The sequence below is a fragment of the Lepidochelys kempii genome, chromosome 9 (assembly GCF_965140265.1).
Source record: "Lepidochelys kempii isolate rLepKem1 chromosome 9, rLepKem1.hap2, whole genome shotgun sequence".
Taxonomy (NCBI): Eukaryota; Metazoa; Chordata; order Testudines; family Cheloniidae; genus Lepidochelys; species Lepidochelys kempii.
This window is the reverse complement of record NC_133264.1, coordinates 44,161,295-44,567,062: the sequence shown is the minus strand read 5'-3', so window position 1 is coordinate 44,567,062 and position 405,768 is coordinate 44,161,295. Positions and strand designations below refer to the sequence as shown.

At 42.9% G+C, this 405,768-nt stretch overlaps 2 protein-coding genes across 6 annotated transcripts; one reads left to right on the top strand and one right to left on the bottom strand.

Annotated features, from left to right (window-relative positions):
* Positions 1-6,846: 6,846 nt before the first annotated feature.
* On the top strand, positions 6,847-65,102 carry ANKMY1 (ankyrin repeat and MYND domain containing 1). 5 transcript variants are annotated; one of them, XM_073360050.1, is made up of 18 exons: positions 6,847-6,940; positions 8,371-8,653; positions 21,340-21,486; positions 24,123-24,589; positions 25,612-25,828; positions 27,715-27,879; positions 28,875-29,251; positions 30,783-30,954; positions 32,932-33,072; positions 39,250-39,402; positions 42,963-43,070; positions 45,845-45,976; positions 48,706-48,819; positions 52,014-52,179; positions 53,150-53,234; positions 56,043-56,197; positions 60,949-61,002; positions 63,315-65,102. In XM_073360050.1, exons 1-18 carry the CDS (start codon positions 6,918-6,920, stop codon positions 63,509-63,511), a joined length of 3,156 nt encoding a protein of 1,051 aa, XP_073216151.1. In that variant the 5' UTR covers positions 6,847-6,917; the 3' UTR covers positions 63,512-65,102. The 5 variants fall into 5 exon arrangements, with proteins under 5 accessions (XP_073216151.1, XP_073216152.1, XP_073216153.1 ...); XM_073360051.1 differs by lacking the exon at positions 60,949-61,002; XM_073360052.1 differs by lacking the exons at positions 60,949-61,002; positions 63,315-65,102 and adding an exon at positions 57,120-59,739.
* Positions 65,103-65,413: 311 nt separating this feature from the next.
* GPC1 (glypican 1) lies at positions 65,414-389,577 on the bottom strand. The gene is made up of 9 exons (XM_073360055.1): positions 388,649-389,577; positions 227,281-227,439; positions 131,547-131,938; positions 100,147-100,312; positions 85,844-85,974; positions 76,581-76,700; positions 74,440-74,573; positions 71,657-71,832; positions 65,414-68,974 (listed from the first exon to the last, which is right to left on the bottom strand). The coding sequence occupies exons 1-9, from the start codon at positions 388,803-388,805 to the stop codon at positions 68,757-68,759; spliced, it is 1,653 nt and encodes a 550-aa protein (XP_073216156.1). The 5' UTR covers positions 388,806-389,577; the 3' UTR covers positions 65,414-68,756.
* Positions 389,578-405,768: the final 16,191 nt, after the last annotated feature.

Genomic DNA, 405,768 nt, shown 5'->3' with positions numbered 1-405,768 from the left:
TTTTTCCATTGAACTGAGATAGGTGATTATGTGGATTGTGCTAGAGAATAATCTGAGTGGAGGAAGGATTGGCTGGATATCCAGATGCCATGGGAAAGGCATGTCTATTGGATATTTTTTGGAACTGTAACCTCGTTGAGTCCTGGGAATGGGTGGAGCTGAAGCAGTGTGCTCCTGGAGTGTTGGTGGCATAACAGCAATGGAAATAACAGTAGTGACAATAATAATAGATAGGATTGAGGCCAGTAGAAGGAGAATGTGTGAATGGCATCATAAGAATGACCATATTGGGTCAGACCAGTGGTCCTTCTAGCCCAGTATCCTGTCTTCTAACAGTGGCCAGTGCCAGGTGCTTCAGACGGAATGAACAGAATGGGGCAATTATTGAGTGATCCATCTCCTGTCGTCAAGTCCCAGCTTCTAGCAATCAGAGTTTTAGGTCCACCCAGAAGATGGGGTTGCATCCCTGACCATCTTGGCTAGTAGCCATTGATGGACCTATCCTCCATGAACTTATCTAATTCTTTTTAGAACTCAGTTATACTTTTGGACTTTACAACATCCCCTGGCAATGAGTTCCACAAATTGACTGTGCATTCAGTAAAGTAGTACTTCCTTATATTTGTTTTAAACCTGCTACATATTAGTTTCATTGGTGAGCCCTAGTTCTTGTGTTATGTGAAGGGGTAAATTATATTTCCCTGTTCACTTTTTCCACACCAGTAGTTATTTTATAGCCCTCTAACGCATCCCCCCTTAATCATCTCTTTTCTAAGATGAACAGTCCCAGTTATTTTAATGGTTCCTCATATGGAAGCTGTTCCATACCGCTAATTATTTTTGTTGCCCTTCTCTGTACCTCTTCCAATTCTAATACATCTTTTTTGAGATGGAGCAACCAGAACTGTATTCAGTATTCAAGGTGTGGGCTAAATGAATCAACATTTACACTAAATGAATCAACATAGTGTGTATTGTTAATAAACTGCTTTGGGAGGAGTGAAAGGTGCAATATATTGTGGAATCCGATAGGCAGAGATATTGGTTAAAAATAAAAGAAGCAAGAATTAATATATTACAGGATAGAAGCACCAAAAAGAGTTTCTATATATTTAAATGTATGAGTTGACAAACAGAAGCCTTTAGCCGAATGAAATAAATGATTGTTTACAGAGGCAATATGTGGAATCCGTTAATCTCTTCGAACATAAGCACTTTCCTACATGACATCTGTCTAAAGCTCCAAAAACAGGAACAAGACTAAAATGATTATCTCTTTCATATATATTCAGATATTCCCTTCATTCTTGAGTGACAGCCCCTCCCCTTCACAGTCACTTATGCAACATTGACAGGGTCATTTTGAGGGAGATGGAAATGAGATTTTAAAAAAATTGTGGGTGCTTTTTTGTGTCATAGTTTTTGAACAATTAGGGTACACTTTGGTAATATTTTCAAGCTTTTCTCAACAACCATGAAGGATAGAAACTTACTTTTCTATTTACACATATGCTGAAATTCTCACCTAATCACATGCCTCCAGGAACTGGGGCGTTAGGAAAAACGCCAAATATCATGAGAGTTGGCCAAACTGTCAAAAATTAACATGAGTCTGTTGTTAGAGCCTGCTTATTCTGGCTCTCTGGGCTCAGTCGTTTCTGATCTTTGTATTAGTTATTAGGCCCGGGGTACTAGGATGAGGCATGGTCTCTTATTTTGTAAAAATATTTTAAAAACAACAAATAGATGGTTCCTGTATGAACACTGGTTTGAATTCACTCTTGAAGCTCTGCTGCTATTCAAACACAGCTCTCACTCCACTCTTTTTTAAGTAAACAGAGCCACCTTGAGTAAATTTTAATCTTTTTGGAACATGGAGATTGTTGGATTGAGGTTCATTTACTCAGCTGATGGGTCTAATAAATATTTATTAAGACAAAACTCATTTTACTCAGATCAGTTACTCAGAAGTGGGAAGCTCATCAGGACGATCTCATCACAGTTACTGCCAGCACCAGACAATACAGATTCAGCTTCCTTTTGTTACACAAAACTTATAAATATATTTTTGTTATCTTTTCTTATACATATGTATTCGTCTCTGATTTCCATGTTAACTCTTCTACCCCATCAATACCAGTTTAGTGTTAGTTCAAACTGGTCTGTTCTAGCTTTTTAGTTACTTTATCATTTTTTTGTTCTCACAAACATGATTACTCTGCAGTTTCTGACACATGCAGAACACTAAACATGATTATTCTTCAATTGCTTACACATACACAGTTCTGCATATGCTTATGCTGTTAAATGTTATCAGAACAGACTCTTAAAATCTGCAGCATGCTTCTGTCAGGTCTAAGTTTGCCTTCGCTCCCAACACTCCCCACCTTGAAGAAGCTGTGGAATCCTTTCTAGGTTGTCATCAAAGTCTGTATTTCAGATACATCTCTTCTTTCCCAACTGCCTGACAAACCTTCTAACCTTCCAAATAAATACACTTAACACCACTACTAGTATGGCTTGGACAATAACAAAGTCCATTGATACCATGAATGGTCCCCAATGTTGTACACTAACTTCCACCATGTGGCATTTCCCAGTGTATCTTTATCACTTTGAATACTTCGACTCCCCTGTCTCAAGGTCAAGAAATGTTCTGGACATCTGCTCATTAAGGCCTGCACATTTAAACGTAATGGTGGTATGACTTGGTAGCACAGAATCTAGGGCAGCGCCAATCAGAGGGGCATCAGCTGGTACATTGTGGACCTCATGCTGGGGAACTGGAAAAATTACCTTTTCCTTTAGTCAAGTAACCTTTCTTGGAATTAAGCAGAACACTGGCCAGTCATAATAATATGTTTGTGTTCCATACTGGAAGTGTCCAATCCAAGAGATTACACAATATTTGCCTTATCCAGCCCTTGAAACCTTGGCTTGACCTTATTCCTATTGCCTCAGCTGTACCGTGCTATTTCAGGTCTCTTCGTCTTAGGGGAACACACATGCTGGCAATGCACTTTGGAGTACATTACAATGACATAACGAGGCAGTATGCCTCTTGGAACAACATGAGGTATCTGGAGCTTTCCAGACTTCCCTTCTTTACCAGAATCTGAGGATGAGTGGCATATACCTTTAAGATGTAACCTGCCATGATAGGTTCCTGTGTACTATGGACTGAGGCCTGTGGGCATTGGTACTGCTAGTACCATAGGAAGGATCCATGTTTCATCAAGCTTCCCCTTTTCTCAGCATAATACATCCTTTAGTAGTGCCTACCAACCCAACATCGATCTACTTCTTTTATTTTTTCCCATTGTTCTAGCATCTTATTTGTTATGAACCTAGGCACTTTCCCACCTGAATTTCCTTTAGTCCTGCCTGTAGGTCCTGTATTAGGAAGTTGCTAATTGATACATTAGGATGGTTGATGATTTTTCCCATTTCATTGATTGCTGCTTCCATTTCCCTAAACCTGTTATCCTAGCATCCTGAACATCCTTTAAATCCTCCCCTACCTGCTCATTCTGTTGTTTGTTTTACTTTGTTACCAGATTTTGTAATTGAGTTCTCATTTTGTGATTTTTCTTCCCACAATACTGTGATATCCATATGATTCCATGCTGAAGTTCTCGATGCCCCAACTCCTAATACTGTTCTTATACCTTTATCTCTCTTCCCTGACTCTTTCCCTTCTCAGGCAACCAGATTTCCCACAATTCCATCCCATCTATTGACTGTCTGAAATTTTGCACCCCTTTTGCTATCAATTGCATTTAGAAGTGCATAACATTTTGCATGACAGAGCTGCTGTGGTAATATAAAATTGGTTAAATTCAATGCTACAGGTATCATTTGGTACTGTACATTGTTATACATAATCTCATGTTCACGATTTATCACTAGTCCATTGCCAGGTCCTGCTTCTGTTTCTGGACATGGTTTACCATCTTGCTTCAATTCCAGAGTAGGAAGCATTGTTACTCTAGTGTGTTCAGGAGTGGTAGTGGTACTCTGCCAGTCCTTAATCACATTCAGAGAGAAGGTCAAAGTCTCAATCATTTTCCTGGCATGGTAGGTGGATTCATGGGCAATAGTTCGATGATCTGCTAAAGTGACTGTAATATTTCCAGTATGTGTTAGCTGCATGCTATAAATGGTTAGGTTAGCCACTACCATCCCATTTAAACACACAGCCTCTTTTAGGTCTCTCAGTCCAAGTGCCTGCTCCTGCGAGTTGCTCGTGTTTGTGCAGGATCCTCCACCTTGGCTGCAGTCCAGTCAGTGCCAGAACACTGTAGGCTTTCCTGCATGATTACCTAGGAATCATAAGGCTAGAGTGGCAGTTTCCCCTCATGTACTATCACTGTCTTGTTCCTCTGCTGTATCCCGAATCCCATGGACCCCAACACGGTGTATATTATGCCTCTCATGGTGATCAACACCTGAAACAAAACAAATAGTCTCCTTTCCTCTTTTTACATCAGTAGATTCACTTCTGTTCTTTGCTCCACATGGTTTCAGCTGCATAGCATGCAACCATTGATTCACCGCCCCTTTTTCATCCTATACCCAAAACAGGTATACTGATGGACTAGTCTTGTCCGTTGTATATTAGGGATCCTCTCAACTGGCTTTTGGAAAGAGCTGGTTAACTGAGACATACGACACAAGTTCCTGATTTCCCACTTCATACTCCTTTATCAGAAGCTTGGCCATCAAAATATCTTTTAATTTTTCATTGGACTTCCTCTGTATTAAACAGCTTATATTTCTAAACTGAAATTTAATTTTTATATTTCAGCTTTGAATAAATTTTTCGTGAGAACTTTTTTTTGGCTTAGGCTCTATTAGCTGTTGTATTTTAGCAAGGTTCTGTTTTACTGCTGATTTGATTTCTTTATTCTTTTCTGAGTCTCAGCCAACTTAGATATCGGTACCCCTACTTTAAATGAAACTTCTGATGGCCGTGAATGTTTGACAGATGATTCACTACTTTTCTTTGCAGACCTCCCTGGAGCTGGAGAAAGATGCTTTTATTGTTATGATTTGTTCTTCCAAACCTTGAGTAGTTTTGTTTCTATCCCCATCTTAAATTCCAAAGTTTTGGACAAAAGGATGTGTTTCACTACTCATAGTAGTAATATAGTATATATATATATATATATATATATATATATATATATATATATATATATATATATATATATATATATATATATATAGTAGTAACTTTTTAGTGGAAATTTTTCCCTTTCTTCTAATAGCAAATGAAGTAATATGATTTTGACTTATACTTAATGCTCTGCTCAGTAATAAAAACAATTTGATTTCTGAATGAAGTAATTGCTAATTGTACATTGAAACTGCATCTTATATAGTAAGTCTATCTCAGATATTTACAGGGTGCCTCTCACCTTGATATTTAATGCAGATCTAATGGTTTTAGATTATTACTGGTTTGCTGGTCTCTCCTCCTGATAGACTCACTCTTATGGATTTCCATCATGAACTTTGGCTCTGGAGATTATAGCCTTTACAAAGTAATTCCAAGTGGAATGTCAGAGATTCATTTTGGGATTGTAAACTTTTATAGAGAATAAAAAAGGGATTATTAATGTACAATGTTATAAACTCAAGTACTCTTTCAAAAAGGAGTTCACCAACCTGGAACTGTTCTTACATTTGAATTGGCTCCCCACCCCACACCCTGCATTTAAAAAAAATATCTTTTCCCCCCACAAGCTCTTGTCCACAATTAAGACTGAAGGACCAATTTTACTGGCCTTACTCTTGTGAGCAATCTCCCCACCTTCAGTAGCAGTACTCTTGTAACTTAAACAGGATTTAACCTAAATTAATTAGTAGGATTGTTTATTACTAGTTGAAAATCTAATGCTGTGAGTTTTCTTTAAAAAATGGCCCGTGTTAACCTAATAATGACATCACACTAAGGACAGACCACATGCATGCTGAGTAACTATGACCTCTCCTTGCCCTACTAAGGAATCATGTATGGTTTCCTAGCAACCTAAGAATTTGAGGCTTTACTTTCTAGTCTGCAGTTGCAAGAGAATCTGGGAGGCGGCACTGTTACCTATAGACTCAACAGAGAGAGCAAAAGCAGCAGCAGATAGAGGTTTTCTCTCTCCACCTGCCCTTTGTTACCTGAAGGAGAAGGTGTTACACTTTTCATTTTTTGTCATGCCCTCTGCTCCCAAATCTTGGCCTGGAGAACCAACGGCTATGTCTGGAATGCCCCTTAATGCCCTCCCAGAAGGTAGAGCATGGGGTGCGTGGTTTCCCGGTTTCTGAGAACTCAGGAAGTTGAATGGGGCAGCAGGGGTTAAAAAGAGGGCTCCAGTTTTCTACAGAGGGCACGGATAAGCCAGAGCGAGAGGCATTTGGGAATAAGCAGAGGAATAGAAAACTTTTGAATGTGGGCGTGAAGTTAAAAATAATAAAATAACGGCTGCTGAATATTCCTTCAGTGCCTAGTTTTGTGCCATCATTGAATCTGTCCGTCCCCCTAGTAGTGTAATAAATGAACGTCTGTTCAGAAATTCCCCGCACCCCTCGCAGCACGGGCCAGCACTGGGTGGGGGCGGGGCTTGCTGGGCCGGGGGGGCCAATGGCAAGCAAGGGAGAGGCCAGTTTCACAAACACACACCTGGGTCTCCATGGAAACCCGGACTCTGGCACAGTCCATGTGGGCTCGGGGGACGGGGGGAGGGGTTGGAGCGCCCTGTGCTGGAGCCGGCGGGAGGCGGGTTACGTAGCTCGGTGGTCCCCCTCCGCGCTGGGGCTAATGCTGGACTCGCCGCTCCTCCCCGCGGGACCGCTGCTCCCTCGCGCCCCCGCCCCAGCAGTGGTCGGGCCCGCGGCGCTGGCCGGGGCTGCGCTGGGACGGGCTGATGGAGCCGCCTGCCGCTGCTGGGTGGGTGTCGGGGGGAGCTCGGGGTTTCCTGTGCCGAGGCCGGGGTCATGGCCCGCCTGCAGCTTGGGCGAAGGGCAGAGAGCGCAGTGTGTGTGTGTGTGTGTGTGTGTGTGTGTGTGTGTGCGCGTGCCGGGGCTTGGAGTGTGTGTCTGTGTGCACAAGCGTGTGGGAATGGGCATGTGAAGTACTTGTGTGCGCGCAGGGACTGGGAGTTTTCGTGTGCCCACGCGTGGGAGCGTGCATGTGTGTCCAGGAGCGCGGAGTCCGTGCATACACATGAATGCACGTGAAGTACGTGTGTATGGCAGGGTTGGGGTGTTTGTGTGTGTGTGCACGTATGTGGTGTGCAGGAGCTTGGAATGTGTGCATGCATACACGTGTGGGAGCACACATTTGTGCATGGGCTTGGAGGGCATATACATGGGGAAGTGCAGTTGTATACAGGGATTCCAAGTGTGTGTGTACATATGTGGGATGTGTGTATGCAGGGATTGGGGTGCTTGTGTGTTCACATGCGTGTGTCAGAGGGTGCAGGAGCTTTGAGTCTGTGTACATGCATGTGCCATGCTCCATGCATAGGTAGGGTTACCAACTTTGGTTGGATGAATTCCTGGAGGTTTCATCACCTGACATTATCTTTAATTAAAGATTAATTTTAATTCCTGGAGACTCCAGGAGAATCCTGGAGGGTTTGCAACCCTATGCATGGGATGTGTGAAGTGCATGTGTTCAGGGGTGTGTATGTCTGCCAGTAGGACGGTACCTTGGGGCGTGATGTGAAAGTGGGATTGTACATGTGAGGGTGTTGGGTATGTCATTATGTACGTGAGAGTTTGTATATGTATGTGTTGGGGGGAGAGAATATACACATAGTATTTCGGTTTGTCGGTGGCAGGTGTTAATGATGAATGTGTTCTAAAAGTGCATTGTCAAAGGAATCTGCATTTCTTATATTCTTAGAAGCTTGTTTGACTGTATGTGTTTGGGATGGGAGCCATGCTTCACCAGTTGCAATGGGGTTTGTGAGAAGTGTATACCTTCAGCTCTGTGTTGCTTTTACTTTGGTACTAAATTGGAATGGTTATCCAAAGTACTTACTCGTTTGTCATCATTTTCATACATATCTCCTATGTTTGATTAACTCATTTATATTAACAAGAAGACCTATTCTTCTCGTTCTATAAAATGGCCCATTATAGAGGTGCAGCCTGTTTAGTCTGGACTTCTGGAATAATATTTTTCCTCTGCCTTCAGTGTGTTCCTTGATTTTGTATACCATCAGTATTAGGTATTGTGCAGTAAACAGTGTGTGTTTGAAATGGTTATATTGGAGTTAGATTTTTTTATTCTGTGTGAAGCAAAATAGTTGCAGCTTCATATGGTGTTAGTTTGGGACTCTGATTTGAATTTTGTGTCTCTTCTGAGTGTAGTTTCAGGCTGATCAAAGAAGATACAGAAGATGATTATGAACAAGGTTCTAGTCTGATCAGAGAAGAAGAAACAGAAGACTATGTTGAACAAGGTTCCAGTCTCTTGGATGAAGAGGAAGAAGATGGTGAACAGTTAGTGAAATTGACTGAAGATGACATTAGCAGTAATAGGATCATACTTACAAGTGGCATTCAGGAATGGCCAGATGGTTCCAGTTACAAAGGGGAATTTGGGTTTGATCTAAAGCTTGGTTATGGAGAATTCTCATGGGTCAATGGTGAGGTAAACTGGTTTATTCTATTTAAAATTTACATTAAGTGCATGTCTATCTGATGGCAGGTTTGATTTGTACATAATGATGTTAAGGAACACACATTGGTAAGTTTATCACTCTTCAAATCAATATACAAGGAGTAGTAAATAAATAAGTCTCTGCCTGTCAAATAGGATGTATATTTTTGCCTTTTACAAATGCTGCATTTATGGTGCACAACACAGTATGCTGAAAGTTCAGCAAGCACTGCTCCTCATGCTAAAACTGGGAATTCTGTTAAAGTTATTAACATAAAATAGGTTTCAGAATAGCAGCCGTGTTAGTCTGTATCCACAAAAAGAAAAGGAGTACTTGTGGCACCTCAGAGACTAACAAATTTATTTGAGCATAAGATGAAGTGAGCTGTAGCTCACGAAAGCATATGCTCAAATAAATTTGTTAGTCTCTGGGGTGCCACAAGTACTCCTTTTCTTTTAACATAAAATAGGTATGTCAGTATGTCCTATTGGCAGCCACTGTGTTGCCAAATAGTTACAGAACGAAACATTAACTGCATGGGATCCAAATATCAGAAATTGTAAACTAGTTTGCATTTGCTTTGGTGCTTGTAGTTTTAATATTGGAAGAAGAACTTTTAAGGTTTAAACATTAATTCAGTTTTAAGGCAGGATGGAAATTAGTTTACAATCTGATATTCAGCCATCATTTTGTTAATGCCAATATAAGTTTGGCTAATAGTCCTTTTATGTACCTGACATTACTTGTAGGCTACCATCAATGACATTTATCAAATATTATCTTATTTCTGTGCAGTATCAGCCATTTTAGTAAGAAATCAAGATTTCACTATGGTATTTCCTCCTTTGAGTGCTAGCAGTTTGATCATGCCACTGTTTCATCTTTTAGGCCTTGACTTTCATACTGTCCTTTTGCACTTTGGACTTGAACATTCAGTCCTCTAGTTGCCCTACTGTATTCTCCTTTCATAGTCCATTCTAAAAATCCAACATCTACTTCTTTGTCTTGAATTTAATATAGGAAGTTGTGTTGTCGAGCAGTGCCTTTTTGATATACCAGTCTGATTACTCTAAATGGGATTGAGGTCATCCCATATGTTACTTTTCGCTGGAGAACTATGCTCTAAAAGTTAATACTTCTAGTCCTTTGGGAAGTTTGCTCAAATTCGTGTCTGCTGTGGAGAAATATTACATTGAATAAATCCTTCTCTCACTGATACTGGCATTTTATACTTGGTCTGACTTTGTGTGACTAGACTTTCAAAACGTTTATTGTGCAGTGGATTAGTCAAACATAATCACAAATTTACCCCTGTTATACAGTTGTAATATACTAGACAGTCTACTTTTGCAAACCCATTTAGTGAAGAAGTATAAGGGAACATGCTACAAATACAAATGTTTACATACATTTGCATCTTTCTGATACTCTTACTTACACCAAACTAGATAGATAGATAGATCCAGCTTTTTTTTTTTTAAATAAGCAAGAAGAGGTGAAACAGGTGCTTTATATTTTCATATTTATATTTTTATTGGTGGGACATTATAACAGTCGAGAACTCTCAATGTCACACTGTTACTTCTTAGAATGGTTCTGTCTCTCCACCTGCTGGTTAGTAATATAATAACAGTAAAAATGAAACAGGATTCAAAGTTGCAGGTAAATCAATTTGTTCTGTTACTTCTAAGATTTAGCATGGCCTCAGTCTGAGTATCTATAGATTTATCATATTAGAAGATGATTGCATTGTGGTGGGAAGATGCCAGGTTCACTTAGTGGTACCTGCTGAATTTGTGAAACTTATTAAAATGCCCTCAGATATTTACATTAGAAATTGCGATGGAGAAACAAGAACCATTTTTTGTTGTTGTGTGCCTAGCAAAATGGGGCCCTGATCTAGAACCTGGGGCATAGTCAGTACTGCTCTAATAAAGCAGTATTTTCTAGTTGGCTGAGATTGGGAACTAGGAACTCTGTGTCCTAATCATAGTTCTGTCATTGGCTTGCTGCACGGCTCTGAGTACATCAGTTAGGTCCCTATCCTATGCTCCCGGCACACCCAGATATCCCAACAGCTTTGCTGGTAGTTTTGGGTATGCACGGGCACAGGATCAGGCTGTTTGTCTCTGTGTTGGTTTCACTGTCTGTAAATAGGTATAGTAGTATTCTTGTTATGCAAACAAGTATTATGAGAATGAATCATAAGATGTCTATTTATGCTTTAAAAATGACTGTAACACTCGCTTACCTCATGCGGATGCTGTGACAAATGATTAGCATTTGTCCATGTGTTCAAACTGTAAAGTGCTATAAATAACAATGAGAATATTTACTAAGCGCCTAATGTTACTAAAGAGTGATACATGGGAGAAGTCCCTGCAGCTGGTAGCAGAGTGGAAGGCCCAGTGAGTTGGGGGAGGGAAAGGAGGGGCTGCTGTCCATGGAGATGGCTCCTGGGTCTGTAGATCTAGGGAGTCCTTTCTCCATGTGTCTCTACAGCCTGCATGGCTGAGAGGCTTTGCCCCTGTAACTCTGTAGGCCCACTAGTCATTTCCCTGTAAGGGGAAGCCTCATAGAAAACCCTGCAAGAGCAAACATACATTTTTCTAACCACCTGCAGGGCTAGTCTGTCCCATAAATCAAGTAATATGTGCAAGCATGTAGGTCTTGCTGTGAACTAGAGAACGGCCTGAACACTGTAACCCGTATTTTCTTTATTTTTTTCTTGCAATTTTCAATATATTTTTCCTGATAATAATACGTAAAATTTCCATGACTGCCGGCTACTGTGTAGCTTATTGGCTCTTTCAAAGCTAGTGACTTCAAATCTAGTTAAGAGTGTATTCTGTTTATATCTCTTCCCTTTGTCCAGTAGATCACTACATTTTTGATGTGTAATTACATTTAATCATTTAGCAAAAAAATTAATTTTAGTTCCAATTCAGAGATATGCTGAGCACCTTGCAGAACCACTACTTTTGATTGAAGTAAAAACTAATATACAGTAATAAGTCTAATTTTAATGAAATTTTTGCAAGCAGATAGATCCTGGATTGGAGTGGGGAACTCACCTTGTTTGAACGTTATCTCTTGTGCTCCATTTTTATTAATGTTAGTAATTCTCAATATGTTTCTATTGCACTCATTGATCAGGTGAGCTGTTCTCTTGCTAATTTAATCACTGTAATTTCCCATGGATGTAGCCTAGTGGAGAATGTGTCTATCTGCCTTATATTATAAAGGTGGTGTGTTCATACCTTGTGAAAACATAAAAATTAACATTTCTCTTTCCTTTTTTCTGTGAATATACTGAACATTATCATGGAGCTGTTGGAGTTTCTATGCAGTTAGTCATAACTTGCTATTTCTTATAAGATGGACTTTGACCCTGTTAAATTAGATGTGAAAAAGATTTCTTGAGAAATTTCTCATATATGTAGAGTTGCCAATTTTCTAATTGCACAAAACCGAACACCCTTGCCCCAACCTCTACCCCGCCCTTCCCTGAGGCCCCACCCCTTCTCCGAGGTTCCCCTTCCTCTGCCGCTTGCTCTTCCCCACCTTCGCTCACTTTTACTGGGCTGGGGCAGGGGGTTGGGATGTGGGAGGGGGTGAGGGCTCCTGCTGGGGGTGCGGGCTCTGGAGTGGGGCCGGGGATGAGGGGTTTGGGGTGTAGGAGGGGGCTCTGGGCTGGGGCTGAGGGGTTTTGAGTGTGGGAGGGGAGAGGGCTGTGGGCTCCAGGCAGCGCTTACCTCAGGTGGCTCCCGGAAGCAGCCAGCAAGTCCAGCTCCAAGGTGGATGGGCCAGGGGGCTCTGTGCGCTGCCTGCACCCACAGGCGCCTCCCCTGCAGCTCCCAGTGGCAGCTCCTGCATCTAGGAGCTGGATATGCTGGCCACTTCTTGGAGCTATGTGGAGCCAGGGCAGGTAGGGAGCCTGCCTTAGCCCTGCTGCGCTGCCGACCAGACTTTGTGGCCTGGTCACCAGTGCTGACTGGAGCCACCAAGGTCCCTTTTCGACTGGGTATTCCAGTGGAAAAATAGATGCCTGGCAAACCTACATAAATGGCTGCCTGCCTGAGGAAAACTAACTTAGAAATTATTAGAAATCCCCATACCTGAAGAAGAGCTCTGTGTAAAACTCGAAAACTTGTCTCTCTCACCAACAGAATTTGGTCCAATAAAAGATATTACCTCACTCACCTCGGTGTCATCTGTCTAAGAATCTGTGAGATTTGTTGCACTAGTTGTCTTGGAGATCAGAATATTTGATAAATCAGTGTTTTCAGGTTTTGCTGTATATGAATTAAATTAAATCTGTTAGGTTGATGACACTTCACTCCTGGGCTGTGGCCAGTGTCGAGTGACTAGAAGGCTTTGGTACCTTTCTGTACCATATCTGTGCGATCTTTTGAAGCACCAACAGGAAGGTAAATTTCTTTTCCTTTGAGACATTGGGCTATAAAAACTGCAGTGGCAATATGTTCCCTTAAGGAAAGAAATGTAATATTAGTAAGAACAGTTCAATACCATCTTTCCTCCAAGCACATAGCAAAGGTGTTGTTTAATATGAGACCCCCCCATCCAAGTCTTGGTTGCTGCCATCCTTTTTTCTTTCCGCTGGCTGCCATCCTTTTTTCTTTTCACTGGCCCTAAATGTACAAAGTGAAGCCTTCTCAAAGGGCTTGGGGCCCTTTTTAGAGGAATGAATTTGGGAACATTGACCTACCTATTAACCCTTTCTCTGGATCAAGGAGAGTAAAGAATGAAATCAGAGTTACAATTGTTTTCTCTTATGTTCTCTTTAGGTCCCCTCCTTGAGATCAGCCTGCAGATGCTCCGTTCCCTCTGGCCATTCAGTGCTCTTTTCCCTCTCTGCTCTTGGCAGACTCCCTGTGCTGCTCCTTCCCTGGTTGCTCTTGGACACTTCTTGTGCTTCACTGGGTCACTCCATTTTGTCAGTCTTAAGTGCTCATTTTCCTTTGGGCTGTTCTCTTGCTGTCTCCTGGGGTATTTCACTCGTAGCTTTGCATGGACAATTCTGTACGCTGCTCTTTTTTGGGGTCCTTGGGCTGGGTCTCACCTCTTGATTTTCACTGAATTTCACCTTTGTTTCTCTGTTGTTCCTTAGGGTGTGTTTCAGGCGCATCCCTAGCTCTTAGTCTTTTTCTCAACTCTCTTCTTTTCACTGTTCCTTTCTCTGTACAGTTGAATGCCTTCTGTAGGATTAACCACCGCAGCATAACAGAATCACTTTCACTATCTCCAGCAGAGGTAACGCAAGCCCTCTGCCCCCAAATCTGCTTCTCATTTCTCCTTTTCCTGCAGAAATGTCAAAGGCAGTTTTGTACTTGGACCCTATTGCTCTGTACATAGTTCAATTGGTTCTGCAGGCCTGAAAGGTTTAGTACTTGAATATTGGGCTTTATCTCATAGACTCATAGATATTAAGGTCAGAAGGTACCATTATGATCATCTAGTCTGACCTCCTGCACAATGCAGGCCACAGAATCTCACCCACCCACTCCTGCAATAAAGCTCTCACCTGTGTCTGAGCTATTGAAGTCCTCAAATCATGGTTTAAAGACTTCAAGGTGCAGAGAATCCTCCAGCAAGTGACCCGTGGCCCATGCTGCAGAAGAAGGCGAAAAACCCCCGCTTCCTATCAGCTCCCCTTGGACATAGTTTCATCTGTGGCAATCATGAGTGTTGCCCTGTAGTTTGTTCAGCAGGGGATTCCGTCAGAACAATGTAATCAGAATTGGGGACTCATTACCTGGGGAGAGGGGGCATCTGAGGTGCACCCCTGAGTTCCTGCAACACCCAAATGGGAATATATTTAACTCGTTCCGTCTGCATTTCTTTAGAAGTTCATTTAACTGGCTTTATGTCACCAGCCGTAGAAAATGGACCTCATTCTAGTAAACAGATGCAGCTCAGACTTTGGCACTGTAAGCTTTTTCACATCATTCACCAATGTTCCTCACCCTTGACCTGCAAGGACCTTCTCAAAGAGCCCATTTGGTCCTTTGTCTTTCTCCTGAGAGTGCCAACAAATGTCAGTTAATGCCTGTAGTGGTGGCTCAGTGTCTTTGGTGATGCATACCTCTGTTCAGCTCCTACTGGACAGGCATCAATGATTTGTTTCATGGAGGGTAATGATTTTTAGTCTCTGTCAATTAAGGTAGGACTCAAATTGGTGACCTAGAAGTGAAAGGATCCATGTCAGATTCTATTACTAATCCCCAAATTATCCAGTCATTTTGTCTGGACTATAATAATTTTACTGAGGATAGTCACAACATAGTCCACATATCAGTGGGACATTAGCAAGCCATCTGGTGCTTTGATGCACCGGAAATTGTAGAAACATCATATAGGGGAGAATGGGTATGTTTTAAGGTGTTGAGCATCAGGTAATTTTATCCCCAAATTACTCAGAAAAGAGAAACAAGATATGGTAAGCCATATCTTAATGACTATCTCTCTTAATTGTCCCTTAATGATTGTCTTTGTACTACGCCTTAAGGGATGCTATGATTAAAGGTGAGCTAAATCCTCAGTTATAACATTAGATAATTGGATTTAAATAGAAAACATTTGCAGATTACACCAAAGAAACTAATACCATTTAAAGAAAAGGAGTACTTGTGGCACCTTAGAGACTAACCAGTTTATTTGAGCATAAGCTTTCGTGAGCTACAGCTCACTTCATCGGATGCATACTGTGGAAAATACAGAAGATGTTTTTATACACACAGACCATGTAATGTATTTAAAGACTGAACAAAGGTTTTACGTTTCATTGTGTTGAGTAACCAAGAACTTCTTAAAACAATTCCCAACTATATATGTTTTCCTTATCATTAAAAGAATTAAGACTTTTAGAATGTTTATCAAAGGAATTGGGTTCAATAAGAATATTCTAGAGTTCTTTCAATAGGGGTGTGTTTTTGAAATACTAGGTTTTCCTCTTTGAAATGAGGAGGGTGAGACAAAGGGTGATAAAGAGGCTTTTGACATAGTTTTGTAGCCTTGATATACTACATGCTATGTGTCACTTTTTTCTGTTAGGTCCTAGGAAAAGACATTCTTTAAGAATGGGGAGGTGCCTGGTCTTTGAGAAGACATTCCTGGTGGTTTTTAACTTTAAACCATATGTCTCTCAAGATTACAATCTGCAGTATCTTCACCCACTGTTTGCAACCGAAAACTCCTACCGAACAGCCAGCATGGATTCACCAAGGGAAGGTCATGCCTGACTAATCTAATCGCCTTTTATGATGAGATTACTGGTTCTGTGGATGAAGGGAAAGCAGTGGATGTATTGTTTCTTGACTTTAGCAAAGCTTTTGACACGGTCTCCCACAGTATTCTTGTCAGCAAGTTAAGGAAGTATGGGCTGGATGAATGCACTATAAGGTGGGTAGAAAGCTGGCTAGATTGTCGGGCTCAACGGGTATTGATCAATGGCTCCATGTCTAGTTGGCAGCCGGTATCAAGTGGAGTGCCCCAAGGGTCGATCCTGGGGCCGGTTTTGTTCAATATCTTCATAAATGATCTGGAGGATGGTGTGGATTGCACTCTCAGCAAATTTGCGGATGATACTAAACTGGGAGGAGTGGTAGATACGCTGGAGGGGAGGGATAGGATACAGAAGGACCTAGACAAATTGGAGGATTGGGCCAAAAGAAATCTGATGAGGTTCAATAAGGATAAGTGCAGGGTCCTGCACTTAGGATGGAAAAATCCAATACACCGCTACAGACTAGGGACCGAATGGCTAGGCAGCAGTTCTGCGGAAAAGGACCTAGGGGTGACAGTGGACAAGAAGCTGGATATGCGTCCGCAGTGTGCCCTTGTTGCCAAGAAGGCCAATGGCATTTTGGGATGTATAAGTAGGGGCATAGCGAGCAGATCGAGGGACGTGATCGTTCCCCTCTATTCGACATTGGTGAGGCCTCATCTGGAGTACTGTGTCCAGTTTTGGGCCCCACACTACAAGAAGGATGTGGATAAATTGGAGAGAGTCCAGCGAAGGGCAAGAAAAATGATTAGGGGTCTGGAACACATGACTTATGAGGAGAGGCTGAGGGAGCTGGGATTGTTTAGCCTGCAGAAGAGAAGAATGAGGGGGGATTTGATAGCTGCTTTGAACTACCTGAAAGGGGGTTCCAAAGAGGATGGCTCTAGACTGTTCTCAATGGTAGCAGATGACAGAACGAGGAGTAATGGTCTCAAGTTGCAGTGGGGGAGGTTTAGATTGGATATTAGGAAAAACTTTTTCACTAAGAGGATGGTGAAACACTGGAATGCATTACCTAGGGAGGTGGTAGAATCTCCTTCCTTAGAGGTTTTTAAGGTCAGGCTTGACAAAGCCCTGGCTGGGATGATTTAACTGGGAATTGGTCCTGCTTTGAGCAGGGGGTTGGACTAGATGACCTTCTGGGGTCCCTTCCAACCCTGATATTCTATGATTCTATGAACACTGTATTCATGGCAAAAAATCACAATAGCCAACATTTTTATAGTCCTTCAGACAGAATATACAATATTAAAGCAAAACAGAAATGCTAAAGCTGCATTTAAGAGTCTGGTGAAATATGCTTTCACAGCCCAGGAGATCTCATTCTCCTTGACACCTTTTGTGCCTGTAGAGGTTTCCTAGTTTTGTTAGTTAGCTTGAACATACTTTAATAAACACTCCTTTAATAAAATAAACACCCCAAAACATAAGAATGTGATCTATCCTATTGTCCAAGAACATGTAGGTATCTTCTAAAATTCAGTCAAGGTGAGCTTGTAATAAACTAAAACTGTCATAGGGCTTCTGTTTTTTGAGTTTATTAATTTCATTTTTCAGGAGTTATTTTTCACAATTTTTGAATTCTACATAATGTCCAAAAACTGGGTGTTTTCAGGGCTTTCTCTTTGTATATACATGTAGTACTGTTTCAAAGAGCACTACATTAAAATGCACTGGGGAATCTTTAGTTTTCACCAGCAGGGTCTACCTGGACCAATTAATGCGCAACACATTAGTGTGCTTTCGCAGTCACACGCCTGTAGTCTGTATTACTGCTCCATGTATACAGGTCCTTGGATGGTAGCCAGGGAGCCTGGACTTCACCTGTATAAACAAGCTGCACTTGGGCAAAAGGTGAAGTCAACATGAATTGGATGGGGCGGAATAAGTAGGTGTGATATATCTCCAACTTTAAAAGGCTTTTTGATACTGTCTCACATGACCTTCCCATAAGCACACTAGGGAAATATAGACTAGACAAACCTACTTACTATAAGATGGGTGCACAACTGACAGGAAAACTGTACTCAGAGTAGATATCACAGTTAAACTGGAAGATTATATTGAGTGGGATCCCACAGGGATCTGTTCTGGGTCCAGTTCTATTCAATAACTTCATCTATTGTTTGGATAATTGCATAGAGAGTACATTTACAAAGTTTGTGGATGATACTAAGCTGGGAGGGTTGCAAGCACTTTGGATGACAAGATTAGAATTCAAAATTATCTTGACAAACTGGAGAAATGGTCTGAAATAAATAGAATTAAATTCAATAAGTACAAATGCAAAGTACTACACTTAGGAAGGAATACTCAATTGCACAAATACAAGATGGGAAGTGAATGCCTAGGAAGGAGTATTGCTGAAAAGTATCTGAGGGTTATAGTGGATCACAAGCTAAATATGACTCAACAGTGTAATACTGTCGCAAAAAGGCGAACATTCTTCTGGGATGTATTAGCAGGAGTATTGTAAGCAAGACATGAGAAGTAATTCTTCTGCTCTACTCAGCATTGATAGGGCCTCAGCTGGAGTATTGTGTCTAGTTCTGGGCACCACGCTTCAGCAAAGAGTTGATAAACTGGAGAAAGTCCAGAGGAGAGCAACAAAAATGATGAAAAGTCTAGAAAACATGCCCCATGAGGGAAGATTGAAAACATTGGGTTTGTTTCGCCTGGAGAAGAGAAGACTGGCGGTAGGGGACACAGTCTTCAGGTATATAAAAGGTTGTTATTAAGAGGAGGGTGATAAATTGTTCTTCTTATCTACTGAGGACAGGACAGGAAGTAATCAGCTTAAGTTGCAGCAAGGAAGATTTAGGTTAGACATGAGAAAAAACTTGCTAATTGTAAGGATAGTTAAGCATTGGAATAGATTACCTAGGAAGGTAGTGGAATCTTCATCACTGGAGGTTTTTAAGAAACAGGTTAGATATACACCTGCTAGGGATGTGGAAGCTCTATATATTAGAGTTTCATTAATCATTTTTCATCAATATTGAGGTTTATCCCCCTACAAAAACGAGAAGGCTCAATTAGGGGTTGTTTGTTTTTTGTTTTTTTTTTAATATGGTAGTTATATTAGAAGAATAGGTAGGTTCAATGTTAAAGTTGTAACCGGATTTTCATAGAATCATAGAATATCAGGGTTGGAAGGGACCCCAGAAGGTCATCTAGTCCAACCCCCTGCTCAAAGCAGGACCAATTCCCAGTTAAATCATCCCAGCCAGGGCTTTATCAAGCCTGACCTTAAAAACCTCTAAGGAAGGAGATTCTACCACCTCCCTAGGTAACGCATTCCAGTGTTTCACCACCCTCTTAGTGAAAAAGTTTTTCCTAATATCCAATCTAAACCTCCCCCACTGCAACTTGAGACCATTACTCCTCGTTCTGTCATCTGCTACCATTGAGAACAGTCTAGAGCCATCCTCTTTGGAACCCCCTTTCAGGTAGTTCAAAGCAGCTATCAAATCCCCCCTCATTCTTCTCTTCTGCAGGCTAAACAATCCCAGTTCCCTCAGCCTCTCCTCATAACTCATGTGTTCCAGTCCCCTAATCATTTATGTTGCCCTTCGCTGGACTCTCTCCAATTTATCCACATCCTTCTTGTAGTGTGGGGCCCAAAACTGGACACAGTACTCCAGATGAGGCCTCACCAATGTCGAATAGAGGGGAACGATCACGTCCCTCGATCTGCTCGCTATGCCCCTACTTATACATCCCAAAATGCCATTGGCCTTCTTGGCAACAAGGGCACACTGCTGACTCATATCCAGCTTCTCGTCCACTGTCACCCCTAGGTCCTTTTCCGCAGAACTGCTGCCTAGCCATTCGGTCCCTAGTCTGTAGCTGTGCATTGGGTTCTTCCGTCCTAAGTGCAGGACCCTGCACTTATCCTTATTGAACCTCATCAGATTTCTTTTGGCCCAATCCTCCAATTTGTCTAGGTCCTTCTGTATCCTATCCCTCCCCTCCAGCGTATCTACCACTCCTCCCAGTTTAGTATCATCCGCAAATTTGCTGAGAGTGCAATCCAGACCATCCTCCAGATCATTTATGAAGATATTGAACAAAACTGGCCCCAGGACCAACCCTTGGGGTACTCCACTTGATACCGGCTGCCAACTAGATATGGAGCCATTGATCACTACCCGTTGAGCCCGACAATCTAGCCAGCTTTCTACCCACCTTGTAGTGCATTCATCCAGCCCATACTTCCTTAACTTGCTGACAAGAATACTGTGGGAGACCGTGTCAAAAGCTTTGCTGAAGTCAAGAAACAATACATCCACTGCTTTCCCTTCATCCACAGAACCAGTAATCTCATCATAAAAGGCGATTAGATTAGTCAGGCATGACCTTCCCTTGGTGAATTCATGCTGGCTGGATTTTTACCTCCCCTTCTCATGTATCCGTGTATAAAAATGTATTACCTTGACTAACAGCTGTTATGGTGAAAGTCCTACCCACCAATTCACACTTCATTTGTTAGACTGGACTCTCTGGAGGTACAGGGACTGTTTTCTCAGGATTGCACACTAGAGGGAGCCAGCAGGTCCCTCTGGCTTAGTCTAGCTCCAGTGGGAACGAACTGTTGGACTTTATTATAGGATTCAGGGTCAACTGTGTACCTGGGGCCTTCTAAGAATAGCTGTGGGGGAGCAGAGGCTCCTTCTTCCAGGGGTTAGTGGCCTGGGAATCTGATAGGAGAGAACAGGGTGATGGATGGATGACTGACCTGCCAGGGAGAGATCAGTGAAGGATGAAGGGCCTGGGGTGATGTCTCTTTCAACACAGGGCTTCTCCAGGTTAGAGTAAGTAAGTTGGAGACAGCTGCTCCAGACAGACCCATCTCTGGTCTGCAACTGGGCATACATTTATAGCATGGGCACCTGATTTTGAGCCAAATATATGTTTCTGTGGATACTCTGGATTTCCCTGGTACTGCAACTTCAATACCTCCCTATTTCATATGTACACACAAAAGAGCTGGGTCAGCTGCCGAGCGTTTAAATATCTACTGGCTTACTCTGTGTCCCATTGTGACTTGGGGCACTTGAATGTGTGAACATTTGGACTTATCTCCTTCTAAAGTGTTGGGAGTTACAGGCCCTACCATATGTCACTGGAAAAATAGTAGGTGAAATCCTGGCCTAGTTGAACTTGAGGGGAGTTTTTTCATTGGCTTCAATGGGGTCACGATTTTGGCTAGTTTTCCAAAGATGCACAATGGCTTGACACTCTGTATATACCAAGATCTTGTGTGGGCGTCTTCTCTAGTATTGCTCCATTGTAGTGAGGAACAATTACAAGCCACTTATTTCTCTTCCCTCAGCTGTATCATTTTCCTCTTTTTCTGGTGCTTTACAGAGGTATGTGGGGCAGTTTTACAAGGACCATCGCCATGGCAAAGGGACGTACTTTTGGCCCGAGAGTTCCAAATTTACCGGATCATTTTATCTTAGCCATAAAGAAGGATATGGGACCATGGAATTCAAGGATGGCAGAAACTATCAGGTAACAGGATGAAATTGAATGTATTCTAATGACTGATAGCACTAACAGAATATGAGTTTGTGCTGCCATCATGGTCTCTATGGCTCTCTCACGAAGCATGGGTGTGAAGGCTGGAATGTGTTTCTGAAGTATATGTAGATCATTAATGGCTAAAATTTGCACTCTGGTAATAAAATACCAATAAGAAAAAAAAAAAAAAGAAGCTTTAAGCTTCTAAAGTAGTTGCTCTAATTCATGCCTTTTACAGAAATGACCAAAAATAGGAGCCTCAATTGAGCCAGAGCTTTAAAAACCATGTGCCCGAAGCAGATATCACTTTGGAGTGTGTCTGTTGATGGGCAGGGAACAGGACAGCTGGAGCTGCAGGTTCTTGTCTCTGAAGGTAGCGATAAACTTGGGAGCAGAGTGGCCCTGGTGTTATGTTCCTTTAAGAAGGAAGTGACCAGGCAGCAGAGGCCTGAGGGGAGAGAGGGAGGGAGGTGTCTGTATTGTTTTTATGTTGAGGGAGCAGGAGAGCAGAGTAGGTGTTACTGTTTTCTTTTTCAGGCCATGTGGGTGAGCTGGGGAGCAGAGGGCCAGGCTGCCACTGTTGTCTGCATGGGTGGGAGTGGGAGGCCAGGAGCTGGTGGAGAGGTAAGGGGCGGGGGCAAGATGGGCAAATGAGTGATTGAGAGGATGCGTTTAAAGAGCAGAGAAATATTTGAGGGAGGATTGGGGAAGATGACGCACAACAGACATAAAGGGGCAGAGGACTGAACCCAGTGTAGGGAAGGAAAGGGGAAAGGACGTAAGGAGGTGGAGTGGGAAGGAAGAAAGGAAGAGAGGAAACAGTGTGCACACAAAACCGTGCAGCAAGAGGCACAGAAGGAACAAAAGAGGAGTTGAAGCCAAGCAGGGACAGAAGGTGTCCCAAAAACACAAGAGGCAGGTGAAGTTTATTAAATAGAAAATTGACTGGCAGTCTTACACAGTGGGTGATCCTTGTGTGTGTGTGTGAGCTAGTATTTTTCATCTTCACTACTAGGCATAACAAATGTCTGGTCATCTTAGTTGGGATTGGGGCTCCTGTTGTGCTGGGCACTATACAGACCTAGAAGAGTGACAAAACCTGCCATGAAGGTGGAAAGATATCAAAGGGTAGCGGGGGGGATACAACATACCAGCAATTGAATCCAGTAAAGAATTGGCCCAGCTTGCTTAGCTACATGGATTGTAGTTTTCTTTTAAGTTGGGGATAGAGATGGGGAAGAAGGGCATAAAGGAATGAAAGAAGGGAAGGAGGGATAGTCACAGCTTGTCAGCTGTCTAGCCATGATCAGCAATCTGGGTTTCGAGGCATCGCAGCGGAGGGGAGTCACAAGGAGGATGAGGTAGTGTCCCCGCAGATTTATTCATGGAGTTTTCCCCCAGGCATAAGGGGCAGTGGGAGAGAAAGCAAACATGGAGTTTTAAAGCAGATGCTGACTCGTGAATAGTAAAAGCTGGAAATGCTGGTGGAGGGAAGGCTAGGATCAGTGGCATGATAGGTTAGTAAATAAGCTAGCAAGTGTAGGGCTATGTTGTGAAGGACCGTACAGTTAAAGACAAGGGGCCAGGTCCCAAACTGTTTTAAATCCGTGTAGCTCCACTGAAGTCAATGAAGCTATGCTCATTTAACATCAGCTGCGGATCTGACTTAAGAAGCGAGAGTTTGATGTGAAGGTGAAGGGGGAGCTGGTGGAGGGACTCGGAGGGAGTTGATCAGGTCCAGGTGATGAGCCAGGAAGATGACTTTAGCAACAATAAGAACAGGAGTACTTGTGGCACCTTAGAGACTAACAAATTTATTAGAGCATAAGCTTTCATGGGCTAGAGCCCACTTCATCAGATGCATAGAATGGAACATTGAGCAACAATGTTCTTGAGTAGAATGTTCAAGCCTGGTTGACTCTATTAGAGGTGGTTGAATTTCTTATTGCAAACCGTATAGTCAGAGAACTGATCCCTTCTGTTCAAGTTGTCCACAAACTGATCATAATATGGACAAATTTGTTTCATTCAAAAGTGAATAGTTTTTTATGAGTGTATTTGAGCTAACAACTGCTTGTGGGAAGTAGTGTGTAGAGAGGGATTGATACCTGGGCTCTGTGACAGGTCAGACAGTATTTCTGAATGACCTAACCTTTGTAAACTGTTTCCTTTGCAAACTAATTTCACTTACTCATGAAACAAACTTGGTTTCTTGATTAAACAAAGCTACAAAAGGCTGAAATTAACTTTCTGCGAACGCTTGTAAGAACAAAGCTTGAGCTGTATGAATATTCTTCAACAGTGAATAAAAGCATCTCAATGGTCCTAATTAAAACCTGTAGCTTCATTGCCTTCATTGAAGCCACTCCTCCTACCTTACTTCAGCCAATGGGTTTCATGCATTACCATTATTAGTGCAGTTCCAGTGCGACCAATCACAGTGAATACAACAGTTGAGCAGCTTGTCAGGTTCTTAGATTGCTCTAAATGTCGCTAGGCAATTGACACTGGAACAGTAAGGTCAGACCAAGGAAATTTGGTTTTACACTTTTTAAATGGAAGCTAGGCTGTAAGTTGTGTAGTATGTCTGACATATATGTCTTCTCTAATACTATTGCTCTCCTAAGGGACTATACAAGGCCGATGAGCGGTTTGGACCAGGAGTTCAAAGCTATCCAGATGGCTGTCAAGATGTTGGCTTGTGGCTCAGGAATCACATAATTAAACTGTGTACTGAAATACCTGGACATTTTTGTCTCTCGAATTACCCAGAACACTGCAGCTATTTGGATGCTGATTCCCAGAGAGAGTGTCTTTCTGATAAGGAGATTCCATTTTGGGATCTGAATGAGGAACAGGACCCATTTTTCTACAACTACAAACTTCTCCTTTTAGATGACAGTTACACATTGCCTGAAAAAATGTACATCTACTCAACTGATACAGATCACCTTCCCCTGACTCGCACCTTCTGTAAAGAGTTTGATTCCCAATATTTTCAGAACAACAAAAAGTTGTATGATGAAGAACCATGGCCTGTTAAAAACACAAGCCCTTTAATGGTTAGAATGCAGAAGCACATCTATAAATACAGGTAGCTACTGATTTTTTGTGTGTGATTTGTGTCTGTTGGGATATATATGGGATTTTCTTTGTAGACAATTGCAAAGATCATCTTTAGCACAAGTTGTGGTACAGAAGTCATGCTTCACAGAAAAATTTCTATTGTCCATGGCTAAGTTTAGAATTTCATTTGACAAACTGCAAATGAGGTTTTGTGAAACAAACAGTATGTTCCTCTCTCACTTCTTGAACTGAAAGGAAATTTCTTTCATTGAAATATATCATCAACTTGGGTCCTAGTATGTGCCTACAAAAACATCATTATTATTCTTAATTTGCATTATAGAATGCCTAGAAGTCCCAACCTAGATCGGGCACTCCATTATGCTACAGGGTTGTACAGCAAAATAACAGAGCCCTATCCGCTAGATTATGCAAAAACATGCTCCAAAGTGTCTTCAGCTGTTGGTGCACAAACAGCTGGCATTCGCTATATATGTGGACAGGTACTTGTACATGCAAATACTCTCTTACACAAGAAAATACTCTGTCTGCATGCACAGGTATGTTTGCGGGAGCAGTGCCAGCATGTGCACATTTTGCAGCCTCAGCTGAGGCAGCCCTGTTTGGAAATGTGGTCCATAATGCAGATGAGTGCCTTGTATGCTTTCTTTAATCTTCTAAGCACACTATGTGGCCTTTTTCAACCTTGGAGAGCTTGGTATTTAATTTTTACTTGCAAACATCCAGATTCTTGGGGCTGGATGTTTTTAACCCCTTCCCTGAATGTGATTAATGTCCCCCATACCACAGCTCTTGGACCATTTTAACACCCTTATGCTCTGTCCATGGTGGGAGCAAAATTGAACTGTCTGAAATAGTTTTAAAAAATGGTTGCCATCCCTCTTCTCCCATGTTACCTAGCAATGATCTTTATTATCAGTGGCTTTTTTAAAAAAAGCTCTGTGATATAACAGGTGTCTGCTGCATCGCTGTTTAAGTTAAATGTGGACTCTCCAGCTGTTTAATGTTTTTCTCTTTCCTCTGCTTGAGGCATTGTCAAACAGAGATCAGTTGGGATATCAACATCATTTTGAATGGAAGCCGAGACACCTTTGGACCCAAGGGCCCCAAAGAGCTTGCTTCAGAGCAGCTGATTCAAAAGGCAGCAGCAGGAGACTTCAATAGAATTTATGAGATTCTGAGGGACAGCTTAGCTCATCCAGATGTAGCTGACACACATGGATACACTGCACTTGCTGCTGCTGCTGTAAGACCCCAAATGTGACTCTTCCCTCTGTGACTGACCATTTTTTTTGTTGCTACTGCATCTGTCTCTCTCTCTCTGTTATACAGTAAATGTGTGAGACTCAATAAAAAACATCTTTAAGGAAAGACAGCTTGCTGAGCAATATGCTAAAAAAATTCTGTAAAATGTATCCCTCTGTAATATTAAAGATTATTCCAAGCCTAAAATTCCAAATCCTTCCACTTTGGGTGTTGCACTGGGCTGGATTTAAATCCCTGGATCTGAAACTGCTCCTGCCTTTCTCTCCCCCTCTTCCCCCCGCTTTCTTGTTCCAGGCTGTATTCAAACCCAGAAGGGATCTGGTTTTTTTGGGCGGGGGAGGAGTTATGATGTATGCATGACTTCAGTTTATCTATGGGAAGAATTTGGCTCCTTATTTAAACATCTATCAGTGCCCAGCCTAGCCTTCTGGGCACCTTACATCTATTTAAAAAACAATCACTAGCAAAAATCAAATTAATTGTTTAAGTCTCCAGAACAAGAAAATTAATTTCATATTAATTTAGAACATTATAGTTTTTTCTCTTTTTGTATAGGCCTCTCATTGCATGAGCTTTAGTTATTTTGTAGACATTAGTCCTCTTCCCCCAGCAGTTCTGTGACCATACAGTAGATTTTGGGGGGAGAGTACTGAAGGCACAGGGGTTAAGTGACTTGTCCACCATAACACAAAGTCAAAATTGAGCATACATCTGAGGACAAAATGTAACCTAATGTACATAGACTGTTGCCCTTTACAGTGTGTGCAATGTGGCAGTTACAGTTGCTTTGGCAACAATCACTTTGAATTTCCTGACAGTTTTGATTTTGAAATCCTCACTGCCAAAATGTGGTATTAATACAGTGTATTGTATTTGATTCCTGAGTTCCATTGTAGTGTGCTTTACAACAGTTATGTCTTCTCTGAAACCATTAGGCCTTTTAAAAGTCATCATGAAAAAATATTTTATTTAAATGAAGTGCGTTTCTCAGGTAGCTCACTAATGTAAGAAAAGTTGAAATGCCTACTGGTACTATCTATTCCAGTTTAAGAGGTCAGATTTAGTAGTTGTTGTAAGTGGGTGAAACTCCATTGACTTCAGTGTAATTACAGACCGTCCATCAGCCACAAAGTTTCTAAGGACCAGCAGCAACAGGCAGTGCAGGACTATATTTTGGATCAGTGGTGCATTTCTTGGCAGGTAGTTTCTCTGAATCAGCTCTGGAATGCCCCTCAGAACAACCATATGAACTGAAAGATCCTTCTTTGTTACAACAGAATACATTGTGATCAGGGGTGGTTTCACTTATATCTTTACTGTTGGGGCTTCTTTAGCTCCCTTGTGTACCTCAACATGCCATCTAGTCATGGATTGCCCTCTTTATCATCTTAATGGTAAATGGATGCACTTGACATTTCTGGATGCTGCTGCTGTGATAGTGGTTACATCACTTACCCAACATCTAATTCTTGGTTTGTGCCATTAAAAGCCATACACCGGAAGAAATGCAATTATACACCTGCCTTACATTGGGCGTACCTAAAATAGTTTTACCTTTTTTGAAAGGTTTTTTATTGGTTCTGCCAGCCTTCCCCATTAACTTTAAGACATACTTGAAGCAGTAGAAACATTTTGAGATCACTGTTAATTTATGGGCCAAATTCAGCACTGGAATAAAAAGAAGAGAGAGTGAAATCGCAAAGCTACTGAAACCAATAATAGTGTTTTGAGTCTGTCTTTAGTGAGTGTCTTTTTGTTTTAACTTTAAACCCAATTGTGATTTCAGGTAATCTCACATGGAAGACTGAAATTGTATTATATACACATGTACTTGTAAAACAATCATCCAAATGTTTTACTCCACAGCTGAATTACCATGAGGACATCATTAATCTTCTTCTTGATAATGGAGCTGATGTGAATAAATGCAGCGATGAAGGATTATCAGTGCTATCCATGTGCATTATTCTTTATTACCCAATAGAATCATTTAAGGCTAATGTTGCTGAGAGGAACTTTAAAAAAGACGAGGTCAGTATATTATTAATCTATAACTGTGAAATCAGAATTCACCGTGTCCTCAAATGAGCCACAGGTCTGCTTTTTAAAATTACTTTGCTGGGAGTGTTCCAGCAGTTGGAAAAAGTCAAACAGCTTACCTCTCTTGACCCTGCAAATTGCTGAGTGCCCTTGACTTCCATTGGTAGCTCGCACTGCACAGCATCAGGCTCCAGAATAGTAGCAGGGCTACTCTGCAGTCAATGTGTCACATTAGTACCAGAGACTTTGGGCCAAATTTTCCAAGGTATTTAAGTGCCTTAAGATACAGATAGATAGGTGCGTAGTGGGACTTAGATTTGTAAGCTCAGTGGGGCAGGGACAGTCTTTTATTCTGTGTTTTGTACAACACCTACTACAAGGGTTGTGGCCCATAAGTGGGAGTCCTAGACAGTATGGTAATACAAATAATAATAATTACAAAAGTGTCTAGACAGATTAAGCACCCGATTTCCCATTAACTTCAAAATTCTCTCGGCTGCTGCAAGAAAGGGAGACAGAAAAAAATGTACACTACTCTATCCCTCCCTCAGAGCTCAGCACAAACCTAGAAAACTTCAAGGTAACTCTTTCAGATTCTAGCTTTAGGATCAGGTCTTTATTAGTTTGTGTGCTGATGTGCAAATTGAAAATCAAGAAATGTCCCTGTCTGTTTTGGAGCGTTTATAAAGTGAGGGAGTACCAGTTGAGATTTGAAGGCTCCTAAGAGGGTTTTATTGACAATGGAGGTTAAAAAACCAAACACACACACTATTCAAAATGTTTCCTGTGAATGGTGGATTAAGACTGAGTAAAATGATGTTCTACCTTAACTCAGCTGTAATATACCAAATTCCAGTACTATTGTATACATGCATATTGATGATGTCCAGAACTGATGTTAATATGATGATTCTCATTGTTGAAGAAAGGATTTTCCATATTTTCTTCATTTTTGTCATTTTAATTTTTAAAAATCTTTAAATAAGGATGAGCAGTTGGAAGATGGATCTGCACCACTTCCATTGGCACCTGCAAAACAGAAATGCTTAACTGGCCCTGTTCGTCAGTCAGCTGTGGTACCTCCTATGCCTGGGGAAAAGGCAGAGTCTGTTTCTGATGATAGAAACACACTGGATGAAACGGACCTTGCAAGTTTAGAAAAGAGGACTGGCTCCAGCACTGAATCCAATTTTGAGTCGAACTGTACTGTTTTCAACTACGGAATCAAGGTTTCTCTAAAAGCTTTGCAGCAGAGTGCAGATGCCTTCAGCCAGAGTTTGCTGAGAGTACCCTCCTATGCCTATGTCAATGGACATGTTGGGGCTGACGGCACCATGAGAAAAATGGCGTTATCAATATCTGAGTAAGTGCTACTAAGAAAAACTACTGGCTCTGTGTTCTGGAAAGGGTTAGACAAGCTCCACTGAACCCTATTGCACAGAGAAAGTAACAAGAGTAGTTTTACATGTTTGTGGGGAAGAACGACCCTGCATTTGCTTGGGATAGATCAACCAGGCATGCCTGATCAAGGGGCATTCCATGGGTCCTTACCTGACAGGGAGAAGGCCTGAATTTCACTCCTTAAAACCATTTTAATAACATGACCCACCGTTTTGTCTTTTTTTTTATGACTCAGCATTATATAGTGTGTGTGTGTGTGTGTGTGTGTGTGTGTAAAAAGAAACTATTTTAAAAATCCTGTACTGTGCAATAGTAATAGTAATTCTATATTATCTTCATAAAAACATTTCTGTATTATGCAAAACTAGTCTGTGCTCTACTGAGTATTGCTGTTACAGCCTGGCATCTCTTTAAAAAAAAAAAAAACCTGGATATGCTGCCAGGGCCAGATGAACACACAGACAAACTGCATACGTGCGTAGGGCCCAGATTAATGTGGAGGGGCAACAGCCCCCCAAATCACAGGCCATCATCCTTCTCCTGCACTACCTCCTCTCTTTGCCCTGCAAGGTGGCATTGACCACCTCCAGGAGCACCCTTCATCCTGACGCTGCAGTTCTCTTCCTGGCCCCATGCAAACAGGAGGCCCTGGAAGGCACTTGGTTGGAGAACAAGAAGTTGGGGTTGCAGCACAACTCAAGTTTGGCCCAGCTGCCTCTCTGTCATGATGGGCTGAGGGGTGGCTGGACCAAATTTGAGTGAGTGGCTCTGTGACCCTGGATGCCAGGTCACAACACCCAGAGTGAGGCGCTGCGCCGAGCCCTGATGGAAAGGAGCTGCTTCTGCGGGGTGAGTGTGGGCCGGGCTTGGTCTTCAGACCCTCCCCACTCACCCATCCCAGGGCCTCCCCTCTGTACCAGGCCTGCAACCCATCTAGACCCTTCTTGCAACCCACTGGTGGGTTGAGATCTGCTGTTTGGGAAACATTAGTCCTGCAGTTTTTTAGGACAAACACTTATAGGCCAGATTATGGCTCACATGTGCAAGGTGTGGAAGATGCAAGTAACCTTCCCTTACCTCACTTGCCCATTCCCATGCCGGGATCTTCTACATTTGTAATCTCTGGGGTTTCCTGAGTATGGGGTCTGCTCTTGCTAGTGTCCCTTGGGATTCAAAGTGCTGAGAGGGGCTGGTATAAGATAGGCCATGTTACCACCACACCCTCTGCATGGCATAGCATTGCTGTGTGATGCACATTACAGTCTCACAAGGGGTGGTACAGCAGACATTCTCTCCCTGGGCCCAAGTACCAGTTTGCAAACCTGCCTCACAGCATCCTAGAACCCAGGCACCAGCCCAAGCCCGAACGCCTACACTGCAATTAAACAGACCCTGAGCCTGGGTCAGCTTAAGATCCAGCATTTAAAAATATTTTAGTGTTTTTTTTATGAGTTATTGACAGCTTATTCTGTTATTTGCCATGTTGACTTTAGACACCGAAAGAGATGGACCATGGTCAAACTACTTCTACGCAGAGGTGCAGACCCCAATGTTTGCAGGATCCCTCTGCATGTCCTATTCTTTGCTGTTAAAGCTGCAGATGTAGGAGCAGTGAAACTACTATTAGCAGCAGGAGCAAAGACTGACATACAACTTCCATCCAGGGTAATGGATAATAATTACTAATAACAACCAAATGTAATATTTTAGAGTGATCAGCGATACAACTTTAATGCCCACTTGTAAAGTGTCATAATTCTAATGACAGTTCGACTGCCTGATTTCAGCTTTGCAATTCCAAAGGAGTAATTCAAAGCAACTATCCTATTAAAATCATTTCACTTTTAAAAAAAAATGTCCTTACTCTAGTGAAGGTCTAGTTCTATGTGTGTGTTTCCCTGCTGACATAATGCTTACCCATTGTAAATGGGCAGCAGATTTAACACAAATAAAAGGAAGTTCTTCTTCACTCGACACACAGTCAACCTGTGGAACTCCTTGCCTGAGGAGGTTGTGAAGGCTAGGACTTAACAGGGTTTAAAAGAGAACTGGATAAATTCAAGGAGGCTAAGTCCATTAATGGCTATTAGCCAGGATGGGTAAGGAATGGTGTCCCTAGCCTCTGTTTGTCAGAGGGTGGAGATGGATGGCAGGAGAGAGATCACTTGATCATTACCTGTTAGGTGCCCCAGAGGGAGTGAACCTGGGATTGGCCACTGTCATTAGACAGGATGCTGGGCTGGATGGATCTTTGGTCTGACCCAGTATAGCCATTCTTATGTTCTTAGGTTCTTGTGGTACTAAAGCTGAGAGTATTTCAAAAGTCAATTTTATTTCCCAATATTTATTCTGCTTTTAGTGTTAGCATTTCTCTTTACTTGGGAAATGACTCTCGAATGGTCAGCATGCTGTGCATTCATAGTCTGTTCTCTAAAAATACAGTTTGTGCTAGATCTCTGCACTTGGTGAGTGTGCCTGCATATGGCCCAGGTGGGAACTCCCCAGGCTCAAAGTTACATACCAACTGTTTCAGCAGAAGGCATCTTACACTAGCTCCTGCACTGAAATGTGGCTGCCCCCTTTATATTCCATCTTCCTATTGCTTTCTGACTAGTCAGTGAAGAAGTTCCCCTGGCTTTTTAGCTTGACAGGCTCTACCTGGACATCATCATCTCATCTCACCTCAAATATATACTTCACTACAGAGTCTCCTGTTTTGCGTCCGAGTGCATTAGCTGTCAGTACTTCAGTTTTAAAGCTCCATCTTATTTTGTTTGGAGTCTGTGGCTAATAGTGTAATAATAGCTAACTCTTTTATGTAGTGCTTTTCTTCAGTAGGTTTCAAAGCCCTTTACATAGGAGGTCAGTATCATTATTTCCACTTTGAAGCCTGCCCTGTAGCTCCTGCTGGGGCCTTTGGGTACCTCTCTGCCCTGGTACCAGTGAAAGCTGTCCTTTCTCTATCCCTTTTGTACCCTGAGGGTCTGGAGAAGCAGAAGCCCAGCAGACTGTCTCAGGATTCAGCAGCTGTGCCTGTCTTGTCTGGTTGTGCTGTGAGATTTACTCACAGGTGTCAGACAGAAGGCTCTCCTGGCTTTCTCCATTGCTTTCTGGAAGTCCAATGTAGACTCTCAGTCCAAGAGAACGTAAATGAATCAGAGTAGAGCTCCAATGGGAGTAGCACCAGCAGGTGTTGACATTCCTGTGTTTATGGAACCTGACACCACGCTGGGATTGCTCAGCAGACTTCCAAACAGTGTTTCACAAGATAATGTATGTGACCCATCAGTGTGTACTGGCTTATGAGTCAGGGGCCAGAAATAGGCTCTCTTCCTTTTTGTATCTTATATGGGTGCAAACTGGTGATGTAAGAGTGGTTTTAATGCTTTATCATATTCTGTTTTGGCTGGGCAGTGCCTGCGGGAATATTCATGATCGCAGTGGGTTAGGGGTGAAATGGACGTTGGGGAGTAGTAAGCCAAACATAATTTAAAGTAACCATAAACACAATTCTTTGACTCTACTTCTAGGCTAACGTAGATGGGGCCTGAGGATTGATTATTGGAAAAATATCCAGTACCTTAGTTTTTAGAAGTTATTTGTGATAGACAAAAGAGTCTTAATGCCACATTTATTTTTCAGCTGGGAGGTTTAATGCCTCTTCATATTGCTGTGGCCATTCCTGGTGAAGAAGGGGTCAAGATAACGGAATTAATCCTTCATTCAGCTACAGATCCCGATGCAAGGGCAGGAGACGAAGATGATGTATATGCACCAGACTGGGTATGCTGCATCATTACTCCATCCTCTTCCAACTGTTTAGGTGTGGCCTGTGGGACACCCAAGCAGGGAATTGGTTGCCTGCCCATTGAATTAAAACCTCTGCGCACTGTTGGAATAATTGCACTTCCTCTGAAAAAACCTGGCATATCACTGACATACATAGAGGGTTACAATAACACTTATTTATGATTTGGGGTACCAGGCACTTTTGTGGAATCCTGATGCAATGTTAGGCACAGGCTAAAAGTCTGCTACATACAACTGAATAGATGTAGGTGACGGATAACTGTAGTATTGAGCCTAAATCACTCTTCCTCAGAAAGAAACATTTTTGTGGGCTGAATCTGCTTGTTCCAGCACTATGGAGGCTGCTTAATTGTTTCTTCCTTCCTCTTGAATCCAGACTCCTCCTGCTGGAACCCTGCAGCACTGCGCTCTGAATCCAGAGTAGCATTAGGCCAGATCTACACTAGAAGCTTTTGCCAGTATATCAGTGCTTAGGGGTGTGATTTTGTTTTTGAACAAAATTTTTATACAGGTGGAAGCCCTAGTGTGGATTTGTTAATATCGGCAAAAAAGTGCTTTTGATGGCTCAGCTTATTTCATTCAGGGAAACGTTATGCTCTAGGCTAGCAGAAGCACTCTTTTGCTGGTATGAGCACTAGGAAGGTTTACTGGCAAAACTTTTCTAGTGCAAACAAAGCCTCAGATGTACAGCTGTCTGCAGCAGAGTGCTTAGTGTATGTGGGGGGTTTCTTTCTCAAATTGTTGACAATTTAAAATAAATTTAAGTTCCAGTAATTGGGAATCCATTGACCTTCCTGTTAGGTCATCCTGAGCTCCCTATGCGCTGAATATCCATTCCCTTTGACTCCTTCCCAATTTGTGTCCCAGTGGCCTAGCCCAGACCATTATTTCAGCACATCTTCTACTGGCTTCTCTCAGCAATGCAGAAGAGTGGCCCATCCCAGTGGCTCTTAACCTTTCCAAACTACTGTACCCCTTTCAGGAGTCTGATTTTTCTTGCACACCTCCAAGTTTCACCTCACTTAAAAACTACTTGCTTACAAAATTGGACATAAAAATACAAAGTGTCTCAGCCACAGTATTATTGAAAAATTGCTGACTTTCCCATTTTTACCATATAATTATAAATCAATTAGAATATAAACATTGTACTTACATTTCAGTATATAGAGCAGTATAAACAAGTCATTGTTTGCATGAAATTTTAGTTTGTACTGACTTTACCTGTGCTTTTTATGTAGCCTGTTGTAAAAGTAGGCAAATGTCTAGATGATGTAATGTAGCCCCTGGAAGACCTCTGCATACCCGCAGGGGTGTATGTACCCCAGCTGAGAACCACTGGCCTTTCACCTACTGCCATCCTTTGTGTGCCAAGAAACCAGCCAATAGCTGGGAGCTGCAGGCAAAGCAAGCCTGAATTCTCCCCTCTCTGGTTCCTCTTTGTGTGCTTTGCAGTGACCATATTTCCCCTGGTACCTTAATGGACCTACCTGTAGCTCTCCACAGAGCAATACAGCAGATACTTGCCTGTGAGTTCATACCACCAGCTTGCCAGGGCTGTTAGTCAATCTGGCCATTTTGTTCTTTTGGAGTTGGGAAGTATTTTTTTAACTCTGCAGGACAGAGCTCAACACAGTGTATTTTTGTTGGTTTAGAAATCCGTAAGCACAAAGAGAAACCTAAACATTTCCCCTTCTCCTCTGGAAAATCCATCTAGACAGGAGCATTCTAACTATAGGACAAAAAGGAGCACCTTAGAGAATTTGCTTCTTTTCCTTCTAGCCTCTTGGCTACTGAAGTTATTTATAAAAACAAAGAAATAAATTTCTTGAATCACAGGAGCCATAATCCCGGTGTCATCTCTGGAACCTGATCCATGTGTCATCTTGGGTTGCTTGCAGTCCGTAGAATACGGGCAGATTTTATCCTTGTTCAGTCTATATCTGTAACGGAATGGAGATTTGAAAGAGAAAATATTGCACATTGTTCTTAGTAGATCTCAGGAATCTTATCCTTCCCCATGAGATGTGGTTGCCACCATTTTCCTGTCCAGTTAAGAGGAAACATAGAATATCAGGGTTGGAAGGGACCTCAGGAGGTCATCTAGTCCAACCCCCTGCTCAAAGCAGGACCAATCCCCAATTAAATCATCCCAGCCAGGGCTTTGTCAAGCCTGACCTTAAAAACTTCTAAGGAAGGAGATTCTACCACCTCCCTAGGTAACGCATTCCAGTGTTTCACCACCCTCCTAGTGAAAAAGTTTTTCCTAATATCCAACCTAAACCTCCCCCACTGCAACTTGAGACCATTACTCCTTGTCCTGTTCTCTTCTACCACTGAGAATAGTCTAGAACCATCCTCTCTGGAACCACCTCTCAGGTAGTTGAAAGCAGCTATCAAATCCCCCCTCATTCTCCTCTTCTGCAGACTAAACAATCCCAGTTCCCTCAGCCTCTCCTCATAACTTATGTGTTCCAGACCCCTAATCATTTTTGTTCCCTTCGCTGGACGCTCTCCAATTTATCCACATCCTTCTTGTAGTGTGGGGCCCAAAACTGGACACAGTACTCCAGATGAGGCCTCACCAATGTTGAATAGAGGGGGACGATCACATCCCTCGATCTGCTCGCTATGCCCCTACTTATACATCCCAAAATGCCATTGGCCTTCTTGGCAACAAGGGCACACTGCTGACTCATATCTAGCTTCTCGTCCACTGTCACCCCTAGGTCCTTTTCCGCAGAACTGCTGCCTAGCCATTTGGTCCCTAGTCTGTAGCGGTGCATTGGGTTCTTCCGTCCTAAGTGCAGGACCCTGCACTTATCCTTATTGAACCTCATCAAATTTCTTTTGGCCCAATCCTCCAATTTGTGTAGGTCCCTCTGTATCCTATCCCTGCCTTCCAGCGTATCTACCACTCCTCCTAGTTTAGTATCATCTGCAAATTTGCTGAGAGTGCAATCCAGACCATCCTCCAGATCATTTATGAAGATATTGAACAAAACCGGCCCCAGGACCGACCCCTGGGGCACTCCACTTGACACCGGCTGCCAACTAGACATGGAGCCATTGATCACTACCCGTTGAGCCCAACAATCTAGCCAACTTTCAATCCACCTTATAGTGCATTCATCCAGCCCATACTTCTTTAACTTGCTGACAAGAATACTGTGGGAGACCATGTCAAAAGCTTTGCTGAAGTCAAGAAACAATACATCCACTGCTTTCCCTTCATCCACAGAACCAGTAATCTCATCATAGAAGGCGATTAGATTAGTCAGGCATGACCTTCCCTTGGTGAATCCATGCTGACTGTTCCTGTTCACTTTCCTCTCATGTAAGTGCTTCAGGATTGATTCCTTGAGGACCTGCTCCATGATTTTTCTGGGGACTGAGGTGAGGCTGACTGGCCTGTAGTTCCCAGGATCATCCTCCTTCCCTTTTTTAAAGATTGTCACTACATTAGACTTTTTCCAGTCATCTGGGACTTCCCCCGTTCGCCACAAGTTTTCAAAGATAATGGCCAATGGCTCTGCAATCACAGCCGCCAATTCCTTTAGCACTCTCGGATGCAACGCGTCTGGCCCCATGGACTTGTGCACGTCCAGCTTTTCTAAATAGTCCCTAACCACCTCTTTCTCCACAGAGGGCTGTTGTCCTTTCATGTCTATGTGATTTGGAATATCATCCTATAATGTTCTCCAAGCTGATATGATCTTGATAGGCCAGATGAAGAAAGAGTACATTCATACCAGTGTTACCTGGATGACTTGCTGCTGAAAACTTACTTAAAGGAAACTCCTTTCTACATAGTCCAGTGCTAACCTGTGCTAACCTGATTCCTAATTAACCAAAAATACAAAAAACGCCGTGTATCATCTCTGCATTTATTCATCTCTGAGCTGATTTTTTAAGATACCTCAACTGGTAACACTCCTATTATTCTCACTTCTAAAATTACAGATTTAATCCTTCTGCTCAGTTGCTTGCCTTCAAGCGTCTGCAGTATTTACTCATAGCAGCATTGAGCACATACAAACCCAGTGCAATGCAGCACCCCTAAATCCATCCATTCTTCTTCCTGACTAGAGGACAAAAACTGAAGACTGACAGTGCCTCCAAAACTGATGGCTTTGTCACTGAAGTCCTTCTTCAAACATTTCCCAGCAGCATCTTCATATCCCACTTGGAGAGGTCAAATGGGCAGTGGTGATATATGCACACCGGCAAGTAGGAGCATAGGGCATAGGTCTAAACCATAAGGCCACAAAAATCTCTTCACTCCTGTGGAAGCGGGGCCTGTCTACTAGAGCAACGTATGCCTAGGGCACGGTTGTGTGGCTTGGTTGACACATATCTAGATTTTTTTTTTTGTGATTTGAAAGCAGGAAGGTACCATTTATTTTATTCTTGTCAATGGAATCCATAAGCACAGAAAATACCTCTATCTGTGGGCAGATGTACTCATATAAAGCTTCCCCATCTTCTCTAATGGTCAAAATGGTTGGAGGGAAATAGGACTAGACGGAGCATTTGTAATTCTAACCAGACTGCAGTTCCCTTGGCTCAAAGTGATGATAGTCTACAAACCTTGGAAGCATCTAGTTTTTCCAACACTCTGCTGCAGCTGGACCCCTTCAGTCATCCTGAACTTCACACACTAGTTTTATAGCCTCCAGCAACATGGATACTGTCAGGAGCCAGTTAACCTTCTATTAAAATCTTAAGCTTCCATAAGCAGTGTTTACAAAAGCACTGGGAGAATTTATTCACTTCAGACGTAGATCTCAGTTTAGCTGTGCTCCAAATGTCTGACAGAGACCACTGATTTCTCATAGTTGGCCTTCATAAAGGATTAAGCCTGAGTTTTATCTAAAGTTTCAATTCTCTACTTTCAGGGTTAGTAGTATGAGATTTCTTGTGTCAGTTTTCTCCTCACATCTTCTGTTTCTTCAGAGCTGTTGCACTACAGAGACTTGCAGGGGAACTGGGGCACTTGAACCTTGGCACTGCAGGCTCTGAGAGTCTACTTTTTGATCCTCTAGAGAAGGCCTTGCCATATTTGTTTGTCTTCTTCTGTTATAGCAATTGCATTAGTTCAGGGAGTGAACTGGGAGCTGTATCAGTTTAAAGAATCCTATCTTTAATTCTTCCTTTAAAAAGATAGTTCTTAAGATCGGTCTTGACTTTGTACAAAGCCACGAAAACAAAACTAAAACTAAACAAAAGCAAAACAAATCACCGAGCTCCACCTAAACCAAACAATTTATCTCCCTTTATTTTCCCCCTAAACTCAAATATTAAAAAAACAGCCTCGTAATCTGGATGTGAAATGGACCAAAGTGTGGAGAAGAACCTAATTCACTGGAATCTTAAAAATGTCTGAAGGCCTGCAGTACTACTCTGCCTCTTAATGGGTCTAATCAAACACTTAGCAAGCATGGAAAGCATCCAAATAAGACCCCTCCTGGAGGTGTCAAAGTACATTCTTCAAGGGCCTGTGGGTGAAAATCACAGAGCTTTTCAATGAAGTCACTTGAGAAGCAATTCTATGAAGCACTCATAAGACTCGTTTTCTCTTCTCAACTGCTGCAGCATTTGGTCCTTTCAGCTCCCTTTGATTTAAATTATGTAATAAAATAAAATAAAAAATAAATCAATAAGATAAACTTTAATTTCTCCTAGAGAGCTTTATGTGGCTCTTGTATTTGATTCCTTTGTTACTTATTTGCTAGTAACACGCAGACCAATGCATGCCCCATGTTTTACGAGAAAGAAAATTCATCTCCTGTCATAACTTTTATTTCTCAAAATGGAATACATTCATTGGGGTAGGAAGCCCCTCTGTGTGTATCAATGTTTGTAGATGTTAGAATGAAAGGTATCTTAATGCCACTGGCCTACAGTGGGTTTTATGTTTTTCGGGATGCAATGCTGCAGCAGTCCAGCAAATGGAGCCTGAATCTAAAGAAGGAAATGGGAAGGGTGGAGGTTGCTTATGCTGTGTCTACTGTGTTGTAATGAGCAAATCTATAATAGTGGTTTATGTACAGACCAGTGGATTCCTGGACCAATGTATTTTCTATTAGCTTATCTCTAAGCAATACTGAAAGTGTGCGTATCTGTTTCTTCTGACTTCTTTACATTCAGAATGAGCCTGCCGAATCACCAGTTATTATTGCCATGAAACTTAATAATGAAACTGGACCTCCTAGTGAATACTACTCATCTTCTAGTCTTGTTCCAGAGGAAGGTGGGAGGACTCCTTTGCATATTGCCTGTGAGAGAGAGGATAACCCGAAGGTAGGAGCACAATGGAACTGTAGAAATGTCCCTCCTTTAGGCTGTGGTTTTGCTCCTGTAGAATACACGCAATTCCCAATCTTCAAATGACATATCTTACCCTACTGGGGAATCCTCCATAGGATCTGATTTCATGTGGCTTCTGTGGAAGAAATAAAACTCTCATCTCTTTTATGGGAAGGGTCTGATCCTTTAGTATGTGTGATCTTGGCTGCTCTGGGGATTTTAGCTATGGGTGGCCAGCCACTAGTGTAGATGGTCTGGTGGCCCAACAAGAAATGAACTGAACGAATACGTCAAAAACCCTCTATTATGATGCGTGCATGCTCTAATTGAACAACTGTACCATGTGATTTATAGAACTGCCCTTCCTGACCCAGCCCCTTTTTGTTTGTTCTTTTCCTTCTGTCCTGGCCAAATTCCACATTGTGAACACTTTGAGGCAGGGATGTTATTTTAATACTTGTTTTGCATGAGGTGCTTGTAGGCATGACCAGAATCAATGGCAGTGTTTAGCCTGGTAAATTGACTGAGGGTTTTTTGAACTCTTCTTGGTTTATTTTTTTGGTCTGTCTAGCACAAAAATTTATCAGCACCCAGTACAGTAAACAAATTTTTAATCAGAAGCCCCCTTCAACCCTGCCTTCCCCAAAAGTCAAGCCATAACTAATTGATTTCCATTACACGTTGTCACTTACTATATCCCGTTTTCTTCCTCTGATAGTCTATACTGCCGCTTTGATCTTGCGGTTCTACATATTAGGATTCTTTCACGTAACTTCATTCTTTGACTTTCGACCTCTTTTTAATGCCTTGCCTTAAAGCAGATTCTAAATAGAAACAGTGTAAAGGTTTCTATTATCTTCTTCTTAATTACATTTGATGACTGGCCCTATGAAATTTAGCAAATGTGAAAAAGTCCCATTTACTATGCCAGGATGTGTTGCGTTCAATACATTGTGTCCTTTCAGGAGTTGATTGCTTTGCTGACATGCATTTCTTACCAGGCAGGTTTTTTATGGTTGCTTTTACATACAAATAAAAAGTCAATAAGCTAACCTTACCTCTCGATCCTCTCTCAAAATCATACATAATTAAGAATTTTAATTACTGTAGATCTTAGTTTCCAGGAATTCCAATCTGTTTTTATCCTAAAGTTGTTTTGAAGCTATTGAGTATTTAAAGGTTACCATTCTTGTATAACTAACCTCTATTGTAGAGCTCCCTTTTGCATTTACGCTGTCAGCTCCTGCATTCAAGGATTTATATTGTAGTGTATGATTTCTTGGTATATGTTATAAATTCTTTGCTTCATGGGGAACTATTCTGGAAAATGTGATTGAAATTGGGGGCTGTTAGGTTTTTTCATGCATATGTGTGTGCTTATGTGTGTATATATTTTGCAGGTGGGACTGGTAGCACTGCCTTTTACGAAGGCTGCCGAACAATTCCCATCATAAGACCGTCTTAAGATGCTCATAACTTTGCCATGCTTTCACTATTTATGCTGAAATTTTCCATGCCAAGTGTCTGCCTTTTTTGTGGACTATTTCAGCCAAAATGATTCATGTTTTTCTGAGAATGAGGCTAGGGAAAAATAAGTGGGTTTTGCCCATGTTAAAAAATTCTGGTGGTTTGTCTTTGAAAAGCTCTAGCAATCCTATGCTTAGAAATTTGACTGGGAGTGCCTAGAGACAAGGGGAGTGGGGAGAGACAGGTGAAAATGAGGCCCCTGGGGATTGAGGAGAGAACTGGGAATGCTGTGCAAGGCATGAAGGGAACACTGGGTCAGGGAGATCAGAATGGTGAGACTAAGACTTGCTGGGGAAGGAGTCTGGGGCTGGAATGAGAATACTGGGGCAAAGAGATGGGGCAGAAAGAGTCATGCTTGGTGGGAATGGGCAGAAGGGCCTATGCCCACTAGAGAGCACACTCCCCTCTGGAGCCTGGGATGGAACCAAGATCTCTGAACCTCACCAAATATTTAGGAAACCCACTTCAAAGTGTCCCATACTCGTGTAGTGCTGGTCCACATAGAGGATTAGAATCTTCTGCTGCTATCAGTTGTTATTCCATTAGCTCAAGTGGCAGTGGTCTGTGCGGTGGATCGATCGGTCCCAACTCTGCTGATGATGCATGTCGGGGTCCCTGTACAGCCACAGGACGAATTTCTGTTTTCACTGTGCTTTATTAAAAAGCTAGGGAATTATACACACAGAAGATCATTAAAAGGCCATTATTAATGTTGCATTCTGAAGCACTCAAAAATTAGGAAATGCCAATCTTTAATTACATGATCACATTCTATTTTTTTCACAGGACCCCTGCTTCATTAAGTATACAGAATGGACAATATTTACTTAGCGAGTTGCTATTCAGTACTTTTTCTCCTAATTCGGTCTATGGCCCCAGGCCTTACTTAGTGCACAGTTTTCAAATCCTGCTGTGATGGCTGAAGTATTAATTTCCTCATGAGATTTTCTGTGGCGCTTATCACTATAATATTTGAGTGCTTCACAAACATTAATGAAGTTAGTTTCACAACACCACTGTGAAATGAGGTATATTATCTCCATTATAGAGATGGGGAACTGAGGCACAGAGAGATTAAAGTCAAAAGTAGCCATTAATTTTGGGTGCCCAATTTGAGATGATTAGGACCTGATTTCTCAGAGCACTTAAGTTTATAGAGCATTCCACATATGGAAAGCGCAACTCCTGTTGACTTCAGTTGCAGCTTTGAGTGCTCAGCACTTCTGCAAATAGACTCCACGTTCTCAAGTCAGGCACATGGAAAATGAAGAATACTCACTTAGTGACCACCTCTGAAAAGTTTGTCTTATGTCACTTGCCCAGCATCACATAGGAACCTTGTGCAGAGACAGGGGTAGAATCCAGTTCTCCAGGACAGCATTCAGCTGCCTTAATCTTGAGACCCTCCTCTCTCTTCTTGCAATCTGTCTCCTTCACTACACACCTTCCAATTTCTGCAACAAAAAAGGCAGGGGTCTTCCAGACAACAGTCTTCTTCACTACATAACCCTAGTTCATCTCTACCATGTGTCCATCATGTGCACTGAATGAGGGTGGGGTCCTATGATAAAAATAGGAGTACTTGTGGCACCTTATAGACTAACAAATTTATTTGAGCATAAGCTTTCGTGGGCTAAAACCCACTTCATCGGATGCATGCAGTGGAAAATACAGTGTGCCACAAGTACTCCTGTTCTTTTTGCGGATACAGACTAACACCGGCTGCTACTCTGAAACCTGTCATTATGCAATGATAACAATAGTATGTGATCTTGTAAATAAAGACTGAATTTTAATGTGTATGCACAGGGGGCCCAGTTAAGGTTGCACACACAACCTTAATTTTGGCAATTGCCAACTTTTGAGGGTTAAAGAAGCAGCCTTAATAATGTTCTTTTTTAAATGTTTTTTTCTATGTAATAGGTGTATGTGTTTATAGCAAGTGTTTAATGCTGTTGTTTTTCATAAGCTTAATGTCTTGTTTTTCTTTTTTATGATCTAATTCTACCTTTTCCCCCCCTACCCAGCATGTCAGAGATGTTGTCCACCTCCTCTTAACTCATAAGGCAAATCCTAACACCTTGTGGAGTGGCCATTCACCACTTTCCCTGGCAATTGCCAGTGGGAATGACTTGGTGAGCATCATCTAATTCCTTCTTTCTTTATTTACTTGGTTAATTTTTGCTTTGGTTCCTTCCCGGATAGGAGCCAAGATGGCTTGTGTGTTGGAGTGACCCATGTTTATTTCCAATGAAAGTATCTAAATTTACTTTTCTTTCAAAGCTATGGACATAACCTGAGTTTTCCACTGTATTAAATGGGGATTTCTCTTTATGGATTGGTGGCTAAGAGCTTAGCAGGATTCAGAAAGGAATATCTATCTATATGGATCATGAGAACATCCACTTACACTGTAGGATACCCTGAAAATATTACAAAGAACATAAACCGTCATACTTTTGCGTTTAAGTCAAGCACTAACTGATGGGATTAGGAAGAATCTTCCTCTACAGACATTCTGTAATTGTCCACCAAGTTACTACTTGTACCTTCTGATGCATCTAATGCTGGCTATTATCAGAGACTTGACATTGGAATAGATGGCTCGCTGGTCTGATTCAGTAATGTAGTTCCTATATAAAACAGTTTGGTTTGAAATGATCAAAACTACTAACATCTGAAAATGCTGTATTGAGCATGCCCTTTATAAAATTTCCATATAGATGCACTATCCAGGCATTAATTGCTTTGGAAATAAGCACTTTTTAAGAACTGCTTAAGAGAGAACATTTCAGCCACTGTATAGATGATTCCTCTTGACCTGGATCCTCCTCATCTGCTCCTGTTAGTGTGTGTTTGAACCTGGGATCATTAGAATACACATTCAATTTTAATTGCCCATGCTGCGGGACTTTTGTGCCTCCAGAATCTAGTCTAGCTGATTCACTGGAGGTCTGAATGTGATTTTTTGTAAGTTTCGCACTAGTACTACTAAAATCTGCTCTCTTTAAAATGTGCATGTATTATTATTTTGCATTTAATAAAGACAATAGGGCAATACTTAAAAAATCCCACAGTTGCTCCAGGAGGTGTACATTGTTGGGGTAATTTCTCCTTATTTTCTCTCTCAATAAAAGAAACTGTTGGTTGCAATAAAATGAAAAGGAAAGGTTTTTAGATTTTAATATAAAGTTTTGAATAACTTCACAAAAGGGTTGGGTTTTACTGTATTATAGAGATCTCTTGATTTTCTTAATATAAAAAAGGGCTAAAGTTAGTTCTGAAGCACAGTGTAGGAAATTCTCATCTGAAGAAGATTGCTTCGCCTGACTTGAATTTTTTTTTTAAATTAAATGCACAAAGAAATGGAAAGGAAACTACTGAAAAGTATTTGACTTTGTTAGCATCCTTTAGCTATTTCCAGGTAGAATGGCCACATATTGATTCTCTATATAGCACTTGTTTATTCTTTAATTAAAGTCTCAGCTAATATTGTACTGAGTCCACTTGGTGCTAGCTTGTTAGCTGTGATGCTAAGGATCATGTAATGACCTAAGTAGCTCTTGGATCTGGACTCCAGTTCTTTGGCACATCCGGCACAGTGCTTTACAACTGGTTAATCTACAGTGCTAAATACATTAATAATAGCAGTATTAACTCACCCATGTTGCATGTGGGCAGTATTCTTCATTACTTGTTAGCCCAGTAAATGTAAATCCAAATGCAGTACTGCTCTGTACAATGTAGTTGAGTTCTCAGGGAGGGAAAGTCGTATTGGAGACACTGGGTTTTGAGGGAGCTGTATGCTTGTTTGAGAATCCAAGGAGAACAGCTGAAATCCCAGAAGATAAGAAAAGAACTAACCTAAGCCTCAGTCCTGCAGTTGGCTTTGGGTGAACAGATTCCAGTGCTCGCACGGAGCCCCATTGACATTGGTGAAGCTCCTTGTGGACACAAGGGACCATTTATTTTATTTTATTTTATTATCTATCATAATTCCCCTCTTTAAATAAAAGGAAATTAGGTGAATTATGGAGCAGGGAATTATGGAGCAACAAGTTTAATTACAATACACTGCTAGGCCAATTGATAAAGCAGTATTTATAACCACTTAGAAGACAGAGAGGGAAGTGCTAAGCAATAGATAATATGAATTCATCAAAAATCATGTCTGATTAACTGGCCTCATTTAGCTCAAGGTATAGTATCCCTGGTCTCCCAGTCCATGCACTGTACCAAAGCCCATGGATAGAGAGTCTGACCCAGGCTTTTCTCAAGACACCTTTGATTGTCAGAGAATGGGTTTGTGGGAGTCTTGCACTGCTCACTAAAGAGAAAATAGTTGAATAGAAGGGGCTTCTTAGACTCCTTTGGCTTAGAAAGAGCTTCTATTCTGGGCTAATAATGGCTGCTGTTTGGGTTAAAATAACAGAATTCAGTCTCATGTTTGAAACATCTGAAATCTAAGTCGTGGAGTTTATGAACCTGTCTGATGCAGTAATGGCCCAGTTGGCCACAAATGTACAGCCTGTGCCATTCTGTTTTTCTGGTAGTGCACAGGCTTTGTAGTTTAGAAAAGCATAAAAGAAGATGACTTTTTTAACACTACACTATGAAGCAGTTGACACATGGCTGTTCAGTATGGATCTATGATTTTTATTGTGCTAAAAATGCAATACAAAGCAAGTGCAAAAATTATTCTCCTAGACCAATATTTAGATGTTATTACTTTATGCCTTTTAAGTTACTGAAAAATACTAGTATGCATTCCTGGTATATTATTGTAAACACTGTAAAGTATCGACACAGATATCATTGTACATTTTGGATCTCACAATCCTGCTGTAAAACTATCTAAGACGACGTCATCATTCATTGATTTCTCATATTTAACTATGCCTGTTTGCAGGCGGTGAGGGAACTCCTAGCGTATGGAGCTGACCCCAATCTTCCATTAAGCAATGGTGTAGGTAGTGCCCTTTGTGCTGCAGTCAACACTACATATGAACAGAAGAGGACCATAGCAAACAGGATTTTATTGGTAAGAAAACCATATGTTGTTTTTGACTTCAGTTTTCCAATTAACTTTTTGAGCAGGTGTTTTGAATGCTGGTTCTTCTTTGTGATTCAGTTGTCTTCTTTCCTAGTAACCTTCAGTGATGCAGGTTTTTTTCTGAAAAAGAAAAGGAGTACTTGTGGCACCTTAGAGACTAACCAATTTATTTGAGCATAAGCTTACATTGTAAGGAGAGTGGTCACTTTGGATAAGCTATTACCAGCAGGAGAGTGAGTTTGTGTGTGTGGTTTTTGGAAAAAAGGGTGAGAAAACCTGGATTTGTGCTGGAAATGACCCACCTTGATTATTATACACATTGTAAAGAGAGTGGTCACTTTGGATGGGCTATTACCAGCAGGAGAGTGAGTTTGTGTGGGAGGGGGGCGGAGGGTGAGAAAACCTGGATTTGTGCTGGAAATGGCCCAACTTGATTATCATACACATTGTAAGGAGAGGTTTCAGAGTAACAGCCGTGTTAGTCTGTATTCGCAAAAAGAAAAGGAGGACTTGTGGCACCTTAGAGACTAACCAATTTATTAGAGCATAAGCTTTCGTGAGCTACAGCTCACTTCTTCAGATGCATATCGTGGAAACTGCAGCAGGCTTTATATATACACAGAGAATATGAAACAATACCTATTCCCACCCCACTGTCCTGCTGGTAATAGCTTATCTAAAGTGATTTCCAGCACAAATCCAGGTTTTCTCACCCTCCACCCCCCCACACAAATTCACTCTCCTGCTGGTGATAGCCCATCCAAAGTGATAACTCTTTACACAATGTGCATGACAATTAAGCTGGGCTATTTCCTGCATAAATCCAGGTTCTCACATCCCCCCCACCCCCATACACACACAAACTCACTCTCCTGCTGGTAATAGCTCATCCAAACTGACCACTCTTCAAGTTAAAATCCAAGTTAAACCAGAACATCTGGGGGGGGGGGGTAGGAAAAAACAAGAGGAAACAGGCTACCTTGCATAATGACTTAGCCACTCCAAGTCTCTATTTAAGCCTAAATTAATAGTATCCAATTTGCAAATGAATTCCAATTCAGCAGTTTCTCGCTGGAGTCTGGATTTGAAGTTTTTTTGTTTTAAGATAGCGATCACTTTAGATAAGCTATTACCAGCAGGAGAGTGGGATGGGAGGAGGTATTGTTTCATGGTCTCTGTGTGTATAATGTCTTCTGCAGTTTCCACAGTATGCATCCAATGAAGTGAGCTGTAGCTCACGAAAGCTTATGCTCAAATAAATTGGTTAGCCTCTAAGGTGCCACAAGTACTCCTTTTCTTTTTGCGAATACAGACTAATACGGCTGTTACTCTGAAACCCGTTTTTTTCTTAGTAACTCAGTGATTCAACTGCCAATTCCTTTTGTTTCTGTATCTGAGTCTGTGCTGGGAAGATGAACTGTGTTGTGAAACATGTTAACATGTTTTAACTAGCATGGAGTTACTTGCCTTCTGCACAGAGGGGCAAGTCATGTTTGAATTATGGTAGGTGATTGTGGTTAACTTTGGGTCCCCTGCAACATCCAGGGTTCACTGCAAGTAACTATCATATTTTTAAATGCAGCTATCCTTGTCACTTTAAGGTGAAAATTGTGTTGAACGCTCACTAAAATCACATTAGTTGACTGGATGCATTTTCCCAGTGTGGACAAGACCCAGGAGAGTGTTTAAGCCTTATCTACCTCAGGGATTTCCCCCAGTTCTAGCCCAACAGCATAGCCAGTGCAAACTCAGTTAGGGGAAGGCAGCCACAATCTGCATCAGTTGAGTTTACACCAATTTCAAGCAGAGGTAAAATCAAGTGGTGCAAATCGCTGCTTGGAGCAAATTCCCAATGTAGACAAAGCCTTAGGGAAGGAGGTTAGTTTTGTCCTTTGATGATTGCTTTTTGTGCTTCCTAAGGTTGAGGGGGAAAACAAGGGGAAGCCAACCAAATAAAACAAGAATTTGGGAAGTGACTCATCCTCGCTGACACTTCTGAAACTCAACACTAATCTGCAACTACATAAGTAGAATTCTGTGTGCCATTCACTGTATTTCTTATCCCTTGTTCTCTAGCAGGAATTCCACCTTTCTGATGTCTGCTCTCTTGCAATCATAATTGTTTGACACCATAATCATTTTTACAGCACCCAGTTGTCATATCACAAGCAGGATATGGTGGGCAATAAAAATGCAGGAACAGATGAATTGTGGGCTCCTCTGAATCCCTTGCATTTCATACGAGACTAATGCAAACCATATTCTTGGTATAGCCCTGATCAGCATGTCTGGAAATGTATATATTTTACTGTGGGTTCTGCCTGATATAATATATTCTAACTTTTAGGATTACAGATAAACAATGAGAATGAAAATGTGTTTCCATAGATGCCTGAACAGAAGTGGGGATTGGGATATCCCTGAAAATCAGGGCCATGATTGCCTACATGAGTGTTGGAACTTTCACGTGCAAAACCCTTCTGGACATACGAATGCTCATCATTAGAATCTAGTCACACCCAGGGGTTTATGTGAATAAAGCATGCACTCAGTTGTGTTCTTACAGAGTTGCATTTGCACAAGTAGAGACCAGGGTCTGGTGATCAGTCCTTTCAGTTTAATTATAACAAGTTTAATTATAACAGTTTGGTTGAACGTCCTGCCTTTTCTAATGTTTTTCAATTTTGTTGTTTTGCATTTTGTTTTTCTTTCTCCAGATTGATAAACTAATTGAGGCTGGTGCAGATATGTTGATGCCAATTACTCTTAACCAAGGGAGGAGAACTGCAGTAGGAACTGTAGTAGACTACGCATATTATAAATACTTTCAGGTATCTCTTTGACCACTAGAATTTAAAATTAATGTTAATATTAATCATGTTCTTCAGATCCATAAATAGAGACAACCAGATTTTCTAGTTCTGCACCTGTCACTTTGTCAGGGGTAGATGCTAAAAGCACCAGCAGACTCTCTTTTGTCCAGTTGTCTTGAGACTCATTCCATTCACCACCAAACTTTTAGCCCTATAAGGGTGACAGAGGTCTAAAAAGCCCTGGTAGTTCTGCCGTGGGAGAGAGATGATTTGGTCCAACTTTATATTAAGATTCCATTTATAGGTGGTTTATAAAGAGTTAATGAATGATTTATAGACGTTATAAGCATTTTACAGACATGATTAGTATATATTATTGAGAGAAGCACATCAGTAAAAGGTGTTATAGATGGTTATAAATTATTACTGGAGGCAACTTATTGAGTGGTTGAACTTTAGAAGAATCTAGCACAGGGCTGGGCAAACTTTTTGGCCCGAGAGCCACATCAGGGTTGCGAAACTGTATGGAGGGCCGGGTAGGGAAGGCGGTGCCTCCTGAAACAGCCTGGCCCCCTCCCACTAGCCACCCTCTCCCCTTCCCGCCCCCTGACTGCCCCCCTCAGAACCCCCAACCCATCCAACCCGCCCTGGTCCTTTGTCCCCTGACAGGCCCCCCGGGACTCCCAAGCCTATCCAACCCCCCCTCCAACCCCCCCCCGTCCCTGACCACTCTCCTCCCCATCCAAACGCCCCCTGTGCCCTGACTGCCCCCTGGAATCCCTGCCCCTTATCCAACCCCTCCCTGCCCCCTTACCATGCCGGTCAGAGCGGCAAGACTAGCAGCCATGCTGCCCAGCAGGAGACAGCCACGCTACCAGAGCGCTGGTGGCGCGGCAAGCTGAGGCTGGGGGGGGAGCAGCGGGGGGAGGGGCTGGGAGCTCAAGACCTGGGCAGGACAGTCCCACAGGCTTCAGTTTGCCCATCTCTGACCTAGCACAATGGATTAACTGTTAAAATATATTAAAATTTATTAACCCTTTGTGAAAGGAACCTTAACATAAAGTGTAATTAATTCTGCTTTCTCTGGACTTATTCGCTTTAAAGAGCTGCTAATGCTTCCTGGAAATCTTTGAGATAATTTCTGTTTAGAAACATTGCTGGCTTGGGTCATCATAGTTTCATAGTGCTTAAGACCAGAAGGGACTATTAGATCATCTAGCCTGACCTCCTGTATATCACAGGGCATTAAATTTTACCTATGTTGAGCCTGATGACTTTAGTTAAACTAAACCTTTTTAGTCATCAGGACAGATTAAGGTGCCACCAAAGGGCCCCTGCAGTGGCAGGGAATTGTTGTGGTGAAACATTTCCACAGGATCCTAGTACTCAATCCATACCCCATGCTGCAGAGGAAGGCAAAAAACCCAAAAACAGAAATACCCAGGAGAAAATTGCTTCCTGACCCCAAATCTGGTGAGCAAGATACAGCAGTCAGGCGCCTAAGAGGGAGGAGTCTCTGTACCACCTCCGGTTTCAGAGTAGCAGCCGTGTTAGTCTGTATTCGCAAAAAGAAAAGGAGTACTTGTGGCACCTTACAGAGACTAACCAATTTATTTGAGCATAAGCTTTCGTGAGCTACAGCTCACTTCATCAGATACATTCAGTGGAAAATACAGTGGGGAGATTTATATACACAGAGAACATGAAACAATGGGTGTTATCATACACACTGTAAGGAGAGTGATCACTTAAGATGAGCTAATACCAGCAGGAGAGCGGGGGGAGAGTGGGAGAAAACCTTTTGTAGTGATAATCAAGGTGGTCCATTTCCAGCAGTTGACAAGAACGTCTGAGGAACGGGGGGGGGGAGGAATAAACATGGGGAAATAGTTTTACTTTGTGTAATGACCCATCCACTCCCAATCTCTATTCAATCCAATGTATCATCAAGGATCTACAACCTATCCTGAAGGACGACCCATCACTCTCACAGATCTTGGGAGACAGGCCAGTCCTTGCTTACAGACAGACCCCAAACCTGAAGCAAATACTCACCAGCAACCACATACCACACAACAAAACCACTAACCCAGGAACCTATCCTTGCAACAAAGCCCGTTGCCAACTGTGTCCACATATCTATTCAGGGGACACCATCATAGGGCCTAATCACATCAGCCACACTATCAGAGGCTCATTCACCTACCTGCACATCTACCAATGTGATATATGCCATCATGTGCCAGCAATGCCCCTCTGCCATGTACATTGGTCAAACTGGACAGTCTCTACGTAAAAGAATAAATGGACACAAATCAGATGTCAAGAATTATAACATTCATAAACTAGTCGGAGAACACTTCAATCTCTCTGGTCACTCAATTACAGACCTAAAAGTCGCAATATTACAACAAAAAGACTTCAAAAACAGACTCCAACGAGAGACTGCTGAATTGGAATTAATTTGCAAACTGGATACAATTAACTTAGGCTTGAATAGAGACTGGGAGTGGATGGGTCATTACACAAAGTGTAACTATTTCCCCATGTTTATTCCCACCCCCACTGTTCCTCAGACGTTCTTGTCAACTGCTGGAAATGGACCACCTTGATTATCATTACAAAAGGTTTTCTCCCGCCCTCCCCCCACTCTCCTGCTAGTATTAGCTCATCGTAAGTGATCACTCTCCTTACAGTGTGTATGATAACACCCATTGTTTCATGTTCTCTGTGTATATAAATCTCCCCACTGTATTTTCCACTGAATGTATCTGATGAAGTGAGCTGTAGCTCACGAAAGCTTATGCTCAAATAAATGTTAGTCTCTAAGGTGCCACAAGTATGCCTTTTCTTTGTACCACCTCAGAGCACTGTTCGCTTCTTCTCCTCTGAGGGAGTCCTGCCCAATCAAAAGAGTAGCAGCTAATAAAATTGGTCAAAATATTAAATGTGATTATGTTCCAGCTTGCTCCACTGTGTTGTGTAAAAATGGCAGGTGTTTGGAGAGGAGAGGGGATCCTGTCCCTTGGCATAGGTTGAAACTGCTAGTTAGTATTTAGCAGGGCTGATACGGTACCATACATGATTACGTCTGTGTTGGGCATCCTTTCATCTAGTCAAGTTTACTTCCTGCTAAGAATAATATGGAAGCACATTTGCCATGTTAGATGTCTATTCCCTATGTCTTCCTGTGTGTGAATTGTGTGTTGCAGGATAAGAAGATAGCACATACTCCATACCACGCATTATTGCCGCCGGAACGGGAGATTTTCAATGCGCGCAGGGAGCTGCTACAGTACATTAGTGACCGGCTTCGCGAGCGTGTTGTCTTGAAAGAGAGAGAATGGGATAGAGAAGAACTTCGGAAATCCAGGAAATGTGAGTTCAAGCTAAGCCTGCAGTCCATGTAAATATTGTATATATCGCTGTATGGGGATTTACACTTGTAAATTCCTATGCTGTGGGATTAAATTATAGCCCCTAATGATGAATTTGTTCCTCTATAACGCTTTTCATTCCGGGATCCTTGTGCTTTACAGAATCCCATTGCCCTTCTAGAGTAAGTGGGTGCCATTCTCCTTTTATAGCTAGGGACATACCTAAGTACACTGCGGTTAAGTGATTTGCTCAAGGTGTTGCTCAAATCTGTGGCACTGCCAAGCATAGAACCTGCATCTCTCCCTGATACGTGTGTTTCAAGCACAAGATAATACTGCCTCTAGAGATTACCTAAAATGTGATAAGTGAAATGTGGGATTGTTACCTTCTGCAATTCACATAACCTGAAATTCTATGGCTTGTGTTATGCAGGAGGTCATAATAATCAAAATGGTCCTTTCTGGCCTTAAAAATCTGTTAACCTCTGTGTACCTCAGTTTCCCCATATATAGACTGGGGATATATTGCCAACCTTTGAAGTTCTTATCTTAAAACATTTTAATTTAAAAATCTGAGACAAGCCCCGCTCTTGTTCTTAGGGAGCAGTGAAAATCCATGATATATTTGTCTGTGGGTGTCACATAGTTCTCATTCCACTGAGTCCCAACAGGTGACCCTCGTCTTTAAGATATTTTATGGACTCCCAATGAGGGATATCCAAAATATGGAGTAGGATGCTGAACATTACTTGTATGATACAGTGTTTTCTGTAACTTCCATTTCAAGAAGAAACTGTTCTTGCCTCTATAACATGGGCCAGAGAGTCAGATGTTGACCAGTGAGTACATTTGTGGCATAACCACACCACAGGGCTGAATGCAGTTTTAATGGAAGTGGCCCTGGTGACCAGCGTGCTTATTCACAGACTCTAACTGTGAGGTCTAATTTTCTCATTTACATGTTGGTACAGTAGAGGCAAGTCCTCGTGCTCCCTCAGCTAGAAGAAAACATGTGGACAAGCGTGCTGCAATAATGCTATCACGGGAGGAAGTGAGGTATGCTAAAGATGCTGAACAGAAACACTTATAATTTTTTAGCCAAATATATCACTTCATGGCTCTGCCTCACCTGGACCACTGTCACCAGCACCCCTTCTTTGGCCTCTCTGACTTTCCCCTCACTTCTTCAATCTATCTGCTTTTCAGCAGCTAAAATTATCTTCCCCTCCTGCTCTGAAGTTAGCCAAAGTGGCTGCTATGAATGGACAAAGATGTTACAATTTTCTGGTTGTTGACAGATTGGTCATTTGTATTCAGAGCTAATAATTCAAAAGAAGCCAGTCTAACCTCAAGCTTCCCAGACAAATTCTCCTGTGGCCCAGCATATGATGCAGCCATCTGCAGAGATCTTTTTACAAAGTCTAGAGTTGAGTCAAAACTCTTACGAACGTAGTCCCCCTGCCCAGCCTTGCAATCTGATCCTCGTGCCCCCTCAGAGCCTCATTGAGGACTTCATGTGTACAGGGGTTTCCCCCTAAGTTTCACATTGCAGGATCAGGGCCTTAGTGAGGAAGTCACTACTTCAGTTCCATAATACGTGTGCAACATTATGTACAGTGGTTAAAATTAAAAAAAAGCCAGTGCCATCAGTTACCATACACTGGTATTGGGGAAAATATTGTACTGTTCCGGATAGCACTGTCTTTTATCTCTTTATAATAGATTACTCTTTGATGGTGGCCATTGTGTTTGTGTGTTAGTATAGGTTATTTACTTGGCTGTGCATGTTCTTACCCAGCATGTTGGTAAAGCGAAATATAGAAAATTCTGAAGTCCTAACCCTAATCTCCGATGCCCTGCCCCAATATTTCTTCCAAACTGAACTGAAGATACAGGGCTAGATTTTCAAACCAGATAGGTACATAATTTATGTGGCTAATATGGACACATAATTATTGGACCCATACTTATTTAGGAATTGTAGTCCTTAATGTGAGACGAGAAGGAAATGGAAGTAGTTTAGGAATTTACAAATGTAAATCTACCGGCATTTACAATTTTTAATGCTTTTATTTTAGAGTCCATTAAACGCATTAATAGATATAATCCAGGCCCGTGATCAATAAAGGATTCAACATTTCCCTTACCTGACAGTTCTGACTTTGGGTGTACTGTTGCAGAAAAGCTCTAGGTCCAGTGGTGTAATGTAACAAGGACACAACCTGGTCGTCAGCGGGCGGGATTGAACCTGGGACCTCTGGAGTTTATTGCATGAGCCTCTACCACTTGAGCTAAAAGCCATATGGCTATTAGCTAAGGCTATAGAGCGGACACTCACTCTTGGGCTCTCTCGGGTCTCAGTGCCACTAGATGGGATGGGACAGAACACCACACCCAGGAGGTGTGTGGGTTACAGTAACAATGGAGATAAACTTGCACACTTCCCAGAAAATGAGAAATGGAACTATGTTTGTTAGAAAAGAATGGGAAGAATTAGTTGGAGCCCAGGTGGGATGGAAAATGGAAGCCAAAATTATTCTTTGCTTTTCCAGAATGTATTACTTTATTATGTTTCCAAGTTTCCCTTGATCCCCAAGATTACAGAATGGATGCTGGCTGGGACTATTCATATTAATACTTCAAGGGCTTGCTTAGATCTTTTTTTTTTCTCCTGCTGTGCCATTTTGTTAACAGTATTGATTGTATTAATGATGCTGACACTGAAGAGACTGAAGCAAGACACTAATAGAGTCCATGATACACTGCCAGAAATGCTATAAAAATCAAAGCCCTCAATGCCAAAGGTGTTGGATGATCCCATTGCATCCAGTATTGCCTTTAGAAACAGTTAATGAAAAGCTGAGGCATTGAAATACTTAAAAATTATATTAATCCTTGTGGTGCTTTACCATGTACAATGAATACCTACACTAGCTAGCCTGTAAGCCATATCTTGAGCTGTTATCTTGTCAAATCTCACAAGCTAATCAGGTGAGACATTTGAATACCGTCAAGGAAATCACTGCTGTAAAGAGTTAGTGGTGGAGAGTCAGTAGGCAGTGCTTTTTTGTCTGAGTCCATACTGAACCAATAATCCAGCATGGTGATCGGCCATCTATACTGGGGTGAGGTTAGGTGATGAGTGTGGAGTGGGAGGGTATCTTTGGGATGAGATGAACAGAGGTTCTGACCACTTGTGGTTCTTAAAGATCCCAAGATGCTTTTAAAAGTTACAGGGGTATTTATTTCTAGTGCCTAGGCCACATTGCAACCAAGGTAAGTACGTTCTGCCTATCTAAATACCTCCTGCAGCATCAGTGGGATAGAGCATTCTTCACTTCTCGTCCTAAACTGATGGAGAGTTGCTCTGACGCAAGCAGTGTGCTCCAGCAGCGGCTGTGTTGTGTTCCTCAGTAGTAACGAGGTTTTTACAAACCTTCTCCAAATCTGAATACTTGTGTTTGTGACCTGCTGTCAGATTTAATCTTGCATAGACACTCACTCCTACATTTAGTACTGGAGAGCGAGCCAACGCAAGGAGCTGGCTGGTGCACAGTGAATTGGCAAATGAGGGGGCTTCAGTGTGGGGCAGGCTTTGGGCCTGTTGCCTTTTGGGACACTTCACTTTGCACTGCTGCTTGTGTTCATTCGTTCCCCAGATAGCAACATAAGCACTGTGATCCACCACAGTGCCTCGCTCCTCTTGGTTACCCTGGTGGATGAGGGTAGATTTTTACCCCTGGATTGTGAGACATTTTGATTTCCTTTGCTATGTAAAGTGTAAATATGTTGGCAAAGCCATGAAAAACAAAATAATAAACATGAACTCTCCTGATGGCCCTTCTCATGCTATTTCTGTTCCAGACAGCCCTTCTTTAAATACTGCTACCAGTGTGGGCGGGCTATAGGGATTCGACTCACTCTTTGCATACGCTGTTATGAGATCTTCACTTGCAGCAAGGCTTGTAAAGTCAAGGCCTGGAATGAGCGTCACAGGCGCGAGTGCTTTGGAGCTACAGGTAGGCTTGACTAATGATACCCCATAGAGTGCAGGGAAAGCAAGGCATGTGGGACATGTACGTTGAAATATGTTGCTTAATTGTATGGCCTGTTTTTAATGGTATGTATGTTAGTTAAACACTAAGGTAAGATCAAATTCATAGGTTTCAGTTAATATATCAATTGACCTTGAGTGGGCTCATACTTATTAAAATGGTAGATGTAAGAAGCTTGGTATAAGTAGCATTATCATTGATTTCAGCCTAGGAGACTTTTTAAAGGTGAACGGCAAAGCAGAAATAAAAGTTAAGTTACAGTGAGCACAGATTTCTGTGCCTCAGACACCCAATAAACCAGGTTATATGGGCCTTTCAGCACAGAAATAACCTTTTGCTGACCTTTATGCAATTAAAAATGAAAAGATTGTGAAATCCTTTTCTTGGTCCACTGAATCACAAATACCATGCCTCTCACTTCAGCCCTTATAATCTGCAGTATTTGTATAATAAGTATAAAAAATATACACGCTGATACAAGAAAAATGTTCTACACATCTGTAGAAGACTCGTGTAATGAAGCGATACCAAAAAGCAGACTTGCTGTCACCAGGCCAGATGCTCATATATTTGAGTGAATGAGAAATCTCTCGAATGTGAAGGCACATATACATAATGGTGCTGCCATTCTATGACTGAACTACATTTGAGTGGCAACTCAGTACATGACTCTTCCCTCTGGATCTATATTAAACTGTGGCTTGGGAAAATGCAAAGTCTGTGCTGTCAGAGACCAACGAAATGGAAAGAGTGCACACTCTCACTTGTAGCCTCTAAAGATCTCTTGGATTTCTCACAAGCGAGGTTTCACCTTGTTGTCCAGCCAAATTACAATATAGATTAAGTTTTGCTTACTTGTAGTAAATCCCTTCTTCTTTTTTAACAGGTGCTCTTCGTATCCGATCTTTAAGCTGTCGTTACATTGCTGTGTGCTGTTTCTGTATTTCATTCTACAGATGGCAGCTACATTTCTTTTGGCGTATACACTTGATTGTATATGCCTGTGCCATATATAAAATGTGCATGTGTTTGTCGATGCTTTAGAAACCCTGGGGATAAAGGAAATATGGAAGCGTATAAAATGCTATATCATTACTGCTAGTGCTTCAGTGCGTATGATGGAAGAAGGAAATGCAGGAAAGAACACCAGTTGCAGTGCACATCCCAAACCACCAGATGGCAATGAAAACTATCCAATAATATGGTAGACGCTAGTTGAAAAATCAATACAACACAGTAAACAAAAAGATATTAAAGTTTCCGAATAAGAGCTTGACTACAAGAAAAATAAGTTCTTGACCAAGGTGATGCTGACCTTGCTAGAATATGGTCATTTTTTTTGCTCCTTCATCACTTTGACCAGCCTGCTGTTGCATATTGACCACAGCAAACAAGTCAGGACAGTGGGAGGGACCTCTTCTGAGATGGTACCACCTCTCCTGTGACCGTACTAGTGACTACTAAATGCAAATGAACTTTTTCCTTCCCGTGTGAATTAACAATAAAGACGAAAAAGCAACAACAAAAAAGCCATATTCAACCTCATGGAACTTGTTTACGTCTTAAGAAATATGACTGCAGCATGATCAGAAAAATGAAGGGTTAAGCATACAGCTGAGAGATGATTAAATAATATCCGGGCAGTCAACTGCGGAGAAGTTACTGTTGTGTTGGCTTCGGTACATGTAGTTGTGCTGGAGGATTCTGTTGGGAAAAACATAGACCTGCTGCTTTAGAAGTGCCAAACATCTGAGATTTCCGCTAAAACTTTCAGGAGGATAAGCCTTCAGTCCAAGCTGTTCCTTGAGTCAAGAAACTATATGTGAGCGCTACATTATAACTGGAATGTCAGTGATGGAAAAATTCTTCTAAATCCTGTTCGTTCAAAAACTAAGAAATTCTGGCGTTGGCCATCCGAAACTGTTTCTACAAATCCCAGAATGTCCTTTTAATAATGGCTGCTTATCATTTTGAAAACAAAACTCGTAGCTTGGGTTAGGAGCAATCAAGACTGACCTCAGCAGAATTACTTTGATATTAGTACTCTGCACATATTCACTTGCTGAGCTGTTGCAAAGGAAAAGCTCCAGATTGGCCGAGAGAGGTCGCGTGACTGCCTTGGTGAGCTGTGATAGCTCTATTGTAAAATGCTGCCATTCATCTCATCTTCTCAGAACAGCAAGACCCATCTAGAGACCTGCCACTTGACCTTTTATTTATGTAACCAAAATGTTGAAACACAAATGGGAAGTTGAAGAAAAATGTCTAATTAAAAGTGACGGAAAATGTTGTGCTTAGCAAAAGAAAGTTAAGGGCCTGGCGTCAAAGGCCAATGTTATTAGTCAGCTTCCAATGGGAATCACTATTGATAAATAATGGTATCTGCTATAAGAGTTAGACATGCCGGGAGTAGCCATCAGACTCTGAAGACAAAATGGTGGACTGGCACCACAACAGCCTTCAAAAGCAGAATAAGAGTAATACAGGCTCTGTGGAAAAGAGCAGAAGACTAAGAAAACACTTGCTCCCAAGACAATCTACTGTATGTATTTTATGCATACCTAAGGACTTTGACAAATTCTAGTATTTCCAAACCTTTGAAATGGCATGTGTGTGTTGCATGTTGCAAAGCTGGCCTTTGGCAAATGCTTTTTTAATGTATTTGCTATGCCTAGTCAGTGCGTAGTGCTGGTTATTGTAGATGTTTCTTTTTAAATGTTTTATTCTGCCATGAAAAATGCTAAAGGTAGTGTCCTGGAGATTACGTTCAGCTTGTCTGCAAGAGTGGTACTGTATGGATAGTCACTGTGAAAGCGAGTTAATCTCTGAGCCCAGTCAGTGTTTAATCGCTACTGAAAGACTGTCATTAAAGGGTTCCAATTTGTGCAAGGTGCGGCCATGGTTTGTGGAGAGCTGACTTGTTCCATATGGCCTGGACTGAGACTACAAACTCATTTCACACAGGCCAACAACCCTCTCTTGATAGGAGCGATTTTTCAGTCATGCCTAACTTGGCGAGATTTCATATGGTGACTTGTAGATGAAAGGCTCCATATGTCATAACCAGATCTATGAGCAGAGCCAAACTGGAGGATCATTTTAATTGTTTTTGAAGGAGCTGTATAGAACCTGTCATGAAGTTCTGATACCTGAACATGTTGTGATACGGATTAATGGTACGTACCCATGATGACGTTCCTTTAGATCAGAGGTGGGCAAACTACAGGCCGTGGGCCGCCCGTTCTGCACGGCCCTTGAGCTCCTGGCCCGGGAGGCTCGCCCCGGCCCCTCCCCTGTTGTCCCCCACCCCCGCAACCTCAGCTCACTGCTCCGCCGGTGCAATGGTCTGGGCAGCGGGGCTGTGAGCTCCTGGGGCAGCGCTCTGCAGAGCCCAGCCTGACCCGCTGCTCTGTGCTGAACAGTGCGTGGATGGCTCCAGCCGGGCAGCATGGCTGTCTGTCCTGGTGCAGCTGCGCCGCCAGCCACCGGTGCTCCAGACAGCGCAGTAAGGGGGCAGGGAGTGGGGGAAGAGGGTTGGATATAGGGTGACCAGACAGCAAGTGTGAAAAATCGGGATGGGGGTGGGGGGTAATAGGAGCCTATATGAGAAAAAGACCCAAAAATTGGGACTGTCCCTATAAAATCGGGACATCTGGTCACCCTAGTTGGATAGAGGCCAGGGGTGTTTGGGGGCGGTGGTCAGGGGGCAGGGGTGTGAATAGAGGTCAGGGTGGTCAGAGGGCGGGGAACAGGGGATTGAAGGGGGGCAGAGGTTCTGGGGGCGGTCTGGGAGAAGGGGTGGTTGGATGAGGCGGTGGGGGGGTCCAGGGGTGGTAAGGGGACAGACAGCGGGGGTGTGTGGATGAGGCAGGGGTTCTGGGGGTGGGAATGTCAGGCTATGGGGGGGTTGGATGGGGCAGGAGTCCCGGGGGGGGGCTGTCAGGGGGTGAGAAGCAGGGGGAGCCGGGCCACGCCTGGCTGTTTGGGGAGGCACAGCCTCCCCTAACCGGCCCTCCATACAATTTCTGAAACCCAATGAGGCCCTCAGGCCAAAAGGTTTGCCCACCCCTGCTTTAGATGGAGGAAGTGTTCACTAGTCTGGAGTGTAGAAATCATACAGTTAGTTGATTATGAACCAGTACTGCATGCTGTAGATCACTCTAGACAATGGAGACTGCAAGGACTCTTAAAGATCTCCTTAGCTCTGATTTTCCCACAAAGTAATGAGTAAAAACTGGAAGTGCCATCAGACATAATCCTTACCCCACCCCCAAGAATTCCTGTGTGATTGCTGTTTTTTCCTGCAGTGAAGAAGAGTAGGAATCTGGTGAAGACACGACAATGCCACCCACTGCTCAGTGGTAGATCACTGAGAAGTTGGCATGCTCTCTTTTTATCTTTATCCAGAGATTTCTTTTTAAAGACCTGTTCCTTGTGTCGTGTTTACAACTTATTCTGTATTTGAACATCTGTACATATTCTTTATGTTGAAGTTATTGTACAACTGCAAATGTATATGCATACTGGGAAATGTAATGACTTCTTTGTGAGCAAGCGTTCATAAAATAAATTTTATTGGTATTTATGGCTGGTAGCAACTTTTAAAAACTGCTTAGAGTGCAGTAGAAGTGGTTGGTCCCTCTAAGTAGTCACAATATAATCTCACAAGCGACTATTCTGAAATGTCTTTGCACCTTGTTTTATTGCGGCTGAAGGTGATTCACCATTAATGGACTCTGATCAAGACAACCTACAGTCTGAGGTTGATGGTAAGTCGGTTTTGACTATTAACATCTTTTTCATCACTAAAAAACTGTTGCATACACTTGTTGGCCCTTTTCATCTCAATCCAGCTACTAGCTCAGTGGTACCAGGTCTCACACATTGGCATTTAGTCCCCGAATAATTCAGAAGTTTAAATTAGTGGCATTTGCAGGCATTTGTTTCTTATAGAAGCAATAAGTAAGACACTTGCTAGTGCAGACTATGTACTTGCTAAAGAGAGAGCTCCTAAAATAGCCATTGTCGCAGAACTGTAACTGCTTGTAGCTCATGGAGCATTATGAGAGAGAAATTGCTGTAGCTGCTTTTAACGAAAAGACAGTATTAAAGATATTTAATTCCAAGGCATATGGGACAGCAAGTCCATCTCAACACTGCCCCACCAGTGTTTCTCTGCAGTACTGAATAATAAACTACTCATGTCCCTGATGCCCCTCATGTATGTGAAAGGTACTGGATCAAACTGCTTCCATGGCAGACCAATAAGCCAGACTGAAAATTCCAAAGACTCTCAGTCATAATTTCCATAGAAAGTGTAGCGCAGCTCGGCCATTTCTTCATCACTTGTAATAAATTTGTAACAAAGACTGGTCTAATAGGATATTTGTAGCTAGCTACACTGATTGCTTAAAAGGGACCCCATCAGAAGTATCACAGTACCACCCTTCTCTAAATAGTAATATGACTGATCAGTAGACTACAATCTCTGGGAACTTCTTGGGGTAGGGGAATGAGTCTGACAAAAGAGGATCCCAGTTGAGTAGCCTATCATGTAAGTATATACACCCCTAGGGGCAGAAATCTTTATAAACTCGAGGAAGAGCTAGTGGTCATGTTTCCCATTCAGCCCCTTTTTAAAGTGCTAGCAAGTCTGTGTTGTTTGACTTTCCCTTTTGCACATGGCCTGTCCTTCTGAGCTATTAAGACAGAAAGAAGTGGCTTTTGGTCCCCCTCTGTGATGTACACAGACTTACTTAGCCAATAACTTAAGCAAGTGCAACAACATGATTTGACAGGTTTCAGAGTAGCAGCCGTGTTCCTTTCCTTTTAACATGATTTGAGTTATAGGTCTGACTCAAGTCACAGATTTTTTTGACAGCATTATCTATTGAAGCCAGGACAGGTGCTTGGATACTGTCTTTGTACCTGCTTCAGTTGTCACAGAGAGAAAACTGAATGCCTTGCTTTAGCTAACTGGGCCAACTAAGAGAGTTGGAAGCTTTTGGGGGTAAAGCTCCCACTACTCAAGCTTCTTGCTGCTTATCGGTTGTCTTTAGTATCTCATTTCTGCCACTTCTGGACTGATGCCCTCTCAGACATAGTGGGCTCACACTATTTCAACTGAGATAATAGCATATTTTATTGGAGGGGAGGGTAGCGCTCTGTCTGTATGCTTTGCCATCTTTTTATCTTTACCATTGTATTTTGTTGCATTTACTTAAAGACTGGACTAAAGGGGCAAAGTAGCATTATTATTGTATGCCAGGACTCAACTACCAGTGCAAAGTTTTGCTTTTTTAAAGTAGCATGATTATGACACACTCACACACACAAAGTGACCACCAGAGCAAGGCAATATATGTTTTTGCCATCATTGATGATTATGTGAGATAATTTTCTCTTTTAACCAGAATCCTCATTCCTGATTCATTGTCAAGTGGTCAAACCTGTTGTTCTTGATTTGCCTTGCTAATGTAGCTTCTACATTCTAAAGAAGAATGGTAGCCTAAACTGAAGAATCTCGTGGGTGATGTGCTGTCATTTATGGTTTAGCTTTTTCCACACCTAGTGGACTTAGACACTTCTTCTATTTAAAATGAGCCGATGTCTAAATAAATTCCTTGGACTACTTTGAAAATCTCAACCTGTACATCTTGCAAGCTGGTTTTCGGGTGCTCTGTGGTAACCTAAACTGTGTTTAGGAGAATTTCATGGTTATTTTGTGCTTTACTTTGCATTTTAAACACAGTGATGTTTTTGATGTGGTGGTGATGGCAGTTGAATTTTGAGCTAACTACCTAGCAATTACAGGCAAGCTCAAGTTAATGCTGACCATTTGCAATTCACTTTTACATTAAGAGACTCTCAGAAGTAATAATGGAGGGGAAAAAATACAAACATCAATGCCCTACACTATCCCTTTAAAGGCCAGCAGGTATGTAGTTTCTGTCATGCTTCCATGTTGCTTGTTAAACTGATTCAGGACTCAGTAATTTTGAAGGCTTGCAGTTGTGTCCAGTTTACTGTTCCAAGAAAACCAGTGTTCCTTCAGAGGCCAATCTATTATTTATTTTTACAGAAAAGCATCAACTTAAGACTAAGTCGGGCATTTCAAGAGAGAGGCAGAGTCCTGCTGGCAGAAAGGGAAGCGAGGGAAGAGGCAGAAGAGAGGTCTTCAGGAAAGACGACAAGAAGCCAAGGCCAGGAAGACTATGTGCAGTGGCCGATGACATGCGTCCAAATCTTCCTTACACTGGGAATTACAGTTACAATTAATCCCACTGTAGAAAAGTTGACCTGGCATCACTTGCCTTTATCTAATAAGTACTATATCAAATAGGAAGCGATAGGATACTAATGATATGTGTGTAATGACAACTTAGCCAGCCAGAGTAATTTTCCAGTGGCCTTCTCTATTTTTATTTGAAAATACTGATTAGCACGGATGCCTCTAACAGTTAGACATGTAAGGAGAGAGCTGGATGATAAAAATGACTACTGTATGGGGTAAAACTGTGTAACAGCTCTTCATGCCACTGAAATAGCATCTGCAATGTGACTTTATTGCATTGCTCATCAACTCCACGCAAATGTCACTCTCCTCTAGCGTGAATTGCCACATAATTATACTATGATTGGTGGGGGGCAACGTGGCTGTTACACTGATTTAGTTAGCTATTCAACTGACCAAACCTTCTGAAAAACAGATTATGCTCCAAAGCATGAAAAATGTCACACAACCTCAAAGCTCACCGTGTTCAGCAAGGAGAACTTTCTGTCTGATCGGGCATGCTCTCGCCTCCCACCCCTCCCTCAGCTTCATTTATTGGCGGATGAGGATGGTGAAAACTTTAGCGCTTACACCTGTTCAAGTCGAAGGGCATTTTGCTGTTGACATGAATGGAAGCAAGATTAGGGGATATTTGCTCATATGGCAGACAGAGGTCACCATGTGGAAAAGGAGGCAATTTTCTGGTTAGGTGTCTCATTTTTAGCGATGCTGAGCACCTACAATTCCTATTGGATCCAGTTGGGGAGGTAGCTACAGGTACTCAGCACCTCCAAAAAGTAGGCCCTGTTTATGTGCCTGTCTGTAGTGTCATGTTTGAAAATTTTGGCCAGAGTACATAAGGACCAGAATAATGTTCCTCACACTCATGTGACTTACATCGGGATGCATGGATGTAACTGAAAACAGAAGCTGACCCTTGGATTGTATATAGTTTGAGCATGTTTGGCCTACCAATAGCTCATTTGCAAATGTGGGGTGTGTTCATAAAGCTACAAAATTGGATACAATTTTTTTTTCCGTTTTCCTATTTCTTTGCTAGTGGCAGTTATTTTAAATAATACAGAGAGGATTTACAGGAGATGAGTGAATTGTAGTTTGTATAAATACTGTTCCTTGTACAGTACCCATGGATAAATTTAGTTCTATAGAATATAGAGATCAGCTGTTTAGCGCTGTGTATATAAAATAGAATCTAAACTCCTGTAACAGAAAGATTTTAATAAATACCAAGTAAACTGGTAAGCTTTACAGAAACAAGAAGTTGATTAATTTCTTTGTTTGGGGGGATGGAAGGAACCTGGAATTCTTTAGGTGCTGTTTACCTCCAGTCACGTGCACTCCTTCTGTCAATATCTGATTACCAGAAGTCTGGGGCTCACCCCCTTGGTATCGTTACCAAGTTCACCAACCTCTGGAAATGGAATTGTATATATAGAAAAACAAAACCTATTTCATTCAAAGGGAGCAGGGTGGTGGATTATTTAATTCAGAAAGGCTCTCTACTAGGACCAGAATGCTTTCTTCTTTTAGTTAACTTTTCAAGAAGCAGTATCTTGAGTGCAATAGTAAATAACACTGTGCTTTACATTTACAAATATTTAGTTGTAAATCTAATCTTTTAATTTCTCTCCTTCATTACATCCTCCCCAGTCTCTCTCTCAACAAACTTTACTATGGTAACTTTTTAAAATGTCATCAAATAAATTTCATCTTGTTTTTAAGCATTTCCTATACCTAGAGGTGACTGCTCTCCGCCACACATTTTTGAGCAGGTGAGAAGCTCACAATGGCCATATGATACTGTTGTTAGTGGGTAAACCAAGGACTGAGTGTGGGGCTACTCACAGTTAGAAATAAAATAGTGATTTGTAACAGTGGGACAAATATAGATTTAAGTCTCCAGCCTTTTTATTTATACAAGGATTCAAAGAACATATTTCAACTTTAGATAAACAGTGCAAGATAGTTACAAGTACCTTGGTAACAGAAAGAAATATATAACTGGCCAGCTATGCCAATAAGTGAAATAAATCTTAATCCTCCAGCTAGAAATGCATTTTTTAAAGCAAAGGTGTACTTCAGATATTTGTTATACCTTATCCCCTACCAAGCCCACCAGAAAACAATAGGTTGTTTGTCATTTGTAAAACGATAAATATCTGTGCTCTCAAAGCCGCTAATGATCCCACCCGTAGTTAAAACATACAAATTATGGCACAAAAGAGCAAGTTTAAAGACAGAGATGCTTGTAAATCCACTAGTCCATTTTTCAGGGATGTGGGTGTTTAATAATTCAGATAAGAACAAACCCCAAAGTATTTTTTCCTTATCAAAACACTGAGCATTCACCATCTTGCTAACAGAGAAGCGAATGGTCCTTTTTCCTCTTCCCCGTCCAAAGCAGCAAATCTAAAGTGAGTCATACTCCCTTGATATGGGCTATACCAGTGGCTCCCAGCCAGAGGTCCAGGGCCCCCTGGGGGGCGGTGAGCAGGTTTCAGGGGGATCCACCAAGCAGGGCCAGCGTTGTACTTGCTGGGGCCCAGAGAAGAAAGCCACAGCCCCACCTGTAGGGCCCTGAGCCCGGGCAACTTGCGGGGGCAGGCCTGTGGTGTGGGGCCCCCAGACAGTTGCCCTGTTTGCTATCCCCTAATGCTGGCCCTGCCTTTTATATGCAGAGAACCAGTTGTGGCAGAAGTGGGCTGTGGAGGTTTTATAGCAGGGGGATGGACGGGGGGCTCAAAGAGAGAGGTTGAGAATCCCTGGGATATAGCACTTAACGAGACAGTCCCCCAAGGCCATGAACTGTGTGTGAGTGCTCCAACAGGCTGCAAATACATGATAATGAGATTATTTTTTTCTCTTCCATTGTGTCGAGCCACAGGTGACTAAATATTTATAAAACTATTGACTGTGGTGCTCAAATTTCTTTCATTTAAAAAAAAATCTACTCCAATGCCCTTTTGACGTGTAACATTTTCCATGCTCCCTCAGAAACTGGGTTAGGAGTTACATAATAGAAGGCTCATTTATACATGTAATGGCAACATGGGCTAAAAATCACTGCACTAGACCAATAAAAGCAAACCTGCCTGAAACTACACCGCAGATTATGATAGGCCCAGTAATTTCTTCAATTCAGAGCCAGATAATTTAAATCGAATGGCAAGGTAAGCCTCTGGCTCAAGTTTAGCTTTAAGAATTAGTGGCAGCTTGGGAATACAACACCAAAATGATCTAAAATTGACTGTGCAGAAGCAAGGTGTAATGAGGGACAATAACTCTCCCATAACTGGCCTAAACACAGTCCACGTTTTGTACAGAAGTATAAGTGTCAGCCCCCATTACGTGGCTGGGTTAGGAAACAGTGGTAGTTGTCCAACAAACTAGGAATTTTAACTCAACCAGGGGCATAAGGACTTCACTATACTTGCTTTCTTGCAACATCTCTCAACATTCCTAGCGCTCTGATCCTACAGTCTTACCTTAAATTGCACATTCCATAAACAGTGACAGCACAAATCAAATTCTGCTTTTCCCAAATCTTTTGTTATGAACCAAAACACATTTTCGCACGTAACGAAAGACACAGCAGTGTTTAAAAGTTTGATAAGCCTATAAACGTCTTAAACATAAGATATGCTTTCTCCCCAAAAATAAAAATCACAATATTAATAACAGCAGAGCCTAAACTCATGGTTCCCCATTGCTAAAAACAGTCAACCGGACTGTATTGTTACTCCAGATAAATTTCCTAGAGATACTTTTCCAAACGATGTTTACTGTATCTGCGAATGAGCTAAGCCAGCTAGGGAACCAAAGTGCACAGCTCTGTAAACACAGACACCCCGAACAGATAGATATGTATGTGTGTATATTTATATATATCGTTTGTTGACAAAAACAAAACCTTTAGTTGAATCCACTCCTGGTACTCATGTAATAAACTACAAAAAATTACTGGCTAACATTAGGAGGCTGTGCATCCATTGCTTAGAGCAGAGGACGGGAAGGTCTAGAAGCATCCTGATGATCCACTGACGCAATGTGTGGCTGCAGCTCAGATACTGGACAGTTTTCATCTTCAGTCACTGCAGTGGTGAAGTTGGACAGGGGAGGGAGGGAAGCAGGCATTCACTTACAAAGAACTCTCAAAGCCCAGATTATACATCTGAGCCATTTTCCTAGGCAAACAAACTACCAAGTGAAGTAAGTAATAACCCACTGACTCCCAATACTGTAACTTATTGCTTTAGGCCTCATAACTCTATGTGTATTAATATGCAATTAGTATGCAAGACTTCACAAAATAGCAATTTGCAACGACCCCTTTGGTAGAAGGTTACTGTTGTCTCTGTCATTAACAAAGAGCTTCAGTCTCCTGTTGGAAACAAACCCCTCAAATGACAAATCTCAGCCTGCATATCGTGATACTGGACGGCAGGTCTAGATTAGATCATTAATAGCTAACTTCAAAGATTTCCAAATATCACGCAAAATCTAAATCTCACTCCCATTCACTTTAAAGTAGGAGCATTATTAATTGCCACTGATGGCTAATTTTAGTAAACAAAACTACTTCTGTACTTGTAAGTGAGAGGACTCTTGCATTTTAGTTGCAAACGCTTGGATAAGGAATCCCATTGCTAATCGAGTTTGTATTAGCATAAGGAATTATTTGAAACACCTACATCCAAGAAAATGAGTGAAGGATCATCTCTCTGCCTGCTTAAGAAATACAACAGAAAATTATGAATGAGCTCCTGAACATAACAGAGTGCTTGCTGCTGTTGTCAGTCCTAATTTTAAAAGTTGCACTGTTCTAAACCTGTCGGGCTTTAGATGTTAATGGGTAAGTGGCATTCTTGGCTACGGTTGTATAACAATATTAGGTTAACTGCATATTCCACTGCAGTCAGTCAAATGGTGACTCTCTGGAGATCATTTTTTCTTTTCCCCCTATCTGCAGAGGCTTGTTTGAGGCCCCAAAGAGCCTCTTTGTGGCAAAACAATGAAATAAAAAATGAGGTACGGAAAGAGGGCCCAGCATTCAAAAAAGAGCAAACAAGGATGGAACAGCTCTAGCACTGCCAGATATCACAAACAATTGAGACCTTTTTTTTCTCCCTCTTTCTTGCCAAGATGAATTAAATATTGTCCCTTTTTTTTTTTTTTTTTTGGCAAAGTTAAGACCTCAGCCACAGTCTCTTTCATGGCTGTGCAAGTAAGTTACCGCCGCAAGTACTGCGTTGCAATAACAGCCACAGAAAGGAAGATTAGGAAGGAGGAAGGCAAAAATTTGTTGCTGGCCCCCTTTACGCCACGTCCGGACTGGTTAGGAATAGCATGTACTTCTGGCTGCCTGGTGCTGGGGTTCTTGGAAAGTCTTTTGCCACAGACTTCATCAGGGCAGCCATCACCACTCCCAGAGCCACTGATGTCATCACCTGTACACAGAGAGAAACTCAGGGTGAGACTGACAAATCAAACTTTGTGCTCAGCACAGCACAGGACAGCCACTGCCTCTAGAGGCTTACAAATTCAACCAGACCAGGAGTTTGGAGACGGAATGGCGGGAGAATCCCAGGGGAATGAATACTACGACTGACTCACTGTGTTTCCTTTCATATATATGGTCTGGAATATATGTATTGTATTCCTTCACTAGGTGTACTTGAATGAACCTGGGATGGCGTGGAGTGTTCACAAGCCCTTGCAGTCAGGTGGTTAGCTGGCTCTGTTAGCTGTGGCCAAGGCTTGAGTCAGTCAGTCAGGTCCCTGCCAAACAAGGTAAAGGCTGTAGAGCACACTAGCCCTTCTGTACTTGGTCTCACATTGATGTTGAAATGGCCTATTGCTGTAGCAACTAGATACTGATTGGAAAATTTTAAAACGTGACAAGACCACCCACTGTAGGCTGCTGCTTGTGCTTTGGAGAGAGAGAGTTCAGCTTTAAACCAAAAGCTCAGGTATTAAGTAAGAACATCTTACATCACAGTGTGCGGCTCATGAGACTTAATCTCTGAGGCATTGTCAAGGGCGGTCAACTCCAGACATACACAGGGCTCTTAAGGATCAGATTCAAAGCCCCTGGAAGGCAACTAAGACTCCCCTTGACTTCACAAATCTTTGACTCAGGCCCAGAGTGAACCCAGTCCTAGACTGTTTGACCCCCAGAACTATCATGGATCTCTTCAGCTGAACATAACTGCTGCATCTGGGTACAGGATGAGTTGTGGACGCTCAAATAATCTTTAGAGATTAATTCAATGTGCTGTGGATAATGAAGATCGGTTTAAAGTGAAAAGAGGCTTGAGCACAGGGGTTGTGCTCACGGCAGTCCGCACCTCTCAGGGGGTGGCCTTAAAGTGTAACTCGAAGTAGAGCACATTGCAATATTCTACACTGTCGGTGACAAAGATGGGTAACCGTTGCAAGACTAGTTTTCTATCGAATATGTTTGCCCTCAGCAGGGTTGCACGGGGTGTCTGCCAGGGGAGCATTTGACCCTGTGGAAACACTGTACAGAGCTGTGCAGTATAAAATCAACTTGCTTAAGGTTTTGACATGTCGGCCCTAGTTCATGATGGTTTTTCTGATCACATAATTGTTCTAAATGGGCTACTGTAATTGAATATAGTTATTTAGAACAATGAAAGGAAAGCAAAGCCCAGGTCAACATGAATGTTCACCTGAAACACAAAATGTATGCCAGACATCTTGTCTTTGTTTCTACTTTACTTAAAAGCCTGGCTCTACATTAATTATTTATTTATTTAGTGAGAGATATTCATAAAAAAAGGTTAAAAAGGCAGATTTTCTCTTGAGAGTTCTGTACTTTATGTAGAATTATTTTGATGGCAAATCTAAAATGAACCACAGACTTTAGTGAGACACACTTCTGCTCTGTGTCTTTCTCTAAAGCTTTATCACACCTTCCTCTATGTAAATTAAACACTGAAGGGTTTTCTACAATGAAGCTGAAAAAGACAGACTGCAAAACACTGTTTCTCTCAGGTGGATTTTTTATCTTGCCCAGATGAAGAGCATGGACAATATGGGTTAGATTGTAATGATGGTGTATGGGGTTTTCATCCACAATTACAGCGAATTTCATGGTGGCTGCAGTGTCCTATGATTTATTTAAAAACTATCCAGAAAGATTGTGATTCCATTGCAATCTGGGGGGCTGGGGAGTTCTAAATTCCAAGCTGCTGAATAACACTCTATGGGAAGAATTTCTCACAGGTGAGTTAATGGTTACACAAACATGGAAATCAAATATGGCCATGGGAGATAGAAAATATTTCATCCCTAGCCACCAGGAGGTTGTGCTTTAGCATAGCAATAGCTCCATTTTGTTTGGCCACCCCAGCAGTAAATGGAAGCACACACAATGCTTGCTGCGTAGCCTGTGATCTTACATTGACTTACACATCTCTGGTGCGCACACTAGCAGAACGGGTGCAGGTTCTACAGTCTTGAAGGGAATGCTGTGCCTAGCTCTGACCACACATGATTGTAGAGCTCGGGAGATGATGCTCATTAGTCGAGATGTGAAATGGAAAGCTTTTCCCATTCCCTACGAGCTGTTCAAGGGACAGCTGAACATCACATGGTCTTTCTTGGGGAGGGGGAGGTTAAACATCCTGGGTTGTGGCCAACATCCTTTCCAATACAGAACAGGCTCTTAGGTGGCATGTGGGGTGCTGCAGGACACAAATGGTGACTGTTACCCTGAGTCAGTACAGTACTGTCAGCAGTGCACCTCATTCTGTTATTCTAATGCCCTTTCGGATGCGGGAGTATCACAGGCTGGATGCAAACCAGCACTCCATTCTGTTCCATAACAAGGGCCAGCAGTTGTTATGAATCAGGCCCTGTACTCACTGTAGGGCAGAGACTGTATCCTCATCAGTGTTTGGAAAACATTAACCCATTTTTTGTGCAATCTAAATAAAAATACCACCACAGGACGCATGTGGGCATTTAGTCTTCTCTCTCGTTTTATCATGCACTGCCAGGAATTGGGATTAATGGATTTTTTCCAGCTGTCATTCAGAAATCACTTGGTATTCACGGTCTGTCCTCATCCCTTTCCCATTACTTGGGATTTTTGGTGTACTCACTAGCATCCTGGAAGTCCACATCATTGCCATTGTAAGCATTGCGCAGTCGGTTTGTCATGATCTTCAGCTGCATGATTTGCTGACGAATGGTCATATCTGGCTTGGTGATGTCCACCTCTACCTCTGGATTATTAATCTGATTGGCCAGACCATCTCCCATCACCTCTGGCAAATACCTACACAGGAAATCAATTCATTCACATTGCTTTTCCCAAACAGTAAATTCTCCTTTTGGTATTACAGGTGCCATTACAACTGATAATCTACCATCTACGAGAGGGAGAGCTTTGCAGCTTGGTAGTATCACAATTGTATTTACTCGTGTTCCAATCGCAGCGTCGTGTTTCTGGTTCGTTCGTCTTTCTGCTCATACTCCTGCACTAGCGTAAGGTGCAATCTGAGCTCCCAACTCTTTGACTATAGAGATCTCCCTGGCAGTGGACAGAAGAGGACAGATTCAGGCAGCCCACACAAGGCACTGAGCTGTGCTGGGAGGTCCATGGTTGGCAGGGCAAAGGGAGGAGGCCAGTGGATTTGCCACTGTATGTGCAACCCAGAATTTACAGCAGGGGTGGGCAAACTTTTTGGCCCGAGGGCCACATCAGGGTGTGAAACTGTATGGAGGACCAGGTAGGGAAGGCTGTGCCCCCCAAACAGCCTGGCTCCCGTGCCCTATCCACCCCCACCCACTGACTGCCCCCCCGGGTCCCCACTCCCATCCAACCCCCCCCATTCCCGGGCTACTTGTCCTCTGACCGTCCCCGTCCCCCCCCCCCCGGGACCCCACTGCCATCCAACCCCCTCTGCTCCCTGTCCCCTGACTGCCCCACTACCTATCCACACTCCCGTCCCCTGACAGGCCCCCAGGGATTCCCACGCCTTATCCAACCCCCACTGTTCCCCGACCCCTGACCGCCCAATCCCCGGAACCTCTACCTTATCCAACCGCCCCCTGCTCCCTGTCCTCTGACTGCCGCCCCCTTACCATGCCGCTCAGAGCGGCAGGAGCTTGCAGGCCCACTGCCTGGACTGAGCCAGCTGTGCTACCCGCACGGTGGCATAACTCCGGGGGAGGGGTTGGGGTCTAGCCTCCCCAGCCAGGAGCTCAAGGGCTGGGCAGGATGGTCCCATGGGCCGGATGTGGCCTGCGGGCCATAGTTTGTCCACCTCTGGCTTACAGTGTGCCTGTCTCCCTCTAGTGGTTGGACCGCCTATTGCTACCAACCATGCACTAACAGACTTGGGTATTTCAGCTGAGGCAGTATAGCCTCACGTTTTTAGAGCCAGAGGTCTCAGACTCTGTCCCACACTGCTGACAATGACCTCAGGGGCAACACACAATAGAATGACCCCCGGGGGTCTCTATTTAAGGCTACTTCAGCCCTAGGATAGCTGCTGTGGAGTGTCAACTTCTGAAGGGTAGGATGTCCCACCGCCCAAGTGCCCAGGTCAGCTCTGTGCAAGGCTGAGGATCTGGTCCCATGCTGGCACCAGTGGCATAGCCCGCGTGACATCCAGCCCATTACACAAGAAAGGGGCTCATCACCACATGGAAGATTAGGAAACTGACACATTATGACCTAGTCCATGACTGCACTGGAACTACTGGATTTACCTCCTGATATGATTAACAAGGCGGCTGGCAAACCCTTATACCCAATCAACTGGGAGCTGGCTAGCTAGTCATTAAAGCTGCATTTCTCCCTGCTCAGTGTCACTGTCAATCAAGCACTTAAAAAAAACCTTTGGCATTTCAGGCAATGCCTGAAAACATTTTAAAAACTAAGGCCCAGATTCCCAGCTGTCACAGATCAGGCTACCCGGGGATGGTAACAGAGTTATGATGTTTACAACAGCTGAGGATCTGGCCCCAAAACAATGTTTTAAGTGAAAACCATGGGCATAATGTATTTCTATGGTGGCAGAATTTGCAAGGGGTGAAGTCTGAGAGGGAACAGTGCGTGAATGGGTAACTAGATAAATGTTTGCAATTCCCAGCAGTGCCTCTGGGTTTCTTCCAAAGCGAATCTGTCCATTCTACTAACGGCATTTAATGCCTAAGCGTGTGAAGATTCTGTGCGTAATTTTTTAGCAAACGTGCTTCAATGTCTAAAAGTCTAAAATGTGGGAAGAGAGCAACACATTTTAAATTCAAGGCATCCACTTCTCAAAATCTGCCTCTGGAAAAGGGTTAAGCTTTGCACTTGTTCCTGAGAGGCTGGGGCTGAGCCCTTTAAACTGATGGGAACTTACAGCAGGGCCAGTTCTATGGCTGAGATTGAGAGGACCACAGGGGTGTGGTAACCACAGCCAGACTCCTAAACAAGCTGTGCATTGGGCTGACTAGCCCTGGTGGTGCTCAGACCTGGGCAGAAGGAAGGGGGAGGGGATCCGCCCGTAACTGTGGTGTGCAGCTGCTCAGGGGTGCAGAGGAACTCACGCAAAGGAGTTCCTGACTGCCCTGATCAGCCATCAATGGATCCTGATCCCCACACTGCCCCCTGCTGGGGCCGGGGAAGTTACTGTGGCCTTACCAATTCCTAGTGAGTAGAGGACACAGGATTAGGGTTGAAGCAACTGAGGGAGAGGCCCTTGAGGGCAACCATATTTTCGTGAAATGTCCTCTATAATGGAGTTTATGTCACAGGCTGTAAAGCGTCATGGGGCAGGGATGTGGGAAGAACTAGCTTCTCTCTGCACCTACCTTTATCTTCTCTTTCTGGTAGCAGCTTTAAGTTTAGTATGGAGAGTTTTTGCTTTGCTTCTCTACACCCCATCCTTACCTCCCCTTGGCCATTCCGTTCCAGCACTTGTCCTCGTTCACCGAGCCGGATGTTATTTTCTCATTGCAAAGTGTGCTTGGCAAGGCAACCCAGTAATCCTTGATATCTCTCAGCTTCCCTTTGGCATCAGAAACCTGTAAGATGGAGGGAGAATCTTGGCCCAAGGAAACATCTATTAAACCCCAGAGGCTGGGTCGTCCAGCTAGATGGTTCTAGCTCAAGGGTGGCCAAACCTTTTGGCCTGAGGGCCACATCAGGGTGTGAAACTGTATGGAGGACTGGGTAGGGAGGGCTGTGCCCCCCAAACAGCCTGGCCCTTACGCCCTATCCAAACCCACCCACTTCCCGCCCACTGACTGCCCCCCTCAGAACCTCTGACCCATCCAACTCACCCCCTGCCAGGCTCCTTGTCCCCTGACCGCCCCCCCGGGACACCACCCCCATCCAACCCCCTCTGCTCCCTGTCCCCTGACTGCCCCGAACCCTATCCACACCCCTGCCCCCTGCCAGGCCCTCCGGGACTCCCATGTCCTATCCAAACCCCCCTGTTCTCCGCCCCCTGACCGCCCCACCTCCAGAACCTCTGCCCCATCCAAACGCTCCCTGCTCTCTGTCCTCTGACTGCCCCCCGGAACCCCCTACCCAATCTCCCTCGCAGCCCTGCGCACTGCCTCTGCCCCCTTACCACTCCGCTCAGAGCGGCAGGAGCTTGCAGCCCCACTGCCTGGATGAAGCCAGCTGTGCTACCCACATGGCACCGCAACTACAGGGGAGGAGGGACAGCAGGGGAGGGGCCGGGGGCTAGCCTCCCTGGCAAGGAGCTCAAGGGCCGGGGAGGACAGTCCCGCAGGCCGGATGTGGCCCACGGGCCGTAGTTTGCCCACCTCTGTTTTAGCTCATTTATTTTATAACTCCGAGAGAGCATTGTTGTTTTTTCATGTACAGGAAAAGAGCACTAACTTTACCTTAAATAACAGCCCTCAGCCCAAGGAGCTGGCCAACTGAGGCCAACATTTCCATGTGAAGGACTGTTCTGCTGTGTTCATCTGTTTTATAACACAGTTGATATTAAAGCCATGTATCACAATGATGTGCTGGCTCCTTTCTAGCCACGCCCCCAGCCATGCCCATTGCAATAGACAGGAGGGAAGAGATTAGCAGCAACAGCGAGTGTTGTGTGATCCTGGAATGAGGGCCCAGGGAGATGGTGTGAGAGTGTGGGCAGGCCAGGTAACAGGTTCTGATGGGCAGAGACAGACTCAGGAGGGCTGGGCAGGAGAAGCAGATCCGGTAGGGCAGAGGGCTGAGCAAGGGAAAGCAGCCTAGCAGGGAGGCTGGGAGTGATCCAGGGAGCTGCTGGGGAGCAGGTGCTGTCATCTAGTGCTGAGAAGCTGAGCCACAAGCAGCTGAGGATCAGCAGGGAACAAGGCGTTCGATCAGCCTGTCACAGAGGAGACAGGATGATCACAGCCTGTGGGCAACAGAATCAGAAATGTCCAATAAAAGACAAGGACCAACAGTGTAGCAAAGCTGCAGGGAGACAACATTGCAGCTACTCCAACATCACCATTAGGAGATGTTGCCCCAGAACACCAATGGCAGAGCAAGACCAGGTCTAAAAAACCAAGGGCCGGACCTTCAGAGAGAGAAGCAACTAAGAGTGATGAAGTTCAGCAGGGTGATGCACAACTGCCTGTGTTGGAGAAAAGGGCTGGCTGGCTTTGTTCCATTCTGCTACCGATACACTTAGGGACCAAACATCTTGACAAGCTTGGGGAGTTCCACCAGTCTGGTGCTACGAAGCTGAAACTCAGCAGCCAGAATCCTGTCTTAGTTGGGTCTTCAGTGGGACAGCTATAGGTCAGTAACTTTTTCTACTTAATAGGCACATCTGAGGGTTTATTGGGAAGGCACCAAAGGCTAGAGCACAGCCGAGGGCTTGCTCTGAGCTTGTGTTATACAGAACACACCACCTGATCCCAAACAGGGTTGGTGCCCACTGCTCTCAGTAACACCCTGCCATTGGGTCAGCAACGATCCTGACACATGACACGGACAGACATGATAAGCCCACTATTGGGGCAGGCAGTTTTAAATATTCCAATAGGGGAAATGTTTTATAAATTCAGAGAGACACTTACTAGCTTCTCCAGTCCAAGCCCTGAGGATTTATCGTCAGTGACAGCTTTTCCCCTTCTTTTCTTATCCTCTCCACTGGATGCTTTTGTGCTGATTTTGGGATTTCCACAACCTTGGAAAACCTGAAAAAACCCCAAACCAAACCAAACCTTCCTTTATATTGTGGTTCAATAGCTTTTCCCATTAACTAGTGCTGTGTGTTTATTACTTTTCCTGTTAAATAATTCTGTCTGAATTCCCCATTTCTCCCACTCACCTGATCTTTTTGATTATGACCTAGTTTTTGGACCTGTCACCATAGTCTATATTAAAAAAAGAAAAATATCTCTAGCAATTTTGCATTCTCCTTCTATGATTCTAAAAATTCATCAGGCCTTAGAAGAAAAAGCAGGCAACCCTCCACCTTTCCCTACAACACAAAATGAAACCATCCCAGCGTACTGTACAAACAAGCCACACGTGCAAATGGCAGCTATGCGGTAATTTCACTAGACCAACACTGCCAATTTAACACAATAACACAAATCATCACTAATTCACCCAGTAGTTCATGCTGGTAGCATCACCGTCTGCAAGGACTGTTACCAAATTGGACATGGAAGCTGGATATAAGAAGAGAGGGAGGGACACTTACTTTCTGTTCATAATTACACAAGAGCAATTTTGAGACATTTGTTTCTAATGCACCTTATTGGACTCTGGCAAGAGCTGCATGGCAGCTGATTGATTACCTCGAGTGCTGAGGTACAGTCCTGTAATGCTGGGGTCTAGCTCTCTCCCGCAGCTATTCTACAGACTGCACTTTTTAACATTAACCTTTGAAAATTTACAGTCAAACATTAATATTAAAATAATTAACAATTCACATTTGCTCTCACTGACACCAGTGAATAGTTATTAATGGTTTATTCTCTGCTATGGTTTATGAAGCAATAAACTGGTCCAAATAGTATATTACATATAGGATAAAAGATGGCCTTGTATTTTTACAAGCTGGTGAGTAAGTAAAGAGGTCTCAGCTACTTTTACCAGAGTATCAGATTACATTTCAGGGCCATTTATTGTTAAATTTTAAATGCATACAAATACTGACTGGAATAATATAATGCCTGGGGTTGAAATATCTGATGACTGGGAGAAATATCCCAAATCTACCTGGTCTGCAAATCCAACTAGAATAGCTCCACTTCTGAAGGCAGAAGTGTTCAATAAATATTTATGTTCTGTGTTTGGAATGAGGATGCTTAAGTACTTCCCAGCCCATTATGAAGGAAGATGTTAAATAGCATCTACTAGGACTACATTTTTTAAATCAATAGGCCCAGATAACTTACACCCAAGAGTTGGCTGAGGAGATGTTTGGCCCACTGATGTTAATTTTTTAATAAATCGTGGAATACTGGGGAAATTCCAGAATACTGGAAGAATGCTAATATTGTGCCAATGTTCACAAAGGGCAAGCAGAGGTAATTATTGGGTGGTCAGTCTGAACAGCAACCCCAGGTAAAATAATTGAAAATCTGACATAGGATTCAATCAATAATGATTTAAAGGATAGAAATATAATTAATGCCTATCAGCATGCTTTTTTTAAAGGAAAATAGGTCATCAAATAAACCTGATTTTATTTCTTGTTTAGATGAATGGACTTCTGTAATTTGTTTGAACTTTATACTGTACGACATTCAGATTGAAAAATTCACACTATGCAATATCAATAAAGCACACGTTACATGGATTAGAAACTGGCTAATTGGCAGATCTCACAAAGTAATTATCAATGGAGAATCAACATCACATGGGGATATTTCTGGTGGGGTTCCACAGGGAGAGGTTTTAAGCCTGCCACTATTCAATATTTTATCAATGATCTGGAAGTAAAGATAAAGTCACTGCTGATAAAATTTGCAGATGGCACAAATATCGTGTGAGGAGTAAATAATGTTGAGGACAGGACAGGAAAAACAAAGCGATCTGGGTCCCTTGGAAAGCTATGGCCATTGAAACAAAATGCATTTTAATACAGCCAAATGTAAGGTCCTACCTCTATGAACCAAGAATAGAGGCCATAGCTACAGAATGGGGGACTGTATTCCGGAAAGCTGTGATTCTGAAAAGGATCTAGGGGTCATCATGGGCAAACAACAGAACATGAACTCCCAGTGCGATGCTGTGGCAAAAACAAACACTGGATGTACAGAGGAGCAGTGAGTAGAAGCGGGGGTGGGGGTGATTTTGCCTCTGTATAAGGAAACTGTTGAGACTGATAGTGGATCTGTATTTGCATTTTAAGAGGATTCTGAAAAAACTTGGAAAGGGGACAGAAAAAGCCACAAAAATGATTGCAGGGTCGAAGGAAATACTTTACAACAGGGACTCAATCTGTTTAGCTAATCAGAAAGAAGCTCAAGAGGTGACTCGATGACAGTGTATAAGTACCTTCACGGGGAGAAAATACCAGGTACTAAAGGGCTCTTTAACCCAGGGAGGAAGGCAGAAGAACCACCTATAGCTGGATGTTAAAGCCAGACAAATCTGAATTAGAAAAGAGGCACACATTTTTCACAGTGAGGGTGATTAACCATTGGAACAAACTGCCAAAGGAAGCGGTGAAGTCTCCATCTCTTGATGTCTTCAGATCCAGACTGGATACCTTTCTGGAAGATGCTTTAGTCCAACACAAGTTACTGGGCTCAATACAGGGGTAAGTGGGTGGAATTCTCTGTCCTGTGACATTCAGGAGGTCAGACGAGGTGAGCTAATGGTACTTTCTGGCCTTAAACGCAATGAATCTGTGAGATTTCCAGCGTTCGACTATGGCTTCTGGGCCAGATGAAGAAAGAAATACTTCACAACAATACATTCTACGCTCACTAGGTGTTCGGGTTTGGTTCTTACTTCATCCAAACTCCCATGCCTCTTTATTCTCCTGCAAGTACTTTTGCAGAGGGATGGAGGTGCTGCTGACACCACACAGCTCATATTGGTTAAGCAGTGACTATGTGACCAAGCGGTACTCAGCACGCAAGAGGACACAAAGGAAACCATGATCCCTGCGCCAAGGCAATTACAATCCAGACTGAGAAGTGGTGAAAATCAGACACACAGTGTGCTAGAGGGGCTAGAGGAGAGTGCTGTGACAGCAGACATGCTTTAAGATATTGCAACTGGGGATTTTCCAACAACTTCAATGGCCTTCATTGGATCAGAACCTTTACGAGTAGGTGACAGCATACGTTGATGTTTTTTGCATAAGAAATGAGTTTAAGGAAGGATTTGAGTAGACAGAAGGTGGCTGGTCACGCACTCTGGGTGAGAGTGCTGCAAACCAGAAAGCCCAGTAGCTTGAAGTATAAAAAGAAAATTATCCTAAAAATATCATCAGGCTGTAAAAAAGGCCAAGCCCAAAGTTATTTGCACTATGAGGAAGAATAACACTAGTGAGTGCAGTTTAACAAGAAAAACAGGACTCAAGATGCTGAAAAGCAAGAAAACAAAGTCTCTAAATATCTGATCACTGTTTCCTTCACCCAGAGGAGGGGAGCTTTGATTAGTTACATCTGCATAATTACCTAAACACTCCATGTTCTAAATGGATTAAGAAAGGGTCTAAGATCTATTTCCATATGTACATATGACCTGCAGCTACCCTTACAATAATATTACTGAGGTACTAGAAGTGTTCCTGACAGAATTTAAAATCATCTTTAATCCAGAATCTTAAAAGAGAATCTCCTCAATTCTATTCTCAGCTTTGCCATTAACTTCCACTGCAGCCACGGGCCACTCATTTACTCTCTCTGCCTCAGTTTCTCTATCTTGGGAGTGATAATACTTACTTATTTGACTCACAGGCATGTTGTGAAGTTTAATTAGTCAGGGTTGACAAAGACCATTGCTAATGAAGGCTACTAAGCATTAGGAATATTTTGCATTGAACTGGGTCAGAAGAAACTTTTACAGCATTACTAAACTGACGGCCTGATGCCTCTCTGCATTCCTGTCTTTGAAATAGGAGATCTGCCTCTTTTGGCATTTTTATTCCTTTCTGCATCATCAGTAGGGATCCTAGTTTTCTGTGATGATAAAACCAAAATTCTCCCTTTCTGTGGATTGCTTGTCTGAGATAAGCCACTGTTTCCATTTAGATTATTTAGTATCACTGGCTGGCTGAGTTCATTTACTTGTGTATCAGTATTTAATGCTGCTGGCTGGATATCATTGTTATGGCATGTCTAGTTACTAATAGGATGCTCAGAGCTTTTTGTAGGAGTGTTTTTGATTATTAATAAAACCAGCCAAATAAATAAATCAATACAAATGAGCTCTGTGGTAGCCAATCCTTCCCAGAAGCATACCCTCATCCTTCCTCAAACACCCAATCAGATCAATGGTTTCTGTAGTGTGCTTGGAAGGTCAGCAAATTCAGGCTCCCCCAGATCAATAGAACAGATGTCTGGAGATTTGAGCGGCCTAATGAGGAACCAGGTGCCTTGATTTGGACCTGCGAAATTGTAAATTGATAAATGAGACAGGTGAATTGAACAGAAGAATTCACTTGGTTTTTGACAGAAGGTCTGTGGAAGTAGGGTGTTTCTTGTAATTTTGGTTCAAGAAACATGAACATTTTCAAAATAGGCCATTTGCTCTTTGGGTGTCTTTAAATTCAGGCTAGTTGCTTATTTAACCAAGTATGAATTTGCAGGTAGAAGCTATCAACAGATCCTAAAATAATAGTACATTAGCACACAATTCCTTAATGCAGAGGTATCAAGCACTTGAATGTTAGCAAGTGGTGCCAACTCATTTCACTCCAGCAGCTGAATGCTCTTTGTATGCTGAGAACTTGTAGTGAGCTTAAACTGCAGCAAGGGCATTTAGGTTAGATATTAGGAAAAACTTTCCAACTGTAGGTGTAGTTAAGTTTTGGAATAGGTTTCCAAGGGAGGTTGTGGAATCCCCATCACTAGGGGTCGGACAAACACCTGTCAGAGACGGTATAGGTGTAATCAGTCCTGCTTTTGTGCAGGGGGCTGGACTTGATCTCCCATAGTCCCTTCCAGCCCTACATTTCTATGATTCTGTGAACTCTCTGCTAAGACCCGATTATAACAAATTACCTAGATGGCGGAGAGAGTGAGCCCCATTAGCATTCCTGGTAAGCATCCACTCCTCCTGCCCTCCGTCTAGAATCTTTCTTTTCTAGATATATTGTCCTCTTAAACAGGTGTGGGTAGAACACATATATTGAATCATGCATTGTAATGGCAATTCTGTGGCAATCCAAATATTTCATCTGTCTACTTCTTCTGGTGCAAGATCTTTAAAAATTATACATAACATATTTAAAATTTTGTTTTATAGAAATGAAATGAGTCCAATTTCATTGCTGTAGTTTACCGTTTATAGTCCTATTACTGTGGTTATTATGAAACAATTCTTTCAGGGATATAAAAACACAGAGGAATAATGAAAAACACTTCATGGCATTTATAGATCCATTCATTCCTCTATTCTCTTCCTTATTATAATTGATTACTCTATTTCTGTGCTCTATTAGCATTGTGTTTTGTGCTGCACTGGTATTTCTATCCATCTCTCTGCTTGGTCTGTCATTGACTTATCTATTTGCCAGCCAGCTTCAGATTAATTTTCCATCAGAATCTGTTAGTTACAGCACTTCAGAGTCATGGGAAAGGTAGCTGGGGTTCAGGAAGACAAATTATTCTGCTGTTAACATCAGCCTCAGTGGGTTGTTGAGAACAACATTAGAGAAATGATGCCAGAGTGAATTCTCTCTAGCACAAGTTGATACATGCAGCTAATGTGTCAAATTCTGCTCTGAGTTACAGCTGTGCAAACCTTTACAGGCAAAGGGTGAATGGTTGTAACTGGCAAGGAAATTTGGGCCAATTGCTACGATGGGCAGGAGGCTATTTTATGAACATGCTTACTGTAAAGATGAGTCTGGTCTAAAACTTTGACTTGATCATAGACAGACAAAACTGCACTGCTCAGTACCTGAGAAAGGGATCTCCCCTCCCCTGCCATATAAAATGTCCAACTTCTCTGGAAAAATTACCTGAAAATAGCAGCTTGTGCTAACTTTCCACACACTGAAACTCCATTTCCCCCCCAAAATGACTGAAGCATCTGAGAATGCTGAAAGACAAATAATCTGAAATCATTTTATAAACCTGTCTTTCATACAGTGTTACACCAGGGATGTGAAATCACAGCTCCTGCAAGCAGAAAGCAACAGAACTAACCTCCATACCACTACTACCTGGACATCAGAGAGAATGGCAGATCAGATGCGGGCAAGCAAATTGGGTGAACCTTGGCTGAACCCTTCTAGAGCAGGTATAGAATCTCAAACCTCAATGTGCGTTTTTCAGATACTAATTCTAGCAGCCTCCTATTATGCTAGTGAAGAACCTAAATATTTGGATGTACCCAGACCTCTGTAATATACATGGAAGTTTAAAAATTAGCCATTTTGGCAGATATGAGATGAAGAAGTAACACTCACTCCTTAAGTCAAAAAGAAATCTTCAGTCTAGTGTATTTCCAATGCTATATGTTACATTGCAGGGTCTAGTCTCTTACTGAACCAGAGGATTTACCCAAGTAATTCTCCCAGCATGCTAATTTACACTAACAGATGAATCAACAGACTCCCTTTATGCAAATAGCAATTTACAGTCTTTTACAGTTTATACTGTCTGAAATCCAGGACTTAGTTGTCAGGAGTGAGGGTACAGATGGGAAACAGTTCAATACCCAGCCAAGAAGTTTCCCTGAAGGGAGAGGGGTAAAAGGAATGGTGCCGGTTATGGTGCTGCTGTGTTTTGTTTCAAAAAATGAGCATTGATAAAAAACAATGACACTGTTTGCCGAACATGACTTAAAAACTGTAGTGAAACAACAAACTGATGAGTCAGATGTTGGTTCTGGGAAATTCTGTAACTATGGCAATATGCACGCTTTCCTGGTTAGGATAGTAATACACAAGTCTCCTGGCCGCACATCAGGCTGGCATTTGGGAGTAGTTGTGCTGTGGGATTTCACTGCTTGCAATGTTGTTTATTTTCTGAGTAGTTTTATCCTGGCCTGGGTGGATCAGATGACATTAGGGGAGATGTCACCACACCTATCAAAGGACCTTGTTCTGTGGACCGGATATCAAAAGGTCTCTTTTCCCACCACCAATGCAAGAGGGATTTACCCCCATAGTAACAGTGGTAGCTAGGTGCATCACCTCCTTCTCAGGTAACCAGCCTTATCATTTGTGGGTAGCCCTGTGAAAAACTTATTAGCCACACCCCTAACATGATTGTAACCAACTGCTGGCCACCACAATTGCACCATTATGCACAGACCCAGCCTAATGAATGGGGAGCATCAGCCAAGATTACTGTTTGGATACATTCCAAAATTAACTGACCCACTTTACACATGTGAAAGACTTTGAAGTCCCTTCATCCCAATTCCTACTGATCACATTTTCAAGGAGAAGTGCTAAAATACTTACATTAATTTCAAATGGAAGCTGAGAGTCTCTTTTCCATTTCTTGTTCCCCCAAATCGGCCAGAACCGTGGTTGCAGGCTTTGCTGGGTCCAAAAGCCACCTCTGGCTCTTCCCGTGAATGAGAGACTTCAGGTTGTGATTTTCAAAAGCACTCAGTGCTGGCTTAACTCTACTCCCATTTAAGTCAATGGTAAAATTCCCCCTTGACATCTATGAGAGCAGAATTGGGCCAGTGCTGAGCACACCTTAGTCTTTTAACTTTGCACTATGTTAACAGCCTTTGTTCGTGTCCAAACCAAAGTTATCTTGGACCAGCTGAGCACTGCAGTGTGCCACCTCTACATATCAGAGAAATATAATGGACCATATATGACTGCATGGTGGTGTAAATTTCTACCCTTTGCCTGGAAAGACAGATAACCTATGGGCATATCTTCTGAATATTTCCTTTTTTCCCTGGGTAAGAAAATAAATATATCGGCTGTTTACTTTCAAACTTTAAATAAAGCCTTTGATATGGATGATCAACTGCTGATAGTTCAAAGGCATTGTGACTGGCAGTACCTCAAGAGCCTTGGCTGATATGTCACAAGTAACCACTTTAGAGAAACACCATGTGTAGAAATGAACCAGATGTGATCCAATTTTTTCCAGTGATTTCAAACTGTGCTCACAGACTGAAGTGGAAAGGGAAGCGGTGTGGCTCTTAAACCTCACTTTCCTTGCTCTCTCTATCCTTGATCCTTCCCTATTTGTCACACTCATCATCTCAGCGATTTGTCAGCTCCCAAGCTCTGCTACTTGGCTCCACGTGCAAATACAGTCAAGTGCACTTTGTTACAAGATCCAAGTCAGAAAGCTTGTCAAATGCACTTTGCTGCTCTAGTCAAGTATGGATTGGAATAGAGTATCCACCCCCTCTGAACGCTTGCATTTACAACAGGGGGCTCCATCAGTGCTTGTTGCAGTTCAGATGATGTTCTACTTCCCCATATGATGAACACGCTTTTTAGTCCCGAATAACAATGACAGGTTGGGAGGCTTGGTGGTATGTTTGTGTGAAAAGCAGGAACCCGGGAAGACTGTTCACTTTGCCAAGGCTTCTTACACATGCAGCTGTGTCATGTGCTTGTGATTAGTGGATTAAATGTGCTGAAAGTGGTGATCAATAAAACAGCACGTGGAAATGTAGCTCTTGTGAGATGCTGAGCACCAGCAGAACCTGCTTCACAGGATGATTGCCATGTAACAACCCTACTCCATAAATACAACCAAGTAAGCCAAATGTTTCCATTTCTTAGTGTTCCCTGTGGCTGTCGAGAGCGGTTGTCTCCTGGGTCAAGTGTAAGGCAGCCCACAAACTTGCAGTCCGTAGCTCAGCTCAGTGAGAATACAAAAAACCCCTCGGCTACAGAGGTTGAGGCACCATAATACAATGCCACCACACTTTCCTCAGGGATTCAGAATTCAACACCAGGCAGTATTTGGTCCATACATATCAAGTTGGTTGGCTGGAGGTGGAGATGGGGAGGAGTTTGAATCAGAAGCATTTGACAAGCTTTGCCTGTATGGGGTGAATGGTTTCTTTTAATTAAAAGAAGCTGGTATTTAATCTCTCTGCCTACTGTATGTTAAGGCAGTTGAATGGTATTGGAAGAAAATGCACAAGGCTGTAGCCAGAGCATTTTCAACTGATTTAATATCAACTTTAGACACAGATCTCAGCTCCTTACCTTGGCTGTGATAGACTCTCTGTTTTCCTGCATGTTAGAAATGGCTTCAGCAATCCGGGTGTGAATGGTACCAATTACAGTGTCTACATTGGATGGTCCATCAAACCGGTCAGCCACTAGCAGCATAGAATCTAGTAAAATAAGAGAGATGGAGACACCCTTTAAGTACATACTATACAAATCAAATTATAGTGTAACTTAAAATTTACATATATTTGTATTGGGAGGAATCAAACATTTGCCCCTCAGTAGATGAAGGCGTTGAAGAACATCTTCCAGGTACTTGTATTGTGTGTATATTTTCAGTAGTTTCACACTCTGAATTTGGCAGCATTCAAAATAAGGCCCAAATGCATCAGTAAGGGAATCCATAGTTCCAGATGAACACCATAGGGAAGTAACAGCTATTACAGCATCTCTTTGCAGACTACCACTACCTCACAAAATGACCAGAGAGCATTGCGTGTTCTATAGAGAGAAATCTGTGCAGAAATATAAAGCAAGGATCTTGCTCTAACCCTCCCCTATTGGCTTGCGTTCAACTTTCAACCAAGTGCTGCTAGGAACGGAACTCTGGAGATGGTGGTGTTTACACAAAGTGCCCACGAAAGGGTTTTATGAGTAATAGGCACGTGTGTGGCTCCCATAACGGGGATGGAGAAAAAAAACTTCCTCCCAGTGAATATTTCCCATGCACCATTTTAAATCTGAGTGCTCTGGCAGGATGAAGCATGACCAGCAAGGGAAAATGTCTACCTCACATGTGGAACAATAGAGCACAACACATGCAACTAAACTGGTAAGAGAGGAGGTGAGGTGGGTGAGGGGTGGGTGAAAGGTGCCCAGTGCTCTAAGCTGCTATTGATTTCAGCACCTCACAAGCTCTGGAGCTGAAATGACAATGGATCAGAGCAGAATTCATCCATGTTCTAGAAGTTATTTACTGGATTTATGCCTTGCTGGATTTTACTGGCAACACAAGCTAATGCAGAAGGAAATTTTATATACGTGCATGGTACTGGAGATCAAAAGAACATAGTGTGTATACAGACTGATACCCTGAATGTCCAGAGACCGGAAACAACCAAGACCTTAGAGGTTAAAGGAATGGATTAAAAATGGGACTGTTTGTACACCGCCATCTGCAGGTTCTTAACTACTGACAACTGCCATCAAGTTCAGATTCTTCTTTTGAGAATTGCAGTGCAAAGTCTCCTCTTGATGTCTTTGTCTTTACTAAGAGATGCCATTCACCTTCCTAGAAATGCAGCCCCTGCTCTATAAACATTGTATTAGCCTCTACGTTTATTTAATTATATAGATCTGTGAGTGGAGTATAGCAGCGCAAGAGTGAGTGGACTACCAGCACTGGATGGCTTGACAAAAGCACAGGTTCGCATAGGTTCCCTTATTCCACCACCGTGCATGCTCTGCCAATGCACCTCAGCCCTGTTCTACGATATCCACTGCTTTCCAAAGCAAGCCCCCTGCACTTCCAGTTCTGCCACTGCATTTAAATCTTGAACTGCAATCCTTCCACTCTTTGCTATTTCCTCTATTGAGTGCTCCAAAACAATAAATGGGATGACTCCAAAACTGAGTCACACACCAGAACACTACACATCCAGTGCACAGGAAGAGACAGTGTTGTAAGTGAAAAATCCTGAGGTTTCTAATGAATCCTGTGTGGTGAGACCATCATACTATAAATAGACTTAACAATAATGTCAATCAGCATTGCTTTTATTTTTAACCACATAGTTTGACATAAAAATATCTCATAACCACCTATTGGGCATTGGCACCTGTACTGATTTCAATGCACTTTTGTTTAACAAATAAACTAGACCACTGAACTGGATAAAATCAGATTGTGGAGGAAAACGGACAATGTTAACAAAATGCTTGGAATCCCTGCTATCTGCCCATACAGAAAAATGATTTGTCTGCCCTAAGATGTTTTTTCTTCCCAATATATAGAGGGTCAAATCCTGAGGTCCTTAACTCAAGAAAGCTACCATTCACTTCAATGGGACTGAGCAAGGTCTATTCTAGTTCTTCTACTCTACCCATCAGTTGGTACCCAGACTGCTCTCAGGGGATGGTGTGGTGTGGTACAAAGGCTAACTCAGCATGAGTATGTATTGCCAGCATTATTCACTCCACACCTCAATGCATTCTGTACCTGTCACATGTTTCATAGTGATATTGTTTTACAGAACTTACATTTATTTCTATTAGTACTACTTTCTGTGTCTTTAACCTGCAAAGCCAGGCTCCATTATACCAGCACCAAGAGTCCAACTGTACAGGGCTCAAAGAAGGAACAATTAATGCTTTTTATAGAAACCAATCTGGGGCCAATCCAACACTCACAGAAATCAATGGAACAACTCCCATTGACTTCAAAGGGCTTGGGATGAGGCTCTTTCAGACACATACAACATATGGTGTCCCTAGCCTCTCTTTATCAGAAGCTGGGAATGGGAGACAGGGAATGGATCACTTGGCGATTGCCTGTTCTGTTCATTCCCTCTAGGGCACCTGGCATTGGCCGCTGTCTGAAGACAGGATATTGGGCTGGATGGACCTTTGGTCTGAGCCAGTGTGGCAGTTCTTATGTTATGTTCTTATGGGGGCAATGTCCATAATAAAGGGCCTGATCTAAAGCTCAATGCAATTGGTTTAATAACACCCACAACTCAGCTGACAATATTCTCTATATTGTACTATCTAATGGTTATATTGTGGTAGCTCCTAGAGGCCAACCAGGCTGGGGTCGCATTGTGCTAGGCACTGCACAAAGATACAGAAAACACAGGCCGTGCCCCAACATGCTTACAGTCTAAAAGACATGACATAACAGGCTGATGAGACAAACAAGCAGGCCAGAGCAGAAGGTAACAAAAATAACGGACTCTGCTCAAATCTTACCCAATGACTCAGGAACAAAGATCACAAATTGTTACTTGCCCATGTCTACAGTCTGGGATATGGCAGCTGCAAAGCCAGGGAGGGTTAGCTTGGCAGCATTTCTTGTTTATCATCAAACTAAATGAACTGTTTTAGCTGTTTTTTAAATTTAATCAAGAACTGAAAAAAATTACCGTAGTTTCTCCATTACAATTTTTTTTTTTACAGTAAAAGCCAACAGCTGCTTTGATATAGAAAATCAAACATGCCGCCTAATGGTGTAATGGCTTTTTGGTATTTTCTGCCCCTGCTGCAGTACCAAGGATCTGAAGTTTAACTCCTGTTTAGGAGTAGTAACAGATTTTTCAAGAAAACTTTTCTGAACAATTTTAGCTTGTGGATGCATTAATTCTGGGGACACATATTGATAGATGAAAGGAAATCCCCAAAATTATTGATAAAATTCAATCTATCACTCACTGTAAAACATCTCCTTTAACTTGACCTGCCCTGCTCTGACCATATAATACAGTAGCTACATGTTTGTCATTACAATTTCATGTTCAACCACAAACAATGGGGTAAGAGCGAAGGATGCAGAGTGGCAGTGAATTTCCACTGTAGTGAGGCGGTGTGGTTCCCTGCTGCCCTGGAGAGAGACGAGCCCCTTCAGACACCAGAGTGGGTGGAACCAGGGAGCTCTGAGCCTGCCCCCCGAAAGGGTCAGGCGCTGCCCCGGAAGTATAAAGGCCTGACCTCAGGGCTCACTGTAGAGGCAGCCGATGGGGAGGCCAGACGCCTCCGACCTAGCTCGCGAGTGGGAAAGCCCAGCGGCCTGCAGAAGACCTAAGGACTGGCCCGGCCTGCCCCACGCCAGCTACTCAGAGGAGTTGCCAAGCCTGCCCCTGGCCAGCTACCCCGAGGAACCCATGGTGCTGTATCCCCCTGAGGACACCACCCTGACCCAGGTACCTCAAGAGGGGGAGTCGAAGTAGCCTGGGGGCAGGCGACCCTACTCTGGCTGCAGCCCTGCGAGAACCCATGTCAGTGTGTTGCGGCCAGGATCCCCACTGACACAGCAGCGGGTCTTCTGCTGCTGCTAGGGCCCCGGACTGGGACTCAGTGGAGTGGGAGGGCCTGAGTCCCCCCCTGCCACCCAACTCACGGGTGGCAGTCTCCCCCTCTCCCAGGCCCTTTGGAACGTAGGGCCTGGACCTACTGTTACTCTATACTGTTACTGCTCAGCCCCGGCCTGACTCACCAGTGCCCCGCCCTGACCTAGGGCCCGGGCTTACCATTAGATACTGTTACTGCTCAGCCCTGCTGAGGGCCTGAGCGCCTGACTCACGAAGGCCCCGCCCTAGGGTCACTGTGCTTATTTTGTACCTTCACTAAGGCCATAGAGGAAGACTGGCGCGGCCGGACTAATTCCCCGCAAGAGCTGTTCCCCAAGGTAGCGAGGCGGTTTGGTCCCCTGCTGCCCCGGAGAGAGACAAGCCCCGGCTAGCCTCTCTACACATGGTGGAGAATGTGGGCACGATCCCTCGACATCTGTGAGAAGGGGTATGGCGGGGAACATACCCCAGAATGAGCCATGGATATGGACAAACTTACCAAGCTCCTGACCGAGAGCCAGGAGCGGCAGCAGGCGGCCCAGCTCCAGCAGCAGCAGCAGCTGGGAGCACAGCAACAGCAGCTGATTCGGGATCTGGGGGTTCAGAACCAGGAACAACAGCGGCAATGTCGGCAGCAGCTGGCAATGGCACTGCCGTGCCCCGCAGAGCCCCAGCCGGGAGACATGGCCGGGTCACCCCGCACCGCTGCGCCAGTGCGGCTGACCAAGATGGGACCCGATGACTACCCTGAAGCTTTTTTGGTAACTTTTGAAAGAGTAGCACTGGTTGCAGGGTGGGTCCCTGACCAATGGGCCACTCTTCTGGCCCCATACTTAACCAGGACAGCCCAAACAGCGTACAGAGGGCTGTCTATGGAGGATACACGGGACTATAACCAGGTAAAGGCAGCAATTCTGGACGCCTTAAACGTCAGCCCGGAAACCTTTCGGCATCAGTTCTGGAACTATCCCACCGGCACCAGACCCCGGTTGGTGGCCCAAGAGCTGGAAAGGAAGCATGCAAGTGGTGGCTACAGCCAGAGAGGAGGACCGCGGACGAGGTCCGGGAACAAATTATTTTAGAACAATTCATACACATCCTCCTGGCGTGAGGAAGGGCCTGGGTGCTTCGCCATTGGCCAGCAACGCTCGCCGCCGCCGTCGCTTTGATGGAAGACTTCCTTGCGGCCGAAGCACCGGTGGGCCCAGCTACCAGAGCCCACTCCCCAGGACCAGAGTGCCCGAACCCTGAAAAGAAAGGGGGCGCTCAGACCGAAGTGTGGAGTCTTCCCCGTGGGCAAGAGGCTTGCTTAGGGCTTTGGGCTAGACGCCCTGAACTCCCACCTTGACAAGGATCTGCGCCCCCTGTGCCAAGTGTCCTGTCGGAGTCCCCCCAGGGGCCCAATGGGACCCCCCCCCCGCCCCCAGGGTGGTCACCCGGAACTCGGGCCCTGCTTTGTATGCAGAAAGTATGGACACTTACAGCATGACTGCACTGAGGTGGACTGCAGCTTCGGCCACATCTGTGCAGGAGAGACCGGGGCCTGGCTACCACAGGTCCCCAAGATCACGGTACTGGTAATTGTCGGGGACCACCCAGCCCTGGCCCTGATCAATTGGGGCTGTGGCCAGACGCTAATCCGTCAGACCTTGGGGCCCCGGGCCAACCCCCACCTGTGGACGATCAGGCTGCAACGTATCCATGGTGACGTGCGGCCATATCCCAGTGCCTGGTCCCACTAATGGTGGCCAGGATCACACGATGGATGGTCGTTGGCCTGGCTCCTCGACTAGCATACCCAGTGATTCTGGGGCGAGACTTGCCGGCGTTCGAAGAGATCCTCCGCTCGACCTCTGTGCTAGGAGATTGCCCTGAGGCCCAACTGGAGGAGGAGATCCCAGACCCCGAGGGAGGGACCGAGGAACCCCCGTCAGGGCCGGCTATCAAACCCCGACTTAACACAGGCTTTTCCTGCAATCAAAGAGCAGTCCCCACCTTTAGTTGGGCCTATGGACAACTAGCCGCTGTCGATGGGGCTGTGATCGACCCGCATCGTGCAAATCAGTGGCCCTGGTTTGAGCTACACCATGACCGTCTTTACCGGGTGGAACAGGATCCCCGCATGGGAGAACCACGGTCCCAGCTGCTGGTGCTTCAGTGCCGCCGATGAGCGGTAATGAAGCTCGTACATGACATCCCTGCCGCAGGGCACTTGGGCCATGAAAAGACCCTTGCCCGGATTTTGATACGGTTCTTTTGGCCCGGTGTGCACCAGGAGGTGAGGAACTATTGTAGCTCCTGCCTGGAGTGCCAATTAGCGGCTCCCCCACAAGTACCCAAGGCCCCTTTGGTTCCCATGCCCATAGTGGAGATGCCATTTATGTGGGTGGCCATGGACTCGGCGGGCCCGCTCCCAAGAAGTGCTGCGGGATTCCAGTATGTGCTGGTCACCGTGGATTATACCATGCGTTTTCCCGAGGCTGTGCCATTGTGGAGCACCACCGCCCGGACCATCGCTGGCGAACTAGTGAAGGTCTTCGCTCAAGTGGGCCTGCCCCGGGAAATCCTAACGGACCAGGGTACCAACTTCACCTTCTGGCTGTTGCAGCAGGTATGCGAGCTCCTGGGAGTTAAACAGTTACGCACCTCCATCTACCACCCACAGACTGACGGACTGGTGGAACAATTTAATCGGACACTGAAGGAGATGCTGTGCAAGTTCCCCGCAGAGGAGCTACGCCAGTGGGACAAGCTACTCCTGCCCTTACTGCTGGCAATCCGTGAGGTACCCCAGTCATCAACAAAATTTTCCCCGTTCAAGCTACTATATGGCCGCCGCCCACGGGGCCTATTAGACTTAATGCGGGAGACATGGGAGCAGTCTCCGTCTCCAACCCAGGGCCTCCTGAAGTATGTTCTCCAGCTCCAGGAGCACCTCGCTCAGGCCAGAGCCCTAGCATGAGTAAACTTAAAAGCTGCACAAGCCCAGGCACGAACCTATAACCAAGAAGCGTGGGTCCGTGCCTTTGAGTCAGGTGATCGGGTCCTGCTCCTCCTACCATTGAGTGAACCGAAGCTGCTGGCCCATTGGCAGGGACCCTATGAGGTGGCCCGGAAGGTCGGGCCCGTCACCTATGAGGTCCACCAGCCCGACCGGCACAAGAAAACCCAGCAATATCATGTGAATCTATTGAAACCATGGCGGGAGCGGGAGGGCCTAATAATGAACCCTTACCCACCGGAACCAGAGGTGGGTCCCCGCGCGCCCCTGACAGAGGATACTGGAGGCCCCAGCTCGGCGACACACTCACAGAGAAGCAGCGAAAGCAGGCCCAGTGTCTCCTACAGGCTTTCAGGAGAACCTTTGTCCCACCCTGATCTAAGGCCTGGACTTACCATTAGATACTGTTACTGCTCAGCCCTGCCTGAGGGCCTGAACACCTGACTCACCAGTGCCCTGCCCTGACCCAGGGCCTGGGGTCACTGTGCTTATTTTGTACTTTCACTAAGGCCATAGAGGAAGACTCCCGCGGCCAGACTAATTCCCTGCAAGAGCTATTCCCCAAGGTAGTGAGGCGGTGCGGTCCCCTGCTGCCCCGGAGAGAGACAAGCCCTGGCTAGCCTCTCTACACCACCCTTTGTTAAACATCCTGGCTATGTGACTTGCTTGAATTATGACCTTTAACATTACAGTGTGCAAGCATAATTTAAATACTGATCTGCTTTACTCCTAGTGGTCAGCTACTGTCAAAAACAGTGTCTCTTGGGCAAGAAGAACCTGGAACAAGTGCAAAAAGCATACAGAAATACCACCTAATCAATCAATTAGACTTGCAGATTGACCTTTCAGGAATGGCGGCCAGTCATTCTGCTGGGGCGAGATGGAGTGCAATGACAGGTAACAATTGGCTTGTCCTTGTCAGAAAGGCCAATGCACAAACTCCAGGTTTAAACCCATGGAGCAGATGCTGTCTCCTCTCCCCCACTTCTTTTAACCAGACTCACTAACCATTCTACGGGATTCACTTCCAATTAGTTGTGGTAACCTGCCATCTGGGTCATTAGAAATTAAAGCTAATTAGCATAAACTAATATGGATAAAAGCTGGCTGATGATCATATGTAACAGCAGCCTAGGTTCAGCTGAGCAGTGATTCAACTTTTACTTTGCAACATTCCACTGAAACAAGGAGACGTGGCATGCATGCGTGTTTTAACAATAGAAGGCAGTAATACTGAGTAGAAAGACAGCTGAATTGTAAGAACAAGACAGCCGCTGAAGAGTCTGACAAGAAAATACAGTTCTGTGAGTGCACAAAAGGGAGGAAGAAGAGTGAAAAATCTAGTTAAATGGACTGTGTTGAAATGCATATGAAAGATCTTACTTACTCATGTGCTATAATGATGGGCTACCACGATACTTTTCCTCTTCGAACTTACTTTATTTTGCTCTAAATCTGCTAGCTCGGTCAGGTCCCAATCCAGCAATGAGCTGTGCATGGATGGTTCCCTCCAGCCAGGGGGACAATGAAACTCTGCAGAGAAGTCTGACCTAGTCGAGTTCATTGCAGTATCAGGGCCATAGAACCTAGTAGGCTCCTCGTACGTTCAGAGAGACCCAGAGAGAGGGCGGTAAACACAAGAAGAGCTGCAGTGCCTGAGCATGGCAGGTTGAAATAAGCACAGAATTTGACCATCAATTGCCAGTCTCCTGTGGATTTTGGCAAGACTTATCATGCTATTTTAAACACATTTATTTTTGTGTCATTATACTCCCAGGAGGAGAGAGAAACCTTGACAAAGGAAAAAGGGTTAAAGTCATATGGTAGAGGGCTATTAAATAAGGCTTTACAGCTTTTGAAAGTCTCCTGGATGTCCTCCAGGGTTTCCATGCTGACCTTGGAGCACCAAAACCGGAGGTAGTAGCTGCGATTGTAATTTGTTTGTATAAGCATTAAACTGCTAAGAGCCCTTGACCAGCTGACACAGAGACATTAGTCTATAGTTACTAGTACCAGAAATTAAGGAATACTCACATGGCATGGCTGATCTACGTGGAAGCACCACAAGTATTTTAGCTCTGTCCTCACCAAAAAGGAAACCTGAAAATGATTTTGGCCTGTGCACTGTATCTGGAAGGTAATTGTCACAACGGATGGCGCTGAGCAGTAGTATTACTGTGGAATTAGAGGAAGGAGAGAAGACGTACGGAACGACTGAGCTCAAGTGACTCAGCTGTCCTGCCAGTGCTGCATAAAGTAGCTTAGTCAGAACCACACAAGGGAGGCAGTGTGGTCTAGTGGCAAGACTACACGATTGGGGAAAGGAGGGCTGTAAACCTTACCTGAACCGCTGGCTCATGTGTTTGAGCTCAGACAAGTCACAAGACATCCTTAGCCTCAAACTGTCACAGGGCTCAGTCTGTGAAGATTTATTAATAGGAAATGGAGTCACTGAACCATACTTGGAAAGGCACTGCTTTGTTCTGACCAAGGGAACCAAGTTCTCCCTTTCTAGATCTTGCTCCAAGGAAAGGGGACGGCTAATGGCTAGAGCAGATGACTCTGGAGGCTCTGTCAGACTATGCAGTGTGCTCTGGCATGGATGCACCTCCGTTCTCCAAGGGGATATCCCGCATTGAGTGTCCTCTGGTGACACTGTCTGGCCACTGATACCCATTGCCTTGCCCTTCTCTGGAATGACTGGTCCTACTGCATGGTGTTGAAGAAAAAGAAAGGGATTTTTAAATTTATCCTCTCTGTGTTCTTAGAAGTTAGGAAAGCGCTTGCTTCCTGCTTTTGAAAGGAACTGGCTGAAAAAGTCAGGGGCCTCGGAAGGTTGCTGCACTAGGTGGATTTTTGACCCTTGGGCTGGCCTATGAGTACCTCAGCGGGTTAAAAATTTTTGAGCGCTAAGGGTTTTCAGCATGATGTACTGGCAGCACGAGGCCCAGGAGTGCAAATCTTGCCCTTTAGAGAAGCAGAGTTATGAGGCAGTTAGGAGAAAGTGCCCTGAGAGCAAGAGGAGTTGTGTGGCTGGAAGCCAGTTTTTCAAAAGTAGGCCCCTATGCCTTGCCCTATGCCCAGAAGGCAACAAACAAGGGCTCTAGAGAAATTACTTCCACAGGCCATGACCCCTTCAGTCCTGTTGCCAGCTCCCTTCCTTTTAAACCAAGGGGCTTCTCATTTGAGTGCTTCAGCTGTGTTCTGTTACCACGGGGCCACATAACGAGAGGACAAACTCTCGCATAGCCAGGACCCGAACCAAGTAGGGCTTTCTGGTCAAAAACAAAACCTTGGTTTGGACCCCTCCAAATAACCTGGCAGCCAGCACTGACTAGAGAGCACAGGGCTAATGCCTGCCCTGCAAGGATCATCATTAGCTAAGCAGCCTGCAGCATTCTGAACAAGGAGATGTTGGTGACTAGCTTTCAGGTGTAGCTAAGCCCCATGACGAGTGCAGTGCAATAACCTATGGTGGAGGTGACACAACCAAGGACACAAGATCATTCCATTTATAGCTGTATTGGAGCCTTACAACTGGCGGATAGCAGAACTAAAACATCCTTGAAATGAAATGAACATGTATTTTTTAAAAATAACTTTCAGCTAATAGGCTGTTAAGGCAAAAAAAAAAAAAAATTAAAAGCCTGAATCCCAATTTGTAAGTGTTCATTATTATAGTCACATTGCCTATTACCTATTACCTTATGTTTATCTCCATTACGTTTCATTTCCCTGGTGTTAAACCAGTTATGCTGAAAATAAAAATCTCCTAGATGTACTTGCTGCTTGCACCGTGCTCATTCACCTCTCAGCCCCACTTACATGTAATCAGTTAGTTTATCTGCAGATGCTGTCCTTGGGCTTATTTGTGAAAGTCAATTAGGAACAGCAAGGGGTCCTCTGACTTCCCACAGAGCTCCATTACTTCCAGTGGCAAGCAATACACAGATTCTGTGTCCTCCACCCCGTCACTTCCCTGAATCCTTGTAGTTCACATTTAAAGCAGTAGCTTTTTATCACAGGCTTTCTGAAAATCCAGCTTAATTATATACATTGAATAGCTTTCCAAAAGAGATGCTCTGGCTCAGCCAGCAGGTATGGGCCAGAGGCAGGAATCACTGGCTGAGGTTCTTTGTTATTATGCATTATGCAGGAGGTCAGTCTTGATCATAATGGCTCTTTCTGGCCTTAAAATCTGTGAATCATACCCTTAGGTAGACATACAGTCCACTTCATTGCAACAAGGCTTGTCACCGCCACAAAGTGAAAGATGCAGGATCTTCCTGTTGACTGCTGACCCATGACCTGATCGTCAAGGGTTTATAGTTTTGGCTACCATATAATTCCTTTGCTAAGTCTTTTAAATGCAAGTTAACAGCGAGTTTACAGCAAGAAGGAGAATAAATAACCGAGTTATTAGGTTTGTTATGATTACAGGCCTTTTGTATGAGCATAAGGGAGTACTTATTAAAGGCTGGGATTTAGCTGAAGAGTGTATGCCTCAAGAAATAACCCCAGGTCAGATATTTTGCACTCTCCTTCTAAGAGACAAATGAGTAACTCCACAAACAGGTACAGTACACCACAGGATTCCACAAGAAGGGAGCTTTACAGGGCTTTGCCAGTTATGTTGCTATGAAGTATTAAGCAGTTAGATTGCATTTACATATAGAAATGATTAAGAAATAAGTGATGTACATCATGAATATTAATGCTTGATGTTTAATTATGGACATCCTAAAGGCATGGATAGGGCCTGTTAATGACATTATTATAATCAGGATAAAGGAGCAAAAGTGGTATATATCTGTATTACCACCATAAGGAAGGGTATAAAATACCACACCCAGGTCCTATTTCTGTGGGTTTATCAGCTCCCCGAGATGGTGTAAATGGAATCAGAACCTCCCTTCTGATGGGTTACACCTTACTTACCCTTCTGTCTTTGTTTCCAGAGGTCTCCATAAGTTGTAAACATACACAATACAAGATTGTAAGTATAAACAATATACGAAACCACTTAACTGCACTTATCTTAGTTATATAGTTGTACATATTGATCCCTTCCCATGATTCCAGTTATAGTTGTCTGTACTAAATAAAGTTTGTCTGTGCGTGTTTCACCAAATTATGTCTTAGAATCATAGAATATCAGGGTTGGAAGGGACCTCAGGAGGTCTTCTAGTCCAACCCCCTGCTCAAAGCAGGACCAATCCCCAACTAAATCATCCCAGCCAGGGCTTTGTCAAGCCTGACCTTAAAAACTTCTAAGGAAGGAGATTCCACCACCTCCCTAGGTAATGCATTCCAGTGTTTCACCAACCTCCTAGTGAAAAAGTTCTTCCTAATATCTAATCTAACCCTCCCCCACTGCAATTTGAGACCATTACTCCTCGTTCTGTCATCTGCTACCACTGAGAACAAACTAGATCCATCCTCTTTAGAACTCCCTTTCAGATAGTTGGAAGCACCTATCAAATCCCCTCTCATTCTTCTCTTCTGCAGACTAAACAATCCCAGTTCCCTCAGCCTCTCCTCATATGTCATGTGTTCCAGTCCCCTAATCATTTTTGTTGCCCTCCGCTGGATGTTTTCCAATTTTTCCACATCCTTCTTGTAGTGTGGGGCCCAAAACTGGACACAGTACTCCAGATGAGGCCTCACCAATGTCGAATAGAGGGGAACGATCACGTCCCTCAATCTGCTGGCAATGCCCCTACTTATACAGCCCAAAATGCCATTGGCCTTCTTGGCAACAGGGGCACACTGTTGACTCATATCCAGCTTCTTGTCCACTGTAACCCCTAGGTCCTTTTCTACAGAATGGCTGCCGAACCATTCAGTCCCTAGTCTGCAGCGGTGCCTGGGATTCTTCCGTCCTAAGTGCAGGACTCTGCACTTGTCCTTGTTGAACCTCATCAGATTTCTTTTGGCCCAATCCTCTAATTTGTCTAGGGCCTTCTGTATCCTATCCCTACCCTCCAGCGTATCTACCTCTCCTCCCCGTTTAGTGTCATCTGCAAACTTGCTGAGGGTGCAATCCACTCCATCCTCCAGATCACTAATGAAGATATTGAACAAAACCGGCCCAAGGACCGACCCTTGGGGCACTCCACTTGTTATCAGCTGCCAACTAGACATGGAGCCACTGATCACTACCCGTTGAGCCCGACAATCTAGCCAGCTTTCTATCCACCTTATAGTCCATTCATCCAGCTCATACTTCTTTAACTTGCTGGCAAGAATACTGTGGGAGACCGTGTCAAAAGCTTTGCTAAAGTCAAGGAACAACACGTCCACTGCTTCCCCCTCATCCACAGAGCCAGTTATCTCGTCATAGAAGGCAATTAGATTAGTCAGGCATGACTTGTCCTTGGTGAATCCATGCTGACTGTTCCTGATCACTTTCCCTTCCTCTAAGTGCTTCAGTCTTGTCAATTAACTTTAAATAGCCACCTAGGAAAAGAACCTGTTATCTGTGACAAGTGCATATTGCACCCCAATATGTAATCTTATAAGTGTAATAATTGTTCAGGCTACATTCCTTGACTGATTTCATTCTAGTTTTCTCCTAGTGTTGATTGTTTTGCTTGGCTGCTGAACTTGACCCTGCCCCCTCCACCATGGCATTTGTGTTTAAATATAAAGCAAATGAGCTTTATTTTCCTTTATATACGCGTCTCATTCCTCCAAACTCCATCCCACCCTTTTTGTTTTGAAGGAGCATTGTCAGGGTTGAAAGTCCTCAATTCTGAGTATCCCATGGAAACAATTTTATTACTTTTCATTTCTACAGCACCTTCCACTGAAGGATCTAAAAGTGCTTTCCAATTTAATTTAGTTTACCCTTGTACTCGTGGAGGACGGTACCACTCAGCCAGAAGAAGGGTGATAGAATCTGGCCCTAAGCCTCAAGAGATGGGAAAGGCACAAGAATTAATTGAGTTGTTTTAATTGGTTTAATTGGAAAGAGTATCGGTCTCTTGACAGGATCACGGGTCTTGTTAGCCAGTGTAGCACATTCTGTGTAGTGATTTGACTGAGCCCATTACTCAAACACAGTAAAATGTCTTTCCAGTCCTTTTACAGTCCAGCGCTGAGGCAGAGGAATTTTAGCGTAAAAGGGTCTTATGCCCTTTTAACTGTTCTAATAGCACTTTATTCATTCTCCAATCCCTGTCTCACAAAGACTGAATATGAGCTTTGGGGTGTGCGGGGGGAACATGTCATAAACTCAACAGTTTTACTGGCACATAACTAGCTCTCCTTACCAATCAGGTTCCTCCATTCCGTGTCCAGGTCTGCTTGATTGGCTAGGCAGCCCTTCATGACGTTGTGGCAGTAGTTGTTGCACGGTTTCACACTAGAAATGCCCCGGCAATACGGACAGTACACCAGCTTCATTATGGCACGAGTGCACTCATGGCTAAGAGACACCTAAAAGAGGTGGAAGGGGAATTATTAATTATGGAAACAAGTGAAAGACTCTCATTAAACAGGAAATTATACGGTGCATTATTTTAAAGCCCTAGTCAGACAGATTAAATTATACTGAACCAAATTCATGCCCCTAACTAAATGATTTAAAATGTTTTGTGATCCAGTGGACTCTGGATTGAGGAAGGATTCTATTTTGGGTTGTGCCACTGACCTGTTGTGTGTCCTTGAGCAAGTCACTTTGTCACCCAGTACCTCTGTTTCCCCTCCCACCCTTCATCTTCTTTGTCTATTTAGACTGTAAGCTCTTCCAGTCTGTTTTTAGACAGTCTTTAGACTGTCTCTCACGGCGTATGTCTTAATCACACCCTGTGATTACAGCACAAACCTACCCATTGTATATTTGTGCAGTACCTAGCACAATGAAGCCCTAAGCTCAACTGGGGCTTCTACGCACTACCTTAATGCAGCTACAGAGGATGATAAAACCAAAGTAGCAAAAGAAGTGAATTCATATAGAGATGAAAATATTAGCTAATGGGATGGAATACAAAAATGTACCAAAGATCATATTAAATAATCAAATGATTATGACTGTATTATGACTTGTTTAGAAAAGTTCACAGTATATGTTACAGCATGTTAGCAGCGATATTACATTCCTATTCCTTCCTTGAGCATCTGCAGGGTTTCACAACCAGGGATAGCCAGTTTTATTAACCTGGCTCTCTCCTTTCTGTTTTCACTGCCTCGTGTTGTGACCGTGACCTGTAATTCTGCAACATTGTCACATGGTAACTCCTGCACTGGAAGAATCTTTTATAAGCATCAGCAGGTTCTTTTGTTAGGTAAGTTTTTTTGTTTCAACCATCTCGCTGATGTGTATAGCCACAAGCTTCCTCCAGGAATTTTTACTGACTGCACTGACAGTTTGCTTCTGAAACGTGTACTGCCTCTTGTGTGAGGCTGATCCCATGGGGGAGCCCAAACATTACAGTCATTCTGCTGGTGTCATAGGAAAGGAAGGTGGGGTGAAGAGCTTGTGAGGGTGATCCAAAGGGTCAGCCTGAACCATTAAAATACCTGCAATTTGGGGTACTCCAAACGTTTAAAGAAATTGTACTTTTAACATATTTTTGTGAGCCTCAGGGATACACCATTTCTGGAAGAGATGGCTAACCAGCATCCAGATACGGGAGAAGGGGATGATCAGCATTATGGGAAGGGGAACCCTCCATCTATAATTTGGTGCAGAACCAGATCAAGATGCTCCTGAGAGCATCCCTGCAGAACACTCACCTCCAACCCACTACTACAGTGCTGTGCTGCAACCATTAGCTCAAATGGGACCTTGGCAAACCTGGCCAGTCCATAATATTAACTAGCATTACCAATTTTTTTGGCCAATGTCCATTTGCAATTTCCTTGTTAGTCTTTATAGGTGATTGAAAAGAAATGGCTTAATGTTCCTTTTTCAACCAACTCATGAGAAAGTATGCAACAGCAAGAACAAACTAGTGTGTAAGTGTGATGGACGGGGAAATGCTCTGTCTGGAAAGAGATCCAAGTTGTAAGATTCAGTTTTGACAGTAAGATTTTTTTCTCCCATATATTATGAAAAATGTGTTGAACAGTGTCCTTTTAAGCTTGCTGTGGTCCAAGAATAAGCAATACCGAGGCAGCTTTAGAAGAGCGGGAGCATGCTGAGCCCACTGTTAGAGGTCCCGAGATAAAATCCCTAAGGTTTGTCTTCCTCAAACATTCTTCTCTCTAGCCCTTTATTTTTAGTATGCCTTGAAAAGGATATCTCCACTCTGCTGCGTTTTTATTTTGAAGGAATGAATTAAACGGCCGCATGAGAAGTTTTCCTGAGGTTCAGATACTGTACAGACATCCAGAACTGCTCCCCACGTTAAAAGTTAGAAGTAGGAGGTTTCAATTTCTTTGGTTTCTATAAAATGAAGTTTATAAACCTCAGAAAACTGATGGGATAATGTAGAAAAATTCTTTCTCTGTACACAACAAATATCCACAGAAAGACCAGAGCCCAAATCCAAATCATTGCACCTAACTTTTAGGTGCCTAGTCACTTTAGCTACCTGAACACAGGGATAAAAGACCCTCTACCCTTGTAGGATCCTGGAGATTGGGCTCCAACCCAAGCCCCAACATCAACAGAGTGATTTTTCAGCCCTGGAGCCTAAGTGCTGCGAGCCCAAGTCAGCTGACTCTGGCCAGCTGTGGGTTTGTTATTCCTGTGTAGACACAGTCCCAGTGGAATCCACAAACCCTGAGTGAGGCCCTTTAGCTCCCTATACAATGAGTGGGGACACAAGGCTGCCTGAGAATGGGATCCACAAAAGCCAGCTCACTGGGCAGGGAACTGCCTAAACTAGCCAATAGGAGATGATGACAAGAGGTCTGAGTCCTACACCCGGCCACTCCCATGGAGTTAGGAACCTGTCTTGCTTGGGATCCACAGCCAGGAATCCTCATCTACAGTCAGGTGCCTTAAGTGGTTTCTTGGCAGAACAGCAGCAGCACGTACCTAACAGCAAACAGAACGACTGGAGGGAGGAGGCAGCCTCCCTTATAACCTCTAGCCCAGTGGTCAGGGAACTCAGCCCAGAGGCAGGTTCAGTTCCCCACTCTGCCCGGTGACTACCCCATCATTCTCACTGTTGCTGGCCCAATGTATATTTTAGTTATTTATACACCAAGTGGAATGGCTTCAATGGGGAGGGACAACATCAGACTATCCCCTAGCTCAGTGGTTAGGGCACTCACTTGAGAGGTAGGAGAAGCCAGTTCAAATCCCTTCTCATCAGGCAGAGGGGGGAACTGAAGTGGGTTCTCTCACATCCTGGATGAGTTCCCTAAGAACTAGGGTGAAGACAATAAAGGTAGCTTCCTTTCTCCCTCCAGCTGTTTTCTGCAGAATTAGATGTGATCGGAGCATGCCTACCAGATTGGGTCCTGCAGGTGATACAGGCATTGTCTTCTCCTGGTTTCAGGATCATGCTATGGTTCAGATGGGGGTCTGGGTGGCTGCCTGAGGCAGCAGTGCACATGCCTACAGACAGAAACTTAGGTGCCTTGGGGCCTTTTTACAGTGAAAATTTAGGCACCAAATGAGTTTTGCCAACTACAGGACACCTGTGATTGCAGTGGTGCCTAAACCTAAGTCCCGTTGTAGATCTGGGCCCTAATGCTTTAACTCTGGCAGATAAAGTACACACTAACCTGCCACAGAAATACTAAGACCTAGGGTGACCAGGTGTCCCCAAACGCCTCATCCCCAGCCCTGAGCCTGCAGCCAGAGCCCTCACCCGCTCCGTGCCCCAACCCCCAACTCAGAGCTCCCTTCTACACCCCAAACCCCTCATCCCTGGCCCCTCCGCAGAGCCCTCACCCCCTGTCGCATCCCAACCCACTGCCTCAGCCTGAAGCCCACTCCCACACTCTGGACTCCTCATTTCTGACCCCACCCTAGAGCTTGCAACCCAGCTGGAGCCCTCACTCCCCTTCCATACGCCTGCTCCCTGAGCCGGCCCAGTGAAAATGACCGAGTGAGGGTGGGGAGAGCAAGTGACGGGGGGGGGAGGGGAGGAGAGGGATGGAGTGAGCAAGGGCGGGGCCTTGGAGAAGGGGTGGGGCAGAGGCGGGTCAGGGTAGCAGGCAGGGCAAGGGTGTTCGGTTTTGTGTGAGTAGAAAGTTGGCAACCCTGCTAAGACCTCAACCTTGAAGAAAACTGCAAAAGTTTAAAAGCTTTGCTCTCTCTTTTAAAAGAGCCTCTTCTTTTGTTACCACTGAAAACACACACAAACAGAACCAAAGGGGTAAAATTAGTGCACTCATTCTTCAAATCCCTACTACAAGGTACTAAAATGCATATTTAATACCTGGGATTAAATTGGTTTAAAACATGTAATGCTCCCTTCATACCAGCAGATGGAGCTCTTACCCTACAGATGAGGAAAAGTTTGAGAAACAAACCAAAACTCCATCCACCACTTATTAACCTAAGGCAACAAGAAGTTTCAATGGAAATATCATTTAAAATGTAAGATTTTCTTATAAAGCATAGTGCTTTAATAAAATGCACTGAATGTTAAATGAGGGGACAACAGTTAAGAGTAGATGAAATATAAATGCATGCTATAAAGAGCTAACACCAGTCAGAAGCAGACTATTCAACTTGAAATACTGGAAATTCAGTCTGGAAGGGAGTACTACTTTTTCTTCTAATGAGTCTTCATAAACCAGAGGTGTATTGTGAAAATCCAGTATAAGAATTCAACTTGCTATTTTTCCAGACCTGCAGAAGAGCTTTGTGGAGTTTGAAGGTTTGTCCCTTTCATTAATAGAAGTTGTACAACAGAAGATATTACCTCACCCGCCTTGTCTCTCTGATTACTTAACTTACTTATGGATATTTTTCTTTTCAAAGTGAATTTAATGCTCATGAAGCCAGTGAAGACTGACATACCCTCTTATCCCCAGGACAGCCCCAGGAGGAGCAGCAATTGTGCAAACTCCAGACTCTCCAGGATGCTCTGCCTCTACACAGACTTGCTAAGACCATCTGTGTGTGAGAGGGTAGTTAATGCTCCATGTTAGTCACTCCATGTCCTTGCTGGCAAGATTGGCCAACAAGGGTGCAACTATTGTTATTTCCTGTGACGTGGACACCTATCCACTGTCCTGCAACCAGCTTCCTATAGGCCACTCAACAGCTGTCAGAGGGTCATGGCTTGGCTAGCCAGGCTAATCATCATACACGATGCAGAAACATCCTAAAAAAGCAAGTGCTTGCTTACTGTTCATATCTGCCTTTGGATGGCCGTTTCAAATGATGTACTAGGCACAAAGAACACTGCCTGGAGTTTTGAGCTAAGCTCCTGAGAGGAGAAAAAAACCTATGCCTTTACCGTATAACTGAGCGAACATGACTTGGATGTCAGACAGAGAATATTTGTGCATGGCTAATTTGTCATTCTTGCAAAGTGACTTTTTCCACCAGAGGGACACTTTAATGCCACATCGTACGAGGCAGCTTGGAGGCAGTGTGCATAGCGCAGTACAATGCAATATCCACACATTTAAACCCTTCTTGCAGAACGCTTCTGCATTTACCTGTCCTATGTCTAGACTTGGCAGAATTCGATTTTTAAAAATAATTTACACAGATAATATCAATGGATATTTTTAAGCAATTTAAAATTTTTTTTTATTAATTTAAATTTTCACTGTTGTGGGAAATTATGGGAGGTCAGACAATTATTCAATGACCGTAGGAACTGAGATTCAAAAAATTAAAGTCAAAATCACATGTCAAAATATACAAAGTAAATATCCTTAACTCAAACTCTATTAAAAGTTCTCAAGCAGCATTTTTCTTACATTGCCTATCTGAACATTTCAATTATTATTGACGAAATATTTTTTGAGTTTGTGTGTGTATGGTGACATTGGTGTGTACTAACATTTACCCATAAAAATGGAATCCTTCTAAGCCTACCTATGTGATCCCTTTCCCTCGTGCCTGTCCCTGCTATATAAACAGTAGGTGATTTATTCATGCACCAACTGTTGATGTTAAAATGATCGCTCCCTTAAATCTGTCAGATTGTGAGCGTTCAACTTTATCTCTGAGCAGCAAGGAATAGTGGTAGTCTCTGCTGGTATACAGATGACTCCAGGTTCTTGTACCCCTTTAACCTGCTAATTATTCCACTTGTTAATGATCATGCTCTTCCAATTTTGTAGACAGAATGAGCAGACGTGTCTAAAATGGACACCAGTGTTGCTCAATGGCTAGGGATCTTCCCGAGACAAGGAGGGTGAGATTATGGAAGTGTTTTCCATATGGACTTTGCCTTGATAGCGCTTAATCCTACCGTCACTTATACCCATGTATAGGGCTGGCCTTATCATGAGGCGAACTGAGGTGCCCACCTCAGGTGCCAGACTGTGGGGGGGGCGCCTCTAGGACCCAGAGTGTAGAAAATTGTGTCTGCTGCTGGTGCATATGTATTCTCTCTGCTCTAGATGCACAGAGATGGTGGAGTGCTGTGCTGGAGGAAGGAGGGCACAACAGACATAACAGGCAGACAGGAGAAAAGGTGAGAGGGAATAACAGAAAGCAGCAGGACCTGCAAGGAGGGAGAGGAGGAAGAGCCTCTTATGTACCTCTCTAGCACCCCCAGGAGCCTGGACTGATTAACACCAGCTTCTCAGGGAGCTTCCTGTTTCCTGCTGCTTCCCTGAACCCACGTGAGGAGAACAGGCAGTCAACTGAAGTTGTAGGAGCCAGTGAGGCCCTTAAGACGCTGATATCTTCCCTCACTCAGGCCCTGCTACCAGCCTGCTTATTTGTCCCCTTCAACTGAGTGTTGAGACCCACTATAGCTGGCACAGAACAGCAGTCGTGAGGGAAAGAAGAAAACGCCCCTCTGGGGCAGCATTCAGAAAAAGAAAGAAAGCAAAAGAAGCTTTTCTATCCAAGCAGGAAGGAGATCTCCTGAGATACATAGACACAAATGTTCACGGCGAGCCTTCTGGCCCCAGTGAGGATGTGAGTGGTGAGGAGATGCCTGATTTTCCAGTTAGTCAGAGTGCAGGTGACCTGGCAGCTACTGCAGCATCCATATCTCCATCTCAAATGGATGTAACCATGCATATTCCTGAAGAAAAGTGTAGATCAGAGAAGAGTGTTGTGGAGGCGCAAGGAATGCTGCTGCTGAGTTTAGTTCCTTAAGTCTAGATGATCCAGGACTGTGGATCCACTTGAGTAGTAAGTAGCCTGTGGGACTTCCTTGTACTGCATGGGCCACAGCAAGTAAAAAACTTCATGTTCCCCAAAGACAATGAAAATAGAAGTTTCCATCCAACACAGTACTGGTGTGAAATCCCCAATGGTGCCAAAGTGGAGAGGCCATGGCTTATTTACTCAAAAACCCAGAATTCTGCATCCTGTTTTTGCTGCAAACTCTTCCAGTCTAATGTTCCAGCCACACTGGGTTCTACAGGAACAAAGGACTGGAAAAACCTGGCTAGAAATCTGGCATGCCATGAGAACGCAGCAAATCACCAGAGAGCATTCCATGGGTGGAAAGAGCTTGAGAGGAGACTAAGATTAAAGGCCACCACAGATGATCAGCGTCAGAGTCTCTTTACTGACAAAATGTTCTAAAAAGGCTCATTGCCATTGTGAGACTGCTTGCTACCCAAAACCTAACACTGCGTGGCATTTCAGATCAGCTGTATGTGCCAAACAATGGAAACTTCCTTAAAATTATGGAGCTGATGGCTGAGTTTGATGCTGTACTCCAGGAGCATCTAAGAAGAGTCACCACCCAAGAAATGTACACACACCATTACCTTGGATAAACAATTCAAAATGAGATCATACAGTTACTGGCAACAAAAGTCAAACAGAAGATTGTGGAAGATCTGAAGTCAGCAAGATTTTACTCTGTTATTCTGGACTGCACACCTGACATCAGCCATACTGAACAAATGACTTTAATGGTGCATTTTGTAACAACAACAGAACCTAGTGAAAATGTCCCTGCAATGGTGACTGTCAGAGCATTTTCTAGACTGTATTGACATTGATGATACTACAGGAGCTGTATGACAAATGTGCTTCTTAAAAAGCTGGAAGATACGGGAATTGCGATAGCTGACCTGAGAAGTCAGGGCTACGATAATGGTGCCAACATGAGAGGAAAGAATAGAGGAGTGCAGACACGGATCCAAGAGTTAAAGCCTCAAGTTTTTTTTGTCCCGTGCAGTTCTCATTCATTGAACTTGGTGGTCAGTGATGCAGCATCAGCTTCTAGTGAGGCTGTTGAATTTTTTAATGTAATTCAAAGCATCTATGTATTTTTCTCTGCATCAACTCTTTGATGGCAAATTTTGAAGCAACATCTGGGAACATCCTCTCTGACACTGAAACCACAGAGCCACACGATGGGAAAGTCGAGTGGAGGCGATAAAGCCTATCCAACATCAAACTGGGAGGATAGATGATGTCATAGTTGCCATTATGGAGGATAATGCTGTGACAGGAGCTGTTCGTGGGAGAAAAGTGGCAGAGGGAAATGGAATCACCAGAAACATACAGAACTTCAAATTTCTGTGTGGCTTAGTGTTGTGGCATGACATACTGTTTGAAATAAATGTTGTAAGCAAGAGACTCCAAGGTGTTGACCTTGATATATCTGGTGCAATGGAACAACTGGATAAAGCAAAGTCATAACTATAGATGAGGGATTTCAAAACGTTCTGAAGAGTGCACAGAAGTTGGCAGAGGAACTTCACACTGAAGCTATTTTCTTACCCATTCAAGAACAAGAGTCACTGAAGAAGACATTTTGATTATGAGGCACGGGATAATCCCATGAGAGACCCCAAACAACAATTCAAAGTTGAATTCTTTAACCAGGTGCTAGATTGTAGTAAATAAAAACACATCTATGCTCCACAATGACAGAGGAGAGGCTGGTCAGCCTTGCAATCATCTCAATAGAGCATGAGCTGGCCCAGACTGTGGACCTTCCGGGAGCAGTTCAAATCTTTGCAATCAAGAAGGCACAGAAAGCACCATTTTGATTACTCAAACAGATAAAAAGGCCAGTGTTTACTATGCAGACAAGAAAAGTTACATTTGCTGTTCAGGCGTTTGAAAGTTAAGTGTTACTTAAAATTTTTGAACAAGGCATTTTAAGTTGTTAGTTTTCCTTTATTGAGATAGGTAGCAGAGCACTACCATGAGAGAAGTAGAACAGGAAGAAGGCAGAATTGAGACCTTTCAAAGTTCTGGCCCAAGCGAGGGGGAATGGGAGCATCATTTGATCTCCCTGCCTCAGGTGCCAAAATGTTGTGGGCCAGCCCTGCCCATGTAAATCCATTAACTTTCACGGAGTTTGTTCCACTGTACCTCTGTGAGAGGAGAATCAGGCTCTTGAGCTCTAAGATGCAGGTTCCTCAGTCTGCTGTTGCTTCCATCTAACATACACAGTGATAGGACTGCTCCACACTTGGGCTCACTGAGCTAAAATGTAGAATCCGGTAGGGGACTGTCTGAAGCCTGAAGGGTTCGATTTAAAATGTGTTTAGGAACTAAGCTCTCCCAATTCAGCTAACAGGCTCTGGAGGCACACTAACCCTTGCAGGTTATTTTGTTGAATCAAAAGGGGCTTTGAGGTGGTGAGCGTAGGGTAAGGGCTGGCTGATGCCCACAGGGCCAGCTAGGCAAACAATCCCACGCAGTTTTTGAGAACTTGGATAGGAGATTTGCTAGCACACGGCACCTTGAAGTCAAGGTTCAGGAGGATTTGATGTGAACATTCCACATAGCTCTAATCCTAAAGCATTTGCTTAGATCACTTGTCCAAATGTCTCGATACTTTGTCCATTGCCGAAGGAGATGCTACCCAAGAAATAAAGGGGACTGATTGCTTTCTTCCAGCGAGCGTCCTAATTGCAGATAATATTTTGAAATTTCTCTTTTTAAAATATGAACTGCATGGAGACTCTTTTCCGACACACAGTACTTATTAGTGGTGTTGAGATGTCTAGCTTTGAAAGGAGTCTCAGAAATAGCGTGGAGACATTTAATCAGAAATTAATTTATTATCTTTATAGACTATATGTTGAGAGCTTACATCATACTGTACCAAACAACTGACTATGAGAATCTCTCTCTAGATCTCTTGGATATAGTGAGGTTAAGGGATGGCAGCACTAATTGTTTGGGCTGTCTGCCTTTTTTGCACTCTTGTGGCTTTGTGCTTATAAAGCTATTGTATTGATAACACATTGTGACCTTTTTCTTCTACTGTAACATACACATCCCTGACCCTGTGAAGAAAATCTCGATAGGGAGCAAAAGGAGAATGGACAGCATTATGGGTACACCTCCGCAACCAGTAGTTGGTATGTACTCACACAACTAGACTCCTTGAACAAAGGGAATAGCACAATCAGGTCCAGAAGTCAAGATACTCAAAATGAAGAGCTAATGTTATGCAAGTGATGGAGAAAACTGTCCCTGACATCCCTAAAGCACAGATCTGCAAAAGGGCTGTTCGAGTAATGCATGTTGTTTGCATTAGAACACCTTATTGAGTTATATGGAAAGACTCCAGGGAAGACCAGGAAGGAAGATCCAATGAGGGTTGCCAACTATGTAACATTTAAAAACCGGACACTCCAGCAAGAGTAGCGGCACCTACCCTTCCCTGCCCCGTCCCATGAGGCCCTACCCCTACCCCCCTACCCCTGAGTACCCGCCCCTGCCCCACCTCTTCCCCCGAGGCCCTGCTCTTGGCCTGCCCCTTCCCCCTGAAGTCCCCGCCTCTGTTTGCTCCTCTTTCCCCCTCCCTCCATCACTCACTGCTTTTCCCCTCTCCACCCCTTCCTGCGTGGGTCAGGAGGGATTCGCCTGCAGAGCCGGGGCTGGGAGCTGTAGCTGCCCGATGTGGGTAGAAGGTGGCCCTAGCTGAGTAAGAGCTGGCACGGGTGATGATTTGGTGCCTCCCCCACCTACAGTGACCGGACTTTGGCTTTCTGGTCAGTAGATCTGACTGGACACCATCAGGTCCCCTTTTCAACCAGACTTTCTGATTGAAAGCTGGACACCTGGACACCCTAGATACCAACGGCCAGGTATGCAGCACAGAACTGGTTTCCCCTTTCCATCTTCTCATTGCCCTTACTTTACAAAACAGATACATGGACGTTTCTACTGTGAGGCCACGTTTAGAGGCATTTCTTTTGGAGCCAGGGAAAGCCATGGTGTTTGTCACTGGCCATGGGACTCCAATTTTGTATGATGAGGGAGGCCTTGAAAGTGCTGCCATTTATATCCTTACACAGGATATTGTTAAGGGAGCAGTACTGCAGCTCCCCGTGAAAGACTGCTTTTTTTATTTGGTGGTGACCTTTTTTTTCTGCTTGGCTAGTAGTAAGGCAGGTAAGTGTTTTAACAGGGAAAAATAAAATACATATGTAAAGGGGGCAAAACTTCATAGAGAGGTGGAGGTGGCTGATTAGTTAAAACCAATAAGGGGTGGAGCCAAGGGACTATAAAGCTGGTCTCCAGCCTCAGCAGCTCATTCCAGCCTAAGAGTTCAATCCATCTAGAAGTCTGCTTCAGCCTGGGAATACTCAGGTTTACAGGCTCAGCTAGACCAAGGAGTTTGATCCATGTTAGGAGCTCAGCCCCGATGAGTGCCTAGATTTAGATGTCAATGTCATCTTAAGGATTTTTGCAAGATGTTTCCTTGCCCCCCATGGTAGGGTGTTTATTTCATGTGACTATTGCTATTGGAACACTGCAAGTTAAATTAATAAGCTTCATTTATTAAATTAAAAGTCCCTTATTTTATTTCTTTATTGTGATATTTATAAAGGATTCCTACCTTCATCTCTCCACTCTACTCAAGAGTCTGGTACCACATTTCCCCTTTTACAACAGTAGTGTGACACCCAAAGGACCCTATATATGTATATCCTGTTATTTAGAAGTGCTGAACTGCCCTTGACTTCAACTTAAGCTGCTAGGTGCTCAGAACTTCTGAATATCAGCCACTTGGGTGTCTAAAACTCAACTCAGGAGTCTAATATGAGGCATCCACTTTTGAATATCTCAACCTATACATTTTGTACCTTTGGCAGCAGCCCCTGTGGCACAGATTTTAAACGGATTCATTACTATTACCCTATGATTTGCACTTAAAAAGTCCACTAGAAAATGTATCTTGCTCTTCTAGGCAGTGGCATGTGTCTACGTATACAACGTTTTCATTGCATGCCCCTGAATTCACAAAAAATGTCCAACTGGCAGCCCATGGGGCCATTCTGTCCAGCTCCTGAATGTGCACTGTAGAACAAAATTGTGTCCTCTGTAAAGCATGACCTCGCACACACCATATGCGCAAGTTGACACTGCATGGACGATGCCATTTTATGGAACGTCACTAAAAAGTCTAGACCACCTAAGGCAGTAATTCTCAACCAGGGCTATGTGTACCCCTGAGGGTACGCAGAGGTTTTCCAGGGGGTATGTCAACTCATCCAGATATTTGCCTAGTTTTACCACAGGCTACATAAAAAGCACTAGTGCAGTCAGTACAAACTAAAATTTCATACCGACAATGACTTGTTTACACTTCTCTATGCGCTATACACTGAAAAGGAAGTACAATATTTATATTACAATTGGTTTATTTTATAATTATATGACAAAAATAAGAAAGTCAGCCATTTTTCAATAACTGTGGGCTGTGACACTTTTGTATGTTTAAGTCTGATTTTGTAAGCAAGGAGTTTTTAAGTGAGGTGAAACTTGGGCATGCGCAAGACAAATCAGACTCCTGAAGGGGGTACAGCAGCCTGGAAAGGTTGAGGGCCGCTGCCATAATGCAGGCAAGCGTGGAATTGAAATGTCCATGACAGAACAGAGCTAGCGGTGCAAACTCTTCACCAGGATGGAAAGCTTAGTACAAAATTTGTTCACTAAAAGTTGTTGCATGGTCTTATCAAAAGCACGCCTCAGCTACCAGGCCAAAGAGAATTGATATTATACTGTGAGCATAGGAACAGATAAGTCTGAGGGCTGCAAAAGAAAGCTAGGAATCAGAGAGATCTGAAGAGAAGTATTGTGCTGGACTGGAATGTCTCCAGGGGAAGGAGAACAGATAATCTGGAGGATGATGTTAGGAGGAAGATCTTGAGGATGAATGTGACGATCTAAGACAAGTTAGTGTATTAGTAAAAAGTCAGTTTAGAACTTCTGATTTGAGTAACAATTAGTGTTTGCCTTTTATTTTTAAAAAAAGTCAAATTGCTTTTTAAAAAAAAAAATCATGTCCCCCCCATGAATGTCTACAGAATAAGGAGAAAAATTCTGCAGAACTTGGCAACATAGGCACCAACTCCGTGGGTGCTCCAGAAAAAATGGTGGGTGATGAACACCCACTGGCAGCCCCCTATCAGAACCTCCCCATCCTCCAGTGCCTCCTGCCTACTGGCAGGCCCTGCCAATCAACGCCGCCTTCTCCTCCCTCCCCATGCCTCCTGCCCTCAGCAAACAGCTGTTTTGCCACGTGCAAGAGGCACTGTGGAGTGAGGGAGGAAGCGAGGATGCAACACAGTTGGGGTGGAACAGGGCAGGAAGAGGTGGGGCAGGAGCGCAGTAGGGACGGGAAGAGGTATGGCAGGGCAGGAGTGGAAAGAGGTGGGTGGGGTGGGGCCTTGGGGGAAAGGGTGGAGTGGAGGCAGGTCCTGGGGCAGAGCTGGGGGTCGAGCACCTCCCAGCATATTGGAAAGTCGGCGCCTGTGCTTGGCAGTATTCCTATTGCTCCTACAAATGGGATAGAGGGGGTCTGATACAAATCTCACTGAAGTCAAAGGAAAGACTCTCATTGACTTCAGTGAACTTTGAATCAGGCCCATAGGACCTTCCATCACTAAGTTGTTGATTGTGTCCCAGTCAGTCCTGACTGATCTGATGAGTGCTTATTTTTCTAACTGAAATGGGCTGAAGTTCTCAGTCCAGTTCCAAATGGATAGTCATCACATCACAGAAACTACTACAATTGGCCCTACAGTAGAACCTCAGAGTTATGAACACCTCAGGAATGCAGGTTGTTCGTAAATCTGAGCAAAATGTTATGGTTCTTGTTTCAAAAGTTGACAACTGAACATTGAGTTAATACCACTTTGAAACTTTATTATGCAAAAGAAAATGCTTTTAACCATCTTCATTTAAATGAAACGAGCACAGAAAGTTTTCTTATATCACATCTTTTTTTTTAAATCTTGTCAAATCTTTCTCTTTTTTTTTTTAGTAGTTTACATTTAACAATGTACTGTATTTACTTTATTTTTTTCTGCTGCTGCCTGTTTGCATACTTGAGGTGTGTGGTTGACCGATCATTTCGTAACCCTGGTGTTCGTAACTCTAAGGTTCTACTGTAATTAGCTCACGTGTTGGCTATCTCAACGGACACACCAAAGACTGAACAGACTTGGTGACTGAACCCAACTCACCCCCAAGGACATTTTCTTTCAGGTCAGGGTTTAGGCGCGTTGGTGGAACTGCATAAAGAAGCTTACTCTGAAGATGCTTGGGCTATACCTGTTATGTCAATAACTCTCAGGAGCACTAACTTTATACACACACACACACACACTCTCTCTCTCAAATAAAATGTAAAACATGTACAGTACTCATTGGTCTTGATATACTAAGGAAAAGCCTGCTTGTGAATTTCCATAAGGATCAGTTTTTTTAAAAAAGTCTCAGTTCTGATAGCTGTAATTTCATTAGTTTCCCTTCAGGTGAAAAGTTATTTTATTCATACAGGCAAGACGAAATATCCCAAACCAAGCAGTTTCCAATGTCCTTTCTCTTTCACTCTAAACTAAAAAGCATTTAAAAATTACACCTAACTTCCCATTCAACATCTGACTCCTCAAACATCTGGTGCCAATTAAAAACTGGTGAAAAAGACTAGGTTTCCAACTAAGATTTGTAATAACTGATAACTATGAATAGTCAAAGCCAGCTATTAATCACAAGGTGTCCCAAAATCAGAAGCATGCAAACTCCTGAAGATTAAGTAAAACATCATTTGCTCATCTTTAAATGTAGCACTGCATGAAGACAGCACATGACAATTATTGAATTATCTGAGCACTATTAATCTGTCCCAGCCTGTGCTAAAGTACAGGCTGTTGAAATACCTGGCTGCACTCCTGTCAATGGCATTTTTATTACAATAAGAATTTCATTAGAACCACTTCATGAGAGAACAAGTCATCAGGATTCTGAAGTCTTTTTTAATGTCAATCGACAACTCAGTTGAAAGAAACAATGCAGCCTTTATGGAAACAAAGATCTCTAAGAATTCTTCCCCATCTCACCCGTGCGTTCTCTTGCCTCACCCCTCCCACTTGATTAGAGGCAGGAGTTGCTGCAGGGGTTAGAGTCTGTGCTCTGACACCTCTCTCATTAAAATATGTTCGTACATGTTCTCAGAAGGCAGGTATGGAGTAACATGCTGGCAGACATTTGATATTTGTCTTTACATTTTAATGGAAGAGAATCAGAGACATTTTCCAGGAGTAACACTGGGGAGGTGATTTAAGCTGTTCACATTTTTGAAGTTTTATTGGTGGAGAATCTCTAAATATATATAGACAGCTACTGATATATCTCGATACAGAGATAGAAATAGATATTGATATGGAATAAATAAATAATTCATAGAAGTAAAGATCAATCCCAATGTAAAATAATGATTTGTTTATAATTTACTTTTTTTTTTTCCAAATTAATCCCAAAATATTCTTGTTGTGACCTTGTTGTGCTCTCCTCTTGTGTTCTTATCTGTTCTCCTCTGATGGAGCCACATCCTGATCCCACTGAAGTCTATGAGAGTTTTGCTGTTGACTTCATTTGGACCAGCATTGAGCCCTGGGAATTTTTCTTTCAAGACCTACTTCTACATAGTATAGTTTAGCTGCAGATCTTCTAATATTAGAGCTCATCCAACACAGATGTAATTTCCAGACATGTGAATTACCTCAATGGCCTTTAGTCTCCCTCCCTTCCTGGGTCTCCTTCACCACTGGTATCTATTGGAGTCTTTTCTTAGTACTGTGACTCAGAAACTATGCCAAGATGTCAAGAATAGATTCACAATAGGCTGTGTGACCTATCCCCCAAGAATCTGAACCTATCCGAGTCAAATCAAAGTCATCAGTAGAAATATTTACTGAAAAACACAGATTTTAACTTGGAATCAATGCACTATTCAGTCATTTATCAGCTGCAGAAATAAATATATAAAATGCAACTAAGAACAATTTAAAAATAATTATTTTAAATACTACTAAGTAGAAATCACATGCCCCATCCTGCTCCCACTTTAATTATGTAAATGGGAGTTTTGCTATTGACTTCAATAGGAGTAGCCCCCCCCCCATCCCCACCCTATTCATAAATCCAGGCTAAAAATGGCAAAAATGCTTAGTATACAAAATAGTATTGTGTGGTATGTCATTTTAATTAAACCAACCTTCCAGCTGGGTATACAGTGTTTGATTTTAGTGGCAATGAGGTAATCCAATGGAACAGAAACTCCCCCTGTGAAATGCATTGTTCCACCAAAAGTACCGACATTTCAAGAAGGCTGTCATCAGGTATTATCCTGCAATTGTGGTTTATATCAAGAGATGAACTCTGTGCTCCTCTGCGGCTACTTCCCTTTCTGGGTTGACGCCATTCTTTGTTGATAAAACCACTTCGCTCCTCCACAGCAAGCTCCTCGCCTGGACAATCTTTTAGAAAACTCGATGTCACATCTAGTATGGAAATAGAATTCAAAATTTTGCAGCGCTCACGATACAGGCACACTAATGTGACTAATGGACTGAGACTCCCTGTCTGACTGTTCATCACCAGCATTTGCAAAACAGACAGCAGATCCTTCGGGGAGGACAGGTGCGCTTGGAGAGAACACATCAGAAAACTGAGAACACATCATAATTCTCTGCATTCAAAGTGGCATTTGTTTCCTTTATTTCTCTCCCCTCCTGAGCAGCGTCTAAGTCAATTACTGTAAAATTAATGGTTTTGTGAACAATTCTCGTGGGGGGGGGGAGCAATTTTTTTTTTTTTGAACTCTCATGCAATTTAGAAAGGAATCAGTTTGGAAGAACTCTGACAAAAAACGTTCCTTGTTATTTCATTGATTGTATGCTTTAGTGCACAGTTATAAATCTTTACATAATGAGCGCTGCACAGAAACTATCTGTAGATTGAGATAAGTAATCAATTAAAGGGACATCATCAAGTAGGTAATCTCGTAGGGAGGGTCCCTGGGATTCTAATAGCTCTTGTCTCCTCATGGTAAACATACTTACTGATAACAGGTTAGGCCTCTGATTCTTCATTTCACTGCCAAAAGGAAGTTTATATTTTTGTAGAACATGGAGGAAAAAAGTCAATCTTTGTTTCCCCTTGGTGCATGTAAAAAGCACAAATCACCCATTTGTGTCCCCTAATGTATGATTTACATGTACAACTTGAGTGGCCACCATTCAACGTACATGTGCACATCCATGTGATGCATTTCTCTTGCATCCATGATCATGTCACTTTCCTCTTTCCACTAAAGCACCTACATAGGTTTTATTGGAATGTTCCAAACCCATGAACAGAGTCAACCAGCTGTCATTTAAAACAACAAGGCTGGAAGCTCAGAGCCTGGTGCAAACCAATGGGACAGAGAGGAGGCAGCTCCAGTTGGAATAACGGAAAACCGCACCAAATACTGAATAAAGCAAATAATTTTCCTCCTCTGAATAGGGGCCAGGGAGAAGTCAGGAAAAAGACATACTGTTCAGATCTTTCCAAGCTGCAGGGGTTAGGGCAGCAGTGCAGCACCCTAGAGCTGTATTGCCCCTCTGAAATGATAGCAGAAGCCTGAAAGGACCATGAGAGCTCTTCCAAAAGAGATGATGTTGGTCCTACACATTAAAGTGTGGGGGGGACTCTAACAAAATCTGCCTCCTTACTAGATAGCCACTTTGCTCCCACTGATGTCAATGGCAAAAATCCCATTTGACATCATTGTTACAGGATCAGGCTCTAGAAGAAAAAGGTGGAGTCATTTTTTGGGGACACTGCCAGCTTTAGATAGAAGTGTTTCCACTACAGAGCGACAACTAGCAGCACACGGAATCTGAGCTCATGGAAATAAAGGAAACTTCAAAAGAGAAGTCGAACTTACAGAATCTCTTATCGAAAACAATTGTTTGCTGTGAAGGAGATCAGAAACATCAGAGAACAAAGTCAGGGTTCCACATATCCACACCCTTGGAGCCCCAGGTTTTACTGTTCCTGAACCACAGAACGGAAAAAAAGCACAGTCCTACACTCCTGAGACTAGAAGCGTCAAACAACCCCATTATCTACATGAGAAGGAATTACAGGATCTCCATAGTTAAAAAACAGAACAACTACTTTTGTGGCAATTGGATCACTACTCATACTTTTCACTCACTTTTGGGAAGAGCCCAATCATGGGAAAAGATGCATTTTCAGCAAGTCATGAACACTGGAAAATCAGTATCTAGCAATGACTATACCTTTCCTGTCACAGCCCCATCACCTGCTGTGACACACAGGTTGGTAGCAGTCAGAGACAGATATGGTCAGCTACCAGATGCCAGTCAGATTACACTCTCACCATTGCCAGTTACAAACAAGAGCCCAAATCTGCTGCTGTTAAAGTCAATGGCAAAACTCTGAGCGACTTCACCAGGAGAAGGATTTGGTCCGTTGGCCTGAGGATCTATAGTCAAGTTACAAACGTTCCCTTCTGAAATGCTGATTCTGAATAGCAAAAATAAACCCTTTTTCCTTTTGAAGTCTGGCTTGAAAGGAAAATGACAATCTGCATCTCTGTTGTTGCGGGCTGAGGCTCCTCAGGCTTCAGCGGCTTTTATGTACATTTTAAAGGCATTTAATAGCAGTAAAGTAAGCACAGATCTCTCAGGTATTTTTCGTACTCTTCTCTCCCCACCTCCCAACACACTCATCAGACTGGTATGAGACAGAGACCAGCACTTGGACACTGAGGTGGTAGGGCTCCTTAGAAATATGGATGGATAGATGGGATAGATTTTTGGATGGATAACGAGGCCAGTTGATAAATATACAGGATAACATTAGGCCAGTTTGGCTCACAACTGTGATCAGACTACCAGATTGGCCTCTTGAGAGGACAATTTGTTTGGCTGATGGCAAATGTAGGCTACACTACAGATATTTGGCCAGATCCTTAACTGGTACTTCGCTCCATTGACTTCTGGCCAGAGCAAGCCTCCACAGACAGATGCCTTCTTGCCCTTCACTATTTCATATGGCTGCTCTTACTGGAACTCTGCTAAACGAAAACATACTTTTCATGGGATCTGACCTTAAAAGTTCATTATTTTGCTATTTATAATGGACTACTGACTTCCTCCAGCCTTACCTCACTTCGCTTATCTATGACCCAGAGTTTCCATACTACACGCTATATGACAACACTATTGGAGCTACACTATTGTCAGCAGCTGAAGTCCTGCACCACAGCATGTATCATCCTCAGAGAGAGGACTTACCGCACACCTTAATAGATGGGGCCAGGACAGCACTGCGCTGCTACCTGAAGCAGAAGCAGTAGCTCAGGCTGTTTTTTCTATCTGGCTTCACATTCTGTCCTTGAGGCTGACAGGAAAGCAGTCGCCTCAGAGCCAGGGCTCAAGCCTGCTCCCTTTGCGCTACCTTTGAGTTTTCCCACAGACTTAAAGGGGAGCAGGATCAGGCCCAAAGTGAGGGAGATACCGGTGGGGTAGAAGGAGAACTGGTCTTTAATATCCCATGGAACCTGATTCTAAAGGGACACCCAACATGTGAGAGAAAACTCACAATTCACTAAGTGACTATTTCACTGTCTTATCTCTACCTAGTCTTGTGAGCGTGTGAGGAGGAAAGGAGGGAAAGAAAAGATTAAAAAAAGGTTCAAGTGACTTTGTCCCCCCCTCACTAAGGGCCCTCAAAATCCTAAAATCAGCCTTGAGCAGGAGCAGAGTGATCTTCTGCTAATTTCCTACATTGTTGGGATTGGCCTGTATCCTGATAGTGATATCCTACCTCTCAAAGTGCTCCTCCTTTTGTTGTCCTCTCTAAAAAAGAAAGAGAAGTAGCAAAGCTCTGTCTGGCATGCCTGGAGTAGCTCTCCTTTGTCAGCGTTTGTCCCCTCCAAAGGGAAGATGAAAGATGGTCAGAAAGGAGAGATTTTCACTAAACAGCAGCATCACTAGCATTCTAAAAGCTTTATCACATTCTTGCAGCAAGACCAGACTCATTGCGCGTATGCCAGATACCTACAGCTCTCAGGTTACTTCGCCAGCATTGTCCTCAGAGAAGCAACATGGATCTGAGGTGCGTACATGCATACACAAAGACATGCATAACAAATTGTTCTGCTCCCCTTATCTCCAGAAGGGTGGTGTGAACATAAATACCTATACATATAGCAAATGTAATTAACAATATTTCTTTACTAGCAGCCTCATATTAGCTGAATTTTCTTTTCCCCTCCTCTTCTGCCAACTTCTCCAAGAAGGGCTACCGACTTCTGAAAGACCAATTCAGCCTAGACCATTATCAGCACAGCCGCTGGACTCATGCCTGGATTTGAAAATAAAGCCCCACTTTGGAAGATGGGGAGCTATGGGCTTCAAGGGATGCTCTCTAGATCACATGCACGCTTACACTCTGGATTACTAATGTGACCCTATTTTAGATAGGGACAGAGAAGGCTATTAGCATCTGAACCTAGGCGACTCTACAGTGGAACTAAGGTTTTACCATGACTCCTGGAAAGCACAATTTTTTGAACAGATTTTTTTTTTAACTCACGAGAAGGCCATTGACTTCAAATAAGGGGCCAGTGCCTGTACATCAGCAACCCCGCCACTAAAAGCCCCCTACTTGAAAGTAACGCCCATTTCTCAAGAGGACATCCCAGATGTGGCAAAGTCATTGTGTTTAAGGCCAGAAGGGACCACCAGAACATCTAGTCTGAGCGCCTGTATATCACAGGCCACTCTGAGGACAATCTTCACACCAAGCCAACATCAGAATCAGACTAAAGGGTTACAGGCCTCAGGAGACTAAAGTATTGTGTGCCACAGTCAGAGAACAGGAGGAACCAAGGTGCGCTAATGCAAAGGTCAGTTGGCTACTGTATACAGTTGGCTGTGCAATAATAGTGGCTCTTACTAGCGCTATGTCCATCTCTACTTAATTCTGTGCACCCATAAGGCAGCTGTTACAAGTGGTGACCCAGATTAAGGAGTGGGGGGGGAGGGTTTCTGAGTCATGGAAAACACACACAGGGGCAACGTTTCAGAGAAAGGAGGTAAGCTTTTCAATCACTGCGTCTGGCTGGGTGAACCAGAAAATGGTGAAGAATACAGGCTGGTGTTTAGATAGACCCACTCTGATTACCCACAATCCAACTGTCTGAACTGTACAGTTAGAACAAGGTTGTCAGGGGCAGGAACAGCAACTGCAAAAACAGGCCCTGAAGAGAGCTGCTGAGCACCTTGGACAATGAATGGATAGACTGGGGACTTTGTTAAAAGTTAGAAAGTCTCTCTCACTTTCTTGACACCCTGATACCCTAAACTTGGGGAGAGCAGACACATGTTCATCTTTCCACCAGGGAGGTGACCAGTCACATGTTTGGAGGTACTGAAACATGGAAATTACCACGGTGGCAGCTTCATTATAATAACACCACTTAGTATTTACCTAGTGCTCTTCATGCGAGGATCTCAAAGCACTTTACAAAAGGGGCTGTGTATCATGATACAGATGGGGATTATACAGATTATACAGATGGGGAAACTGAAAATCAGGCTACTTATCTCTGCCCAAAGATAATGAGTACCCAATTGCCCATTAAAATGAGTGGGAACTGAGGATATTCTCTGCCTTTAAAAATGAGGCCATAAAGTGACAAGTCCAAGCTCACAAAGTGAATAAGTGGCCAGCTTGTGAAGGCACACTGTCAGCCATTGCTTTGTACAAGTCTATGCCAGTCTTTCCATTCAGTAATTAGCAGCTTGGTGTGCATTAAACGAGCCAAAGTTTCCACCCTTTCAGATTAAAATTCTAGAAGAAACAGCTGCCAGGTTCACACAAATAGGATCCTTTTAAAGTCTGCTGCTCTGTGTAATCATTTGAGTCATCATTTTGCATCTTCTTCACACAAACAGGTGGTAATGAGCCCATGAGAACATTGTGAGTGAGCTGTAAGCATTATCCAGCACATCAGTCAAGAGACTGAAAAGTCGCGAACTGTATTTTCAAAACATCTTTCAAAGATCAGAAACTAAGCAGAACCCCCCAGCAATGTTTCAGGCAATCGTGATGTTGAGTTTCATCAGCAGTATCGGAGCCCTGCATTGCCGCAGCCCAGGCAATACCTATCTGTGGACAGAGACAGGACTTTGGTGTCTACTGCTGTCAAGCTTGTTCCCTGCACCAGAACTTTAAAAAAAAAATCCCAAAGCCACCAGGTTAAAGTTAAAAAGGGTGAATTATTATTAGGGGTAATCACACTACAGCATGAAGACTCATATTGGCTCAGGAAAAGAACACAGACCAGTCACCATGCTGTTCAGTACAACAAAACAACTGGGTTTTATTTTAATTGACATTAAAATAGAGCAGAATGAATCACAAGTTCAGTTCCCAGTAGCAAGTTGGCTAGGAACCACGATCATCATTTTGAAAAGGCCCTTAATGAGTTTCAATTTGAACTAACTTTCCAGACATCTGGAGACCACTGGCTCCATCTCCCCATCACTTCAGCCATTCGGCTTCCTCCACCTTTCCATGTTTAAGAGTATAGTTCTGTTGATTCCACCTCTTCCTACAAAAGGAGCAGATAATCAAAACCACTTAATCATGTAACATTTGCATTTCTCTATTATTTCCTATTAATCTGATGCAGTTAGCTCCAGCTTTGGAATTTCAGATCTTTTGAAAAAGAGACTCATTGACTTTCTACCATCAGGGGAAGATGTGAGACATACGTTCATGTTTGTCTATGATATCTGTATTATTTATCGGCGCTACTGGTGCATATGCTATTTTATCTTTTAAAAAACTGGCAGTTTCTTGTCCTTAGGTGTTTACCATCTAAATTAATATATGTGAAAAAAGAGACTAAAAAAAATAGGATGAAAAAACAGTGTGGGGTGGGTGGAAATGTAAACCCATCCCAACCAATCCTGTTTGAATTTGTCAAAACAAATACAAACTCCACAGAACGGCTAATTCCTGGTAGGTGTCTGGCAAGAGAACACCAAAAGTATTGGGAAATGGCAAGCAAAGAACCACCCGAATCCTGCAGCTCATTTCTAGAGGGTGGAGATAAAGCAGCTGGCACTTTCCCTGATGTGGTTGGCCTGCTACCACCGTCCACTCTCCAAGGACAGTCCCGTGTAGCTCTCCTGTGTATGTGCAGACATATCATCACCTTGAATGCAGTCTTGGTTTAGCTTTGCCAAACATCCACAGGGTGGGGAGTTTCCACAGCGCAGAGAGGAGTCGTAGAATATGAAATAATAAAGCTCGGCATAAACTTTTTGCACAGTGTTCCCATTGCTGATGAGATGAAGCACCTTTTATATCTCACTACCATCCTCTGCCTGTCCACCTGAGGAACCCAGACCCCAGGAGGGCCACCTGCCACGGCCTGGAATGTAGGTGATGTCATGGAGGTGATTCCAATCCTTGAGAGCTAATCATCCCCCAGAACGTACAACCCATTCAAGTCCTGCCTTTAAACACCAACAGATAAATACAATAAAACAGCATGGGCTTTATGTGCTGAGATCTGCAAGAGAGGCCACAGAGAAATGAAATGTCACTTGCTGCCATGTTATATAGATACTGTACCCTCCTGAATGTTTGTGGAAAATTTCACCTCAGTTGTTCTTGAAAGTGAAACACCAGCTTTTAAAGAGGGGGGTGAGGAGTTCTTGATGGCAGAGATTACAAAAGGGCTCTAATACTGCTGGAATCTTTATGCAATAGGCAGCCTTGGGGCAGAACAGCAGTACAGCCTGGACTCATGTTTTACGCTCATAAAAACGGCCATATTGGGTCAGACTGATGGTCCATCTAGCCCATTATCCTGTATCTGACAGTGGCCAGTACCAGAGTTGCAGGAGAGCATTCGGAACAGGGCAGCTGGAGTGATCCAGCCCTGTCTTCCCTTTCCAGCTTCTGACAATCAGAGGTTTAGGGTTGCTATGAGCATGGGGTTGCATCCCTGACTATTCTGGCTAATAGCCATTGATGGGCCTATCTTCCATGAACTTATCTAGTTCTTTTTTAAACCCATATTTTTAAACCCACTTTTTGCCTTCACAACATCACTTGGCAATTAGTTCCACAGGTTAATTGTGCATTCTTCCTCTTGTTTGTGTTAAACCTGCAGCCTATTCATTTCATCTGATGATCCCTGGTTTTTGCAGGGTAAATAACACTTCTCTCCATTTTTTCTACACCGTTCATGATTTTATAAACCTCTGTCATGTCCCCCTTTCTAAGCTGAACAGCCCTGATCTTTTTAGTTTCTCCTTGTATTGAAGCTGTTCCATACCTTTGATCATCTTTGTTGCCCTTCTCTGAAACTTTCCTTGTTCCACTATATCCTCTTTTTGAGATGGGGTGACCAGAACTGAACACAGTATTCAAGGTGTGGGGCTATCATGGATTTATATAACGGCATTATAATATTTTCTGTCTTATTGTCTATCCCTTTCCTAATAGTTCTTAACAATCCTTTAACTCTTTTTGACTGCTGCTGTGAACCGAGTGGAAGTTTTCAGAGAACTATCCCCGGGAACTCCAAGATCTCTTTCTCGAGTGGTAACAGATAATTTTGAACCTAATCACAGATGTGCCTGTGTGGCTACATTTAAACTTATTTAAAGCAACAAGCAGATGCACAGCAGTCTGGTCAGCCAGCCAGCACATTTGGTTTTGCCAGCACAGCTCCAAGCAACGGCTGGCTCATTTGAGGCAGCTGACGCATTGGGAAAGGGTACACAAGAACTCTGGGTTTGCAGATGTAAGCTAGCGGCTTGGGTTTATTTCTTAAACAATGTTTCACAGCAATGTAATAACAGATCTAAACGGCACAATGATGGCTTTACAGTGAAAACAGAAAAACTGCACTAGGAGAGAAACCTACCTCAGTGAGGAGGAGCCTACGCAAAGGTCAAGTCAAAGCTATGACACAGTGCTCAGACCAGGTGTATGCTGCTGGTTATAGAGAAGAGATCCCGTAGTGAGAGAACTTTGTTCTGGTTTCTTACTGGTCTTTGTTTTATATTGATATAGCACCTAGCATAATGGGGCCCTGGCCTCTAATTGCTACCTCTGTACAAACAAAAAATGATGGTATTTCTACCTGGCTCAAAAGTGAGGTTATCAAGAATCCTACACCAAGATGGGAGAACAGCCAATGCAAAGGAAATGAAATTTTGACCCCTCTTGGATGTTATAATGTGAGAGCAACAATGCCACCCAATGCTCAATGAAGTAATCATCTTCACTGGTAATTTTTATGGTTACAGGCAACATGCAAGCTATTGAGGCAAGCCTGACACTCTGGACATCAAACACTATTCCCTGATCCTACTTCATCTACAGGGATGCTTGCACGCTGTCCAACACGCAGACTGCGAGCTCTCTGAGGGAAAGACTGTCTTTTCTGTTACCTGTCTGCAAAGCACCTAGCCCAATGGCCCCTGATCTTTGACTGAAGTTCCTAGGCACTACCATAACACAAATAATAAACATAATCCCGCACTGGAATAGTCCTGTTCCTCACATTGTGTATCTCTGCTGTTAGTTTCTACACTTTTTCATACAGCTGTTTATCTTTTACTTGTTTAAATCTAACTTTCTAATTTTGCTTCCTTTTCCCCATGTTATCGACATTATTTTTCTATACTGTGATTTGTTTTTAATTCATTTCCCCATTCCCCTGCATCATCAGGCCAAGAATGGCAAGCACTAGGAACAAGTGTTGTGCCTCTGAGCGGCAACTGGCAGCCTCTGCCTAAGCCTTCCAAACACAAGACTTCCACCTGTTCAAATGAAGCTCTCTCTGAGTCACAGCAAATGCTATTTTGGGGCAGTTGCCAATTCCATAATGAAAGAATGAAAGAAAGGAATCTTAGATAGAAGTGAGATATTTCTTCTCCCTTTCACTGGCATGCAATCTACCATCCAGGCTTTCAAATACTTGTAATGCCATAATAGAGGTAAGTGGGACCTCTCTCATATTGTACAAACCCTATCTTACAATAAAGGAGAGAGTTATAGTGAAGGGTGCCTGGCTGACAGTCAGGTAGAATCAAATTCTCTAGCCGCAGACCAGATATAAAGCTGGAAGCAGGAGTGCAAAGCTTTTCCACACTGCACATTAATATGCACTAGCTCTGAAAGAGGACTATCAGTCTTCACTTCTGTTCAGCCCTTCATCTATCTGCTGACACTGCTAACAAGCATATCCACTGTGCATGTTGCATGCTCACCTGGTCCACTGGCCAATGGACGGAGACTTCCAAAATCATTTTACAGAAGCCACTGAACAGGTAAGTTTTCTATCACTATCAAGATGGAGCCATGTTTGTACGAATAACCAAGGAATGAAAAGCTTCAGATCCCATTGCTATGGTTCAAAGTTTGTCTCAGAGATTATCCCTTAAAACCAAGTGTGATTTACAGTGACTGTAAGGAGAATTAATGGTTATGCCATTTTCTGACAGGCTACTTGCTCCCACCAGACTTCCTATCTCCACTGGTATGTGCAGTTCCTGCTCCAAGCAGGCAGCTTCTATTCCACTTGCATCCCAGCTGAACCTGCCCATCATGTACCTTTCAATCACAGCTAGAGTGGCTGCACACAGAGCCTGCTGGGAGACAAAGGCACAGGAATTGGCTGAAGTGTTGAGTGGATATGAAGTTTGGCAGCTGGTGGCAAGAGAAGAAATGCAACTTTGGCAAAGTGGGGAGGCAGCAGTCTTCAGAAATTACAGAATCCTGCCTGTTGTGCAGTCAGAGACAGTCTGTCTCTCTCTCTCCCCTCCCCATTACGAAGCTCCTCGGAGAGTCCAGTCTGAAAAGCACTATGCTTTCCCCAGCATTGTTTGCATTGCATTTTAAGAGAAGGCATTGTAACAGCTGTAATGAGGATGAAGGATACAAAGATGATATATACTGGTACTGTAAGAGCAGACAAAACAGGTCAAAACCAAGAAGATCAGAGAGGGATCTTGCTCTAAGGGCTCCATCTTGCAATGAATCTCAGGTGGGGCCAGGTCCACTCGTGTGCAGCAGCTTGCAAGTCAGAGGCCAAAAGAGACTGCCAGCTCAAAGAATACATACAAATAAACTTTCTACTATTACTATTCACTGTGTTGTTACTGATCACCTAATTAAACGTGCATCTTACTGAGGAAAACTATGCACTGTGCACACTTAGAATACACTTATTGTCCCTTACAACGTCACTGCTCTTTAACAATTATTTTTCAAACTTAAATGATTATTCAGAGAGGACTAGCCACATGATAAGACCTCAATTTAACAGAAATCAGCAGCTTTTGTTGTTTTGAGTACAAAAAAAGTCAAAACAATTTCTTAAAAATACAAAAAATATTAGTGTATACTAGGGCTGTTAAGTGATTAAAAAATTATCCACGATGAATTGAACTGTTAAACAATAACAGAATACCATTTATTTAAATATTTTTTGATGTTTTCTACATTTTCAAATATATTGATTTCAATTATAACATCCATGCTGATGACGGGTTCTGCTTGATAACAATCCAAAGCAGTGTAGACCGACGCATGTTTGTTTTCATCATGAGAGTCAGATGCCACCAGCAGAAGGTTGATTTTCTTTTTCGGAGGTTTGGATTCTATAGTTCCGCATCAGAGTGTTGCTTTTTTAAGACTTCTGAAAGCATGCTCCACACCTCATCCATCTCAGATTTTGGAAGGCACTTCAGATTCTTAAACCTTGGGTTGAGTGCTGTAGCTATCTTAAGAAATTTCACATAGGTACCTTCATATAAACAACATGTGCTGAGTCATCATCCGAGACTATTATAACATGAAATATATGGCAGAATGCAGGTAAAATAGAGCCGGAGACATACAATTCTCCCCCAAGGAGTTCAGTCACAAATGTAATTAATGCATTTTTTTTTTAAACGAGTGTCATCAGCATGGAAGCATGTCCTCTGGAATGGTGGCCAAAGCATGAAGGGGAATACAAATGTTTAGCACATCTGGCATGTAAATACCTTGCAACGCCGGCTCCAAAAGTCCCAGGCGAACGCCTGTTCTCACTTTCTGGTGACATTGTAAATAAGAAGCAGGCAAAAGCATTTTCTCCTATAAATGTAAACAAACTTGTTTGTCTTAGCAATTGGCTGAATGAGAAGTAGGACGGAATGGATTTGTAGGCGCTGAAGTTTTGCATTGTTTTGTTTTTTGAGTGCAGTTATGTAATAAAAAAAAAATCTACCTTTCTAAGTTGCACTTTCATGATAAAGAGATTGCTCTACAGTACTTGTATGAGGTGAACTGAAAAATACTGTTTCTTTTGTTTATCATTTTTACAGTGCAAATATTTGTAATAAAAAATAATAATATAAAGTGAACAGTGTACACATTGTATTCATAGAATCATAGAATATCAGAGTTGGAAGGGACCTCTGGAGGTCATCTAGTCCAACCCCCTGCCCAGAGCAGGACGAATCCCCAACTAAATCATCCCAGCCAGGGCTTTGTCAAGCCTGACCTTAAAAGCTTCTAAGGAAGGGGATTCCACCACCTCCCTAGGTAACGTATTCTTTGTTGTAACTGAAATCAACATATTTGAAAATGTAGAAAAACATCCAAAATATTTAATAAATTTCAAATGGTAGTCTATTGTTTAACAATGTGATTAAACGGAGCTTAATAGCAATTAATTTTTTTGAGTCAATCACATAAGTTAACTGCGATTTGTTGACAGCTCTAGTTTATACTTGTCTAACTCAAACTGGTCCAGTGGGTTTTCCATAGAGTTTCTGAGCAAAACATCCACAATTGGTTTGAGACCAAGCATGAAATTTCAGTTCAAATATTATTTTTAAAGGAAGTTCCTGGCTGAAAAGGTTTTTATTCTCAACCTTATTCCTAGCAAAAACCCTATCATCATAAAAACAAAGCAACATAAAACATTTGTGAAATGAAAATTCTGGTTGAAAAACTTGTTCAGATTAAATGGGATTAAAAATTCAGATTAAAAGGCCAATAATCTGAACTGCTCTTTATTTTTGGTTAATGGGGGAATCCAACAGATCACCTGGAATTGGGAATAAATTGAAAGGATCAAATAATTTTCAGGTTAAATTTGCACCCTGTCAGCAAGTTATTAAAAAAGAATCACATCAATGCTCTGACAAAAAGTATTGATGATTATGTACAGTTCGATCGGCCAGATTCTCCACTGCTTTATCTATCCCTTATGCAGTCATTTACTCCTGTGCAAAGAGAGTGCATTTTACATCAGCTGAACACAGTGTAAATGCCTATGCGAGGTGAAAAGCAGTGGTGAACCAGGCCCTATGTTCTCTACATAACTACTGAATATCAAGATATTTGTGAAGCAAAATTTACGTGTCAGCAGTCCAGTCTCCACCTGCCTGTCCTTCAGTGGCGCTACTAGAACTATGCAGAAAATTCCTGAACAAACAGGTGAAACCTGTGGGTTTAATTACAAACTGAACACTTGGGCTGGATTTGCTGAGGTTTTTGAGCTGTTCAGCAAACCAGACCAGTTTTAGAAGTTTCACATGGATGCTGTTTATAAAATAATCATATTTTAAAAAACAGTGGGTTTGATGAGTTTTGTTTTGAAGGACAAATCATCCAGGTTGAAGAAATTTGCATCTGGAGAAGGAACGGAGAGAAGGAAGAGGCAGTGCTACCTTCTCCAGAAGTTCATACTTTTATCAGCTGATCAGAAATTTGATCATTTTTCACACAGTTTAATTGTACCTTGTTTCATAAAGTGCTGCTGAAATGATTAAGAGAACTTAGAAGCATGGCAGTGGAATCAAATACTCAGAGTTTAAAATCCACATTGTACATATGAGAGTGTGTAAAAACTGATATACATCAACATAACACAAAATGATATTCCATTTCAAAAACAACTGGTGCTGAAAATGAATCAGTTTATGAACAGCTATGGCTGCGTTTATGCAAGGAAAAGAGAATGGGGAACTCCAGGGACAAGGAAAAGGAAAAAAAAACTTGTCAGCCACTCACCTTATCCCCTCAGACCCACCTAACCAGGGCTAAAGTTAGATTCGGGTGCATAAAGCTGAAACTCTCAGCAGTTCAAAGGATTTATGAAAAAATATTTTACTTCTGTCTCTTTTAATGTATACCATTTTCCTCTTATATCTGCTGTAAGTACCATGAGAGTGCAATGTTAATAAGATGTGCAAAGGCTTTTGTGTAGCTGAACAGTTTTATAGTAACGCATTGATAAATAAAAGGATTTGTCACTGTTAACACATTAACATGTCTCTCTGAGATCTAAGTCTGGACTCACTGTAGCAAATAATGCTGTCCTCTTCCAAGCATTTTCTTTCCAGGAATTTAATTGGTATTTCAATTTTTGCATTCATTGTTTAGTCACACCCTGATCCGTATCCCTGCCAATTGCCATCTTTACATGAAGTATGCAAGTAATTTTATAAAATGGATTTTCCAGTTTTCATCTGTAGACCATGGAACAACTACATCACACTACCTCTGTAAAAAGCCTGAATACCTTGTGCGAGTATGATAGGCTCCCTCCTGCTCTGAAAGGTTCCTCTTGTACCAGAGGATGCATACAATTTTATCCTACAAAAACGTCACATTCAATAGCATTAATTTACATGTATAGTGCACCCTCCATCCCCAAAGACCCCAATGCACTTTACAAACTTGCCCTCTCTGTACATACACTGTATAAATACACACTGCTATAGATATGGAGACAAGAATCACCCCCCACTGACATGCACCTCCTGCACGCATTGCCAGCATGTTCTTTGAAAGTCAGTTTTCCATGCTTTACATCATATCACCACCAAGGAGGAAAATAACACAATGTGATGTAAAGGCATGGCGATATCTTTGCCAGGAAAGTCCGGGGAATATATACAAGCAACCCAACAACTATACAATTTGGATGACTAAAGCTTCCCCGGCAGCATGCCACATAGGTTAAACTGATGTAAAGTCTGGTTTGTGGGGAATTGCACCTCCATTCTCCTACTTTGTCAGTATTTATAACAGCCCCAGTTTACTATTTGACAGATGACCCTCAGTCAATTGTTTATACAAGCAAAGGATGTTCACTATCAACAAGTCTGCCTGCTTACTAACGATGAAGATTTAAGAAAAACAGCACAACAATCCAATACTCATCAGCAGGAAAGAGGGTCCTGGAAGTGTTAGGTGGGGAAGGATACCGGGGTGGATACAGAGAAGATTTGTCTCATGACCTACCTGAGAGACCTTTCTGACAACATCACTGCCCACGCTAAGCCCCTGTACATAGGAGCGCACTGCGATGAAAGCTCTCGTCGCCTTCAGCTTCAGGTCCCTCGGAATTTCTCCAAAGGGTTTGTGCTGCTCAGAGTGTTTCACCATGCAGTCCAGGTACTCGTCAGTGATGTGGTACTGGGGATTCACCAGCTTGAAGAGGCGCTCCAGCAGGCGTGTCCAGAACTCATTGAGGGCCTCTTCCAGGTTGATGTTGGAGCCCCGGTAATAGCGTCGTAGCTCACTGTACAAGTCCTTGAAGAGCTTGATGTTCTGGCTGTACAGCTCTCCATATGTGCTAGGAAAAGTGTCATAGAGGGCTTTCTCTGACTTGTTCAACAAATCCTGGAAATAACCTGCAAAAAGAGGGAAAAGAAGAGGGTGACAGATCAACAGGAGAACTAGAAATCTCTACCAGGCCAGTCTAAAGACACCTATTTGGTTGCACCACTCAGGAGGCTGAGAAAAAGGAGCCAAGGGCAGCTTTTCCTCTTATCTTTTGAGTGAACTCCTCTTCCACCCATAATTTTAAGTCTTGAGCTGTTGTTAAAAGGACAGAGCAGGGTATGCACCACAACCAGCATGTAAGAGTGGTCTGCTGCCACCTTGCTCCTTCCCTCTATCAACATCTAAAAAAATATCAAGTGCAAGCTCTGGATATGTTCCTAAAAATCTGCTGTGCAGAGTGCAGTGTTCTGCCACTAAGCTTTCAGAGTCACATTTCTCCTTGGTTACTGCCTGGCCAAGCAAAGCAACCAATATAGCTAGGGCAGAAGTTAATGGCCAAGGGGATCCACATGGAAGTGCCCATCCTCAGCCTGCAGAAGTTCTTCTGAAACAATGAATGGTTACAGCAAAATGAAAGTTCAGTAATCCTACTTCTGCCTGTTTAATTGCTCTGGGTAATGTATATAAATCACTGTTAAATCAGTCTGACAAAGGGCTGTCAGGACTGAAGATGCTAAAAGCTTCTCTTCTGTGCAGCCACTGCGTGACAAGAACTCGTATGAACAAGTTAACAATCCCGTTTCAGAGACTGCACCAGAATTAACACACACACACACAAAATTGTTCAAACAATTCTTGAAACCTGGATGCTTGCTCAGAGTTTGAGAGATGCAAGACAAGTGCTTGATACAGTATAAAACATTTGTATTTGATAAAAGCCGCAAATTAACTTTGTATTATCCGTGATCTCATTAACAATAAATGACAACAAATTTTATATTTCTTTCAACCCATATTGCCACAATGCTTCTGCAGTTAAAGCTGAGATAGTGTTTTCTTTCAAAGAATTTGTAGGATATTAAATATTAAGGCCCCAAACAGCAAGACGCTTAAGCTAGGATTTAACTTTAAGCACATGCATAATCTCTTCCATATTAGCAAACCATTTAAGCACATGCTCACCTGAGCAGTAACTTTAATGTTGACTTCAGTGGGACTACCCAAGTGAGTAAAGCCACCAGCGTTTGACCCTCAGGAAGTAAACTACTGCATAAACTCTCATTCACTTCCAGAAGATTTTTTAAAATTATATAATTTTTTCAGTAATGCACAGAAAGCAGGGTTGCACATTTAAATTAAGTTAGTAAAGACAGACAGTCCTAACAGTTGTCAGGTAAACAGGAAAAACTGGAAGTAGGGCATTCTATAAACACATAAATCTAGTAACATTTGGTAATGGATCTCAGCCACCATCGATCTCAGGAATTTTTTAATCCATTAAGGAGAATGTTAATGTTTAATGATGTTAATGATTAAAAAAACTAAAAGATCTCTTTAAAAAAATTATTGCCGTTAATTAGGTTAGCACCCCAAACTCCCTCCTGCACCCCAACCCCCTGCCCCAGCCCTGAGCCCCTCCCAGAGCCAGCACCCCATACCCCCTCCTGCACCCCAAGCCTCAGCCCTGAGGCCCCCTCCTGCAACCAAACCTCCTGCTCCAGCCCTGACCCCCCTCCCAGAGCTTGCACTCCTTACCCCCTACTGCACCCAACCCCCCTGCCCCAGGCTCAGCTCAGAGCCTCCTCCCACACTGCGAACTCCTTGGCCCAGCCCAGAGCCCTCACCCACTCCGAACCCCAACCCCCTGCCCCAGCCACCGGTGAAAGTGAGTAAGGGTGGGGGAGAGCAAGCAACGGGAGGTGGGTGTGTGGAGTGAGTGAGTGGGGCAGGACCTCAGGGAAGGGGCAGGGTAGATCCCTTAAATTCAAAAAGTGATCTTGGGCATAAAAAGGTTGGAGACCACTGGGTTAGACTAACACCTGTTAGGCATGGTCTAGGAGCTTTACTTGGTCCTGTCTCAGTGCAGGGGGCTTTAAATGTCATTAAATGGCACCTGGAGACTCCAGAAACAGAAAATGAAGACTATATCCAGTTCAGGCAACAGGAAAATGTAGATAAATGGAGTGTACTGCAAATATTCCTTTAGGAATATGAGTGGGGCACCCGAGACACCACCCTTCTCATTTCCAGACCTCAATTTTGCATTTCATTCAAAAGATTGAACCTCCACAACCAACCGTCTCCTCCTAGCACCATGCCAGAGCAGTGCCTGAGAGGTTACTAGAGGAAAGATTCCCACCTCCTGAATTGTCAACACCATCTTGTTTTCCCCCTAGAAGTCTCCCATTCATCCAGCTACTGTCCAGGCTGGACACTGCTTATCTTGGGAGCCCTAACAAGATCCCTGTACAATATAGCATGTTCAAGTCACACACAGCATGGTGATGTGTACCAATGTGCCTGAATGGGACGGAGCCCTTACTTGTCACAGAGTGCACTTGTTCAGGATGGTACTTGACCTTAACCAGCTGGTGATCTTTCCCATTCCTGCTGTCGCTACACAAAACATAATTGCTAGCTGATCCTCTCCATGTGACTTTAACGTTTAAAGTTTCTCTTTGGTACAGCAGTGGAACCTGAGTGATTAGGCTGATTTCCTATCTATCCTTCCTCTCTGCTTGTTTTCTGCTTCTACACTCTACCTAACAAGTATTCCTGTTGTGCTTCAGGTCATGTGGTTTGATGAGTGTGTTCTGTGACCTATGAGGATGGATGGGTAACTGAGAACTGCAGAGATTTCTCTCTATAAAGAATGTTCAAATTGAGTATATATGTGGCACAAGTCATTTATAAGGAGGGACCTATAACTGTAGAACTGTGGATTAACAAAGTAATCCAACCCCCCGGTGGAACGTACACACGCAGAGGTCACTGGTCATCCTGTATTCATTAGTGTTCTGTGTGCAGTAGCTTTGACAGGAAGAAATATTGCCAAGTCCAGAGAACTCAGGGGCTCTGGTAATTAGGCTTCCGAAGTGTAGTTGACTAATGGGCACCTTAGCACTGGCTAGAAATAACTACCTGTGAAAGAAATATGGGGCACAGGAGAGTGTGTCGAAATAAAAAGCTGGAAGATGACAGTTCTGCTATAGGAAATCAGGGAGAATGTTTTTAAAAAATACCTGGTCTCTCTTCCCAAGATTTAAATAACTGGAGTTCTGAGCAGCAGCGTGTCTAGTGGGGAGAGAACAAGACAGGGGCCCATGAAGTACCAAGTTCTGATCCTGACTGCTACCGTCTGCTACTTCTATTCTACCCTCAGATAACAAGTGCTAAATCTCACCTGTGCATCTGATGAGAGAAATTATGTTTATGAAGGCGAAGGAATACGAGTGCAAAGGCATGTGCTGGTGTTGGCTGGCGCTGTCTGAGGGAGGTATTTAATCTCACTCTATCACTCTCATCACCATAGTATCTGAGAATGTCACAAACATTATGAATTTAGCATCCCGAGCCCCTGTGAGGTAAGGAAATAAGTATCAACATCCCCACGTTACAGATGGGGAAAGTGAGGCAGAGAGGGTGTGACCTGCTCAAGATCACATAAAGTGAGCGGTGCAGATAGGATGAAAACTCAGGCATTTCTGGGTTATAATCTTCTGCTCTGTTCACTAGACAGCTCTGTCTATCAGCACTCGAGATATCTAAACCCTCGATAGGTAGGGCAGATGTTTTAAGTACTTTTCTTTTTTAAAAAAATATTGTCATGGGTGGTTGGTGCAGAAAGGTTTCAGCATCCGGAGAGGAGGTCTCTCTGAAGAAGTAGTGGGGGAAGGCAGCTCTAAGTTTGAGATGAAATTGCTTGTTATGGGGATCACTGCAAATGGTCTTAATTCTTTCCCTTGCCCACCAAGTGCTCTCCCAGGCTGTGTTGGTGCACTCTCCATCTCATTCTCCTTTGAGTCCTGGTGCTCCTTTCCCTCTTTAAAAATAATCTTGGAGCTCAGCTGTATCTGTGCCGCACAGTGAAATGCATACAGTGGATTTTGCAGAGCTCCAAAACTCACAAGACTAGGAGCCGTGGGGTGTCAGAGGCTCCTTTTTGGGACAAGTCCTACAACAATTCACTGGGGCAGTGCTGTGCCAAGACTAAGATCAGACACAGATGGGTCTGGGGATTGATAGCGGGGCAGTAGCTAGCCAGCCAGCGATACTGAAACTGGAAAACAACACCATTTCAATGTAATTGTCTGTGACACCCATGCAAAACTGGGACATTCCCAGGGAATTAAACTATCTGGACACTCTAACGTTTGGCTTTGCCTCAGCAGAGTCTGTCAGTCATGTTCAAATATTTATTAGCAGCCACATTTTAAAACCTGGCTACTGACTGTGAGTGACTCACTGCCTGGGGGCACCACGTGAGACACTTAAAGGCTGATTTTATCCAGAGGCACTAAGCATCGGCAGCTCCCACTGACCTAAAAAGGGGATACTCAGCACATCTGAAAAACAAGCCTTAATGTCTCAAGCTGGGCACCCAAAACAGAATCACTCTCAAATCAGTGGCCACTACTTAAAGTTTCCAGCCTAGTTTTATATGATTTAAATTTCTCTAGAGACTATATGGCAACCCCCATTTTCTCATGTTCTCTGTATATATCTGTCTATCTTCCTACTGTATTTTCCACTGCATGCATCTGTTGAAATGGGCTTTAGCCCACATAAGCTTATGCTCAAATAAATTTGTTAGTCTCTAAGGTGCAACAAGTACTCCTCATTCTTTATAGAGACTATGAGACTCATAGACTTTAAGGCCAGAAGGGACCAAAATGATTATCTAGTTTGACCCCCTGCACATGGCAGGCCACAGAACCTCACCGATCCACTCCTGTAATACACCCCTAACTTCTGGCTGAGTTACTGAAGTCCTTGAATCATGATTTAAAGACTTCGAGTTACAGAGAATCCACCAGTTATACTAGTTTAAACCTGCAAGTGGTCCATGGCCCAGACTACAGAGGAAGGCGAAATAACTCCAGGCCATTATCATCATTTAATATATAAACTGCAGTAGCACCAGAGGCCTCTTTTTAAAAAAAATTATTAATTTTATACCCTGGTTCATCTCACCAGATTAAAATCTATTCCTTTCTTGAAAGATATCCTCTCAATGCCTGTGCGCAGCCAACATGCTGCTAAAGGGCCCTTGCAGTCATCCAAGGCATCTGTAAAAGTAACTCGTAATGGAGGGTCCTTGACATGGAGAAAAATCAGATGCTGATCCCATTAGCAAGTGCTTAGCTGAAGATCTCATTTTAATGAGTAGTGAAAGGGCTTTACAAGCTGGTTGTCCTAACACATAGTTTATCAAATACACTCACCTTGAATTGCTTATCAAGATGAATAGCAATTCAGCTACTTTCTTCTTCTTGTGGCAATCTCCCACTGAAAGATCCTCATTTCTCCTTTGTTTGCCCTTATCACAAGAGAGGCGATGGAGGGAAGCTATCACTCCTGAGGGCAGGCTGGGCAGGCCTGGGTCTACTATCTCACCGCTTGTGAGTCTCTGGAAGCTGTTTATAATTAGAGTTGCCAACCCTCCATGATTGTCCTGGAGTCTCCAGGAATTAAAAATTATGTCATGTGATGAAACCTCAAGTAATATGTCCAACCAAAATTGGCAGCCATATGTTTATTCTGTAACTTTGCCCTTTAATAATTTTAGGTTTCAGAGTAACAGCCGTGTTAGTCTGTATTCGCAAAAAGAAAAGGAGTACTTGTGGCACCTTAGAGACTAACCAATTTATTTGAGCATGAGCTTTCGTGAGCTACAGCTCACTTCATCGGATGCATACCGTGGAAACTGCAGCAGACTATTATTGCTAGACCTTCAATGGTAGCAGAAGATGATTTTATCTCTGTTGTCATAAAGTTATCACTGTTTCTGCATCCTGCCAGTGACCTGACGGCTGTTAATGGAGGTATTAAAGTTTTCATTTCACTGAAAGGCCTTGACCACACTGACTGTTCCACTGTGAGCAATTAAAATGTTAGTATTGGCCTGTGCATAATGGACATGAGCTTCCATACTAGTAATTCCACTTCACTTCCATTTACCAACCCTGCTATATCTACATGCAGCAGTAAAGTGCATTGCTCCCAGTAACCTATAACAGAAGCTTTGGCATAACAGTGGTTTCTGGGAGATTTCACCCAGTGGCTTGTGCACTGTGGGATGGCACTAACAGGACTACTTACAACGTGCCAGCGCTTCTCATCTACACCAGCCGAAGTGAAGAAGTCAATCATTATTTAGAGTTACTCGCAGCAGATCTAACAAATGGTCTAAAGCACACACACCTTGACAATGTTTGTAACAAATATCTGCATAGAGGCTCAGTATGCTATGGACAACGGATGTTATTTAGCATGAAAAAAATTCTCCAGGGTAGAAGAGGCCTTAGGGAGGGAGTATGGTCTAGTGGCTAATGCATGGTACTGAGAGTAAGGTGTTATGGCTTCTATTCTTGGCTTTGCAACTAACTCCGTGTGGTCTTCGGCAACTTATGTAACTTTTGTGTTCCCTTTTTTTGCTGTCTGTAAAATGGGTGGGCTAATATTTACATTTCACCCACAGAGAGGTTGTGGAGTTTAATTGATGCTTGTAAAACCAATGGAATTTAGAAGATGCTCTGTTAGCTTAAAGTGTTTTTAATGTAAAATTTCAAGTATCCATTTACAATTTAATAAGATTGCATTCAAGCTCCCTTCTTGTATAATCAGTGTTCTTTTTGTGGCAACTGATGTTTGCTGCACAAGTTGATAAGTGATCCCGGTATTAAATGGCAACTTGCCATTCATCACAAGAAGGAAAACAACAACAAATGCAGACCGATTTGTCAATTCAAGGAAAGGCTGCTTTTTCTGTTCACTACAAGAGAAACAAGATGTATATCTTTCTGTCAAAAAACGGGAAACTGCTCCTTGAAAAAGTCCAATCTAATTAAGAGCTGATGAACTATTACTTCTCACCTAGGTAGGAAAATTCAAATTACAATTAGCTCATTTGCAGAAGGTTTAAGTTATTCTGGATTTCACACACTGATAAAAAAAATACCTACACTAGTTAGGGAAAATTAATTAGCAATTAGGCCCAAACGTGTGGCTGACAAATAGCCAATCTGGCACAGAACGTAAATGTCCACCTTGCAGTGTGTATTAGGCACTCAGGCCTCAGATTTGTCAGGAGAGATGGTACAGCAGCTTGTATTAATTACCACAATAATCAGCTCAGTCTGATTTGCTCAGGCATCCTAAATCATCCAGTATATATTGTGCATTGCCTGCAGAAGTAACACAGGTATTGTCATAGTAGCATTACATCTTCTCATGAACATAGCCTCTGCCCATACTAGTAACTAGTAACCTTGATTCAGCAAGGTATTTAAGCATGTGTGTAGTCCTAACAACTTTAATGAGAGCGTTAATATGTTTAACCACCTTGCTGAAACAGGACCTAGAGACACTAATCTGTACTACAGGTTTCAGAGTAACAGCCGTGTTAGTCTGTATTCGCAAAAAGAAAAGGAGGACTTGTGGCACCTTAGAGACTAACCAATTTATTTGAGCAATAGCTCATTACCAGCAGGAGAGTGAGTTTGTGTGTGTATGGGGGTGGGGGGGATGTGAGAACCTGGATTTGTGCAGGAAATAGCCCAGCTTGATTGTCATGCACATTGTGTAAAGAGTTGTCACTTTGGATGGGCTATCACCAGCAGGAGAGTGAATTTGTGTGGGGGGGTGGAGGGTGAGAAAACCTGGATTTGTGCTGGAAATCACTTTAGATAAGCTATTACCAGCAGGACAGTGGGGTAGGAATAGGTATTGTTTCATATTCTCTGTGTATATATAAAGCCTGCTGCAGTTTCCACGATATGCATCTGAGGAAGTGAGCTGTAGCTCACGAAAGCTTATGCTCTAATAAATTGGTTAGTCTCTAAGGTGCCACAAGTCCTCCTTTTCTTAATCCGTACTAATTTCAGATAGGGACACTAATTGATACTACTGCTTTTAAAAAAGAAACAAAACTCTCTAAAATGATCTGAAACAAAAGGTCAGGCTACCTGAACCATGGGTAAAAGACGGCTAGGGAAATAAGGTAATTAAACCCAACGCCTTCCTCAGCCAAAGAGCTCATAAAATGTGCTACAGGTGGGTTTCCTCTACAGTATTGCCAACTTCAATCATTCAAAAATCGTGAATCAAAAAGAACCACAAAATTGCCTTAAAAATCATGACATTTTTAAATGATATATTTTGAGTTCTGTAGATTTCCCTTCTGATTCTTGAGCCTTTAAGATCTGCATTTTCAAGTTATTCTCCACAAGCAAGAGAGCTAGACACTAACTTTTTAAAAAAGAAAATAAAGAAGAAAACGGATTGACAGGTTTCAGAGTAGCAGCTGTATTAGTCTGTATTCGCAAAAAGAAAAGGAGTACTTGTGGCACCTTAGAGACTAACCAATTTATTTGAGCATAAGCTTTTGTGTGCTCAGCTCACGAAAGCTTATGCTCAAATAAATTGGTTAGTCTCTAAGGTGCCACTAGTACTCCTTTTCTTTTTGCGAAAACTGATTGAGATTCTCAAAGTCTCAGATGACTCCAGAACTTGGGACCTTAAGAAAAAACACCAAATATCACAAGATTCAGGATGAAATTGCAAGAGCTGGCAAATTTTGAAGGTCTCTATCAGTAAGAGACACTCCTGCACAAGTCAAGAGGTATTTAAGAAAGTTTCTCTCCCTCAAACTGTAAGAGCTCTGCAGGTGGCAAATGTACTTTACTCACAAGGCAAATCTGAGTGGGGGTCTCTCTTGTATACATCCTTACCCTCTTCTAGTCTTAGGAGGCCTGCAAAGAATGAGACACGGGCTCCTTATCAAGTATCCAGAAGCCCTGCCTCAATCACATCACAAAACCCTCAGGCTGAGCCCCTGCCATTCTTAGAGATTTCACTACATAGCTAAATTAACCGAAGTGTTTTCCTTCAACTCACCTGTTGAAGGCCTTGATTTAGTTGCTGCACATTTACCAAAGTTTTCTCTATGGGCAAATCCTTCCTCAATCATGAGCTTTATGAACTTAGCAACAAAATAACTCACACAAGCTCAGTTGTAGGGGATTTTCTAAAACTAATAATTCAGACAAATGAAACCCAATTTCCTCTGGGACAATGCTTCTCAGCGAGGGCTATTTGTGTCCCAAACTTCACCGTTCAAACTCCCGCTGTAAAACTGTTAAAAGGAAGTCACCAGAAATGGAAGTGGGTCCCCCCTCCCCCAACTCTCGTGCTCAAAACCAACAATATCATTTTTGCTCAAATGAAATTCAACTTTAGACAGATGCTAAGTCTGGAAAACTGTCTGAAATATAAACGTCCAGAAACTTACAAACAAAAGAAAACTAGGGTGGTACATTGGAAACCACTACGCAACCTTGACTAGCGCCACTGTAGCTACTCCTGCTGTCATAATGACAGGAAAAGATGATTATTACAGGATTAATCTTTTAACCACAGTCTGTAACCTTTGCATTTGAACAAGATTGCAAATCCCTACCTGTGTCTCCAGCTCACAACTTCCCAGTGTTCACAGTTTATATTTTCAAAGCATCCACATTTTCACAGTTCTGAGTTCAAATTGGAAAGCTGTGAACAGTGAGGCAGGGACTCTCTGTAAAGACTGTAATTAAAAAAAACACCCCAGGGCTAAGTACTTTCTTCTGTCTTTTTGATGCCATCTGATAATTCTACATAGGGATCCCACTGAGCTTACTGCAATTAACAAGGTGGGGGAAAAAAACCCAAATGGCTCTCACTTAGGCAGAAAGAGACTAACTTTCTTTAAAGCACATACATCATTTTGGAAATAAACCATCAAAATGTGAAAAATTGAGAAAACTGTATTATTGCTAAGATACACAAATTATTAACACCTCAATAAGGAGGTTGTGATCTAGCTAGTGCAACCAAGTAAGAGAAAATAGCAGTTTTGAGGAGCGGGGATCTAGCAATAGGAGAATGTAGTAGTCTCACATCTCCACAAAGGAGGCCATCGATAGGGACTTATCTTCCTAAAGAAACTGAATCAACACTGTGAAAACCGTCAGCCCAGCCAGAGAGTTTGCATGGAAAACTAGCCTATGACTCCTAAAACTGCAGATATAATCCTGCCAGGTTGGTTGGTGGGAGGAACTAGGTATACAAATCAGGAAAAGTATCAAATACTGTATCACAATTTCTCAGGTCTGACTGAATGCATGAATTTGTGATGAAATTCATATGGGCATAGAGTCAAGAAGATTTTCTGCTTCTAAGTTTGTCCCCTACCGTGAAAGAGAGGGCACGTGAAATACGCTCACTATGAATGCTGCTGTCATAGTTCAAGGATACTGCTCTAAGAATGAGAGAAACAAAAATAAGTTGGTGGTGTCCTGTACAATGTTAACAAGGGCAAAAGAAATAGAGTGGTGGGTTTTATTCCTAATTTCAGAACTTCCTTCTGGAGCTAGATGTATCAGATTGACTGGGGACCTGGAGTAGGCATACTGTCTTCTCGTGATGAGTTTCCATTTAATATACTGTTTTACACTCCAACGCCTTCTTGTCTGACTTTCACAGCTTCCACAGCTGATTTTAATGCTGTCCCTGCAGCCACAGAAATATTAGAAGAGAAATAATTCAGCAAAATATTTAAATTTGTTAAAATCTAAACTAAATGCTTATTCAAATCTGTTGCATTTACTTTAATGTGTGTGGTAATATTTTATTTAAACCATTATTATTACTCTAGGGTTGCCAGGCGCCTGTTTTCAACCATTTTCGACTGGGTTTTGGGCCGTTAAAAGTCCAGTTGGCGGTGCAGCGGGGCTAAGGCAGGCTCCCTGCCTACCCTGGGTCTGCACAGCTCCCAGGAAGCAGATGGCATGTCTGGCCCCTAAGCGCAAGGGTGATCAGGGAAACCCCGCATGCTGCTCCCGCCCTCAGCACCGGCTCCACAGCTCCCATTGGTCAGGAATCACTGGCCAATGGGAGCTGCGGGGGTAGCACCTGCAGGCAGCGCATACTGCACAGAGCTGCTGGCCGCCCCTCTGCCTAGGGGCCGGACATGCCAGTTACTTCTGGGAGCTGTGTGGAGCCAGAGCAGCATATGCACTGTATGATACTACTGCTTTTAAAAAAGAAACAAAGCTCACTAAAATGATCTGAAACAAAAGGTCTGGCTATCTGAACCTTGGGTAAAAGATGGCTAGGGAAATAAGGCAATTAAACCCAACGCCTTCCCCAGCCAAAAAACTCATAAAACATGTTGCAGGTGAGTTTCCTCTACAGTATTGCCAATTTCTAATAGGTAGCATAGTCCAAGGATACCTTAGGTCCCTATGTGCCAGACCCTGCTCAGGAGGCTGCCGGCAAACTTCCAGTGCTAGAACACCCCTTTTACGTGGTATACCCTTCTGACTGATGGAAAAATAGCAAGATGTGCATAAGAGCAAGTGGCAAAAAACATGTAAGCACCTGTTTTGAAAGTGATTCCTGACCCTAATAGATGGACAAGCTGTATATCATCCCAGCAGAGAGATCCATGCATATAAAATACCTTAAACTTAATACAGCTGACATCTAAACCATTTGCACGGATAGCTTCTCGATTGTTTAAACCTTTTATTTCCTTTTAGGGACGTCTACCCCATTATAACGCTAATGCAGGGATCAGCAACCTTTGGCACGCGGCCTGTCAGGGAAAATCCACTGGCGGGCCGGGATGGTTTGTTTGCCTGCAGCATCCGCAGGTTTGGCTGATGACAGCTCCCGCTGGCCGTGGTTCGCCATTCCAGGCCAATGGGGGCTGCAAGAAGTGGCGGCCAGCACACCCCTCAGCCCACGCTGCTTCCCGCAGCCCCCATTGGCCTGGAACGGCAAACCGCGGCCAGTGGGAGCTGTGATCGGCCGAACCTGCGGATGCTGCAGGTAAACAAACCGTCCTGGCCTGCCAGCAGATTTCCCTGACGGGCCGCGTGCCAAAGGTTGCCAATCCCTGCACTAACGTGAGGAATAAAGCATTATTAAGAGATGGCGCTGTTACGGTAAATTTCCCAAAGGCTTGTCTCCACTAAATGTGTAAGAAACTGCAAGCACCAAGTGCTGGCGTATGCATGGGAAGTTTAACTGTTCAAACATGCACTTTTAATAGTCTTAACAACAGGGCAATCTGAAGTGTGTGTTTGCAATTGGTCTTTACAGCTGCAAAATGGTAACCCTTGGTCAACTGAAACTTTTGTGACCTTCCAGATACATTGAATAGTCACACAAACAACCACAATCCTACAAGCAGATCCAGGCACGTGGACTCTGGTGCCTGGGCAGAGCCCTGCTGAAGTAAATGAAAAGTATAAGGTTCTGCCTATATACAGCCACAGGCGGGATCAGAACCTCAGATTGTAAGGTCTTTGGGACAGGGACTCAGACTATTTTGTAAAGCTCCATTTGCATTCATGGCACAATAAGCAATCAGCAGCCATAATAAAGACTTTAATACTTTTAAAATCTGGTCTTCATTTCCTCTCATGCATTTTAGGTGTTTGGTATTTATTTAGCAAGGGATATTTTTTAATCTGGTCTCCTCTTAAGTATGTTTCTACTACAACTACCGGTCTATTGAGACTAGGGTACCACAAAGGGACTTATTGGAAGGGTATCACAGCATGAAATAACTCCTGATATAAGGTACTTCACAAGGACAAGGGAAGGATTGAAGAGAGAGTCTTAAATTAGCTCATTCACAAAAGGCTGCTACATACTCCTCCCCCGCACTCCGCCACCTCTGTAGCTATGCAGAAAATCTGCTGGAAGAGTCAGGAAGTGGCAGTATTCTTTGAAGACAACATGTTTTTTATCTGAGCAAACCTATATACAAAGGCAAGTCAACTGGCATAACAGCTATTACTGACAGGAACAAGAAGAGTGGTAGAATTAATTGTCAATATTGCCTCTTCCTTAACAGACTTATTCTACAAGAGCTAAAGAACCACATTTCTCTAACCGCAAAACAAGCTCAAGAACAGCATGAAGTACTGTGAATTGTTGACAATTTTCTTTATGATGTATATCACCTCATAAATGCACTGTGTGTATTTACACCTTTGCGGTCTTTTTTTTTTTTTTTAACTCAGGAAATAAAAGTGGCTGTTTTCTACTGTTGAAATAGACCATCAGTGACATACAAAACATGCTCACATCATTATATATTGGAAGGACATGGTCAAGGTAACTTTTGTAAGTATATATAAACAGACAACTACCGTGTTTGTGGAGTTATAGCTATATGACAAATTGGAGAGGCATGTTATAAATTGCAGAGGCAAACTGATCCACTTATCAGATGCCTGTGCAGTTTATCACATGCTTCTGACCACATTACTTGCCCGCTAATCAATCTCACTGGGATTTATTCTAACATTCCAAACCTTTCAGCAGCTTCAGACAGCTGCTGCCGTTTCTAAAAGTCAACCTGGTGGAGAAATTGTTTCCTCCAGATCTCTTCCCAACCCACCCCCAAAACTAAATTAAATTTAAAAAAATATAAAAAATTAAACAAATTAAGAGCTTGACAACTTTTCTTTGTTTATAACAACCTCATAGATTACACCTCCTAGGTTCCATTTCCTTACTTAAACCAGTGCATGATAGGAGAATTTCTTTTATCATAGGGATCATCTTTAAAACCAGGGCTCTTCACTTTGACTTTTGCTGTTCAAAATACACATCAACAAATTATTAGTTTTTAAAAAAACACAAAAATATTTACAGGGACTCTGCAAAAAACAAAAACCCTGTGCCTATTCATCACTGACATGTGTCCCTTTCGAAGAGGGACTTTTGCACTCAAACAATTTTTGAAACCCTCAGATCAATAGACTTCCTATGTGTTTAATAAATCTGTAGACTCCACCCCACAGTAGTAGGTCAGAACTGACTTGTGCTCCTCAATTAGTACTGCCCTCTGCTCAAGGTGCCTTTAGGACAAACTGTTCCTCGCGGGTTAAAAAAAGACTACTTGCCACTACACTTTTGCTACAAAGAATATCTAAGACACCCAGCAGCTCTTTCCTGGGCACGAGGAGGACAGAATTCACCAACTGTTGAAATAACATTTCGATACAGGCCAGATTCTCCTTATCATGTTATTTCCATAATTGCTCAGTTAAATCTATAAACTATTTTATCTGTGGTTTCCCTTCCTCTCCTGCTATCAAAATGCATTCCACCTGTCTTCTTGGAAAAACCAGCTGTCTGTGAAATCCCCTCTTATGAAATTATTGTATTCATAAAGAAAGAAAACTACCACAATGCAGTTATTGTTACTTGTCCCTCTTCCAAAGCGTGGGGGCGCCAGAGTTTGTCTAACCATTTTATATTTAATATGGGCTATTTTTCCTTGCCTTGTTCTCTGAACGGCTGAACTGTTTTGGCTGAAATTTTCCAAAAAATGTCAGGCTGAGGCAGACACTCAGCACAGAAAATTTTAGCCCAAATAGTTGAAGTTTGCCAAAGTTATAAACAACTGAAAAAGGGGTCTTATTATGGGAAGTGTCATACAACCTTAATAATAAGGTGGATGAGCCAATATCTTTTATTGGATCAACTTCTGTTAGCCAGCTCTGTTGATTCTTCCTCAGGTTGAGTTTTATGAAGCTCAAAAGCTTGTCCCTTGCACCAACAGAAGAAAACTGAAAGGATATCCTCTCCTATTAATGCATATTTACATCACTAGTGCTATAAGGGATAAGTGCAGTCCATGCATTCCCTTAACTGGAAAAAATACTATGGTCTCCCTAAGTATGGATAGTTAAAAGGATGTGACTTTTTTCTTTTCTAAAGGAACAGATATTGGTTTTACCTGTTGCACTGAAATTTAGATCCCAACACAATAGTCTGATTTCTCTTCCATTTGAGGACTTCTGTTCTGGTTTGGTCAGAACAAGAGCTCTTCTTAACCTTCATCCAGCCCTAGAATCTAAAATTTTCAGACCAGATTTTAAAAAGCATGTGCCCTACAATTAGCCTCTTGTTCAGTTTTAGGACCCTAAATAAGCAGACACCTACACTGCCAAAAAACCTCTCCCACCCCCTCAACCGGCGGCAGCAAGTCTCAACACCTGGGTCAACTGGTTTAATAACCGGTTATTAATAATGGGTTAATAAACTGACTCAGGCTCGTAGGGTCCATGGTACTGGGCTAAAAATAGCAGCATAGATAGTCATGCTTGGGCTGAAGCCCAGGCTCTGAGACCCTCCCTGTTTGCTTGGTTTCAGAGCCCAGGCTCTAGCCCAAGCAGGAACACCTACGCTGCTACATTTAGCCCCCGTAGTGCAAGACCTATGAGCCCGAATCAACTGATTCAAGTTCTGGGACTTGCTGCCACGTCGTAGGATTTCCCCCCCGCCAGTGTAGATGTACCCTGCATGGCCTGATTTTCAAAACTGCTCAGAACCCATCAACTCCCACTAACTTTTGCAATTCAAGCCACTTTGAACCAGTGCTTAAATATGGATTTAGAAGCTTAACTTAGGCACCCATATCAGAGAACCATAGCCCTTGTAGTTAAATACTCATAAGTGTACGATGGCTCAGTCTTCTAAGCCTTAAATTGATCTTAAAGTTGAAAGGCATTCAGTTTTTTTAAAACTGGGTTTTTTAAAGATAATTTCAAAGCTAAAATGACTCCAAACACTGGATCACTTCAAACTCATGGCCATCTAAGCTTTACGCATAATTTTATAACACTGAACTAATTTTCCTTAAAGTTGGCTGGGTTAGTACATTTCACTGAGATTCATAGAATAAGTAAAGTTTAAAGAAACTTGTCCAGTATTCAGAAGTTTTTGAATTATGCCTGAATACATTTTCTGCCGGGAATGGTCGGGAGAGATGATTGATTGATTGTTAAATGTACATATACAACACGAATTACTAGACTGATTTAGTAGTCATATAGAAACCATTTAAAAAAATCACATCATGGCTGAGCCAAACATGGAAAATTTTGACCCAAAAGCTATTTGTTTCAGAAATTTGTAAGGTAAAAAAAATGTCTGTGGATGGAATTGTAATTTAACCTTAATTACAGCTCCGACTGCTTTAGAAGTTATATAACTCTCATGTTAAAGACTTCTTACTCTACTGCAGTGGATGGTGAAATGCTTTGATCAGTAGCCTTATTTCCCACCACCTCACCTCTTTACAGAAGTGTAATCCCCAATATAGCCTTACTTGGAGGAAGATTATGTTTTAAAGGACAGGGAAGAGGCTGGGCGAGGTGCAAAAAATGAAGCTAGAAACCTTCCTCCCTTCTCTATCCCCTTTTTTATTTACACAATTTATGAGAGTGAGACAAAAAAGCCCTTTGGGATGTTGTGAACTATTCAAAAACCGCACTCTTGGGGACACAGGGAAGCTCAGGTCTACAGGCAGGACATGCTGGTGATGGTCATAGATTTGTGGAAGAAAATATTAGCGGAGTAACAAGGATTTTAACCACCCTTCAGACTGTAATTATGCATTTATTTACCAAAATAGGAAAAATACAGATGTTTTGTTCTTCATTTAATTTAAAATAAATAAAAACCACTGGCTGCTCTAAGATGTTAGAACTGGCACTTTCCTTCTGCAACAGCTGAGATTTCTGCTGCATCTGTGGCTCAGGCTGAAATTTTTCTGAAGGGAGGAACTGAGACTTTTACAAACTCTTAAAGCCTTAAAACTCTTATTTTTTCTTTACCTTTTTTTTAAAATTTTTGGCAAGTCGGATTCCCCCTCCCCAACCCCCGAAGTGCTCTGCTTCAGTGAACCTGATGAGTCTAATAAATTCTGACTTCGTGTATGCGGTCTCATATCAGCATAGGTTATATGTTTTGTTAGCCAAGTGGCTAAATAAAGCGCTTAGCTGTACAAATTCAGGAAGGCTGTAATTGGTATGATCTGGAGGTATTATGGTAGCTGAAATTCTTGTTTCAAATATGATGTTTGTTTTGTCCAACTGGGGGAGATACATTCTGTTTTCACCAATGCCAGGGCTTTCATCTGTCAGTACACAAACATTTGCTTTTAATACCCTCAGGATGCTACACTTGGGTTCAGATTAATAGCCTGTTCAGCTCTCATGTTTGGCTCAAGTATGCTTTTAACTTGAAGACTATAGGATGATTAAATAAAAGCTTTGGTGTGTTCATGAAAAATGTTTGCAGTCAAGCGATGTGAATTCCACAAAAATTTATTTTGTCTGGGTAAGCCAGGTTTTGATTCTTTATGCAATTTAAAGAGACTCCAGATATATCTCCACTGCAAAAGAATACCCAGGTCAGCGAGTCTCAGAGCCTGTCAACTGACTTGGGCTCCCGGGGCTTGCATTATTGGACTAAAAAGAGCAGTATAGATATTCCCGCTTGAGCTGGAGCCTGGGTTCTGAGACTCTCCACGATCACTGGGTTTTAGAGCCCGGGCTCCAGCCCAAGCGGGAAAGTCAACCCTGCTATTTTTAGCACATTAGTGTGAGAGCCCTGTGAGCCCAAGTCAGTGGATCCAGCCTCTGACACTCACTACTGCAGGTCTTTTTTTCCCAACCACCACCAAACTTGGAAGGAGTTCAAAATCAAAACTCAGCTTTGAATTCTGCAAATGGCTCCTATGTGGGATAGGAGCCATGTGACTTGGGTTCTATTCCCACCTCTGCCACTGACCTGCTGTGTAATCTAGAGTAAGTCACTTTAAGCATGTGCTTAACTTAAACATTATTTAAATTTACATAGGTCTTGTACAACTGCTCAGCTGCCTATGATGCATGAATCCATTACTTTTTCCTTCAGTAAATTCAATTAATGAACAATTTAAATAGCAACTTTTGTGCACTTTTAGTTTTTACATAAGCTGTGTTCATGGTGATTTTTTAAAAAAATTGGTTAAATATTATTAAGTAGCTGAAGCATCTCAGGTTCATTTAAATGACTGATAATGCAAATTCATCACCTGTGGAGCACTGTCAGCTCCCTCCATTATGCTCTAGAGTTGGTGTGTGTGTTCGAAGTTTTATAAAATGCAGCCTTCTGCCACACAAATGGGTATGGATACTGTGGCTTAAATGCCACAATGGACAGTTGGCACAGATTTGCCACTAGAAAATGATGGCAAAGAAAGAGCAACAGCACCATCCTACCTGAAAAACCATAGATAAAATAAGTCTATTACAATGAATAACCAGAGTTTCAGGCCTTAGAGACATCTGAACTGATCTCTCCTTTTTGGCCACTATATACACACTCACTCTCAGGAGTTTTGTGAGTTATCAACATTTGTCTAACTGCTTCCACTGATATCAAAGGGAGTCTCACCACTGACTTCAATGTCAGCAGTTAGGCCAATGCTTGCTGCTTTTAAATCCCCCATCCTTAATATGTTAGACATCATTATCTGTGTGGTGTGTCTGTCAGCGTGATGGCACATAGAACCATGAGAACCAGAACGAGTCTTCTTTCCCTTGCAGAGCCCTGCATGCATAGTCTCACGGGGCCAGATTTTCCAGAGGGCAAAGCATCCAGCAGCTACGCTGAGAACAAAGTTAGCTCCTTGGTGCTGTGACCTGTTGGGATGACCTCCATAACTCATTTGTGGCTTCCAAATTGAGTACTGAGGCCATCCCAAGCCGATGCTAATAAAACCTGTACAGCACACCATTATGTGTTTTCTAATATAAGGAACAGATACGGAAATATCAGTGAAATGAAGCAACTTCTACAGTGGGACAAAGGATTTGTCTTATCAGGACTGAAGTCTTTGTAAACTCCCTCTTCAAAAACTAGTCAGTTGTTCCTGATAGAAGTATTCCTCTCCTTACAGAGTTCTTGGAGGATGATGTCAACTAAATGAGCTAACCATTTTAAGACAACTATCTAAAGAATGATGAAAAAGGAAAGGTGAGCAGATCCAGAAAAAGCCCCATGAAACCCTCCTTTTCCTCCTCACACACAGACACTCTTCACACTGGCAGGGATGCCCCTAGCTATTCTGGGGCCCTATGCAGCCCCCCCGGTGGGGGCGAGTGGGGGTGGGGCCCCAGGCCACCGCGGGCGGAGAGGGGGAGGACTGGCCCCAGGCCTCTGTGGGGGGAGCGGGGGGCGCTGACTTTGGGGGCAGGGGGCAACCGACCCCTGGCACTCACCAGTGGCATGGCGGGGGCCGGGTCGCTGCACTGTCCCACTGCCGGTGAGTGCAGGCCTGGCCCTGCTGCTGTCCTCAGGGGATTGGGGGTGGAGCAGGGGCAGGAGAGGGCAGGGCTGGGGCAGAGCAGGGCAGGGGCTTTGGGGAAGGGGTGGAGTGGGGGTGGGGCTGGGGCGGAGCAGGGGTGGAAAGAGGCAGGGCTGGGGTGGAGCAGGGGCAAGGGCCCTGGGGAAGAGGTGGGACAGGGGCTGGAGCAGCATGCAGCTGTGCAGGGCGCCTCCTGATGCCCTATGCAGCTGCGTACTTTGCGTATGGGTAGGGATGGCCCTGCACAGCGGGCACTGAGAAGCAAGATTTCCATTGTTAACACATGTGGGTATTGTTAAAAATGCCCTGGGAAAATACACACACACCTTCCCTTCAGCATAAAAAGAAAGGCTGGCAGCTAGCATCTGATAATGGTTGGCCAGTGTCAGTCATCAGTGGGAAGATCACAGTCTGGAAAAGTGGGGATGGGAGGCATTACACAAGTGAATTTGAGGCACAGAATCTCCTCCTATAATGTTGCATTCTTGGGACTGGAGGATCAAACTGAACAATGTTACACCCACATTAGAACGACACTGTTTAGTCTTAGGTAGGATCATCATGTAGCTCAAACTCTTATTGTTGCAACAGCTGCAACAGATAAAGTACACAGATTCTTCCTACGTAACCTAATTGCTAGGCTGTATTTGGTTGCCAGATTTTAATGGCTTGTTTAGATGAGGAAGTTTTACCTGTTATACAAGTATAGCTATACTGGTATTGTTAAACAAATATAAATCCCCATGTGAACACTTTTTCTCCTGAATAAGAGTGGCTATTTTCAGTTTAGTTAAACCCTTTTCAAAGCTATGTAAGCTAAACTGAAAAAAGGCATTCATGTACCAGAATAAGAATCCTCATGGGAGTAATACAAATACAACTGTAGCACTTCAAATTCATATCTTAATTTATACCAGTATAACTTTCCCATTTAGACAATCCCTGAGTCTCATACCTGGCGCATCGAGACTTCAGTGAGATGAGTTAAACTGCAGGAGAAAGTTGGACTATTGCACTCAAACTATTGAATGGAAGTTGTATTTTTTTTTATTTATTTTTTATTTATTTTTTCACACTATATCTAACTCCTACTGATCGGATGGTACCTGCCTACTGTCCCTGATTATATGTTATTCAAATGTATGTAGAAAGAAAATAAAGGCAGTCTGCAAACTTGTTTCTGCTCCAATTATTAGCCCGTTCAATCTGAGCCTCTCTGCATTGCTCTTACCAGTCCAGACACTAACGAGGGAATTTTAAAAGGCCTTTGTACAGTGATACAATTCAGCCAGCAGAGAAGCCACTCAAGCAGCACTTCAACACAGGTTGCAGAGCTTCATTAACACTGTACTGTTTCTCTTTGGTGTTGGCGAAATGGGAGAAGAACCTGAAAACCTTTGCAGTTCTTTCTGTAGTCTTGAAACTCACTGGCAACACTCTTACTTGAACTCTTGCTCCATTCACAGGCTGTTCGCAGTGTATCTAAGAAATATCTCAAAACAAGGCGGAACATTTTTGGGGATGGACAGACTGACACATAGCAAAGAGATGGGAGTAGGAGAAAATAAAATGGTAAGAAAAATTTTGAGCCATGAAGAGTATGTCAAAAACAAACAACCGCTTTTAGTCCTGCCCATCAAATTGCATTGTTTTCCTTTACACTCCATTCAAACATTTACGTAAAAAAAAGTTTATTAAATATTGATAGAAAGGATGTGACTGTCCAGAAGATAAGATGAGCCACAACCTGTGGGACAATCCAAGAAGCAGGATCTGTTGGATAGGATGCCAAGGCAGGTACCATTCCAAGTTTACACATGGTGAATGTAAAGGCAAAAGCAGTGTCTTTAGGGACTGCCTAGAGCGAGACGGTGAACAACACTGTTAAAGGGTATACTTTTTCCCTGATCAAAAAATTAAGCTAAATTCCTTTTTTGAATTTCTTGTGAGTTTAAATACCTACATGTGGATCCAGGAGGAAACAGTTATGCTTATACTGACCCAGCACTAGATACCTCTACAAACTGCATAGGAAATATTTAATAATTACGTTGCAATTCTCCAACAAAGGGGAATAGAGAAATTGCCTTAAATCTAATTAAGATGCACCCAGCCCCCAAGGGGTGGATCCCATAATCAGGTAATTTAAAATTAGACCAGTAAAGGAAGTCTGACCAATGTCACCTGACTTCGTTGGTGTTTCAAAGATGTAGTGGAGGGGGGGAAGGACATACGGGGAATTTTAGTGTTTAAATAGAGAAAGCCACGTGTTTGTTTTCCATTTCTCTACAAGCAAATACACTGGCCGAGAGAGAGAGAGAGGTCCAGAAGAGATCTCTGAAAGAGGCTGTAGATCTTATTGAATCTTTATTCTCTTATTTTTGTAACAACTTTCTGGTGAATTACCTAATGCTTTTAGTTAATTTTTATTAGTGAGTTTTCTATTGAATCCACAGTATTTCTATTATTTTGCTTTTTAAATAAGCACTATTGTTCTAATCCTTTTTGAATATGCTGTTTCAGGGAGTTCACTCAGGGTCATCATTTAGAGGCATGTTGCTAAAGTACATCTATTATAGGCAGATCTGTTTGCTTTTCATTAGCAGAATGCAATTAGAAGGTAATCAAGAGAGAGTCTGAATACAAGTGCCAGTACCACTGAGTTTATAACAAGCCAGACAGTATTCACCGCTCTGATGTAATGCTGGATGTTTGTTATTCCTCTCCCTGTAAGTCAGGGTGAGCATGGAATGGCTGTAGGGTGGCAAGGAGTGGAGAGAAATCTGGACAGATCTTAGAGTTAGGGCAACCAGGTAGCCAGGGTGAAAAATTGGGATGAGGGAGGGTAATAGGGTCCTATTAGGGTGACCAGAGGTGGGCAAGTGTGAAAAATTGGGACGGGGGTGGAGGGTAATAGGTGCCTGTATAAGAAAAAGCCCCCAAAATCGGGACTGTCCCTATAAAATTGGGACATCTGGTCACCCTAGGTCCTAGAGAAGACAAAACTAATATTAGGACAGACATCCTGATTTTATCAGGACTGGTCACCTTACCTAGAGTACTCTGGCTGTCAGAGCTATATGAGTTTGAAGGGGAACTTCTTTTCTGCCATTTCTTGGGATTTTTACTTTGAATGATTGAAGCCATTTAAAATGGTTAGATGTTAAGGATTAAAACAATGTAATTTTCACCCTTGCAACTCTTCTTGTGGCTCCAGTGGCTCTGAGTAGGTTTGAGGGGCTTTTAATGTCCAGAACTAAGTGTATGCCACAAGATGGGGTATTTAAAACAGTAAATTCTTCCTGTTACTTAGGTGGTTTATTTGTCTGAGGCTGCATGTACGACATGGGCTTTGAATGGATTTCTAAAATATCTGAGTGGTGGTAGACTTTGGGAATAATTATACAGACTTTTTTGGTCTGCAACCAGCTGTCTTCTCAAATATAATAAAGCTACTGTATTCTCATACCCTCCCCAGAGAGAGCACAGTTAGTTTATATTTGAACTTTTCTTGTATCTGAGAACATGTTTGCTGCCTCCATAAAGCATATTGGACTTAATATACTTGGACTTCCTCTGCTCTGTTCTCGCTGTGAAGAAAAGCCCTTTATGGTGATGTGACACTATAAAAATCCATAATCCTTAAGTTAAAAATAAAATCCTTAGCAGAGTGCGTGCCAGCTGAATATGATGGATTTCTCCCCCTTTAGAATCATATCCTGTTCCTAAACTAGTATTTAGATCTACTACGCATTTTCACATTTCTTTTCAACACCTGAACTTTCTTAAGTGTTCAGAGGCCTTTAAATAACCACCTGTAACTGAATATACCATCACCCTGTATTTATTATGCCAGTAAGACTGCACAAGCCAACAGGTTAGTTTGCTTCATAGGTCTTATAAAATGCATGAATTTGCTTTTTATGATTTCGAAATTGCCACCCTACAACCATGAAACCCTACAGTCTGCTACCATTGGCCTTCTATACACAGGAAGCTGGGAAAAGTGGAACACACTCTTTGATGTGTGTAGCAACCAAAGGCCCCAATCAGGATAATGGCCCCATTGTTCTGGGTGAAGCTGTAGGCCTTGCCTCAAAAAGCTTACAATCCACGAACACCAAGGGAATAAAATACCCTAATAAAATCTTCTCCTGCAACAGTAGCAAAAATGATAGAAGATCAGAACCAGCTGCATCTCACTCCTTCCACTCAGCCATATGTATTGATAAAGTGCATGGAGGATCAATGGGAACAAAGAACATGTTTTAGAACTCTATATTCAGGGTGCTTAAGGAAATTGCAGGTCCTACTCTTCCCAGAGGATTTAATATTTGACCATCCAATAATTTCCCACTATGTAAAAGATCGCTCATCCATAATATAGGGATGAGCAGTAGCAGTGCTGGAGTTCTCGTCTATAAACAAAGCAAAAAAAAAGAAAAAAGAAAACCAAAATGGTTACCTGGTTTTCGTAACTGTTGTTTTTCAAGATGTGCTGCTCATATCCATTCCACTCTAGGCGTGCGCAGCAGTTAAGAGATTTTTGCCTTAGTGGTTCTGTAGGGTCGGCTGTAGCGCCCTCTTGAGTGTCACACTCATGCATCGCTATATTAAGTGCTGCCAGCCCTACCCCCTCTCAGTTCCTTCTTGCCGGCTACTCTGACAGAGGGGTAAGGAGGGCAGGTAATGGAATGGGCATGAGTAACACATCTCAAAGAACAGTTATGAAAGGTTGGGAACCGTCTTTTCTTCTTCGAGTGCTTGCTCATGTCGATTCCCTTCTAGATGACTCACAAGCAGTATCCCTGGTGGCAGGCAAAGAGTTCATGGTTGTGCGGCTTGCAACACTGCTCTGCCAAAGCCAGCATCGTCTCAGGCTTACTGGGTGAGCACATAATGAGACGTAAACATATGGATAGATGACCAGGTGGCGGCCCTGCAGATATCCTGAATTTGCACCTGGGCCAGGAAGGCTGCCGATGAAGCTTGCACTCTAGTCGAATGGGCAGTCATGGTCGCCTTTGCCAGGTCATAGCAGTTAACGGATGCAGGCCGTGATCCAGGACAAAATCCTCTGCGCAGACATTGGGCGACCTTTCATCTTGTCTGCCACCCCAATGAACAACTGTGTTGACTTGCGAAACAGCTTGGTCCTGTAGATGTAGAGGCCAAGCAACCTCCTGATGTCCAGGGCCTGCAATTTGCACTCCTCTTCCAATTTTTGAGGCTTCGGAAAGAAGACGGGTAAGTATATGTCTTGACCAGTATTAAACTGTGGAACTGCCTTGGGCAGGAACGCTGGATGCGGCCACAGCTAGACCTTGTCCTTGTAGAACACCATATAGGGTGGCTCTGAAGTAAATGCCCTGATCTCAGAAACCCTACGGGCAGATGTTATTGCGACCAGGAAAGAAACTTTCAGGAGGAGGAGGAGGAGAAGGGAGCAGGAAGCTAGAGGCTCGAAGGCAGGATCCAGGAGCTGTGACAGCACGAGATTCAGGTCCCAGGAAGGGACGGGATCCTTGACGTGGGGGTAGATATGCTTTCAAGAACTGGAGCGGAGGGTGGAAGACTGAAATAGTGGCCCAGTGGACTTTGATTGATGACAAGGACAAGCCCTGCAGTCTGAGATGCAGAAAATAGTCCAGGATCGCCTGCAGCGAGGCCTGCTCAGCCCAGATACCCCGACACGTGGCCTGGCACATGAACCTCTTCCACTTGGTCAGGTAGGTTGCTCTGGTGGAGGGGTTTCTGCTACCCAACAAGACCTGTTGGACCCAGGCTGAGCATTCCAGGTCTTCTGCATTTAGCCATACAGAAGCCATGCTGTCAAGTGTGGCATCGCCAGGTTCGGATGCAGAAGACTGCTGTGGTTCTGGGACAGCAGAGAGACAGCTGCAGCGGGGCAGCTACCGAAAGGTCCATCAGCGTGCCGAACCAGTGCTGCTGAGGCCACGCAGGAGCTATCAGGATCACCTTCACCTTGTCCTGTTTGATCTTCATACAGTTCAAACAGTAATAAGTCACGAGGGCCAGATGGTATTCACCCAAGAGCTCTGAAGGAACTCAAATGTGAAATTGCAGGACTACTAACTGTCATCTGTAACCTATCATGTAAATCAGCTTCTGTACCAAATGACTGGAGGATAGCTAAAGTGACACCAATTATTAAAAAGGGCTCCAGAGGAGACCCTGGTGATTACAGGCTGGTAAGCCTGATTTCAGTGCCGAGCAAACTGGTTGAAACTATAGTAAAGAACAAAATTGTCAGACACATAGATGAACATATTTTGTTTGGAAATAGTCAACATGGTTTTTGTAAAGGGAAATCATGCCTTACCAATCCACTAGAATTCTTTGAGGGGGTCAACAAGCATGTGGACACGGAGGATCCAGTGGATACAGTGTATTTAGATTTTCAGAAAACCTTTGACAAAGTCCCTCACCAAAGGCTCTTAAGCAAAGTAAGCAATCATGGGATAAGAGGGAAGGTTCTCTCATGGATTGGTAACTGGTTAAAAGATAGGAAACAAAGGATAGGAATGAATGGTCAATTTTCAGAATGGAGAGAGGTAAATAGTGGTGTCCCCCAGGGATCTGTACTGAGACCAGTCCTGTTCAATATATTCATAAATGATCTGGAAAAAGGGGTAAAGAGTGAGGTGGCAAAATTTACAGATGATACAAAACTACTCAAGATAGTTAAGTCCCAGGCAGGCTGCAAAGAGCTACAAAAGGATCTCTCAGAACTGGGTGACTGGGCAACAAAATGGCAGATGAAATTCCATGTTGATAAATGCAAAGTAATGCACTTTGGAAAACATAATCCCAGCTGTACATATAAAATGATGGGGTCTAAATTAGCTGTTACCACTCAAGAAAGAGATCTTGGAGTCATTGTGTATAGTTCTCTGAAAACACTGACTCACTGTGCAGCAGCAGTCAAAAAAGCAAAGAGAATGTTGGGAATCAGTAAGACAGGGATAGATAATAAGACACAAAATATCATATTGCCTCTATATAAATCCTTGGTACACATACATCTTGAATACTGCATGCAGATGTGGTCACCCCATCTCAAAAAAGATATATTGGAATTGGAAAAGATACAGTAAAGGGCAAAAAAAAATATTAGGGTATGGAACGACTGCTGTGTGAGGCGAGATTAATAAAACTGGTATTTTCATCTTGAAAAAGAGACGACTGTGGGCAGGGCGGGGGGAAAAGACAGAGATCTATAAAATCATGACTGGTGTGGAGAAAATAAATAAGGAAGTGTTATTTACTCCTCATAATACAGGAACTAGGAGTCACCAAATGAAATTAATAGGCAGCAGGTTTAAAACAAACAAAAGGAAGTATTTTGTCACACAACACACAGTCAACCTGTGGTAATCTTTGCCAGAGGATATTGTGAAGGCCAAGACTATAACAGGGTTCAAAAAAGAACTAGATAAATTAATGGAGGTCCATAATGACTATTACCCAGGAAGGACAGGGATGGTGTCCCTAGCCTCTGTTTGCCAGAAGCTGGGAATGGGTGACAGGGGATGGATCACTTGATGGTTACCTGTTCTGTTCATTCCTTCAGGGGCACTTGGCATATGCCACTGTCGGAAGACAGGATACTGGGCTAGATGGACCTTTGGTCTGACCCAGTATGGCCGTTCTTGTATTCATAAGGACCTTGTGGATTAGCGGCTCTGATGGGAAGGTGTACATCAGAACACCTGACTATGGGAGCAGAAAGGCATCTGACAAGGAGCCCCTAGAAATCAACAGCAATCTGGTAGAGAAACACAACTGAAGCGCTAAATCCTGCAGTACTCACACTGATGTCTCAAGGACTACAGGGGTTTCACTTAATGTTCATTCCATTTTTAGAGTACTGGCTTCAGCAGTATTCATCCATTTTAGGCATGGGGAATATTGCTCAAGGCATTAGAATTTTTCAAGATGGAATGAACTTTTGAAATGCAGCCCCTTGTAATCAGTATAAATTTCTTTCTGTAGAGAAAAACAGGATGGGGAGGAACTCTGTTTGAACCTGCAGATTTCTCCATGCAGATTTCTCCATGCAGGATTTACAGCCATGCAGGATTTACAGCCTCAAGTGTGCTTCTAAACTGGCAGGCAGAGGGAGTTCAAATGCTGCTTTACACCTCCTTTGTGCCGTCCAAATTCTGGATGGTTCAAGGGGCCAGCACACTCCCTAGCAGAAGCTGGAGGAGCCTGAGGGGCTCCCTTAGCTTACAGCCAGGGTGGATAAAAATAATGGTTTCAAATAAATAAATAAAATTTTAAAACTTAAATCATGATTTAAAAAATAAATTCTTTTTTTATAATTAAATCAGAACATTTTATTTGTAAGTTGCTGGTTCTTTACTTTCTTCCCATTTTATAGTCTTAAACTGCTAGAGTAGATGTTTTCTACTTGTTTCTCTAATTAGTTGCCTGTTAGTAGAATTTTATATTTGACATACAGTTTTTTCTGCTAGAAGTTTCACATTTAAAATGTTCATCTATGCTGAGAAAGACTAGTCCAGGGCCTCATTAACATCCTTATTGTGAAAACAAAGCACAAAACTGATAACTAAATAACCTGTGCTGTATTTGCAACTAACATCCATTCTGGTCTACTGAACTTTTCCTCAAGTCATGAAAACTGGAATGCTCCATCCAAGCTACACTCCTCTGTCAGTGGGACTTGTGTACCTATGTCACTTAGGGGTTTTTGCAAATACCATGTGGAGGTGGCCTAGCTATGGATACAGGCATCTAACTTTAGGTCTGAGTGTACTAAAAATGTACAATAACTTGGCTAATATATTGATGTACATGTATTAATGTAAAGTCTAACATTTTATTGTTAACATAGATGCAATTTTGCTTTGAAGTGACATTTTACACCATGAACAGAAAAGTTCATAGCAAAAATAAAATTTTAGCTGTAAACAATTATGCACATGCTTAATTATGCACACTGGTGGTCCCAGTGAAGTCAATGGGACTATTCATGGGAGTAAAATTATGCTTCTGCTTAAAGTTTTACACATATCGGCCTTAATTTGCAATATTTTTTTCTGTCTACAGTAGTTTTGAAAAATTCAAGTAAAAGATTCTATCAGTAGTGGCACTAAAAACAAAACAACCGCAACAGTGCTTATAATTTAATTAAAATTTTTAATCTAAAGTTGCAATAACATACATTTTCCAATTAGTTTTGCAGAGCCTCAAAGATTTAAATCAATGATTTAAAAACAACAACAATGACCATCCAGCAAGAGGTTTAAATCCCTTGATTTAAATTGCTCCACCCTGCTGACAGCACTCTTGCAGGGCTGCCTAGGGGCTATAGCATAGCCAAGAAAAATCAGAAACAGAAAACTCTGGTCACTCCCCTTCCTGTCTCCTATCTGCTCCAGCCCTATACCAACACTGGGGCTGTGCAGGAGGGCAGCATAGGCTGCTTACTTCAGCCTGACCCTGTGTTACAGGGATTTTTTCTATCTTTTGGTCCACATGGGTTTAAAACACAATCAGCAACTGTCACAGAGCAACGAAGCACTGAGGTATAAAAGGGTCACATCACAGGGTGTCACCTAGGATGACCGGACAGCAAGCGTGAAAAATCAGGACAAGGTGGGGGGGTAATAGGAGCCTATATAAGAAAAAGACCCAAAAATCGGGACTGTCCCTATGAAATCAGGACATCTGGTCACCCTAGTGTCAGCTCTGTGCTAGCAAGCACCATTTCAAATATGCTGATTATGGACTGGCTGAGCACTGTATCAAGTGCATAGGGTAACAATGCACGACACGGGGGAAGGGCAGAGCTCTCCCTCCCTGAAGGTACTGCCACCAAAGAACCCGTAGCTTCTGCTGCTCTGGGGGCAAGATTTCAAATCAAATTCAGACCTCGTGCAGGGAAACAAGATGCTAGTCATAGGGCCATGGATAGAGTACTAGACTGCGACTCAGAACCGAGGCCTGGGTTCTATTCTTGGCTCCACCACTGGCCTGCTGGGTGACCTTGGGCAAGTCACTCCCTGCTCTGTGCCTCAGTTTCCCTATCTGAAAAATGGGGATAATGATACTGCCCTCCTTTGTAAGAATTGAGATCTAGTGATGAAAAATGCTACACAAAGAACTGGGAATTAATTATTACTCCTCCCCCTCCTCTAAACTCCACTACATACTTTACTAACAGAAAAGTGAACTGATTGTGCCTCCCCTTCTCTGGGCAATCTAGAACTTTTGAAAATATACGAGGGGAATAAAAACATAGGAGCTGCCACTCCAGTGGTGTGATCACACCCAAACAGCAGTTATTTGCTTGCAGCCTGTGTCTCCCGTTTGTGCACAGAAGCCCTCTGACTGCACGGCTGAACTCTGTGTGCACCGCAGTCCAAATGTAAACACTGATAAAAGTGCTATTTTAAAGTGGCCCTTTGTTTTGCCAAATATTGGCAACATGGGGGAAGGCTTTTCAGCAGCAAGCAAGAGAGAGAATTCCCTCCCTAGTGATTCCAGGCTATTTGCTGCATTGGCAAAGAACAATAACATCTACCAAAGCATCCTTGTGAAAGTTTCTCTTGCAAATGTAGGATCAGCAGAGTTTAAAATAGTTTCTTCCTTCTTTTCCAGTTTCCCCCCATGCTTCATCTATAATGTTATGCCTAATATATATATTAACGTATTGCAGCAATGTTTACATATTATATTAATTGTTATAATTATTATTAATAATACTATGGAAAGGCAGACCAAAAGCCATGTCAGCCTAACTGGAGTAACTTACTTGCTGCCTACACATATTGCCTCTGCAATTTCAGCTGATTATGGTATTTTTCCTTTATTCCCTGCCATAAAATTAGAGTTGTGTGCAAACAGCTGCTGTACTCTACCCCAGAGGTGGCTGCCCTTCAATGCTGAGTAAAGTGAATCCTTACAAGGAGACTATAACATGCTTTGCTGTATAAATGAAGGATATTAGTGTGAATAATAAATCTATTTGGTATTTTCAACCCTGCTTTATTTATCGTTCTCAAGGTAAGGAAAACTTTGAACTCTGAAAGGGCTGATGATGTGTTTGTGCATACATGTTTTCGTTACTCTGGTGTACTGGGATACAGACATTTGCCTTTACACCCCAAGTGGTTTACATTTCAGCATAACTCAATTTTTTAGATAATCAGCAATTTTTAACTCCTTAGATACAGTCAGAGTTCATCTGCTTGACATGTAGCCACAGGCTGCTGGAATTTCAGTGCTGTTCATCCCTTACGGTTAATTATTTATTCTTCATATTGTGAAACTCTTTCAACACATTCTTCCAGTGTTACCTCTTGTTTTGAGAGATTTTGTCTTGATTCCCTCAGTGTTTCCAAAAATCCATGGGTCTGTTGTTTTTGTGTGTGTTTGTGGATGGGGAAGCCATCAGATTCTAAGGGTCTGTGAACTATTTATTTTAAAAAACCCACAACCCCTGTTGCTACTACTGGCGACTTGATTCAATGTAAAAACTCCTTCTGTCACTCTGCTCTTGCTTATCTTGTAGCAGAATGCATGGCAAATGGCAGTATTAAAGAGGCCTCATTCAGAATAGGGATGCTTTCTTAAACTGGGCAAGAGAGAAGAAAAAGAGAACTTACTTCTTAATTTATAGTTTTTCCACTAAGGAGAAAGTAGATGGATTTCTGTAAGTGAATACACCTTGTTCAGTTCTCCCCTTTCAATCAGAAGATTTTTAGGGAAAGGAACAGAAGCCACAACTAGAGCTAACCCCCATTGATTCTCATAAGTTTTGCAGAGGTTTATTATCCCCTTGAAATACATGCATGCATGACCTTTTAATGGGGATAGGGTATATGTGTAGGTTAGAAATGAAGAAATCCCCTTGCTGAAACATCACTGCAGGAAAGGTTGTCATGCTCCTTTTTTGGTTTTCTTGCAACACATCCCAGGAGACAAAAATTCCCAACTTTAGTTTGATCGGATGTAAAAAAACTCCTCCCACAAAACAGTCAGAGTGATAAGAGCTGTTCCTCAGCACCAAAACAGTTCAGTTGAGACAACTACAATGTCAAGTCATCATCATGTTTCCTTGGGATTAGAATAACGAAGTGGCTACTCTGAAGTGCATTCATTGCAAGAGTGTCTCATATGTTGCAAGCTTTGGGAAAGGTCTAACTGAAGAAACAGAAGGTGGGGGTCAATTGAAATAAGCATACCTCCTCCCAAACATTCTCTTTGGGAGCCAAGGCACAGTAAGGAACCTTCACCAGAGGAAGAGAAAGTACAGTATTTCAACGACAGCTCTCAAGATAATGGGCAGAGATCACACCAGCAGTGGGAGATGTGTAATCTCATTGTTTCTTCCAGGCTCCCTGACCAAGGTTTGAAATTCTTCCAAGCCTCCCTCCCAAAGGAATGAGATGAAATTTTCTCCACGGGGGCCTTTTCTCCTGGTCCTGAATGTGTTTTTATTGCTGAACGGAAAAAATGTAGCAAATCTGATGTTGACTTCTGTTGGAGCTCAATTGTCTCTCTTGGCTCAGAAACATGGTGGATTAATTTGGGTCGAGCAAATACAGAAAATACACTGAAAATCTGAGAACATGAGAGGGCTGATTTTATATTAATTCATCTAAATGAAAAGAAAATACTCTGCTACTTAAAAACAAACACCCAACAGAGCACTTTCAAATATCCCCCTGTATGAGAAATACCCAGGTCAAACACCAGTTCAGCCATTCCCTTCTCCTCTAAGGAATCCATGTGCAAAGATTTCTTGGTCATTTCTTGGAACACATCTTCCTTTTTCTGGGAGGGTGTGGAAATGAATTACATTTGCCACTACTCTAGTGGCTGGTCAGATTACCCTTTTTCCAATGGATTTTGAGCATGCTGTTCTCCACAGTTCATCTGGTCTTCACATGCCCAGTATCCAGGACGCCAAAGGAGGTCACTAGCGGTGTCCAGATCTTCTTGTATTGGAGAACTTCTGGCATATTCAGTTGGAATTACCACTCCACAATCATTTTGTTTAATAGATCACAGATTCTCAAAGCCTCCTCCACAGATGGGGCCCCATCATAACAGAGCCTTGTGATACACTTTACCAAACCCCACAAAATTATTAGTACTCGTGTTACAGCAGCACCAATAGGCCTCAGCAGAGACTGCAGCCCCATTGTGGGGCCCTTTACAAACCTAGCATAAGAGACTGACATTGCCCTGCGGAGTGTGCAATCTAAGTGGACAAAACAGACCAAGTGTATGGTGGGAGGGATAGAATGCACAAGCAGAGTGCACAAGGTGATGGTTTCCAAGCCCTGTGTTAGTTTCATGATTTATTTATTTTTTATTTGAGTTTGTTTTGGTTGGTTGGGGGGTGGGTGGGTTAGAAGAACATTAGCAAAATGAAGAGACAAAGGAAGGGAGATGGGGACTTTGAAAGAAAGGAAGTAAGTGGGATGGAAGAAGAGGAAGGGAAAGGGGTAAGAGATCCATTTTAGCAAGAGCTCAGCTGAAGTTACGAGACTGTGGAAGAGCAGTGGGAGTGACCAGGAACAGATCCAACTCCCCTCCCTTTCTTATATTGTAGAAAAAAATACATTTCCCCCTAAGTATGGCACGAATACTTAATACTTAAAAAATACATGAAGCTATGTATTTTAACACCTTTCCTCATTTGCAGCAACAACAAACCAAGCTTCTTAGAAGTTGGTAATCTGGTAAATTATCAGAGTTTAATTTGTTACTGTCCACATCTAATGGAGCTTTGATCTTGTTGATATCTTAGAAATTGTCCCAGGGTCAAACTTTGTCAATTACCTTTAAACTGTTGACAGGTTTTATTATATCACCAACCCCGTGACTTCCAACTGCAAGTCTGTTCTTTAAAGTGCAAATTACTAAATGGAGAGGAGACTAAAAGATAGAGTTGTTTGAAGGAGCTTGTGTGTGTGAACAGGGATCAGTGCTTATACTTTTTTTTATTTTTCAGCTACATATGTGCAAGTGACCTAATGTAGCAAGAAATTCAAAGATGTGACCAGGGCAAGATTAACAGACATTTGTAATGGTTTGGCATCCTAAGCAACTGGGGGTGATGCATGACAAATCTGACCACATTTAAAACAGCGGCTGGGGCTAGTCTTGTGGGGAAGAAAACGCAGGCTGAAGCAAATTGCTTATTGCGAAGCAGATGTCAATGGGAAGTAAAATAATACAGAGGGAGAGGTTACTTCCATATTCTGCTGAAATGTGTAACACTTTGTGAAGCTGTGCAAAAGCTAAGAAGAACAGACTAAAACTGGTAGCTCTGTATTGCATTACAGAGTAGAACATCAAAGAACTTGGCCACAATCCAGAGAATGTAGAGAAATGCAACCTATGTTGGTCTTTGGGGAGTAGAAGTAGTTCTGACAGACAGCTATCAGTTGGATTGCTGCAGCTGACCCTATTTCTTGGTAGCCTATCAGTCCTGCAAGAAAGATACTAACCCAGAGCTTTTCAAGGTTCTTTCCATCTGTTCACATCACAGCCGTCAGTGCTTGCATACTAGCCACAGCTGCCCCACATAGCTGGTCCCTCCCGATACGCATTCTCTGCAACTGTCACGGCTGCTCTCGGCTGTAGCCTGCTATCAAACCCCACACAGAATGTCTCCAGGGCAGTGGCACTGACCCACTCACAATACAGTAAGCATTTCGGAATTAATGTGTTCCAACTGTGACAACCAGTGAATCCGAGTCTGGCTTTTTGAACTAGCCCCAACACCGCAGAGAGATTAAATCTTTATTTTAACAAGATTATTATGGTTTCCTAGGCAATCCAATGCATACAAACAATGGAACTAACAAAACAGCATATAAAGACGGATCACATTAATTCTCACAGACTGTGAAATATCACTTGCCCTAGGGGAACTCTGTAGGCAAGATGAGAATATTTCAAGTAACTTAACCCTGATTAAACAAACTGCAGACTTGAAGTCTGAAGAGTGTGAACAAGTTAGAGATTGTACATACCATCTCCATTCTCATTGAGCAATCTGCTCTGCCTCTGAGCAAAAAGTTTTGTCTGAACAGCTTGAGGTCTTACTAAAACATGCTAAAAACAGAAAATATACATACACACTCTTAGATCTTTGGATACATAATTCTGCCCCTGAGGCCCTACTTTATAACTTTAAAATGGGCATGGGAAATCATGGAGCTAACTTTACTGCCACCTCACAGCTTTCATCACCAATAGCTAGAGACACATTCTCATTAAGAAATACATACAAAGGTTCATGGTACATGATGCCAGAAGCCAGCAAGTAGCATTTGTCCAGTGAGCAGCCTGCAAATGTTGTTATACTTTAGTTCTGTTCCAGGAAAACATAAAAGTTACTACTTTCTGGATCTTCAAGGCCCTGACTGCATAAGTTAACTGGATGCTGATCTGCTCCCTTTTGCACCAAAATGAACCAATCCTAAGGAATAAGTGAATAACTCTCTTCCTACTCAGCCAAGCGTTCAACCAAACCTGAGCGTAACTCACCGAGAAGGAAAACTGGTGTTTGGTCCCATCATATAGAAGCAGCCCTGAGAAATACTTGTGTCACAACTTGTGAAATGGATATGTGCCCTGGCTGCTAAAAACCAGTGAGGAACAAGGAGGCAACTGCTAATGGAAATTATTGGCTCCTCTTTCACAGAAGCGAACCTGCCAGCCTCACTGAAAAAAGGAATGGTCTAGCGCAGTGGTTCTCAAACTAGGGCTGCTGCTTGTTCAGGGAAAGCCCCTGCCGGGCCGGGCCGGTTTGTTTACCTGCCGCGTCCGCAGGTTCGGCTGATTGCGGCTCCCACTGGCCGCAGTTCGCCGCTCCAGGCCAATGGGGGCTGCGGGAAGCGGCACTGGCCAAGGGACGTGCTGGCTGCCCTTCCCTCAGCTCCCATTGGCCTGGAGCGGCAAACCGCGGTCAGTGGGAGCCGTGATCGGCCCAACCTGCAGACGCAGCAGGTAAACAAACCGGCCCAGCCTGGCAGGGGCTTTCCCTGAACAAGCGGCACCCCTAGTTTGAGAACCACTGGTCTAGCTGATCCAACTCAGAATGCAGGAAACTGTTCCATCTATTGCTTTATGTCCAGCCTTCTCTTCCGTGACAAAAATGGTTATGAAAGTGGTGACAGCCAAGCTCTGGCAGCATGTAACATCTGCCAATATCCTGCATACTTTGCAACCGAGGCTTCAGGGTGAGGCACAGCAAGGAGGCTACCCTAAAAGCACTAAAAATGACCACCTTATAGCAAATGATGAAGGCTACTTATCAGTGCTTATACTACTCAATCCTTCTGCAAGATCCAAGAGTTGATCTCAAAGTGTTGCTAAGGGACTTACCTGGCATAGCTAGAGCAGACTGAACAGCATTAGCATGGCTTCAGTCATTCTTCTCCAATCAAATCAAAGAGCAGTGATGAGCAACTTTTCCCCAAAAGCCCTCACCTGCAGAGTCCCATAGGGAGCTATCCTGTCCCTTCCCCAGTTCTATATCTATAGGACACCAGTTGAGTAGTGGCAAGACACCCTGGGCTCTGCTGCCAACATTACACTGACACTGTATATTTCATTTTCAGCTAATGAAATCAATGCTATCACAAGTAGGCTACAAGGCCTTCCAGAGAGGAGAACCTGGATCAAGGAAAGCTGACTCAAACTGAACCGAGGCAAGACTGACTGACAACCAGAAAGAAGATATGCTTCAGAAATTAGCCAAGACACTGATTTCCATCTAAGACATCTCTCCTCCTCCCCGCGCTCCATTTATCATCATGGTGAAAACTTCAGTGACCTATTAATCTCCTTTCCAAAAGTACCACATGAACATGCATGAGAGAACCCTAAGAACAGGCCAGCAGGATTAAGACAGACAGTTAGTGCACAACACATTGGTAGCACCAGAATTTACACTCCTGCTGGTGCGCATGCAGGCAGACAAGCCCTGATAGAATTTTCCTACCGTTATCAGAATTTATAAAAAGATTACTTACACCCGAAGCAGAACTCCCTAAAATCAAGGGAAGGAGAAGAGCAGAAGACTTCATGAGTCAACTGGGGAACTTGCATAAAGATCTAACTTACTTGGGAAACTGAAAGCATGCCTACACTTACCTCCGGGGTGATCGATCCAGCGGGGGTCGATTTATTGTGTTTAGTGAAGAAACGATAAATCAACCGCCAAGCGCTCTCCTGTCGACTCTGGTACTCCACCGGAGTGAGAAGTGTATACAGAGTCGACGGGGGAGCATCAGCAGTCAACCTGCCGCCGTGAAGACACCATGGTAAGAAGCTCTAAATATGTCGACTTCAGCTGCGCTATTTTCGTAGCGGAAGTTGCATAACTTAGACCGACTTAGCTTCCTCCTCCACCCCGCCCCCCGCACTGTACACCAGGCTTGAGTTATCATGATGAACACTATAGAAAATCTAAACTAGACAGAATTGCTGTTGATTGATGTGAGACACGCCCCTGCCTGCCAGAACTGAGTGTGCTGCCTACACGTTAATTCCATCTCTTGCTGGACAAGGGCACTGAGAGACCAGCTTAGTCACTTACCTCTCTGACCCTCCAGAATTTCAATTTAATCACTCAGTCAGCATTGTTGGTTCTAACAGAGCTAAGGTTCAAGAGTAAATTATCTCAGCATTATGCCCTAAAGATGGCTCTGACCAATGCTATCAGATGTTAAACCAAGGATCTCTCCTGCAATTCTCTAGTGGGTGACCTGGTAGAAGTTAAAAATCCTATGTCACATGTCATAAAGAATAGAGGACATCTTTGGTATCCCAGCCTATATCTTCTCCCTCCATCCTCTCAATAAAATAGGTTTTACTGTCCAAGGCTATGCATGAGCTCAGAACATAACAGCTATCAGCCTTGACTGTGAAGCCACTATATCACCAGCATTGGTCTGAATACTTTGCAAAGAACGTTGGGATATCGGATTATGAAGGGAGCTGTTTAAATCAATCAGGAGCAGAAGGAATGCTGAAAAAGAATTCAAACAACAATGTGACTGACTAATGTGCAAGTTATTAATTCTCTAGAAATATCTCTACAGACCATCTGCAACTGTATCAACTATAACAATCCCTCCTCCCCAATAAACCAGCACCATACACCTGTGTTTTATTATCCAGAGTGGTAATGAGCTCGTTCAGGGTATTTCCAATCCCTGGAACCACCTGCCCTAAGAAAGTAAAGGCTACTTCTTACTTAAAGCTGTGGATAGATCATGCCTTGATTAAAATTGACAGAAGAGGCAGGATCTATTCATAGCATTATGCACAAAGCAGCTCTGACAAACTTCTTCAGGCTCAATGTATTGGACACTGTGCTTTACAGAGCATAGGTTCCCCAAATGGTGTGTGCTTTGGAACCCCTGCAGTCTACTGTGTGGTTAGGTATCCCCCATAAAGAATCCACATACAGTGAAAGGGCCATACACCCATTACTGTGCTTTTTCCATTGATTCATAGGGACCATTAGATTTTCTAGACTGACCTCCTGTATATCGTAGGCCATTACATTCCACCCAGTTACCCCTGTACTGAGCCCAGTAACATGTGTTTGGCAAAGGCATATCTCCCAGAAAACATCCAATCTTGACTGGAAGACATTAAGAGATGGAGAATCCACCGCTTCCCACGGCAGTTTGAACCAACAGCTAACCACCTCTCTGTTAAAAATGTGTAGCTTATTTTTAATTTGAATTTGTCTGGGCTGCCAGCCATTGGTTCTTCTCATGCCTTGCTCCACTAGATTAGAGCCCTTTAGTACCTGGTATTTTCTCCCTATGAAAATATTTTCTTCCCTCTTGCCTGCTATTGCTTCTGCACATCCCGTTGCTGATGACACATAACTTCCCTTTCCTGCCAAGACCCAGTGGAAAATTCCCTTCTGTCCACTAGTGACAAGGCAGATATGTAAAGCACAGGGAAGCAGAATGATGATGATGAATTTGGTGGCCTTTGAATTAACCATGGCAGATTGACTCTTGGTAAACCATCAGCATAACACAATTAAGATCCATACACAGTTGAGTCATGTGAACAAATTTCATAAATATATGCTGGAGTGATAACTTCTGTGGGAAGAGGCTCATCTAGTAGTCAAGCAGAAAGTAAAAAGCTTCATTTTTTCATGTTCAAGTGGAATATTTCAGACATCAAGAGCAGAGTCAAAGCTCAAAATCCTAAACTTGTATTCTAAGAAATACGTCTTGTGCAATCAAACTCTTCAACAAGCTCCTACACACTTTCTCCCAGGCCATCCCTTAAGCATGGGAGGAGCTCCCTGTAAACATCCACATGGGTCACCACATTGTCCTCCTTCAAATCCTTCTTCACAACTTACCTCTGCCATGCTGCCTAGTTAGGCAACTGGTGGGCTGTGACCACTGCTTGAACATAGATCACTGTTATCTAGATCAGAGGTGGGCAAACTACGGCCCGCAGGACCGTCCTGCCTGGCCCTTGACCTCCCAGCCAGGGAGGCTAGCCCCTGGCCCTCTCCTGCTCTCCCTCCCACCCCCGCAGCCTCAGCTCGCCGTGCCGCCAGCAGTCTGGGAGGCAGGGGTGCGAGCTCCTGCTGGGCAGCGCAGTGGTGTGGCTGGCTCCGGCTGGGCGGTGCGGCTGCCAGTCCTGTTGCTCTAAGCTGCATGGTAAGGGGGTGGGGAGCAGGGCACAGTTGGATGTGGTGGAGGTTCTGAGGGAGGCAGTCAGGGGACGGATAGGGGGCGGGGGCCAGGATGTTTGGGGAGGCACAGCCTTCCCTACCCAGCCCTCCATACAGTTTTGGAACCCCGATGTGGCCCTCAGGCCAAAAGGTTTGCCCACTCCTGATCTAGATGATCACAGTGGTCCCCTTCTGGCCTTGGAATCTATGAATCTTGTGTTTCCCCCACCCCCCATCTGTTTGGTGTATCCACCTTTGTTTGCCAGAAGCTGAGAATGGGCAACAGGGGATGGATCACTTGACGATTACCTGTTCTGTTCATTCCCTCTGAAGCACCTGGCATTGGCCACTGTCGGAGGACAGGATATTGGGCTAGATGGACCATTGATCTGACTCAGTCTGGCTGTTCTTACATTCTTTGTCTCTTGTCTTATGCTTAGATTATAAGCTTGTTGGGGCAGGGACTTTCTCTGTTACATGTTTACACAGTGCCTAAAACACTGGGGCTGGGATCTCTGGATGCTATCACAATATAAATAGTTAATAAAATAATAATAAATAACAATAAGGCACTTCTTCTAATCCTGTTACAGTGGGAACGTCCCTGAGCAGCACAGCACACAATCACTCTCCTGCACCACTGTGTATGAGTATATTTATTTATTTTCCCTGGCATGATTCTTGTTGAATTTTCAACATACGTTCCCCAGTTCTGTGGCAAATGGCATCGAGGAAGGGCAGAAATGAGTTTCTCCACTCTGTCAGAGACTGAATGCCTCCTTGCCCCTCCAGAACAATGCTCTAGCCTCTGTGAATTGTAAGAGCAAGAGTGCCCGTGGTCATTACAGAAATATTCATAATGCACACAGTCTGCCAAAACTGATGACAGCTCTATAATCTAAGTGCAATCAGATACACAGCCATGGTTAATTCAGCTGGTTTGTGTTGGAGGTTTGGATGCAACATGTTTTCTAGCTGAGGTAATGCTCTCTGTTCTGACTGAAAACTGTGTTTTTTCAAACTCTTCTAGAGCAGAGAAGTCAAAGAAGCAAACCTATGCTTTTCAGACGCTCCATAGCCACCAGTGATGGTTTGGGGAAGGCAGCCACAGAATTCAGAATTTCAAGTGGTCTCTGGGCACCAGACAGAACACTTGTGCATGGAAAGCCAACTTTCAGCAGTGACCAACCCAAATTGCTGTCTGAATATCAGAGATTCAGCCATTAGAAGTAATGTAGATTCACCAACCAAAACTAAGTCCCTCTGACCAGTTAGCTGCAGTTTTTATTATATAATATTAACAGGCTAGTAGAAGTATGAAAAACAAACTCATTCCACTCTGGAAAAATGAGTATAACACTCACTTGTGATGCTCTGCTATGCATGTGTACATGTCCCCTTCTTGCCAAATCTGCCAGTACTTTGAATCTTTCTACTTTTTTAAACCTTCCTAAACCCCTGTCAATCTTTTTCTATTTGCAGCTGCTGATCTCACTCCCATCCCAACTCTCCAAGACCATGTGGTTTTCTTTGAAGTTACTGTGTCTTCAATGTCACTTTCTTAGCTGGCAAACAGGTTAGCTAATGCTTCTCTCTCTGCGCCTTACCCTAATGGGCCAGTTACAGATCCAACTATCTCAATTACTTTTGTTTCAACTGATTTAACTCTATTCCCAGCTCTGCCAGACACAATCTAGGAGTACGAACAGAGCCAAGTTTCTTAAGTGCTCTGTGCCTCAGTTGATCTATAAAAGGGTGTTGGAAGGGTTAATTTATTAATGTTCATAAAGTGCTTTGAACTTCTCAAAGGGCAGGTGTTTTATAAGTGCAAATTTATTATTGCATAGGTGTTGTCAACCAGTGATTTTTCAGACAATATTTAGTGGGAATGGTGCGCTTCTAAATAAAATCTGTATTAGTCCAACAGTTGGTAGCTGGAGAATTTTAGCCAATTCAAAACTCTAATATGCTGTGTAGTAGACCTAAGATGAAGTGACATCACTTTCCAGAATCTACCAAATAAAAATCAGAACCTCCTTTTCTCCTCCTTTTAAACAGAGAATTGGACAAAACTATAGGATGCTTTGTTAGTAATTGCTACTGTGTTCAAAACAGCAAAATAAAATTTTCATTAGTTACCTATGCACACTACTGTCAAGGGACATGTAAATCCAGAGTAGGATAAGCTTTAAGTGCTGTACAAATGGATTGAAAAGTCTTAATTACTTTAATCCTACTTTTAAAAAATACCTTTTTTAAACTTTAACAGGTACAATTTTCACTCATAACAGTGGTTAAAATATGTAAAATAACACCTTACGAACAGAGCACAGCTGGCAGACATTTCAGAAATCAGAAAAGGTTGGCCTCTTCTTACTAGGATATTACTAATGTTGGTCTTCATCAAAAGGAAAGCAGTTGCCAAATCTCTATGGAACCCTTTCTCAGAGCTGAATCTTAACACCCTTCACGTGAAAGCAGAAACTCCATCATGTATGATCATAGACAGACAAGCTTCTTCTAGAACTGGAAAAGTATTCCCCCCCATTCCTTCCCTTCTTGAAAATGGCTGGACCATTTTGATACAAGTTTTCGGAATCATTCGCTCCTGGACTGAGAACAAACCTGTCAAATTTCAGCCAGAACGGCAAATGACTGATAAACGTTATAAGCAACTGAAAATAACTCCTCAAAATAGAAACCCGTGTGCAATTTTAACTATAGGTGTTGCTCTACCTATATTTATACACATACATATTACACTTACCCTGAAAAGTCCTCTTGAGATTACAACAAAGTTTTAAATATATGTGCTTGTGTGCATGTGGGTGAGATATGTATCTATATGTATAGCATGCACAGAGCGTATGTTTATATCACGTGGGTGAAATTTTCCAAAATGTTCACGATTGGCCTTACTGTGCTCCTATTTAAGTCAATGACTGACTTCAGTGGGAGCTAAGAAAAACGAATACTGAGCACTCATGAAAATCCCACCTTAATCACATATTCACAAACAAAAAATGCTGTTCTGATCTCAGGAACAACTTCCAAGTAATGTTATATGTATGTATTTATTTTGTATACACCCTACTTCAAAGATTTATACAAATGTATACAGATAGATCTGAAGAGATGAGGATCCATAAAGATTTAGGGATATAATGACCCAGGGTTTTGGTTTGGGCCCATTGTATGTGTATATTACATGTAGTAGAATCATTTAAAAACTTTAATGTAGTCTCAAGATGATCCATTGCAATATCAAGTGATACCTGGTACAGAAGACTGCTGAGAAGACCAAAGTGGAGACTAGACGCCTCCTATTATGCTTCTGTCTAGTACTAAAATACAACACCTGTTGGGGAAGACTTACCAAATTCCCTTACAGTGAATGAGTCAAAAGACACAGCCAAGCAGCAGATTCCAGGTAAACAAATAAAACAAAATAGTCTACCTCTAAATCTGCCAAGGCACTGTGAAGCTTTATAAACAATATCAATCCTCCCACCCCCCCACACCCCACCCCCCCAGATCCTTAGGAAAAAAAAAGATGACTCAGAATTCAGACTACAAAAACATGTTTCTTAAGAAGTCAAGTGTGGTGACATGATGCATTATTTCTTCTTCTGTCAGTAGGAAATCTGGAATTTGATGAACACTGTTCACTCTCTAAGACAAAGAGTACTAAGATCTGTAATACAGAGTAACACACCATTCCTGTTTTCATTAAACCACTTACTTTTTACATTCTTTAAACTCAGCTTAGTTCATTTTAAGCACCAGTCTCCCCCGCCCCCAAACTTTTACCTACTTGAGAAAATTAATTATATTGAAAAATATAAAAGGACTTTTGGGAAATGTAACAGAGGAATAGAAAGATTATGTAACCTTAGAAATACTTTTCTTCATACTAGTGTTCCCATGTCAACATAGATCCCCCGCCCTTTTTTTGTAATGCTCGGAGATTTGAACTCACATTTGAACCTACATTTTCCATTCTCAAATGTTCAAAACATTTTTCATAACTAAACTCAAGTGGTGCCACAGTGGAAACCACTTGAATGACGACTTGCTCTAGAATTCAGCCTATTAAGACGAATCAATTTGTTATATATCAACTTAGAAAAATAAATCCTGTATTCATGACACAACCCACTTAAATAAATATTATATTAGGTACGTTTCCCCAGCACAACACTCACACGCATTAGGTGCCTGTTTTTGCTGAGAAATCTGATGGATAATTGCTGCAACAGAGAGAAGTTGTAAAGAAAACGGTTCTACCAGCACTAAGAATTGAACGAAGTTTAACTAAAGGTAAAAACCTGATGAGCTTCTCAAGTCTACTGAATATGTTGAAATCATATGCACAATATTGTACTCACAGTGTTATATAGCAGTACAAAAGTATTTTTGGACAATGATTCTCAATACAGGTCAAGGAAAGACAGACATGACTCTGAGGCCTTGTCTACACTACAAAATTAGACTGAATTTATAGAAGTCGGTTTTGTAGAAAGCGTTTTTATACAGTTGATTGTGTGTGTCCCCACACAAATGCTCTAAGTGCATGTAGTCGGCGGAGTGTGTCCACAGTATTGAGGCAACCGTCGATTTCCAGAGCGTTGCACTGTGGGTAGCTATTCCACAGTTCCCGCAGTCCATTTGAATTCTGGGTAGAAATCTCACTGCCTGATGAGGCTAAAACATTGTCACGGGTGGTTCTGGGTAGATATCGTCAGCCCCCCCTTCCCTCCGTGAAAGCAGTGGCAGACAATCGTTTCACGCCTTTTTTCCTGGGTTACCTGTGCAGACGCTATACCGCGGCAAGCATGGAGCCCTCTCAGCTAACCGTCACCATATGTCTCCTGGGGGCTGGCAGACGTGGTACTGCATTGCTACACAGCAGCAGCTTATTGCTTTTTGGCAGCAGACAGTGCAGCATGACTGGTAGTCGTCATCGACGTATTCCTGGGTGCTCTTTTAACTGACCTCGATGAGGTCAGGAGCGCCTGGGCAAACATGGGAGTGACTCAGCCAGGTCATTACCCTTTTAAGTTTCGTCTCATGGCAATTCAGTCCTACCGGCAGTCCTACTGCACCGTCTTTTAATGAGCAGCCAGGAGATGACGATGGCCAGCAGTGATACCGCACTGTCTTTTGCCGAGCACCCAGGAGATGACGATGGCTAGCGGTCGTACTGCACAGTCTGCTGCCAGCAAGATGGAAAGATAGATGAAGTGGATCAAACCAAGAAATAGACCAGATTTGTTTTGTATTCATTTTCTGCCCCTCCCTCCGTGAAATCAACGGCCTGCTAAACCCAGTTTTGAGTTCTATCCTTGAGGTTTTGAGTTCTATCTGTGAGGGGGCCATTCTGTTTCTCGCAAAGCCACCCCCATTATTGATTTTAATTCCCTGTAAGCCAACCCTGTAAGCCATGTTGTCGGTCACCCCTCCCTCCATCAGAGCAACGGCAAACAATCGTTTCCCGCCCTTTTCCCTGGATTGCCCGAGCAGGAGCAGACGCCATGGCACAGCGAGCATGGAGCCCGTTCAGCTCACCCCAGCAGTTATGACCACTGTAAACACCTCGCACATTATCGTGCGGTTTATGCAGAACCAGCACCTGAAAAACCAGGCGAGGAGGTGACGGCAACGCAGTGACGAGGACATGAACACACTTTTCTCTAAAACCGCATTCCCCCGCAATTTGGAGATCACGGTGTTAATGGGGCAGGCTTATGCCATGGAACGCAGATTCTGGGCCAGGGAAACAAGCACAGAATGGTGGGACCGCATAGTGTTGCAGGTCTGGGATGACTCCCAGTGACTCTGAAACTTTCGGATGCATAAGAGCACTTTCATGGAACTTTGTGACTTGCTGTCCCCTGCCCTGAAGCGCAAGAATACCAAGATGAGAACAGCCCTCACAGTTCACAAGTAAGTGGCAATAGCCCTGTGGAAGCTTGCAACGCCAGACAGCTACCAGTCAGTTGGTAATCAATTTGGACTGGGCAAATCTACTGTGGGGGTTGCTGTGATGCAAGTAGCGAACGCAATCATTGAGCTACTTCTATCAAAAGTAGTGACTCTGGGAAATGTGCAGGTCATACTAGACGGCTTTGCTGCAATGAGATTCCCTAACTGTGCTGGGGCTATAGACGGAACGTATATCCCTATCTTGGGACCGAACCACCAGGGCAGCCAGTACATAAACCGCAAGGGGTACTTTTCAATGGTGCTGCAAGCACTGGTGGATCACAAGGGACGTTTCACCAACATCAACATGGGATGGCTGGGAAAGGTTCATGACGCTCGCGTCTTCAGGAACTCTGGTCTGTTTAGACAGCTGCAGGAAGGGATTTACTTCCCAGACCAGAAAACTACCATTGGGGATGTTGAAATGCCTATAGTTTTCCTTGGGGACCCAGCCTACCCCTTAATGCCCTGGCTCATGAAGCTGTACACAGGCACCCTGGACAGTAGTAAGGGTCTGTTCATCTATTGGCTGAGCAAGTGCAGAATGGTGGTAGAATGTGCATTTGGACATTTAAAGGGTCGCTGGCGCAGTTTACTGACTTGCTCAGACCTCAGCGAAACCAATATTCCCATTGTTATTGCTGCTTGCTGTGTGCTCCACAATCTCTGTGAGAGTAAGGGGGAGACGTTTATGGCAGGGTGGGAGGTTGATGCAAATCGCCTGGCCGCTGAATACTTGCAGCCAGACACCAGAACAGTGAGAAGAGCACAGCAGAAAGTGCTGCGCATCAGAGAAGCTTTGAAAACCAGTTTCATGCCTGGCCAAGTTATGGTGTGACACTTTTGTTTCTTTCTCCTTGGTGAAAACCCGCCCCCTTGGTTGCCTCTAAATTCTCTGTAAGCCACCCACCCTCCCCCCTTCATCATAGCTTGCTTGCAAAGGAAATAAAGTCACTATTGTTTAAAAAACATGTATTCTTTATTAATTGATTATAAAAATAGGGAGATAACTCAAAAGGTAGCCTGGGTGAGGTGTGGGAGGAGGGTAGGGGGGGAAGGAAAAGGCCACTTTAATACTTGTTGAATGACTGCCTTCTGTTGCTTGGGCTGTCCACTGGGGTGGAGTGGTTGGGTGCCCGGAGCCTCCCCCCAGCGTTCTTGGCCGTCTGGGTGAGGCAGCTATGGAACTTGGGGAGGAGGGAGGGTGGTTAAGCAGGGGCTGCAGCAGCAGTCTGTGATCCTACTGCCGTTCATGAACCTCTACCAGACGCCAGAGCATGTCCGTTTGATCCTGCAGTAGCCCCAGCGTTGTCTCATGTCTCCTCTGATCTTCCTGCCACCACCTCTCTTCACGTTCGTTGGCCACTGTCCTGTACTCAGCTATTGTGTCCCTCCACACAGCTCTGTCAATGCTGGACGACTGCATGAGCTCAGGGAACATTTCATCGCGCGTGCGTTTTTTTCACCACCTTATCTGAGATAGCCTTTGGGATGGAGGAGGGAGGCTTGAAACATTTGCAGCTGCTGGAGGAAAAAAAGGGAGTGAAGTATTTTAAAAGATACATTTTACAGAACAATGGCTATACTCTTTCACGGTGAACAACACTATTCACATTACACAGCACATGTGATTTAGGTCCCAGGTTGCATTTTGCATCTTATATTGAGTGCCTGCGGCTTTGGTGTTAGAGATCACACACGCAGTGCCAGGCAACAGAATTTGGCAGGCAGGCGGCCATGGTAAGCCATAGTCTTTCAGCTTCTGCAACCTTCATAACAGCAGCGCCCTCCTTTCCCATACCAAGCAAAGCCCGTTGAGTTGGCCACTTAGTGCTGAGGTTTTCCTGTTAACGTGCAGCAGCAGAAACCAAACTAACCCCCTCCCCCAATCCAATTCTCTGGGATGATCACTTTTCTCCTCCCCCCACCACCTGGCTGGTATCAGGGAAGATCCCCGCTAGCCAAACGCGAACAGTTCCATGCCAATGCCCCTCCACCCCCCAACTGCGTGGCTAACTGCGGGGAGGACTTCTTTTCAGCCACAGGCAAACAGCCCAGTAGGAATGGGCATCTCTGAATGTCCCCTGAATGTCCCCTTAATTAAATTCCCCTATTTCAACCAGGTTACCATATCACTCTCCTGAGCATAACAAAGAGAGATAAAGAATGAATGTTGCTTGAATGCCAGCAAACACTGGGACCATACGCTGACAGGCTTTGTCATGCAATGATACCAGATTACTTGCTACTAGCATGGTGTGGTAAAGTGTCCTACCATGGAGGACGGAATAAGGCTGCTTTCCCCAGAAACCTTCTGCAAAGACTTTTAGAGTACCTCCAGGAGAGCTTCATGGAGATGTCCCTGGAGGATTTCCGCTCCATCCCCAGACACGTTAACAGACTTTTCCAGTAGCTGTACTGGCCATGAATTCATCCCAAGTCCTCAGGGCTACTTAATCATTAAAAAACACTTGCTTTTATAATGTGTATTATATTTAAAAAGGTACACTCACCCAGAGGTCCCTTCTCTGGCTTCGTTGGGTTGGGAGGGTATTTCAGTCAGGGTGATAAAAAGATCCTGGCTGTCGGGGAGAACGATGTGCTGTGTGCTCTCCCCAAGCTTGTCCTCCTCATCTTCCCCATCTGCAAAATCCTCAGGCATGGCAGAGAGTACCCCATCATCGGAGTCCACGGACAGGGGTGGTGTAGTGGTGGCGCCCCCCTCCCGCCCCCCAGAATTGCGTGCAGCTCAGCGTAGAAGTGGCATATCTGGGGTTCTGTCCCGGAGCGTCCGTTTGATTCTTTGGTTTTCTGGTACGTTTGTCTGAGCTTCTTAAGTTTCATGCGGCACTGTGTTGCGTCCCTGATGTAGCCTCTGTCTCTCATGGCCTCGGAGATTTTTTGAAATGTTTTGGCATTTCGTCTTTTGGAACGTAGTTCTGATAGCACGGATTCCTCTCCCCATACAGCGATCAGATCCAGGACCTCCCGTTCAGTCCATGCTGGAGCTCTTTGATTCTGGGACTGCATGGTTACCTGTGCTGATGAGCTCTGCATGGTCACCTGTGCTTATGAGCTTGCCTGGCCAAACAGGAAATGAGATTCAAAAGTTCCCGCGGCTTTTCCTGTACACCTGGCCAGTGCATCCAAGTTCAGAGTGCTGTCCAGAGCGGTCACAATGGTACACTGTGGGATAGCTCCCGGAGGCCAATACCTTCGAATTGCGTTCACACTAACCCTAATTCGAAACAGCTCATTGGGGAGGAGTACAGAAATCGGTTTTAAGAGCCCTTTATGTCGAAAAATGGCTTCGTTGTATGGACGGGTGCAGGGTAAATTCGGATTTAACACTGCTAAATCTGACAAACTCGTAGTGTAGACCACTGAGGAAAAATGTAACATGCTGAAGAAAATAAAATTGCAATCAAATACTTAGAAATTTTTCTCTAGATAAATAGAGAATATTCAGTAACAGCTAAGGGCCTAACTTAAAGCTAATTGATATTAATGGGAGTCTTTCCACTGACTTCAGTAGGCTTTGGGTCAGTCCCCGTGTACTCAGGATGCTGTAAGCCACCATAAAACCAATTTAAAATGCATTAACAATCATTAACAAAATCCCACCATTTTACAGTTCACCAAATGGAAAAACACAGAAAAACAAGGAAAAGAAAAGTAAAAAGTACAGGGAGTATTTAAATACAAGACTGAGTTTTTTAACACTCAGTTAATTAAAACAATGCAAAAACCTACTGGAAATAATACAAAGGGAGAATTCACTCAACAAGATCTAATACTTAGGATGGGAACTACTAGAGTGAAAAATCCAAGTTTAAAAAAAATAATGTACAAGCTACCAAGATAGGGGATTTAAATTGGTGGTGTTGAACAAACCTTGGAAGTAGAGGTAGGCTTGAACCAAAACCCCAGGCTCCATACACCCTCATACTGTGGGGAAGCTAAGATCCAAACAGTCTTCTTGGCTCTGGCCTGTTTCTATTTGGAAGGTTGGTTTCAGAGAAGCATCCAAAATTTTGGTTGCTTATTATTCATTTATCAAAATTTACCCAAATTTCTTTGGTTATAGCCAAACAAACTGAGAGGACAGTTTGTTTGTGGTATTTTTGTATTTCCACTTCCTGATGAAGGCAGGAGGACACACCAACTTTTAATTCTCAAAGCTTGTTTGAGTTCAGTTCAGTTTGAGTGGGTTCTTATTCCATCCAAACCACTTTGCCCATCCCTACTTGCAATCTTGTAATGCATCCTCTGGACCTTGTAAATTGTGTTTAAACAAGTTAAGTAATTAAATAAACACTCATAACAGTGACTAAGTACTGTAATACCAAAATATTATGAGAGAGAGAGAAAAAAACCCTCCTCATTTGGGATTTGAATCTGTTACCTTTTTACAGACTGGGGTTTGAGGACAGAATTAGAGAACTGCTACAATTCTGAGCCTGTACTAGAGAGACCAGAGTTTCTAATAAAGTTTCAGTGAAGTCTAGCTGCAACTGATATGTTAGAATTATAGCACAGTCTGTGGTCGCCAGCAGATGTTATTACACAACATCAAAGTTAAATACAAGTACAGAAGAAAATAAATATTCTTTTGTACCAAGAAAGAGATTAACACATCACAGCCAAGTCCACAAAATTAGTATCTAACATCTAATTGTGGCTCCCAGATTTAGTGTTATAATTGCTTATTCATCAACCATGCATGCACACACACATACCAAAACAGTTGTTCAAATTGCTGGAAGAAAATAACTATTTTCAGAGCACTGGATTATTCCATTTGAAATTGTACAATCTCATGGCAGGCACAGTGATTAACTACAACTGAAAGCGAGAGAAAAGTTGTGCAGAGACTCTGTTTGCAGAATTGGTTCAGTTAATACACACACGCCAAACTCACAAGCTATTGCTATTTAACAATATAAATGGAAAGTAATGAACTGCAGTTTAGCCCCTGTACGTAAAAGAAAGTACTATTCAATAAATAAGAGACTAATTCTGTCCATACATTTCTCAACATTATAATCCTTTTAGAATAGATGCATTATAAAAATGCTGATGCTGTGTTTGTGGTATGCTATAAAAATCAACACATGCATGTTAAGTTATTGTAATGAAGAACTTGTTAGAAAGGATTAAATTCATTATTGTAAGTTATTTCCATTTTATAAATTATTTCTTTGGGGATTTACTTTAATTTTCTTTGGCTGGCAATGCCACTCATTCTGTTCCTGCTACTTTGGAGATGAAAGTTTGGAACATTTCACATACGCAGAATGCATAAATATCACTAGACAGGCTGGGAAAAGCTGTCCTGTTCATCAAGTGCATTCAGTAAAAGGAAATTTGGAGCTTCTCGCACCATCTGTGCCCCTATCTACATACGTACACTCTATCTGGGTATGGCACGGAAGTTACAGTCTTTGAGACAGATTCTCACTGTTGTAACTTGGTACATCTTGATATTGAATTCAATGGAGCAATGCTGATTTATATCAGATGAGGATCTGGCCCTTTAACCCTTATGCCAGTATGCATTATATATTCAGGATGTTTTACCTCATTCAGATGATGGATGCCTGAAGAAGACTCAAGATGTCCTGAAAAGAATTTGTTGCCAGAACAAACAGCTAGATGAAATTCACTTGACATGGGTATCCCAAAATAGAGCAAAGAAAACTCTTTCAATATTGCATGGATTTTAAGTGCATTTAATATGTTTGTAACCATTGACAAAGGGGACAAGACCAGACAATGAATAGTTAATTAAGCAGGAGATATAACTGAAGACATAAAGGTAGGGTAGAAATTTGAGAACCAAAAAACACAATCTTGTTGGTTTACGATGAAGCCAAACTGGGAGATAGATAGATGTTACATCTGGAAAGGCAAAATTGGACAGGATGTGGAGTATTTTACATGGAGTAAAATCAAGTGATACTTGATACTTGGGAAATGATACTAGGGAAAGAGACAAGCAAATGAAGTGTAATCAAAGAAAGAGCATCACATTCACAAAAGCTGTGTGTGCAAGTTAGTAATTAAAGGCCTGATCTAGTATTTCCTGACACAAGCAACCCTGAGTCCAACTGACTGTAATGAGATGACATGCATGAGTAAACATTACTTGAAAGAGGAAGGTTGCAAAATTAAGTCTTTATATTGGCCCATTATTCCCTCAATAACATCAATGCAATCCCACTGCTGTAGCTCTATTGTCAAGGGTATTGTATGGTGCAAAAGTTATCTGTTTCTAAGGCTGTCCATCTTTAATATGTATCTGACCAATGCAAGCTGTGTCTTGCCCTCTCATCTCTTATACTGTGATTTGGATTTCAGTAAAACCATCCTATAGATTCAGAGCTGCACAGGTGGAATTTTGAGCTGTATCTGCTCTATGAAGCTCCCTAGGGTCAAAAACCTAGTTCCCAGTGGCCTTAAAGAGTCATATGAAACACTGAAAATCCAGACATTCTAAATTACATAGGGTAAATTATATATTAAATAATATAGTAGAAAAAGTATATTTTTCTCACTTTGAGAACTCTAAAATGGCTAAACCAATTTTGCTCAAACTTTAAAAAAAAATAGAGCCCTGGGTTAAAACTAAATTGACCTCTGAGAAATTAGAGCTTTTAAGAACTTTAAAAAGATATGATAAGAGGATGTTAAAAGGCAAGCTGTGTGTTACCTTAACTAGTGTTTGCCATACACAACATCTATAATGATCAAATTGGTTGAGATACATATGGAAAACATATGTCACCACTGTATCTTTAAAACAAAGAAAAAGAAACTGGGTCGATAAGATCACAAAATGACATAACCATGTGGAAACAAGGTAGCTGTTGACATGGGATAGAAACAGCAAGAAGTAGTGGGCTGGAAGCAAGGAGCAGCGTTGAATAAATTTCTATAGAATTTCTTTACTCTGAGAAAAGAAAAGGAGTACTTGTGGCACCTTAGAGACTAACAAATTTATTTGAGCATAAGCTTTCGTGAGCTACAGCTCACTTCATCGGATGCATTCACGGCTACTACTCCGAAACCTGTCTTTACTCTGAGAGTGGCTGGAATGTAGAATAGATTGCCCAAGTCAGCAATATATATATACATAAATGTGCAGTAAATTTTTTCAGGATGAAGTAAGATACAAAACTATTCATTTGATTTGGAGGTGTTATGCTGAGAACACCTGGAGCGGAAATAGGCCCCACAGTCACAGGAAACCCCGTCGGCCAACCTCCTCTCCCTGGTTTTGTAGATGCCCATTTTGGTATTTATGGGTCGTACATTATTCATTCTTTCAAGGGCCTTTTCTTGTTGAGCTTCCTAAACTCAACCTGACAAACTGGAGGTGAGGGCCCTGGGCAGGATGGAGAACCCAACCCTAGGCTTCTTCTGTGAGCTGTCAAAGATGCATTTATGACTGCTTCTGCATAATTATTCATATTCTTCCTAGAGTTCCACAAAGAGCTCACGGGGGCTCTTAGTCACCCATTTTGAGAAGCAGCTGGAGTTATGTGCTTAAGCATAAAGTACCAATGTATGGCAAAAGTAAAAACCTCTGAACAAGAACGTTCTTCCATTAGAGAGTTACCAAACCAAATCCTTTAAGGTCCCACTAAGTACTAAGTTAATTATTCAAATCTCCCTCTAAAGAATAAGTCAGGCATTTTTGTCCCCGCCCCCCCAACCCAGTGTGAATAAGCTGACAACAAACAGCATTTTGGGGGGAGGGACTGAAAAAAGAAAAATCAGAATTCTAACCCCTTCCCTCCGTGAAAATATTTCCCCCTCCACTCTGATGAATGTATTTATTTATCCCCTCTTCTACAAGCGGTTCCCTCTCTTCTCTATTTGAAATACACATACTGACTGTGTGTGGTGGAAGCCACAGGGCCCTGCTGTGATTGGACCACCATGATCTAAAGAAGTTCCAAGAATATTAGCATTTGGCATTCTTATTAGTGCTGGGTTTCCGCATGCCACTTCTTCCATGGCAAAATCATGGGTTCATGCCTCATAGAACAGCTGCAGAGGAGTCGGCTATGATCAAGACCAACAGGGAGCAGGGCAGATGGAGAACCCAGTCTGATGATTAGACTTACGCTACTTGTAATCATCCCAACTTTCCCATGCCATGATGGAAATGCTGCCCTTTGTAATATAAATCTCCTTCCATGGGAATAACTATTGCCAAAGTGTAATGCAAACGCTTGTAAATTGTTATTTTATGAATGTGGATATTTTCACCCTTATAAATACGCATCCCCCATCTGCTCATTACATGCATATTATTGAAACTTCCCTCTCAAGCAAAGCAGCAAGCTTCCACTCCCTGCACAACCAGCAGTGTGGCTTCAGCACCAGGACTCTGCCAATAAGTGAGGCAGGCAGTTCAAACTGGGCTCAAACTGCCCTGACTGTTAGGCAGCAGGAGCTCTGGGACCCTCCCACTCCACAGGGTCCTAGGGCCCAGGCTCCAGCCCGAGCCTGGACGTTTACACAGCCATGAAACAGCCCTGCAGCCAGCATGGGCCAGCTGCAGGTGTCTAGTTGCTGTGTAAACATACATGAAAGGCTCAAGTTCACCCAGAAGACCTACCCTGTTCCTCACTGAAAAAGAGCACCAACAGGGACAAACTGAGCTTTTCATAGAGTACTTGAAGTCTGGCAGAAGCAGCCTCTGAACTTTTCAAGAGCCTGATTTTTACACCTGAAATACGGTTTCCAGTCACTCATTACTTTCACTAATACCTTTGGGAATGCAGGTTTAGGAGTAGGATGTGCCCCCAGATTGTGTGCACAGGGGTCTGTGTGTGCGCAGACGTCACACCTGTGTGGAAGGGAGCTCTGCTGCCTGCATGGCCCCGTTTTTCTTCTCCCGAGGGCTCTGCAGACAGCACTCTGTGGGCTCATGGAGTCATACAGGGCCAGACTCAGTGGGCTAAAGGGGGGACACAGAGATTATCCATGTGGAGCTTACACAGGACAGATAATATAGCTCCCGGTCATATCAGCTCCTCTGTGGCACCCCTCCCTGGGCTGTGGGGGTACCCCTTCAAGGAGAGTCTAAGGGGCTGCTGAAGCAAGGGGTTATAGCTTTAATGTAGCTCCAAGGAAGCATTACAAGATAGTGGGGTGGCGGGGGTGGCCAGAATGTATGTGTGGTTGTGTGTATGCCAGGGCTGCTGAGTTTTTGCAGAGGCAAATGGTATCCAGGTGGATAGCCCTGATTTCCCACTGATCCTCTGGGATTCCAAGGTTTGGAGACGGGCACATGAGGCTGGTGGTGGGCAAACCCCAACCTCTCAGCCCTATCTGCCAGAATGGCGTGAGGGAATCTCTGTGAGCGAAGCCTTGAGGAGGCGGCTTCCTTCTCTCACCTCCCTGGGGTTCTGCCAGCCAGAAAGGTGGGATCCAGATGCCTTGAGGTGACATAGTTGTTCTCAGCCTGTATGTGACAGGGAGCAAGAGCGACACCTGAGCCCAAAGAGCACAAAGGATTAATCCCAGCCCCTCTTTCAGATGTCCTGAAAGGGCTTTCTAAAGGCGGCTGGAGAAACAGAAAGGGGAGAATATCTAGGGTTTGGCAGAGCTCCCTACCCCAGTTGAGGGAGTTTTTGTTTAGCTCTTCTTGGCTTATGTTACTTTGTTTGGCCTACGTCTGTGAGGACTCCCTGATGTTGACCAGCCTTTCCCCATTACTGTGCTCTGTTTTTGCTGCATCAACTGACCAACTTTGCTTTTGGAAACCTAATATTCTGTTGAGTGAGCATAAAAGATGTACACTTTCCCTGTATGCTTGAAGCAGATCACAACTGTACAAATGAAAGCTAGCTAGGGGACCAGATCCTCAGCTGGTGTCAATCATCATCACTCTGCTGACATCAGTAGAGCTGGGCTGATTGACACCGGGTGGGGATCTGGCCCAGCAACTTTAGACTTGGCTTATTTGACAGTCCTCCATGACATGTAAAAAAAAAAAACAAGCCCAGTGTGAAGTTCAGGATTTTTAAAGATGACAAAATTTTGAGTTGGCTTTTTCCTCTATTTGCATTAGAAGAAATCATATGATTATTCTATTTGGTTCCTGCACACATTTGAAGGAGATCTCTATTAAGGACAGAGGAGTGAAGAAAGCCTTAGAGCCAAAAGCCAAATGGGCCCAGAGCGCCTATACTATGCAGGATTGCAATCTTGCCCCTGCAAAGTCCTAACCTACACAGGACTGTGATGTTAAAAAACAAAACCACCAACTTTGGCTTTCTGCTTGCCGCTAAAACAGGACCCCTTTTGAGTTCTGCAAGCCAAACAGCTTTCCTTTTTAAGAAAAAAAGAAAAATCAGGGAAACTAAAATTGAAAAATTAGTATCACTAAAATATTAAGATGCAGAAATCAAGCTTTCAAAAGCCTGAAAATATCAGACTTTGAAGCTAGTCTTGCAATGTTAACTCAGCCATGTTACACACACACATTATTTTCTAGTCCTGTTTCTGCTGTTAAATAATAATACTTTAAAGTTTACATTTATGGGCCAGTCTTTGTCTTGCACCCAGGCAGGCAGGTACATAACAAGAGAGATGCACACTCTTTCAGATAGGCAAGTGCAAAGTAAACGGTTGGACAGACTATGAAAAATGTCAGACTTCCATTCCTCGGACTTAGTAATACACAATTTAAGCTTAGTTTTTGTACAATTACAGGGAGCACCTGCAGGTGGAGGTGGTTTATTGTCAGCTCCCTGTAAGTTGCCTGATCAGCCACTTCTATAGGAAAAAGAAAAGGAGTACTTGTGGCACCTTAGAGACTAACAAATTTATTTGAGCGTAAGCTTTCGTGAGCTACAGCTCACTTCATCGGATGCATGAGCTGTAGCTCACGAAAGCTTATGCTCAAATAAATTTGTTAGTCTCTAAGGTGCCACAAGTACTCCTTTTCTTTTTGCGGATACAGACTAACACGGCTGCTACTCTGAAACCTGTCATTCTATAGGAAAGAGGCATCCGTTGAAGCAGGGACACAGACTGTACTTGTGTTTGAGGGAGAGAAAAACTGAATAACGGCTTCAGAGAGTTTAAGAGAGAGGAGCCAAAAGAATCAGGGTCAGGGAGGAGAAAGCCGGAGAAGGAGGAGGGCAGAAATACTGAATCTCTATTCAGGGAGATGATGGAATGAGTGAAGCAGACAAGAGACCCTGAGGGCAAGATTAACGATGTCACAGAAGCAGCGACTCCAAAGGCACAGGCTGAATACACATAGAATCCATCACTTCTGTGGCTAGGAAGAACCTGGAGGGACAGACCCAGCAGAGGCATGCCCTGACTGTGGTAGTCAAGATCATATGGCCATAGGAGTGAACCATCACAAGCACCACAGGAATCAACCAGCCAGTCAGCTCCACATGCATAGGCCAATTCTTGGGCATGCTGTGCAGGGGACCTCGTGTTTCCCAAAGGGAGGGAGAACAGAGACTGTGAGATTCCCAAACTCTTGCTGCTCTCTCTTCTGGGGGAAACTGAGAAAGGAAAATGTCTGTGCCCCTACCACTGATTTCTGGGTTCCTGTGGAGCTCTCTCCTCTACAGGTCCACTTCTCTATCCCAAAAGGTCCACATATCCGTTTCCTAGAGTGGGTAGACTGCTGCCATCTGGCTTTCCATACATGGTGTCTAAAAAGCATGCAAGCGTATGCTAATACAAACATGATCATTAGCATATGCATAATACTTTCATATGCTAAAATCGTAGGACTGGAAGGGACCTCGAGATGTCATTTAGTCCTGTCCCCTACACTCATGTTAGGACTAAGTATTTAAGACCATCCCAATGTACCCTCTTAACTGCATGCCCAAAGTTATGAGCATGCTGACCACCCTCAACTACTACGGAAGCCAATGGTAGCAGAGCATGAAGTCCCTTGCAGAATCAGCCCCTGAACATTAAACACAGTATATCTAGGCCCATCCACTTAGCCTGACGTGCGTAGAAAAAATACATACATAATTTCTCAGAATGCCATAAGGATAAACATTAAGAGGGTAGCTACACAACTCCCCATTAAAAAAAACAACCAAACTATTGCAATGGATCTAGAACACTACAGTTGTATTGGTGTTCTGGGCTTCTGCTATTGAATGGTATTTCTTTTATAAGGGAAATGCTAATGGTAAAACATTCTCTCAGACAAGAGCCTCTGAAGGTACAGTACACTCTCTAGGACACAGCCTGGCCCACTCTGTGTCTTAGAAATATGAGCTCTGGATCATTTCAGATGCTACAAGCGCATGCTGCTTGCCAGACTAACTTCCCATGCTAAAAATGTTTGTTGAAAGAAAAGAAAAAGGAGAAAATAAGTTTGTCATTTACAAGCAGAACTGAATCATCACACGTGAAAATCTTTACAGCAACGCATCTTATAAAAAAAAAGTCATAGTCAAATATGTGGTAAGAGCTAGAGTTGCTAGTGACAGTCTTCAGTTCCATCATATGGGCTTTTTTTCTGTAAATATTGAATCAGTTGCTAAGGGATTTCAATGGACAATATGATATCATTCTGTTACTGCACTGGTGGCTATATTTCATCCCTGGAAAACAAAACTGTGTTGTTCAACCAGAACTGAATTTCTTGTCAATACAGCTGTGGTGGGAAATTCTCAAGAATCCATTTTGTAAGCCAGTTCTTGTCAGCTGCTGGACCTGCCCATATTGTTTGGAGCAAAAAGAGATTAGGATATTTCTCTGTCACGATGGGGAAATCCTAGAACACAGTTCAGTGACCACACTGCCTGAACAGCAAAGAGTAATACCCTTTAAAACTAAGCAAATATACAAAAGCTTGTATCAAAAGGAATCTGCTACTTAAAGTGAAACTTTCAAAGAACAAAAGCAACTGGAACAATTAAATAATATTACCTTTTATTTCGTTACAAAATCTTAGATCAATAATTTAAGATACTTGTTATGGAATAGATTTATAAATACTAGAAGTGAGAAAATAATTTAGAGAATTACTTGTTCAACAAGTTTAGCCTCTCTGTGTTTGAAGACTGCAATTTCTTTGAATTTATTATTTGAATCTACGCAATGAATTTTTGGCCAGGTTTTTTTAATTTATCAATTTATTCCAAACAGTTTGCAAGGAGTGTCTGATACTTGACATTTGAAATTCCGAGCAGCACTGGTTAGCTGTGACAGGTCACCCAAGTTACATGGTCTCATTCCTGTTCCCTAAGTGGATGAGAGGGCAGGAAGAAGACACTGAGGCATTTAATCATTCAGAGAGAAGTAACAGATAAGTAGCATTAACAAACTTTAAAAGTTGTGAACTTTTTTCCTTTCTCCACCAGAGACCTTGACTGAGGCATCATTCCTAGAAAAATTAGGCTTCTTGTAAGATTTGTTGTCTGCGTGTAGTCTTTTTCATTTTTTTTGCATAATATTCACAGCAGGTAACAGCTTACACATGTGTGGTCCTGGTTGCAAGAGGGTTTTGGAACGCTGCTTTTAAGCAGTATCCCATCCCATCCCATATAAAACATACCAGCACATTGCACTTATGTGACTGTAATTTTCCCGTCAGTAATTTTCCCGTCATCCCCACACTGGCACAAAATAACTGCATGTGTGGTCCTAGCTGCAAAGGGTGTGGTCAAGTTCTAGTCTGTTTGAATTGCCACTGTGCCAGGCCTCTGGTTGGGGGAACTTTGTTCCCCTGTTTTGTTAAGCAGTGTCCCCTTGCACACAAAGAAAAATGCTACCGCCAATATGAATACTCAAGCGGGCAAGCTTAACATTAATTTTCCACAAGTACTTTTGAAAATAAAACAATTTCTTGATTGCCTGTGCAAATGAAGCTCAGAAGAGATTTGAACACGGCTAAACTAAATTCATTTTTAAATCTGAATGCATACTAATAGAAATCTTTTTACTGTATTCACCTAGCTCTAATAAATACCATACCATATATACTAGTGCATAAGATGAAACATTTCTGCCCAAGTTTCTAGGGAGCTTTTGGAAGGCCAGCTTATGTAACAGTTTGGGAAAAGGCTACTTTTGGCTCTGCAGCTTCTCTCTTTCCATCCCAAAGAGATGGATTCCACTGGCACCTCCTCTCTCCATCCCATCCATTGCATAGGTCCTTTGATAGAGAGCAGCTGCTATTCACTGCTAACTGATCCAAGCAGGCCCAGAGAGGGAGGGCCACTCAGTTGTGTTGAGTTGCCCTATGTGCCTGTCATTCAGTTTATTTATGATGATGGGATTGGCTTGTATGGGAGCTGGTTTATAACGGAGTATATATCGTAACTCACTGATGAAGGATGCATAATTGGTGATAAATAACCTCCTAGAATGACCACCACATTTGTTCTTAATTTGCCTCTATTCACATTAAAATAAATTTATGTTATCGCCATTAAAAATCATTGCAGAGGACAATCAATATAAAGTTATGATGAGAGCCGAATAGTAACAGAGAAGGGGTTATGTCTGATTTTTTTTTAAATTATCACACTGTATTAAGATGACCTAGAAAAACAACATTTACATTTCCAATATTCCTTCTTCCTAGAGAAACTGTTTTTATTGGTACATTTTGGCAGATCTATTCCTAAACCCCTCCCTCCAAACACTGAATGAAAATTATTCAAGATGACAGATATAATTAGTATTCCTATATTGCTGGAATTTGTATGAATTTTTCCATCCTCTTCCTCCAGGGTAAAAATGAACCCAAAACAAAAACAATTCAATGTTATTTAAGGTCTAAATTCACAGTGCAGCTGTTTGGAGCATGCGTCTTAGGCAGATATGCAGCTGTTTGATTTTATGAAACACAAGGTGTTACACCATCCGCCCACCAGGATTTATAAGATTAAATTAACATTTCTGCACTGATGCAAAGCAGTGAGTTTTGCTGGGTGAGGATTAGAAGTTAAACAGCATGAAATTCTTGCTGTTGAGTCAGGACCAAATGGAGAAAATAATTTAGCTATTTTACATGCTTGGGAAGAAAACCCTTTCAGACACTGAAGACAAACAGGGTTTCTCTAAATCATAGAATATCAGGGTTGGAAGGAACCTCAGGAGGTCCTCTAGTCCAACCCCTGCTCAAAGCAGGACCAATCCCCCATTTTTTCCCCAGATCCCTAAATGGCCCCCTAAGGGATTGAACTCACAACCCTGGGTTTAGCAGGCCAATGCTCAAACCACTGAGCTATCCCTCCCCCCTTAAATCAAACATATGAAAACTCACCAGACCTTTCATGGCATTTATCATGTCCAAGTATACAGCACTTTGAAGGGTTAATGCTCTAGAATGCTGGTACACAGGACACAGCTTCCGCTGTTTTGAATTGCAGCATTTCAGCAATAAAACACATTCAGGTATAGCAACGTTAACAGTTCAAGAGCCTCCTCCTCCCCCCACCCCCAAGAAAAACTTTGATTTAAGCTTATTATTATTAATACTGACAACCAAAAAGCATAATTTGATCTATAAAAAGAAAGGACACATACCCACCTATAGCATGAGGTTTTCAAACCTTTTCATGGCATGGACCAATGCTATGGAGAATATGTATCAACAACATTTCCCATTCGTGTTTACAGAGACAGTTCCCCATCCCCAGCTGTGTATCATCGCTATTACAAGTACAGCAATTGCTTGCATGACAAATGTAATATTAGGAAAGTATCTCTATATATATTATCTTCATTTTAACAGCTGGAAAGGAAGAGGAGAACTGGCACCATATGACTAGCTAGCTTTCTGCAGATTACCAGCGGCCCATGGATCATAGTGTGAGAACTCTATGTTTACACACCTTTAAGAGACTCCAAGTTTACACACCTTTAAGAGTATTATACATGGATAATTAAAAGTATGTGTAATGTTTATGTTAGAAACAGAACAAATTTAAGGCACACAATCCCCTCTAATATATCAACAGCCATAGCCCAGAATATGGGTGGGCAATGGGAAGAAATATACCTGAGCTGATTAACTTTTTATTGATTTTCAGAGCCAATCACAGAAAAATATAATCAAAACACATCTAACATTCATTGAAAAGTTCACTAGGGAATTGCAGGTTCAGCTGTTTGAACTCATAAACCAGATTTATATCAAGACAAACTAACAGAGACATCTTGACTTTATTAGTGAAACTGAAAGCAATCTACATTTTTAGTTTTCAAAAGGAATTTAATAAGATTTCTTTTTTTCCCCTGTGAGAACATGGGAAACATCCAATAATGCATTACCAATGCACTTCTGAAGAGTTCCTGTCTCTTATTTACAGTATCTAGTTCATAATGATTTTATCTTGATTCTCCACACTAGTACATAGTCATAATCTAAATTATTCCCATAGCTAAGGGTTTAGTTCTTACAATGAAGGAGAGTTACTTATTTTCTAACTAACAAAGCACAAGCAAATACAGTTTTTAAGGACATCTGTTGGGCATTTTGAAATTTCTTCTGAATGGATTAGTTAACATTTCCATAACCCTCTACTAAAATAACTAGAATGAATTACGAAACATTTGAAATTGTGTTGAATTAAGTGGGTCTGGTTAAAAGTTTTCCATTGAAACAATTTTTTAAAACAGAAAATTGGATTTTTGACTGAACAAAATTTTTCACAAAAAATGTCTGCTTTCCACAGAAAACTTCAAATTTTTTTCCCCCAAAACAGCCAAATGACCCAAAAACTGAAATATTTCCATTTGGATATTCTGCCACAATTCTTCATGGGAACTGTAGTTCAGTTTCCTCATGTCCCCATTCTTCTCTACGGGCCACATTTCCCAGGTGGGCTACATCTCCCAAGATGCATCAGGGTCAAGGCCAACTCATCATATAACTGCCTCCTGTCACCATGAGGAAAGACTATGATGCATCATGGGAAATGTAATTTGAGCAGGGAGTCTAGTTTATAGAGGAAAATAGGATTACGAGGCACATGAACTACTCCCATTAATCAACACAGCACTATTTCCAAATTGAAACATTTCCATTTTCGGCCCAAATATTTCAGTTTTTGATTTTTCACCAATATTTTTAACCTTTCTATGGCAAATTTCAGCAAAAATTAATTTTGTTCATTTTCACTGACATTTTCCATGGAATAAAGTCCATTTTTCAACCATCTCTAGAATTAAGAGTTTAATACACACTAACCTGACTACTTGTTGAATTATTCAGACAGTAGCCCCCAGCACACATTTGTATCAAGTAGGAATTCCCATAGTATTGCGAGAGCAGACAGTCTACCAGGCTGTGGCATCAGAGAATATTCAGATTTAAACTGACTCCAAGATGCTAGTCTAACAAGCCATGATAGCAAGCAATATTTTTTCAGATATAGTTGCAAAATATCTAACAGGAGACTGAAAAATTAAAGTGAAGCTTGATTCAGAGTGATTAACCCATCCATCCAAGCCACAGTTCTAAGAGACAGAATTAGACAAGGAAGTAGAATGCATGAAAGGGCAGGGATGGTGTCCCTATCCTCTGTTTGCCAGAAGCTGGGAATAGGCGACAGGGGACCGATCACTTGATGATTACGTGTTCTCTTCATTCCCTCTGAAGCACCTGGCATTGGCCACTGTCAGAAGACAGGTACTGGGCTAGATGGACTATGGTCTGATCCAGTATGGCATTTATTATGTTCTTATGATTTTGGAAAGAATAAATGAAAAAACAAAATGTTCATTTCCTGCTGTGAGCAGTAAAAGCCAGAAACCTTCTGATGGTTTATACACTTACATGAATGTTACAAATCACCAATATTAGTTAACACCAAGTAAAGATGGTCTATTCCCATGGAGTTTAATCGTGAACAGAGTACTAGTATTTACAGCTGAGTGAGCAAACTTTTCATGCTGTAACTTGCTTCTTCTCAGGTTATTTTTGGCAATAAGGTGTGAAAGATAATCATGAATGAAAAGCTTTCAAAATAGACATGCTCCCCATGAGAAGACTATGCCAACTACAAGAGTGCTCTAGTAGAACACTTATGCAGTAAAAGGATGCTTAAACCAGATATAAGATGTAAAAAAGAGACAACACACAGATGGCTCTTTCAAGCATACCAGGACACAACAAGAATTAAATCCATGCCTTGACATTCTGCAACAAAAAGCCAGTTTCTGAAAAACATTTAGCTACTGCACGTTTACCTCAAGTAACTGGCTAAATTCTCTTTTAGAATGGCACAAGTCCTGACATCTTTGCTATTCATATATTCTGAATATTTTTGGAATTCATATTCAGAGATTAAGAGATTTTTACGGCCAAAATAGACCATTGTGATTACCTAGTCTGACCTCAGGCATAACACAGTCCAATTAATTAATTCCCTGAATAAATTCCTGCTTCAAATCCAATAGTATTAGTTGAACTAGAGCATATGTTTTAGAAAAATATTCAAACTTGATTTAAAAATTTCCAGTGATGAAGACTCCATTAAAACCCTTGGTAAATTGTACCAGTGGCTAATTACCCTTGCTATTAAAAATGTGCATCTTATATCTAGTCTGAATTTGTCTAGCTTCTACTTCCAGCCATTGAGTCTTGTTATACCTTTGAAGATAATAGAAGAGCCTTCTATTATCAAATTTCTGTTCCCCACATAGGTACTTATAAACTATGATCATGTCACACCTTAACCTTGTCTTTGATAGGCTACTCTTTGTCTTTGAGGAATTCAGCAAGCAGGAACAAAATGTTTTGGTCCATGACTATAGAATATTTTAGAAAGCTAATGGCAGCTGTACTGAATGCAAGCTCCTTCTGTGTACCTCATGCTTGTTGATATCCTCCCACTGCAAAGCTAGTCTACTGGAGAAAATATACAGCAGCTTAGTAACGCTATGGTCAGTCACTGTCCCTATGCTCTCTGAATAAGGATAACACCATTGCAGCAGGGTGATAGCACAGCTACAAATGTCTGAGACTCAAATCAGGAATGAAAATTTCAGTATCTTTTTACGACATTAACCTGAGGAGAGATGCCAGGGAAGAAAGGGATCCACAGGAACAAGATTACAAAGAGCTGAACAAATTACCTATCACTGATGAGAAACTTAAAATGCGCGCACGCACACACACACACACTCACAGAGGGAAATTCAGGCTGATGTTTAAATAAAGTTGTTTTTCCTCAAAATCTTAAGTCTCTTCAGATATGGAAGATCTGCAGGCTATCAGAAATGATCTGTTGGTCAGATGTGAGAAAAGGTCAAAGGAAAAAAATGGCTTATCTCTAATCCCTGAGACCTAAGGGACCAAGAACACATGCTGGAGGATGTCATGCAGCAGATAAAGTAGCAGCTTTGAAGGACTCCAAAGAATGCCATGGACAAGCCTTCACAAGGAGGACAGTGGATGTTACATGGGGTCTTGAGTAAACAGATGAAAAACAGAATGTTCTCAAGGCTTGAAAAAAGCCCAGGAAAAACTGTCTCATGCAGAGGTGGCATGAGTTTCCAAATCAAAGGGTTGGTATATATGTAGCACAAATAAGGAAAACCAAAAGGCAGGTCAAAAGCAGCAACTTACGGTTTCCAGAAACACACTGAAGAGGCCACAGCAACTACTCTGTTCAGCTCTACGTAGAACGATTAATAACATTTCATCTGAAAACAAGCAACTTCTAAAAATCTTCTTCCTAGGTCAGAGCAGCAGCCTATAGTGCAGCGATTCTGCTTGCACGAACAGCAAGGTTACAGAATAGCGTTTGCTTTCCATATAGAAAAATGATGACGATGAAAAGCATCACTTATTCAGCAGCTGTTATAATCTCTGTGCGTCTCTTAAATATACTTGGGACTAACTGTAGGCAACTTGGAGAACCCCACTAAAGCATTGCACAATAACTGCAATACAGCTTGTCTGTTTCACCCACAATTGTCTTGGCACTTCCCCCAGTTGCTCCACACATATGTAACATCCTTGTATTTTATTTCTTTAAATATACCTTCCATACTGCCCACTAGCCCATGCTAAGCTACCAAGTTACCTTAGTGATATTTCCTTGTTCTCTCTCCATTAATTACTGCCTTTCGGTAGTATAACAACATGTCCTTTCCTACTTTGTAAGCTCTTCAGGGCAGTATATCTTTGTTGTGAGATGCCTAGCACATTTTTGGGTGATGTAAGAAATTATTTTAAAAACTGCATGACACATGTACAACCCTCATCTTTTCAAATAAAGTAAAAAACTTTTCTCATAGTCTTGTTTCAAAGGTCTGTTGACGGCTTAAACACAAAAACATGCACAAGCTAACAGCAGGGGTACAAACGCTCGCATACTGCAGTCTAACTTATCTTGTAAGTACAGCCGAGCTCAAGCTTTACAAAGTCTGGATTTATACTGTACAGAGACTGTTCTATCTTGGAGGTTTGGTTTGGGCTTGTCTTTACTTCCAACACTGTGAGAACAGTAAAACATTGTTTAAAGTTTAGCATGCACTGTAAATGTAACATACACCTCCCTTATTTCCTTCTGATGTGGACATGCATTCACCACAGTACGAGCAGCCTTTCCCTTCCGTCATGTCTGAGGATTGGCTGGGTGACTTTGCCTTTTGGATAAGGTTTCAAGGAGTGTCACTACAATAAGCGATGCAGTCTGTCAGCATCAGATATCTGTGCTCTGGAACAGAAAACCTCTGACAGAATATACTTCAAAGTTAGCGTTCAAATACAGCACCTCCTAAGGGTAAGAAAGACCTTAGAAAGGCATCTTCTCTAGTCATTCTCATGAAACGGATAGTGTGAAGTTTAATTACTCATCTTTTAAAGTAGTTTCTTATTAACAACAATAATTTCTCTATCCTTAGACTCTGAGCACATCCTGAGTGAAATAGCTGCACTAAAGGGAAACATCTGCAGAGCTTGGGACATGGAATTTTAGTCTTCAGTAATATTAAATTTCTAGTTACCTGCTCAACTAGGTCAAAATTAGCTACCAAGACTCCACCATTACAACACGGACCACTGTTTCCATTCTCCGCCGAACTGTCCCATCCCTATCCACACCCCTGGAATGTCCACATCTCCCTCCTCCACAGTCTGACGTTCAGACTATGCATGTCTCCCACACATCTCTCAAAGTAGGATGCTTTAGTGCCTCCTCTGCAAACAACTCACAACTTTTAAACTGTTTATGGCTCTGAAGTACGCACACTTCAGCACTTTGCCATATTGGAGGAGCTCAGTTGTGTCTGACAGACATGATCTAAATGACATTTCAGCCAATATGTTCCAGACTGCTCCCAGGTTGAAGGAAAGAGCAACATGCAGTAGGAACATTTGAGGAACAAGAGAAAGCCAGAAGGTTCCTTAATCCTTTGGTCTTCTTTTTACCCTCTGCTTCTCTCTTGTTCCCTATCTTCTTCTCACATCCTCATCCTTTGTCCATATAGCTCACATTTCCCTTACCATGCATTTACTTAATTGGGTACTTTTTACTCCCTTCTCTCTCCTACCAGATGTGCTCCCCTGGTTACCTTTTCCAAATCTGAAGAAGAGCTCTGTGTAGCTACAAAGCTTGTCTTTTCCACCAACCAAAGTTGGTCCAATAAAATATATTACCTCGCCTACCTTGTCTGTCTCATATCCTGGGACCAACATGGCTACAATAACACTGCATACAATGTATAATTCTTTATCTCCTGATGTGGTATTAATAATCTGAACTCTCATTTTTCTCTCTCGCCCCCACTCCCAACAGTATAACCTAACATGTGGTTCCCATTATTGAAATATGGTTCTTCAGAAAACAGAACAGTGTTTTTAATTCCCCTCCTCACAACAAATTAACATCCGTATGTTAGAGCCATACATTGCATTGTTAGCTCATCCCTCAAGTGAAATATAAAAGGTCCTCCATACCAATCCTGTTTCCTTTACATGGAAATGAACGGATTTATTGCTAGCCATTTTTAGAGCATATTAAGTCAAACCATAACTAAGTACCTTCCAGGGCTTATTAGAAATCATCAAATTCTGTCTGAAGAACAGATAGGCACAGGTATAAGAAGCAATAATACAAACCTTATGACAACTCTTGATTTCAAGACTCTTGATATATTTAGGTAATATGTTAAAATGTTCAGGTCAACTTAACAGAGCTCTCTGGAAGCTTTTAAGAGGCTGACTGAAAGCTAAACACTTTTGCTGCAATAAAGAAAATATATGTGCAATATAACATTAAATGATAAACACCTGTTACAGTGAAATATTTTTAAATGATTTTACCAATTACTTTTTCAGTAAAAAGTCATTCACAAAAGTGAAATAACCAAAAAGGACACCTATTTATTTATTTTAACATGGGTGAATATATGGTAAATAGTGTCTATGAAGTAGCAGTCAGTATCTGGCCCTGATACAGGAAAACATTTAAGCACATGCTTGAGTGCTCTCTCCTGATTAGGAATGCTGCACTGAATGGGAGCCTGTATGCTTTGTGAAATTACCTCTAATTAAGCTATTGACAAAAGGTGCTAAATATAAATAGGCATTACAGCATTAGAGGAACCCAGTGCCTTTTGGAGCAAACTGACGATGGTACAAATGGACTCATATGATAATTTAGAAGCGTTAAGTCAAGATAAGTTACTGAGAAAAACCAAATACCACCACTTACTATAATGAGAAAAAATTCCTGTAAGGCATGAAAAAAGCAGCTATAGCACCCAACCAATTAGACTTTAAAAAAACAAACAAAAAAAACGTTGGCATCTGGTTTCCATTTACACTACTTTGGCAGTGCAAACAATCCTTAAAATGCGTGTATCTGTAATTTACTTCCACTTTCAGGCACCTTTATACTGAGAAAGAGAAACAGGCTTTGAAAGATTTCTGAACTGAGGTTTACCGTAGATTGCCAACTTTTACAGATACTCATGCTCTAGATAAACTAATGTTAATAAGCTCTCACTGACTATTATACATGACACTACAGACCTATTAGTGTTTATTTTGTCAGGTTACTTTGAATCAATGCATATTAAAGAGAGCTAACATACAGAATGTCCATGGCACAGAAAATCATTGGCAGCAAGCAAACGTATGTATGTACATACATACATACGTACGTGTGTGTGTGTGTGTGTGTTTTCTTGGAAAATGTCTGGTAAGTAAGAAACCAATTTCTGTTAATCTAAAATCATATTCCCAAGAGTTAATGTGGTTGTTACTCAACCAGGGTTAGTGGGCCTGGAAATGGAATTATTTATATTTACATTTCAAAGGATTCCAGCAAAGGCAGAGATTTTCAAACATTAAACTTGCAACATAGGTTGCTGCCATTAGACCTGTAAGATAAGCTAACTGTTTTGCCCCCAGGAAAAGTACGCTGGTCACTTGGAATGCCAAGCCTCCTGCCAGTGAAAGCCCAAAATATGAGAATATAGAATCATAGAATATCAGGATTGAAAGGGACTTCAGGAGATAATCTAGTCCAGCCCCCTGCTCAAAGCAGGACCCAATCCCCAACTAAATCGTCCTAGCCAGGGCTTTGTCAAGCCTGACCTTAAAAACCTCAAAAGAAGGAGATTCTACCACTGCCCTAGGTAACCCATTCCAGTGTTTCACCACCCTCCTAGTGAAAAAGTTTTTCCTAACATCCAACCTAACCCTCCCCCACTGCAACTTGAGACCATTTCTCCTTGTTCTATCATCTGGTACCACTGAGAACAGTCTAGATCTACCTTCTTTGGAACCCCCTTTCAGGTAGTTGAAAGCAGCTATCAAATCCACCCCGCCCCTTCTCTTCCATAGACTAAACAATTCCAGTTCCCTCAGCCTCTCCTCATAAGTCATGTGTTCCAGTCCCCTAATCATTTTTGTTGCTCTCCGCTGGACTCTTTCCAATTTTTCCACATCCTTCTTGTAGTGTGGGGCCCAAAACTGGACACAGTACTCCAGATGAGGCCTCACCAGTGTCGAATAGAGGGGAATAATCACGTTCCTCGATCTGCTGGCAATGCTCCTACTTATACAGCCCAAAATGCCGTTAGCCTTCTTGGCAACAAGGGCACGCTGTTGACTCATATCCAGCTTCTCGTCCGCTGTAACCCCAAGGTCCTTTTCTGCAGAACTGCTGCTGAGCCACTCGGTCCCTAGTCTGTAGCAGTGCATGGGATTCTTCCTTCCTAAGTGCAGGACTCTGCATTTCTCCTTGTTGAACCTCATCAGATTTCTTTTGGCCCAATCCTCTGATTTGTCTAGGGCCCTCTGTATCCTATCCCTACCCTCCAGCGTATCTCCTACTCCTCCCAGTTTAGTGTCATCTGCAAACTTGCTGAGGGTGCAATCCACTCCATCCTCCAGATCATTAATGAAGATATTGAACAAAACCAGCTCCAGGACTGAGCCTTGGGGCACTCCGCTTGATACCAGCTGCCAACTAGACATGGAGCCATTGATCATTACCCGTTGAGTACGACAATTTAGCCAGCTTTCTATCCACCTTATAGTCCATTCATCCAGCCCATACTTTTTTTAACTTGCTGGCAAGAATACTGTGGGAGACCGTATCAAAAGCTTTGCTAAAGTCAAGGAATAACATGTCCGCTGCTTTCCCTTCATCCACAGAGCCAGTTATCTCACCATAGAAGGCAATTAGGTTAGTCAGGCATGACTTGCCCTTGGTGAATCCATGCTGACTGTTCCTGATCACTTTCCTCTCCTCAAAGTGCTTCAAAAAAGCATTGACTACATTAGCTTTTTCCACAGCCTCCGTCACTAGGTCGCCTCCCCTATTCAGTAAGGGTCCCACACTTTCCATGACCTTCTTCTTGTTGCTAATATACCTGTAGAAACTCTTCTTGTTACTCTTAACATCTTTTGCTAGCTGCAACTCCAAGTGTGATTTGGCCCTCCTGATTTCACTCCTGCATGCCTGAGCAATATTTTTATACTCCTCCCTGGTCATTTGTCCAATCTTCCACTTCTTGTAAGCTTCTTTTTTTATGTTTAAGATCCGCAAGGATTTCACTGTTAAGCCAAGCTGGTAGCCTGCCATATTTACTATTCTTTCTACACATCGGGATGGTTTGTTCCTGCAATCTCAATAAGGATTCTTTAAAATACAGCCAGCTCTCCTGGACTCCTTTCCCCATCATGTTATTCTCCGAGGGGATCCTGCCCATCAGTTCCCTCAGGGAGTCAAAGTCGGCTTTTATGAAGTCCAGAGTCTGTATTCTGCTGCTTTCCTTTCTACCTTGTGTCAGATCCTGAACTCGACCATCTCATGATTACAGCCTCCCAGGTTCCCATCCACTTTTGCTTCCCCTACTATTTCTTCCCGGTTTGTGAGCAGCAGGTGAGAGCAGAAGAGCTCTGCCCCTACTTGGTTCCTCCAGCATTTGTACCAGGAAGTTGTCCCCTTCACTTTCCAAAAACTTCCTGGGTTGTCTGTGCACCGCTGTATTGCTCTCGCAGCAGATACCGGGGTGACTGAAGTCCCCCATGAGAACCAGGGCCTGTGATCTAGTAACTTTCGTTAGTTGCCTGAAGAAAGCCTTGTCCACCTTATCCCCCTGGTCTGGTGGTCAATAGCAGATTCCCACCATGACATCACCCTTGTTGATCACACTTCTAAACTTAATCCAAAGACTCTCAGGTTTTTCTGCAGTTTTATACTGGAGCTCTGAGCAGTCATACTGCTCTCTTACATACAGTGCAACTCCCCCACCTTTTCTGCACTGCCTGTCCTTCCTGAACAGTTTATATCCATGCATGACAGTACTCCAGTCATGTGAGTTATCCCACCAAGTCTCTGTTATTCCAATCACATCATAATTCCTTGACTGTGCCAAGACTTCCAGTTCTCCCTGCTTGTTTCCCAGGCTTCTTGTATATGTGGTGTCCTTCCTGAGTACAGGTTGTTCCCATAAATCTTGTTTAGCTCCCCTAAATCTGCCTTTACTATCAGATAACACCTCTTCCTTAGCTGATCAAATTTCCTGGTGCCCTACGCCCCTGCGTACTTTGCGTATGGGTAAGGACAGCCCTGCATACAACGGTGCAGTGAAGGCCTAATTATATATATAAATACATAGGTGAGAAGTACATGCTACAGTCAATACAACAGAGTAGGGTGAAGAACAGTAAAAAGGCCACATTAGGCGGAGAGTAAGCATTTGGGGAAATAAAGGATCAGGGAGCAAAACCTTACTGGTTTCAGAACAAAGCAGCTTGGTGCAGAGAGATCAAACAAGCTCTTGGTAAGGCCTGACGTATGTTTATGTTGAAGGCATCCTCATGAGAAACCTAAAGGCTGCGCATACATCAGGAAAATAAGTTTGCAAGAACACTGCCTGGCTGCACAAGTAATTTACAGTCTCTCAGCTGCTGAGACTGTGAACAGTGGCACTTTGTAATCTTATAGGCAAATGCCATCTGGTCATGTGTTTCGGGCCAAGATCACTTAGCACAGGCTGTGATGAAAAGTTGTGTGTCCTCCTAAAAATCCAAATTATGCCAGCTGTGCCACAAGGTCCCTTGTGCATTCAAGGAGCTCAGCTGTCACTACCCCTTTTTGAAGATGGGAAGCAGGCTATCTTGACTCAGTAAGAGGTCCTAAGTGGTCTTAAGTTACTTCTTGTGTTGGGGGAAAGTCCCAACTGAAATGCAAATGCAGTTCCCTTCCATCAAATGCTGCTAAGAACTAACAAAGGAGCATACAGGTATTGGTAGGGTGACCATACGTCCCTTTTTTAAGCCCTGTCCCAGCCGTGCCGACTTCTTTTGGCAGATCTGGGCATTTGTCCCATTTGCTCTTGCCAACTGATCATCAGCTGGCAAGAGCAAGCTGGACAAATGCAGTTTTGCCCAAAAGGTGGGGTGCGACCCCTAGTGGGGTGCAAATGCATGTGGGGGGGGAAGAGAGGGGTGAGCGGCAACGCCAGCCCTGCACAGAAGGGAGAACTTGGGAGAGAAGCTTGGGCTGGGCCATCACCACACAGGCGGCCGGCTGGGTGGGCTTGGACTGGTCCCACGTGCGGGGAGTAGAAGGGGGCTCAGGTCAGCCCCACCAGAAGCTGGCGGGGTGGGGGGCTTGGGCCAGTCCCATGCATGTGGGAGAGAGGGCCCTCGGGCAGGCCCCGTGTGGGCAGGAGGTGTGTGGGGGGGCTCTCTGTGTTCCAGAATTAATGTGAAATTCACACTCTTCTTCATTTTATTGTTATACTGAGTTTCTTATCCTATGTATGAAAGCAACTCACAAAAACATATCTAAAGAGCACTATGATGTGTGGTTGTCTGGAAAGACCTTGATAAGTAAGTTTTCTTTCTAGTATATATGTTTTCAGTCTTCCTACCCAAAATATCAACTATAGATAAAAAGATGAAAGGTATAGAATGCTTTGTTTTCTATAGGTTTATCGTTTCCTTTTAGCATAGTCCATTTACAGATACACTTCAGATTGTTACTTGTACTTCACATCTTAGGAAATGTCTTAATTGTAACCCTTGTGCCTGTCTCAGCCTGTTTCTGCTCTCCAGCCTCACTCAAAACTCCCGTTGACTTCAGTGGAAAGAGAGTGTAGAACAATGGCAGGACTAAGCACATTACTTCTACAATCCTGCTCTGAAATTAGGAGGAAAGGAAATAACATGTCTCAGGCCTTGTCTACACTGCCACTTTACAGCACTGGACCTTTCTCGCTCGGAGTGTGAAAAAACACCTCCCTGAGCCCTGCAAGGTTCAGGGCTGTAAAGTGGCGGTGTAGACAGTGCACCAGCACTGGGAGCCACACTCCCAGCGCTGATAGCTACTCCCCTCGTGGAGGTGGGTTTTTTATAGCACTGGGAGAGATCTCTCCCAGCACTGGTGCCGCGACTACACAGCCACGTTAAAGTGCTGCCACGACAGCGCTTTAACGTTGGTAGTGAAGACATGCCCTTAGTTGTAGATTCCAGTCACCAGGATAGTGATAGGAAAGCGCAGAAAGTAAGTGGCTGTGAAAAGTGATCACGTGCCAGAAGCATGAGTATCTCACGCTGCAACTTAGCCACCGGAGAGCTGATGATGTACCTCAGCTCCTCTTTCTCTTACTGGATATTTGTACATACATGTATTGAATCTGCTTTCCGGTTATTTTCCATGTATATGAAAAAAATAGTCACCTGCTTTAGCTTGGAATGGAGTGGGAATAGGGACAAATGCAAAAGAGAAGAAGAAGAGGCATGTGTGCACAAAAGTGCTGTTTCTTAACATGATCTCCATTTGTTACTGCACGAATCAACTCTTTTTTTTATTTTTTTAAAGCAGGGACAGCCTATACTGTAATGTTACCATTCATCCATCCTGTCCCTTCCCGCCACAAAAAAGACTATCTACTTCAGGTACCTATATAGCCCCCATTAGTGCACCTCCCAATCTTTAATGTATTTACCCTCACAAAACCCCAATGAGGTAGGGAAGTGCTATTAGAACGGAGACACAAGGAGACTAAAGGTTAGGCTACGCTCAGCATGGCAATGCCTGTCTTTAGTTGCCATGCTGTCCAGTGGAATCCACAGCCACAAGTTAGGCACCCTGGACACTGCACAGGGAGAGTTAGGTGCCTAAGAATGAGATTCACAAATGCCAGCATGCTCAGTAGGGAATCTCCATGGCCAATAGGAAATGCTGTGGCCTAAGACCTGCTCCTCAAAGAGAGTTAGAAACCTATCTCCATGCCAGAGGGAGGTGCCTATGTCCACTCAGGATTCACAGTTGTGAACCTCTCCTGGAGTTAGGTGTCTAAGCCAGGTCAGCCCCTTTTTATGAAAAGCAACAGTGGTGATGTGACACTACACCCCATATTCTTCATAGAGATATTGTTATGATATGAATATGGGATAACTAAGATGTGTTCTGGCTCATGTGAGGTATCATTGGAAAGGTTATGATTTACTGAATATGATTATCCAATTTGTATGCATGTATCATTTCTGTGTCTGAAGTTAGGAATATTAACTCTGTAACAATTACAAGTGGGTTTACATCTGGGGAACGCCCACCAGACAGAATGCAATCAGCCTGGATGGGCCATTAGGGAGAACAATAGGACTTTGAAGATGCTAATCTTCCACCTTCCTGGGATGCTGCAAACAACCTTTAATTCATGGCTAAGGCTGATCTCCCTGATCTCCATGCCTTCTGCAGCGGCCAGTACATCTGGGTCAGGGACAGCTCAGCCCCTGAGCCAGATGTACTGGCCGCTGCTGGGGCAGTCTCTGGCCCCCGCATCCTCCCGCCGAGCAGTAGAGTTTGGGTGTGGGAGGGGGCAAGCAGTTGGGTATGGGATGGGGTGCGATGGGCTCTTGGTGATGCTTACCTGGGGGCTCCCTGGAAGCGGTGACATCCCCCTCGCTCAGCTGCTAGGCGGAGGTATGCTCAGGCAGCTCTGCGCGCTGCCTCCACCCAGAGCGCTAGCTTTGCAGCTCCCATTGGCTGCAGTTCCCGGAGTTGTGGGGGTGGTGCCCGCAGGCAGAGGCAGCGCGCAGAGCTGCCTGGCCATGCCTCTGCCTAGCAGCTGAGTAAGGGGGATGTCACTGCTTCCGGGGAGCGCTCCATGTAAGCGCTGCCCAGAGCCTGTCTCACCCCTTCTTGTGCCCCAACCTCCTGCCCCCTCCCACACTCTAACTCTGCTGCTGCTAGGGGCAGCCGGGGGGAGTGAGGCACAGAGCGAGGTAGGGAGCCTACTGGCCCCACCAACCCCCATCCCAGCACCAGTGGGGTTCCCAGGCCGCAGGCCACCGCCCGCACCCCACTAGCATCCAGGCCGCCCTCCCCCAGGACCCGTGGGCTGCCCCCCTCCCCAAGTTTTAGTCACGGATATTTTTAGTAAAAGTCATGGACAGGTCACAGGCTGTGAATTTTTGTTTACTGTGCATGACTTTTACTAAAAATACCCATAATTAAAACATAGCCTTACGCACAGCTGCTTTGACACTGCAGGTCATGTGATCATGTCACCTGGTACTAGACTCCATCTTGGACTACTAGTATTTTTCCACTAATAGGGGGTGGGAATCAAACTGGGAAACAAAGGATTCCCAGCCTATGTAAATCCTATTTAAGGCAGGGAAGTGAGTTAATCAGGGTTTATTCTTCACTGAATCCCCATCTAGGATGACTGCTAGAAACAAAAGAGGGGGAGAAGAGCTGAGGCCAGGTTGGAAAAGGTGTCTGGCCTGTGAAAGAAACGCCTAAAAACATTTAGGGTGAGAAATTACTACTTGTAACCACTTTCTTTAATGTATTAAGCTTAGTTTGCATATTTGTTCAGTAATCTGCTTTGATCTGTTTGCGATCTCTTATAATCACTTATCTATCTTTTGTATTTAATACACTTGTTTTTGTTTTCTCTAAAACCAGTTTGCGAAATTCAAAAAGCTCGGAATATCATCCTCCACATTAAGGAAGGGGGCAAATTTCAATTAGTGTATGCCGTACAGTTCCCTGTGCAGCGCAAGACAATACAATTTTGGGTTTACACTCCAGAAGTGTGCACTTGAGTGCTGGGTAATTCCCCAGTTGAGTCTTCCCATGCAGAGATAATCTCAGTGTTTTGTGTCTTTCTGCAGCTGGTTGTGTCCCTAACTGTGTTTGTGCTGGAGGAGGCTTGAGGGCCTGGCTCAGCAAGGCAGTGTACAGGATCACAGGCGCGCTCAGTGGTACCCCAGTACATCAGATGGCACCCAGGGGGCTGGGGGAGGGTGTCAACCCATCACAGGTGGTACCACCATGTGCCCTTATACCAAATAGCTCAGTGGTTAAAGCCAGGATGTCAGCAACCCTCCTTGGCCTGATATGGAATAGGAACTTGAACCCAGGTTTCCCATTTCCCAGGTGAGTGCCCTAACCCCTGGGCTAGAGAGTCAATCTCCATGTCTTTGGTGCAATGAATATTTAAGTATTTTGTATGAAGTGGAAAGGCTTCAACAGGAGAAACACCCCACCTCAGACTGCCTCACAGTCCCTGTGGTCAGAGCACTTACACGGGATGCAGAAGACGTGGGCTCAAGTCCCTGCTCCACAGCTAGCAGAGGGGCGATTTGAACCCCAGTCTCACACGCCCTAGATGAGTACTCGATCTACTGGGCTATTCGGTATGAGTCCTTTGCTAGCACTGTTTTGTGTGACATTTTGGAAAGAAAAAGCATGACATTCCTTCAGAAGTCTGAAGGAAAACTAAAGAAGTCTATATATCAATGATACCTCGATACTGGTTCCAGGAACTTTTATATCAGTTCCATGTATTCTTAAGAGTCTAAAACCAGTGAATTTGTATTAGGTGCATACACATCGCAATCATAATTTTGGGAGTGTGTTGAAGGGGAAAAATTGAGCAGAAGAACTACTCCTTAGATAGAAAGAATTTTCTCTACAGATTTCTCTTGCTTACAGTGGAGGACAAAAACGTTGATTGTGTCTCCGATAGACTAACATGCTACTAGGTTCACTACATTAGTCACACAAAGCATGGTGTACTCATTTTGCATATATTAATTCATTCATAACTGTAAATAAGCAATTATAAATTCTTCCTTGGATATTAGTTTCATTAATTTTATAGGATATTACAGAATAATTCATTGCTAACAGGAGTTGATGAGCTACCACTTCATTGTTGAACTATCTGTATCCAGCAATCTGTAATATTAGTTACATTAATTTGGGTTTGGTAGAATGAATTTCTCGTCAGAAGAAAAACAACCCCCAGTACATGTTTTTAAACCATTCTGAATCTCTAGCAGCACAGAAAGAGCATGGGCTGCTTCCAGATGAACCTTGCTATGAAACGTCTTAATTCTGTGTTAACTTTACACATGGGTGCTTGATGTTTACATGCAGAGTGGCTAACAGTACAGATAACTAATAACATTTATTGTGGTGATTGGCTGTAAGAATGGAAATTTATTGGATGGATTTGAACTGATGTAAATTTGCTGCTGGAAGCGGCAGGGTTCACGGGTTGTTTGGGAAGCTTTTGGTATACAGCACAGAAAATACCAAACAGTCCAATTACAATGATGAAAGTGCTCAATCAACATGCTGTGGCCCATCGCTATGGTAGGAAAACATTTTCTCCACATAACAGTTTGTGGCTTGCACAGATAGCGGCCGTTATCTCAAACGGTTGTCCTTTTGAAATACATTGCACAACAGAAGGACGCAATTTTTGTGACAGCACAGATTCCAATCTTTTTAGTCCTTTTAAGGAAAATTAATTATTGTAGCCTTCTGAAAGGGAAAAACTGCCCACTGACATGCTGCTGCCATTCATTATTCCTTGAAAGGGGCTATTCCTGGTCACAAGGACTCTTCTACCCATCTCCGACTACAAATCTCAATCTATTCCATAGCTGTCCTCACACTACCACTGCTGATCAGGCAGCTTCTTTGTGGCTGCTAGTTCCCAGTTCCTTCCTACAGAGTCTGAATTGTAGATGGATGCGTGTGTGCGTAGGGTGCAGTATCGGAGGGGTGATTATACATATATTTGTTTAGGTTAACTGACCTCTCAATACAAAGAAGAGTCACTTTTCACCAAGCTTCCTTCTGAGCTGTAAACTAGGTGCCCGCATAATGTATAAATTTCAGCTGTGATGGGCAGGATGGACAGAAAATTAAAATCCACTGCTTCATAAACCAGAAGGAATAAGTCAAAGCTGTTTTTCAGCTATTCATTTAGGGCCCAATACAACAGCCATTGAAGTAAATGGGAATTCTTCCACCGACTCCAATGGACTTTGTAGCAGGTCCTTACAAATAAATTTTCCTATTTAAGTAAACAAAATGACTTTTTTATGCTATATAAAAAGGATAATCAAAACAATGCTGTATTCTCTCTATTTACAAGTAAGGGCAGAAAGGTTATAAAATATAGGAGTTGCTATGCCTGATCAGACTCTTGATCAATCTGCTTCATTACTCTCTCTGTAGCAGTAACCTATTCCTTATACTTCAGAGAATAGAGAAAAGTGAAAAGAACAATACACCTGGCCATATGCAATTCTGTAGCCTGGGAGTAAATTGCTTCTGGACATCTGCATACGGTCATCTTGCAACCTGAAGTTGAGAGAACTGGTTACCAGTACAATTGTCATTGGGACAGCTTGCAGTACTAATGATCTTATAAATTTACCCCCAGTATTAGCCTCTGACATTGTGAAGCAGTGTCTTCCACATCTCTGTTACAACAATACTCTCTAATGCCATTCACTTGGATATAGATTCTAAAAATGACTAGTATTCAGTTCTAGATTCATTTATACTCTTGAAGTACGGCTATTTAGATGTCACTGTGTTCACTTAAAGCCAGTATTTCAATGATCTGTGCTTGCCTGGATTTTTCTTTTGGCCTTTGGAATTACAGAAGGCCATGGACTTATGGACTTCCGTGTGTGATGGCTTCAGAGTCTTCCAGTCTAAATTTTTGACTCCCACTATACCTACAGTTTCAGCCTTTTTAGGAGTTCCTACCAACGTCACTGATTATATGGCACTGACCATACCAAACCTTGGATTTGGTTAGATAACCTGTCAGATTGTCACAATGGCTACAGAGAATGGCCACGAGTGAAGATATATAACAGATGTAACATCTTACTGTAATGCACGCAGACCTAGATGCCCTTTAAAATTAGGATTTAGAAGTCAATAGGGGGGTTTAGAACCAACTACTAACTCAAACAATAGAGCTTTTTTTATAAACTCTTTTGCTTTAGCTCAGTTGACCACTAGCTTCTTTCCTCTGTTTTACATTTGTTTATTTTCTTACGTTCTGGGAGCTGCAATTTTACAGTCTGATGTAGTGCACCCAATTTTCTCTGAACTACACAGTGTGTCAGCTTTATTATTGTGTGCAAACATGAAAAATAATCGACCAAGCTCTGTCTCTTACATCAATAGAAACCGAAGTTTTCTATTGATGTAAGAATTTTGCCTAATTTTATAAAAAGGCTATAAGTGTTAATCCAGTGGCTGACAGAGAGCAAGAACAAGGTTACTGAAAGAAGGATTGTTCACTTCTTATGTCACTGCACTTTTTATATTTGACATGGGTCCTCTTTGGCTAAAATAAAACAGAATTGTTTCAGACAAACTGCATTTCAGCTATTTAAACTTTTTTGATTTCCATTTTTGTTTTTAGAAACAAAAGGGAAATAACAAATACAGTCCAAGTATAGCCTTCTTGTTCATGACTAAGTTGCCCATGTAATTAAAGGTAATTGCTGGGTTCTTAATACCTTTGTATTTTTCACTGCAACTTCTAAAGAAAGAAAACTACTTAAAGAATTCAAGATGAAAGAGGTATGGAATTTTGAAGGATGAATGCTCATTCAGTGTTTTCAGTTGGCATTTTCTTCTTGTATTAAAGCCAAAACAGTAAGTAATGTAGGCAGAAAAATTACAGAGCAATTGCTCACTGGTGACCAAAGGTAAGAAAGGTCAAATGTTTATATCCTGTGTTGTTCCTATGGTTGCACTGCCCAGAATCTTTTAATTATATTTCATGGCACTCTGAACTTATAAAAGACATAAAACATATTTATAGCTCACTTAAACTTCCAGTAATGAAACCGCCAACCTTCATGGGACCTCTGATAATCAACTGAAGACTTTCTGTGTATTAATTTTTAGAATTCATAAAGGTAATTATGCATTTCTGTGGAGGACAAATACCTATCAAACTTGGAGGAATTATAGGAAAAGTAAATTGTTTGTTGATTGCACTTTGGTCTAAATCAATCCAGCTGAATTTTTGCATTGATTGAAAACAAACAAAAAAACCCAGTTCTTCTGCTATTATTATAGCACCTACCAGCCAGTCACATTTCAGTAAGACACTGAACCACCACAGAAGAGGGATCATCTACATGGGGAGTTATTCTGGAACAGTCATTTCTGATTCCCTGAGCGGATGCTCTTATTCTGGAGTAACAGCATCCACACATGGAATTAATCAAAAATATTCTGAATGATCTTAATCCACTTTGGAATTTAATCAAGAATAGTTAAGCCACTCTATGTTTACACACCTCATTCTGGATTAATTTTCATGTGTAGATAAACTCATAAAAAGATTAACCCTGCCCCAAAACATTTACAGCCTAAAGAACATGTCATTTTCCCACCTCTAGACAGCAAAAGAGTTCGTTCCACAATAGAGTGAATTTCAAGGTTTTTAAAAGTTTCATTTAACCAATGGAGCTTGACGCAGGTACTGATTAGTAAACCAGAGAACTCAGTGAGCATTCTGCTGCAGTAATTATATTATGGCCAGGACTGGCTGCACCACCTAGTAGTGAGATTGCCTACCACTTCCTATTGTAAAACATTTTTGCAGTTGCTTTTAACTTTGTCAACCATTTGGGCTGCAATTTTCCAGGCTGGGTGTCTGCCTCAGGGTGAATTTTTTGGAAAGTTTCCATCAAAATAGTTCAGTTATTTCCGAGAACAAAACTAGAGAAATTTACATTTTGGAATCCTCAAATTCTGGTGACCTTTTCTTTAAGAATCTCTACAGCCCTGATGTTTTGAACCAGGGACCTGAAATTTGACAGGAAGGTGGCCTGTGGCTTTTGTTATTCCTCTAAAAAAATTGCACAGATTTGTCCAAATTATAAGCCTTTGGAGAATTTCAGACTGCATATGCTCAGCAGAGACTTGCTAGAGTTTAACAGATAAAATCTTTGAAGATTGCATCTTCCCTGACCATGCTTAAGCTTCTCACAGCTCTAGTGATGACCAGATGGTACATGCACCATCTCTATAGAACTGAGCATCCGTCATCTCCCATGATTACAGTGGTAAAGGTGGACTTTCTCTGTAATTGTAGCTCCTGGCTGCTGTCCAGACCTGGCTGGCATGCACTTAGGGCTCAAGTCCTATTGCTTTTGCAGTGTAGATGCAGCCCCACTGGACTCATGCTCTGGGCGTCTGACAAAAATATCCCACAGGCCAAATTTCTTTTATCCTCTGGACAGTCGAGTTTTACCACACAGCAGCATGAACAAAGGGCTAGAGCAGCCATATTTTGGGAGTATGCTAGGAAGTCAGGGCTATGTGTGGCTGGACTTTGGCCCACATAATGCAGTGTAGATGCTGAAGTCTCAGGCTGGAACCCAGGATTAAAATATTTCTAACCTGGGGTTACAACTGAGTGTAGATGCTCAAACCCTACAATAACAAACCCCAGATCTGCTAACTTAAGTTCTACCAACCCTGGGATTACACTGCAGAGTAGACATACCCTCAATTACTTCTGTGCTGGTGCCCAGGCAGCATAGAAGAGGAGCCTGCTTGACTTGAATGCAGAGTGGACAAAAGCGGGACCAGGAGATGGGAAGAGCAGACTGGGACAAGGAATCTGGCGAGACTGGGACTGCAGATTGGGTGGGAAGAGAGAAACACTAAGTGGGAGATGTGAGGAGAAGCTGGAATCTGAGGTGTGAGGGAGACTGGGATTGGCTGGACAAAGAGACCAGGACTGATGACTGAATGGGGAATGGAAGGGTGGGACTAGCAGAACAAGGAGCCGGGGGGTGGGAGGAGAGAGAGGGGAGAGTGGGATCAGGATGAGGAAGAAACAGGACCGGGACAGGTTGGAGGGGATAGGGCAGAAAACTTTGGGGAAAATGGGCAGAAGAGTCTGTGACCACTACAGCACACTTTCCTCCATAGCCTGGAATGTAACCCAAGATTCCAGAGTCTCACCTCTGTTCACAGCAGATATCTGTGATACCCACCAGCAAAATGTGTCTCTTCTCTTTCTAGTGCTGGTCCACACAACCTGTTGCTATCAGTTACCCTGCAAGCTCAAGTGGCAGAGATCTGTGGAGAATATTTAAAGACTCCGCCGCGGATGATTAACTATGTGGATGTCAATATGATGCCAACATGACAGAACATTTTTTCCATTTGTTTTTATAAAACCCTAGGAAATAACCCACAAAAAACTATGTTAAAAGAGAGTTAAAGTTGCAAAGTCCAGCACTCAAAAGGTAGGAAATACCTGAATTAAGGTTACAGGGGTCCTGTGGAAAAAACAGTATGTAATCATGTAATTAAAGATGGTATCATAATGCATATCTACAAGGGGGGCAAATTAAGGTTGCTCAGGCAACCTGAATTCTGGATTTCATAACTTTTGAGTGCTTGACTTTGCAAACAAGGTTCTTTTAATGTAGTTTTTTTGTATGTAGTAATATTTATTGTTTAGAGAAAAATAAACCCTTAGAGTTGGCCTAGTGCCTGCAGGTAATATTCTGAGTTAGCATGGGGAAGATACCTGTTGGAAGCCCCAGTCCTAAAGACCTCTTAGAATGAGCTTCAGAGACTCATACCGGGGTAGGAAATGGGAGTAAAAGCTTAATAGTACTTGACAGTATTTTCTCCAGTGAATTAAGTGGTGTTTAAAAGCAGGTAAAAAAAAAAAATAGCTCCACAGAAAAGAAAACATCTTTCAAACAGGGTCTCATAAATGATACTGAACTAATTTCAGATTTGAAAAGAGCCACAATCTTCCTGGGCTAGGGTAAAAATGAGTCCAGTGTTAACAATTCTTGTAGCTTTTATTTTATTTACTTCTACATCATTGAATTAGGATATCCATAAGAATAGACAGGGTAGTGGGGGAGGGGTATACAAATAATTCTGAATGCCCCATTTGTAAGTTCCTCCCACTCAACTTCACACCTTCTGTTCTGTCCTTGGGGGTCTCTGCTTCTCGATCTGTGACCCTTCTCTTCATTCAAATCCTTCCATACAGTTAACTTTGTCCTTTCAATGCTGCAACACCAAGCATTATGCAGATAATTAACACCAGACAGAAACCCTATTTAAAGCTTATTAATTCAACCTGTGCTTTTGAACAGTATTGTCACCAGGTGATTTTAAACTGTAAGATTCTTGGGGCAAGGGCCAGGTCTTTCTTCAGCTTGGTAAAATGATCTGTCCCACCCTAGTCACCCAGACAGAAAAGGATTCAGTGATTGGAGTATTACCCACTAGGGACAATTCCACCCCTCTTGTTTCTTGAGAGTTTCCCAAGCAAGTGAACCTGAGCATAGATTGGAAGGCACATTGACATGTTAGTGTCTTCTTGTCTAATCTCCTTACTAAACTGCTGAGTGATGGGATGAGAAGTGAGTCAGGGAACCCGACATGGGTATGGACAGATGGAGCTGGAGTAGCTGAAGAACGCAGTGCTCCTTTTCCAGTGGGACTAAATACTGGCCATGACCCCTGTGACAAGTTGAGTATATGCGGCAGCACAATGTGTTTATAGGCATTCACTACTCCTCAAGGGCCAACCTATTCATTTTTGTGAAATTGGAACAGGGCTTTATGCTTTAAAAGTAAATCACTATATCATTGGGGCCATCAGAAACAACTCCATTATCTCCAGCATTTTAGAAGTTGAATTCAGACCCGATATTAATGTTACAGTGTAACAAACATTACTTCCCGGCACCTTCATTAATGGGTGGTATGACCCCTGGTTTGCAGCTGTCCAGCTTTTTTTGATTACTGGTATACAGCTTGAAATACAATCAAGCAGAGACAGACATTCATGAGATGCTTAGTGATGCATTACTTGCAAGACACTAATGGAAATCAAAACAAAAGGTTAAAGGCCTAAAATAGTCACAAGGAATTTGTTTCCTTATTGTTTCAGGGTTCTCCTTAAAATGGTAGATCTTCACTTATATTTTAAAAAGAGCTCCAGATCACAACTTAACTCATCACATATCCTTGGATTTCCATGCTCTTCTAAAGCCAAACTAATGGGTTCATTCTCCTCCTACCAGATCCCTAAAATAAGGTTTAACGTATGCACTATTTTCAGCTGTAATCTTCAGTTGAGCCTCAGGAAGTTAAGTGCCCAAACCCTATGAATTTCCATGCAAGTTGCGCACCTAACTCCTTGGGTACCTTAAAACACCACAGTCTTAATTCTGATCCAAAACAACCTGTGAACAGTTTTCATAGCTCGCGATATGATCTTTTTCCTCTTTTGTCCAATCTCCTTAAAGGCTATCCTTTAGAAGCCACTGAAGGAGATTTTGTCTACTGTTGTTTTAAGCAGCAGAGGAAGTAATCAATGCTGAAATGCATGCATTAGAGTTGGAAAAGTGGTTACAGCAAAGGCAAAACAATGCACGTTAAACTAAAGCTTCAAAAACCATTAAAGTAGTTTCAGAGGAGAAATAAGAAATCCTTATTTCTTTCCAGTAGTGAAGAGTGGGATCTTCCATATCCTTAACAGAACGTTTATCCCTCTACATACAAAGGCGCCATCCTTCTGGTCAAGGTCTGGGTGACACTGTGTTCTGATACTCTTGCTACTTTTCGTTAATTAGCCAGGGCCACTGCTGAACAATACAGAGCCCTCTATCCTACTTAAGGGTAGATCATGAAGTCTATCAATAGATTACGAGTCAGAAGTCTTTACTGATGTGTAAGGTTTGTAGCCGAATTAGTCCCTTCTGCTGAATACTGAGTTATATTTTATATTTCAGTTACCCCCAAAATATTTTTGTGTATCTTTTCTGTGACTCCACTTCAGCAAAGCATGTAAGCATGGGTTTAATCAGAAGCACATGTTTAAATGCTTTGTTGACTTAAGTCCTATGTGGGCAGTTCTAGTCTCCATTCTCCAAACTGTGGAACAAACATTGTACCAGTGCTGTCGTGGCTAACCCATAGCTTTACCAAAGACGTATTATACCAGTGATCACTTTTTCAAATAGTCATGAGCGGTCAGATAAATGGCGTGTGTTATTGTAATGGGTCATTTTCAGCAAATACAAGACAGAACCAAAATTGGGCCCCCAAATAGCCCAGGACAGCAGCAGTCCAGTTCCAGGAAAGACCCAGGACAGAATATATTGCACTAGCTGTGTTTTTTAAGCCAAGAAGCCATGTTAGTTGATTACAGATGCTTTACTTCCCTCCTCCTCCTACTTCTCATTCCATGTTTTCCATGTTACGTTGTGGTGAACGTAAAGGACTCTTTCTACCAAAATACTGACAAAGCATTACCTAACTTCTGGTGCGAGTACCTCAACCATTAGCTTGATCCTCAAAGGTCCTGAGCACCTGGAGCTCCCATTGACTTTGCTGGTGTTTGTGATGTTCTGCATGCCAGAAAATTTGGCCACAAGACACGGCCACAGCCACCTCTTGTAAGGAAAGTCTTTGTTGTACTGTACCCTCAGTTTGTATAACAGGTTTGCAGACTTCATCAGTTCTCCTGTTCGGAAGGCCTTACACAAAAGTGGTACCACAGCCAAATGGTGTATTTCCCCATCTTAGGGAGTGGGACTGTCTCTTCCTCTCTGTAATACAAGTCTGAATTAGCAAAGCCAGTAAGGAATGGGATGATATTTTATAGCCTGTACTCTTAAAGGGGCATACCTCGATAAGCAGGATCATTGCAAGTTTTGGAAAAGAAAGAGGTGTGGTATAGTAGAGAGGGCCTAGACTGGAAGCCATGGGACGTGGGTTCTATTCCCAGCTCTATCACTAACTTAGTGTGTGACGTCAAACAAGTCACTTCAGGTCTGTTTCCCTTTCTGCCCCTAGTCTGGCTTGTCCATTTACTGGATGTTATACAGTAAAGAAAAACCCACAAATGGCTTGTGCCAGCTTACTTGGGTTCACAAGGCTTGGGCTGCAGGGCGGGTTTCATTGCTGTTTACATTTCCAGGCTCAGGCTGGAGCCCTGGGATCCTCCCACCCTGCTCCAACCTAAGCCTGGAAGTCTACACAGCAGTGAAACAGCCCTGCACCAGGGATGGTCTCTCAGTATCTGTATGTACAATGGAGCCCTGATCTTAGTCCAGGCACCTACTTGCTTCTAACACAATAAATAAAATAATAATAATAATAATAAAATATAAAAACAACTGCTTGTAATGAGCATAATTTTTGCGGAGAAAAGAACCTATATCGCCCTGAATGAGAGAAAATACACGAAGAAACACCCTAAAAAAAATCAAATGTAATCTGCTATGCAGAAACTTGCCATATTTTCTGGTACCATAGTTTCAACTTTACTATATGTGCCAGGAACCCAGGTGGCACATCACCTCTCATGCCCAGTTTTTGGAACCAGGAAGACAGCTAAATTAGAACTTCAGCTGAAAGATGAAATCCGGAAAGATGAAAACAGAAAGATGAATCTGGAGAAGGACTGAGTTGTACATGCAGACCTTCTTGGGATTTGGCTCATACAGCATAAATGTCATTGCAGCAGAACTGCCTGAAGAAATTCTACTTCTTTACTTTTCTGAGAAAAACCAGAGTGTAAGAAGGCTGAAGGATGGGAGCTGTTCCAATTGAAAATTATTTAAGTTTCATTGGCTCACTGTATGTTGGTTCATATACTAGGCTCCTCTGAAAAGCCATACAGAAAAATGTCATCTATTCGTCTCTCATTTCATTGTTTTGATCTCAATCTGGCCATGTGAACACAACTGCACTCAGCATAATGGTTCTTCCATCACTGATGGTGACATCCAGCATTTATTATAAAAGCTAGACTGATTGACTGTATATTCGGTGAAACTGGAGGTTTTCAGAAAACCATGCATTAGGCCCTACACATTAAAAATAAAACCCATCAACACTGTCTTCTAAAATGACTGTCAGGACATCACTAACTTCTTGGTAAATTATTCTGTACCATCCAATGTCTCAGAGAAGCAGGTGATTTCTTTCATGTCCCAAAACAGATGTGCATTTCACTGTTATTTAAGCACTTAGAAGAGAGGTTTCAGAGTAACAGCCGTGTTAGTCTGTATCTGCAAAAAGAAAAGGAGTACTTGTGGCACCTTAGAGATTAACCAATTTATTTGAGCATAAGCTTTCGTGAGCTACAGCTCACTCACGAAAGCTTATGCTCAAATAAATTGGTTAGTCTTTAAGGTGACACAAGTACTCCTTTTCTTTTTAGGATAGAGGGGTTTTTTTGGGTGGGGACGGGACGACAAAATATGGTAACATCTGTTGTTTTATTGCATATGCTGTAACTGAGACATATGCTTTACCTTTCCTACATAAATCTATGTATCATAAGCATGAACAAGCAGCTCATAATACCTTCGCTTTTGGGTCTGTTAGTCCTTGTACACGGCACCCAAAAGCAGTGTGCTCTCTCATCCAGTCAGCACTCCCCCCCACTCCTGTTTTATAGGAAAGAATATTGTGCTTGTGTCATTCTTTAAAGTAAACTGCTGCATGCACACTAAAACATACCCTTCAGCACACAATGGATGTTTGCAGCTTCAATGTGAAGAGAACAAGCCGTAAGGAGAAAGAAAATGCCAGGTGCTAAAACTGTTATAGGTGAATATAAGCATTCACTTCCCGAGGCAGCTACCTGTGAGGAGTCATTTCTTCATGTTCTGGAATGCACTTTTGATAGGTACCCCACCCCATTCCACTAAAACCATAAATACCAAGTGAGATGCCCAACACTGTACATGAAACAAATCTGCAGACAGCAGCAGCAGGACCATCATAAATCATTCCCAGTTGTTTGTGTTTTCTTAAGGTGGTTCTGTATCAGAAACAAACAGCAAAGCCACTGATGGCTCCTTTCACCTCACTTCTGAGAGGAATAAAAAAGGGTCTTTTGTTGTGCATTTTGTTGTTTCTTTTTCCATATGCCCCAGTTTTGCCACCTCTTCAGGACAACTCCCTTTTCTTGTCGGGTTCAAGCTGTTTTGCACAAGCTGCCTCAGCGTAGAAAATCATGATGAATCCAGAGAATTGCATTTGATGCTCCTTTTCAAAAGCATACTCATGCACTAGCCACATCCTGCTCTCAGTCATACTGAAGCTGCTCAGGTGACCAAGGGCAGAATTTGGCTCTGTCAATTGAACCCCAAAACTATTTTTTCCCCAAAAGATTTTAGTGAATCAAATAGTAAATCATTTTGTTTCAGTGCTGAACTTTTCCCTTTTTGACTGAAAAAATACAATTAAAGGTAATTTCAAAAGGAAAAGTAGTTTCAAATCAAAAAGTAAAAACATTTCATTGAAAATGGTCACAATGAAACACCGCCTTTTTGATTTTTTTAAAGGTTTTATTCAACTGAAACAATTTGCCAAAATCTATACAAATTGACAAAGATGGGTCAGTTGACCTGAATGTATATTTTTTTTTAATAAGAGTTTTGCTTGAAAAATGTCTCCCTGCTCTAAGTGTAACTGAGGGCAAAATTTGGCACATGGTTTTTTAAGTCGGTGAGCATTTACCAAACACACTGTAGTTAACTGTTACAACAATGCAGGGTGAAGCTTAAAAGCACATTTAGCTAATTTGTTAGCTCTGGGGTTTTTTCCTGCTCATAAAGGTTTGTATTATCATATCTCAGACCAAAATACACTTTCTATCTCTCTCTCGACTTTTCCATAGATGTTGGTAAACTTTTCACACATCTCAAGGTTTTCTTGGTGTTGTAATTCTGTTTTTCCCGCCAATTCTAGGAATCTTAAGATGTTTCACTGAGGCAAAGTTATATTTATTTATTCTTTTAATGTATGTAGAAAAATATGTCTATACCTCAAGTTCTGCAAGCCCCAACTATAAGGAAGCGTTCAGTCACAAAAACAGTACAGCCACCCAAGAGCACATCTCCAGATCCCAATCAAATAAATGGCTTCCAAAGCATGTCCTGAAGTTCAGCAAACTTAGGCTGGTTTGGACCAATGGGGAAGCAAGTTCCAGAATCAAGCACAGTCCTCTGTCTTGGCTCCAGGTTCAAGCTTGAGAGCTTCCAGCAATCTCAACTGCAGCATCGTGAAATTTGGAGATCTCAAGTAGAGCAGTCCTGGGCCAGTTAGGGGTTTGTAGGTCAAAAGCAACAGACTAAAGTCCCAGCTGTGCACCAATAGGCAGCCAGTGCAGATTCCAGAGCACTGGTGTCATGTGCTCCCAGAGAGACACTGCCTACTAAGCATCAGCTGCAGTCTCCAAACGAACATGAGTTCAAGGCATAGTCCCACACAAAGTGCATGTTCCATGCATAGCGATTCTGATGGTTTCGCAGTGAAGCTTTGTGTGTGTACCTATCTTATACTTAAAGATGGGCTCAAGCCACAAAATTCAAATGCCTCTAAGTTAATCAGTGCTGAGATCTGGAATTTTCGTTCTGCCTGTTAGAATGATAGGAAATATTTGCAAAAGTCCGGTCGTGGACAGGATTTTGACCCCAAAATTTAGCGGGGGGAAAACAGGCTGAACAGCTCTCTGTCCATCTGTTTTGTTACAACAGACGCTCACACAAGCAGAACTTTCTCCAGCAAATCAGAAGTTGATTTGATAAAATGCACTTAAATATGTACTTACGGTCTTTAAGCTACACTCCTAACTCCTCTCTTTGACTGTATCCTAAAATAAGTGAATTCCTTTTACAAAGAAACATTTGGTTAAACTTAAAATAAGACAGAATAGCAGAAAACACAGTACTTTAGCAATCCCCTAAATGGTTAACCATTGTCTCATGACAACTTCCAACACTCTCCACACCTTTACAAGTTAAAAGAATGATTCATTTCAAAAGAAATATGTAATTGTCTAAAAATAACTCCAAAGTCATGTTCTTAATTATGTACGTTGCGTTGTGTCACAACATACTTGTTCTCCAGCTACTCATATTTGAAGTTATGTAAGCTTGTAGAGTATATCAAATATTCTAGTAGGTAATCTACTATAATTTTATGTTAAATAAATTGTGATTGGTGCATCTTAAAAATATTGGACTTTATGTCAGTTTACATCAGTTATGTGATAGGAAAATGTAGATTTTCAATTTTACTTTTTGATATTCCCTTAAAAGGTCTAAATAATTATAAAAAGATTTCCTGGCTCACAGCTAAAGGTCTACAGCCACACAAGCAGTGTTGCTAACTGCACTGAAGTGTTTGAGAAGAAAACACTGGCACAATATTTCACTCCCATTTAAAAGTGATTTTTAAAAAAGGGAGAGAGGGAGATAGATTAGGGTTGAAACAATTAAGCTTTGAGTAAAACCATAAGAACAGCTTTGTTCCTTTCTGTTTGCAGCCCCTCACTGTCACTGCCCATTGACACTTGCTCTTATTCATTGTTTTTACATATCTATGCCAGCAGTGTTTAGACTATAATTATATGCTGTGCGAGTCCCAGGGAAAGCTTCTTAGATGAAGGGGTGGAGTAGCTATCCTACAGGCAGTTACAGAACTACAGTAGCTAGCATCACCTATATAAAAAAATGAGAAGTATAAATGAGTTGAGATGTATTCTAGATAAGATGTAACCATCAATATATAGTATAATGCTATCAGATCTTTTCATTTGCCTTTTTCAGGTGGATCAGAGATTTACCAAGAATTGGTTTTAATCAATAACTGATTTGAAAAACAACAACTTTAAGTTTTATCTGAAATCTTGAAAAATGTAAGATTTCTCAACCTCTTAAAAATACTCCATATTTGTGATGGAGAAACAACAAAGAACAGTAAAAAGACCAGGAGTACTTGTGGCACCTTAGCGACTAACAAATTTGTTAGCGCATAAGCTTTCATGGGCTACAGCCCACTTCATCGGATGCATAGAATGGAACATATAGTAAGAAGATATATATATATATATATATACATACAGATAAGTTTTAAATTGCCATATAAACTGTGAGAGACTAGTTAGTTAAGATGAGCTATTATCAGCAGAAGAAAAAAATTTGTAGCGACAATCAAGATGGCCCATTTAGACAGTTGACAAGAAGGTGTGAGGATACTTAACTTAGGGAAACAGATTCAGTATGTGTAATGATGCAGCCACTCCCAGTCTCTATTCAAACCCAAGTTCATGGTATCCAGTTTGCATATTAATTCAAGCTCAGCAGTTTCTCCTTGGAGTGTGTTTTTTGAAGCTTTTCTGCTGCAAAATTGTCACCCTTAAACCTTTTACTGAATGGCCAGAAAGGCTGAAGTGTTCTCCTACCGGATATGATATGATAACATATCATAACATTTAAAAACCGTTTTTTCCTGTAGCCCACAAAAGTTTATGCTCTAATAAATTTGTTAGTCTCTAAGGTGCCACAAGTACTCCTGTTCTTTTTGTGGATACAGACTAAGATGGCTGCTACTCTGAAACAAAGAACAGTGAATTTTGCCAAAGAGGCTTTTACAAATAGAATGGCTGTTGACTGCTGTTGGCATGACTCAGGGAGTTTGTTGGCTAACTACTGCTTTCCAACCAGCAGAGAGAGCACTACACATTTTTTGCAGTTTTTTGTCCTTGTAGGGGGATTTTTTTCCCCCATGTAGGTATCAACATTTTATCCCTCCCCCCCTAGTCCTTCAGACTACATCAATTTTAAAGCATGGTAAATCTCAGATTAAAATCTACGTCCTTTTGAAGTGTTTGAAATGTAGACATTTTTCTCAATCTCCACAAATCCCCCCCACCCAGACAGCCCCAGTTATCTTCAAATTTTTCCTTCAACAACCTGAAATACAGAAACAGGGCAAGATTTGCAGGTAAATGAGCCACAAGAAAAAGCTAACTGAGCCGTAACTAGTCTTCCTTATAAACACACTCTGAGTAGGCCATATACATCTCTAAAGTCCATTGCTCCATTCCATATCAAGTTAAACTACCCTGGGAATCTAGAATTCAGATAAATAATATGCAGAGGACAATCAAATTTTAGGATTGCAGGAACAGAGTTCAATCCCATAGTTATGTTTTTTGAAAAGTCAAACTATTTTGACTTTTGCCCTATAAATACCTTCAGAGTTTGCCCCAGGAGCAGACAGTGAGAGTGACATGGTGGATTGTAATTCCTGCAACTGGGCAGAGGTGATTTTTCAGATAACAGGCTGTCAGACCATTTGGGGCTTTGCAGACAAAACTAACAGGCTGAATTGCTCCCAAAGCAGCCTGTGGAACACCAGTATACAGGACAGTACTAATGAGGTGGGCATTTTCTAGATGAAGTTTCTGGGTCCTTTACAACTAACAGCTATTGCAGTGATCAGCACTGAGATTACAAAGACATGATTTCCTGTGAAGCAATCTGCAACAGAAAGGGAAAGTGGTAGCCTCCAGGCTACCAACATGCCATCCTAACAGGAGAGAATCTGTGAATAACGTGACCTCCAGGCTGTAAATAATATTAGCAAAGCGTACCCCATTCCAAGGGAAATTACACTCACTATTCTGTCCCATTCCCTCAAATACTTCCCTCCTATAACAAAAAAGAGATGAGGCGCTCAGGGTTATGCACACACTGATAACCCTGCAAGCCAGAACACAGCACTCTCTCTCCCCTACAGGCCAAAGATACACATCAAACAAGAGGGATGAAAAGATGAAATCTTGCAGAACTCCATACCTGAATGACCTGGGGGAGGGGGAAAAAGCACTTATTACCATACTTTCGGATATCTCCCAAAGGAAGGGACAAAGCCAACGAAGGGCCTTTCCACTGCTTAACAGGTAATTTATCAAAACCTAGTAGTTAATAGTATTGGAAGCGGCTGATAAAGTAGATCTAACAAAACCTACAAGGACATTTATATCTGTATCCAGCACCGGAACGAGCATAAATTGGGCCCTAACAAATTCACAATCCATTTAGGTCAATTTCACAGTCATAGGATTTTAAGAATAGTAAATTTCATGATTTCAGCTATTTAAATGTGAAGTTTCAAGGTGTTGTAATTGTAGGGGTACTGACCCGAAAAGGAGTTGTGGGCGCGGTCACAAGGTTATCGTGGGGCGGGGCTGCGTTACTGCTACCCTTACTTCTGTGATGCTGCTGGCAGCAATGCTGCCTTCAGAGCTAGGCAGCTGGAGAGCAGTGGCTGCTCCTGGGAGCTGAGCTCTAAAGGCAGCGCCGCGACCAGCCGCAATGCAGAAGTAAGGATGCATGGTGTGGTATTGCCACCCTTGCTTCTGTGCTGCTGCCTGCAGAGCTGGGCCCTCAGTCAGCAGCCGCCACTCTCCAGCCACCCAGCTCTGAAGACAGCAGCGCAGAAGTCAGGGTAGCAATACTGTGACCCCCTAAAATAACCTTGCAACCCTCTGCAACTCCCTTTTGGGGTCACAACCCCCCAGTTTAAGAAACACTGGTCTGCCCAGTGAAATCTGTATAGTAGTTCAGGGCAAAAGCACACAAAAGACCAGATTTCATGGGGAAAGACCAGATTTCATGGTCCATCATGCTTTTTTCATGGCTGTGAATTTGGTAGGGCCCTAAGCATAAACTTCCAGTTTGAAGCAAGAGAAACGCCTATATTTGAGGCTGTTTAATAACATCTCTCATGTGTGCAAAACATTTTGTTAACTGTAAACCAGCTGGCAATCCCAGTGGTTGAGGATGCATTTGTTTCTACACCATTTCTGCAAATGATCTCCCCCTGACCCCCTCAACCCACTGCAGCTTCAACTCCTTCTATCTGAAATTTCCAGTGAAGTTGTAAAGTCAAATTTTGCTCCTAGGCAAATTCAAACCTGAAATCATAAATACGCTTTTGCATCACATGTCCTGCATAAATCATAAGCCCAATATTGATTGCAGCAGTAGTTAAGCAAACTAAAAAAGATGTAATGGGAGCAGGAAACATCTTCCTGGGCCTGAGGGCTCAACTGAGGTTACGCCTGCCACAAAAGAGCAATGATTTGTACATTATGGTTTGATAAATACTTTGTTTTTTTGAACACAGATACTGCTTGGGGGCCCAAGAAAAATGTTAGATGTATGTCTTAGAGAGATAAAAGGAATATTTTTCTCAAACACTGGAAAACAAATCAAAGAACATCTGGGTAGCTCCAATCAGAAATTTAGAAAGAGAAGGACCCTGATTTTGTTTTTTTAAAGCCAACAATAAAACAAAATTAGGCTTATTAAAGTGTTTGCCTACTGGGCAATCTGTTTGTTAGTGCAATCCTCAATATTTTGAGCCAAATTCTATCTCAGTTACCTCCAGGATGCAGCATTGTGTTCAGTCACGTGCCCTGGATGTGAGGGTAAGAGTAAGCATATGGGCCATGATTTTCAAAAGTGCTACTGAATATTACAATATCTGGGTGCTCAACTTAAGGTACTGTAACGGGGCCTGATTTTCAGATGGCAGCAAGTGTGCTCAAGCCTTTCTGAAAATCAGGCCCTTTTACAGTGTCAAACTGGGCAAACAAAATCACTAGTCACTTTGGAAAATCCGGGCCTTAATCTTTTCTCAGGGCAAAATTACAAATTAATCCCAGACTTCAAAAGAAAGCCTCTGCTATGGTCAACTTCAACTATGCAGCTGCAACGCACAGTGTAGAGATGCATTGTCTTGGTTTTTTTCCTATTCAGTGAAAAAGACCTTAATCTTGGCTATCTGCTTTGGAAGGTCAGGCCAATTTCTATAAATCTGTGTGTTTCTTGAAATCTCCAATTTTACCCTTCTATCCATTATTACCTCCCTCCCACACACTGTGCTTTTAACTATAGCTCCATATGACAATCGTTGATAAAGGTAAGAGGACTGTGATTCTAAATGCCTGGCCTTTTTCAAAATAGGTATTGCTGATAATAGATATGGTTCCAGAACCATAGGTCAGCTCTATTTTGCCAATAAACCACTTATTTCCACTGGCCTTAAGACCTCAAAGCTTACAGCCTGCGCTGCAAAACTGATTCCACTGGCAACAGAAGCAGCCAGCCAGCCAGCCATATACTTTGCTTAGTGCTTTGAAAGTGATGCTGCATCCCTGACACCATACTTCTCCACAGCACTGTAAGGGTGAGTGCTGCATTAAATTTCTGTCACGAGCATCTGAAGGCAAATGACACTTGCTAACCTATTTTTCATTCAGGAAACTAACTACAGATCAGAGTCTTCCCTAGCACCATGATTTTCACCTACAGCTCAAGTAATGTTGCCAAGCTTCTTGTAATTACCTCAGATGTTATGCTGCTGTGTTAATACTCTATGTTGCTATGGGTGTCTTTAAAAGCCACTTCTGTGCCTATGTATACCAGTTTTAGCTACATACGGATGTAAGACTCCTGAATGGTCCTTAATAAAAACAGATTTTCTAAGTAATTCTCTAGTGAAAATGCAACATGTGCTAGAACTCACATTGAAAGCCATGACACAATAACAGCTACAGAACACAATACACAAAGAGCCAGATGGCAAAAAACAAAACAAAACAAAACAAAAACCCCTGAGTCCAACAGTTAAAGAGCAACTAGCAAAACTGGGGTAATCTGTATGTTCTTTACTTACCATCAAAGTTTTTGTACTGAGATGTTAGGGTCACCTGTGCTGAGCGGCTGGCTTCTGTCATCATGTCTTCAAATTCACTTTGGCTTTTTTTTGCGAAATTCTCCTCCATCTCACTGGTGCAGCAGGTGTAGCCCTGCGGGCAGATCCTCAGGTGTTCCCCTAAAGTGAGAAAAAACAGTAAAAAAGGGTCTGAAAAAGAGATTTCATCCAAGATGACCTTAATTTCAAAGTATCCAAACGACGCATAGCAAATCCAATTGTACCCTCATTTAATTATATAACTGAGGGCAGAATTAGGTCAGCCTTCTTAGCCAATAATGTAAGTTACTCCATTTTGCTATTGCAGATGCTCTGTGTTTGAACAGGAATTTTCTAATTCATAAGCAGGGTGTGTGGGGTGGAGGAGAGGAATAGTATTGCACTCTATTAAAACTCTGCCCAGAATCTCAAACTTTACCCAGAACCCCAGAAGAGATGGATGTGCCTGATCAAATAATATTGAAATTGTTGTCATTAGACTTCAGAATTAACACACTGAAAACAAATGGCAACAGCTCATTTTTCTTAGAGCAATTGTTTGAGGCTCCTAGCCAGAACAGTCAGACAGTGTGACCTCACTTCCCATTCTGGAGCAAGTTTCCACTACCATGACCAAACAGGGGGAGTTTGAACGTCAATAGCATTTAGGTGCCAAACTCCCCTTTGTGTCTTTTAAAATCTCCTTCTTTACTCTTTTTAAAAATGAAACTTTATAATTCGCTGAAGCTGACAGTATGAGCAGAAACACGCCAATATGGCATGTTCTTGCTCAATATGGTCCTTGCTCACATGCCAGCTCTTTGTTCTACTAGACCCGCCTTATATTTGACAAAGTGTATCAATAGGGGAAAACTGTGCTGCCCCAAATTTGACACCATCACTTCCTGAGAGGGAGAAGAAGAACTCTGAAGGTGAAAAGCCTGTTTTAAACACAAGCCTTTTTGATAAGTAGCAGCAATAACAATAAGATCTGAAATGTGAGAGAATTCGTATTTTAAATTTGATAATTTAACAAAATTCTATAATTTATAATATCTATAATTCTATAATTCTATATAATTTTATAATTCTATAATATCCTTCCAGTGCCTCCTGCAACCTCTCTGTTGGGGCAAAATAAACGTTTGCATAGGCACAGTTGGCAGCATCATTTAAACAACTACCTGCTTTTTTTTTTAGGATTCTTGAGAAAGAGCCATCCACCTGCAAACACGCCTTGGATATCCCCCGGCTCCCAACCAGAGTGCAACTGAACGTAATCAGACATTTTTTCAAAAATCTTGTTTTAACCATGCACTGAGATAATCCAATTACACTGAAGTCAACATAATTTGATTGTGATTGCCAACAATTTTGCTGGCAATTTTAGAGGATTGCTGCCTTAATGTCATAGCTGAGCTGAAACATATACTTTAAACCAGGTCTTGTCTTGTGTTTCTCTAGTCTGTGTTAGAGCCTGATCCAGCAAGCCCTCCAAATGGAGAATGTTCCATTAAAATCAATGAGAGCTCCTCATGTATAAAGCTTACATGCTATAAATTCTTCAGGGCAGAGAATGCATCTTACCCTGTTAAGCACAGTGTTAATTAGTAGCACTACAGAAACTATTTTTGCTCCTGATGTTTGTTTTTTTGGATAGATATCATCCACTATTTGTTGGTGTAAGCCTGCATAGGCTCTATGTACCCTGCCATACACAGCAGAACCTCACTGGCTCTGCTGCCATCTTTGCAAGGTGAGAGGGCAGGATTTTGCCTGTAGCAGACAGACGACATGGTGGACACTCGCACAGTGCGTTCAGGGCCTGAGCCCATATAACTGGAATCAGTGGGAGTCTTTTCATTAGGTTTGGCAGGACCAGGACAACTCCAGCAAGGTTCTATCTGAACTTCTGCCTCTCTAACCTGCAGCCACACCATGTTGCCCAAATGTGACTTGCAGTTATTATCTTGAGTCCTGTTCTTTCAGAGGCCCTTCACCTACGCCTCTACTTCACTGTGTTGCATAAGACTAGATAAGACTACGTTAAATTAAACTTCAGCACCTGAATTTCCACCGCTGGCCTCCACTTGCTCCTGCCTTCCCATCTTAGGGAAGGCAACATTTCCTATAAGGTCTCCTGAGTCCAAGTGGTTCTTTCTCTTGGCTTCCCCCAAGGAAAAAGACACAAAAGAAACCAATTGGCCCAGATAGGCAAAAGAGCAGGAGCAGAAAGATCCCATTTCAGAAGAACCACACACAAACACCGTGTAACATGACACCCCTGCCAAATAAAGTTTTAACTGTCTTTCTTGTCTAACATCTTTCTTGCCCCAGTTTTCTCTCTCATTAACTAGACTCTTACAATCCATTCCCGCACCCTGCCCCATACTTATAAAACTACATTTGTATGAAAAAGCCAGTGTGAGGATTACTGCCCTGCTTGGGGGCAGAGGAAGAGCTATAGGTTCTCACCAAGACATACCCTTGTTTCCTGTCATGGAAAATTAAAAACTTGCTTCTTGCCAAGATTTTTCAGTTACTGGCGTACACTCCTCTGACTCACATAGCTTGTAACAAGGGATTTTGTTTTATTTACACTTGCCCTACTGGAGTACACATCCATTAAATACAGCATTACAGCCTTTCCACTTCGCCTTCACTTGCAGTCAGTTTGAGGTGAGGTCTTTCTGCGCTGGACTTCATTTAAGGGTCTCCAAACAAACTCAAAAGGCTGCCTTTACCAATGCACGGCCTTGAGTCAGGACAGACTTTGAGATAATCTTAGTTTTGCTTTAAAAGTAAGGCTTCATCCTGCACACACTTAATAATATGAGTAACTTTACACAGGAGTAGCCCCATTCCTCCTGTGTGTAAAGTTAGTCACAAGCTTAAGTGCTTGTAGAGACAGATGAAAAGTCATTAGGAACCCTTTAAAATCCTGCTAATAAACCAATGTCTTCCCACCACTCCAGGCAATATGACCTGGCATCTATTTCAACCCCCTTCTTTCCAATGTAACAAAAAGGTTTCAGGCTGTGGAGTGGGTACAAAAGAACAGCCCCCTTTCAAACATGAAACTGCCAAGCTGGAAACCATGGCATGCATGCTTCATGGCTCCACTGAGGAGACACTGCACACAGGTCTCGCCTTACCATGAGGCGAACTGAGGTGGCCATCTCAGGGGCCAGACTGGGGGGGGGGGGGCGCGCCTCTAGGACCCAGAGTGTAGAAAATTGTGTCTTCTGCTGGTGCATATGTATTCTTTCTGCTCTAGATGCACAGAGATGGTGGAGTGCTGTGCTGGAGGAAGGAGGGCACAACAGACATAACAGGCAGACAGGAGAAAAGGTGAGAGGGAATAACAGAAAGCAGCAGGACCTGCAAGGAGGGAGAGCAGGAAGAGCCTCTTATGTACCTCTCTAGCACCCCCAGGAGCCTGGACTGATTAACACCAGCTTCTCAGGGAGCTTCCTGTTTCCTGCTGCTTCCCTGAACCCACGTGAGGAGAACAGGCAGTCAACTGAAGTAGTAGGAGCCAGTTAGGCCCTTTAGATGCTGATATCTTCCCTCACTTAGGCCCTGCTACCAGCCTGCTTATTTGTCCCCTTCAACTGAGTGTTGAGACCCAATATAGCTGGCACAGAACAGCAGTCATAAGGGAAAGAAGAAAACGCCCCTCTAGGGCAGCATTCAGAAAAAGAAAGAGAGCTTTTCTATCTAAGCAGGAAGGAGCTGTCCTGAGATACATAGACACAAATATTCATAGTGAGCCTCCTGACCCCAATGAGGATGTGAGTGGTGAGATGCTGCCTTATCTTCCAGTTAGTCAGAGTGCAGGTGACCTGGTAGCTACTGCAGCATCCATATCTCCATCTCAAATGGATGTAACCATGCACATTCCCGAAGAAAAGTGTAGATCAGAGAAGAGAGTGGTGGAGGCACAAGAAACAGCTGCTGCTGAGGTTAGTTCCTTAAGTCTAGATGATCCAGGACTGTGGACCCACTTGAGCAGTAGCCTGAGAGACTTCCTTGTACTGCATGGGCCACAACAAGTAAAAAACTTCATGTTCCCCAAAGACAATGAAAATAGAAGTTTCCATCCAATACATTACTGGCGTGAAATCCCCAATGGTGACAAAGGGGAGAGGCCATGGCTTATGTACCCAAAAACCCAGAATGCTGCATCCTGTTTTTGCTGCAAACTCTTCCAGTCTAATGTTCCAGCCACACTGGGTTCTACAGGAACAAAGGACTGGAAAAATCTGGCTAGAAATCTGGCATGCCATGAGAACGCAGCAAATCACCAGAGAGCATTCCATAGGTGGAAAGAGCTTGAGAGGAGACTAAGGTTAAAGGCCACCATAGATGATCAGCATCAGAGTCTCTTTACTGGCAAAATGTTCTGAAAAGGCTCATTGCCATTGTGAGAATGCTTGCTACCCGAAACCTAGCACTGCGTGACACTTCAGATCAGCTGTATGTGCCAAACAATGGAAACTTCCTTAAAATTGTGGAGCCGATGGCTGAGTTTGATGCTGTACTCCAGGAGCATCTAAGAAGAGTCACCACCCCAGAAATGTGCACACACCACTACCTTGGAAAAACAATTCAAAATGAGATCATACAGTTACTGGCAACAAAAGTCAAACGGAAGATTGTGGCAGATCTGAAGTCAGCAAGATATTACTCTGTTATTCTGGACTGCACACCTGACATCAGCCATACTGAACAAATGACTTTAATGGTGCGTTTTGTAACAACAACAGAACCTAGTGAAAATGTCCCTGCAATGGTGACTCTCAGAGCATTTTCTAGAATTTATTGACATTGATGATACTACAGGAGCTGGTATGACAAATGTGCTTTTTAAAAAGCTGGAAGATATGGGAATTGTGATAGCTGACCTGAGAGGTCAGGGCTACGATAATGGTGCCGGCATGAGAGGAAAGAACAGAGGAGTGCAGACACGGATCAGAGAATTAAACCCTCGAGCTTTTTTTGTCCCATGCAGTTCTCATTCACTGAACTTGGTGGTCAGTGATGCAGCAACAGCTTCTAGTGAGGCTGTTGAATTTTTTAATGTAATTCAAAGCATCTATGTATTTTTCTCTGCATCAACTCATCGATGGCAAATTTTGAAGCAACATCTGGGAACATCCTCTTTGACACAAACCCCTGAGTGCCACATGATGGGAAAGTCGAGTGGAGGCGATAAAGCCTATCCAACACCAAATTGGGAAGATAGATGATGTCATAGTTGCCATTATGGAGGATAATGCTATGACAGGAACTGTTCGCGGGAGAACAGTGGCAGAGGAAAATGGAATCACCAGAAACATACATAACTTCAAATTTCTGTGTGGCTTAGTGTTGTGGCATGACATACTGTTTGAAATAAATGCTGTAAGCAATAGACTCCAAGGTGTTGACCTTGATATATCTGGAGCAATGGAACAACTGGACAAAACAAAGTCATAATAGTGTCTTACCGGTCAGATGAGAGATTTCAAAACGTTCTGAAGAGTGCACAGAAGTTGGCAGAGGAACTTCACACTGAAGTTATTTTCCCACCCATTCAAGAATACAACAGTCACCGAAGACGACAACATTTTGATTACGAGGCACGGGATAATCCCATAGAGACCCAAAACAACTATTCAAAATTCATTTCTTTAACCAGGTGCTAGATTGTGCAATACAGTCAGTTGAAGAACATTTCATGCAGCTCTAGAAACACAGCAGTATATTTGGGATGTTGTATGATATTTCAAAACTCCTCACTGTACCTGAAGAAGACCTACACCAGCAATGCAGGGCACTAGAGACAGTGTTGACACATGATGACATGCGCGATATTGATGCGAGTGATTTAGGTGATGAACTGAAAGCCCTTTCAAGATACATTTCAGCAGGATCAACTCCAAAGGCTGTTCTGGAATACATGTGCACAAATAAGATGACCACCCTCTTTTGAAATGCTTTTGTTGCTCTGCACATACTTCTAACGCTTCCTGTAACAGTTGCCAGTGGAGAACACAGCTTCTCCAAGCTGCAGTAAATAAAAACACATCTACGCTCCACAATGATATAGGAGAGGCTGGTCTGCCTTGCAACCATCTCAATAGAGCATAAGCTGACCCAAACTGTGGACCTTCAGGAAGCAGTTCAAATCTTTGCAACCAAGAAGGCACGGAAAGCACCACTTTGATTATTCAAACTGATAAAAATGCCAGTGTTTACTATACAGACAGGAAAAGTTACATTTGTTCAGGCGTTTGAAAGTTAAGTGTTACTTAAAATTTTTGAACAAGGCTTTTTAAGTTGTTAGTTCTCCTTTATTGGGGTAAGTAGCAGAGCAGTACCATGAGAGGAGTAGAACAGGAAGAAGGCAGAATTGAGACCTTTCAAAGTTTTGGCCCAAGCGAGGGGGCATGGGGGCGTCATTTGAGCTCCCCCCCTCAGGTGCCAAAATGTTGCAGGCCGGCCCTGACTCCACATTCATCGAAGTTACAGGTCAAGTAGGTTCCTTTGCAATGGATTTTAGAAACAAAAGAAAGGAACAAAACTTGAGGCTTTCCAGTCCAGAGGAGAACAGTGTCTCCCCTTGGGGAGGAAGCAGCACTGAGAAACAGAACCCAGCACAGTGTCAAAGTTTCATTACACACAATGAGAAGCAGCAAAAGTTTGAGAGTCACTAATTAAAACATGACATGACCAAACAAAAATCTCCACCCTCCCATCCCTATCAAATGCATGGGGCACATTTGAGTAAATGGCATCATTCCAAAACCTTTCTGTGCTAACAGAGCACCAAACAGCCTCCAGCTAACGCTTTTCAGAGAAAAGGAATGGAAGATTCACAGAAAGACAGAAAAGAAAAACCTCAAAGCTAAAATTGCTTATTTTTCCACAACTTTTGTGGTTTGAATCTAAAAATCTATTTTAAGCACTTTTAACCCAAAGCAGATTCAGTTCTTTTTAAAACAATATTTATTTTCAACAGCACAGTATTTTATCTCACTGGGAGAGTGATGTTTCCAGCATTCCTGTTTGCAATTCAAATGCATTGCACAAAAGAGTTTTAAAGCCCTGTGAAAAAGCTGTGCTTTGGTTTTTAATATGACCTATACTTGCAGTCATTATTTATTTATGGGCTCAAACTAGGTGTGCTACACTTTGTATTTTTGCTTTCCATTTATTTCAGAGGGCTCATTTGCTAATTTGCCTTTATAATGTCATTTTCTTCTTTGCTGAAGTAGTGTTATAATGATCTCTGTATACATTTGGCAAGAAATTGCCTACGAATATCTAGAGTTAACAGCCAGGTATAGAAAAGTACTGTAAGGAGTAAATCCGTGAATATGTGCTTCTTCCCCATAGAGCTCTTAGTTAAGAAGCTTCTCCTAGTATAAAGATGATGCACATTGTTACCATTCTGTTTAACATCATATTACTCCTACCTCCCAAGAAAAGCTTTACAAAGTGGAAGCAGAGCATTACAGAAGCAAATTTAGAAGCTGATTTACGGCCTAACCCAAACCCCAGTGACTGCAATAAACTTTGGATCAAGTTCTAAGAGAACCGACCTTTCAATTTCAGAGGCTTAGATTCCAATAGTATCCAAGATCACGAGCCTGGCCATCTCTTCCTAACTCTGGTTTGTCCAAATCTCCAAACCACTACAGCACTGTTGGCAAGTGAAGTTCAGGAGTGATGTGGGACAGTTATGATGTCGAGTCAAGCGTGAGCTGCCTTGGCAGAGCTGTGTGGCGAAGTCTGCCCGGTATCTGCCCACACTGTGCTTGGCTCAACCCAGGGATATTAGCTCCTCGCTTCCTGAAGTATTCAAAATTCACTCCCATATTTTTAATAAAGAGAAGATATAAACTCAAAATTACATTCTATACGTTAAAAAAATAACACAATCCGCTTGCCTGAGAGTTCAATTGGTAGTACAACACACCGTCCTACAAAAGACACAGATTTCCTGAAGAAATTCTCATTCTTCTTATGCCAGCAGAACCTTGGAAAAGCCAAAGGGCCAAACTCTCTGCCACAGTACACACTGGCTTCAAGATATGTGCATGGTGTGTAACATCAGCACAGAATGTGTCCCACAGAGTTATAACCTCTTTATAACAGCCTTTAACATATTCAAAGGCTATCAGGCCCCTCCCTCAGTCTTCTTCTCTCAAGACTAAACATGCACATCTTTTTCCTAACCTTACCTCACTGCTCACATTTTAAGCCTTTTATCATTTTTACAGCTCTCCTCTGGTCTCTCTCCAATTTGTCCACATCTTTTCTCAAAGTGCGGCTCCCAAAATGGGACACAATATGCCAGTGGAAACCTCACCAGAGCCAAGTAGAGTGGAACTATTACCTCCCATGTCTTACGTATGACACGCCTGTTAATACACCCCAGAACGAGATTAGCCTTTTTGGCAACAAGATCACATTGTTGGCTCATGTTCCATTTGTGATCCATATAACACCCAGATCCTTTTCAGCAGTACTACCATCTAGCCGGTTTTCCCCATGTTGTAGTTGTACAGCTGATTTTTCCTTCCTAAGTGTAGTGCTTTGCACTTGTCTTTTTTTAATTTCATCTTGCTGATTACAGACCAATTCTCCAATATATCAAGGTTGTTTTGAATTCTAATCATGTCCTCCTAAGTGTTTGCAATCCCTCTCCCCCCCGGCTTGGTATCAACCGTACATTTTATAAGCAAACTCTCCACTCCATTATCCAAGTCATTAATGAAAATATTGACTAGTACTATTTGTATACTAATAATGCTTCCCTATCTCAAAGAAGTTGAGAGATTTAATTAATTGTTTGTAAAGGGCTTTGGGTTATTTGGATGGAATGTATTTTAGTATATAAATGCAAATTTCAAAATTATTTCCCCAAGAGGTTCATTTATTTCAGATTTATTTTAAATCAATTGTAACTCTTCCCCTGGTATTTGAGGCCATATATTTAGGTGTTCTCCAATTCTCTTCCAAAAGCTCATTTTATTCTTCTAGATTAGAGGTTCTCAAACTGTGGTCCGTGGACCACCAGTGGTCCACAAGCTCCATTCAGGCAGTCCGCGGATAGTTCCCTGTAAGGTGCACACCAGGGCGGCCGCACACGAGAGAATGAAGGGCCATCCACCTAATTAGTGGAGCTGCGCAGGTGTGTCTCCACTAATTAGATGCCTAGACCCTGAAAAAGACGCACATGTAAGGTGAGGTTATGGCCTTGGGGGGAATAGGGAGTAGGTGGGAGGGGGCAGTGCGGTGGGGGGAATTTGGGACATGCAGGGCTGCGGTGGCTAGAGAAAGAGACAACTTTCTGCAGCTCCAGGGCTGCGGCTGCTGGGGAGAGACAGCCTTCCTTCCCAGCCTCAGCTCGGGGGCTGCTGCCGCGGGGGAGAGAGGGCACATCTATTGCTTTAGAAAGGTAAGACTACTGATATTAAAATATGAGTTGTGTGCTTTTATTTGTAGAACAAAAAGTTAATTTTTTTTATGTAGCGAAGTGCTTTACAATAGTTAGCAAACAGTACAAACAACATTTGAAAAAATCATTAAGTGGTCCACCATGACCCTCAGCAATTTTCAAGTGGTCCACAAAAAAAAAAGTTTGAGAACCCCTGCTCTAGACCAAAAATTTCCTAAAAAGTGGCCACTAACTGCATGCATCAGATTTTGGATGCCCAATCTGAGCACTGCAGCTCCTTGGTGTTCTCAGATTGGGCACTCAAACATTGAGACACCTACTCAATTAAAAATTTGGCTGGTCTTTCTAATCTTCAGGTTTGCTGTAATTAAGTGAAATCTCAAATACATCTCTCCTTCAGCCAGCTTTCTAACTGTAGCTGTAAAATAATTCAGGGGCATCAAAAGTTCAGCCCATTGGTCAGAGTCAGCTAGTGAATGGTTTGATCCAAATGGCCAATGAATTCCAAAGTTATCCCACTTACTGCCCCTGGTATACCTCTGTATTTCTGCCCGCCTAATTCCTATCAATGCTAATGACAGTCAGATGCGGGCACTGATGGAAGAATAAAATAGTCAGCCAAAGTGTACGCTGCTGCTTTTGCAAGTGTCAACGTAATTGCGGCAGGTGAAAAGCAAGGCAGGAGAACAACAGGACATGTCAGAAAAGTTGCGAACATCTTGCAAAGAAGCAGGACAACAGAAGAAAATCCCATGCCCTGTGTCTGAGGGTCATTTCAGAGCCTTTTCATCTGAAAGTGATATCACCACCAAAGAAGCAATTCTCTGATGAAGGGAGGGAGCCACAACTTACTGCTTCTACTCTTGCACCTATATTCAGTTGGGCCTGTCACCTGAGGATCTCAAAGCACCTCATGTCAGTCAGCTAGCTCATATCTATTCTTATGGTAGTAGTACCATGTCATCAGCTCCCATTGCTGCCATCTCAGAACTCCAGGCATGCATACGGAGACAACCAGTGCTCTGGGATGCATACACCCTTGTCCTTCCCACAACCAACAGTCTCTGAAAGAGGGCGCTCCCCACCCCCAGCTCTTCCTTATCCTCTCCCGGTGTCCCTGGCTTCTGGGGCAGGTGAGAGAAGAATGTCCTCATATGCTCCGCAAGTGAATCCTGCCCCTCGACAGATATTCCGCAGAAGAGCAGTAGGTTGTCAAAGCACGTGGGTGCTGAGGAAGAGCACTGGTTGACCCTGCTAGCAGTAGACCCAGCGATCAGCACAAAGTTACAGGTCAGAGAGTGCCCCCCCCCCCCGCACCCCATTCACTGTGTAAGGTAGCTAGCTATCATTATACCTGTTACAGAGAGCCATGGATAGGTTCAATGACCTGCCCAACAGCACTGCTATCAAACACAGCCTAACAGTGTTGCTTGCTAAACCAGAGTGCAATAGAAAGCTATTTGTATAGGAAATCAGGATCTTAGCCAACCAGGGTAAGTCTTGTTCCTGCCCTTTAAAAGGTTTGTCTGTCAAAACCAGTTACTTTGTTAGCCTAAAGGGTAAATATGAGGTCATCTAATTCTCTGCTGATTGCTTATATTGCAAAATGCTGGATATTGGTTTTAGGTTTACACTTAATACCAGTGGAGTCACTAAAGTGCTTGCACATCATATCCACAGCAGTTCCTTCATGTTCTGCCAAAATACTTTGGGCTACATTTTCCCCTCTGTCCTCAGAAGTAAATGGGAGGACAGCATGCCTGGGGGCAGGCATGGAAGGGGAGCACTAGTTCTGAGGGATGGGTAGGGAGGATCAAGGAAGGGGGAATGCCAGCTCAGACGCAGAGGGTGGCGCGCCATGGAAGGTGAGCACCAACTCAGAGATATGGGGCGGGGTGGAGCAGTAGTGCCAGTTTGGATTTACAATTTCTCTGGCTCCTTGACTCCCAGGGACTCTCTACAGATTGCGAGGTATGGAGAGTATGATGCAGCTGGGAGCCTCATCTGTCTGTGGCCTGCCCCATTGCAGGCTCTGTGAATATCTGATAGGACATCTGATCAGAAATTAATGCTGCAGGAAGCAGGAACTCCTCTACAGCTGTTAATATACAGCTATGGAGGGAGACAGGCGATAAATGCCATCAGTGCAGCTGTGCTGAGATATGCAGGCCTCCCTGGGTGTCTTGGGATTCATGTGGCTCTACGGAAATTCACTGGCTTATGAGGCCAAATGCTGCATGGAGCAATGCAGAGGAATCTCAGTGGGACAAATTCTCTGCTAGGGTAATTCCACTGCAGAAGGGGTTACTCACTTTGTGCAGTAATGGTGGTTCCTCCAGATGCCTGCCCCTATGGGTGCTCCACTGCAGATGTGCATGAGTCTCCCAAGGCCTTGATCAGAGATTTTCAGTTACCAGTGTCCTTTCAGCCCGCACATGCACCCTATGCCTCCTCGTGCCAAAAATCAAGATAGTATATGGGTGTGTGGGCATACCACCCTCAGTTACTTCTCCACCCAAATATCCCCCAACAAACAGTCTGAAGCAGAGGGGAAGGAGGGCGAGTACTGGAGCAGCCATAGGGGGACGCATCTGGGAGAACCACAGTTACTGCACAAAGTGACTAACCGCTTCTTCTTCTAAGAGTCGTGTGCCAACGGGTGCCCCACTTCAGGTGACTTTCAAGCGGTATCCCCAGATGGAGGAGATCCTTAGTTAAGAATTTAGGGTGTGGATGTAAAGAGCAGGGACTCCAGTTCATCCATTATTGAGAGATAATGTATATCTAAATTCTTGTGGTGACGAGTACAGTACAATGTGGTAGCTGAGGTCACCAAAGCAGACGATACCACTGATGGTGTCTGGCGCAGTTACTTATTTGATACCCTGTGTGCTAGGTGCGTAGGTACGGTGGCTGGGCTGAGCGCATAGGTACCGGTGGCTGGGCTGAGTTCAATGGTGACAGTCCTGACTGTGTATGTTCATCCCCCTTGCTCATAGAGGGTACTGAGGCCCAACTGAACCTGCTTCTCTCCTTTGAGCTCCAGAACATTGTTGCCCCACTGGCACAAGAGGAAAAGTCCTTCGACACAAGAGTACTGAGTCGAAAGGTCAAGGCTTTGGAGACCATAGATCTTGTCAGGGACCTGAACTTCGGAGCTGGGTCCGTAAGGCGAGAGTCTGCACTCCTCTTTTTAGAAGCCTCCCCTGGCACCTCCAATGTTTTCCCTTTCTTAGGGGAAGCCTGTGCCAAGGTTGAAAAGGCACTGGATCTGACAGACAGATGTATGTCGGCGGCGGCGAACCAGCTGAGCAGCACACAGCAGGAGTTTGCCTGGGACTGGTAAGTATCCGTGTGTGTTTGTTTGCTTGCTGAGGAAGTATCCGAGCATGTGTTTGCTGGGGGGGCAGTGTGAGAGCCTGAGTGAGTGTCTGATTGGCTGCTAGCCTGCAGGGGGCGGGCAGTAGGGTGACTGTTTGTTTGCGTCAGGGAAGCCTAGCTGTTTAAAAATAGCCAGAGCTTCGCGAACCAGCTGAGCGGCGGGGACAGCAGAGCAGCACACAGCAGGAGTTTGCCTGGGAGTTCGCCTGGAGTGAGCCCAGTGAGGCTTACGTCTTGCAAACTGCTCTGAGAAAGCTCGTAGTAGGAAGGTGATATGGAAGGGGGGGGTTCAGCTGTTGAGACCTGCACTGGATGTGCCATGTTTGTCTTCTTCCACAGGACAGAAGCGACTTTGTCTGTACAAAGTGCAAGCTGGTCTCCATATTGGAAGAGAAGATTGAAGGTCTGGAGCAACAGATAACGACCCTGCGTTGCATACGAGAAACTGAGGATTTTCTGGACAAAACTCAGGATAGGCTTCTAGGGGCACAAAGCTCTACAGATATAGAGCAGGTTGCACAGAGGAGCCAAGAGGCCAGTGAAGAAGCTCCATGTGACCTCCAGAAGAGGTAAGCGTAATGTCCGGGTTCCAGTAACAGACACAGGTAACTAACCGCTTTCATGTTCTCTCCACAGGTATCGTTGCGGAGAGTGGACCAGATGATATGTGTCTGGGGCGAGAAAGCAGAAGGAGACTCCGATGGTTGGAAGGCATGAGATGCTATGTCCTGAGGTTGGGAGTTCCACGACAACCACTCCCAAGAGGAGAAGGCAGGTGGTGGTGGTCGGGGACTCTCTCCTCCGGGGGACTGAGTCATCTATCTGCCGCCCTGACCGGGAAAACCGAGAAGTCTGCTGCTTGCCAGGAGCTAGGATTCGCGATGTGACAGAGAGACTGCCGAGACTCATCAAGCCCTCGGATCGCTACGCCTTCCTGCTTCTCCACGTGGGCACCAATGATACTGCCAAGAATGACCTTGAGCGGATCACTGCGGACTATGTGGCTCTAGGAAGAAGGATAAAGGAGTTGGAGGCGCAAGTGGTGTTCTCGTCCATCCTCCCCGTGGAAGGAAAAGGCCTAGGTAGGGACCGTCGAATCGTGGAAGTCAACGAATGGCTACGCAGGTGGTGTCGGAGAGAAGGCTTTGGTTTCTTTGACCATGGGATGGTGTTCCATGAAGGAGGAGTGCTGGGCAGAGACAGGCTCCATCTTACGAAGAGAGGGAAGAGCATCTTTGCCAGCAGGCTGGCTAACCTAGTGAGGAGGGCTTTAAACTAGGTTCACCGGGGGAAGGAGACCAAAGCCCTGAGGTAAGTGGGAAAGCGGGATACCGGGAGGAAGCACAGGCAGGAATGTCTGTGAGGGGAGGGCTCCTGCCTCATACTGGGAATGAGGGGCGATCAACAGGTTATCTCAAGTGCTTATATACAAAAGCACAAAGCCTTGGAAACAAGCAGGGAGAACTGGAGGTCCTGGTGATGTCAAGGAACTATGACGTGATCGGAATAACAGACTTGGTGGGATAACTCGCATGACTGGAGTACTGTCATGGATGGTTATAAACTGTTCAGGAAGGACAGGCAGGGCAGAAAAGGTGGGGGAGTAGCACTGTATGTAAGGGAGCAGTATGACTGCTCAGAGCTCCGGTACGAAACTGCAGAAAAACCTGAGTGTCTCTGGATTAAGTTTAGAAGTGTGTGCAACAAGAGTGATGTAGTGGGAGGAGTCTGCTATAGACCACCGGACCAGGGGGATGAGGTAGATGAGGCTTTCTTCCGGCAGCTCGCGGAAGCTACTAGATCGCATGCCCTGATTCTCATGGGTGACTTTAATTTTCCTGATATCTGCTGGGAGAGCAATACAGTGGTGCATAGACAATCCAGGAAGTTTTTGGAAAGCGTAGGGGACAATTTCCTGGCGCAAGTGCTAGAGGAGCCAACTAGGGGGGGGGCGCTTTTCTTGACCTACTGCTCACAAACCGGGTAGAATTCGTGGGGGAAGCAAAAGTGGATGGGAATCTGGGAGGCAGTGACCATGAGTTGGTTGAGTTCAGGATCCTGACGCAGGGAAGAAAGGTAAGCAGCAGGATACGGACCCTGGACTTCAGGAAAGCAGATTTCGACTCCCTCAGGGAATGGATGGCCAGGATCCCCTGGGGGACTAACTTGAAGGGGAAAGGAGTCCAGGAGAGCTGGCTGTATTTCAAGGAATCCCTGTTGAGGTTACAGGGACAAACCATCCCGATGAGTCGAAAGAATAGTAAATATGGCAGGCGACCAGCTTGGCTTAATGGTGAAATCCTAGCGGATCTTAAACATAAAAAAGAAGCTCACAAGAAGTGGAAGGTTGGACATATGACCAGGGAAGAGTATAAAAATATTGCTCGGGCATGTAGGAATGATATCAGGAGGGCCAAATCGCACCTGGAGCTGCAGCTAGCCAGAGATGTCAAGAGTAACAAGAAGGGTTTTTTTCAGGTATGTTGGCAACAAGAAGAAAGCCAAGGAATGTGTGGGCCCCTTACTGACTGAGGGAGGCAACCTAGTGACAGAGGATGTGGAAAAAGCTAATGTACTCAATGCTTTTTTTGCCTCTGTTTTCACTAACAAGGTCAGCTCCCAGACTGCTGCGCTGGGCATCACAAAATGGGGAAGAGATGGCCAGCCCTCTGTGGAGATAGAGGTGGTTAGGGACTATTTAGAAAAGCTGGACGTGCACAAGTCCATGGGGCTGGATGAGTTGCATCCGAGAGTGCTGAAGGAATTGGCGGCTGTGATTGCAGAGCCATTGGCCACTATCTTTGAAAACTCGTGGTGAACCGGGGAAGTCCCGGATGACTGGAAAAAGGCTAATGTAGTGCCAATCTTTAAAAAAGGGAAGAAGGAGGATCCTGGGAACTACAGGCCAGTCAGCCTCACCTCAGTCCCTGGAAAAATCATGGAGCAGGTCCTCAAAGAATCAATCCTGAAGCACTTGCATGAGAGGAAAGTGATCAGGAACAGCCAGCATGGATTCACCAAGGGAAGGGCATGCCTGACTAATCTAATCGCCTTTTATGATGAGATTACTGGTTCTGTGGATGAAGGGAAAGCAGTGGATGTATTGTTTCTTGACTTTAGCAAAGCTTTTGACACGGTCTCCCACAGTATTCTTGTCAGCAAGTTAAGGAAGTATGGGCTGGATGAATGCACTATAAGGTGGGTAGAAAGCTGGCTAGATTGTCGGGCTCAATGGGTAGTGATCAATGGCTCCATGTCTAGTTGGCAGCTGGTATCAAGTGGAGTGCCCCAAAGGTCGGTCCTGGGGCCGGTTTTGTTCAATATCTTCATAAATGATCTGGAGGATGGTGTGGATTGCACTCTCAGCAAATTTGCGGATGATACTAAACTGGGGGGAGTGGTAGATACGCTGGAGGGGAGGGATAGGATACAGAAGGACCTAGACAAATTGGAGGATTGGGCCAAAAGAAATCTGATGAGGTTCAATAAGGATAAGTGCAGGGTCCTGCACTTAGGACGGAAGAACCCAATGCACAGCTACAGACTAGGGACCGAATGGCTAGGCAGCAGTTCTGCGGAAAAGGACCTAGGGGTGACAGTGGACGAGAAGCTGGATATGAGTCAGCAGTGTGCCCTTGTTGCCAAGAAGGCCAATGGCATTTTGGGATGTATAAGTAGGGGCATAGCGAGCAGATCGAGGGACGTGATCGTTCCCCTCTATTCGACATTGGTGAGGCCTCATCTGGAGTACTGTGTCCAGTTTTGGGCCCCACACTACAAGAAGGATGTGGATAAATTGGAGAGAGTCCAGCGAAGGGCAACAAAAATGATTAGGGGACTGGAACACATGACTTATGAGGAGAGGCTGAGGGAGCTGGGATTGTTTAGCCTGCAGAAGAGAAGAATGAGGGGGGATTTGATAGCTGCTTTCAACTACCTGAAAGGGGGTTCCAAAGAGGATGGCTCTAGACTGTTCTCAATGGTAGCAGATGACAGAACGAGGAGTAATGGTCTCAAGTTGCAGTGGGGGAGGTTTAGATTGGATATTAGGAAAAACTTTTTCACTAAGAGGGTGGTGAAACACTGGAATGCGTTACCTAGGGAGGTGGTAGAATCTCCTTCCTTAGAGGTTTTTAAGGTCAGGCTTGACAAAGCCCTGGCTGGGATGATTTAACTGGGAATTGGTCCTGCTTTGAGCAGGGGGTTGGACTAGATGACCTTCTGGGGTCCCTTCCAACCCTGATATTCTATGATTCTATGTATAGGGTGTCCCCTGACCTGATGAAGAAGCTGGCCGAAGTAAGTGTCCGAGTTTAATCTCCCTGTTTTTTTCCTTGCCCTGCATTTGAGGGCCAGGAAGAAGCCGTCCTTCTGGGAGAGGTGGGATTCCCCTAAGCAAAAGGACACACTTGGAGTGGCTGTCACTCATAGCTATAGCCTCTTGGCAGGAAAGGCAAAGTTTGAATCCTGGCAAGCCAAGCATGCCCTGCTAGGTAAAGAAGTCTCCTGGAGGGAAGAGAGCAGAAAAAACCCAATCCTCTCACTATTATAATTAGTTAGCTAACTGTACTAACTAACTAATCTTAACAACTATAGAGAAACTGAAAAGCCGAGGCACACTCAAGGTGGACATGCTAAGGTTCCAGCTCAGGCTGAGGTGGCTAAGAAGGAATGGAGGGCAATTTGCCTGCACAGCCCTATATAGCAGGAGGAGGCATCTGACACGTGCACACGATGAACGGACACTGCTAATTGATTATATCTGATCAACAGCTTGAGAGGCACAAGTGCACCTGAAGTGGAGCACCAGAGGGACACTACTCAAAAAAGTAGTGTATCATTATTTGTTTTTGTCATTCACATTAAATGGAGTTATCTAAGCAGAGAATATGACTCAGGAAGTTGAAATTGTTTCTGCAAAGAGGAGAATATGGCCCTTTATTATTGTTAGAGCCAAAAACTCAGATCAGAACAGTACAGATCTGGATCCAGATTCAAACTTTGTAGCTCAAGCCTATCTAATTATTTTTGAGGTTGACATTCATCTTGCTATTGGGATACGACCCTGTACAGGAAATAGTGGAGGCATGCTTGTATTTGCATCACTGAGTACCAATGAGTAATTTTTTAATAATGTGGGTTTCATTCCACATACAGTAGAACCTCAGAGAGTTACGAACTGACCAATCAACCACGCACCTCATTTGGAACCGGAAGTATGCAATCAGGCAGCAACAAAGACAAACACACGCAAAAAGCAAACACAGTACTGTGTTAAACATAAACTACTAAAAAATAAAGGAAAAGCAGCATTTTTCTTCTGCATAGCAAAGTTTCAAAGTTGTACTGAGTCAATGTTCAGCTGTAAACTTTTGAAAGAACAATAACATTTTGTTCAGAGTTACAAACATTTCAGAGTTATGAACAACCTCCATTCCTGAGGTGTTCGTAACTGTGAAGTTCTACCATTCACCCAACTGTCAAACTCACTACACAAAATACAACAGCAAATACTGAGTATTCTCTTTTCAATCTAAACTCTATCACGTTGCAGTGTTGGTGTTAACTGGCTGAGAACTTCTGGAAAGAGCGTGGGCCAATCTTGCCCACCTTACCTCACAGACTTCAGTGGTGCTAGTGGTGTGAGCACGGTGATCAGGATTCGACTCTAAATTGATATTCTACTGAAAATGAAATATAATTTCTGTTGTTCCCAATGGAGAGTGACTGAATGTCTTGGGGAGGGGGGTGGTGATCATGAGAATACAGGTCTTTTCCAACTCCACACCACTGGTCTGAATTTGTCCCACATCAGCCAGCATTTTTATCTCCTTACCATTTGATGGTTCCTCAAATAGCCAGCACTATCTGCAATCAGATAATATTCTCATTTCAGATAAAGAAAACAAGCCCCGTGCTTTGCTTCTTTTAACATCAATGCTAAAAAAACCAAAGTAAAGAAAATGAAGTCCTGGATATGTTTAATCAGTCTAAGTACTACACACCATAAGCATGCGCAATAGCAGGATACTTCTGACCAACACACACACCTGCTTTCGACCAAGAGAGGTTATAGATAACCCATAAGACTTCCTCCTACCTTCTTACTGCTCCTACAGAAGGACTTACTAAGGGTATGTCTACACTATGAAATTAGGTTGAATTTATAAAGTCAATTTTTAGAAATCGATTTTATATAATCGATTGTGTATGTCCACACTAAGCACATTACATCGGTAGAGTGCATCCTCACTACGGTGGCTAGCATAGACTTTCGGAGCGTTGCACTGTGGGTAGCTATCCCCCAATTCCCACAGTCTTCAACCCGGAATTCTAATGGGCAGCGAACTCCCAATGCCTGATGGGGCAAAAACATTGTCGTGAGTGGTTTTGGGTATATGTCGTCAGTTGCCCCTCCCTCCGTGAAAGCAATGGCAGACAATCGTTTCGCACCTTTTTTTCTGTGCAGACACCATACTGCTGTCAGCAGATGGTACAGTGGGACTGCTAACCGTCGTCGTCATCCACAGCTTCCGCTGCAACTCTGGTCTCCTGGTGCCATGAATCCACCTTGCAGGTCCTCTTGTCATTCTGTATAAATATCTATTCTCGTGGCATCCGGCATCATCCACCGCTTCCACTGCAACTCTGCTCTCCTGCAGACGCCATACCACGGCAAGCATGGAGCCCGCTCAGCTCACCGTTGCTGTTGTGAGCATTGTAAACACCTCGCGCATTATCCTGCAGTACGTGCAGAACCTGCAAAAGCAGGCGAGGAGGCGACGATAGCGCAATCTCGATAGTTATGAGGACATGGACACAGACTTCTCTCAAAGCACGGGCCCTGGCAATTTGGACATCATAGTGGTAATGGGGTGGAACACTGATTCTGGGCCAGGGAAACAAGCACAGACTGGTGGGACCACATAGTGTTGCAGGTCTGGGATGATTCCCAGTGCCTGCGAAACTTTCACATGTGTAAGGGCACTTCCATGGAACTTTGTGACTTGCTTTCCCCTGCCCTGAAGTGCAAGAATACCAAGATGAGAGCAGCCCTCATAGTTGAGAAGCGAGTGGCGAGAGCCCTCTGGAAGCTTGCAACTCCAGGCAGCTACCCATCAGTCTGGAATCAATTTGGAGTGGGTAAATCTACTGTGGGGGCTGCTGTGATCCAAGTAGTCAACGCAATCACTGAGCTGCTGCTATCAAGGGTAGTGACTCTGGGAAACGTGCAGGTCATAGTCGATGGCGCTGCTGCAGTTGGGGTTCCCTAACTGGGCTGGGGTGGTAGATGGAACGTATATCCCTATCTTGGGACTCAGCAGCCAGTACATAAACCGCAAGGGGTACTTTTCAATGGTGCTGCAAGCACTGGTAGATCACAAGGGACGTTTCACCAACATCAGCGTGGGATGGCCGGGAAAGGTATATGACACTCACATCTTCAGGAACTCTGGTCTGTTTGAACAGCTGCAGGAAGGGACTTACTTCCCAGACCAGAAAATTACTATTGGGGATGTTGAAATGCCTATAGTTATCGTTGGGGACCCAGCATACCCTTTAATGCCATGGCTCACGAAGCCATACACAGGCACCCTGGACAGTAGTAAGGAGTATTTTAATTATCAGCTGAGCAAGAGCAGAATGGTGGTACAATGTGCATTCGGACATTTAAAAGCTTGTTGGCGCCGATTGCTGACTCAGACCTCAGCGAAACCAATATTTCCATTGTTATTGCTGCTTGTTGTGTGCTCCACAAAATCTGTGAGAGTAAGGGGGAGACGTTTATGGCGGGGTGGGAGATTGAGGCACATCGCCTGGCGGCCGATTACGCACAGCCAGACACCAGGGCGATTAGAGAAGCACAGCTGAGCACCCTGTGCATCAGAGAAGCTTTGAAAACCAGTTTCATGATTGGCCAGGCCAGGCTATGGTTTGACAATTCTGTTTGTTTTCCTTGATGAAAACCATCCCCCTTGGTTGACTCTACTTCCCTGTAAGCCAACTGACCTCCCGCCTTCGATTACCACTTTCAGAGGCAATAAAGTCATTATTGTTTCAAAATCACGCATTCTTTATTAATTCAACACACAAATAGAGGGGAAAACTCGCAAGGTAGCCCAGCAGGGGTGGGTGAGGAGGGAAGCACCGGGTGGGGTGGTGGATGAGGGGAGGCGGGAAGGACAAGGCCACACTACAGTTCAAAACTTATTGAATACCAGCCTTCCGTTGCCTGGGCAATCCTCTGGGTGGAGTGGCGGGGTGCCCAAAGCCACCCCCCCCCCACGTTCTTGGGCATTTAGGTGAGGAGGATATGGAACTTGGGGAGGAGGGCAGGTGGTTATACAGGGGCTGCAGCAGCGGTCTGTGCTCCTGCTGCCTTTCCTGCAGCTCCACCAGATGCCTGAGCATGTCAGTTTGCTCCCCCATTAGACTCAGCATTGCATCATGCCTCCTCTCATTGCACTCCTGCCTCCTCTCATCGCGTTCATTTAACGCTTTCCTGGACTCTGCCATTGTTTGCCTCCACGTATTCTGCTGAGCTCTTTCAGTGCGGGAGGACTGCATGAGCTCTGAGAACATTTCATCGCGAGTGCTTTCTTTTCGCCTTCTAATCTGCGCTAGCCTCTGTGACAAATGATGGGGGAACACAGAAACATTTTCAGCTGTGGGAGGAAAAAAAGGGAGAGTAGTATTTAAAAAGATACATTTTAGAGAACAAAAGAAAGACTATTTCACTTTGAAACAAGTGATTCACATTACATAGCACATGTGCTTTTGGTACAAGGTCACATTTTGCCTCTTATATTGAGTGCCTGCCGGTTTGGTGTGAGACATCACCCACACTTGGCTGGGCAACAGAATCTGGCTTGCAGGCAGCCATGGTAAGGCAAAGGGTTTCGGCTTCTTCAATCTTCATAACATGTGGGAACGGTTTCAAAACAGCAGCACCCTCCTTTTCCATACCATGCCTGTTAGGTTGGCCATTTAAAAGGAAGGGCTGTGGTTTTAGGGTGAATGTGCAGAACAGCCCTCCGCCCCCCCACTGCATGGTTTGTATCATCTCTGGGATGATCGCTTCACACCCCCGCACCGCGTGGCTAGTATTAAGGAAAATCCCTGTCAGCCAAACGCAAACAGCTCAGCATGAACGGGCCTCCCCACACCGCATGGCTAACAGCGGGGATGATTTCTTTTCGGCCAAAGGCAAACAGCCCAGCAGGAACGGGCACCTCTGAGTGTCCCCTTAAACAAAATTTCCCGTATTTCAACCAGGTGACCACGAATTATATCACTCTCCTGAGGCTAACACAGAGAGTACCTCCAGGAGAGCTTCATGGAGATGTCCCTGGAGGATTTCCGCTCCATCCCAAGAAACATTAACAGACTTTTCCAGGAGCTATACTGGCCGTGAATGCATCCCAAGTCTTCAGGGCAAATTACTCATTAAACATGCTTGCTTTTAAACCCTGTATTATATTTACAAAGGTATACTCACCAGAGGTGCCTTCTCCAGCTTCATGGTCCGGTAGCCCACCCTGGGAGGTTATTGGCTCCAGGGTGATGAACAGTTCCTGGCTGCTGGGGAGAAGGGATTCTCCACTTGCCTGCTGTGCGCTATCCTCAACCTCCTCCTCCTCCTCTACAAAATCCTAATCCCTGTTGCATGAGACTCCCCCCTTGAGGTGTCCATGGACAGTGGTGGAGTAGTGGTAGGGGCCCCCCTTAGAACTGCATGCAGCTCATCATAGAAGCTGCATGTATGGGGCTCTGACCCGGAGTGACCCTTTGCCTCCTTTGTTTTTTGATTGGTTGCCTGAGCTCCTTAATTTTCATGCAGCACTGCTGTGTGTTCCTGGTGTAGCCTCTGTCCATCATGCCTTTGGAGATTCTGGCATATATATTGGCATTTTGTCTTTTGGAACGGAGTTCTGCCTGCACGGATTCTTCTCCCCATACAGTGATCAGATCCAGTACATCCCATTTGGTCCATGCTGGAGCTCTTTTGCAATTCTGGGACTGCATGGTCACCTGTGCTGATCAGCTCACCACGCTGGCCGAAGAGGAAATGAAATTCAAAAGTTCCCAGGGCTTTTCCCGTCTACCTGGCCAGTGCATCTGAGTTGAGAGTGCTGTCCAGAGTGGTCACAATGGAGCCCTTGCTGGGGAGAAGTATGTAAGTCAATTTTAAGAGCCCTTTAAGTCAACAAAACAGGCTTGGTCGTGTGGACGGGTACAGGGTTAAATCGACCTAATGCTGCTAAAGTTGACCTAAACTCATAATGTAGACCAGGGCTAAGACCTCAAAACACTGTTGGTCACACCTGGTTACTGCACAGAGTCAGAACTGTACCAGGTTAGCACCACCTGATAATTGCTTTACAGTGAAACTGTGACATAATGAATACATTGTGTGTGGGAGGTGGGGTGGAGGGGTGAGAGTGGGGGGGGGAGACTGCAATTGGCCCCATTAGCACAGAAAACTTTTAAATGGATATAAAGGCATCCGAATTACCCTTCCAGCCACAGGTGTGGCCCATTTGGGTTAGGGGTCTGGACTACTGCAAAATGGTGGGGCAGTGTTTGGAAACTTTCACTGTCTGTTCTCTACTTGTTCTGTGATTCACTGGAGGACTTCAGTTTCCAGGGACTGTCAATCCAGCCCCATTCAGATGCACTGGAAGTGTGGCACTCATTTACTTCATTCAAGCCCCCAAGGAGGGAGGCAATTATGGGGAATGTTAACATGGCAAAGAAAAAGTTAATTAACAAAGACAAGGGTAAAGACCCTCACCATGCCCTGGAAGAATATTAAATATAGAGTGGATAAGACAGAGGCTACAAATGAAATGATACTCTTACAGCGTCTAAGGTCATGTGTGCACGTTTCAATAGAAAATCTGCTAAAGAAATGGACTGTAGAAAATGCCACATATATTGACAATGTTCTTGACTCTGGCTGAAGCAATCTGTGTTAAAGCAGTTTACCTGCCTTATGTTAAACTCTTTATTCATAAACTTTTCCAGACCCTAGCCAGGATACCACACTTATTTCTCTATGTAGACCTCAATTCCAAAAACTTAGTTACACAGTGTGACCACACCACTGACCTGAATGGGTGCTGCATGCATGTATCTGAGGGCAAAATAGGACCTAATGAGTTGTTTGAAGCCTGTGCTTTTGGGTAAGGTAGGAGATGCTTGATGATTTACAGTAAACATCTTTTTCAGAGGTTTGAGACAGGGATGAAAGAATGATTTAAGTGTCAAATCCACATATTCTGCAGGCAATGAAAGCACTAAATCTAGCAGAACTGACATAGTTACTCCTGCATACCAAAGAGCATTGCTCCCCGGCATCTCTCTCCACAGCACTGATTCTACTGGCCTCAGGTGCACGGACTCTAATAATGGCTCCTGAGCAGCTTGCTCCTTGAGGGGGGAGGAGAGCCATTACATAAGGCCCTGTGATGGAGTAAAGGGTATGGTCTTCAATTAGCACCTTAAGAGTAAACCACCCTTAGGAAAAAAAATCCAATTCAAACTAGAAAACTTTAAAAATATTGTGTATGGCTGGTTACAGAAGAGACACATAGGCAGTTTAGTATTATGCTATTTTCTGTTAACATTTATGAAGACAGGAAGCCCCTGTAAGGCATGTTAGACAAGGCAAGAATTATCTTCTTTTTACATAAGACTTCTGAGGAAATATTGATGCTCTGTTCCATAATCCACTGTTATTGACCACTTTCAGAGTTGTTCTGAGCATAACAATGTTCTGGTTTGCAGTTTTTTAAAGAAAACGACTTTTATCCACAGCTAGATCTTATACTACATTACAGAAAAATGGTTCCTATACTATCACATGAAAATTAATCAAAGTCTTCTGGACAACACAAATAAATATGTGTTGGTCTTCATTAAGTATGTAACGTCCTTATGCAAGAAGGAAAGCAATTCATTAAGCAGGATCTTTCTCCATTTCTTCTTAGATTAATACTGAGCATTCTAGTTATTTGAAGTTATGACATTAATTACTACATCAGGTCTTCCATCTCTTGCACTGGCAGTTTGCTACCTAATGGGAGCATATTCCCGTAAAGCACCACTACAGTAAACTGAAGGTTAACCAAATGATGAGTTTCCTACAGAGGTGTTTTAAGGTTGAAGGACCCCTTAAAGTTAGATGTTGGTTTATGCCCTGAAGCAGGAGCATTTATTTCCCTCCCACAACTCTTGGGAGTTGTGTACGGATTGGTTGGTTGGTACATTTTTCACCTTTGGAACTCCGGATGTTTATCATCATCATCCATATATAGGTCCAATTTTCCCTTCATTTTTTCTTTTTTGTTTGTTTAATGCATTCACCCTCCTTTGTTTTGATCCGAAGTGAAAGTGCCAAAAAGCTGCAAGTGACTGTTCTTACTTTTATTTCCATCCCAAATGGAAGAAGGAAGTACCAGAAATCTTGTGAGAGAGTGAATTTCCAAGATTTGCCAGGCAAAGTTCACATAGTTGGTATAAAATTTGGCAGAAATATCTCAATGCCTGCATGATTATCAAAATCAATCTTGGAGCCTCTGAAGATTAATTCACCACTAGCGTACAGCAACCTTTTCAGGACGACTCATGGTAGAAGGAGAGCTGGTATCCTCCTTACATTTCTGAATGTCCAGTTGAACACTGGTGTAAAGGAAAACAGATGAAATCTGTGTCACTGCTTTTCTTTTTACATTTCACTCTACTCGTTTGAATTATACATCCCTGCAGATTATAAAACCATCTATTTATGGCAAATGGTTAAATGAAGTAAAGATTCAGTGGATATCAAGACTGAGCTATTCTTTCACACTTACGGCTGATCCATGTCAGTGTGTGCTGAGGCACACTGACAGGGCAGAGTGGGGGAGTCTGGCCATGCTGCAGCTGGTAGGTGGATAGATGACTTCTGTCTTCGATACTGTCATTTCATCACCTTTCACCACCACTCAGAAAATAAAGGACAAGCTTTAGATAGCAGTGAGTGCAACTCCATCATCTTGCACCAGGTCTGTATTTGATCCAACGCATTTACACTTTAAGAATAAAATCTTACTAGGGCAACTTATTTTAAGCAACAGCTCTTTGAATACTTAATGAAAATGTACTTTGTCTTAAAATATAAAAAGGATATAAGTTGTTCTTCCCTCAGCATCATCAACATGTGACCAAGAAATGTTGCCAGTATCTGTCTTTTAGTAAGATTAGTGCTGGGTTTGTGTGGTATCCTATTTTTAACTTTGACAAACAGCTCACCCAATCATTTCATAGTTAATCACAGTTGTCTGCTCAGTATCCTTCAGAGAAATGTTTATAGAAAAATATGTGCCAACCAAGTACGAACAAAAGGGAGCAGACCACATACAAAAACAGCTCCCAAAACCATCAAACAGCAAATGCTCACAAGCTATATAAAAATCAGGTCTTGGTAAATCATCTAAGGCATAATTATAGTGTCTCCATTCATGATACTGTATAGTTATAACTAGTCAGTGTTTCCACTGTAAATCCCTATTTTCAGAGGGGCTTACAGCTCAGCTGTAAAGAATTAGTCTGGGATGGCACTTGGCAGTAGAAGTTTCAGTTCAGGATTGCTTCTATGTTGCTTTTTAAACTGTATAAAAATGTTTTGCCCTTTTTCTGAAGCTGTAAAAGAGCAAACAAACCACTTCTGGCTGCTTTTTTGGTACACACCTGTGTAGTTAATGGAGCCAAAATATGCCAATGCAGCTGAAGCTTTCCAAGTACAAGAAAATCAGAAAATTCAAAGTTATGGTCCCCACATCAGCCATAACTCAGCTCCCTCATGCATTTGTATACATTGCTGTATATGGCGTTAACTCATATGCATGAATTAAGGGACCAATCCTGCCCTTGCATTTGGTGCCAAAGGTGCTATTACGCTTTGTGAGATAAAGCTGTTGCTGCTTGCTTTTAATTTCCCGTTCTTTGAACTGAAATTTTCCAAGGATTCTGAGAGGAGGGAACTTCGGCAAGTGGGACTTGGACTATAGGCCACTGCTCCACATGAGTACACAGCACTTTGGATTCGGGAGGTATGGGGCTGGTGAAGGGGACAGAGTGGGTAAGTGGAAGGAGCAGAGAAGCATCTTTTATCTTGAAGAGCTGTTCACAGTTTTCTTTAAAATATCAACAAACAATGAAGATGACATGTTTGCATGAAAAACATTTCCCATTTTCCAACTCTCTCTAGTGCCAAGGCATCTTAGAGACTCCGCTTTCCTTGATGTGAATGAGAGAGTTTTACCCGCTGTGTACAGAGATCACTCTACATTTAAGCGCAGCAGGCTCTGGGGTGGAGCACAACTGCCAATCTATATCAGCAACACGGCCCATCAGTGTTAAGGAAAGCAAGCAAGCAAAGGAATAACTTCTCCAAATGAAATTGCAGCAGGAATTAATTTTAGATAGGTAGAATGTAGCTCCCCATTGGAAAATGGCTAAAGCTGTGGGGTTAAAAAAAGTGCCATGGAATTTTAATCACCATGAGTAGTCTGGGTGTCAATGAGGAAGGGGGTTGTTTGTTTGTTTTGTTTAAAGACCTGTTTATCTAGGTATTTTTAGTTCACCCATCACCAGGGAAGCTGAGTATGCAATCGATGATGCCTACTATAGCACTGTGCTCTAAACACTGTATTCTCAGATCACTGGTTCTTCACTAACATCTTGCAGCATCCTGGAGGTTTCCCATCCAAGTACTAACCAAACTTGACCCTGCTTAGTTTTAGAGGGCTGACCAAGTGACCAAGTGTAGTGACTCTGCAGATCTCAGATGTTGGAACATTTTTAAGTAAAGCCATAGATGTAGATTGTGACCTCACAGAATAAGCTCACATGCCAGCATAAGGTGCAGTGCTGGGTGCTGTACTCATCTCAAGCATGGTTATGACTGAGAACCTAGAATTCATTGAGTGCCTACCTAAATACATAAAGCTAGGGAGAAGAAAAGCTCAACAATCTCAGGAATTTATTACTTTACAAAGGTACATTCCTGACATTTTGGCCATTGGGCCTTTTTCACATGAATGTTGCAGAAAAATTGCAGTTGCAGTTTAAATATTAACAGCATAGGAGACTCTCTTTACATAGCTGCATTATTTTTTTTCCCCCTTTTCTTTTTCTAAGGTAAGTACTCAGTATTCTGTAGCATATAACGACTATAACTATAAGCCTGAAAAACATTACTACACAGTAGCCTATAAAGGCTCCTAAAGTGTATCATTTTTAACTACCGGTATTTGTTTAATACTCCTTTACACAACCCTATTTCATAACGCACAACATGCTCTTCCCCTATGAAAAAGTGCAGAATTTCAAAACTGTGTCTTGTGTATCAGGTCTGAGACTCTTAAGTCAGATGCCTAAATCTAGGTATCTAAATAAAAGTGGCCACATATTCAGAGGTGATGAGCATTTGCAGGTCCCATGTTAGTTCCACTGATCTGAGTTAGCAGGCCATTTTTGCTATGGAGGAGTGATGCTCCCTGTAGATTGGGATATATGTGGTTACCAAGCTTTTTTCTTTCTTCTAGTCTGTATCTACTGTCCTTCCCTCTCAAGTCCCAAGCTAAGAACCACACCATAACTTCTTGCTTTTAGGTGCAAAAACACACCTTTATTAGAGTCTACAATCAGCTATAAACAGCAGGAAACTGTTGGAGAAATGCAGCCAACTATCATCTTTAAGATTCAGTGCACTAGTTCCCTGCCTTTGTGTCTGAACTCTACTGGCACTGGCAAGAATCTAACCCCTGGTATTAAAAAGGATTACCATCACTTGTTTTGTTTGATTCTGATATGTGATGAAGATGCAATTTCAGGCTGATTTGCAGTTGAACAGTATTTTAGAGGATAATAATCATAAATATGTTTTTCAGCAATGACTCCTTCTTGGATTGCTTTTTACTCCCCTCCCCCCCCGTTATTGTGCCTCTATGTCTGGGCTGCTGATACAAAATAAAGTAGAGGCTTGGACATCAACATAGAGAGCAAGGCTTCACAGCTAAGTGAACTCTCCTCATTCCACACCTCCAAGTTAATGGGCAAAATCAAAACGTACTAGTCACCAAGAAATTAAAGATCTTGTTTGTGTGTGGGTGAGTTCTATACTGAAATCACGTAGGACAGTGAATACATGACCCACATCCACAGAAACCTCCTCTGGTTTCCTGTCCGTTTCAGAATCCCAGGCAAAATCTCCTTCCTAATCTTCGCAGAGTAGTGAATCCAGCACACAGATTGTTTATCTCCAGTCCAGCTAACTACCCAGTCCTTGGCTTAACAATTTGTATAGACTGTTGAAGGATGTGGGCAGTTTGCCAGCAAGTAGGAAAGAAGTTGTTCCTCTGGGCTTCTATCAAATAACTATAAACAGTTCTCTTGCTCTCCATGAGTTACAACAAAGGGACACTATAGACTTCAAGATTTTTCATGGTATTCAGCCTCTCATTCCATCACTCCCTGTTCTCCAGTCCACTTGCACACACAGCTTTAATACTAGCCACTAATGAGCCTCAATAGACTTGGTCTGAAAAATCAAGGTGGCAATCTCATTAGAAGTAGCCCCACCACTTGGGACTTTTAAAACCAGGCTGAACAAAAAGCTATAAAATATACCACAAAGAACAATCCTGTATTTGAAGGTAAAGAGACTGGATGACCTGAGAGGACTTTGCCCTTCTCTGATTTCTAGGATGCTATGCGATTTCCGGTACTTCCTTGTTTGGGAAGGAATATCTGCGATCACAGTCTGTGGATCACACACCTCTTCTGTGGATAAGGACCACAATTCAGTCACTAGGGCTGTCAATCTAGCACATTTTACATGCCTACCTTCAAGAAATAAAGGAATGCAGCAAGCACCGCACATCTAACTGTATTCCCACCCTTTATGCCAGCTAAAACTCCAAGCATGGAGTTTTATTTATTTCACCTCAAATAAGGTTCATTCTGTTCACTTCAAATTCTGTCCAAAGTTTTGGAGTTGCTTGTTTTACACAATCATTTCTCCATGTTGAGAATAATTCCTGTCAAAATTCTTAATGTTCCCCTCCCTGTCTCTGTGGAGTGGGAAGCAGACACCTCCCACTATGTGGAATACCTCCCATTCTGCACATGACTGGCTCCCCAGGTTTCTTCAGATCTCATCTCAAGACCAATCTCTTCTCTTTGGCCTATGGCCAATGAACTCCTTCTCTAATAAAATAATCACTCTCTCAAGCTGTGTTTCAGTCAATGTCACTGAAACTTGGCCTTTATATCTTTTTTTTAAATCTCAGCCCTGTAACACCTACAGGCGCTATATAACTGATATACTATAACCCACAATTCTACATGTCCTTATATAGGGCTTTATCAGCTGCAAAGCATATTTGCATTACTATACAGAAGTAAGTTTGTGCGCTATACTGGTGGCTTAACAATTTTCTCATCCTTTTCTCTTCACACCATCTCTTTATTCTCACTTGAACCGATCTATTCACATCTGTACACTTATCACCTTCTTCTCTTGCATGTTTCTCTTTCATTCGGCTCTCTCATATTGCTTCCTTTAGCAGCTGGGAACAAAGAAGCAGCATCGAGGTAGCAGTGGAAATCCCATTAGCACCTGTAAGTTCAGAATCTCTGGTTTCCCAGAAAGCCCACTAACTTCCCTTCCCAATGAATTTCAGTCCACCTTGCTTACTGTAACTGGTAGTGATGAATCTTCATCATTTTCATCTTCAGTATAGCTTCCACCTGACAAATCACTTTTTCCCCTCCTTAAGGAGTTCTAAGTCTGTCTTGATAAAATATTTATTAGGGTGCACAAATAACAAAAACTGTACTTTGATCAGCAGTTGCCTTAAGCAGATAGACACACTGAATTACTGACTCCCAAAGAGGCATCTGACAAGGGGAGCAAATGGGAATAGATCAGCTCTCATTACAGAGGAGATGCTTCACATCATGCTGAAAAGGAGCAGGATTTTACAAGGCATTTACTTTAACATCAAGTGGTTGTTCACCTGAGGCCTGAATCTGCCTCCACTGAAGTCCATGGTGAAACTCCCACTGACTTCAAAGAGGGCAGGATTTGACCCCTGGAGGTTTCAACTACTTCGTAATCTGGCTGTACATTTAACAACAATTTAGCCACATTGGGAAAGGCTTTAAGATCCATCTTTAACCTTTTCTGAATAGGGAAGAGAGAACTAACTTATTTTACCACAAACATTATACAGCAACTTTAACTGGTGTCAGTGGTTAGAACAAAATCAGGCATGCTGGAAATGTGTGTGGCCAACAGGTTTCCAGCTATGACTTAACAGGACCCATGATAACTGAAAAAAAACCCAGAGATCAGCTTCCTTCTTAAGTCATGACTGTGTTTCACTTGTCTACTCTTTGCCTGTTAAAAGCTCTGGGCTTCCTTGGAAGCTGATCTCATTTTCAGTATCCAACACGATAACACAGTAAAGTGATTCAGTGGACAAGAAAAAACAGATCTAAGCTCATGAGAAAACTTTAGCTTGTGGTTCCTAAAGCAACCAAAAAGTTGAAAGCTGCCAAGTAGTTTCTGAACAGAAAGTGGTCTCAGGTCCTTTCTGTTCCACCACATGAACAATTTTCAATCTGTACCCTTGTTCACATGATTTATTTCCTTTAATCCCCAGTAAATTCAGCATTCACTGCAAGCATGTATCTAAAGAGGAAAGCCAGCCTGCAATACAGCAGGAGCACAGGTACTATATTTTTGCAAGAGTACTATACTTCTGGAAAATTATTATTCCCTTCCCCTATGCATTTTATGGTACAATTTCCCAATTCCAACAGATCCACTTATCTTTTGAAGCATTATTATATACTTAAATGTTGCCTGTGGAAAATATTCTCTACCACACACACATTAATCTGACTTTTATGCTAGAGAAGAACTGATATACAGAACATTAAAAAAACACTGATTCAGCAATTACGCTTGAGTCAGGAAGCACATAGCACACAACATTCAGAAAGGAAATTAAGTCAAAGCCTTTAACCGGGTAGGACATTGTTCACCTCATCTCTCTGACCCACCACTGAGCCCAACCTTGGTTCCTCCCTTACTTTTCAAAATCCTTTTGTGGGACCCAGAATCTTTGCCCTGGGCCCTCCATGCTCTTTGTTTTCACTGATCCCTCAAACCAGATTCCAGACCCCCCCCCAAAAAAAAGGCTTGCATTACATCAACGCTAAGTGTTGTTCTTATGATCATTCAATAGTTTCAGTAAGGAATGCTGTGCAAACAGACCGTGATGTTATTTAAAAGAAAAAGGAATGAGTATTGTGACAGACCCAGACCAGTGGGGTACAGGAGTCTGGTAGAAGGTAAATATACTCAGGGCTTTGGAGGGGAGCCCGGAGCTGAAGCGCAGAGCAGTGGAGCTGCAGGTTTTTGCCCGGAGCTGGAGCAGAGCACAGAAAATCTGGACTACTCCACTGCTCCAGGTTTTTTTTCCCCATTTTCAATCCAAAATGAATGATATTTAACAAGAAAGTCCTAAAGGTGCCAAAAAGTTTCAGGATTGTATAACAATTGATATTAACATTTACTTTACGTATGTCACAGTTATTCTCACTTCAGCCGAAATCAAGATTTAATGTACAGATACAAAATTACAAAGTTTTTTGGAGATGTTTTATTAAAAAAATGAGAATTATCAGACATCCGGCAACACTGCAGACTGCTCCTACCCTTGTGCCAAGGTTATGTGAGTACGTACTCATGTAGATTAGTATGTGTTGATACTTCTTTTGTAAGGGTTGATCAACGAGACACGCAGAGTGCTGTGATTACAGAAAAGTGTGACAAGACGCAACATTTAAGATATCAAACAGGTATATTGCAAAAAAAATAATGTTTTTGCTTATTGATATATTAAGATATCACAAGAGATATTAACCACTGAAGCTCATTTCTCACATGGGCTCCCGTTACCTGTACATTTATTCATTTGTACATGCTCCCGTATCACTCTAGCGGACTTATTTTATGTGTCATCTGTTCATCAGTCTTTTGGTAGTGTTGTTTGTAATTTTAAATTTACTGAAAAAGTCGCGTGTAGTAGGCATATAAATATACAGTAAACATTCTTGCATAAATTAGGAGTGATTTTTGTGACATATCCAGAGTGATTGGAAAATGTCCAACACAACTTTGGGGGTGAATCCTTAGGTCATTTTAAGAAAAAACGTTTGTGAACACGTGTCCTAAAATTCTTCCTAAGGGAGCTACAGTCCCTTCAAGGAGGTGATGAACAGCTAATTTCTGATTAATCTCTCAAAAACGCTTTAATATAAAGTAATGAAATTATGTGTGTGTCTTAGCTTTAGTATGTGTTACCATATTACATTATCCAAAATTATTTAAACCATAGACATCCCGAACCGGCGGTTGGTCATTTTTATTTCATATTTCAAGAAAGGCTTATCGTCGACTGCCCCTGGCTACGAGCGGTAATATTATGTTCTATAATACGTTAATAATTTTTGGTTATTATTTATTATTACATTGAAAATGTATGGTTCCAAAGTTGAAAAATAAGTAAAATTGTTTGTATAATTTAAGCATCTAAGCAGATTAAAATTTTTAAACAGTTTTCTCGGAAACAGTTAATTATACAAAATAAATTAAGAGTACCATTTTAATGCATGTTTTAGCATTAAATCATATTCCAGGGTCGTATCTGTTAAATAGTAGAATATGTAAAAAATATTTTAAAAAACTGGCCCAGTCCCCCCAGTTCATGTCGCCTGTAGTTTAAATAATTTTATTTGAATGTTGTATGATAAAACATTGGAAATAAACTTTAACGGGAAAGTGGATTCAAATTGCAAGCACAGTCCTTTTAGTAAAGAGAGCAAATTTTTGGAAATATGTTTTTCTTTCATCAGGCTGGAAACGATATACAAGATAGAGCAAATAACAGGTTCTATCTTGTATATCGTTTCCAGCCTGATGAAAGAAAAACATATTTCCAAAAATTTGCTCTCTTTACTAAAAGGACTGTGCTTGCAATTTGAATCCACTTTCCCGTTAAAGTTTATTTTCAACCTTGTAATGTGTAGCCTCGTTACTTCCCAACAATTAATGTTGTAGAACAGTGATAGCATGTACTAATGCTACGGCACATACCAAATTTAATTGATATATCTATATTAAAGCGTTTTTGAGATATTAATTAAAAACTTGGAAAATATTTAGAATATTTTGACCACAAAATTTCATAAGAAAAACTGTCAATTTATAAATAAAAATTTATATTATGTATATTAAAATACTTCTTACTTCATTAAAACTGCAAAAAACACATTAAATATTAAAATATACTTTAATAATAATTTTGTATAAAAAGAAAATGCGAACATTTTTGTCCAGAAAATCCAAAATAAATTCGAAGTACCTTAAGTGGTTAAGATATCACAAGCAGGTACATTATAAAAAATGTAATGCTTTTGTTCATTGCTTTTTGAAGATCATAACAAGAAACATTTGGATGCGGTAGCAGCACAAGAAGATTTGGCCATGGCTTCAACAAAAAAATCAAATCTGCCCCCCATGATTGATAGCTGGTTTATGGAAAAGGATCTCAACGACATCTTTACTTTTGAATTTGAGAAGCCCAAATTTGCGCTTTTGGGAAAACCAAAGAAGAAATTGGCAACGTGCAAGGTGGAAAAGGAAGTGAATGGCAAGCTCAAACCACGTAGCTTCAAGACAAGTGAGGCAAGTGCCGTGAAAAGTTTCAACCTTTGGCGGCATGTAAAACATAACCATCCTGAAAACTATACGGCTCTGGTTACCAAAAAGGACCATAAAGATGAGGCAAAACAGAAAGCTGATGCGGCTAAACGACATTTCATCTGGCTTTTTGAAAACTTCTGGAGAAAAGATTTTTTGTGGTGCTTCATCTGAAAAGAAACCCAAAATTGAGCAAACAAAAGTTGACTCATGTTTGAAGTCCTCAAAGGTTACAGTCACCATGGATGCCAATGCTTTCTGTGAAGGGCTGATGGAAATGGTTTACTTGAGTTCAACACCGCTCACTACCTTCAGGCTAAAGAACAAAGGATTCCAAAAAACTGCAGGTGAAATGGATTAGCAGCTTGGTGTTTCTACGGGGCATGATGCGCTTCATCATTTAGTTGTCAGCACAGCTGAGTCTGGTCATGAAGAGCTCAAGAAAGCTTTGGAGCAAAAATTGTGCTACCTGAAAATGGATGCGGCAACCCGTGGAAACAGAAATTTCCTTGCATTCAATGCTCAGTACTACAAAGAACGAAAAGATAAAGCTGTGGTAAAAACCTTGGACATAATCGAAACTGAAGGGCGTCACAATTCTTCATAAGTGAAAAGTCAAGTAAAAGCTATTTTAGAAAAATTTGGGATCAGTGAAATGCAAGTGCTGAGCATCTGCGTTGACAATGCAGCAAACATGACATGTGCCATAAAAAATTTCAGCGAGGACAATGAAACCATTTCTACCTCTGAGAACAGGAATGTGGACAGACCTGAAGATATTTTGCCTGATGAAGGAACTAAAGGAAAGGATGAAATCGAACTCAACATGGATGCTGCTGCGCAATGGGTTAATGACCATAGTCCTATACTTCCAACATGGCTTCATGAGGAAGACTCAAAAGTCCAACTGATGAGGTGTGGTATTCACACTTTTCAGTTGGCAATCTGGGATGGACTGAACAAAAAACAAGTGAAGAAATTTCTGGCAAAAATTCAACAAGTCGTCGTCAAACTATGAACCCCAAGTATTCAAAGTGTTCTGCTTGATCTACATGGGGTAACTCAATCATTGGATACTGTGACTCGCTGGAGTTCAACATTTGAGATGATTGATCGGCTTCTCGTTTTTCAATCTTACCGTGAACAAGTGGCTGCTGCTGGAACAAGAGAACTCAAGTTAACAAAAGCTGAATGGGACGAAGTGAAGAACCCGTGAGACCTCTTGGCAAAGCCAAACCAAACAACCATGAATCTTCAAGCTGTCGATGTAACCCTGGGAGTTTTAATGAAGGAATGGCGAACACTGTCAAAATTCTTGCAAGAAAATGTTGGACAAATTGCAGAAGGAATTCTATCCTCCATGCAGAAACGCAAAGAGAAGCTTTTTGACAATATTCATTTCCTTGCTGGAGTTTATGTTGACCCATGGTATCGGATTCTTCTTACCTCAAGGGAAATACCAAAGGCAAAGGAAGGGCTCCTTGATATTGCTCGATGACTCGAAAAACAAAATCTATTGCTACATTTGAACTCTGTGAAAGAGGTTGAAGAAAATGAAACACAACAAAAGGAGTAATCAACAATCGAATTTGCGGTTTTGAAAAGTTCACATCCTTCTGAAATAGCTTTCAAACTTTCGAACAAGTTCAGAGTGGAGATGGGAGTCCATCCCTGAGACGTCTTCAACCATCACAGGGAAACGGAGATAATTCATGCACCAATTCTTCAGTAGATGACGCCTTCGAAAAGAAATTGGATAAACAAGAAAGACACCGGCGAGTTTCTGCGATTCATAATTGTAATGAAGCATTATTCGAGAGAAACTTTCGGGAAGATTGTGAGGCGATGGAGTCTATTGGTAGACTAAAAGTTAAGTGTTTTTGAGGCCATTCACAGCTACTCACACCGCATTCAGGCTGCCTGTAGAAATGCTTCGAGCATACCAACAACTCAAGCCAGTGTAGAGCGACTGTTTTCGGCTTTAAAGTTAATTTTAAATGATTTGCGGCAGGTTATGAAAGACTACTTGATTGTTGCAATAATTTTTTACAGACTGAATTATGAATATTCTAGTTTGTATCATTGTTGATGACATTTAAATTGTTTTTAAAGTCTGAATAAAAATAATGTTTTTTCAAAATTACAGTATGCACTTTTTTATTTAATTAAAAATTAATTTGAGTCAGAGCACAGCGCGGAGTCGGAGCGGAGCTGGAGCAGTCACTATTGGTGCCAGAGCAGAGCAATTCAAAAATTTGATTGCTCCAAATCCTTGAATATACTGGCAATTAGATTAACAGTTTTCTGTTCCCTGAGTGACAAGAGGAGGGGCTGCTCTAGAACAATCAGGAACCTGCTAGAACCAATTAAGACAGGCAAGCTCATCAAGACACCTGGAGCCAATTAAGAACTTTCTAGAATCAATTATGGCAGGCAGGCTAATCAGGACACCTGGTTTCAAAAGGATCTCCCCATCAGTTAGTAGGGGGGCACACCAGGAGCAGGGAGTGAGAAGGTGTGCTGCTGGAGGAGTGAATAGTTCAAGTGTGATCAGGCTTCAGGAGGAAGATCCTCCAGTGAGGATAAAGAAGGTGCTGGGAGAAGGCCATGGGGAAGTAGCCCTGGGAGTTGTAGCTATCACGCAGCTGATACAGGGAACATTGTAGACAGCTGCTATCCACAGGGCCCTGGGCTGGAACCCAGTATAGAGGGTGATCGGATACAGGAGGAGTTGACCTGGTCTGTGAGAAACACCAGAAGGGAAGGTCTAAATTGGAAAGGGATCTGGCCTGTCCCCGACCCACTAGGTGGAACACAGAGACTGCGGGGATTGTTCTCCATTTCCCCCATGCTGGCCAGTGATGAGGTTAGCTGAGTGGACGGCAGGTTTCAGCCACGAGCAAAAGTGGCCAAACTGAGGGCTGCTGTGAATCTCTGAGGCAAGCAAATCCACCAATAAACCCAGGACCCACCAAGGCAGAGGAGGAACTTTGTCACAGTATCTAAAACAAGCCTGCAGGTAAAGCAGATCTTTAGGGCAGTTTCAGGTACAGATGTGTAAAATGCAATACCATAAACTGGGAATTGTAGTACTCTAAATGTTAAAATGATTAAATGAAAATGAAACACTAAGTGAGAAAAACAAACACCAGAAAGAAAATTCACAAATCCCTGTGAATATTTCTTAAGACTGGTGGTGGAAACAATAATGTCTATTATAAGTAGCCAGGTGACCAGTACGTTATCCTGGAGCAGTCAACATTTGCTATTTGCAGGAGTTGGTTTCAATCTTTCCATCTCTCCCATCTAGCCAGGACCTCCTTCCTACTTAGCAGCATGGGAAGGGCAGAATGGTTGCAACAGTCAAGTTCAATTAGGAATTAATTCAGGGGAGTCCTATGAACTGTGTTATGCATGAGGTCAGACCAGAAGACCAGTGGTCCCTTCTGGATTTATCAAATATGAATTAATCCCCTGACACCCGTTCCTGACCCTCAAGTCAGGTGCCCCCAAGTCAAGAACACCTGGTTTACAGCAACCAAGAGCTCTCTAACAACAATTTAACTTTTTCTATCCCAGCAAAGTCCCTTTCCCTCCCCTCTTTCCTTGACATCATTCTGCTCAATCTCTCTTCAGATCTTTAATACATCATCCACTCCTTTTCTTTCTGCCTCATAAATTAGCAGTGGCAGTTTGACAAAAGTGTGGGAGCAATTTTTATTACCTGAACGTTACAACTGAGGTCACTTGCCCACTAGGTGGGAATAAAACACATCAGTTTTGCTGTAATTAGTTGTGTTCCTCAGGAACATGGTACGTGCATTTCTGTACTGCTTATTTTTAATAAGAAGGTTAGCAATATCTCAGAAGGAACATTTATCACGGTGGCCTTGCTATAAGTCTGCATGTTGAACTGAAAGGGGGGGGGCGGTGGGGGGGGGGGGGGGAGAGTGGATACTGTAGCAACCATAAAATCCCACTTGTCTTGTTATAATCTCCCTTGGAGATTCAGTAACTTAGTCTCACTCCTTTGGCCCTTGTTATAAATACGAGAGAGAGAGAGAGATTTTAGTCTTATTTCACCTCCTCTTGCATTTATATGGGGAGGGTATCAAGGTTCCTTCTCCACTCTGAACTCTAGGGTACAGATGTGGTGACCTACATGAAAGACCCCCTAAGCTAATTCTTACCAGCTTCGGTTAAAAACTCACCCAAGGTACAAACTTTGCCTTGTTCTTGAACCGTATGCTGCTACCACAAGCGTCTTACACAAAGACCAGGGAAAGACCACTTACAGAGGTCTTCCCCAAAAATATCCCCCCAAGCCCAATACCCCCTTTCCTGGGGAAGGCTTGATAAAAAGAGTCACCAATTAGTACAGGTGAACACAGACCCAAACCCTTGGATCTTAAGAACAATGTAAAATAGATCAGGTTCTTAAAAGAAGAATTTTAATTAAAGAAAAGGTAAAAGAATCACCTCTGTAAAATCAGGATGGTAAATACCTTACAGGGTAATCAGAGTCAAAACAGAAAATCCCTCTAGGCAAAATCTTAAATTACAAAAAGACACAAAAACAGGAATATACATTCCCTCCAGCACAGCTTATTTTACCAGCCATTAAACAAAAGAAAATGGAACGCATTTTCTAGCTAGATTACTTACTAACTTAACAGGAGTTGGAAGGCTTGCATTTCTGATCTGTTCCCGGCAAAAGCATCACACAGACAGACCAAACCCTTTGTTCCCCGCCCCTCCAGATTTGAAAGTATCTTGTCCCCTCATTGGTCATTTTAGGTCAGGTGCCAGCAAGGTTATCTTAGCTTCTTAACCCTTTACAGGTGAAACGGTTTTGCCTCTGGCCAGGAGGGATTTTATACCACTGTATACAGAAAGGCAGTTACCCTTCCCTTTATATTTATGACAGGGGGGAATTGGAATCTATCCATGGTGTTTATATGGCTTCTATTACTGTAGTTTCTGAGAACCTTACAATTATTAATTTGTTTTTCTTCACAACTCCCCTGTGAAAGAGGAAGTGCTATTGTTGTCCCCCTTTTACAGATACGAACAAAGGCTATCGCTACCCTACAGGCGGCACAGCTATGGCTCTGTAGCATAGATGCTACCTACTGAGATAGAAAGGCTTTTCCATCAATATAGTTAATCCACCTCTCTGAGAGGAGATTAGGTAAACTGGGAGTTAGGTCAGCTTAACTACGGCACTCGGGATGTGAATTTTTCATACCCTTAAGCAAGGCATCTAGGCTGATTGACACTTTAAGTGTAGACCAGCTCTAAGGCAGAAAGAGTGCGCACACTACAATAAAACACTTGCAGCTGGCCCACATCAACTAACTTAGGCTCCTAGGGCTCAGTCTGCAAGGCTATAAAATTGCAGTGTACATGCTAAAAGAAAAGGAGTACTTGTGGCACCTTAGAGACTAACCAATTTATTTGAGCATGAGCTTTCGTGCTTTTTATTTTCGTGTTTTTTATTTCTCATGCTCAAATAAATTGGTTAGTCTCTAAGGTGCCACAAGTACTCCTTTTCTTTTTGCGAATACAGACTAACACGGCTGTTACTCTGAAAACAGTGTACATGCTGGGGCTCAGGCTGGAACCTGGGCTCCCTTGGGACCTCATGAGGGCAGAGGGTCCCAGAGCTCAAGCTCCAGCCTGAATGTCTACACTGCAATTTTATAGTCCTGCAGCCCAAGCCATGTGAACCAATCAGCTGACATGGGCCAGCCATAGGTGTTTTATTGCAGAGTGGACATTCCTAGAGAGACTAAGTGACTTGCCCAAAATCACACAGGAAGTCTGTGGCAACATCGGGAATTGAACCTGGGATTCCAAAGTTCCAGGCTGGCACTCTAACCACTGGGCCATCCTCCACTCCAATTCAATACACCATGTGTGGATTTTGCAGGGGAAGGGTAGTTTTGACAGTGTGGGTGGCTTTACTCATATGTGTGGGTGTGTCTGGATGCAGATCCCAAAAAGGCAAGGATGACGAGAAAGCACCACGGCATCTTGAAATCTCATAAGGAATGGTGCTTTCTCCTCCAAAATTGCCCTTTTGAGATGTGTGTCAACACACACACACACACACACTCACTCCCCTTTCCCTCTCTTCTCTGTTCAGTTCATTCTATTTTTTTCTCCTCTTAGGTAAATTACCTAAGAATCTAGCAAAAAATGAGCACAATTTTTATGCCTCATGCCAGAATCTCATTAAATGGAGAGCGTGAATCTACAGAAAATGCTAAAAAGCAAGCAGTATGTGACCACAATGCTCCTGATGTGTGTTGCAGCCCAAGGAAAACACGGAGTCTTTTTGCAATCAGAATAAAAATACAGCTTTCCTAAGGAACAAGGATATTAATTATAAACCTAAGCAATTTTAGTAACATCTGCTATGTTTGAGTCCAACACCACCACACATGAGCATATCAACTTCATTCCTTGAAAGTATTAGATATTATAAACCTGGTTTAAAAAAAGGTTTTGCATGTATGCCACTGGAAAGAGAAGAAACAACCTGACTACACTCTAGGACATAATTGTTTCAGGATGTAGCCATTGAAAATACACATTTTGTAGCCTGCTGGGATTTGAAGATAGCATCTTTTTAAATCACCCTTGCTGGAGCCCTTCAGATTTCACTTAACAGCTCTATTCAAACCTAGTGAGCACAGTTCTGGATTGTCTGTCATTCCTGCTTGCAGTCACTATTCATTACATGTTAAAGGGACACTGACTGCTAGGCTGGCCTATATTTTTTCTTTATCCTACCTGAAGAAAATAAAGGCTCTGAGAGGCATTTGAGTTTACAAGCACTTATAGGCGGTCATTCCCAATGGCCTGTCTAAGAGTTTGCTTTTGGTTCATCTTTCACCAAGATCCTACTAGCTGCTTAAATAGGGCCCTGTGATTATGTCACCACCTGGCCACCGTATTACACATCCGCTTTTCTGCCTGATCCACAGATAATGCACGTCTGTTACAGCCTCTAGCAATGGAGCTTGGCTATTTAGCTCAAGGTCTAGAGACTCATGCTTTTAGTCCTAGAGGCACCTGGTTTAATCCCTAGTGTTGGCTAAGAAGGAGGCTCATCTAGGATTTGAACCCAGGGCTATGCACCAACCAGTGTTACAAGTCACATTCCCCCTTCCTACATATTCACATATGTCCAGAGGCCCTTTGGTCACGAGAGAGACACATTCCCCTCATCCCCTCCGCTGTTCTCTAGCATTTCCACACAGGCGCCAGCCACAATCAGGATGAGGCTGCTAGGCAGTGCAGCAGAATTGTACCTCTAACAGTACTAGCCTCCCTCTGGGGATAAAAGTGAGACACAATGCCGTGTGCACAAAGCTATTGAGCTGAGCCACTGTGAATTGACAAAAATCTAATAATCTTGCCTCAGGCACAATAGAAATATTTCAAAAGGGAGCAAGCCTTTTGTGGTCAAGAGGACAGGAGCAACCAGTTCTTTTCTGTGAGTTTTTGCTAGTCTGTTTCAACTTAGGAATCAGCAAAAACACAGCAGAATCTATTGAACGGTCTATACGCAACAGACAACTGGCCGCAGCCTTTGGAGGTCCTAAAGTGAAAATGATTAACCAGGGAAAAATAAGTGATATTCTTTCTTCCATTTTCCCTGGACTTGTTTGCCTCTCGCTGGGGAGAGATGTTTGGCTCTATTGTGATGTTTTTTCGATCTAACATTAACATCCAATACCATCCATTCCAGAACATATTCTAGCTTTCAGTTCACCTCTAGATGCAATTCAAAGTATGGTTTGGATCTATAAAAGCTTTTTACACAGTTTGAATACTGGAAACAATCCAGTAGAAACAATCCTCTGTTCAATAACCCATCAGCTGAGATCAGCTGAAATGTTTGAGCCTACAGCCTCTAAATGTATGTTTCGGGGGGGGGGGGGGGCGGTCCGAGCAGGTACTTCTAAACAGAAGGCCCTTTGTTCTGGGATTCACTTGTCCTCTTTGTTCAACACAGTCAAGCCTCTTGACCTTCCAGATGTATCACAAGGCATTTCCACTCAAGGCTTTCAAGAATGACTTGGGATTCTGGGTGGCCATCTTTAGACATCTTGAACAGGTTTGATTTTCAGAAAGTTCTGAGCACCCACCTTGGAAAAATCAGGCCTTTTTAAAGTTGTATCAGATTGAGCACACCAAATGAAGGCAGCTAAAATAACTAGTCACTTTTGAAAATCTTGGAGTTTTTTGAGGGGGAAGGAAGAGAGATATGGGTTTTAGCAGGGGTAGTGAAGTCTTTCTACTGTTGTTCTTTGACACTGTGCTAATTTAGCTATTCATTGTATTTATGTTTAAATTCTTCCATACAAGCTGTTGGCATCCTGATGCAGCAAAGCTGTGCAACTGTACTGTGATCTCTGAGGTTAAGTTTCTAAATAACTCAGACTTATCCAACTAGTACTAACTAGCTGCCATGTTAATGACACAGGTTAGACCTTCACCAGGTGAAAGGGGTTGGACTCAGTAAAGCATCTCTGATAGAAGGTCCTTGGGAGAGGCCCTGGCAAAATGATTCTCTCTCCCACCTAGCAGAAATAAGATGCCAAACTTAGGGTCTTGCTAATGGGACTTTGGGGTAAGGAGGCATAAGATAAAATCTAAAGGAAGGAAGGTGGTCACTGGAAAATAGACCCTCTAAAGAAGAAAACAACTGCCACTTCAACATTTGACACTCTGTCTCAAGTACCCTGAGCAGTAACAGCAGCAGTTTGCTATGAATTGCAAAAGCCACTTTCAGCTGCGAAAGAATGAGCACAGTAGCCATTGGTTTGGTCAGGGCAAGGCTTCTGTTTGGCTTTCCAGTTCAGCTGTTGCCTTTGAATAACATGGAATCCCAGCAGTAGAGTGTAAGCTAAACAGTCGAGACACTGGACAAAGGAGAAGAGATAGACTACCCTGCCTACACTGTAAAACAGAGCAAATTGAGACTCACAGAACCATAGAAATGTAGGACTGTAAGGGACCTCATGAGATCATTCAGTCTAGTCCCCTGCACTGAGGCAGAACTACATATTATCTACACCATTCCTGACATATGTTTGTCTAACCTGTTCTTAAAAACCTCCAGTGATGGAGATTCCACAACCTCCCTAGGTAATTTGTTCCAGTGCTTAACTACCCTGACAGTTAGGAAGTTTTTCCTGATGTCTAACCTACCTCTCTTTCTGCAATTTAGGCCATTAGTTCTTGTCCTGTCCTCAGTAGTTAAGGAGAACAATTGATCACCCTTCTCTTTATAACCACCTTTTATGTACTTGAGGACTATCATCATGTCTCTCCTCAGTCTTCTCTTCTCCAGAGTCCATAAACCCAATTTTTTCAATCTTTCCTCAGAGGGCATGTTTTCTAGACCTTTCATAATTTGTTTCTCTTCTCTGGACTTTCTCCAATTTGCCCACATCTTTCCCAAAGTGTGGTGCCCAGAAATGGACACAATACTCTAGTTCTGAAGTGTGGTTACAACAAAGTAGTCCTCCGGACTGGGTAGAACATGCTTCTTGCTGTATAGATGGGACTGAAACTTGCTTTAACCATGTTCCCAAAATTTAATGTTATCCTCCAAAATTCCAAAGGCCCCCAACAGAGTGGGATTTACAGTGAAAGTAGAACCTATAATAATTGTCTAAGTGCATTCAGTCTCTGGCTGGCAGGCATGACACACCTCTTTGTATGAATACGGGCAGCATTTTCTGTACTGATCTGGAACAGCAGATGTTGCTCCAAGATGACAGAGAAAACACAATGTGACATCTCTTTGAAAACACTGGGTATTGTAAGGACAGTTTGTATCTTTCTAAATAATGCTGCTGTGACTGACTCACATTGTTTGTGCTGATCTGAACAGCTAAGTTGCTCTTGGGTAAGGAATATGCAGCACAGCAAACTGCAGGATCAAAGGAAAACATCACCCACCAATGGATACAGAAATCTAGCCAGCTGAAAGAGCTCTCTTTCCCCCTCTCCATTTTGTCCTCCATGCTCATTGGAACCATCCATGGCATTTCAATGATGCTTTAAAATTTCTTCAAATAACTGCCAGGTCTCTGCAGGGCATTCTGCTATCCTCTTATCTGCTCCTCTGCTGACACAGTGTGGGAGATGAGTGAGTAATTTACGTTCTGTGAATCACCGCGTGCCATGTTCCAAAAATGATGCTGCATTTGATCTCCTCCTGACAACTAGTGGCTGACAGTTCTATCATGGATGTGTGAGTGGGAGAGAGGAGGTGTGGGTGGAAAGCAGTCTGGTCCAGCTGAAGCAATCATTGTGGTGTCTGGACATCTGCAAGCAACTTTCAATTGTGTGCAGTACACAAGAGCAAATGGAATATAAGCAGCCGACACTGTCTGCTTTACATAGCTCGTATCTGGAAAGATTGCTTTGCATGTTCATACTACAGTACACAGACGCTTATTCTGCAATGGGGCTACCGCTGAGAGACAATCGGCAATTTCATCTGGTGCAAAACGCAGCTGCCCATTTACTGAACAATGTTTCTCCCAGGAAGCACGCTACTCCTGTGCTGTGTAGTCTGGACTGGCTTCCAGCTCATCTCCAGATGCAATTCAATGTACTCCTTAGGATGTACAAAACCCTAAATGGTTTGGGTCTCTATTATTTTAGAGACCAATTCCCTTTCCACATGCTACATGACAGCTGAGATTTGTTGGGGGTGCTTGTGCTAACAGTCCCTGCCCTGTTTAAACAAGACTGGGTGGGGGCAGTGCATTTTCAGTGAAAGGTCCTTGACTTTGGAATTTGCTACCATTCTTTATTCGTCTAACAGAGCCCATGTTTGCTGATGTGCAGGGCAGGCTGCCAGGCCTATTTCCCCAGGTTTATTTGGAGGGGATGAGTTGAATGAGAAGGGCTGGAGAGGCAGAGATTTGAAGTCTAAATAGGCTGAGTGTTGATTATGCAATTGGTTAACGTTTTATTATGTATCATTCGCCGGCTGAGAGCAGCAGGTTGATTTAATGAACTAAAATAAATATTATAAGCACACTGCTAAGATAATTAACATACATCTCAACAGCTCCTAGATATAATTTTCTGGGGGTTTAAACAGACTCAACGGTACCCCAATACTATGGGCATAGCACTGTTTTCTGAGTACAGAGTGGTGGTAGTCACATACTGAATAGCAGCAGCAGCAACAATCACCTAATAAAAGCCATCAAGTCGGATTTCAAAATGACTGCCATTCAGGGTAACATATGATAGGAAACGGAATGAGGAGTTTGCTTTTCACGATTTAGGCTTATGTGTAGGAATAGCTATGGGAAAGCGTATGCAATGGAGACACTGACTTCTGCACGACATCCCTGTGGGAATAGCTATGGGAAAGCGTATGCAATGGAGACATTGACTTCTGCTCGACATCCCTGCAGCTGATGTCTGAAAAGCCTTCGAGTCCTTTTCTGAGGTTTGTATTAAAGCAACAATATACTGATACCAATGCAGAGAGTGCCTGAGTCCTAATAGTTGCTCTGATATTTTTGCAGCCTCAACAACTCTAAAGCTACAGAAAAAGGCATCTGAAAAAGACTTTAGGGTCAATCCTTCATTAGAATAAAGCAGTGCAACTTCACGGTTGTCAATGGAGCTACAGTGATTTACACTAACTCAAGATCTAGCCCTCTAGAGTGTGTTACATATACAGAGACAAGTCCATGCACCATTGCCATTCTGATTCCCAAATTTTCTTAACTAAATCATCATGCCAGGAACTACAGAAATAATTCCCAACCCTTTTTCTTTTTTTTTTAAAAGCAAATTCCTGTGCCTATCGCAAAACAGAAGTTCTTCCCGGTACAACAGTGAAAGCAAATTTTGATGACCTACATAATCCTTGGTACTGGGTACCAAAGTTAGGGCAAATTGCTTGCTCACTGACATCTGTTGAACCTTTGGAAGCCATCTCAATTGGTCTTGAGGGTTTATAAGCAGGAGGCGTCTGAAAGATGAAAACCAAACACACCATTTGTTTCCAAAGTTATTTATTTTTGCTAGTATCTCTTTTCACTCAGCCATTCACAGGACTGAATGCTCCAGACAGCCTGGCAGTTCACTTTTAACACCACGTGCAATGGTGCCTAGAAATATCTCTTCAGACATAGCAGGGACCTTTAAAAATACCATTTTAATCCACTGCAATGGCCAAAAAAGTTCAAGAGCCATACACATGATCTCCCTCTTTTAGCCATCCTTCCTCTGACCTCCTTTCATCTTCCCTACCAACCATCACCAGAGTAATCTTAGAGTCCACATTCAGATAAAAAGGCATGCCATGGAGTCTTCATGTTTCATTCAAATCATTCAAGTGCCAGCATTCCCATGGAATTCCTAGACCCCAAAAGCCGCCTCCATACAGCAAAAGCTGTCACTTGTAGTCTCTGATTTCCAAGGTTTTTAAAAACAGAATTCACCTTATGGAGTACATCTCACAGTCACCTTTCTCATCACCTGTTTTACTCGGAAAAGTGATACTCTACAAATTGCTTTGTGGGCTCCCCAGTTTATAACTAACTAGGTGTTGAGCCCAATTATTCTTCCTAACTTCAGTTTTTACCACAATAAATCCATTGCCTTTAATGGAGTTACTTACTCCCAATTTACACAGATACAAGTTACATCAAAATCAGGCAACTTCTTTCCTGTACATCCAGCCTTGCAAACTCAGCCTGGTTTACAGAGTCAAGCTAGGTTGTTGATTCTCCCACACATTATTTTGTAATAAAGATTCTGCAGATCAAATTAAACTCTCAATTACACCACTGTCTCTAATCTTCAATGAGAACAGATGTAATTGACTTGAGCTTAGTAAACAATTCATCTGATGTGTGAGAAGGAGAAGAAACCAACTCACTCTCCCATAAGCATGTTGGCTCAACAGCTAACAGGTGTAACCAGCAACTATTTTTGTACCTAAAGCCAGCACCTCTGGCTTCAAGTACACCACAGATGCACCTGAGTAAGAAGGTTCCATTTTTACACTGTCTCTTTTCAGAATAGATCTGTACATCAACAGCTTGACATTATCACTGAAGTGCAATTTATTAACCATTTTGATTTAAAATTAATCACTTTGTAATACATGGAGTTTTCTAGCAAGCCTAAACTACATTAAGTAGTTATTGAATGGCCTACTTCTAGAATACCTTTTTCACTCATACAGGGGCCCACGCACTGTCTTTGCTAAGTGACTTTTGTGACTGATTTCAGAGTGGTAACCCTGTTAGCCTGTATCAGCAGAAAGAACGAGGAGTACTTGTGGCACCTTAGAGACTAACAAATGTATTTGAGATTAAGCTTTAGTGGGCTAAAGCCCACTTAATCAGATGCATGTAGTGGAAAATACAGTAGGAAGATATACATATAGATACACACACACACACACACACACACACACACACAGAGAACATGAAAAAAAGGGGGTTGTCATACCAGCTCTAACGAGACTTATCGATTAAGGTGGGCGATTATCAGCAGGAGAAAAAAACTTTTGTAGTGATGAGGAGGTGTCCATTATTATCTATTATCATTATTATCTACTATCTATTAGGTGTTCATTATTATCTCAACTATTATTGGGAGTGGACTACATCCACCCTGATCAAATTGGCCCTGTAAACACTGGTTCTCCACTTGTTAGGTAACTCCCTTCTCTTCATGTGTCATTAATATAATGCCTGCATCTGTAATTTTCACTCCATACATCTTGGTTTTTTACCCACGAAAGCTTATGCCCAAATAAATCTGTTAGTCTTTAAGGTGCCACCAGACTCCTTGTTGTTTTTGTGGATACAGACTAACAAGGCTACCCCCTGATAATTGAAAACAGTTTTCAGAAAAACCTGAAGACGGGAGCCGTATTTCTGGACCTGACAACAGCATATGACATATTCTGGCACGTGGGACTCTTACTCAGATTGTCAAGAGCACTCCCAGAACGGGTAGTCAGTGTTCTTTACCTTCTCCACCACAGCAGATGTTATCGAGTGCACGTGGGAGACACGGTCAGCAAGTGGAAAAGACAAATAAGCGGCCTATCCCAAGGCTTCGTACTGGCACCGGTGCTTTTCTATCTGTACACATACAAACTTCTGCTCACCCAGTCTTGTAAGTTCACATACGCAGATGACATTTGCTTAGGCATCCACACATGGTCATTTCCAGAACTAGAAGATGACCTAAATGCTGACTTGATTAAGTTGGCTGAATATTGTAGTCAGTGGCATTCACAACCAAGTGTGCCAAAGACAGTTTCAAGTGTGTTCCAACCTTACAAGGACAGAGCAGATCAAGAACTGAATATCTTGTTTAATGGACATCACTTGAAACATGAATCCCACCCAGTTTACTTCAGAGTAACCCCAGATAGATCTCTCACATATCTTAACCACCTGAGGAAAACTGTGGGTATGGTGAGGACAAGTAACAACCTTCTAAACAAATTGGCCAGCAATTCCTGGGGAGCAAATGCTCAAACTCTCCAATCACCTGGTACCTGGTATAAGCCCTCTGTTATTCTGCAACAGAATACTGTGCTCCTGCCGGGCTCAATTCGTCTCACTTCAAGTTGGTTGACACAAAATACACTCAACTATGTGCATCATAACTGGGATGATGCAACCCACACCAGTACTGTGGCTCCCTGTGTTAAGCAACATCACTCCTCCACACATCTGTCATGAGGATCACAGCCAGAATGATTGAGAAGATCAGGGCAAACCTAAGCCTACCACTATCCACAGACCTCTTTGACCATCCAAGAGCATGCTTGTCATCAAGGCACCCATTGTGGGCCCCTTGCCCTGTCCATATTTCTCTGCAACTTTGCTGTGATGTGAAGAAAGATCTGCAGCTGACATCAGAAACCAGTCTCTTATAACTTACCTGAGCATGCATGTACCCAGCTTTGATTTGCCACACCACTCATGGGCCCTTCTGAAGCAATTTCCAACAGGCCAGGGTCAACCTTCACACCTGGGGCCAATCAGAGGATCCCAAATGTGGCTGTGGCCAAAGACAGACAGACAGACAATGTCATGCATCAGTGATGATGGCCCTCTTACCAGATTTCATAGTGGTCTGAGGGCTCTGCACCTCACTGATGCAGCTGCCACAAATTGACTTGGAAAGCTCCGCTTCCGATAAGATGACAACTCAACCACAATCATGGAAACTCAGCAGACTAGACAGTAGCCTTGAGTCACTAAACACTGTGGTGAATGTTTGTTATACTGTTTGTCATTGTTAATTTATCATTCTTCTTTCAACACAGCCAACAATATTCCAAAAAGTCACCAGCTGCTAACATCTTTAGTACTCACGCTTCCTATCTGTATTTTTTTTTTTAAAAAGGCTGAGAGAAAAGTGCATCTACTCTACAGAAGCTACAGAGTATGCAAGTCCCCAACCACTAAGTACTTCATCAGACACCACTGAATTACTAATGCTTATCTGTTTGGAAAAACACATTTGAAAAAGGGATTCTGATTTCGTTTAGTTGGAAAACTTTGATCTAAATCAAATCCTACCACTTTTGGGATAGGAAGATGAAAAGAGTAACACTATTGGGGAAAGCTTATGGCACCTTCCCTCATCCAGACCTCAAGCATCTTAAGACACTTGCAACATTCATAATTCTTCAAAATAGCTTTGGTTCTGAAACAAGTGCTCTTTTGTTTGTATGTTCCAATTAAAAACGCAGGGCCAGATTCTCAGGTGGTGTAACACATCTACTAAGTCTAGAAATACTTTTCCCCAAAAAGCCCATCTTCCGTTGATGGCACTAATAAATCTCCCACCACTGACCTTTTTTTCCCACCAGTGACAAGTAGATTTTCAAGCCTTGGTTCACATCATGCCTTTCCTGTCCTATATGTCTGTCTGCTTCATTTTTGTGATGTGACAGATTACTCAAATATACAAGACCATGATTCTCATACAGTTCAACAACCTGCCTGTTCCAGAGAATGAGCAGACTGATCCTGTGGATATGATGTGTGCATCCGAGATCAGAAACACACTCAGAATCCTTTGGTTTGCTATCTGAGTCTGACCCAGCCAGAATTTAACTTTTTAAAATTTCACTGCCACCACTGTTCTGAGGAATTTAAGGAACCTGAGAGAGGTCATTTTTCAAGTAAAAACTGTATTTCACAAGTTTTCAATTTGGGGCTTAAATCTAGGCCTTAACAGACAATGGGCTAGATCTTCAGCTAGTGTCAGTAGATGGCTTCAAAAAAGCTACATTGATTTACACCAGCTGAAGAACTGGTCGTAGATTGCTAGGACTCATTTCCTCCTGTAATCCACTCAAATAACTCTAAAGGGGAAAAAAAAGAAATACATAAATCTCTCTCTTAAAACAAGGGCTAATCCCAAATAAAGTTTCTCCATGCATTTAGCAAGGGAGACCATGTAATAAGATGAATTTGCAACCACATCAGGAGAAAAAGGTGGCTCTTGGCTGACTGGTAGCAGCCTGGTCAGAGGAAGGTACTTGTTCCATTACTTGACCCTTGCAGGACTAGAACAGGAGGGGTCTTGGGATGGAAAGAAAACAGTGGGAAAATTCTTTAGTCTTATTATCATTATCTATATTCCAGTAGTGCCCAGAGGCCCCACCCTAGACTAGACTCTCACTGCATTAGGCGCTGTACAAACACACAGTACTTATTTATTCGTTACTGTAAGAGACCATCTCCTCCCTGAAGATTTACTACCTAACAGAGAAGACACGAAGAGGGTGGGAGCAAGGAGGTTTTGTTATTCCTATTTTGCAGACGAGGTGCTGAGATACCAAGTGTCTCATTCAAGAAGTAGTCTGCATCAGAAAACTGAATCTATATCTCAAGGCCCAGCCCAGCCCCTGAATCACAAGAGCATCGTTCCACTCTAGTCCCTCTGCATGTCTCTCAGCAGAGCAGCAAGAAGGCCCATCAGTAAAAGACAAGATTTTGAAGCTGGGTATGCTTCATTTTCTAATTGCCCATCTTTAAGCAGGAAGGTCCTGGGGATGTTAGTATTTCTGTATGATCACTTTCCATACAGTAGATTGCTTTTGAAGAGATAAAAGACAGTTTAAAGCTGGCAGGGAGTCTTGAGTAGTCCCAATCCCTTGCATCTCTCAACATTTTTCATTCATGTGATTTTTTTCTTTTAAATACATTTTGTCAAACTCTGATGCTGGGGGGAAAATTCCCATTGCAGCAAGTCGAGCTCCATCCCCAGAAGAGACGATGGAGTTATGCCCACAATGAGCCTTGCCCTTTTGTGTCCAGAATTTTATTGTACCATATTAAAAGCCAAATTCTATTGGTTTTTAACTTTTCATGCTCATTAAACCTGTAACAGGCCTACCACCCATACCACCCTTATCGTGGGTGAATTCTTCAGCTTCATCTGAAATATCAGATGAGAGCAGCAGCTCTCCATTGACAGAACAAGTCTACCATGTGTTTACCTATTCACAATATTATTATGTGGGGTAAACAGAATGATTCTATGCAATTCTAAGCATGTTACGTGGCATCACTTTAAAATACAACATTGCTGCAACAAGAGGGCATAAATGAAGAAGTAGCCTAAGAAATCTACCCCACATAAAAATTCTCTGCCATGCTGCAGATTCAAACTATCAGCAATGTCTCTAGTATTTCAGTAGCCCGGACAAAAGACCTGAAATAGAGCATAACAAGAGAAATGATCACAATATTTAGTGCAATAGCCAAATTCATAAAACCATCTTGCAGCACTTTATGGTAAGATAAAGAATGAGAAATTTGAAAGCAGTGAGCAACTGCATTGTCCATTGTCCAAGGAAAACACTGATTCCCACTCTTTGGGAACAAGAAAAGAAAAGCATCTCTAGAAGTCCAGCTTTTGAGACAAAAACCATCTTTGTAAGTTCTGCGTGGTTCACATGGTACAAGCTAGAGTATTTATGGTGTTCCAATTCCAGAGCCAAACTCTTAATTCAAGAACAAACAAGATGTAACCAGACAGCAGACAATGCCAAAGTCAGATCACTGAAGTAACCTTTTCTGTTGCAAAAACAAGTTGCATAGGGGAATGGACAGATCATGGGGCTGGTAATGGGACAGTGAGACTTTCACATTCAGATCAACATGTGTCTTCAGCCACAGACCTCATCCTGCAGGCTCCTAATACAGAAAAGCCCTGTAAACTTCAAGGGGAGCCACGCGTATGTGAGAGCTGCAGGATCAGGTCCCTAATGTTCCCTTTAGGGAAGTTTCAGCAGAGACAACTAGGCTGAATTGCCATGGAGACTTACTTCGAGGAGCACCTCCCCCACCCCAAGCCATAGAATGGGATAGGGTTTTACTGCTGTCCTTGAAGCTGGAAAGTTGCTACTCTGGTATTTTAAAACAGTTGGTTCTATAAACATGAAGTGTCAAAGTGCGTGGCAACAGAGCAGCAATATAAATATCTAAATCTATATATTTGAAAGAAAAGATTACAGGCTCTTTGTATCTGAAACTAGCTCATTTCCTCTACCCATTCCTGTGTGCTTTCTAGATATTATCATGGTCATTCACACAACAGTGTTTGAGAACTGTGTAACACTACTTAGCCTTTTCTGATCCAGAACAAGAGCATGGTATCGTATGCAACTTGCATCCTTCCTATAGGTGTCAGTAACTAGAAGAATGTTAGACACGAGTAGATTAAACCCCAACTCTAATATAAATTGATGGGTTTGGTTTTCAGTGGCCAGACAGGCACAGGAAATATTTTGTTAGTCACCGGTGTTCTGTAAAAGCAGTATCACAACAGAGTTTTAAAGACTGACTCTTAATCCAATGACTTGAAGAGCTGTCATTTCTATGTAAGTGGGGGAATAGTCCCGCTATTGTGGGGAACTTTCCTGGCTTCTGCACTACCCCGGTGACGTAGGCTAGTGAAAGGATCTGAGTCCTTGCTCCCACTTCCTTTACCCAGAGGCCTCCCTGCCCTTGAGGGCTCCCCTTCCACTCTCCTGTCCGGCAAAGTCCTCGTAACCCCAACAAGACTGGGCCCAGGATTCCTGAGGGACTTGACCCCCAACCCTGCTGTGGTCACCTAGGACAGGGGCTAGGATGTCCCCACTCCGGGGTACTCTCTCTGCATTGGGCACTTCTCTGACCCACTGACCATTACATACAATTTAAAGCAAATGCAAGTTATTTAATCAACAATTAATTTTAAAAAGAATAAGGAAAAATGGGAAAGGTTAAAGGAAACATCACCCCGCTCTGTGGCAGGGAACATCACAAACAGTGTCTCTGGAATGTCAGGGCAGTTCACAGTTTGTTCCTTGCAAGTCCCAGGCCTTCTTCTCAGGCCCTGGCTGTGCTGTAGGGATGCTGTGGGTTGGACACTCGCTTTGGTGGTGGCCACATGCTCTCAGGCTCTAGGTGGCAGGGCCCTTCTTCCCAGCGTTGCCCCCTCCCTGTCGGGGTTACCAATCCCCCTCCAAGTCTGGCCTGCAGAGCCTCCTGGCTGAGGCGTCTCCCTGTGCTGGGCCTGCTGCCCAGGGTCCCCCCTCGCTTTCCCCAGGTGTGCATGACACCCGGCCCCGGACTGCTCCAGCCCCAGCTCCACTCTGTCTTAGCTTCAGCCCCACTCTGCCTCAGCATGGCTGCTGCTCTGCCTCCAGCTCCCTGGGCTGCTTCTCTGGCCCCTCTGGCTCTGGCTGCTGCAGCTCTGCTCCCAGGACAGGTCTGCTCTAGAGGCTGCTTCTGTGACTCTGCTCCCAGCACTGAACTGCTTCGTGGGCTGCTTTTCTGGACCCTCTGGCTCTGGTTGCTGAAGCTCTGCTCCCAGGACAGGTCTGCTCTCTCCGGGCTGTGCCTCTGGCTTTGGGGCTGCAGCTCTGCTCCCAGGACAGGGTCTGCTCTCTCTGGGCTGCTTTTCTGGTCCTCTGAATCTGGCACAGCTCTGCTCCCCAGCTCAGCTTGGGCCCCTGCTTTCCTCCTTAGCTCGGCCCCACTCTGTCTGACCCAGGCAAATCCAGCTCACATGGAGGACAGGACCTCCCTGGCCTCCTGACTCCCTGATTAGCCTGCTCGCCCTGTCATTCAGGCTGACCTGGAGCATTGGCCTCTCCACATTGTTCCTGGGGACTATCAGTCTCAGGGTCCTGATTCCCCATCGACCCTTCCCCTTTTCAGTACTGGGAGCTAGCAACTAAAACACACCCCCTTACTAGTATTCAGTGGGGAACAGTCCCCTTACATCAAGATTGCTCACCATTCTCCTAGATCATTGTGTTGGGAATTTGGGACAGTCCCAGGAAAGCCAGGACACACAGGTAGTGTATTTGAGAAAGCACCTGATCAAACTTGGTTTTGTTTTGTTTTTTAATTTCCTCCCACCTTTTAACAAAAACAAAACATGCTTCTTGATTTCTCCGCAGGTGGAAACAACATGCAAGCCCCCTCTTACTCAGCCACCTTTTGCCTTTTCTTGGAGAATTTCTCCACTCTCTGCTGCAACACACTCCAAGTTGCCACATAAACCATCAGTGAAGTCTCAGATTAACACAAGTCACAAACACACTTGCCCTAAAGGCTGTAAAGGTTAGGACTAAGGAATGGGAAGCAGGCAGAGCCAGGATTGTTGATTTAGAATGAGCATACTGTGTGAGAGACTCCATGCAAACTGGTTGTCTCACTCCTCATGCAACCCACCTTTTAAATTAGGTGAAAACCTTACTGAAAGCCTGATGTTATACTGGGGCTGAGAGATCCCTGGAGAAATATATCATGGTTTAACACTCTTGAGCTGCTCTGTTTCTGGAGAGAGAGGGGAAGCTTACAAGGGACACTGAAGTATTTCTGAACAAGAGAACACACACACTTTATATCAGGGAGCAGTCTTATGAAGGGGTGGACCATATTTCTAAACACTATCAGATCCAGGGTGGATAAAAATCAATGATTTTTTTTTAGATAAAATGCTTTTTGAGGAAAAAACCCACCTAAAGATAGTTTTAATTAAGATACATTATAGCTCAAAGATATCTCATCATAGAATAGGGATTGTAAATTCTAATTCTATAGCATGAGACAATATATTCACATAATGTTCAAGAAAAGTTTTGGAAAATAGTTCCAATAGTTCATGGATTAGGGACCCAATTTTATGGGGTTCCAGGGGCTTCTGTATAGATTATTTAGGTTAATCTTTCTATCTACCCAATAGGACTCAGTGCTCAGTTTAGAAGATACCATCAGAGATGCTTAGTTTTGCAGTTCTCAAACTGTGGATTTGTCTCTCCAGAGGTAACATGCTTGTTAACGGCAAAAATGTTTTTAAATAAATAAAATAAATAAATAGAGGTGAGAAATAACAGACCTCAACTCTATTATCCTTCTGCAAATTTGTGTACACAGAGTCAATCCCTTACCTCTCTCTAAAAATGCAAAGTTTCAAAAAGTTCAATGAATAGAAGATTGTTGGGGTGGAATAGATCTCGACAATAAGAAGTCTGGAGATAAATGTGAGAAGCGAGGGACATATGCTTGTTTTGTTAAAATACTGTATGTTTGCTGTTGAAGAAAAAAATCCAAAATACTTAACTTTGTTATTTTAGTTAAATAAAACAATTTAAATGTCTGTCTGGTGATGTTCTCCTCCTAATACAGCATGGCAAGAAAATCCTCCAAATATTAATGATTAACCTGTTGAACTGGAGATAGTTCACCTCCCAATGACTTCATAAATATCTGCTTCAATTACCTTTGGTAAATGAAATAACCAAACAGCCATTCATTTTCTGACATAGCTGTAAAACTAATCTGAAAAGTTTTCAAAATAAATCAGTTTAAAAATGTATAGTGTGTACCTTCTAAAAATGAAACCTACATCTAACTCTGACTTGTGAAGAATATGTATCAAGGTTATAACAACCAACAAGAATGCACATTTATGTAGAAAACCATGATTATATCGAGTCTTCCTGACTAGTGATTTAAGTCAATTTGATTTAAATTATGATTTAAATCAAATCCACCCTGGTCACATCACATAGAAACACAGTGGGATGTTCAAGGAATAGAGTGGGCCAGATCTTCAGCTGGTGTAAATCAGCAAAGCTCTGGCATTACATCAGTTTAAAATCAACTGAGGATCTGACCCTACGTCCCAAACTCCAAGCAGTATAATAGACAATCGCAAGTACAGTTTCCAGATTACTGATGGCCATACACGTTGTAGATCAGGTAAGGAGAAACTATAAAGCAACATCTTAAACAGTCTAACAAAAAAACCAACATACTTCACTGTTTGCACCTCAACGGCCATAAAAAAGCAATTTTGTTTTATTTCCTTTGGTTTTGGGGGGTTTGCATAAAACAAACATTTTGTACAAACCCTGGAGATTTAGTTTGATTCTTAATTCTTTTGATCAGCACAGCAAACAATTGCACAGCATTCCCCTCTCCCCTCCAAATATCCAGAAACTGCCTGAAAAATCCATTCCTTCTCTCCTCAGGGCACTGCTGACTGCTTCACGTTAATGCTACTTGTATTTCAAGTGAAATCTTCGACAAAGCATCCCAAAACAGGAACGGCGCTAACATCTGCAAAGGGTTTTAAACCTTAGATGAAGCAGGACTTTTGTTTCTGAGCCCATCTTGTTCATGAATGGGGAGATCACCACAAAGGAGGGGGTAGGAGGGAAAAGCCCTCCACAGCAACATGCCAAACTAAAGCCTCTGTACTTAATATGACAAGGCACCTGCTACTACAAAAACAGCAATCCAGATGCAAACACCTGCAACCAGTCCCTACACTCAGAAAAATCTCACCAGATCAAACCAACAGCAGGTTCTAACTTGACCCAGATCTCGGACTGCAGCCAACATTTTTATCAGCTGGTGTAAAACAACGTTTTTTCTTTGAGATCTCTCTTCTAATCAAAATGAAAATACCAGCCATGCCCTTTCAGAATCAAGAGAAGTCCAAGGGCAACCTATCCCAAGAACTCTTAGGATTCTCCCCTGTTGTAACCTGGCTGATTCAATGGAGCCATGCCAGTTTACACCAGTGGAGAACTTGACTCACCGTGTTCAAAAGTATCCTTTCAGTTTACATTAAAATAACGATGTAATAAGAACAGAGAATTACATTTCATTCCCCAGCCTGAGAGCTAAACACAGCGAACTAGGCTTTATAATGTGCCAGAAAGAGCCTTGGAAGGAAAGCAGGTAAATCTGGCTGAACCACTAGGGGCCCCACTGTCTCAGCTCAGGGATGAGGGAGAATACATCTGATAAGTCCTTATTGTACTGGTGTGTTTGCACTGCTGTAATCAAGGCCATTCTATTGAAAGCCATCTTTTTTGAGGGGGTGTGGCTATGCTGATTTATAAACCAACTGCTTTGCGCAGCAATCTCGCATCTGAGATTTCAGAATGTTTTTTTAAAAATTATATTGGGTTTTGAATGACCTCAGCTGCTTTTGCTTTTTATGTCGCTGTTGTTCTGCATTTAGCCCCCCTCTCAGAGCCATAAACAGCACATGCACACGATTATGAATATACAGGTGAATGTTCCCAAAGATTAGCTCAAAAATTCAATTTATTTTAAAACTTTTACAGCAACTTTATTGCTTGTAAAAGGCATTAGGTTGCCAGCAAACATAAATCAGAACCTCCTATTTACTCTCAGAACAGGAGCAGCTCCTGTATGTAGGCTTCCCCATGTTGCTGCTGCCCAATCGGATACAAACCCTGAGCCTAAGCAGCCCCCACGAAATGTGGAAAGGTGGGTCATTGTCCATGCCCTGCTGTGCCTGATCCAAAAGCCAATGGGGGTCTTTCCTTTGACTTTAATGGGCTTTGGATCGGGCCCTGAAGTCCCTGGCTTCTTTTCCGAGGTGTCCAACAAGGAGACCAACAAGCCATATGTCACTGTGGCTTCCACAATGTGGATTGAGAACAACAGCTCATTGCAAACTGGTGTCACATTTGAACCACTGCCTCAGAGGGGGAAGGCTGACTAAAAATATTCCACTATTAGCCCTGTTAGGTAGGTGTCCAGCTTACTCTATTAGTGCTTGTAAAACAGTCTAATACATCCTTAGCAAAGGCTAAAGAAAAACAGAGAGAGAGAGAAAATTTAAGTATCAGGACAGTGAATTAGACCCAAGATTCCACTGGCTGTGATGAGAGTTCTTTGGCTAGAACCCTACATAGCTCTCTGGGAGTTTACACAAGTTCGTCAGCCAGCACGGTAGGCATTTTAAAAAAAAAAACAAGTAGACTTTAAGCTCATATTTTGGTGCCATCATAAAACAGTGCAGGGCCATGGAGTTACTTAGGGAAAGGATAAGAGCTTTTTTCTGAACCCTCCCTCTATGCTGGGGAAGCCGTCTCTTCAAGTTCCCCAACCTTTCAACTCTTCCTCCAGTGCTTGGAAAACTCCACGGAAAACAATGGAAACCAGAGGCAACCATTCAGGGCACTCCATCACAAATCACTTCCAATTCCTCCTGGACAGGTAACATGCTGTTATACTGCAGAGCTCTCCTAAGGGCGGGTGAACTTAGGCAACGCCCTGTTGCCCATGTTGTGAAATAGACCCTAGTTGAGTGACAGAGAATGCACGGAATGGTTTCCTGACCTCCCACGTTCACATCAGAACCCTGATGTCACATTAACATAGACTCGTCCACTGTGTTAAATTACAGAACAGGTCAATGCAATAAATAAAAGATGCTGACAGATGTCTGGCAGTTTGGGGCTGGGCCAGTTTATTTCAAATAAGAATCGTCCAGTGAAAATTCCTAAGTCTTCTGCTGTATTCTCTAAAGTGGTCTAGCATTTATCCTACTGGAGAAACAGCGCTGGCTTACAGGGCTTCTCTGGTCAAAAAAATAAATGGTCATCATTTTAACATCTAAGTATTTCAACAGTGCACTTCCAAGGGAAAACCTAAAAAGATGACCTTCAAAGGGAAAATAATGGACTTGTGCCGTTTTTAAAATAATGGACAAAGATGATCTGCAAGGTTTTAAAAAATAGAGAATGTGGGGTGAGAAGAGTTCTGCTTGGAGACTTTGTTTTACATTAAAAATTTAGGTCTTACTGAGCCTAAAAGTCTCCATGGATAACTGGAGAATTGATAAGAACAAGGCATCACAGACACCAAGGAAGTAAAACCCAATTAATTGAGAGAAGTGTTTTTATTCATATGTGTTTGAGACTGATATTTGCTTTGTTTTTGATAACTCCTAACTAACACACTTGGGAGAAAACTCTGTTGTGCTTTCAGCAACTCTGCCCCTTTAAGTCTGAGAAAGCTCTCGACATACATTTCTCAAAGATCAAAAGGGAAGGACTCAGATTATAAGGCCAGAAGGGACCACTAGATCAACTAGTCTAACCTCCTGTATAGCATAGGCCAGAGACTTTTACCCAGTAACCCCTGACTTGAGCCCTATAGCTTGTGTTGGATGAAAGCATGAGATAAGCCTTCATATTTCTGATACTTGGAAAGAAAAAATAAGCAGGATAAAAAAAAAATTAACACAAAACCAAAAAACAAACAAGCAAAATCCCTAAAGCCTGGGCCTGCTTCATAAGGAAGCTAAAAATGGGCCCTGGAAAATTACTTTATTCCTCTTTAACAGTCAGATCTTAAGACCCCATCTCTGAATATAAACACACACAGCTAACTAACTAAATCCCAGTAATCAGACAAAAGATTATAGCCCTTGAGTGCTCATTGCTAGTGCTGTTGGGCAGGACAGTTATAAGGCCTCCTGCTATCTTTGCCATATAACTTGTATGAAAATATTTTCATACCCCAATGAGTTTACATATAAAGCAAAGAGAAGCCATGAGGACTGCAGGTTAGATCAGTTGAAGCGATACAGCACTCTTCAGCACGACCTTAGAGTATAAATACACAAGAGTAAATCAAAGCTTCCAATACAGATTTCTGCTTCCTTGGTCAGAAAAAATGTAAATTAACTTAACAAAATAAACGAGTGGATTTTAGTGCCAAACTTTGTTTAATATCATCCTCTGAGGATGACATCTAAGCCAATTCTTCTGCTTGTGGCCTGATGGAAGCCCTGGACAGCACCCATTTTACAACTCTCACTGTCAAAGATCCCTCTTTTTAATCCACTCTGCATCAGCTTGGTTAAAATTCCCAAACTATCTCTGGCACCCAAACTTCTCAAAATACATTCAGAAGCCACACAGCTGCTGCTGAAGGCCTGGGCTGGTCTTAAGTCACTTAGTAATGCCTAGATAGAAAGGAGATTTGTTTTTAGAATGTATCACAAGTAAACGTGTAACAAAGTTGTAGATACAAGGTAAATGTAATTGTTTCACAAATCCCAGCCCCCATATTTCCCTACTAAACCAATAGAACCTGTCTCCCCAACTACCTTCCACTCACTGTAATGGTATCTGCCTCTTTGCAATAAGGTCTTTACAGCTGCTCCATTGGTTCTAGATCAAATTTAGTCTGCTAGACCAAGTCACCATATACTTGTGTTTTACATTATAACATTCACCCATCAAATAAAAAGTTAAAGAACATGACTCAACCCAAAATTGAAATTTTGGGAACAAGGCCTGTCAGGTAAATTACTACTAATTGTTGTGCCTTGATTTAGACATATTAAATGACAAATACTTGTACCTGTGAGCTGTGCTTTTTCAAAGCTACCAACGAGGATTCAGACCACACAGTTCCCAATTATATTAATGAGAACCGAAAGTCCAAATGCCTCACTCAGCTTTGAAAATCCCAACTGTGGGGTTTATACTAAGACATCCAAGGCCTGGCCCAAAACCCACTAAAGTCAATGAAAGTCTTTCCATTGACTTCAGAGAGCTCTGGATCCAACCCAAAATGAGCTGACAGACAAGCAAGAGGAGAAAAGGAAGACCGGAATAAGAGATCAGAAGCAAATGAGCAGAGAAAGGGAAGGGTTGCCGAGGCAAAGCTATAGGTGGAAGCTGTATCTTTGTGGTAGATTTTTTTAGGTTAGTTTATGTTTTATGATACAGTGATTATGTGAGCACAAGTTACTACTTAAATAGTATAATGCAGTGGTTTTCAACCTGCAGTCCGTGGACCCCTGGGGTCCACAGACTACGTCTAAGAGGTGTATGAAAATGAAGTTTCAGATCCCAGAAAAGGCATTCCGTTTTTCTGCTCAATCAAAAGTATGTGAATACCCCCACCTACGGTCAAAACCCAGAAGTGTTGTCGTTACCATAGAAGCCCACCATTTAACACCCTTTCTCACGCTGCATCAAATGCCATGCTGAGCACGTGCAACATTTATAGTTGAATTCTGTTCAGTCTGTTTTCAGTCTAAGATTTCTATGATAGGGGTCCACAGACCACAGGGTGAATATCCAAAGGGGTCCACACCTCCATTCAAAATTTTTTAGGGGTTGAAAAAAGATTGAAAACCACGGATATAATGAAATATTTTTTCTTGTTCTAATAAGGAAAAAAAGTCATTGTGAAGGGGAAAAAAAAACAACCAAATTTCACTCTCCCGGCTTGCAAAAACCTGGCAAGAGGCATGCAGATTCCATAACCTGAAACTATTTGGCTAGACACCTCTGGAACGCCTTGTCCTAGGCGCTTCAGGAGATCTGCAGGAAAAGCTTCTCTCCTCTACGCCATAGGAGGTCCAGAGGGGAGAACTTCTCCCCTGTTAGCTTTAGGATCTACGCAGCTAGGGAAGACAGTCTGAGCCATATTCAATTGTATCAACAGGAGTTTTGTGCATGGAATAAGAGAATTGTATCCTATATTAATTAATTAATTATATTATTCATCCTAATGCAGTTCACATTAGATAGATTGTAATCGCTCCAGTACCACAGAAACGTAGCCCCTTTGGAACAGGTCACCCAACAGGCATAACAAACTACAATATGTAGTAGCACTACAACAAGTTCCTCTCTAATTGTTCATGGACTGTCACAGGCTTTAGTGGGACACTTGAAGGATGAAGGGCAGTCATGTAAGTGATGCGGAATAAAGCCATTTTTCCTGGTTAGAGCTATCAGAATCCACAAAATGATTTTCCTCCTAAAAAATGTTGTTAACACAGGAAATGTTCTAGTAGTGCTAAACCAGGACAATGTCCTGTGCCTGAATCATTCCACACAGCAGCAGTCACCTCTGTCTCCACCATCATTTGAAAAAGAGTTAAACTGTTATAAATCCTTGTTTATATGCTGAGAGAGTACAGAAATGGAGTGTGGTATCAGATCTAGTACTCACAAGGAAAAGCCTATAAGGGGGGAAAACGTGTCATTAACATTTACTCTGCAAACGGACTGCTTTGGTGATTGTAAAAAAATGTTTCTCATTTCTACAACAGGGTTTGGAAAATTGGACAGACATCACGGCTCAGACAGCAGCTATCTGGAAATCAAAATCTCTCTTTAGATGCACAATGCTAATTTAGCTCAGCCTTGCTGAGGCAAATTAAAGGTCAAATATAGATCTGAAATCTTGTTTAAGCTTCTTACAGCCTGAACAACACAGAGATGCTGGAGGGTTTTCATCAGCAAACCTCTTGTGTATAAACTTTCTCCAAATAAATTATTTCTAACAGCTCATTACTCCACGTACAAATGGTGAGGTAGAAGTTACTTGTGCTGCTCTGTGGCTGTCAAGGTTCCTTCCCCACTCTGAACTCTAGGGTACAGATGGGGGGACCTACATGAAAGACCCTCTAAGCTTATTCTTACCAGCTTCGGTTAAAAACTTCCCCAAGGTACAAACTTTGCCTTGGCCTTGAACAGTACGCTGCCACCACCAAGCGTTTTAAACAAAGAACAGGGAAAGAGACCACTTGGAGACGTCTTCCCCAAAAATATCCCCCCAAGCCCAATACCCCCTTTCCTGGGGAAGGCTTGATAATAATCCTCACCAATTGGTACAGGTGAACACAGACCCAAACCCTTGGATCTTAACAACAATGAAAAATAGATCAGGTTCTTAAAAGAAGAATTTTAATTAAAGAAAAGGTAAAAGAATCACCTCTGTAAAATCAGGATGGTAAATACCTTACAGGGTAATCAGAGTCAAAACAGAAAATCCCTCTAGGCAAAATCTTAAATTACAAAAAGACACAAAAACAGGAATATACATTCCCTCCAGCACAGCTTATTTTACCAGCCATTAAACAAAAGAAAATGGAACGCATTTTCTAGCTAGATTACTTACTAACTTAACAGGAGTTGGAAGGCTTGCATTTCTGATCTGTTCCCGGCAAAAGCATCACACAGACAGACTAAACCCTTTGTTCCCCGCCCCTCCAGATTTGAAAGTATCTTGTCCCCTCATTGGTCATTTTAGGTCAGGTGCCAGCAAGGTTATCTTAGCTTCTTAACCCTTTACAGGTGAAACGGTTTTGCCTCTGGCCAGGAGGGATTTTATACCACTGTATACAGAAAGGCAGTTACCCTTCCCTTTATATTTATGACAGTGGCCCTAATGCAAAATTAAAAATATTCCACAGAGAACACTAGTGCTCCTCAGTATCCTGTGAGCAGAATTAATGAACCGAGGGAAAATAATTTAGTGACAAACTGTTCAAACAGGAATCTACCACGTTTCATTTGCTTGCTGTTAAAGAAAAAACTTGCACATGTTTTGCTAATCCTAACAGTTAGAAAGTTCACCCAACAAGGAGCACTTGCCATCATGAATAAACAGTGAAATTTATTTTAAATTTATATCTTAATTAAATTGTTCAATTCAGAAGTAAAGCAACATAGAAGTTTTCAAGGTCAGGCTTGACAAAGCCCTGGCTGGGATGATTTAATTGAGGATTGGTCCTGCTTTGAGCAGGGGGTTGGACTAGATGACCTCCTGAGGTCCCTTCCAACCCTGATATTCTATGATTCTATGATGTGTACCATGCTGAGGCAGGCAGGCAGCCATCCCAGGCGCATTGTTTGGCATGAAGGCAAGTGTTGCAAGCACCCAAGAAATCAGAGATTTGTACAACTCTTGGAAATCAATCACCACTAATTTGGGACTGTAGCAGGGCAGAAAGCGGAGTATATTGGCTCGCGAACTACACCTAAAGCACAGCACTTTTGATGCACAGAACTGGAAGGCGTGTTCAAGCCTGTTTGCTGTCTTTGTATGCAACTTAAGTGACAAGTCTGGAAATAGGAGTGAAGAGGGATATTTCTGTAGTCACAATATAACTACGCTCAGGCACCAAATACAAACACCACAGGGCCTTGCTCTAGTCCAGAAGTTTCCCATCCTGGAATAGAATAAATAAATCAATAAATAACTAACTAACCCAGCACAAAACAACGCTGGAGGCTGCTATCCCATGTCAGCTTCTCTGACAGAGCTATAAATAGATTCAGAACCATTGTAGAGGCAATGAGAACTTGCAGCAGAGATGCTCCACTGGCTTAGGTGACCCTGTGACACTCCTATTTTTGAAAACCTGTACAGATAAATTCATTATGTAAAACATTACTGAAAGCCAGTACAGTTCAAAGCCAAAGAAAAGGTGGGAGCTGAGTTTGAGTGGGATTTTCTGCAGCACCCAAGCATTTGCCTAATTCTGTTCCCATTGAAAGAGAACAGTTAGGCCACCTTTGAAAGCTTTCCAATATCCCAGTCCAGAGGAATTGTTTGGGCTTTTCAAAGCTTCTATTGAGGTAACAAAACCGCTGCAGCAACAGATCAGAATTTCTTAGGCTAGCATCGGGACTATCAGAAACGTGTTCTGATTAGACAACAGGCCAATCTCCATCCATTTTAGTGATTACTTGTCAGGGACAGAATCATCATCCTGTCGACACTCATCAGCATCACCATCCTGGTGTATGGTACTGCCACCAAATGCCAAGATTTACAATCATGCTATCAATCCTGGACAACGTTCTGGCTCCACCAAAGAGAGGAAACCAGACAGCTCTATCTTCATGGCTGTGTTTCTACCAGAGCTGGTCAGAAAAAAAAACTGGATATAATGGTAATCAAAAGACGTATTCCCTTTTTTTAAAGTCAAAAATCTAAAATGTCAGTGAAAAATTTCATTGAAATTTTAAAAAATGTCAAGCAGCTCTAGTCTTGAGAAATTCCTCAGATGTGACCTTAAGTCCCCACTTTCCTCCCTCATGTGTCAATTTCTATTCCATCATATTCCTCCCACCTCTTTGCTATCTTTTTGCCTTTTCTTTTCCAATAAGAGTCTAGCTTAGCCAACCAGGACAAGTATCATTTTACAACACTGAGCTGCGACCAATCTGGCAAGCTGACACCAAAGTTGGACTAGCACAACCTGCAGCAAAAGTTTTGGCTTCTATAGACTACTGAAAGGATAATCAAGGCAATCTATACAAATGTTGTCGAAAGCTGGGCTCCAGGAATGACTAATTGAGTCATGCGACATGTTCTGTACCTGCGAGCTCTCAGACTCACAGACAAAAAGTTGTATTTTCTTATCTTTCTTTCTCTTCTTTTCAATTAAGCTTTCTCTGTGCAACTGTCTCGTTTTGTGATCAGGACAGCCAGGATCAGCAGACAGCAACAAACTGATCTACCACCTCAAGTTGCCTCACTGTTTTCATTAGGAACAACAAGCCACTTGAGAGATTTTCAAGAAAGGTTTTTAACATATAGAAGCTACATAAATTGCAAGAGCTGGAACAAGGAAGTTCATGGGCCAGATAATACTTAGCCCTTCCATGAGTGCAGGGGACTGGACTAGATGATCTCTCGCGGTCCCTAGGATTCTATGATTAAAATTAAGACTTACTTGTAAGATTGTTAAAATGTTTCACCTAACTTTGTCTTTTACTTTAAAATCTTTTGTGTATGTTTAATAAACATCATGAATTTCCCTGTGGAGTAGTGTGCAAAAAGTGAAAACCCCAGGTAAGAGATCCCCATGCTGAAATTACTGTTAATGCTGTGGCAATATAAAAAAGGGAAACTTAAAAATTCTAGGCCATCTCCTCAAATGGTGTCAATGGGTGTAGCTCCACTGAATCTAAGCTGACTTACACCCACTGAGGAGCTGTCTCTAACTCCCTAAAGGCCCCTACCCAAGGCTCACAAAACATAAGCAGCTTCTCCACCAAACACAACAGCTTCATGAGGCGTGTCTTGTAGCAGGGGAGCACAGCATGTCTCCAGAAAGACTGAGATAAAGGGAGCAGACACAAATAGCAGTTGACTGTGTTTTCACTGCTGGAAAAAGAACAAATAGTTCACTTAGTATAACACTGCTGTCAGACCCGAGAAGACTTCTAGGAACTGAGCCAAATAAGCCCTGGGGAGCTGAAGGAAAGGGGAACAAAGTGCTGCAGAAACTAGTCCTGAGGGAAACCTCTGCAAACAATCTTCCAGTGAAAAACACCTACACTTAAAGATACATAAATAATTAGGGGAAACCCACCCACACACCCCACAAGTGCTAGGCAATCCTTTTGCTCTTGCCAGTGCTTCTTAGTTCCTTACACAAACTATTAAGTACACTATGTGGAAGAACAAACCACCTACAACTTGTCCCAGCACATTTTTTCCCAGCAAATGTCTCTTCTTGTTAGTTTAAAAAAATAATTCTTTCTAGCAACAAGGTTGTGCTGCTTTTGTCTTCCCACAAGAAAACTTAGTATCTTGGGAAAGAGGGTGAGCGTGTTCAGCTATCTTGTAAGCAAGAGGTGGGCTATACTGGACCAGGATCAGGCAAAATTTCTAGGCTGCCCTCAAAATCCCCTACACACTTCCTCCTCAGCTGAGAGGCTGAGACTAGTGGGGCAGAATTATGCCCACCATCCCGCACACCTCCCCCCACACCAACACCTCCAGCTGTCGAGAGCTAGTGTGTAGTAGAGTATGTAACTTCCTTTCCCCTCCTTATTGCTGAGGGTCTCCTCTCCCTCAAATACCGTGACGGAGGTCTAGGCATCGTATTCTCATGCTGCCAGCTGACATGAGAGGTGGGGTCAACACAGCCATCCTGTAGTTTTGCATGTGAACAGAAACTCCACTAGCTACAAAATGCTACCTGTTTTTTTGCTCAGCGCTGCAGTAGGCAGGCAGTTTCCCTTGCCTGCTCTTAAGCAGAGGGAAATGAGTGCCGCGGCGTTCTCTTGGCAAAGACAGACCCATGTTTTGAGGTGCTGCTCCCACCACACCTAGCTCAGCTTCCTGGGAGTCCAGGATTCCATGGTGCCAAACATACAGGGCCCCTCCAAACGTTGGGGCTTCCATCCAGCCTTACTCTCCTTCACACCTCCAGAACTTAGTCATTCTACTAGTATTTTTTGATATACTTGTCAAAGATTTCTTATTACCCATCTCCACCCATGTCGCCATTTCTCCTTTCATGTCTTGGTACAGCAGTAAGAAGCATTGTATAAAGATATTCTTCTGTTGTATGTTCATTTTAGGATGCTAACGCACTTTGCAAACACTGCGTCAATGCACTATCATAGTAAGGAATAACTGGAAATACCATATCAAGGCAGGAGTCACCTCTTTTGCTCTCTATATAAAATATGCCTAGGTACCTGAAAACATGGTGTAGTGCTGAAATAAAATCCAGTCGTCTATGGGGACTATATCAAATCCAGGTCTGCCACACTAAACAACCACCTGGCCTTTCTCTTCCTGGTCACTAAAAGCTGGGAGCACATTCTCTTAGGGAAAGCAACTGCATAACACACAGCTTCTCCTGCCAGTTACAATGCGACACCGATGGTGTTCAATTCAATCCGCCTCAGATAAGGCTCTGGTGGCTACAGCATGGGCGTAAGCCACGTAGGAGACTGAAGAGAATACTCAAAACTTGGGAGGGAAGACACTACTTTCTCCAGAAAATATCACAAGCCTTCCAAATAGATTTTCCAACAAAGGGCTTTGCTGTATCTTTTAAACGTGTGGGGAAGGAAGGAACGTGTTATGGGGAGCATACTTCGGAGCAGCCTTTCTATTTAATCCTAATTTTAATCCAAATTCTTCTGTCATCCCATCACCATGGTATCTAGGGGGGAGGGATACCTCAGTGGTTTGAGCATTGGCCTGCTAAACCCAGGGTTTTGAGTTCAATCCCTGAGGGGGCCATTTAGGGATCTGGGGCAAAAATTGGGGATTGGTCCTGCTTTGAGCAGGGGGTTGGACTAGATGACCTCCTGAGGTCCCTTCCAACCCCAATATTCTATGATTCTAGGATTTCTTTTTGGTGTTAGCGTGTGCTTCTCCCAGTACTAGCCATGGATAGCCAGCCAGCACATGCAGAGGTGAGTCCCTGGCTACATCCCATTCCCACATTTTGTGGCACTTCTAACTGTGCTTTCACCACTCTCCTGTACCCCGCACTCAGATTGGGCAAGAATCAGGATTCTAGCTACTCCCTATCCATGTACACAAGAGGGGTGGAGCTCCTTGGACTCTTTCCCCCGCCCTTACTCCCAACACCGGGGCAGCCAGAATTTGACCCCAAATGGTTCATACTTGAGTGGTAGTACACGTGAACCCCCAGCTGCGACTTACTACTTAATGCCATCTCTTTATCAGCAAGTGTCTCAAAAATGCCAGTGTTATTAGGTTGCCCCTGGGAATTCTAGCTATTACATCAAAAGGAGTATTATTAAACCGGCACATAACCAGTTGCTATATTGATGGTCATGGACAGCCTGAAACAAAATTAATCAATGATTTCCTAAACTTTTTTTTATTAAAGATAATTAGCATTCATTGCATAAGAGCTCCCCATGACCCCAATCTAATTATAAAATATTCTGTAAAGACAAAAATGTAAAAGTCGGGGGAAGGGAGGTTACTGTATGTAGCTTCTATTTTTTTCTGTTGCCCTATTATCCCTGTGTGTAACTGTGCCTCTGACTGCAACACATGCACAGCACACTAACATGGGTTTATTTAGAGATATTTTTAATGTGCTTGTGTTGTGGGTTTCTAAGGCTACAGACCAAGACAGGCACATGTAAACAACTAACTAACTGCAAATTCCTAAAGGGGCAGACAACAGGGTTTAGCTGCTGAATGCATCTTAGTCCAGAGAGACGCTGGCGCTGTTTTAATTGTTCATCAATCAATTAACAGGCCTCTCAAATGTCTAATTAAGCAGACAACTGGAATTAAACACAGGGCATCTTTGAAACACCAGCCCTCTTAATGAAGGCAGTTCGTACATTCAAGTGAGTGCTTGATTAAGGTGTGCTTGCTTGGAGAGGCGTGCGTAAGAATACTCAGCCACTTGATCAGAATGCCTCTAAGGCAAGCATATGAAAAAAAATCAATTCTTTGTCATGCAATTTAACCTTCACATCCACAACTGAGTGCTTGAGAAAGACTCAAGTGCAAAACGAATTAGCCTCACTTAGCGCACAGAAGGGCGGCACAAATGTTGCAATGCCCTCAACCTCTATGCTGGAGTTGAATATGGAGGGGGAGGGGGGAAGAGATAATGGCAGTGAGGATCACAGTTACAGTAACAGAGATGGTGAGGATGCCACTGAAAACGAAAGGTTTCAGAGTAACAGCCGTGTTAGTCTGTATTCGCAAAAAGAAAAGGAGTATTTGTGGCACCTTAGAGACTAACCAATTTATTTGAGCATAAGCTTTCGTGAGCTACAGCTCACTTCATCGGAAAACGAAGTGAACCAGAGGTTCTGTTCAGCCTTGCTCAGCCCCCAGTAGCATGTGCCTTCCCCTTCTAGAAAGGGAAGCTGGCAAGTCTAAAGCAAGAGGCTATAAATCGGTGACTTCCCCGACAGGGGCAAGAAGTCTCGGCAATCGCTGGTCAGGCCATATCAATTCAAATGGGGCAGTGAGGGGGGAAATTCTGGTTGTCTGATATGGAATTGCTGATCCAGGTGAGTCACTCAGGAATCATTCCCAGGGTGAAAATAAGATGGTTATCTTGATGGAGGAAGGAGGATAACACAATACTTATGGCCATGGCAGTTCAGCTCTGGGTGATTCATGTCAGACGAGCGACTGATGAAGATAACATTGCGACCATCAGTTTCCCATAAGTTGGTGGAAACCCCATGTAATGAACAAAATATGAGGTAAAAACAGATGAGGGAGGATGCGTCAGAAAGATTCAAAGATTTTTCCCTTCATATACAATGCTCACATGATAGACACCCAAAGTACGTTATCACCTGCTCAAATTCAATGGCCACTGTGTACAATAGGATAGGTTCACTATCTGTTTTTACCAGCAGGGTATTTAATATGATCACTTCTACAGCAGCTTCTGACAATTTAAAAATTATAATGCTTGTAGGTTTTTCCCCCCCCCTTCAATATTGGCCAATCTACAGTGAAAGGCAGGGCTGCTCCCATCTACCAGAATTAATTACAGAACACCTGATCCACCAAGAGGAAACAAAGAAAATACTTCTGGTTGAAAAGAGGAAGGGGAAAGGCCTAACTCATCCATGTCCATACTGCAGAACTGAGGCTCTCTTGCTTAAGAAAGAGTCACATTTCAGAGCCTGAGTTATTCTGTAAGAAGGAAAATCACAGAAACAAGTCCACAAAAATTGATCACGCAATACTCAAAATCCCCATTAGGGACCTATGCCTGAAGTTCCTGCTTAGGACAAATTTTCATTTACATCAACTGTCTGGGTATCTGAGTGTGTGTTTGGTGAGAGGATCGGAGTGTTTGTAGCGAGGGCAGCTTGAACGTTTGAGCGAGTGCTTGATTGGTTGGCTGAAAAGGGCAGGAGTTGGGAGTGTTTTGTTTCAGGTGAGCCTGGCTGTTTAAAAAAGCCAGCACTCCGCGAACGGCGGAGAACCAGCTGAGCAGCGGGGAACAGCAGAGCAGCAAACAGCAGGAGTTCGCCTGGGAGTTTGCCTGGGGTGAGCCCACTGAGGCTTACATGCTAACGACTTCTCTGAGTAATTACTGCATCTCCTGAGGAAGCTCATAGTAGGAAGGTAATATGGATGGGGAGTGTTCAGTTGTTGTAACCTGCAGTGGATGTGCCATCTTTGTCTTTCTTCCACAGGACAGAAGCGACTTTGTGTGTACAAAGTGCAAGCTGGTCTCCATATTGGAAGAGAAGGTTCAAGGTCTGGAGCAACAGGTATCGACCCTGCGTTGCATAAGAGAAACTGAAGATTTCCTGGACAGATGTCAGAATATGCTTCTACGGGCACAAGGTTCTGAAGATTCAGAGCAGGCTGCGCAGCAGGGACAGGAGGACGGTGAAGAAATTTGGCAACATGTGACCTCCAGAAGAAGGGGGAACGTCCATGTACCAGCAACGCAGATACAGGTAAGTAACCGTTTTCATGTTCCCTCCACAGGTACCATTGCAGGGAATGGCCCAGATGATACGTCTGGGGGAAGGGAGCAGAAGGAGACTCCACCAGTTGAAAGGCATGAGATGCACTGCCCTAAGGTTGGGGGTTCCATGACCACCACTCCCAAGAGAAGGAGGCGGGTGGTGGTGGTCGGGGACTCTCTCCTCAGGGGGACTGAGTCATCTACCTACCGCCCTGACCGGGAAAACAGAGAAGTCTGCTGCTTGCCAGGGGCTAAGATTCACAATGTGACGGATAGTCTGCCGAGACTCATCAAGCCCTCGGACCACTACGCCTTCCTGCTTTTCCACGTGAGCACCAATGATACTGCCAAGAATGACCTTGAGCGGATCACTGCAGACTACGTGGCTCTGGGAAGGAGGATAAAGGAGTCTGAGGCGCAAGTGGTGTTCTCCTCCATCCTCCCCGTGGAAGGAAAAGGCCGGGGTAGGGATTGTCGAATCGTGGAAGTCAATGAATGGCTACGCAGGTGGTGTCTGAGAGAAGGCTTTGGATTCTTCGACCATGGGATGGTGTTCCAAGAAGGAGGAGTGCTAGGCAGAGACGGGCTCCACTTAACGAAGACAGGGAGGAGCATCTTCGCGAGCAGGCTCGCTAACCTAGTGAGGAGGGCTTTAAACTAGGTTCACCGGGGGAAGGAGACCAAAGCCCTGAGATAAGTGGAGAAGCGGGATACGGGGAGGAAGCACGAGCAGGAGCGTGTGAGAGGAGAGGGCTCCTGCCTCATACTGAGAACGAGGAGCGATCAGAGGGTTATCTCAAGTGCCTATATACAAATAAACAAAGCCTGGGAAACAAGCAGGGAGAACTGGAGGTCCTGGCAAAGTCAGGGAATTATGATGTGATTGGAATAACAGAGACTTGGTGGGATAACTCGCATGACTGGAGTACTGTCATGGATGGGTATAAACTGTTCAGGAAGGACAGGGAGACCAGAAAAGGTGGGGGAGTTGCACTGTATGTAAGGGAACAGTATGACTGCACAGAGCTCAAGTATGAAACTGCAGAAAAACCTGAGAGTCTCTGTATTAAGTTTAGAAGCGTGAGCAACAAGGGTGATGTCATAGTGGGAGTCTGCTATAGACCACCGGACCAGGGGGATGAGGTGGACAAGGCTTTCTTCCGGCAACTCGCAGAAGCTACTAGATCGCACGCCCTGGTTCTCATGGGCGACTTCAATCATCCTGATATCTGCTGGGAGAACAATATAGCGGTGCACAGACAATCCAGGAAGTTTTTGGAAACTGTAGGGGACAATTTCCTGGTGCAAGTGCTGGAAGAACCAACTAGGGGCGGAGCTCTTCTTGACCTGCTGCTCACAAACTGGGAAGAATTAGTAGGGGAAGCAAAAGTGGATGGGAACCTGGGAGACAGTGACCATGAGATGGTCAAGTTCAGAATCCTGACACAAGGAAGAAAGGAAAGCAGCAGAATACAGACCCTGGACTTCAGAAAAGCAGACTTTGACTCCCTCAGGGAACTGATGGGCAAGATCCCCTGGGAGAACAACATGAGGGGGAAAGGAGTCCAGGAGAGCTGGCTGTATTTTAAAGAATCCTTATTGAGGTTACAGGAACAAACCATCCTGATATGTAGAAAGTATAGTAAATATGGCAGGCGACCAGCTTGGCTTAACAGGGAAATCCTTGCTGATCTTAAAACACAAAAAAGAGGCTTACAAGAAGTGGAAGATTGGACAAATGACCAGGGAAGAGTATAAAGATATTGCTCGGGCATGTAGGAATGAAATCATAGAATCATAGAATATCAGGGTTGGAAGGGACCTCAGAAGGTCATCTAGTCCAACCCCCTGCTCAAAGCAGGACCAATTCCCAGTTAAATCATCCCAGCCAGGGCTTTGTCAAGCCTGACCTTAAAAACCTCTAAGGAAGGAGATTCTACCACCTCCCTAGGTAACGCATTCCAGTGTTTCACCACCCTCTTAGTGAAAAAGTTTTTCCTAATATCCAATCTAAACCTCCCCCACTGCAACTTGAGACCATTACTCCTCGTTCTGTCATCTGCTACCATTGAGAACAGTCTAGAGCCATCCTCTTTGGAACCCCCTTTCAGGTAGTTCAAAGCAGCTATCAAATCCCCCCTCATTCTTCTCTTCTGCAGGCTAAACAATCCCAGCTCCCTCAGCCTCTCCTCATAACTCATGTGTTCCAGTCCCCTAATCATTTTTGTTGCCCTTCGTTGGACTCTCTCCAATTTATCCACATCCTTCTTGAAGTGTGGGGCCCAAAACTGGACACAGTACTCCAGATGAGGCCTCACCAATGTCGAATAGAGGGGAACGATCACGTCCCTCGATCTGCTCGCTATGCCCCTACTTATACATCCCAAAATGCCATTGGCCTTCTTGGCAACAAGGGCACACTGCTGACTCATATCCAGCTTCTCGTCCACTGTCACCCCTAGGTCCTTTTCCGCAGAACTGCTGCCTAGCCATTCGGTCCCTAGTCTGTAGCTGTGCATTGGGTTCTTCCGTCCTAAGTGCAGGACCCTGCACTTATCCTTATTGAACCTCATCAGATTCCTTTTGGCCCAATCTTCCAATTGGTCTAGGTCCTTCTGTATCCTATCCCTCCCCTCCAGCGTATCTACCACTCCTCCCAGTTTAGTATCATCTGCAAATTTGCTGAGAGTGCAATCCACACCATCCTCCAGATCATTTATGAAGATATTGAATAAAACCGGCCCCAGGACCGACCCTTGGGGCACTCCACTTGATACCGGCTGCCAACTAGACATGGAGCCATTGATCACTACCCGTTGAGCCCGACAATCTAGCCAGCTTTCTACCCACCTTATAGTGCATTCATCCAGCCCATACTTCCTTAACTTGGTGACAAGAATACTATGGGAGACCGTGTCAAAAGCTTTGCTAAAGTCAAGAAACAATACATCCACTGCTTTCCCTTCATCCACAGAACCAGTAATCTCATCATAAAAGGTGATTAGATTAGTCAGGCATGACCTTCCCTTGGTGAATCCATGCTGGCTGTTCCTGATCACTTTCCTCTCATGCAAGTGCTTCAGGATTGATTCTTTGAGGACCTGCTCCATGATTTTTCCAGGAACTGAGGTGAGGCTGACTGGCCTGTAGTTCCCAGGATCTTCCTTCTTCCCTTTTTTAAAGATTGGCACTACATTAGCCTTTTTCCAGTCATCCGGGACTTCCCCGGTTCGCCACGAGTTTTCAAAGATAATGGCCAGTGGCTCTGCAATCACAGCCGCCAATTCCTTCAGCACTCTCGGATGCAACTCGTCCGGCCCCATGGACTTGTGCATGTCCAGCTTTTCTAAATAGTCCCTAACCGCCTCTATCTCCACAGAGGGCTGGCCATCTCTTCCGCATTTTGTGATGCCCAGCGCAGCAGTCTGAGAGCTGACCTTGTTAGTGAAAACAGAGGCAAAAAAAGCATTGAGTACATTAGCTTTTTCCACATCCTCTGTCACTAGGTTGCCTCCCTCATTCAGTAAGGGGCCCACACATTCCTTGGCTTTCTTCTTGTTGCCAACATACCTGAAGAAACCCTTCTTGTTACTCTTGACATCTCTGGCTAGCTGCAGCTCCAGGTGCGATTTGGCCCTCCTGATAACAGGCTAAATCACACCTGGAGTTGCAGCTAGCGAGGGATGTTAAGAGTAACAAGAAGGGTTTCTTCAGGTATGTTGGCAATAAGAAGAAAACCAAGGGAAGTGTGGGCCCCTTACTGAATGAGGGAGGCAACCTAGTGACAGAGGATGTGGAAAAAGCTAATGTACTCAATGCTTTTTTTGCCTCTGTCTTCACGAACAAGGTCAGCTCCCAGACTACTGCACTGGGCAGCACAGCATGGGGAGGAGGTGGACAGCCCACTGTGAAGGAAGAAGTGGTTCGGGACTATTTAGAAAAACTGGACGTGCTCAAGTCCATGGGGCCAGATGCGTTGCATCCGAGAGTGCTAAAGAAATTGGCGGATGTGATTGCAGAGCCATTGGCCATTATCTTTGAAAACTCATGGCGATCGGGGGAAATCCCGGACTACTGGAAAAAGGCTAATGTAGTACCCATCTTTAAAAAAGGGAAGGAGGAGGATCCTGGGAACTACAGGCCGGTCAGCCTCACCTCAGTCCCTAGAAAAATCATGGAGCATGTCCTCAAGGAATCAATTCTAAAGCCCTTAGACGAGAGGAAAGTGATCAGGAACAGTCAGCATGGATTCACCAAGGGCAAGTCATGCCTGACTAATCTAATTGCCTTCTATGATGAGGTAAGTGGTTCTGTTGATGAAGGGAAAGCAGTGGACGTGTTATTCCTTGACTTTAGCAAAGCTTTTGACACGGTCTCCCACAGTATTCTTGTCAGCAAGTTAAGGAAGTATGGGCTGAATGGATGCACTACAAGGTGGGTAGAAAGTTGGCTAGATTGTCGGGCTCAACGGGTAGTAATCAATGGCTCCATGTCTAATTGGCAGCCGGAATCTAGCGGAGTGCCCCAAGGGTCGGTTCTGGGGCCGGTTTTGTTCAATATCTTCATTAATGATTTGGAGGATGGTGTGGATTGCACCCTCAGCAAGTTTGCGGATGACACTAAACTGGGAGGAATGGTAGATATGCTGGAGGGTAGGGATAGAATACAGAGGGACCTAGACAAATTGGAGGATTGGGCCAAAAGAAATCTGATGGTCAACAAGGACAAGTGCAGAGTCCTGCACTTAAGACAGAAGAATCCAATGCACCGCTACAAACTAGGGACCGAATGGCTCGGCAGCAGTTCTGCAGAGAAGGACCTAGGGGTGACAGTGGACGAGAAGCTGGATATGAGTCAGCAGTGTGCCCTTGTTGCCAAGAAGGCCAATGGCATTTTGGGATGTGTAAGTAGGGGCACTGCCAGATTGAGGGATGTGATCGTTCCCCTCTATTTGACATTGGTGAGGCCTCATCTGGAGTACTGTGTCCAGTTTTGGGCCCCATGCTACAAGAAGGATGTGGATAAATTGGAGAGAGTCCAACGAAGGGCAACAAAAATGATTAGGGGTCTGGAACACATGAGTTACGAGGAGAGGCTGAGGGAACTGGGATTGTTTAGTCTATGGAAGAGAAGAATGAGGGGGGATTTGATAGCTGCTTTTAACTACCTGAAAGGTGGATCCAAAGAGGATGGATCTAGACTATTCTCAGTGATAGATGACAGGACAAGGAGTAATGGTCTCAAGTTGCAGTGGGGGAGATTTAGGTTGGATATTAGGGAAAACTTTTTCACTAGGAGGGTGGTGAAATACTGGAATACGTTACCTAGGGCGGTGGTGGAATCCCCTTCCTTGGAAGTTTTTAAGATCAGGCTTGACAAAGCCCTGGCTGGGATGATTTAGTTGGGATTGGTCCTGCTCTGGGCAGGGGGTTGGACTAAATGGCCACCAGAGGTCCCTTCCAACTCTGTTATTCTATGATTCTACGATTCTTTGAGCTTGGACCCTAGACAATTAACACACTCCACGCTAACGTGATGCCTTTTTCTTTCATCTTTACTGGTAGTTTTCTTCGCTGCCCTAAACAGATATTTGTAAAAAGAAAAGGAGTGCTTGTGGCACCTTAGAGAGTAACCAATTTATTTGAGCATAAACTTTCGTGAGCTACAGCTCACTTCATCGAAAGCTTATGCTAAAATAAATTGGTTAGTCTCTAAGGTGCCACAAGCACTCCTTTTCTTTTTACAAATACAGACTAACATGGCTGCTACTCTGAAACCAGATATTTGTAAGGCTCTTTTTCTCTCCCGCCAAAGAAAAGCAGTATTACCAAGTCCATGTGTTCAAAAATCAGGAGTCAGGCCCCCAGATCTCATGAGATTTTTTTTTTTAAACCAAATCACACCAATTAAATAAATGCTCAGTTCTTTTTCTTCTGTTTGAGCGATTAGGGTTCACATTTTCACGCTTTTCTCTACAGCAGTGGTTCCCAAACTTGTTCCAGCACAGGCCAAGGGACTTACTGGCTGCCGCTTCCAGCAGCTCCCATTGGCCTGGAGCAGCGAACTGCGGACAGTGGGAGCTGCAATCAGCCGAACCTGCAGACGTGGTAGGTAAACAAACTGGCCCGGCCCACCAGGGGCTTTCCCTGCACAAGTGGTGGAACAAGTTTGCGAACCACTGCTCTACAGCTATAAAGGTTGGAATGTTTTTTTTGTTTGTTTGTTTGTTTTTTTACACAATGAATACTCAGATCCAGGAATTGAAAGTGCATTGAGATTTATTGACGAAAAGTGCTATATAAGAGATGGATAACATATTATCACGTATTAACATGATTCCAGGAGCTGGAGATATATTAAAAAAACACCAGATACTGTAAGTCTTGGAACACTGGAGGTATGATCTGAGTACAATTATTTCCTTAAAGCACATTATCAAAGTTGGAAAGGCCTAGAATTTTACCTCATTTGCTTTTTCTTAAAGCCATTTTCAAAAGCCCAATTATTATATGCTTTTTCCTGAATGTAAAACACTTGAGGGAAGGGATTCCCCCTTAAACATAAAAATGTAACATGCTGTGACAACAACTCAACCCTCCTGTAGAATCCTACAACAACAGCAAATCAACCCTGTGGAAGCTGTGAAACTGAGCAATCAAAAATATGGAAATGGACACAAATTTCAGTTTCAACCTTACAAAAAAAATAGAAAATGAATTCTAAAAGGATGAAACCTACTTTTAAAAATGTCCTGTAAGGAAGAAAACAGTAATTAAATAAAAAAAGACATCAAGTTTTCTCTCTCACACAAAAGATTATCATCGGAACTGATGCTTCCTACTATGCAAAAATACCAACAAGCAATTATCTCCGTATATCCACAGCAATCTCCGACATTTCCATTATTGGTGTCATCCTGTCCTTAGAAGGATAAAGAGCAAGATAGAACAGAAAAAGCAGGCTCCTGAAGTAAAATTCCTATCAGTTCTTAACTTAAAAACCCTCCTTGGTCAGTTGGTAACTGAGCAATGATTCCCAAACATATAGCCAGGGGAACACAGAGGAAAGGATAGGCTCGGTTCGGAGAGAATCGGGACACTAAAGTGAAATTCATGGTTGGAAAACTGACTCTAGAATAATAATTTGATAAATTATTTAGCAGATCAATTACAGGAGACAAACTGCATAGCTACACCCAACCCAGTGCCATAACAAAAGCTAATTTTCAAGAGCTGAATTAAACAATTGCCAGTAACTGCATGTAGAAGCACCGCAAATGTTCTGAGAATTAGAACTCCCAAGACAGTGTTTTATAAAAGAAACTATGTTTATGTTCCACAATGGAAGGCTGCAAGGAAAACAGTCTCCTTCTAATCCTCCCTTTAAACCTCTCCACCTAGCACACTGATTAGCTTCCTACTGTCATTGTAATGACTACCATACAATATGCTGCCTGTCAGTATTTAACACGAAGCACCAGTGCCAAAACTTGAGTGCCTCTTCCTGGCTGACAAACAAATTCTTTATTTAAGCAGTATTTCTGGGAGTCTTTGCTGGCTGATCTGCAGCCAATCTTAATTCCCTTGAGGAAGCAAAAGAAATTGCCCTCTGACCTTCCACCATACATTCTCTCTTTCAAAAACAAACACCCCCTCCCCATTTATTTTCCTCTCTTTCAAATTATGGGTCAGATCCTCTTCCCCTTGATGTCAATAGCGAAACTCTCATTGAATTCACAGGAAGCGAGATCAGATTCTGTACATCAATTTAAATTTAAAAAAGGATTTAAAAAAGTAGTATTGTAATATCTTCTGTATTGTAAAACATCTTTACTAGTAATAATAGTCCACTAGAGGAAGAGTCTGTTGATTTTGCATTATAAACTCATATCAGTCACAATCTGCCCAGGACTGAAACTTGATACAGAATCAGGGAGTGGGGTTTTCTAAAGTGTATTTTAGTAATTTACCTTGTTAATACAGATGGCTCCAGAAATCTTTAAGATCCTTAATAGCAAAGACAGGGCTTCTACATATAAGCACAGAGGTGCAGACCTCTCTGAGGGTATGTCTACACTACGGAATAAGGTCGAATTTATAGAAGTCGGTTTTTTAGAAATCGGTTTTATATATTCGAGTGTGTGTGTCCCCACAGAAAATGCTTTAAGTGCATTAACTCGGCTTCCACAGTACCGAGGCTAGAGTCGACTTCCGGAGCATTGCACTGTGGGTAGCTATCCCACAGTTCCCGCAGTCTCCGCTGCCCATTGGAATTCTGGGTTGAGATCCCAATGCGTGATGGGGCTAAAACATTGTCGTGGGTGGTTCTGGGTACGTATCGTCAGGCCCCCGTTCCCTCCCTCCCTCCGTGAAAGCAAGGGCAGACAATCGTTTCGCGCCTTTTTTCCTGAGTTACCTGTGCAGATGCCATACCATGGCAAGCATGGAGCCCACTCAGGTAACCATCACCCTATGTCTCCTGGGTGCTGGCAGACGCGGTACGGCTTTGCTACACAGTAGCAGCAACCCATTGCCTTCTGGCAGCAGACGGTGCAATACGATTGGTAGTCCTCGTCGTGTCCGAGGTGCTCCTGGCCACGTCGGCTGGGAGCGCCTGGGCAGACATGGGCGCAGAGACTAAATTTGGAGTGACTTGACCAGGTCATTCTCTTTAGTCCTGCAGTCAGTCCTATTGAACCGTCTTATGGTGAGCGGGCTGGCGATACGGATTGCTAGCAGTCGTACTGTACCATCTTCTGCCAGGCAGGCAAGAGATGAGGATGGCTAGCAGTCGTACTGTACCATCTTCTGCCGAGCAGCCATGAGATGTGGATGGCATGCAGTCCTTCTGCACCATCTGCTGCCAGCCAAAGATGTAAAAGATAGATGGAGTGGGTCAAAACAAGAAATAGACCAGATTTGTTTTGTACTCATTTGCCTCCTCCCCTGTCTAGGGGACTCATTCCTGCAGTCACTCACAGAGAAGGTGCAGCGAGGTAAATCTAGCCATGTATCAATCAGAGGCCAGGCTAACCTCCTCGTTCCAATAAGAACGATAACTTAGGTGCACCATTTCTTATTGGAACCCTCCGTGAAGTCCTGCCTGAAATACTCCTTGATGTAAAGACACCCCCTTTGTTGATTTTAGCTCCCTGAAGCCAACCCTGTAAGCTGTGTCGTCAGTCGCCCCTCCCTCCGTCAGAGCAACGGCAGACAATCGTTCCGCGCCTTTTTTCTGTGCGGACGCCATACCAAGGCAAGCATGGAGGCCGCTCAGCTCACTTTGGCAATTAGGAGCACATTAAACACCACACGCATTATCCAGCAGTATATGCAGCACCGGAACCTGGCAAAGCGCTACCGGGCGAGGAGACGACGTCAGCGCGGTCACGTGAGTGATCAGGACATGGACACAGATTTCTCTGAAAGCATGGGCCCTGACAATGCATGCATCATGGTGCTAATGGGGCAGGTTCATGCTGTGGAACGCCGATTCTGGGCTCGGGAAACAAGCACAGACTGGTGGGACCGCATAGTGTTGCAGGTCTGGGACGATTCACGGTGGCTGCGAAACGTTCGCATGCGTAAGGGCACTTTCATGAAACTTTGTGACTTGCTTTCCTCTGCCCTGAGGCGCATGAATACCAAGATGAGAGCAGCCCTCACAGTTGAGAAGCAAGTGGCGATAGCCCTGTGGAAGCTTGCAACGCCAGACAGCTACCGGTCAGTTGGGAATCAATTTGGAGTGGGCAAATCTACTTTGGGGGCTGCTGTGATGCAAGTAGCCCACGCAATCAAAGATCTGCTGATATCAAGGGTAGTGACCCTGGGAAATGTGCAGGTCATAGTGGATGGCTTTGCTGCAATGGGATTCCCTAACTGTGGTGGGGCCATAGACGGAACCCATATCCCTAGCTTGGCACCGGAGCACCAAGCCGCCGAGTACATAAACCGCAAGGGGTACTTTTCGATAGTGCTGCAAGCTCTGGTGGATCACAAGGGACGTTTCACCAACATCAATGTGGGATGGCCGGGAAAGGTGCATGATGCTCGCATCTTCAGGAACTCTGGTCTGTTTCAAAAGCTGCAGGAAGGGACTTTATTCCCAGACCAGAAAATAACTGTTGGGGATGTTGAAATGCCTATATGTATCCTTGGGGACCCAGCCTACCCCTTAATGCCATGGCTCATGAAGCCGTACACAGGCAGCCTGGACAGTAGTCAGGAGCTGTTCAACTACAGGCTGAGCAAGTGCAGAATGGTGGTAGAATGTGCATTTGGACGTTTAAAGGCGCGCTGGCGCAGTTTACTGACTCGCTTAGACCTCAGCGAAACCAATATCCCCACTGTTATTACTGCTTGCTGTGTGCTCCACAATATCTGTGAGAGTAAGGGGGAGACGTTTATGGCGGGGTGGGAGGTTGAGGCAAATCGCCTGGCTGCTGGTTACGCACAGCCAGACACCAGGGCGGTTAGAAGAGCACAGGAGGGCGGGGTACGCATCAGAGAAGCTTTGAAAACCAGTTTCATGACTGGCCAGGCTACGGTGTGAAAGTTCTGTTTGTTTCTCCTTGATGAACCCCCCCGCTCCTTCGTTCACTCTACTTCCCTGTAAGCTAACCACCCGCCCCTCCTCCCTTCAATCACCGCTTGCAGAGGCAATAAAGTCATTGTTGCTTCACATTCATGCATTCTTTATTCATTCATCACACAAATAGGGGGATGACTACCAAGGTAGCCCAGGAGGGGTGGTGGAGGAGGGAAGGAAAATGCCACACAGCACTTTAAGCACAGCACTTTAAAAGTTTACAACTTTAAAATTTATTGAATGACAGCCTTCTTTTTTTTGGGCAATCCTCTGTGGTGGAGTGGCTGGTTGGCCGGAGGCCCCCCCACCGCGTTCTTGAGCATCTGGGTGTGGAGGCTATGGAACTTGGGGAGGAGGGCGGTTGGTTACAGAGGGGCTGCAGTGGCAGTCTGTGCTCCAGCTGTCTTTGCTGCAGCTCAACCATACACTGGAGCATTCTGGTTTGGTCCTGCAGCAGCCTCAGCATTGAATCCTGCCTCCTCTCATCACGCTGCCGCCACATTTGAGCTTCAGCCCTGTCTTCAGCCCGCCACTTACTCTCTTCAGCCCGCCACCTCTCCTCCCAGTCATTTTGTGCTTTCCTGCACTCTGACATTATTTGCCTCCACGCATTCATCTGTGCTCTGTCAGTGTGGGAGGACAGCATGAGCTCGGAGAACATTTCATCGCGAGTGCATTTTTTTTTCTTTCTAAGCTTCACTAGCCTCTGGGAAGGAGAAGATCCTGTGATCATTGAAACACATGCAGCTGGTGGAGAAAAAAAAAGGGACAGCGGTATTTAAAAAGACACATTTTATAAAACAGTGGCTACACTCTTTCAGGGTAAACCTTGCTGTTAACATTACATACATAGCACATGTGCTTTCGTTACAAGGTCGCATTTTGCCTCCTCCCACCGCGTGACTACCCCCTCAACCTTCCCCCCTCCCTGTGGCTAACAGCGGGGAACATTTCTGTTTAGCCACAGGCAAACAGCCCAGCAGGAATGGGCTCCTCTGAGTGTCCCCTGAAGAAAAGCACTCTATTTCAACCAGGTGACCACGAATGATATCTCACTCTCCTGAGGATAACACAGAGAGATAAAGAACGGATGTTGTTTGAATGCCAGCAAACATACACTGCAATGCTTTGTTCTACAATGATTCCCGAGTACATGTTACTGGCCTGGAGTGGTAAAGTGTCCTACCATGAAGGACGCAATAAGGCTGCCCTCCCCAGAAACCTTTTGCAAAGGCTTTAGGACTACATCTAGGAGAACCGCAAATGCCAGGGCAAAATAATCCTTTCACATGCTTGCTTTTAAACCATGTATAGTATTTTAAAAGGTACACTCACCAGAGGTCCCTTCTCCACCTGCTGGGTCCAGGAAGCAGCCTTGCGTGGGTTCGGGGGGTACTGGCTCCAGGTACAGGGTGAGCTATCTACAACCTCATCATCATCATCATCGTCCCCAAAACCTGCCTCCGTATTGCCTCCATCTCCATTGAAGGAGTCAAACAACACGGCTGGGGTAGTGGTGGCTGAAGCCCCTAAAATGGCATGCAGCTCATCATAGAAGCGGCATGTTTGGGGCTCTGACCCGGAGCGGCCGTTCGCCTCTCTGGTTTTCTGGTAGGCTTGCCTCAGCTCCTTCAGTTTCACACAGCACTGCTTCGGGTCCCTGTTATGGCCTCTGTCCTTCATGCCCTGGGAGATTTTGACAAAGGTTTTGGCATTTTGAAAACTGGAACGGAGTTCTGATAGCACGGATTCCTCTCCCCAAACAGCGATCAGATCCCGTACCTCCCGTTCGGTCCATGCTGGAGCTCTTTTGCGATTCTGGGACTCCATCATGGTCACCTGCAGCTTGCCACGCTGGCCAAACAGGAAATGAGATTCCAAAGTTCGCGGTTCTTTTCCTGTCTACCTGGCCAGTGCATCTGAGTTGAGAGTGCTGTCCAGAGCGGTCACAATGGAGCACTCTGGGATAGCTCCCGGAGGCCAGTACCATCGAATTGTGTCCACAGTACCCCAAATTTGAGCCGGCAACGTCGATTTAAGCGCTAATCCACTTGTCAGGGGTGGAGTAAGGAAATCGATTTTAAGAGCCCTTTAAGTCGAAATAAAGGGCTTCATTGTGTGGACGGGTGCAGGTTTACATAGATTTAACGCTGCTAAATTCGACCTAAAGTCCTAGTGTAGACCAGGGCTGAGAGAATGGGTAGCTTAGACAAAGGGCAAAGCATTATGAAACATTTAATCTCTGCATCACTCTTTTTTGTCTCTGGTCCAGCTGGTAATCACTTCCTAAAGGGTATTTGTGAAAGGAGTTGGTACGCTAGTTGTAGTTCTCCAGGGAGCACAGTATGTCATTGCAACAACCAGGACACCTTGTATTTCCACTTTCATTCCCAATACTTGTCCTGTGGCTACATAGAGAACTTCACAGTTGAGATTCACTGGGATACAAAGCGGACTGGACGCCTCTATGGTAGGAGATATAGTTGGCAGTGTAATCTAGTGACTAAGGCACTGAACCAAGGAGATAGGAGACTTAAGTTGTATTCCCAGCTTAACCAGTGACTTGTGTGATCCTGGGCACCTCTTTCCTTTCCCATCCTTTGTACATTTTGTCTATTAGACTGTCAACTATTCAGAGTAGGGACAGTATCTGACTGTGGGTTTCTACGGAGATTAGCACAATGGGGCACTGATCTTGGTCAAGGACTCTGGATATTACCACAATACAAATTAATAATCCACATTAGGGAAGGGGATGATACAATGCCTTCTCTATAGTTATGTTTTGGGCAGACTCAAGACCAGTGTTCTTCCTGGCAGGTAAAATCATGTGGGGAGACACTGGTCTACCAGCATCATAGAGAATCAACACTTCCCTCTAAATAAGGAATCACATCAGCACTCAAGAGATTGGTAGGTTTATACTCTAGAAGCCATCTTCTCATGCCAACCATCTTGCTAATTATCAACAAGTCTCAAACTTTGTTTTTGGGGACAGTATTCTCAAGAAAGTTCTGGCAAAGGAACTGAAATTATCTGGAGCCTTTAAATTCCTTCAGTCTGGTTATGGGTCTGGGTATGGCACCAAGGGCGTTATTCTCCATATTAAACTAGGCTTTATAGTTCTGTAACTTCAGTCAACTCCAAAAGAGCTACCTCTGATATACACCACTGTAAATGAGAGCAGACTAAGGCCTACGCAACTGCACTAATCTTGTTAATAAATGGAGCTGTTAAAAAAAGAAGTGAAAAGTACTCTGTACTTTGTTTTCCAACCTTCTTCTCACCTTTCTTTTAAAAAAAAATGATGTAAAATTTTTACCATTACTACAGTTTTTCAAAAGAAAAAAAGGGGGGGGGAGGAGAAGAGGTAATCGACCTTTGTCCTGATTTCCCCCTCAAATTTGAAAATTTTGAATGTCAAAATTTAACTAGCTCTATTGCACAAACATCTCCTTGCAATGGGCAAACAAGTTTGATTCTCCACTGCCTTGCTCTCGGTGTAGGTGCTTACACTTGTGCAGTCATCCATACCTATGTCAGCTCCAAGAGTCTTTCTACACAATGCTATACTGGAGATCACTCCAACTTCATCAATTGCAAAAGGCAGCTGCTCACCTACATATGAGGTACTTGGGCAGCTGTACCTATAAAGATGTTACTTAGACCATATTGGCTTCCTAGTGGTTTCCTGGAGCAATTCAAGATGTTGGTATTGACCCAAAAAGCACTTAATCGTCTATATCCTGAGTGTCCACCTCTCTCTTCATCTGCTCTGTCACTTCAGCTGACCCTCCCTAGATATATACAACGGATGAGAAGGGCAGTGGGGGAGCAAGGCAGTCTCAGTATATAAATAAATGTATCCCTGCTAATTTAAAGATGTAACTTTTCCCAGAAACAGATATTTTGTTTTGCTGACATGAAACAAAATGTAAATTAGCAGACATAACAAATCAAGTGAATTCCTTGAACAGAACAACAGAAGATGCTGCTTTATATTTTTCAAGGATAGACTTATAACTATAGCAGGTACTGCTTACAATAAAAAGTCTTACATGACAAAGCTGTAGAATCAGATATTAAGCTTAGCAAACAAAAAAATGCAATGCCAGCTATGTTCTTTCTTGCAGGGTTCCCCCCCTCCCCCTTTCCATTTTTCAGGGAACTGACAAAAAACACTGTAGCACAGCGAGACAATTTCACAGCTTCTAACCTACGAGACCCGTGCTGGAGCATCGAGCACAGCCAAATGGGAAATGCACTACATGTTGCTCTTTATATACATCACACCCATAGGCACTTTAGGATTTTAAGAATCCCATTCTTAAGACAAAACATGTGTGATAAAGATGTTGAGAAACAACATGACTCACTATAAAAAGCCAAAGGTTACATTCAGTAATAAAAGTGAAAGGTTGGCATATACTTTGTCTGCTTCTGTACACACGCACACGTGCACAGGGCACAATCCTGCATCTCACAGCCCCAAAACTCCCAGTGAACAAGTGTGAGAAATGGTAAGATCAGATCCCCAGTGACTTAAGCCTAGACTACACTAGAAAAGGTTTGCCAGTATAGCCACACCAGCAAACCCTCCCAGTGTAAGGCAGTTAATAGCAGCAAAACAATGCTTTTGCTGGTATAGCTTGTACTAGTTCCCCAAACAAAAATCAGATCTGCTGGCAAAAACACTTTTGCCAATTATAACTGTGTCTACAATAGGGCTTTTTCCAGGATAGAAACGTCACGTGCGTGTGTGAGGATTAGACATGGTGCCATATTCTGATTTTCTTCTCAGTGTGTCTCCTATATTTTGGGTGAAATATGTGCTGATCCCAAACAGCATAAAATGTTGAAAGTAACTTTTCCTTTCTGTTTGCTTCCTTCTCCCTGACTGACTTAAGCAAACAAACATTTTGGGCTAGATCCTGCTCACACTTAGGAGTGGCGCAAAAGGATCTTAAAACTGACCTCAACGCTGTACGGGTGAGAAGGGTCAGCGTTGGGAGTCTGATGCATTCTAGTGATCATTGCTAGAGTAATGGCTCTAGAGGGCCAGTAAAAGCCAGCACAAATTAGTAGTGACCTGAGGCATGTCTAGCTTGTGCTGAGGGCAGTCTGCAACCTTTTGCCTTCTTCTCATCCCCATTTGCATCCCACTTTGCTTTGCTTCCCCATACTGTGTTGCCCAGTGCAGCAGTCTGGGAGCTGACCTGGTCTGTGAAGACCGAGGCAAAAAAAAAAAAAAAAGTATGAGTACTTCAGCTTTTTCCACATCATGTCACTATGTTGCCTACCTCATTCAGTAAGGGACCCACACTTTCCCTGACCTTCTTCTTGTTAACATACCTGAAGAACCCCTTCTTGTTACCCTTCACATCCCTTGCTAGCTGCTACTCCAGTTGTGCCTTGGCCTTCCTGATTACATCCCTGCATGCTCTAGCAATATTTTTATACTCCTCCCTAGTCATCTGTCCAAATTTCCACTTCTTGTAAGCTTCCTTTTTGAGTTTAAGCTCACTGAAGATTTCAGTGTTAAGCCAAGCTAGTCGCCTACCATATTTGCTATTCTTTCTGTACTTCGGGATGGTCTGTTCCTGCACCCTCAATAAGGCTTCTTTAAAATACAGCCAGCTCTCCTGGACTCCTTGCCCTCTCATATTAGCTTCCAGGGGATCTTGCCCATCAGTTCCCTCAGGGAGTCAAAGTCTGCTTTTCTGAAGTCCAGAGTCCATATTTTGTTACTCTTTCTTCCTTTTGTGAGGATTCTGAGCTCAACCATCTCATGGTCACTGCTGCCTAGGTTGCCACCCACTTCTACTTCCCCTACCAATTTTTCCCTGTTTGTAAACAGCAAGTCAAGAGGAGCATGGCCCCTAGCCGGTTGCTCCAGCACTTGTACCAGGAAGTTGACCCCAACACTCTCCAAAAACTTCCTGGATTGTCTGTGCACTGCTGTATTGCTCTCCCAGCAGATGTCAGGGTGATTGAAGTCTCCCATTTGTACCAGGGCCTGTGATCTGGAAACTTCAGTTAGTTGTCCGAAGAAAGCCTCGTCTACCTCATCCTTCTGATCTGCTGGTCTATAGCACACTCCCACCACGATGTGTCTGTTTGGAACCAGAGAACAACTGCACAAGATGCAAAAATTAATCTAAGTACAGCAACTTAAAAGCTTTTCATTAGGAGAAAGAGAAAGTCAATACACAACATACGTAACTGTGGAGTACTCCCCCACCAAGAGATTGATAAAATAAATTTAGCTTCAACAGGCTCTCTCTTGTAATGAACTGACATTCAAAAGATTGGCCTGATATTAATGGTTGTGCAGCAAAAGGAGAATACAACACCACGGTCTTCCTCAACATCAGATGGTCTAAAGGAAGGATCTAGAACTGAGAACTTGAGTCAGATTATTGGGCAGGCTGGATGGAAGGGTTCTGGATGGCAAAAGCAGAGAGATTAGAAACAGAAAAAGGATTTTTGAAAAAAGTGAGACTTGAAATGTTAGTCATAGTTTTTTAAATATTTTTCCTTAAATTTGGACTGAAGCCATATTAATGGCTAGTGAAGTCATCTCTAGCCAGAACTTGATAGTGACGAGCCTCTTCTTAGGGATTTCTGTATATCACACAATCATGGTGTTATAATATCAAATGACAAAAGGCAGGTGAACAATGCTGCTGTATTGAGACCAAGAGTTGTTTTGCTACAGCATTTGCTACACTGGCCAATAAGATGGGCACCGATAGTTCAGTATGGGTAACAGTAATTCCATGGAGGTAAAACTAGGAGTAATATGGTAAAAAATAAGCAATGGAAAATTTAGGATGACCACCAGGAAAAGCGTAGTGGTGAGATCAGTTAGGCAGTACAATGGAGTTCCAAGAGAATTGGTGTCAGTCAAGTCATTTAAAACTGGACATGACAAAGAACTAAAAAGATAAACTTTATGGTACAGTCCTGCTCCAGACTGAGTGTGGTCTAGGAACTTAATAGGCCTTTTCAATCTGTAAAATCTATGATAGTATGAAGACTCTGTGTCCACTCGCTCCATGACTGCTCTTCAAAGGCTGTCACTAAAGTGTCAATGAGTGCTGGTTGTGTTGGAATTTTTGCTGGTGTTTTTCACCTCTCCGTTAGGAACTGACTTAAGCCCTCTAACTCATTTCACAGACACAGCTGAATAGCTGTTACATGGCAACAACTTTCCACCACTGTTGTTAGGAGCAAGTTTTGAACCAGTGATTTACATCAGAAAAGCTCTAACCTGTATCCAGTCGCCCTAAGCAGATATTCCCCATATTTATATGAATTCAATTATTTCTCCTCTTTATAATCAAACTTAGGAATATTGGTTGCATAGTTATTGATGATTTTGTACAGATAGGAATGCCCAGTGAACATTTAATATTTATATTCTATTGTATGTAGGTTCTTTTACCACACTCATCACTGTAGTATCCGAGTACTTTCTAGTAGTGCATTAAGCAATGTGACTATCATCTGTCACGTGTTTGTTCTCATCCCCTTCCCAGGGCGAAAAAGGTGTGCAGGGGAGTGTTTTATTATGGAATGTTTTAATTATACACACGTCTCTCTATAATAATATGTATATACAGAAAGAGACATACATGTATTTACACATACACTATACAGTAGCACCCAGAGATCCAAACAGAATGAGAGCCCCATTGTGCTAGGCACCATACATACATTTGAGCAGTAAAGAGATTCTAGTCTCAAATCTACCCTATGAAAGAGTCAACTGCAAGATGGAGGTCTAGGACATGTAGTTACACAAGCATTGTCAGCACATGAAACTATTGTAATGAAACTACAGCATAAGTAACAGCCACATGAGAACAGCTTGGACATTTGTTATATAAACCCCTCTTCCAACCTGTGGGCTTCTTATCTGGATCATGTATTGAGGGGTCTGATCCTGTACCCCTTTCCTCATCTGCTAATAAAAATAATAGTATTAATCCTGAACATTTCCTGCAACGCCCCCAGCTCACACTGACGTCAGAGGATGTGGGGAAACGTGGTAAGCACTTGCAGGATCATGTTCTACATCATCACATTGGACAATCTGAACAGCAACTAAATGGGATTTTAAAAAATGGTCAACTAGGACAGGTGTGTGTATGTTGTAATAAATATTTACTGTAACATGGAAAAAGAAGACAGCAGCTCATTGAGAAAAATCTAGGTGGGCACTTCTCTGCACTGCAATCTAGCAGGATCTTAGAGACATGGTCTAAAAACCCAGTATGGAAACAGTAATTGGAGGCAATACAGATCACAGACTCTGATGCAGTGCAACAGTGACACAATCTGGCTCTAAGGCTGGCCTACCCAGTCCAGGGAAGATTGTCCCAGTGTAAGGTCATGTAGAGCCAGCTTGTACACCATGCTCCCTCCCTGCTGCTGATGATCCACCGGGGAAACAATGTAGCTGTAAGGAAAGGGGCCAGGATACCCCTGCCCTAGACCAATTCTCTGCTGCAGTAATGCTCATTACACTGTCCAGGTGCAAGCCCTACACAGAATCTGCATAAGGGTCAGAGGAGTGCAAAGAAGAGCTTTAAAGATACGTGTGTGCATATGCATGCAAAGGGTATGTTTAAGAGCGCACACATTCCCACACTCACAAACACCTCCCCCCCCTCACCCCACCCCAACCTTTGCAGATCAGCCATGCCCCTCCAGATCTGGCCCAAAATGTACAAAGACCTGTTATAACCCTATTGCAATTAAACATCCTTAGACAATACTCCATAAAGGAAACAATTAGTAGATTTGGGAGGACGACACTCTGGGAGGAAACAGGCCATGAATTTTGAGAGGAAGGCCAGTGATGTGAAATTTCAAAAAAGATTACACTCTCCCTATGAACAGGGAGCATAGGAAGCAAGCAACTGATATTTGCTAGAGATCCATGGTCCCGCATGATTACAGGGCTAGTCAGGCAGAGGTGATAAGTGAGCTGGGCACAGCCATTAAACATCATGATCTGGAAGAGATTTATTCAGGAAAATCAGAAGGAAATGAGACAGGACAGTGTGACCTGACTTGAAATAATCTTCCAGAAAAGAATAACCAAGCCCAGGAACAGCATGGAAGCAGGTGAAGATGCTGTGACTGCAGATGCAAAACACGGTGCACAATAAAGGACAGTGAGCTTCAAGGACTATGATTAGAGACTGGCTAAAAGGGAGTTTGTAATTCCTCCTTCCGGGGAGCTACCGTATTGCTTTGTCATCTTCATAGGTGTCCTCCACTTGGTCACATTTGCTGGGTTTTTAAAAACATTTTACTTTGCTTACATTGTCCTGTCTCACTAGATTTAAGGCAGAACTTCACCACCAGACCCAGTCCTAGGGAAGCAGAAGAGTGTGGCCACATGTGGCACATCTTGTTCACAGCCCAAGCCCATTGCAACCAAAGCATTGAAGGGGCTGAATGATGACAGCCTCCTAGTGCAGTGGGAAGGCAAGGACAGGATCTGAAGAAAGTGGTGCCCACCCAGGAAAGGCTTGAACTTCCTCTAAAAATATGTCAGACCAGCACTGCTCACCACATGCATGGCGATTTGTGGCCACTGGGCCTCTGTAATCACAAACTGATTGGCTGTATCCCAATCCTTTGTTTGACCCACCCAACAGCCCTATTTCCAAGGGTGACCTATCTGGAGCTGGTACATATCATCAGTGGGGGAGCAGGGGTGGTGTGGTGGGGGGAAGAGGGGTCCAGACTGCAGTCATTCCACAGGCCCACACATGCTATGTCGCGGAACTGCTGGGTTTGGAGACATTCTGCAAACCGCCCACTTCTGGGTGAGCTTCATACTAAAAAACTGCAGTTCTGAACAGACTCGTTATGGGCTCTAAATGCCATCAGGTTGGGCTCTCTCATTTTCAGCCACCCTTTGGCTATGAACATGCAACACAGTCAAGATTCAGAACACTGGAGAAGGCGCTAAGCCGAGACATTTGTCTTTAGGATTTTGTTTCCATTTTTATGTAGTACGAATACTACAAAATGCAAATATAGGGATTACACAGAGCAGCTCACAGTCCAAACGAAAATGGAACTTTCCTGGCATACAGTTATGCAAACATTCTGAAGGGGAAAATGAAATTGATCCCAAACTCACACTGATGTTCCTCTAGCACAGGGGTTCTCAGGACAAATTATTTGGTGGCCTCAGAGTGTGGCCACCAACTTTTGCTGGTGACCGTTCTCACACGTTTTTCTAAAATACTTAATTAGCTTTAGGAAAAACAAATAAATATGCACATATACATGTTAAAATCATTGTAATTTAATTTATTGCTAGCTAGTAAGTCTGCTGTGAAAAGTGATATTAACAAACATACAAGTATCACTTTTCACAGTAGACTTAGCCCCGGCAAATCTGGGGACAAATTAAACCCTGGATGAGGGATCGGAGGAGGCAGTAGGGGCCAGGGGCAATGGGGGTGAGTGGGTGGGTAGCCACAGAACGCAGCAGGGGGCCAGAGCCTGAAGCCCTGCGGCCAGAAACTGCCTCCCTGCCCCCCCAGGGCTGAAGCCCAAAGCCTGAGCCCCATCACCCCTGGGAAGGTGAGGAACTCACCGGCTGCCTGTTCCTCCAGCGTCGTGCCCCAGGTGTCTCCAGAGAGGGGCAGGGCCCAACCCCCTGCTGGTGGCCCCAGCAACCAACACCAAGGTTGTGCCCCCAGGAGCACCAAGAAGGGGGAGGGCCTGCTGTTCTCCCCCCAATCACAACCCAGAAGGCTGTGTGCAAGAAAAGCCCCTGGTGACCGCATTTGAGAAACGCTGCTCTAGCATGCTTTCCTCACCTGAAAGGGAAACTCAATGGAACAGTCTCCGCTAGAGTAATGCTGGAAGCCTGGTCTACAGTAGAAAAGCCAAACCACTTTAACAAAACTAATTGAGTTTAAATCAGCACAAACACCTAATGTACACAAATTTATACCAGATAAACTCTTGTTTAAATGGTTTTAGCTTCATTCAGTAGTTTACTAATGCATGCAAAATGGGTTTAAGCAAGGGTTACATCCATTTTAATATGTCTATTTAGGTATTTGCACCAGTTTAAACTAGAAGGATTGAAAATCCATTTAGTTCAACTAGTGCACATTTTCTAACACAAACTTCTCAAATAAAGGAGACTACTGCTGCATATCAATTCTTCTGGTTTCACAACTGAACTTAAAAGAAAACCTACCTAGAAGAAAATCTGTACTTACCCTGACATAAAGCGTGACATTTCCTGTTAAAGGAATTTTTAACTTCAATCCATCTCTTTTTAGGAGCTGGTAAAGAGATAAAACATTAGGTATGGACAATTCTGACTATCCTGGATCTGGCCATTTGCCAGAGTTACTGCTAGAAAGATAATGACAAACTATCATTCCAATGTGTTTAGATTTTCAGATTTTAGATTTTGTTTTAAATAATTCCTTCATGAGACACACCCTGTGTGAAAAGAGGGCAGGGGACCAGATTCTGGAGAGGTTTTAGGGCGCATGTCACACACATACTTTTCTACACGTTGTGGCGCAGCAGCACATAGTTACAGCCCACACTGTTCCATTAACATTCTTACAAGCCATACCTGGGGGTGGCTTTTATGCGCTACTGTAATATAAGTGTTAAGTGACATCCGCCACTTTCAAACTAACATCACCATTACCATTATATTCACACTCTTCCCAAGTCGAAGTCTCTTTTCTTTAAAAAAAAATACAGAGATTCACCCTTGGAGAGAGATTAACACACAAATTCTAGCTGCCCTTGCCCTTGCCCAAAGGAGATAGAGAGTGCAGGCAGGCTTTTATCCCTAGTGCACAAGTGCGGTACCAGTCAGCCTTCAGATGTAGCACTGCCTTAAGAACGAAGCTGCATGGCTGTGCCATGAATCTGGTAGTGCTACCAGTGTTAAGGTCAAAGCAATAGGTCCTTGCAATCCTTGAACATCTACTGGCATATATGAGCGGGTTCTCTGTCGGGAACACCACCACCTTCTTTAACAAGCAACTAAATGGAGCATACCTCAGTGTGCTGCCCCCAGGCCCTCCTAAACTTGTATTTTTTCCTGCTCAGGAAAAACAGCTCCAGCTCTACTCTTTTCTTCACTAGCTCACTGATGGCAAGAAGAGCCAGAATTTAGCCCTTAAATGTTATAAGAAATGTCAGTGCATCTCTAAGCGATTGATTTAGTTGTTAATATTGTCACCAGCCCACGCAGCAGCCGATAGGGAAAGCTCTGCCATGAAAACAGGGACAAATTGGTTAAGAACTTTAAATAGAAGAAAGCAAGCTGTTCTCTTACTCCTATTTATTAGAGCTAGACAAGGAAGAAAACAATTCTACACTACTCTGATCATCCCCTGGCATTGGAAAGCAGGAGGAGGAAAAAAACGAAGACCAAAAAGGTAGAAAGCATGTAGGTGAAGAGCTGGTGTTATATTTAACAAGCTGCTGCCAATAATTTAGAGTGGCTGCAAACCTGACGCACAGTTCAAGACTAAACAGCGAAGGATGGTTCAATGGTCAGAGCAATTGCCTAGGACTTAGGAGACCTGGGTTCAATTCCCTGTTCTACTGCAAACTTCCTTTGTGACCTTGGGCAGGTCGCTCAGGGTACGTCTACACAGTAATGAGGCTCAGAGTACAGGGCTAGTACTATGGCACTAAAAATTGTTTGTAGACATTCCCCCTGGGGCTCCAAAGCCTGCCCTCTTCCCTGAACTTCAGACCCGAGGCGGAATGTATAGATTGCAGACCTGGGCTCTGAGACTCACTGTTGTGTAGACGTAATCTCCATGCCTCAATTCCCCTTAAATAAAATGGGGATTGTAGCATGTCAGCAGCAAAACTCTCACTGACTTCAATGAAGCAGTATTGCCCCCTATATTCCATGCTAATTTTGAATATAAGCTTTAGCACCCAATTCAGCTTCCCAGAACTGAAGCTGGCCTCAACGCCCCTACAGCAGGAGGTGAGCATGCATAGGTTCCACAGAATAAACACCACATCACCATCCAGACTTACCTTTTACCTCAACATTTTCCCCAAACTTGGCTATTCCTAAAGTCTTCCCTGCAGGACTTCTGTGGCCCAGGCCCTAGTTCACTCTGCTAGGGAGCACAAAGAATCTACTAGTATGTTTCAGCATTAATTACTCTGTGTTAATGCAGTGGTTCAAACACCCTACATCAGGATGATTCAACTTATGCACGGTCCTAAAATCTCCCCCTCCATTCCAAACAGGTATTGCATTAGGTAAGAAGCCAAATACTCATCAGATCAACACTACTTGCCTAGCGGTGGAGGAAAAAGAGTGGTTACAAGGCAAGTCACCCCCTAAAGCAACGAACACTTTAAAAATAACTCTTGCAACCAGAGGTTAAAGCAAAGGGTTTATTTTTTAGAAATGTCTACCTGTGTGCACAGTGCTTCAACAGCAGACCAGAAAACAAGATCTGTTCCCCAAGGAGTGTACAATCTTTTCTTTCATTTAAATGTCTTCATTAATTTTGTCATTTCTCTTCTCTTACCAGTTTTCTCCCCTTTTCCTACCTTCTCTTCCACTCATCCATTCTTTTGTCACTTTTCTCACTATTTTCCCTATTCTCTAATGAGTTTTCTTCCCTGCCCACCCCAGTTGATAAACTCCCTTTTGAGTCCTTGTCATTATCTTGTTACTTCTGATTTTCTTCTGCCTTCCCCAGACAGCTTTTGATTGTGTCTTTTATACTAATTCTGTCCCTTTAATGATAGACCACTTGATTATAATAAATAAAATAAAAATAAATAGGTATCATCAATTATTTGTGATGCGGTAGTGCTTACAAGCCCCAGTTGTGGGCCATAACCCCATTGTACAGCTTCTGACACAAACACAGAACAAAGAGTGGATCCCTGCTCTAAAGATCTTACAGTCTAAGATACAGCATTTCTTCTGCATATTGGCTCAGGCTTTCTACATGGTATCAGAAATCACAACATGACACTCATGCTTAAGTAAGGAGCTGAAGTTTCATAGAGCATGTGGCAAATGCAGCATCTTTACAGAAAGCAGGTTCTGTGGCACGCTGAAGGTAGTCAGGCTCTTATAGAAGCAGTGCTGAGACAGATGTCAACCTCCATTGCCATTAGAAGGGATACTCAAACTGTAGTATTTTGGGGGTTCCTGAGCAGACATATAAAGGCACTGGATATGTGGGAAGAAGGAGAATATTACTGCTGTCTCTTCAGAAAGCAGGTGCTGGTTATTCACCTTTATTTTGTGTCCTTTAACTCAGCTGTAATCCATAAAAAACTAAAATAAAATTGTGTGTCAAGGAATCTGAGTCACCATAAGGGGAGAATCAAGGTAACTAAAAAGATAAAAATAATCACATAAAATAAAAAATAAACCCTAAAATCTCCTGCTGGAAAGTAAGGTTAGAAAGCACTCTGACTGGGAGATTAATAAATGTGTATAAATGATGTGCCAGCCAAGGTTACTGATACAAACCCACCAGAGTCATTCTAGAAACAAATTTGATGGCTCCTTGAGGGAAATCATGTATCAAAAAGACCAAGTGTTAGTGACTAAATAGCTTTCCCTGCTTATTCCCAGTATTTTTTACTACTTTCCAATAATCATAACACTCTGCAGTAAAATAGTAACTTGAACTCATGGAGACCTTTGATGCGTGAACCTGTAGCACTAGCATTTCCTATTCTCTTTCTGTACAAGGAAGGCCAAAACTGAATGGAACTATTCATAATTGTGTTCTGCAGGGAGGCTTTTCTCACCAGTGGGCTGTGGTGCCCCCTAAACTATACATTTATACTGCACTCCATTTCCTATTCCTTCCCTGTAGGAGATAGCCCACGACCACCCTCTAATTCAGAAACCCATGACTACCACCATTCCCAGCATCCAACGCGCCATCTTCAGAGAAGCCAGCCTGCACCTTTATACTGAAGATTAGGATGCTGCAGTCTGCTTCTAGGCTATGTAAATCAACCACAGGCCTGAGGTTTACGGCATTCTGCCAATGCGGTCTTCACTTGGGAAAAGTCTGGGCAGCCCACCTCCCCTTGGAGCTAGCTCACTCTAGTTACATTTAAGTGATGGCAGCAGATAGGAAGAACGGAGTGCAAAGTTAAAAAAGTTTGCTTGTGCACTCCACCCTCAAACAATCACAGCCACATATGATATGACTGCTACCCCAAGGCTTCCAACTATCAAGTTAATTCCTTCTCTTCCAGACACCCTATTTGAATAGGCAAAAGAAACTCTTCAAAGGGTTTCTTCTGAGGGTAACTTCTCTAAATTTAAATCTGACAGTCGGTGGGTCTCAAGAGAAAGCCGGTAAAGCACGGTTTCACAGATGATTGTCTTCAGACTCCCCAACAAGCATCTGTACTAACAATGCATTTGAAGTTTTCAGACCTCCATATGGATGCTGCCAACTTCTATGGGCTTAAACAAAAAGGTAGATCCCGCAGTGGAAAGCTTCGTCTAGAGAAAGAGAGATCTTGAGAATCTAGGATTAGGCCACAGAATGTGAAATACAGCAAAACATGCTTAGCATTTTTTTATCCCCTTGTAAAACACAAGAGAAAGTCAGCAGAGAGACGATGTCTCCTTTTAAGAGGGAAACTTATTCTGCTGTAATTCAAAATGCAAGCCCTGTTAAAGGTATAGGCTTCACATTTTATTCAGCCCTAATAAAACTCCTGCCCTTGTTTGTCGTATCTCACAGAAAAGTTACTTGTGTCAGTCAGCTCTGTAGTAGTGATGCAATGCACTGCATGGCCAATGGGGATATCCAGGCCTAGAGGCCTAACAGAGCACTGTCATTAGGGAGATCTGGCTCCAAAGCACCACATTGCGCTGTAAAAAATTATGGGTCCTACCTAGCTGTAAACTGAAATGTTGAAAAAGAATATCCCAGAACCGGGCCCTTTGTTAGAAGGATTTCAGACCCAACCACGTAATCACACTGAAGTCAGTGAACCTATTCACCCTCAGTAAGGACTATCTAAACAAGTAACTTTGCAAGATTGATTGCTGCAAACTCCTTGAAGCAGGTACCTTGGCCTTGATCCTTCTCCTGCTGGTGGCAACAGGAGTTCTGCCATGAGTTCACTGACAGCAGGATGGGCACCCTTGTCTTAGTACCTACCTGTAAAGTGTCCATCGCATGGCTGAATTATGGGCCTGAGTTTGAGAGATACTGAGCACCAACAACTCCGGAGGAAGTCAAGCAGAGTGATTCTCAGATCCTTTGCAAATACTAAATAATAATTTATCATCATCCATGTTCCTGAATTACCTTAACAAAACTAAAGCCTAGATAAATATCTACTTATTCAAAGGAAACTGACTTTTCATTAAAAATGCTCAAACGTTTTTCTGAACAGCTGCAACTTCAGTGGGTTCACCATTGCTCAGTTAACTTTGGTGGAAAACTTATTCATCTGGTATATATCAACCCCACTCCCGCAGGACTTCAAGTCAAGGTGGCTCAATACAACATTCAAAAGTATTAAGTCTGAACGTTCCCAGCAAACTTGTCGGCCAAAAGACACCATGAATCTCTCTGGACAGAATAATTAATGTCACTAGGTCTATATCCAACAACTTCAGACATCTACTCCTTTTATTTTATTAAATGTTGAAATTATTTTGCTGCTTGTTGAAGGTGACACATACTTGAGATGAACATATAAAGTTCATGGACCTCATTCGTGATCTGTGTAACTCTTTGCAGATAATTCAGTTTTCCAGTCAATCTAATTATAGTCTGATGTTATTGCAGCAAAGACTTTCAAGTACAGAGAAATAAGAACCACTCTGGAGTGAAAGCCATTCATTAATCTCAGACTAGCATTAGCAGAAGTGGCTTTGAACCTTTAGGCCGTTTCTCCACCTTGAAATTTAATTTGTTTCTCACCTATTATGTGAATCAGGTAGGAAATATGTTACTTTCTTTAAATAATGGTAATACTCACACTGGTCACACAGGTAGTCACACAGGTACTTCATTGTATTACGCGAATCTGTGTCTGTTTCTTCTAACATCAAAACCTCCTGCTAAAAACTATTTTAAGTGACATTGTGGAAAGAAGCCTGGAATAAGAGAAGTCCCCTGTGTATGAGGAGATTTTGCCCTACAATCTCTCTTAACAGCAAAAACCTTCTCATCTCCCTTTACTTTTTTCTGTCATTTGTATAAAGAAACTGCTTCCATCACATCACTTTTTGCAGTAATTTAAATTCCTAACAAACTAATCATGATCACAATGTATTTTTCAGCCAGGACGACCCATGACTTTCTTATTGAGGCATAATTGGCTCATTGAAAAAAAGTAGTCGCAGGCACAAATTTTGCTTCTTTTTAATTGTTTGTATTACACATTTAGACAGAAATTTTCAGCTGTCCGGAAAGTGCAACGCCACTGCTTCGAAAATGGTAAGAATCAGACTTGTACAATCAAGGACTCAGGAGGAGATTCGGAAGGGCAACTCTCTGCAGCAAGCTTAACCTTTGCTATTTGAACAAACTCAGTGCTTGAGAGTTTCCCATTCATTTTTTTTTTTTAACCTAACAGCAATTCCATAGCAAATTCTTCAAAATTTCTTCCTTCTAATGTGCAACCAAGACAGTCAGAAGTTTGTAAGTCTAGGGGAACATCAAGTGGAACAAAACTAGCGGAACAGTAGTCAGCTCTTTCAAAGTGAAGTGCCAAACTTCAGTGTTCTGTAAGAGAGCGCAAATCAAAAGCCTTTTACAGTTCAGCTTTTATTAAGTACCTTGGAACATCGTGAGCCGTCAGACACAGAAAGGATTGCCTTCATTACTTTGCATTCGTAGATTCAGCAAAGCAGCACAATTCCCATCTCTCTCTCCCCTCCTCACCCCATCAAAAAAGCAAGCACCAAATCTTTTATAACAAATCTTTTGTAACAAAACCTATGCTATGAAGCAGAGCTTTAGACAGAAGCATCAAGGGGCGGGGCACAGATCAAACCTCACACATAATGAACAAACCAGAAGTGAGCACTACTTAAGCTGAGCTTTTAGATTTTTCCATCTTCACTATATTTGTTAGGTAAATTGACAGCAGAATAGCTTGTCTTGCAAAGGGCTGAGAGAGCCAGTGAGGAAACAGCACAAACACAACCACGTCAACAATTCACAAACCATATTAGTGAATGTGCAGTATTCCAGTTGCACAGTATGGCCAGTCATTTATGAATGGTAGGCAAGTAGGTTAGGTCTGTGGAATTCTATTTTGACCCTTTTGAGCAAATCTTTAAACAGATCGTAAATGAAGCCTAAAATGTTGTCATAAAGTATGCGGTCATGTTTACTTTAAGTACCAACACTCGGGGCTGCACTGAGCTACACCAATTTACACCAGCTGAGGATATGGTCCCTTGTTTTTAAAGGGTAAATGGATAGCTTGGAGGATTTATTAATTAGTTAGGGAGCCTTTCACTTCTAGATCTCTCATCTGCAAGCAGATTAGGTTGGTAGCGACCAGCAACCTCTACCATTTCACACCCTTATGGTGGCCTATGTGAAATACATTCTTGGTCTTAATAATGCTTGGTCGAAAAAGATGCCACCACTGTTGATATTGAATGATACATATCAGTCTCGTATCAGTGTCAGCTTATGGTCTATGTACTGGATGAGCCCAAAAAGACTTAGCTAACCTCAACCCCAGGAACAGATCCCTCCAGGTCACAGGTGAGGTCAGTCAAGGGCATGATGAGGAAACTTACATAGTCACTTCTCATATTGTGTGTTAAGAAATTTGTCTCTTACTTTGGTCTTTAATGGGAAGAGTTAAGCCAAAGCTGAGTGCTTCTGAAACAAAAAACAAAAAACAAAAAAAAAAAAACCAAACCACCACACCCATGGTCTACTTTCAGTATTGGTCATCGATCAAACTCTCTCTTCACACATGTACCTACCCCGCCTCCTGAAATATTATATTGGCTGCTTGCAGTTCTTCCCTTCTACCCCCTCAGCCCCACTTAGCTTTTATATCAATAATGAGCAGATATGATGGTGGATTCAGCCATCTGTACACGACAGACTCTCCTGCCAAATGTTTTTCAGAAACTGAGGAATTCTTCAGCGAAAGAGAGGATGACTGCCTGTCAATCTTGACCAAAGCGTTTATTTCAGAGATGATGTATTTGAGATAGAATACCCTGTACAGTGGTTGTTATTTAGACAGTGGAGGTCTGTTTCAATGCTGATCGGTAGCTGTTGAAGGCTTTATATTAATTTATTGTCCCACTCTTGTTGGGGGTATTCTTTTTTGCTCACTTTAAAAGTTTAGTTATTCCACTGTTGGCCTCACAGAGTCTTGGGTGTATGGAATTTGGACACAGTATAAATTCATTTTAGAAATGTCCTCATTATGGTAAAGACAGCATTTTTCACACAGAAGAATGGCTAACTGTGCCGATTATGGACAAGTTGCAGAGATCCAAAAGGAAAAGGAAGTTATTTTTCCACATTCAGCTATGAAAATGCAAGGACACCAACATTGCCTTAGCGCCTGACTGTGCAATGAGCTCTGTGTTGGCAGTGTTGCCTGACTCTTTAGCAGTTACAGATAGCAGTAGCTTACGAAAGCTTATGCTCTAATAAATTTGTTAGTCTCTAAGGTACCACAAGAACTCCTTTTCTTTTTACGGATACAGACTAACACAGCTGCTACTCAAACCACAGATTCTTGATTTCCAATTAATTACTAAAAACAAACAGTTGGGGATTGTAGGGTTCTAGTCCCAGAATCAGGATGATCAAGTTCAATATCTGATTGGGAACCCCGATGTGCACAACAAAGACACTCACACGGACGGAAAAGCAAAGTTTTAAGTTATTAGCACAATTAGTAAAGACACACACCCTCCAAACCACATTAAAAAATAGCAGTAATACAGAGTTAAGATAATATCTTGTATCATTCTTCCCATATATGCACAGCCTTTCTTGGGGATTTGATGGTAAGAGACAAAGGTCCTGCTCTGTCCCTGGCATGCCAAACAAGTCTGATGATGCAGATCTTTCTTTACATTTTTGGTCTGACTTATAATAAGGCCTAGGGGCGGTCATGAATATTCATACAAATGCCCAGCCTCCTTTGTCCATATCTAACTTCCTCACCCTAATAATGTTGGGGTGTCCCTAGTCTACAGGCTAGTATATTAACAATCTTGATCTATCATCATTGAAGTCAAATATACCACCAAGGCAATCTTGTGGTTAAACATCTACCAACATTACTATCCTAAAATATCCAAGCCTAGCATCAGTTCAGCATTCCTGGTAACCTGGTATCACTTTGTATAGAATTCCCAACCTAAGCACAATGTTTCCAGATCTCCAAAACTCAGGGTCACTGTTGGACCACTTATTTCTGCTAAAGTTCACAGGCCTCAAAGCCTTATATGCCAACTGCTTCAGCTATGCCTTACAGGATAAAGGCCAGTAGATTTTTTTCATTCTTTGTTTAGCAATGTGAAACGAGAGGCATCTTCTCTCTTAAATTAACAATACCTGACTACAGCAATCACAAACAGGAATATGAAGAGAATTTTCCAATTCCTCAAATATGGACAACCAGCAAGATCTGCCAGGGGAAGTGTTTTCAGTTGACTTTTCAAATTGATACTTTCTTGAAGAAAATTGGTCTTTATCCAAAATATATATAACCAAGAATTTCACGCAAAACCATCTTACACCATTTAGCATTCTTCTTCCATCCAGGAGGAAGTTTTTCCATTAAGGCAAGATGACTAGACCTGCATCTTCACAGATGAATCACTAATCAGTCACATGCAGATGCTTCAAGGTACCATGCGTCTCCTTTCACAACTGTCACCTCTGATGCACTGTAGCATAAACATAAAAGTCTCAGTTTCATAGTTCATTGCTGGTGCTGCACAACAAACCTAAGATACAGGGAGCAGGCAACTGGATCATGTCTAATTCTGCTCTTCGAAAATGGCGGCTGAGGTTTTAGTTTGTTTCATAACTGTTAATCTGTCCTAGAAGATGGATAGATTTTCCCTGCATCTTTCTCACTCAGAAAAAGAAACAAAAACAATCCTGTCCCTGAGATTCCAGAATATGAACAACACTTCAGTTTCAATTACAGTAGTAAGCCCCTAATCCTGCAATGAGTTCCATGAAGGCAGGCTCTATGGAGCCCAACTGACTTCAATGAGTTCTACATGGATGCAAGGGCCCCAGTACCGCCAACCCAAGCATTCAAAAAGCAGAAGTCAGGCACCTCAAAAATCACAAGATCACTTTAGATCTCACTATTTTTAAGCCCAACTGGTCACCCCAATACATTTTAAGTTCTTTTTGTTTGCCTTGCAGCATTTGAGCCTTCAGGGTAACCTGGGTCACATTCTCCTTAAATGGGAGGCTTTGGTGTTTTGTTTTTAATTAAAGCGGAGAGTCTCACATTCTTCACATAATTCCCAGAGCCGAGATTAAGAATAACCACTAACTACCAAAAGAGTTATGATAAAATCTGAAGAGTTGACCATACTGGGGTCCACCCCTCACAGAACTCACTGCACAATCAGACCTTAAAATTTCCCATTAGAGCCCTGATTCTGCCAAAACATCAACAGAGCTATATGCAGTGCAAAAAAATTAGAATATGTGTAAGTCTTCATAGCATCACCATCAGCAAGAGCATTAAGGGCATTTCTTTACATTAAAAGCAAATAACCTTAATAACTGCCCCTTGTTTTTTTTGACAAGCAGGTCCAAATTAAGGCTGTTGCAATGTTTATTCTGCCTCCAACAGAAGCTCCATATTAGAATATTGTAAGAAGTAGCATTTTAATTACTTCAGAGGACCAAAAACATGCTCAAATTAATTCTCTGAAATCTGACCTCCTCTTTTTATACCATCTAGACAAAAGGACTCAAATCAATACAGGAAAGAAAAAAATAGTTAAAGTAGTTACAATATACGCTTATGAAAAAAACAGCCATAATTCTGGGTTTTTACTTTTTATTATTTTAACTAATTATTCATAACTTTAATAAACCACTGCAGTTAGCTCCAAAACAAGAGCAACAATTTATTAGTATGGTACATTTATTGTGTGTCAAAGTTACTTGTATAAACTAAAAACTAAATTACTTTTCTGATTTATTGCATGTAGTTAAGCCACCTGTTATAGTTAAAAAGTTCTTCCATTTGAAAAAATTCCCCGACAAACTTTCATTCAATATGGACTGTATTGCAAACCGATCTGCTTTCTGGTTTAGATGCTGAAAGGCAAACAAGTTTAAATGCTAAATGTCTGTCTTTGAGGCATTATAACTACACACCCATGTTTAGTTAATAAAAAAAAGAAAATAATCCAGCATTTATCTGTAAAATAAGATTAGCTGAAATATGCATCTTGCACGGTGTTCCAAAATCTGCGCTTTTTCACATTCATTGACATGGATGGAAATGTGGGATACAGATATCAGGAGAATGGCAGGATGAGTATACAGTATGTGTCAAAATAGTTGAGAAAGAAAGCAGTTTGCTCCCCTGGTCTGTAGTTAATTGTTATATAATCATGCTTTGTCGCCCAGTCATCTATCACTTTTACTGTTCTATCTGTTGCCTTCTAGGCTTTCGAAGTGCAAGAATCTTTCTGTTTCTAGTCGTTTACTGGACAGAGGTGATGACAATATACCGGGATATATCTACAAGTACAATGTACAAATGCTTAGCCTTCCTTTGTTGTACTTTTTTTTTTTTAAAGTTACTGAATAGCAAAAGAAAGAATATTTTTAAACAGATGAGACTATAAAAACATAGCTGTGTAATTTCCCCCCTCTCTCACGTCATGCAGGTTTTCTAATGTTCTTGGGACCAATCTTACAAGCTGTGAGTTCACAAAAGTCCCTCTGAAATTGATGGGAATTCTATAGAATGGGCCTGGTTTACATGGCTTTACTCCAATTCCATGCCACTGAAATTACCAGTGTAAAACCGACATAACATACCAGTCAACCAGGCCTGCTGAGTTTTTGCAGGATCAGAGCCTTTCTATAGAAAAAGTAAAGTCTGAGCCATAGCTTGACTTAGGCACAATTCCCACCGAAGACAAACAGAGTTCTTGGTGAATGAGGAATCTGTGAAGCAGTTCCTAATTTTCATTCTAGGTGCTGAAACTACTAAGCTCTATGTATCACTAAACTCGTTACAACCTATTATTTCTGCTGGAATTTTTGCTGTGGTGCCTTGTATTGATATGACAGTCACCAACAGGTCTGAAGATTTCTGCACGCCTGGGTTTATATGAAACATAGGAACAACAACAATAATCAAAGAATTGTACAGCTGGAAGGGATCCTGAGAGGTCATCAAGTCTAGCCCCCTGAACTGAGGCAGGAACAAGTAAGCCTTACCCATCCTGACAGGTGTCTGTCCAATCTGTTCTTAAAAACCTCCAATGATGGGGATTCCACAGACTCCCTTAGAAGCCTATTCCAGAGATTAACTACCATTATAGTTTGACAGTTTTTCTTAATATCTAACCTAAATCTCCTTGCTGCAGATTAAGCCCATTGCTTCTTGTCTTATCTTCAGTGGACACAGAACAATTGATCACAGTCCGTTCCTCATAAAAGGTTTAGAAAACCTGACCTATCATTTTTATTACTCTCCTCCGACTCTCTCCAATTTGTTCACATCTTTCCTAAAGGGCGGCACCCAGATTTTTACACACTACTCCAGCCGAGGCCTCACCAGTGCCAAGCAGAGCAAGACAATTACCTCTTGTGTCTTACATACAACACTCCTAATACACCCCAAAATTATATTACCCTTTTTCGCAACTGCATCACATTGTTGACTCATATTTAATTCATGATCCACTATAAACTCCCAGATCCTTCTCAGCAGTAGTTACCTAGCCAGTTACGCCCCATGTTGTAGTTGTGCATTTGATTTCTCCTTCTTAAGTGTAGCACTTTGCACTTGTCTTTACTGAATTTCATCTTGTTGAATTCAGACTTTCTCCAATTTGACACGGTCATTTTCAATCAGTCATGATGTGGACACATGGCTTTTTGCCTGTATAGAAGTCACAAGCAAAGGTCAACAGCTGACATTTCTGTGGCCTCTCATGCCATAACATAACAATAGTCTTCCTTTCACCAAGCCATTCAAGAACATACCATAGCAAGCAATCCTGCACTGGGGGTGCATAGCCTAGATGAACTAATAGGAAATTTCCACATTAATTCCTATTATTCTAAAAAGAGGGGATGGCAGGGGAGATGAAGCCTTCTCAGGTACATGAAATGCATACATTTCTACTTTTTCCTGTGATGGCCACCAAATGATTTGGGTTCAAGTGTTTAAGGAACTGGCCTTGGATTCAGAGGATATGACTTCAATTTCCTGCTCTGCCTCAGGTTCCCTGCATGACCTCAGGCAAGTCACCTGGGGGAAGATTTTCAAAGGTGCAAACGGCAGTTTAGTGACTAACTCCCAGGGATTTTCAAGGGGAGTTAGGTGCCAAACAGCCATTTATGCTCTTGAAAAATCTGCCCCTAATTAGTCTCTCTGTGCCCGGAGTTCCCCATTTGTAAAATAAACAGCACTGATGTACCTCACAGGGTGCTGGGAGGATAAATGTATTGGAGGTTGTGAGGCGCTCAGATACTACAGCAATGGGGGTCAGATACATATCCAGGCACACAGAAATCCAATCAGCACCCCCAAAAGTATTTAAAAGTAAGCCTAGATCTCTCTTTTCTGAAAGAACTCAATATGCAATTGCTTCTAAGTGGTTTCATTCAGAACCTTCACATTCTGACCCCATCCACTTCATTACAAATACACACGTCATCGCGGTGGATTTAAATTCAGAGCATTATTGGCTGCTCTTGGGGTTCTTCATGAGTAAGCAGTGAACTCACATGGGAATAAAGCTGCCTCTAGAGGAAAAACTGCCATCTGTTTACACAGCTACACAGGCCAGATAAAATGCTTGTAACTTTCTATTATATACAAGATAGGAGGAGATTGTTTTTTCATCTCATCACATCAAGTTCAAGTTTCCAGTCCTCATCTTCAAGGTTCTTCATAACACTGCCCTTCTTTACTCGTCTGCTCGTTTTTCTCCTTGCATTGCCTTTCTTCTCTGCCGACGATGCCAGCCTTCTCTGACCATTTGCCAGCTTCTCACATAAATGTGTCTGAACTTTCTTCCACCGTACTCCTAACGAAAGGAATGCTGTCCCAGAACGGAGCTGCACTGCTACCGCCCTTTCCTCCTTCACATCCATTCTTCAGGCCCACTTCTGCTGCTATCCCTAGAAGAGACCAGCCAACTCACAATGGCTGTGCTAAAGGACAGATGGGGGTAGCTGGCATGTATCTATTACATAAATAATCATGTGCCAATGCATGTATTTGTACAAACAAATACTTTATATAATAAAGTATATCACTTGTCTTCTTAGGCTCAAGTCCTGCATATATTTACAAACTTGCTTAATTGTACACGTGAATACTCCCAATGGAGTTATTCATGTACATATAGTTTAGCACATGGGTGTTTTCAAGAGAGGGGACTTTAAGTGCAAGCTCTGTGGGACAGAAACCATCTCTTTGTATGTGCCAGCACAAAATGGGGATGTGACCTTCCTTGTGGCGGCTGGACAATATGGCAAAATAAATATTAAATTTAAAAAAAATGGTGGTTAGAGGTCAAGAAACAGGCTGGCTGGTGGGGAAGTGAGTGAGATACGTATCAGGGCAAGAAGCCGAAGGGTTAGTCCTGGACTTAAAACCATCCCATCACCTCTTTTTAATATTTTATTTCAATTCACATAAAAACCACCATGGACAACTAGAAGTCCGACAACCTTGGGTTTGCCCCTCTTTAATACTACATTTAAGGGAGAAAAAAGGCCAGCGTACACATTTGTGGACCAGACTCTCAGCCTGCTTAAGCCAGTATGGCTCCATTGAAAACAACAGGGCCACGCTGATGTACACCAGCTGAGGACCCATCCCTGGATATTTATATGTCTGTTTATTAGCATGTTTGATACTGAAACTTAATTAAGATCTATGAATGACTGTACCACAATCTTCCTATTCAAGACTGGTGAAGAGGCAAACTGTCATGGAGATATTGGTTCTTGTTGGCCTCACCCATCCGTTAATCATGTTGGCACTTAAAATGCTCCTTTAATCTCTCCAATTTTCGTTAGAAAAGGCTGAGCGAAAACAACGTCCACTGGGTTTGGATTTAAACAGAAATAAAATAATCATTTTTAATAATGGAACTTAGAAACTGGTATATTGTGTAGTAAATAAGACAGCATGAGCAGACAAGTTAACGGAGATGTGGATATGCCCATAAAATAACTGCTTTCCATAATGGTTTCAAACACAAAATTGAGGTTTGTGGTACAGTGCTATTCGCAAGATGTGAATAAGCACAATTCCATTAAGTTTGGCTAAAAGAATAGCCACCCTAACTAGTCTTTCAAAGATGAGAATTCACAGATTGTTTCATCCCTCTGGACTGCAGCAACAAGTCCTCACAATACACTGCAATTTTGCACATCAGGACTACTACATAATGCAAGCCTCTCAGCAAAAGACCAGTGTGGGTCAATATACAGTTAGGGCTTGAACTGGAGCAATGCTCAGCACCTACCACCTGCTCCCAAAATAAATGAAAGCACCTCTCATCAGGCTGTAAAAACGCTAACATTTAATATCCAGAGAAAGACCAATGTTACTGACATTCATACTATATATATATGACCTCTATGGCCTGAGGCTGTCACTTGGGCCACGGCTAAGGTGACCAGATGTCCCAACAAAAAAAATCTATATTTTGGCTACTTTTTTCAGTCCTTTTTATCCAATATTTAACTGTCCCGATATTTAACTCCTTGTCCCAACCGATGTACGATTGGGACGTCATTTGTCCCAATATTGCAGGGTTGCCCGGCGTCCAGTTGGCAAGGGGCTGGCAGGCTCCCTACCTGGCACCACGCAGCTCCCAGGAAGCGGAGACATATCCCTCTGGCTCGTAGGAACAAGGACGACCGGGGGGCTCTACATGCTGCCCCCACCACGAGCACCAGCTCCGCAGCTTCCATTGGCCAGGAACCCAGCCAATCGGAGTTGTGGAGGAGTGTGCCTGTGGGCGGAGGCAGCAGCAGTGTGCAGAGCCGCCTGGCTGCACCTCCACCTAAGACCCAGAGAGAGATTTACTGCTTCCAGGGAGCTGTCTGAGGTAAGCACCACCCGGAGCCTGCACCCCCTCCCACGCCCCAACCCCTTGCCCCAGCCCTGAGTCCTTTCCCCCACCCAAACTCCCTCCCAGAGCGTGCATCCCAAACCCCATCCCGTGCTCCAACCTCCTGCCCCAGCCCTAACCCCGCCAGTGGGGCTGGAGCCAGGGCTGTGTGCCCCTGACCCATGGCATGCAGCAGGGGCTGGAGCTGGGGCTGTATGCCCCCCCCAAGCAGCTTCCTAGGGCTGTGTGCCCCTCTCCCCCATGTCGCCAGTATGGCTGAGAACCTTTGGCTGCTCCACCGCCCCAGATGTGTCCAGATCTTGTACTTGTGCAATCTGGTCACCCTTGCCGCAGCTGTGTGCTGATTGGGCCAGTGGGTTGAGAAAAACTGCCCTAGATAGTCTCCATGGAGGACTCCAGTATATAATACAGTCAAAGAAAAAAACTCAAAATCATACAAATACAAGGAAGTCACACCATAATATCAACTTTAAAGCAATAAAAAAAGCCCAGTTTGTCCCTTAACTCACCATAATGATGCCTTAGGTACTGCAGTACCTACAGAAGCACAATTTGTTTGATCAGAACTTTTTGTGTAAGTCAGACAGGGCAGCATTTGGCCATGGCATCTGACATCATGCACTGCTGAGACACTCCTTAAAACTCGTTCCATTCTGGCTGGGGTTAAGGTCAAAGTAACAGCTATAGCTTAGAAGTGCCTTGCTTTTGTCAGCTCACATTAACCTGTTAACATGTTTTAATATTCTCCCCCCTCGTCCCATCTTTAGAAAAGGTGAACCACGGTGATTGCTGATGCATTGGCACACAAGGTTAGGCAATCTGAAAGAAGTGTACTACAGAGAAAGTTGGGTAAAAAGGGCTGAAAAAAAAAGTAGCCAAAATATAGTTGCTGGCTAGTTTAGATGATTGATAGGAGAATTAGGAGACCAACTGCTCAAGAAAAATAAAATGTTTGTCTGCCACAGGATCAGAATGTTAAACTGAACCCGACAGTACTGGGACTAAAAGGAAAAAGCCTGCAACACTGAGACTTTCAGCTACTTTATGTAAAGGCAAGAGACTGAAGTTATCTGCTGTGTTCTCACTTTAGCAAAAATCTTCAGGAGCTATGACATTGGCCAGGTCAGACTGAGGATTTATAATATGAAGGATCCCAGAGGAGGAGGACTGGCAGTAATGGCAAGTTTTGGTATTGGGTCTGCAGAAATACAAATATTTTGGCTAACGTAACATAGGCAGCTTGGACGAAAGCTGAAGAGAAACCTGAAAAGAAAAACTGGAGCATTTTTCATGGGGGTTTAATTACTCAACTATGAACTAGGGTATCTATGCAAAACAACCCTAAGGGACTCCACTTCAGAGGAACCGTAAGATTCCTTTGCACTTTGTCATGCAGCCTATGTGACCAGAGGCTAATATAAGCCAAATGCTAGAACAGGCATAATGAATCATGTTGAAATTAGGAGGGCTCTAGGACAGGGCAATTTCAACACCATCTGGATCTAAAATATTTATGGAGGAATACAGTGAACCAAGAAACCCCAAACCTTTTGGTTTTAGAAAATGTAACCCGCCCTAAGAAATTCTGACAAATTCTATAATGCTGCTGAAAAGGTAGGAAATACAGTATATCAGAAACAGTAAGAGAGGCAATAACTGGAACGCAACCCAGTATCTGGGGAAGGCAGGGCAATACAGATAAAATGGATGTAGCTCAAAGCTCCAAATGCTCTGTCTCTATTTCCTGGTAGGGAGAAATAAACTCCACAGGAGAACCAAGAGAGAATGGTCCCTTTATTAAGGGCCCTGGCCCATAGCTCACTGAGGTCACAGAGTCTTTCCATTGGCTTCAGTGGGCTTTGTACCAGACCCTAAACGGATTCCAAGTATGCAACAGGTAAATATATTTGTCCCCAGGGGCAGGGAGGAGCGGAGAACTGGAGGAAGAGGTTAAAGAAATACTTATGTGCCATTTCAACAAATAGCTATTTTATTTGTCTTAACACATTGCGAGTGAACTGCAATATGGCTCAATGAACACGAACTGCCAGGAGCAGCTGCAGCTCATACACCTGACTCCTTAAATTCTTGGAGTCTTGTGCAAACAGAGCCAATTGCTAACACAGGTGACTGCAGGTTATTGCCTCTCCCCCTTTAGAAGGTATTCTGCCCACCCTCCTCAGCAGACCAACCAAGAGTCACTACAGAAGGAAGGAAGAGCGTGTGGCAGAAAGGAATAATTATCATCATTCCCCGTTTTACGAATGGGAAATGGAGGCACAGAGAAATGAAGTGATATGCCCCAAGTCATAGAGGAAGTCTGTGATGGAGCCAGGATTTGATCCCAGATCTCCTGAGTCACTGTCCAGAGCCTTAACTGCAAGACCACCCTTTTTCCCTAGGACAGAATAAGGTTGATCGCAGAAAGCCACTTGTTTTCTAGGATGATGTCTTTAGCATCATTCAAATAGTAGCACCTGCCATCAGGCTAATTTCTGTCAGTCACTTTTGAAGTGTTTCATTGCACCATCAAAACAGAGTTAGCAAAGAAGAGTGGGAAAGACAGGGAGAATAAAAAATGAAGATAGTGGCAACAGAAACTAACAGCAGCTACAGTAACTGCCTGAGGACAATGGGTAATTTAATATATTAAAATTAAAGACGACACTTTAAAATAATGGTCTAGTTAACTGATGCTAAATTACAGTTGAAAGCCTGTGTAAGTACTTACGACATCTGCATTACAACCAGTTGAGTTCATCAGGATTACAGTTACTGCAATTCATGCCCAAATTAATAAACATTAAAACTTAATTTTAAAGTTTCAAAGTGACACTGTAAAGTACACATCATCCTTCACCAAAATGTTTGGCACTTGTGAAAAGCTTACCAAGGAATAGAAGTGTTTTCACCATTGGAATGGGTGCTATTGGTTTCCTGCTACATTCTGCAACCAATCTCAATTCATGCAAACCAGAGAGTAAAACTGACCAGACATGTCATTAGCACGTGCCTAAAAGAAATGCAAAAAGTTTACAAAACATATGATTTTAAGTTGGCTGTGTCCCCTTTAACAAAAGCAAAACTTGGTATATCACCTATTGGCTGACTATTTCAGAGAGAATTAAAGTAAAAACAAATGTCATTTATCTAATATGATTTTAGATGACGGATGTCTAAGATTCCGACTGGCTAAGCTGAAGTCATAGTGATAAAAGAACCAAATCCTGTCCATCTTCCCATTCCCCATACAGAGCCCAGTTCTGCTATGGAAACTGGGGCAGGATTTTGGGATTCCAAGATGATACATAACTGTGGAGCTCTGTCCACGGGGACCCTCTTGACCCAGAACATAGTGCAGCATGGGCAAGGACAGTGGATTGACAATACTCAGGTTCACCAGCCAATTTACCTCATGAAGAAGACTTGCCTCATCTGCCATACAAGCTACTGCAGCACTGAGGCAACAGCAGTAACTTCATAGCAGTTCTGTGTCTTGGAGCAAAGAATTCCGCCCCGCCCCACACCCTCTCACAGACATGCCCAGTACATTGTTTGGCCGCTGAGTTCCAGAATTTAGCCTAGAGAATATATGCCACTATCACCGATAAGTATTATATTTCCAAAGCACTACGCAAGGAGTTACATCCTAAATCTCATTAAAGTTTAACAGGATTTGTGTTCTTAACTTTCTGCTTCAAAAATTAAGCCCTTAGGTCAGGTGCTCAGCATACTGTATTTTCATATATTATATGGCCTTCAACCCAGAACTGCATGCCAGCAGAATAATTTAGTGGAGGACACATCACCTTTCACTTTCCACAACCTTCTTTTTGCTAAATTATCAGAGATTATTTCTTTTTGGTGTTGATTTTCTTTTAAAGAAGGGTTTTCCTCCCCTCTCAGCCCATGTTTCCCTTCAATTAGATCCTGAAAGGAAGACAATTACAAGGCAAGAATCACACCAGTGCCATACAACTAGGAGGGGGCGGGCAAACTTTTTGGCCTGAGGGCCGCATCGGGTTTCGGAAATTGTATGGAGGGCCAGTTTGGGGAGGTGATGCCTCCCCAAACAGCCAGGCGTGGCCTGGCCCCCGCCCCCATCCCCCCACTGCTTCTCGCCCCCTGAGCCCCCCCCACCCCCCCGGCCAAGGACTCATGCCCCATCCAACCTGCCCTGTTCCCTGTTGGCCCCCCCCCAGGACCCCGCTCCATCCACCACCACCCCGCTCGCTGTCCCCGACTACCCTTGGAACCCCTGCCCCTGACTGCACCCTGCCACCCCATCCAACCCCCCTCTCCTTCCTGACTGCCCCCATTCAACCCCCCTGTTCCCCGCCCTCTAACCGCCCCGACCCCTATCCACACCCCCACCCCCTGACCACCACCCCGAACTCCCCTGCCCTCTATCCAACCCCCCCTGCTTCCTGCCCCCTCCCTTACAGTGCTGCCTGGAACACCAGTGGCTGGCAGCACTACAGCTGTGCCGCCCGGCTGGAGCCAGCCATGCCCCGTGCAGCACAGAGCACCGGGTCAGGCCGGGCTCTGCAGTGCGCTGCCCCAGGAGCTCGCAGCCCCGCCGCCCAGAGCATTGCACCTGCGGCACAGTGAGCTGAGGCTGCAGGAGAGGGGAAACTGCAGGGGAGGGGCCGGGGGCGAACCTCCAGGGCCAGGAGCTCAGGGGCCGTAGCTGTAGCTCACGAAAGCTTAAGCGCAAATAAATTTGTTAGTCTCTAAAGGTGCCACAAGTACTCCTTTTCTTTTTGTAACAATAGTGTGTCAGGCTGTGCCTCTGAGACTCAAGCACGGAGGAGACAAGGCCCTCCTTGAACAGAAGCTAGCGTTCACTAGTGGAAAGGGGTAAGTGACCTTCCCCGTACCATCCTTTCCTTCTCAGGATGGTGGGGAGAGCTCACCACTAGGGTCACGGGGCACACCACCACCAAAAAGATATTGGAGGGAGTTCTGAAAGAACCGAAAAAAGTTATGAGGAAGCATTAGAAGTCTTATTTGGCACTCTTATTCAAGCAAAACTCCCAACTGCCTTATCTGCCAAGTGAGCTTGGCAAATCAGATACCTCTGCTTCCCATCTGTCCGCCTTATTTTGAATGTAAATTCTTTGGGGCAAGGACTCTTTCCTCCTAGGAGTTGATAGTGTCTAGCATAATGGGGCTGTTTGGCACTATCCTAATACAAACAATAAATATTACTACTAACATTTGCCTAATAAGCCATCTGTTTCAACAGGGAAGGAGAATGGAGAAAGACATTAAAAGAAGTAAATTTAGACAACTTATTAGACTGAGTATACCTGTCAAACAAAATACATGATGGCATGAGGCACTATAAAGTTTTGGGGCTGATTACTGCCATAGAAATAACTCTAAGTCACCTGTGACTCTCCGTGAGTAACATGATACCACTAAAACCATGCAAGAACAAAGTTTGTAACACCCACACCATCACGTTCCCTGACTTTTGCTCTCCGTATAGATACAGATGCATATTTTACTGAATATTTTAAAATATTTTGAACATATTTTAAAAGAATGTTAAAAAATGAGTTGAGTGTGTTAACTGAGAGAGGATCCAAAAGGTGCTTTAAATGAGCCTGACAGCATATTGAATCACATGAAGATGGGAGGACATTCAAACATTGTTTTGAAAAACAAGGCTCTTTTGTGGCTTTGAATGACAGTCTTGCATTCTAAGATGAACTGTGCTTACTACTTCCCAGAGTTGCCATGTGTGGGGGAAGAGTAGGTTGCTGCTGCCCCTCTCAGTAGGGGCAGTATATGCTCCCTTGCATGCCTGGCAATCCCTGCATGTGGGTGAAGGGGTGGGAATATGGCCATGACTCCTACTGCTCCACTGAGTGAAGTTACTCTGGACTTACACTGATGTAACTAACAGCAGAATATACCCCAGGATATTTCAAATGATACAGATTGATTTAAACTTCTTGAGGACATGGACATCCTTTTAGTCCTATGTTTGTACCGCACGTAACACAGTGGGACCCTTGTATATGATTAGGGCCGCAAGGCACTTACCATGACAGGAGTACTAAATAAGAACAGTTTACATCAATGCTTTCACGGTTTACTTCTCACTTTCTCTGTCAAGGTTCCTTCCCCTCTCTGAACTCTAGGGTACAGATGTGGGGACCTGCATGAAAACCTCCTAAGCTTACTTTTACAAGCTTATGTTAAAACTTCCAAGGTACAAACTATTTTACCTTTTGCCCTTGGACTTTCACTGCCACCACCAAATGTCTAACAGGTATATTATTAGGAAAGAGTCCGTTTGGAAACGTCTTTCCCTTCCAAAATCTTCCCAAAAGTTACCCCCCGCTCCTTTCCTGGGGAAGGTTTGATAAAAATCCTCACCAATTTGCATAGGTGACCACAGACCCAAACCCTTGGATCTTAAGAACAATGAAAAAGCAATCAGACTCTTAAAAGAAGAATTTTAATAGAAGAAAAAAGAATCACCTCTGTAAAATCAGGATGGTAAATACCTTACAGGGTAATTAGATTCAAAACAGAGAATCCCTCTAGGCAAAACCTTAAGTTACAAAAAGACACAAAAACAGGAATATCCATTCCATTCAGCACAGCTTATTTTCTCAGCCATTTAAAGAAATCAGAATCTGACGCATATCTAGCTAGATTACTAACTAAATTCTAAGACTCCATTCCTGTTCTGTCCCCGCCAAAGGCATCACACAGACAGAGAGAGGTGCTTTGTTTCTTCCTCCCCCAAGCTTTTGAAAGTATCTTGTCTCCTCATTGGTCATTTTGGTGAGGTGCCAGTGAGGTTATCCTAGCTTCTTAACCCTTTACAGGTGAAAGGGTTTTTCCTCTGGCCAGGAGGGATTTTAAAGGTGTTTACCCTTCCCTTTATATTTATGACATTCTCACTCATTAAATTCTTCACACTGGGTACTATAATTCAAACAGTTTGAAACACAAGACATGTATACAAGACTGTGACGTACATTAACTTTTAGTATGTGTAATGGAACTAATTGGACATTCAAGAGCTAGCCAAAGTATTATAAAGGAACAAGATACTACGATCCAGTTTGCCAATACTAGACAAGATCCAGTGGCCTCTGGTTGTGGCCAGCAGCTCTGCAGCCCACTTCTGCAAGGGAAAAAGGAAATTCTGCGCAGAAAATTAATTCTATGCAAATTTTGCATTGCGCAGTGGCGCAGGATCCCCCCAAGAAAGGGAAAGGGTATGCAAACAGTTGTATGTGGTAAATAGAAAAAGCTACTTCTTGCGGCAACACTGAATGCAGCAATTCTAGAATTCTATGCAGCAATTCTAGTATGCCTGGTATGTTGATTCACATATATCCACCTCAGCTGTTTTTCAGCAGTGCTGGCTAGTGAGTTCTGGGACTGAAAGTAAAAGGTTGGGGTATTCTTGTTTATGGAGAGGACTCTACTGTGTCCTACAGGCAAAACCTGTAGCTGGTTTCTCCATACTGTACATGCAGAAGCAACTGAAAAAAATAAAGTGTTTATTTTTCTTGGTAAATATAAAACAGATGAACAAATATCAGATGGAGACAACACACACACTGGGCAAAGAGTGGTGAACCAAAATGCCCAAAGTAACCTTTTTTTTTCAAGTGTACTAATGCAGCAAGGATATAAGTTTGCTCAGGGTCTACAACTCCCCAAATGTGATACACAGAACACACATTTGTACTAAACTGGTAAAGAACAAGGATGAAAAGTTTAAAAAAAAAAAACTCATGTAAAACAGTAGGATTGATGTGAGATTAAAAAAAGGATTAAATGCTTAATCTGGGGCAATAAATAGCCCCGCAAATGTTTAGTGCAAGATTTGCTGGCTCTGGCCAGCTCATGTTCCCTTTGCTTTGAGGACAGATCTTTGCTATTAGGGAAAAGGTCCTATGATTTTTTTTAAATAGACTAAAAAGAGGACAAGATTTTCACCTCTCCTTTTTCCACCCCCACCCCTCCTTTGTTTGCTCTGGTGCACAACAACATAAATAGATCTAATGCCACCTCTGGTATTATGACAAACTGCGGTATTTCCATGGTGTTCATCTTCCATGGACTTCTCTACATCTCATCTGCTATGTGACTGAAATAATTATGTCCTTGAATACTCTAAGATCATACAGTACATTGAACGGACTGAATTTATGTTGTATGTTCACTCCTAGAAACAAAGAGCTGCTATGGCCCCCAAATCAGAGCCATGCCTCCACAGCTCACTTTGCAGCATATTTACCAACAGCTCTGTAGGATGTGGCTAGCCCCTCTGTTGTTTTTAATTTATAACACTCCATAATGACTGTAATTATTCACCATTAAGTAAAAGAGCTGCATGCTCATGCTGCACTACAACAGATTTTTATTTCTTCTTTTGCACTGAGCTATATTTATTAGCCATCTGGATTGCCAAATTATTTTAAAAATCGGGTTGTAAACCCTTTAAAAGCACCCAAGTATGAATGCTTCCTTCTATAGTAATTAATACTGATTTTAAACATTCAGGATTAGGGAACAAATACTTAATTCTCTCCTAATCCTTTCGCCAGCACGACTGTGTTCAGTGTTCACGAATGTAGATTAACCAGCCTGAAGTTAATAGCATTTGAAGGACAGAGCTGATCAGCTGTGCATAACACCATGATATTGCCGTCTGCTTCTACCACAAATTTACTGTAACCTGTGGGATTAGGACAGATTCAGGAGACTGCCATATTTCTGTTTTATGCCTAATGCAATTTCCAGCTTTCACTATAAACCCATGTTCAGGGAGATTAAAGACATTAAACCCTTAAAAAGTATCAGATCGGATGATGTCTTGTAATAGCACTGAATAAGCAAATATATTTAAGATGGTGTGTTATATAGGACTCATTTAATATCAACAGAACTATCTTGGTGAGACTAGTTGTGATCTTCAGGAGAGACACATTCAATTCCCAGCTCTGACACTTGACCTGCTGAGTGACCTTGGGCAAGTCACTTTCCTTCTTTGTGCTCCTGTTTCCTCCACTCTTTGTCCCAACTTGTCTATTTAGATTGTAAAGCAGGGTGTCTCTCTCTCTCTCTCTCTCTCCTATTTTTGGGGCAGGGGCTGTCTCTCATGTGTGTTTGTATACCACTGAGCATAAGGAGGCCTGTATCTTGGTTGGAGCCTCCAAACCTTATTGTACTTCTAATAACAAATAATCATAACACAACACAACTATATGGTAGTATTAACCTCTGTTTCCAGTTCTGCTTATATGTAATACACTCTGCTTTGGAAGCTAATGGGAAATCAATGCAATGTTCAGAAAGACTGTTACATCATAGGTCACTGGTTCAATGAATTCCATCTTCTCTACCCCTTGCTGTTAATGTCCTTTCTGTTCCTGTCTGCCACTTAAGTGCCAATCTTAAAAACAAAAAGCTTTCTGGATCTAAGCAGATTTTTAAAAATCAAAAGTTTATTTGCTGCAGCAGTGTTTTTGGAAAAAAACCTGCATTTGAGAAATAACCAAAACCTGATCTCAGCCAAAGTGCTGAAGAACTGCCTTCTTCCTGGACTGTCTCAGAGCAATTGCTAAAAGCATGAACACAAACAAGGCCAGCTACCCAAATACAGCAGAAAGGTAGGCTGCTCAAATCTATAAAGGCTGCCGTTTGCTACCATGTCTTTAATCCACACATAAAGAACCAAGAAGAAAACAGTTATACGAAGACAAATAACGTACTTCAGTCTCTCTTATCTGCTGGTAGCTCTCATTCATCTGCGGGTATGTCTACACTGCAATTAGACACCCATGGCTGGCCCATGCCACTTGACTTGGGCTGGCAGGGTCCAGGCTTATGGACTGTTTAATTGTGGTGCAGATGTTCTGGCTCGGGCTGGAGCCTGGCCTGTAGGACCCCCCTGAGATGGGAAAGTCCCAGAGCTCAGACTGGAGTCAGAGCCCACATATCTACACTGCAATTAATCAGCCCCGCGAGCCAAGTCAGCGGCCCAGGCCAGCCACGGGTGTGTAATTACAGTATAGACATATCCTAAGTGTTGGGTGGAATTCAGTGTGTCAGGGAAAATTTAAAAAAAAAACCTATATCAAGTGCTCCTTTTTCTGCTGCAAATAAACAGGTATTTTCCCTCATTAAGCAGCACATAGGGTCACCAAAGAATTAGCACTTCATTTAATATAACCACCAGTTCAAAGATTTCTTGTATACTAGAATTTACCTTCGTCCACAATACACACACGTGAAGTTCTGCCATGCTCACTGTTCTCTGGATGGTTTTTCACTAAGGGCTTGTCTACTCCATGCAGACTTTAGCGACAAGGCTGTGTCGAAACAGCTTTGTCACTGGAAGTCAGTGTGTGTAAACACTTTGTCAGAATTTTGTCAGCACTTTTGCCGACAAAATACTTCCAGCCCCGCAAGCGGCGTTAGCTTTGTCGGCAGGACAGTGCTCCTGCCGACAAGTCCACGTTCACGCTGCCACTTGCATCAGCAAAACTTGTCGTCTTTCATGGGGGGGCTTTTTTAAGTACCCCTGAAAGACAAGAGTTTTGTCGACAACTTCGCAGTGTAGACAAGCCCTGAGGGTCATCTACATTGCGGCAGGGAGTGTGCTTTCCAGGGCACGTATGCAGACACGCGCTAGCATGCTGAAAATCGCAGCGTGGCATGGTGACAGCTCAGGCTAGCTGGCCAAGTGCATACCCAAGGAGTTGGGTGGGACTGTACATGGGTGGCTGAGCCGAGAGGCTACCCATTCTGCCACAGCCATGCTCCTATTTTTAGTGTGCTAGCTCAAGCAGAGCTCACACATCTACCTTTATCCAAGCTAGGAATTGCATTGCCCAGATGCTGCAGACAACCTGTGAGCTCCAACTCGCTCTCAGATATATGAGGTGGAGGGAGCATGTGTGGAGCTGTCTTTTGCTGGGTCTTCTAAATAATCAGACTATGGCATTTTACAGATTTAACAAGACGAAATACACACTATATGTACACCCACCACTGAAGTGCAGGCATCTCAGAGACGAAGTGCAGACGCTGCGTAATAGTACACAGAAACAGTTTACGGCAAGAAGCGAATACCACTCTATTCACCTGAAACTGCGAGGGCATTAAGGTACATAAAACGTAATCACTGACATTCTGACTGAGGCAGGATACCAGGATTCCTACGAAAGTTGCCATGGAAGCTTTAACGACCTAAAGGGTTTGTGATGTTCAGCACAAGACTTATCAGGAAGACAGACACCAGCAGCCGAAGGACCCGAAGTGCAGCATACGGGATTGACTAGGAGAGAAGATAATCACCACTGCCTCCTTTTGTGCCACGTAGGGTATGTGTACCCTGCAGGTGTCATGGCAGCATAAGCAGACACACCATGCTAGCTGTAATCTAGCAAGCACGAGTACCAAGAGCAGTGAAGCCACGGCATCCAGGGCTCTGGCACAGGCTATACAAGCCTACCTAGGAATCTGGGTATCGGCTTGGGCAGCTAGCTTCACTGCTAGTGGTATTAGTGCTAGCTGGGGTACAACTAGCGGAGGCATTTGCACCTCTGACTCCACTGCAGACACACCCTTCGAGATTTCATGGCAATGTCAGGGACGTTTTCCATCCAAGCACTGACCTGGCCTGACACTGCACTTGCAAACTGTGACAGAATCGCACTAATGCTATTCAGCATTCACGTTATCAAAGCTCTGCGCAAATGACGACTAATTAATTAAGGTAAAGCCATCCTTACGAGGCACTTATCATTGCGAGCATCTTAAAACGCATGTTCTAGGCCATCTATTGCTCTAGCGCCACACAAAGAACTCCCACTGATGTAGATGGAAATTGTGAAGACTGGGATGACAGAACGCCCTTTGACACTGCACTTTTTCCACACAGTTGCAGTACCTGAACCCCCACAGAGGTGCTGGAAGTATGCATGCAGCTCTGATTGGCTCCAACGGGAGCCACACGAGTGTAGCCAATGCAGAATGCGTTCTTTGTTCACACTCCGTCCTTCATTCTGTCCCTTCAGGTACTTTTGCCACTTGCCTGGGAGAGCCTTTCCTCTGCAGCTGCTGCAATCAGAACTAGCCTTCTTATCTTTTTTCACCCAATTTTCAAACTGCCTCCAAAAACATCTCCCTTGTGCCTTGCTTAAACAGCTTCTTAATTTCTCTTTCCTGATGCTATTCTGATTTGGTGATTTTAATTATGGGAGAGGCACCCAGAGGACAATAGTTACGTGCTTTGTTTGTTTATCTGTAGAGACTCCAACAAATACAATTTCATGAAAAACTTGACCCAAAATAAAGCTGCGTACTGTATTCATGCGACCCAATATCTAATCCTAAATGTCTGTTCCCAGGAGTCAATGTACAGTGGCAATTTCCTTCCCAAAGTGCTTGTGAAGCTTCTATTAATGTTATTGAGCAATGCAGGAACAATCAGAAGGGACTACTCTCCATTCCACAGTTTAAGAAGCAGGGTTTATTTGGGGGCAGTTTTAAAGCAAAATGGACAGATACCCATGTGAGAAAGATTCAAGCCCCTTCATAAAGTTTCACTTAAATTAACTCCAAGTCTCCATCTAGCTGCTGAGAGCACCGTAGCCTACTTAGCAAAATGAGTCCAGTGCACAGTTCCAGGCAATTTAGAATTGGTTGCTCTCCCTGCTGAGGCTATGCATGTGTAGCTCAATGAATGAGCTTCTTTCTGAGAGATGGAGGATGCCTACAGGTCAGGGTTGATGTAAATAACACAGACACCTTTGTATGCCCCACTCTTTCCCCCCCACTGGAGCTGCTGGACAGACACTCCAGGGATCACCTTCTTCAGCCAGTCCAACGTAAGCGGGTGAGATTGCTATATACAGGCAGAGATTTAACAATTCAGCACTTCAAAAGCAAACATTGCTGGAAGACCAAATTTCTACCAACATTTAAATGTTTGTAAGCAATGTTACACATGGCACATGCTGAGGTCTAATCGAAAAAAATCCCCATGGTACTCCCTATTCATACACACAAAGTAACCCAATTTTAAAGTGTTGCAGACACATGTAGTATTAAAGGAATGATATAGTCACTTCATATAATTCCACCAGGAGCAAGGATAACTCCCACACTAACCAATAGTGCTGTCAGCGTCCAGAAGTCTCATTTTCTGTGCCAAAGGCAAGTCCTAAAAGTGAAAAGCAACTTTGTTCTAGTTAGCCACTTCAAATGATGAGTTAATCACCCCCTCTTCCTTTACACAGTGGTTACAGATATTAACTTTCCAGTTCTGCCAAAAGTAACTAGGTAACTTTACTTCAGTATTCTGACATGGTGGCTCAGCACAAGATGTATGTAGGGAATCTAATGGCACTGAAGATTTTAAGCACAACCTCTGAAGCTGGAGAAGGCAGAAACTAGCGTGGGTGGGCTATTTACTATTTTTCCTAAACCCTCAAGTCAGTGGATTGAAACCTTGCAGAGTGCATAACTGCAGAGAGCTCACTGTTCAACAGTTTATTCTCAGGGTCAGCTAGGGATTTTGATGTGGATGCCATGTAGACGGATGTCTGTATACTCAACGTGAGCAGACTGGGTGGCACAGCTGACTAGACTCTGAAATTCAGTGGCTCACATATTTAGATCACTGGCTCGTTACTACCACCAGTGCACAAGTGGTTTTAGTGCACAAGCGTTGCCAGCACTGTTTGCAATAAGTGGCATCATTTTGGTAAACTCAGCAGAAAGAACTGAAACACCAGGGAGAATGAATCCCAGTGTCATCAAGTGGCTGCCTCCTGCACACCCCTCGCTCCCTAAGGTCACTCTACAGGCCAGCTCTCTCCGTTCCCCCCTTCAAGGGAATCCTTAAACTCCATACAGGCTTTACTCTCCAATAATGCCCTTTCTCCCAGGTTCTACTGTACTGACATAAAATAATACTCAGACCTGGGGCTTTTCTTCTCCCACCTTTAACTCTTTCCAGCACTTCCCTGCTTTGGCAGGCCGCTCTCAGCCTCTACCTGGCTAGAATCTTTTCCTACTCCTGTGTTGTCTGCTTTCCCTGGCCCCCAGCCCTCTGGCTTCCAAGCCCAAACCCTTCCTCCCAGACACACGTCTCCTACTGTCCTGCGCAAGCCTCCTGCTCACTGCAGCTGTTCTAAAGTCTCTGTCACAGCTTCCTGCGGTTGTTTCCCCCTCCGCATCCCTCTCCCCCCAACTTCTTGCAGCTCTTTACAAGGGAATTAGCTGATCCCTGTTCTGATACTCCCCTGAGTAACTAGGGTTGGCTGGCCCCAGGCCATTAGTCCTTAAGGGGCAAGATGCACTATCACTCACCCTCTCATCTATTACAAATAGTCCCTCTAGGTCAGCAAGAGAAACCTTCTATTGCCATTGCCCACGTAGTACCAGTCCCCAGCACAGTTTGCCAGTCTGCAGTACTGTCAATACAGCAACTGTCACAAGCAGCAAATTCATTTAGGGCCACACCCCAACACCCTTATTCTAGGTTAGTCCCACTGGCTTCAGCAAAGCCCTGACAGAGCAGACACTCAATGGGTGTGTGTCTCTCCTCAACATTTAAACTCAATGGGACTCCTCACACGCTTAAAGTGCTTGCAGGACTGGGGTCTGAGGGCCAGAGTTTCCAAAGGATTCACGCACCTCGGGATGCAGACAGGCACCTAGTGAAACTTTCAAAAACATCTAGACGCCTTAGGCCTTGTTGACAACCCTACTAGGCACCTATCTGCATCTTCAGATGCCTGAAGACCTTTGAAAAATCTGGCCCTATATTACTATTCAATGTGAGCCACGATATTAGAACATGACGACTCTTGACTTAGGAATTGTAAAAAAATTAAATTGTGAGAAAATACAGAACTTAATCGATTTCATATAAAAATGCATGTCTGAAAGGTAAATGTTTGTCACATACATTAGCTTTTACTCAGCAGTCCTTGAAACCTGTGGATGCTACTTGTACATTAACAGATCTTAACATCCTGTCTTAGGATAAAGAGTTGAGGTAAAGGATCAGCTAACAGTAAACACAGATATCTGCATAAAGAAATAGTAATAATAGTATCAGTGGGCATCATAAATATTCTTAATTATTTACCCCAAATTAAAGGCAACAGGCAATGAAGAGAAACAACAGCCATTCCCCAGTACCATTTCCTTACTGCTGTGACATGGGGTCAGGCATCCATTACTTGAATTCATCAAAGGTCTCATCTAAAAAGATAATTTTATAATAAGCAAAAAGATTGTTCCCTTATATCAGATTATCACATATCACAGGACAGCATATTCCCAGGCCCAATGAGCTAGGCTTGCTACTTGCTATTCATTTTATTAGTGGTCATGAATCAATGAGCAATTCTCACTGCAAAACATCTTGTGATGATCTAATGAAGGATGCCAGGTAAAAATAAATTATATACAGTAATACTGCCTCCTGCAATGCAAATCTGGAAGAAGCATGGAAAGATCTATGTAAAGTAGTATTTTTTTAACCACAGGATGTCTGCAATGGCAGAAATTCTGTTAACCATCCACCACTAGTTTTAAATCTACTTTGGCTTAAATAAAGGATGGAAATAAACCACTGTACCGGTTACTCTTACAATAATACAATTTTACCTTCCTCTTTCAAATGATACTGTTACCCAGTGTTTCCCTATACTTAATATTGGGAGATCTGCAAAAGACTGCAGTAATGTTATTTACAAAGGCAATGGAAATGTTAAGGGTAACCACTATATGGACAATTGTTATTTATAGAACAAAGTGGTGCACTTTACACTGTAGAAATGCAGAAGACGTTGTCCATTCCCTGGAGAGACTTCATTTTACCTCAAGCAGAAACAATACAGAACAGTCAGAGGAACATACAGAGAAGAAAATAAATCTGAACGGCCTTTATCTATACGTGCTTCTATATGTCTATGCTTAAAACATATACATATTTTATATCAGCAGCTGTCTTCACTAGACTTGGTGGTCTGAAGTTGAAAAGTCTCTTTGAAGAATTTTGAAGTCAATGTCACAAAACACTAAATATCATTAACTCAGTTCAAGACACTGGATTTATGGCTCATTACAACGTGTAACCCACTAACCCTCTTTGTCCTAGGACTGCAGAGATATTAACAGTCTACCTCATTGTGAATGGTCTCCTGCAACGTGTTAACTTCTTATCTTAAACTGTTCTACCTTGTATTTAGTAGTGACATTCTGAGTACCTTTCCCAGACCTGAAGATCTCTGTGTAAGCTCAAAATCTCATCTCTTTCACCAAGAGAATTGGTCCAATAAGAGATATTACCTCACCCATCCCAGTCTCCTAGAAGAAATACAATTTAAAGGAGAAAATTTTATGTAATCAAGTATTGTGTACATCAACTTAATTAGGTCCTAAATTGCTATGGTGACAGATGCCCTTGAAAGACCTAACATTTGACGTAAGAACTGTTTTAAACTCCCTAGCTGTAAAAACAAAGACAGTTATGCAGAGGCTAAGAGAGATGAAGGAGAACCTCAAGGCTACAAGAGCTGATGTCACATGAACTCTAAGCACAGGTCTGAAAGGCAGCAGAGCCAAGTATCCACTCATGTCCAGATCATCTGTATTTATCTATAAATGCATGCACTTTACCTTTAATATTTAGTTTGTAAAGTGCATAAAAATTGAGTATAAATGGTTACTTCAGCACTCCTAAATGATTTAAGGCCAGGATTTTCAAAGGAGCCTGAGAGAGCCAAGTGTCCAAATCCCACTGACATTCAATGTCTGCATTTGATGCTAGGCAGTGTATATTGACAATTTTATTACCAGTCAAAGGGTATGGTTTAGAGAAGAGAGCATAGATAACACTTGCATCCCAGGCATGATACTACATGGGTCTCTGTGCAAAATGCAACCAACTGCATTTGTTGGCTGATTCTCAGAAATTTTAGGGGTACTGGTTATGCCTCCAGTTGCCATAAGACGACATAACACGTGTTAATGCTCACAACAAACCTGAAATCTCAAAACTCCTCTGGTTTGGGGTTTTGATACAAAATTCACAGTTGGATTTACTCTTTCCTAAAAAACATGCAAAATCTGCAAATTGACACAATTTTGCTGGATAATTCTGCTGAACCAGTTTCACTCTGTCTTGGGTCTGAGTCACTTGTTTATGACAGTTCAATTATTCCCCCAGATAAAGACAAAGAGAAAAGATAAAAACCACTAGCTCTGGCTAACACTGTTGCTGAAGTACCGGAGGGAGGCTACTTGCTTCAGTTGCTAAAACGTAGGTGCACTGACCTCTTCTCTTCTCCTGAGACAGAACATTCCAAATCAGACAGAACAAGGGCCTCTGGAAAACCTCAACTGTGCACAATTAAAAAAAAAATACTGGGCAAATCCATGAAGCCTCCATGAAGTCAGAAGTCCCATAGATGCTGCAGAGCCAGTATTGTTCTGTTCAATGAGATAGGAAGGATTTGCGGAAGCCTGTGCAGCCAAGGGAGTGTAAAGCATCACTGCAGATGGTGGACTTCAGTACTGGAGATAGGGAATCCACAGACCCCACCCCGTCCTCCTGTCCACTGCCCTTTTCCGAGCAGAGGCTGAGAAGCCACAAAAGCTACCAAAGCCTCCATACTGAAGTACCAGCCAAACAGCATTTTAGGGGAAAGCATTCTTTCAGACAACTGCCTTTCCCAGCAGAGAACCCCTGGACACAGTTCAGCTGTTTGTGCTTCATGCTGCTTCTCAGGATCTGGGACTTCCTTAAGTACTGTATATGACTGGTCATTATTATTTGCATTACTATAGGACCAAGGAGTACCAGTTATGGACCAAGACTCCATTGTGCTGGGAACTGTACAAACACACACTGAACAAAAAGACAGTCCCTACCCCAAAGCACTTGTGCATGAGCTTTAGTCCCTGCAAACTCGAGGAGAAACCTGCACAAAATCCCACTAAACCAAACTAGTAGCTGTAGCTGGGGGAGTGTTCTGTCCTCTATTAATCTTTGCAAGTTAAGGCCTTTCTTTTTTTAAATTATTCCTTACTTTTTTAAGGCCAGTTCAGTTGCTCTACCTGTATAATAATGTGAGGCCCTTCTCCTTACAGCAGTCTTAGGGATTGGCCACAAACACCATTTCATCTCTTAGAACATGCACAATTATAGTGGCAGGTCATGATAGACAGCATTTGTCATGAAGCAGCAGGTTGAGTCTATGTCCCCTCTGGGATGTAGCATCATCAACAGTATCATCCCCAAAGGGACCTGTCAATCTACCCCACAGACCCTTTCCCTACTTCCATTGATGTCAATGGAAAAATCTCCCAAGGATTTCAGTGAAGCAGGAACAAAGCCGTAACATGCTTTTTCGCCATCAGTTAAAGATTTCCTCAAAAGAATTCCTAGTGAATTAGATTTTCAGGGCACACTGCAGGATCTATTTGTTTCCCTGGCAGTTGAGGAGATTTAAGAGAGAACAAAGAACTGTGGTGAGAGTATATGTATTTAGAGCTGCTGCCTGGTAGAAGGAGCAAGAAGCTGACTGAAATCTGCACTTAATTTTGTAATTTTAAACAACTGTCAGGTGGCCCTTGTCAGGCATATTGGCCCTTTCAACATTTCAAACTGAAAGAAAACAAACCAGTAATCAGCCATGCTTCTCAACACATTCAAGTTATGGACACAAGATAACACAACTTCTCCTTGAAAACAAGACGGCAATGTACTATGAGCAGCTACCATTACAGTGGCTCTCAAATTATTACTACAAATTACTCTTTACAGAACACAGATGAAAACAGACAATCTTTGCCTTCAGTCATGTGCTTAATCAGAACACTGTCCAACTCTGCTTCTCTAATATCTACCAAACATGCCAGTCTCTTCAGAAATCTGTAATATGACTCCAGAAAGAGTTTGGCTGGGTGGGTACAAGAGATCAGGTTTGAAATCCAAATGTCTCAATCATTGGTTAAATGGAACAAAACTGCATCCTCCATTCCAAAGCCCTAGACTATGATCCAGATAGGCAAACTTCACAACTGTTTGAAGTTCAGGTTCCTTTTGGAGGAGCATCCAAAAGCTAGGATGTTTATTCAAATGTGCCTTACTTCATGAGAGTACAAAATTGGGATGGAAATCTCACAAAGGACAGGTTCTATCACGAGGCATCCAATACTTTTGCAAGAGGAACATTTCCCACTGTATTTTGGCCCATTCCAGTCATGGAAGCCAAAAGTAAAGAAAAAACTAAACAAATAATATAGAATCTCAAAAAAAAAAGTTTCATTTCTAATTCAGTTCTAAATTCAAGGGCAGATAGGATCCTATTTCATCTGATGCGCCTAATTCATCTTCAGCATTGTTCCTAATACCAGCAAGTGCCATCCCAGCTTTGCTAAGATGTCCTGCTACGCTCTCCCTTTGAACACATTTTCTAACAAGCAGTCTTCTGGCTATTATACCGAAAAACAATGCAGGGCCTAGTAAGTCTGCCAATAGAACAAATTTCCACAGATAAAAGTGCTTGTTCTGGACCACCCACATTTCTTAAATGTTGATTCTGGATTTGTTTTCTAGAAGAACTTTTCCCACTTTTCATTACTCCTGGGAGACAGGAGGCCAGGACTTGTGTAGGAAGCTCAAAGACAAGGGAAGGCTTTGGGAGCTGGGGAGGGGCAGAAGGTGGAAACACTATCAATAGAGAAAATGTAAGAACCAGAATCTATAAGTGTTTTTGGAAAGCACAAATCAAAAAAGTCTTCCAATGCATCTTCGACATTCAAAAGAGTGAGCGTGCAGAAGTGCTTTTCATTCAAAACACTCATTGGTCGCACACACACTCGAAGAGAGTAGATAACTGACAACACATTTGCTTTAGGTGCTTTTGAAAGTCCCATCCTGCAGGACGTAGGAGCACAAATCCTTTTGACTTTCAGTGGAACTTGTGCTCCTACGTCACTGAAGTACTTTTGAAAACAGCACCACTAGAGATCACTGGCATATTAATTTTAAGCACCAGATCAGAACTACAAACAGAAATTAACAAGTAAAAAAAAAAAGTAATTCTGAAACATTAATTTATAATGTTGGCATAAAACACAGGGTAGTTTTAAAAGGAATGAAACCAACACATTTACTAAGCACCTCCTACCGGGACACCCCTGACAAACTGCCAAGCCACCTACAAGTGTTTGTAATGCTGACTGTCCAGGGAATAATTAAAAATAAATTAGCAAAGAAAGTCATTACAAGGGTAATAATTCCAACAAACTAGAGTCTCAATCCCAAAAAAATGAATAAAGCAATCAATCTCAGGCAGGGCAAGAAGACAGTGTATCTGACAGTCCATTTTCTCAATAAAGGAAACACGAATTGTGAAGAAGTCAAGTAGTCAGCATGCAGTAAAGTTGCCCTGAAAAAGACTATTATTCCCCCTGTAGGCTACAAATGACTTCAAGCTTTCCATTTAAACTCAAACAAACATGATCTGGTCCCCTGAAATCCATAATCACGGATTCCCTACAGCCCAGAATAAGGTTTTTGTGTTGTTTAACTGTATTGCTTTTGCACAAGAAGGAGACAGAGACCCACTTCCCAGGATCTGCTTCTCAGAAAGTTACATTGTGCTTTTCAGTGACCGATGAATCTTCTAGGAAGGAGGAAATTCACGGACACTGTAAATTGAAGTGAAATGTGAAAACATTGCTACTTGCTAGCCATAATTCCACATAGTGGAATTGGATATTTTAGAATTATTGGTTGTCAATCATTTTGTGGGGAAAAGGAACGCGCTGTAGGAGATGGAAAGATATATACACAGCAAAAAAGTACTGAACCAATGACATTGCAAACTCCGACTTGATTAGGGAAATTTCTCACATTCCATCCTAGCCTCCTTTTCCAGTAACAATGTCCATCCTTTGCCATGTATGAATATTTCCCAGATTGTACAGCATCCCACAGTTTCCATGACACTTTCCTAGTTACAGCCAGTGCTTACAGAGCTGAACTGAACTGCGCAGCTCAGCACAGCAAGGAAATAACCGGTGCTGAATACAGCAGTGCTGACTAAATTCTCCAGAGCATGAATAACTCAAGGAAACTGCCTGACTAATTTCTATTAGAGAGACAGCCATGCCACTGCCAAGAGCTACAGACCACATAAGCCTTGTCAAATAAAGGGCCTTAACGGTGGAGATGTGTACTTTTTGTTCTGTCACTGATTAACGAGATGGAGGAAATGTGTTCAGGATGCACAGATGTACACAAACCACAGAGAGTTCATTTGTGGAACAGTTCATTCCTAACAACAGCCAGCCATTCCATTCCTGGAAGCATCCAGAGGACTTTTCTCAACCCTGTTTCTTTAACATACCCCTGCCCCCATGCTTACAGCATCTTTCTATTGACTCAACATGCATTTGTCCCAGGGCTTGCTTGTAAGCAGGTAATTGCAAACAGAACACAAATAACTGATTGGCTTTCCTTGCTGATGGCGTCTTGACACAGAGAACCAGAACTGAGGCTCATGCAATCAGCATTGGTTGAAAAACAGCCACGCTTCATTCCAATGCATTATATCTCAATCCTACAAAGTATAAAAGCCAATCTTCACCTGTTGTACAATTCAAGGTAAGCTGCCATGGTTCGGTTTATTCTGTTGCAACAGTAGTGTGAATGATGCTGAATGGTGACATCCCAGTCAAACAGTAAGCTCTTTGGTTTCAATACTTATTGGTGAATACTACATGGATCCACATTTAATACAATGCTGTCCAAACTGGTAAACTTGGGCTTCAAATTAGACTGACAGCTACTACCTGGGCCCCAGTATCCACGAGGCTAATTCCATCTCCACTTTCCCCATGTCCCTAAGGGAAGGGTTATGAGCAGGGCTGTGGAGAGACAGAAAGGGAGAGTTCCTACAGGACATTAGGGTTCCGTAGGCAGGGGCTGTGTGGTCTCTCGGTGAGAGTACCATTTTGTTAGGATTCTTTTGCTCCTACAGACTAAGAATTTGCTCCTGCTGAAGAATCCTGATGACTCCCGGTGAGACTCCTCATTAGCCTCAGATATACAAGATTTGCTTTAGTTTACAGGCACACATGCAGCGCTGTCCCCCCATACTGACAGCCCACACACACTTGAGACTCTGGATTCACTGTATATAGGTTGCACAACAGACTGATTTCCATTTTACCGGCTGTATGTCACAGAGTTTATTTTCAGGGACAGATAGTTTTTCGAGCAACAAAAGGACGGTGGAAATGAGACAAGCATTTGGAGACCGGATGACTCAAGTAATTGGAACCAGACAAGAGGCTTTTGCCTCTAGGTCACCTATTGGACTGGAATTTTCAAAAGCACTCAGCATTGGCCTAACTGCTCCCACTGAGGTCAATGAGAGTTTTTCTATTAACGTCAATGGAAGCAGAGTTAGGTCACAACTGCGCTTTCGAGAATCTCCACATGAAGGCTTTTACCTTCGGAAAACTGCTAGGCTGGCCAATCTGAAAAGAGTTGATTGCTTCAGCCCATTTGCTATGATACACGTGTACACATCACTGAAACACTCATAGAATCATAGAATATCAGGGTTGGAAGGGACCTCAGGAGGTCATCTAGTCCATCCCCCTGCTCAAAGCAGGACCAATCTCCAATTAAATCATCCCAGCCAGGGCTTTGTCAAGCATGACCTTAAAAACTTCTAAGGAAGGAGATTCTACCACCTCCCTAGGTAACGCATTCCAGTGTTTCACCACCCTCTCAGTGAAAAAGTTTTTCCTAATATCCAACCTAAATCTCCTCCACTGCAACGTGAGACCATTACTCCTTGTCCTGTCATCTTCTACCACTGAGAATAGTCTAGAACCATCCTCGTTGGAACCACCTCTCAGGTAGTTGAAAGCAGCTATCAAATCCCCCCTCATTCTTCTCTTCTGCAGACTAAACAATCCCAGTTCCCTCAGCCTCTCCTCATAACTCATGTGTTCCAGACCCCTAATCATTTTTGTTGCCCTTCGCTGGACTCTCTCCAATTTATCCACATCCTTCTTGTAGTGGGGCCCAAAACTGGACACAGTACTCCAGATGAGGCCTCACCAATGTCCAATAGAGGGGAAGGATCATGTCCCTCGATCTGCTGGTTAAGCCCCTACTTATACATCCCAAAATGCCATTGGCCTTCTTGGCAACAAGGGCACACTGTTGACTCATATCCAGCTTCTCATCCACTGTCACCCCTAGGTCCTTTTCCGCAGAACTGCTGCCTAGCCATTCGGTCCCTAGTCTGTAGCAGTGCATTGGATTCTTCCGTCCTAAGTGCAGGACCCTGCACTTATCCTTGTTGAACCTCATCAGATTTCTTCTGGCCCAATCCTCCAATTTATCTAGGTCCCTCTGTATCCTATCCCTACCTGCCACCGTATCTACCACTCCTCCTAGTTTAGTATCATCCACAAATTTGCTGAGTGCAATCCACACCATCCTCCAGATCATTTATGAAGATATTGAACAAAACCGGCCCCAGGACCGACCCTTGGGGCACTCCACTTGATACCGGCTGCTATCTAGACATGGAGCCATTGATCACTACCCATTGAGCCCGACAATCTAACCAACTTTCTACCTACCTTATAGTGCATTCATCCAGCCCATACTTCTTTAACTTGCTGACAAGAATACTGTGGGAGACCTTGTCAAAAGCTTTGCTAAAGTCAAGAAACAATACATCCACTGCTTTCCCTTCATCCACAGAACCAGTAATCTCATCATAGAAGGCGATTAGATTAGTCAGGCATGACCTTCCTTTGGTGAATCCATGCTGACTGTTCCTGATCACTTTCCTCTCATGTAGGTGCTTCAGGATTGATTCCCTGAGGACCTGCTCCATGATTTTTCCAGGGACTGAGGTGAGGCTGACTGGCCTGTAGTTCCCAGGATCCTCCTTCTTCCCTTTTTTAAAGATGGGCACTACATTAGCCTTTTTCCAGTAGTCCGGGACTTCCCCCGATCGCTGTGAGTTTTCAAAGATAATGGCCAATGGCTCTGCAATCACAGCCGCCAACTCCTTTAGCACCCTCGGATGCAACGCATCCGGCCCCATGGACTTGTGCACATCCAGCTTTTCTAAATAGTCCCTAACCACTTCTTTCTCCACAGAGGGCTCACAGCATACAAACACACTGGTTTTAGATGTCCATGCCAGCCTGTCAGACTGCTGTGGAGAGTGAATAGGCAATCTCCCATAAGAAAGTGGTTAAATGAGACCAAAGAAGCTGGAGTGAAACAGCTTGGCAGATCTTCTGAGGATAAAGCTACAAACCCCATTTATTGAGGGTCTGGAGGCTTGAACACTGACATTTAAAAGATGCTCAGCTATCCTGTCAAATCTGCAGACTCGCCATGCTGGGCCCAGCTGCTGCTATTAGTGTCTCTAATAATGACAAGTTCCTGGAGAAACTAAGCTTTAACAGCACATCAACTATATCTGATGAATAAAGGGTAACTTATCTGTTATCCGCACAACACAGGTTCAAAAATTACACTATATTCACTACCAATGTGATATATGCCACCATGTGCCAGCAATGCTTCTCTGCCATGTACACTGGCCAAACCAGACAATGTCTACACAAAAGAATAAATGGACACAAATCAGACGTCAAGAATTATAACATTCAAAAACCAGTCGGAGAACGCTTCAATCTCTCTGGTCACTCGATTACAGACTTAAAAGTGGCAAATCTTCAACAAAAAAACTGCAAAAACAGACTAACAAGAAACTGCAAAACTGGAATTAATGTGCAAACTGGACACCATCAAATTAGGCCTGAATAAAGACTGGGAGTGGATGGGTCACTACAAAAACTAATTTCCCCATACTGTTACTCAGACCTTCTTGTCAATTGTTTGAAATGGGCCACCTTGTTTACATTGACTTCATTACCACTACAAAAGTGATTTTTCCTCCTTTGGTATTCTACTGTTGAGAATAGCCCACTTCCACTTTAATTGAATTGTCTCGTTAGCACTGACCCCCACACTTGGTAAGGCAACTCCCATCTTTGTATGTAGTGTGTGTGCGTACGTATACACCCCTGCCTACTGTTTTTCCCCACTCCATGCAGCTGATGAAGTGGGTTTTAGCCCACGAAAGCTTATGCCCAAATAAATATTAGTCTCTAAGGTGCCACAAGTACTCCTTGTTGTTTTTGCTGATACAGACTAAACACGGCTACCATGCTGAAACCTGTCACTACATTTTGTATGATCAATTTTTTAAAAAATATTTCCGGTTCTAGGTCAGTTGCAACCGTTACAACCCTGTAATCGCTTAAAAGACATATTTTATTATTTTTCCTAGTTACAAAATGGCTTCCTTTTTGTTTCTTGCCAGTCACTTGCACTGCTGTGTAACAGCTGACCAGAGACAAGACAAGGAAGGCATTTATTAACCCTCCCATCCCATCCCCTACAGACAGACACACATACACACTCACACAATCAATTAGCAATTTTTTTTATAGCTGAATTCCTTTCATTGGCACTAGTTGCACTTGTTGTCACTCCAGTCCTGAACCGAGAGGTTTTTCTACAAGAATTAAAAGATATGGTTACTACTCTCACAGTACCAAAGAGCCTGGTTATCAGCGGTAGCACCTAGGTAACTGATTCTTCATTGAGGCTTGGGGACTCAAAGAGACCCGAAGTTTTCCTTAACTTCCAGTTTGACTACCATAGCCAAGGCTGCCTATTGCCTCCACACAGGATCCCCTCAAGTCCTTGCTTGGGTTAGAACACTGAATAGACAACTGAGTAGAAATTTGTCCTTGTGAGTTTCCCACGATAATTTTTATCCTTACAACACTGGATTCATCTTTCTTAAGGAATGTGTGTCTTTCGATGGTACTTCTATAGCCCTCATCACTGTACCATGTGAGCTTCCCACTGTTATGAGTAGATTTTATCCTCACACCTCTCTGAGGTAGGGAAGTACTATCCTCAGATTTTTTTTTTTTAAACCAACAGGTGGGGCATTGAGGTACATGGCAGATTAAGCTACTTGCTCCAGGTCACACTGGGAGTCTAAGCCTGAGCCAGAAACTGAACACAGGTCTTTTAAGTCCCAGTTCAATGCCCCTACCCACTAGACCAAGTTTATTCAATCAGGCACCCTTTGTGTCTGTAGTTGTTTATGCACCCCCGCCAGCCTGAAGAACATATACCACCACCCAACTCTGAAAGCAGAGCAACAAGTATCACTTGAGGGCCTGAGCTCAGATGGCAGGGCTCCAGCTGTTCCCTTTATCCCCGCCCCCTGGATGTGCACAGCCCTTCTGCATGAGCCCCCGCCACCTCGGGCTGACAGCCAGAGCTCTTTTAAAAAAAAAAAAAGCACACAGCTTGTGCCTCCCTTGACAGGCCTGCGCCATAGTCTGAGAACTGCTGCACTAGACCATCCTTCCCACCATGAATGAAGAAAAGAATTCAACTAGCACATTAATTTACTACTAGTAAGTGATCTACTTCATTATCACATGTTCACACTATTGTAAAAGAGAAAGAGTAGGAATCTGGGAAGGAGCGGGGGACCTCATGATAGTTTCTACCCATATGAAGCTCTCCAGCACCTCTCACTATTTTGCCATTTTCCCCCAAGGATTTTTATGAGCTAACTTTCTGACCAGTTCTAATCATAGTTCCTTCTCAATTAGCTTCCTTTTTAAATTTAAAACCCTGTCATTCATATATGTAAGGACGAGATCTGTCAAACCGATGGTTAGCCTGCAGGGGTATTTAACGGTTCGTGCTATTGTTAACTGATTTTAAACAGAAGGGGACAAACCATAAAAATCAGACCAACATTTTTGGGCAAACTTCAAAACAAAGCCTTTAAGAATCAATGAAAAAGACTGTCAAAAGAGCAGGGCTTTTTGCAGCAGCAAATTGTTTTCAAACAAACAAAAAACAAACAATGTCTGAAAGCAAATTAGCTAGTCAGGAAGAATGTTAGTTGAAGAGCAAATATTTAAACAGAGCCAACATCTGTTAAGAGGTAGACAAAACACAAATGATCACCAAAGAGACTTCTTTTCTTTAGCAAGAAAGGACAATTATAGGGTTTGTTAGTACTTATTGCTTACTTTCTGCACAATTGTGTATACTCAAGTCATCAACCTCTGGTTGGCTCACCAATACAACTGCATTGAATCTTCATAGTCTATTCATATTCTAAGCTGAAGTGGATTTCTTTCATGCAGCTCCTATTTTAAAATGTACCTCCTTACCCCCACCTCTCCAACTGCCATCACGCAATCCAAGTTTTGACCCTAAGAGACAGATAAAACATTTACTAATGCCAAGATTAATGCATTTCCAAAAGAGCAGTGGTTTTCAAACTGGGGCATGCGAGCTCTCATTGGGGAGTATGCAAGAAAAATCCTGTAATGGCAGACAACACACTTTTAGTGAGATTTGACAATCTAGTCCTAGGTATATGATGACCCGATCTCAGATGGCAGTACGCAGCCTAAAAAGTTTGAAAACTACTGCCACAGAGGAAGCAGTGAGAAGTGAAGAGGCATGAATAGTCCAGGTACTAGGGACAATCTTCTGTTTCACAAAGTACCCAGTTTGCTCCTCTTTGGAACTGAAATACTCAGACCACTAGGCATTTCTAGGTCTTATCCTGTGAAGTGCCAAGGACCCCAGGAACTGATGGTGTTCAGTGCTTAGCACCTCACAGTACTGAACCCAGGCTTTACAACCCAACAAAACATACACAGCACTGGGGGGGGGGGGGGGGGGGGGAATTCCTAACGGATCATTTTCTTTCTTTGCAGTTTTCTAGACCAACACAGATACTTGCACTATAGTTTTCCTCTACCTACCAGGTGGAGACAGAACACTAAGAGGCAGGTCATTCAGTTCAGCCAAGCTGTTCTCAGTGCAGGAGCAGACAGAGGTGGCCAGGAAACACCTGGGTAGCTGTACAACCCTGAGACTACCCAGGGGCCACCCCAATCCCCCATGTAACTTGAAGCAATTGTTGTGAAGCTGTTCTAGAGTTGCATCAGGCTGTCAGCAGCCCCAAGGGAGCCATGCTGGCAGCCCGAGATTGCCTTTTTCCCCTTGGGAATGCCCCCTTACCCTGCATCCTGGGAAGTGGGGGTGGGGTGGTGATGTAGCAAAGAGCCAGTTTTACACTGGCTTCACATCACCTGGAAATTCCCCCACATCTACAGTCATTCTTTGCTAGCTTCTTCCAGGGGGATTCATTTAAACTAAAGTGATTTAAATCACCAAGCAGAAAGCCTTGATTTAAATAATTTCTACTTCAGTTATATTCTTGAAGAATGGTTGCCAACCAATGAGAATCAACCTTTAAAACATGTTGATTTGCAACTAAATGTTTCCTTTATACTAAATTTAGTGCTTCTTTTTGTTAACAAGGAAGATGACACTAAATCTATACACATTTACTTCAGCAATTATATAGTTTAGCTTACATTTATTCAATCTTAATTTTTACAGTTTTTTATGTTAGAAAATGGTGAATGATGCATTTTTTATTTACTAGATGATTAACTTGTGAGTTGTGTGAAGCTCTATTTGGATGGAAATTCAAATTAAATCAAAAAAACAAAACCAGCATTTTAATATTTGTATTAAATAAAGCTCTCTTAAATGTGCTGGATACACAAGAAAAAAGTTTATCAAAACTGATTCATTAAACAATTTATATATTGTGACGGGGCAAGGCCAGATGGCTACAGAAAAGTAGTGGGAGATAGATATATTAGCTCTAGGCTTAACAAATCCCTAGCACCAGGTTAAGTGAAATGGCAGCTGCTCCAGGTCAATTACGACACCTGGGGCCAATTAAGAACTTTCCAGAAGGCAGGGAGAAGGCTAGGTTGATTGGGACTCCTGAAGCCAATCAGGGGCTGGCTGAAACTAGTTAAAAGCCTCCCAGTTAGTCAGGTGGGTGTGTATGTCAGGAGCTGTGGGAGGAAGTTGTGCTGTTGGAGAGACTGAGCAGTACACACTATATCAGGCACAAGGAAGGAGACCTTGAGGTAAGGGTGAAGTGGAGCTTGAGGAAGTGAGGGCTGCTGTGTGGGGGAAGCAGCCCAGGGAATTGTACATGTCATGTTTCTAAAAGGTCAGCTACCATAGCTGATACTAATAGGGTCCCTGGGCTGGAGCCTGGAGTAGAGGGTGAGCCTGGGCTCCCCCTGCCCCCGCCACCTTTGCCCCCTGATTAATCACTGAGACTGGGAGACAACAGAGACTGTGCAAGGAAGGATGACTTCTCACCTCCCTTGCTGGCTTATGATGAAAATGGCTCAGTAGATTGTGACCCTTGTCTCTAGAGAGAGAAAGGTTATGTGGAGGGTCACAGTGGCTAGTGAAATCCACCAGGAAATGCGGGACCCATGGAGGCAAGGACAGAGCTTTGTCACAATATCTAAACTATTTATCTGAGGTTAGTGAATTGAACTGATTTTTTCTGGTCACCGTGTCCTTCAAGATTTAGAACCAGTAGATCTCATCCTTGCATACTTAGATTTTATTCACAGACAGGAAGAGGAAAACGCTTAAGGTTTCCTGCTTTTTCAACTCACAATTGGTTTCAGAACTTAAAATTTAGAAGTCCTTGAACTGACTACATTGAAATGAAGAAAATACTCTCTTTACACATGCAGAAGAGGTGACTGCTGTCAACAGCTGGTTTAGCACAACAGCAAACTCTGGGTACTGGTACTTAGCCAGAGACTTCCACAAGTTCAGTGGTTTATATTTCTTTAAAGTTTCAGCAAACTTATTCCGTTTAACAGAGTTTTATTTAATTTAACTAATTTTGATAGATTAAAATAAATTTAGGCCTTAAAGTAAATTGTCAATGTTAAATAAAACCTTATTTAAATTAAAAAATCCAATGTTTTAATTATATATTTTTATCTCCCCATGCCTCTTCTTTGAAGTCTGAAGCATTCACAAAGCTTGGGTCTAGTAGTAAAAGCCCCTCCCTAAAATGGTGCAGGATCTGGATTCCAGCCACGTGCGGGGGGTAGAATGGGGAGACAGACAGCTGGGGTATGTAGGTATGATGGCTCAGAGCATCAGCACCTTATGGAGGATGCAACAGTAGCCACATCCACTGGGTTCCTAGGCCTCTGTAGCCTACTTCACTCTCTGGATGGGCTGCGGGATACAGGTCATCCACTTGCTGGAGAGAGAAATAACTGACCTTATCTGAGTTGGCTAGACTCATATAATGGATATATGAAATCATCGGAAGTGCTAGTGGTCCGCTTCCACCTGTTGGTTGGGAGGAACAGTAACACAATCTGACTGGCATAGAATATGGCAAAGAGAATTCCAATCTTGTTTCACCTTGCTTGAATTCTTTGTACACACTTTAAAAATATAAAGTACTGTCAGACTGGGTAAAGCATGCTCCTTACAATTCTAGGAAACCTGAGTTTAAAGAGGTTGGTGGTCTGAAAATAGCGGCTGGGAAAAAGAGCGACAAATATATATCATACAAAATTTAGCACAAATGGACTTAAAAAAAAAACCAAAAAAACCCACTAGTGAGGCCACATCTGCATACCTAACTTGTGTGTGCAATTACTGCAAAAACCAGTGTGGATAATTATGGCCATTTGCATGCATTATTACCTGTTTGCACATGTATTTGTGGTAACTGCACATTCTATGTAGGCATGCAAATATATGAGCATTTTATGAGCCTAACTAATTAAAAAAAAACAGGCCTTTTCTATTTAGGAGAATCCCATAATGGACTAGCTAGAACAACAAATTTTAGAGTATTATTAAGCAGTATCTCCTAAAGGTTGCCACGGTAGATGCAAGTGGCAATTCAGGATGGGAAAGTTCGTGCTGCCACTGCTCTGCTGTATTTAAAGATAGTCAACAATATACTTCAGCAATTTCTCAAAACTCAATTGTTTACAAAGACTGTTACTATAGTGTTGTGAGCTATTCCATAGTATGATGCTTTTACAAGATGTTAGATTATCCTGTGGATTAAAAACCAACTTCCCTTTCCACTTTAACTAGTGCCTTAATTTCTCAAACACAAACGATGCTAATAAATCCCATGTTAGGAAAATATACAGGTAATAGGGCTATGCAGCATATCAAATACATAATGCTAAATGCCCCTAGTTATTGTGCAACTTTATATGCAACAGCAGATTATAAATACACTAAGAGCTACCGCCACATCTCAATAGACGTTATTTAGTCAGTGACTGAATTTAAAAATAGGGATGACCTAGCAGGTTGGCTTCAAAATTCCAAGACAGTCTAATAGGGACAGGAAGCAATGAGACCAGAATCTCCTTCCCCCACCACACCCCCATCACAAACTGGCGTATGGTGAGGGGGAAGTATCCCTCTGTGCTGCTCTTGGAACACTGGAGCTGCCCCTGTTTTTTCAGCATTTTACAATTGCCATCCTCAGGACCTCACATCATGGCTGCTATTACACTGGTTGAGGAGGACTGGACAGGACTCCCTCCAGAGTCCCTTTAAGTCTGTAGAAGACTGATCAAAAGTTGGCCCAAAATTATTCCTGCAAGCCACATATATTGTAGCCAAGCCCGGGCAACACTGCTGTAGTTCAGGTTAGTCAGCATTTTCATTTGACCCCCATCCGCTGTAAAACAGAGTTTAGGGCTCAGCCTTCAAAACTTGCTCCAGGCATAGAAAATCTCCACCCGGGAGTGGATTAAAAATTGTAAAGGGATAAAAATGAACCTATAATACAAGAGTACAGTAATAATTTCCATACGGATGTTTTACTTTGCTACAAAAACAGATAAACACTTTTAATATTACAAAACCTTTTAAAAAAGCAAACAAACTCCCCTCCCCTCTGCTCCCCCACATTCAAAAACACTCAGAAGAAACCACTACACTCTAATAAGGTAAAATATACTTTTATCATCTCTTTGTAGTGTGGAATCTGAAATCTTTCAAAGTGAACATATTACTCATTAGCTCATAACTCTAAAGATCTTATGTCACTTCTCCCAGCCACGATGAAGGAGATATTCCCTCTCTTTTTTATGAGCTGAGGTACTGCTGGTACAACCTTAGGCGTAGTTAGTAGGCTGCTGTCTAGGATGTCTGACCTAATAGGGTATTGCTGGGATATAGCACTTGCAACACAGCAGGCACTCACCACGAAGCTAAACTAGGACTACTCTACTTTGGTTGTGGAATTCCTCGGCCTTTCTGGTTTCTACATCCAAAATGGTAGCCTGGTTTCTGGTCATCTGTATACACAGCGGATGTCTCTGGATCTTAGAGGTTTTCCAGAAAACTGTGCATCAGCCACCACCACACTTCCTTTACAGCTAATGCAAAAGATTCTGGGATGAATTTAGGAACTAAAGCATGCAACTTTGAACTGGCCCCGGAAGATTATGTGACACTGCCTTCCCCCATTCCTCCATCTGTTTGCCTCACTCTGGGAGACAGAGGCCTAGCACACAATCCTTCCTGGGAGAGGCTGCAGTCTCCGACTCCTGGTTTTGGCTGCAGAAAAGGCAGAGGTCTCCATCAAAAAGGAGTGAAATTTTTCACCATAGCCCCTTGCTTGTGAGGGTTTGACTTCACTGCAGCATGTAACACGAGTGTTGCCCCAACCCAAATCCCATCCAGAGCAATCTCTAGTTCGTGTTAAATTGTGCTTTAAACTCGAGCTAGCTGGCCTGTCAAGAGGTATGGGTTGAAGCTTACTTGCTGCTGATACTCAAACTAGTGATGCAGTGTAAATGCAGCTACAACTCCAGTTAGCACAACTCACGAGCAGCTAATCCAATCACTCTGCGAAGCTTGAGTGTTGTTTCATAGTGTGGCTGCCATCACATGAGCAAAGCTAAGTCAAGGGTACTAACTCAAGCTAACAATTTTATTAAGATAATGTTGAAATAAGAAACGGTACAGAGTTATGTAATAATCTGTAATCTCCCCGACTGGGGGTAAAAGTTTAACCCGTCAAAGTACAGACATTGATATATGGGGGTAAGTTATCCACATAACAGCTATGTTCAGGTGCGGAGTATAGTGAGTGGATACAATGGCGGGGATGGGTTTACCCTCATTTGGTGGGTATTTAATGTTCAGTGGGTTTATGGTTCCAGTTCATACGGTCCAACGGGGAAAGCCTCTCAGTCCCTTTCCCACAGTGGGTGCATGATGTCGTATCAGCTCACTCCTCCTGGTACTGTCGGTGGCCGGTGATGTGCTCGATGTAGATGAAGACAAGCCCTAAGATTGTGAGAGGAGACTAACTGCTGAGTTACTTTAGGAGAAAGTTTTGTTCCAATCCAAGGGAAGAATACTTTGTGAAATTGCAGGGCTACCAGCCCTGAAGAGCCAATGAAGAGCTCAATATATTCATTTTAGGTAGGTCAAGTTGAACAACATGCAAGACAAAAGGGAACCCTAAGCTCTACAGTGTGAAGCCTGTTTCCCACCTTACTACTGCTATGCAGGCAGACAGAATGAGACAGGCTCTCCAGGTGGAGAAACACAGGCTTCAGTCAGTGACTGACAGGCCCATCTCTGCCCCCCAGTGTTGCAGGCAGGCTGAAGGCCCCACCTCAGACTCCCCCGGGGAACCTTGCCTTGATGAATAAATAAACTTATTAGAGCATGACCCTGTGTCCTCTGCTTATCTCAGATGAAAAGCAGCAGAGAGACTGTGTTAAGCACAAGGTAAGCACTCTTTATTTGCTTAAGTAGAACTGCTCATCAAATGAGAAATCCTGATTTACTGCAGAACTGGTACAGGTGGTAATTGCAGAAATATGGCCCTGCGTACTTGGCCAATTTAGGGGTATTTTTTTTTAAAGAATCATTTTTCCTCCTGCTAACACAAATAATAGAAAATAAGGAAAGACAGAAGCTTCACATAAGGATACTCTGCCAAATCTCTCAGCTGCCAGCTTTTCCTTTCTTCAGGGAGGGTTTTAAATTAAAACCCGATTGTCTTCATGAGAGTTACCAGAAACGCTGTAACTGCCAAAGCTGACAGAAATGCAACCGTGATTTGCAAATTTGAATGTGTTATATTCTCCTCTCCTCTTTATCCAAATGGAGGTTGGTGTCATTAACACTAAAATGAGCTGTGTGGGCAACAAGGGGCAAGTAAACCCCCCCTCCCTGGAACTAAAAGAAAGAATGTCTTCTAGAGTATAAACTTTAAAACAGATTAACATTCTAGTGCTGGCATTGCTGTTTCTAGGATAACATAACATGAACTTGATGCTGAGAGTGGGTCAGACACTGGAATGCCTTCAGCTGTCTTCCTCTGTTGACCGGACAGGATACAGTAGCAAGGCAATAATACACTTTTCATGCAAGCCTTCAACAAATGCACAAGTCCCAACCTTTTTGTGAAATGCTGCCAGTTCAGAAACCGTGCTATGTGGTGTTCCATTGAAATGTCTCCATTCTCTTTGATTTAGTCTAGCTGAAAAAGCTGATCAATACACTGATGGGAAAATTATATTTCTGCCAACAGCAAGTGTATTTGCAACCCCTCAAGGTATGCTTTCAGTGTCTTAACCCTGGCAAAAACTGGTGATAAGGAAAAGTCAAGGAATCACTCTCATTCTCCTTTGTGTGTGAGAGTGAGAATAGCTGCAGAGTAGACACACAGTCATTCATCTATGAATCAGCATGTATAAACACAATAGCAGACAGCAAAGGGTGAATATGGTGATAATTTTTAGAATAATCATTTGACCCACATTTATTGCTCCCTCACCGTTTGTTTTAGATCCCCTCTAATTTTCTGTGTTGTAGTCAAAGGAGGATGGTTGTATTATGTTAATTAGTAAGTAGAGTGTTTAAAAATATTACTGTATTTTAATTTGTTACACAGCACCCCCGAAGTACCTTGGCCCAGAGGGTTGAGTGGAATTAATGCTTTGAAAACAAAAATTACTACTGCTACCACGCATCTGTATACAGTAACTCCTCACTTAGTGTCTTCGTTTCATTGTTACCTTGTTGATCAATTAGGGAACATGCTCGTTTAAAGTTGTGCAATGCTCCCTTATAATGTCTTCGTTTGGCAGCTGACTGCTTTGTCCACTGCTTGCAGGAAGAACAGCCCATTGCAGCTAGCTGATGGGGGCCTGGAATCAGAGTGGACCGGCAGCTCCCCATTAGCTCCCCGCAGTTCCCTGTGCAGCAGCTGCCCAGCAGGCTATCAATTGCCGGCAGTTCAGCTGTCCCTCCCCGCACTGTCATGTGCTGCTCCTGCCCTCTGCCTTGGAGCTGCCCCCAGGAGCCTCCAGCTTGCTGTGCGGGGAAGGGCAGAGGGTGTTAATGTCAGCGTGTCCCCCTGTTCCTGCACTCTGCTTACCCCTTCTCCATATACAGCAGGGTGGGGACACGGATGAGAGAAACACAAAGAGCTTGGGGCAGCAGCTGCTGTCTCAACTTCCTGATAGACTTAAAAAGACAATGTACTTAAGAGTGGGGTCAGCGTACTTAAAGGGGCAATGTGCATCTCGCTCTCCCCCACAAACAGGGTGCGTGTGTCTGTCTGCTACGCTGTCTCCCCTCCCTCCATTCGTGCTGCCTTGCACTGTATAGCGTGAGGCTACATTAACAACGTGTTAACCCTTGAGGGCTCAGCCAAAAGCTAGTTCACCATTTAGCAGTAAGGCATTCCCTGGGAAATATCCCACCCACCCTCTTACTTCACCACCTCAACCAAGCTTCACAATCATCACTGTGTACAGTATTAAATCGTTTGTTTAAAATGTAGAGAGAGAGTGTGTGTGTACACACACACACACTTTTTTGTCTGGTGAAAAAATTTTCCCTGGAACCTAACCCCCCCCTCCTCCCCCCATTTACATTAATTCTTAAGGAGAAATTGGATTCACTTAACATCGTTTCACTTAAAGTCGCATTTTTCAGGAACATAACTACAACGTTAAGCAAGGAGTTACTATATATTCTATTCTGTTCAGATTCTGATAACATACATCAAAACAGTATTTGAGTATCTTCCGGTAATGCTTTAAGAAACAGGACTAACTTCTGTCACATGTGGCTGACCGGACTTTTCATGATGAAAGTAAATTAAAATAAACAATATTTTTAAAAAAGCAATGACGAACGCATAGCATGTGTTGCTACTACAACGTGGCATGTACTTTTACCAGCATGGAGTCAGAGACCATAGTGCCACTACCACTGAATGAATTATTTATCCCCCTGGCTCTGCTTAAAATGGGAAGAATAAATTGTTTAACTTCATCGTGAGAAGTAGTTTGTCACATTAAATGTTACCACAGTTTCATACTAAAAAGCTGTCTGTAATAATTAAGATTCAATTACATGAAACTCTCTTAGACACTGTTATATCAATATAAAAAACAGATTACATACTACTCGGTGGCTTCAAAACTCGCTAAAAACAACACAACAAATGTAATGCAACTCCAGGCATGCAACCAACTAAAATAATTATTAACCTACATTCAAATCTGCAAAGGTGACGTCTGCACTCCTCATAGCTAAACCTGACTCTCCATTCCATAGTTAAGTATTCAAGGACTCTAGAATTTTGGCTCCTGACTCTGACCAGAGTCTCTGGGGACGCATGGAGTCCAGTTTTATTTTTCCCTGAATGTATGATTTCTGCTCTAACACAGCTCCTTCCCACCTCACAATGAGCCAGAGTTCATCACCCATTGAATTAAATGTAGAGTAATGAATTGGAGATAATTAGAACAGTGGTTCTCAAAGCCAGTCCGCCACTTGTTTAGGGAAAGCCCCTGGTGGGCTGGACCAGTCTGTTTATCTGCCGCGTCCACCGGTTCGGCCGATCGCGACTCCCACTGGCCATGGTTCACTGCTCCAGGCCAATGGGGGCTGCAGGAAGGGCGGCCAGCATGTCCCTTGGCCCGTGCTGCTTCCCTCAGCCCCTGGAACGGCTAACCGCGGCCAGTGGGAGCTGCGATCGGCCAAACCGGTGGACGCGGCAGGTAAACAGACTGGTCCGGCCCGCCAGGGGCTCTCTCTGAACAAGGGGTGAACCAGCTTTGAGAACCACTGAATTAGAAGACAGAAACAAATACACTTTAGAAGAATTTAGTAACTGAGAACAGAGTAAGTAAGTTGTTTGGATACCTGAAATCAATGAGTAATGATAAAACAAAAAAATATAGCCCAACAACATGCCCATAAAAATCTGTTCAACAAATGTCAGAGAGTTTACTCAGGTTGAACAGTATGGAATTCTATTCCACAAGTAAATAGCCCCATTGACTCTATTCATAATAAGTAAGGCTGGGAGAATCTGGCCCGAAGCAATGTTATTGTTTTTGTTTTTTTTTACTACAGCATGACCTAGAGGCCGCAAAGGAGATCATGGACCCACTGTGCAAGGGACTATATATTCATATAGTAAGAGACAGACCCTGCCCCAAAGAGCTTATAATGCAAATACACAAACACAAAGAAAGTTTTATTACCCCCCACTGACAGATGGGGAACTGAGGCATAGAGAAATTAAGCAATTCACATCAGAAATCTGTGCAAGAGCAGAAAATTGAACTCCGATCTTGAGTCCCAGCCAGACTGTGCCTTAACCACAAGACCATTTCTTTGTTGTCATGATGTGCCATATTTCAGACACATTAGAAAAAAGAAACTGAGAAAAAGATTTTAAATTTTGCTAACTAAAAATGCTGTATACCAACGACAGAATGGACTTTCTTCCAACTCCCAAAAGACTTTCATTAGGGATGTGGTTTTATCTATCAATGGCCCAGATTTTGCCAGTGTTTCTCTTAATCTGAACTTTATTCTAACATATTAAATGGGTTTTTTTTGAAGGGTTTCTGCATTTCATTTATGACATTTTACCAGTCACCATAATCTGCAAATTAACAAATGGATTTTTTTTTTGGGGGGGGGGGGGGGGGGGAGAGAGACTGTTTCTGGCACTTTATTTATTTATTTTTTTTAAATAGTATTGTACATACAAACTACATGAGCAAGGTAATTACAGAAGTTTATTCCCCTCTTTGGCACAAGGAAAGTGAATGCTCAGTAACGTAACATGATGAAAATCTACTAGTGATGGCATGGCATGATAATACAGGGTATCACTTATACTGGATATACATACACCAGTAAAATTGCAGATATATTTAGGAATTTCAGCCCTAAGTGCTGCCATTTAACGTATCACTAACAGGAAAAAATATTTAATTTATGACTGACAGGAGATTGCTTCACTGCAATATAAAGTGCAATGTTACTTATAAAGACAACTCAAACCCCCAGACAGCTGACCCAGAATACTGCAGCAAACAATACTGCACATTAAACACAGTGACTCGCTCTCTTTTTTTTGGTTTAATACTAAAATGTGCCCCAAGTCTGAAAGTATTCACTCTATTAAATAAGAGCAAACTCTCACTATAGTCTTTGCTCATTTACATTTGCTAGCACCTATGCAGATTTAATTTAAAATTTACTTTAACCCTGAAAAACGTGCTACATTTGTTTGTAGGTTTGTATTTTCCAGGAAAACCCAAAAGCAGCAAAATCAGTAGAGTCAGAAATGCAGTGATCTCCATAGCAAAATTATTTTTGCATCATGGAAACATCTGAGGCTTTAAATGGTTCTGTGGCCAAAAAGGGCAGTAAGTACGGACAGAGGAAAAACAAGATGTCCTCTAAACTACTACCCAAACTGTGATATCTGGTTATACAGCAGGCTGAACGTGGTTCTGGTTTGTATGCAATTGCTCACCTTCATCTTGAAGCAGGGCTAATTACTACAAAACTCTTTTCTTGAAGAGACAATAGGTACCAAATTCAAGCCTTGAATACTTTTCACACAGACAGGAGAACAATAAAATTGCACTGTTAACAGCCAGCTCAGGAGTGGGCGATCACCCCAGTACAGCTGTCATGAGTGTGATTAATCCCAGCAACAGAAGGTGTACACAGGGAAGAAGGCCAACACTAAACCATGTGGGCCAAATCCCTCTCCCTCATTCTGGAACTTCTCTGGGATTATGAGCTCTGCAGAGTCTAGGGTACAAAAACTGGACCTCATAATTCCCCTCCCAGCCATGGCTTTAAGGTCATGTGCCTATGTACTGCCCAGGGGCTGCATCTAGCCTATAGTCAATAAAGACTTTACCTACTATTTTGGGATTATTTTATACAGTAGAAATGTGAAGCCCAAGGCAGCCATATTCACCATCCATTTTGGGAGCAAAACTACTATTGATACCAGTGGGAATTTAAAACAAAACCAAAAAAAAAAAAAAAAAAATCAGAGTATGGGCTTCATTAGTGATACACATGTAGTATAATAATCTTTAAAAAACAACTTTATAATCAGCTCTTGGAAAATCATGCCTGTATGTGCACAGGAGAGTACAAGTCACTGTAAAGCATAAATTGGGCTATCAAAAAGCTATTTTGGGCAGTCCACTCCTATTATAATCCATAACAAATCACATATTTAAATTGATTTCCCTGAAAAATAAGTAATTTACAGTACCATATTACTACTTCCAACTCGATAAATCTGGAATCATTTAGGCCGCCTACTAAAATTCTGTAGCTTAATATCAGTATGACCTGCACTACCAATTTGTTCAGCCTGGATTTGTATATTTAACAAGCAACAATCATGCATCATCATGTAATACAAATTAACAGTACCCAAATTAATTAAATTAGTTAGCATTCCAGCATCCAAACTCCTTCTGTGCTTAATTGCTGCCAGCATGTAGCAGAGATTTACAAACAGATCTGCTTTTAGTCATCATCTGGTCACTAATTATTAATATTATTATAATTAAAGAACACTGAAACTGTTTGTTACATGATCAAATAAACTTGCATGCCACAGCCTGGATCTAAGTGCAACTGCTGTAAAAATCTTAATGCAAAGTACAAAGAGAGAACAAAAGAACCCAGGAAGATGTTTTGCACGATAGAGCAGACAGGCACCTGTACAGATCAGCTGCAAAGATGGACAGGGTGATTATGCAAGGAGCCTTCCCCACTCCTTGCACTCTCTGCATGGGCTCCACCCACATCCCCATACTCTATAGCAGTAGTACCCAAACTTTTTCTGTCACCCCCTCCCTTCCCAGTAATGGAATCTGTCCACACTCCCACTCCATTACTGCACAGTTGGCTCAGCAGTGGAGCTTGGGCTGAAGGCAGAGCTGGGGATGTGGGAGGAGCTGGGGATAGAGGCAGAGCTGGCCTGGGGCCGGAGCAGGGCAGTGGCTAGGGCTTGAGTGGGGCTAGGTGGCACTCCCTCCCTGCCCCCCATGGGGGCTGGCCCAGGCCCCATTGTACGCCACCCTGAACGTTCCTCCGTGCCCCCTCTCCCCCAGTGGGGCATGCCCCACAGTTTGGGGACCACTGCTCTATAGGCTCCCATCGTGCAAAGACTTATGCGTGTGCTTAACTCTAATATTAACTTCAATGAGACTTAAAGTCAAGCATTTAGGACGTCACTAAACCTCTGTTGCTGGTAGCAGCTCGAGCCAAAGGCTAACGGAAGAACGTACGCCGAGACCCACTCCCACACTCTGCTGCAGTTGCCAGTAGAGCTGAACCAGCACCAGTGGGCAGAGCTCCCACCCCAGCATGGGCTAGGCCCCAATAAAATTCTGGATGAGTTGGGGAAGTCCACCCATTACAGTGCAGCCCCTCCTCAAACTCCCAGTGGATGTCTTAAAGCCACAATATGGCCATATAGATCCAATTCAATAAAGATACTCTGTTCCCACAATGTGGAAGCCTATGTGAGACCTCCCAGAAATGAAGAGAGTTTTAGCAGGGATTATTTGGAATTCTGCAGCAAAGCCAAACAGATGTTTGTAAACGGGGATATAGTTATACAACCGTTTTAAACTCATACCGCTGGGTAAAGCCAAGCAACTGCGTCAGAAAGAGAGCAACACTTTGAGATGCCTAGATGGAAGGCGCAATAGAAGAACAAAGTGCTCTACAATCCAATAAATTAAGCTCCACAACCCTCCCACTTCCCATGAGATAATTAAGAAAAAACATCCCCATTTAACATTTACAAATGGGGAAACTGAGTCACAGAGGGGCGAGAAGTGAAGTGAAGTGACTGGCATGCATTTCTGTGAAAACTGGGGCCTCAGGGCTGGGAACAGAACCCAGATCTCCTTCCTCCCACTCCTATCCAAGTAACCACAAGACCTTCCTTCTGCAATTTAACTCATTTATTGAGACAGGTGGAGCTAGAGAAATGCTGACACAGTTAATATCCTTTCAAGCCCCCATTTATGCCAGTACAACCCCAGAGACTTTACTGGAGTGGCACAAGTTAAACTGAGGGCAAGTTTCTTTTTTTTAAATATTGTCAACACTCAGGCATCTCAGAAGAGACTAAAGCACGAGTTCCTTTCAGTTTTTATACTAACTGTACAGTTAAGCTTAATCGCCGAACACTCCCTCTATTGTACTTTTCTCCCATCCAGAAATAGACTGAAAGATGACAGTAATAGCTTTTCTGTTTTTTATCTTGTCCCCTCCCCCACACCCGTCAGAAAACAAGAAGCTTGTGCAAAATAAAGACCTAGGAGATATTTTGAAAGAATTATATAGTATAGTTTTACAATGCTATAAAATACCATTTTTGCAAGTCAAAACTACTTGTCATACAGTATCTGCATTTTAATCATATAAAGTACTGAACGTTGCATAAGTGCTATCATGTTGCTCATTGAAACCATACTAAATATTTTTTTTTATAAAGTGCTTTAGTAGAATGCATGGTAGTTTAAAAAAATAGTTTGTTCACATTGCCAGTTTAGGAGTTTATAAAAGAGTTGGGTAATTATGTACTTCTGATTTAGACTGCATTGTATATGAAAGGACCCAAAAAAATTAGTTTTATAATGTCAATACAGTCCACACAATTGTGATTAATGTATTTTCTTTTTTTTTTAAAAAAAGAAAGCCACACACACCCAGAACCAGTGTTTTTTGGACAACCATCGCACAGCACACACTGCATATTCAAATCACAAGGAAACAAGGGAGTTTTTTTATGACTGCAAGATTGGAACTAAAATGGAAACGGGGCAGCCATCACTGACCCAACTTGCAGTTATGTCATGTACAGACAAGCATTTAAAGTGTCTACATTCTAAAGCTTCATTATTTTTCACAGAACTCAAACTGTCAATGGAGGTAATCTGATCCCCTGGGAATCAAATGTTACTTAAAGGCATAGTTACAACTGTCAAGGGCACAACATATTCTGAGTAGCTGGATGTTGGTGTGTAGAGACAGAGGAGAAAGGAGTTGGATGTCAGATTTAAAAGAGAAATCTTTGCTTTAATCAGAGTGTGTGTGGGGGGGGGGGGGGGGAGAGTTAAGTACCAGAGAAGAGACCTTAACATGACAGTAAACAAGCAGCTGCTCTTGCGAACACTAAATGACCAAACATAGTGTTGACCATCATGAGTGATCATCTCAACTGATTTAACTGGAACTAGTCACAGTACTAGGAACTATCTAGGTAAGGTATTTCTAGGGCCCCCGTTACCACAGTAACCTCACAATCTTTCAATTTGTTTATCCTCACAACACCTGGGAGAGGTAGGAAAGTGCTATTATCCTCATAGGACAGAGGCATAGATGGAGGCATAGATGAGCAGATTTTTAAAAGGTATGCAGGTGCCTAAAGATGCAGAGACTAACAGACTTGTCCCAGGTCAGGGAACTGCACCTGGGTCTCCTAAATCCCAGGTTAGCATCCTACCGACCGGACCATCCTTCCCCTCTCATTACTACACCCAATAGTAACTGTCTGCAGGAATGGCCTCCAAGATGGACCTCCATCAGGGCTGAAAGTGATGGGCATGATTCTCATCTTACTTACTCCAGAGAGGCTCCACTGAAAGCATGGAGATATACCACCATATAAATCATTCTAACAGACAGAGCTGATGCCTCTAAAGACAGCATCCCTCCTTCATCCAGGATTTCAGTACAGGACAGCAGAAAGCAATTTAAAAAGTACGGTTCTGTGTTCAAAAAGCAAGAGGTGTTTTGGTGCTTAAAGATAAGCTTATAGCTCAGAGTGTTTTAGCCTAAGCAAAGGAACAAATGGGGTGGGCACTTCTTAAGGGAAACCCTGTACGGTGGAACAGATGGTGACATAACCATGCCTGGGAATGTAGTTTTTTAAAAAGTAGGATTGTCGTCAAGCCTTAGGAAAAAAAATTCACCCTAACCACATTAACCTGAACTTCGGAAATTAATTTGCTAATGTACAGGATAGCCTTGCTTGCTTTTCTTAAGGACTATCATGCAACAATATAATTTTCTGAAAGGATTCAGTCCATGCACAAAGTTTAGGAGAGTCAATATCATACAACCATCTCCTAACTTTAAGTGTCATCCTACAGGAATTAACGATCAGTTAAATTCAGTTCTTCCTAAGGAGAACGGAAACCTTACCAGGGAGAAATTCTTTCATATCTATCCCAAGAATAGTGAATTTTGTGAAATTTGCTAAATACGTATTGCAATGCAACAGATTCAAGAAATACTGAGGGTATTTCATGTCTAATCCAAAACAGAAGTAAACCAAGATGTTACAAGCAAACAGATGCACACCACATGGAATGGCAGGTAGCTAGCACAAGAGATACCCTGCCATTGCTCTGCTGAGCAGGTGCAATTCATGTACACACCATCTTGTAAGCTAGATACACCCTTATTCCAGGAAGCCCTGCCCTGTTTAATCATCATGGTGTATACAGTTACCAGTGCCTAACAGTGCCCCAGGACAGAATGTCCTCTTGCTACCTGCATCATATATAATATTGCTTGCTTGCCCGATATTTGCTTTTTCTACCCCTTCTTTCTACTTGCATTTGCATGTTTCAGGACAAGATATAACTCAGAATATACTAAAGCAGCTACGCTGGAAAGAATAAGAAAAAGCCTACCAATAATAGTGCTATCTAAAATAAAGGAGCCAGGCTAGAAAATGGCAAATAGAGGCTGGGATTCAAAGCAGCCTAAGGAACTACAGTACCTACATGCCATCGAATTTCAATGGAATTTGGGACTCCTTTACATTTGGAAATTTAGGCTGGGAATTTCAATGACAGTTAAATCTTAGCTGGCTCCCCACTACCAGTGACCATCCCCTCTCCCAGGGTGCAGTTTCATAAACTCACTTGAGAGCTCTGAAGCAAGCTACAAGAATTCTGAGAAAGTTGTCAGTTCAATGACTAACACACAGGAGTGTTGTCAAGAGACAGCACTTTCTCCCCTGGCCCCAGTCAGATTACATTAGAACCCGGTCACGTGGCAGGTTCAGTATTACTACTCTGACCTTAAGGTCTTTTGGGGCAGGGACAACACAAGTAATAATCCACTGACTCCAACAGTAACTGCAAGATAGATTAGGTCCCCATACCCATCAGAAAAAGGTTCACAGTCACTACTAGTGAGCAGATTTTTCAAGCCCTCTATTTTTAATAATTAATGTTTTGAAGTAATGTCTGGGTCTGAACTCAATATTTTCCTAGCAAAGTCAGCAACCTATTTTTAAAAGTACAAGCACAACTAGTCATTTAACTTAGCTGCAGGAACGAGTCTATACGGTCCTCTGAATGCAACTGGTAAAACAGAACCACCTGCTTCACTCCTGCCAAACCTAACAGCTCCATCATCTAAAAGCTGCCCCTCTCTCATCTTATCAAACATATCTGCAGGTCATGAGATTTCACGGATATTAGACTCTCTAGACAAAAACAGGAGAACTGAACAGTCATGTGGCAAGACCAGAGGGGAGAGAAACAAGGAGGAGAGGCTATGGATTTTCAGACAAAAGGAATTCAAGCTATACATGCATTCAGATTTTCTTGGGGGGAGGGGGAGAATCAGACTTTAATCGTGTTTTGCTTCTCCAACAAAAGGAGTTGTTGAAATATTTTTGTCAGACGCAGCTGATAAAGATAATTATGTGGTGAGAACTTAGTCATCCATCTCACACTGAAAGAAAGGCAAATCCTTTAAAAGAAACATTTTAATATACAACCTTCTAGATTTTAAATATGAGCGAGGCAGGCACTAGGGGCCTGATTTTTAAATGTATTTTGGAATTGCTCTGTTCAGCATTGCAACTCGTAACTGAGTCTATGTCTATACAGCAGCTGGGAGGTGTAATTCGCAGTTCAGGTAGATATACTCGTGGTAGCTTTGCTTGAGCTAAAAATACCAGCGTGGCCATGGCAGCATTTATGGTGGGCTGGTCAACTAAGTATTGTACCCAGGGAATCAGGTTGGAGAGTATTTGGGTGGGTAGCCCATGCTGCCGCCACCCCACTGCTATGTTTAGGGTGCTAGTTCAAGTCTACCTGAGCTGAATACCACACCTCCCAGCTGCTACCTAGACATACCTTCAGAGGCCTAGGTCTCATTTTCAAAAGGGACTTAGCCACTTACAGCCCACTGATTTCAATGGGAGTTAGGTCCCTGAATATCTTTGAATATCTGGGTCTTAGGAGTCTAAATCTCATTTTCAAAAGGAGCCTAAGTCAGTTACCTGAGCACAGCAACACCTAAATACCTTTCAAAATTTGGGCCTCAGTCCAGTAGGGTACACCATCTTTGCTTAAACCTATGGGACCTAGGTGTCTAATTAGCAGGGCCCTACCTAATTCATGGTCCATTTTGGTCAATTTCACAGTCCTAGGATTTTGAAAATTATGATTTTCATGATTTCAGCTATTTAAATCTGAAATTTCACAGTGTTGTAATTGTAGGGGTCCTGACCAAAAAAGGAGTTGGGGGTGGGGTCACAAAGTTATTGTAGGGGGGGCTGCAGTACTGCTACCCTTACTTCTGTGCTGCTACTGGTGGCAGCAATGCTGCCTTCAGAGCTGGGCAGCTGGAGAGCCTCAGCTGCTGGCCAGGAGCCCAACTCTGAAAGTAGAGCTGCTGCCAGCAGCAGTGCAGAAATAACGATGGCATGGTACAGTATTGCCACCGTTACTTCTGCCCTGCTGCTAGCTGGATGCTGCCTTCAGAACTGGGCACCTGGCCAACAGCTGCTGCTCTCTGGACGCCCAGCTTTGAAGGCAGTGCAAAAGTAAGAGTGACAATACCTTGATCCCCCCTAAAATGACCTTGTGACCCCCCTGCAACTCCCTCTTGGGTCAGGACCCCCAATTTGAAAAACGCAGGTCTCCCCCGTGAAATCGGTAGAGTATAGGGTAAAAGCGCACAAAAGACCAGATTTCATGGGCCATGATGTGTTTTTCATGGCCACAAATTTGGCAGGGCTCTACTAATTAGCCACCAGAGGGAGTTTGTTCTGTTAAGTTCTCAGTACAATATGTATACACACATACTTACTTACGGAACAAAACAATCACCAAGCAGAAAATATGTAAACATATCAATCTTTTAAAAAGGACTTTGGCATGAAAAGGATCAAATTCAACCAAAACCTGTTCCAATATTCATACCAAGATCATTGCCAAATTTAGTAAAAACAGGACACAATGTAGTGTGTGTTGCTTCTTCAGAAGTACTACCACCAAGTGTGCAGGACCAGGAGAATTTTTATATCTTTCAGCTAATCTCATTTCTTCGTAACAAGCCCACCAGTACTGTAACATAACTAGCTGGTATGGCTACAACACAAAGATGATATAATAAATTTGGCTACTACTACTGGTAGATAATGGAGATTCACCTTTAAATCAAGTGGCAGAGACCTGCGGTTTGAGAACAGAAAATCCCACATTCTATTCTTTACATCTCATCTGTAGTTTTACTAGTTATTGTGCCTGTAGCTTTATTACCGCAGGTCTCTAGAAAAACTCAACGAATAAAATTCCTATATTTGTCATTAACACAGTAACATCCTGAAATCCCCATCAAATTAGGTCCTGCAAAGAGAGTAAAAGAACAGTACTGCTCAATTCTTAATTTAGCTAACATCCCTACAATGCGTCTCATACATACACTTGACAATGTCTCTCTCACAAAGAGCATAATGTAGTCACAGGAATAGTTTGTGGGAGGCTAGAAGAGTTGAGAGATGAAAGCAAGTGGTTCTGACTCAGACAAACTAAGCACACAGTAATGCACAGGGTTAAGTGATACTTACACGGGTGAGTAGCAGAATTGCCTTGAAAAGTGGGAACCCACGCTATCTCAAAACGCACAGAAAATAAATTCTGCAGTTTGCTCACCGTTTGCCCGTGATACTCCCATCTCATACAACCTCTGTCTCAGCATGAGAGGGAACCAAAGTTTTGAGAAGCGATGTCTTGGGGTAAATGAATTCAAACATATTGCCCTCTCACAGCAGCCAAATTTAAACACATAACCCTGCTCAAGAATCTGTGTAAAGGGCCCCAACTCAACTCAGAGCACCCCAGGCAATGGACTAGTGATGAGGGGGGGGGATATTTCACAAGATTTTGTGGTCTTTATGGGGTTTAAAAGGACAATAAGTCTTCAGGCAATGAGTCCTGCACTGGGAATACACTCCAAATGGCAGGAAACCTGTGCCCATCCAGTTACCAGCTGAGTAGATGTGGGCCTGGCGAACGTTGCCAACTGCACCATGTGCAAGGGGGGAGGGAGTATCTCCCCTTAGTTTAGAAATCATCCCTAAAACATATATTTATATGGGAATCAGGGGGTCAGGTTGGGATGCGGAGATTACTGATACGGGTAGATTTTTTTTTTTAAATGTTTGGGAGTTTTGCCATTGACTTCAAAGCCATAAGATTTAACACCTTGTCTTTTTCTAAAGCACATTTAATAATAGTACCCGACATATTTAGAGTGCTTATACATGTTCAATGCATTGTACAAACATTAATGTAAAGTTAGAAACCCACCCTGCACATTTCATGAGAAAGCCGGGGGGGCTGGACTCTTTCCTTAATCAGATCTGTATATGTTGATGAGCTAACAACAACAGCATAGTCACCTCTCTAGCTGCTTTGTACTCTCATAAGCAGGAACTACCATCAGCTGAGCCAAGGTGTTTCATATTAGTCATAATCCTCTTAAATCATTAAAAATTGCAGATTAAAACGTCTGAAGTGTGCTAAAACCAACATAAATGCAGCTAACTCATTCTGAGTCATAGCCTGCATGACTGGTACACCCTCAACTTCTTCTGAAGTCAAGAGGCATTTGGGGGTGTATGGGCCCTTTAATGATACCAGACTCCTGAGCCAGCCCTAACAATCCAGGAGCAAGGTGGCCACCCATAGTTCTCTCTTGGCAGCCAAAGCCATGGGGCAATAAAGCAAGTTCCTCCTTTGCTAAAGAGGAAGACTATGGGAGGAGGAAAACCAGTAGGAGCTTCTTGGAGAGGAAGAGGATAAAGTATAGTTAGTTGCCGCCAAAGAGTGAAGAACTGGTGGCCCTTAGGGCGATCCTTGCACATCTGACAAGCCACAAGATTGGCAGTGGGAAACCTCTCTCACAGGGACTCCAGTAAAAGCAGAGCCAGGTTGCTCATTACTAAACTACCCCAATCAGCACTTCTTACTAAACTAAAATTGCTCCTAGTGTTTGTTGTTGTGTAGACATTTACAGAAGTAACTGGAATCTTGAGCTGATCAGATTTCTGTCATACAGATTACAGTGGGTAACAAACAGGTTTCACTGTATTTAAGTGACCACTCAAAGGGACAACAAAATTTGCTGGCTTAACATAAGTGATTTGCTTATAAAGGTGGAGCTGTATTCTACCCAGTACCTTTGGGAATGCTATAAAAAGTGGTCTCTTAAAACAAAATGTTATTATGGTTTCTTGCTTAGTTATCATTGAAAATCTATTTAAAAAAACCTTTAATCTGAAATAATCTAAACAATTAGTACATCCTATATATAGGATAGTCAAACCAGAAGCATACACAGTATATACTCTGTGCCCAATCAAAATTGCCATGTGCATTTTCACAGTCAAATACATTCACCTTTTATCTTTATTATATTGATATTAAGAGAATACAGACGAAAGTTTCTAAATTCTAAGTTCTAAATTCTTAGAAGTTTGAAGTACATATGACAGTCACCAACAATGAACACAAAGGGTTCTCATTTTGAAGTACACAATTGGCTGTGCTATCAGGAGAACATTCACATGTGAAGACAGCATTCCCCCATATTTTCTCTGTTCATTCCACCAGTTTTTACAACAATAGTTAACTGTACAGTTTCACTGTTTACAATACTATATTGTCAAAGGTAAACAGTTTGATACTATATTTTCAATCATTATTGCTTAAGATTGCAAACATGAATGCTGGTAACCATTTAGAAATAATAAATGTGGTTCCTAGAAATCTGTCTTTACTGATCTCAACACTTCTAGGTACAAGAAGTTTTATACACAGTGAACCGGAGAACACAAGATATTTATATCTTATGCAATTAATTTCACACAATTCTAAAATATGATCAACACTGAAGCCTGTACTACCATCATTTCATTTAGGGTTTCATCCACTCCCATGTACTCTCTCTCATGACAATACTTCTTAAATGTTTACTCCCTTGAAGACTTTATAAACTGCATGACATATTTAAACTCTCCCTTACAGATAATTTGTAATCAAGTGAAAAGAGTCTTTTTTCCTTCGCTGGATTCATTGCCCTCCCTTAAAAAAAAAAGAAAATAGCCCTCTACTGAAATTCTCCACTATTTCACACTCAGAAACCTCCCATTTTACTTTAAAAATCCACCTTTCAACACAGAAAAAGTTCACATTTGTATGGATAAAAGTTCAGCCTTCTCCATTTGTATGTCTTATGATGATGATGTTCCCCATAAAACGACACTATTGAAGTATATTCATCATAAGAAATTCTGCAGCTTAGAAATGAACTACAAACTGCAGTCTTGCGGAGATGTCCCTGCAGGTTGGCTCTGGCACATAACGCTTGCACATCTTATGCTTTGTCTAAACAGGAAGCACCCACAAGTGAGCAAGAAAGCTCTCAGATAGGGGTCACAAGTCTGTGAATCAGAACCTAGGCAAAGCTTTAAAAATAAACAAACAAAAATAAATGCAAGTCTCAGCAGATATTTTCCCCCAGGGCTTTCAAAAACCTAACCGGGCTCTTAGATATTGTTTATGTTTCAGAGATTTTCTGAACAGAAAACTCTGTATTTGCCAAAAAACAGAAAAACAGAACCCCCTCCCATTTAGTTTGTATTCCAAATACAGTATTAAGGAAGCAGGAATAAACTCTGATGTAGGTGGCTGGGGTTACTGCCCTGTTTCAAACACCTGACAAAGGTCATTTTACTTACACTTCAATATTTAACTGACAAATGCTTTTTAAGCTGTTTTTCATCCAAAAGAAGATTAGGAAAAAATCAATTCTTCTCTCTTGTAAACCTTGGGACACTTTCTAGCTTTGAAATCAAACCCATGGGATTTTGAATATCCTGAGTTCTGACCCAAATCCCCTAGATCACTGCAACGGTACAATAATGAAAGGGAAAAAAAGGAACCGCAATCACCTGATTTCTCACAGCCTTTTGACATTAAACAGGTTTGTACCACAGAGAATCAAGTAAAACCTTGTATATCAGGAGACTTTACAATTGCTAAGAAGGGTTAGGTGTGGCACATCCTGCTCCAGAAGAAATCTAAAGTCTGACTTTTCACCACTTCCCGACTTTTAACTAACTCCCTTTAAAAAAAAAAAAACCCAAAGCTACAAGAAATCTTTTTTCTCCTCACCCCAACACTGCAGAACAGACTACCTGCCTATGCAATAAACACCAACTTAATTGCACTGGTCATCTGGAAAGGAGAGAGGAAATCACACCATTATTTGGATGAATCACTGTTGAATTGGTGGGTTCATTCTTCATTTACTAGAAACCTGATGGGAAGAGACGGGGACGCCCTGGAGTGTTGTACAGAAGGGTGAAGAGATCCCCTTTATTTTGGGGAAACCCTGCCAATACCTCAGGAACTGGTGCCCAGCACCCCCAGTTTGCACACTTCTGCAAAGCACCATCCTGCCTGAGTCCCACCTTCCAGCCAGCCACGGACCGTGACAAAGCGGAGTCTCTTTGTACAGGGAGCTGGGAGGCTGAGTGCTGGAGAGGCGAGGAAGCTGGGCTCCTAGCAGAGGTTGCCCTCTACGGGAGAGCCTTTGCAGAGCGCTGCCTTGTGTTACGGGGGAAGGGTCTGGGGGTGAAGAGAGGCTCACCTGAGATCTCCGCCTGGGGTACCCCGTGCAGGCTGAATCCTTTGGTCGCATAAAACTGCCGGACCTCGGTGCAGCTCTTCGCTTTGCTGCCACTGTCACCCCGAGCCGAGGAGGAGGCGACACACAGCAGCCAAAATCCCCACGGGAAGAAATGCATCCTCCTTCTCTGCCGAGCCCCCCGAACCTGCAGCGCAAAGGACAATCCCAAGGTCCCGCTGACCGCGGGCTGCAAAGCGGGCTCTCTCCCTCTGCCCGGCGCTCGCTCGCTGTTTGCAGGCACGGTGCACGGAATGGGGGGGGGAGCTCAGTCCCACCTTCCCCCTAGCATCCCTGCCTCCCCGCCCCACTAGAAAACAACACTCAGGGGAAATCAGATGGCAAGGGGGCGGGGGGGTAAAAAAAGTCCCCAACCTACAGGCAAAAATCACTGGGACCTAGGCACAGCAATGCAAGATCTCGGGCTGCGGAGAGAGCCTGTGACTTCCAAGCGCTATTGCACGAAGGGGGGGAAGAAGAAGAACGGGGGGGAAATCCTGGCTCTTCTGGGGCTGACTTCCCAGGGATGGTGCAGCTGCCGCCACTCAGAACGCAGGAGCTCCTGGGGGATGGAAGCCGGCCCCGATCCCAGCAGAGGCAGATCCCACTTGTGTGTAAACGCTCTGGTCAGTGCGGAGGGCACATCTCCCCCAAGCTCCGGCAGGGCGCTGCTGTGGGGGACGGTTGCGATGCAAACGGATTACAGCCCGGAATGGGCAAAGTTTGAGGCCGGGCGCTAAGGGAGAGCGTGGAAGCGGCTGGGGCGGGGAGGCGGCGCGGCTCTCCTCGGGAGCAGCAGGAGCGCGGGCCGAGCGCGCGTGTCCCCGGCAGGAGCAGTGAGCCCGGCCGGCGGCAGCGGCGCACCACCTGCAAAGAGGGCGAGGGCGGGGAGGCTCCGCTGCAAGGCAGGGCTTTCCCCCACCGGACGTGGCATCATGCAGCCCCTGCGCCAATCAAGGGCGGGGAGCTGCCCTCCTCCTGCCTTGCCCCCAGGCTCCTCCCACGCCGACCCGGGGGGTTGCTCCGTTAAACTCTGCGCCGCCTGCTCCCCGCGTGGTGACAGCAGCTGCCGCCGACACCTGCTAATTTTCAATAGTCAGGGCAGCGCGCGAGGGCAGCCAGCGCCCCGACACCGTTCCGCAGCCCTGCGCCTTGGGCTCCCTTCAACGCCGGGCATCTCCTTCGGCCACAGGCCGGCGTAAGCCCAGCGTGCGCTCGGGGCCGTCTGGCCGGTTCCGCGGGCAGGAGCCCTCTGCACAGTAAAAGCAAAGCCCGGCATGCAACCTGCCATACCTGGCGTAGCATGCTGCCTGTGCTCCATTATAGGGCCAGCGTCCTTCTGCAAACTACAGCACAAAGCCTTGGGTGCTGGAGAGTCAGTGGTGCAGGCTGAGTGCTAGGCTTCGCCCTGTATTTTTCAGAAGACCCAACCCTGCTATGTAATAACCAGAATTGCAGTAACTTTAAAGCATCTTTAGGAAAGATGGTCATGGAGCAAATGTAAGGGGACTGTTGCCCCCTTACTAACATTCAGTTGGGGTGTTTTGGTTGCTAGCTCCCAGTACTAAAAAGGGAAGGGTCTATGGGAAATCAGGACCCTGAGACTGACAGTCCCCAGGAACAATGGGGAGAGGCCAATGCTTCAGGTCAGCCTGAATGACAGGGCAGGCAGGCTAATCAGGGAGTCAGGAGGCCAGGGTGGTCCCGTCCTCTGTGTGAGCTGGATTTGCCTGGATCGGACAGAGTGGGGCTGAGCTAAGGAGAAAGCAGGGGCTCAGGCTGAGCTGGGGAGCAGAGCTGTGCCAGATCCAGAGGGGCCAGAAAAGCAGCCCAGAGAGAGCAGACCCTGTCCTGGGAGCAGAGCTGCAGCCCCAAAGCCAGAGGCACAGCCCAGAGAACAGACTTGCCCTGGGAGCAGAGCTGCAGCAACCAGAGCCAGAGGGGCCAGAAAAGCAGCCTACAAAGCTGGTCAGTGCTGGGAGCAGAGTCACAGAAGCAGCCTGCAGAGCAGACCTGTCCTGGGAGCAGAGCTGCAGCAACCAGAGCCCGAGGGGCCAAAGAAGCAGCCCAGGGAGCTAGAGGCAGAGCAGAAGAGACAGAGTGGTGGAGCTGGGGCTGGAGCAGTCCAGAGCTGGGTGTGGTGAGCAGCTGGGAAGACTGAGGGGGACCCTGGGCAGCAGGCCCAGCACAGGGAGACGTCTCAGCCAAGAGGCTCTGCAGGCCAGGCTTGGATCGTAACCCCGACAGGGCGGGGGTGACACTGGGAAGAAGGGTCCTACCACTTAGAGTCTGAGAGCGTGTAGCCACCACCAGAGCAAGTGTCCAACCCCCAGCATCCCTGCAGCACAGCCAGGGCCTGAGAAGAAGGCCTGAGACTTACAAGGAACAGACTGTGAACTGCCCAGACATTCCAGAGACACTGTTTGTGATGTTCCCTGCCACAGAGCAGGGTGATGTGTTTCCTTTAACCTTTCCCATTATTCCTTATTCTTTTTAAAATTAATTGTTGATTAAATAACTTGCATTTGCTTTAAATTGTATGTAATGGTCAGTGGGTCAGAGAAGTGCTCAGTGCAGAGAGAGTACCCCGGAGTGGGGACACCCTAGCCGCTGTCCTAGGTGACCACAGCAGGGTTGGGGGTTGAGCCCCCCCCCCCATGAATCCTGGGCCCAGCCTTGTTGGGGTTACGAGGACTCTGCCAGACAAGAGAGTGGAAGGGGAGTCCTCAAGGTCAGGGAGGCCACTGGGTAAAGGAAGTGGGAGCGAGGACTAGGATCCTTTCACTAGCCCACTTCACCGGGGTAGTGCAGAAGCCAGGAAAGTTCCCCACAGTAGCAGGACTATTCCCCCGCTTACACAAGGAATACTTATTGTTTCAGTATCACTTAAACCAGTGGTTTTTAAACTTTTTTTCTGGCAACCCAGTTGAAGAAAATTGATGCCCGTGACCCAGCAGAGCTGGGGATGAGGGGTTTGGCGTGTGGGAGGGGCTCAGGGTTGGGGTGAGGGCTGCAGGCTGGGGCTGGGAATGAGGAGTTCACAGTGTGGGAGGGGGCTCAGGGCTGGGGCAGGGGGTTGGGGTGTGTGGGGGGGTCAGGGCTCTGGGCTGGGGGATGAGGAATTGGGTGCAGAAAGGGGCTCTGGCTGAGGGGGTGGAACTCAGGGCTGGGGCAGGGGGTTACCTCAGGCAGCTCCTGGTCAGCGGCACAGCAGGGGTGCTAAGGCAGGCTTCCTGCCTGTCCTGGCACCGTGGACTACACTGCGCCCTCAAAGCGGCCAGCAGCATGTCCAGCTCCCAGGCAGAGGCACGCAAGCATCCCCACACAGCTCTTCCCCCCCCAACCCCCACCCCAAGCTCTTACTGGCCAGTTCCCGGCCAATGGAAGTATGGAGCCAGTACTCGGGGTGGGGGCTGTGTGCGGAGCCCCGTGGGCCCCCCGCCCACCTAGGAGCAGGACCTGCTGCTGGCCACTTCCAGTGCCCGGTGTCAGGCAACACCGCTGATGGGACTTTTAACGTCCCAGTCGGCAGTGCTGACCAGAGCTGCCATGACCCAGTGCCTTACATTCTGTGACCCAGTACTTGGTCACAGCCCACAGTTTGAAAACCACTGACCGAAACCCAGAGCTTTGGCAGCTGATTAACAGAGGAGTTTCTGCATAAATTAATCTCAGCTTCTTGATCACACTCTCAAGATGCTGGAATAACACTGACACTGACTGAGCACATAGAATTCCTCCAGTCCTGGTCCCTGCAGAGTGATTTTCTTGTAAGATCAGATATCTAAGGGATACTCATGGGGGGGGGCGGAGCATTTATAAAGAAGGTATTCAAAGATGGGCCCACAAATGCAAAGACACAAGCTGTCACTGTCAAGCCTGAATCCCCACTCTGTCACTTCAAGTGCAGAAGGTAGGGGCCCGCAAGGATTCTAAAAATTAATACTGGCCACTCCAGGCTTGTATTAAACTCCCAAAGTTATAGCTTTTCTCTGACCTTGGCTTGGTAAATGCTGCCACCACCCAAATGCCAAAAAAAAAAAAAACAACCTGGAAGGAGCCCTTGGGCATTTCTCCCTGTGGGGTACCCTCAAGCCCTTTCATCCCCACCCCTCCGGGGAAGAGCTGAAAAAGAAAACAAAGGAAATTAGCTGTTACCACCAGCTAATCAAACAGCATATGCACAAACCTCTTAGGACACCAAAAATCCTGTTCTTAAGAAAGGTAAATTTTATTAAAAACGAAAAGGAAGAAAATACATTTGAAACAGGCTTTTGCTAGATTTTAAAAAAACAGTTCCAAAAATTAAGTATCCAAAATAGCTTTCTTGGGGTTCATCTTAAAGGTTACAAGCAAACAAAAGCATCTGGGGTTAGCACAGAGGAGATCCACAAGCCAAAATAAAGAAATAAACCTGACTGCATTTATCTAAACATTCCCTATCCAAATTATTCCTTCTAGGTATGGAAGATAATTTTTCATACCTGGTTCAAACCTTAAACAGCATTCCTGCTTATAGCATTGCTGCTCCATGTTCCTGCATCCCAGAGAGAACAACAGAACAAAAGGAAAGTTTCTTTCTCAATTTTAAAAAGTTCTAGCCTTCTCATTGGTTTTTTTGATCAAGTGCCCACTTTTTTTTTTCCTTTACCTGGGGGACTTTTTAACCCTTTACAGGTAAAGCAAGTAGAGAACAGCTACCAGGAGGGATTTTACAGCTAACTGGCTGTCTGGGTGTCCATCAAAGGGAGCTACCTCCACTTCATTTATCACATGGGCCCACAAATGCAAAGACACATGCTGTCACAAGGTTAGAATATGTATAATTTTTATCAGATTGCAAGTTATGTTGTTGCCCTGACAAATCTGTATTTGAAAAGTTGAGTGTGAAAAATGGAGCCAGTTTTATTCTATTCATTCATATATCACACATCAGAATAAAATTGGCGTTAGTAAGGTTATTATTCATTTGTAGAATGGTGGCAGTTAGAGGTGCCAACTGAGTTCAGGACCCAGCGGTGCTACATGCTGTACAAACACAAAGGCAGAAATATTCCCTGCCCCGCTGGTTTGAGACAAGACAGACAAAGGAGGTTAATATTAATCTCACTTTACAAATAGGAAATTGAGAGATCTAGTTGTATTGCCCAGCATCATGCTGTCAATCTGAACAGGGGTTGAACCAGGCCTACCTGAGTCTCAGTGCACATAGGGTATGTCTACACTGTGATAAAAGACCTGTGGCACCAAGTCTTAGAGCCTGGGTCAGCTGCCTCAGGCTCACAGTGTGCTAGGGCTGTCACAAGAAGACAGGTCATGCCTCCTCATTGTTGAGACCTGGTTAGCTCCTTCACAGTAGACAGTAGCAGGTATGTCTATACTGCAATAGAAGACCCACAGCTGGCCTGTGTCAGCTGACTCAGGCTCATGGAGCTCAGTCTGTGGGGCTATATGTTTTCAGTGTGTCACTCAAGCTGACCAAAGGGCAGCTCCAGCACAAGCCCAGACATCTACACTGCAGTCTGATAGCCCCGCAGTCTGAGCCCTGTGAGCCTGAGTCAGCTGACCCAGCTCAGCTGCCGGTTTCCTACAGCAGTGTGGATGTACCTGTAGATGTCCACTGGGAGGGAGCTAACTTGGTCTCAACAATGAAGAGACCTAACCCATCTTCTTGTGATATTTTGACATCCAGTGAGGTACTGGGAGTTAACAGCCCCCTTGTTAAACACGAAGGGTGGGGGGAGGCAGGGCATTTTCAGGCAGAGGGTCTCAACTTTGGAATTTGCTTCCCGAAGCCTGAAGTTGCTGAGCTTTACTTCCCAATGAAACACTTATCTATCAGACAGATACTCTGGGCACTGCCAAACATCCATCAGATGGGACCAATTTATAATCTCTGCTGAGATGAACAGGATATAAACTAGTGACTAACAGGTGAAAGGCTCAATAGCTCATTAGCAACATCCAGTCCCCGTAAATGCTAGTGTGTTACACCTTTGCAAATGAGGCTAGCTTTTTGACCTTTCTGGAGCTTTACACAGACACAGTTTTCCATTCTGTAAACCCAGGAAAATCTCCCACTCATGGTCTCAAACACAGTCTGTCACACCCTGTTTCTAAAGGGACAGCTTCTATTAACCACAATATAAACACTAAAAATGCAATAGTAAAACACATTAACATAACATGTATATTTAATTCTAAATACATTTTGCAGTATAGAATCAGCAGTTACTCCATCATTCTTACACTAACTTTTTGCATCAGCAGGTTTTGAACTCAACACCATCAGATCTACAACACAGACTTTAATTCAGCTATAGGAGTAACTAGTGAGAAGTAAAGCGGAAAGCCATTGGTTTGAGGGAACTTTAACTTTTGATTGTAACTTTGGACATCAGTATTATTCTTGGTTTCCCATCCTGACTCTGGGAGCAGGTAGAGGTCTAGTAGTTACAGACAACTGAGACAAAGATAACAAAGCCTGTAGCAGGGGACAAAATCATTGTCACTCATGAGAAAAAGGTAAGTGACTGCAACTTGCACTCTGTTTATTCAGATTCCACTCTGCTATTTCCTGGGTAAAAGATCAGAGTACAAAAGTCCAATGCTGACTGCCTTGTGATTAAAGCATTAGATTGGTCAAAGGAGATACTAGTTTAATTACCGGCTCTGTCACAGGCTTCCTGTGTCACCCTGGTCAGGTCACTTACTCTCTGTGACATAATTACCCATCTGTAAAATGGGGGTGATACTTACTTATCTCTCCATGCTGTTGTGAGAATATATTAATACATACATAAATGATTGTGAAGTGCTCAGACACTATGGTGATGAGGGCCAAATAAATAGACAGATGCATTTTTGACTCTAATCTCTTCAAGGCAAGAGCCATCTAACTTTAAATACTGTACAACTTTGGGAAAACAAATGTAAATGCATAACAATGATAAGGAATTGTATATGTCTTTACTGGTAAAGTTTGAATATGCACCAAGACTTTGGGATAGGCACATTTTAAGCAATTTGAAAACATACATTAATGTATCTTACAAAATATACAGGAAATTAATTTCTTCCCTGTGCATATCTGAGGGTCAGATTCACTTTGTGAACACTGATTTTTTTCAACATTTTGAATTAAACAAAGTAGATAGGGTCAGTTAGTTAATGTGAAAAAGAAAAACAGCAGATCCCCTATTTGTAGATTCCAGAAACCTGCAGTCATTTAAGGAAAATAGTGATTGAGCAGGGCCGGTAGGAATAGAACCAGATGAGCAAGGAAAAAGACTAGAGTAAAACATATGATGTATAGATAGAATGCAGAGAAAGGAACACAGAGTGCCAACAACTTAGGCAAAGAGAGAGAGAAAATCCATCCTGCCACAGATACCCTCCTGTCAGTCACAGACCAAGTGCTGCCTCCAGAAAAGCAAATTCTGGCATGGAGGTGTGGTACAGGTGTTCAGGTGGCAGGTGTGATATAGAAAGGCCAATTCACCTGGCACAAGGTAAGAATTAAAAAATGGGAAAAACAGTTGGAAAGAGAGTAGGGTTTATATCTCATTGGCATTCAGTGGTGCAGAATCAGGCCCCAGATATAGGAAAATAAATACTTTCTTACTTCTGGTAAAGAAAAAAGGAGGCAGTGGGCCTCACAGATGGAATATGCAGCACAATAGAACATAAGATACACAATGTAACATTGAGTGCAAAGAGAGCAGTATATATGTCTGCAATTCTGGTCTCCCATGTCTAGGAGAGATGAAGTCAAACTGGGACAGGTGCACAGAAGGGCTACTAGGATGATCAGAGGAATGGAAAACCTACCTTATGAGATGAGACTCAAAGAGCTTGGCTTCTTTAGCCTAACCAAAAGAAGACTGAGGAGGGATATGATTGCTCTCTATAAATACATCAGAGGGATAAATACTAGGGAGGGAGAGGAGTTATTTAAGTGCCAATGTGGACCCAAGAACAAATGGATATAAACTGGCCATCAAGAAGTTTAGGCTTGAAATTAGATGGTTTCTAACCATCAGGGGACTGAAGTTCTGGAATAGCCTTCCAAGGGAAGCAGTGGGGGCAAAAAACATAAGTGACTTCAGGACTGAGCTTGATAAGTTTATGGGGAGAGGATGGTATGATGAGGCTGCCTATAATGGCATGTAGCTAATCTACAACTGGCCCAGCAAATATCTCCAGCAGCAGGTGGTGGGACCCTAGAGCGGGAGGGCTCTGGATTACTACAGAGAATTCTTTGCCAGATGTCCAGCTGGTGGGTCTTGCCCACATGCTCAGAATCTAACTGATCGCCATATTTGGGGCCAGGAAGAAATTTTCCCCCAGATCAGATTGGCAGAGACCCTGTGGTTTTTTTCACTTTCCTCTGCAGCATGGGGCACAGGTTACTTGCAGGTTTAAACTAGAGTAGATGGTGGATTCTCTGTAACTTGAAGTCTTTAAATCATGATTTGAGGACTTCAGTAACTCAGCTGGAGGTTACAGGTCTATTACAGGAGTGGGTGGGCGAGGTTCTGAGGCATGCAATGTGCAGGAGGTCAGACTAGATGAATATGATGGTCCCTTCTAGCCTTAAAGTCTATGAGTCTGTAGCAGGATGCAGATTACTATTTCCAATAGACTACCTCCCTTTAAATGCAATGTTAAATCCCATTGTCAGTGGTTGTATTCTGTAGACTGAGACTGTGAAAAAATGTAAGATTCCAGGTAGAAAAATCCTGGATCACACCATTCAATGGTAATCCCGCTCTACCCTTGGAAAACAATCACCCAATTTACCAACATTGACTATAGCCAGCACTAGGCATAAGCAGACTAAGCAATTGCTTAGGGACCCTAGCAGTTCAAGGGGCCCCCTATTCACTTTTTATTATCATTATTATTAATAATATTGGCGGGGGGCAAAATATTACTGCTTAGGGCCCCCAATGGACGAGCACCGCCTCTGACATTGACATAAGAAAGGAATACATCACTGTAAAGACCAAAGTGACTCCATCCTGTGTTATCCTACTGTTACTACATATGAATCAGATTTCCCACTAAAAAGAAAAATTTGAAGGCAAAAAAAAAAAAATGCTGTAAAGTCACTGAAGAAACTGCTATTAATTGAGGGCACTGCAGGACATTTATTTCATCCTGTTATCAATATGTCTTTCTCTAAAGTTCCCCCTGAAAAAGAGTACTCCAGTGGTCTAAAATATAGACATAACATAGGAATGGTCATGTGCTTTAAGAGCAGTGCTTAACTTGATGGTATACAGTAGCCTGAGACTAGCACAGATGTTCATAGGCTACAGGTGCTTGATTTCAGCATGCCATTACTACGGAGATGATTTCGCTCAAATGCTACAAAAATGCAATCAGACCACTCCCACTTTTTATCACTCAGAAATACAATGTACCAGAGACCAATACTTTTGGAAAGAGATTTGTGAAATAACCGAACAGGATATCCCCAATTCTTCTCTTGTTGGATCTCATGCTTTATCCTCCTGGCACTGGTGTGGACAATGACACTGCAGCACTTAGCAAGAAATGTATTCTATTTTTAGTAGTACTAGCTAGAAAGTGCGTACTCAAGGGTTGGACCACAGCACGTTGTTCAACCTTGGATCAGAACAGACCTACATTGGTTTTCTAGGCAAAAAAATAGAAATAAAGCCTTGAATAAGGAAATCTGCAGAGCAGCAACATATGCATCTCTTGACTGTAGTGGAACAATGCAGAATTGATGCTTTATCTTCAACCGATGCTACATTCAACACTACAGACCAAAATAGCATAACTAACTAAAACAATTATCTTATGTTCTATTCAAGTGTTTATTACCCCTCCCACAATCCAATTACATACAGTAGAACCTGTTCATATAGGGAAATTGGTTAGAAGGAAACTGATTATGATTTAATGAAAATTCCAAGTGGCTTCAATGCATTAGCATGGACTTTCACACTTCTCAAGCCTTGTCTACACTAGGATAATTACGTGTTGCTAATAGCAGGTGTCAGCATGAAGTGCGAGTAAACTGTGGCCAAACATAGTTTCACTGCAATGATAAACATTTCTCAGCACCACTTCAAATACCATGGATATAATGTTGTTTTGAATATACCCTTATTTTGGAAATGACTTGTCACACAGGATTTCTCTAGGCAAATAATACAAGGTATAAGCTACTAAATGACACATTTTTTTTGAATGGCCCAAATTCATCGTATAACCCCTCTCAAGTCAATGGAGTTGCATCTGGGAAGGAATTCATCCAGTATGTTTTTCATTTTTCAGTTTATGCATATTGTGAGGCAAACACATCGCATGAAGGGAGACAGAAAATTCATTATGGCCGCATAACAAGTTAAGGTGTTATTTCTGGGCCTGACCCCCAGAGGGTGTAAACTGGTGTCGCAATAGAGCAATGCTGCTTTATTGCAGATGAGGATCTCATTCCTAATCTAACATGTGTTGCCATGTATCCTGAAAAAAAATCTTCTGCCAGGACCAAACACGCATCCATAGTGTTGGATTTTTCAAGATGCAAGATGACGCACATTCATGTTCTTGAGATTAAAATAGAGCTCTTAATCTGATTCCCATCTAGTCGAGCTCCTAATGAACAGAGGACATGAACAGGAGGAGAAAAGCAGAGAAACCCAGGAGTAAGAATAGGTCAAACTCACCAGCACACCTTTAATTTTTGTCTTCAAGTTTTACAATGCTGCCTCTGAGCACTGATGTGAAATTGCTTGTAATTTTTGCCCAAAGCCAGGGCTTCTCTCTTGTGGCTAAGGAAGCAAAATTTAGTTCCACTGCCTCTGTTGTAAAGGATGCCAGGGAAAATGTCTTTTAAAAATACTTTAAACAGAAGTTAGCTGGAAAAAAACTGAACCTGGCTTTCAAACCTTCCTTGCTGCTTGACAAAAGCTAAGCAGTCAGGTGCAGTGACTCACTCATTCTGACATTTTTGGAGAGAATGCTGTCTTTTATAATAACATTGATATTCCCCCAGTGATGTCTCAACACTGGCCAATTTAGAAAAGAAACATGTAGTGCAAGGTTGAAAGGTTATAGGCCAGCCAAAGAACTTAGAGATCATGGGACCATGAAAGAAGTACAACCTTTAAAATAAAATAAATAATAGCCATAAAAAACAAAAACAGAAACTTTCTAAAGGCCAAGAATTGAATTTGAACTTTTTCTTCATGTACTGTACAAATATAAATTTCACTGCAAAAGCCACTGAGGGGGTTCTGAAGAGTTTCCCTCCAGAGGTCACATTAATCTATATTGAATGGAAGGAGGGGAAAGGAAATCTTCCATTCACTTTTTGAAAGCTGTCAGGCTTCTTTAGACTCCAATATTTCCATTGTCTGACCAGTACCCTTCTTAACTTATTCTCCCCACAGTCTGCAATGCCTCTGCAGCCTAGTGAGTGTGAAATTAAATTATGAAATATTTTATTATTTGTGGCTGTTGCATTCTGCTCCATCCGCACTCATTTCTATTCCTTTCTCAGTCTCCTGTTATTTTTTTTTTCTGATGGAGACAAGGGAGACAAGGGGAAAAAACAATGCCTGTAATAAAATACATATATTTCTCCAGTATTAGATGGGCTGATGTTTGCATCCCAATTAGATTTTAGGATTCTGATTTGAGACTAACTCAGCTAGATTGCCTGACATCAAGTCCTTTCCATAATCACTAAGCCACAAAGCATCCTGATTTTTTAAAAGGACACTAATACCATTTATACCTAATACTAATTTTATCTGAAATAGTTATAATCTGGTTAAGAATATCCTTCAGATTCTAAATAAAGCAGATTTTAATACCTGCTATGGTGTGGGACCTCCAAAAACACCATAGGACTGAGGTGTTGTGCTCTCCTATTTTCTCTGCAGTAGCAGTTAACTAAAAAATATTATTTGCTGATGCAATATACATAAACCAAGTTGCTTTGGTGCAAGAAGCTGTTATATAAACTGAAATTATTAGGCAAACAGATATCTTAATTGCAGCTCCACTTAAACTAGAAAAAAACAAATGGTTTCCCAATGGAATATGGAACAGATAAGGGAAGAAATTATATTTTCAAGGTTCATCTCTTCTGAGTGTAAGAAAATAAAAAGAGGAAAAGTTAAAGACTTGATCCTTCAGTGTAGTTGACTCTGCATTTCAGGATCTGGGCCTAACTGATTTAAGCACTTAATCAAGAACCCCATACGGTACTTCCCGATAATTGCCTGGGTTGCTCCATAAGTATTTCCTTTTTTCCTGTGAGAACTCCATTAAGTACCTCTTGTCTCTCAGAGAGTGCAGGGAATTTTAAACATCCCTTTTCCCCCATAATCTCCCTGTTTCCCTCCGTGTTTCAAGATTACTCCAATTAATTACACACATGAAGAGTCTGTAAACCAGAAAAAAGAGGGAGGGGAACCAACCTCCCAGCACCCATCATCTATCTACTGCTAGTGATCCTTGTTCCCTCTTCTTTGGAACTCCGCCACCTGAACCAGATAATTACTGGAGATAATAATTGTAGCAAGCCATAAAATCCACATAAATGCTATCTGTCTACCTAAGTAGAGACTCCCATGCCATGCCTGACATGTGACTTTTCTACCAATGCCTGAGAAATTTTCACGGAAGCCTATGCATGCACTCTACACTGCATAAGGGTAAATATAGTAGGGGGCTTCTGAAGCTGAGGCAGATTTGTTTGTTTCTGAGTTAAGCCCTAAATGAACAACTGAATTAGCTTAGAAAAGAAAATATTGTCATTTAGCACTTCCCACTGCTTCTGCTGGGATGGCCACTCCTAAATCCTCAAAGAGGTAGAAGAGAATTTAGCTGGATTTGACTCCTAATAGCTTTATTAGGGCAGGTTTACACTTATAGCGCTGCAGCAGCACAGCTGTACCGGTGCCTCTGCAGCACGTGTGGTGAAGACACTCTGTGCCGACGGGAGAGCGGCATAAACCCCAGGAGCGGCATAGCTGTGTCAGCGGGAGAGCTTCTCCCACTGACATAGCAGTGTGCACTCTAGCGCTTATGTCGCTTCGGGGGGTGGAATATTCACAATCCTGAGTGACCTACGTTTTGCCGACGTAGGCAGTAGTGTAGGCATAATTTAAAAGTCTTATAGCTAAAATTGCACAATGCTCTAACAATATACCTCTGAGATATTGATATTAAGAACACCAATGCCTATAAAGTATTAATAAATTATAATGACATGCTAACTAATCTCCTTACACATGCTTAAGGCAATTTCCCTCTCATTTTCTGCATCTTTATAGATGTCTGTTTTACCTAAACAAGAAAAATAAGCCAGTGAACTCCAGAGCTCATAACTCATTTTTAAAGTGGAAAAATGGAATTTTCCCCAAATCTCCGCTTACTAATGTTTTGTGAAATGGACTGTTCAAGACTATCCATCTGAGAAAGAACTGAAAGTCCTCCTCCTCGTCCTCCAAAAGTGGCATAATAAATGCACAGCTGGTTCCTCATGGGTTGTGTAGTGTAGTCCATAAGAACTTGGGTTCTGTTTCTTAATACATAGATTTTGTGGACATCCATTATGCATTCTGTTCACATGGACTTACTTAGCAGCTTTCTTTTTCTTTTTTGCCTTCATCCTTTTAACTGTGGCTTTTATACCAGGAAAGAAGAATGAGAAGTGGACAAAATCTGAGACAAACAGGACAAGAATTATTCCTTGTTCAGATCACAGACAATAGAGACTGATTGCAAACTCTTTTCTTAGGCAAAACACCCAAAATGGGAATTTTGCCTGAGTAAGAAGTGCAAGACTGCATCTGTAAACTTTACACTCATACAGTTATAAACCCTTTAAGGTTAGCCATAAATCATTGGGTTAACATTTTCCAGCCCAGGAGCCCACAGCTAGGCACTCAACTCCATATTTAAGTGCCTCAATGGAAGTGTCTTGATTTCCAGAGATGCTGAGCACCTTGACAGTTCTGGGGGGGGGGGGGGGAAGGAGATTTGCAGGTACTCAGTACTGCTAGGCAACAGGCTCAGGGTTCCTCAAAGCTATTTCAACGCCTGTCCTGAAATGTGCCAAGTGCCTTCTGTGTTGTCAACTGCTGTGGACCTCGGTGGGAGAAAAGGGCACTCAAGCCCTGCAAGAGCTAGTGATAAACATTACACAACTGTAGATACAAGGAAAGTGAGACAAATTAATAGTTTATGGCGAACTTTTCCAAGACTGTCCTTAGTGCTACATATTATAAACCTATCATGATACCATTAAATAGTCTAAAGTCAGAGACACTGAAGGAGGTCAGGTGGGTGCACTAATCTCCCCCATCGCTGTCCTGCCCTTAAACATCTCTGCTGGAGCTCTGAGGGTCATCCATTTTTCTTGCTGCTTTATCCTCCTCAGCTCACATGCTCCATGAATGCAACTGCTTTCACAGCCTGTCAGCAATGCTCTTTAATCAGCTTGAAGGGTTAGCTACAAGACACTCCTTTTCCTTTTGAGGGCAGAATGCTTTGCCTCCCTAATGTGCCTGCAGACCCTGCTATCCAGGGAGCATGAGACTGACTAAAGGAACTAAGCTCGGGGCTTCTGAATGACAATGAAGAGCACTGTGACAGATGACCTTTCAGTTAACCTGTTTTATATTCATGTTGCAGTGTAACCCCCATGGTTTAACTGGGGAAGGCCTTTTGTTTGTTTACAACAATAGTCAGGGCTGGTACAAGAAAATCAAGGGCTCTCTGTAAAGCCCTGAGATTGGCTTCCCATTTTTAACACCTCTACTCAAGGTCCTCTACAGCCACAGGTTTGATTCAGCCCCAGTAACAATTCCTGGGGATACCCCACAAAAGAAAAAGAAAAAGAAAATAAAGCCAGATTACTAGGCATCTCTGTAGTTCATTGGTTGGGAACTAAGTCTGCCTGCTTTTAGTTTCATATAATCAGAATGCATGGACTTAACTTAATAAGAATTCTTCAAATAGTAATTAAAAAGAAAGAAGCAGCTAGAGCTACAATAGCTGCCCCGGAGGAGAAGTCAGAAATCTTTAGTTTTAGATTGGGTAGGCATGGAAATTAAGGCAGCACCTGTCAAGGATGGTCTAGATAATACTTAGTCCTGCCTTGAGTGCAGGGGACTGGACTAGAAGATCTCTCAAGGTCCCTTCCAGTCCTATGATTCACTGGAGAATATCGAAGGCAGCAAAATATTGAGAAATGCCTCCAAGTTTTACACCTGTGATAACCACAGGTAAATCTCCTATTGGAGTTACATATCTGCTCCTCTGCTACGGGACCCTGTTACCATCTTGCAAGATGTGAGGAGAACAGCAGTTATGGAAAAGACCCCCTTTGGTCATCTAGTCGATTTTCTGCCAGTGCAGGATTATCCCCTATTGTATATTTATACATACACTAAGTTTCTGCAAACGTATAACAGGTTATCAAGCTGGAGGTTATTAATAGGTCTCATGGAGTTGCAGTCACTTTGCCCTTCCCATATTGCTAAATAGGAGGAGGGTCTTGTGGAGAAAACAGTCCCTCCACAGCACCGCACATTTTTACATTACACTTTTTGATTAAGAGAGAGACATGTTTTACTATGAAAAAGACAAACATCCCAGGGATAAAACTACACGAGGGTTTTGCTTATTAGTGTTTTAAAACCCCAGTTTTGTTAATCTAGCTATCTATTGCTCTGCACACTGTGATGCCACCTGAGCTGAGTGGAGATCTAGACAGCCTGTATTCTTTTAACCTCAGCAGGCTCTCATTGGCTTTTGATATAGCAGCTGTCTCAAAGCTACCACTAGATTTCAATTAAAACAAGCCTGCATTTAGGGTGACAATAGGGTTATTTTAACTGCCAGACCTTCCAACTTTTATTCACTCTCAGTAGTAGTAATTTTATTTGATACCTGGATTTTAAGCTGTGCCATCCATAAAATTAAAAGATACTGGGGTTGTGATGTATTTTATATTCACATCACCAAAAATCCATCATTAAAAGAAGCACTTCTACTGAGAAAAACATGCTTAAATATGAGAAATAATAAAATGCTCTCCACTTATAGCCAATATTGCTAGCATAGGCTTTCAGTGGTAGTGCGATACAAACGGCTTTCCTATGCCAACAATATTAAGCTCAATACACTGATCACAAGGGCCCATTTCTAAGAACATTAGTGCTCCAGAGAGGGAGCTGGCATGTGGCACATGGGTATAACACCTTTTGTATTGCCAGACACAAGTATTTGTTTTAAGAGCAGGTCATATGATCCAAAGTAAAATAGTTGTCTCTTAGTGTTTCCTTTTCAGCTAGTGAGAAGTTCCCTTCTCATGCTACTTATATTATAAAAGTCACATTCAAGCAATAGTTAATACACCAAATTCTCTGCTGATGTAATGCCACTTCAGTAGAGTTATGCCAGCAGAGGACTGACCCCAATAACATTTAGGAACATTTCTAAGGGATAAGGCTTTTAGCACTTATTATGCTTTTTTGTTTTGCCATGGTGTGTGGAAAAACAAACAAACAATAAATGTGCAGGATGGACTTTAGAATTGCGATGAGCCCCACCTGAGAAGTGGTGATCTCCCTCATATCCTGCTAACATCAAAGGAAGTTGAGGGTGAGCAGAACCTCAGAGAATCAGTCCTTAAATGCTCATGATGTCACAGAGACAAGGTGGGCTAGGTGATATCTTTTATTGGAGCAACTTCTGTTGGTGAGAGAGAGAAGCTTTTGAGCTTCTACGGAGCTCTTCTTCAGGTCAGGTCATGTACTCTGAGTGTCACAGCTAAATATAAGGTAGAACAGATAGTGAGGCATAAGTAATTAACGTATATTTCAAGGTACCATTCAAAGTGAAGTGGTCTGTGAACATCTCTCCAGTCATAGGGGGAAAGGAAAAGAAAAGCTGGGCTGGGGAGGGTAAGTGGGTTATAAATTGTTATAATAAATCATAAATCCAGTGTCCCTATTCAGTCTTTGATTTTCAGTGTCTAGCAAAGTTATGAATTTATATTCCCAGGCTCATCTTTCAAAGGTGTTGTG

Bases quoted from the DNA above. Each gene is read 5' to 3' on its own strand.
- ANKMY1 (XM_073360050.1), top strand. From the start codon at position 6,918: ATGGAGCCGCCTGCCGCTGCTGG. The intron at 6,941-8,370 runs GTGGGTGTCGGG...TTCTGAGTGTAG, and splicing joins GAGCCGCCTGCCGCTGCTGG to TTTCAGGCTGATCAAAGAAG. The intron at 43,071-45,844 runs GTGAGCATCATC...GCCTGTTTGCAG, and splicing joins TTGCCAGTGGGAATGACTTG to GCGGTGAGGGAACTCCTAGC.
- GPC1 (XM_073360055.1), bottom strand. From the start codon at position 388,805: ATGCATTTCTTCCCGTGGGGATTTTGGCTGCTGTGTGTCGCCTCCTCC. The intron at 131,939-227,280 runs GTAAGTAAAGAA...CTCTTTTTGCAG, and splicing joins TCAGTACAAAAACTTTGATG to GTTATTTCCAGGATTTGTTG. The intron at 100,313-131,546 runs GTAGGTCATGAG...CACCTCTTTTAG, and splicing joins TTGTCAGAAAGGTCTCTCAG to GTGTCTCTTAGCCATGAGTG.